This window comes from Macaca mulatta, chromosome 16 (genome assembly GCF_049350105.2).
Source record: "Macaca mulatta isolate MMU2019108-1 chromosome 16, T2T-MMU8v2.0, whole genome shotgun sequence".
NCBI lineage: Eukaryota > Metazoa > Chordata > Mammalia > Primates > Cercopithecidae > Macaca > Macaca mulatta.
This window is the reverse complement of record NC_133421.1, coordinates 47,679,103-48,172,281: the sequence shown is the minus strand read 5'-3', so window position 1 is coordinate 48,172,281 and position 493,179 is coordinate 47,679,103. Positions and strand designations below refer to the sequence as shown.

Here is a 493,179-nt window from a genome sequence, read left to right as displayed (position 1 = left end):
AACTGTGTAGAAGCATTATTTGCAATAGCCAAAACCAAAAGCAACCCAAATGTCTATCAGTGCATGAACAGATCAATATAGCAGGCCAGGCGTGGTGGCTCACGTGTATTCCTAACATTCTGGGAGGCAGGCTGACGCAGGATTGAGCCCAGGAGTTCAAGACCACCCTGGGCAACAAGGTGAAACCCTGTCTCCACAAAAAAATACAAAAAAAAAAAAATAATTAACTGGACATGGTGGCACACACCTGTAGTCCCAGCTACTCAGGAGGCTAAGGTGGGAGGATTGCTTGAGCCCAGGAGGTCGAGGCTGAGTGAGCCATGATCACGCCACACTGCACTCCAGCCTGGGTGAGAGAATGAGAACCTGTTGATAAATATGGCATATACATACAGTGGGATATTATTCAGCCATAAGAATATAGGAAATTCTGACATAAGCTATAATGTGGACAAACCTTGAAGACATTATGCTAGGTGAAATAAGACAGTCACAAGTGTATGATTCTATTGTATGATGCACCTAGAGTAGTCAAATCTATAGAAGCAGAAAGTAGGATAGTGGTTGCCAGGAGCTGGGGATAGGGGAAAATGGGGAGTAGTTGCCTAATGCAGGGGTCCCCAACCCCCGGGGGTCCGTGGCCTGCTAGGCATCGGGCCACATGGCAGGAGGTGAGCAGTGGGTGGGCGAACGAGCGGAGCTTCTGTATTTACAGCCTCTCCCTATCACTTGCCTGAGCTCCACCTCCTGTCAGATCAGTGGCAGCATTAGGTGAACCCTATTGTGAACTGCCCATGTGAGGGGTCTAGGTTATGCACTTCCTATGAGAATCTAATGCCTAATGATCTGTCACTGTCTCCCATCACCCCCAGATGGGACCATCTAGTACAGGAAAACAAGCTCAGGGCTCCCACTGATTCTACATTATGGTGAGCTGTATAATCATTTCATTATGTATTACAATGTAATAGTAATAGAAATAAAGTGCACAGTAAATGTAATGTGCTTTACACGGTGGCTCACACCTGTAATCCCAGCACTCTAGAAGGCCAAGGCAGGCAGATCGCTTGAGCTCAGGAGTTCAAGACCTGAACATGGCAAAACCTCATCTCTGCCAAAAAATGCAAAAAGTTAGCTGGGTCTGGTGGTACATGCCTGTGGTCCCAGCTGCTCAGGAAGCTGAGGTTGGAGGGTTGCTTGAGCCTGGGAGGTTGAGGCTGCAGTGAAATGTGATTATGCCACTGCACCCCAGTCTGGATGACACAGTGAGACCCTGTCTCAATTACAAAAAAATGTAATGCACTTAAATCATCTCAAAAGCACCCCACCTCCCCCTGCTTCCAATCTGTGGAAAAATTGTGTTCCACAAAGCCAATCCCTGGTGCCAAAAAGGTTGGGGACCACTGCACTAATGGATCTAGAGTTTGTGTTTTGCATGATGCAAAAGTTCTGGAGATTAGTTTCACAAAACTGTGAAAATTAATACTAGTGAATTTTACACATAAAATGGTTCAGACGGGGCTGGGCACAGTGTGGCTCATGCCTGTAATCCCAGCACTTGGGGAGACTGAAGCGGGTTGATCACCTGAGGTCAGGAGTTTGAGACCAGCCTGACCAATATGGTGAAACCCTGTCTGTACTAAAAATACAAAAATCAGCCGGGTGTAGTGGTGCGTGCCTGTAGTCCCAGCTACTAGGGAGGCTGAGACAGGAGAATTGCTTGAACCTGGAATACAGAGGTTGCAGTGAGCTGAGATTGCGCTACTGCACTCCAGCCTGGGTGACAGAGCAAGACTCCGTCTAAAATATATATATATATATTTCAGACAGTAAACTTTATGTGTATTTTACCACAATTTTTAAAAATCAGACTTCATGCCAGGCATGGTGGCTCAGGCCTGTAATCCCAGCCCTTTGGGAGGCCGAGATGGGCGGATCACGAGGTCAGGAGATTGAGACCATTCTGGCTAACACGGTGAAAACCCGTCTCTACTAAAAATACAAAAAATTTGCCTGGCGTGGTGGAGGGCACCTGTAGTCCCAGCTACTTGGGAGGCTGAGGCAGGAGAATGGCATGAACCCAGGAGGCGGAGCTTGCAGTGAGCAGAGATCGCACCACTGCACTCCAGCCTGGGCAACAGAGTGAGACTCCTAAAAAAAAAAAAAAAAAAAAAAAATATCAGACTTCACTTTACATAAGCAGTTAAATATGATGCATAAATTTTGAAAAAAAATCTGTGAATGATCACTTCCAGAAAGTGCCTTGAAAAACCTCTAGCGTAATTTAGTTTTGAATTAGAACTTTGGTGTAACAAGTGAAAGTTGATTTGCATTTAAATTCTTTCCAAGTACAGAATCAGGCTTTTTCACTCTTGCTGCTATTTAAATTTTAAAGTTTGAGTATTTTTCTTTCCTGTTACATAATGACTGGTTATTTCTCTCTATGAGCTAAGAATGATCCAGATGTTGCCTTCTGTATTCACTTAGCCATGAGGTGTGTGTTTCTGTTTTGTTTTTGAGGCAGGTTCTCACCATTGCCCAGGCTGGTTTCAAACTCCTGGGTTCAAGCAATCCTTCTGCCTCAGCCTCCTGAGTAGCTGGGATTACAGGCTTGAGCCACTGTGCCTGGCTCATGAATAGTTATTTTTCATTTCTAAACGTTCTATTTTTTTTCAAGTCTGAATACTCTTTTCCTATCACAAATTCTCATGCCTGTAATTCGAGCACTTTGGGAGGCCGAGGCAGGTGGATTGCTTGAAGCCAGGAGTTTGAGACCAGACTGGGCAACACGGCGAGAATCCATGTCTACAAAGAAACTTTTTTGAAGTGAGCCAGGCGTGATGGGCCACGCCTGTAGTCCCAGCTACTCAAGAGGCTGAAGCAGAAAGGTCACTTGAGCCCCGGAAATCGAGGCTACAGTGAGCTATCATCATGTCACTGCACTCCAGGCTGGGTGACAAAGTCAGACCCGGTCTCAAAAAAAATAATTAAAAAAATAATAAAAGGCCAGGCGCGATGGCTCACGCCTGTAATCCCAGCACTTTGGGAGGCCGAGGCGGGTGGATCACGAGGTCAGGAGATCGAGACCATCCTAGCTAACACAGCGAAACCCTGTCTCTACTAAAAATACAAAAAATTAGCCAGGCGTGGTGGCGGGCGCCTGTAGTCCCAGCTACTCGGGAGGCTGAGGCAGGAGAATGGCATGAACCCGGGAGGCGGAGCTTGCAGTGAGCCGAGATCGCGCACTGCACTTCAGTCTGGCAACAGAACAAGACTGTCTCAAAAAAAAAAAAAAAAAAAGCAAATGTCTGTATACAAAAACAAGAAAAATCATAAAAAGACAGAGCACTGTGTGTGGAGGAGTCAAAAAAGCTTGGACAGTCAGCATCTCAACTCGACTAAGTCAGCCCCTAAGCCCCTGTTTTCTTTTTCCTCCTCCTCCTCCTCCTCCTCCTCCTCCTCCTCCTCCTTCTTCTTCTTTTTCTTCTTCTTCTTCTTCTTCTTCTTCTTCTTCTTCTTCTTCTTCTTCTTCTTCTTCTTCTTCTTCTTCTTCTTCTTCTCCTCCTCCTCCTCCTCCTCCTCCTCCTCCTCCTCCTCCTCCTCCTCCTCCTCCTGCTTTTAGAGAGTCTCACTCTGTCACCCAGGCTACAGTGCAGTGGCACAATCTTGGACCACTGCAACCTCCACCTCCTAGGTTTAAGCATTTCTCCTGCCTCAGCCTCCAGAGTAGCTGGGATTACATGCACGCACCGCCAAGCCTGGCCAGGCCAATTTTTATATTTTTAGTAGAGATGGGATTTTGCCATGTTAGCCAGGCTGGTCTCGAACTCCTGACCTCAAGTGATCCATCTGCCTTGGCCTCCCAAAATGCTAGGATTACAGACGTGAGCCACCCAGCCTGGCCCTAGCCTGTTTTCTTTGTAATGGGGAGAAGGAGTTTCCCTCACAAGTTTGACACAAAAATCCAATGAGAATGGATGTAAAACTCTGCCATTTCTCCCGAGTTACATGCATTTGTGATAATTATTATAAAGAGGAAACTGGGTGACTCCTGAGAGACTGGGGTAAGAGTGGGTCAGGCAGTAGTTAGTCATTACATTCGTGGTTAGGAGCCTCTTCCATTTAAAGCTAGGAAAAGTCACCTGGTGCCGTGGCTCCTGCTTGGAATTTCAGCTATTTGGAAGGCTGAGGCAGGAAGATCGATTGAGACCTTCAGAAGTTTGAGGCTGCAGCGAACTGTAATCATGCCTTTGCACTCCAGCCTGGGCAACAGAGTGAGACCTCATCTCTTAACAAAATAAAAGTAAAACTTTAGGGAAAGAACCCTTTATTCTCCAAGGAAAAGGACCCTTCTTGAAGGCTCCGTTAGTGAGGTATTTTCTCTAGGATGAGCCTCATCTCTAAGACAGCATGGGCCAAGGTATGATTTGGGGATTTCCACCAAGGCTTCCCACTTCCCAATAGCTTCTCCAACAACCTGTTTATGGTGTTCCCAATCCAGTGTTATACTTTTGGGTAGAGATACTTTTAAAAAATTAAAACAATCCTAAGAGAAGTAATACATTTTGGCTAGGCACAGGGGCTAATGCCTGTAATCCCAGCACTTTGGGAGGCTGAGGTGAGCGGATCACCTGAGGTCAGGAGTTCGAGACCAGCCTGGACAACATGGTGAAACCCCATCTCTACTAAAAATACAAAACTTAACTGGGTGTGGTGGGGCACACCTGTAATCCCAGCTACTCTGGAGGCAGGGCAGGAGAATCGCTTGAACCCGGGAGGCAGAGGTTGTGGTGAGCCGAGATTGCACCACTGCACTCCAGCCTGGGTGACAGAGTGAGACTGTCTTAAAAAAAAAAAAAAAAAAAATAGAAGAAGGAGAAGAAGTAATACATTTTAGTCTTGAGGGTTATTTCCATCTTGTGAGAAATGAGTGTGTGGGCCGAGAGTAGGTGAAACATACATTATTGGTATGTAGGAAGTGCGCTGGCCTGGGGGACCTGAGTGGTAGTTGCAGTTCTGCTTAGAAGAGTCGCCTTTCTTCTTGGGCCTCTGTTTTCCCCTCTGAACCAGGAGGTGGTTGGTCAGAACTCTCTGTTTTGGGTTCGTTCATTCATTAAAAGTTTGCTAAGTACCTATTACATGCTGAATACTATTGTAATTGTTTTGGATACAGCAATGAACAGGACAGACAAAAATCTCTAACCTTGTAGAACTTACATTCTAAGGGAGAAGACAGTTAATAAACAAGAAATATAATAATTGGCCAGGTGTGGTGGCTCACTCCTGTAATCCCAGCACTTTGGTAGGCGGAGGCCAGCAGAGTTCGAGACCAGCCTGGACAAGATGGTGAAACCCTGTCTCTACTGAAAATACAAAAAAAAATTAGCCAGGCATGGTGGCGCCCTCCTGTAAGCCCAGCTACTTGGGAGGCTGAGGCAGGAGAATCGCTTGAATCTGAGAGGCGGAGGTTGCAGTAAGCCGAGACTGCACCATTGCACTCCAGCCTGGGTGACAGAGCGAGACTCCATCTAAGGAAAAAATAAAAATAAAAAAGAAAGCTTCAAAACCAAGCCTCACTTGTTGTCTATTTTTGCCTTTAGGCGTCCCGATTGGTTCTCAAAGTTGATAAGGGAACCCCTGGCCCCCTTCTCTCCTCTTCACCTTTTGTACACGCTGGTTTGCACACGTTGGTTGAAAGAACAAGGCTGTAGTGTCTCATAATTCCTCTAGGTGGCAGTGCTGCCTTGCCCACTGGGGACACTTCGTATTTTGGACTGTTCCCAAAACAGCCACATTCCACTTGTCAGTGAAATCTCTCAGGAGTAGAAAACATTGGAAAGCCCGTAGTCATCATGGACACCCTCCTGCCCGACTTCCCGTCTCTCTGAAATCCTCCCTGCTTTGGCAAAACTGTCAGGGTCTAACCAAGCCAGGCTGGCCCCAGGCCTGTGCCTTGGCCGTCTTATCTTGCCACTTCTAGGAGGCGGTGACGATAAGGAAGAAAGAAATGGCTGCTTCCCCCATTCATGCTTCCCTGAACTCCTTCTTCGAGACTAGACTGATGTTCAGTTTAGCGTTGTAAGTCTATGACGATACTCACTTCTGAACACAAATCGAGGGAGGGAGGGAGAAGAGTCACACCCATCCGCCCTGACCTCTCCTGCTCCAGGGCAGCCCTGCACCCTAAATGCCGCTGCCTCAGGCAGAGCCCTGGAGAATATGTCATTTATGTTTTTTGGGGAATAATTGGACCTACTTTCCCTCCTGGAAATGACAAAAGTTCACAAAGTTTGGAGGAAGAAGAGGCGAGAACGATCCCCGGACCAACCAAACCCCGCGCCCCTGCATCCTGCGCCCAGTGCCTAGTCCCGATGCCATCGTCGCCGCCACCATGCCCAAGAGAAAGGCTGAAGGGGATGTTAAAGAAGATAAAGTCAAGATGAAGGACGAACCACAGAGAAGATCCCCGAGGTTGTCTGCTAAACCTGCTTTTCCAAGGCCAGAGCCCAAGCGTAAAAAGGCCCCTGCAAAGAAGGGAGAGAAGCTACCCAAAGGGAAAAAGGGAAAAGCTGATGCTGGCAAGGAGGGGAATAACTCTGCAGAAAATGGAGACGCCAAAACAGACCAGGCACAGAAAGCTGAAGGTGCTGGAGATGCCAAATGAAGTGTGTGCATTTTTGATAACTGTGTGTACATCTGGTGACTATACAGTTTGAAATACTATTTTTTATCAAGTTTTATAAAAATGCAGAATTTTATTTCACTTTTTTTTTTTAAAGCTATGCTGTTAGCACACAGAACACTTCGTTGTCGTTTCTGGGGGAAGAGGCATATGTCACTAATAGAATGTCTCCGAAGCTGAACTGATGCGGGGAAAACACCTTTCACTTCTATTTTTGAGAGACTTCATTTTGGCTCTCAGGAAGAGGGATTCCCTACTTTTGACACACATGGCTACCTTGGCACAAAAGCCTTGTGGTATGGAAAAACAAATCTGTTTTTATGTCCTCTTCTCCCTTTACACCTTTCAGCATACACTTAACTCCCTTAAGCCCAGACGTCTGTTGGGACCTGATCCCTAGTCATTGGTTACCAGTGTGTCAGACAATCTGGACTTTCCAGTGATGCCACTGAGATGGCACCTGTCAAAAGAGCAGTGGTTCCATTTCTAGATTGTGAATCTTCAGATAAATTCTGCTATTTTCATTTCACTTCCTGAAAGTCAGGGTCGGCTTGTGAAAAGCTATTAAACAACATGCTGAATGTGAAACGTCAACCTCTCTCTAAACTTTCCCTGTTAAGAGCATCAGATGAAGACTTCATTGGATTTTATAGTGACTTTCTTTTTGGTAGTCCATTGAAGAATCCTGGGAGTTTGAAAGTTGTTTTATACTGTTAATGATTGTCTGGCCATGTCCTACCTGAAATACCATGATTGTTTATGGAAAGTATCTTTAATAAAGCTGGATACAGTTTGGCTTGGAAAAAAAAAGTTCACAAAATTTGCAGCCTGATGATGTGATAGAAAAATAAAAACTCATTTTCTGGGGAGAAATTCAAGCTGCAGCAGAAATTGGCATAAGTAAGGAGGAGCCTAATGCTAATCCTCAAGACAATGGGGGAAAATATCTCCAGGGCATGTCAGAGACCTTCTTGGAAACGCCTCCCATCACAGGCCCAGAGGTCTAGGAGGGAAAAAATGTTTTTCTGGGCCAGGTCCAGGGCTCTCCTGCTATGTGCAGCCTCGGGATTTGGTGCCCTAGAGCCCAGCTGCTCCAGCATGGCTAAAAGGGTACAGCTTGGGCCATAGCTTCAGAAGGTGCAAGCCCCAACTCTTGCAGCTTCCACATGGTGTTGAGCCTGTGGATGCACAGAAGTCAAGAATTGAGGTTTGGGAACCTCCACTTAGATTTCAGAGGATGTATGGAAATGCTTGAATGTCCAGGCAGAGGTATGCTGCAGGGGTGGAGCCCTTATGGAGAACCTCTGCTTGGGCAGTGTGCAAGGAAAATGTAAGGTGGGAAAACTCCACACAGAGTTCCCACTGGGGCACTGCCTGATGGAGCTGTCAGATGAGGCCCACTGCCCTCCACACCCCAGAATGGTAGATCCACCAACAGCTCACCATGTGCCTGGAAAAGCGGCAGACACTCAATGCCTATGAAAGCAGCCAGGAGTGGAGCTGTATCCTGCAAAGGCACAGGGCCAGAGCTGCCCAAGACCATGGGAACCTACCTGTTGCATCAGCATGACCTTGATGTGAGACATGGAGTTCAAAAGAGATCTTTTTGGAACTTTAATATTTGACTGCTCTGCTGGATTTTGGACTTGCATGGGACCTGTAGTCTTTTCATATTGCCCAATTTCTCCCATTTGGAATGGGTGAATTTACCCAATGCCTGTACCTCCATTGTATCTTGGAAGTAACTAACTCAGCTTTTGATTTTACAGGTTCATAGGTAGAAGGGACTTGCCTTGTCTCAGATGAGACTTTGGACTTGAACTTTTGGTTAATGCTGAAATGAATTAAGACTTTGGGGAACTTTTGTGAATGCATGATTGGTTTTGAAATGTGAGTACATGAGATTTGGGAAGGGCCAGGGTGCAATGGTATGGTTTGGCTCTGTGTCCCCACCCAAATCTCACCTCTAATTGTAATAATACCCACTTGTTGTGGGAGGGACCCAGTGGAAGGTAATGAATCATGAGGGTGGGTTTCTTTCCATGCTGTTCTCATAAGTCTCATGAGATCTGATGGTTTCATAAAGGGGAGTTCTCCTGTACACACTCTCTTGTCTGCTGCCATGTAAGATGTGACTTTACTCCTCATTTGCCTTCTGCCATGATTGTGAGGCCTCCCCAGCCACATGGAACTGACTCTATCAAACCTCTTTCTTTTATAAAGTACTCAGTCTCAGGTATGTCTTTATTAGCAGTGGGAGAAAAGACTAACACATGGACTCAATCGACTCTCCCACCTTAGCCTCCCAAGTAGCTGGGACTACAGGTGCATGTCACTATGAACAACTAATTTTTTTGTAGAGATGGAGTTTTGCCATATCGCCCTGGCTAGTCTGGAACTCCTGAACTCAAACGATCTTCCACCTCAGCCTCCCAAAGTGCTGGGATTACAGGCATGAGGCATCATGCCCAGCCTTAAAGTGTTTTAAACAAGTAGAACATGACCAGGGACAAACAAAACACATCGGTAGCCTTACTTTAGTGCGCAGGCTGTGGTTTTGTGACTGCTGGCTCGAGCCATCATGTTAGCTAAGACCATCAGTGTTGTTTCCTGTTTGGTCTCCTGCCTCTAGCCTTGCTCACTACCATGCACTTTGTTCACAGTCACCAGAACATCTCCCCAATACCCTAGTCACACCCATTCATTCCACTGCTTGACACATCTCTTGCCACTGCCCATCCCAAGCTACCCACTAAATGAAGTCCAGATGATGCAGGCGGGCTGCCAGGCTTGCCATCCTGACCCCAGGCTCCCTCCCTCCCTACCTGTGTGCTCCCCTGGCAAACACCCAGCTCCTTTGTTAACTCCCCTGAGGCCTGCTCCAGTCACCTGCTGTTGTGTCTTTTCTATGTCTGTCTGCTCCACTAGACTGTGATGGTCCTCAACAAAGTGACCACATCGTATTCATCTGTGCATATGTGGGACACCTGCCACTTAGAAGGTGGCTGGCAAATATTTTTCAAACAAATTAAAAATGTATGAATGATGGCTGTTGGCCAAGTGAGGTAGAACTGTCATAAGAATGTTTATTTCCCACTTCATTTATTCCTAATTAAGACCTGAGAATCCTTTTGATAAGGACAATTCTTTTCCCTTTTTGGTCTCCATTCCCCGTGCTCTGAGAGCCAGGGCAAGCTGGCCCTTTGTCCCAGCTGGTCTTCTTATGGGTCAGTCTCTGGAGTTTCTGGGGCTTCCTTTATTCTCCTTCTCTTGAGTTTTGGTTTTGGAGAAAGCTCCCTTAAAGAATCTGAAAAAGAGAAGGTCAGAGACAGTCAGTGACATCACAAACAGTAAGAATCTCAGTCTGTAATACATGGGGGGTGTTATAGGGGCAGAGAGGAAGAATAGCAAAATCTTATCTTGCTTCCCACCTATATCACTTAGTCTTTTCTCAGAGAAACCCTGTAGAGAGATGGCATTGTCCCCAGTTTACAGACGAGGACTGTCACCCAGGTCCAGGGTAAGGCAATGACCCGCCCAAAGTCTTAACAGCAAGTTAGTGGAAGAGTCAGGGCAAGACCCAAGTTTCCTTGACCTCTGGCTCCAACCTCTGATTCTTCCTTGCTCGTCTCCTAGGCCTCATGACCCAATTCCCAGTACTGTTTGCAAACCCCATTGCCAAGTTTTAATTAAGAACTGACTTTATGGCCAGGCATGGTGGCTCACGCCTGTAATGCCAGCACTTTGGGAACCTGAGGTGGATGAATCACTTGAGGTCAGGAGTTTGAGACCAGCCTGGCCAACATGGTGAAACCCCCATCTCTACTAAAAATATAAAAATTAGCCGGGCGTGGTGGCACATGCCTGTAATCTCAACTACTCGGGAGGCTTGAACCGGGGAGGCTGAGGTTACTGTGAGCTGAGATTGCACAACTGCACTTCAGCCTGGGCCACAGAGTGAGACTCTGTCTCAAAAAAATAAATAAATCAAAAATAAGGGGCCTATCATGGGGAGGGGGGAGGGGGGAGGGATTGCATTGGGAGTTATACCTGATGTAAATGACGAGTTGATGGGTGCAGCACACCAACATGGCACAAGTATACATATGTAACAAACCTGCACGTTATGCACATGTACCCTACAACTTAAAGTATAATAATAATAAATAAATTAAAAAATAAAATAAAATAAAATAACTGACTTTATTAACATAGTGCCAAAGAAATACCACATAGGTGATTTTCATTGCAAGGATAGACTCGGTGACTAATCTTAGCCCATTCCCGGTGGGTCCACGAGTTACTCTGTGCTTTGTCAGGTAGTAATGGGAAGAGCATAACCTCATCACTTATGTAGCCTCTAGCCAAAAACACGTTTAATTTGAACCCATGAAGACTTGCAAATCCTGTTTCTAGAGGAACAAGCTAAAAGATGTCAAAAAGTAGCAACAGGGAATAAATCAGGAAGGAGAACATACTGCTGAATAGAAGTCTCATCTTTTCAACAGGTCAGGAATGTAAAACAAACAAACAAAGAAACAAAGAAAACAGCTAGGCACGGTGGCTCAAGCCTGTAATCCCAGCACTTTGGGAGGCCGAGGCAGGCAGATTATTTGAGGTCAGGAGCTCGAGACCAACCTGACCCCGTCTCTACTAAAAATACAAAACTTAGCTGGGCGTGGTGGTGTGCGCCCGTAGTCCCAGCCACTCGGGAGGCTGAGGCAGGAGAATCGCTTGAACCTGGCAGAGATTGCAGTGAGCTGAGATCATGCTATGGCACTCCAGCCTGGGTGATAGAGCAAGACTTTGTCTCAAAAAAAAAAAAAAAAAAGGACTTTCTTAGGTTTAAAGATTTAAACCTAAGACATGACCAGGTGAAATGCATGGTTTGAGAAGCCAGTGCAAAAGTTCTCTGGCTGTAGGGAAAATTTGAATATGGAGTGTTTAGTCCAATTATTAGATGAAATGAAAATGTTGACATAGAAATCTTGATACAGGGCCAGGCATGGTGGCTCACGCCTGTAATCCCTGCACTTTGAGAGGCAGAGGCAAGTGGATAGCTTGAGCCCAGGTGTCCCAGAGCAGGCTGGACAACATGGCAAAACTCCATCCCTACAAAAAATACAAAAATTACCCAGGCACGGTGGTGTGCATCTGTAGTCCCAGCTACTTAGGAGGCTGATGCAAGAGAATCGCTTGAACCTAGGAGGTTGAGGTTGCAGTGAGCTGAGATCAAGCCACAGCACTCCAGCCTGGGTGCGAGGACTGAAAAACCCTGTCACACACCAAAAAAAAAAAAAAAAAAAAAAAAAAAAGAGAGAGAGAAAGAAAAAAGATAGGTTGATACCATTAACTTAAAAAAAGCAACTCCATTGAGACCAGCCTGACCAACATGGTGAAACCCTGTCTCTACTAAAAATACAAAAATTAGCACGGCGTGGTGGGGCGTGCCTGTAATCCCAGCTACTCAGGAGACTGAGGCAAGAGAATCACTTGAACGCGGGAAGCAGAGGCTGCAGTGAGCCGAGATGACGCCATTACACTCTAGCCTGGGTAACAGAGTGAGACTCCATCTCAAAAAAAAGAAAAGCAACTCCAAATCAAAATTGCATGTACAGCATGATCTCATTTCATTTAAAATATATATATTTAGGCCAGGCATGGTGGCTCAGGCCTGTAATCTCAGCACTTTGGGAGACCAAGGTGGGTGGATCACTTGAGGTCAGGAGTTCAAGACCAGCCTGACCAACATGGTGAAACCTGTCTCTACTAGAAGCACAAAATTAGCCAGGCATGGTGGCGCATGCCTGCAATCCCAGCTACTTGGGAAGCTGAGGCAGGAGAATCGCTTGTACCCGGGAGGCGGAGGTTGCAGTGAGCCAAGATCGCGCCACTGCACTCCAGCCTGGGCAACAAGAGCAAAATTCCATCTCAAAAAAATAAAAATAAAAAATATATATTTATGGCTGGGCCCAGTGGCTCACACCTGTGATCCCAGCACTTTGGGAGACTGAGGCAGGAGGATCACGAGGTCAAGAGATTGAGACAATCCTGGCCAACGTGGTGAAACCCCATCTCTAATAAAAATACAAAAATTAGCTGGGCATGGTGGTGCACCCCTGTAGTCCCAGGTACTTGGGAGGCTGAGGCAGGAGAATCGCTTGAACCCGGGAGGCAGGGGTTGCAGTGAGCGGAGATCGCACCACTGTATTCCAGCCTGGCAACAGAGCAAGACTCCATCTCAAAATATATATATCTGTTTTATGTATATATATATATATACACACACACACATATATACATAAAAAAGATCTGGAAAGTGTTAATAGTGGTGATGACAATGTGATGTTTATATTTCCTTATTTTTGCTTATCTGTATAATCAAATTTTCTCTATGTTTATATTTATACTAATAAAAATGTTATTAATTTTAATAACTGCATGAAACCCATCATCAAAGACTTTTTCCTGTTACTTCGCTCCGTGTACCTCTCAAATCCTCTTCCATTCACCACCAAGCCCAGGCTGCCTACTCATTGCCCCTCACCTCTGCACTTTATTCCCACTTCCCTCCTTTCCTTCATCCATATCCTTATCCCTTTCTTTAAAGCCTGTCCCAAATTTACCTCCTTCAGGCAGCCTGTCTCGTTTGACACATTCTTTGCCCTGTGGCCTCAGACAGCTGTTTGTAAAAGGGAGATAATAACACCTATCTCATGAGGATGCTACAGAGGTTGAGTGAAATTAACAGATACAAAGCCCCTGGTACAGAGAGAAGCCAGTCCAGAAGCCCAGAGCTCACTTTCCTCATCTGAGTCATGGACTGCTTGGCCCAGAGCATCTTTGTTATAGACTGGTCTTCATTCTCTTGTCTGTTTACATCCTCAACTTAAACTGGGATGGTCCGGGCACAGTGGCTCACACCTGTAATCCCAGCACTTTGGGAGGCCGAGGTGGGCAGATTACTTGAGGCCAGGAGTTTGAGATCAGCCTGGCCAACATGGTGATACCCCCGTCTCTACTAAAAATACAAAAGCTGGGCATGGTGGTGTACACCTGTAATCCCAGCTACTGGGGAGGCTGAGGCGGGATAATCACCTGAACCCGGGAGGCGGAGGTTGCAGTGAGCCAAGATTGCACCACTGCACTCCAGTCTGGGCGACAGAGTGGGGCTCCATCTCAAAAAACAAAACAAACAAAAAAACCTAAAAATAATAATAATAAAATAAAAAAGGCCAGGCATGGTGGCTCATGCCTGTAATCCTAGCACTTTAGGAGGCTGAGGCGGGTGGATTGTGTGAGCTCAGGAGTTCAAGACCAGCTTGGGCAACACAGTGAAACCCTGTCTTTACTAAAAGTACAAAAATTAGCCAGGCATGATGGTGGGCACCTATAATCCCAGCTGCAGGGGATGCTGAGGCAGGAGAATCACTTGAACCCAGGAGGCAGAGGTTGCACTCCAGCCTGGGTGACAGAGAGAGACTCCATCTGGAAAAAATAAAATAAATAAAATAAATAAATAATAAAATAAAATAAAACAAAAACCTTTCTATAATGAGCACACCTGGGGAAGAGGGGGACTAAAAAGAGAAAGTAGAGAAGGAGAAGAAAAGATGGACAGAAAGGAAAATGCAGGATGAAGAGAAGATGGAAAGGAGGGAAGAGGAACTTGTCAGGCTCGGGGCAGAGGCTCCTGGCTGCTTGAGTCTACTCTTGGGGAACACCCAGACACCACTCACAAACCCCTGGGTCCAGGCATCACCCCAACACCAAATGGGCATTACCTCTCTTGACATGATCCTGGGATCTTGGCTCCCCGGGCAGGGGGCTCCCTTGACCCGGGGCCTGCATCTTGGACAGCCGCTCCTTCACACCACTGATGTTGCCGTGCAGTCCCCAGGCATCGCAGAGCTTCGGCAGACTGTCTTCCTGGTCGGCCAGCAAGGATCTCTCCGGTGCATCCGAGGCGCAGAATGCCACCTGCCACGGAGCCTCCATGTTAAGGAGAGTGTTGAGAAGAGGGGGACCTGAACTTCAGAGTCCCGGCCCCGCATTTGTTGAGAAATACTGAGGTCTGCCTGCCCCTCACACTTGCTAACCAAAAGGATGGGGTAGGAATCACAGATGTGGGAGAGAAAGGACTGTGGGGACATGGAGGGAGGCTGCCAATGATGTCTTCCTGGGTCGTCCTTTATTTTGAGATCATGTCTTCCATCTCTTTTTGGAATTGCAGTGTCTTACTGGTTTTTTGCAATGAAATGATATTTGTTTAAAAGACCTAACTTAACAAAAATTAAATTGGGAGCCTTACTCGGTTAGCTGAGGCAGGAGAATCCCTTGAACCCTGAAGGCGGAGGTTGCGGTGAGCCGAGATCATGCCGCTACACTTCAGCCTGGGTGACAGAGCAAGACTCCGTCTCAAAAAAAAAAAAAAAAAAAAAAAAAAAGGGAGCCTTTGTAAGCTTTGAGTCTGTTTAAAAAAAAGTAAAATTTTTAAAAATGAAATAAATTGACAGCCTGAATTTTGAAATTAAAATTCAAAGACTATATATATAAATGTTTCTGCCTGGTGTGGTGGCTCATGCCTGTAGTCCTAGCACTTTGGGAGGCCGAGGAGGGCAGATCACTTGAGGTCAGGAGTTCGAGACCAGCCTGGCCAACATGGTGAAACCCCATCTCTACTAAAAATACAAAAATTAGCCGGGCGTGATGGTGCATGCCTGTAATCCCTGCCACTCAGGAGGCTGAGGTAGGAGAATCACTTGAACCGGAGGTGGAGGTTGCATTGAGCCAAAATCTTGCCATTGCACTCCAGCCTGGGTGACAAGAGCTAAACTCTGTCTTGAAAAGAAAAAAAAAAAATTCAGGCCAGTGAAATCCAGAAATCTAGAAATCAGTAAAGTGGCAGCTCCTCTTATTAAGAAGAGAAATCTTTGAAATGATCCAATCATTACATGGTCAGAGGAAGAATCAGTTGCAGAGAGGGAGAGGACCTGGTTAGGGCTGCACCGCGAGAGTGGTGAGAGGAGGGCGCCGTTAGAGCACGGTTCTCATCCCAGACAGATGGAGGCTGAACCCTGCCTCTTCCTTCCTACTTGCTATAAAGACTGTGACAAATTAACTTACTTCCCTGTATTTGGGATCCTCTTTTACACACTGCGGACAATAATCCTAATTACCACTTAGGGTTACTTTTGAATATTACTCGAAGGGACATAAAGTGCCTGGCACGTAGAATGCCTTTACAACTGCTTTATCTATGATTATTATTCTGGACCAGTGGTTCTCAAAGTGTGCTTTGCAAACACCCAGGAGTCCCTGCAATATTTTGACCTCATGGACCTCCTGAAACCAATGGATTCTAATGAAACCTAGTATGAAAATTTCATACTAGGTTTGATATGAATCTGAAAAGGCTACATATTGTATGATACCAACGATATGACATTCTGAGACAGCAAAACTACAGAGACAGTGAACCAAGATCAGTGGTTGTCAGGGGAGTGGGGGCAGGAGGGCAAGGACAAATAGATGGAGCACAGGGGGTTTTTAGGACCGTGGCACTCTTCTGTATCGTACTGTAATGGTAGATACATGTCATCATACATTGGGCAAAACCTATAGCCCGTACAACATGAAGAGTGGTAGGCTGGGCGCGGTGGCTTACTCCTGTAATCCCAACGCTTTGGGAGGCTGAGGCGGGCAGATCACCTGAGGTCAGGAGTTCGAGACCAGCCCGGCCAACATGGTGAAACCTTGTTTCTACTAAAAATACAAAAATTAGTCAGGCACAGTGGCATGCACCTGTAATCCCAGCTACTCGAGAGGCTGTGGCAGGAGAATCACTTGAACCCAGGAGGCGAAGGTTGCAGTGAGCCAAGATCACGCCATGACACTCCAGCCTGGATGGCAGAGTAAGACTCCATCTCAAAAAAAGACTAGCTGAAACAGGGAAGGGGTGTAAGCACCTCTACCTAAGACACGCCTACCAATGCTATGTCAGTTTACTATTACCATAGCAACACTTAGAAGTTGGGACTCCTTTCCATGGCAACAACTCAGAAGTACTACCCTTTTTCTGGTAAATTCCAAATAACCGTCCCATAATTTGCATGTAATTAAAAGTAGGGATAAATATGAGCACAGAACTGCCCCTGTGCTGCTACTCTGGGCACACTGCCCATAGGGTAGCCCTGCTCCGCAAGGAGCAGTGCCTCTGCTGCTACTCTACGCTGCCGCTGCCATAAACTTACTGTTTAATACCACCAGCTCACCCTTAAATTATTTTCTGGGCAAAACCAAGAACATTCCCGGGCTGAGCCCCAGTTTGGGGGCTCGCCTGCCCCTGTATCAAATACATATGGAGAACTTGATGCTAAGCCTCGGCCTCTTCAGCCCACTGTGCCCAGGGCAGGGGTAAAGGTCGAGCAGCAGAGTCTTGCCCTGGCAGTGAGCCCTGGGAAGAACCAGAGGGGCTCTGGGTGTGTCAGTCCCAGGCCTCCCCCCAAGTCTAAGGACACACCAACCAACCCTCAGCTGTGCCCGGGTGGAAGGTCTCATGCCTCACCAGGAACTTGGCCGGCTGGTTGCTCTTGGTGTACTTGTAAAGTCGGCAAAGCTGCTTTGCTTCCAGCTCTGAGAAGAGGGAGACGAACCGCCAGAGCATCCTGCAAAGGGGGAGACCTCAGGCTGGGGAGGCGGAGCACATGCTTCCTCCCTCCAGCATTTGTCTCAGGGTCAGGACCCACCCAGGGGAATATGGACCACATGCCCCTTTGGGGTTTGGGGTTGGGGGAATGGAGGGGTGGGGATTTGCCCAAACTTGAACATCCTATCCTGGTGTTGAGCGCCTGCACGCAGTTGTTCAGTCAGAGACAAGGTGCAATCAGGGCTGTCCTGAGTGACTAGTAGCTCTCTCCATCCCACTAGGCTCCTGACTCCTCCACATAAAGATGAAGGACTGGGGGATCAACTAAGGTGTCCCCTTGAATGAAGAGAAGGTTGCCCAGGAGTAGGTATGGGGAGCAGAGCAAAGAGACTGCCTTACTTTCTCCAGTGTTTGATTTCCCAGGCTCGGCAGTAATGCTGCAGAAAGGTGTTGATGTGGTCCCCTAGGACCACAAGGCTCTGCTTCATGTACTTCAGCTTCTTCTTCTGGGGAAGGTCCCTGGGCAGGTGCAACTTTCGCAGGAACTTCTTTAGTGGTCTTAGATATTCTTTACACTGAGGAGGCAACAGGTGAGGTGAGGGGCCGTGGGAGAAAAGAAGAGGCAGATGGGCAGTCCCAGGTATCCAGCAGATACCACAGCCCTGAGTGGCCCAGTGCTGCGTGTTTTGGGAGGTGGCTCCGGTGCACATTTCACCAAAAGTCCTTCCCAAGAGTAAGACAAGTGGGGCAATGCACTGTGGGCCTGAGGCTTGTCATTTCCTGACTCAGGCCTCCTGACCAATGGGGAAAAGGGGACAGGGTTCCAGGCTGGCTCTTTACTCACAATTTTGAAGGTGTCCTGATCCAGGCCCTTGGCATGGCGCATGAGCGAGTCTCTGGCAGGGCTGGTGCTGGAGCTTGTCTCCAGGCATGGCACATTCGTCACCTGGGAGGAGGCAGGGGGCACTAAGCCGGGGGCTTGGACTGTTACTCCTGGGGGCAGTGCTGGGCAGGGGACTGACCCAAATGGCAGCCAAAGCCCTTCTCCACTGCCCTCTGACCTTCTTGACCCAGCATGGATGTGAGAGAGCCTTGGGCAAAGAAACCCATCTCTGAAAATCTCTGCTTAGAAAACCTAGAATATTCCACCTGTTTCTTTTATAATAATCATAGCATATTCTACTTGGTAACTTTACAAAGCACTTGGTAAACATTAACTCACTTTATCCTCCCACAAACTCTGTCAGGTTAGATGTTGTTATAGGACCAACAGGTTTATATGCCTGCTGGACACTCACAATCCAATATATAGAGACAGCAAAAGTTGCAGCAGACCAGTCTAGGCAATATAGTGAGACCTGGTCTCTACAAAAAATATAAAAATTGGCTGGGCACGGTGGTGTGCACCTATGGTCCCAGCTACCCAGGAGGCCAAGGTGGGAGAATTGCTTGTGCCCAGGAGGTGAAGGTTGCAGTGAGCCGAGATCATGTCACTGTGAGAAAGAGTTTATTGATTGCTGGGTGCTCAGTGAGGAGATGGAAGGAGTCCTTCAAGTCTATCTTCCCAAGGAGCTCTGGACTGGGGTTTTTAAGGAGATCATGGAGGAGGAGGGATTGAAAAAACTGTGGTCATTGATTGGTCAGGGTCAGGGGGATGAAATTATGTGGACATGGAAACTGCATTCTCTGGTGAATCAGGTTTTTGAGGGGCTCTTTAGAACCCCTGCCATCTATCTGTAGTTTGAGTGATATGTAGAACCTGAAATAATATTTTAAAGAGAAACCTCAATGCTTCGTAATGTTTGAGCTGTTATCTACAGAGCAGTTAAGGAAATATCATCTCGTAACAATGTCTATGGAATTCTTTTTTTTTTTTTTTTTTGAGATGGAGTCTCACTCTGTCGCCCAGACTGGAGCGCAGTGGCGCGATCTCTGCTCACTGCAACCTCCGCCTCCTGGGTTTACACCATTCTCCTGCCTCAGCCTCCCGAGTAGCTGGGACTACAGGTGCCCGCCACCAAACCCGGCTAATTTTTTTGTATTTTTAATAGAGACGAGGTTTCACCGTGTTAGCCAGGATGGTCTTGATCTCCTGACCTCAAGATCTGCCCACCTGGGCCTCCCAAAGTGCTGGGATTACAGGCTTGAGCCACCGTGCTTGGGTAGTCTTTTTTTTGAGATGGAGTCTCGCTCTGTCACCTAGGCTGGAGTGCAGTGGCGCGATCTCGGCTCCCTGTAACCTCCGCCTGCCAGGTTCAAGTGATTCTTCTGCCTCAGCCTCCCAAGTAAGCTGGGACTACAGGCACGTGCCACCATGCCCAGTTAATTTTTTGTGTTTTTAGTAGAGACAGGTTTTCACCGTGTTAGCCAGGGTGGTCTCAATCTCCTGACCTCGTGATCTGCCCACCTTGGCCTCCCAAAGTTCTGGGATGACAGGTGTGAGCCACCGTGCCCGGCCTTTTTTTTTTTTTTTTTTTTTTTTAAATTCACTCTATCACCCAGGCTGGAGTGCAGCGGTATGATCTCTGCTCACTGCAACCTCTGCCTGCCGGGTTCAAGTGATTCTCCTGCCTCAGCCTCCTGAGTAGCTGGGATTACAGGCATGCACCACCACGCCTGGCTAATTCTGTATTTTTAGTAGAGACCATGTTGGCCAGTCTTCTCTCGAACTCCTGACCTCAAGTGATCCACCCACCTTGGCTCCCAAAGTGCTAGGATATTACAGTGAGCCACCGCACCCAGCTGCATCTACGGAATCTAAGGAAACAGGCACCAAAGAACTCCAAGGAAGTGCATCAGAGAGCAGGCTGACCTCATGATTTATGCTGAATGGGCTGCAAGCTCAGTTAATTTTCATTTTTCCCCTCTGTCTTCCTGATTAATTTTATAAAGTTTCTAGGGACAGTTTCAATATCATTAACCCTGGTCACAGATTAGAACAATGAGGCATCAAAAGATTGAAGCAACTCCTTGGGGGAATGAACAGGGATTCATTGACTCACTCACTTGGCAAATGTTTACTGATTGCATCAGACTGGGCCCACTTCTTTGCATCCCTAGCCTCTAGCATCATGTCACGTGATACGGTTTGAATGTGTGTCCCCTCCAAATCTTATGTTGAAACATGATCCCCAGTGTTGGAGGTGGGGTCCAGTGGGAGGTGTTTGGGTCATGGGGGTGGATCTTTCATGAATGGGCTTGGTGCCCTTCCTGCCCTAATTAAGTAAGTTCTCACTCTGTCAGTTCATGTGAGAGCTGGTTGGTAACAAGAGTCTGAAAGGTCCTCCTCTCTCTCTTGCTTGCTCTCTCACCGTATGACAAGCTTGCTTCCCCCTCATCTTCTGCCATGCTTGCAAACTTTCTGAGGCCCTCACCAGAAGCAGATGCTGGCACCATGCTTCGTGTACAGCCTGCAGAACTGTGAGTCAAATCAACCTCTTTTCTTTATAAATTGCCTAGCCTCAGGTATTCCTTTATAGGAATGCAAAATGGACTAATAAACCATGCATCCAATGACCATTCAGAAAAAGTGAATGAGGCCGGGCACGGTGGCTCAAGCCTGTAATCTCAGCACTTTGGGAGGCCGAGACGGGTGGATCACGAGGTCAGGAGATCGAGACCATCCTGGCTAACACGGTGAAACCCCGTCTCTACTAAAAAAAATACAAAAAACTAGCCGGGCGAGGTGGCAGGCGCCTGTAGTCCCAGCTACTCGGGAGGCTGGGGCAGGAGAATGGCGTAAACCCGGGAGGCGGAGCTTGCAGTGAGCTAAGATCCGGCCACTGCATTCCAGCCTGGGCAACAGAGCGAGACTCCGTCTCAAAAAAAAAAAAAGAAAGAAAAAGTGAATGATGGTGATGACAAGAAAGAACCTTTGACCATGACAGTGGGGCAAAGAAAGCTGAAAATTAGGCCAGGCACAGTGACTCACGCCTGTAATCCCAACCCTTTAGGAGGCTGAGGTGGGTGGATTGCTTGAGCCCAGAAGTTCAAGACCAGCCTGGCCAGCATGGCAAAACCCAATTTCTACCAAAAATACAAAAAAATCAGCTAAGTGTGGTGGTGCACGCCTGTAATCCCATCTACTTAGGAGGCTGGGGCAGGAGAATTGCTGGAACCCAGGAGGCGGAGGTTGCAGTGAGTGAGACGGAGCCACTGCACTCCAGCCTGGGTGATGGAGCAAAACTGGGTGCAGTGGCTCACACCTGTAATCCCAGCACTTTGGGAGGCCGAGATGGGTGGATTACCTGAGGTCAGGAGTTCAAGACCACCCAGGCCAAAGTGGCAAAACTTTGTCTCTACCAAAAATACAAAAATTAGCTGGGTGTGGTGGCGCATACCTGTAATCCCAGCTACTCAGGAGGCTGAGGCAGGAGAAATTGCTCCAACCCAGGGGGCAGAGGTTGCAGTGGGCCAAGATCATGCCACTGCAGTCCAGCCTAGGTGACAGAGTGAGACTCCATCTCAAAAAAAAAAAAAAAAAAAAAAAAGGAAAAAAAAAAAGAAAAAGAAAAAAGAAAGCCGAAAATGAGTAGCAGCAAAGTGACTGTGAAATAACACTGGACGTCAGAACTGGATTTGCCACCTTTCAACATCTTCTCAGAAAAGTATGAATTTTGGTCTGTGTTGGGGGAGAACAAGGAAGAACCTGTCCAGACCACTCTGAAAGGAAAGGCCTGGGAAAGGGAGGGAGGTGCATGGAGAGGAGATGGGACACAGGCTCCTCCAGGTCCTGGAGACAGGACTCTGGCCGATCCACTCTCCCAACACAGCACACACACCACACAACCACACACAGACCATGTGTATACACACACATACTCTCAAGTCTTAATAACCAACAACGAGAGGCGACCTCTTCCCCATCGTATCGCCGGGAACACAGGTCAAGCATAAACTTCTGAATGAATGAACATTCTTGTGCTTTAGGCCTCTTGCTATCTCAGGTACCCTACCATTGTTCTTCTCTTCTCTCCTGAATTTCATGTTCTCTACTTTCCAAAACCAGCCCCTCCGGGACGCTCTTTCCCTCCCTCCCTCACACCCCACTTCACCTTCTCTAGTGGCTTGTCCCCTTCACCCCCTTGCCCATCTGAGGCCTCCATCTCAGCAGGTGTGCCGGTAGGCTCCAGAGTGGCACTCCCCACGTCCCCTCTGGCTTCTGACCTACTGCTTCTGTGACCTGGCCGTCTCAGGGAGTGGGCAGATTGGCTCCAGAACTCGGAGCAAAGCCATGGCAACTGCCAACACAGAGCCCAGCCCCCCACCCCGCTCCCATCTCCTCATTCTTAGGGGTGGCCGCAGCTGGCTCCTCCTGCTGGGATCTGGACTAGGGAACGGAGCAAGATGTGCGGGGTCGAGCGAGGACTTTGGCAGAGCGCACAGCTCGCCAGGAGAGGCTGGCGCCCCTTCTCCCAAGGGTACTGTCAGATGCTGTTGATTCTGACACCACCTGGTAAGGCTTTTGAACTCATTTTCCTGCACGTGTGCCATTCCTGCCTGCTAGGTTACGCCGTGGTGGGGGCTCCCCAAGAGAAAGCACAGTTTGTAAGATTGTTTTCTGATTTGGGACAGAGGTCTAGGGAGCGCTGAAAGGGAGAAGGGACACAGCACGCACTGCCCCTGCGGCCTCCAGGAAGTTGTTAATAATAAGCCCTCGGTGCCGGCTGTTGGGTGCGGGGTGCTGAGTACTGGGTGGGATGTGTTTTGGGGGTGTATAAAGATCCCCGCCAGTGCCCACGGGCTCTGTAACCCTCCCCGCGGCCTTCCCTGGGGCAGGTACCCCAGCGGTCTCGCTTCACAGAGGAGGGGCTGAGACGCGGGCAGTCCCGTCGGCGGCCTAGTGTGCGCAGCCACCAGGCGGGGCGCGGGGTGTCGGCGAAAGTCCCGCCACCCCGGCTCTTCCCACCCGCGAGCCCACCAGGGACCCGAAGCCGACGGCGGAAACACGGTGGGCAGAGTCCGGGTGTAGCCTGAGCCGGCAGGGCAGGGCCGGGAGGCGCTCAGGCGACCTCAGGACCCTGGCCCCTGGCGCGGCAGCAGCGCCCCCTCGCGTCCCTGGCCGGCACACGGCGGGGTCCCGGCAATGAGAGACCGTTGCTGCCACGGTTTCCCCACTCGAGCCACCTTTTCTTCCCTGAAACTCGGAATTTCTACTCCCGGACCTTCCTTCGTGTCCTCTGGGCCCGCGGCCCAGTTGTCCCCACTCAGTGTGGCCCTGTTCTTCGCCTTCCTTCGCGACAGTGCGGTGGGACCGCCGTCGGCCCGGGCCTCCCCTCGCCACCCAGCGGCCACCCCGGCCACAGGACAGGGTCATAGCGGCTTCAAGTAGGGGTAGCCCGGAGGCCCGGGGCTTTGGAGGAGCACCTTTGAGTCCCGAAACTTTTTCACTTGTCCTCTATGCCAGGATGTTCAGCAACCGTCTTTTTTTTTTTTTTTTTTTTTTTTTTTGTAAGGGGAAGAATGAACCTTCCACTTATCCGCCTCCAAAATGGAAGGTCTATTTTCTGAGCATTAATTCTGGATTATTTTGTGAGTATTAAGAAGGATAATTATATTGGCAAGAGCAAGGGGAAAGGAACCTTTACATACGTTTCTACTGGCAGTGAGACTGGTAAACAATGTATTTAAAAGTGTTTAAATGTGCATGCTCTGTGACGCATCAGTTCTACTTATAAGAATTAGTCCTAAGGGGAGAAGATGAGGACTGTTACAATAGTGACAATTTGGAAACAATTGCAATGTCACTAATAGAATATATAAATCATGGTATATTCATAAAAACATTAAACATGCCGCTATATATTTATTGATATGGAAAACAGGAACTAAAACCATGTATGGTATGATTCCATTTTGGCTCAAGCCTGTAATCCCAGCACTTTGGGAGGCCGAGATGGGCGGATCACGAGGTCAGGAAATCGAGACCATCCTGGCTAACACAGTGAAACCCCGTCTCTACTAAAAAGTACAAAAAAAATACTAGCCGGGCGAGGTGGCGGGCGCCTGTAGTCCCAGCTACTCGGGAGGCTGAGGCAGGAGAATGGCGTGAACCCGGGAGGCGGAGCTTGCAGTGAGCTGAGATCCGGCCACTGCACTCCAGCCTGGGCAACAGAGTGAGACTCCGTCTCAAAAAAAAAAAAAAAAAAAAAAAAAAAAAAAAAGTCTTGAAGGATACACTTCAAAATATCCAACGTAGTTTTTCACTTTCTTCACATATTATCTGTATTTTTTAAAATGACAGATATGCTTTACTTTTACAGTCAGGAAAGAGGTATTTCGTTTTGTTTTGTTTTGTTTTGAGTGGGAGTTTTGTTCTTATTGCCCTGGCTGGAGCAATGGGGTGATCTCGGCTCACTACAACCTCTGCCTCCCAGCTTCAAGCGATTCTCCTGCCTCAGCCTCCCAAGCAGCTGGGATTACAGGCATGTGCCACCACGTCGGGCTAATTTTGTATTTTTAGTACAGACAGTGTTTCTCTATGTTGGTCAGGCTGGTCTCAAACTCCCGACCTCAGGTGATCCGCCTGCCTCGGCCTCCCAAAGTGCTAGGATTACAGGTGTGAGCCACCGCGCCCGTCCAGGAAAGAGTCTTTTTTAAAAATCTACTCATAAGGACTAAATAACATTATTAAAAACATTATATAATGCTAAGTTTAAAAACAATATAATTCTGCCAGGTGTGGTGGCTCACGCCTATAATTCCAGCAGTTTGAGAGGCAGAGATGGGTGGGTCACCTGAGGTCAGAAGGTTGAGAACAGCCTGGCCAACATGGGAAAACCTCGTCTCTACTGAAAATACAAAAATTAACTGGGTATGGTGGTGCATGCCTGTAATCCCAGCTACTCAGGAGGCTGAGGCAGGAGAATCACTTAAACCCGGGAGGCAGAGGTTGCAGTGAGCCAAGACCATGCCCCTGCACTCCAGCCAGAGCAACAGAGCAAGACTCTGACTCAAACTAATAATAATAATAATAATAATAATAATTCTTTATTTTTAACCTTGAGTTCAAGGGTACATGTGCAGGTTTGTTATATAGATAAACCCGTGTCATGGGGTTTTGTTGCACAGATTATTTTGTTACCCAGGTATTAAGCTTAGTACCCATTAGTTATTTTTCCTGATCCTCTTTCTTCTCCCACCCTCCACCTTCCGGTAGGCCCCAGTGTATGTTGTTCCCCTCTACGTGTTCATGTTTTCTCATCATTTAGCTCCCACTTATAAGTGAGAACATGCGATATTTGGTTTTCTGTTCCTATGTTGGTTTTCTAAGGATAATAGCCTTCAGCTCCATCAATGTTCCTGCAAAGGACATGCTCTCGTTATTTTTTATGGCTGCATAGTATTCTATGATGGATATGTACCACATTTTCTTTATCCAGTCCACCGATGGGCATTTAGGTTGATTCCATTTAGAAGCGATTGTGAATAGTGCTGTAATAAACATACGAGTGCATGTGTCTTTATGGTAGAACGATTTGTATTCCTTTGGGTATACATCCAGTAACAGAATTGCTGCGTTGAATGGCAGTTGTGTTTTTAGCTCTTTGAGGATTCACTACACTGCTTTTCACCATGGTTGAACTAATGTACACTCCCACAAACAGGGTAGAAGTGTTTCTTTTTCTCTGCAACCTTGCCAGTATTTGTTATTTTTTGACTTTTTAATAATCATCATTCTGACTGGTGTGAAGTGGTATCTCATTGTGGTTTTGATTTGCATTTCTTTAATGACCAGGGATGTTGAGCTTTTTTTCATATGCTTATTTGTTGCATGTATGTTTTCTTTTGAAAAGTGTCAGTTCATGTCCTTTGATGGCTTTTTAATGGGGTTTTTTTTTCTTGTAAATTTGTTTAAGTTCCTTATAGATGCTGGATATTAGACCTTTGTAGGATGCATAGTTTGCAAAAATTTTCTCCCATTCTGTAGGTTGTGTTTACTCTATTGATAATTTATTTTGCTGTGCAGAAGCTCTTTAGTTTAATTAGATCCCATTAGTCAGTTTTTGCTTTTGTTGAAACTGCTTTTGGTGACAGACACAATTCTGAGAAGATGCAGTAGAATACAAAAAAGGAAAAGTTAATAGTTAAAAAACAACAACAACAGCAACAAAACAGAGGCCAGGCGCGGTGGCTCACACCTGTAATCCCAGCACTTTGGGAGGCGGAGGCGGGCGGATCACCTGAGGTCAGGAGTTTGAGACTAGCCTGGCCAACATGGTGAAACCCTGTCTCTACTAAAAATACAAAAATTAGCTGGGTGTGGTAGGGCACACCTGTAGCCCCAGCTACTCAGGAGGCTGAGGCAGTAGAATTGCTTGAACCCAGGAGGCGGAGGTTGCAGTGAGCTTAGATTGTGCCACTGCACTCCAGCCTGGGTGACAGAACAAGACTCCGTCTCAAAATAAAAATAAAAACAAATAAATACATAAAAATTTTAAAAATCAGACCAGGCACAGTGGCTCAAGTCTGTAATCCCAGCACTTTGGGAGGCTGAGGCAGGCAGATCACCTGAGGTCAGGAGTTTGAGACCAGCCTGGCCAACATGGCGAAATCCCGTCTCTACTAAAAATACACAAAATCCCGTCTCTACTAAAAATACAAAAATTAGCCGGGTGTGGTGGTGGGCACCTGTAATCCCAGCTACTCAGGAGGCTGAGGCAGGAGAATCGCTTGAACCTGGGAGGCAGATGTTGTAGTGAACTGAGGTCGTGGCACTGCACTCCAGCCTGGGCGACACGAGTGAGACTCTGTCACACACACACACACACACACACACACACAAAAAAGAAAATTAAAAAATCAGCTGGCATGGTGGCTTACACTTGTATTCTCAGCACTTTGGGAGGCCAAGGCAAGAGGATCTTTTGAGCCTAGGAGTTCGAGACCAGCATGGGCAATGTAGAGAGACTCCCCACCAAAAAAACAGAACATAAAAGGGTATGTATGCTACGTTTCATAAGTGGAAGCAAATATGGATCAAGACTGGGAGAAAATACAGTTAAAAAAAAGAAAAGAAAAGAAATTTGCCGGGCACAGTGGCTCACACCTGTAATCCCAGCACTTTGGGAGGTTGAAGTGGGTAGATCACCTGAGGTCAGGAGTTCGAGACCAGCCTGGCCAACGTGGTTAAAACCAGTCTCTACTAAACATATAAAAATTAACTGGGTGTGGTGGTGCACACCTGTAATCCCAGCTACTCAGGAGGCTGAGGCAGGAGAATGACTTGAACCCAGGAGGGGGAGGTTGCAGTGAGCTGAAATCACACCACTGCACTCCAACCTGTGTGACAGGTTGAGACTCTGTCTCAAAAAAAAAAAAAAAAAAAAAAAAATTGGGTATATACATACCTATATAAATACATGAATATATGTGTATGTGTGCATGTGTGTGTATATATATCCCTGATTCAATTCAGGAGGAGGAAATAAATGTTAGAACTTCAAAGTTTAGCTGCCCCTTCCTGTTTCCTAATCCCAAGCTACCATTTTCCCTGCCAGAGCTTTCAGCAAGCCCTAGGCTTTGGATGACTGCCCTATTCTCATAATGGTTTTATTATCAACCATGGGGAGTAGCCTGAAGAGACAATTGAACCTAACAGCAGCCAGGAATAATGGCTCAACATTAACTAAGACAAAACAAAAATCCATTGCCTTTGGGAGCGTTCTTCAAAATTTCATTGGTTAGCATAAAATGACACTATAGGGCAAATCAAGTTATTCAACAAAGCCATCCCTCCACCACAGTTTTTTTTAATCCAAATATGTGCCATATACTTTAGGCATCTGGTAGGTTGGCAGGGGGTTGGGGGTTGTTAATTTGTCCACCCTCCACTTTATGCAGGTTGGCATGCTCTTTGATGGAACACACCTGTTTCATAATCATCACACTTTACCTCCATCCCCCAGTATATGTGATGGAACTCACGAAATTCTTGTTGTATATCCTGAATTAAGCATACATAGAAAATAACTCAGCATCTACTGCTTATACTTCCCCTCATAGATATGAAATCTGCCCATCTCTCTTTCTGAGTTGAACAGTGATGTAGAATCCTTGTATTATCCTAAAGAACTCTCCTCTATCCCCTTTTCTTTATAAGAAACCCAAGAGTAAGCCAGATGCAGTGGGTCACACCTGTAATCCCAGCGCTTTGGGAGGCCAAGGCGGGCAGATCACGAGGTCAAGAGATTGAGACCATCCTGGCCAACATGCTGAAACCCTGTCTCTACTAAAAATACAAAAATTAGGTGGGCGTGGTGGCACGTGCCTGTAGTTATAGTTACTTGGGAGGTTGAGGCAGGAGAATTGCTTGAACCTGGGCCGTGCAGGTTGCAGTGAGCCGAGATCATGCCATTGCACTCCAGCCTGGGCAACAGAGTGAGACTCAATCTCACACACACACAAAAAAAACCCACCACCAAACGTATCTTAAAATTGCCAAAAGAGACTTTTTGATCTTGCTCCAAATTATCCAATTAGTATTGTATAAAGACTCCAAGAAAAGTAAGGTCATTGAAATCCCTGTCATAGCTGGAGTGCTGGGTCTGAAGAGCATGCCAGCACCTCCCAGCTAAGGCAAAGTGACCCTACTCCAAGGCTACCTGGATCTGAATCATTACCTAAGACACTGTCTTAATCCATCAATGGACTTAAGGGAGTCAACAAACCCTTGAAGTGCTATCCAGTGAATTGTATGCAAAGACTCATCAAAGAGGTCTAGCCCCAAAGATATTAGGAACTAAGGATCTAACAAGTCTAACCTAAGCTTGTGGACCTTCTCAGCAGTGATTCTGAAAGTTAGATGGGTCTTTAACCCATGGAAGCCTTCAAATGGAGACACTGTGACAAACACCAGACACAGGGCTGGTCTTGAGAGAAAAAAGGCAGAGGAAGAAGCCAAGCAGGTTTAAAGCCCAACTAACCATAATCCAGGCCCAAGCCAAGGAACCAGGGAGTAAACAGAAGGCCAGTAAGATCTTTGACCATGTACAGTGAAGTCCTGTGTCTTCCCTGCCAGCAGCCTACATCCAGCCCTCCCCAGTGGACAGGAATCTCCTCTTGTGCTAATACAAGGCATCAGGACCTTCCAAGACAGGCTGCAGGTGAGACTAAGCAAGGAACTTTCTTAGGGACCTGCTGGTTACCACCCCCCCAAGCATGAAAATAACAAAAAATTTATTTTCTTTATAGAGGATTATAAACAGAGGACTGAACTCCAACCACCCATTCTTTGTTTTAAATTTCTTCCTGTAATCCCAGCTACTCAGGAGGCTGAGGCAGGAGAATTACTGCTTGAACCCGGGAGATGGAGGTTGCAGGGAGCCCAGATTGCACCACTGCACTCCAGCCTGGGCAACAGAGCAAGACTCCATCTCAAAAAAAAAAAAAAAAAAAAAAAAAGGAAAAGGAAAGAAAAATAAAAACCTAGAGTTCCTTCTAGGGAAATTCCAGGCACCTAGCTAGCCTGGAGAAGTAAATGAGCAACTTGATGAACAAGAAGGCAATAGCACTTTAAAACAATAACTGGCTGGGCACGGTGGCTCATGCCTGTAATCCCAGCACTTTGGGAAGCCGAGGTGGGTGGATCACCTGAGGTCAGGAGTTCGAGGCCAACCTGACCAATATGACGAAACCCCGTCTCTACTTAAAATACAAAAATTAGCTGGGCCTGGTGGTGGGTGCCTGTAATCCCAGCTACTCGGGAGGCTGAGACATGAGAATAGCTTGAACCTGAGAGGCAGAGGTTGCAGTGAGCCGAGATTATACCATAGAACTCCAGCCTGAGTGACAGAGCAAGACTCTGTCTCAAAAAAATAAACAAATAAATCAATAAAACAACAACTAAGGAAGTTAGAGTCAGGAGATATTTTATTCCCTATAGAAACTAAAGATACCATCTTGTCTGGCTCTGTCACCCAAACTGGAGTGCAGTGGCATGATCTCGGCTCACTGCAACCTCCGCCTCCCAGGTTCAAGCGATTCTCCTGCCTCAGCCTCCCAAGTAGCTGGGACTACAGGTGCATGCCACCATGCCTGGCTAATTTTTGTATTTTTAGTAGAGATGAGGTTTTGCCATGTTAGCCAGGCTGGTCTCGAACTCCTGACCTCAAGTGATCTGCCCACCTTGGCCTCCCAAAGCACTGGGATTATAGGCGTGAGCCACCACGTCTGGCTGATAACATCTTAATACGTGTCCCTGAGTTGTTTTTCAGAAACCCAGACCCCCATCCAACTCTGCTGGCACATAGACCTCAAATAAGGGGGAACAAAGGACTGAACTCCAAACCAACCATTCTTTTTAAAAAATTTCTTCCTGAGGAGCCTGGAGAAGGTCACACTCATGAACCAGAGGTAATATTTTTGGTTTTTTTTTTGAGACAGAGTCTAGCTGTCACCAGGCTGGCATGCAGCTGTGCGATCTCAGCTCACTGCAACCTCCACCTCCCAGGTTCAAGCGATTCTCTTGCCTTAGCCTTCCGAGTAGCTGGGATTACAGGCATGTGCCACCACGCCAAGCTAATTTTTGTATCTTTAGTAGAGACAGAGTTTCACTATGTTAGCCAGGATGGTCTCAATCTCCTGACCTCGTGATCCGCTCACCTTGGCCTCTCAAAGTGCGAGGATTACAGGCATGAGCCACTGCGCCCAGCCAGTAACATTCTTTTCTGCTGATCCCAAAGTTTTAGACAAAAGCTTTGCCTTCTTAACCAATCAGAAGTCAAAAATTTTTTGAATCCACCTGTCCTCCCTTCCTTTTTAAGTCAAAATAATATATAACCTTTCTGTACTGGTTTATGACTTTGCCTATAACATCCGTCTCCCTGCGTTTAAAAACCCTTACCTGTAAGCCATCCGGGAGATCAGGTCTTAAGTACGAGCTGCCGACTCTCCTTGCTTGGCACCCTGCAATAAAGTCCTCACTTTCTTTCACTGCTATTCTGACATCAGTATTCTTTTTGCTGGGCCAGGTGAGTGGACCCAATTTCTATAACACAGGGATAAGTCTTTGCCTTCCCCACTGGCAAGATATAGACACACCTTTGCACATAAGTCATGAGCATCTCTCCAACTCCTGCTTCTCTCAAAATAGTTTTCAAAAATGTTTTGTACTCTTTTCTTCACTCTTATCTGATATTTACTGTAGTTTTCCATTTAATAGACCCCTGGTTGGATTTCACTTTTTTTTTTTTTCCTGTAGCAATGTTTTAATTTGGGCTTCATGTGCTCTAAAAATATCTTGTCAGGGTATCAAAATAACACTGCAGAATAGCAACCTCAGAACTTTAGAGCATGTTTCTAAATAGTCTAATGATATGCAAGCGACTGTGATCTTGTCAAATTGCTGGGGCCTAATGATTTCCTCTTGGCTCTTTCTGGAAGGTTTTCTTTGCTAAGACAGAATTCAGGGAGATGAGCAGGAGAGAATTGAATGAATGTCAATGAATGTTGGAGCTGGGAATGATTTTGGAGAGCAAAAAAATGCATCTCAAATTTTGCAGCAATTTCTCCACAAAGGACTCACTCTTACCACCTTTATTCCAGGGCACCATATCTGTACCCTACTCCTTCCCTCCCTTCAGGCCCAGATTTGGTGAGACTGGGGACTAATATCAGAGTTTTTCAGGCTGAGAAAAATCACCTTGTTTTAGATCTTCAGAATCAGAATGCCCCAAGAGGGTTTGGAAATCAGTACTTTTTTTTGTTTTTTGGAAACAGGGTATCACTCTGTCACCCAAGCTGGAGTGCAGTGGTGCAGGCTCACTGAAGCCTTGACCTCTCAGACTCAGGTGATCTTCCCGCCTCAGCCACCTGCCCCCACTCCCTCGCCACCCCCATTCCCCACTAGTAGCTGAGACTACAAGTTCGCATCACACACCAGGTTAATTTTTGTATTTTTTGTAGAGATGGGATTTCACCATGTTGCCCAGGCTGGTCTCAAACTCCTGGGCTCAAGCAATATGCTCCATCTTGACCTCCCAAAGTGCTGGGATTATAGGCATGAACCACCACACCTGGCTTGGGGATCAGTATTTTCTTTTTTCTTTTTTTTTTTTTTTTGAGGCGGAGTCTCGCTCTGTCGCCCGGGCTGGAGTGCAGTGGCCGGATCTCAGCTCACTGCAAGCTCCGCCTCCCGGGTTTACGCCATTCTCCTGCCTCAGCCTCCCAAGTAACTGGGACTACAGGCGCCCGCCATCTCGCCCGGCTAGTTTTTTGTATTTTTTAGTAGAGACGGGGTTTCACCGTGTTCGCCAGGATGGTCTCGATCTCCTGACCTCGTGATCCACCCGTCTCGGCCTCCCAAAGTGCTGGGATTACAGGCGTGAGCCACCGCGCCCGGCCGGGTATCAGTATTTTCATAAATATCCTAGGCAATTATCATCATCAGGCAAATTTGGAAAATACTGGTGTGGTAAGCTTGAATTCCAAGTTGGGCTTGTGGGTCCAGTCAGGTAAATTACAGATTCTTTGATATTGTGCTAGAGCTGGCTCTAACAGGCTCATCAGAGCTGATTATTAAGTTTTTGCAATTTTGCCAGTTGTTTGCTAAACACAAGCATTATTAAATATTAAATTATATTGAATGCAGGGACTCAAACAGATACTTGTACACCAATGTTCACAGCAGCATTGTTCACAATAGCCAAAAAGTGGAAACAACCCAAATGTCCATTAATAGATGAATGGATAAACAAAATGTGGTATATGCATGCAATGGAATATTATTCAGCCACAGAAAGAATGAAATCCTCATATATGCACAACATAAATGAATCTTAAAAACTCTACTAAGTGTGGGCCGGGCACGGTGGCTCACGCCTGTAATCCCAGCACTTTGGGAGGCCGAGGCAGGCGGATCACCCATTAGTTTGAGACCAGCCGGGGAAACATGGTGAGACCTCTCTCTCTAAAACAAATAAATAAATTAAAATTAAAATTAAAAAATAGTGACAGAATCTCACTTTGTCACCCAGGCTGGAGTGCAATGGTACAATCAAGGCTCAAACTGAAGCCTCGACTCCTGGGCTCAAGTGATCCTCCCACCTCATCCTCCTCAGTAGCTGGGACTACAGGCATGCACCACCACGGCTTGCTAATTATTTATTTATTTATTTTTGAGACAGAGTTTTGCTCTTATTGCTGAGGCTGGAGTGCAATGGGGCAACCTCAGCTCACTGCAACCTCCACCTCCTGGGTTCAAGCGATTCTCCTGCCTCAGCCCCCTAAGTAGCTGGGATTGCAGGCATGCACCATGCTCTGCTAATTTTGTATTTTTAGCAGAGACAGGGTTTCTCCATGTTGGTCAGGCTGGTCTCGAACTCACAACCTCAGGTGATCCACCTGCCTCAGTCTCCCAAAGTGCTGGGATTACAGGTGTGAACCACCGTGCCTGGCCTGGCTGGCTAACCTTAAAAACTTTTTTTTTTTTTTTTTTTTTTTTTGTGGTGAATGTCTCATTATGTTGTCCAGACTGATCTTGAACTCCTAACCTCAAAGATTCTCCCACCTCGGCCTCCCAAAGTGCTGGGATTACAGGCGTGAGTCACCATGCCCAGCCAAATTAAAACTCTTTAAATAAAAAAGTAGAATCACCTGGGCAAGGTAGCTCATGCCTGTATTCCTAGCACTTTGAGGGCCCAAGGCAGGAGGATTACTTGAGCCCAGGAGTTTGAGACCAGCCTGAGCAACATAGTAAGACCTTGTGTCTACAAAAAGTTAAAAAATTAGCTGTGCGTGGTGGCACATGCCTGTAGTCCCAGCTACTTTGGGAGGCTGAGGTCAAGGCTGCAGTGAGCTGTGATTGGGTCACTGAACTCCAGCCTGGGCGACAGAGCGTGACCATCTCAAAAAGAAAGAAAAAAAGAGGCCAGGCATGGTGGCTCATGCCTGTAATCCCAGCACTTTGGGAGACTGAGGCACACAGATTACTTGAGGTCAGGAGTTCGAGAACTGCCTGGCCAACATGGCAAAATCCCGTCTTTACTAAAAATACAAAAATTGGGTCAGGTGCAGTGGCTCATGCTTGTAATTCCAGCACTTTGGGAGGCCGAGGCAGGTGGATCACCTGAGGTCAGGAGTTCGAGACCAGCCTGGCCAACATGGAGAAATCCCATCTCTACTAAAAATACAAAATAGCAGATGTGGTGGTGGGCAACTGTAATCCTAGTTACTTGGGAGGCTGAGGCACGAGAATCACTTGAGCCCAGGAGTCAGAGGTTGCAGTGAGCCAAGATTGTGCCACTGCACTCCAGCCTGGGCAACAGAGCAAATCTCCATTTCAAAAAATAATAATAAAATAAAATAAAAACACAAAAATTATCTGGGTGTGGTGGCGTATGCCTATAGTCCCCTCGGGAGGCTGAAATGGAAGAATCACTTGAACCCAGGAGGTGGAAGTTGCAGTGAGCCGAGATCATGCCACTGCACTCCAGCCTGGGTATGAGAGCAAGACCCTGTCTCAAAAAAACAAAAACAAAAACAAAACAAAACAAAACAAAACTCATTTTTAAGTGTAAAGTTCAGAATTTTAATAAATACACCCTTATATAACCATGATCAATGTATAGAAAATTTCTGTCATGCCCTGAAAGTTCCATTTGTTCTTTCCCAATCTTCACTCCTCACACTCCACCCTCCTGACCACCACCCCCAGCCCCAGACAACCGCTGGTCTGCTTTCATCACCCTGGACTGGACTTATCTTTTCTACAGTTTCATAGGAACAGATCATACGGAATGGACTGTTCCCTACCTAACTTCTTTTGCTGAGCATAATGTATTTGAGATTCCTCCATGATGTTGCATGCTCATTCCTTTTTATTGCTGAGTTGTATTCCATCCTATGAATATACCAGTTTTGTTTTGTCTTTTTTTTTTTTTTTAACATGTGGATATCCAGCTATTCTAGCAGTGATTGTTGAAGAGACTTGCATTAGTTATCTACTGCTAAGAGATATATTGTTTTAAACTTAATGGTTTACAACAATAAATACTTATTATCTCACCCAATTTCTGTGGGTCAAACGAATCCAGCAGTGGCTTAACTTGATGATTCTGACTCAGTATTTCTTATGAATCTGCAGTCAAGATGTCAGCCAGGGCTGTAGTCATCTGAAAACTGGACTGGGGCTGGGAGATCCACTTTCAGCATGGTTCATTCACATGCCTGGCAATTTAGTGCTGGTTGTCTGCAGAAGGCTTCAGTTCTTCATGACCTGGACCTCTCCATAAGGTTTCTTAAGTCTCCTTACAACATAACGGTCATGTCAGACTTCTAACATACAGAAGTATAAGATAGTAAGTTTGGGCCGGGCGCAGTGGCTCAAGCCTGTAATCCCAGCACTTTGGGAGGCCGAGACGGGTGGATCACGAGGTCAGGAGATCGAGACCATCCTGGCTAATATGGTGAAACCCCGTCTCTACTAAAAAAAATGCAAAAAACTAGCTGGGCGAGGTGGCGGGCACCTGTAGTCCCAGCTACTCGGGAGGCTGAGGCAGGAGAATGGCGTAAACCCAGGAGGCGGAGCTTGCAGTGAGCTGAGATCCGGCCACTGCACTCCAGCCTGGGCGACAGAGCGAGACTCCGTCTCAAAAAAAAAAAAAAAAAAAAAAGATAATAAGTTTGGGCTGGATGCAGTGGTTCACACCTGTATTCCCAACACTTTGGGAGGCCAATGCAGAAAGACTGCTTGAGGCCAGGAGTTCATGACTAGCCTGTGCAACATAATGAGACCATATCTCTACACAAAATTTTTAAAAATTAGCTAGGCATGGTGACACATACTTGGAGTCCCAGTTCTCAGGAGGCTGAGGTAGGAGGACTACTTGAACCCAGGAGTTCAAGGCTGCAGTAAGCTATGATTGCACCACCGTGCTCAGCCTAGGTGACAGAGTGAGACTGTTTCTAAAATAATAATAATAATAATAATAAATTGTGTTGTTTTAAGTCCATGGCAGGGTCTTTTTGTCTGCTGTACAGATAAAAATTCACTGAGAAAGTGGTATTGCAGTAGAGAAAGAGTTTAATCATCGTATGGCTAGCCAAGTAGAAGGACATGAGTGACTGCTCCACTTGGCCTTCCCTAAAGGTCAGAGGCTAGGGTTTTTAAAGGATAGTTTGGAGGGCAGGAGACTAGGGAATGGGGAATGCTGATTGGTTGGGTCAGGGATGAAATCATAGAGGGTCAAAGCAGTCTTCCTGCACTGAATCAGCTTCTGGGTGGGGGTTACAAGACCAGATGAGTCAGTTTCTTCATATATGTTACTGGGGGTTACAAGACCAGATAGCCCATCAGAATGCAGGGTCTGGAAAATACCTCAAATATCAATCTTAGATTTTACAATAGTGATGTTATCTATAGGAGTAATTGGGGAGATTACAAATCTTGTGCCCTCTGGCTACATGACTTCTGAACCACAATTTTAACTTTGTAGCTAGTTTGTTAGTTTTTCAAAGGCAGTTTTAGTCCCTGAACAAGGAAATTGTTAGTTTTGGGAAAGGGCTATTTTCATCTTTGTTTTAAACCAAGCTTGTCCAACCCTTGACCCATGGGCTGCATACAGTCCAGGACAGCTTTGAATGTGGTCCAACACAAATTCATAAACTTTCTTAAAATATTGAGGCTTTTTTTGAGATTTTTTTTAAGGTCGTGAGCTATCATTAGTGTTAGTGTATTTTATGTGTGGTCCAAGACAATTCTTCCTCTTCCAATATGACCCAGGGAAGCCAAAAGATTGGACACCCCTCTTTCAAACTATAAATTCCTCCCATAGTTAGTTTGGCCTATGCCCGGAAATGAACAAGGGCGGCTTGGAGGTCAGAAGCAAAATGGAGTCAGTTAGGTCAGATTTTTTTTCACTATCATACTTTTTCTATGTCAGATTTATCTCACTTGTAATTTTTGCAAAGGTGTTTCAAAGCCACTAAGCTTGTGGTAATTTCTTACTGCAATAGAAAACTAATGCATTAGGTAACCCTCTTTTTGTTTTCCCTCTGATTGCTTGCTCTGGAGTAAGCTAGCTGCCATGTTGAATTTTTTCATTTTGTTACTGAGCAATCAATGGGCTCACTGCCTGACGTGCATAGAGGCCAATACTGTGGCACTGGTTTTTGAGAAATGTTTTTTGTTTTTGTTTTGTTTTGTTTTGTTTTTGAGACAGAGTCTCGCTCTGTTGCATAGGCTGGAATGCAGTGGCACGATCTCAGCTCGCTGCAACCTCTGCCTCCCAGTTTCAAGCGATCCTCCTGCCTCAGCCCCCCTAGTAGCTGGGATTATGGGCACGTGCCACCATGCCCAGCTAATTTTTGTATTTTTAGTAGAGATGGAGTTTCGCCATGTTGCCCAGGTGGTCTCGAAGTCCTGACCTCAGGTGATTCACCTGCCTCAGCCTCCCAAAGTGCTGGGATTATAGGCACGAGCCACTGCACCCAGCTGAGAAAAGTTTTACTGTGAGTCAACTGATAAGGAAACAGGAGGAAATGCTCGACTATGTCTCCCCAAGCTGGGATCTGGGTCATGTTTTATAAGCATAGAGTAATGAGGTATTATCTGATTGGATCTTGCAATAAGGTAATGCCAGAAGGCATGATCTCACTGGACCCTGGCATGGGGTGATGCCAGAGTTTGATCTGATTGGATCCTGGATCAAACTATGTGGTGTCCACTTAGTTCCATCTCTGCTCCTTGGTCTGAGCCTTAGATTCCCCCTATTGTAGCATGCTTGCTTCATCTGGGCATGCTCAGGTTACATAACCTTCAACCTGGGGAGTCCACAGCAACTGAAAACTCACAACTTTGTTATATAGAAGTTGAGCCAGGGCCGGGCGCGGTGGCTCACGCCTGTAATCCCAGCACTTTGGGAGGCCAAGGCAGGCGGATCACAAGGTCAGGAGATCGAGACTATCCTGGCTAACACGGTGAAACCCCATCTCTACTAAAAATACAAAAAAATTAGCTGGACGTGGTGGCGGCGCCTGTAGTCCCAGCTACTCGGGAGGCTGAGGCAGGAGAATGGCGGGAACCTGGGAGGCAGAGCTTGCAGTGAGCTGAGATCTGGCCACTGCACTCCAGCCTGGGCGACAGAGCCAGACTCTGTCTCAAAAAAAAAAAAAAAAAAAAAAAGAAGTTGAGCCAGATTGGCTGGGCATGGTGGCTCACGCCTGTAATTCCAGCACTTTGGGAGGGCGAGGCGGGCGGATCATTTGAGGTCAGGAGTTGAAGATCAGCCTGGCCAACATGGTGAAACCCCCTCTCTACTAAAAATACAAAAATTAGCTGGGCGTGGTGGCATGCACCTGTAATCCCAGCTACTTGGGAGGTGGAGACAGGAAAATCCATTGAACCTGGGAGGTGTAGGTTATAGTAAACCAAGATCGTGCCACTGCACTCCAGCCTGGGTGACAGAGCGAGACTCTGTCTCAAAAAAAAAGTTGAGCCAGATTGATACAATGTGGTTACAAGTTCAGATACTATATTTTTCACCACTAGAAGTTCCATTTGGTTCTTTTTTCTATCTTCTTTCCTCATTATAGTCATGTTTTTCTTTAAATATAGTTATAATAGCTGTTTCATCATTCTTATCTGCTAATTCCATAATCTCTGTTATTTCTGGGTCCATGTCTATCACCTGATTTTTCTCTTGGTTTTCCCCCGTGCTTCTTGGTATAAATACTAATTTTTTATTGGATCCCAGGATGTCACGTTGTTTTTTCTTTTCTTTTTCTTTTCTTTTTTTTTTTTTTTTGAGATGGAGTCTCGCTCTGTGTCCCATGCTGAAGTGCAGTGGCACCATCTTGGCTCACTGCAATCTCCACCTCCCAGGTTCAAGCAATTCTCCTGCCTTAGCCTCCCCAGCAGCTGGGACTACAGGTGCTTGCCCCCACGCCCAGCTAATTTTTGTATTTTTAGTAGAGATGAAGTTTCACCATGTTGGCCAGGCCTGGTCTCGAACGCCTGACCTCACACGATCTGCCCGCCGTGGCCTCCCAAAGTGCTGGAATTACACGCGTGAGCCACTATGCCCGGGCTTTTTCTGTTGTTGTTGTGGTGGTTGTTGTTGTTGTTGTTTTTGAGACAGAGTCTTGATCTGTCACCCAGGCTGGAACACAGTGGCTTGATCTCAGCTCACTGTAACCTCCACCTTTTGGGTTCAAGCAATTCTTCTGCCTCAGCCTCCTGAGTAGCTGGGATTACAGGTATGGGCCACCATGCCTGGCTAATATGGATGTCACATCATTGAATGTCTGTATTTTGTAGTCTTCCCTTAAAGAGCATAGGTCTTTGTTGTACCAGGTTGTTAACTTATTTTTGGATTAGTTTGATGTTTTTGAAGCTAGTTTTTAAGCTTCGTTAAGCCGTTCTAGCGTGTACTTTACTCTAGATCTAGTTTAGACCTTTTAGTAAGGTTTATCTCTGCTGCAATTTCTCCTGAACATCTTGGGAGGTCACTAAGTTATTTCGACTCCAATTGGTCATAATTTGAATGTTTCCTAGCTCTGGGAATTGTTCAGTTACATCTCTTCAATTGTTCTTTGCTCAGTCTCCTGGAACTTAGCTCTACTTACAGCTTAATACTCAGGAAAGACTCAAGATCCTATGCAAATTTCTGAAGGTTTTTGCATACCTTCTTCCTTTTTGGAATTTTACACAGCAACTTCCAGCTGCCTCAGGTTCCATGAACTCCAATCTGTGTATCCTCAGCGAGATTGCCATGTTCTGATTTTGTGATCCAGTTTGCACCCCTAGGCAAAAAGCTAGGAAAATCGCAGAATTTACCTCATTTGTTTTCTTTCTCTCAATGATGTCAGTTCTGCACTGCCAGTTGTCCAATGTCTGAAAACAGCTGTTCTGTATGTTTTTGTCTAGTTTCCTAGGTGTGTATGGCAGAAGGGTTAATCTGGTCCCTTTTAACTCCAACATGATTAGAAACAAAATCCTCTGTTTCACTGAAATTTGATTAGCATGTCAGTCTTTGAGCAACCGATCAACCTTACAAAATGGAGTTTGAAAAAAAAAGAAAAAGAAAAAAGAAAGGCTGGACGCAGTGGCTCATGCCTGTAATCCCAGCAGTTTGGGAGGCCGAGCAAGTGGATCACGAGGTCAGGAGTTTGAGACTAGCCTGATCAACATGGTGAAACCCTGTCTCTACTAAAAATACAAAAATTAGCTGGGCGTGGTGGTGGTCGCCTATAATCCCAGCTACTGAGGAGGCTGAGGCAGGAGAATTGCTTGAACCTGGGAGGTGGAGGTTGCAGTGAGCTGAGATCGCACCATTGCACTCCAGCCTGGGTGACAGAGCAAGTCTCCGTCTCGAAAAAGAGAAAAAAAGAAGCAAAAGAAGAACTTCAATGTAGAATTTCGGAATAATGGGCCAGGCACGGTGGCACATGCCTGTGATCCCAGCAGTTTGGGAGGCTGAGGAAGGTGGATCACTTGAGGCCAGGAGTTTGAGACCAGCTTGGGCAACATGGCAAAACCCTTTCTCTACTAAAAATACAACAGTTAGCTGGGCATGGTGGCATGGGCCTGTAGTCCCAGCTATTTGGGAGGCTGAGGCAGGAGAATCACTTGAACCTGGGAGGCGGGGGTTGCAGTGAGCTGAGATGGTGCCACTGCACTTCAGCCTGGATGACAAGAGCAAGACGGTTTAAAAAAAAATTTTTTTTTCAGAATAATAAGTTTTTTTTTTTTTTTTTTTTTTTTTTTTTGAGACAAGGCCTTGCATTGTCACCCAGACTGGAGTATAGTGGTATGATCACGGCTCTCTGCAGCCTTGACCTCCTGGGCTCAAGTGATCCTCCCACCTCAGCCTCCCAAGTAGCCGAGAATACAGGTGTGCACCACTCCACCTGGCTAAATTTAAAAAAGACGTTTTGGAAAGGTGGTGTCTAACTATGTTTCCCAGGGTGGTCTCGACTTCTGGGCTCAAGCAATTCTCCCACACTGGCCTCCCAAAGTGCTGGATTACAGGAGTGAGCTTCTGGGCCTAGCCAAATAATAAGCTTTGAAAGAATAAAATTCTATGCACCATGGTTATGGATGAATTTATTAAATGGCCCTGAGGTGCCTTTTATTTATTTATTTTTATTTTATGTTTTGAGACAGGATCTCACTCTGTTGCCCAGGCAGGAATGCAGTGGTGTGATCATGATTCACTGCAGCCTCCACCTCCCCAGGCTCAGGTGATTCTCCCACCTTAGCCTCTTGAGCAGCTGGGACATTAGGCAACATGCCACTTTGTCTGGCTAATTTTTGTATTTTTGTAGAGATGGGGTTTTGATATGTTGCCCATGCTGGTCTCGAATTCTTGGGCTCAAGCAATTCAACCGCATGATTTTAAAAATACTAACAGTGGACTGTCTGAGCTCAGGAGTTCAACACCAGCCTAGGCAACACGGTGAAACCCCATCTCTACTAAAATACAAAAAAATTAGCTGGGCATGGTGGCATGTGCCTGTCATCCCAGCTACTTGGGAGGCTGAGACAGGAGAGTTGCTTGAACCCAGGAGGTGGAAGTTGCAGTGAGCTGAGATTGAGCCACTGCACTCCAGCCTGGGTGACAGAGCGAGACTCTGTCTCAAGAACAACAACAAAAAACTAACAGCTTCTATTTTCTGTTCTTTTTTTTTTTTTTTGAGACAGAGTTTTCCTCTGTCGCCTATGCTGGAGTGCAGTGGTGCAATCTTGGCTCACTGCAACCTCTGCCTCCCTGGTTCAGGCAATTCTCGTGCTTCAGCCTCCCGAGTAGCTGCACAGCACCACACCGGCTAATTTTTGTACTTTTAGTAGAGACGAGGGTTTCACCAAGTTGGCCAGGATGGTCTCCAATTCCTTACCTCAAGAGATCCGCCTGCCTCGGGCTCCCAAAGTGCTGGGATTACAGGCGTGGAGTCATCGTGTCCACCCAAACAGCTTCTAAAATGGGACATTTAGTAGTGATTACTCCTTGGTTGTTTGGAGATTGTGACACTGTAAGTAAAAAGACCAGCCTTCTATTTAAGTGTCCTTTTCATACAGGAAAGATGAGAAGGTTGTTTCTCAGCAGCCACTATTTTTAGAATTTGAACTTTGGGAACACAATGATGGTTCTTCAAGGCAGCTAATCCCAGTCTCTTTTGTTCCAAGGAGGCTGAGGTGCACTCTTCTATAATTTCTGTATAAACCATACATAGCTTCAAGATGCCTTTAGTGTGGTAGGTCATACAAAGATAATTGAAAAGTTGAGTCTCATTATGCCAAATCTCCTCTCTCAAAGAGGGTTTCTCCTAGAACTAGTTCTTTTAGGAAATGAGATCTGTCTTCTTGTAGAAATCTGGGCAAAGGGGGAACTAAAGGGTTAGTACAAAAATCAAGTCGGGATTTGCCCTGGAATTAAAAATATCAAAATATTTAAAGCTCAGGACCTCTTCCATGTACATCACATTAAAAAAAAACTTTTTATTTGGAAATAATTTCAAGCTTACAGAACAGTTGCAAAAACAAGAATAGTACAAAGAACACTTGCATATACCCTTTATTCAGATTCACCTATTAACATCTGCTCAATTTGCTTTATTGTTTGCATTCTCTCTCCCTCTCCCCCACCTCTCTCTTTCTCTAAAACCTAGCCCCAAATGTAACAGTGTCACTTCTGCTCCATTCCATCATCGAAGCAGTCATACAGTTCTGCCCACGCTCAAGGGATGGGAAATAATCTCCAGAAATATGTGTGTGTGTGTGCATATTTCTTTTTCTTTTTCTTTTTTTTTTTTTTTTTGAGGCAGGGTCTGGCCCTGTCACCCAGGCTGGAGTGCAGTGGTGTGACTGCGGCTCACTGTGGCCTTGACTTCCCAAGCTCAAGCAATCTCTTACTTCAGCTGCCCAAGTAGCTGGGACCCACCGGTGTGTGCCACCATGCCTGGCTAATTTTTTAAGTTTTTGTAGAAACAGAATCTCACTATGTTACCCAGGTTGGTCTTGAACTTCTGGGCTCAATCAATACTCCCGCCTTGGCCTCCCAAAGTGCTGGGATTACAGGTGGGAGCCACGGCTCCTGGCCCATGTTTCTATATGTATATAGTCTTCAAATATATATGTGTGAAAAAAATATAGTTTGTTTGTCCCTGAACCATTTAAAAGTAAGTTCAATACATCATGACCCCCTTCTCTTAAATAAACTCAGTGTATACTAAGAGCAGATATTCAAGTCAAAAGGCACTGTATTCGAGGATCCAGACCTGAGGAGCCTTAGTCCCCCTGGACCTGATCTAGCTGATGAGATCCTAGATCTCAAGGCAGTTTTAGAAGTGGTGTATGCATCTTACAAGTGGGAGGAATCTAAATTGTAACCCAAGGGCAGACTGTGGCATGACAACATTTCTGGAGATTATTTCGCCTCCCCTTAAACCTGGGCAGAACTTTGTGGCTACTTCAATGACTAAAATGCAGCAGAAGTGACACTGCATTTACATCTGAGGCTAGGTCATAAAAGAGTTACAGCTTGGCTGGGCATGGTGGCTCATGCCTGTAATCCCAGCACTTTGGGAGGCCGAGGCTGGCAGATCACGAGGTCAAGAGATCGAGACCATCCTGGTCAACATGGTGAAGTGCTGTCTCTACTAAAATACAAAAATTAACTGGGCGTGGTGGTGCGTGCCTGTAGTCCCAGCTACTCGGGAGGCTGAGGCAGGAGAATCGCTTGAACCCGGGAGGTGGAGGTTGCAGTGAGCCAAGAGTGTGCCACTGCACTCCAGCCTGGCAACAGAGTGAGACTCCATCTCAAAAAAAAAAAAAAAAAAAGAGAGGTATAGCTTACCAGCCCACTACACCAGCCCCCTTTTCTCTCCTCCTTTCTTTTCAGGGTGCTCACCTTTGGAACCTAACCACAGTGTTGTGAGGAAAGAGGAAGCACAATGGGCTTAGCTGTTTTCACTGATGGCTCCAGCTAAGGCCTTAGCTGACAACCAGCATCAACTGGCAGACATGTCATTGAGGAAGCCTTCAGAGGATTCCAGTCCCTAGCTTTCAGCCCACTGCAGCTGACACTAAATGGAGTACAGATTAGCTCTCCCCACTGAGCTTTGCTCATTGCAGTTTCATAAGCAAAATAAATGTCATTGTTTTATGCTACTCAGTGTTTGCAGTAATTTCTTCTTCTTTTTTTTTCTGAGACAGAGTTTTGTTCTTGTTGCCCAGGCTGGAGTGCAATGGTGTGATCTCAGCTCACCATGACCTCTGCCTCCTGGGTTCAAGCAATTCTCCTGCCTCAACCTCCCGAGTAGCTGGGATTACAGGCATGTACCACCACACCTGGCTAATTTTGTATTTTTTTTTAGTAGAGACGGGGTTTCTCCATGTTGGTCAGGCTGGTCTTGAACTCCCGACCTCAGGTGATCCGCCCCCCTCGACCTCCCAAAGTGCTGGGATTACAGGCATGAGCCACCGAGCCTGGCCGGGGTGTTTGCAATAATTTTTTATGAAGCAATGACAACCCAGAATTACAGTAGCACAGGTATACTCATGTAAGCAAAGTGATGCATACTGTGCTGGAACGTAATTCTGATTACTAATTTAGCATTTCAGAAGAATAACTGATCAATAAGGACCAGGCACAGTGGCTCATGCCTGTAATCCCAGAACTTTGGGAGGCCAAAGAGGTAGGATCACTTGAGCCAAGTTCAAAGTCAGTCTGGGCAATGTAGTGAAGCCCTGTCTCTACAAAAAAATAAACAAATTAGCCGGGTGTGGTGGTGTGTGCCTGTGGTCCCAGCTACTCGGGAGGCTGAGGTGGGAGAATCACTTGAGCCTGGGAGGTTGAGGCTGCAGTGAGCCATGATTGCACGGCCCAAACATTTGTGCACATTAGTAGATAATATAGTAGATGGGCAACAGAGTGAGACCCTGTATTTTAAAAAAAAGAAAGATAAATGAGGGATAGAACATTGAGGATGGAGAAAATACTGTTCCCCTACCAGGCTTTCTCTTTTGAGGGGACAACCACTAGAATGAAAGATCCTTATATTAGTGTTTGTACAATGCAAAATTGGGTGCAGCTAATAAATGCACACGGTGACCTATTAACTAGAATTTCACTTTGTCCACCTTTGTTTTCATTTCACTCAGACAAAAACTAGAATATCTGGGATAAGTTAGCACCCTTTTCCAGAAAGGTTGTCCATGAGGCTAGAACACAGTCTGAGCTACCACAATAGTTAGGGGAGAGTTTGTCTCAGAGGGGGAAATTTGAACCCTTTCTCTATGGGTTTTCTGGGGACAACTTTGTATCTACTGGCTGCTCCCTTAGATTTTTGCATGAATTGATTTGTTTGTTAATATTATCTACTAATGTGCACAAAGTTTGGGCCCCAGTAATCTCTGAGTGACAACCAGGCTGAAGTTCATGCATAGGCAGAGACAGACCGACCTACCGACCGACCGACCGACCTACCTTCCTTCCTTCCTTCCTTCCTTCCTTCCTTCCTTCCTTCCTTCCTTTCTTCCTTTCTCTCCTCCTCCTCCTCCTTCTTCCTTTCTTTTCCTTTCTTTCCTCTCTCTTTCTTTCTTTTTCTTTCTGTTTTTCTTTCTTTTATAGAGATGGGGTTTCACCATGTTGGCCAGGCTGGTCTCAAACTCCTGGGCTCAAGCAATCCTCCCGTCTCAGCATCCTAAAGAGCTGGGATCACAGGTGCGTGGCACCATATCAAGCTAATTTTTAAACTTTTATTTCTTGTAGAGACTAGGTCTACCTATGTTGCCCAGGCTGGTCTCGAACTCCTGGCCACAAGTGATCCCCCCAACTCACCATTCCAAAGAGCTGGGATTACAGGCACGAGCCACTGCACCCATCTTGGTCTTACAACTTTCATACCATCAATCTCTAATGACTCCTCAACCTATGTCTCCAGCCTGTACCTTTTCTAACTTCAGATTTAAATATCTAACTCTCTATTTAACCTATCCACTTGGATGTCTAATAGACATCTCAAACGTAAAACGTCCAAAGCTCTGCTTCTGATCTTGACCCACAAACCTCCTCCTCCTGTTGTCTTCCTCATCTCAGTGAGTAGCAATTCTGAAGTAGTTACTTAGGTCACTAAGTTTGGAGTCATCTTTAAATATTCTCTCATTCATCCCAATCTAATCCTGTTGGCTGTTCTTTGAAAATAATATCTGGGACCTAACCTCTCACCCCTTAACCCTCACGCCTGGATTAATGCAGTCGCCCCCTAATTGGTCTCCCTGTGTTTGCCTTTTTGTCCCTTCTTCTCTCACTCCAGTTCACTTTCAACACAGCAGGCAGAGATATCTTTTTTAAATGGATGACAGCCTGGGTGCCGTGGCTCACGCCTGTAATCCCAGCACTTTTGGAGGCCGAGGCAGGTGGATCACCTGAGGCCAGGAGTTTGAGACCAGCCTGGCCAACATGGTGAAACCCCGTTTCTACAAAAAATACAAAAGTTAGCCGGGCATGGTGGCACACGCCTATAATCCCAGCTACTCAGGAGGCTGGGTGGGAAAAATTGCTTGAACCTGGGAGGTGGAGGTTGCAGTGAGCCGAGATCACACTACTGCACTCCAGGCTCAGCAACAGAGCAAGATTTCATCTAAATAAATAAATAAATAAATAAATAAATAAATAAATAAATATGACAGATCTCTTCTCCATTCCAAAACCTGTGACAGTTTCTCATTTTGCGAGCAAGAGCCAAAGTCTTTAAGGAGGATTTGACCCCATCCCCTACTCTCACTGTTCCAGGAACATTTGCTTCCTTGCTGGCTCTTACACCTGGCAGAAGTGCTCTTGCCTCATTCCTCGGACAATCGTCCCTTGGATATCCACAAGGTCTGCTCCATTATTTCCTTCCAATTTTGGCTTATATATCACCCTTTCTGCTTCTCTCTGACCATTCTATTTTTATTTATTTATTTTTATTTTACTTTAATTTTTTTTGTTTGTTTTGAGACAGGGTCTTGCTCTGTCATCCAGGTTGGAGTGCAGTGGTGGATCATGGCCCACTGGAGCCTCGACCTCCTGGGCTCAGGCAATCCTCCCATCTCAGCCTCCCACGCATCTAGGACTACAGGCACATGCCACCATACCCAGCTAAATTTTGTGGTTTTTAAAAATTTGTTTTTGTAGAGACAGACTCTTGCTTTGTTTCCCAGGCTGGTCTCAAACTCCTGGACTCAAGCAGTCCTCCCCCTTGGCCTCCCAAAGTGTTGGCATTACAAGTATGAGCCACCATGCCCAGCCCCATTCTAGTTTTAAATTACAATCTTCATCTCAGCACTTCTTGCCTCCTTCCTGGGCATTTTTTTTCTGTTGAACAACTGATGTACTATTATACTTATTTTGTCTCTCTTTTCCTACTAGAAAGTAAATTCCACGAGAGCAGGAACTTTTACTTTGCTCAATTCTGTATCTTCAGCGCCTAGAACAATGCTTGCCACAGAGTAGGCACAGTGGATTTGTTAGAGTAAATGAATGTCTGAATTCTTATTTATCTTTCAAGATTCACATTCCCCAGGCTTCCTGCCCTCCTCCCACTCCTTCAATCTGGACTAACACCTCTCCCTACTCTAAGTTCCCATAACATCCTGTATTGTAGTACTTTCCAGAGATTTTTCTTTTTGTTATTTCATTTTTTAAAGACAGAGTCTTGCTCTGTCACCCAGGCTGGAGTGCACTGGCATGATCATAGCTCACTGCAGCCTCAAACTCCTGGATTCAAGTGCTCTTCCCACTTTAGCCTCCCAAGTAGCTGGGACTGAAGGCACACACCACTACACCCAGCTAATTAAAATTATTTTTCGTAGGGACAGGGTCTTGCAATGTTGCCCAGGCTGTTCTTGAACTCCTGCCCTCAATCAATCCTCTTGCCTCAGCCTCCCAAAGTGCTAGGATTACATATGGGAGTGTAATTTCTGGCCAGCCACTGTACCTGGCTAAGCAACTTTGAAAAAAAAAAAAATTTGTATTCCTCAGGATTTAGCACACAAAAAGTGCTTTATGAATATTAAAATGAAGTTTTCGCAGCAATTATACTCAATTGTTAGGGTAGTGGGAAGATGTTAAATAGGCATGAGTGAGGGGCTTGCCAACTTCCTCTTTCTTACATGAATTTCCTTCCTCTTTCTAAGAAACCCACATTTGATTCTCTTTGCTTCCCTCCCACCAGAACACCAGTGACTACACAGAGTTGCCAAAATACCTTTTTTTTTTTTGACGCAAGATCTCACTCTGTTGCCCAGGCTTGAGTGCAGTGACGCAGTCATAGCTCACTGTAGCCTCTACCTCTCAGGCTCAAGTGATCCTCCCACCTCAGGTTCCTGAGTAGCTGAGACTACACAGGCACACCACTGTGCCCAGGTAATTTTTAAGATTTTTTTTAGATGGCTATTTAATTTTTATTTTTGTAGAGACAGAGTCTCTCTATGTTGCCCAGGCTGGTCTCAAACTCCTTGGCCCAAACAATCCTCCTGCCTTGGCCTCCCAAAGTGCTGGGATTACAGACATGAAACACCTTGCCTGGCCTGCCAAAACAATTTTAACCAAATGTTATTTTATAGCTTTCAAATCCGTTTGGAAGAAAATATTGGGATTTTTAAAGATGTTAATTGTTGAGTTACTACCACCATGCAAAAACGTTTTATCTTCACCTAGAATCATAAATCACATGGTGCATTTCCTAGCTCCTTTTAAGACTCTAATGATTAACCCCATTCTCACTCCCACTGTAAAACTCTGAAAATTTGAGTTTTCAAATTATACCACAATTGCTAACTATTAAATACCTATAGGTAGGCAGGCCCATCTCTGTCTCAGGATTTTTTTGAGTATCAGGATAATAGTTATTGAACAAAAGGAGGCCTGGGGTCCAAAATGGAGGACAATTGGAAAAACAACAGACCAGTATTTCAGCAAAAGGTGCAAAACAGAATGGAAGCACTGTACTAACAGGCAGTGTGGTGGCTATGCATGGTGGCTCATCCCAGCACTTTGGGAGGCCCAGCCAGGAGGATCGCTTGAGTCCAGGAGTTTGAGACCAGCCTGGGCAACAAAACGACACCCTGTCTCTACAAAAAATTAAAAAATTAGCCAGGTGTGGTGGTGTGCACCTGTAGTTCCAGCTACTCCGGAGGCTGAGGCAGGAGGATTTCTTGAGTCCAGGGTTTAAGGTTACAGCGAGTTATGATCACACCACCGCACTCCAGCCTAAGTGATAGAGAGAGATCCTGTCTCTTAAACAACTGGAAAAAGCCTGATTGACTTTAAATCTCTCATCTACAAGATGAAGAAATCAAAGCCAAAGGTACACACCTGGAGTTGGCATTTCTCAAATATCTAAGAAAGCATATCAAGATGATAAACTGGTCTTTAAGTGACTTGACAATGTTATTTATTATCTAGAAACTGAAGTAAGGTATATTCTAATGTGTTCAAAGTTGGAGTCTATATTATTCTATGCATTTTAATTGCTGATTAGAATTCAAGTGATGTACTTATTCTCAAGCTTGTAGTTTGTATTTTGCTGAAAGAGACTGGCCTAAGTGTACAATCCAGCTGCCACATGGGAAGAAGTAAAGAGATCAAGGAGAACTGAAAGGATGCTACTTGATTTTTTCAGGAGCTTAGGAAGAAAAAGCAGCCACTGGTGGTACTGTCCATAAGACCCTTCTCCTAACCTTTGTAAACTATTAATTTGAAGGAGATACGAATATAACTTCATTGCAGTTGGAGTACAGAAGGGCAATACAGGAATATAACATAGGGTAAACTTTAATTCACACAATCAGTGAGTAGTTTGTTTGCCACAGATTGTAGTAAAACTAAAAGAGAATCTCCAAGGTAGGTCTAAGTTAAAAGTCGTTATCTTAATGTTTTCTTTCCTAGTCATAGTTTTATTTATTTTTATTTTTTTAATTTTTTTTTTAAATTTTTTTTACTAGTCATAGTTTTAATGTAGGAGTCTTGTGTGTTTTAAACTCTTAGGGGATGGCTCCCGTTGAAATGTTGCCAATTTTAGGCACTTTTTATCTCAAACTCCTGGCCTCAACAATCCTCTTGTCTTGACCTTCCAAAGCACTGGAATTACAGTTAGGGTGTGAGTCACTGTGACCAGCCAGCACTTTTAAAAGAATGATAAACAGAAAGGAGAAATTTCTTTACCTGCAGATTACAGAATGACATAGTTTTAGTCATTCTTTCAATATTTTGGAAGTGATCTTTTACATTATATACTTGTGTACTGATGGAAAATGAGCATGTATTACTTGTACAAAAATAGCTTCGGGACGGGAGTGGTGGCTCACACCTATAATCCCAGCACTTTGGGAGACTAAGGCAGGTGAATCACTTGAGCCCAGGAATTTGAGACAAGCCTGGGTAACATGGTGAAACTCTGTTTCTACAGAAAATAAAAAATTAGCCAGGTGTGGTGGTGTATGCCTGTAGTCCCAGCTACTTGGGAGGCTGAAGTGGGAGGACTGCTTGAGCCCGGCAGGTCAAGACTGCAGTGAGCTCTGATTGTGCCATTGCACTCTAGCTTGGGTGACAAAGCAAGACCCTGTCCCCCCCCCCAAAAAAGCTTCAAGTGCTTTAGTGTAAATAAAAATACAATACACGTAACCACATCCTCATATTGTTTTACTGTAAGGTAACAAGTCCATAATACTGAAAAATCAATTCTCTTAATGTATAGTCACACTTCGTAGAGTGTTGGTCTCACGTTGTGGCAATGAAGTTATACATAAATCAGGTGCTTTTCCACCTCTGTTGTATTGACCTCCCTCTCTCTAGCTTACCCAAGATTCTTTGGCAAGTACTAAAATGACTGTCCTATTCTTATGTCATTTCTCTGGGAGTACAAACTGAGGAACACTGTCATTTATGTTGCCCAGTTGGAAGTAGAAATTACATGCCAATCTCCTATGCATTAAATCTTTATATGGATAACCCTTTTGCAGGCATGTAATTATAGTTAAAGCAATGGTTTCCTAAGTACACCTGAGTACTTAAAAGTGAGGTGGCTGGCCAACTCTTCAATGGATTAAGTTAAATATAATAAACTTGAACAAACGAAATGATTAATAGAATTCCTTTCAGCATGACAAGTAGACTTCAGACTTTCTACATTATTAGACTTAAGTACTATATCAATTTTAAGTTTTAGAGAGATGTTTAACATTTCGCTGCCTGCTACTGTGTAATACAAACCAAAATGCAGGTTTTAATCTGGGTTTAACATTTAAAATTCCCATCAGACATAACTATCTGCTTCACTGGCTTCAATAATATGCGTAATTTAACTCAAACAAAGGAGAAATAGTATTTCCTAGTCTGCTATCTCAACTCACAATTTTTAGAAGTGCTTAATCCACGGAGTGGAAATTTTTATGGCCTTAGGGGATGCCAGGCCTGAAACTTAAGGAGGAAATCTTAAAAGTTCATGTTAGTACTGCTGTAAATCTTACTTTATAATAACTTCATACAGTCATGCGCTGCAGTCATGTGTTTCAGTCAGAGGACCGCATATATGATGGTTGTCACGTAAGATTACACTGTTTTTTAAACTGTACCTTTTCTATGTTTAGATACACAAATACCATTGTTAAAATTACCTATAGTAGGCCAGGCGTGGTGGCTCATGCCTCTAATCCCAGCACTTTGGGAGGCCAAGGTGGGTGGCTCACCTGAGGTCAGGAGTTCGAGACCCCTGGCCACCATGGTGAAGCCCCATCTCTATTAAAAATACAAAAATTAGCCGGGCGGGGTGTGTGCCTATAATCCCAGCTACCCAGGAGGCTGAGGCAGGAGAATCGCTGGAACCTGGAAGGCAGAGGTTGCAGTGAGCTGAGATGGCGCCACTGCACTCCAGCTTGGGTGACAAAGCAAGACTCCATCTCAAAAAAAAAATATATATATATATATATTACCTACAGTATTCAGTACAGCAACATGCTGTACAGGTTTGTAGCCTGGGAGCAATAGGCCTAGGTGTGCTGCAGGATATACCATTTAGGTTTGTGTAAAGTAGTCTATGATATCTGCACTGTAACAAAATAGCCCAATGTATCTCTTAGAATGCACGGAAAAGGACACATGAGGTCATATTCTATTCTTTCCTGAGTATTTTGTAAATCATTTACTATCTCATGAAAGCAGCTAAGCTGCAACTCTAGTCCTATCTTTCAAGTGGGGCAAGTGCCACAAAGAGATACATTAATTTGCTCCCAACTCCACTGCAAATCAAGTGGGTAGATCAACACCCAAGCCTATTCCTTGTATAGCAAAGCCATCTGTAGGTACTGACTGTTTAGGACAGTAATAATGCGTAGTATATGTTGCAATTGAACTCTTGAGGGTTTTCTTCCCTTACAGCTGGGCCCTTTCGTAAGATTCACTTCCCATTAATTACGATAATCTAACTCGGAACTCACACTCTGCAGGCTGAAGATGACTGAGGTGTTTTGCCTGATGTCTGTCTATACCGAACTAATGACCTGGAAACTAAAGGCTTTGAAATGTATTCCCAACCCCCTGACTCATGGCCTTTCAGTAATGCAGCTAATCTGAGGTCTTAAAATTAACCGCCTCACAGTGAACTGGAAAGGGCAGCACTGTGATTAATGCCATGTTGCTGATCTGGTTTGCCAGGAAAGGTGAGTAGAAAAACACGGAATATTGGTGGGGCGCGGTGGCTCGTGCCTGCAATCCCAGCACTTTGGGAGGCCGAGGCGGGTGGATCACCTGAGGTCGGACGTTCGAGAACAGGCTGACCAATACGGAGAAACCCTGTCTCTACTGAAAATACAAAATTAGCCGGGCGTGGTGGCGCATGCCTGTAATCCCAACTACTCGGGAGGCTGAGGCAGCAGAGTCGCTTGAACCACAGAGACAGAGGTCGTGGTGAGCCGAGATCCACCATTGCACTCCAGCCCGGGCAACAAGGGTGAAACTCCGCCTCAAAAGGAAAAAAAAAAAAAAAAAAAGAAAAGAAAAAGAAAAAAAGAAAAACAGAATATTACCTTCTTTATCTAGCAGGGTATATTAGAATCTGTTGGTTTTAGGAACTAATAACCTTTCCCTGGCCCTAAATTACCTAACCGGCACCTTGGGTCTAATCTAATCCAAATGGTTACTTTTTCAATATTGCTTCCTTTTCCAGAAGCTTTATTCAGTGACTTTTAGGTTGAAGACTAACTGAAGCAAACTAAATAGAGTTGAAAATCAAGGAACTAAATAATAATTCCACTGTACATATAGACCCTATTTGGTTTCTCCGTTTATGGCTCCCTATAGGTTGTGTTCACCTTTTTTGGCTCTATAATAATGAGTGAATAATGCTGCTATAAACACGCGCGCACGAATAGCTGTTCACATCCCTGCTTTTCATTCTTTGGGAAGTGGAGAGGCGGACTGGGAGAGTCAGACACATGCTGCCACACCATGAACCTGGAAGGCACGATGCCAAGTGAAATAAGCCAGTCACATAAGAGAAAGGTTGCAGAGTTCCACTCAGAGAAAATACTTAAGAGCAGTGAAATTGATAAGAGTAGGACAGGGGTTGCCACGGGCCCCAGTGAGAGGGGGATTGGGGAGTTACCGTTTAATAGGCAGAGTTTCACTTTTGCAAGATGAAAAACGGTGGGAAATGGGACGTGGCAATGGACGCAAAACAATGTCAATGTTCTTAATGCCACTGAACTCACTTACAAATGGTGAAAATGGTACATTTTGTTACGTATGTTTTACCACAGATTAAAACGACCCCAACGCTAAGCCTTGTAGCCCTCCAGAAACTCTGGGAGAGAGGATAAGCCTTTTGCACAGCGCTTTCCAGAGAATGTGTACAAGAGGCAGGCTCAGGCGGAGAAGGTGGGCCAGGCGGGCGAGATGTCCCGAAAAGGCAGAGCCACTTCGTTACAAGGTCCACTTTCCTCAGGGATTTCCCGCTAGGAGTGAGCATTCTTTTGTCACAGGAAAGGCTTGAGATTCTCCTTTCCTTTCACAAAGCCCTCCCAGTCAAAGACGTCCCTAACGTTGGGAGTTCCCTGCCTGCCCACTCCTTTCTCTCCTGAGCCATATGCCGCATCCCTCAGAACCCCGTTCCTTAAGACTCCACGGTCTTCCATGTTGGGTCCCGGCCACCGCCACACTAACCGTCAGCTGCTCGGACCCCACCGGCCGAACGCCAGAACGTGTGGGCGGGTTAGGGGGGCGTCCTCAAGCGCCCCGGAAGTCACCACCCCCCGTCGCCGGCGGAGGCGCCCGGGCGGGGCGCGCGGTTTTGATTGGCGGCAAGGTGGGACGATGCGTTACGTGCGACGATGCGTCCCCCTCCCCGCCGCTCCCGCGCGCGGTTAGCTTGGGGAGGGGCGGAGCATGCGGCCCTGGGCGGCCATTACCCGGAACAGTCTCCGGGCTCGGGTCCCGTGACCCTCGGCGGAGCTGGCGGGAGGGGGCGGGGGTGGGAAGAGGGCGTGAGGAGGGAAGGGGAGGGAGGAGAGAGAAGGGCGGAGTAGGAGGGAGGGAAGGGGGCGGGGTGGAAGCGCGTCACGTGATCCGGCATGGAGGCGGTGGCGGCGACCGGGAGGAGCCGCCGGGGCAGAAGCCGCACTTGTTAGTGTGGGGGGAGGTGGGGGCGGGGGACGCCGACACCGTCACCGTCACCCAGGGACGCCGAGGAGAAGGCGGGAGGGGGGTGGGGGCGAGATCAGGCTCCGACCCCCTGCCGAGGGGATGAGGGGAGCATGGGTGCCAAGGAGTCACGGATCGGATTCCTCAGCTACGAGGAGGCGCTGAGGAGAGGTGAGGGGGGAGGGGTCTGGGCGAGCTGCCTGGGAGGCCCGCGACGGGCAGCCCAGAGGGTGGGTGACTGGGAAGGAGAAGGGAGGTTGAGGGCGTGGGGCGCCTGAGGCGGAAGGGAAAGGCGGCCGGCCTTGGGGAGTATGGTGGGGGAGAGAGGTCTGGTGGGAAGCAGCGTTTGGGAATTAGGGCCGTTTGGAAAGGGGCGAAGCTTGCCCTGAGAGAGGGGGATCGGGATCGGCGTTGGCAGGGCAGTGCTCGTGCTCCCTGGTGGCGTTGTGATCCTGGATGTGTCCAGGGAAGTCCTCCTCTCCCCGTTTTCTTGGGCGGCTCCAGCCCTTCCAGCCCCCCTCATCCTTCACTGCCATTTTCTCCTATCATTCCTTCATAAAAACCTCCAATAACATCCTAACCTCGTTCCTAACAGGCTTAGCTGGAAGGGGGCGAGGAGGCGGCTGAAAAGCGCTCCTCCCTGCTACTGGAAGCCCCTTCGTATCTGGGGAGTCCCTGCCTTTTCCGAGGGCCTATGCCTGCCTCTTGGGGGCTGTGGCCATCCACTTTTGCCCCGTTCACCGTTTGAGCGGCTGACTTTGATAAGAACGATCTGAAATGAAGTTGTGTTTGAGGTGAGACTGGACAGCTGGCGTTGCCACCAGACCTTGTCTTAGGTTTCATCTCCTCCGACGTTGACCAGCGCCTTTGACTGCACTTGATTCCCAGTTCTCGCTCCATCCCTCTCCGTGAAATGGCATTGGGAAGTCCAGCATTCGGATATTGTGTTAAAGCTCCCTTTAGAGACTGGCCTGGCTGCCAGTCCCGGCCTGCTGCTTATTGGCTCTGAGGCACAGTATATTGTTGGCAGCCCCAACCCCCTACCACTCACTCTGATACCGCTGTCCGTGTTCACTAAAGCACACACTAACTGAAGTGTCTGTTGCACAGTTTATGGCTGGAATGTCTTAATTTTTCATGACTGGGATTTCAGTGTGTGTAGATCTGTGCATGCTTGTATTTCTTTTAGACATTTAATGGATATTCTTGGTAAGAAGTGAAAAAACATTAAGGAGATTAGGCATTATTGTTAACAGGTTTCCAAGTCAAGAAATCAGCCATGCTCCAGGTGGTTTTAGTAGCTAAGGATATAAAATGGAAATTAGATTAAAAGACATGTATTCAAAATGAGGCTTGAGAAGGGAACTCTTGTTCGTATATAGGAAGAAGAGGGATAAGTTCAGTTGACCATCACCTGACCGCAAGATACAGAATTGAGATGTATTGGTGGTGGTGGATTTACCAGAATAACACAAATATGCCTTTTATGTCTTTCTTTTTTTTTTTTCCCCCTGTGGAACAGTATAATGATTGTTTTTATGGAGAATCTCACTTGAACTTTTTTCTCTGCCCCAATATGAGAAATAGTCCAAATTCTTGATGTGTTTCCAGCTCTAGTAGGCTAGTCATTTCCGGGATGCTGTTGAGCCTGACAGGTCTGGCGTCAATTAGGCAATGGCTTACATGGTATGAAAGAGGACATTAGTCAAACTGATTTACAGCTTCAAGGTTCAGAAGTGTTTCTTAAGTTTGAGGGTGTGAATACTAGTGATGTACCTGGCATTGAGAAATTCTAAAATTAAACTTGTATTCAGCTCTAGCCTGCTTAATCTCCTTTCAAACTAGGATTGTACGTTTGTAAATACAAATGAAGTTAATTGCGTTTTAAACTGATCTGACTGGAAGGTTTTTGTTCAATTTCTTATACAGTGTCTGTCTGTTGAATTTTAAAACACATGTATTTGAAGAGATAGCAAAATATTTGTTAAGAGCTTATTTGTAACTATTGGAATGAATTTATGTTTTACCAGTTTGCTTTAGAGGAAAATTAAAGCAAAAGAGAGCAGCAAGTTGATAAAATTGTATTTCTAAATGTAAAACAGAAGCCCCCTTCTTTAAGCATGGTACTGTTTAGTAAATGTCAGACTTTAATATAGAATTTAAGATTACAGAAAGAGTTTATGAAGCTTTTTTTTTTTTTTTTTTTTTTTTTTGAGACGGAGTCTCAGTCTGTCTCCTGAGCTGGAGTGCAGTGGTGTGATCTCAGCTCACTGCAGCCTCCGCCTCCGGGTTCAAGCCATTCTCCTGCCTCAGCCTCCCCAGTAGCTGGGACTACAGGCACATGCCACCACGCCTGGCTGATTTTTTGTATTTTTAATGGAGACGGGGTTTCATCATGTTAGCCAGGATGGTCTTGAACTCTCAACCACAGGTGATCCACCAGCCTCGGCCTCCCAAAGTGCTGGGATTATAGGCGTGGCTGGTCCCAGAAGCTTTTGATAGAGCTAAAAATGGCTTGGAACCTCTTTTGGGCACTTGAATAATATAAATAGTTGCTAAAACCTGCATTCATTGGTTTCATCTACTTGTTTATATTTTGTAAAATGAATGGGGGTACGGGTAGATAGGATTTGACAAACACACATTAGTCCAGTGTGTGCAAAACAAGCTTGACAAAACTACTGAAATACTTGTCTCCTTGGCTTTACTTAAAATTATTGAACGCTAAATAATGCCTAGATGCGATTAGGTAGTATTTAAAAAATAGGCATATATTACCACATACAAACATGGAATTGCAGGCAGTTTATCTTGCAAAGTGGGGCCTTGGAAACAAAGTGTTATGTTAATGACAGATAACACTGGGCCTGAGTGGAAGGGCAGTCTAGTGACTTCAGTTACATTTTAGAAGCACCTAGAAATTAGGAAGATTGGTTTTTGCACGCTATTTTAGCTAGACTGTTTGTCAGTTATCTAAACCTTAACATTTTCTGAAAGTGTACATTTAAACACTGGTAGGGAGATGTATTAGTGGTAACTTTTATCTTTTGGCTTGAATATATCTTTCTTCAATATCTTGAGTAAAACACCAGGAAAGCCTTGACTGTTGTTTGTATTACGTGTGTTTTCTAAGGAATCATACTTGTACTTCGCGGATACTGGAAATTTGAGCAGCATGTTCTTCATCTCTTTATTTCACCTCCTTGTTGCATCTAAGTTTGTGTCTTGTGTATTCTTAAAAGTGTATTTTAAATGTGTGGAACACAGCATTCAAAAAACACTCAGTGAAAGATGAGTTGCATTTTAGATCCTTTTAGAACTCTAAGACATCTTAAAAATCTTTACCAGTTTTTTAATTCTTCTGTCTTATCTGCTCCTCTGTCCTTACTTTCGTCTTTCTGGAAACAGGATTATAAGGTGATGTGTGTGTGTGTGTGTGTGTGTGTGTGTGTGTATAAGAATCAGCTGAATTAAAATGATTCTTAACTTTTAAATTGTAGTAATAAAATACAGTGGGTGAATTTCTTCTAATTCCTTTCTTTAAAATCTGGCATTTATATTGCGCTTAGTAGCTGAGTGAACTATAGTGTGTCAAAAAGTTATGTTATGGATTCATATTTTAAAATGTCCTTTTGCTCATTAATTCAGCAGATTTTTTTTTTTTATACTTTAAATTCTAGGGTACTAATTCAGCAGATTTTTACTAAAGGCTGGGTGTGAATTAGGCACTAAGGAAATGGATAACCAAGACCCCTCTCTCTAGGATCATATAGCTTGGTTCAGTGATCTCCACTAAGTGTATATAGACAATCCCTGACTTACAATTTAACTTTACAATGGTGCAAAAGCTATATGTGTTCAGTAGAAATCATATTTCAGTACAGTATTAATATTTAGTATTAATAACCGTAATAGTATTAATAACCATATTTCAGTACGCTAATAAATTACATGAGATTTTTCAACACATTACTGTGTTATTTTGTCCAACACTATACTAATATAAGTATTCTAAGCATGTTTAAGGTAGGCTAAGTTATGATGTTCAGTAGATTTGGTGTATTAAATACATTTTTGACTTAATGGTATTTTCAACTTATGATGGGTTTATTGGGAGGTAATCTCACTGTAAGCTGTTGTATCAAAGAATGTAAGCCTATTCATAGAGGATGGGAATAAAATACTAGAAATTCTGTTTATAGTTCTAACTTATATATGTTTAATAATGCACATAATATGTTCAAAAGTAGTATATATGCATATCATTTATAAATGATCAGCTTATGGTATAATAAGTGCTGCAGTGCTATAGGAGAAAGTGCTATGGAAATATAGAGTGTGTATGGTTTCTCTGATGGCCTGGAAGGGCCACTAGCACTATGCTCATAGTGTATGCTCAATATAGTCACTTACAGGTAGTTGTGTTTACTAGTGGAATAATTAAGCATGTAACAGTTGACAATTTAGTACTTTACATTTTGCTTATCCACCAAATCTAAGAGGCTTTAAAACAATGACTCCCAACTAAGATTTTGTTTTCCAATTTCTCAGTATTAATCTTAAAATTTCATTACATTTATGCTACCTATGATGTGATGTTAGCTGGTTTAGCATAATGTATCATTCTATACATGGAAATTGAATTTCACAGTCAGTACCTTCTGGGATGCAGTATTTATCTCCCTTATTAAAGCACTTATTTTACCTTCCTATGAATTTTTAAAATTCACCAGTGAACTTTCTAGCATTAGTTTGGAATTGTTGGTTTCATTTAAGCCTTTTAAAAGTATACCTAGCCAGATCTGACTATTTGTAAAGGAGAAAATGGGGCAGTTTTTAATTAGTCTGCTTATATAGTCACCTGAGTGGTTACAAAGGTGCTGTTTTCACAGATCTCATGGTTTCACTAATTTCACTGTTTTCACCTCACTAATCTTCAGTTCATAAGTTTGGTGTGTCACTGACAAAGAGGAGATAAATATATTGATGAACTCTGGATTTGGGGGGATGAGCAAAATGAGGTGACATCACTTGCTGGTTAGTGAGCTCCGCATTTACCAAACTGGACAGCTCTTGTTTGTTTTTTCTTGTTCATTGTCTCTCTTTGTGCTTAGTGAGACTTTACAGTGACAGCACTCAGAGTTGCCTTCCAGAAAGATGTGTAAGGAAGTTAGAGTTGGGATTGTGATGCCCAACCAATAGCCAGATATTTTCTCAGGATGAGAAAGGGAAGATTTTTGACACTTGATTATATACTTGGATCACTGGAAAAGTTAGAGAAGTTATTATTTTTGTTGTCACTATAGAAAAATCTGTTTTTGCAGCACTGGAGTAATACTGAGAGTTTGAATTAGAAGCTTTAATGTTAAACAGCTGCAGTGGTGGAGGGATTTTTTTAAATTTATGGACTAAAAATTAGTAGTTGGATAGTGTACTGAGAAGATTAAGGTGGGACTGACAGTTCTTTTCATACTGTATCCAGGAAGCATGGCTTCTCTTTTGAGAGCTTGTTTATGCCTCTGCTTTTGCTTTCTGGGCCTCATGACATATTTGTGTTTAAGTTGAGCAATTTCATGTCTTTTCTGCATTCCAATAAGTCGTCTCATTTAATAATAATGAACTCTTGGAAGTTAGAGGTATGTAGTTAATTATTGATACAAAAGCCTGATAAAAACTAGCTTTTCAAGTGTTTATTGTTCTTTCTGTTTGTTTCTTTTGTGTTGTGTGTGCGTGAGATATGCAGCAATAGAAGAGAATTTTCCTTTATAGTCAGCAATCTATCCTAAGACATATCTATTCAAAGATGACCAGTATTCAAGGCCTTCCATTAACACCCCTCTTTATTAGGGATTTAGTATTCATTAACATAAGGCTCTTTTTAATTTGTTTTTATTTATTTCTTTTTCTTTTTTTTTTTTTTTTTTTTTGAGACTGAGTCTCTGTCGCCCAGGCTAGAGTGCAAGTGGCACTATCTTGGCTCACTGCAGCCTCCGCCTCCCGGGTTCAAGCTATTCTCATGCGTCAGCCTCCCGAGTAGCTAGGATTACAGGCACCTACCACCATGCCCGGCTCATTTTTGTATTTTTAGTAGAGACAGGGTTTTACTATGTTGGCCAGGCTGGTCTCGAACTCCTGACCTCAATCCACCTATGTTGGCCTCCCAAAGTGCTGAGATTACAGGCATGAGCCACTGTGCCCGGCCTATGTATTTATTTTTGAGACAGAGTCTTGCTCTGTCACCCAGGTTAGAGTGCAGTGGCGTAATCTTGGCTCACTGCAACCTCCACCTCCCCGATTCAAGCAATTCTCCTGCCTCAGTCCCCCAAGTAGCTGGGATTACAAGCACGGTGCTACCATGCCCGACTAATTTTGTATTTTTACTAGAGATGGGGTTTCTCCGTGTTGGTCAGGCTGTTCTCCAACTCCCGACCTCAGGTGATCCGCCTGCCTCGGCCTCCCAAAGTGCTGGCATTACAAGCGTGAGCCACCGCGCCTGGCCTAGGGAATTCTTAAGCTCTTCGCCATCTCGTGTATAAGATTAAGGAGAACTGATGTTTTGAAACCTTGCCTATAACATGTTTCTTGGGATACTAGACACTGGACTGCATTAAAAGCAAAACTATGCTAAAATGAGATTTTATAGAGGAAGTTCTCCAGTGTCTTTCATTTCTATAAAGAAGCTTGGTTGTCCCAGCATCTTATCCTGTGGCAAAAGCCTTTTAACATTTGCTGTGGTTGCCTTTTGGTAATGACTTGTGAAAGGGTCTGGAGAGATTCCATTATGGAAAGGATCCTTCTATCAAGATAGGCCTCCACTAGTCTTTCCCATGACAGCAAATGGCATCACTATTGCAACCCAAGTACTATACTGAAAAATCTAGAGATATCCTCAGTTTCTCCCTTTCTCTCATTTCTGACCATATCCCCTTATCTCCAGTTAGAATCTGTCACCAAGTTTTATTAGTTTGGTATTCAGTTTAGTCTGTTAGCTTCTGCTTAATTGCCTGCACTTTAGTCCCCACTGCCATCTTTTGCTCCAAGACACTGCAGTAGTTTCCCACAGTCAGTGTATTCTTAAAATCCAAATCAGATCTTGTTATTCCTTTCTTTAAAGTCTATAATTAATTTTTAAAAATGTAGTCTTTATAATGGTCTACAAGGCTGTAAATAATTTGGTTCCTACTTAAAACTCCAACCTCAGTTGTAGTAATTTACCCCTTGCCTCCTATACACTAGCTACACTAGCCATCTTCTTGTTCTTGGAACCTGTTCTGGCTTGCAGCCTTTGCATTTGCCACTTTCTGTCATCCTGGAAAGACTACGAATTTTTACATGTCTGGCTCATTCTCGTATCTGATGCCCACAGCTCAGATGGCCTCAAGGATGCCTTCTTTTATCACCTCATATGAAGTGGTATTTGTCTATCACTATTGTGCAATATTCTGAACAGTTTGTGTACAGCCTTTGTCATAATATGTAATTATCATGTTTATTGTCAGGTCTGTTGCTGAGTCCCCAGTGTCAGGATAGGTGCAGTGTCTAATGTATTTTAAGTGCTCAGTAAATATTGGATGTCTAGATGAATGTATAAATGTATAAATGATGGAGAGAAGATGTGGAGAGCTTTCATGTTTGTAAGGTTGGGGGGTAAAAAATAAAGACAGGGATCAAGTTATACTAAATGTATCCACCTCAAAATTTCTTTTCCTTTCAGCAGCTTTTAAAAAGTTTGTGCTTAAAGTTTTTTTTTTTTTTTTTTTTTTTTTTTGAGACGATGTCTGTCTCTCTTCCCAGACTGCAGTGCAGGTGGTGCGACCTCGGCTCACTGCAACCTCTGCCTCCTGGGTTCAAGCAATTCTCCTGCTTCAGCCTCCTGAGTAGCTGGGACTACAGGCACAAGCCACCACGCCCAGCTAATTTTTGTATTTTTAATAGAGGTGGGATTTCACCATGTTGGCCAGGATGGTCTTGATTTCTTGACCTTGTGATCCACCTGCCTTGGCCTCCCAAAGTGCTGAGATTACAGGCATGAGCCACCACACCCAGCCTGTGCTTAAAGTTTTAAATGATAGTTAAAAATAAAGTCTTAATTATATTACGTAGTTTTGTCTGTTTAGTTCAAATACTTGAAGCTGGTAAATAAATTCCTGAGAGATTAGTATGGGGTAAGTATTGTATTTATGAACACTTGAGAATTTCCTTTGGGTATATATAAAATTTAATAATTTTATATTAATTTTTATATGAAATAATCATTTTTATATGATGACCTTCATGTACTTTTCATTTATGATGACAGGTATTATCCTACTGCTGTATGTGAAGTTAGAGTTGGAAAGTTATTTGCTTAAAGTGTTTTACAGAGTTATATAAAATTCAACACACAGAGCTCTATCTTGGTTCTAAATAATCCAGGTGCTTTTAAATTAAATTTTATGATTAACTTTTTTTTTCTTGGTCTAAGACTCTTTTTCTCCTATGTTCCATGGCTGATGCTTCCCTCCCTCTTTTCTTAGTCTTTTGGTTTTTGTTTTTATTACAATGGTATATACACATAGTTTAGAATCAGGTGGGAATACAGGGCTTGTTATGAAAATGGTACTGTTAGCTGGGCATGGTGGTTCGGGCCTCCCAAATAGTGGGGACTACAGGTGTGCACCACTACACCTGGCTAATTTTTTTTTTTTTTTTTTTTGAGACGGAGTCTTGCTCTGTCACCCAGGCTGGAGTGCAGTGGCCGGATCTCAGCTCACTGCAAGCTCCGCCTCCCGGGTTTACGCCGTTCTCCTGCCTCAGCCTCCCGAGTAGCTGGGACTACAGGCGCCCACCACCTCGCCCGGCTAGTTTTTTTGTATTTTTTAGTAGAGACGGGGTTTCACCGTGTTAGCCGGGATCGTCTCTCGATCTCCTGACCTCGTGATCCGCCCGTCTCGGCCTCCCAAAGTGCTGGGATTACAGGCTTGAGCCACCGCACCCGGCCCACCTGGCTAATTTTTTAAAAATTTTGCAGAGACGAAGCCACACTATGTTGCCCAGGCTGGTCTCAAAATCCTGTCCTCAAGCCTCAGCCTCCTAAAGCATTGGGATTATAGGCATGAGCCACTGTGCTGACTGGCTGAGGCCTCTGAGAGAACTTGACATCTGGGCTTAGTTTTGACAGATAAGGATCTAGCAAGGCAGGTAGTTCAAGGAGAAAGATATGTGCCAGTTTGTTGGTGAGGTTATTCAGTATGCCAGCCTCTGGAAATAAAAATCATATACTGGCCCTAATTTCAAGACACTAATAATCTTGTCAGGATTTTCTACACAGAGAAGATGCATAAAATTTGGTCTTAAAAATGAGTTCACCATGCACACATACACACAAAAAAAGTAAAGACTGCATTACTCTGTATATATGAGGTTCAAAAATAGGCAAAACTAATTTGTGTTGAAAGAATAGTGGTGACCTCTGAGGGTTGGTATTGACACTGGGAGAGAACAGGAGAGAGCCTACTGGGGTGCTGGAAATGTTCTGTATTTTAATTTTGCATGATAATTTCTTGGATGCATCCCTAAAAATTCAGTCAAGCTATATAGTAAGATTTGTGCAGTTTATGTAAGAGGAGAGATACTAAGGGGAACCTGTGGAGAAGCAGAGCATTTCAAGATCTAGAAAGCAACATTTGCAAGGGTACACAGTGTTCAGACAGGGTCCAAATCATAGAAACTACTAGGGCTTGCCATGCTGAAACAACTGACTTCAAACCATAGGGCATAGGTACCTTCCACTGAAGAAGAACATCTGAGTAAAATGACTAGAGGTGCATTTCAAAGATTATTTTATTGGACATATAAAGAATGAATTGGAGGAGTAGGAGGCAAATAGTCCAAGGAACAGATAAAGACCTTTTTTTTTTTTTGGAGACAGGGTCTCCTTCTGTCACCCTAGCTGGAGTGCAGTTGTGCAATCATGGCTCACTGCAGCCTCTACTTCTTGCGCTCATTCAGTCCTTCCATCTCAGCCTCCCAAGTATCTGGGACTCCAGATGTGCGTCATCACACCTGGCTAATTTTTTTATTTTGTTGTAGTGACGGGAATCTCACTGTTTTTTCCCATACTGGTCTTGAACTTCTGAACTCAGGCAATCTTCTGGCCTTGACCTCTCAAAGTGCTGGGATTACATGTGTGGGCTACAGTACCTGGCCTTATTAAAATGACATAATAAATGGGACTACCTAGTGCTGTGCGTTCTCCTTAAAGGAGAAAGCTGACAGAATACAACTACCAGTAATAGTCTGGTAAACTGTTTTCTACAGAGTAGATTTTGTTTGTCTCATGACATTTGTGCAAATACTCAAATGTTTCAGGAATGTAAACATGTAAAATTTGGGTTATAAATAATGCCTCCTGGCCCTAAAATTATCTGAATCCATGAAGCAATCAGTAGTAAATATGAAGGAAAAATGAAACAGCCTTATATGCAAGGACAAGCACAAATTTCTAATTTGTGTTATAATTTGGGTGCCCACCTGGTTTTGAAGGTGAGCCTTGGTTTAACTGGTTCTGAGACATTTCTCTCAAATAGCAAATGAGTAGTGGGTATGAATAGAGTACATTGTAAAGTCATGTCAAAATTCCATGCAATTTTTGGAGCCTTTTTTCTCCCATGTAATTTATATAATTTGACATGTATTCCTGTGTAAAATATTTAACCTCTTTACAATAAGCACTAAGTGGGCTAATTAGTATGCTCTTCTTATTTCATATTTCTGTGGTTTCTCTTATCTGGAATGACTTTTTTATGCCACCCAGGCTGGAGTGCAGTGGCACATTCACTGCTTACTGCAGCCTCAACCTCCCAGGGTCAAGCAGTTCTCCTATTTCAGCTTCCCTAGTAGCTGGGACTACAGGTGTGCACCACTATGCCCCATTAATTTTTGTGTTTTTTGTAGAGACTGGGTTTTGCTGTGTTGCCCAGGCTGGTCTTGAACTCTTGAGTTCAAGAGATCCACCCACCTCGACCTCCCAAAGTGCTGGGATTACAGGCATGAGCCACCGCACTCAGCCTTTTTTCTAATTTATTTATTATTCCGAGATCAGATGAGATTGGGCATGTTCAGGTTGGTATGGTCATAGACTGCTTTTATCCTAATAATTTTGTATTGTACAATGTGTTGGAAAGGCAAGATGAAGTTAGATTATGAAGGTTTCATTCCCTTTCAATTCTGTCTATCCTTCTGGTCTTTGCCTAAATCTTACCTTCTTTGGAGCTTTCCTGAATTTATTTATCTCCCTTGAATTCTTACATTTGCATCCTTTGTATTTGAGTATTTTTACATACATATGTACGTAAATAAAACATGTTTTATGTGTATTAATTTACTCTCCCAACTAGATTGAAAGCTGCTTGAAGAGTAACCTTTTTTAAAAACCACATTGGACTGTTTTAAGCACAAATAGGTGTTTAGCATATGCTTGATGATTGAGAGAACCATATGGTTACAGTTATTGGTGTGTCTATGATTGTGATATATTGCTATTTAAAAATCAATAGTTATTTCTTATTTAGTTTTCTTTTAAGCCATAACCTTTTGCTTTCATTTATATGTCTTCTGAATGTTAAGTAACATGTGGCTCATATTTCAAACTCCTAATTTGGAAGTTTAGAGAACTGCACTACACAGCAGTTCTCTATATGTTAGAAGAATTTATTAGAAGATAGACAATTGTAGGTTACAGTGTAATTTAGAAGACTTTTGCTCATCTCATGTATTTGTGTCGGTTTGAGAATTTGAAAATGCCCCCAAAATGTCTGTTCTTAACTAGTGCCTCTTGTGATCCTGGCAGGGATAAGCTAAACTGAAACGGTAGACTTTTTCTGTTTATCTTAGTATCCTGAGTCCCTATATCTGGAATGTAGTAGATGTTTGTGCATTTCCCTATGTGAGTGAAGTCAAAATACTACAGATGGATTTTTCAGCTTTTCAAAGTTTTCACATTTACCAAGTCCTTCACAGTTATCTCCTAATAGTTAAAAAACTATTTGCCTTAATTTGTGCTAGTGCTACTTTGACATTTGCATTGCTGTGAAACCCTTACTAAAAGGTATATTTTTCTAATACACAAATACATGTATGCAGCTTTTTCTCGTATCTTTGAGAAAGCAAAAAATTGTACTAAATTATGATTTCTGACTGTAATAGGAGTATGGCTTAGTCATGATCAGTATTATATTTTCAGCTATGTCTTATTAGGATTATTGTAAAACACTTTCAAAATAGTTCATGTGAATTTTTGTCTGATCTTCACAAACTCAGGTATATACATAGCTCTCCCCTACCTTCCCCTGGCTTTGCCAATTTATTTTATTTTTATTGTGGTAATATATATATAACATACCATTTACCATTTGAACTATTAAGTGTACAATTAGTGGCATGAAGTACATTCACAATATTGTATAACCATCACCACTATCCATTTCCAGAAGTTGTTCATCATCCCAAACAGAAATTCTGTATCCCTTTTTTTCCCCAGTCCCTGCCAACCTCTACTCTACTTTCTGTTTTTATGAATTCGCCTACTTCATGTAAGTAGAATCATAAAATATTTGACCTTTCCTATCTTATTTCACTTAGGATAATGTTTTCAAGGTTTATCCATGTTGTAGTACATAGCAGAATTTAATTTCTTTTTTTGGCTGAATAATTTGTATATACTACATCTTGTTTGTACATCCATCTGTTGATGGGACATGTTTGGGTTGTTGTCACCTTTTGGCTATTTTGAATAATGTTGCTGTGAACGTTGGTGTACAAATATCTGTTTGAGTCCTGCTTTCACTTCTTTTGGGTATAAACCTAGGAATGGAATTGCTGGGTCATATGGTAATTCTATATTTAACCTTTTGAGGAACAGCTAAACTGGTTTCCACAGCTTCTGTACCATTTTATATTTCCACCAGCAATGCACAAGTACTCCTTCCATTTTCTCCATATTCTCTATCCAATACTTGTTATTTTCTGTTTTCTTTCAATTAATAAGCATCCATTCTAATGGGTGTGACATGGTATTACTGTGATTTTGATTTTTAGTTCCCTAATGGCTAATGCTAATGAGCATCTTTTTATGTGCTATTGGTCATTTGTATGTCTTTTTTTGAGAAATGTCTATTCAATCCTTTGCCCATTTTTGAATTGAGATGTGTGCTTTTTTGTTGTTGAGTTGTAGTTCTTTATACATTCTGGATGTTATTCTCACATCAGATATGTGATTTACAAATAGTTTCTCCCAAATATTTCTGTGGGTTGCAGATATATTAATATCTGTGCGTTGTCTTTCATGGTCTTGATAGGATCTTTTAATACCTAAAAGTTTTTAATTTTGATGAAATAATGTATGTAGTTTTGAACTTAAACAATGTTACAGATTGTGCAAAGGATACAACCACGAAATTCTGATAGATTGACCCCACAGCTGTGGAAAACCAGAGTAGAAAGAAGCCTACTCTAAAACCCAAAAGACCTCCCCAGATAGAGTCCTTTGAAAATAATTTTCCAAATGATTTAAACAGCCTGTGGGTAAAATTAAGAGGAAATGATATCTGTAACAGTGCTGCTTGTGATGAAAACACAGAAGAGTCAACCATATTATCAAATCTTAGCTGGAATGGAAAGTCAGAAGGATATTTATTAGCAAACATTAATAAAAGGTTGGCCTTTATTATTGTAAGCATGTACACAGACAGCAGGTAGTCTCTACTGTAAGAATGAGAAATGCCTCCGATCTTTATGAATTCTGAAATTTAACCTTTCTTAACCCAATTGCTATAAGGGCCTAGGCTTTATTTGTTATGCGTGTTATTGGAGTAGAGACTGTTTGAAGGTTAGGGGGGTATTTAGTGATGCAAGTAACATTTATTTGTTTTAAAATCTGCTTTTCTAGGCAGTTTTTAAAATGAAATGCTGTATTTTTAAACTTTAAAAACTTATTTTTATTATTTTTTGTAGAGATGGGGTCTTGCTCTGTTGCCCACACTGGTCTCAAACTCTTGGCCTCAAGAGATCCTCCTGCCTTTGCCTCCCAAAGTGCTGTGATTACAGGCGTGAACCACCGTGCCTGGTCTAAACTTTTTGAAGACTTTATTTCTGGAGGCAGGTTCTCAAAAGATACCCTATCATAATGGGCATACATAGAGAGAGTAGTAGGTGATTTTAAGAGGGATGTAAATATTGGCTAAAAGAGGTTTCTTTTGGGTACCCCTCAAATGTAGCCCTTTGAATATCAAAAGTTTGTTATGGCAATGTTCTTTGTGCATTTTTATTCGATGTCAGCCATTCATCTAATAACTCTTCAGAAGATTTTATCTCGGGGCAGTGGCATTTTATAACTTCATATGTGGAAGAAAACTTTTATCCGACTAATAACTGATATGCCAATGTGTTAGTATGAAAAATTTTTCCCAAAATTCGTACCAGCTGTGGTGGCTCAACCTTCTAATCCCAACACTTTGGGAGGCGGAGTCAGGCAGATCACCTGAAGTCAGGAGTTCGAGACCAGCCTGGCCAACGTGGTGAAACCCTGTCTCTGCCAAAATACAAAAATTAGCTGGGCGTGGTAGCAGGCACCTGTTATCCAAGCTACTTGGGAGGCTAAGGCAGGAGAATTGCTTGCATCCGGGAGGTGGAGGTTGCAATGAGCCAAGATTGCCTCACTGCACTCCAGCCTGAGTGACAGAGTGAGACTCTGTCTCACAAAAAGAAAAAAAAAAATGGAAAAAAAAAAAAGAAAAAACTTTGCCAAAATTCAAACGTTGTTTCATTGAGTGTCCTTGTTTGATTATCAATACTTTAATAGTGTGTTTAAAATTAATGTTTATTATTTTTAAAAATCAGCTTCCTTAGGTTGAAGAAACAATGTTTAGTATTAAGCTATTATTGTAGCTTAGTGTAGTTACAATAAGATACTGGAACTCATGGAAGGGGTTAGATTTTCTTCATCTTAGAAACTTACTTTTCATAAAATATAGTGTAATTATATATGAAATTACATAATAATTAGATATAAAAATAAAAAGTCGGATTATAGTTGGGCTCAGTGGCTTGCATTTGTAATCCCAGCTCCTTGGGAAGCTTAGACTGGAGGATATCTTGAGTTCAGAAATTTGAGGCTGCAGTGAGCTATGATTGTGCCACTGCATTCCAGCCTGGGCGACAGGAGTGAGACCCCATCTCTAAAAATAAAAACTAAAAAAAATTAGATTATAATTGGCAAAAGACTGAGTGACAGTAAAAATGCAATGAATATTTTTACTACTGTGTTTTGATTACATACATAGGAAGATAGGAATTTTTCTGTCTTTCCAAATTAGTTTAGAAATTAAAGATTTGGCCGGGCATAGTGGCTCACGCCTGTAATCCCAGCTCTTTGGGAGGCTGAGACGGGCAGATCACCTGAGGTCAAGAGTTCGAGACCACCCTGGCCAACATGGTGAATCCTCGTCTCTACTAAAAATACAAGAAAAATTAGCTGGGCATGGTGGCGTGCGCCTGTAGTCCTAGCTACTTGGGAAGACTAAGGCAGGAGAATCACTTGAACCCAGGAGGTGGAAGTTGCAGTGAGCCAAGATCGCGCACTGCACTCCAGCCTGGGCAACAGTGCAAGACTCCAAAAACAAACAACAACAAAACACCAGAAAAAGGAAAAATAGTGTTAACTAAAGAGATAATCTAGTATGTATTGGTTGTACACTTAATGGGTGTGTATATATGATGTGTTTGGTTTTATAGTGAAAATCCTAACAGTCTGCTATATGGTTTATGGTGCATTGTAGATGTTCCTTTAAGCACTCAATGATAAAGATTAAAATTACTAAGATAGAGAGTAAATCTATATTATATGTAGTCATTTCTCAATTTGCATAGTAGTATGGGACTGTAAAAATGACATGCTAGCTGAGACTATTCAAAGGGATCATAATAATCAGTGGAAAAAATTACAATTGTTCTGTGTGACCTTTAAAAATTTTTGTCAAAATATTAAATACGCTCTCACAGTTGATTATAGATATATAGGGTAAGAAGCAGCGTGGTATCCACAGAGGAGGGAGCTTCGTAAACAAAGACAAACAGGAATATCAACCACCAGCCACCAACAGCACTTTTGTAAAACTTATTTAAATATTACACAAAACAATATAACAAGATTACTAAGATATTGGAAAATAAAGGGAGAACATTTCACTTATGATCCTATCACCAAACACATCTAATTATTTGCTCTTACTCTTTTTTCAAATTAATGTTTAGTATTGTTTTAATCATAATACACATAACATTTGGCATCTTGTTTTTTCTGAGGTGTCTGTTTCTATCAATGTTATACATACCTATACAGTCATGTGCTGCATAATGATGTTTTGGTTAACAAGGGACTGCATACACAACTGCGATCCCATAAGATTATAGTAGAGCTGAAAAATTCCTGTTGCTTAGTGACATTGTAGCCATTTACTTTTTTTTGCTTTTTGCTTTTTTTATATAGTCATTTACTATATTATACCTTTAATCATTATTTTAGAGTATACTCCTTCTATTTATTTAAATAAAAATTGGCTGAATGTGGTGGCTCACACCTGTAATCCCAGCATTTTGGGAGGCCAAGGTGGGTGAGTTGCTTGAGCCCGGGAGTTTGAGACCAGTCTGGGCAACATGGTGAAAACCTGTCTCTACAAAAAATACAAAAATTAGGCACGCACCTGTGGTCCTAGCTACTCAGGAGGCTGAAGTGGTAGGATCACTTGAGCTTAGGAGGTTCAGGCTGGGGTGAGCCTTGATCACTCTGCTGCACTCTTCCAGCCTGGGAGACAGAGTAAGACTCTGTCTCAAAAAAAAAAAACAAAACAAAACTTAACTGTAATAGCCTTAGGCAAGTCCTTTAGGAGGTATTTCAGAAGAAGGCATTACTGTCATAGAAGATGACAGCTCCATGTGTATTACTGCCCTGAAGACTTTCCAGTAGGACAATATGTGAAGGTGGAAGACAGTGATATTGATGATCTTGATGCTGTGTAGGCCTAGGCTAAGGTATGTGTTTATGTCTGTCTGTTTTTTTTTTCTTTTGGAGACAGAGTCTTGCTCTGTCCCCGAGGCTAGAGTGAAGTTGCGTGATCTCTGCTCCCTGCAACCTCCGCCTCCCCGGTTCAAGCGATTCTCCTGCTTCAGCCTCCCAAATAGCTGGGATTACAGGTGCATGCCACCACGTCCAGCTAATTTTTGTATTTTTAGTAGAGACGGGGTTTTGCCATGTTGGCCAGGTTGGACTCGAACTCCTGACCTCAGATGATACGCCCACCTCGGCCTCCCAAAATGTGTGTCTTCATTTTTAACAAGAAAGCTTAAAAAGGAAAATAAAACATGAATAGTAAAAACTTGTAGAATAAAGATATAAAGAAAAAATATTTTTGGACACTGCACAATGTGTTTTAAGGTAAGTTATTATAAGAGTCAACAAATTACATTTAAAAGTTTATGAATTAAAAAAGTTACAGTAAGCTGGCTTGGCCTGGTGGCTCACGCTTGTAACCCAGCACTCTGGGAGGACAAGGCAGGTGGATCATTTGAGGCCAGGAGTTTGACACCAGCCTGGCTAACATGGCGAAACCCTGTCTCTCCTAAAATATGCAAAAATTAGCCAGTTGTGGTGGTGCACGCCTGTAATCCTAGCTACTCAGGAGGCTAACTCTGAGGCATGAGAATTGCTTGAACCCCGGAGGTACAGGTGGCAGTGAGCCAAGATCGTGCCACTGCACTCCAGCCTGGGTGACAAAGCAAGATTCGGTCTCAAAAAAAAAAACAAAAAACAAAAAACAAAAACCCAGTAAGCTACAATTAATTTGTTATTGAAGAAAAAATTAGTAAATTTGGTGTAGCCGAATTGCACAGTGTTTATAAAATCTACTGCAGTGCTCCATGGTAATGTCCTAGGGCTAGGCCTTTGACATTCACTCACCCCATGTCTCTCACTGACTCACCCAGAACAACTTCTCATCCTGCAAGCTCTATTCATGGTAAGTGCCCTATATAGGTGTACCTTTTTTTTTTTTTTAATTATTTTTTGTCTTGAGACAGGGTCTTATTCAGTCACACAGTAGATTGAAGTGGCGTGATCATGGCTTACTGTAGCCTCAAGCTCCTGGGCTCAAGAGATTCTCTCCCACTTTAGCCTCTAGCTATCCTCCCACCTGAGCCTGTAGAGTAGCTGGGACTACAGGTGCATGCCACCACACCTGGGTGATTTTTTGTTTTTTATGTTTTGTAGAGACCTTGCTATGTTAGCCAGGCTATTCTTGAACTCCGGGGCTCAAGTCCTCCTGCCTTGGCCTCCCAAAGCTCTGAGATTGTAGGTGTGAGTCACCAAGCCCAGCCTAGGTGAACCATTTTTTAAATCTCTTTCTCTTTTTTTTTTTTAAAGACAGGATCTCACTCTGAGCCTGGAGTCGTATAATCATAGCTCACTGCAGCCTGGACCTCTTGGACTCAAGGGCTCAAGTTATCCTCCTGCCTCGATGTCCTTAGTAGCTTGGAGGCACATGCCACCAAGCCTGGCAAATTTTTTTTTTTTTTTAAATGTAGAGAGCGGAGTCTTACTGTGTTGTCCAGACTAGCCTCAAGTGATTCTCCCACCTTGGTCTTCCAAAGTTCTGGGATTACAGGCGTGAGCCACCATACCTGGACATTTTTTATCTTTTAGACTACATTTTTACTGTACCTTTTCTATGTTTAGATATATTTAGGTACACAAATACTATGTTACAGTTGCCTCCAATATTCAGTACAGTGATGTGCTGTATAGGTTTGTAGCCTAGGAGTGCTAGGCCATCCCATATAGCCTAGGTGTGTAGTAGGCTGTACCGTCTAAGTTTGTGTAAGCACGCTGATGTCTGCACAGTGACGAAATCACCTAACGATGCATTCCCGTCATTTGTGATACATGACTATAGTTTAAAGTGTTAAATAGCTTGAACAGGATTTGTTAAATGATAACCAGCTCCCTAATCTTCCTTGGCATTTTCTTTCTCTTAGAGGAGACCACTTTATATTCTTTTAGTTGATCTTTGGTATTTGGTCTTGATTTTTCAGTTTTAGCATTATCTGTTGACTTCCCTCTTCTGAGCATGAGAATTTAGTTGTCTCTCCCTTCCTTCCATCTTAGCCACTTCCCCTTCCCCTCTCCCTGTTACTTCATCCTACTGCAATAGTTATATGGTAATTTTAGTTAGATAACTGTTAAATGTTTACCTTCTTATAAGCATATGCATAGGATTCACAGCTGAAATTAGGTAGTAAGTTTTGATTACTTTTCTAGCACAATGTTTGTTTTCCTTGGAGCTAATGACTGTGATTTTATTTGTGTTTGCTTAGTATTCTAAGTGTTTATCACTAATTCAACCCTAAACACTGTCACTTGCCTACATCTCCTTTCAAGACTATAAGTTATTAGTGGTTTCTTCTTCTAATGTCTCATGTGTCCTTTTTACTGGCTTCAAACTGGACTGTTTGGACTCTGAATCTGTCCCATAGTTAGACTCCTATGAATTTCCTTAACTTTATCTTGGGGATTCTCCTGTACTACGTTGTTTGTTGTCTGTATTCCCTACCTTCTGCTTTCTACATTGTATCTCATTTTGGTAGATGATTTCCTCCAAGAACTTTTTGAGAAAGCGTTTTTGTGAGGTAATTCATTTTGAGATTCATAAGTCTGGAAATACCATTTTTCTGAGTTAATTTTAAGTTAGAAATCATTTTTCTTCAGAGTTTTAAAAAGGTATTGCTTCATTTTTAACCTAGCTTCTCATGTTGCTGTTGAGGTATCCAGTACCATTCTGATTTTTGCACTGTTATTTGTTTTTGTTTCTAGAAGTTTGTAGATATTCTGGAATTTCACAATGATGCCCTTGATTAAATTAATTAATTTATTTAGAGACAGGGTCTTGCTCTGTTGTCTAGGTTGGAGTGCGGTGGTGCAGTCATGGCTTACTGCAGCTTCTACCTCCTGGGCCCCAGCAATCCTGTCACCTCAGCCTCCTAAGTAGCTGGGACTACAGGTGTGTGCCACTATACCTAGCTAATTTTTTGTTTTGTTTTGTTTTGTAGAGATGGGAGTCTCACTGTGTTGCCCAGACTGGTGTTGAACTCCTGGGTTCAAGCGATTCTCCCACCTCAGCTCTCAAAGTGCTTGGATTATAGGTGTAAGGCACTGTACCTGGCTTATGATACCCTTTGGTATGGCTCTGTTTTCATCTTTTTGCATGTATAAATGGGTTCCTGTAATGTAAGGCCAATGTCCTTCAGTTCTGGGAAATTTTCTTTAGTTATTTAATAATTTTCCTTTTACATTTTCTTTTTTCTGAAACTTCTTTGTTTGGATGTTAGACTTCCTGGATGGATCTTCAAATTTTTCTTTTTTCTTTTTGTTTTTTTGAGATGGAGTCTCACTCTTTGCTCAGGTTAGAGTGCAGTGATACGATCTTGGCTCACTGCAAGCTCCACCTCCCGGGATCACACCATTCTCCTGCCTCAGCCTCCAAAGTAGCTGGGACTACAGGCGCCTGCCACCACACCTGGCTAATTTTTTTTTTTATATTTTTGGTAGAGACGGGGTTTCACCGTGTTAGCCAGGATGATCTCAATCTCTTGATCTCGTGATCCGCCCACCTCAGCCTCCCAAAGTGCTGAGATTACAGGTGTGAGCCACCACGCCTGGCTAATTTTTTCTTACTTTTTTCTTCTTTTTTTAATAGGCTTTTTAGTTTTAAAATTACATATAATAGAGACAGGTTCTTGCTATGTTGCCCAGGCTGATCTTGAACTCCTGGTCTCAAGTGATCCTCCCACCTTAGCCACATTTTTTCATCTTTGTTATTTTACTACTTTTTGGGAGATTGCTTCAACATGATCTTCCAATTTTTCTATTGATCTTTGGTTTTCTGCTCTTTTTAATTTTTAAGAGCTCTTAGCTTTTATACTTTTTTCTTTCTTTCTCTCTCTCTCTCTCTCTCCCTCCCTCCCCTCCCCTCCTCTCCCCTCCCTCCTCTTCCAAGATGGTCTTGCTCTGTCACATAGGCTGGAGTGCACTGGTGCAATCTCGGCTCACTGCGACTTCCGCTTCCCAGCTCAAGTGAGATTCTCCTGCCTCAGCCTTCTGAGTAGCTGGGACTACCGGTGCATGTCACCATGCTTGGCTAATTTTGTTTTTAAGGTTTTTGTAGAGACAAGGTCTCGCCATATTGCCCAAGCTGATCTTGAACTCCTGGTCTCAAGCAGTCTTCCCACCTCAACTTCCCATAGTGCTGGGATTACAGGAGTGAGCCACTGTGCCTGGCCACATTTTTAATTTTTATTGTAGAGATGGGGGTCTCACTGTGTTGTCCAGGATAGTCTCAAACTCCTGGTCTCAAGTGATCTTCCAGCCTTGGCCTCTCAAAGTGCTGGGATTATAGGCATGAGCCACCATGCCTAGCTGCTTTTAATTTTTTTAGATATGGAATCTTGCTATGTTGCTCAGGCTGATCCCAAACTCCTGGCCTCAAGGGACACTCTTGCCTCAGCCTCCCAGTTGCTGGGATTACAGGCATTGAGCCACCACACCTTGCTGCTCAAAATGTATTTTTTTCTCTTTTCTTTTTTTTTTTTTTTGAGACAGGAGCATTTCACTCTGTCACTCAGGCTGGAGTATAGTGATGTGATCACAACTCACTGCAGCCTCGACCTCTCGGGCTTAAGGGATCCTTCTACCTCAGCCTCCTGAGTGACTGGGATTACAGGTGGGCACCACCATACCCAGCTAACTTTTTTTGTATTTTTTTGTAGAGACAGGGTTTTGCCATATTGCCCATGCTGGTCTTGAACTTCTGACTTCAAGTGATCCACCCGCCTCGGCCTCCCAAACTGTTGGGATTACAGGCGTGAGCCACTGTATCTGGCCTCAAATAATTTTTTGAAAGTGGAATCTGAGTGTTAATTTACTAAAACCCTTTCACCATTTGGTATTATCATTTGCAAAAAATTCTTTGCTAATTGGATAATCTAAAATGATAGCTTGTTTTAATTGGTATTTTTTTGGATTGGTATCAAAGTAGAACCTTTCCCATTTTTGGTAGTTGTATTTCCTCATTATTTCATTGTCTTTTGTCCTTTGTTGTTGTCATCATTTTAGTTCTTAAAGATGTGTTTGTTTAAACATTTAAAATTTTTTTTTTTTTTTTTTTTTTTGAGACGGAGTCTCGCTCTGTCGCCCAGGCTGGAGTGCAGTGGCCGGATCTCAGCTCACTGCAAGCTCCGCCTCCCAGGTTTACGCCATTCTCCTGCCTCAGCCTTCCCGAGTAGCGGGGACTACAGGCGCCCGCCACCGCGCCCGGCTAGTTTTTTGTATTTTTTAGTAGAGACGGGGTTTCACCATATTCGCCAGGATGGTCTCGATCTCCTGACCTCGTGATCCGCCTGTCTCGGCCTCCCAAAGTGCTGGGATTACAGGCTTGAGCCACCGCGCCCAGCCTAAACATTTAAATTAAAAAAAAAAAATTTTATAATTTTTTTCTTTAAGTTTCTGGCTAGAGGCTGAGACAGGAGAATTGCTTGAACCCAGGAGGTGGAGGTTGCAGTGAGCTGAGACCGGGCCATTGCAATCCAGCCTGAGCAACAAGAGTGAAACTGTCTCAAAAAAAAAAAAATTATTTTGTAGGCTGTGCACGCTGGCTCACACCTGTGATCCCAGGAGTTTGGGAGGCCAAGGTGGGAGGATTGCTTGAGGCAAGAGTTCGAGAGTAGCCTAGGCAACGTAGTGAGACGCTGTCTTTACAAAATATTTTTTGAAATTAGCTGAGCATGGTGGCAAGTGCATGTAGTCCTAGCTGCTTGAGAGGCTGAGGCAGGAGAATCACTTGAGCCAGGGAGTTCAAGGCTGCAGGGAGTTATGATTACTGCACTCCAGCCTGGGTGACAGAGCAAGAATCTGTCTCTTAAAAAGAAAAAATTATTGTGTAGAATTTAATAAGTACCTTGAATTTAATCAGCTATTTCACTAATTTGCTGCAAGTATTTTCTCCAGTTAGTTTAACATTGCTATTTGTTTTGTATTGCTGCTTTTAACGTGTATGAGTTAAAAATTTGTATATAAGTCAGATCTTCCAATTGTGTTTCTGTTTCACTTCTGAAGTTTTACATTTTTACTCTTACATATATCTGAAAAACAATTCTAACTTATGACTTCATATTTCTAGTATTTAACTTTTTAAAATTCACCCTAAATTTATCTTGGAGTGTAGTAAAAATTTAGGATCTTTTTTGCTTTTTTTTAGGTAGGCGTCTTGCTATGTTGCTTAGGGTGTCTTGAACATCTGGGTTCAAGTGATCCTCCCACCTCAGCCTCCCAAGTAGCTGGGATTACAAGCAGACATCACCACGCCTGGTTTAAAAAATATCTTTTAAAAAATGATTTGTATATGCGTAATAACTCCTTTTCTGCCTCATACGTTTTGTTTTAATTTTCTGCATGTTGTCTTGCATCAGAAACTTGCATTTTCTCAGAGAAACTTGGACTGCATCGTATGAAGTCCAGACTTTTGTTTGTTTTGGTTTGGTTGTTTAGGAAATGTTTGTATACTTTTGCTTATATGTATTAAAACTTAATAATGTTGCCATTTCGAGGTTGTGTATAGAACCATGTATGATTCTTAAGAAATTGCTGACAACTGTGAAGTGCTTACTATGTGCAGTTAAAACATAAGCCCCTAGACTTACTTTATGTTTACTTTTTTTTGATGGGTAGATTTAATTCTTAGTTTTAATAGTTTTTGTGTGTATGTGGGGTTTTTTTGGTAATGTTTTTGGTTTTTCACTAGGACCTCAGTTTAAACATATTTTCCCTTTGTTTCCCACCCCCCACCCCAACCTCAGTGGCCCTTTAACTAGTAGCCTTGTTTTGTTTGAAGCAGGGTCTTCTGTTGAAAAGATTTTCCTCTAGTAGAGAAGCTCTTTTAAATGTTTATATCGGGATTTCTTACTAACTATAACAATAGAACACTTTTCCCTGTTGACATCTATGAAAAAATATTTACTACAGAGTGAAATAAAAAGCAATCTAATGCATATTTAATTCTATTGGGTTAAAAATTACGCTAAAATAAACAGGAAGCATTATACTATCCAGTACTGTTGTACAATGTGAAATGCTTCAATGTCTCTAAATACTGTATTTATCTTGCAGCAGGAAGGATGGAATTGTATGAAACAGGGTGAAGTTGATTAGGTGGAATTTTAAGTTTTTTTGTTTTGTTGTTGTGCTGGTTAGCTTATATGGCTCTTTGAGGGACAGGAGTCCCTTGGTGTCTGTGGGGGATTGGTTCTAGGACCCCTTGCAGTTACCGAAATCCAAGGATGCTCATGTTTCTTATATAAAATAGTGTAGTATTTGCATGTAACCTAAGCAGAGCCTCCTGTTATCTCTAGATTACTTACAATGCCTAATACAGTGTAAATGCTGTGTAAATGGCTGTTACACTGTATTGTTTAGGGAATGATGACAAGAAAAAAAAAAAGACCTGTATGTGTTTGGTTCAGAGGTAGCCTCCATTATTTTTTGGCATATTTTGTTTTTGTTTTGTTTTAGACAGGTTCTCACTCTGTTGCCCAGGCTGGAGTACAGTGGGGCCATCTCAGTTCACTGCAACCTCTGCCTCCCAGGTTCAAGTGATTTTCATGCCCCAGCCTCCCAAGTAGCTACAAGTATAGGCATGTGCCACCATACCTGGCTCATTTTTGTATTTTTGGTAGAGATGGGGTTTTACCATGGCGGCCAGGCTGGTCTTGAACTCCTGATCTCAAGTGATCCACCCACCTCAGCCTGCCAAAGTGGCTGGGATTATAGGTTTGAGCCTCCATGCCCGCTCTGAATATTTTCTTTCTTTTGATTTTGTGAGACAGGTTCTGTTGCCCAGCTAGAGTGCAGTGGCATGATTAGGACTCACTGCAGCCTCAACCTCCTGGGCGCAAGTGATCCTCCCACGTCAGCCCTCCAGTAGCTGGGACTACAAGCATGAGCCACCATGCCCTGCCAATTGTTTTTGAATTTTAGTAGAGACGAGGTCTTATTATTTTGCCTCAGCTGGTCTTGAACTCGTGAGCTCAAGCAACCCTCCTGCCTTGGCCTCCCAAAGTAGTAGGGTTACAGCTTGAGCAAACACTCCCGACCTCTGAATATTTTGTATCCTCAGTTGGTTGAATCTCTGGGTATGGAACCCATGAATATAAAGGGGTAACTGTATGTGAGATTCTTTTCAAAAGTGGGTTTAGGCCGGGCGCGGTGGCTCACACCTCTAATCCCAGCACTTTGGGAAGCCGAGCGGGGTGGATCACAAGGTCAGGAGATGGAGACCATCCTGGCTAAAATGGTAAAACCGTGTCTCTACTAAAACTACAAAAACAAAATTAGCCGGGTGTGGTGGCGGGCGCCTGTTGTCCCAGCTACTCAGGAGGCCGAGGGGAGAATGGGAGAATCTGGGAGGCGGAGCTTGCAGTGAGCCGAAATCGCACCATGGCACTCCAGCCTAGGTGACAGAGCAAGACTCCGTCTCCAAAAAAAAAAAAAAAAAAAAGTGGGCTTAAAAATCTTTGTATACTCTAATAATATAATAGCAGTGTGTCTCTGTTTCTTCGAGAAAAGCAGCATGAAAAAAAAAACTTTTTTTTGAGATGTTGTCTCGCTGTGTTTCCCAGGATGGTCTCAAGCTCTTGGGTTCAAGTGATCCTCCTGCCTCAGCCTCCTGAGTATCTAGGATTACAGGTCTGCATCATTACACGTGGTTCATTTTAGTTCTAAATGTCATCCAAGAACTATTACCATTAAAAAATGGGGGGCTGGGCACAGTGGCTCACACCTATAACCCTAGCACTTTGGGAGGCTGAGGCGGGCAGATTACCTGAGGTTGGAAGTTCGAGACCAGCCTGACCAACATGGAGAAACTCCGTCTCTACTGTGGCTCACGCCTATAATCCCAGCACTTTGAGAGGCCAAGGCAGGTAGATCACGAGGTCAGGAGTTCAAGACCAACCTGGCCAACATAGTGAGACCCCATCTCTACTAAAAATACAAAAATTAGCTGGGCGTGGTGGCATGTGCCTGTAATCCCAGCTACTTGGGAGGCCAAGTCAGGTGAATCTCCTGAACCTGGGAGATGGAGGTTGCAGTGAGCTGACATGGCGCCATTGCACTCCAGACTGGGCAACAAGAGCAAAACTCCATCTCAAAAAAAAAAAAAAAGGAACAAGATCCTCTCTCTAAATAAAAAATTAACTGAAAAACCCCACATAACCCTCCAAATGGATTAATTTCTCATGTCAGTTTGGAGTTGACACTTTGCAGAAGTTTGTATTCAAGGCCAAACTCTTTGGTAGATTTTTTTTTTTTTTTTTTTTTTTTTGAGGCGGAATCTTGCTTTGTTGCCCAGGCTGGAGTGCAGTGGCGTGATCTCGGCTCACTGCAAGCTCCGCTTCCCAGGTTCACTCCATTGTCCTGCCTCAACCTCCCAAGTAGCTGGGACTACAGGTGCCTGCCACCACGCCCGGCTAATTTTTTGTGTTTTCAGTAGAGACAGGGTTTCACCATGTTGGCCAGGATGGTCTCGATCTCTGGACCTCGTTATCTGCCTGCCTCGGCCTCCCAAAGTACTGGGATTACAGGCGTGAGTCACCGCGCCCGGCCACTCTGGTAGATTTATTCTGGTTTTTCTCTTACATATTTGTTCTGTGGCATTATTTTTGGTATTTTAATAAAATTACATACAAAATTTTATTTATAAAAATGATTTATCATAATGAATTCTTTTAATAATTACTTTGTTTTCTGACAACTTCATAACTATTACCGTGAAGTTACAATATAGACTAATGAAAAAAGTAATAAAAGTTTTGTACTTAACTAGGACAAGAGTTCCTTGGGGAAATATTGAGTGAATGATTACAGGGAAGGTAATTCTTTAGTTACAGATTAATTGCCTTGAAAGTTAAATTCAACTTTAAAACATGGTCATTTTTATTTTATTTTATTTATTTATTTATTTTTGAGATGGAGTCTCGCTCTGTCACCTAGGCTGATTGCAGTGGCCTGATCTCGGTTCACTGCACCCTTCACCTCCTGGGTTCAAGCGATTATCCTACCTCAGCCTCCTGAGTAGCTGGGATTACAGGCACGTGCCACCACACCTGGCTAATTTTTATATTTTTTCAGTAGATACGAGTTTTCACCACGTTGGCCAGGCTGGTCTCGGACTCCTAACCTCATGATCCACCCGCCTTGGCCTCTCAAAGTACTGGAATTACAGGCATGAGCCACTGCGCCTGGCTAAAACATGGTCATTTTTAAAGAAATAAGCTTGTTTATGAAATTAGATTAACTGAATAGAGCTTAGTTGATAATGAAGACTGGAAAATAATGAACATTTTCTTCATTTAAACAAAACTTTCACTTGTTGAAATAACGTGATTTCTTAACTAAAAGGTATGAGGAATTAACTTTCAACTTGAATATTACGGGTTTAGATAGTACTAGTAGTAATGTATAAGATCTGATCTTTTTGTAATCATTTGATGAAGATGTAAATCTATGATGTTATTTGTGGCTTTCTTTACAAATATAAAATTTGAGTCTAAAATACAAGGTTTGATTTGTACACAGAAGATGAATCTCATTAGAGGATTAGATTTTTGTTTCTTCACAAACATATTAGTGAACAATGGAATTTATGGAAAGAGGAAATTTAGGATAAATTATGTTGGCCTTTATTATGTTGTAAAAGACTGCTCATAAAAGTGAAATAGAATGGACATAGTAAATGATTGTACATTCATGAATATTAAATATGATTGGCTTGGGCCGGGTGTGGTGGCTCACGCCCGTAATCCCAGCACTTTGGGAGGCAAGGTAGGCAGATCACTTGAGGCTAGGAGTTTGAGACCAGTCTGGCCAACATGGTGACACCCTGTCTCTACTAAAAGTGTAAAAATTAGCCAGGCATGGTAGTGCACACCTATCCGAGCTACTCGGGAGGCTGAGGCACGAAAATCGCTTGAACTTGGGAGGCAGAGTTTGCGGTGAGCGGACATCGCGCCACTGTACTCCAGCCTGGGTGATGGAGTGAGCTTCTGTCTCAAACAGACAACCCCCCCAAAACCAAATAAATAAATATGATTGGCTTAGCAGTTGCTATATGATCTGAGTGTGTGTTCCCTTACACCACGAAATTCATATGTTGAAACCTAATTTCCAGTGTTATTGTATTAAGAAGCGGGGCTTTCAGGAATGATTACTTCATGAGGGCTCTGCCGTCATGAATGGGATTAGTGCCCTTCTAAAGAGGCCTAAGAGAACTTGCTTTGTCCCACCATGTGAGGACACAGAAGGTGCCATTTATGAAGAAAAGGCTTTCACCAGACACTGAATCTACTGGTACTTTGATCTTGGACTTCTCAGCTTCCAGAGCTGTGAGCAGTAAATTTCTGTGGTTTATAAATTATCCAATCTGAGACATTTTGTTATAGCAGCGTGAACAGATTAAGCATGTTTTGGGGGAATAACAGTGAAAGAGAATCATCACTAGTTCCTTTAGGGAACCTGAAAACGTGTAACCTTGTGTGTAAGGTGCCCCCCACCACTTCCTTCTTTTTCCCTCCCTTCCTCCTCCCTTCCTTCTCCCAAAAACAAAAGAACCAACACAGAGTTGATAAATTATAAGAATTTTATGAAATTATACCTATTCAGATATAGTGACTCACGTGTATAATCCCAGCACTTTGGGAGGCTGAGGTGGGAGGATTGCTTGAGCCCAGGTGTTTGACACTAGCCTGGGCAACATAGGGAGACTCCATCTCCACCAAAAAACCCCTCAAAAAAACCCAAAAAATTAGCTGGGCATGGCAGCATGGACCTGTGGTCCCAGCTACTAAGCAGGGTGAGAGTGGGAAGTCAAGCCTACAGTGCACCACTGTACTCCAGCCTTGGCAACAGAGTGAGACCCTGTCTCAAAAAAAAATTTTTTTTTGAGATGGAGTCTCGCTGTGTCACCCAGGCTGGAGTGCAGTGGCACAATCTCGGTTCACTGCAACCTCCACCTCCCGGGTTCAAGCAGTTCTTCTGCCTCAGCCTCCTGAGTAGTTGGGACTACAGGCGCATGCCGCCATGCCCAGCTAGTTTTTTGTATTTTAGTAGAGACGGGGTTTCATCGTGTTGCCTAGGCTGATCGCAAACTCCTGAGCTCAGGCAATCCGCCTGCCTCAGCGTCCCAAAGTGCTGGGATTACAGGCATGAGCCACTGCACCTGGCCTCAAAAAAATTTTTTTTTAATTTAAAAAATGTAATACTATTTTTAAAAATAGAGATGGGGTCTCACTTTGTTGCCCAGGCTGGTCTTGAACTCTTGGTCTCATGTGATCTTCCCTCCTTAGTCTCCCAAATGTTAGGATTATAGACCTGAGCCACTGTGCCTGGCTGAAAATTCTTTTTAAAGAGTAAAATACTGGATTAGATGTGACTTTTATTATTAATCTTATTTTGTTTAATGAGTTAAAGACAATCAGTTATTACAATTTGGTTAGATTTGTAAAGGAAATTGGGCTGTTAGCTATCTTTTGACTAAGGTGGTTTTTTTTTTTCTTTCCTGGGGGAAAGAAGGATACTTGGAAACATTTTTTAATGTAGTTGAACTGATGAGTGCCCCATTTTTGATAGCTTCAGAAGTTTATGAACCAGGAGAATGATAAATTGTATATTTGATTTGAGAAACTGCTGGAAGCAAATGAATAAACTAGAATATTTGTCATCAACATATGTTAAATAGTCATTTTGTTATATTATGGAAACGAAAAAAACTAATGAATACTTAAGGACAATTCTCTCCATGATATGTTTAAAACTCTCCTGCAGCGTTTAAATGTACAACAGATTTCCTGTGATGATAAACTAAGTGATATCTTTTTAAATTTATGTTCTGTTCTTATGGGCAGTTTTCAAAGACACATTCCTCCTCAGAAATTAATTGAAATTGTTAATTTTATAGTGGCATATTTTACATGTTTCAGAATGGGAGCATTCATTCTTAGTAGAGGAAAACCCATCCAACTTGCATATTTCTCCATTTGTCCTCTAAAGTTTATAAATTGTTACTGGTTGATTCACGGACAAAGTAGCTTTGTTGTACAACATACAGATTTCATTTTATATTTTTCTTCACATTTTTATGCTTGTTAATAAGAACTTTCTGATAGAAAAGAGCAGAATTTTCTCAGACTACAATTTTTTTAGTGTGATGAATTCAAGCTCGGGGATGCTGGGGGAACAGAAGTAGTGGCAGATGGGGCAACCTGATGCTTTGCAAAGATGGGGTGGTTCATTTTGATTACAGACACTGGCAGTCTGTGAAGTAAAGATATGGAGCCACAATCCATTCTACAGGCTGTACTAACCATGTGTATTGTGGTAAAGCCAATAACAACTTTGTATGGACATAGTAGAAGGGAAGAGTGGATCCACTTTTAGTTTCCAGGCACACACCCACATATGGTAATACTGTTAACACTATATCTTTGTGTTAACATTGAGCATTGAGGCCAAATGGCATATATATATATATATATATATATCTCCATACTGCTTTCTACTTTAAATTACAGATGATCTGCTTGGGAATAGAAATTAGGATATAATAGCAGGGTGCCAGATTTATACCTTCTGAATGACAGGATAAGTGGATATTTATTTTTCTTCATTGTTTAAACAGCTACCCTTAGCTATACAGGATAGATTCTTTTATAATTTTTAAAAAGTTGAATTGTAGAAACTATATAAGCAGTAGTGAACAGGAGGCTAGGAAAAGCACAATTGTGGGAATGTAAATTGGTAGAGCCACTTGGAAGGAAGTTTGGCAATATGTATTAAACCAAAAAAATGGGAATGACCCAAGTGCTCACTGGAGAAGCACTCTCTATATGTATCTAAGGAGGCATGTATATGATTTTTCATGAAAAGTGTGTGAAGGAAAAAAATGGGTAACAGCCTAAATATGAACAGTAAGTGAATACCTGTATATTACTAATGTTATATAATGAAATACTATATAGCACATAAGGAATGAACTAAATCTATATGTAGTAAGTTGCATTATAACGTATCATATGCTAACCACTGTTTCTGTGGGGGTACATCTTATAATAGCATGAAAAAAGATCTGAAAGGAGACAAACCAAACTGATTATCTCTTGGGGAAGACTGAATGGGTATGGGAGGGATCAGGACTGAAGGGAGGAAGTAAGTAGGATTTTATGGTACTGGTATCTTTAGCTTTATATATACAGGGTTTTTGTTGTTGTTGTTTGTTTGTTTTGAGGCAATGTTGCTCTGTTGCCCAGGCTGGAGTGCAGTGGCATGTTCTCAGCTCACTTCAACCTCCACCTCTCAGGTTCAAACAATTTTCCTGCCTCAGTCTCCCCTGTAGATGGAGTTACAGGCATGTGCCAACACATCTGGCTAATTTTTGTATTTTCAGTAGAGATGGGGTTTCGCCATGTTGGCCAGGCTGGTCTCAAACTCCTGACCTCAAGCCATCTGCCTGCCTCAGCCTCCCAAAGTGCTGGGATTATAGGTGTGAGCCACCACGGCCGGCCTACTTTATGTATACTGTTTGAATTTAGAAGAAGAATGCATTCACTTACTGCTTGTGTAATGAAAAACTAATTTAAAAAATTAATCCCAGCACAACCACATTTTTTTCACATTATCATCTACTTCTGTATATATTTTGTATAGTTTTTTTTTTTTTTTTTTGAGATGGAGTCATGTGATCTCAGCTCACTGCAGCCTCTGCCTCCCTGCAACCTCCGCCTCCAGGCTCAAGCGATTCTCCTGCCTCAGCCTCCCAAGTAACTGGGACTACAGGCACATGCCACCATGCCTGGCTACCTTTTGTATTTTTAGTAGATGCGGGGTTTCTCCATGTTTGCCAGGCTGGTCTTGAACTCCTGACCTCAGGTGATCCACCTCAGCCTCCCAAAGTGCTGGGATTACAGGTGTGAGCCACTGCACCCGGCCTAATTTTTATATTTTTAGTAGAGACAGGGTTTTGCCATGTTGGCCAGGCTGGTGTCAAAACTCCTGACCTCAAGTCAGGAGGCCACCTTGCTTCCCAAATGCTGGGTTTACAGGTGTGAGCCACTGTACCTGGCGAGTTTTAAGAATCTTTGTCTTACAGGGCTGGGCGTGGTGGCTCACGCTTGTAATCCCAGCACTTTAGGAGGCTGAGGCAGGCAGATCACAAGGTCAGGAGATTGAGACCATCCTGGCTAACACGGTGAAACCCTGTTTCTACTAAAAATACAAAAACATTGGCTGGGCATGGTGGCAGGCGCCTGTAGTCCCAGCTACTCTGGAGGCTGAGGCAGGAGAATGGTGTGAACCTGGGAGGTGGAGCTCGCAGCGAGCCGAGATTGCACCACTGCACTCCAGCCTGGGCAACAAAGCAAGACTCCGTCTCAAAAAAAAAAAAAAAAAAAAGAAAGAAAAAAAAGAATCTTTGTCTTACAAACATTTTCATGTTTCTATGAACTCTTCATTTATCTATTATTTTCAGAGACAAGGTCTTGTTCTGCATGGAGTGCTGGAGTACAGTGGTTCAATCATAGGTCACTGCAGTCTCCAATCCTGGACTGAAGTGATCCTCCCACCTCAGCCTCCTGAGTAGCTGGGACTACAGGTGCACACCACCATGCTAATATTTTTATTTTTTGTAGAGACAGGGACTCCCTGTGTGGCTCAGGCTGGTCTCAAACTCCTGGGCTCAAGTGATCCTCTCATCTCATCCTCCCAAAGTTCTGGAATTACAGGCTTGAGCCACTGTGTCCTGCTTGAAAAAACATTTTTTCTGAGTTCTTACTGTGCGTCAGAAGTTGTTCTAGATGCTGAGGTTCAGTAATAAGCATAAGGCCTTGGACAGGAGAAGAGATAGCACATTCATTTGATCATTTAAAAAATACTGTCTTTATCCAAAAATATCAATAATATTTAAGGTTCTTTGCTGGGTGTTGGGGATACATATAAATAAGGCAGTTTCTCTGTTCTTAAAGAGCAGAGGGAGATATACAATTCAATAAACAAATTCCATATAAGCTGTGTTATTTTAAAGTTGAGAATTTGATATTGAATAAGTGATTATAAGGAAAATTATTTTATAGGAGGGACATCTAACTTTAGGTGGTGGGGCATGGAAGCAATTAGAATAGGCTTCCAAAAAATAAAGGAGGGACATTAAGCCAAGCCTTGAAAGATGTTGGATTGTTGTTCAGAGTATGATAGGAGCTCACAGGCAGAGGACACTGCAAGGACAGTAGCAGTGAACATAATGTGGTTAGGGAATGATAAGTAGTTTGCAACAGCTAGAACTTCTCGTATGTCTCTACCTTCTGGTTCTAAGGTTTGCATTTTTAATTTTTATCAGTTTATTGTGTGTTAAAACATTTTAAATCTTTTTGGCCAGAGATTCTCAATCTTGTCAAGTGACATCCCTCTGGGCCCTGTAACCATAGACTAAGCTATATTTTCTTAGTTGTCAGTGGTGCCCCATGATGTAATATCAAAACCTTATGAAGCACTGTCATTCTCAATATCTGGTCTCATCTAGTTTCTCAAAATTACATCTGTGATAAACTCCTTCTGTAAGAATAATGCTCATTTTTAAATCTCATTTTTAGATGTTAGAAACTTACTTGGCCTTCTGTTTTCCTAGTGGTCTTTTATCTTGATGCACAGAGGATTATTACCTTTATTTTTATTTTTATTTTTTTTGAGACAGAGCCTTGCTCTGTTACCCAGGCTGTAGTGCAGTGGCGTGATCTTGGCTCACTGCAACCTCCACCTCCTGGGTTCAATGAATCTCCCACCTCAGCCTAGCAAGTAGCTGGGACTACGGGTACCCGCCACCACACCTGGTTAATTTTTGTATTTTTGGTAGAGATGAAATTTTACCATGTTGGCCAGGCTGGCCTCGAACTCCTGACCTCAAGTGATCCACCCACCTCAGCCTCCCAAAGTGCTGGGATTACAAGTGTGAGGTACTGTGCCCAGCCTGGATTGTGTTCAAAAGTTTATCTGGAATTTAAAACTTATTTTCCCATAGAAATAATGTTTTAAGTGATGATTAGGTTCATAGGGTGGTGGCTTACAGAAAAGTAAGTCATAGTATAGCTGAAATACTCTATATTTGCAATAAAAAAGTAGTAGAAACAATACTATGGGAATGCTAGATGAAGCAGATAATTAAATGGAAAAAGTCATTTAAAAATGTATCTAGGACTGGGTGTGTTGGCTCACACCTGTAATCCCAGCGCTTTGGGAGTTGGAGGTGGGTAGATCACCAGCGATCAGGAGTTTGAGACCAGCCTGACCCACATGGTAAAACCCCGTCTCTACTAAAAATTTAAAATTAGCTGGGCGTGGTGGCACATGCCTGTAATCCCAGCTACTTGGGATGCTGAGGCAGGAGAACCACTTGAACCTGGTAGGCGGAGGTTGCAGTGAACTGAGATCGCACCATTGCACTCCAGCCTGGGCAACAAGAGTGAAACTCCGTCCCAAAAAAAAAAAAATCTAAATGCTAAGGCTTGAGAATATGAATAATCTTCACTGCTAGGTCATCCAGCCCTTTCCAGAGATTAATTCAGCTTCAGCCTGAGAGTGTTTAATGATGTTAACTACTATTAATCACTTGGAAAGATAAAGGTACCCTTAGGAAATTTTTGTCCTTTTGTATAAGGAATTGGGAATTGTCAGTAAGAGATGTATGATTATGCATATAATGTATATATATATATCATATACATTTATATATATATTTATTTTTTAGTGTTTTTTTTTTTTTTTTGAGATGGAGTCCCACTCTGTCACCCAGGCTGGAGTGCAGTGGCACCATCTTGGCTCACTGTAAGCTCCACCTCCTGGGTTCGCCATTCTCCTGCCTCAGCCTCCCAAGTAGCTGGGATTACAGGTGCCCGCCACCACGCCCAACTAATTTTTTGTATTTTTAGTAGAGGCAGGGTTTCACCATGTTAGCCAGGATGGTCTCCATCTCCTGACCTCGTGATCCACCCACCTCGGCCTCTCAAAGTGCTGGGATTACAGGCGTGAGCTACCGCACCCGGCCTATTTTTTAGTTTTTAAGAGACAAGGTCTTGCTCTGCTGCCCAGCCTGGAGTGCAGGGGTTCAGTCATAACTCACTGCAGCCTCCAACTCCTGGGCTCAAGCAGTCCTCCTGCCTTGGCTTCCCATGTAGCTGGAACCATAGGTGTGTGTCACCATGCCTGCGTGATTATTATTTTTTTTTGTAGAGATGAGGAGATGAGGTCTCCTTGTGTTGCCCCAGCTGGTCTTGAACTCCTGGTCTCAAGCTGTCCGCCCACCTGGACCACTCAGAGTGCTGAGATTGGAGGTGTGAACCAGTGCCTGGCCTCTTCATTTATTGTTCTTTCTCTTCCTCAGACTGGATAATCAAAATTGACTATCTTCAAGTTTTGTAATTGTTTTATTTTTTTGAGACAAGGTCTTACTGTGTTGCCTCAGCTGGAGTGCAGTGATGCAGTCACAGTTCACTGCAACCTCATACTTCTCAATTCCAGAATTGTTAATTGGTTTCTTTTTATCATTTCCCATCTCATCTCACTATTGATATTCTCCATTTGGTCTCAAGTATGAGACAGTGTTCTCATACTGGAAGTCATTAGGCATGTTTTTTTTTCCTTCTTTGAACTTGTTTATAAATAGTTCATTTAAAGTGTTTACCTAGTAAATCAAATATCTGGACTTGCCTACAGTTTCTACTTAATGCCCTTTTTCCTGTGTATGGGCTTCATTTTCTTGTTTGAATGCTTTGCAATTTTTTGTTGAAAATGAGACATTTTAAGTACTGTAGTGTGGCAGCTCTGGAAATTGGATTTCCTACTTTAAGGTTTGTTACTGCTATTTGTTGTTGTTCCTGCTGTTATTTATTTGCGTAGTGACTTTCTTGGACTGATTTTATAAGTTTGTATTCTTTTTTGTGTGTGCTTATTTAGCTTAGTGGTCAGCTAATGATTGGACAGGGATTTTTAAAAATGCCTTGAACCTATAAGTTCAGCCTTAGTTGAGGGGTTCTATACTACTCAGGTGTGTCTTCAAATGTTGCACAGTCAATTTACAACTCTGCTTTAGCCTTTACTTCCTGCTTCTGTGGAGCTTTAAGGTCAGCCAAAGTGAGAGATACGGGAATTTGGGGGCACATGCACAGCTCTCCATATGCAGGTGGCCTTTTGGATTTCCAGGAATATATCAGAGCCTTTCAAAGCCCTTGAGGACTTGCTGTTTTCCAGGTTTTCCTTTCAAGTTTTTTGGTTAGCCTCTTTTTTTTTTTTTTTTTTTTTTTTTTTTTTTTGAGACGGAGTCTCGCTCTGTCGCCCAGGCTGGAGTGCAGTGGCCGGATCTCAGCTCACTGCAAGCTCCGCCTCCTGGGTTTACGCCATTCTCCTGCCTCAGCCTCCCGAGTAGCTGGGACTACAGGCGCCCGCCACCTCGCCCAGCTAGTTTTTTGTATTTTTTAGTAGAGGCGGGGTTTCACCATGTTAGCCAGGATGGTCTCGATCTTCTGACCTCGTGATCCGCCTGTCTCGGCCTCCCAAAGTGCTGGGATTACAGGCTTGAGCCACCGTGCCCGGCCTATGGTTAGCCTCTTGTTAGCCCCCTCTGGCAATGCTTTCTCAGGCAGCTGTGAAGTTATGTAGTTGCCACTGATTGTTTTTAATGAATGCCTGGGAAAAAGTAGTGAACTCAAAGCCAGATCAAATAAAGACAAATCTTGAGAATGAAACTTTTTAGTGAGCTACCAGATAGGTCAAATATTGACACTTCTTTTGAGAAGCTCTAAACCCATTCTGCCTCCTTCAGTGGCTGCTTGACTGTTGGTTTTTACAGCTTAGGGAGATTTTTGGTTTTCAAAGCTATTGCATAACTGGGGAGAGGGTGATGGGAATAGAACATGTTAAAACACCACAAATATTGCTTTTTTTATTTTTTATTTTTTAACAGAGGTTCAGCCATTATTATTTTTTTTCTTTCTCCTTTTTTTTTTTTTTTTGAGAGAGTGATCTGTCACTCAGCCTGGAGTGCAGTGGCGTGATCATGGCTGACTGCAGCCTTGACCTCCCAGGTGCTAGCGAGCCTCCCACCTAGTCTCCTGAGTAGCTGGGACTACAGGCGTGTGCCACCAATTTTTGTAGTTTTTGTAGAGACAGCGTTTGCCATGTTGCCTAGGCTGGTCTCAAACTCTTGGGCTCAAACAATTCATCTGCTTCAGTCACCCAAAGTGTGAGCCACCACACTCGACTCAGTCATTTTTCTGGAATAAAGCTCTATGGATTATTGCAAGCATTTGGTTGATTTGTAGAGTTCTGAAAAAGTTGGGTTTTGACAGTTTTTGATAGTATTCTTGCTGCTTTTTTTAGAAGAATGGATTTTCAGAGGTCTTTACCATTCCAGCAATCAGCCTCCTTACATATTTTTTTTGGAGGGAAAATTTTTATATCCTAAAATACAAAAGTTATGTGTTCATGCATTTTGATAAGATACAGAAGATTTCTATCACCTATGAAAGTTGACTTGTTCCTCTTTCCAGTAAATCTAGCCCATCCTCAGAGGCAATAACTGTTCTGACCTGTCATCATTGATTAGTTGTTCCTGTTCTAGAACTTGGGGAATCATAGATTATCTGCTCTTTTTTTAATCAGCCTTCTTTTACTTAGTATAATATCTGTGAACATTATCCATGTTGTTACATATATCAGTACTTCTGTTTTTTCCTTTTTTTTTTTTTTTTTTTTTTTTGAGACGGAGTCTCGCTCAGTCGCCCAGGCTGGAGTGCCGTGGCGCGATCTCGGCTCACTGCAAGCTCCGCCTCCCGGGTTCCCGCCATTCTCCTGCCTCAGCCTCCCGAGTAGCCGGGACTACAGGCGCCGCAACCATGCCCAGCTAGTTTTTTGTATTTTTAGTAGAGACGGAGTTTCACCGTGTTAGCCAGGATGGTCTCGATCTCCTGACCTTGTGATCCGCCCACCTCGGCCTCCCAAAGTGCTGGGATTACAGGCGTGAGCCACCGCGCCCGGCTGTTTTTTCTTTTTATGCTGAAAAGTATTCTATAATAAGAATGTATCATACTTTTAAGTTTTTGTTTTTGAGGCAGAACCTCACTATGTTGCCCAGGCTGGAATGCAGTGGCGCTATCTCGGCTCACTGCAACCTCCACCTCCTGGGTTCAAGTGATCCTCCTGCCTCAGTCTCCTGAGTAGCTGGGACTACAGGCATTGCCACTATGCCCAGATAATTTTTGTATTTTTAGTAGAGAGGGGGCAAACTCTGTTGGCCAGGCTGGTTTTGAACTCCTGACCTCAAGTGATCTGCCCATCTTGACCTCCCAAAGTGCTGGGATTACAGGCGTGAGCCACACACCTGGCCTTATATCATACTTTTTTGGATTCATTTGTTCATGGACATTTGGTACAAAGTCACCAGTAGCAAAAAAATTGCTAGTTGTAGGCCCGCTCTTGCCTGAGATGCCCCATCTGGATTTTATCATCTATCTGAAGTGGCTCTGCAGTAGCTCTTTTTAGCAGGGACCCTACCAAAGTGACTTTTGGTGGTAGGTTAATTCACTTCAGATCAGCTGCACCAAGCAGATTTACAAATAGTTGGTTGTGTTTCTTTGCTGCATTATACAGTTTCTTGTCCTAGGTTTGTAAATTCTTAGCCCACTTTGGCAGTGAAAGGCATATTTCCCAATGTTTATTTATCTTTGTGGTTATCCTCTGATTCAGATGTTGTTAAATTTTCCTCTTTGCCTTTGGAACCAAACTGTTAAAACAGCAATTCCTATCCTGTAACAGAAATCTGAATGCATGGTCCTGCCTTGGCTGTCTTAAGAGAAAGAAATAGAGATGAAGAATAGACTTGGTCTTTGCTCTTAAGATACTTAAATATACTTGGAGAGATAAGACAAATATTACCTTTGGAAAAAAGTTATGATATAAAGCAGCATATAATAGGGGAATAGAACACCAGTATTGTGGTTTATTGTGAAATATTTTATACCATCTAATGAGTAATAATAATAAAGTACTGAATTTTAAGAAAAAAGCTTACCTTTACAAAAATGGATTTAATTTCATGCATTTCACACATGCATCTGATTTCTTGACTGGAAGTAAAGAGTATAGTTGCCGCTAGAATTTAGGGAATGCTCATGGTAATGACAACATCCATCCTGTGTCACTGCAGAAAAGGTGAATAACTACTGGTGTAGACAAGGTAACTTCTAAGAGTTTAGAGCATGACAGTGAGCATTGTGCTGCTCTCATGTTTGTTTTGTGCATTGTTAAGTACATAATTTTATTTTCCTTTCATGGACAGTGAGTTCCAATCTCTTCATATGACTTTGTAAAAGCCATTTACATAGATTATCTAAATTATTTTTTATTTTTATTTTTTTTTAGACAGAGTCTCTTTCTGTCACCAGGCTGGAGTGCGGTGGTGCGGTCTCTGCTCACTGCAACCTCTGCCTCCTGGGTTCAAACGATTCTCCTGCCTCAGCCTTCTGAGTGGCTGGGATTACAAGTGTGCACCACCATCCCTGGCTAATTTTTTTTTTTTTTTTTTGAGATGGAGTCTCGCTCTGTCGCCCAGGCTGGAGTGCAGTGGCGCGATCTTGGCTCACTACAAGTTCTGCTTCCGGGGTTCAAGCGATTCTCTTGCCTCAGTCTCCCGAGTAGCTGGGACTACAGGTGCCCGCCACCACGCCCAGCTAATTTTTTTTGTATTTTTACTAGAGATGGGGTTTCACCATGTTGGCCAGGCTGGTCTCGATCTCCTAAACTCAAGTGATCCACTCGCGTCTGCCTCCCAAAGTGCTGAGATTACAGGCGTGAGCCACCGCGCCTGGCCATTTTTGTATTTTTAGTAGAGATGGTGTTTCTCCGTGTTGGCCAAGCTGGTCTTGAACTCCTGGCCTCCAGTGATCCACCTGCTTTGGCCTCCCAAAGTTCTGGGATTACAGGTGTGAGCCACCGTGCCGGCCTCTATCTAAATTAAAATGGAGGAGTTGGTCTATTTACTATTGGTACTATAGAAATGATAGTAGTCAGCTTGGGCTACCATCACAAAATACCAAAGACTGGATGCTTAAACGACAGAAATGTTATTTCCTGTTGGAAATAACGTTTGGTTCCAGCAAGGTTTTGTTTTTGTTGAGGGTTCTCTTCCTGGCTTGCAGAAGATAATCTTTCCTGCTCGCTGCGTCCATATATGCTCTTTCCTCTGTGCCTGTGTTGCGCTTGAGCCCTCTGGTGTCTCTTCTTATATGAACACTAATCTTGCAAGGTCAGGGTCCTATCCTTACAAGCTTATTTAATAATAATTGCTTCCTTACCCCAAATACAGCCACACTGTGTGTTAGGGCTTCAACATATGAATTTGAGGGAAGGACCCATACATTCAGTTCATAAGAGAAATGTAAATACAATGTAATATATTTAAATTCTCCCCTAGACTTATCTTCATCAGTAGCACTGACTATATCTTAGAAACAGGCAGACACCTTGAAATCATCAAAGATCGTTTTTTCTTTCTTGTCCTTTGGTAGCTAATTATTCAGTGAACCCTGTTCAGTTACCTTTATGTCTTGAATCTGCCTTCTTACCTCCCTTTTTACTTTATGCCTTAGGCCTGTAATCCCAGCACTTTGGAGACAGAGGCGGGAGGATCGCTTGAGGCCATGCCTTGGAGTTCTTCTCTTGAGTTCATCTCTTGTGTGAACAAAAGCAGTAACCGCTCAACTGGTCTTTATACGGCCATTCTGACCTTTTCTCAGTCTGTTTATTGCATTGACACCAGTGTGCATGTAAACCTGATTGTTAGTTCTTTGTTTAAAGCCAGGAAAGGATTTTTAACATGGCTTAGAATGTCCTTCCATAAACTTGTACCTGATACCTTTATCAGTTAGGTTTAAGTCTGGATGTATATTAAACAAAATAATAGTTTAAATAAGATATAAGGGTTTATTTTTTTCACACGTAAATCTGGAAGTAGGATATCCAAGGGTCATATGGCAGTTCCATGGTCATCTAGGCTTTTTTCTTTTTTTCAGCCCAGAGGTCTTTTATTTTATTTTTTTTAATCTATTATGCCATGAATTCATAGGGAATAGGTTCCAGCAGCTCAGGCTCCTTCCTATTGGTTCTCACAAAGTGTGCTTCTCTGGGTGGAGCAGGCTGGCGCTTCAGTTGAACCCAGGTACCTTTCTCTTTGGCTTCTTTCTTTTTCTGATCATTTTCCTTCACGCGTTTCAGGAAGCTATCTCGGCTCTTAGAGTGCTTAATGTGCTCAATACGCACATTAATTCTCTTGGCAAGAATCTTGCCCTTGTTTGTTTACAATGCCAACAGCATGCTGGGTAACATGGTAGACTCTTACAGTTTTGCCATGGTAACACTTGTGGGGCATTCCTTTTTGAACAGTACCCATTCCCTTGATGTCTATGATACCACCTTTCTTACAGATTCCCATATATGTGGCCAAAGGAACAACTCCATGTTTTCTAAAAGGCCTAGAGAACATGTATCGGTTGCCTCTCCTCTTTCCCTTTGTGTTCGTCATTTTGGCAAATTACTGGAAGATGGCGGTTCTGGCCGAAAGGCCATCTAGGCTTTTAAAAATCTTTTTGATCTCGCCATCCTTACTGTATGGCTTATAACTTTTGATGTTCACTCAAATATAGATGTGTAAAATGGCTGCTGGAGATGCAGTCATTGTATCTGAGTGCCAGGTGGGAAGAAGAGATAAGGGCAAAAGGATATTTGCCAGCTGTTACCTTTTAAGAAGCCTTCTTGGAGGTCACCCCTAGTCATTTCTACTACATTTCATTGGCCATTTCTAGTTGCAAGGGAAACTGAAAAGTAGAGTCATTTAGCTAAGGACATTACCATCTTGACTAAAGTCAGGGTTCTGTTTTGTCTGCCATTATCATTCTAACCTCATTTCTGGCAACTCTGCTTCTTATACCCTATACTCCATTTATATCATACTACTTGCAATTATTTGATTATCCATGTCACTTTATTCTTTTATATGTGTTTTCCCTGCACAGAATAGCCCTTTGCTTTTTTTTTTTTTTGGCCAGGTGAACCCCTACTCTTTAGGAATCACCACTTCTTAGAAGCCTTTCCTGATTATTCCCTATTTTGCAACTCCATTGAATACCTCTACTTTAATGTTTCCTATCTGGTATTATAGTTATTTTTGTTGTGTGCTATCTTTTCTACTAAATTTTGAAGTATTAGAATATGGAGACTATGTATTACTCATCTTGACTGATATAAGTAGACATTTAATAAATGCCTGACAGCTGGGTGCGGTGGCGCATGCCTGTAATCCCAGCACTTTGGGAGGACGGGAAGGTGGATCACCTGAGGTCAGGAGTTCAAGACCAGCCTGGCCAACATGGTGAAACCCTGCCTCTACTGAAAATACAAAAATTAGCCGGGTGGGTGTATTTTTTGAAAATACAAAAAAAAAATTAGCATCTGTACTTCCAGCTACTCGGGAGGCTGAGGCAGGAGAATTGCTTGAACCTGGGAGACGGAGGTTGCAGTGAGCCGACATCACTCATTCTAGCCTGGGGCAGACAGAGTGAGACTCCATCTCAAAAAAAAAAAAAAAAAGAAAAGAAGAAAAAAAAAAAAAGCCTGGCACAGTAGACATTTAATTAATGCTTGTTGAAAATAATCAGATAAAAGTACAATTTAAAAATAGCTAGGAAGGGCCTGACACAGTAGTGCATGCCTGTAGTCCCAACTACTTGGGCAGCAGAGGTGGGAGGATCACTTGAGCCCAGGAGTTGCTGAAAGGTTGGTGTGAGGGTGATGGGGGTTTGGGTAGGTGGTAGATTGGTGCCTGATTGCCGTGTGCTGCAAGGAACCAGAGAGTCTAACCACTCCTTGTAGACTTTCAACCAATCTCTATTTTTTTTTCACAGCCTCACCTTTTACCCCCCTGACTTTTGTGGTAATTGGTACCATCCATTTCTGAGCCTTTTGGGGCTATGGTCAGGGTAAATTCGTTTGCTTCTTGTTTGAATTTCTCGGCTGCTAGTGCTTAGGTTTTAACTTTCTTGGGTTGGCTTAGGTCAGTGACCACTTCAGATACTTAATGTGCACCAGAAAATTTTGACTGTCTCTTAGGTTCTCATTTCTCTCTTCTCCTATTGTTGTCTTTGTGAGTTTAAAAAAAAATTTCAATAGCTTTTGGGGTACAGGTGGTTTTTCGTTATATGGATGAAGTGTACAGTAGTGAAATCTGAGATTTTTTTTTTTTTTTTTTTTTTGAGACGGAGTCTCGCTCTGTCACCCAGGCTGGAGTGCGGTGGCCGGATCTCAGCTCACTGCAAGCTCCGCCTCCCGGGTTTACGCCATTCTCCTGCCTCAGCCTCCCGAGTAGCTGGGACTATAGGCGCCCGCCACCTCCCCCGGCTAGTTTTTTGTATTTTTTAGTAGAGACGGGGTTTCACCATGTTAGCCAGGATGGTCTCGATCTCCTGACCTCGTGATCCGCCCGTCTCGGCCTCCCAAAGTGCTGGGATTACAGGCGTGAGCCACCGCGCCCGGCCGAAATCTGAGATTTTAATGCACCCATCACCCAAGTAAGGTACATTGTACCCATTATGTAGTTTTTTTTGTTTGTTTGTTTTATTTTTTGTTTTTTTGAGACGGAGTTTCGCTCTTGTTGCCCAGGCTGGAGTGCAATGGCATGATCTCGGCTCATCGCAACCTCCGCCTCCCGTGTTCAAGCAATTCTCCTGCCTCAGCCTCCCGAGTAGCTGGAATTACAGGCATGCACCACCATGCCCGGCTAATTTTTTTGTATTTTTAGTAGAGATGGGGTTTCTCCAAGTTGGTCAGGCTGATCTTGAACTCCCGACCTCAGGTGATCCGCCCACCTCGGCCTCCCAAGGTGCTGGGATTACAGGCGTGAACCACCACGCCCCGTCCCATTATGTAGTTTTTTATCCCTCTGTCCTTGTGAGTTTATATCTTCTTTTATTCTCACTGTAATTTTACTGAGAGAGGGATAGAGGGAGAGAGAGATTTTTAAAAAGTCCCTTTTTCCTTTTCTGAAGCTGCTTTTTCTTTCTAATACGAAGATAACTAATATCATTTCCTTATTTAAAAAATTTACCACACCTGGGCCGGGCACGGTGGCCCATGTGTGTAATCCCAGCACTTTGGGAGGCCTAGGCTGGCAGATCACTTGAGGTCAGGAGTTTCAGACCAGCCTGGCCAACGTGGTGAAACCCCCTCTCTACTAAAAATATAAAATTTACCCAGTGTTATGGTAGGTGCCTGTAATCCCTTCTACTGGGGTAGCTGAGGCAGGAGAATCGCTTGAACCTGGGAGGTGGAGGTTGCAGTGAGCTGAGATCATGCCACTGCACTCCAGCCTGGGCAACAGAGCGAGACTCAGTCTCAACCAAAAAAAAAAAAAAAAAAAAAAAAAAAAAAATTACCACACCTGTAATCCTAGCACTTTGAGAGGCCAAGGCAGGCGGATTGCTTGAGCTCAGGAGTTTGAGACCCCGTCTGGGCAACATGACAGAACCCCATCGCTACTTAAATATTCAAAAAATTATCCACACGTGGCAGTGGGAGCCTGTGGTCCCAGCTACTTAGGAGGCTGAGGCGGGAGGATTGCTGAGCCTGGGAGGCGGAGGTTGCAGTGACTGAGATCATGCCACTGCACTCCAGCCTGGGTGACAGAGTGAGACCCCATCTCAAAAAAAAACAACAACAACAAAGCAACGACAACAACAAAAACCACAGAACAGAAGTTAGGCTTGATTCTGTTATATTTTCTGTCTTGCTTAAATTTTTATTTTCAAAATTTTCAACATTTCACTGTATGGTGAACATTTTAATGTATTTATTTTCAGTAAATATGGATCTATAGGAACATTTCAGTGTCTGATATTCTAAGTGTATACAGTAATTTATTCAATCTGTCCTTTGTTGATGGACATTGTTTGCTTCTTATAAATGCTTTAAAAGCTTATTTATATGTACATTTCCCGACAGTTTAAATGAATAAATTCATTAGTTATCAGATGGCTATATATATATGTATATACTTTGTTGGTTTTTTTTTTGAGACAGAGTCTCACTCTGTCATTGTCCAGGTTGGAGTGTAGTGGGGCTATCTCAGCTCACTGCAACCTGTGCCTCCTCAACTCAAGCAATCCTCCTGCCTCAGCCACCTGAGTAACTGAGTAACCCACCACCTAGGCTGGCTAATTTTTGTATTTTTAGTAGAGGCGGGATTTCACAATGTTGGCCAGACTGGTCTTGAACTCCTGGCCTCAAGGGATGCACTTGCCTCAGTTTCCCAAAGTCCTGTCATTACAGGTGTGAGCTATCATGCCCGGCCACCAGAATATATTTTTAAAAAGCATGTTACCAAGTAGTTCTTCAAATAATCTGTAACTAACAGTATAGGTGATTACCTATACTGTTATATAGGTAATCTGTTAGATTAATATACAATTAATAGATTAATTTTATCATAATATATTCTAATATGTTATTCTAATATTTAATTATATATTATTCTAATGTTATTCTAATAATATATTATTCTAATGTTTAATTTTCTTGTCTCCTTCACTGGAATGTGAGCAACCTAATTTGTTGCTAAAGCCATTAATGAAAATTAGGCATCTTGAAGAAATACGTATTCTGCAGCCGAAGTTACCTCCTTCAATTGCAAATGTTAATATTATAAATCCAATTTTAAATAAAGTACCTAATAGTCATACTTTTCTCTAGCTACTTATTAAACTAGTCGTTCTTATTGTTTTATCATTGCTCTACATGTTGATGAACCATGAACCCTCCCTTCCTACCACAAGCATTTATTGAATTGATTAGCTGTGTGCCAAGCACTCTTTAGTCTTTATCTTTTTTTTTTTTTTTTAAGACAAAGTCTCGCTCTGTCACCCAGGCTGGAGTGCAGTGGCATGATCATGGCCCACTGCAGCCTTGACTTCCCGGGCTCAAGTGATCCTCCCATCTCAGCCTCCTGAGTAGCTATAGGCACGTGCCACCATGCGTGGCTAATTTTTCTGTTTTTGTAGAGACAGGGTCTCACTATGTTGCCTGGGGTGGTCTCTGACTTCTGGCCTCAAGCCATCCTACTGCCTTGGCCTCCCAAAGTGCTATGATTATAGGTATGAGCCACTGCACCCGGCCTAATCTTTATCTTACTGGTCCTTTCGGCCTTAACTTGGTAAGTCCCCTTTTCCTGGCCTTTGGAGCACATACTCTTCTGCTTATCCTTCTTTTCTCCTGACTCTTCCATATCAATTTTCTTCCTCTCTCTTAGTTTTTCCCTCTGTTTCCTTCCTCTTGTAGACACTACAAACACTGGCTTCTTGTAGTTTGGTATGTCTCATTATGCTTCTTCCTCATGGTTTTAATTACTACCTCTATACTGATGACTCCTATCAAACCTCTCTTAAGCTTTATATTTAACATTCTAAAACCCCATTGCATTTTCCAAAGTTTCCCATATTCAGTGTCCTTAAAGTTTATCATCTTTTTTCCTGACTTACCCTTTTTTTTTTTTCTTTTGAGACAGGGTCTCGCTCTGTCGCCCATGCTGGAGTGCAGTGGTCTATCTTGGCTCACTGCAAGCTCCGCCTCCTGGGTTCACGCCATTCTCCTGCCTCAGCCTTCCAAGTGTCTGGGACTACAGGTGCCCACCACCACGCCCAGCTAATCTTTTGTATTTTTAGTAGAGACAGAGTTTCACCGTGTTCGCCAGGATGGTCTCGATCTCCTGACCTCGTGATCCACCTGCCTTGGTCCCCCCAAGTGCTAGGATTACAGGCGTGAGCCACCGCGCCTGGCCTTTCCTGAGCCTCCCAAAGTGCTGGGATTACAGGCGTGAGCCACTGCGCCTGGCCTTTCCTGACTTATTCTTACATTCTCTGTCTACAAAATAACATAATCCTTGAAGTTTCTTAGTACTGGCTGGGCGCGGTGGCTCATGCCTGTAATCCCAGTCAAGGTGGGCAGATCACTTGAGGTCAGGAGCTCAAGACCAGCCTGGCCAACATGGTGAAACTAAAAATACAAAAATTAGCCTGGCGTGGTGGTGAGTGCCTGTAGTCCCAGGTACTTGGGAGGTTGAGGCAGGCAAACTGCTTGAACCTGGGAGACAGAGGTTACAGTGACCTGAGATTGTGCCACTGCACTCCAGCCTGGGCGACAGAGCGAGACTCCATCTCAAAAAAAGAAAAAAAAAGCTTCCCAGTACTGCTTCTACTCTCAGTCTAGCTTCAAGTTCTACTGACCCTCTGGATATTTCCCAAATTTAGCTCCTTTTCTTGTAGTAGCAGGCTGTCGCATCCAGATTTGTTCTGTTCTCTATATTATTGGTAAAGCAAGCTATCTGAATTATATCTAACTGTGTTTTGTTTCTTGGCTGCCTGCAGTTTTTATCTGAGTTGTATCTGACTGTGTCCCTTCCTTATGACAGGACAGAATCTCTGTGACTTGGTCTCACTACCTCTCCAGGTTTATCATTTGCTGCTCTGTGCTTTGTTTATTTTGTTGTAGTAAGATACTTTTATCATACGTTTCTATACTTCATTGTACTTTGAAGCAAACTGTAATTTCTGACCAGCATGTCCCTGTTCATTTTGCTTGGTTTAGCCTTTAAAATTTAATGTAATCCTCTTCATCTGGAAGAATTTGTTTTCTCTAGCGTGGGTCAAAGGTACCATTTCTGTCCCTCTATTGTGATTGTGGTACTGATCATGTAATAGTAAAGGGTGTTTATTTCTTTTTTCTTGTAGATAGAGATTGTTCCGTATAGTGAAAAAAAGTTTTCGATGCATAAAATAATGGCTCAGTAATTTTTTTATTTTTGATAATGAGTATCTAAAAATTTTAGGTTGTTAATATCATCTATTTATTAATTATTTTCTTTGTAAATAATGACAAAATCCAAGCTAACCTTGAGAACTGTTCTCCACATGGATGGAGATGTACTCAAAGAGTACAAATAATGTAATTTTTGTCACAAAGGAGATTAATGTATTGCTACTGAAAACATCAATGCCAGAATCCAATGGCATTTAGCTTACCTGCTAATTTGAAATATTCGTTACTTCTTCTTTGCCCCTGCCTAAAATTTGTATGCGTGTATTAAAGTTTTGTCTTTTGAAAATTGAGGGTTAAGAATTTTGGCTTGGCGTGGTGGCTCATGCCTATAATCCCAGCACTTCTGGAGGACAAGGTGGGAGGATTGCCTGAGCCCAGGAGTTCAAGACCAGCCTGGGCAACATGGCGAGATCCATCTCTTTAAAAAAATATATATGTATATATACTTATTTTCTAAATTAGATGTGAAAATATTAGAATTATGACTAAATGTCATAGAGTTTGTTTTACTTAACGAAAAAAGAAGTGTAATGTTTGCCAAGTTTTCTTTTTTTTTCTTTTTATTTATTTATTTTTTTGAGACAGAGTCTCGCTCTATTGTCCAGGCTGGAGTGCGGTGGCATGGTCTTGGCTCAGTGCAACCTCCGTCTCCCAGGTTCAAGTGATTATCGTGCCTCAGCCTCCCAAGTAGCTGGGATTATAGGCGTGCACCACCACGCCTGGCTAATTTTGTAATTTTTGTAGAGATGGGGTTTCGCCATGTTGACCAGGCTGATCTTGAACTCCTGGCCTTAAGTGATTCACCTCTCTTGGCCTCACAAAGTACTGGGATTATAGGCGTGAGCCACTGTGTCTAGCCTCAATTTTTCTTAGGAACCAGGTTGAAAAAAATTATGAGAGACCTCTTTTCTCTCCTGATTTCTTACCCATCTTCTGTTTCCAAATTGCAGTTACAGATGTAGAGCTAAAACGACTGAAGGATGCCTTCAAGAGGACCTGTGGACTCTCATATTACATGGGCCAGCACTGCTTCATCCGGGAGGTGCTTGGGGATGGAGTGCCTCCAAAAGTTGCTGAGGTAATCGTTTTGTTCTAAGTTTTCCTTTGAGGTAGTTATCCAACAGCCTAAGTTCCTGAGGGGCCTTCTGCTCTTAAAAGATTTGATCTTACCTGTAGTTATTTTTCTTCCTGAGTGGGTAAACAAGGTTTTGTTTTAGATGTCAACATGGCTATGTTCTTAGAGGCCAAATGGGAGTACTACAGAGCTGTAATTCTGTTTCTTTTGTACTTTTGAGCTTTAATAGCCACTGATTATGATCATGGGAACATTTCCATGATTGGCTTCTTATTCTTAAAAAGTTAATCTCTGGCCGGGCGCGGTGGCTCACGCCTGTAATCCCAGCACTTTGGGAGGCCGAGGCGGGCGGATCACAAGGTCAGGAGATCGAGACCACGGTGAAACCCCGTCTCTACTAAAAATACAAAAAAAATGAGCCGGGCGCAGTGGCGGGCGCCTGTAGTCCCAGCTACTCGGGAGGCTGGGGCAGGAGAATGGCGTGAACCCAGGAGGCGGAGCTTGCAGTGAGCCAGGATCGCGCCACTGCACTCCAGCTTGGGCGACAGAGCAAGACTCCGTCTCAAAAAAAAAAAAAAAAAAAAAAGTTAATCTCTGTGACATAAAAATTTTTATGTTGCAAGTATGTTTTATAAATTTTATGTTAAATAAAACTTTTGCATATAGTAAAATGTAGTTAATTCTATAAAATTAAATGTTGCAAATGAAATACTAGCTTATTGGGACTTAATTAAATTTTTATTTAAGTTCTACTAAAATGTTTAGGTAGAGATAAAATGTGCTAACTTGATATAAATATTCTCTTTCTAAAAATAATATGTTGAACCAGGCGCCACTGTGCGTACCTATCGTCCTAGCTACTTAGGAGGCTGAAGCAGGAAACTTGCTTAAGCCCAAGAACTGGAGTCCAGTCTGGGCAACATAGTGAGACACTGTCTCTAAAAAAATAAATAAAAGTTTACTATTTTGTAGTTATATACACAGATGTGCATTTTGTGATTCTAAATGAGAAATAAGAATAAAATTTATTGGCTGGGTATGTTGGCTTATGCCTGTAATCTCAGCACTTTGGGAGATCGAGGCAGGAGGATCACTTGAGCTCAGGAGTTCCAGACCAGCCTCGGCGACATAGCGAGACCTCGTCTCTACTTAAAAACAACAACCAAAAAAAATTAGCAGACGTGGTGATGTGTGCCTGTAAGTCCCAGGTACTCAGGAGGCTGAGGCAGGAGGATTGTTTGAGTCCGGGAGATTGAGGCTAGAGCAAGCTATGATTGCACCACTGTACTCCAGCCTGGGTGACAGTGAGACCTTGTCTCAAAAGAAAAAAAGAATAAATTTTATAAGATAATAAAAATTATGGCTGGGCGCAGTGGCTCACGCCTATAATCCCAGCACTTTGAGAGGCTGAGGCAGGTGAATCACAAGGTCAGGAGTTCGAGACCAGCCTGGCCAACATGGTGAAACCCTATCTCTACTAAAAATAACAAAAAATTAGCTGGGCTTAGTGGCGGGTGCCTGTAATCCCAGCTACTCAGGAGGCTGAGGCAGGAGAATTGCTTGAACCCAGGAGGTGGAGGTTGCAGTGAGTCGAGACCATGCCACTGCACTCCAGCCCGGGAGACAGAGTGAGACTCTGCCTCAAAAAAAATGTATATATATTACAGCAATTTTAGGCTTGGTATATTATATAGAACCATTCTTTGCCATTTTTAATTAACCCTAGTTTCTATTTTATTTTATTTTTTTTGAGACAGAGATTTGCTCTTGTTGCCCAGGCTGGCATGCAATGACATGATCTTGGCTCACTGCAAGTTTCGCTTCCCAGGTTCAAGCGATTCTCCTGCCTCAGCCTCCCGAGTGGCTGGGATTACAGGCACCCACCACCACACCCAGCTAATTTTTTTGTATTTTTAGTAGAGACAAGATTTCACCATGTTCGCCAGGCTGGTCTTGAACTCCTGACCTCAGGTGATCTACCTGCCTTGGCCTCCCAAAGTGCTGGGATTACAGGCATGAGCCACTACGCCTGACAGACAGTTTCTTTTTTTTTTTTTTTTGAGACAGAGTGTCGCTCAGCTGCCCAGGCTAGAGTGCTGTGGCATGATCTTAGCTCACTGCAACCTCCACACCCCTAGGTTCAAGCGATTCTCCTGCCTTAGCCTCCTAAGTAGCTGGGACTACAGGCACGTGCCACCTTGCCTGGCTAATTTTTGTATGTTTAGTAGAAAAGGGGTTTCACCATGTTGGGTAGGATGGTCTCAATCTCTTGACCTTGTGACCCCCTACCTCAGTCTCCCAACGCAGGCGTGAGCCACCTCATCCAGCCAACAGTTTCTATTTCTTTTTTTTTTTTTTTTTTTTGAGACGGAGTCTCGCTCTGTCGCCCAGGCTGGAGTGCAGTGGCTGGATCTCAGCTCACTGCAAGCTCCGCCTCCCGGGTTTACGCCATTCTCCTGCCTCAGCCTCCCGAGTAGCTGGGACTACAGGCGCCCACCACCGCGCCCGGCTAATTTTTTGTATTTTTTTTAGTAGAGACGGGGTTTCACCGTGTTAGCCAGGATGGTCTCGATCTCCTGACCTCGTGATCCACCCGTCTTGGCCTCCCAAAGTGCTGGGATTACAGACTTGAGCCACCGCGCCCGGCCAACAGTTTCTATTTCTAACATATGTTGTGTGCTTTTGACTCTTGTGATTTATATAGTATTATATAGTATAGAGATTGCATTTGTTTTTGTTTGCTCTTGCTTCTCTAGTTTTTTTTTTTGAGATGGAGTCTGACTCTGTTGCCCAGGCTGGAGTGAAGTGGCGCGATCTCGGCTCACTGCAACCTCTGCCTTCTGAGTTCAAGCGATTCTCCTGCCTCAGCCTCCCGAGTAGCTGGGATTACAGGCATCTGCCACCATGCCCGGCTAATTTGTTGTGTTTTTAGTAGAGATGGAGTTTCACCATCTTGGCCAGGCTGGTCTTGAACTCCTGACCTCGTGATCCACCCGTCTCGGCCTCCCAAAGTGCTGGGATTACAGGCGTGAGCCACCACTCTGGCCTCCTCTAGTTCTTTTAGTTGTGATGTTATGGTGTCGATTTTAGATCTTTCCTGCTTTCTCTTGTGGGCATTTAGTGCTATAAATTTCCCTCTACACACTGCTTTAAATGTGTCCCAGAGATTCTGGTACACTGTGTCTTTCTTCCATTGGTTTCAAAGAACATCTTTATTTCTGCCTTCATTTCATTATTTACCTAGTAGTCATTCAGGAGCAGGTTGTTCAATTTCCATGTAGTTTTGTGGTTTTGCGTGAGTTTCTTAATCCCGAGTTCTAATTTGATTACACTGTGGTGTGAGAGACAGTTTGTTGTGATTTCTGTTCTTTTACATTTGCTGAGGAGTGCTTTACTTCTAATTATGTGGTCAATTTTAGAATAAGTGTGATGTGGTGCTGAGAATGTATGTTCTGTTGATTTGGGGTGGAGAGTTCTGTAGATGTCTGTTAGGTCTGCCTGGTGCAGAGCTGAATTAAGTCCTGGATATACTTGTTAACCTTCTGTCTCATTGATCTGTCTAATATTGACAGTAGAGTGTTAAAGTCTCCTGTTATTATTGTGTGGGAGTCCAAGTCTCTTTGTAGGTCTCTAAGGACTTGCTTTATGAATCTGGGTGCTCCTGCATTGGGTGCATATATATTTGGGATAGATAGCTCTTCTTGTTGAATTGATCCCTTTACCATTATGTAATGGCCCAAGATGGCCAAATAGGAACAGCTCCGGTCTGCAGCTCCCAGCGTGATTGATGCAGAAGACGGATGATTTATGCATTTCCAACTGAGGTACCTGGTTCATCTCACTGGGACTGGTTGGACAATGGGTGCAGCCCACGGAGGGCGAGCTGAAGCAGGGCAGGGCGTCTCCTCACCCGGGAAGCACAAGGGGTCAGGGGATTTCCCTTTCCTAGCCAAGGGAATCTGTGTCAGACTGTACCTAGAAAAACTGGACACTCCTGTTCAAATACTGCACTTTCCCCAAGGTCTTAGGAACCAGCAGAGAAGGAGATTCTCTCCCGTGCCTGACTCCGCGGGTCCCATGCCCACGGAGCCTTGCTCACTGCTAGCGCAGCAGTCTGAGATCAAACTGTGAGGTGACAGCCTGGCTGAGGGGTGTCCGCCATTGCTGAGGCTTAAGTAGGTAAACAAAGCTGCCAGGAAGCTTGAACTGGGTGGAGCCCACCTCAGCTCAGCAAGGCCTACTGCCTCTAGACTCCACCTCTGTGGGCAGGGCATAGCTGAACAAAACGCAGCAGACAACTTCTGCAGACTTAAACGTCCCTGTCTGACAGCTCTGAAAAGAGCAGTGGCTCTCCCAGCATGGCATTTGAGCCCTGTCTGACAGCTCTGAAAAGAGCAGTGGCTCTCCCAGCATGGCGTTTGAGCTCTGAGAATGGACAGACTGCCTCCTCAAGTGGGTCCCTGACCTCCGTGTAGCCTAACTGGGAGACACCTCTGAGTAGGGGCCTACAGACACCTCATATAGGTGGGTGCCCCTCTGGGATAAAGCTTCCAGAGGAAGGATCGGGCAGCAATATTTACTATTCTGCAATATTTGCTGTTCTGCAGCCTCTACTGGTGATACCCAGGCAAACAGGGTCTTGAGTGGACCTCCAGCAAACTCCAACAGACCTGCAGCTGAAGGACCTGACTGTTAGAAGGAAAACTAACAAACAGAAAGGAATAGCATCAAAATCAACAGAAAGGACACCTACACCAAAATCCCATCTGTAGGTCACCAACATCAAAGACCAAATGTAGATAAAAACTACAAAGATGGGGAGAAACCAGAGCAGAAAAGCTGAAAATTCTAAAAAAAAGAGTGCCTCATCTCCTCCAAAGGATCGAAGGAACAAAGTCAGACAGAGAATGACTTTGACGAGTTGACAGATGTAGGCTTCAGAAGGTCGGTAATAACAAACTTCTCCGAGCTAAAGGAGGATGTTCGAACCCATGGCAAGGAAGCTAAAAACCTTGAAAAAAGGTTAGACGAATGGCTAACTAGAATAAACAGTGTAGAGAAGACCCTAAATGACCTGATGGAGCTGAAAACCATGGCATGAGAACTTTGTGATGCATGCACAAGCTTCAGTAGCTGATTCGATCAAGTGGAAGAAAGGGTATCAGTAATCAAAGATCAAATTAATGAAATAAAGTGAGAAGACAAGGTTAGAGAAAAAAGAGTAAAAAGAAATGAACAAAGCCTCCAAGAAACATGAGACCATGTGAAAAGACCAAATCTACGTTTGATTGGTGTTCTCTCAGCAAAAACCCTACAAGCCAGAAGAGCGTGGGGGCCAATATTCAACATTCTTAAAGAAAAGAGTTTTCAACCCAGAATTTCATATCCAGCCAAACTAAGCTTCATAAGTGAAGGAGAAATAAAATCCTTTACAGACAAGCAAATGCTGAGAGATTTTGTCACCACCAGGTCTGCCTTACAAGAGCTACTGAAAGAAGCACTAAACATGGAAAGAAACAACTGCTACCAGCCACTGCAAAAAGTGATGGGAAGAATGGAACCAAGCTGGAAAACACTCTTTAGGATATTATCCAGGAGAACTTCCCCAACCTAGCAAGGCAGGCCAACATTCAAATTCAGGAAACACAGAGAACACCACAAAGATATTCCTCGAGAAGAGCAACCCCAAGACACATAATTGTCAGATTCACCAAGGTTGAAATGAAGGAAAAAATGTTAAGGGCAGCCAGAGAGAAAGGTCAGGTTACCCACAAATTGTAAAGACCATCAATGCTGTGAAGAAACTGCATCAATTAACGGGCAAAATAACCAGCTAACATCATAATGACAGGATCAAATTCACACATAACAATATTAACCTTAAATGTAAATGGGCTAAATGCCCCAATTAAAAGGCATAGATTGGCAAATTGGATAAAGAGTCAAGACCCATTGGTGTGCTTTATTCAGGAGACCCATCTCACATGCAAAGACGCACACAGGCTCAAAATAAAGGGATGGAGAAAGATCTACCAAGCAAATGGAAAGCCAAAAAAAGCAGGGGTTGCAATCCTAGTCTCTGATAAAACAGACTTTAAACCAACAAAGTTCTAAAAAGACAAAGGATTTTTGTATTTTTTGTAGAATCATGGTTTTGCCATCTTGCCCAGGCTGGTTTTGAACTCCTGAGCTCAAACGATCCTCCCACCTCGGCCTCCCAAAGTGTTGGGATTACAGGTGTGAGCCAGTGAGCCTGGCAGGGCTGGTAATTTTGAAGCTTGAATTTAGTTTTAGAGGGTAGATAGACTTGTGGAATGGATGATCTATATTCCACAACTGCAGGGAGATCAAGTTAAATGATGGGATTTATAAACAAGGTAATTAGTTGCAAAGCTTGGGAAGGGTCAGTACATATGACCCTTGTGAGTTCTGTTTTAAAATCCTACGGAGAAAAAAAAATCCTATGGAGAGCTTGGACCTTTAAGTCTGAGTAAACAGAGGATCATTATTCTTGGTGAGATTTTGAAAGTAACGTTTTGAGATATAATAACAATATTTTAATATCAATATATCTATAAAGAACGCTACAGGACTATACAAGCTGCCAATTGTAGATGGAAACAACTGTATTCCCTAGCTAATAATTTGTTTTTTTTTGTTATACTTTAAGTTCTAGGGTACATGTGCACAACGTGCAGGTTGTTACATATGTATACATGTGCCATGTTGGTGTGCTGCACCCATTAACTCGTCATTTACATTAGGTATATCTCCTAATGCTATCCCTTCCCCCTCCCCTCAATGTTTTGTTTTAATAGTAAAAGTAATAACATATTTTTTAAGAGCAAGGAAAGGTTTTTTGGGATTTTAGTATAAAAGGATCATGCACTTAAAAAGGATAACCATTTTAGCATATATTATATAAGGGAGCAGTAGCAGTGTAAGTTTCTAAATTGTTTTCCTGAAAACAGTAGCTTTACATTTTTATTTATTTATTTTATTTATTTATTTTTTTTGAGACAGAGTCTTGCTCTGTCACCCAGGCTGGAGTGCAGTGGCCAGATCTCAGCTCACTGCAAGCTCCGCCTCCTGGGTTTACGCCATTCTTCTGCCTCAGCCTCTGGAGTAGCTGGGACTACAGGCGCCCGCCGCCACGCCCGGCTAGGTTTTTGTCTTTTTTAGTAGAGACAGGGTTTCACCGTGTTAGCCAGGATGGTCTCGATCTCCTGACCTCGTGATCCGCCCGTCTCGGCCTCCCAAAGTGCTGAGATTACAGGCTTGAGCCACTGCGCCCGGCCAAATATTTTTAGAGCAAAAGAGAGATTTATCTAGGATTAATGGAGCTCTAATTTTTACTTCTGAAGACTTACTGTTATAAATTCCAATGCAGACAATATTTTAGGTGAGGAATAAGAACTCATGGTAGTTTATACTTTTTTTTTTTTTCCCGAGATGGAGTTTTGCTCTTGTTGCCCAGGGTGGAGGGCAATGGCATGATCTCAGCTCACTGCAAACTCCGCCTCCCAGGTTCAAGTGATTCTCCTGCCTCAGCCTCCCAAGTAGCTGGGAGTGCAGGTGCCCACCACCACACCTGGCTAATTTTTGTATTTTTAGTAGAGACAAGTTTTTAGCATGTTGGCCAGACTGGTTTCGAACTCCTGACCTCAGGTGATCCCCTTCCCTCGGCCTCCTAAAGTGCTGGGATTACAGGTGTAAGCCACCGTGCCCGGCCATTTATACCTTTTAGCACTTATGTGTATATCTCATTAGACACACTGTTTTGAGAATAGATTAGTGTACTTAATATTTTTTGTTCTTCTAATCCGGGCACAGTGACTCATGCCTGCAATCCCAGTACTTTGGGAGGCCGAGGTAGGCAGATCACCTGAGGTCAGGAGTTTGAGACCAGCCTGGCCAACACGGTGAAACCCCCGTCTGTACTAAAAATGCAAAAATTAGTTGGGCGTGGTGGTGGGCGCCTGTAATCCCAGCTACTCGGGAGGCTGAGGTAGGAGAATTGCTTGAACCCAGGAGACAGAGGTTGCAGTCAGCCAAGATAACGCCACTGCACTCTAGCCTGGGCGACAGAGTGAGACTCTGTCTCAAAAAAATATATATATATTTTTATGTACTTCTAATCTTGCTTATAATAGTAACCATGTATTTCTTGAATAAAATAATGAACAGAATTTGAGGGGATTGAGAAAACAAGGTAAATGGAAAATAAATGAAAAATATATTCTCCTTGAGATTAGTCTTTTTCTGAACCAAGGCCACTATATATTTTTTTGAGACAGGGTCTCACTCTGCCACCAAGACTAGAGTGCAGTGGTGCAATTTCGGCTCACTGCAGCCTCGCCCTCCTGAATTCAAGCCTCTCAAGTAGCTGGGAATACAGGTGCATGCCACCACGCCTAGCTAATTTTTGTTTTTTTTGTAGGGATGGGGTTTCATCATGTTGCCCGGGTGGTCTTGAACTCCAGAGCTCAGGTGATCACCCTGCCTTGACTTCCCTAATTGCTGGGATTACAGGTGTGTACTACCATGCCTGGCCTCACCCACTCTGAATTGTCTAGTGTTTTTATTTTCTTTAGGGTGCCACCTCCTCAGAACATCTACTCCCCTCAAACAAATTTAATAACAAAACATTTCTATATAGTTTTTTTTTTTTTTTTTTTTTTAGATAGAGTCTTGCCCTGTCACCCAGGCTGTGCGGTGGCGCCATCTTGGCTTACTGCGACCTCCAGTTCTCAGGTTCAAGAGATTATCCTGCCTCAGCCTCCCATGTAGCTGGGAGTATAGGCATGTGCCACCATGCCCGGCTAATTTTTTATATTTTTTGTAGAGATGGAGTTTCACCATGTTGCACAGGCTGGGCTTGATGTTTTGGACTCAAGCTGTCTGCCTGTTCCAGCCTCCCACGGGACTGGATTACAAGGCTTGAGCCACCGTGCCTTGCCTGCGTCCAACAATTTTAGCCAACATTGTTTTTCTCCTATCCTGAACTCTCTTTCAGGCGTTAAAGTCTGAATCTGTAGTACGTAGCACAACATTTTATTAGATAATGGCCCATTCACTAATTGTTCATGTATGTCTTGTCTAAACTTATTCATGTAAATCTTGAGACAGTCTCACTCTGTCTCCCAGGCTGGAGTGCAGTGGCACGATCATGGCTCATTGTAGCCTCGACCTGCAAGGCTCAAGCGATTTTTCCCACCTCAGCCTCCCAAGTAGGTGGGACAGAGGCATGTGCCACCATACCCAGTTAATCAGTTTATTTATTTTTTGTGGAGACGGGGTCTCACCATATTGCCTAGGCTGGTCACAAACTCCTGGGCTCAAGCAGTCCTCCCCTATCAGCCTCCCAAAGAACAGATTACAGGCGTGAGCTACCATGCCCAGCCAAAGTTGTTATTCTTGATGAGCAGACTTTACTTCTTAAAAAAAAAGAATATGCCCCAGAGTGCTGTGCATATTGTGTAAACTTAGCAAATGTTTTATTTATTAATACTTTCTTTTTAATAGTTGTATTATTCTGCAAAATCCTATTAAAAGAATGACTAAGACAATAACCAAGAGATGAGGAGACCTGAAGTTAGTTAGCTTTGCTAACTTTGCAAGCTTTGAACACTTAACCTTTTTCTAGATTAGAGGAAACTGTATATATTAATCAAAAGCCATGTCAGATTCTGGAGTGTTTTTAAACATAGTGATCAACATGTGAAAACAAACAGCTGATTAGTAGGATATTTTCCTATTAGTGTTGGTGAATTCATGTTGAAGTAGTCTTGTTGTATTTAGATGTCCTCTGGCTGGGGGTGCCTGCATATTTACCAGATAGTCTAGGTTTAGGGAGAGTATCACAGAATAGTGATTTGTATTTGGTTTCTTTGATGTTAGTTATCTATATTATTGATTAAATCCCTTTCTGTTAGACTTACTAGCATTAAGGGCTAACAACTTTCTTGACAACTCTAGTCATTGATAGCTCTTGATACTGTTGGTCGCTGACTGTTGTAATATAGTAAAATGACTAACTTGTTTATATTAACTAGAGAAAAGCAGCTAACATTTTTGTTATGGTAAATCTTGATCTTGACATTATAGCTGACAGAACAACAAACAGGTTACTGGTTTGAAATCTTTCCCTGTAACTAGAATCTGTGAAATATTCACTAGTACATTATGTTGATTGCCTCTCTTTTTGTTCATAGTGTAACATTCATGCTAGTTCTTAAATTTCATTATCTTAATACATTTCTTTTTTTTTTTTTTTGAGATGGAGTCTCGCTCTGTCACCCAGGCTGGAGTGCAGTGGCCGGATCTCAGCTCACTGCAAGCTCCGCCTCCCGGGTTTACGCCATTCTCCTGCCTCAGCCTCCCGAGTAGCTGGGACTACAGGTGCCCGCCACCTCGCCCGGCTAGTTTTTTGTATTTTTTAGTAGAGACGGGGGTTTCACCGTGTTAGCCAGGATGGTCTCGATCTCCTGACCTCGTGATCCGCCCGTCTTGGCCTCCCAAAGTACTGGGATTACAGGCTTGAGCCACCGCACCTGACCCTATCTTAATACATTTCTTTTTATAAGACAGGACAAAAAAGATTTCACGGGTTCTGTAAGATGACAGTACAACAGAGTGTATCACTCTGTTCTTTCAAATGTATATGAACTTTAAAAAATGTGTGCATTATTATCTTGATGGTCCTTAATTTTCAAGTTTTAAGCTAGAGCAAATTTAAACAGCTTTATAAGCTATTGAAAAACAGAGTTTGTAATAGAAGATCTAACATATAGTTAAGCATAATGGGACTAGTGAACTCCTTGTAGAAAACTTTACATCAAGAACATTACATAAATTATGGATGTTCTAAGTGGTATGCCAGATGTTGAAGAAATAATTTGTACAAAAACACTCTTAGAGAAAATACCTTATGTATAATTACTTATTTCAAATTCTTGGTGTATTAACTGAACTACTGACATGACTAGTGTAGTAGATGATAAAAACAGTTGGAATCCTATCCAAGTGAATCTTTATGAGAAACTTCTATCCTTAATTGGTATTATAAGGTAAAATAAGGTTAAGTTTATAACTGTCAGTGTTACAGACTCTGCCAAAATTTAGCTGATAAAATTTATCTGAATTTGGTCATACATGTTGTAAAATTCAACGCAGCCACAAGATCTGTGTGATCTTCAACAAAAGCACATGACCCATTGCCCACTTCTTGAAAAATAATTGCTAAGGAATAAGGTTAAGGGCCAGGGAGTGCTGTAGACAGTGTATTTCTCTCAGGGAACAAAACCTGGACTTGTAACTGGGCTGACCAAGAAATGTACTCTCCTGCCCTGGCAGTTTACCTTCATGACTTCCATATGTTTTCCACTTTTCCCTTTTCTGAATGGAAATTTCTATTGTAGATATATTTTTTCTGCTTCACCATTGCATAATACATGTAAGAGATCAACTTGCTTTTTAGTTTATAGATCACTAGACCACAATGAGTCACCTTTAGAGTTAGTGGAAAGAATTGAAAATCACATAGAGACCTTGGACTTGAATGTAGGACCTGGATAGGACTTTGTGGAAGTCTTTGTTAGGAATGGAGACGTTTTATGTGTAGAAGAAAGATTTTGTGTGTAGGAATAAGTCGGTGTTTGGATGAAGAAAGATACATACTTAATATTTGCAGGGACTGAGGCAAGGATACAAATGGAGGGCCGGGTGTGGTGGCTCACACCTGTGATCTCAGCACTTTTCGGAATCTCAAGGATTGCTTGATCCCAGGAGTTTAAGACCAGCCCTGACAACATAGTGAGACCTCTTCTCTACAAAAAATAAAAACAATTTAGCTGGGTGTCGTGCACGCCTGTAGTCCTAGCTACTTTGGAAGCTGAGATGGGAGGATCACTTGAGGCTGGGAGATTGAGGCTGCAGCGATCATGCCACTGCACTCCAGCCTGGGCAATAGAGACCCTGTCTCTTAAAATATATCAAAAAACGTCAGCAACTATGAAATCAAAAAATGTGACTGGGCACAGCGGCTCACGCCTGTAATCCCAGCACTTTGGGAGGCCGAGCGGGTGGATCATGAGGTCAGGAGTTTGAGACCAGCCTGACCAACATGGTGAAACCCTGTCGCTGTATATATATTGAGCTGCTGAAGCTAGATACAGTTGACCCTTGAACAACATGGATTTGAACAGCGCAGGTCTACTTATACACAGATTTTTTTTCAATGAATATATTGGAAAAATATTTGGAGATTTGCAACATTTTGAAAAAGCCACAGATGAACCGCATAGCTTAGAAACATCAAAAAATTGAGAGAGGTATGTTGTGAATGCATAAAATACAAGTAGATATTAGTTTATTTTACCAGGTACTACCATAAAATATATACGTCTATTATTAAAAGTTAAAATTTATCAAAACTTATGCATACAAACAGATCATACATGGCATCATTTGCAGTCAAGAAAAATGCAAACAGAAAAATGTAGTATTAAACCATAACTGCATAAAATTAACTGTAATATATATTATATTACTATAATAATTTCATTGTTGTTTTTATGGTAAACTCAAATATTGTAAGTATTTGAGGTGCTAATCATCTCCACGTGAGCACTTCATCTTTCCAGTAAATGGCATATCACAGTAAAAGTGATCTCTTGTGTTTTTTATATTTTTTATTGTGTTTAGTGCAGTACCCTAAACCTTGAATAACACCATGTGACCCATATCAAGTGCCACTGGTGATCCTGGAAGTGTTCCCAAGAAGCAGAGAAAATCATGACATAGGAAAAAATTGAACTGTTTGATATGTAAAGTAGATTGAGGTCTGCAGCTGTGGTTGCCTGCCACTTCAGACGGATGATTCTTACTTTAAACAGATGACATAAACTTATGATATATACAGTAGAGTACTGAAAATGTATTTTCTCTTCTTTATGATTTTCTTTCCTTTTTCTTTCTTTTTCCTTCCCTCCCTTCTTCCTCCACCTCCCCTCCCCTCTCCTCTCCTCTCTTTTCTTCCCCTCCCTCCCTCCTTCCCTTTTCTCCCTCCCTTTCTTTCTTCCTTCCTTCTTTCCTACCTTTCTTTCTTTTTTTTTTTTTTTTTGAGACAGAGTCTCGCTTTGTCACCCAGGCTGGAGTGCATTGGTGCAGTCTCAGCTCACTGCAACCTCCACCTCCCTGGTTCAAGTGATTCTCCTGCCTCAGTCTCCCAAGTAGCTGGGACTACAGGCACATGCCACCATGCCTGGCTAATTTTTGTATGTTTAGTAGAGACGGGAGTTTCACCATGTTGGCCAGGCTGGTCTTAAACTTCTGACCTCAAGTGATCCGCCTGCCTTGCCTCCCAAAGTGCTGGAATTACAGGCATGAGCCATCATGCCCTGCCTTTATGATTTTCTTAATAACATTTCCCTTCTCTGCTTACTTTACTGTAAGAATACAGTGTGGAAGGCACATAATATGTGTTATCAACTGTTTATATTTTTGGTAAGGCTTTTGATTGTTAGGCTATTAGTAAAGTTTTTCTGGACTCCAAAGTTATACTCAGATTTTCAACCTTGAGGGGAGTAGTGCCCCAGCTTCTGTGTTGTTCAAGGGTCAACTGTAATTGAAGTCTTTAATTTCTTTTTATTTTTCCTTAAGTATTATGATACCAGTAATTTTTTTTCATTGAGCAGTCTTTCTTTGACATTCTCCCTTTCAAAATAGAAATATCTTGAAAATATAAGTTCTTTGTACTATAAATAGAATAAGATGTTTTCACAATGAGGATTTTCTTTTTACTTCTTCGTAAAATTTTATTAGATGATTCAGTGATAAAAAGGAAGCTCTATTGATACATGCAACAACATGAATGAATCTCAGAAGCATTATGCTGAATAAATTAAGCCAGGCAAAAATAGCATGCATGTTTAAGATTCCATTCATATAAAATTCCAAGAAACGCAAACTAATCTATTGTGAAAGGAAGCTTGCCTGGAGACCGGGTACTGGTATTGGTGCAGGAGAAAAGGGAAAGGATAGATTATATAGGGGCAGAGTAAACTTTTTTTTCTCTTTTTTTTTTTTAAGACAGAGTTTCTTTCTTATTGCCCAGGCTGGAGTGCAATGGCACGATCTTGGCTCACTGCAACCTCCGTCTCCCGGGTTCAAGAGATTCTCCTGCCTCAGCTTCCCGAGTAGCTGGGATTACAGGCGCCCGCCACCACACCCGGCTAATTTTTGTATTTTTAATAGAGACGTGGTTTCACCATGTTGGCCAGGCTGGTCTCAAACTCCTGACCTCAGGTGATCCACCCGCCTCGGCCTCCCAAAGTGCTGGGATTACAGGCTTGAGCCACCGTGCCCGGCCCAGAGTAAACTTTTGAGGTGATAGAAATGTTTGGTTTTTGTTTTCTTATTTGTGTTTAGTGACTGGTATATACTCATGACAAAACTGATCAGTTGTACACTTTTTTTTTTTTTTTACTTTGAGACAGCATCTTGCTCTGTCACCCAGGCTGGAATGATCTCTGCTCACCTCAACCTTCACCTCCCAGGTTCAAGAGATTCTTGTGCCTCAGCCTCACTAGTATCTGGGACTACAGGTGTGTACCACCATGCCCAGCTAATTTTTTTTTTTTTAGGTAGAGATGAGGTTTTGCCATGTTGCCAAAACTGGTCTTGAACTCCTGAGCTCAAGCAACCCTCCCACTTCAGCCTCCCAAAGTGCTAGGATTACAGGTGTGAGCCACTGTGCCTGACCTCAATTGTATACTTTAAATGTGTGCATATTTTTTAATATTAAAGTTTATTTTACTTATTTTTTTGAGATGGGGACTTACTCTGGTGGCCAGGCTGGAGTGCAGTGGTACAATCACAGCTCACTGCAGCCTTGACTTCCCCAGGCTCAAACAATCCTCCCGCCTCAGCCTCCTGAGAAACTTGGACTACATGTGCATGCCACTATCTCTATTTTTTGTAGAGATAGAGTTTTGCCATGTTCCCCAGGCTGGTCTTGAACTCCTGGGCTCAAGCCGTCCACCTGCCTTGGCCTCCCAAAGTGCTAGTATTACAGATGTGAGCCATCATACCCAGCCTAAGTATGTGCAGTTGTATTGTATTTCAGTTGTTCCACAAAAGTTGGTAAAACGTTAAATTAAATATACTTTTTGGGTTTTTCAGGAAGAATACTTAACACTATTTAGGAAAGTGAGCCTGGGATATAAAAGTTGACTATTGGACAGAACTATCATTTCCTTTTCTATCTTTGTTAGGATATTTGTGTTTTGGTTCTAACTTTATTATTTACTTAATGGTCTTTTCCTGGTCACTTAAATTCTGAGACAGAAGAACTTCCAAAACTTTGATCGGAATTGTAGGAATTTAGGTATATGACTAGCTTGACTGAAATTAGAAAAGTTACAAGTACAGTTAAATTGTGATGTTCTACCATTGACTTGGAAACTTGCCTGGAATGGAGGGGAGAAGGCTGAGGACTGGGTTAGGCTGGGGAAGTTGGGATAGCGAAAAGAAGAAATGTTCAGTGATAAATTTGGAACTCTCCCTTTTCCTTATGATACGAAGTTATATTTGGGTTTAACTAAGCTTTTAGAAAATCTCCAGCCTGGCCAACACAGTGAGACCTCATCTCTACAAAAAATACAAATATTAGCCGGATGTGATGACATGTGTCTGTAGTCCCAGCTACTCAGGAGGCTGAGGCTGGAGGATTGATTGAGCCTGGGAGGTTGAGGCTGCAGTGAGCCATGATTGTGCCACTGCACTCCAGCCTGGGTGACAGAGTGAGACCCTGTCTTTAAAAAAAGAGAGAGAGAAAGAGAGGACGGTCGGGGAGGGGGAGGAGGAAGAGAAAGAAAAAGAAAAGAAAAGAAAAGAAAGAAAAGAGAAAAGACAGAAATCTAAGTTAAAGCAAGGAGACTCCAGAAAGAAAGAGAGAGAGAAGAGAAGAGAAGGGAAGGGAAGAGATCTAAGTTAAAGCAAGGAGACTCCAGAATGAGGTTACTGAGGATAGAAGATCCAAGATAATTCACTTCAAGAAAAGTATGGATAATAAAGTAGAATAAGGACAGATAGGAGGAGCCAATTGCGAGGACAGGGAGGCCAATTTTAAGATCATGGATGAAAGTGTAGAACAGCAAAGAAAAAAGCTACTCAGGAAGTCTCAATAGGCAAAATTCAGAGCTACTAATTTTAAAGAGAGCAATTTTGACTTGAAACCTACTAGTTGAACCGGAAGCCTTAATAGGCATTTTTGGGCACCAGCAGACCTGAGGGGAATTCAATTTCTTCCTTGGGTTGGGAATAGATCAGCTATTGAGTAGGGACAAATATTGCTTTAAAGGAAGCTAGTGAGTGGAAAGGGAGTTACAACCTAGAACTTCAAAGAAATTATTTAATTATTTTAAACCAGTGCCAAGCTAATTGCAAGGGCATATGAGTAACTTACTTCATTGATCTCTAGTAATACTGTAGCTTACGCTCTGAGTATCTCTTATAGTTGTGTATTTAAATAGACCTAAATAGATAAGGTACCTTCAGAGGCAAGAAAAGGAGACCGAGTCGCAGGACTTAGTATTCTATGTGTTGGCAGCAGGAAGTTGCCTAAGGCAGAGTGGTAATCTGGTTTGTGGAATCAGTCCTGGAATTGGTTATTGGTCTGACAGTCTGTCAGATATAAGTAGGTAATATTCTGAGGTATTCTAGGTATTTTGTGTAGAAAAGGCTCCTTCGCTTTTAGAGTTGAGGAAGGGAGAAAAGTAATAAGGAGTGTTCTATTCTCTAAATTTAAGAAGAGGCTGGGTACGGTGGCTCATGCCTGTGTCCCAGCACTTTGGAAGGCTGACGTGGGAGGAATGCTTGAGCCCAGGAGTTCAAGGCCAGCCTGGGCAATATAGTGAGACCTCATCTCAAAAAAAAAAAAAAAAAAAAAAAAAAATTATAATGATAAATTTAAGAAGAGTATTAGTAACTTTCTGACGATCGTGTTCTATAAACATTTTATGGTATGGGCTCATATCTAGCATATAATAGTCAACAATTCTGTGGGATATATTGTCTGACACAGTCCTATCTTAAGACCGCTCTGGGACTCTTAGGGTAATTCTTACATGAAAAAGAAAAAAAAAAAAAAAAAAGAACACACACATTGTCAGACAAAAACAATAAAATATACCAAGAAGATGGAGCAACTAGTATCTTTTTGTTTTTTTCTGGAAGTATTACTTGATGCTTTCTTTTTAAGAATAAACAGTTTCCTTTTTCTTTTCTTATATTAATTTACTTAATAATTATACATATTTATCTAGTACAGTGTTGTTACAGGATCTTTAAGATGTCTCCTTTCTGGCCAGAAACCTGTGGCTGGTGGTGCCTTGGCCGGGCCCGCTGGGCTTGTTGCATCCACTTGGCCTGGCAGGCTCACGCTATGGGCCTGGATTTCATGCCTCCAAGGGAGACTGCGAGTTAGGCATGGAGCCGAGGATGGGTGTGTGAGCTAGAGTGGGGTCCAGCCAGTGCGCAGTCAGACACGGTGGCTGCTGCTACGGAGCAGGTAGCTCCAGGTGCTGGCATGGGCATTGCCTTCATGCAAGGCTGCAGCTGGACCAGGTACACTGCAGGCAGCTTCCTTGGCTGCTCCTGGGGAGTGTGATGGCATCTGGAAGCTTGGAGGCACCAGGAACCGCAGGGCCCCAAAGAGGGACTCAGCCCTGGCTCAGGGAGCTCCCAGGTCTGGGCTTCCCGAAGGGCTGCAGCTCTTTTCTCCTTCTCTTTGCCCACAATGTGGTAAGCAAGGGGAATGTTTCAGCTCTGTTTATGTTACAATTCTTTTAGCCTCACCATTTAGTGGATCCTAAGTTTTTGTCCTACAACCAGGAAGAATGAGGTATGCAGATGGAGGGTGAGGAAGATGAAGAGGAGCTTTATTGAGCAATAGAACAGCTCAGAGGAGACTTGCAGTGGGCAGCTCCTCTCTGTAGCCAGGGTATCCTGATGAGTGTTCAGTTCTCAGCAGAGAGGGTAACTTCTCTCTTCAGCTGGTCATCCCGTCCTTGGTCCAGCTCTCAGCAGAGAAGGTAACTCCTCCCCACAGCTGGTTGTTCCATCATCTGTGCAGCTCTGGCTGATCCTGTGGCTTTTATGGGCCTCAGAGGGGAGGAAGTATGCACTGATTGGTCTATGGATTGCTGTGCCTGGAAAAGGCACCACAAGTTCCCACTCCAGTCCACAGGACTGGCAGCCGGGCCCCCAGCCTTCAGGCCCTCCCTGGCCTGAAGGTGGGGCCTCACTGGGGACCTGCCCCCTTCTGCCCAGGAGCCTGTCTGCTGCCTGCCAACATCTATGGCTCTCAGGCTGCTCCTGCCAAGGGGCACCTGCAGGCCAGCACCAAGCTGTGCTAATCTCCCCTTGACTCCCCTGTCTTGCTTGTTGGTGCCCAAAGTCCCAATGGGGCTTAGGCAGCAGGCAGCTGGCATATCAACACTGCCCTAAGTGTCTACATACCTGGCCAGGCTGTGACAGTGCCCGGGCTTGGCCTCAACCCTGCTTCAAGATCGGAGCAGGTGCTGGGAGTCGGGAGAGGCCAGGCAGCAGGAGCAGACGCTCCTGAGCCTGCAGGGGCAGGGAGGCCTTCCCAGACCCCTGAGGGTGCAGAGTCCAGAGATGTCTGGGTCCTGCACCTGAGAGGGCGGGGCTTTCGCTCACTCCCTGGAGCTTGTCGGCAGCCCTGGCTGCATCTCCTTGCAGCCTGGGGTGGGGGCTCCAGGTCCTCGCTGGGCCCCTCTCTGCCTGCCCGTCCTGCGCAACCATGCTGCTCTTCTGCTGGTGGGCAGCTGAACCTGGCTCCCAAGGTGGGGAGGTGGGGGGGGCTTCCACTTGTCCCTGGGTTGCGCTGTCTTTGTGGAGCAGGCCACTGTCACAGACACAGGCCCATCTCCGCCACCCCTCTCCCCCCCACAACCCACATTGACAACTGTGCAGTGGGCTGCCTCGGGGATGTGGAGCACAGGGGACCCACTGCCACCATTGCTGCTCTTGAAGTCAATCCTGCCGCCACCACCTGTGTCTCCCTGCTGCAGCTGGCGTGACGTCAGCGGCCACTCCAGAAGGCCCACTGCTGCAATCAGTGTGATGTTTAGATATATGTATATAATGCCAAATAGGCCATTACACATGGCCATTAGCATATCCATCATCTCAAACATTTATCATTTCTTTGTGTTGGGAACATTAAAAAATCTGTTCTTCTAGCTATTTGAAAATATATAACCAATTGTTGTTAATTATAGTCACCCTAACATGCTACAACTTTTTCCTCCTATCTGGCTGTACTTTTCTATACATAACCAACTTTTAGCTATCACTTCCTCCCACATCCCTTTCCTCACCTCTAGTAACCACTATTCTACTCTCTACTTCTATGAGATCAACTTTTTTAGCATCTGCATAAGACTGAGAACTGTTTACCTTTCACGAAGTGTTTATTTTTTAACAATAAAATAACTTGGCAGGATAGTAATCTATATAAATATAACTCAGAACATCATATGGAAATAACTGGTTTTATTTTCATAAAACTTAGTAAGCCTTTTACGGGGGGATATTTTATACTCTGTGCATGAATTTTCTTTTGGTGATTCTCTGAGGGAACCTAAAAGAAATAAACATCTTACATAGTATCTCATACTGAGATCCACAAATTAAATGTGCTGCTGCTATAAGTATTAAGTCCCAGTAGAATGAGAAAATAAACCATCGCTGGGCGCAGTGGCTCATACCTTTAATCCCAGCACTTTGGGAGGCCAAGGCGGGTGGATCACCCAAGGTTAGGAGTTCAAGACCAGCCAACATGATGAAACCCCATCTCTACCAAAAATATAAAAATTAGACAGGTGTGGTTGTGGGTGCCTGTAATCCCAGCTAATTGGGAGGCTGAGGCAGGAGAATCGCTTGAACCCAGGAGGTAGAGGTTGCAGTGAACCGAGATTGTGCCATTCCACTCCAGCCTGGGCGACAAGAGGGAAACTCTGTCCCAAAAGGAAAAAAAAAAAAAGGAAACAAACCATGGTGTCAAATAAGGACCCGAAATCAGGTTACCAGGGCAGAGGGTGTGATGAAATGCAATCTTTGATTTACGATGAATCTATGTATCAGTAGGAAATGCATCACCTGTTTTGCAAATAAATCTTATTTATTTATTTTATCAAAGTGACATATGCACATAGTTAAAATAGAATAAAAAAGAGTTAGTGAAAGCAAGAGTTCCTATCCTTACCTACCTCAATGTTATCAGGGTTCCAGAAGCAACCAGTTTCTAGTAGTTGCTTCTGGTATACCATTTAGTTGTAAATATTATTATTTACTTTTTTTTTTTTTTTTTTTTGAGACAGAGTCTTACTCTGTCACCCGGACTAAAGTCCAATGACTTAATCTCAACTCACTGCAATCACCTAGGCTGGAGTGCAGTAGCGGGACTCACTGCACTTCTCACTGCAACTTCTGCCTCCCAGGCTCAAGCAATCTTCCTGCCTCAGCCTCCCAAGTAGCTGGGACTACAGGAATGTACCACAAATGCCCGGCTAATTTTTGTATTTTTTGTAGAGACGGGGTTTTGCTGTATTGCCCAATCTGGTGTCAAACTGCTGAGCTCAAGCGATCTGCCAGCCTCAGCCTCCCAAAGTGCTGGGATTACAGGTGTGAGCCACTGCACCTGGCCCTTTACTGTTATTTAAAAATTAATTTTAAACTTACCTTTTGCTTTGCAGTTATAGAAGAGATACGTATTTAACTTTCTTACATCCCTCCCCGACAAAATCCAGTTTATGTCACAATTTTTGGTTGAATCGGTGTTATTTATAATATTATGACTATGTAAATATTCCTTGCAACATAGTGTACTATGATATAGGTTTCTTTCTTTTTTTTCTTTTTTTTTTTTTGCATTTTGAGACAGGGTCTTGTGCTGTCACTCAGGCGGAAGTGCAGTGGCACGACCTTGGCTCACTGCAACCTCTGCCTCCCAGGTTCAAGAGATTCTCCCTCCCATCTCAGCCTCCCAAGTAGCTGGGATTACAGGCGCACACTGCCATGCCTGGGTAATTTTTGTATTTTTTTGTAGAGATGGAATTTCACCATGTTGGCCAGGCTGTTCTTGAACTCCTGACTTCAAGTGATCTGCCTGCCTCAGGCTCCCAAAATGCTGGGATTACAAGTGTGAGCCACTGTGCCCAGCTAGGTTTCTTTCTTATTCAATATTTTGTTTTTCCTGGTTTTAAAAATTGCCTTAATTTTTCCTATGCTTAGTTTTCATAATACCTGTAGTTAATCATTTCAAGCTTTCCAACAGTTTTTTTTTTTTCTTTTTTGAGACGAAGTTGCACCCTTGTTGTCTAGGCTGGAGTGCGATGGCATAATCTCAGCTCACCGCAAACTCTGCCTCCTGCGTTCAAGCCATTCTCCTGTGTCAGCCTCCTGAGTAGCTGGGATTATAGGCATGCACCACGAAGCCCGGCTAATTTTGTATTTTTAGTAGAGATGGGGTTTTCTCCATGTTGGTCAGGCTGGTCTCGAGCTCCCAACCTCAGGTGATCTGCCCGCCTTGGCCTCCCAAAGTTCTGGGATTACAGGCGTGAGCCACCATGCCTGGTTTCCAACAGTTTTTTAGTGTAATTTTCTGAAACAAAGGTTAATTGTTTATATTGCTTTTCAAAATGTATTTTTTATTTCTGTTGAAGTAATGTGACACATCAAGATAAAGTATCAATGCATTCAAACAAAGAAAAGATAAAGTATCAAAGGTGAAATGAGGGTGACTTTTAACCATACCATTTACATGTTGTTAATTACCATTACTAACAATGGGAAAATATAAATATAAAATTCTATCTACAGGAAGCCATGATCTCAGGGGTAGGGGAAATCAGGCTTAAGAATTGGTTTCTTCTCTTGCCTCATATGGAAGACACTGAGATAGTCTTTTTAGAATCAAGTCAGTAGCATTTTTGAAAATGTGTTTTTACTTTTTTGGAGAATCTGGTTAGTTTTTAAAATAGTTTTTAATTAAAAAATATATATATATTTGAAACACGGTCTCACTCTGTCGCCCAGGGTCAAGTGCAGTGGTGCAATCATAGCTCATTGCAACCTGGAACTCCTGGGTTCAACCAATCCTCCCACTTTAGCCTCCCAAGTAGCTGGGACCACAAGTACACCACCATGCCCAGCTAACTTTTAAAAATGTTTTTGTAGAGACAAGGTCTCACTATGTTGCCCAGGTTGGTCTTGAACTCCTGGCCTCAAGCAATCTTCTTACCTTGACCTTCCAACATGCTAGGATTACAGGCACGAGCTACTGCACCTGGCCTGGTTTATATTTTTAAAAATCATTTTATAGTTTGCACTGCTGATGGGATCTAATAATAGATAAAGTAGTTTGCTTAAGTTATTTTATGTATGGGTGGCAACTTTACTAGTATTCTACCTTTGAAGAATTTCTTAATTTCCAAATGACAGAAGCTGTAGAGATGTTTTGACATTTTTAAGAAAACAGTAAAGCATATAATTCTTCACATGGAGGTTTATCTTGAACTATTTTTCCAGTCTTCTTTCTTTCTTGTTATATTTAAGAAATTTTAAGTGAGAAATAAAAAGCCTTGTAGGAGCAGTATTCAGCAAAGTGTGTTTAACCAACTTTGTTACATACACCAGTTCTTTGCTTTAAAAGAAATAGTGTTTTGTTTTTCTTAAAAGCTTTTGTTGAGCTATAATTTACATGTCATACAATTTACACATTTGAAGTATACAATTCATTGGCTTTTAGTATGTTCATAGAGTTGTGTACCCATTACCACAGTTTCATCTCCCCAAAAAGAAACCGTACTTAACAGTCATCCCTGTTTTCTTCATCCTCTCCTCTCACAGCCTTTGGCCAACTAATATACTAATCTACTTTCTTTCTGTCTATATAAATTTTACTATTCTGGTAATTTCATATAAATGGAATAATGGTTTTCTGTGATTGGCTTCTTAGATGAATCTTGAAAACATGTATCGGTCCTTTATTCCTTTTTATTGTTGAATAATATTTCATTGTATGGATATATACAACATTTTGTTTATTTCATCAATTAATGAATATTTGGGTTATTTCCATTTTTTTGTTATTATAAATAATGCTGCTGTGAACACTTGTATACATTTGTGTGGACATATATTTCAGTTTCTTTGGATATATACCTTGCATAGAGTTTCTGGGTCATATGGTAACTCTTTAACTTTTTGAGGAACTGCCAGACTATTTTCCAAAGCAGCTGACCATTTTACATTTCTACCAATAGTATATGAGGGTTCCAATTTCCCTATATCCTTAAAGTTTAATTATCTGTGTTTTTGATTATAGCTGTCCTAGTGGGTGTGAAGTTGTATCTCATTGTGGTTTTGATTTGCATTTTCCTGATCTCCAGATGTTCAAATTTCTTGATTAAATGGACTAGTAAATCTGAAATGAAAATGTTTATACATTCCTGTGGTGTACAAGTATATGGAAATTTGTGATTGGCATAATTGCCTCAAGCCATTTTAGTGCTTTGAAGAATGTTAAATCTTTCTGTTTTTTAGCAATAAATATCTTTAAAATTTTAAAGTAGTGATTGTTAACCAAATTTAATGTTGATATATGGTATTTATATTTTATATGGTAGTTCTATAAATTTAAGTCCAAGTCTAGAACCTAGGGTCTATCTCCTTTTTTTGAACCCTGAGTCAGCTATTTTTCATGTTTTCTAATCTTGACCCTTTTTTTAAATTCTTTTTTTTAGTATGTAGAACAAACATCGGAACTTTTCTGAAATTACATCTATTTATTACAATCTATTTTTTAAATATCCATTAAGTTACTAATTTTGTGTAAATAAATTTTTGTGAAGATTTACTAATAAAGAGAGCCAAAATGAAATCCATGTGGATTTCAAGTTGTACATACCATGCTTTTTCTTGGCTTTTAGTATGATACTTATTAAATTCATTGATTTAATAACAATATCTTAAACACTTAAATATGATTTAGGGAGCCAAGCATAGTGGTATGTTCCTGTAGTCCCAGCTACCGAGGAGGCTGAGGTGGGAGAATCCCTTGAGCCTAGGAGTTTAAGGCAAGCCTGGGCAACATGGCAAGAACTCATCTTGAAAAAACCTTAAAAAAAAATTGGCCTATAGAGTTACCTACTCATTTCACTTTAAAGAGCCAGCATGTTGAGTGTTATATTAAACACATCTTATAAAACAGTGGGCCTATTTTGTATCTAGTTGTCACATTTTACTTACCTTTTTTCTCTGTCGTATAAAGACATGCTTTTATTCTATTTATTTCTGTTTATTAAGTTTTCTCAACAATCATTGAATGCCAGCTGTGGGCACTTTATTGCAAAGGGATGACTAAAGTTGTGGCAAAGTTCAAAGACAATTTCTTTTTCAGTTAATATCACTAGGGCTAAAAAAAAAAAAAAGCCATCTGATTAAAATAGTTAGCACTGAGGTGTTAATGATTAATAGAGTTGACCGTCACAAGGAATGGTCACTGTTAAAAGAGAAGCTTGTCTTTCCAGATTTCCAGTTGATAGATTTAGGGAAGTGGCTTAGATTTTTGTTGTTGTTGTTGTTGTATTTTCCATTGTAAACTTTTCATTTGGTGTTCTATATCTTCTTTTTCTATGTTTAAACTGTCTGTGCTTCCATTCATTTCAAGAGTGTTTGCCCTCATTTCTTTGGGAATTTTTATAATAGCTGTTCTAAAGCCTTTGTCTATATCCAGTGTGTCTCACCTGATTGTTGGTACCTGTTGATTGTTGTTTCCTAATTGAGATGATAATTTCCTGGTTCTTTATGTGCTGAGTGATTTCAGATTATATTCTAGACATTTGGAATATTTTGTTATGAGACTCTGAGTCTTGCTATGGAGATGTTGATATATTTGTTTTATCAGATCATTGATAATGATGGGCTCAGGACATCAGTTCCCACCAGTCTTATGTTGGTTGTAGTTCCAATGTCAGTTAAGTTTTTAGAGTCTTTATAGTGGTATTTGGATCTGTCCCATATGTGTACCACCCAGTGGCTAGACTGGGACCTGGGTTTTGGTCTATGCTGAATTTTAATTCTCAGACGTTGATAAGCAATTTAGGCTTATAGCCATTCATATACAGCTAGGAAGTATACCAAGGAGTTCAAAAAACAACTTTCCTGAGCTTCTTCCTCTTCTCAGTATTCATTTTACTTTCCATTTCCCTGGATCTCCAATTTTCAGTCCTCTGGTTAGAGAGTTAGGGCTTTTAGTTATACTACTGTGCTACATTCTTTCTGCTACTGCCTCTGTATCCAGAGCCAAGCTGTAGGAGGTAAGAGGACAGAGATAGGGAAAAAAAGCGATGAGAATTTGTCCCATTCTCCTAGGACCATAGCTACTCTGTTTGGAGAGGGTTGTAGGCTAAATAATGGCTTCAAAGATCTCCAGATCCTAGTTCCTGGAACCTGCATGTGGCATTTGCCTGGAATTCTAGTAATCATTGTACATGTTCTAAAATGCTAGTTTTATTGCTTATTACCCTTTCTGAAAATATTTTTATTTATTAGGGAAACTCTTCCTTGATTACTAAATAGGTTTATATAACTGTGCAGCAGGTCCTTAAATAATGTCATCTCATTCACTCATTCAGTGTTGTTTTTCATTGTAATGTTGATGAAAAAAACATCAATTTCTGGCCAGGGCCACTGTGTGGTTTGCATGCTCCCCCACATGTCTGTGTGGGTTTTCTCCAAGTACCCCAGTTTCTTCCCTCATCCCAAAGATGTGCACGTTAGATGACTTGGCATGTCTAAATTGTCCCAGTCTGAGTGAGTGTAGATGTCTATGCAAGTGTGCCCTATGATGGGATGGTGTCCTTGAGCTGCTGACATAGGCTCTGATTACCTGTGACACTGAACTGTAATAATTGGGTAAATATAGTCATTTATCTTACTTGTTTTGATTAATCTTTCTCAAATGTATGTATAGCTCACGTTTATTTCAATGTTTAATATTTGAAACTTTTTGGGGTATTTATTTAGAAGTTTGGTGATGTTTTTGTGACCAGAAATATACCTCAGGAACTTGACTTTTGTTTATATCAATTAACCTGTGGTAAAATTGGTTTCATTTTACCAGGTTTCATTTGAAGTTGCAGTTTCCAAGAACCTATCCATGATGTTAAATGAGGACTTAATTGTATTCTTGGTAGTTTGTTTAAATAACAGTTTGGGATTTTCAACAGATTACTCCCTGAAAATGTATTATGTGAGAGAAGAGTTCCAATGCTGATACTGAAGATACTTATACAGTCACCCTTGGTATCTGTCGGGGATTGATTCTAGGCCCACCAGGGGCCAAAATCTGCAAATGCTCAAGTCCCTTAAATAAAATGTTTAGTATGCGCACACCCCTCACCCCCTGTGTACTTTAAATCATCTCTAGATTATTTACAATACCTATTGCCATGTAAATACTATGTGAATAGTTGTGATAGTGTATTTTTAAATTTTGTATGATTTTTATTTTTGAGATGGAGTCTCACTCTGTCAACCAGGCTGGAGTGCATTGGCGCTGTCTCAGCTCACTGCAACCTCTGCCTCCTGGGCTCAAGCAATCCTCCCACCTCAGCCACTTGAGTAGTTGGGACTACAGGTGCACGTCACCACTTCTGCCTAATTTTTACATTTTTTTGGTAGAGATGGGGTTCACCATGTTGCCCAGGCTGGTCTCAAACTCCTGGGCTCAAGCAATCTGCCTGCCTCGGCCTCCCAGAGTGCTGGGATTACAGGCATGAGCTACTGTGCCTAGCTCGCAGAAGTACTTTTTATCTAAGTGTTTATTATACTTGTATTTATTATCTGAATAGTCTTAATCTGAGTCCCTGTATTTTACTATGTTTTAAAATTTTTATTGTGGCAAAATATATAAAACGTAATATTTGCCATTTTAACCATTTTAACGTGTACAGTTCACGGGCACTAACTACATTAACAATATTTTGTAGCCATCACCACTATCTTTTTCTAAAAACCTTTCATCATCCCAAACAGAAACTCGACCCATTAACCATTAATGCTCCCAACCCCTTCCCCTAAACCCTCATAACACCCAGTCAACTTTTGGTCTTTATGAATTTGCCAATTCAAATTACTTCACGTAAATGATATCATATAATATGTGTCCTTTTGTGTCTCTGGCTTATTTCACTTAGCATAATGTTTTCAAAGTTCATTCATGTTGTAACATGTATCAGAACTTCATTCCTTTTTATGACTGAATAATATCCCATTGTAACTAATAACTTATTTTAAAAAGTGGTCAGTTTTTCACTCACATCCTTCTGTAACATTTCTCTCAAGGCTACAGTTTTTGTATCATGCTAAATGTTGGATGTTATAAATTGATGTAGCACACCAACTTGAAAATGATGTAGGATATCATTAATTCAGTAAAATTTTTGTGTTTTGGTTCTACTCCATTTAAGTTTGGGGGCAGTAAAACAATTCTGTAAATTCCCCTGACCTAGTCCCAGCCTCGTTTTCTGGGTTTGGAGGTGGGGGTGCAGCTAAAAGTCACTAATGATTTTATCACACTTTCATAATCCTTAAATTTTTGTTGTCTTTACTTGAGTCTCAACTGGAAATCCGCTGCTTCTTGGAGGTGGAATTTAGCTGTTTGAATTGGGAAACTGGAACTTTCCCTTCTAGAGATGTGAACAAGTCCTTTTTACTGCTGCTTCTTAACCACAGTTAATATACATAATGGTTAATCCCATGCTGTTCTCTAGATGGAATTAGATTAGTGAACAGTAGGAGAATATTTAAGTCTTTAATCACTACCATTCAGCATGAAATTATATTAGCCTAAACAAGCAAAAAGGTCATCACTTTGTTGGCTAAAAATTTCAAGCTTGATCTTCTTCTATATATTTATATGTGCTGAGTTTATAAGGAAACTGCAATTTAAATAGATTAAATGTAATTTTGTTGCTTTTAGCCTAGTGTCACAGCCTAAGATGAATTTGATTTAATTCTATTACCTTTTAGCTATCCCTACCAACTTTGTCATTTACAAAACTGATACACATGCTTTCTATGTCATAATTTGTACCACTGATTTTAAAAATGTTTAACAGTCATGATCAACAAAAAAGCCAGTTGGCTGTTTTTTTGTTGTTTGTTTTCTGTTTTTTTGAGACAGAGTCTGGTTCTGTCGCCCAGGCTGGAGTGCAGTGGCACGATCTCAGTTTACTGCAACCTCCACCCTCTAGGTTCCAGTGATTCTCCTGCCTCAGCCTCCCAGGTAACTGGAACTACAGGCGCACGCCACCATGCACAGATAATTTTGTACTTTTAGTAGAGACGGGGTTTTACTATGTTGGCCAGGCTGGTCTCACTGTGTTGCCTAGGCTGGAATGCAGTAGTACCTCAATCTCTGAGGCCCAAGAAATCCTCCCACTTTAGCATCCTGTGTAGCTGGAACTATGGGTGCATGGCACTACACCTGGCTAATTCTTGAATATTTTGTAGTGGTAAGGGTCCTGGCATTAAGCGATCTTCCTGTATTGGCTTCCAAAATTATTGGGATTTATGACATAAAATTAATCATTTTAACTTTTTTTTTTTTTTTGAGACAGGGTCTCACTCTGTCACCCAGGCTGGAGTGCAGTGGCTTGATCACGGCTCACTGTAGCCTTGACCTCCTTGGCTCAAGTAATCCTCCCAGCTCAGCCTCCCAAGTAGCTGGTACTACAGGCATGCGTCACCATGCCTGGCTAATTTTTAGTTTTTTTTTAGTAGAGATGAGGTCTCACTACATTGTCCAGGCTGTTCTCAAACTCCTGGGCTCAAGTGATCCTCGTGCCTTGGCCTCCCAAAGTGCTGGGGTTTTAGGCACGAGCCACTGTGCCTGGCCCATTTTAATCACCTTTAAGTGAACATTTCAGTGGTATTTACATTCACAATGTTGCCCAATCACCACACCTATCTATTTTCAACATTTTCCATCACTCCATTTTTCTCAAATTCACATGGAAAAATAATTCTTCTTTCATTACACCAAACAGAAATACTGTACCTGTTAAGCAGTAATTTCCCATTCCTCTTCCTCCCCAGCCCCTGATAACCTCCAGTCTACTTTCTGTTTTTATGAATTTGCCTGTTCTAAATATTTCATATAGTAGAATCATACAATATTTGCCATTTTATGTCTGGCTTATTTCACTTATCATAATGTTTTCAAGATTCATACATTTGTAGCATATATCAGAACTTCATTCCTTTGTTTGTTTGTTTTTTTGAGTTGGAATTTTGCTCTGTTGCCCAAGCTGGAGTGCAATGGCATGATCTCTGCTCACTGCAACCTCCACCTCCCAGGCTCAAGCAATTCTCCTGCCTCAGCCACCCGAGTAACTGGCACTACAGGCGCCCACCACCACACCCGGCTCATTTTTGTATTTTTAGTAGAGACGGGATTTCACCATGCTGGCCAGGCTGGTTTCGAACTCCTGACCTCAAGTAATCCATCTGTCTCCCAAAGTGCTGGGATTACAGTCGTGAGCCACCGTGCCTGGCCCATTCCTTTTCTTTGCAGTTACAGGAACAACACAGAAGAGAGACAATATTAAAAATATGTACTTACTAGTTGAACTGTGGAAACTTGCTCACTGAAACACTCTGACTTGCATTAATGCTTTATATACCCATATTTATATTAAAAATTCTCATGCAACATGAAAATAGAAAAACTCCTTGTACCTGATTTCTGTTCCCCGTTTTCCCGCTTGCAGTCATTTACTTAGGTAGCTTTTTACCCCATGGGGGAAAAAAATCTAGGGTTCAGAACTACCAGTAACAGGGAAGAGAGAATTTTTTTTTCTTTTTTGAGAATGAAGTGTTTCTCATCATAGCATATTCTTAAGCATGTGCTCCATATATGCTGCAAGGTAGCTGAATGTCTTTTGGCATAATTGTTACATGTTTGGCATGGCTGGCAGAGTGGTTGATGTCTCCAAAAAGGTCAACCATCATTGCAGAGCACCAGTAGCTGTATTCTGGAAGCACAGATCTGTTTTGAAGTCCCATACCAGATGCTGGAAGGGAGGTTTGTGAATCAGAAGTTCAGTGTCACAGAGTACCAGGCCTGTAATGATGGCATTTCTTTACCCCTCCAACAGAGGGTGCACTCTTGTGAATGGCTTTTATGGCTAATTGCTTCCTGTGTGCTTTACCATGGTCAATTTGCAGGCTCTCTTTTGTACAGGCCATGCTGTGTTTGAGAATGTTTACTTATTCTTCAGCTCCCTCTGCAGGAGCTCAGTGAACTAGAGGTGCTGGAGAGCTGTAATGGCTGCAAACACCCATTTTTTTGTGTGTGTGGCTAAATAATACTTCACTGTGTGTATATACCACATTTTATTCATTCATTTTTTATGGGTTGTTTCCACCTTTCTTCTATTGTAAATAATGCTGCTGTGAATATTGGCATACAGGTATCTGTTTGAATCTCTGTTTTCAGTTCTTTTTGGATCAGAATTGTCAGGTCATATGGTAATTCTGTGTTTGCCTTTTTGAAGAACCACCAGGCTGTTTTCCAGAACAGCTGTACCCTTTTACATTTCAACCGACAGTGTATGGGTGTTGCAGGTTTTTTTACATTCTTGTTAATTTATTTTATTTTATTTATTTTTTTGGAGATGGTGTCTCACTCTGTCGCCCAGGCTGGAGTGTGGAGTGCAGTGGCGCAATCTCGGCTCACTGCAACCTCTGCCTCCCAGGTTCAAGCCATTCTCCTGCCTCAGCCTCCCAAGTAGCTGGGACTACAGGCACATGCCACCATGCCTGGCTAATTTTTTTGTATTTTTAGTAGAGATGGGGTTTCACCGTGTTGCCCAGTCTGGTTTTGAACTCCTGAGCTCAGGCAATCTACCCACCTCAGCCTCCCAAAGTGCTAGGATTAATTACAGGCGTGAGCCACCATGCCCGGACTTATTCATTTTATTATAGCCATTCTTGTAGGTGTGAAGTTGTATGTCATTCTGGTTTTGATTTACATTTCCCTAATGACTAAAGATGTTGCATCGTTTTATTTAAGTCATTTGCCCTTTTTAAAATTATTTGTAATTTTGTTGTTGGATATATAATCCTAGGCTGAGCTTTTTTCTTCTTTCAGTATAGTAAAGTTGTTTCTTCTGTTGTCTTGTGGCTTGCATTGTTTCTGATTACAAGTCAGTGATTATTCTTATTTTTGTTTCACTGTATATCTTTTTCCCTCTTAGTGCTTTCAAGATTTTCTCTATTACTATTTTTCAGGAATGTATGATATACCTTTGTTTGGACATGTGAGTTTCTTTGAGCATTTTGGATCCATGGGTTTATCATCAAATTTGGGAGGTATTTCAGTACTGTTCTTCAAATATGTTTTCTGTTCATCCTTCCCTTTTCTTGGTCTCTAAGTACGGGTATGTAAAAAGCTTGGTGGTTTTTCACAGGTTACTGAGACTGATTATTTTCTTTCCTTTCCTCCCCACCCACCCCCAGTTCTAGCTCTTTTTCTTCACTGTACTTCAGATTGGATAGTTCCTATTCCCCTTTCTTCAAGTTCACTGCTCTTTTATTCAGTAGTGTTTAATATGCTTTTAAGGCTACACAGGGCCAGGCACAGTGACCCACCCCTATAATCCAGCACTTTGGGAGGCCTAAGCAGGTGGATCACTTGAGCCTAGGAGTTCAAGACCAGCCTGGGCAACATGGCGAAACCCTTCCTCTACAAAAAATACAAAAAATTATCCAGGAGTGGTGGTATACACCTGTAGCCCCAGCTACTTGGGAGGCTGAGGTGGGAGGATTGCTTGAACCTGGGAGGCAGAGGTTGCAATTAGTCAAGATCATGCCACTGTATTCTCCAGCCTGGGCAACAGAGAAAGACCCTGTATCAAAACAAACAAACAAAAAAACACCACACAATAACTTTTTAGTTCAGATATTATATTTTTCACTCTAAAGTTTCATGTTTCTTTTTAAAATATAGTTTCTATTTCCATGTTTTTATTTTTGTTTAAATTCTTGAGCATATTTATAATAGCTGTTTTAAACTTCTTGTATACCAGTTTTTATCATCTCTGTCACTCTTTTGCCTAATACTTTTCTGGTGATTGGTTACAATTTTCTGTTTCTTGTATCTAGTAACTTTTTGATATCTCGTAGACACTGTAAACCTTATAAGTACCTGAATTTGTTGTCTTTATTTTTAAAATGTTGGATTTTATTCTAGCACACACTTAAACACAGATTAGCTAATCCTCTTGAATCCTGTGTTAAAGCTTTGTAATGGTGAGTCTTGAATAGACTTTAGTATAAGTATGGTTTGCCTTGATACTAAGGATTAACTCTTTTGGGGTCTCTCCTAAATACTCTGGATGTTCAATGAGGTGTCTCTTCTGCCTGACTGATCAACTCAGTGTGGGCTTTGGGTACTATTCTGCTTTCTAATCCCTGGTAGTTGTTTCCTCAGTATTTGTTCTTTGCTTAGACTTCAGGAATTTATACTTTGCATTTGTATGTTATTATTTACAGAATTTCAAGGGGCCCTTTATTATTTTTTTGTAGCTAAGCATGACTCTACCTTAAGATATTTACATACCGGAAAGAAATGAAATGGTTAGTACTATGAAACACATTTGAAGTAAAGAAACATTTTGTTCTATTGGACTCTGCACTGAAGAAACAGTAATGTAAACACACATACTTTTTAGTTTTAGAAGGAACATTTTTTTCAAAACACACACATATAGGAACAGAGCTTGCATTTTTTAATCTTACTTTATTTTATTTATTTATTTATTGAGATGGAGTCTCACTGTCACCCAGGCTGGAGTGCAGTGGTGTGATCTTGGCCCACTGCAACCTCCACCTCCCAGGTTCAAGCGATTCTCCTGCCTCAGCCTCCCGAGTAGCTGGGATTACAGGCACCCGCCACTATGCCTGGCTAATTTTTGTATTTTCAGTAGAGATGAGGTTTCACTATGTTGGCCAGGCTGGTTTCGAACTCCTGAATTTAGGTGATCCACCCAGCTCGGCCTCCCAAAGTGCGGGGATCTGGGATTATAGGTGTGAGCCACCACCCCAGCCACGGAGCTTGCATTTAAATGTTAACATTTGAAACTATCAGTAGTAAGTATGTTTTATGCAAATGAGTACTTAATGTTTTCATAGTGTATATACCATGAGCCTTATGTTGTGTTTGAATTATTCTTCGAAACTCACCAACATACAACATGACTTATTTTATGAATTCATAGTTCATCTTTGTCATTACCTAAAGATGGTTTTTAAGCATGTATGTTGGTGACATCAAGTTCTTTGGGAAGGTATATATTTTTTGCCTTTTTAACTTATGTATACTTTACTTTTTAACTCTGTGTCAGTCAAGATAATTTTTTTTAGCCTGGGCAACATAGTGAGATCCCATCTTTACCAAAAAATGAAAAAATTAGCAAGGTGTGATGGCATGTGCCTGTGTTCTCAGCTACTTGAGAGGCTGAGGTGAGAGGATCACTTGAGCCTGGGAAGTCAAGGTTGCGATGAGCTGTGGTTGTGCCACTGCACTACAGCCTGGGCAATAGAATGAGACCTTGTCTCCAAAAAAAAAAAAAAAAAAAAAAAAAAAAAGTTGAAAAGTATTGATCCTCATGAGAATTATATAAAATGAAAATTTGAAAACATTAATTTGGTTCTGTTGATGAATTAATCAAGCAGTTAGATTGGTGTACTAGAGTTTACTCTGGAAAAATATTTTCAAGCAAAAGTTATGAGCTCATCAGTGCTGAATTCTTACTAGTTAACAAAGTGACTTCAAACTCTGGCTTCCCCCTGCTGTCCTGAGATAAACCACCCATGGGCTGCTTTCCAGCTTAGGTCCTAGAATGAGAAGACTTGGCACATTGCTTCAACATATGTGTCATGGAATGCAACTAAGGCTCAGAAAGTTAAGTGATTTGCTTAAGACCACACAGTTGGTATATTAATAAAGCCTGGCTTCAAAGTCAGGCCTTTGTGATTCTAAAAGCCATGATAAAACAGTATCTGTCACGTAACTATTTCCTCTAAGGAACTGTGGGATAAGGGATAACCCTTTACCCTATATCCATTAGACAGTGGAAGGACCAGTATCTGAAAGCAGCAGTTGAAATGTGCTACAACTGTTTCTGAACTCTGGAGACCTACACACATCTACCTTTTTTTTTGTTTTGTTTGAGATGGAATTTCACTCTTGTTGCCCAGGCTGGAGCGCAATGGAGCGATCTCGGCTCACTGCAACTCCACCTCCTGGGTTTAAGGGATTTTCCTGCCTTAGCCTTCCCAAGTAGATAGGATTACAAGCGCCAGCCACCACACCTGGCTACTTTTTTTGTATTTTTAGTAGAGATGGGGCTTCACCATGTTGACCAGGCTGGTCTCGAACTTCTGATCTCAGGTGATCCTCCTACCTCGGCCTCCCAAAGTGCTGGGATTACAGGCGTGAGCCACTGCACCCATCCTACATCTACCCGTTTTTGACTTCTTAACTATTAGGCAAGAGGTAGATTTTTGGTATATTATAGTATAAGTCTTTTTCTTTGACAATACAGACAGATTTCCCTCTAATCATATTATTTACTGGGCTAATCATATTATTTACTAATCATATTGTTTAGCTAATCATGTTATTTACTGGGATGACATCATTGTCTGAGAGGAGGCTAGTGAGATCATTACCACATACATCAATCTTCTATATTAGTATGACAGTATACTGAGTCTCTGACTGGATATTCATGGCTACAAAATGTTTAAGAAAGTGTTTTCTTTTCCTTTAACGATGCATAATAGATGTATATTTTTGGGGGGTACATGTGATCATTTAATCCATTCATAATTTGTAAATATCAAATCTCAGTGTACTTGGGATATTCATTACCTTAAATGTTTGTCCTTTATGCTAGAAACATTTGAATTAATTTTTTCTAGTTATTTTGAAATGTACACTAGATTATTATAAGTTATAGTCACCTTACTGATCTAACACTACATTTTATTTCTTCTGCCAAACCGTATATTTGGGCCCATTAATCAACTTATCTTTATTCCCCTTTCCTCCCCACTACTCTTCCTATCCTCTGGTAAACACCAATCTACTCTCATCTTCATGAGATCTATTTTTAGCTTCTACTATGAGTGAGAACATGTGATATTTGTCTCTCTGTGCTTGGCTTATTTTTGTTTTTTGGTAGTGATGAGGTCTCACTTTGTTGCCCAGGTTGGTTTCAAACTCTTGAGCTCAAGTGATCCCCCTGCCTTGGCCTCCCAAAGTGCTAGGATTACAGACATGAACCACCACACCTGGTCTGCTTGACTTTTTTCACTTAACATTATGAACTCCAGTTCCATCCATGTTGTTGCAAATGGCAGTATTTCTTTTTTTTTTTTCCCTTGGAGGGAGTCTTGCTCTGTCGCCAGGCTGGAGTGCAGTGGGGCGATCTTGGCTCACTGCAACCTCTACCTCCCAGGTTCAAGCGATTCTCCTGCCTCAGCCTCCCGAGTAGCTGGGACTACAGGTGTGTGCCACCACACCCAGCTAATTTTCGCATTTTTAGTAGAGGCAGGGTTTTGCCACATTGGACAGGAAGGTCTTGATCTCTTAACCTCGTGATCTGCCTGCCTCGGCCTCCCAAAGTGCTGGGATTATAGGTGTGAGCCACAGCACCCAATCTCTTTTTTCTGGCTGAATAATATTCCATTGTGTGTGTATATACCACATTTTCTTTATCCATTCATCTGTTGATGGGCACTTAGGTTAATTCCAAACGTTGGCTATTATGAATGGTGCTGCAATAAACATGGTAGTACAGGTATCTTTTTGATACATTGATTTCCTTTCTTTTGGATATATACCCAGTAGCAATTTTCTGGATCATATGGTAATTTTATTTTTAGTCTTTCGAGGAACAGCCGTGGCTGTTCTAATTTACACAATGCCTGTACTAATTTACATTTCTCCACATCCTCACCAGCATTTGTTATTGCCTGCTTTTCTTTTTCTTTCTTTCTTTTTTTTTCCCCCCCTTGATGGAGTCTTGCTCTGTCACCCAGGCTGGAGTGCAGTGGCACAGTCTCGGCTCACTGCAACCTCTACCTCCTGGGTTCAAACAGTTCTCCTGCCTCAGCCTCCCGAATAGCTGGGATTACAGGCGCATGCCACCATGCTCGGCTAATTGTTATATTTTTAGTAGAGATGGGCTTTCACCATGTTGCCTAGGCTGGTCTCGAACCCCTTACCTTGTGATCCACCTGCCTTGACCTCCGAAAGTGCTGGGATTACAGACGTGTGCCACTCTGCCCAGTCTGCCTGCTTTTCGATATAAGTCATTTTAACTGGGGTGAGATTTTATCTCATTGTAGTTTTGATTTGCATTTCTCTGATGATTAGTGATGTTGAACATTTTTTCATGTGACTGCTGGCCATTTATTATGTCTTCTTTTGAAGGTTTCAGATCATTTGCCCATTTCTTTAATTTTTTTTAGACAGAGTCTCATTTCATTGCCTACGCTGGAGTGCAGTGGTGCAGTCTTGGCCCACTGCAACATTAGCCTCCTGGACTCAGGTGATTCTCCCACCTCAGCCTCCCGAGTAACTGTGATTACAAGTGTGTGCCACCACGCGCAGCTAATTTTTGTATTTTTTACAGAGACGGGAGTTTCTGCCATGTTGCCCAGGCTGGTCTCGAACTCCTGAGCTCAAGTTATCTGTCTGTCTTAGCCTCCCAAAGTGCTGGGACTTTCCCCATTTAAAAATAGAATTTTTTGTGGGTTTGTTTTTGTTTTGTTTTTTGCTAGTAAGTTGTTTGAGCTCCTTATACAGTCTTGAGGGTATTTTGCAAATGTTTTCTTCCATTCTACAGGTTGTCTCTTAATTTTATTGATTGTTGCCTTTGCTGAGCAGAAGTTTTTAGCTTGATGAAATCCGATTTGTCTATTTTTGCTTTTGTTATTTGCCCTTTTGAAGTATTACACAAAAAACATCTCTTCCCAGATCAATCTCCTGGAGCATTTCCCCCAATGTTTTTTTCTAGTAGTTTCATAGTTTCAGGTTTTGGATTTAGGCCTTCAGTCCACTTTGATTTATTTTTTGTGTATGGTGAAAAATGAGGAGTCTAGTTTCTTGTTTTTTATTTTATGACAGTCTTGCTCTGTCGCCCAGGCTAGAGTGCAATGGCACGGTCTCGGCTCACTGCAACCTCCGCCTCCCGGGTTTAGAGCAATTCTCCTGTCTCAGCCTCCCCACTAGCTGGGATTACAGGTGCATGCCACCATACCCAGCTAATTTTTGTATTTTTAGTGGAGACAGGGTTTTGCCATGTTGGCCAGGCTGGTCTCGAACTCCTGACCTCAAGTGATCCACTTGCCTTGGCCTCCCAAAGTGCTGGGATTACAGACACGAGCTATCCTGTCTGACCTAGTTTTTTCTGCATATAGTTATCCATTTTTCTTAGCACCGTTTTTTTTAAAAGACTGTTCTTTCCCCCCATTGTATGTTCTTTGTGCTTTTTTGTGAAGATGAATGGATTGTAAAGGTGTGGATTTATATCTGGGTTCTCTGTTGTCCACTGGTCTGTGTCTGTTTTTATGCCAGTACTGAATCGGAAAGGTTTCCTTGTCCCCCTTGCAGGGTGTGTGACGGGGGTGTGGCTTGCTTCTTTAGTGCCCTGCTGTTCAAACCTCTAGGGAAAAACATACAGATGGGCAGGTTGTGGGGCTCTGACACCACAGGCAGCGTCTAGTGGTGAATGTTTACAGCTCCTGAAGCCCCAGTGGGTTTGTGTTATTGTGTGCTCTTTTAGTTTTGCCATCTCTAGGTGACTTGTGTTTATCAGTTCATTAGACACTCTGCATTATCCCAAGGGCTTTCTGTATCCTGGATTCTTGCCTTGGTGTACCAGAAAAGTCGGATCACTTGTGGGCTTGGAGAATGAGTGTAAGATTTTTTTGAATGGTGGAAGTAGCTCTCAACAGATGGACTGTGAGCCAAAAGGGGATTGGGAAGGCGGTTTTCCCCTGGAGTTGGGCCGCTCAGCTGCTGGACTTTCCTCTGACTGCCCCAGCCAAACTCTGCGTTATTCTGTTGGTCAGTGGCTTGCCGGCATCTGCCAGTGCCTGTCAGTGTGCTTTTCAACTGATGTGTTCCTCTGGACATTCAGCCACTTGTGCGTTCTTCTGCTGATATGTTCCTCTCAACTTCCAGCCACTTGTGTGTCTTTGCTTGCTAGGGTCTTGGGATTTTTATAGGCACACGATGGGAGCGTGGCAGGCCAGGTTGGTCTTGGAAAATGCAACATTTGGACACCAAGGCAGGAGTGCCTGTCCTCACCTAGGTCCGTGGGCACAGGCCTGAGGGTGGAGCCCTAGCCAGGCACCTGCCTTTCTCTACCCAGCACTTCCCTGCCCTCCTCCTGTACCATGCTGTTTCGGTTACTATAGGTTTTTAGTAAATTTGAAGTCAGGTAGTTTGCTGCTGCCAGTTTTGTTATTTGCTCAGGATTGTTTTGGCTATTTGGGGGTCTTTTGAGGTTTCATGTACGTTTTAGAATTCTCTTTTTCTTTCTCTATGAAGAAAGTCATTGATATTATGATAGGGATTGCATTGAATTTATAAATAGCTTCAGTTAGTATTTTCATTTTAACAAAATGAAGTCTGGCTGGGTGTGGTCGGCTCATGCCTGTAATCCCAGCACTTTGGGAGACCAAGGCAGGCAGATCACTTGAGGCCAGGAGTTCAAAACCAGCCTGGTCATCATAGTGAAACCCCATCTCTACTAAAAATACAAAAAGTTAGCTGGGTATGGTGGTGCGTGCCTATAATCTGAGCTACTCGGGAGGCTGAGGCAGGAGAATCGCTTGAACCTGGGAGGTGGAGTTTGCAGAGAGCCAAAATGGACCCACTATACTCCAGCCTGGGCGACACAACGAGACTGTCTCCAAAAAAAAAGGAAAAAAAATTAATTATTCCAATCCATGAGCATAGAATATCATTCCATTTTTGCGTGTGTCCTCTTCAATTTCTTTCATCAGTGTTCTATAGTTTTCCTTTTATAGACCTTTCACATCTCTGGCTAAACTGATTCCTAGGTATTTTATATTCTTTGTAGCTATTTTAACTCGGATTACTCACTTGGGATTTCTTTTTTAGATTATTTACTGTTGGTGTATATAAATTCTATTGATTTTTGTATTTTGATTTTCTATCCTGCAGTCTTTCCTGAATTTATCAGTTCTAACAGTTTTTTGGTGGAATCTTTTTAAAATACAAAGTCATGTTATCTGGTAACAAGGCTAATTTGATGACTTCCTTTCAATTTGCATACGCTTTATTTCTTTCTCTTGCCTAGTTGCTCTGGGCTTTCCTTTTTTAATAGCTAAATAAATTTTTTGTTTTTCTTTTGAGACACAGCGCTCTGTTGCCCAGGCTGGAGTACAGTGGTGCAATCTTGGCTCATTGCAACATCTGCCTTCTGGGTTCAAGTGATTCTCCTGCCTCAGCCTCTCAAGTGGCTGGGATTATAGGTGCCTGCTACCATGCCTAGCTAATTTTTGTATTTTTAGTAGAGACAAGGTTTTACCACATTGGCCAGGCTGGTCTGGAGCTCCTGACCTCAAGTGATCCACCCGTCTCGGCTTCCCAAAGTGCTGGGATTACAGGCATGAGCCACTGCACCTGGCCAGAAAATTATTATAGGGATTTTAAAACAAAAGTCTTGCAACAAATTGTATAAATAACACTTTACCTTTATTAAGTGCTTTTCAAAAAATGACATCAAGACCACCCTGGACTGCCAGCATCCTTGCTGTCCTATTCACACTCTGTCTTCTAAATCCGAAAATGAAAGCTGATTAGTAATGAACATGGCACTTAATATTCCCTAAATGTTTAAATGGTCACCTATTATAAGGTCTTTAAATATTTAAATGGTCACCATAAATGATCACCTTATAATAGGTGACCATTTAAATAGTTCTTTTTTTTTTTGAGTGAAAAAAGAGTACTTAGACATTAGAGGTGTTAGATGCATACTGCTTTCTGAAACATTGATAAAAGGCGGAAAATATGTACATCCTAGAATTTAGGAAATGGTTTGTTTTTGGGGGCTTTCTCTTAATCATTTGTCAGATGAATTGGGTGATTCTAGAAGGTTATTGCTGTACTTGTATTTTGGGAGTGATAGGGAGGTAGCAGTATATTCCAACCAAATTTATTCCATACAAAATCTGTTACATTTTACAAGTACTTGCAAAACTGAAAGTCATACCCTACTCAAAATTTCCTTGTTAATTTTACCGTCACTGCTTTACTCTTTGTATTAAAGTCAATGAAATTGTCAAAAGTGAAGAGACTGGATTATCAAGATACAGTGAATGGAAAGGGATGCCAAAAACACAGTGTTTATAAATTGAATTTGTTACCGTTTGAAATTTGTTTGTTTAATCTTCAGGAGATTTCACCAAAATGATGTATGTCTTGCTGATGATGTCTTTCATATAATTCTAGACAAATTAACTAGAAATGAATGTATATAATTGATATAGTTTGGATATTTGTCCCCTCCAAATCTCATATTGAAATGTGATCCCCAGTGTTGGAGGTGGGGGCTGGTGGGAGGTGTTTGGATCGTGGAGTCAGATCCCCCATGGATGCCTGGGTGCTTTCCCCACAGTAATGAGTGCACTGTCACTCTGTTAGTTCATGAAAGAGCTGGTTGTTTAAAGGAGCCTGGTACTTTCTCTTCTCGCACATACTTCCTCTCTCACCATGTGACATGCTTGCTCTCTGTTCCCCCTTCACTTTCTGTTACAAGTGGAAGCTTTCTGAGGCCTCATGAGAAGCTGAGCAGATGCTGGTGCCATGCTTATACAGGCTGCAGAACTGTGAGCCAAGCAAACCTCTTTTCTTTATAAAAATTACCCAGCCTCAGGTATTCCTTTATAGCAATGCAAAACAGACTAACATATTACTTGTACTATAGAACTAAAAGTTGGTTAAAAATTCAGTTTCAGAAGCCTGTCTTTCCTAGGTTAAAATTCTGACTCTGCTGCTTCATTGATGTATGACTTTGGACAAGTTACTTAATCTCTTTGGGCTCTGGTTTCCCCCAGCCCTAAAATGAGGATGCCAGTATTCCTTGTGGAGTCATCTAAAGGCTTAATACTAGTAAAGAACTTACAGTAGTAAAATGCCACATAATAAGCATTTAAATATTAGCTATTGTTTTTATTATTATAAAAATAAGAGTTTATTATTGAGGTCAATGTTAGGCTTAAACACTAGAGTACTAAGGTCATGTAATTTCCTGGTGACTGGCAATTTAAAGATGAGATATACCACATGTGAATTGGTATAATAAACCATTTAATGGTGTATTAGACAACATTTATGTGTACTAACAACAGTATACTTCCAATTCCTTTCTCTCATCCTCTGTGCTATTGTTACGTGTTTTACTTTTACATATTCTATAAAGACACATTACATTTCTTCTCTTACTGCTGTAGACTGCTAGTTATCTTTCACAGTGTTTAAAAATAAGAAAAATGCTTTTATGTTTATCTTCATTTATGCCATTTCCAGTATTCTTATTTCTTTATGGAGGTACATGTATCTCTAATGGCATAATATTTCCTCCAGCCTGAGGTACTTTTTTGTGTTCCTTTTTTGCTGGTAATGACTTCTCTGTTTTTGTTTCCACCCCCCCAACAACAAAAAAGAGAAGCAAAATATATTTTCTTTTTGAAAGATATTTTCACCAGGTACAGGACTTATGGTTGAGTTTTTTTCTTTTAGTGCTTTCAACATTTCACACCATTGATTTCTGGCTTACATAAGTTTTGATGATAAATCAGTTATAATTTTTTGTTTCTTTCAATGTAATTTTTTTTTGTTTTTTTTTCTTCTGGCTTTCTTAAACATTTTTTTATTTTTGGTTTTGAGAAGTTTCAATATAATTTGCCTAGTTGGTTTTTGGGATTAGAAGTGTAATCTATTCTGCCTGTTCTCTGAGCTTCTTACTATCTGTGGTTTTGTGTCTATTTGTTTTGAAAATCCCCAACCTTGTCTTCTCCTTAGATATTTCTTTTGCCCCATTCTCTTTTTTTTTTTTGTAGGATATCAGGATTACGTGAATGTTATGTCATTGACATGATCTCACAGCTCTTGGGTTTTCTGTTCTGTCTACCTTCCCCTGCTAGCTGTCCTCACATTTTCCGCCTTTTGTTTCGTTTTGGATAATCTCTTATGCAACTCTTTTGAGTTTACTCTTGAGCTGTTCCAAAGCATTTCTTCAACTCCGTTAGCATATTTTTCCTTTGTCTTTGACAATATATTGGAGTTTTCCTTTTTCTTTCTGTGACTTAAAATTTATGGTTGAAACATAAGTGTTTCATATAGGACAGAAGAGACTGAGCCAAGTAGTATCCTTTTTCAGCTTGGGAGGTTGAGTCATTATAGTCTGTAGTTAAGCTTAATTTTGGTCTTGTTGCTATGGTTACCCTCAGTGCTATATAGGCTTCAATTTCCATTCTAGGGTTAATTTTTTTTTTTTTTAAGGGGTTTGGGCTCTTTCTTAGAGATTTTTTCTAATGTTTGCTCTACCCTCAACTTTTGATCTTACCTTCTATTTGTTATCACACTGCAGAGAAAGTCTCTGTCCACAAACTCTTCTTCCCCTCCAGCTGTATACTATAGTTATTTATTCCTCAGTGCTTGCTAGCGGAAGGGTGGACGGTGGGGAGTGGTAGGGAGGGGACGCTCTCTGTAGTCCTATTTCTGTCTCAGTTTTAGGCAGGTGCTGTGTCCCCAGAAATTGGGAGTGGGACCTTTACATAGATCTTCCTTCTTCCCAGTGGTAGGGGATCTGTAAGGTCTGGGGCCATTATGTTTTCCTGCCCTTCCCCAGGGATAAAGGTGTTTTTGTTTTTGTTTTTCGCTGTTATTTTCTTCTAGTTCGGAGTGGGAGATGGGGCAACTAAAAATAGTTACTCTATGAAGTGTGTTAGTTCTGTTTGTTTTTTTAAAAAATATTTTTAATGTTCTGTAGCTGTTTCCTTTGGCTAGTTATTGCTGGGTTGAGTTATCACTGGCACTAGGATAAATAGTTTTTGACATCAGTTGTCAGGTGTTATTAAATATATAAATATTATTTGGTGAATAGTATATATTTTCAGTTTTCATGTTGACTGTTAAACTTCTCGAATTATTTTTTAATCATGCATTTTTATTGACAGAAATTTTGCCTGACAAATAGTAGGCACTCAACAAAGAATTGTTGAATGAATGAATTTATTGTGATTTCTGTTGTCCCTTTCCTATGCATAGTTCTTCTTTATTTCTGATTGCTATAATACTTATTTCTAAGAGTGTTAAAAAATGTTTTTTGGAGTCTCTTTGAATTTCTGAACATTCAGTTAGAGAGTATCTTTTTTTCCAATCAAAGTAACGTGCATGATATTTCCAAAGGTTGAAGGAAGTTATGTAATTGCACAAAATTCTTATCACATTATTGTGGCTGTTGGAGGACCTTTGTACTCTCGGACCGTGGTAAGGACTCCCAAGAGAAAGAATAAATAATTCAATTGTGTGAGTCTGTAATATGCAGATACTCCTCTACTTACCCTGGGATTACAGCCGGTAAACCCATTGTAAGCTGGGAATATTGTAAGTTGAAAAGGCATTTCATACACCTAACCTACCAAACATCAGAGCTTAGCCTAGACTGTTTTAAACGTGCTCAGGGCGGGCGCAGTGGCTCATGCCTGTAATCCCAGCACTTTGGGAGGCCGAGGTGGGCAGATCATTTGAGGCCAGGACTTCGAGACCAGCATGGCCAACATGGTGAAATACCATCTCTACTAAAAATACAAAATTAGCCCAGCCTGGTGGCGCATGCCTATAATCCCAGCGACTTGGGAGGCTAAGGCAGGAGAATCACTTGAACTGGGAGGTAGAGGTTGCAGTGAGTCAAAATGACACCATTGTACTCCAGCCTGGGCAACAGGAGCGAAACCCCATCTCAAAAAATAAATAAATAAATAAATAAATAAATAAAATAAAATATGTGTGTGTATATATATATGTGTGTGTATATATATATATATGTGTGTGTGTGTGCTCAGAACACTTATATTAGCCTTCAGTTGGGCAAAATCATCTAATGCAAATCACATTTTATAATAAAATCATCTAATGCAAATCACATTTTATAATAAAGTATTAAATATCTCATGTAATTTATTGAATACTGTATGGTTTCTACTGAATGTGTATCACTTTCACACCATTGTAAAGTTGAAAAATCAAGTTGGTGACCATCTGTATGTATTTTACAGTAGACAGTCTATTCTTGACTGAGTGCAATAATAAGGTCTAAAAGAGGAAGAAGAGAGAGAAACTTAACATCATTTCACTAAAATTAATCAGGGCCTTTTCTGGAAGTGGAGATAAAATTTGTTAAAGGTGATAGCTGCCTCAGATTCCTCAACAACTGAAATGCATCCTAAGGTTGGCTTTATCATCTTCTTCCAGGTGATCTACTGTTCTTTTGGTGGAACATCCAAAGGACTGCACTTCAATAATTTAATAGTTGGACTTGTCCTCCTTACAAGAGGCAAAGATGAAGAGAAAGCAAAATGTAAGTACTTTTATTATCTCAAAAATAATACCACATCTATGTATAGAATAATTTATCTCAAAATTCTGATGACAGGTAGAGGATTTGAAGTGACATTTTCCCAAAGAAGATATACAAGTGGCAAATAAACACCTGAAAAAATGTGCAACATAATTAGTCATTAGATAAATATAAATTAAAACTACAGTGAGATACTACTTCACACCTTCTAGAGTGGCTAAAATTTAAAAGCCTGATAATGACAAGTGTTGAGGAGGATGTGGAAAAATTGTAACCCTCATCATACATTGCTGATGGGAGTATAAAGTACTGCAGCAACTTTGGAAACCAGCCTGGCTGCTCCTCAAATTGTTAAACGTTGTTACTGTATGTCCCAGCTATTCCACTCCTAAGTATATACCCAATAAAATTTAATACATATGTTTACCACACACACACAAAAACTTGTATGGAAATAGTCATAGCATCATTGTTCATGATAGAAAATGGAAACAACCCTAATGTCCACCAGCTGGTAAATGGATAAATAAAACATGATATATCCATATGCTGGAAAATTACTCTGGTATAAAAAGGAATAAAGTACTGATTCATGCTACAGTATGGATGAACTTGAAAACATTTTGCTTAGTGATAGATGTCAGTCACAATAGGTATGATTCCATTTATATGAAATTTCAAGATTAGTCAAATCTGCAGTGGCAGAAAATGGTAGATTAGTGGTTGCTGGAGGTATCGGGGAGAGGGAAATGGAGAACAACTGCTAGTGGGTACAGGGTTTCCTTTTGGGTTGGCGAAAATGTTCTGGTGAAAATGTTCTGGAATTACATAGGAGTGACAGTTGCACAACCTTATAAATATACTTTAAAAATCACTGGAATGTTTACTTTAAAAGGGTGAATTTTATGAGATGTTCATTATGTCTCAATATAACTTATTTTTAAAAATTCTGATGACATAGATGTAGTAGTCTGTTCTTTGTTTCACAAACAAAACCGAAGTTTACTTACTTGATAATATTTTATGTACGTTCTTTGTAAAAGGTTTTTTTTTTAATGTTTTACTTTTAACTTCAGAAATTAATTTTATTAGGTGAATTATCTAAGCACAGAAAAGAGTGGCACCTCATTCATTACCTTTAAATCCTGCTAATCAGGGAAACGCTATAATAAGAGGACACCATTTCCCCTGCTAAGTGTGAAAGGGAAGATAATCTCAGTTGCTTGGTGTCCTTCTGTGCTTTGTAGGATATAGATTTATTTAGTTTAAAAAAATTCGTTCATTTATTTGTAAGATCTTCTGTCTCCTCATTGTTTTGTTTGAGCTCCCCAAAGACAGATCTGCCTTACCAAAAGCATTCATAAGCATTGCATATGTTATTGAAGATTTCCCAGGGGAAGTATGGAAGCTGTTTATATTACACAGAATGTAACATTTTGTTCCCAAAATTCCTACACTTTTATTCTTGACCACCATATTCTGGGTCTTTCTCTCTTCCTTCTTCCTTTTCTAATCTGCCTACTATGGTCTGAATGTTTGTGTCTCCCTCAAAATTCATACATTGAAATCCTAACCACCAAGGTGGTTGGTATTAGGGGATGGGGCCTTTGGGAGGTGATTAAGTCATGAGGGTTAATCATAAGTATCTTATGAGTGGGATAAAGTGCCCTAATAAAAGAGGCCCTAGAGAGACCCTTTATATTTTCCTCCGTGTGAGGATACAATGAGAGGTGGCTGTCTGTGAACTAGGAAGTAGTCCTTCACCAGACACCAAATTGATGGTGTACTTCCCAGTCTCTAGAACTGTGAGAAATAAATTTGTTATTTATAAGCACCCAGTTTATGGTATTTTGTTACAGCAGCCTCAACAGACTAATATACTGCCCTGGGACTGCTTCTGAATTTCTCAAAATCCTCTCCTATTCCTGAATCTAGACCATTATTTTTAATTCTTGCTAAGGTTTGAACCCATTACCCAAAGTTCATGGGTAGAAACTTAATCTGCAGTGCAACAGTGTTGAGAGGTGGGATCTTTAAGAGATGATTAGGTCATGAGGGGTCTGCATGCATGAATGAATTAATGCTGTTACCTCAGGAGTGAGCTTCTTATCACAGGAGTGGCATCCTTATAAAGGAAGAATTCAGCCTCCTTCTCTCTCCCTCTTGCATGTGTTCTCTTGCTCTTCTACTTTCTGCTATGGGATATTAGAAGAGCAAGAAGGTCCTTGCCAGATGCAGGTTCCTTGACCTTGGACTTCTTAGCCTCCAGAATTGTAAGAAATAAATCTCTGTTCATTATAATAAGTTGCTAGATCTGTGGTATTCTATTATAGTAGCACAAAATGGATAAAGAGATCATTTTTTTAAAAAGTTTTGAGGTATAATTGTCATACAATAATATGCACATATATAAAGTATATATTATAATACGTGGTTTTGTTTTGTTTTGTTTTTTTTTGAGGGGATGGGGGACAGAGGAGATAGCCTCACTCTGTAGCCCAGGCAAGAGTATAGTGGCACAGTGGCACATAGCTCACTGCAGCCCTTAACTCCTGGGCTCAAGTAATCCACCTACCTCAGCCTCCCAAGTAGCTAGGACTATAGGTGCATGCCACCATGCCTAGCTAATTCATTTTCTTTATTTTATTTTTGTAGAGATAGGGTCTTGCTAGGTTGCCCAGGCTGGACTCAAACTCCTGGCCTCAACTGATCCTTCTGCCTCTGCCTTCCAAAGTGCTAGGATTAGAGACATGAGCCAGCATACTTAGTTATACATTTGTATATGTTTTGACACATGTATATGCCCAGTAAACCATTACCATAATCAAGATAATGAATGTATCCATAAACCCAGTTTTATGTATTAGAATGTAATTGTGATCTTGGTTTTTCCAAATTAGCATTTCTTCACCAGCAGAAATAGAAATTGGCCCCAGGCAGCAATAATTAAAAATACCGGACAGGTATGGTAGTGCATGCCTGTAATCCTAGTTATTTGGGAGGCTGAGGCAGGAGGATCTTTTTGAGGCCAGGAACTTAAGGTAACAGTATAGCAATAAAAATAATACAAATAAAAAGCAACACACTGTAACAACTATTTACATAGCATTCACATTGTTTTAGGCACTATAAATAACCTAATGATGATTTAAAATATATGGGAGGATGTGGATAGGTTTTATGTGTCAACTGAAAAAAATTATGATATCTCTAAATTTGGAAAGGAGACTTTATTTAATTATATCTATAAATTTGGAAAGGAGACTTTATTTCTTATAAAGGGTTACAGCCTGCAAGGTGGCCATTCTGACAGCCTGAGAAACAGCAGATAACCCCAAACAGGTACTATGCAAGGATGAATGGAACAGAGACTTATGCTGAAGAGGTTGGCCAGTTGTACATATTCAACAACTTATCGGAGGGGCCGTGAATATTCATGAAGTGGTTCCTGACACATGTGTACTGAACAAATGTACATGTTATACGTGTCCCATGTTTACTTTGGGGTGGAGAATTAACATTTAAATGTATTACAGTTAGGCCCTATAAGTCAAAAGATGAAACAAGGACACCAAGGCAGTCAAGTGGGCAGCCTCTGTAAACCAGCCAGAACCAGTCTGTGGTCAGTGGTCTTCTTATCAGGAGACCACTAACTTGTTGATAGTTACTGAAATAGCTCTCTTGTCCAGTCAAAGCTGTAGTTATGGCTTGTGGAACAGGAGTCAGTATGTTAGCATTTTGTGGTAAATGAGCTGCAATTGTTTTAGTATTGCTTCTCTCAAGGCCAGTGCTTATTCAATAACTGCTAGAGAAAAAGAAAAATGGTCAGGCGCGGTGGCTCATGCCTGTAATCCCAGCACTTTGGGAGGCTGAGGCAGGTGGATCGCCTGAGGTTAGGAGTTCGAGAGCAGCCTGACCAACATGGTGAAACCCCGTCTCTACTAAAAATACAAAAATTAGCTGGGCGTGGTAGCGTGTGACTGTAATCCCAGCTACTAGGGAGGCTGAAACAGGAGAATTGCTTGAACCCAGGAGGTGGAGTTTGCAGTAGGCCGAGATTGTGCCGCTGCACTCCAACCTGGGCAACAGGGCAAGACTCTGTCTCAAAAAAAGAAAAAGAAAAATATTGTAGCAGTTAGAACATAATTTATTGATTGGTTGATTCAGACAAGGTTTCATTCTGTCTCCCAGTCTGCAGTACAGTGGCAAGATAGCTCACTGCAGCCTTGAACTGTTGGGCTCAAGTGATCCTCCTGTTTCAGCCTTCTGAGTAGCTGGGACTACAGGCATGTGCCACAATGCCAAGCTAATTTTTAAATTTTTTGTAGAGATAGGGGTCTCGCTATGTTACCCAGGCTGGTCTCGAACTCCTGGCCTCAAGTGATTCTCTCGTCTTGGCATCCCAAAGTGCTGGGATTACCAATGTGAGCCACCACACCTGGCAGTTTATTCTTTAAGTGTAGAGGTACATGACTTAATCCTTGCCTGGCATAGCTTTAGGTTTTGTTTGCAATTTGGTATCTTTCTGCCACAAAGAGTCTGTCAGTCTTATGCTCTTTAACATTAATGCTGTTTAGTTGTTGCATCTAAACCGCAAAAGGGATTGGGTATAATGAGATGTGTCTGACTGCCCATCCTCTCATGACCAGTATCTGTTTTTAAGGATTTTCTGGGGCCCCCTTGGCCAAGAGAGGGAGTCTGTTCAGTTGGGTGGGGTGCTTAGGATTTTCTTTTTAGTTTTCACATGCAAATACCATGCCATTTTATATGAGGCTTGAGCACCTGCAGATTTTAGTGTCCTTGGGGGTTTTGTAACTAATCCCCTATGGATACTGAGGTACAACTGGTAACAGTTTTTTAAGTCACACACATATTTTTAAAGTTTCTTCGTTTTTTAAAATGTGATTGTATTAGTTTTCTAGGGCTGCCATAACAAAGCACCACAAACTAGGTAGCTTAGAACAACAGATATTTATTATCTCACAGTTCTGAAGGCTAAAAGTCTAAAATCAAAGTGTCAGCAGGGCCATGCTTTCTCTAAAACCTGTAGGGGAAAATTCTTTCTTCTCTCTTGCTTCTGGGATGACTACAATCCTTGGGGTTCCTTGGCCTGCAGCTGTATCATTCTAATCCCTGCCTGTCTTATCACATGGCTTTTTTTTCTGTTTGTACTTTTCTTCTTATAAGGTCAGCAGTCATATTATGTTGGGTCCCACCCTAATGACCTCATCTTAACTTGATTATCTGTTTCCAGATAATCTCACATACACAGGTACTTTAAGGTTAGGACTTCAGTATATCTTTAGGGGGATAAAGTTCAGCTTATAACAACAATATTTCAAACATACATATAATACGTACCTCCACCTAGCTTTACTATTTCTTAACATTGCATCCTATGTCCCTGATTTGATTTTTTAAAAATATTAAAACTAAGGTGAGGTTTTCATTGTATCCCTTCATGATCCCATTCTGTTCTTCCCTCTACAGAGGTTACTACTTTCATGAATTTGGTGATTCATTTCTCATGCTGGCTGTAATACATTTATAACATGTTTATGTGTCCTAAAACATTGTCAACTACTTTGCAGTTTTAAAGTTTTAAATAAATAGTACACATTAGTTCCCCCTTATCTGCACAGATCTGTTCCAAGACCCTCCCAGTGGATGTCTGAAACCATAGATATTCCCAAACCCTATATATACTGTTTCTTCCTATACATACATATCTATGATAAAGATTAATTTAAAAATTAGGCACAGTAAGGTATTAACAACAACAATAAAATAGTACTATTATAACAACATACTATAATAAAAGTTATGTTAATATGGTCACTTGCACTCTTAAAATATCTTACTGTACTCACTCTTCTTGTGATCTATAAGTCTGATAACCAAAATGGCCACTAAGTGACTAACAGGCAGATAGCATGTGGATACACTGGACAACAGGATCATTCAGGTCCCAGGTGGGATAAAGAGGGAGGCAAGTGATTTTATCATGTTACTCAGAACAGTGTGCAATTTAAAGTTTATTAATTGTTCATTTCTGGAAATTTCCATTTAATATTTTTGGACCTCTGTTAACCACAGGTGACTGAAACCTTGGAAAGCAAAACCATGGATCAGGGGGTACTACTGTACTATACAGATGATTTTGTCATTTGCTTTTCCTCTGAATATTATATTTTTTGATATTTATCCATCTTGAAACATATTTTAACTTCTATGTAGTATTTCATTGTGTGTATCTCATTTTACCTGTTCGCTTGTTGATAGACATTTACCTTTTTTCCCCTAAGTTTTGCTCTTACAAACAGTATTTCAGTGAACATCCTGTATTTTGTACGCAGGTATCAGAGTTTTTCAAAGATGGATGACCTTTACTAGATTTTGCCAAATTACTCATGAAAGTGGTTGCAATAATTTATGCTCCTATTAACAGTGTATAAGAGGTCATGTTTGTCCTAGTCTTTGCTAACACTTTGTATTGTTATACCTAAAGATGTTTGCATATTTGGCATGTTTGAAAAGATACTATACTGCTGTTTTAAATTTTTGTTGCTGGGTTATTTTAAGGAATAAACTGTATAAAGTGCTTAGCCCTAGTAATCACTCAGTTATTGTAGCTTTCTCTTTTCTCCCTACTTCCACCACGTATATTTGATCTTTTTAAGATTAATTTATTCTTTCTTTCTCTTAGACATTTTTAGTCTTTTTTCAAGTGAATCTGGGAACTATGTTATACGGGAAGAAATGGAAAGAATGCTCCATGTGGTGGATGGTAAAGTCCCAGATACACTCAGGAAGTGTTTCTCAGAGGTATATTTAAAGATTTACATTTTATCCCTTTTCGTTGACAAAGTATTAACTCTTAGTCGTGTAATAAGTTTTAAGTATGACAAACAGATGTTTATGTGCAGATTACTTTTGGTATTTTTATATTTATTGATGTTTCTATTTATGTGCTATTCCATGACTCTCATTACTGCTATATTTGTGAATCTGAAAATTTTCAATTCTACTGTAAAGGCAACTATTCATACTTAGAGTATAATGAAACACAATCCTATATGCACACATTAACACAGCAATACACACACACACACACACACACTCCTGCAGGAACCTGAAACAGTGCTCATGTTGTAGTGTCTTTGCTTTTCATCATGGATATCATTCATTCATTAGCCTTGAGCCATCTGTGACCTGTTTTATCAAGGCCTATTTTGTCATTTATTTCACCTAGTTGATTTGCATAGTGAAATATTTGTGTTAAAAAATTGTCATCTTTGGGCCAGGCAAGGTGGCTCACACCTGTAATCCAAGTACTTTGGGTGACCCAGGCGAGAAGATCTCTTGAGCCCAGGAGTTCAAGATCAGCCTGGACAATGTAGCAAGACCCCAACTCTACCAGAGGGGGGGAAGTCATTTTTTCTGTTTTCAAAAATAATATATTTTCATTGTGCCTTTATAGAAAAATTAAACAATAGAAGCAATTCAATGATAGAAAAAGTATATCTTTTAACAGAGGGAATTATTTTATTTTTCTTTTCAGAGGTCTGCTAGTATGTGAAAAGTCCTTAGTGATTGTAGAGTAAACATCCCTTTAGAAGTTCTGATTTGGCCGGGCGCAGTGGCTCACACCTGTAATCCGAACACTTTGGGAGGCCGAGGCGGGTGGATCACGGGGTCAGGAGATTGAGACCATCCTGGCTAACACGGTGAAACCCCCGTCTCTACTAAAAAATACAAAAGAAAATTGGCCGGGCGTGGTGGCGGGCGCCTGTAGTCCCACAGGCGAATGGCATAAACCCGGGAGGCAGAGCTTGCAGTGAGCCAAGATCGTGCCATTGCACTCCAGCCTGGGCAACAGAGCGAGACTCCGTCTCCAAAAAAAAAAAAAAAATCCAAGAAGTTCTGATTCTTTCATGCAGCAGTGAGTGCTGCCCAGTTTCTTATGGGTGGCTTTTTGACACAATTCCGTTTCACCAGTATGACAGTCCTTCATTGTTCTTTATTTTATTTGAGGAGTTAGCTCTGCCTTCATGACTGTATAGACATTGATTGTCCGTATTTCAGTCATTTGCATGTATCTGGTTCTGATATATATTTGGACTGTCTATCATTAGTATCTTACCCCTCTGGTTTTGAATATCTCCTGTGTTGATATCCCCTGGTGATATCTCTTTCTTGCTTTTGAGCTTAGCGTGCAGTTTTTGGTGGTGGTTATGTTGTTAACATTTTATCCAGCATTTCCAAGTGTCAGGTGCAAAAGGATGCGCTTTCTGTGTTTTTGGTTCTGACATATTGACTGGAATTTGCTGTGATAGCAATTTACAACTTCAGGACAAACTGAGCTATGATTTGTTTTTTTCCCCATAATAAAAATTTGCTTGTAAGAAAAAAAGATAATCTAGCAAACCTGACTGATTGGATTTTTGACATAGATGTCCAAAACATTAATACTCTTTTTTCTTTTTCAGGAAGTATGGTATTTTTTCATTTTAATAAGGTTTATGCAGACATTCTCATTTTTGCAGATGGAAACTAAGTGTGGTTGGCCACCCAGTACTCTAACAATTTAAGCACAATAGCAGGCACATGTATTAGTTGATAATTAGGGCTATAGGGGAAAATAAAGTAGAATAAAGGAAGAAGGTGGTAATATCGAAAATCTGAATCTTGTTATTTTATATAGAATGGTTAGGTCTGTCAGATAAGTAAGATTTGAGTAAAGAATTTATAGCAAGTGAGAAAGAAAACCATGAAGATATCTGGGGGACCACTTTTCATCAAGAGAATATAGCAAAGACCTTGAGGTGGGGGTATAGTTGTATGTCCAAGGAACAATAACAAGGCAATTTAATTGGAATGATGTGAACAGGGGAGTGGTAGGAAATGATTATATATTGTCCTATAGAACAGTGTGAGTCCTTTGACTTTTACCCTGAGTGAGATAGAAACCACTGGAAGGTTTTGAGTAGAGGAGTAACAAAATATGAGTTGCTTTTTTTTTTTTTTTTTAACACGTGATACCTTTGGATCTTATGTGGGAAGTAGGTTGAACTGAGTCCAGTTGAGGTATCTGAATAATCCAGGCATGAGGATTATGATTACCAAAGGTCAATGATTTAATCAATCGTTTAGATCATGGTGTAGCAGTGAGGTAATGAGAAGTTTTTAGATTCTGCGTTTATTTCAGAGGTAGAGTTGGCCTAGAATTTTTTCTTGTATTGATTATGGACTATGTGACAGAATGAGTAGAGGGAAGATGATTAGTATTTAGCCTGATTCAGTAAATGAATGGAGTTACTACTACCTGAGATGGCTAAGAGTAATGGAGAAGCAGATTAGGGGGTTGGATGTCAAGAAAGATGTAATTACACTTGAGAATCCTATTAGGCACTCAAGTGGAGTTGTCAAATGTGATTTTTGATATATAAATTTGTTGTTGAGGAGAAAGGATTTGTTGTTGGCTTACAGGTGAGGATGAAATCATCTAGGAGTAAGTGTAGATAGAAAACAGGTTGGAAGAGCGAGTCCTGTAATCCAGTGTTTAGAGTTTGAAGAGATGAAGAGGACTCAAAACAGATCAATAAGAAATGGCCTGCAAGAAAAGAGGATTAATAAAAGAGAATAGTGTCCTAGAAGCCAACTGAGGCCAACGTTTCAAGAAGCAAGGAGAACTCAACTATGTCAAATACCCTGAAAGGTCTAGTGAGTTGACCTTTGATCACTGAGAAGTGATCATTAAATTTGGTGACCTGCAGGTAGGTCATTGGTGTAGGTCCTGTGGAATTAAAAAATTGCTGGTGTCAGTATGCTAGATGGAATGTGCTCATAAGAGGAAATTGTGATGGGAAGTTGGAATGCTTCAGTTTCAATAATGGGAAGGGGAAGTAACTATAATAAAGACATCATAAGACTATGGTAATTAATGCCTAAGTTGGTGGTATTTTTAATAAGATCTTTAGAGAAGAAAAGATCAAAGAAATGTGAGGCTCATGTATATGGCTATTTGAATTATTAGATACCTCTAGTTGGTATAAAACCAACCTTGTAAATGGGCTATTGGTATTTGATTCAACTATTTGATTTATTTGCCTGCTCTAGTATCTGAGTAGTGTGTCTGATGATTGTATGTAGAACCTTGCTATCCAAGTATTTATATTAGAATGTGTTAGTTCAGACCTTCAATAACAATACTTTGTGTTGTTTTTGTGTTTACACACACACACACACACACACATACACACACACACACAAAGAAAAGCACTTTAGGTAAAATATAAGGACCTAGTGCTTAGATTTAAGTGATATGGGTCTCAGCTTTTTCTGTCTTGTGCTTTATTATTACCCTTGACAGATGAAGTTGTAAAGAAATCCACCTAGGTGTTGTATGAATTTTTCTTTGTCACTGACTTCTTTTAGGTTGTTGACTCTTAAAATGGAAATTTATATTTTATACTATTCTTCTCTTTTTAGAAGAGATTCATGACTCAAAAACAAAAAATCAGATTTGACAGTGTAATTTTTGGTCTACCAATTTTGTGGAATGATTCCCAATTAGCCAGTGAACTTCAGCGATTACTTTGTATTTCACTTAGACAGGCAGTGTGCTAACTTTGGAGCCTGGACTACCTGAGTTCAGTCCTCTTTCTTCCACTGTATAACAGTACGCAAATTCCTTAACCTTTTGGTGTCTTGGTTTTCTTATGGTAAAATGGGGGTAATAATAGTGCCTTCTGTAGGGAGTGTTTTGAAGATTAAATTAGTATTTGAAATATTTAGAACAGTCACTAGGACATTGTAAACATTTGGTATTAGCTATATGTGAAGGTGGTAGAAGGGTCTACCTGGAGATAGCATCAGATCCCACAGGTTGAGGGATTAGTTCCACAAAACTGCCCCCTAGACATCTTCACTAGTGATCATGATTGATTAAATCGTTGACCACTGGTAATCAGCCCAACTTTCAGCCCTCTCCCCTCCCTCCCTAGAGGTTAATCATTTTTTTTTTCCTTTGGCCAGCCCCCATCCTGAGGCTATCTAGCAGCCCCCTACCCAGCCTTGGGTCAATTCATTAGCATGCAGAGTCATTTATCACTTTGGAGACTACAAGAATTTTAGGAGTTGCATGCCAGCAAAAGAGATGAAGACCAAATATATATTTAACAATATCACAACCGCTAAGAAATTACAATTAAAGGATGCTATTGATTTTAAGACTTATCCCAATGTCAGAGATGTTAATGTGGTAAAAATGTGCATCAGTTTGTAGAATTTATACTACTAAGCTTCTTTCTAGACTAAATGTGGGATACAGAAAGAATATGGGGAGGAACTCTCATTTCTAAACATGTTGGCGGTGTACTCATATGTCCCTACAACATGTCTGAATGTCATTGTCAATGTCAAAATAAAAGTGTATAGCGCATACATGCAGACTGGGTGGTCTTCAGTATGTCCAAATAACAAAGAAAGGTTGGGAGTTTTCTAAAAAAGAGAATGTTACATGTGATCCTGAGAGAAAGTTCTTTGGTGTTAGTAAAGCTTTAGGGAGCTGGCAAACTCCAGTTGGTGGGCGATGGTGGTGGGCAGAATTAGTTGCAGCAAATCATCTCAGCAGCTGGACTTACAGAGAATTTATTTCAAGAGCAATGTATCCTGAATGCTTCTCCCCTGGGCCTGTTGACTCTGATTTAGTTATGACCCAATTTGTGTGATCAACTTTCACACCATATTCTTCCGTTCAGAAAAACAAGACTGTCAATGTCTTGATTGCTTGGATTGCACTCATGGTAAATGTTCTGAAACTACCAGGCTAAGACTATTGCCTCACTTAATAGGATGCTACTAAACAATGTAGATATGTTTCTTCCATATCTCTTTTAGGTAACTAATTATTTGTATTCTTTAACATGTCTATTAGGATTAGAGCTGCTCTAATCTTGACTGTCATTATTCATTGTATTTCTTTCTTTTTTTTTCCTGATCAAATAGTTTAGGTTGTAACTTCATTGTATTTCCTTGTGAATTGCTTCTCCCTTTTTCTGCTTAGAAATACCTGGCTCCCACTAAACCTAGGATCTCTTGTCTTCCAAGCAAAGGGATTGGCTTGAACAACCGTATGATGCTCTTTTTCAGCCTGGATACTTTTCTCCAGAGATTTATCAAGACAATTACCTGGAAAGAAAGCAAAGAAACAGAAATCAACTTGCTTCTTTTTGTTCTCTGTGTGCATACATGTTTTCAGTGATGCCTTCTGGGATCCTGATTGTCTACTCTAGGAGGACACCTGGATAGTTGTTATTAATTCACAAATGGAATTTAAAGAGTATTTTAATTCCATACAGATTTAATTACAATATAGTAACTCAGGCAGATTAAAAGGTGCTAAAGAAGAGGGATAAGGCAAACGAAAAATTGGATTTATTAAATGTTTAAAGAAATGCAGATGGCTGGACACGGTGGCTCACGCCTGTAATCCCAGCACTTTGGGAGGCTGAGATGGGCAGATCACGAGATCAGGAGATCAAGACCATCCTGAGCTAACATGGTGAAAGCTCATCTCTACTAAAAAATACAAAAAATTAGTTGGGCGTGGTGGCAGGCACCTGTAGTCCCAGCTACTCGGGAGGCTGTGGCAGGGGAATGGCATGAACCTGGCAGGTGGAGCTTGCAGTGAGCCGAGATCACGCCACTGCACTCAAGCCTGGGTGACAGAGCGAGACTCCGTCTCAAAACAAACAAACAAACAAACAAACAAAAACAACAACAAAAAAATGCAGTTTATTGATTTTAGGATATATTTTAGCAAACAAAATCTGGCTTATTGGCAGTGTACTGCTTTACTGAATTGATGAAATAATTTGTAATTAACATACAGATTTTATGCAAGTAGAAGTTATGAAGTACAATTATTTTTTAAAACAGTTTGATTTCCATATATATATATATATACATACACACACACGCACACACACACAGCAGTGTTATTAGATAATCCTTCCTTTATAGATATCAGAAAGGTAAATACCAACTAATTGTGAATTTTAGGTTGTACAGGTTCCAAGTAAGATACCTTAAAATTTGACTAAACTTATGTTTTCTTGTTTTAATTTTAGGGTGAAAAGGTAAACTATGAAAAGTTTAGAAATTGGCTTTTTCTAAACAAAGATGCTTTTACTTTCTCTCGATGGCTTCTATCTGGAGGTGTGTATGTTACCCTCACTGATGATAGTGATACTCCTACTTTCTACCAAACTCTGGCTGGAGTCACGCATTGTAAGTAATGACATTTCATTGTTTTCTTTTTGCCTTTTTAAAAATATATAATTGACTGGTAATATGAGAATATGCTTATAAAGGAGAAATTTATTTAAATTTTTAAATTTTTTATTTTTTTGAGACAGGGTCTCGCTCTGTCCCAGGCTGGAGTGCAGTGGCACCATTGTGGCTTACAGCAGTCTCAACATCCTGGGGTCAACCAATCCTCTCACCTCATCCTTCTGAGCCCCTGGGACTACAGGCATTCACCACCATGCCTGGCTAATTTTTTTTATCTTTTGTAGAGACTGCAGGGGTCTGTGTTGCCTATGTTGGTCTTGAACTCTTGGGCTCAAGTAATCCTCCCACCTCAGTTTCCCAAGGTGCTATGATTACAGTCGTGAGTCACTGTGCCCAGCCGAGACTTTTTTTTCTTTTTTTTGAGGTGGAGTCTCTGTCGCCCAGGCTCGAGGGCAGTGGCATGATCTTGGCCCACTGCAAGCTCCGCCTCCCAGGTTCACGCCATTCTCCTGCCTCAGCCTCCTGAGTAGCTGGGACTACAGGCGCCCACCACCACACCTGGCTAATTTTTTTGTATTTTTAGTAGAGTCATGGTTTCACCATGTTAGCCGGGATGGTCTTGATCTCCTGACCTCGTGATTCACCTGCCTCAGCCTCCCAACGTGCTGGGATTATAGGCATGAGCCACGACTCCCGGCCTAAGAAACTTTTTTTGGTCAGTATTTTGTTTTTTTTCAAAATGTAATAAAAAGAAATGTTGGGCATGGAAAATATAGCCCTCTGTGAATTGTCCTTAACTAAGCTATATTAGTTTCCTAGGGTTGCTGTAACAAATTACCACAATTCAGCCTGGCGCAGTGGCTCAAGCCTGTAATCCCAGCACTTTGGGAGGCCGAGACAGGTGGATCACAAGGTCAGGAGATCGAGACCATCCTGGCTAACACGGTGAAACCCTGTCTCTACTAAAAAATACAAAAAACTAGGCGGGCGAGGTGGCAGGCGCCTGTAGTCCCAGCTACTTGGGAGGCTGAGGCAGGAGAATGGTGTAAACCCAGGAGGCGGAGCTTGCAGTGACCTGAGATCTGGCCACTGCACTCCAGCCTGGGCGACAAAGCGAGACTCCGTCTCAAAACAAAAACAAAAACAAAAACAAAACAAATTACCACAATTCATAAACTGAAACGAGACATTTAACTCAGTTTTAGCAGCTGAAATCAAAACGTTTATATGACTGTATTCCCTCTGAAGTCCTGTTATAGAACTGGAGTTGGGTCTGCTTACCTGGCTCAGTAAAATCACATATCTACACCAGAGTTTTTGTAGCAGTAGAAAGGAAGACATTTATAGGGCATTAAGCAAAGAGGACCAGGTATATGCTCAAAGCCTGACCTCCCCAAGGCTCACGGGTAGGGATTTTTAAAGGCAAGGGTAACTTTCAGGAATATAGAAGCTACAGGCAAAAATCATAAATCAATACATGAAGGATACTCATTGGTTTTGGCCTAAAAGGGTGGGATATCTTGAAGAGGGGGAGCTTACAGGTAGGTAATAGGTAGGTAGACAGATTTAAAGGTTTTCTGATTTGCAATTGGTTAAGGAAGAGAAGCATCTTCTTAAAATTTGAGGTCAGCAGAAAAGAACATTAACTGGCTCATGGGTATGACTCCCTCCAGGCCCTTCAGGAAGAAATTAATTAATTAATTAATTTGAGATGGAGTATTGCTCTGTCGCCCAGGCTGGAGTGCAGTGGCACGATCTCTGCTCACTGCAACCTCCACTTCCCAGGTTCAAGTGATTCTTCTGCCTCAGCCTCCTGAGTAGCTGGGATTATAGGTGTCCACCACTTCGCCCAGCTAAATTTTTTGTATTTTTAGCAGAGAAGGGGTTTCACCATGTTGGCCAGGCTGGTTTCAAACTCCTGACCTCAAGTGATCCACCCGCCTCAGCCTCCCAAAGTGCTAGGATTACAGGCATGAGCCACCACACCCAGCCTGGGAAGAAATTTAGAACAAAGAAGGATAGTAAGCATTGAATCTTTAGTTCCCCTGTGGTCTAAGGTCTGATCAGCTCAGTGTGGGTTCTTGGTGAGGGAGAGGGTCTGTTCTTCTGAATGACAACTCGGGCACATATTAAGATGTTATCTTTAGTTGCTATAGGGAAATCAAACATCTTCTTTTAGGCTACTATTACTTTCTGGCGTAACAAGTTACTTATTTCTCAGGGCTCGCTAGATAGATGCCTAGAGTTTCACTTGAAGGAACTCAGGAATATCCCTTATTTCCATGCATTCAGGGACCCCTAGGCCCCTCGGCCCCTCAAAAGGTGCTTCCTGCTCTGCCTCAGTCCCTAGAAAAGAATTATTCCTTGCCTCTTCAATTTTTTGATGACCCCAAGCATTCCTTGGTTTGTGGCAGCATCTCCCATTCTTTGTCTCTGTCTTCTCCTGGCCTTATCTATGTGTTTCTGTGTCCTTTCCTCTTGGATTCAGGGTCCATGATAAATCCAGGATAATTTTACCTCAAGGTCCTTAATTCATTACATCCGCAAAGACCCTGTTTCCAAATAAGGCCGTACTCTGAGGTTCCGGATAGTCATGAATGTTTGGGAGACAGTATTCAATTCACTACACAGGCCTAAGTGTTAATTTCTACTGTTCTTCTTTCCATTGGATACAGAAAACTGTTAATACACTCTGCTTTTCCGTTTTTTTGTTTTGTTTTGTTTTGTTTTGTTTTGTTTTTTGACACACAGTCTCTCTCTTTTGCCTGGGCTGGAGTGCAGTGGTGTGATCTCAGTTCACTGCAGCCTCCACCTCCTGGATTCAAGTGATTCTCCTGCCTTGGCCTCCCAGGTAGCTGTGATTACAGGCATGCACTACCATGTCTGGCTAATTTTTGTATTTTTATTAGAGACGGGGCTTCACTATGTTGGCCAGGCTGGTCTTGAACTCCTGACCTCAGGTGATCCACCTGCCTCAGCCTCCCAAAGTGCTGGGATTACAGGTGTGAGCCATTGTGCCTGGGCTACTTTTCCTTATGCTTCTTTCTATCACTAAAATGCCTTCTCTTTTTCTTCTGCCTGTTAAATCCTAACAATCATGCATGAAGACTTAAATCACATACTCTCTTTTTTTTTTCATGAAACCTTTTCTTGCCTTCTTATCAGAAATTATCTCTCATTTCTCTAACTCTGATAACACCTTACTTGTACCTTTCTTCAATTAATTTATCCCATTCATCTTTGTATTATAACTATTTATAGCATTCTGCTTATTTGTACATGTCATGTCTCCTAACTCATAGGCTCCTTTCTGGCATAGGGGGTCTGCATTATTATTCTATCTTTCCTCCCTTGGGCCAAGCCTAAATAAGTATTTGTTAACTGAATAGAGGAATTTGGGTGTCAAGCGCTATTTGTATCCATTGCTTTATATGACATATAACTTGACTACTGATTACATATCAGCTACTTTCTCCCATTTTCATTCTGTTATTATTAAAAGTTCTGACTGGTAAGTTCTGGCATGAATAGGCAATAAGCTTCATTCTACTACTTTTCAGTGCCCTTGTCTTTAAGTAGGAAAGCCTTTAAAAAAATTATTTTGCTTAAAATATTGAGGGAACCTTTTTATACTCACTGTGTAAACTCTAACTTACCTTAGTATTTAAGTTGTCAGTCATATGAATATTCTGTTGAACTTTCACTTTTATTTGTGATTGTATGGTAAATTATTTTTCTGTTAATATTGACAAGAGTGTGACTGCTTTCCTTAAATGCCTTGTTGTGTTAAAGAAAAAATTATTCTGATATTTGTTAAAACAGTAAGGAAGACATTATTCAAGACTACTGCAATTAAGGGTATTGCAGTAAGAGAGAGAGATAAGCTCAACTCTCAATATAACAACAACAAGTGGGGATTTATAGCCAAGAATTAAGGTGAGGTGGTCAGTGGATGGAAAAATTACAAAGAGGAGACATCAAAGGTAGGCGATTCTTGCTAAAATGGCCCCAGTTGAGGGGAATGACTATTGCTGGATTCTTATCTAAAACTGGTCTAGGATAAACCAATGACAGGAAGGGGACCAAGAATGAAACTTAGTAGAAGTGAGCTTAGAGGAACCTAAAAAATTTGGTCAGGGAGCTAGTCTTTGTCAGTTGATTAAAAAATTACTTTGAATGCGGAAGCTGCATATTGTCTGTTTTTGAAAGCACTGTATTAGTAGAGAAAACAAATTTATTTAATCAGTCAAATAATTTTCAATATGTTAAAAATGGCTGCATTTTATTTGAAAATAATATTTTCTATTTACCTTTTTATTAATTGGGAAGTTTTTTGGATTTTTAATAGTATCTAAAAGTTAAAAATACTTTTGTCTTGTTAAGAAATCTTGAATTAGGCTGGGCATGGTGGCTCACGCCTGTAATCCCAACAGTTTGGGAAACCGAGGCGGGTGGATCACAGGGTCAGGAGTTCGAGACCAGCCTGGCAAATATGGTGAAACCCCGTCTCTACTAAAAAAATATATACAAAAATTAGACTACAGGTGGCAGGCGCCTGTAGTCCCAGCTACTCGGGAAGCAGAGGCAGGAAAGTCACTTGAACCTGGGAGGCAGAGGTTGCAGTGAGCCAAGATCATGCCACTGCACTCTAGCCTGGGTGACAGGGCGAGACTCCGTCTCAAATAAATAAAACAAAATCTTGAATTATTTGAAACAAGTATTCCTGTACATTCATTGTTTCACCTACAATAATGACCTTCTAATTCCTAATGATTATTTTCTTTTTAGTTTCATGTACCCCCTAACATCTCTGCAGCATTTTAACACTGTTGACCAGTTTTCTTCAAACTCTCTTCTCCTTTGACTTTTGAAACATTGTAGTTTCCTGATATTCTTATTATTTCTTACGAGTTTTACTGTTCCCCTTTTACCACCTACTTTTAAAATAAAAGTTATTTTGAGCAGATCAGCCCTTCACTCTATTTTGTTCTCAAATGATGTACATGCTTTGCTTCATCACAGCCATTTCCATGCCTCACCTATCCTTCCTATCTTTGCAGGTGATACCTAGATGAACTTTTCTGCTTTTGAGGTATTTCTGAAACTGCAGATTCATTTTAATAAATGCCTCCTGGTTATATTTTCTAGCACCTAAATCTCATATCTAAAGCCAAATTCATCTTCCCCTGCCTCAATCCACCTAAAGGTATTAAAAAAAAAAAAAAAAAAAAAAAAAAAGGCAAACATGTTCTTCCTTCTGTGTTTTATATCCTGGTTGATAATATTTTTAATTCCAGTGTCTAACTTGACTCACTTTGACTTTTCCTTGTCAAGCTTCATATTAGATTCTGTCCATCTTAACTCAGACATATTTCTTGCATCTTTCTTTCTTGGTGCCATCATTACAAATTTCTTATCTTTCTTGTTTTACTGCCTCTCAATGATATGAAAGTATGAAGGACAATTTTTTTTAATGTATTTTAAATTCACATTAAATTGACATTGCATTTCTTTTAATTACTTCACTTCTCTGCTCAGAAACGTTTGCTTAAATTCCTTAACATGGCTTCAGAGTCTCTTAGTTTCCTATCCTTGACTTAATTTCCCATGCTCATTTCTCCTCACATGTGTTCTCTGCCTCAACTACAGAGCACTGGTCAATATACCGTGACCACACCATGAACTTTATATTATAGCTACCCTATATACTCACTCCTTATCTTCCTTCGTTTAAGAATGTACCTCATCTTTCAACCCTTGACAATTGAGATGATTCTTTGTCATCAAAGCCCAATTCAGATAGATGCTGCCTGTTCTTTCATGCTTGTCCATTTCTCTTTAATTTGAGTTAGTTTATTTTACTATTTGCATTTCTGCAACACTTTATATTTCAATTAAAACAATTAATTTGCTTCTTGCCCTATCTCTAAGTCTGTTGGAAATGGCTTTGTTTACCCCAAGTTGCAAGTCCCTTGAGAATATGACTCAGGTCCTATTCCTCTGAGTTTTTCTTAGTTTAGTTGACTAAATGCATTTTGTTGGATTGAACTGGATTGAAAATTTTTCAGCCTCTTGAAGTGTACATTCTAAGTCTTGATTTAAACATTTTATTGCCTCCAAAGTGAGCAGAAGGTATGTGTCCTCTTAGGACTGTAAGGCTAAAGCCGTACCAAGGGGAGAAGGACCAAGATAAATCATCATGTTTAAATAAGGTTTAACAACTTCATAAGCATGGGGATGTTCTCATAAAAGTTGACTATATTTGGCTGGGTGCGGTGGCTCACGCCTGTAATCTCAGCACTTTGGGAGGCCGAGACGGGTGGATCATGAGGTCAAGAGAATGAGACTATCCTGGCCAACATGGAGAAACCCCATTTGTACTGAAAGTACAAAAATTAGCTGGTTGTGATGGCATGTGCTTATAGCCCCAGCTACTCGGGAGGCTGAGGCAGGAGAATAGTTTGAACCCAGGTGGTGGCAGAGGTTGCAGTGAGCCGAGATTTTGCCACTGCACTCCAGGCTGGCAACAGAGTGAGACCCTGTCTCAAAAAAAAAAAGGTATACTATGTTTTTAGGGGGAAATGAATTATGATACTTACACATTTAAAGAACTGTCGAAAGTTGCAAAGTTCTAAGGTCTTCCAAAACTTTTGGTTAGCTAAATGATGGCAGATATGGAACATTGATTAGCATTCAGTTTAGGCATGTGAAGAGTCAGTTTGCTTTAAATACATGTAGTGATTTTAACTGCTCTTACAATGTGCCCATTGATTTGCATGGTAGCCATTGAAATAAATCAGTAGCGTATGGTAAAAGCCTGAAGAAATATGCTGTCTTCTCAGTTATTTATAACATTCTTATTTGCTGGCATCTTAGTTGAGTTTTGTCCTATCCTTATTTCTTGCAAGAGAAATACCCCCAAATTAAAAACAAGTCAGCCATAATATACTATGGTATATTGGTAGTTACCAGCTATATTGAACATTGGAATTATTTGGAGAAATTATTAAAAGTGCAGGTTACTGGCTATATCAGCAAATGTTTTTATTTAGTGGGCCCTAGGACTCTGTACTTTACAAACATCCAGGGTGATTTTGATGTAGATGGACCACGAACTGCATTTTGAGAAACACTGATAAAATATTTAGTAGTTCTGCAACCTCTGTGTCACACAGACTACCCCTGCCACTTACTGTTGCTGAGGGAGATAGATTTCACCTCTTCGAACTTCTTTTTTCTCCTTTGTAAAGCAGGGCTAATGATACAATATACCTTATAAGGCTGTTTTAAGGAGTAAATTAGGTAATACCTTTTATTATTATTAATAAAAGGACTCAGCCCTGTGCCTGGTATAGAGCATGTATGTTTTTGTTTTTTTTGTTTTTGTTTTTGTTTTTTTGAGACGGAGTCTCACTCTGTTGCCCAGGCTGGAGTGTGGTGGTGCGATCTCAGCTCACTGCAACCTCCGCCCTCCAAGTTCAAGTGATTCTTCTGCCTCAGCCTCCCGAGTAGCTGGGATTACAGGTGCCTGCCACCATGCCTGGCTAATTTTTTGTATTTTTAGTAGAGATGGGATTTCACCATCTCCGCCAGGCGGGTCTTGAACTCCTGACCTCGTGATACCCCTGCCTCAGCCTCCCAAAGTGCTGGGATTACAGGCGTGAGCCACCGCACCCGGCCAGAGCATGTGTTTTATAATGCATATGCATCCTCTTATATTTGTGAACACTTGGCTTTGTGAATATCAGTGGTCCTTATCCCTCTGTCTTCAGAGAATAATTGTTTTGGGATCAAGCAAATTTTCAAATAGAGGGCTGTAGATCAGTATAAAAATTAACTTGCCCAGATTTGTGGAAAGAAAGTGTTTCTTACCAGTTCGTTTACTTTTATTGTATAATTTATAAAAACAGAACCAACAACAAATTTATTCAACAGACAACTGAATTGCTGCTGGCTTCTGGCAAGCGGCTACTCTCTTAGTGGGTCTTACCATGAAAAGCATTATCACAAAGTCAGAATTACTGCTAAACTTCTTAGAGAAATTCTGACATGGTTAGGTTTACAATGTGATGACTATGATTTATATTACCTATAAATTCTCACTCTGATTCTGGCTAAACAATTCACTATTGATGCTTTGCAGGCTCTTCTACTCAAATAATATTTGGTACATTGAACTGTTCTAATAATGTGTTAGGAATGTGGAAACTTGTGTTAAAAATAGGGAATGTTATTAACTGATTTATAAGTAGACATTTATTTTAAAGCATCAGCGACTCCATTTAAATTTGTGTAATGAGCCAAGGTATCTAGGAAACAAAAAGGAATGATAATTTTTAACTTCTGAATAACATGTTGGCATGCAGATGCCTTTAATTACTTTTTCATACACAATTCCAAAGTAAAATTTGAAGTCACAGTAAGTTGAACACACTGCCATGTTTAATCATATTTTGTTCTCTTTGATGTGAATCAGAAAGGAAACTGTAGAGCTATTTGTATTCAGTATAGACTTAGAATAATTAACTTACTGGATTTGGCCAGGCGTGGTGCCCCACGCCAGTAATCCCACCACTTTGGGAGGCTGAGGCGGGCGGATCACCTGAGGTCAGGAGTTCAAGACCAGCCTGGGCATCATGGTTAAACCCCATCTCTACTAAAAATATAAAAGTTAGCTGGGTGTGGTGGCAGACATCTGTAATCCCGGTACTCAGGAGGCTGAGACAGGAGAATTGCTTGAACCCAGGAGGCGGAGGTTGCAGTGAGCCGAGACTGTGCCATTGCACTCCAGCCTAGGTGACAAGAGTGAAACTCCGTCTCAAATAATTATAATAATAATAATAACTTACTCAGTTTATCCAAGATTTTAAATTTTGTCATGGCAATTACATTTTTCTGAAGTGCAAATTTCAAACTATTGTTACCTTATCTATTATTTAAATTAAGAAGTGGAATCAGAACTTTAGCCCAAAGTTCAAGTGTTTATGGTTTAATACATCTTAACTAATTTTTAAATCAAGACCATTGTATTTTTGTACCATAATTTGCAGTTTAAATACTTTATTATTATTATTATTATTGTTATTATTATTATTTGAGACAGGTTCTGGCTCTGTCGCCCAGGCTGGAGTGCAGTGGCCCTATCTAGGCTCATTGCAACCTCCGCCTCCCAGGCGTAAGCGATCCCCCCACCTCAGCCTCCCAACTTGCTGGGACTGCAGGCGCATGCCACCAGGCCTGGCTAAGTTTTGTATTTTTTGTAGAGAAGGGGTTTTACCATGTTGCCCAGGCTGGCCTCAAACTCCTGGGCTCAAGTGATCTACCTGCCTCAGCCTCCCAAAGTGCTAGGATTATAGGTGTGAGCCAGCATGCCTGGCTATTTAAATACTTTAGATTTTATTTGTAAAATTACTTGTGAAATATAGATAAGTTTATTTATTTTGAGACAGAGTCTTACTCTGCAGGCAGGAGTTCATTGGCACAGCTATGGCTCAGTGCAGCCTCGACCTCGCAGGCTCAAGGGATCCTCCTGCCTCAGCTTCCTGAGTAGCTGGGGCCACAGGTGCATTCACTGCACTCGGCTAATTTCTAAAAATTCTTTGTAGAGATCGGATCTCAACATGTTACCCAGGCTGGTCTCAATTCTCCCCTGCCACAGACTCCCAAAGTGCTGGGATTACAGGTGTGAGCCACTGTGTCCAGTCAACAAGATTAATGACAAGTTAATCTTTAAAGCCGTTTGTACTGAAGGTACAGGAGGACAGATACGATGTTTGTGATGATGCTGATGTTGAGTCAGAAAGCCTGTATAGGGAGCATAAACATTCTATGTAATTAAAAGTTTGAAATAAGTTAGTATAGTTCTTCCCTCTGCTCCCCTGATTCTACTTTGAATGATCAAACCCTAGTCATTTTTGTTTTTTCTTGTAATACCCTTTCTTTTTCCATTTTGTCCATAGTTGTTTAATACAGTGTTGGAGTTTGGAGAGACAGACTATAAAGTTAAAATGTAATTAGTTTTAATTGATTAGTTTTAATCAGCCTTTCACTGTTTTAAATCTGTCTATGCCATCCCCTATACTGTAGTACATGAGTAGTCCTCTCCAAGCAGTCTAGCAGCTCCACGTCGTCTTCTCTTTGAAATGTTTGCGTTGCGACTGAAATGCCTACTATTCCACGTTCAGCTGTTATCTTTAACACTTTTTTTTTTTTTTTTGTCATTGGAAACTAAAATTCTTTCTGTCTTTTGCCTTTTATCTTGGGTCCATGGTATAAACCTTTCTGTAGGTGATCCTGTTTCTTGTGCTTGAATTAAAACTTAACTGCTTTTTTGTCTTTCTGTCCTATTACTATCTGTTTTACCTTCAGACTTTTACACATCCTGTTTTACCTCTGCTTATAATTTCCTTCTTCTGCCACACTCCTTTTCTTTCCGTAGTTAACTTTTAGATTCCCTTCATGTACCTCCTTAAACATCAAGACCTCCAGGGCCTACCCACATATGTGCTCCCAGAAAACTCTCTATTTTTTCATTGTACTTTCCACACTAGAAGAAAATGATCAGTTTTCACTTCTAGAATCTAAACATAGTTGTCTTGTTCACAGTCATATCTGTAGTTTTTAGTACAATGTCAGGCATATAATATGTTTTTACTAAATGTTTCCAGAATATGATGTGGCTTTTAAAATTTTTATTTATTGTCCGGGTGCAGTAGCTCATGCCTGTACTCCCAGCACTTTGGAAGGCTGTGGTGGGAGGCTCACTTGAGCCCAGTAGTTCAAGGCCAGCCTGGGAAACAGCAAGTTCCCGTCTCTACAAAAAATTTAAAAATTAGCTGGATGTGGTAGCACATGCTTATATTCCCAGCTACTCTGGAGGCCGAGGTGGGAGGATCACTTCAGCTCAGGAGGTTGAGGCCACATTGAGCCATGATCATTCCTGGGTGACAGAGTGAGACCCTATCTCTTAAAAAAAAAAAAAACTGGCCGGGCGCGGTGGCTCAAGCCTGTAATCCCAGCACTTTGGGAGGCCGAGGCGGGTGGATCACGAGGTCAGGAGATCGAGACCATCCTGGCTAACACGGTGAAACCCCGTCTCTACTAAAAATACAAAAAACTAGCTGGGCGTGGTGGCAGGCGCCTGTAGTCCCAGCTACTCGGAGGCTGAGGCAGGAGAATGGCGTGAACCCGGGAGGCGGAGCTTGCAGTGAGCCGAGATCGCGCCACTGCACTCCAGCCTGGGTGACACAGCGAGACTCCGTCTCAAAAAAAAAAAAAAAAAGAAACTATTATTAAGTTATTTTCCTTAATAGTCATATTCTTTTGTAGAATTCAGCAATATTTGGAAGAAAACATGTATCTATTCTGTCTTGTAAATATGTTTTCCAATAAATTAAGAAAGTTTTTGACATTTCCCCAAAATATATCATAATGTATTCAGCTTGCTAACAGTGATTTCTTTGAATGGTAGAATCTGGATTCTGAAGTAGTTAAAATTGTATTTTTGGTGATGGGACTTTATAATTCATTTTGATTATTTCTCTTTTCAGAGTTAACTCAAGAAATTTGTATTGCCCCTGTCTGTTTTAGCATTTATTTCAGCTAACAATATGTATATTATTATGGTCCCTTACCACATTTTAGTTTACAATGTTAAAGCCTTCTGTCAATAGGGAAAAAAGTGCTTTGGTGATTCTTAGACCATGAACTGCCTTGTAAATCTGTGTGCCTCTCCTTCATTATCCTCTTATCTGTTAGTGATGTAAGGCTTACAGCCATTTTAAGTAGATCTCAGAAGGTCATTGCTCCTGAGAAGAGGTTGTTTTTCATAAATGTTAAAGAAATGTGTTACTGTATGAAAATACTTGGATATTGTGCCTGGCCTTTTTGATGAGGATTCACTTCTGGCATTAAAGAGTTGTTGTCTGCAGCTGGAGCCTTTGGTGAGGTGAGACCTGATTAGGATGGCCCAAAGTGCAGACCAAGAACTACTTAGAATGTTGGGAATATGGTATACTGCTGTTGTGACCCAGAAAAAATTATACCTATAGGTGGGTGATAAATTCATTCTTATTTAGCCAGTAGAGTATAAGTTTTAATAGTGACTTATGCATTGCAAATAGAAAGAGTAACTACCGAAATTACTGCTTCAAACTTCTTCAAGTGAAAATAAGGTTAGTAAACTCCCTCTTCCTAGCAATTTAGCTGCCAATTCATGTAAAATGTTTGGTAATGATATTATATATATAAAATCTACTTTAGCTTGCTTTTGACAAATGTTTGATTGAGGATTGTGCAGTCTATATCCAGAAAATGAACAGATCACATACACTTAAAAGTCAGCACTAAAGGATGGTTTTCATTGCTGATCATGACCAGTCTGATCATTTTTTTCTTGTAAATATGTTCTACTTGTCTTTCCAGATTCCTGCTTCAGCAAATAAATTGTGTTTTTTGAGGAGATTGATAAACATAGTTTTCAAAGTAAAAAAAAGAATCACAGTTAATACGATTTTTCTGTGTTCCAATTTACTGTATTATGTAAACACCAATTAATCAGAATTACTTATTGAACACCTATTATATTCTCAATACTGAGAAGTACAGAAATAACATCAAGACTGCTGTCTTCCTCCTTTTGTTTCAGGGTTAGATTTTTTTATATGCTGATCTACTACTTGGAAGAGTTTAGGACTTGAAAAAGCTAATGTTTCTCTGGAGGAACGAAACGCTTTTTCTTTTCTTTTCTTTTCTTTTTAAGCATCATAAATGGAATAGACAGACGTCTTATTTAGGAATCTCAATTTATATATCACATTACTTTGTTGTTCTCCCTACTGCTAAAATTTTAAAATACTCTCTCCTTTTAAATAAATTCAGTTATCTGAATATTTGAAGTAGATACTTCAGCATTAAAAAACTAAAGCAGCATTCTTCAGTATGAGTTTCATATCTTTTATTTTGTTACAAAAAAGTTGAAATGGGGTCTCACTATGTTGCCCAAGCTGGTCCTAAACCCCTGGACTTAAGCAATCCTCCTACCTCCACCTCCCAAAGTTCTGGGATTATAGGTGTGAGCCACCACACCCAGCCTTTATATATTTTAAAAATTAGATCCCATTCCAAAGTAATTGGACCTTTGCAAACATTGACCCATCAGGAGATTACAATCTAGTGAATTAGTTATTTAGTTTAAAAAGCAATACTATATGACACAGTGTGTATTCCTCTGTGAAAATTTTATCTTTATTGCTCCATACTTTTTTTTTTTTTAAATAGAGACAAGGTCTCTACTAAAAATGTAAAAAATTAGCCAGGTGTGGTGGCGGGTGCCTGTAATACCAGCTATTCAGGAGGCTGAGGCAGGAGAATCACTTGAATCTAGGAGGCAAACATTACAGTGAGCTGAAATCACACCACTGCACTCCAGTCTGGGCAACAGAGTGAGATTCCATCTTGGAAAAAAAAATTTTTTCGGGAACTTTGTTCTTATCTTTCCAGGTAACTTAAGAGTTACCTTGCTAAACTGACCTAACAGGAAAAATAATGAATAAATGAAAGTTACCAGATGCCAAGGTCACGTCTGGTACTAATTGTGATCTTTTTTTTTTTTTTTTTTTTTTGAGACGGAGTCTCGCTCTGTTGCCCAGGCTGGAGTGCAGTGGTGCGATCTCGGCTCACTGCAAGCTCTGCCTCCCGGGTTCACGCCATTCTCCTGCCTCAGCCTCCCAAGTAGCTGGGACTACAGGTGCCCACCACCACGCCCGGCTAATTTTTTTGTATTTTTAGTAGAGACGGGGTTTCACCGTGTTAGCCAGGATGGTCTCAATCTCCTGACCTCGTGATCCTCCCGCCTCGGTCTCCCAAAGTGCTGGGATTACAGGCGTGAGCCACTGAGCCCGGCTCTAATTGTTATCTTTTATCACAGTTAGCATTATCCTAAAGAGGGGTGTGGGGGTATGTGTGTGTGTGTATGTATGAAACAGCTCAACAAACAATTCTTTTTTTTTTTTTTTTTTTTTTTTGAGATAAGAGTCTTGCTCCATTGTCCAGGCTAGAGTGCAGTGGTGCAGTCTCAGCTCACTGCAACCTCTGCCTCCCAGGTTCAAGCGATTCTCCTGGCTGACCTGCCTCAGCCTCCTGACTAGCTGGGATTACAGGCACGCACCACCATGCCCGGCTAATTTTTGTATTTTTAATACAGACAGGGTTTCACCATGTTGCCCAGGCTGGTCTTGAACTCCTGACCTCAGGTGATCTGCCTGCCCTGGCCTCCCAAAGTGCTAGGATTACAGACGTGAGCCACTGCGTCCGGCCAATACTTCTCATTTATTCATTAAACTTATTTATTGAGTGCTCAAAATGTGCCTGATATTATTCTGGTGTTAGACACAGGGAACAAAACATACCAGAAACTCTGCCCTCAGGCTTATGTTCTAGTTAGGGGAGACTCAATAAACAAAACAAATTAATAAACTTTTTATTAGAGTTGATAAGTATTATGGAGTAAAGTAGAGCAGAGAAGAGGGACAGAGGAGTGTCTTTGAAGGTGGTGCAGTTTTGGTCTGAGAATGTCACATTCGAGTAAAGATCTGAAGGAGTTGTGGGAGTAAGCCATGCAGGTATCATGGGGACGTATTGAAAGGTTTTGAGGTAGAGAAGTCACATTTTTAGCCTTATTCTGTTTACATAGATACTTAACTGGCCTTCCTGCTGTCTGAAGAATGCCCTTTAATAGTCCTTTTGGTGTGGTTCTGCTATTTCTGCTTTGTTTGTCAAAAAAAAATCTGTACTTTGAATTTATTTTTGAAGAATATTTTCACGTGATACAGAATTGGAGGTTGACAACTTTGTTTTCTTTTTCAGCACTTCCCTGTTGCTTTCTGGCTTTTTTTCTGGAGATAAACTATTATCTTGGTTCTTTTGTTTGTAATGTGTTTTTCTCCATCTTACTCTCTTTTAAGATTTTTTCTTTATCACCAGTTTGATTATGACTTGCCTTGTTAGGGTTTTGAGTTTTCTAACACAAGGTTCATTGAACTTCTGGATCTGTGGGAATATAGTTTTTATGAATTTTAGAAAGTTTTCAGCCATTATTTTTTCAGATATTTTCTGCCTATCCCTTTCTGGGATCCCAATTGTATGTATGTTTGATACTATCTTATAGGTCTCTAAGATTCTAATACATTTTTAGCCTTTTTTCTCTTTATGCTATCATATTGCCTATCCTTCAAGTTCACTAATCTTTCCTGTCTAGTTTATAATCTGCTGTTAAGTCCTCTAGTGAATTTTTTAAAATTTCAAATATTGTATTCTTCATCTTTAGGAGTTCCAGTTGATACTTTTTTATAGTTGCCATTTCTTTCCTCAGTATATGCATGTTTTTCTTTAATTCCTGAGATACTTATAATAAATGTTTTAAAGCTTTGCCTGTTAATTACATCATCTGTTATTTCTAGGTCTTTTTCTATTGACTAATTTTTTTTTTTGAGACTGAGTCTCGCTCTGTTGCCTCAGGCTGGAGTGCAGTGGGGCAATCTCGGCTCACTGCAGCCTCCATCTCCCAGGTTAAAGTGATTGTCCTGCCTCAGCCTCCGGAGTAGCTAGGACAACAGGCACCCGCCGCCACACCCAGCTAATTTTTGTGTTTTTAGTAGAGACGGGGTTTTACCATATTGGCCAGGCTGGTCTCGAACTCCTGACCTCAAGTGATCCACCCGCTTCGGCCTCCCAAAGTGCTAGGGTTATAGGCGTGAGCCACCGCGTCCAGCCCTCTATTGGCTAATTTTTAATCCAGATTTGCAGTCACATTTTTCTACTACTTTCATATTTTCTTTGGATGATAGACATTGTGGATGTTACATAGCTGAGCATCTGGATTGTTGTCTCTCTTTAAAAAAGGAACTTGTGTTTTATTTTGATAGGTAGTTAAGTTACTTGTGGATCAGCTCCATATTTTCCAGGGTTGTTTGTAAGCTTTGTTGGGACAAGTTTAGAGTAGCCTTTACTCTACAGTTAGTTTTTCCCTGCTTATTAAGTAGAGACCCTCTGGAGTTCACAGATGCTCCCAATGTCCAACACAGTGTTTCCACTTCAGCCGGTCACAATCAGACATCTCCCATCCCTGTATGAGCGCTAGGACTTTTTTTAGCTTACACTTTCCTAGCATTTGGGCTGGGTGCAGTGCCTCATGCCTGTAAGTAATCCCCGCACTTTGGGAGGCCGAGGCGGACAGATCAGTTGAGGCCAGGAGTTTGAGATCAGCCTGGGCGATACGGCGAAATTCCATCTCTACTAAAAATACAAAAATTAGCCAGGTGTGCTGGCGCATGCCTGTTATCCCAGCTACTTGGGAAGCTGAAACATGAGAATCTCTTGAACCCAGGCCGGTGGCGGAGGTTGCAGTGAGCCAAGATCACACCACTGCACTCCAGCCTGGGCGACAGCAAGATTCTGTTTCAAACAGCAACACCACAAAACAAAACAAAACAAATTTCCCAGCATTTATACCTAGCCCAGCCTCAATGTGTTTCACTTCAAGTATACACAGCTTACTTTCTGCCAAAACTCAGTAAGACACATGTGCAGATTTCTGGAGCCCTTTCTTGGCATAACTCTTTCCTCTCCAGTACTCTGTTATGCAAATTTCAGTTACCTCACCTCCAACCTATCTTCTTAACTCAGTGAAATCTCTTTGCTTATAGTGCTCATCCCTTGTTTAGGTCTGGAAAGTGACTGTGGGGAGAAAATCCAGGGCAATGAAAAGGCTCACCTTATTTGTTTCCTTTCTCTCGAGGATCACAGTTCCATACTGCTTGTTCTCAAATTTCTAGAAACAGTTTTATATATTTTATACAGTTTTCTAGTCATTTGTGGTAGGAGGTCAAGTCTGGTGCTAGTTACTCCATTATAGAAAGAATTTGAAATTTCTAGATTTATATTTTAATAGTATCACTTTGGTTCCTATGTTTAGTTGAGAATAAATGTACTATGTATGCTTTCTAAATTTTACTTTAGTTCCTTGGAGGAAAAACAATCACAGATAAAATGGTTTAGAGCCTATTTGTGATTTTTGATGTATATTCTGAGGAGTAAGGAGAAAAAGATGTTCATGTTTTCGTGGCTTTGCTATTACTATCACACAGGGACTCCTACTCCATCTCCTCTGTCACTTAACTGACTTTTTTCATTTATTCAGTAAGTATTGAATGTGTAAGTCATTAATTGTATTGATAGGATGAATCAGACATAGATCCTGCCATTATGTTTACAGTCTAGCCAGGAGAGAAGCTGTACATAGAAACTTTAAATCCAAGATAGAGATTGAAAATAAACAAAAATGGCTGAGCACAGTGGTTCACACCTATAATCCCAACACTTTGGGAGGCAGAGGTGAGAGGACTGCTTGAGGCCAGTAGTTTGGGACCAGCCTGACCGACATAGAGATACCTCATCTCTACAAAAAGTTTTTTAAAAATTATCTGGATGTGGTGGTGTGCACATGTAGTCCTAACTACTTTGGAGGTTAAGGTGGGAGGATATCTTGAGCCCAGAAGTTTGAGGCTGCAGGGAACTATGATCGTGTCACTGCACTCCAGCTTTGGAGTGACAGAGCAAAACCCTGTCTCTTAAAAAAAAAAAAATCAGTACAGGTAAAAGTGGTGTGGGAAACCCAAAAGAAATAGCTTAGTTGTATATTATTTTAAATGTTGGATTTAAACAGCCTACTTAAATGGGGAATTGTAGATTTCTTTTTTCTGTTTTAAAGTCTCGTTTTGGTTTAATTTTCTTACCATTTTGGATATAATAAATTTGAGTTTTGGTTTTGGTCGTGATTATTTTTTAGCAATTGAATTGTGAAACTAAAATATATGTGTGGAAGATATATTATCAGGATGAACTGAACTCCCGAGAAGAGAATTCTGAGGTTTTATAATCTTTTTTGATTTGACCCTTAGTGGAGGAATCAGACATCATTGATCTTGAGAAACGCTATTGGTTATTGAAGGCTCAGTCCCGGACTGGACGATTTGATTTAGAGACATTTGGCCCATTGGTTTCACCACCTATTCGTCCATCTCTAAGTGAAGGTAGGAATCATTCCATTTTCTACATATGTTCACTGGTAAACATACCTGGGCCCATCTCATATTTGAAACCAATACATTTTAACTCTAAGAAACCATCTTCTTATATGTTTGCAGGTTTAATGGAGTGGGGAAAAATGAATGGGAATTAGTATTATAGTCTTGAGCTTGATCTTCTACCTGTTATAACCTTGCATAAATCAGTTTAGCTCTCTGCACCTGAGGATACTCATGTATAAAATGTGTTTGACCAAGTCAGTGGCTGTGATACTGTGTTCCAGTGAGGTGCATTAGTAGCTAGTGCCTGGAGTCATGTGGTGGCCACTGAATGGGCAGAGCTCCATGTTTCCACATATGACCTTGTCTCTTCCTCCAGTAGGGTGCCTCTACCTTTTTTCTTTTGCATAAGAAGATTCCACTGCTGTATTCTCCCCTCCAAAAAACATTTAAGAAACAATTAGACTAGACCATCTCTGAGGTGCTCTCTAGCTCCAAACTTAGTGCTGTTACTTTTTTTTCTTTTTTTTTTTTGAGGCAGAGTTTCGCTCTTGTTGCCCAGGCTGGAGTGCAATGACGCGATCTCGGCTCACTGCAACCTCTGCCTCCTGGGTTCAAGCGATGCTCCTGTCAGCCTCCCGAGTAGCTGGGATTACAGGAATGTGCCACCACGCCTGGCTAGTTTTGTATTTTTAGTAGATACGGGGTTTCTCCATATTGGTCAGGCTGGTCTTGAACCCCCAACCTCTGGTGATCCACCCACCTTCAGCCTCCCAAAGTGCTGGGATTACAGGCGTGAGCCACCGCTCTCAGCCTGCTGTTACTTTTTTAAAAATAAAGAGTACAAAGAATAATTGTGAGCACATCATAAAAATCATATTTGGAGTATGAATACTTGGGTTCTGCTTCCAGCTCTCACCTTTTAAAACTTATATTTGACAAATCATGTAGTCTTCTCTGAGCTTTAGTTTTCTAATCCCTAAACTGAGGGCACATCGTTAGATTCTTGGAATATACTATCTGTATTCTTCAAATTTCTAGGGTACTTTGGAGTACTCGTCAGGGGAGCCAGGGGAGATAGGGCTCTGGGTTTCTACCTACTTCAACAACAGTGCATTGTGTTTTTACCTTTTTAGAATTGGGATTGATGTATCATTTCATTTGAAAACAAAATTATTTCATTTCTTTTTTTTACAAAATGTTTGGAAACCACAGGATTAGATTATAAATTCCCTTTGTGAAATTTAAAATATTCATGTATAAAAGATTAAACAGTACAAAGAGACTCTGTAGTAGAGAATTTCTTTCTCTCATGTTGCATAATGTATCTTCCTTTGCCTCATGAAAGAGCTTTATGGGAGCTTATTAATGATACTGTAGTGTATCTTTGAGCATTTAATAAGCAGTTCAGTTTTTCTTTCTTTTTTCCGTTTTTCTTCTCAGTCTAAGTAAGGATAATTGTTGTAATTTCTGACCTTTTTTTGGTTTTTAATTTTTATTTATTGACTTCAAAAATATATAGGCATTTTAGCTATTAAAAATGATGTAAGATAAATATGGATGGACATAACCAAACACTAAAGAATTGTAATGTATTTTCTGCCATGATCACAAGTTTCAGTTATAATTATACCGAGAGGAAAGAGATACTTCCTGAAACATTAGGAACTGCTAATAAACTTAAAAAACAAATTCAGTCAGTTTATGGGAAAGAGTCATTCCTCCTTTTGTAAACATGTCATTATTAACACTAGGAAGCTTGGCTGTGATTTATGGTGCCTCTTCCTATTTTACAGGTTTGTTTAATGCTTTTGATGAAAATCGTGACAATCACATAGATTTTAAGGAGATATCCTGTGGGTTATCAGCCTGTTGCAGGGGACCCCTGGCTGAAAGACAAAAATGTAAGTGTGTTAAACATTGTCAAAAAATTGCAAACTATGTAATAGAGAGAAAATCAGTTTTCATCAATGTAAAATTATCTATGGATTAAGGCTTGAATTTTTATAACTTTGTCAGATTAGCAAATATTAATCTCATATTGGGGTTTTAGTGAGGTCACTCTAAGGAATCAATCATCTCTTCTTTTTTACTATGGAATAATTGGGATCTTTGCTATTAACAATGGGGTTGATTTTCCTGAAGAATCTGCAATTCATGATAAATGAATCAGATCAGCTATGATGTAATTGAAAATTTTAAACATTTAGGAAATATTTTCTGGTAGAATTTTGTGTCTTACATAAGTTGAGGCATAAGTCATTTTCCGTCACTGGCACGGATTAATATTTCATTGGCAAAATAAAATTTATGGTCAAAACTAATTTTATTAAATGCTAAAATGATCTTTTTTAACCTAACTAAAATGTTGCAGCATAATTTGGAAGCATAAATACATTGTGTTATTAAATCTTAACCATATTTGAAAAAATGCAGGCATTTACATTTAATTGGAAACTAAAATATATTTACTGGGGTCATTATCTCCACGTCTTTCTAAAATAAATCTTCACAAATGTTGTGTATTTTGGGTGTGGTGTTCAATATTTTTATATTATTTCGTACTGTTGTACTATGATGCACTCAATTGATTTAATAGCCAGAATTCTATTATGGAGGTATATGAAATAATTTTTCAACTAAAAATTCAAATATCTTTTTTTATTCCCTGTTGTTATACATCTAACAATGTTATAGATGTTAGATGTTATACATCTAACAATTTACTGTTAGATGAGGAAGCTAAAATCTCTGATTTTTTTTGTTGTTGTTGTTGAGACAGGGTCTTTTTCCGTTGCCCAAGCTGGAGTCCAGTGCAGTGGTGTGATTGTAGCTCACTATAACCTTGAACTTCTGGGCGCAATGGATTCTCCCATCTCAGCCTCCTAGGTAGCTGGGACTACAGGCATTTACCACCATGCCTGGCTAATTTTATTTTATTTTATTTTATTTTTAATAGAGACAACGTCTTGTTATGTTGCCCAGGCTAGTCTCGAACCTCTGGCCTTAAATGATTCGCCCACCTCAGCCTCCCAAAGTGTTGGGGTTATAGACATGAGCCTCCATGCCCCGCTGTGCTTTTCCATTGAAGTTAATTGTTGCCTTAAAAAAATTTTGTTTTAATTTCTTTTTTTGCTGATGAACTAATGGAAGTTAAACTAGAGTGATTCATTTGGAGTTAAATAGCAAAGCACTGGTGTTCTAATTCTTACCATGTTGTGTTTGAATTTCATTAAAGAGTTAAAATTGTTGGCCAGGCATGGCTGCTCACACCTGTAATCCCAGCACTTTGGGAGGCCAAGGCAGGTGGATCACCTGAGGTCAGGAGTTTGAGACCAGCCTGGCCAACATGGAGAAACGCAGTCACTACTAAAAATATAAAAATTAGATGGGTGCAGTGGCAGGCACTTGTAATCCCAGCTAATTGGGAGGCTGAGAAAGGAGATTCGCTTGAACCTGGGAGGTGGAGGTTGCAGTGAGCCAAGATTGTGCCATTGCACTCCAGCCTGGGAGACAGAGCGAGACTCCGTCTCAAAAAAAAAAAAAAAAAAAAAGGCCTGGTGCAGTGGCTCACACCTGTAATCCCAGCACTTTGGGAGGCCGAGTCAAGCGGATCACAAGGTCAGGAGTTCAAGACCTGCCTGGCCAATATGGTGAAACCCTGTCTCTACCAAAAATACAAAAGTTAGCCGGGCATGGTGGCTGGTGCCTATAGTCCCAGCTACTCAGGAGGCTAAGGCAGAAGCATCGCTTGAACCTGGGAGGCGGAGGTTTCAGTGAGCTGAGAACTGCACTCCAGCCTGGGTTACAGAGCGAGACTCCATCTCAAAAAAAAAAGATTTAAAATTGTTTTTTACAAAGAAAGATTGAATGTACATTAATTATACTGGAAAGGTAACAGGGAAGTGGACTGTCTTTATATCAGCTTATGATTCTTGATATAAATAGGATTTTTTTTTTTTTTTTAATACAAAGTCTCGCACTGTTGCTCCGGCTGGAATGCAGGGGCATGATCTTGGCTCACTGCAACCTCCGGCTCCCGGGTTCAAGCAATTCTGCCTTAACCTCCCGAGTAGCTGAGATTACAGGTGCCTACCACTCTGCCCAGCTAATTTTTGTATTTTTAGTAGAGACAGGATTTCATCATGTTGGCCAGGCTGGTCTCAAACTCCTGACCTCGTGATTCGCCCACCTTGGCCTCCTAAAGTACTGGGATTGCAGGCATGAGCCACCGTGCCCAGCCATAAATAGGATATTTTAAGCAAACAAGAAACAACTCTGCTGACCTGGCACCGTGGCTCACACCTGTAATCTTAGCACTTTGGGAGGCTGAAGCGGGTGGATCACTTCAGGTTAGGAGTTTGAGACCAGCCTGGCCAACAGGGCGAAACCTTGTCTCTATTAAAAATACAAAAATTGGCCGGGCGCGGTGGCTCAAGCCTGTAATCCCAGCACTTTGGGAGGCCGAGACGGGCGGATTACAAGGTCAGGAGATCGAGACCATCCTGGCTAACACGGTGAAACCCCGTCTCTACTAAAAATACGAAAAAAAAAACTAGCCGGGCGAGGTGGCGGGCGCCTGTAGTCCCAGCTACTCGGGAGGCTGAGGCAGGAGAATGGCATAAACCTGGGAGACAGAGCTTGCAGTGAGCTGAGATCCGGCCACTGTACTCCAGCCTGGGTGACAGAGCAAGACTCCGTCTCAACAACAACAAAAAAAAAAAAAAATAAAAAATAAAAATACAAAAATTGGCCAGGCGTGGTGGCTCACGCCTATAATCCCAGCACTTTGGGAGGCTGAGGCGGGCCAATCACAAGGTCAGATCGAGACCATCCTGGCTAACACAGTGAAACCCTGTCTCTATTAAAGATACAAAAAATTAGCCAGGTGTGGTGGCACGTGCCTGTAGTCCCAGCTACTCAGAAGCTGAAGCAGGAGAACTGCTTGAACCCGGGAGGCAGAGGTTTCAGTGACCCAAGATCATTCCACTGCACTCCAGCCTGGGTGACAGAGCAAGACTTCATCTCAAAAAAAAGAGAAGAAAAGAAAAAAAAAATCACCTGGGTGTGGTGGTGCGCTCCTGTAATCCCAGCTACTTGGGAGGCAGAGGTTGCAGTGAGCTGAGATCATGCCACTGCAGTCTAGCCTGGGTGACAGAGGGAGATACCGTCTCCAAAAAAAGAAAAAGAAAAAAAAAAAGGAACAAGAAACAACTCTGCAATGATCAATTTTGAATATTAGAAATTAACCTAGGGGCTTGCATTACTTCCTTAAAACTTGTAAGGTATTGTAATATTTATTGTGTAGTAACTTGACCCTTTCTTTACAGTTTGTAAGGCATTTAGCTTTAGATTTGGTTGAAGGGTAGGGTCTTATATCTGAATAATGATTTAGAGATATAGATTCATGATATGCAGGAAGTCCTACAAGTTCTGAGGAGTATAATGACATAGTATAGTTTATTACAGATAAGAACTGTTCCAGGAAACATATACTTGCTTTAAAAACCTAAGTAATTATACAAGGGCAACTTCTAGTAAAATATGTTATACCTCAGAATACAAAAATAATTTTCCTCCACAAGAGTTTCTTTTCATTAGTTTGCTTCAAGGTATTTGATGTTGACCGTGATGGAGTTCTCTCCAGGGTTGAACTGAGAGACATGGTGGTTGCACTTTTAGAAGTCTGGAAGGACAACCGCACTGATGATATTCCTGTAAGTTCTGATTGTGTATGTCTTATTGCATATAAACTTCCAACAGGAAATTGCAGGGAATTATTTTCTTTAAAAGGATAAAATAATTTTTTACTGCCTTTAGTTACTGTATTATGCTACTCAAAATATTTACAGCTGAAGATGCAAAATTGGGAAGAGAGTTTGGGTTAGAAAATCTTAAACTCAACTATGTAAAATAAGAATGAAACCATAGGAAAGTTATCTTAAGTTTTAAGCATATATGAGAATCTATCTACGGTAATTATAAAAATACTTGAGCAAGGCCAGGCGCAGTAGTTCTTTCCTGTAGTCTCAGCAATTTGGGAGGCCAGGGTGGGAGGATCACTTTAGCCCAGGAGTTTGAGATAATCCTGGGCAATGCAATGAGACCTCATCTCTACAAGAAAAACAAAACAAATCTTGCTCTATATACAGTAAACTTTAGCCATTGAATAACAAAATCAAAAGTATATCCACTGACTCTTTTTCTAATTACTCCTTTGGGTTGTTTTAAAGGAATTACATATGGATCTCTCTGACATTGTAGAAGGCATATTGAATGCACATGACACCACAAAGGTGAGTCTAGGTAGAACTAATGTATCTTTTTCCAAAAATATCATGTACTCTGTTTGGGATGTATAGCTTATATACATGCTTGAATCTCTTCTGCATCCTCCCTACCAAGTACTTATCTGGACCTGTGGGTAAAACACCTCCAAGTTATCTCCAAAGAGAGCCATTCCATCTTTAAGCAACTCTGAAACTGTATGTGCAAACATTTATTATAAGTCTGTGCTAGGCATTTTATAAGAATTATGTAGATACAGCCCTTGACAACTATAGCCTATAATCTATATTTCTTCCATTTGACTAAGTTGTGGTAAGGCTAACGTTATATTGAGCAAAAGAAGTCGAACAAAAAAGAATATATACTGTATGATTCCATTTATATGAAGTTGAAGAACACAGAAGCAAAACTAACAAATAGTGATAGAAGTTGGAATAGTGATTTCAGGGGTGTGCAGATTAATTGGGAACAACCATAAGGATATCTGAAATGATGGAAATGTTTTTTTCTCTTAATTTGGCAGTACATATATTCTTTCTCTCTCTCTTTTTTTTTTTTTTTCTTTGACAGAGTCTTGCTCTGTCACCCAGGCTGGAGTGCATTGGCAGGATCTCAGCTCACTGCCACCTCTGCCTCGCGGCTTCAAGTGATTTTCTTGCCTCAGCCTCCAAGGTAGCTGGGACTGCAGACGTGTGCCGCCATGTCGGCTAATTTTTTTGTATTTTTAGTAGAGATGGGGTTTCGCTATGTTGGCCAGGCTGGTCTCGAACCCCTGGCCTCCAGTGATCTGCCGGCCTTGGCCTCCCAAAGTGCTTGGATTACAAGCATGAACCACTGTGCCTGGCCAGTACATCTATTCTTTTAAAAAATTTCTTTTTTTTTTTTTTTTTTTTTTTTTGAGACGGAGTCTCACGCTGTTGCCCAGGCTGGAGTGCAGTGGCGCGATCTCGGCTCACTGCAAGCTCCGCCTCCTGGGTTCACGCCATTCTCCTGCCTCAGCCTCCTGAGTAGCTAGGACTACAGGCGCCCGCCACCGCGCCCGGCTAATTTTTTGTATTTTTAGTAGAGACGGGGTTTCACTGTGGTCTCGATCTCCTGACCTTGTGATCCGCCCGCCTCGGCCTCCCAAAGTGCTGGGATTACAGGCTTGAGCCACCGCGCCCGGCCAAAAAATTTCTTCTTTTTTTTTTTTGGACACAGGATCTTGCTCTGTTGCCCAGGCTGAAGTTCAGTGGTGGGATCTTGGCTCACTGCAGCCTTGACCTCCTGGATTCAAGCAATCCTCCCACCTCAGCCTTATGAATAGCTGAGACTATAGGTGTGCACCAACATGCCCAGCTAATTTTTTTTTTTTTTTTTAAGAGACCAGGTCTCACCATGTTGCCCAGGTTGGTTGCAAACTCCTAGGCTCAAGCAATCCTGCCTCAGCCTCCCAAAATGCTGGGATTACAAGGCATGAGCCACTGTGCAGGCCTAAAAAAATTTTTAAATGGTTGTGCTAAGGACCTCTCCTGTGTCCTTTAGTGGCAGCCAGAATAAGCATGTAATAGCAAAAATAAACATGTACTTTATAAATAAAAAATCCTTGACTTATTTAGTTTGGTAACATTTATTACTAATGTTATCATAATAGATTTACTATATATTTAATATATGTTTACTATATAAATATATTTACTATATATTTAATATATAGATTTACATAATAGATTTACATAATATATTTATCCTATAGCTTGCATTACTATGATGTCTATGTGTCCCTGTGAAATTGAAAATAAATTACCTGTATGAGACACATTTGCATAAATTTGAGTCTTTCTACTGAAACATTGACACGTACGTACCAAGTAGCAAGTTGGTAGGATCTATACCACAATGGTGTTATTAAATAGAGGTTTTGAATAAATAAAGAACATCAGTTTTTTCTTTCTTTCTTCAATCAGTTTTTTTTTCTTTCTTCAATCACAATTTCAGAAGAACTTGTAATGGCTCTATTAACTGATTCTCAATAGAAACAGATAATAGATATGAGTTTCAGGCTAGAGCTTTGACAATTCAGTCCCCTTCTTTCTCCTCTCTCTGCCAGAAACTAAGGTATCGAATTCTGTTTGGTGTGTATGAGAGCAAAAACCAGGAAAAATTTCGGTTAGAAAATTCCTTGTGTAGAGATAAAAGTTTGAACACCTTTTTTCTAAGTGTTTCATAGGTATGTAGGTATTTTTGCTGTCAGCTTTTAGGTAGGATGGGGTTTCTGCTTCTTGCTCTGCTGTGAACATTAAACAAGATCATTTAGCTGCTTCAATTCCATGTAACCATGATAATGAGATAGTAGTAGTTTAGGATAGAACTTGGATTTTTTAACCAAGCCTATTAACAATATTTGCTGGTGACTAGATTGTACATTACTCATTCTTTTCCTGACTACCAAGTCTTCTCTGTCTTATCTAATTCATCTATTGACTATTTAATGATACTCTGTAGTGGCTCAAGAGATCTAGATGTTACCCTTTGATAGTTTGTAGTATAGAGGTAAAGATAGACAAGTGTAATCAGGGCTATGTTAGAAGTCGAGGCTGGGCATGGTGGCTCTCATCTATAATCCCAGCACTTTGGAAGGCTGAGGTGGGAGGATCACTTGAGTCCAGGAGCTCTCAGCCAGCCTGGGTAACATAACGAGACCCTATCTCTACCAAAAAAAAAAAAAAAAAGAAAACCCAAAAACTTAGCCAGGCATAGTAGCACATGCCTATAGTTCCAGCTACAAGGGAGGCTGAGGCAAGAGAATCATTTGAGCCTGGGAGGTCAAGGCTACAGTGAGCCATGATTACACCACTGTATTACAGCCTGAGCAACAGAATGGGAACTTGTCTCAAAAAAAAAGGTTAGCACCCGGTATTATGGTGGGAGGATAGAAAGGGAACCATGTAAATTGAACTTTGAAAGTTCAGATTTCTGCTGGGATGCAGCACTTTAATAATTAGTTAATTATGGTTAACAGAAGTAAAAAGTTGAAAGGTGATTCCTAAAAGAGGTAACAACTAGGGGTAGAATAGAAGACATTGCCGGGCACGGTGGCTCAAGCCTGTAATCCCAGCACTTTGGGAGGCCAAGACAGGTGGATCACGAGGTTAGGAGATCGAGACCATCCTGGCTAACATGGTGAAACCCCGTCTCTACTAACAAATACAAAAAAACTAGCCAGGCGAGGTGGCAGGCGCCTGTAGTCCCAGCTACTCGGGAGGCTGAGGCAGGAGAATGGCGTAAACCCGGGAGGCGGAGCTTGCAGTGAGCTGAGATCCGGCCACTGCGCTCCAGCCTGGGCGACAGGGCGAGACTCCGTCTCAAAAAAAAAAAAAGAAGAAGAAGAAGACATTATTACGGTATAGGACTGTACAGTAAGACATCCTGTAAAGTCCTAGAACTGCAAATATTCTGATGTGGCTGGAATAACGGATTCATATATTGAAGGCTATAGACCTAGATTGGGGCCGTATCTTGAAGTGCCTTGAGTACAAACCTCAGGAGTTGAACTTTATACCAAACTGTGGAGAAACCTCCAAAGATTTAAGTAGAACAGAGCAAGCGATCAGCTGACACTATTTTGAAAATCAAGGCCACATTTATTTTTATTTATTTATTTATTTTTGAGACAGAGTCTCGCTCTGTTGCCCAGGCTCGAGCGTAGTAGTATGATCTCGGCTCACTGCAAGCTCTTCCTCCTGGGTTCACACCATTCCCCTGCTTCAGCCTCCCAAGTAGCTGGGACTACAGGCTCCTGCCACTGCACCCGGCTCATTTTCTTTTTTTTTTTGTATTTTTTGTATTTTTAGTAGAGACGGGGTTTCACCATGTTAGCCAGGATGGTCTTGATCTCCTGACCTCATGATCCGCCCGTCTCGGCCTCCCAAAGTGCTGGGCAGGCATGAGCCACCACGCCCGGCCTAATCAGGGCCACATTTAAATGGAGGACATTTACAAATAAGTCATATAGGTTGAGCATGGTGGCTCACGCCTGTAATCCCAGGACTTTGGGAGGCCACGGTGGGCAGATCAGCTGAGGTCAGGAGTTTGACACCAGCCTGGCCAACATGGCGAAACCCTGTCTCTACTAAAAATACAAAACTTAGCTGGGCTTAGTGTCGGGTGCCTGTAATCCCAGCTACTCAGGAGGCTGAGGCAGGAGGTCCACTTGAACCTGGGAGGCGGAGGTTGCAGTGAGCCAAGATCAGACCATTACACTCCAGCCTGGGCAACAGGAGTGAAACTCTGTCTCAGTTAGATAGATAGATAGATAGATAGATAGATAGATAGATAGATAGATAGATAGATAGATAGATAAAATAAGCCATATAGTCAGTGAATTTGCTTTAGGAAAAGTTCATATTATCGATACCTTGCTTAGCAGTAGTCCTAACTGCAGTCAGTAAAACATCCACTAAATTGGGAGAAAATAAAATCCATTTACAATTCTAGTTTTTAAGCGTAATGCTGTATATGTTTTTACAGTGTGTTAATTATTACTCAGGTGTCAGTATAGCAAATGGGCTTTTGACCATCATTGTATGCATGATGATTCTGTATGCTGGTATCTATTATTTCTTTTCATGATGTTTCTTTCCTTTTGGACAGTATTAACATATCTTTGAGGTCAGTATACCCTCACTCTGAAAATTCTTCCTTGAATATTTGTGATTACTAGTTTAACTACATAAAAGAATCAGATTATCATCTTAAAAATACTTTTTACCATCTTAAGCATTTTATATTTTGTTCTGCTAGATATGCAAGGTTCTTATACCATGTATTAATAATTTATTGCACATATCAAATTACATTTGTCCTTTTGTTTTTGTTTTCGTTTTTATTTTTGTTATTTTGAGACAGAGTCTTGCTCTGTTGCCCAGGCTGGAGTGCAGTGGGGTGATCTCGGCTCACTGGAATCTCTACCTCCCAGGTTCACGCAATTCTCCTGCCTCAGCCTTCTGAGTAGCTGGGATTACGGGCTTGCACCAACACACCTGACTAATTTTTGTATTTTTAGTAGAGACGGGTTTCGCCATGTTGCCGAGGGTGGTCTCAAACTCCTAACCTCAAGTGATCCACCCACCTTGGCCTCCCAAAGTGCTAGGATTACAGGTGTGAGCCACCGTGCCTGGCCTACATTTGTACTTTTTAAACAGCCATTATTTTATTTTTATTAGTAGCATTTTAGATTTTCAAACGATAAAATTAATAGAAGTTATTACATTTTCATATTTCACTATGATTTCCCTATCTGTTCTAAATGCTGAGTCCTATAAAATTAAAATGAGTTTACACTAGCTGTTAGTTTTGTCATCAGTGCAGAATCATTGACAATTATTACTTCAAAGATAAAAAGTAGCATTTTGAAATATAGCTTATGTTCAACATAGCTTTTCCCTGTATTGGCATTCTTCATTTTTCTGTCCTGGAATTTTACTTGTGACTGTTCAGTGTAAAACTTCTTAATGCGATGGAATTTATCAGAGCATAATATCCTCACCCTTAGAGTTCATTAAGTTATGTGACATGTTTTTCTGTTGCCTCCTCATGACTGAGGTACATGATGTGGCAGAGCTTGCAGTTCTTCTGGGGTTTTTTTGTTTTAAGAATTAAAATTTTAGTTATTCTCAATGAATGTTATAGGGAAAGATACACTATTCTGACTACTATCAAGTGTAGGATAAATTTACATGTGTTGTGTGTATTCTTTATTTAAAAATTGAATAATACTGTATAAGTCATTCTGCAATAATTTTTTTTGAATTTTCCTAAATCTATATATAATTTTCTATCTAGCATATGAAAGATGCTTAGTAAATAAATGTTTACTTAAAAAACTTAGTAGAATGTTTACTAAGCATCTTTCATATGCTAGATAGAAAGTTATATATAGATTAACTTAGTCTTTTTATCATCTGCATAGTATTCCATTATGATTATGCTATGATTTATTCCTGAATCTTTTTTATTTTTTTTTAGTCTTGCTCTTGTTGCACAGGTTGGAGTGCACTGCAACCTCTGCCGCCTGGGTTTAAATGATTCTCGTGCCTCGGACTCCTGAGTAGCTGAGATTACAGGAGCCCGCTACCACACCCAGCTAATTTTTTTGTATTTTTAGTAGAGACTAGGTTTCACCATGTTGGCCAGGCTGGTCTTGAACTCCTGACCTAAGATGATCCACCCACCTCAGCCTCCCAAAGTGCTGGGATTACAAGTGTGAGGCACCACACCCGGCCTATTCCTGTATCTTTTAAAACTGTATTGCTATAGCCAAAAGTAATTTTCAAAGGCAAGGGGAATACTATTGACGGATGGTTATGGAAGTAATTGACAGTTCTGATAGCATTGTAATATGAACAACAGGTCTCTAAGTCAAAGATCCTTTTGTGCATAATGTATTACAGTTCCAGATGCCTTTAACTTCTTGTACAGTTAGTACTCACTTAATGTTGTCTTTAGGTTCTTGGAAACTGCAACTTTAAGTGGAAGGGTATAGAACAAAACTAATTTTACCTTAGGCAAACAAGAGTTAAGTTCCCACAGCATATTTCTAGTCACAAAAACATCACCAAACTTCTAAATAAAGACCCCAAGCACTTCTAATATTAAGCTTTGAAATAAATGTGAACTATAAATAGATCTAAGAAAGATTGATAAAAACAAGATAATTATTTACCCAGTTTTTGGTGAATCAGTGAGTGACAGCAGCATAGTGGTGATGGGTTAAATCAAGGGATAAATGTTTGCAAAATGAAAATTATAAGAAACACCTCCTACCACCTTGCAGTTCAAAAACTAACAATAACAAATATGGGAGGCTCATTGAGTACTTTCTTAGCATATCATTTATTATCATACATTTGTATGATTGTTGCATACTTTATGAGTTGTTATTTTATGGTAATTTGTATTCATTTCCAACCCTCTTATTCCTGTTCTGGTTAGTGGCTGGCCAGAGCCTATCCCTGCAGCTCAGGGTACAAGACAGGAACCAACCCTGGACAAGATACCATCCCACTGAAGGGCGCACTCACATGTGTATCCACACTCACTCATACTGGGACAATTTATTATTTTTTCATTTTTTTGTTTTTTTACATCACAACATTGTTACATGAATTGTTTACAATACAAACAAAAAGTGCATATATGCTATCTATGAATACAGCTCAGTGCAAAATAGTGAATTCTCTTTAAGAGGCCGTGATTCCTATTTCTAGCAAACTAAAGAGACTGCAAGTTGGTTTTTATCTTCTCAGTGTTGCCTAGAAATGATCTGTAAATGCATCTTCCTCCTGCTACTTACCATAAGATGTAAAAAGGGAGTTAAAGGAAAGCTTCCTTGCTGGTTCCTACCATGTGAAAGATGCTATATTCTATTTTAGCAGGGCCAATATGTGGAAAATACCTAAATTTAAGTGTTATTACAAAAATGAAGCAATAATGAGATTCTGGCTAAAGAGGGCACTAAATAAGAATAATATATATTTAAAGGATTTAAAGCAAACAACAAAAAAAGATTGTTTAAAAAAGTAGTTCTAGGTGCACTGTAAGCATATAGGGTTTTTTTCCCATGTGTATTTTTAAACAATGGAAGGGTGAAAAAATAGGGTCACCTGTGTTAGACTAATTTACCTTATTGTATATGCTGCATCAGATGGAACTTTTGCATTATAGTTATAGAGAAGCATAGTTTGCCTCATACTATGGCAATTTGTCTTCAATCAAAACCTTCCAGAGTCATTTTATTTTAGAATGTCCTGTAAACATTCAAATCACCAGAACATGACTGTACAACAGCAAAGTGTTCTCTTGCATTAAATTGAAGATATCTGTTTAATTTTTTAAAAAGGAAAAGAAAATGTAGGAAAGGCACTTAGAGCTGCTACTTTATAAGTACACAACACCCTACAATTCAAAGCATCTTAATCTCCACCAGGATCAACAACAAAGTCATTTTTGTCATGCTGTTAAATCCATCATAATGGCTGATGCAGATTGGTCAGAGGGATCCAGCAAACACTGATGTCCATAATGGTGTTTTGGCAGCTAATATGTAACTCTTGGTCAATAGAGAGTTTAAAGGATCTTCCCTTTCTTCTTGATCTTTGCCAAGATTCTTGAAGAGTTCTGATGTTCTAAAATACATTGTTGACTTTTCAGTTTGCTTACTCATCCTCAAACTGACAGCGGTTTTTCTCTTAATTCTTTTTGCTGTGCTTCCAAATTGTTTTTTATTTGCATTAAATGAATGTAGTATTCATTTATCATTTGCGTCATTTCATGTTTTTCATTTGCATCATTTCATGGCACCATTGGAGCTCAACTTCAGAATCCTTCAGGTTTTGAACTACTTACTGACCATCTCAAATACCTGCTGTCTTGATCTCCATCTTCTTCATCTTACCTACTTGCTCCCTTTTTCCTTCTTCCATTTGTGCCAGAGGAAGACTCTCAGTAAGCTGCCATTTATTCTGTTATTGAAATTGTGCCCTAAAGAGTTAAAGAAACCAATGACTATACTCTTGGGCTTACAGGATAGCGGCTAAGAAAAGAAACAACTTAGTAAAAAGCTGAAACTAAAACTTTTCCCCAAAGAGTAGGAAACCGACAACCAGCAGAACTCCTTGAGTTTGCAGAATAGCGGATTGAAGGAAAAAAACACCAAAAAACTGGCCTGTGTGGTGGCTCTCGCCTGTGTAATCCTAGCACTTTGGGAGGCCAAGGTAGGAGGATTGCAAGGCCAGGAGTTCAAGACCAGCCTGGGCAGCATGACTAGACCTTGTGTTTTTTTTTTTTTTTTTTTTAAGGCAGTTTTGGTAACCTGTGCCTGTAGTTAGGAGGCTGAGGCTGGAGGATCCCTTGAACCTAGGAGTTTGAGACTGCAGTGAGCTGTGATCACACCACTGCACTCCAGCCTGGGTGATAGAGTGAGATCCTGTATCTCTTTTAGAAAACAAAATAAAATAAATAACAACTTGCTGAAATGCTAACCCTCTCTCCATTGTGAGATTTTAAAAACTGGCTGAATTGGCTAGAACCAATGTGGCTAACTAGAGTTTACGCAGAATGAGCTTGCTAATTCCCGTTGCATGTTTCATACTGACTCCCCCCAATTTCCACGTGCGATCCATGAAGTAACATGAAGAAATAACTGTGCATGCCCAAGGACTTTCCAGTCCTCTCCTTCTAGCAGTCACCTGCCAATCCCAGAATCTACTCTATAAGGCTTTTTTAAATAAAATTATTGCCTTAAAACCAGCACAGGGAGACAGCCTTGAGCTGGACTGCCATCTCCTTTTCGGTTGACCTGTTTGCTTTGCTTTTCTCAAAAACCCAACGTCATAGTATTGGCTTCTATCTCATCAGGCAGCAAGCCTCCTTTGCTTGGTAACGTTATCAACTCCATTATGTCACAGCTGCCAGTTTTCTGCTTCTGTAGTTCTTCATTATTAGTAACATCTTTCAAGTTCTGCACGTGTGTTCTTACCAATATATTTCTTAGAATGATGAAATCACATTGTTCGTCAGTGTTTTTTATTCTATGGGAAGGACTTGGATACTGTGGAGAATACAAATCTGTGAGGAATAATAAGTTGATTAATGTTAACTGGCCCAATCCAGATTCACCTGCTACCATAAGTGTGAATTCAAACCCTCTCTTCACCAATTTTTTGTATACTTGATTTGGGAGGTTGGCAGATCTTACATAGCCTTTGAGGTTCTTCTGTTGCCATGGTGCTGGGATTGATGTTCCTCTCCTCACAGCAACAGATATCACACTATAGTGGGACAATTCAGACACTCCAGTTAACCTAACATGTATGTCTTTGGGATATGGGAGGACACCTGGAGAAAATTCATGCAGACATGGAAGGAATATGCAAACTCCACACAGATAGTGGCCCCAGCTGGGAATCCATTTTTTTTTCTTATCAACATTATAATAAAATGATGTTGAATGAAACATTATTCAAGGACCTCTGCTGTACTGATTTGAGTGGAAAAAAACCCTTATCACAGCACTTCCTCTGTTGTAAGTGAACAGGACAATTTTTTGAAAAGTGATCATGATAAGAAAGATTCTGTGATTCAGTGTTAGTCATAATCTAGTGATTTGCCTACCCCTTTCCCTGCCTTCTGCTTTTTGAATGTGAACTTGTTTGTAAAAACAGAAAGGAGTTTTTGTTTTTCTTCCTTTCCCTTTAGCTTATTTCTCTACCCTGATTTGGAGGATTTTCTTTATTATTATTACTTTTTTTCAAAGAGATAGTGTCTTGCTATGTTGCCCAGGCTGGACTCATGCTCCTGGGCTCAAGCGATTCTCTTGCCTCAGCCCCTGGAGTAACTGGGACTACAGGCACATGCCACCATGCCCAGTGATTTTTCTATTAAATCCCTCACATGTCTGTTGTTTGATTATAAGACAGTTGATCTAGACACCTCAGTGATTCTGCAAGTCAATATTTTTTTCTCTTTAGAAAACAATGTATATATATATATTCCTTGTTAATAGTGCAGACTGCCACCAATACATTTGAGGCATAAAAGGAAGCGAGGACAAATAATGTTACTAGAACATGTTTATTGATTTAGTTATCTAAACCTTTTAAAGAAAATGGGCAGTATTTCTTACTGCGTTGATAAAATTCCCAGATATTTAGTGAATTTTACCAACCATGTATGATTAAACTATATATGTTTGCATTACCACAAATTGTAAAATTTTGCTATTGAATGCATTTAGGGAAACCTACAGGAATGAACTTGAACTAGTTTACCTTCTGCATTGTAGGGGAGTTAGGAAAAAGTAAAGAGGAAGAAATTGCTTTTCTGTGTTAGTCAACATTTAGATCATGGTGGGTGCCTGCAATCCCAGCACTTTGGGAGACCGAGGTGGACGGATCACGAGGTCAGGAGTTCAAGACCAGCCTAGCCAACATAGCGAAACCGAGTTTCTACTGAAAAATACAAAAAGTTAGCTGGGCATGGTGGCGGGCACCTGTAATTTCAGCTACTTGGGAGACTGAGGCAGGAGAATCACTTGAACCCGGGAGGCCGAGGTTTCAGTGAGGCAAGATTGCGCCATTGCACTCCAGCCCAGGCAACAGTATGAGACTCTGTCTCAAAAAAAAAAAAAAAAGAAAAAGAAAAGAAGATGTTCCTAACATGAATGTCTCTGTTTCAGATGGGTCATCTTACTCTGGAAGACTATCAGATCTGGAGTGTGAAAAATGTTCTTGCCAATGAGTTTTTGAACCTCCTTTTCCAGGTATGTTTAAGGTAAATAACAGCAACAGAGGGTAGTAGTACCAGTACTTCTACATCTTTTCCATCATATAGTAGTCAGAGTTGTTGTATCTAGGCTGCAAAACCATATATTATTAAAAAAAAAAAAACAAAAAACCAGAACTACATTACACATCTGAAAGATGGGTGCTTGCTGAAGTTTCTCAAAATGTGATGTGGGAAATAGGAAAGTGGGATGTAGATTATTTTAACTCATTTTAGAGTAGTACACAGACATATAGAGAGTAAGTTGCAAAAGCCATCATAATTTGCTAGTTTCTTCATTATTGTCTTTTTAAAAGGGCTTCCTTGTAATAAGACTGACCAGGAGAATTTTTTTAAAAGAAAATAAATAAATAAATAAATAAATAGCCTTCCTAATAAGTAAGGCAGTATGACCAGAAAGATGAATCATAAGGAGGTAGCTATACATTTTTCTTTTCTTTTTTTATTATTTTATTATTTTTTTAAATTTTGAGACAGGTCTCGCTCTGTCATGCAGGCTGGAGTGCCGTGGCGCAAGCATGTCTCACCACAGCCTTGACTGTGCAGGCTCAGGTGATTCTCCTTCCTCAGCCTCCCGAGTAGCTGGGACTACAGGCGTGTGCCACCACGCCTGGCTAATTTTGTATGTTTTGTAGAGACAGGTCTTGCTATATTGCCCAGGCTGGTGTTAAACTCCTAGGCTCAAGTAGTTCTGTCTCAGCCTCCCAAAGTGCTGGAATTACAGGAGTACACCACCACACCCAGCCCAAGTTTTTCAAAGTATACAATCTCTCTGATTAAGAGATCATTGAAGGTATGAGGCTGTTTCCTAATTTTTATTATTTAGAAGGTCCAAGAAAGAGTAAGCGGGAAGGAAGAATGAAAGCTACCAGAAGTCAACACTAAGTCATAGAGCTTGCCAAATTTTAACTATTGTCCTAGTTAAACTAATTCTCTTGCTCTGATTTTTAAGGATAATTTAAGTTTTCCCATTTTTATAGTTATTCGTGAATATTTAACTTGACTTAATAGTGCTTATTTTAGTTTCTTCTTATTTTATTTTTCTTTTACCACTGTGAAGGTCAGAATGGTTTAGTATGTTTATACGTATCATGATCTACCATTTTAAATAATGAACTTGTCTGCAACACATCTATGTTGGAATAAATGGAAATTGGTCTCTTCCTGAGAGCTAATGACTAAGTTTTATGTATTTAAAACATATATAATCTGATAGGCCTGTAAATCAATTATTTGCTTTATTACAAGTTATAATTTTCAGCATAGATTCAAGTTGATGGCTTTATAAAATATATATGAAAATAATATAGATCACCACTATAAACACAACAGAATTGCTTGGTAACATGAAAATTCATCAACTATTTTTTATTTTTATTTATTTATTTTGAGACAGAGTCTTGCTCTGTCACCTAGCCTGGAGTGCGGTGGTGCAATCTGGGCTCATTGCAACCTCCATCTCTCAGGTTCAAGAGATTCTCCTGCCTCAGCCTCCTGAGTAGCTGGATTACAGGTGTATGCCACCACCCCCAGCTACTTTTTGTATTTTTAGTGGAGATGAGGTTTCACCATATTGGCCAGGCTGGTCTCAAACTCCTGACCTCAGGTGATCTGCCCACCTTGTCCTCCCAAAGTGTTAGGATTATAAGTATGAGCCACCACGCCTGGCCTGGTCAACTATTTTTATCTCATTTAAAATAATATCCTCAGTAGTGGGTTCTGTAGGCTTTTTTTTTTTTTAATTGAACTATTGTTATTTTTTAAAGTAACATTCTCATATTCAGTGTACGAAGTTATTGTATGAACAGTACATGAACGTATTCAATGTATTGCTTATGTACAGTTGACAGTTCATATACTGTTTGTACATGAACATATTCAGTGTACTCTTTATCTCATATTCACTGTATGAACATTTTGGTCACTTAAGTTTGTGTCTGAGTCATGTTGTAGCTCTCACAGAGTATAGCATTTTTACTTTTAGTTTTGCCTTTCCTATTTCGTCATTCTTACTGTGGACTTGGAGTGGCACTGTTTCTGTGACTCTTAACTTATGAATAAACATATACTTTAGATTTGCTTATGTGTATGCTTCCAACATTTTATACTGAAAAGCTGAAAAAGTTTTTTTCAGGAAACACCCTGAACCTAAATTTTACTATATTTTATTTACTCAACACCTAAATTTTATTATATTTTATTGTATGTGCTTTGTCACATATTTGATTATGCTCATATGAGCAGACAGTTATGCTAAATTGTTTTTATTTTTATCTGTGTTTTAAAATTGATAGAGTTAGCTTGTTAGGTTAATGATACAATATTGAATTATGCTTTTATTTGCCAAGATCTCACACATGGCTGAGTGTTTTGACTATTTAAAATCTATCATATGCAAGTGTCAGAAGAATTATTCTGAAATCTATTCCTGAGGTAGTATCTTCCCCTTTCCCTTTTTCTTCCTTCCCTTTCTCTTCCCTTCTTACCTAGAGATTTGAAAGTTAGCCTCCGTTGGAATGGCTTGTTTAAAAAAAGCAAACAAAACCCCAAAACCACAAGGCTAAAGTTAAAATTTGCTCAAGTGAAAAATTGATAATTCATGAGTTGAAAGCTGTTGCTAATTCAAATTCCCATTTAAGAAGTGGATCTCATGCAGAGAATGTGAAATAGTATGCAGTTAATAAACTTGATTTACCATTTTTTCCCCTAGGTGTGTCACATAGTTCTGGGGTTAAGACCAGCTACTCCGGAAGAAGAAGGACAAATTATTAGGTAAATTTGTAGTTTCAGTTATATAGTTGAAATTTCAAATACTTGAAATATATTGGTTACTGAGGAACAGCATGTCCTATTTTAATGTAATTATTAACTGTTTCTCAAAAATAGTTACATATTGAAATATTTTTGTTAAAGTACCTTCCTAGATAAGGGAAGGTACTATAGATTAATTAAGAAGGCAAATTCTATTTAACATTAAAATTGCACTGAATACTAAATTTGATTTTTTGAAATGAGATAAAAAGTAACCAGTTTTCTTTAGTACCAAAATATGTTTATTGTTGGAAAAATTAGAAAATAGAGCTAAACAAAAAGAAGCAGAGAAAGATTTTATAGATAATTTATAGATAATTGCTGTAGATATTTTTAATATTTATATAAACATATGCCCACAATGATATTTGTACGATTTAAATAAAAATGGGAATATTCTGAAATACCTATTTTATTCCCTGCTCCTATTTTCACTCTAGATCATATAAAATACTGCTTTAATATATATTAGAATAAAGCCTTCTTTGAATATAATTTTAAATGATTGGTTTGCAGCCCTGTTCATCCTCTATTATTCTTTTTTAATATAAGCTTATTGGACCAATTTTGTTAATAAAGTCTCTATGTCTTGGCTTAAGGATTTACTTTAGGATAAATTACTTAAGATGAAATATCTGGATTATATTTTAAAAACAAAGGTATGCATGTTTTATAGCTATATTCTAATTTTTAATAACTTGAGTGTCTTTCATTGCTTTGTGACATTGCTGTTATGCTACACATTTGTGTAGATAGTTTCAGAAATATGACTGAATTTCTAGTAAACTCTGCTTTTAAAATAAACTCTCAATAGGTACTGTCACTTGACTTTTTCTTGAAAGTATTGTGCATACAAACTCTTCAGTAGTTTCTTCTGGCTTGGGTTTCTGGATAGATGGGAGTTTACTAAAATAGAGTTGTTTGGAATACCTGAGAACAGGATTACATATTCAACGTTTAAACAGGACATGCCAGTTAATACATAGATAGTTAAAGTAGTAGATATATTTCTAAGTTTTTAAATGACAAGTTTTAAAAATGGTTATTTATGTATTATTTATTTATTTATTTTTAAGTGAAAGCAAGTTTATTAAGAAAGTAAAGGGGCCAGGTGTAGTGGCTCATGCCTGTAATCCCAGCACTTTGGGAAGCCAAGGCAGGTGGATTATTTGAGCTCAGGAGTTCAGCCTGGGCAACATGGTGAGACCCTGTCTTTACAAAAAATAAAAAAATTATCGAGGCTTAGTGGTACACGCCTGTGGTCCCAGCTACTCGGGAGGCAGAGGTGGGAGGATTGTTTGAGCCCGGGAGGTCAAAGCTGCAGTGAGCCAAGATTATGCCATTGCATTCCAGCCTGGGTGACAATGTGAGACTCTGTCAAAAAAAAAAAAAGAAAAGAAAGGGATAAATGGGTGGCCACTCCATATGCAGAGCAGCATGGTTATTTCTTAAAGAAGATTAAGCAAAATCTGTTTTTTTAAATGTTACTTTCATAAAACTCCAGTCTCACGTAGTTTTTATTTGTTTGTTTGTTTTATTTTCTGTCTTTGATTTTTTTGAGATGGGGTCTCACTATATTGCCCAGGCTGGTCTTGAAATCCTGAGTTCAAGACTTTTTTTCTATTACAGTCTAATTTACTATAGTAATATATTCTGAAGTAAATATCACTTAGCACAGATAGAAAGAAAGAATGCTATGTAGCCCATATTTATATTTATTGGCTTATTTTACAACTACTCATAGCATCCCTATTTCAAAAAATAAGGTTGATATAATCTTATATTTTCATAGAAAGTTATTATTTGCAAAATACGTGTAATTACATTATCTCATCTGGCCCTTAGAATAACTGCATGAAATTAGTGTCTCCCATTTTGTAAAAATGAAAACTGAGATTTATAGAAGTTGAGGACCTGAAATTACATGGGACTGGCAGAATCAAGTTTAGGACCTCTTTCTTAAAAGTACCAATAATCTGCTTTCTGTATTTTGTATTTTTTAATAAGTCTAGATTTAAAATTGTTGGTTCCAAATTGGTTCATTTCATCTGTGGGTTTTTTTTAATTTGTTTATTCATTTTTAGTGTTATTTTATTTTGCCTCTGCTGTTACTTATAAAAATTCATTTGACTGTGATAATTATTAAAGGATGATTCAGGTTGGTTCATATGCAATGAGGTGAAACAAATATTTGTCTCTAACTTACAGTCAGTACATTGTTAAAAAAAATAAGTATCATGATTTCTGGAATGGCCGAGTGAAGATCTCAGCAAACCCTTTTCCAAAAGCACTTAGAAAACTGAACAAAATTGTCAAACAACCATTTCAGGACTCTGGAAACTGACCAAATATATACAAGAAATTAAGAAGCATTTATTCAAGAACTACTAATCTTTGGTGAGAACAATGGAAGTGTGTGGTAATTTAACCAGGAGCAGCTTTCATTTCCTCCCATCCAGCAAATCTGCATGATAGTTCTACAGGGCAGGTCAGAATGGGCTGACAGTCTGATTTATGATTTGAAGGAGAGCATGAATAAATGCCTCTCCAAGGATATTATAAAACAAATACATACCATCATGGTGGTAAAAAATGAGGGGAAAAGGGAAACTGACATCACCAGCTTGGGGATAAAATACTGGTTAGGGGAAGCAGCAGACTAACAACAGACCAGTCAAATTTTTGACAGGGAACAGGATCACCATAGTGAGCCTTAACAAGCTTTCTCATGTCCCCAGTGATCTGTAGACTACTTGTACAAGGCTATACACAAACTCAGGAGAAACCAAAGTGGGCTTTAGCCCTTTATTCCTCCCTAGTTGAAGGTGAAGCCTTGCATGTGCAGAAAGTAAAAGCCAGGGTAGGCTTGTAACCTGCCTGAACTTTAAATGCATTCCCCAAACCATGTACAGATCCATCAGGAAAAGGATGCGAGTGTTACTGGCTCAAGGTGTTTCAGCACAGCCTCTCAACAGTCATTGGCTGACCAGTAAGTTAGGCTCACTCCAAGAAAGCCAAGCTTAACAATAAAAACAGAGATAATAAAAAAGAAAACAACAAGAAGCTGAGCAGCTTCACATTGCAAGATACTGTATGGGAAGTTAAACTCTACAGAATTGTTCCGGGAAGTTGTAAAACAAAACAAAACAAAACAAAACAAAACACACGGGGTTCAGAATCCAGAGTTGCTAATGTAAAGTATCAAATGTGTTCAGTTTTCAACAAGAAAAAATTATCAGACATGGAATAAAACAGGAAAGTGTGACCCATATACAAGAAAAAAACAAACAATAGTAGAAACTGTCTCAGAGGTGGCACCAGATGTTCTACTTAGCACACAAAGACTTCAATGCAGCTATTATGAATGTTTTCAAAGAGCTAAACGAAGCTGTATTTAAAGAATTAGAGGAAAGTATGATCTCACTGACTTGTCCAAATAGAAAATAGCAATAAAGAGATAGAAATTTTAAAACAGAATCAAATAGAAATTCTAGCAGATTTGAGTTGACAGAGAAATACCTAGCAAGACAGAGTATGTATCAATAGAGATTATTTCATCAGAAAGAGAGAAAGGAGACCAAATAAATGAACAGAGTTTCACAAAAGGTGGAACACCATCAAGTCTACCAAAATATGCATAATGGAAGTCTCAGAAAGAAAGAAGCAGAAAAAAGTTTGACAAGATAATGTCTGAAAGTTCTAAAATTTGTTGAAAATTATTAACCTTAGAAGCTTAATGAACTCCAACTGTGTTAAACACAAAAAGATTCACACCTAGACATATCATTGTCAAAGTGTTGAAAACTAAAGACAGAGGAAAAAGTTGAAAGCCACAAGAGCAGAAAGACTCATCATATAGAAGGGAACCACAATGTGATAAACAGCTGACTTTTTGAAACAGTAGAGCTCAGTATGCAGTAGGATGAGAAAGTGATATAAGGAAAAAAAACAAAAAAGCAAAAACTGTCAATCCAGAATTCTTTATCTAGCAGAACTATAATTCAGAAATAAAGGTGAATTACTACCTGACTTCAAAATATACTACAAAGTTATAGTAACCAAAACAGCATGGCACTGACATAAGAACAGACACACAGACCAATGGAACAGAGCAGAGAACCCAGAAATAAATCCAGGCCAGGCATGGTGGCTCACGCCTATAATCCCAGTGCTTTGGGAGGCTAAGGTAGGTGGATCATAAGGTCAGGAGGTCGAGACCATCCTAGCTAACACAGTGAAATCCCGTCTCTACTAAAAATACAAAAAATTAGCCAGGTTTGGTGGCATACGCCTGTAGTCCCAGCTACTCGGGAGGCTGAGGCAGGAGAATCGCTTGAACCCAGGAGGTGGAGGTAGCAATGAGCGGAGATTGTGCCACTGCACTCCAGCCTGGGTAACAGAACAAGACTGTGTCTCAAAAAACAAAACAACAACAACAACAACAAAAACCCACATTTAGAACCAATTCTTTTTTGACAAAGGTGCCAAGAGCATACATTAGAGAAAGGACAATCTCTTCAATAAATGGTGCTGGAAAAATTTGATATTCATGTGCAGAAGAATGAAACCAGATCCCAATTTCTTAGCATACACAAAAATCAAATCAAAATGGATTAAAGAGTCTGGGCGAGGTGGCTCATGCCTGTAATACCAGCACTTTGGTAGGCCAAGGTGACCGGATCACCTGAGGCCAGGAGTTCAAAACCAGCCTGACCAACATGGTGAAACCCCATCTCTACTAAAAGTACAAAAACTAGCTGGGCATGGTGACAGGTGCCTGTAATCCCAGCTACTCAGGAGGCTGAGGTGGGAAAATTGCTTGAACCCGGGAGGCGGAGGTTGCAGTGAGCCGAGATTTCCCCACTGCTCTCCAGCCAGGGTGATAGAGGGATATACTGCATCTCAAAAAAATAGAAAAGAAAATGGATTCAAAGACTTAAATCTAAGGCCTAAACTACTAGACGAAATTGGGGAAATGGTGTAGGACGTTCGTTTGAGTGGTATGACATTGTATAATACCTTAAAAGCACAGGCAGCCAAAGCAAAAATGGACGAACGGAGTTTCATCAAGTTAAGACGCTTCGCAGCAAAGGAAACAATCAACAGAGTGAAGAGACAACCAGCAGAATAGGCGAAAATATTTGCAAACTATCCATCCATTCAAGGTTTTAATAACCAGAATATATAAGGGTCTCAACTCAATAACAAAAAACCAAATAACCCAATTTAAAAATGGGCAAGTGATCTGAATAGACCTTGCTCAAAAAAAAAAAGACATATAAATTGCCAGCAGACATATGAAAACATGCTCAACGTCACTAATCATAATCGAAATATCAAAACCACAATGCAATATTATCTCCCAGTTAAAATGGCTATTATAAAAAAGACAATAACAGATTCTGATGAGGATGTGGAGAAAGGGAAGTGCTAGTACACTATTGATGGGAATGTAAATTAGTAAAGTCAATATGGAAAACAGTATGGAGGTGCCCCAACAAACTGAAAAGAGATCCACCATATTATCCAGTGATCCCACTGCTGAGTATATATTCAGAAGAAAGGAAATCAGTAAAGCAAAGAGCTGTCTACACGCCTGTGTTTATTGCAGCACTACTTACAATAGCCAAGATACAGATTCAGCTTAAGTGTCCATCAGTTGATGAATGGATAAAGAAAATATATATTATATATGTATACATATATATACACACATACACACAAAATAAAATGTTATTCAGCCGTAAAATGAATGAAATCCTGTCATTTGCAGCAACATGGATAAAACTGGAGGTCATTATGTTAAGTGAAATAGGCCAAGCATAGAAAGACAAATATCACATGTTCTCACTTTTAAGTGGGAGCTAAAAAAGTTGATCTTGTGGAATTAGAGAGTATTATGATGGTTATCAGAGGCTGGCAAGGGCAGGAGGGATGATATTGAAGAGAGGTTAATGACCGTAAAAATACAGTTGGATAGAATGAATGACTTCTAGTGTTCAATAGCACAGTAGGTAACTATAGTTAAAAATAATTTATTGTATATTTCAAATTAGCTAGAAGATTTAGAATATTCCCAACACAAAAAAAATGATAAATATTTGAGGTGATGAATATCCTAATTACCCTATTTGATCATTACACATTGTATGCATATGTCAGAATATCACATGTACCCCATAAATATATACTATTATTATATATAATAAATTTTTTAATCAAAACATTTTTAAACCTTTTTTTAAAAAACTTTAAAAAAAAAAAAGAAATGAAGATGAACTAAAGACATTCCTATATGAACACTGAGAATTTGTTGCCAGGAAATCTGTCTTTAAATAGTAAAGGAAGTTCTTCAAGCTGAAAAGAAGTGATGCCAGACAGTAATTAACATCCACGTGACAAAATAAAGAGGCTCTCTTCCTTGGCGGTGCCTATGGAGGTGGCAGCCATCCCCTATTTGGCATCATAGCTGCCCTTAGTCCCCTTGTGAAGGCCAAGATCATCAAAAAGAGAACCAAGAAGTTCATCCAGCACCAGTTAGACTGATATGTCAAAACTAAGTGTAACTGACAAAAACTCAGAGGTATTGACAACAGAGTTTGTGGAAGGTTCAGCAACAAAAAACAAAGCACATGCTGCCTAGGGGCTTCCAGAAGTTCCTGGTCCACAACATCAAGGAGCTGGAAGTACTGCTAATGTGCAACAAATGTGCTGAGATTGCCCAGTGTTTCCTCCAAGAACTGCAAAGACATTGTGGAAAGAGCAGCCCAGCTGGCCATCAGAGTCACCAATCCCAATGCCAGCCTGTGCAGTGAAGAAAATAAGTAGACAGCTCATATGCATGTTTTATGTTTAAATAAAACCATAAAAATGCCAAAAAAAAAAAAAAGAGCACCAATAGTAGAAATCACATAGGTAATAATAAAAGACAGTATAAACTATTCTATGTATTTTTGTTTACTGGTTTAAAAAACATTTTTATATGACAATAATTATAAAAGCATGTTGTTCCCATAACATATAATGATCTTATATGAGTTACAACCGTAGCACAAAGATGAGAGTAGAAGGTAGAGCTATATTTGAGCAAAGTTTCTATGTTTTAGTTTCTATACTTTTTTAGTTTCTATACTTTACTGGAATAAATTAGTATCAATCAAACATAGTAGACTATGTTGGCTGGGTGCGGTGGCTCACGCCTATAATCCCAGCTCTTTGGGAGGCCAAAGCAGACAGATCACTTGAAGCCAGGAGTTCGAGACCAGCCTGGCCAACATGGCAAAGCCTCATCTCTACTAAAAATACAAAAATTAGCCAGGCGTGGTGGTGCATGCCTGTAACCCTATCTACTTGGGAGGCTGAAGCAGGAGAATCACTTGAACCCAGGAGGCAGAGGTTGCAGTAAGCTGAGTGGCATCACTGCACTCCAGCGTGGGTGACAGAGCAAGACTCCATCTCAAAAACGTAAAATAAAAAATAAAGTAGACTATGTTAAGATCCATATTGTAAACCCTACAACAATCTCTAAGAAAATGATCCCCCAAAATAGTTTTATTTAAAAAGGCATTAAAATGTTACCTATTTAAATTCCTAGAAAATACCTATTTACCACAAAAGAAAGAAGTAGAGGAATAGAGGAAGAAAGATACATAGAAAACAAATAACTAAATAGCAGACATAAACCCACATCTGTAATTACCTTAAATATAAACAGATTGAACAGATGATCAAAAGCCAAAGATTTAGACTGAATTGTTTTTTAAAAATCCAGCTACTTGGCCGGGCGTGCTGGCTCACGCCTGTAATCCTAACACTTTGGGAGGCTGAGGCTGGTGGATTGCAAGGTCAGGAGATCGAGACTATCCTGGCTAACGCGGTGAAACCCTGTCTCTACTAAAAAAATACAAAAAAATTAGCTGGGCGTGGTGGTGGACGCCTGTAGTCCCAGGCGCTACTCGGGAGGCTGAGGCAGGAGAATGGTGTGAACTGGGAGGTGGAGCTTGCAGTGAGCTGAGATCGCGCCACTGCACTCCAGCCTTGGTGACAGAGCGACACTCCATCTCAAAAATAAACAAAAAAAACACAATCCAGCTACTTGAGATTCAAAGGCACAAATAGGTTGAAAGTAAAAGAATAAAAGATGAAACCATACAAATATAACCATAGGTGAACTAAAATTACTTTACTGTTAAGAAAAAAAAATGGCTTTTAGGTTACAAAAGACAAGTTACTGGAGCCAGAGAGACATTTTATTATGATAAACGATGATATATGCACCCACCAAAGAACCCTTCAGCCAACAGCAACAGAATACATATTCAAATGTACACAGAGTATTGTCTAGGATAGACCATATACTAGGTCAGCAGTTAGTCAGCAGACTATGGCATATTCGCCAACTTTGGCCCACTGCCTAATTCTGTACAATCTGCAAGCTAAAAATGTTTTTACCTTTTTAAGTGGCTTTGAGAAAACCAAAAGGGGATATTTTGTGACACCTTACAATTACATAAAATTCACATTTCAGTGAACATAAATAACATTTTACTAGAGCACAGTCATGCTCATTCAAAACCTTGGGGGAGGGAAATTCCTCAGTCTAAAAAGTATCTTGAAAAATATACAACTGAGATCATACTTAATGGTAGAACACTAAAGCCTTTTCCCATAAGATCAGGAAAGGATACTTGCTCTTGCCACACTTAACAACATTGTATTAGAGCTTCAAGCTAGTTAAATCAGGCAAGGAAAGGAAATAAAGGCATCCAGATTGTAAAGAAAAATTAAACTGTCTGTAACTGCAGATAACATGATCATATGTGTAGAAAACCGAAAAGAATTCACAGAAAAACTGTTAGAATTAATAAAATGAGTTTAGCAACATGACAGGATACAAGATCAATAATTAAGGAATCAATTGAATTGTCATGTACTAGATAGAATAATTTGAAAGTACAATTAAAATGAAGACAACAGCTCCATTCACTATATTGTCAAAAGAAATCAAACCCATGGAAATAAATTCAACAAAAGAAGTGCAAGACTTGTGCATGTAAAGATACAACGCATTGCTGACAGAAATTTAAGAAAATGTAAGTAAATGGATTTGAAAACTTAATGTTGTGAAAATGGCAATCTTCTCAAATTGTTCTGTAGATTCAAAACACACCCAATCAAATCCCAGCTTTTTTCTATAAATTGACAAGCTATTCCTAAATTGTATAGGGAAATGCAGAGAACTCAGACTAGCCTAAACAACTTCAAAATAATGGCAGAAAATGGAAGACTTAGACTTCCTGATTTCACAGTTTACCTAAGGATACATTAATCAAGTACTGGAATAAGTAGAATCATAGAGATCAGTCAAATAGAATTGACATTTTAAAAGGAAACCCTTGGCCAGGCATGGTGGCTCATGCCTGTAATCCCAGCACTTTAGGAGGCAGAGGTGGGCAGATCACTGATGCCAGAAGTTTGAGATCAGCTTGGCCAACATGGCGGAACCCGATCTATACGAAAAACACGAAAATTAGCCAGGCGTGGTGGCACACGATTGTAGTCCCAGCTACTCGTGAGGCTAAGTCAGGAGAATCACTTGAGCCCAGGAGGCAGAGGTTGCAGTGAGCTGAGACCATGCCACTGCACTCTAGCCTGGGCGACAGAGTGAGACTCTGCCTCAAAAAATAAAAAAAGGAAACCCTTATATTTTTGGTCAATGGTTATTTTTATTATCATTTTTATTATTTTTTAAAGATGTCAAGAAAATTCAGTAGAGAAAGGACTGACTCAAGAAAAAAAAAAGGTGCAGAAGGAGCTGAGCCAGTAGTCCCAGCTACTCAGGAGGCTGAGACAGGAGGATCACTTAAGCCCAGGAGTTCACAACTTTAGTGTGAGTATGCAGTGATCACACCTGTGAATAGCCACTGCATGCCAGCCTGGACAGCATAGCAAGATTCTGTTTCTTTAAAAAACAAAAAAAAAGGTGCAGGAAAATTGGATATCCATATGCAAACAGATTATTTTAGATCCCTTACCTCACACTATGCTTAGAAATGCACTCAAAATGGATTCCATATACCTAAACATCAGAGCTAAAAACATAACACTTCTAGAAAAGCAAATGTAGAAAATCTTTATGATTTGGGGGTAGAAGGTTTCATAGATATAACACCAAAAGCACAATTTATAAATTGGGGGAAAAGTGTAAGACATAGAAAAAATTAAAAACTTTTGAGATTCAAGAGAGAGCATTAAGAAAATAAATGCTACAGCCTCACAGCTCTAGAGAAAATATTTGCGAATTATATATATGATAAAGGATTTGTGTCCAGAATATATAAAGGACTGTTACAACACATTGACATCAAGAAAATCTAATTTTAAAATGCACAAAAGAGTTGAATAGACTCTTACTATACATGTATGAATCGCTAATATAAGTACATGACAAGATGTTCTGCTTCCTCAGAGAAGGCAAATTAAAAGCACAATGAGAGGAGTGACTCTGAAAATTATGTAGTGGGTAGCTCTAAGAGCCTGTCTCTCCACAGAAACATTGAAAAATAAAGAACTGCCAATTTCAACTTTGTCAGAACTCTGAACAAAGAGACAAAGATTTATAGAAACTAAGCAAATGTTGATTTTTTAAAAATTATAAAAAATTATAAAAATTATTTAAAAGCCTGTTTATATATTTGCCATTGCCTGGTTTAGTAATGGCAGCCTTGAAGATGGCAACCCACATGGTCCCTGGTTTCAGAGAGAGCAGAGCACACCTTATTTATAAAGAGTTGTGTTTGTCAGGCTGGGTGCGGTGCCTCACATCTGTAATCCCAGCACTTTGGGAGGCCAAGATGGGTGGATCAGTTAAGGTCAGGAGTTCGAGACCAGCCTGGCCAACATGATGAAACCCCGTCTGTACTAAAAATACGAAAAATTAGTTGGCCATGATGGCGCACACCTGTAGTTCCAGCTACTCGGAAGGCTGACACAGGAGAATCACTTGAACCCGAGAGGCGGAGGTTGCAGTGAGCTGAGATTGCGCTACTGCACTCCAGCCTGGGTGACAGAGCAAGACTGTCTCCAAAACAAAACAAAACAAATAAAAACAAATTGTGTTTGTGTAAACAGTCTGGGGCTACCAGAAAAGCTACTGGAAGATGCTCAGCTATGTTATACTTAACTCAGAATTTACCCAGGATGGAAAAGCAGGGGCATTCATCAGAAGTTCTGTAAGGCACACGAACCAGCCACCTGCAGTCACCTGGGGTAAAAGATTTTAATTGAGGCATATAATAGAATGCTGAAAGTCTTGGGAGTGGTGGGAACTTAAGTTTCCTGGGGAAATTAGGGTACCCAAAAGCACACTGTACACTGGGTAATTTAGAAAGCTTTGCACATGCCGACAACAAGATACACAGTCAGAAAATACCTTATAAGACCCCTACAGTTTCACCTCTGGCTGAGCTTCTAGACTAAGAGTATACAGGTAGTGAAGGCTAAGGCATAGTTGTAAACCACTGTAGGAATGCCCCAGCACAGCGTCATTCTGCAAAGACAGTAGTGGTTTTTGTCTTTGTCTCTCTGTCTTTGTCTCTCTCTCTCTCCCTTTTTTCTCTTTCTCTTCCTCCCTCTCCCTCCCTCTCTCTTTTCCTCTCTCCCTCTCCCCACTTCTGCCGTTCTAAGAAATCACTGTCGGAATGCCAGCTTTTCGAACACACGTTAAATGAAGTCTTAAGAAACTACACATAACAAGGAAGACAGACTTTATAAAAATATTTTAGAAAAGTGACTAAACAAATAACTATAGCAGTCAACGAAAGCAAATCCTGAGGTGGAGGGAAATATGATTAGTTCTAGAGTTACCATTAATGCTCAAAATGTTGTTCTCAACAAAAAATTGCAGAAACAAGAAAGTGTGGTCCCTTCACAGAGGAAATTAATAGAAATTATCTTTGGGGAAGCACAGTTATTGGACTTAGTAGACAAACATTTAAAATCAATCATCTTAAATATGTTCAAAGACGTAATGGAGGTGATGGACAACAAACTAAAGGAAACCAGGAGAAATGGCTGGGCGTGATGGCTCACGCCTGTAATCCCAACACTTTGGGAGGCCAAGGTGGGCAGATCACTTGAGGTCAGGAGTTCGAGACCAGCCTGGCCAACATGGTGAAACCCCATCTCTACTAAAAAATATACAAAAATTAGCCAGGTGTGGTGGCAGGCTCCTGTAATTCCAGCTACTCGGAAGGTTGAAGCAGGAGAATCCCTTGAACCCGGGAGGCGGAGGTTGCAGTGATCTGAGATTGTGCCACTTGCACTCCAGCCTGGGCAACAGAGCGAGACTCCATCTCAAAAACTAATAAATAAATAAATAAATAAATAAATAAATAAATAAATAAATAAGTAAAGGAAACCAGGAGAATGATATATGTACAGATAGAGTGTATCAATAAAGAGAAAGTATAAAAAGGAACCAAACACAGATTTTGGAGCTGAAAAGTATAATAACTGAAATGAAAAATATATTAGAGGGGTTCTCCATCAGATTTGAGCAGGCAGAAGAATGAATCAGAGAAGTTAAATAAAAGTCGATTGAAATTATTGACTGAGGAGCAGAAAGAAAACAGAATGAAGAAAAATGAACAGAACGGAAGAAACCCATAAAACAACATCATGTGTGTCAACATAAGAATCTTAGGAAAGCAGAGAGAAGGAAAGGGCAGAATATTTGAATAAATAATTGTCTTAAACTTCATAAGACATGAACCTACACGTTCAGAAAGCTCATTGGACTTCAAGAAAGATAAACAAAGTGATCCACACTGAGAAGCATTATAATGAAACTATTTTACAAAGCCAAGAACAAAGAGAGAATCTTGAAAGCAAAAGAGAAGCTACTTGTCCCATAAAATGGATCATCAATAAAATTAATAGCATGTTTCTCATCAGAAAGCATGGAATCCAGAAGTGAGTGGGATGACAATTTTTTTAAAGAGCTGAAAGTGGCGGAAAAACTGTAACCAAGAACTCTATATCTAACAAAACTTTTTCCTCAAAAATTATTTAAATTTTGCAATGGAATGTTAGTTGTAACACCAAAAGCATGAGCAACCAAAGAAAATACTGCATTTCATCAAAATTTGAAAGTTTTTTGTTTTGTTTTGTTTTTTGAGACAGTCTCACACTGTCACATAGGCTGGAGTGCAGTGGCACCATCACAGCTCACTGCAGCCTCAAACTCCTGTGCTCAGGTGATCCTCCTGCCTCAGCTTCCTGAGTAGCTGGGACCACAGGCGTGCACCACCACAACCAGCTAATGTTTGTATTTTTTGTAGAGATGGGGGTTTGCCATGTTGCGCAGGCTGGTCTTGAACTCCTGGGCTCAAGCGATTCGCCTGCCTCAGCCTCCCAAAGTGCTGGGATTACAGGTGTGAGCCACTGTACCTGGCAAAACTTAAAACTTTTATACATCAAGGGATATTATTTTTTTTTTTTTTTTTTTTTTTTTGAGACGGAGTCTCGCTCTGCCGCCCAGGCTGGAGTGCAGTGGCCGGATCTCAGCTCACTGCAAGCTCCGCCTCCCGGGTTCACGCCATTCTCCTGCCTCAGCCTCCCGAGTAGCTGGGACTACAGGCGCCGCCACCTCGCCCGGCTAGTTTTTTGTATTTTTAAAGTAGAGACGGGGTTTCACCGTGTCAGCCAGGATGGTCTCGATCTCCTGACCTCATGATCCGCCCGTCTCGGCCTCCCAAAGTGCTGGGATTACAGGCTTGAGCCACCGCGCCCGGCCAAGGGATATTATTTTTAAAACAGAAAAGACCACCTATAGAATGGGAGATAATATTTTAGAAACATACATCCAATAAGGGTCTAGTAACTAGAATACATAAAGAACTCCTACAGCTTAACAACAAAAAGCAAACAACCCAATTTAAAAATAGACAACTAAAAATAGACTTGAATACATGTTTCTCCAGAGACATTCAGTGATCATCAAGCACATGAAAAGATGCTCAACATAATTAGTCATTAGGGAAATGCAAGTCAAAACAATGTAATTCTGCTTCTCAGTAAGATTATTAGAATTTTTAAAATGGAAGATTTTGGCGAGTAGGGAAATCAGGGACTCATATATTGCTGGTAGAAATGTAAAATGGTGAAATCACTGTGGAAAACAGTTTGGCAGTTCCTCAGCAAGAATTTCCATGTACCAGCAATTCTACTTCTAGGTATTTACCAAAATAATTGAAAACAGGTACTCAAATACTTGAACACAACTTTCATAGTACCACTATTCACAATAGCCAAAAGGTAGAAACAGTCTGTACATCCATCAGTGGATGAATGGTTAAACAAGATGTTGTATATACACACCATGGAATATTATTCAACCATAAAAAGGAATAAAGTACTGATACATACTACAACATGGTTGGACCTCACAAACATGTTAAGTGAAGGAATCCAGACATAAAAGGTCATGTGTTGAATCATCCCATTTATATGAAATATCCAGAATAGGCAAGTCAATAGGTCCAGACAGCAGACTGGTGGTTGTTAAGTTCTGGGGGGAATGGGGAATAACTATTTAATGGATGACTTTTTAATTGAGGTATATGGAAATGTTTTGAAACTTAAGAGGTGATCGCACAGCATTTTGGATGTACTAAATGCCATTGAATTGTATGATTTGAAATAATTTCACGTTATGCCATTTTCACCTCAAAAATAAATAGTTTTTGGTTGGGCACAGTGGCTCATGTCTGTAATCTCAACACTTTTGTGAGTTCAAGACCAGCCTGGGTGACATAGTGAGACCTTGTCTCTAGTTAAAAAAAAAAAAAAAAAAAAAATTAGCTGGGCATAGCAGCACACATCTGTAGTCCCAGACACTTGAGAGGCTGAGGCGGGAGGATTGCTTGTGCCCAGGAGGTCAAGGCTGCAGTGAGCTGAGATTGTACCAGTGCACTCCAGCCTGGGCTACAGAGTGAGATTCTGTAGCTAGCTAGCTAGCTAGCTAGCTAGCTAGATAGATAGATAGATACATACATACATACATACATACATACATACATACATACATAGAGAGATAGATAAGGTAGATAGATATGGTAGATTTTGTTTTATAATCACAGTGTAACAGTGCTTCACACCCACTAGAATTGCTGATGGGAATGTTAAATGGACAGCCACTTTGGAAACTGACTTGCCAGTTTCGAATGTTCTTTAGGTGTTGTATGGATAAACAAAATGTAATAGATACATACAATGGAACACTATTCAGTAATAAAGCACAAACAACTGATATCTGCCACAATAATAAATGAACCACAAAAACATGCAAAGTCAAAGAGGCCAAATTTTTAAAAGGCCATGTGTTTTATCATTTTATTTATATGAATAGTTGAGAAAAGACAAATCTGTAAGAGACAAAACATAGATTAGTGGTTTCCTGTTGCTGAGGGTGGTAACAGGAATTGACTAAAAGTGGGTACAGGGGTCTTTTTGGATTAATTGAAATGTTCTAAATGTTCTCAAACTGATTGTGGTGTTGGTTGCACATATCTGTAAAGTTATCAAAATCACTGAGTTGTACCCTTCAAATAGGTAAGTTTTATATTTATGTAAATTATTCCTTAATAAGGCTGTTTTGAAGAACATCATTGGTTACATTCTGCAAAAAATGTAATTAATTAATTGGGAACACCAGTTGTTTTTCTAATTTTTTTTAATTTTTAATTTTTTCCTAGAATCTTTTCCTGAAGTAATTGTTCTTGATACTAGCCTGTGACTCTTGAAATTGGTTTATCAATAGAAACAGTATTGTTTTACTAATTGGATTTTGGCAGTCTCTCCTAATTACGTCTAAATGTTTTGTGGTTTTTCTTATAAAACTTCTAACGATATTTTTGTGCGTCACCACCTATTTCATACAACTTTATTTGATGTATTTAATTTCTTTTGTATGTACAGAGGATGGTTAGAACGAGAGAGCAGGTATGGTCTGCAACCAGGACACAACTGGTTTATCATCTCCATGCAGTGGTGGCAGCAGTGGAAAGAATATGTCAAATACGTGAGTTAGATTCCTGTCTATTTACATTTTTCACAGATTTTCAACTCCGTCAGTCTTCCAGCCAATAATAAAATGCTGTGACTACCAGCCAATAATAAAATGCTCCAACTTAGATAAAGATTCAAAGGGAAAGGAAATGAGTGTTTATATGATACTTGCTATGGGTAAGGCTTTGTGATTACACTTCCACATACATTTCTTCCCTTGCAACAACCCTAAAAAAAGATAATATTGGGCACGGCGGTACCTGTATATATCACATACCTCATGTCTCATTTAATTCTCATACCATCCTTGTGAGGAAGATAGTATTATACCCATTTTACCTTTGGGGAACCTGGTGCTGAAAGTAAAAGTAACCTGAATATCGTGATCAGGGTAGAAGATCTGGGATCAAACCTAAGGACTGACTTTAAAGCTTATATTCTCTCAACTACATCATTTACATTGTCCTTTATTTCACTTTTTCCATTAAAACGGAATTTTTTTCAGAACAAGAAAACTGAAAAGAATAATGCCCAGAATCAAATATTTGCCTTCTTGGAGAGCCAGCTGATATATATACTCATTGCCAAATGATCAATAACCAAAATTCTAATCATTTGATTTCTATTTTCCTGTATTTCTTCTGTCACTGCTTATTATCAGAATATTGGTAGTTACATACTTTTTACATTATCTATCTCATCATTCTTTCTCATCCTTTTTCCATTTTGCAAAGTTTATTAATGTGTTTTCACATGTAAAATATATTAATTGGGAAGCACGGGCTTTGGTGTCTCTGAAGGAATAAAAAGTAGACAAATGACTTCCTGGACCTTTTAAGTAGATAATGATGGTGTATGTGGGTAGAAAATGAGAACATTGGGGTGCAGCATCAATCATTATTTTGAAATACTTTTTTGGTTTTTATATTTGTAGTTTGGCCTTAGATTGAGTGGTTGTTAATGTTTTAATGGGTATAGACTCAAAGAATAACATAGTTTTGTCTTGGATGTATTACGTTAAGTTTTCTGTAGGAACACAATAGACGTCTTACTCTTAGCAGCACGTCCCTTATAAACAGACTGAACTGCACTGATAAGAACATGAACCTGGTTTGTTGTTGCCTACCATAATCCTTTTGTGCACTAAAGAAATTTGGGGAGGGTAGTAAGGGAGAGGTGTACATGGGGGAATCTACATTCCCTTCTCCACTCTGGCATTTGATATTATTTTCTAGCATGTGTCTGTCAAATGCAAACTTTAAAATCTACTTAAGAATGAAGTCTGGCTGGGCCTGTAATCTCAGGACTTTGAAAGTCCCAGATAGGGGGATCACTTGAGCCTAGGAATTCAAGATCAGCCTGGGCAACATAGTGAGACTCCATCTCTACAAAAAAAATTTTTTTTTTTTTTTTTTTGAGACGGAGTCTTGCTCTTGTCGCCCAGTCTGGAGCACAGTGGCGCGATCTCGGCTCACTGCAAGCTCTGCCTCCCAGATTCACGCCTTTCTCCTGCCTCAGCCTCCCGAGTAGCTGGGACTACAGGCACCTGCCACCACGCCCAGCTAATTTTTTTTTTGTATTTTTAGTAGAGACGGAGTTTCACTGTGTTAGCCAGGATGGTCTCGATCTTCTGACCTCATGATCTGCCCTCCTTGGCATCCTAAATTGCTGGGATTACAGGCGTGAGCCACAACCCCGGCCCAAAAATTTTTTTTAAAAATTAGCCAGGCTTGGTAGTGTGCATCTGTAGTCCCAGCTACTTGGAAGGCTGAGGTGGGAGGATTGCTTGAGCCTGAGAGGTCAAGGCTGCAGTGAGCCATGATCGCACCACTACACTCCAATTTGGGTGACAGAGCAAGACCCTGTCTCATAAAGTAAATGAATAAATAAAGGCAAACTTAGAGTTAAAAGAAACCTGGGAAGAGAGGAGTTTCGCTTTATATGGAGAGAAAGGAAGCAGAGAACTATGGGAATTTATTCAAGAAGATGGGCAAAAATGTAACAGCAGTACTTTCTGAAAGTGCATATTAATTAGAAAAGTGTTTTTACTAAATAGAGAACTATGGCAACTTATTAATAAGGTGGGGGAAATGTAAGTTGACTAATAATCCTCTGAACATGTTTTAATTAGAAAAGTGTTCTTTTCTAAAAATAACCTTTTAAATGCAAATAACTGCACACTGACAGGTTTTTTAAAAATGTTTTTAAAGTGAATTCAAGTAACCTTTTTAACAAAGTGACATTCTGGGCTTTGTTTCCTCCATTTGTAAAATAAGAGTAATAATAATAATCTCCCTCATGGTGTTAAAAGGATTAAATGAGTTTGATGCATGTTAAGTGTTTTGTTGTTTTTGTTGTTTGTTTGTATGTTTGTTTGTTGAGGCAGGATCTTCCTTTGTTGCCCAGGCTGGAGTGTAGTGGCACAGTCATAGCTCACTACAGCCTTGACCTCCTGGGCTCAGGCAGTTATCCCACCTCTGAGTAGCTGAGACTCCAGGCATGCACTACCACACCTGGCTAATTTTTTGATTTTCTGTAGAGATGGGGTCTCACTATGCTTGCCAGGCTAATCTCGAACTCCTGGGCTCAAGCAATCCTCCTGCCTTGGCCTCTGAAAGTGCTAGGATTACAGGCACCCAGACTCCTGTAAGTATTTTAAAATAGTGTCTGGTACATAGTAAGTACTAAATAGGTAGCTATTATTATGAGAAACTTGAAAAACGTAATCGTAGTGAGCTTGGACTCTTGTCCCTTCCACTTGCTTTATGACCTTGAATAAATTGCTACTTCTTGCTGTACCTCAGGTTTCACATATAAACAATGAGATTAATAGTAATATCTATTTAAATAGGGATGTGAGAATTAAATGTGTTAATACATGTGAAGCACTTAGCCCAGTGCCTGGCAGATAGAAACTCTATGTAAGGTTAAAGGTAATAATGGTGATAGTAGTAGCAGTAGTTATATAAGGATTTAAATTTCTCCTTTCAGGCCAGGCATGGTGGCTCATGCCTGTTATCCCAGCACTTTGGGACGCCAAGACAGGCAGATCACTTGAGGCTGGGAGTTCAACACCAACCTATCCAACCTGGAGAAACCCCATCTCTACTAAAAATACAAAAATTAGCTGGGTGTGGTAGTGTATGCCTGTAATCCCAGCTACTCAGGAGACTGAGGCACAAGAATCGCTTGAACCTGGTAGGCGGAGGTTGCAGAGAGCCAACGTCATGCCACTGCATTCCAGCCTGGGCAACAGAATGAGACTCTGTATTTAAAAAAAAAAAAAAAAAAACAACTTCAAATTTCTCTTTCCAGTCCATGTGGCAGCTTTGACAAATGCCTTGTTTAAAAAAAAAAAAAAAAATTTGGGCCAGGTGCAGTGGCTCACACCTGCAATCCCAGCTCTTTGGGAGGCTGAGGCAGGCAAATCACTTGAGACTAGGAGTTCCGGACCAGCCTGGCCAACATGGTGAAACCTCGACTCTACTAAAAATAGAAAAATCAGCTGGGCGTGGTAGCGTGCGCCTGTAGTTCCAGCTTCTTGGGAGGCTGAAGCAGGAGAATCTCTTGAACCCAGGAGGCAGAGGTTGCAGTGAGCCGAGATCATGCCACTGCACTCCATCCTGGATGATAGAGTGAGACTTCATCTCAAAAAAAAAAGAAAAGAAAATTAGTGTTGACATGTCAGATAATTTGATCTTACTCAGAGCTTCATCTGCCTACCTAAGGTAGTACTTAGCTTTAGTTAGTTTTTTCTCTTCATAAAATGACATATTTACTTATGTGAATTACTAATTGTGAGGGCAGTATGTTTCAAATACTGCCAAGACTAAATGGAAAGATCAGAGACCAAGGGATCAGGAAAAATGAGCCATCCTTTCTTAGAAGTGGCTAACCCCAGATTTGCTGATTCACTGGAGCATGAATAATTTGTGTCTCTGCTCGTGGAATCTTACCAATCTTTTCCCACTTTAATGTGTCAAGCTTTATTCTTCTATGTGCAATCTCCTATAAAAATTTAAATGGGGAAAAATGGTGGAATCTTTTCTGTTTATCATCATTGTAGTACATAATGTGTATGTTTCTTCCTTTTTGAGAACTACGAAGGAGCAGCTATTACTATTCACATACAGATTTTCCTATTTAGTTATAATGTAACTTTAGAGCTAAAAAGTACTTTAAAGCACCTTTCGCGCCTCTCTCCCATGGGCTGTGGGGGGTTCCCTGTTCTCCTCAGCCAAGGCTGGAGGCCAAGAGCAGCCCTCGAGGATCGTCGTCAGGACTGCCACGAGTGGAGCAGCCTTGTTTTCCTGCCTCAGACATGTGTAGTTGAGGGGGAAATAAAAGGAATGCAACACCTCTCTTCTCTGAATTTACAAACGAAGCTTCTGAGGTCCTTAGGTTTTATAATTGCCCAAAGCTGTATCAGACAATTATTTTATTACCTGATCTAGCACTCTAAAGCAGTTTCCTGAGTCCTGCCGTAGTACCTAATCTGTTGCTCCATGCTGCCCTCTATTTTTCCAAAGGCAGCATTTCAGACTAGTGACATATGAAATTGATGTAACTGTTAATTATTTAAGATCATTGATGCTTGTAACGTACATATGTACGGGGCATAAAAAGTAGTAGTATCATCAATGGAGAAAAAGGTGAATCTTGACCCATATTTTAGAACACATATTCATACAACACACAGGGAGTCCTAAAATCTCAAAATAGAATTCTCTTATATTAAAATAAGTACCTTGTCCTTTTGTGAATTGTTGACTCAGAGAAAGTGAGGAAATTTCTCTCTACAGGTGAAACTTTACCTATTTAGAAATCTATCTTCTGAAAACCAGGATTCTAGGATAATTTTGAATAGTTCCAGACCCCTGAAGTCAATAAAAACAAAACATTATCCTTTGATGTTTTAGAAAAACAAAAATTTCCACAAGCAGCCAGAAATGAACAGTCAAAAAAAGCTGGTGACTCTAAGATTCTGCAATATATAACTGTGATTCGTTTGTTCATCTTGTAGAAGGAAAGTGGTAATGAGATTAATTGGATGAAAGGGTTAGCTATTTCACTGAAAGTCAAGAAGGGTGGAAGGAACAAGAAAAATAAGCGTGTGGGAAGCGGAAGAAGGAACCTGAGTAGTGCTGACAGTTTCAGGCAGTGGAGAACAATGAGAGCATAAGATTCCTGTAATAGAAAAGAAAGCCAAAGACAATGAGAAGACAGACCACTCTAATTTGTTTGGAACATTGGAAGAGAAGCAAAGAAAAGCCCATGTTCTCCAAATCTAAAGGGTATTACTTACTGTACCATGTTAAAAGCATGTGGTACAACCGCAGTTGCTAGAGGCATATGTTGCAGTCTCTGAGAAGTTATTACAATCATCCTGTTCACAAATTATTATAAAATTTAACCTAACAATTTTAATACCTGTTAATATTTTTATTATCCTGTTTTCTTGCGAGTGATATGTATAGATTTAACCTATGAACTGAGCTCTTCAGAATGAGAAACATTATTACAGGAATGGTTTCATTTACATTTTCTTTAGAAACATAGACACCATGTAAAATTTTCAAATATGTTAAAACATTTAAGATGCAATTCCAAATATTACTCCTTGAAATTCTCTTAAATGCCCATCTTAAAGGAAAACTTGAAGAAAATTGTTTGCTCAAATAGACCTAATCTTCCTCAAAATATATTACTACAGATTTTTTAGAAAGTAATTTGTGGTCGGGTGTGGTGACTCATGCCTGTAATCCCAGCACTTTGGGAGGCCAAGGCGGGTGGATCACCTGACGTCAGGGGTTCAAGACCAGCCTGGCCAACATGGCGAAACCCTGAAATACAAAACCACTGAAAATACAAAAATTAGCCAGGTGCAGTGATGTGTGCCTGTAATCCCAGCTACTTGGGAGGCTGAGGCAGGAGAATCGCTTGAACCCAGGAGGTGGAGGTTGCGATGACCCAACATTGCACCACTGCACTCCAGCCTGGGTGACAAAGCAAGACTCCATCTCAAAAAAAGGGGAAAAAAAAGTAATTTGTAATGCATCAACTTTATATAAATGGAATAAAGAAGTGAGTATAAATTTATAAAGAGATTACCTGCCAACAGTTTGATGGTTATTGAAACATCATTTAAGATCATTTATAGCAAGACTAAAGTGATTTTTCTGGAGGAAAACAAAGTGACTTGGAAGACTTTTAATTTTTGTCAAAGGTGGCGCTGTTACTCTTTCAAAATGGTTTTACTATCTGTCTTGCTCCATCTTTATGGGCAAGAAGCAAATGACCTGAAAACTAATTAAAATCTAAATCTTCTTCTAAAACACAAGTTCCAGAGCAAGTAGCCGATTTAATAACAAGTCAGTTTCTAAGCTCTCAGCATCTGGAGCGCATTATAAAAACAAATGCATGAGACTATAATCCTCACTAGGGCAATAGTTATTAATTCTGGCTGCATATGTAGTGAGATCACATACAGAACTTCAAAAATGAAAAAATGCCTTTGGCCAGGTGACTCATGCCTATAATCCTAGCACTTTGGGAGGCCAAGGCAGGAGGATTGTTTCAATCCTCCAGGAGTTTGAGACCAGTCTGAGTAACATATTGAGACCCCATCTCTATGAAAACTTTAAAAATTAGTTGGGCATGGTGAAGCATGTGTGTGGTCCTAGCTGAGGTGGAAGGATCACTTGAGCTCAGGAGGTTGAGGGTATAGTGAACTATGGGTGACCGAGCAAGACCCTGTCTAAGAAAAAAAGAGCCTTTGCTATACTCCAAACCAAATAAACCAAAAAGTGTAAGTGAAAAAAAAGTTGAACTGATTTAAATAATAAGGCACGTGTGTTTATGGAAAACTTTCTTTTGAAACCTAATTTAACCAGGTGAGGTGGCTCACACCTGTAATCCCAGCACTTTGGGTCACTGAGGCAGGAGGATTACCTGAGGCTAGAGTTTGAGACCTACCTGGGCAATATAGTAAGACTCCATTTCTACAAAAAAAAAAAAAAAAAAAAAAAAAAAAAAACGGAAGAGTTTCGCTCTGTTGCTGTGACTGGAGTGCAGTGGCGTGATCTCAGCTCAGTTCAACCTCTACCTCCTGGGTTGAGGCTATCCTCCCACCTCAGCCTCTCAGGTTACTGGGGACTAAAGGTGCGTGCCACCATGCCCCACTATTTTTTTTGTATTTTTTGTAGAGAAGGGGTCTAGCCATGTTGTCCAGGCTGGTCTCCAACTCCTGAACTCAAGTGATCCACCCACCTTGGCTCCCAAAGTGCAGGGATTACAGACGTGAGCCATCATCCCAGGCCAAAAATTGTTTTAATTAAAAAAAAAAAAAAAAGAAACCTAATTTAAATGTATTGTATTTTGTGTTGGTATGGTTCCATATTACTAGAAAAGTGAGAAGCTTGATATTATCTTTAAGAAAATTAACACTTAGGACTAATTTATACTTCTTTTTTGACATAGATCAGTTTGGTTCTACTGTCTTGTCTACAGGGTTTTGATTTCTAGGCTGGGCACAGTGGCTCACGCCTGTAATCCCAGCACTCTGGGTGGCCGAGGCAAGTGGATTGCTTGAGTTCAGGAGTTCGAGGCCTGTATGGTGAAACCCCATCTCTACTAAAAATACATCAATTAGCCGGGTGTGGTGGCAGGCACCTGTAGTTCCAGCTACTCAGGAGGCTGAGGCAGGAGAATCATTTGAAGCTAGAGGCAAAGGTTGCTGTGAGCCGGGACCGCACCACTGAACTCCAGCCTGGGCAACAGAGCTTGACTCTGTCTCAAAAAAAACAAAAACAAAAAAGAAAAAAAAAAGAATTTTGACTACTTTGGTGAATCATCTAAAAAAAATTGATGATCCAAAATGCATATGTAATATAGATACATATATTCCTAGTTATTAATCATTTTTTTAAGTATGGTCACCATTTTTCTCATATAATGCCATACAATTAACTTACATAAATAATTTTGCCATTTTTACTTAAAATTTAAAAAAAAATTTGGGCTACTCAAGTGAAGCAGTGGTAATGGACAAGGAACATAGAAATTTGTAACTGGTTGTGATTAATTAGTTGTTTAATCATATTTTCAAAGGAAACTTTGTCTTACTACTTTAAGTTAGAAAACTCGTGTCCGCTGGGCACAGTGGCTACGCCTGTAATCCTAGCCCTTTGGGAGGCCCAGGCAGGAGTATTGCTTGAGGCCAGGAGTTCAAGACTAACCTGGCCAACATAGTGAGACCCTGTCTCAAAAAAAAAAAAAAAAGTTATTGGGCATGGTGTCTCACGCCTGTAATCCCAGCACTTTGGGAGGCCCAGGCAGGCAGATAACCTAAGGTCAGGAATTCAAGACTAGCCTGGCCGGTATGGTGAAACCGTGTTTCTACTAAAAATACAAAAATTCTCCGGGCATGGTGGCACGCACCTGTAATTCCAGTTACTCGGGAGGCTGAGGCAGGAGAATTGCTTGAACCTGGGAGGTGGAGGTTGCAGTGACCCGAGATCGTGCCACTGCATTCTAGCCTGGGTGATACAGTGAGACTCTGTCTCAAAAAAAAAAAAAAAGAAAAGGAAACTAGTGTCACTTGCCAGAAATAGAAGGCAATAATATTATTAAATTCCAGCTAATAGTATTGTCTTTTGAAGACTGCTATTTAGGACTGTTCTCTCTTTGTTAAAAACAGAAATAGAGAAAATATCAAATGTTAGATTAGCATATTAGCACCATATAAACAATACAATGTTTGGTGAAAGCAGAAAAATATGATTTTTTTTTTTTTTTTTTTTTTGAGAAAGAGTCTCACTCCGTTGCCTAGGCTGGAGTACAGTGGCGTGATCTCAGCTCACTGCAACCTCCGCCTCCCGGGTTCAAGCGATTCTCTTGCCTCGGCCTTCCGAGTAGCTGGGATAACAGGAGCCCTCCACCATGCCCAGCTAATTTTTGTATTTTTAGTAGAGATGGGGTTTCACCATGTTGGTCAGGCTGGTCTTGAACTCCTGACCGTAAGTGATCTGTCTGCCTTGGACTCCCAAAGTGCTGCGATTAAAGGTGTGTTTAGTTATTGTAGAAAGTCACATAGCTATAAGTCATACATAGCAATGCCTTTCACTGTATGTACATACACCACTCATCTTTTACACATATATATTTTTTTCAGTCACAAGAACTAAAACACATAGTTATTGCTAAATGATGGAATCTGAGTACATGGGATATTTGTTTTCTTCATGTATTCTATATTTTCTACATTGACCATGTAATCTTTAATAATAAAAAAATTATATACATTCATGTACTATGAGAAGGAAAAGAAGAAAAAAATGTAAACTTTATTTACTTTTAATGTTAAAAAAAGGCTTCCAACAGAATAGAGTTTTATTACTTTATGTGGCACAAAATCCTTCACAGTCTGTTTTGTCTACCTTGCCAGTTTTATCTATACACATACTTTTCCTCCTTAAAGAGATTAAAATTTAGCTATGTATTAGAATGTTTTTAAATGTCTGTGGCCCGCCATAGGAGACTTAGAAAAGTAGGTAATTGTGAGATTCGTTTCTGAAGACTACGTAGTTGTCAGATTATTAAACTTTGCTTCTTATTCTCTGGTTTCCTGATTTTAGGATACCAACCCTGTGGTAATTGAGCCATCATCTGTTTTGAATGGAGGAAAATACTCATTTGGAACTGCAGTCCATCCTATGGAGCAGGTCGAAGATAAAATTGGAAGCAGCCTCAGTTATGTTAATACTACAGAAGAGAAATTTTCAGACAACATTTCTACTGCATCTGAAGCCTCAGAAACTGCTGGCAGCGGTAAATATGACCTATTCCCCTGAGGTTTATTGGTTTATTCCCCATGGATAGGTCTTTTTTTTTTTTTTTTTTTTTTTTTTCGAGACAGAGTTTCACTCTTTCACCCAGGCTGGAGTGCAGTGGCATGATCTCTGCTCACCGAAAGCTCCACCTTCCGGGTTCAAGCGATTCTCCTGCCTCAGCCTCCTGAGTAGCTGGGATTACAGGTGCCCACCATCACGCCCGGCTAATTTTTGTTTTTTTTTTTTAGTAGAGATGGGGTTTCACCATGTTGGCCAGGCTGGTCTTGAACTCCCGACCTCATGATCTGCCCACCTCAGCCTCCCAAAGTGCTGGGATTACAGGTGTGAGCCACCCTGCCCTGCCTCCCCATGGATAGTTATTAAGGGAGTCTAATTTGACAGAGGCTGTAGTGAATAGGATAATAGGAGATCAGGCTTCCATTAACGGAAATAAGTTTTAAATGAAATGGTCAATTGTAAAATTCTTGAATATATTAGTATTTTTACAAAGAAAACCTCTTTTCCATGTTATACTTCATTAAATATCTCAATATGGAAATATTTTCATTATTTTCTTTTGAGATAGGGTCTTGCTCTGTCACCCAGGCTGGAGTACAGTGGCAAAATCACAGCTTACTGCAGCCTCTGCCTCCTGGCCTCAAGCAGTTCTCCCACCTCAGCCTTCTAAGAAGCTGGGACTACAGGCACGTGCCACCATGCCCAGCTATTTTTGGGGGTTTTAATTTTAGAGATAGGGTTTTGCCATGTTGCCCAGGCTGGTCTCAAACTCCCAGGCTCAAGCGATCCTTCGGCCTCAGCCTTTGAAAGTGCTGGGATTACAGGCATGAGCCATCACACCTGGCTATTTTCATTATTTTCATCAATCAAGCCCCATCTTTCCATATTGCTATTAAATTTATTTAGTCAGTAAATTTAAATTTTCAAAGATAGTCATCTCCAGGACTCTCTCTAGCTATAAACATACTTTAATTAAATTAAATGCACCCCATAGCAGATTCTATCTATATTTCAGGCCAAAATATGGAGATTATTTTGTTAAAATACTGAGAAAGAATTCAGATGCCTCCCATAATTCCCTTTAGGTCTTGGTACTTACCTAAAACTTCATGTTTCCATATCTACAGGGAAGATGCTATGGTATTTCTGTGGCCCAGCCCAATTGAGTTGATTGCTAGTATTCTGGTACAGTAGCAGAACCCTCAGTCTTACCCTATTATTTATTTGTGTACTTAAAGAGACAGGGTGTCACTCTGTTGCCCAGGCTGTAGTGCAATGCCATGATCATAGCTCACTATGACCTCCAGTTCCTGGGCTTGAACGATCCTCCTGTCTCAGCCTACCTAGTAGCTAGGACTGCAGGTGTACACTGCCACACACAGCTAATTTTTTAATTGTTTTGTAGAGATGAGGTCTCATGTTTCCTGTGCTGGTTGCAATCTTCTGGCTTCAAGCAGTCCTCCAGCCTTGGCCTCCCAAAATGCTGAGATTACAGGCATAAGCCACTGCACCTAGCCTGTTATTATTTCTTTTTGTTGTTGTTGTTGAGACGGAGTCTCGCTCTGTCGCCCAGGCTGGAGTGCAGTGGCGTGATCTCTGCTCGCTGCAAGCTCCACCTCTCAGGTTCACGCCATTCTCCTGCCTCAGCCTCCCGAGTAGCTGGGACTACAGGGGCCCACCACCACACCTGGCTAATTTTTTGTACTTTTAGTAGAGACAGGGTTTCACAGTGTTAGCCAGGATGGTCTCGATCTCCTGACCTTGTGATCTGCCCACCTTGGCCTCCCAAAGTTCTGGGATTACAGGCATGAGCCACCACGCATGGCCCTGTGTTATTATTTCTTCCAAGATATTTTCCTTTTCTGTGGAAGGTGTAAGCAGATTGGACAGAGCTAGCATTTTCTTTACAAAGCTCCTTGTAGAATCTGCTTCTTCCCTCCCTTTCTGATATTATAAAGATCACTTAGCAGTCCTACAAGTGCTGTCATCAGCTTTAACACCAGGATTATTTCTTAACCCCATCTAAAGATCTTGTTTGGTATGTGCTTACCATATAACCTGTGACACCCAAAGGCTGCATATCACAGGCAGAAGTTTACAAAGTAATGACTGCTAGAATGTTTACCAAAGATTAGCATGTAGTTGACAGTTGAAATGCCTTAAAATACCACTGAGGTTCACAACTCTAAGCCATGGTTAATCATTTTCTGTGCATATTTTCCTATTGTAAAGATAATGTGTTTCTTTCAAAAGAACTCGTGAACATTGAGTTCATAGATAAAATAGGATCTATTCACACTGAGGTTCACAGCTCTAAACCATGGTTAATCATTTTCTGTGCATATTTTCCTATTGTAAAGGTAATGTATTTCTTTCAAAAGAATTCGTGAACATTGAGTTCATAGATAAAATAGGATCTAGCTCCCAGTATTCTTTTGTTGGAATTCTTGTTTTAGTTCTTTTTAATTTAGTGACTTCATATCACCATTATCTACCGAGAACATTTGGAATATTTTTCTAGTTTTAGGAAAATAATTAAAGGATGCTATATGAAAGCCCAGCTACTTAGCCAGCTCCTCCCTTCCAATAGGAGGACATATAATTCTCGTTATGAATTATTAGATATTCTAATAATTTTAAAAGCTCTTATTTTTAGTACCATGCTATGTATTGTCCAGAGAAGGATAACATTTCCTGTCTTCTACAGAACTACCAGAATCTGAATCTGTACGGACATGTCAACAGAGTAGTACAATACATGGGCATTGAGTTCATGTCCTCAAGCCTGTTTATGTATAATAACTAAAAATAAGAGATTCCATCCTCTTTTTTTTCATAGGCTTTCTGTATTCTGCCACACCAGGGGCAGATGTTTGCTTTGCTCGACAACATAACACTTCTGACAATAACAACCAGTGTTTGCTGGGAGCCAATGGGAATATTTTGTTGCACCTTAACCCTCAGAAACCAGGGGCTATTGATAATCAGCCGTTAGTAACTCAAGAACCAGTAAAGGTAAGTAATTTTACATCTAAACTTAAAATTATTCTCTTGCAAGCTATTAATAAATTTCATTTCAGAGGTTTTAGCACATAGCAAAACATTGGAGGTTCATTTAATTACTCTATTATAGATGGAAATCTCTTTGTATAGTACATTTCTGTGAGAATATTTATGATTTGGAACTTATATAGAAGTAGTTTAGTGACCCTTGGTAATATTGTTATTCTTACTTAGGACAGCTATTCTGAAAATGTTGTTTCACATACACTATGAGTTTTTTTTTTCCCCCCAAACTAGTATTTTTTATTGTTTGAAAGAAATCTGTGAAGTTATTTCAAGTACTTTGGTGATTTTTCCAAGTGATATGCTTTGAGTTTCATTTCTTCCATAGTTTATTTTGAAAGTCAAAAATAAAAATCTCTCATTAAAAATTCAGTTTTTTGGCTGGGTGTGGTGGCTCACGCCTGTAATCCTAGCACTTTGGGAGGCCGAGGTGGGCAGATCACCTGAGGTTAGGAGTTCGAGACCAGCCTGGCCAACATGATGATATCCTGTCTCTACTAAAAATGCAAAAATTAGCCCGGTATGGTGACGTGTGCCTGTAATCCCAGCTACTCAGGAGGCTGAGGCAAGATAATCGATGGAACCCCGGAGGCGGAGGCTGCAGCGAGCCAAGATCGTGCCACTGCACTCCAGCCTGGGCGACAGAACAAGACTCCATCTCCAAAAAAAAAAAAAATTAAGTTCGTCCAGCAACATGAAACTCGGTGGTGATATATGAGTTTGTTTTCCTACATGTAGGTATTGCTGAGACCCAAAAACCTTTGTAATATTGAAAGTCAACATTGTCATTCTATTCTTTCTCAGGCTACATCATTAACACTAGAAGGAGGACGATTAAAACAAACTCCACAGCTGATTCATGGAAGAGATTATGAAATGGTCCCAGAACCTGTGTGGAGAGCGCTTTATCATTGGTATGGAGCAAACCTGGCCCTACCTAGACCAGTAAGTATAGCTATTAGTGCCTTGTATAAGGAGCAGTCATAGATGGGGGTCTTCTGTTACTTTTTCTACATGACTCTCACCACAAACTAGCTCTTACCTTGTGGTAGAAGAGTGTTCTGAACCTGTTTGGATTAACTGAACAATGTTAGGTTCCTTCACATTCATTCATTCATTCATAAATAAAGGCAAGGAAATAGGAGGCTGTTGAATGTGTTATCCACATAAAAGTAGACATCACCTAAGATATGCGGAACTTAGGCTGGAGGGAAAGACAGGCCAAGAGCCAGTGCCAAAAAGTTCAGTGAATGTAGGGTGTGGTACAGCGGTTATTTCTGAAACTACTATTCCCAACAGTCATACAGGTATCTAGTTAGGGACTGGATTCTTCTTGTAGCTTTTGGTGGATTTTTGTGGTTTATGTTTTTGAAAGAGGGGCATATAAAAGATCACAGCATAGGATAACAGAATATTATATTAAAATATTAGTATATAGCACCATTTGTTGTGCTTACACAGTAAACAGCACTTGGTACTCTGTACACTCACTTTTTACATTGTTGATGCAGTAAAATATAACAAGACGTTTTGGTGGGGATTTTTTGGTGTATTAAGAAACACTCTTCTGCCTGTAATCCCAGCACTTTGGGAGGCCAAGGTGGGCGGATCACGAGGTCAGGGGGTCGAGACTAGCCTGGCCAACATAGTGAAACCCCGTCTCTAATAAAAATACAGAAATTAGCTGGTGTGGTGGCACGTGCCTGCACTCCCAGCTACTCGTTAGGCTGAGGCAGGAGAATCGTTTGAACCCAGGAGGCAGAGGTTATAGTGAGCCAAGACTGCACCATTGCACTCCTGCCTGGGTGACAGAGTGGGACTCCATCTCAAAAAAAAAGAAACACTCTTCCCTTTATAATGTCCAAGTTAAAACTTCCTTATGCCAGGAAGGTTTTGTATAGATGAGATATGGTACCTTAACTTCTAAAAGAGTAAAAATCTGTTATAAAACAGACTAATGTAATTTTGATGTTGATTTTGAGTTCCTAATAATTATGTTTATGAAAAATAACTTGAAGCTGCAGGGTTGGAACAATCATCCCACCTCACCCTCCCCAGTAGCTAAGACTACAGGCACACACCACCATAACAGCTAATTTTTAAATTTTTTAAGAGACAGAATCTTGTTGTATTGCCCAGGCTGGTCTGGAACTCCTGGTCTCAAGCAGTCCTTCTGCCTTGGCCTCCCAAAGTACTGGTATTACAGGCATGAACCACTGCACCTGGCCTGTAGTGTTGTTTTTATTTGATTCTTTATTGCTTCCTCTTGATACTAAAAAAAAAGGTTCTGTTGCAGAAGATACTGGTTACGAGAGTAAAGGAAAATAAAACCTGGTCACCTGAGACTTAAAAGACTCTGTAAGAGTTTCTGTTTTAAAGAGTTTCAGTGTTAACCCTGCTATCCTTTTAGAATATGAAATTGATAATGTACTACTCTTACAATATTTTGATAATTAAATGTTTTCCTGTGTCTGTGGGCTTGTAAGCAGGTTAAAACTACTTAAAAACCCTGTTCCAATCATGTGAAATCTGAGTTTTTTACATCCGAATGTTTTGTTTAAGTCATAGACAAAACATATGAACAGACTGGTTACACAAGTAGAACATAGTAAATTTTTATGTGGGAACAGTTGTGTCCTCACTACTAATACAAAAAATAAAATTTTAAGTAATTTATAATACTCTTCATATTAACAAAATGTGGATGTTTCTAAATGATGTCCAGTGATAAGGTTTTATGAGAGTAGTATACTCATACATTACTGGCAATAGTGTAAATTGCTAAACTTTAGATGGCAGCATGACTATATAGCTAATGAATACTTCCATAGTTTTTGACTTTTAACTCAATTTTTATTAATTTGTCCTTAAAATGTCAGTCATTTATATACATGAAACATGTTAAAATGAAAAGGCTGATGGTGTGAGGGTAGTAGAATTATAGATAATACTTAAAGGAGTTTTTTTTCCTCAGTGTTGTTACTTGCTTTTAAATAAAAGGGGAGAAGATATCTACAAGGAGTTATAATCTTAGGAAATGGGTTTCAGAGCAGGAATTTAACAGTATTCAGATTCATATAACTTAAATGTGTGAGTTTCAGTAATTACTGAAATGTAGCTAGTGAACTTGTTGGACATTTGGTTTAGAAATAAATCTCATAAGTTAGATTAAAATGGCAAGTTTTGTTTCTTTTTTTAGTGGTCTCTTTTTATCTTTTAAAACAATAGGTGATCAAGAACAGCAAGACAGACATCCCAGAGCTGGAATTATTTCCCCGCTATCTTCTCTTCCTGAGACAGCAGCCTGCCACTCGGACACAGCAGTCTAACATCTGGGTGAATATGGGTATGATGAGCCTGAGAATGTTTCCTCAGCATTTCCCGAGAGGTAACTTAAGAATGCAGCAAGAATACCATGCATTTCCTGAAAAAAAAAAAAAAGAAGAAAACTATGTTGCTCGAAGTCTGGTGCCACTGTATTGATACACATTCCCATCAGCTTTCCTACAGATTTCAGTAATTAATTTTTACGGGTCTTAGATCTACGGTCATGCGCAAGACTAGATGAGGGGTCGAAGCAAAAATCCCAACAGCAAACTGAGATAGGATGTTTCCTTTTCTACTTACAAAGAAAATAAATAGAAATATATTTTACGTGCTTTATTTCTTTGAGATAAGCCATTGTAAATTGTTACTAGACTAAGTAGTAGTCTACCAGTCATTGACTGGTCTTTTCAACTCCACTCAAATTTGTAAAATGTAATGCCTTTTATACTATCATTTTTGTTTTTTAAGGTTTTTGTTGTTGTTTGGTTTTTTGGCAAAACATGATACATTTCTCATGCTTGATCCTAAAGAGGGTTTATATAAGAGACAGACAGTACAGAGCAAAAGGGATATTTTTGAAAATTAAAGTGATATATTTGCTTTGAAAAAACATGAAGCCTATCAAAATGACATATAAATTAGTTCCCTTTTTAATGTATAACATGCAAAAAGTTGCCCTTTCATTTCTCTATAAGGTTAAACTTTATTGATGGGCAAGACTTTGCTCTGTGCTTTTGCTTTGCAAATATTTGAAATTATTCTTCAGCAGTAAAGAAATAATAAACTGGGCTCAGTGGCTCATGCCTGTAATCCCACACTTTGGGAGGCCGAGGTGGGCACATTACTTGAGGTCAGGAGTTCAAGACCAGCCTGGCCAACATGAACCCTGTCTCTACTAAAAATACAAAAATTAGCTGGGTGTGGTGGTGCTGTAATTTCAGCTACTTGGGAGGCTGGGGCAAGAGAATCGCTTGAACCCAGGAGGTGGAGGTTACAGTGAGCCAAGATCACACCACTGCACTATAGCCTGGGTGACGGAGTGAGACTCTGTCTCAAATAATAATAATAAGGAGCAACCATTTACACAAATTATCAGACTATGTTAACAATACCAGCATGTTATTATAATTAAAATAACTTAGTATGCAAGAACTACCTCTAAACCCCAACCAAAATAAGTACTCTGTCTCCTTTGAAATTGAACAGGGTTAGTTTTGTATCTTCATTAAAGGTTATGTTAATATAATATATAAAGATTCTTTTTTTTTTGTTTTTGAGACGGAGTCTTGCTCTTTCGCCTAGGCTGGAGGGCAGTGGCACGATTTCAGCTCACTGCAAGCTCCGCCATTCTCTTGCCTCAGCCTCTTGAGTAGCTGGGACTACAGGCACCCGCCACCACGCCCGGCTAATTTTTTGTATTTTTAGTAGAGATGGGGTTTCGCTGTGTTAGCCAGGATGGTCTCAATCTCCTGAACTCATGATCCACCCGCCTCAGCCTGTTTGGTAAGAATTCTTTCTTTTTTTTTTTTTTTTTTTTTTTTTGAGACGGAGTCATGCTCTGTCGCCCAGGCTGGAGTGCAGTGGCCGGATCTCAGCTCACTGCAAGCTCCGCCTTCCCGGGTACACGCCATTCTCCTGCCTCAGCCTCCCAAGTAGCTGGGACTACAGGCGCCCGCCACTTCGCCCGGCTAGTTTTTTGTATTTTTTAGTAGAGACAGGGTTTCACCGTGTTAGCCAGGATGGTCTCAATCTCCTGACCTCATGATCCGCCCGTCTCGGCCTCCCAAAGTGCTGGGATTACAGGCTTGAGCCACCGCGCCCGGCCAAGAATTCTTTCAAAAATGTTTGGTAACAATTATAGCAAAGCATTGGCCTCTGCCTACCAAACTTTGTCTTTGGGGAAAACAGCAAAATCAAAGAACAGTGAGGCCGGGCATGGTGGCCGATGTCTGTAATCCCAACAGATTGGGAGGCTGGGGAGGAGGATCATTTGAAGCCAGGAGTTCGAGACCAGCCTGGGCAACATAGTAAGATCCTGTCTCTACAAAAAAATTTTTTAATTAGCTGAGCATAATGGTGTGCCCTGTAGTCTCAGCTACTCAAGAGGCTGAGGTGGGAAGATCTCTTAAGCCCAAGAGTTCAAGGCTGTGGTGAGCTATGATTATGCCACCATACTCCAGCCTGGGCAACAGAGCAAGAGCTTGTCTCTAAAAAAAATAAAGACAAAAAGAAGGAACCATATTTTTAAAAAGGAACAGTGAGATAGAACCTTTATGAAACATTCTTGATTTAATTTTCCGTTAGAAATATTAGCCTTGCTTCCATGGCACCCATTACAACTTTTTCAGTTCTCTTTGAAAGATAACATGAGGCCAAGTGCAGTGGCTCATGCCTGTAATCCCAGCACTTTGGGAGGCCGAGGCTGGTGAATCACCAGAGGTCAGGAGTTTGAGACCAACCTGGTCAACATGGCGAAACCCCATCTTTACCAAAAATACAAAAATTAGCCGGGTGTGGTGGGCAGGTGCCTGTAATCCCAGCTACTCGTGAGGGTGAGGCATGAGAACTTCTTGAACCCAGGAGGCAGAGGTTGCAGTGAGCCGAGATCGCACCACAGCACTCCAGCCTGGGCAACAGAGTGAGACTCTGTCTCAAACAAAAAAATAAAAGAAAGATAACATGAGAGGCAAGATGTGTTGCTGTGCTTTTAGTAGGTATTCTTTGTAACTCTTGTGCTGATCCTAGATTTTTGCTGCTTCTATAAATTCTGCTAGATTTGTTGGTGCTATTCAAAAGCACAACATTATGTATAATAAGTGGCTGCCTGCTTAATGAGCTATGCTATAAAAACTTTCTAAAACTCAAATTTTTGTATTGTGGCTTAGGACAATAGAGATTGACTTGAACAGTATAAACTATATGCTCTTGAATCCTAGAACTGCGTATTTCAGATGCTCCAAATTTGTTTTTAGTTTGAAATTTTATTCCTTGCTAATTAGTTGTGAAATCAATCATTAATCATTTTAAATTTTATAAAAATATGCTTTCTTGCTGTACTCTTATAACTAATCCTAAAATGTATAATTGGAGAAATTTGCTCTTTTGTTTTCTTTTAGAGATTATCCTTTGCTTGTTAATTGTAAAAGATTTGCTTGCTATGTGTTTAAAAACTGATCACGGATTTTGTTCTGCCGTAACATAATGTTCATCTTTCTCAAATACTCAATTTGTTACAGTTGTTTACTAGGCTCTTTTATTCCTTTTGAAGTGACAAGTATTCAAACCTTGTTACAGTTACAATGACTTAAATGTAGCCTTTTCTACAGACAAGGCCATAGAAGGCGTTGTTTTTAGATGACTTTTTAGCCTACCTTAGGTGAGGGAATTCCTTTTCTGAGGTTCTAAAAATGTAGATGATGCCCACATTTTTCTCAGCTTTATTTAGTGAGGAAGACTCACTAAAAACATGTTTCAGGAAGAAAAAAAATCTAACTCATGGTTGAATGGGTGGAAAATTATTTGGAATGTACATTATATTGATAAGTTTATATTTTTAAGTTGGGTTGCTTGATAAAATACAGCCTCGGCAGAGATGACTGTTTTAAGCCACAGCTTTTGTCTAGATTTTTGGCTAAATAGTTAACCAGGGTTTGATGAGCTTTTTTTTTTTTTTTTTGCCGCCTCTCTTTGATTTCCGTAATCTCTTGTCATTTCATACCTCTCCTCTTTTGAAGTATGTAGTGAGACCTGATATATTCTTTCTTCACTCTTTATTCTTTTCCCCTGTATTACCACTCCTTATTTCTACCTTTAGCCCTTCAGGAATTCAAGGTCATGTCTGTCATCATCTTACTGGGTGGACAGGCTAATATGATTTTTTTTTCCTTATAGGGCATTTACTTATTTGGCCATGGAAAACTTCTTGGCTGCATTTTGAAACTCTGTTTTGGCCAAGTGTGGTAGCTCACACACTTGTAATATCAGTTTGTAATCCCAGCACTTTGGGAGGCCAAGGTGGGATGATTCCCTGAGCCCTGGAGTTCAAGACCAGCCTGGGTAGGAAGCTAAGGTGCGAGGATCACTTGAATGAGGGAGGTTGAGGCTGCACAGAGCCATGATTGCTGCACTGCACTACAGCCTGAGCAACAGAATGAGACCTTATCTCAAATAATGATAATAATGATAATAATAATAATAATAAACTCTTTTTGGCTGTGTAGAGTCTATACCTATTTAGAATTTTAAGTTGAATTCTTTTTTTTTTTAAATTGATATGTAATAGATATACCTATGTTTTCTGGTGCAGGTGTACCACTGTGCCAGATAATTGAGCTACTTAATGACTGAGAGTGATGGGATTAGTGATTCAAAGAAAGTTTAGGAAAGTGGACCAGGTGAATCCAATTATCTATCTGTGAGATTCAAATCCCATCCCATTTTCTCTCTTCCACTGAGGTTTTTCTTTTTTTTAACTCTGTCTTAATTTTTTTTTCCACTGAGTTTTATTTCATTTTGCTATTGACTGTGACTCAGCTGAGTGCAGCCAGATATCAATGCCAATTGTTTTCTGGCATGTTCCTACTCTTCTTGGTATCCAAATATTGCCAGTTATTTAGACCTTGGGCCTTGGGCCTTTGCTCATCTTTTCAAAGTTGAGACTTTGGACTTTAAAACACCTGGAAGGCTGGGCTTGGTGGCTCACGTCTGTAATCCCAGAACTTTGGGAAGCCAAGGCAGGTGGATCACTTGAGCCCAGGAGTTAGAGACCAGCCAGGGCAACATGGCCAAGACCCTGTCTCTACCCAAAAATATACAAAAATTAGCCAGATGTGGTGGCATATGCCTGTAGTACCAGCTACTCAGGAGGCTGAGGTGGGAGGATTGCTTGAGCCCTGGAGGTGGAGGCTACGGTGAGCCAAAATCACAGCACCGCACTCTAGCCTGGGCAGCATAACAAAACTCCATCTATTAAAAACAAACAAACAAACAAAAAGAACTTGGGTCTTCTGTCTACATTTTAAAGCTTTTTGGTACTCTTCATTTATAAAATTATTACACCTGTAGTTCTCATTTCTCATCATTATTTCCTAAAATAGTATGGTCCCCATTGGTGAGAGGGGTGCTTCTTTTTTCACATCTGCCTTTTTTCTTACTGTGATTACTGTAACCATAGGAAATGTACCTTCTCCGAATGCACCTTTAAAGCGGGTATTAGCCTATACAGGCTGTTTTAGTCGAATGCAGACCATCAAGGAAATTCACGAATATCTGTCTCAAAGGCTGCGCATTAAAGAGGAAGATATGCGCCTGTGGCTATACAACAGTGAGGTAAGAGGCATCTCAGAGTCATGGAGAGCCTGATTGTTGGTATTTTTAAAATTTTAAATAGTAAAAGAAATTTGCTAATCTTATTTGTATTGTTCCAATTTTAGTACACATGTTGCCAAAGAGCACAAGGATGATCAAATGTTAAATCATGTTTCATGAGTATGGGGATTTTGCCTATAGTAATTATGCTAAAAGCCATGTCTAGGATATCAGTGAAAAGTTCATCTTTTAAGATACTATCTGTGTACTTGTAATATTTGTCTCTAAGATCCATAATAGCAATTGATCAGCATGGACAGTACCATCTTACAAAGATTATTGCTACATATAAAGATTACATGTTTTACATGTTACAAATATTGTATGTTATATTATAAACTAATGGTGTGGCTCAACGCCTGTAATGCCAGCACTTTGGGAGGCCAAGATGGGTGGATCAACAGAGGTCAGGAGTTTGAGACCAGCCTGGCCAACAAGGTGGTGAAACCCTGTCTCTACTAAAAATACAAAAATTAGCTGGACTTGATGGCGTGCGCCTGTAGTCTCAGCTACTCAGAAGGCTGAATCAGGAGAATTGTTTGAACTCAGAGGTGGAGGTTGCAGTGAGCCTAGATAGCACCACTACACTCCAGCCTGGGCAACAGAGCCACACTCTATCTCAAAAAAAACAAAAACAAAAGCAAACAAACAAAAAAAAACTTATTCATGTAACCAGCCACCACCTGTTCCCCAAAAACCTATTGAAATTTTTAAAAAGAGAAAGATAATGCTTATGAAGTATACATTGTCTTTCTCTCATATTGCCACTCAAATTATAAATATTTATGAACAACTATAGTAGGCCAGATATTTGTGATATAAGTTATGTAACTACAAATAATTTTTTTTAATTGTTACTCATTTTTATCTCTGTATTTGTTTCTAGTTTACTAACCAAATAACAAAAACATTTCCTCCTCCTTACACAGAACTACCTTACTCTTCTGGATGATGAGGATCATAGATTGGAATATTTGAAAATCCAGGATGAACAACACCTGGTAATTGAAGGTACAAGATGGAAGCATGCATCTATATTAAATTTTCAAGGGGAAGAATTTAAAGAGTTACTAATAACCCATTTTATAATTTTCCCCAAGACAACTATTATTTGATCATTATGTTTTTATGGTAAAGAAACCCTTTGGAAAAAAAAGAAAAAGAAAACCTTTTGAACTCTTATGTAATCCTACCATACAATTTAGATTGCTTTAAAGGAAAAATATCCTGTTTTTAGTCATTGACTGACAAAGGATGGGAATGGTAGATTTAAAAAAGTGAATTCAGAGGCCGGGCGCGGTGGTTCACGCCTGTAATCCCAGCACTTTGGGAGGCCGAGATAGGCAGATCACGAGGTCAGGAGATCGAGACCATCCTGGCTAACACGGTGAAACCCCATCTCTACTAAAAATACAAAAAATTAGTTGGGTGTGGTGGTGGGCGCCTGTAATCCCAGCTACTCGGGAGACTGAGGCAAGAGAATGGCGTGAGCTCGGGAGGCGGAGCTTGAAGTGAGCCGTCATGGCCCCATTGCACTCCAGCTTGAGGGACAGAGCGAGACTCCGTCTCAAAAAAAAAAAAAACAGTGAATTCAGTTTACAAATTTATAGTTCCTTAAAATTTTCAAGTTGCTGCTTTGAGTTTGAGTAAAGAGAACAACTTTCTTGCATAGTTAGTAGCACAGGCTTTCATTAGTCATCAACACTGGCTACTCACTGACAGAGCTACTTGTATATTCATAGATTTACACACTGGCATGCACATGTTATTAAAAACTTTTTAAGTGTATCTTTTCCCATCCAGTTTTGTGGCAACATTGTTAGTTGCCTTTGTATTAAAATGAATAGGCTGGGCGCAGTGGCTCATGCCTTTAATCCCAGCACTTTGGGAGGCTGAGGCGGGTGGATCACTTGAGGCCAGGAGTTCGAGACCAGCCTGGCCAACATGGTGAAACCTGTCTCTACTAAAAATACAAAAATTAGCTGGGTGTGGTGGCACGCGCCTGTAGTCCCAGCTACTCAGGAAGCTGAGGCACTGAGAATCAGTCAAGTCCAGGAGGCAGAGGTTGCAGTGATTCAAGATCATGTCACTGCACTCCAGCCTAGGGGACAAAACCAGACTGTCTCAAAAAAAAAAACAAAAACAAAAAATGGGAAAAAATTACCCTGACAGCTGTTACAATTTAAGAAAGAATTATAATATTCCTAATGTTTTAAGTATAAGAAATTCTATTGTTTCCGAACTTTAATTACTTCTGTAGATGGTTGAGTATAATTTTACTTCAAGTTGGTAATTGAGGGAAAGGATTATTCAAACCAAGTGACTTTAAAGTTCTCAATATGAAGAATAGGAATGGTTTTAGAGCCAATTACAGGCATGTGCTGCATAAAGATGTTTCAGTCAACAAAAGACCTGTGTACAGCGGTGGTCCCATAAGATTATAATACGATATTTTTACTTGTACCTTTTGTATGTTCTAACACGTTAGATACACGAATACTTACCATTATGTTACAGTTGCCTACAGTGTTCAATACAGTAACATGCTGTACAAGTTTGTAACCAAGGAGAAACAGCCTATACCGTACATAGCTTAGGTTTGTGTAAGTACACTCCGTGTTGTTCACACAAAGACATAATCACCTAGTGATGCATTTCTCAGGATGTAACTCTATTGTTAAGCAACGCATGTACTAAAATTAACTAGATTTTAAAACTTCTGATTTAGGAATAAGATGTCTTTAAAAAAAAAAAAAAAAAGCAGAAGCAATCGAGTGGGTGTAAATTAGATAGATAAGAAATTAACACATTCCTATCTGTCCTTCCAGTTCGCAACAAAGATATGAGTTGGCCTGAGGAGATGTCTTTTATAGCAAATAGTAGTAAAATAGATAGACACAAGGGTAAGTCTCCAGTATTATTTTTTAAAGAGATTATTTTAAATGTATTCTTTTTTTTTTCTTCTCTCAACTATTAAAGTGCTAATAACTTTTGGTTTTCTAGTTCAAAAGTAATTAGGCCCCTGCTTCTTTTTCTTTTTTCCTGAAGCAGCATTTGATGTTGGCAAACCCACCATCAAATTATTTTCCAGATTTCTAACTCTGCAATTAAATAATTTACATGTTTTAAAAGACATACTAGATAGAAGAAGAATTGTTTGAATTCTTTTGAAAAATCATAGCAATTAAAAAGAATAATTGCTGCTTCTGGGTTACAAATGAGCATGGATCATCACTGTTACCAGACACTCCATGAAAAGCCTTCTCTAGCATTTCAAAGACCTGCTAGAGAATTATTAGCACCATTTAGCTGATTATGAGAGTTATAAAAAATCTTTTCATTGAATGTAATTAACTGTTTGTGCTATGGCATATTACTACAGCTAAGCTTTGGTTCTCATATTGTTTGTTCCAGTTCCCACAGAAAAGGGAGCCACAGGTCTAAGCAACCTGGGAAACACATGCTTCATGAACTCAAGCATCCAGTGTGTTAGTAACACACAGCCACTGACACAGTATTTTATCTCAGGGAGACATCTTTATGAACTCAACAGGTAATCTTTCTTGAGTCACTGGCCTCTTAACTTGTGACTTTGATATAAACCCAATATCACCTAAATTTCCTCTTTTTTTACCCTGCGGGAGAAAGACTTTATCTTATTTGCCCTATTTAATATGAAATAGGCCAAGGAATACATCTCTTGTTTCAAAAAGAAAAGATATTTTGATGTGAGATGCTAGGCATTTTTGTGCCCACATGATTGTGATTTATAAGAATCTTTGGCAACAAATTTTCCTCTCAAACTTCTAGGACAAATCCCATTGGTATGAAGGGGCATATGGCTAAATGCTATGGTGATTTAGTACAGGAACTTTGGAGTGGAACTCAGAAGAATGTTGCCCCATTAAAGCTTCGGGTAAGCAGGTTAAAATAATATAAAAGTATGTAATTCCTAAATAGTTGTTTAATCATTTTTCTCTACTTGTTTTTTGTGTTTAGCCTTTTAGCTTAATAAATGTTTTTGGATCCTTCACTTGGTATAAACAAGATGCCAAATTCTTTTGCTTGTTTAAATATATGCAAAATACTACTGTATATGTAGTGGGTAGGAAAAAGACCAAAGGTGCACTGTAAATTTGGGATATCATTCATTTTACTAATTTGTCAAACATCTTATATGAAGAGTAAACCTTTTTTGGTAATACTTCACTATTAGCGATATTCTAACTGCAAGGTGGACCTCAGAGTCTTATTAATTACATCCAATCCAATACATTTTCAACATAACTAAGATAATTCTGTCTTTAGAATATAAAGAAGTAGGCTGGGCGCAGGGGCTCACGCCTGTAGTCTCAGCATTTTGGGAGGCCAAGGCAGGTGGATCACTTGAGGTCAGGAGTTCAAGACCAGCCTGGGCAACATGGCAAAACCCCGTCTCTACTAAAAAAAAATTAGCCGGGCATGGTGGCGCATGCCTGTAATCCCAGCTACTTGGGAGGCTGAGGCACAAGAAATGTTTGAACCTGGGAGGAGGAGTTTGCAGTGAGCCAAGATTGCACCACTGCACTCCAGTCTGGGCAACAGAGTAAGACTCTGTCTCCAAAAAGAAAAAAAAAACGTGGCAGGATGAATGAATGAAACTAATGAATTTAAGTTTTATATTAATATCAGATGTAGTAGATTTTAGTGAAGTTAGGATCATTCATTATTTTTATTTAAATACAAAGCAAAAGCTTTTTATATTACAAATTAATAACTATAATAGCTACACATTTAACTACTTACCTCTTGCCAGGCACTATTCTAATTAATGTATATGCATTAACTCATTTAATCCTCTAAGTAGTTCTATAATATAATGCAGTTAATAAAAGTTAGAATGCAACAAGACCAGAAAATGTGATTGCTGAAGACATTACATTATATAAAATACTATATACACATATTTTTTATACATATATTATGTATTATTATATACACATTATGCATGCATTGTGTATATATTATGTACCTATAAAGTATACTTTTTTTTTTTTTTTTTGAGACGGAGTCTTGCTCTTTTGCCCAGGCTGGAGTGCAGTGGCCGGATCTCAGCTCACTGCAAGCTCCGCCTCCCAGGTTTATGCCATTCTCCTGCCTCAGCCTCCCGAGTAGCTGGGACTACAGGCGCCCACCACCTTGCCCTGCTAGTTTTTTGTATTTTTTAGTAGAGACGGGGTGTCACCATGTTAGCCAGGATGGTCTCGATCTCCTGACCTCGTGATCCACCCGTCTCGGCCTCCCAAAGTGCTGGGATTATAGGCTTGAGCCACCGCGCCCGGCCAAAATATACATATTTTATATGCTTATAAAAATGTGTAAAACATTATAGAACAGGATTATCTTTCAATGCGAGCAAATGCTGTTTTAATATTTCTGTCTTAAATAACATCTATGTGCCTGAAGAACAGTTGATACTGAACTAAGGACACAGTATTGGCCAAAATACTTCTTTTTTTTTTTTGTCATTTGACATTAAGATTCAAAAGATTTCATGATTATCCAAAATATATTTGTTGAAATGGAGGCAGACTAAGTACTATACTATTTATTTTCTTACAATGGCTCTGATTGGATTATAGGACATACTCATTCCAAATTTTATGGGTAGGAAATAATGACCGTGACTCCTCTTATATTTATAGTGGACCATAGCAAAATATGCTCCCAGGTTTAATGGGTTTCAGCAACAAGACTCCCAAGAACTTCTGGCTTTTCTCTTGGATGGTCTTCATGAAGATCTCAACCGAGTCCATGAAAAGCCATATGTGGAACTGAAGGACAGTGATGGCCGACCAGACTGGGAAGTAGCTGCAGAGGTTTGTCAGTTTTGAGTTTCTAATGTAAGCAATAGACAAAATGTTCTGGCCACAAATACATGTAGCACAATTTAAATGCAAACTAAACTATTCTGAGATCAGAATTTTACTGCGAAAATGAAGGAATTTCTATCTGTATGCTTAATGCTTATGCAGTGTTGCCAAAACAAAAACACCTTTAATGAAAATAGAAAACTGTTGCTATTTCACATTGTAAACTTTATAGTACTGGATGTAGGAATAAGTATCCAGTGGAATTTAAAGAGTCCCCATAATTGCTAAAGTAATGCATACAGTGACCTATAGGCATGCTTTATACTTGTTAATGGACAAATAACTTTAATATTTACCATTGTTACTGTGATAAGAACAAATGAAAAATAGGATATTCCATCTCAATTTAATATTTTGTGGTAAATGAAGAGTAAGGATTATATTCTTTACATTTAAATCCAATATATTTAACCAGTTTCTTTGAATTTATATAGAAATGCCTCTCTTTTGGATTTTTGAGAGAAAATTCTCATCTTTTTTATTGCTAGGCCTGGGACAACCATCTAAGAAGAAATAGATCAATTGTTGTGGATTTGTTCCATGGGCAGCTAAGATCTCAAGTCAAATGCAAGACATGTGGGCATATAAGTGTCCGATTTGACCCTTTCAATTTTTTGTCTTTGCCACTACCAATGGACAGTTATATGCACTTAGAAATAACAGGTAGGTCGCAAAGTTCTGAAAAATTACTTGACTCCATTAAATTTGCTTTATTTAAATAGCCTGAATTTGTAAGCATAGTTGTTTGTTTACAAATAAAGACTGGTAGGCAGCATATTATAATCGAGCAACCTAATTTTAGGCATGACTTGAGGTTTGAAAGATTTAGATTGTGGCATGTTTTTTTAGTTTCAAATATGCCAGCAACTCTCTTTAAAACCCGCAAAGCCACTCAAGCTTTTATGTCAGATGAACACGAGAAAAATACTGATTTCACTCAATATTATCCTGAAGTACCATCTGTTTTCATGTTTACACATGAAATAAAAATTCTAGGCTGAAATATTTGCTTATATTTACAGGTCATATATATCTATACACAGTATGTAAGACTTTCGATGAAACCTGCATTTTACTGATAAAAGATCTTTTCTCTTTACTAGTGATTAAGTTAGATGGTACTACCCCTGTGCGGTATGGACTAAGGCTGAATATGGATGAAAAGTACACAGGTTTAAAAAAACAGCTGAGCGATCTCTGTGGACTTAATTCAGAGCAAATCCTTCTAGCAGAAGTACATGGTTCCAACATAAAGGTAATGTTAACTACTCTAAGAAACTTTTGATTCTATCCTTCAAAGATGACAGTTTTCTCAATTATTGTGATCACTTGTTATGTTATGTGACCAAGAGAGATACTAAAACATGACAAAAACTGAACAACAACAACAAAATGCCAAGTTTTCCAACCCAGAAACTTAAAAGAGTTTTCTACCAGAATAAAGGAATAATACTGGTGGTGGTATTTTTGAAGAAGGGAAATATGTAAGGCTGCCTATATGGAGTGATCTAGCTGTGTCACTATAGTATGGGTTTCCTCCAAAGACTGCTGCTGTTACCAAAGACTGCTACTATTACACTTGACAGCTCTTCTGTATTACCACTGTTACTAGAATTCTTCCTAGGTTAAAGTATTTTATGTATTTATGAATATGTGTTTTTAGTATTTATGAATATATATACTTGGTCTTTTAACACACTAAGAAATTAGAAGAGTAAAGACAAATTAACACCAATCATGTCTTTCTACATACCAGCTGGGGAAATAAATAATCTAATAAATATATTGCCTACTCTAAGCTCCTGCAACTGGTATTATTTATATTCATCTTTGGGATTTCTGAACACACGCCCACCTCATTGACATTTTCTTAATATGAAATGTAAAAATGGGGTCTCTGAGAGTTGGAATTTAGATCCCTGAAACGAAGACAAAACTGAAGAAGTCAGTCATATACAACGCACTTCTTCCTGTGGAAAGAGATACTAGTTCGACAGTTGAGCTTAGTTTTCAGTTATTTTTATCAAGCATTCATCCTTTATGTAGTTGAAATCATCTTGTTGGTTTTACGGATGAAAGCACCTAAGACATTCTTTTGAAATACATTAGAGAGATAACTTTTCCATTTTATCTGAAACATCTCCCCCTTCTCATCTTGCTGCTGCTTCTGTAGAACTTTCCTCAGGACAACCAAAAAGTACGACTCTCAGTGAGTGGATTTTTGTGTGCATTTGAAATTCCTGTCCCTGCATCTCCAATTTCAGCTTCTAGTCCAACACAGACAGGTAAGATAGAACTAGAACTCCTTCTCATGATTGCACCTTTAAATGTTTGTCTAAGAGTTGTCATCTTTTTTATATTTCTTCATGCTGAAGATACTATAGCAGAATAATTTTGGAACCCAAGGGAAACCTTACTGATTATTCCATATTTTTTAGATGAGAAACCTAAAATTTAGGGAACCCAAGTGACTTCAGTTAGATAGGTAGTTATTATTAGCTAATATACCCTTGGAATTCAGATCTATTTGATCTAATACTAACATGGCAACAGCTAGTATGAGAGGAACATACTACCAGAAAATATAAATAATAGATATAGCTAGAAAGAAATCCAATATTATATGTAATTTAATGTGGTCACTCACTGAGTCCTTTTAGCCACTGGTATGCTTTGTCTATTCTTTATATTACTTACAATTAGGCTAATTCCCCAAGTATAAAGGGCTTTATGAGGCTCCCCTCATTGACGTGTAGTAGGTAGATAGTCCCGACGGTGAGTTGATGGATGATTTAATTTTAGTTTTAATTTAGAGCATCACTGTCCAATATAATTCTGCAGTGGTGGAAACTTCTGTGATTTTGCCATCCAATACAGTATCCACCAGTCACATGAACTGTTAAGCACTTGAGATGTGGCTAGTGTGACTGAGAGTAATGCATTTTTAATTTTTATTTTATTTATTTATTTTGAGAAAGGGTCTCACTCTGTCACCCAGCCTGTAGTGCAATGGCATCGTCTTGGCTCACTGCAGCCTCTGCCTTGTGGGCTGAAGCAATCCTCCCACCTCAGCCTCCCAAGTAGCTGAGACTACAGATGTGTGCCACCATGCCCAGCTATGGTGTATCTTTTGTAGAGATGGGTTTTCACCATGTTGCCCAGGCTGGTCACTGGCTCCTGGGCTCAAGGGATCTGCCTGCCTCAGCCTCCCAAAGTGCTAGGATTACAAATGTGAGCTGCGGCATCCAGCCTAATTTAAATTTTAAATGCAACATCTGGGTAGAGGTTACTGTATTGGACAGTGTCTTCAAAGGCGAAGAGAAGGAAAAGAAAACAAGTGGTAGAACTGTTTGTGTGCTACAACATGGTGCTGATACAGGTTTCTGCAAAAATTCTGCTTAATAGTTTCCAGCAGTTACTCTTTCCTTTTCATTTAGTTAAAAGTATGAGTTAGGGAAGTAAAATTGTAAATTAAAATCTTCCAATAAATCTAGAATTATTTATACCATGATTTCTCCCTGCCCTGTGTTAAGAGACTACACTGTCTCTGGTCCTCAGGATACTTGAGAAAAGAGTAAAGATAAAAGTACCACAAGCTTATGATGCTGTACTTATCTTTGAATTTGTAGATTTCTCCTCTTCGCCATCTACAAATGGAATGTTCACCTTAACTACCAATGGGGACCTACCCCGACCAATATTCATCCCCAATGGAATGCCAAACACTGTTGTGCCATGTGGAACTGAGAAGAACTTCACAAATGGAATGGTTAATGGTCACATGTCATCTCTTCCTGACAGCCCCTTTACAGGTTACATCATTGCAGTCCACCGAAAAATGGTTAGTTAAATGTTAGGCAACTCACTGCCGGTCTTGCTAGTGTCATTTGTGAAATAGCCATTTTCTGTCTTTGCAACATCACTGAATGCATTTTCTTCTCTTTTTTTCTTTAACTTTTTAAAATTTAATAATTTTACAAATTTTTAAAAAATTTTTTTTTAAAAAAATTTTTAAATTTTTTTTAAAAATTTTATAATTTTTTTATAATTAAAAATTTTATAATTTTTTTATAATTTTATAATTTTTTTATAATTAAAAAATTTTTTAATTATAAAAAAAATTTTTTTTTTTATCCTGTCCTCAAAATCTGTTGCTATGAATGCATTTTCAATGTATTATATATGCTAATATAAGTGATCAGATTTAGTATTACTCATGATGGCTAATGTATGAAATGACATTCCTCATCCGTATATTAAGAGGCAACAGGATAGTCAGTGCATCTGAGTACTACTTTCTTTAAAAATTTGTGTCTCCTGGCCAGGTGCAGTGGCTCACACCTGTAATCCCAACACTGGGAGGCTGAAGCAGAAGGATCACCTTAGCTCAGGAGTTCAAGGCTGGCTTGGGCAACATAGTGAAACCTCATCTCTACCAAAAAAAAAAAAAAAAAAACTAAGCCATGATGGTGTGTGCCTATAGTCTCAACTACTCTGGAGGCTGAGGCAGGAGGATCACTTGAGACTAGGATGTCAAAGCTGCAGTGAGCCATGCTTGCTTGCACCACTGCATTCCAGCCTTGGCAAGACCCTGTCTCAAAAAAAAAAAAAAGAAAGAAAGAAAGAAAATGGCTGGGCGCCGTGGCTCACACCTGTAATCCCAGCACTTTGGGAGGCTGAGGCAGGTGGATCACCTGAGGTCAGGAGTTTGAGAACAGCCTGGCCAACGTGATGAAACCCCATCTCTCCTAAAAATACAAAAATTAGCTGAGCATGGTGACATGCACCTATAGTTCCAGCTACTCAAGAGGCTGAGGCAGGAGAATTGCTTGAACCCGGTCAGCAGAGGTTGCAGTGAGCCAAGATTGCACCACAGCACTCCAGCCTGGGTGATAAAGCGAGACTTTGTCTCAAAAAAAAAAAAAAAAAAAAGTGTCTCCTAAGCCAGACATGTTTAGGAGGATCCCTTGAAGACAGGATTTTGAAGCTATAATATGCTGTGATGCTGACACCTGTAAATAACCACTCCACTCCAACCTAGGCAATAAGTGAGACTTTGTCTCTAAAAAAATTAGAAAAAAACAAAAACCAACACACACACACAATTTATGTTTCCTGTGTGTTTATGTAGGTATGTACATCTTCACTATCACATAAATGCGGACAGCTTTGGAAAAGTTTGGGTGGTTGTTGTTGTTTTCTTAGAGGACACAAGAATGTTCTTGGGCAAAATCAAGTTGTGCATAATTCCTCTCTTGATAGTCTAATATATAACTATTGCATTAAAGGTTGACTCTTTGGTAAAAAAGAAAAAGGAAGGTTTGAAAACTGGTCAGTGGATAATGGTTACAGAGGAGGTAGTCATCGGGTATAGTGGCAACTTGGTAGAGTAGAAAGGGCACTGAACTAGGCATTTAGCAACCTATGTTTTAGTTCTAATGCTGCCACTAGATAGCTGGTTGAGCTCTTTGGACTTTAGTGTCCTAATTTCATAAAATAAAGGAGAGCAGGGCTTCTAGATCATTTCTAAGATCCATCCGTTACCCCTACCTCTATTCAAAAATTCACTCTATTTTTACTTTTTATTCCCATCTTATTTATTATATTTATTGGATAAGATATTCTGTTCTCTACTCATGTAAAGAGCAGATGAACTGAGCTTTGTAAGGATGCAAAGTCAATAAAGCAAGTAAATTGATTGTATAGCAGCAACAAGAGAAAATGAAATTGTAAAAAAGGTACTGTATTGGTTTCTTAGGACTACTATAACAAATTACCATAAATTTGGTGGCTTTAAACAACAGAAATACATTCTTTTTTGGGTTTTGTTTGTTTGTTTGTTTGTTTTTTTGAGACAGAACCTCGCTCTGTTGCCTAGGCTAGAGTGCAATGGCGCGATCTCAGCTCACTGCAGCCTCCGCCTCCTGGGTTCGAGCAATTCTCCTGCCTCAGACTCCCGAGTAGCTGGGACTACAGGCGCACACTGCCATGCCTGGCTAATTTTTGTATTTTTAGTAGAGATGGGGTTTCACCATGTTGGCCAGGATGGTCTTGATCTCCTTACCTCGTGACTTGCCTGCCTCAGCCTCCCAAAGTGCTGGGATTATAGGTGTGAGCCACTGCACCCAGCCCAGAAATTTATTCTTTCACCGTCTGGAGGCCAGAAGTCTGAAACCAAGGTTTCCGTAGGGTGGGGGCTTCCTCCAAAGGTTCTAGGAGAGAATGCTTTCTTGTCTCTTCCTAACCTCTGGCGGCTCCAGGCATTCTTTGGCTTGTGACTGCATAATTGCAATCCCTGCCTCTTCAGGTGGCCTTCTCTTTCTCTCTGTCTTTCTCTGATAAGGATACTTATCATTGAATTTAGGGCCCACCCAGATAATCCAGGATGATCTCATCTTGACATCCTCAACTTAATTATATCTGCAAATATATAAAAATCTTTTTACCAAATTAGGTCACATTTACTGGTTCTAGGGGTTAGAACATGGATATACTGTTTTAGGGGCCACCATTCAACTCAACTACAGATATTATTAATCTTAGTATCAAAAAGATTAAATGCTGAGAGAAAATTAAGTACATAGGAATAAACTTTTAAAATGACACATAAGACATCTATATAGAAAATAATATATTGATAGAAGTTAAAGAAGACTTTAATATTGGAAGGAATAAACCATGTTCATGGATTAGAAGACTCTATATTTTAAGATATCAGCTCTCTACAAACTAATCTACCGATGACAATGCACAATCCCAATAAAAATGCAAAGTCTGCGCATGTGTGGTGTGTCAGTTAATAAGCTGATTCTCATACGTGGAAATACAAAGAACTGGGAATAACCAAGATACTCTTGAAGAAGAATAAGGTATGAGGATATCATCAAGATTGGATATCATCCAGATATCAAGATTTATTTCACAAAGATATGATATTTAAAATAATGTCATACTGGTATAAGAAAAGACAAATAGACCATTGGGATAGAATAGAGAGCCCAGAAACCAGTTCACAAATGTATGAACACCTGATTTATAACGAAGATAACATTGCAGAATGGTGGGAGAAAGAGAGTTTTCTCAGCAGATGGTGCTGGGACAATTAGATATCCATATGAAACTTGGCACCTACCTTTCACCACAATTCCAGGTGGACTATAGAGCTAAATTTGAAAGCAAAACAATGAAACAGCCCTTGAAAGATAATAATGGTGAATACATTCCTGACACTACTCATATAAAAGAAAAGATTAAATTGGACTTCATTAAAATTGATAACTTGGCCGGGTGCGGTGGCTCATGCCTATAATCCCAGCACTTTGAGAGGCTGAGATGGATGGATCACAAGGTCAGGAGTTCAAGACTAGCCTGGCCAATATGGTGAAACCCTGTCTCTACTAAAAATACAAAAATTAGCTGGGCGTGGTGGTTGTTGCATGTAGTCCCAGCTACTTTGGGAGGCTGAGGCAGGAGAATCGCTGGAACCCCAGGGGCAGAGGTTGCAATGGGCCAAGATTACACCATTGCATTGTAGCCTGGGCAACAGAGCAAGACTCCATCTCAAAAAAAAAAAAAAAAAAGTGATCAACAACACTAGTAATCAGTGAAATGTAAATTAAAACAATATTATGATATCAGTGCACTCACCTGAACAGGTAAAATTAGACTGACAGAGTTGCTAAGTAGAGCAACAGGAACTCTCATACCATGCTGATGAGAATATAAATTAATACAACTACTTTGGAATACAGTTTTCTAGTTAAAGATAAGCAGTTCTACCTGTAGGTATCCACCCAAAAGATATGTGTACCAGGAGATATGTTCAAGAATATTCATAGCAGCATTATCTGTAGTAGCCCCAAAATGAAAACATTAAATGTCCATTAGTTGTAGAAGGGATTGGGAAGTTGATATATATTAAGATAATGGAACATTATACAGGAATGAAAATGAATGAATTTGTAGTTATATCCAGTATAAATGAATCTCATAAACCTAATGTTGATGGAAAGAAGCCAGACACAAAAGAATTAGGCTAGGCACAGTGGCTCACACCTGTAATCTCAGCATTTTGGGAGGCTGAGGTGGGCCAATTGCTCGAGCCCAGGAGTTTAAAGACCAGCCTGGGCAACATGGTGAAACCCTATCTCTACAGAAAATACAGAAATTAGCTGGTGTGGTGTCACATACCTGTAGTCCCAGCTACTTGGGAGGCTGAGGCAAGAGAATCTCTTAAGCCCAGAAGGTGGAGGTTGCAGCGAGCTGAGATCACACCACTATACTCCAGGCTGGATGACAGAGCTAGACCCTGTCTCCAAAAAAAAAAAAAAAAAAAAAGAGAATTAAGTAATTATATTTATAAATAAAAATTTTTAAAACAGGGAAAATGAAATCTAGTGTTTATTTACTTCTGCATAGGATATAAAACTGTAAAGAAAAGCAAGAAAGTGATTACTGTAACATTTAGAATAATAGTTACCTTTGTGAGGAAGGGAGAATTTGTGATTTGGAGGAAGCAAATGGGAGGCTTTTGAGTGCTCACTATATTCTGTTTCTTAAACTCAGTGGTAATGGAAAGCTAGTTGCTTTGTGATAATAATTTAAAATGGTCTTTTTTTTTTTTTTTTTTTTTTTGCAATGGAGTTTCGCTCTTGTTGACCAGGCTGGAGTGCAGTGGCGTGATCTCAACTCACCGCAACCTCCGCCTCCTGGGTTCAAGTGATTCTCCTGCCTCAGCCCTCCCAAGTAGCTGGGATTACAGGCATGCGCCACCATGCCCAGCTAATTTTGTATTTTTAGTAGAGACGGGGTTTCTCTGTGTTGATCAGGCTGGTCTCGAACTGACCTCAGGTGATCCACCCACCTTGGCCTCCCAAAGTGCTGGAATTACAGGCGTGAGCCACCGCACCAAGCCAGAAATGGATTCTTTTTACCTCTGATTTTTTTTTTCTCTGAATTAGTAGCCCTTGGCTTAAAATTTCTTTTTTTTTTTTTTTTGATTTGGAGTCTTGCTATTGTCACCCAGGCTGGAGTGCAATGGCATGATCTCTGCTCACTGCACCCTCTGCCTCCTGGGTTCAAGTGATTCTCCTGCTTCAGCCTCCCAAGTAGCTGGGACTACAGGTGCCTGCCACCATGCCCAGCTAATTTTTGTATTTTTAGTAGAGATGAGGTTTCACCATGTTCGCCAGGCTGGTCTCAAAGTCCCGACCTCATGATCCGCCCACCTCGGCCTCCCATAGTGTTGGGATTACAGGCGTGAGCCACTGCACCTGGCCCTGGCTTGAAGTTTCTAACCATGTTAATAACTGGGAGTAGAATTTATCTCAGTAGTAACTGAGAAAGTATGGGCCCTAGGGCACTAGGGGAAGTTCCTTAATGAGAGGATGAAAATTGTGTGGGTTTAGCTACATTTTAAAATTTTATAAAATATTTGAACTGAACTCTGTCTGGATTTCTCTGGGTCTTATAATAATAGTAACATATGAAATAGGGTCTTAAAATTACATATTTAAGCTTAAATGAAAATGGCAAAATAAAATGCTTAATAATCTGAATAAAGAAGGGTCTTTTTACTTAGAAACTAGCTAACTTAACCCCTAGTGAGTTGATAAGTTGTTGATTTAGCTTTTCTAACTACTCAATAAATACCAAACTTCTTAGGAAATTACATGTTCAAAGGTTCAGCAGCTTTGAATAACCTTGAACTCTCACCAACCATTCCATTATACTAAATGTTTATTAAACAGCCATTTCCGGGATAATTCTGTGCAGTATCTCTATATTAAGGAATATCATTAAAATCTCTTTAACGCAGTGGCTCACACCTGTAATCCCAGTACTTTGGGAGGCCAAGGCAGGCAGATCACGAGGTCAGGAGATCGAGACCATCCTGGCTAACACGGTGAAACCCCATCTCTACTAAAACACAAAAGTTAGCCAGGCGTGGTGGCAGGCACCTATAGTCCCAGCTACTCGGGAGGCTGAGACAGGAGAATGGTGTGAACCCGGGAGGCAGAGCTTGCAGTGAGCTGAGATTGCACCACTGCACTCCAGCCTGGGCGACAGAGTGAGACTCCATCTCAAAAAAAAAAAAAAAAAAAAAAAAAAAAAATCTCTTTAACATAATCAAAGCAAATTTTTAAAATTTTTACCTTACTTTTATCCTATCATGTATTTAAAAAACAAAAAAAATGATTAAAATCACTTAACTGCTTTTAGGAAGGTGGATAAGCTTGTTACAAAACAGAATTACTAGGTTTTACAAATCTCCAAAACTTTGGGAATTGCTACTCCAACAACCACTATCCACAGCTTATCCCTAGAAAACTATAGTTGAGAGAGTCTTTTTTTTTTTCCACTGGCATCTTTTCATTTCTTTGTCTTTTTCGAGACAGGGTCTCGCTCTACCTTCCAGGGTAGAGTGCAGTGGTACGATCACAGCTCACTGTACCCTCAACTTGCCAGACTCAAGCAATCCTCCCACCTCAGCCTCCTGTATAGCTGGGACTACAGACACATGCCACCATGCCCCACTAATTGTACTTATTTCTTTATAGAGATATGGTCTCCCTACATTGCCCAGGCTGATCTCAAACTCTTGGGCTCAAGGGATCCTCTTGCCTCAGCCCCCCAAAGTGCTGGGATTACAGGCATGAGCCACCACACCCAGCTTACTGGCATATTTTCTGGAGAAAGAAAGAGTCTTAATTGTTTAAAAGCCTTTAGCTATGAAGCTATTACTAGTTTTTACATTTGATTCACTGTATGTGAGAAATGTTTATCAAAGAAAACTGTGGTTTGAATATATTAATTGCTGAAACCCAAGTTTCATAGAACAGGCAACAACTTTAAAACTGGCAATACCTCAGCCCTTTTAATGACTCCACTGTCACCGTTCTCTTTGTGTCAATAAAGATGGCTTTATAAATATAGAGAAGAATGTGATAGTGACTAATTTGAAATGGTGATAATACCTGTTATTGGCAGGGTTAGAACTAAAGGGAGGAATCAAAGGCCTGTCTTCTCAACTCTCTATTCTCTTGTTTGTACATATAGATGAGGACAGAACTGTATTTCCTGTCATCTCAGAAGAATCGCCCCAGCCTCTTTGGAATGCCACTGATTGTTCCATGTACTGTGCATACCCGGAAGAAAGACCTATATGATGCAGTTTGGATTCAAGTGTCCCGGTTAGCGAGCCCACTCCCACCTCAGGAAGCTAGTAATCATGCCCAGGATTGGTAAGTTCAGGGGATCCATCTAAACCTGTGGTTTCAAAACTCTAGAAAAATAATTTATATGAATTCTGTGTGACTGATAGGACCCAGCCTATGTCAAGTTAATCACTCTTGGAAGAACCACTCAGAGAGCATACAATTCAACCATTTGGTTTGTTATTTGGAGTAGGAGAGACTATACAGCTTCCTTTTGCCAAACATTCTAGTGTCTAATAATCTTTCCATTCTCTAATCTTTTGCCTCGATTCATCCTGCTAATGCTTCAAGTAATATCCTTGTCTTCTGTGTTGCAAAAGTAGAGAATATGAATTCACCAGGAAATTTGTATAATCTCAGTCCTCTGAAATTCAGAATGAGATTGATTGCATACATAAACTCTGAAAAGTCTCATGATCCAAAAAATAATTCTGTTGGATTATTTCCATACCATGTCATTCTTTTTTCTTTTTCCCATACCATGTCATTTTAACATGAAGTAATTTCACAAATCTAGATAAAAATAATAAACATTTTCTGTTTTCTTTCCCTTTTTCCTACCACTGTTCTCTTTGATTAGTAAGTGCATTTACTTTGAATAATTTTTGGGATTGCGATGATGTCTTATTTTTATCTCAATCAAATTATAGATCATTTTCTTTTTCTTTTTCTTTTTCTTTTTTTTTTTTTTTTTTACGACAGAATTTCGCTCTCGTTGCCCAGGCTGGAGTGCAATGGCACCATCGTGGCTCGCTGCAACCTCCACCTCCCGGGTTCAAATGATTCTCCTGCCTCAGCCTCCCGAGTAGCTGGGATTATAGGCATGCACCACCATGCCTGGCTAATTTTGTATTTTTCATAGAGATGGGGTTTCTCCATGTTGGTTAGGCTAGTCTCAAACTCCCAAGCTCAGGTGATCTGCCCACCTCAGCCTCCCAAAGTGCTGAGATTATAGGTGTGAGCCGCCACAGTGGGCCTGTAGATCATTTTCTTGCCATCATGGTACAAATAAGAGTTCTGTTTTATGGGAACTAAAAAAAAGTTCTTTACTTATTTGTTATGATATGGAGTCTTCTGATGATTAGGGTACGGCTTAGGATAAATCTTTTTTTTTTTTTTTTTTTTTTTTTTGAGGCAGATTCTTAATTTGTCATCCAGGCTGGAGTGCAGTGGTGCAATTTTGGCTCACTGCAAACTCCACCTCCAGGTTCAAGTGATTCTCATGCCTCAGACACCTGAGTAGCTAGGATTATAGGTGCTCACAACCACACCCAGCTAATTTTTGTATTTTTAGTAGAGACAGGGTTTCACCATGTTGGCCAGGCTTATCTCAAACTCCTGGCCTCAAGTGATCCACCTACCTCGGCCTCCCAAAGTGCTGGTATTACAGGTGTGAGCCACCACACCTGGCCAGATTTAAATTTAAAGATTTAAATAAATCTTTACTTAAATACATTATTTATTTATTTTTATTTTGTATTTCTTTGAGACGGAGTCTCGCTCTGTTACCCAGGCTGGAGTGTAGTGGCGCAATCTCAGCTCAATGCAGCCTCCACCTCCTGGGTTCAAGCGATTCTCCTGCCTCATCCTCCTGAGTAGCTGGGATTACAGGTGCCCGCCACCACACCTAGCTAATTTTTTTTTTTTTTTTTGAGATGGAGTCTTGCTCTGTTGCCCAGGCTGGAGTGCAGTGGCGCAGCACGATCTCGGCTCACTGCAAGCTCCACCTCCTAGGTTCATTCTCCTGCCTCAGCCTCCCAAGTAGCTGGGACTACAGGCACCTGCCACCATGCCTGGCTAATTTTTTTCTTTTTTTTTTTTTTGTATTTTTAGTAGAGACAGGGTTTCACCGTGTTAGCCAGGATGGTCTCGATCTCCTGACCTCATGATCCACCCGCCTTGGCATCCCAAAGTGCTGGGATTACAGGCATGAGCCACCACGCCCGGCCTAATTTTTGTATTTTTAGTAGAGACAGAGTTTCACCATGTTGGCCAGGCTGGTCTCAAACTCCTGACCTCAAGTGACCTGCCTGCCTCAGCCTCCCAAAGTGCTGGGATTACAGGCATGAACCATCGCACCCGGCCAAAATAAGTTATTTAAATAAATAATTATTTGAAGTATTTAAGATTTAAGTAAATCCTAAAGGGAAACTGCAAATAATAGATAAGCAGTTCAGTTGATGAATGTTGCGTTTAGTAAAGATGAAAGTTGGACAAGATTAAATTTGAAGGAAGTAATTGAATTAAAGGGCTTCTAGACTAGGGCTTTTCCTAGGACTTGCTAATCAATTGGATGTGGAGCATAGAGAAAGAGGAATCCAGGCTGCCTTTTTTGTTGTTGTTGTTGTTTTTGTTTTTGTTTTTTTTTGAGCTGGAGTCTTGCTATGTCGCCAGGCTGGAGTGCAGTGGCACAACCTTGGCTCACTGCACCTCTGCCTTCCAGGTTCAAGCAATTCTTCTGCCTCAGCCTCCCAAGTAGCTGGGAGTACAGGTGCATGCCACCACGCCTGGCTAATTTTTGTATTTTTAGTAGAGACAGGATTTCATCGTGTTGGCCAGGATGGTCTCGATCTCCTGACCTCATGATCCCACCTCAGCCTCCCAAAGTGGTGGGATTACAGGCGTGAGCCATTGCACCCAGCCCAGGCTGGCTTTTTACCCTGAGCAATTGTTTGTGAATTGTGGTACAATTTGATGGAAAAAGGAAAACTGGAGAAGGAGCATGTTTGGGCAAGAAATGACAAGAATCAAGTTAGATGCAAGAAGTCTATTATATATTCAAGTGGGAAATTCACTTGAATGTCCTTTGCTGGTGATATAAATACAGATGTCATCAACAAATAGGTGATATTTAAAGCCCTGAGACCAGATGATTAACATTTAGAGGGTGAGAGTTAAATAGAGAAGATTCCCATGATCTTTACATGAACTCTGAACTGAGTTCATAATGCATTCCGACATTTAGAGATTAAAAAGGGAAAAAGAAGCGTCAAAAGAGATTGAGGCTGGGTGCAGCGGCTCATACCTGTAATCCCAGCACTTTGGGAGGCCAAAGTCGGAGGATCACTTGAGGCCAGGAGTTCAAGACCAACCTGCCCAACATGGCAAAACCCCGTCTCTACTACAAATGCAAAAATTAGCCGGGCATGGTGGTACGTGCCTGTAATCCCAGCTACTTGGGTGGCTGAGGCATGAGAATCGCTTCAACCCTAGCGGTGGAGGTCACAGTGAGCTGAGATCGCACCCCTGATTCCAGCCTGGCCGACAGAGCAAGATTCTGTCAAAAAAAAAGAAAAGAAAAAAGAGAGAGAGAGAGAGATTGAGAAGGAGCAGCCCGTAATGTAAGAAGAAAACCAGGAGTTAAGTGAAGAAAGTATTTCAAGAAAGGAGTGATAGTCGTTTCAAATGCTACAGAGGACTGGGAATTGCCTGCTGGATTTGATAAAATGGTCTTTGGTGATCTTTGTGAAAGCTATTTTAGTATAGATAAAGGAGTAGAGATTGGAATGGGTTAAAGAGAGAATGGTCCTTCGGACATTAAAAAAGATAGCCAGGCATGGTAGCTCTCACCTGATTCTAGTGGTACTTGGTAAAGTTATGGATGAAATAAGAGTGACCTGGAGTTGATGATTATTATAGTTGGGTAATGAATACATGAGTTTTCATTGTATAGTTCTTGACTTATTGAGTGTTTATGTCAATGAATTTGAAATTTTAGATTAAATGAACAAAATCCTGGAATTCAGGGTCTATGTAGAAGAGTGACTATTTTCAGGGACAGTGGATAAAGAGGAAAATAAGGATTTCAGGGCAGCGATTGGAGGTTTCTCTTGGGTAAAAGAATCATTAAAATATTAAAATAGGGATGTTTGAATAAGTAAGTGACCCAAAAAGATAGGAGGTGGTGGTTGCAAAGTAGGATACTTGGAATTGATATATTGGAGGTAGAAGAGTTTGTATTCACAAAGTCTAGAATATGACATTTAGAGAGGGTTTACATATGGGGTGGAGGAAGTTATTGTTGGAAGAGAGAAGTTACTGTTGTATTAATTGCATTGATGTTGATGTCACCAAGAATAATAACAGGAGAAGTGGTGGAGAAAAAGTACAGTGAACTGGGCGCTGCAGTCTTTAGTGAGTAAAGAAAGGATCTACCTTCCAAGGAGGAATAGCAGGTGGCATAATTCAGTAGCACAAGCTACAAAGAAGCTGGAATGTTTTAGAAAAGGAAGGAAGAAGAAATCATGTACAAGTGGGATAGGAGTAAGGAAGAAATCTATTTTACCTCCAGGTTCTGGATTGTATGAGAATAAAAAGTGCAGGGGGTAGGGTGTGGTGACTCACACCTGCAATCCCATCACTTCAGGAAGCTGAGGTGGAGGATCACTTGAGCCCAGGAGTTCAAGGCCAGCCTGGACAACATGGCAAAATGCTGTCTTTACAAAAAAATGTAAAAATTAGCCTGGTATGGTGGTGCGTGCCTGTAATCCTAGCTACTTGGGAGGCTGAGGTGGGAGGATCACCTGAGCCCAGAAAGGTGGAGGCTACCGTGAGCCATAATCACGCCATTGCACTGCAGCCTGGGTGACAGAGTGATACTCTGTCTCAAAAAAACATGGAAAAAGTCTGCAGGGGAAGCAGGATTCTCAAGAAAGCCAGGCTTCATTCAATTAGAGCAAAAAGGTAAAAGAAATTTTCAGAAGAGAAGTGCTGCTCAGCTTTCTATGAGAGTGCTACCTGATTGTTTTATCCCGTTACCTTTCTTTTGATTCCTCACTTATTGCTGGCCTGATTTGGATATGGTACTAGATTTGGATATGGCTATCAATGGTCATTCACTGGACGAGTTATGCAGAAAGATGAGAACTCCTGTGTCAGATGTGATTCTCACTTTTGCCCTTACAGTGACTCTTTATCATGGTTTCATTACCTTCAGTAGCCCATGTATTAACCACTATCAGTTGCCAGATGAGCTGTAAAGTATGCCACTCTTATGTTATATTCCTTGCGTTGCTTCCTTCTCCCCTACCTCCAGCTTTATTGAACTATAAGTGACAAGTAGGAATTGTATATACATCTAAGGTGTACAACTTATGTTTCAATAACATGTATAAATTATTGCATTGCTCCTTGTTAGGGCAAGGATGAGTAAATTTTTTTAAAAGTTGGAAAATTCACGGGGCCATCTTGACATAATCATTGACAGTTAAAAGAAGTTACTCCAAAAAGCTTATAACTCTGAGTAGTTAAGGCGGTACTTAGCATGTACCACATCAGCGATTCTGATTAAAGAAGACTTCTAAATATACAGCTTTCTGCAATGTGTCAGTGGTCTTGTCATGGAAAGATCTAATTATTTTAGTTTAATGTGAATTAAATCCTCTGATAGAATTAAGGCTGAAGGATAATTGGTATTTGATTTCATGATTAGCTTATCTTATAAAATTTTCGTGGGCCACATGGACTCCCTTAGAGACATCTGGCAGTTGTATGTCTACCCTTCTGTAAGCCCGGATACAGGATGGGAAGCCAGAGTGTATTTGGTACAGGGCTGCAGCTAATGGATTAGGGTAAGTAACATTGAGCTGTCAGCATGAGCATACTGCTGTGGCCAATGCCCCTTCCTAGGATTACTTCAAGAGAAGATGAAAAGGAGTTGGACCTCGAACCCAAAATGCTTCTTACACTCTTTTTGTTCTCTTCTGTTTCAGTGATGATAGTATGGGCTATCAATATCCATTCACTCTACGAGTTGTGCAGAAAGATGGGAACACCTGTGCTTGGTGCCCATGGTATAGGTAAAGTGACCTGCAAAAGAATTATTTTAGTAGAATTTCAGCTTTAGATACTATAAAATTTTCATAAGCTTTCCAGTTTTGAGAAGTAATTAGTGAACAATGAAAAACTTAAGAATTGTGGCTGGGCACGTGGCTTTGAGAAGCCAAGGTGGGTGGATCACCTGAGTCAGGAGTTTGAGACCAGCCTAACATGGTAAAACCCCGTCTCTACTAAAAATACAGAATTAGCGGGGCGTGGTGGTGCATGCCTGTAATCCCAGCTACTTGGGAGGCTGAGGCAGGAGAGTCACTTCAACCCAGGAGGCGGAGGTTGAAGTGAGCCAGGGTCCCGCCACTGCACTCCAGCCTGGGCAACAAGAGCGGAACTCCGTCTCAAAGAAGTTTTTCACTTCCTTTTGAGGTCAATAGATAAGTTTTGCTTTTGAGACTTAGCTGATTTTATAAACTCTATAGTCCATACCAAATTCATAACTTGTGATAAACATTTATTACTCTGTAACTTCTCCTCTCCTTTTTTTTTTTTTGTTTGTTTTTTTGTTTTTTTGTTTGAGATAGAGTCTCACTCTGTCGCCCAGGCTGGGGTGCAGTGACTCAATCTCAGCTCACTGCAACCTCTGCCTCCTGGGTTCAAGCAATTCTCCTGCCTCAGCCTCCCGAGTAACTGGGACTACAGGCGTGCACCACTGTACCCAGCTAATTTTTGTATTTGTAGTAGAAATGGGGTTTTGCCATGTTAGGCTGGTCTTGAACTCCTGACCTCAGGTGATCCACTCACCTTGGCCTCCCAAAGTGCTGGGATTATAGGTGTGAGCCACCACGCCAAGCCTCTCCTTAGATATAAATAAGTTTGCCAGTTCTGAGCACAGTAGAACAGTCTTTACTAGACCTTGCTGGAAATCTGTTCTTGGTTTTTAAAGAGTTATGGTGATTGATTGGTCATTGCTGTTACAGCAGTGAAAATGCCTAATGATACTAAAGTCCACCTTTAGAGAACTGCAACAGACTTAGCAAACTGAGTCTAAACTAGGCATTAGCTGGGCATGGTGGCTCACACCTGTAATCGCAGCACTTTAGGAGGCCGAGGCAGGCAGATCATGAGGTCAGGAGATGGAGACCATCCTGGCTAACACGGTGAAACCCCGTCTCTACTAAAAATACAAAAAATTAGCCGGGCGTGGTGGTGGGCGCCTGTAGTCCCAGCTACTCGGAAGGCTTAGGCAGGAGGACCCGAGAGGCAGAGCTTGCAGTGAGCCGAGATCATGCCACTGCACGCCTGTTCAGGTGACAGAGCGAGGCTCCATCTCAAGAAAAAAATAATAATAATAATAAAGTAGGCATTGGAACCATGACTTAATATTATATCATCCTCCCCTACCCCATCTCCCACCCCACCCCTGCAACTCTAGAAACTTTTTTTTTTTTTTTAATAAACAGAATCTCTATCACCCAGGCTGGAAGTGCAGTGGTGCGACCTCGACTCACTGTAACCTCCGCCTCTCAGGTTCAAGCAGTTCTCCTGCCTCAGCCTCTTGAGTAGCTGGGATTATAGGTGCCCACCACCATGCCTGGCTAATTTTTGTAGTTTTAGTAGAGACAGGGTTTCACCATGTTGGTCAGGCTGGTCTCGAACTCCTGACCTCAGGTGATCCATCTGCCTCGGCCTCCCAAAGTGCTGGGATTACAGGTGTGAGCCACCATGCCTGGCCTTTGTAAACTTTTATATGCATTTATTTAATCTGCCATTTTACAAACAAGGAGCTAGGTGTTATACCAGATAAATTGTCCTACCTCAGAGCATTAAATAACTGAATTTGGAATTTCTTGAGTGCTGTAGCATCTCAAACAGCCAATTCCCATGTCATTTATTTGCCATAAAGTTCACATCTTCCTGTGATTAACAGATGGTTATCAAGTACTTTGTAAAAATAAAGACTTGAACAGTGAAAAGCATGATTTCCTGAAATGCTAATAATTATTAATAAGTATCCTTACATTTATCAGAGTCTGAAGTTAGAAACTCATGACCAATTGTGAGGCCCAAGAGGAAAGCAGAAAAGTAGGAAGGGAGAATATTTTTTATGAAGAAAATTTAGATTCCTTCATAATTATTTCTTCCTCTGTGGATCTTTTCCCACTTTTTAGATTTTGCCGAGGCTGTAAAATTGATTGTGGGGAAGACAGAGCTTTCATTGGAAATGCCTATATTGCTGTGGATTGGGACCCCACAGCCCTTCACCTTCGCTATCAAACATCCCAGGAAAGGGTAAGTATTTAGGGCCACCATAAAATGGTGGTTTTTATATGGGAAATTTTCCCCAGTTTAACTCTTATGCCATTTCTGTTTTAGACAATTTAAAAACAACCAGAAAAACCTTCATTGGGATCCTCTGTGGCACCTAATATATTGACATGTTTGCTTGGGTTTTTTCATTTTCCAGCTTCTGGAGTTCATTGTATTGGGGCATTGTCTTTGTCCATTTTGTGTTGCTGTAACAGAGGACGTGAGGCTGGTAACTTACAAAGAAGAGAGGTTTATTTAGCTTACTGTTCGGCAGCCTGGGAAGTTCAAGGATGTGGTCCTGGCTTCTGGCAAAGGCTTCTGTGCTGCATCATAACATGGCAGAGAGAATCAAAGGAGAACAGACACAGGCAAGAGGGAGGACCAAACAGGAGGAAGATCCTCGCTTTCTAACAGCCTGCTGTCTTGGAAACTCACTACTGCAAGAATGGCCCCAAGTATTTATGAGAGTTTCACCCCCATGACCCAAACACCTCCTACTAGGCCCCAGCTAACAAGGCCACATCGGGGATCCAATTTCAACATGCATTTTGGTGGAGACAAACTGTATCCAACTATAGCAGGCATTAAATTTCAAAAATATTAATAAGTGAACCTTGAAACAAAACTGTCTGGCCATGACATATCAATAAGCATCTCTCTGTTAAATATTACTGAAGTTGCAGCATTTGGTAACCACAGTTACTTAGTTCAAATGTGTCCCAGGGCTATAACTGCTACCTTTAATAGACATAGTGATCAGAAAAGTTAGAGAAAGGACTGAAATGTTTCAATTTTGGGTACCTAAGAGCACATCTCAATGGCCACTGTTCACACTTCACATTCTTTTATTGTTGCTCTCTGAACAGAGCAATTTTTAAATTTTGAAAATGTTCCTTCAGAAATAGTTTTAACTCCATACCTAAAAATGTTTGCCTCAGGCAGTTTTAATCAACCAAATATTATTTGAAGGGTAAAGACATTAAGAATCTGATAGGTAAAAGCAACAGAGTCAAAGGAGTTTCTTAAGTCACATGAGGAATTGTAGTGGTTTTGCATTTTTATGACTCTTGATAGTTGGAAATTTCCTTTACTATTTTTTAAAGCATTCCCTTTGGATAAGTTAGTAACAGTAACTGACTTTTCTGTCTTGTTATGCTATGGAGGACTGGGGAAACTACCAATTCTAGACTTAGTTTCCTATTTAGATCCCAAAATATGCCCCACACACCAAGGCTCCTGGGAGCCCTTTCTAGCCAGAAATAAGTATAATTTGTGGGTGCTTGTCAAATGAAAGATCATTAGGCTAAACTTAAAGCTGAAAAGAAACTAATGTTCTAGATCATGCTCACTAGCAAGGAGGGAAAATTTTACCAGTTGATAGATTCATAAATCTTTGTCAGCACAAAATCTGACAGGGCATTATTCTGACAAGACATTACTGTCAATGATGATAAATTGTTTGGCTCTATGAATCTCTTCCCCTTTTTAACAAGTCCAGTGTGCAATCTGAAAAGCTCTTTAGGACATCCTGCTTATAGGAAACGGCCTACGTGACCTGTTAAATGTTACCCTACTTCCACTTTCAGTGATGCACTTAGGATACCATGGAAACGAAGGGCTATTGATGCCTTGCTAGGGAGTGGGGCCATATGACTAATCTGGGCTCCCCTACGTGTAGGGTTTCTGTATGTGCTTAGAAAGTCACATAGACAAAACAGATACCTTGGTTCAAATTGGGATTATTGCCCATATGCTTTATATTTTTTGTTCCAGTGATTTCCCTTTTAGGAATTTATCTGAGGGGAGAATACTCTGTAATTACTCCATAATTTGCAGTCAAATATCATCATAGCATTTTTTAGGAGAGTAAAACTTATTAACAACTTACATTTTTCTCACATTAGAGGAATGGTTAAATAAAGCATGGTGTGTTCATTGGATAAAATATAATGCAGTTGTTGAAAATGATTACCAGGAGTTTTTGCTAACATTTACGGGAACATGCTTATGATATGTGAAAGTTTTTTTTTTGTTTTTTGTTTTTTTTTTTTGAGACGGAGTCTCGCTCTGTCACCCAGGCTGGAGTGCAGTGGCCGGATCTCAGCTCACTGCAAGCTCCGCCTCCCGGGTTCACGCCATTCTCCGGCCTCAGCCTCCCAAGTAGCTGGGACTACAGGCGCCCGCCACCTCACCCGGCTAGTTTTTTTTGTATTTCTTAATAGAGACGGGGTTTCACCGTGTTAGCCAGGATGGTCTCGATCTCCTGACCTCGTGATCCGCCCGTCTCGGCCTCCCAAAGTGCTGGGATTACAGGCTTGAGCCACCGCGCCCGGCCGTGAAAGTTTTTTTAAAAACAAGACATAAAGTTGCATATACTGGAAATAATACCTTCAATATTGAAAAAAAATACTATTTAGGAAAAAGGACAGAAGAAAATCTGCCAATATTTTGACAGTGGTTGCCTTTGTATTAAGAATATAAAAGGATTCCCTGCCTTTTTACATTTTTCTCTGCTTTCCAAAATTTCCACATGAATATTATACCTGGTAATCAGAAAAAAAATAGAGGGGCAATCACTCTTATCCTTTACATTTCTCCCGTTTGGACCTCAGATTCCTCAGTAGAAAATTAAACTAGATGCCAGCCTGGGCAATATGACGTCACCCTGTCTTTACAAAAAAATGCACAGTTTAGCCAGGTGTGGTGGTGTGCACCTGAAGTCCCAGCTGCTTGGGATGCTGAGGTTGGAGGATTGCTTGAGCCCAAGAGATCAAGGCTGCAGTGAGCTGTGATCTCGCCACTGCACTCCAGCCTGGGTTGTAATAGAGCAAGACCCTGTCTCAAAAAAGCAAAAAACAGGAAGAAAGAAAGAAAGAAAATTAAACTAGACAAATTATTAGGCCTCTCTCCTTTTTTAATAGTCTTACAAATATATATAAACTATTACTTCATTTCCCATGTTTTGTGTTAAAGATGAACTTTAAAGCAACTTTGAAAAAGAAGAGGATGCCTATAAGTAATTTATAGACTGTTTAATAAGTTAAATAGAGTAGAGGATCTAAGCGTAGATCCCAAGAGGTAAAGGGAATCTTTATCACTTTGGGAAATTTTACTGATAAATAGAAATTATTGTCAGTGCAGTCCATAAATATGTTTTTTATCAGCCTTCTTTCCTCCCTGTCTTCATCTAGCACTATAGCCTGTGTTCCACAGAAAATATAGTCAATAAAATCAACATTCTTTACTAGCTTACTCTAATTTGTGGTTGGCTATGAAGTATTCCTGGTAGAGGTAATAGAGATAGTATTTAATTGGCTATGAGAAAAGAAACACTATCATATATGATACACCCCTTTTTCTACTCATTCCAACAACTATGATACAACGTGTTTCCTTTTGAAGCACGTCAGTTTTTTCCTTGAGTGACCAGTTCAAAAGATGATGACAGTTAATATCTTGTTACTACAGAATTTGTACTCAAAAAAGAAGTCTATAACCCAAGTCCAAACCAGATTTCCTTTTCTAAAAAAGGAATTTTCCTCTAAGTTCCCCTTTTTAAATGAGCTCTTTAGCCTGGTTAGTTATGCAGTGCTAGAACCTTAGCTGCATGATCAAACCCAACCTTGCTAGTTTATAGCAGCATTTGACAGCCTCGTGACTCAACCATCCTCTCATGTAGGGAAAAAGTCTCACCTGAAAACCCGTTCTAAACTGAATGTCTTGAGCTGTGCCAATTTGTATTCCAGGCAGCCTAATGTTCCCATCATGAGTTTCAGGAAGGGAAATTCATGGAGGAAGTTCCCTCAGGAGAACCTGTTCACCTCTGGAAGGGAGGAGCAATAAATAGGGTGGGTGATGGACATATGTGACCTTTGCCACCGAGAGGCAGTCAGTGTGGGCCTTGTAGTCCGGGCTCTGCTTTGGGACACAAATATATACTGTGTGAGTCTATTGGTAGCATCTATAACCCTGATGCTTCACCCACCTTCCCATACATTAGAGGGACAAACAGAAGGATCCCAGCTCTGTGGTTCTTGATTGTTTGTCAGGTAGCAGCCAGGAATGGAGAGGGAAAAATTCTTTTTTTTCTGTTGCACTCTAGATCCTTCCTTCTCTCCTTCTTCTTCATTCCACACCACCCCCAACATACATCCCTGCACCCCACCCACTCTTTGCTCTCTCTCCTTTCTTATACTTAACTCCTTCTTGCTCCACAGCCTAACATGCTGATTAACAGGACCCCAAAGGTTTGGGTGGGTATTAGGGGCCTTCTCAACAAAAGCAGCACACTCTTGAGCTTGCTCTTCCTTTTGTTGCCATCTCAGATAAAAAGGCCCCATGAGGGAGGAGACAGATAATTATAGACTTGGTATTCTGATAACTCTTATATGGGATCAGATGCAAATGAGTTGTACCCTGTGGGGTTTCAGGCTCTGCTGTGTTGTCTTCTCATGGTGAGCTTTTCTGTGCCCTTATCTCATCCAGATCTGGCTTCTGCGTTTCATGTTATTTCTCCTAGCCTCTGTAAAGTCTGCAGCACACTAATAATGCTCTGGCTTTCTGATTAAAAATAAATGGCTTTCTATCAGCACTCCTGGCTTGAGGGCCAGCTCATATGTAATCCCTTATAGGATTCCAAAGCTGTTAAATAAATGCAGTTATTTTTGTTTTTGTCATTTTGAAGCATTCAAAAATTTTTCAAGAAAAGCTATGGTCATATAAATGTAAATTTTATCCAGAATGTTACTGATGTAACATTTGTGAATAAATGTGTACGTGCTGTATTTGCTTAGACTCTAGTTTGGGTTGTGTTTTCTTTTCCCTTATTTTTGAGACAGGGTCTCTCTCTGTCATCTGGGCTGGAGTGCAGTGGTATAATCACAGCTTACTGCAACCTCTACCTCCCAGGCTCAAGCAGTCCTGCTGAGTATCTGGGACTACAGACATGTGCCACAACGCCCGGCTAATTTTTAGATTTTTCTTTTACAGAGACAGGGTCTCACTCTGTTGGCCAGGCTGGTTTCGGACTCCTGGATTCAAGCAATTCCCCCACCTTGGCCTCCTAAAGTGCTGGGATTACAGGCATGAGCCACCATACCCAGCCAGTTGTATTTTCTTTTTCCTTATATAGAGTAAAATAAGGGTAAGTGACGGAGAGGTTAATGCATAGCTAGATCACCACTTTAAATGCCTTCCCACACACCCCTTTCCTCCTGTTCCCTCTACCTGCAGGTTGTCGATGAGCATGAGAGTGTGGAGCAGAGTCGGCGAGCACAAGCCGAGCCCATCAACCTGGACAGCTGTCTCCGTGCTTTCACCAGTGAGGAAGAGCTAGGGGAAAATGAGATGTACTACTGTTCCAAGTGTAAGACCCACTGCTTAGCAACAAAGAAGCTGGATCTCTGGAGGCTTCCACCCATCCTGGTATGTTACAGTCCTACCTCTGAGAGAGCAGGAATTTAGCATGAAAGAAAGAAGACATGAACAAACATGAGGTTTTGTTATTTCTGAGAATACGACCCTTCCTGCAGCAGTGTTTAAAACACTTTCTGTACAAGGTTTTTATGTTGAGTACAGAGATGAATCTTTCTACAAATATTTAGTAGTTCCTTTTCCTAAAGAGCTTATAACCTAGAAGAAGAGATCAGTCAGGTACACAGTAACTGCAATTCAGTGCGATGTGAGAACTGCCACAAGGGGTAAAACATGGTGAATTTGAACTTCAGGAGAGGGTCAACTTCTGGCTCTGTGGAGAGAGGAAGCTTCGGCTGGCCCTTTGTGGACTCTAGAAGAGCAACTGAGCCCAGAGGCAACACCCACTGCGCTGTCATATGGCTGTGGCACACTGCTGAGTGTGTGTGCACAAGCATACCAGTGCACTGGGGCCTGTGTGGAGGCCTTTATGAAACCATATTTTTGAAGTCTTTAAAAAATTATGAAGAGTAAATGTTCTGTTATATATTCTCAAACATTCACATGTATTTGACTTGTTTTTTCCATGTAAATTTTGTATCTTCAGAACCCTTTAATGCAGATGTTTTCTACCTTTACTTCTCCAGATTATTCATCTTAAGCGATTTCAATTTGTAAATGGTCGGTGGATAAAATCACAGAAAATTGTCAAATTTCCTCGGGAAAGTTTTGATCCAAGTGCTTTTTTGGTACCAAGAGACCCGGCTCTCTGTCGGCGTAAACCACTCACACCCCAGGGGGATGAGCTTTCCGAGCCCCGGGTTCTGGCAAGAGAGGTGAAGAAAGTGGATGCGCAGAGTTCGGCTGGGGAAGAGGACGTGCTCCTGAGCAAAAGCCCATCCTCACTCAGCGCTAACATCATCAGCAGCCCGAAAGGTGAGGCCTGGGGGCCTTATGCAGGTGCTTTCTTGGGACTCCTGTAGGCTACATATGTTTCTCTGTGTTTTGTTTCAGAACATCAGGTTGGTTGGTGAAAGGAACCTATCTGGAATCAGACCTATCTGTATTTGAGCTGTGTAACTTTTAGCAAGAGATTCAGCCTCCCCGAATCTATTTTCTCATCTGTAAAATGGAGATAATACCAGGTTTACAGAGTTGAGAGTTTGACACATGGAGAGTAAAGCACTTCACACAGTGCCTGATATATGGTAAACAGGAATGATAGCTGCTGTCTTGTCCCCTTATAGCAAAAGTTCTGAGTTTCCCCATCTTTCAAGGGGTCTGGAGGATCAAAACTCTTTATTTTTATTTTTTTATTTTTTATTTTTTTGAGACAGGGTCTCACTCTGTCACCCAGGCTGGAGGGCAGTGGTGCAACACAGATCACAGATCACTGCAGCCTCGAACTCCTGGGGTCAATCGATCCTCCCACCTCAGCCTCCTGAGTAGCTGGGACTACAGGCACACACCACTGCACCTGGCTAATTTTTGTACTTTTTTGTAGAGATGGGGCTCTACATGTTTCCCAGGCTGGGCTCGAACTCCTGCGCCCAAGGGATCCTCCTCCTTTGGCCTCCTAAAGTGCTGGGATGACAGGTGTGAGCCACTGCACCTGGCCCAAAACTATTTTCATAAAAATACTAAAACAATATGTACCTTTTCACTTTCATTCCCTCACAAGTGTACAATGGTGTGAGAGACAAGATGATATGGAATAATATTGTCACTTTGACAGTGAATTCTGTGCTAATGTATTGTACTTTCTCATTCCTGTTTTAATTTCTGATATGGGAAATATTGATAGATAAAATTCACATAAAATTCTAAGGGTTCTCAGTAATTTTTAAAGGTATAAAAGAGAATTGGGTAAGAGGCTATGACCAAAAAGTTTAAAGCCTTACAGGATTTTTGTGAGACATAGAGGTAACAATGGACAGCAGGAAATTCCCAGTACCATGCCTAACAATAGGAGGTACTCAGTACATGGTAGTCACATTTTTTGTCTAATTTTACAAAGGAGAGGAATCTGTGTTTGGAAAACTCCTTACTCTAATAGTTAGATTTTTTTCAGCTGAATCTGACATAAATCATCTTTCTGCTATTTTCTGAGTCCCTATAATGTACTTTACATTTTCAGGACATTGTTGCTTATAGGGACTTGGCATTGAAGAAGACAAAAATGTAACTTACTGGCTACATAATAGGAACTGAAGAGCAGCCAGTCACGACTCCCCTGTCTTTGCCTTTGTGTGTCCAGTTGTGACCTCAGAGTTAGCATTTGGGGCCGGCTTACCTTGTGGCATTTGGATTTGTGAATCTTTTCTTCTGTCCTGTTCATAGGTTCTCCTTCTTCATCAAGAAAAAGTGGAGCCAGCTGTCCCTCCAGCAAAAACAGCAGCCCTAGTAGCAGCCCACGGACTTTGGGGAGGAGCAAAGGGAGGCTCCGGCTGCCCCAGATTGGCAGCAAAAATAAACTGTCAAGTAGTAAGGAGAACTTGGATGCCAGCAGAGATAATGGGGCTGGGCAGATCTGTGAGCTGGCTGACGCCTTGAGCCGAGGGCATATGCTGGGGGGCAGCCAGCCAGAGTTGGTCACTCCTCAGGACCACGAGGTAGCTTTGGCCAATGGATTCCTTTATGAGCATGAAGCATGTGGCAATGGCTACAGCAATGGTCAGCTTGGAAACCACAGTGAAGAAGACAGCACTGATGACCAAAGAGAAGACACTCGTATTAAGCCTATTTATAATCTATATGCAATTTCGGTAAGTGGTTTATTATATGGTTTTCAGAGAGTGGTCTGTGTTTTGTTCAGTTGTCTTCATGTATTCATCAGCAAGTATTTTTTCAGGTCCTGCTTATTTCCTAGCATTGAGCTTAGTGATAGACAAAGTTAACATAGAAATCTTGGCCTGTCCAGGTGTGGTGGCTCACACCTGTAATCCTACCACTTTAGAAGGCTGAGGCAGGAGGATAGCTTGAGCCCAGAAGTTAGAGACCAGCCTGGGCCCCATCTCTTCAAATAATTTTTGAATGGAGCTACGTATGGTAGCATGTGCCTGTGGTCCCAGCTACTTGGAAGGCTGAGGCAGAAGGATCACCTGAGCCCAGGAGGTCAAGTCTTTAGACAGTTGTGATCACTCGACTGCACCCCAGCCTGGGTGATAGAGCAAGTCACTGTCTCAATAATAATAATAATATAGTAATTACAATTATAAAATGATTGTTTATCCACACAAGACTTGGAGCTTATGACTTTTGAATTTTGCTTTTTGCTTATTTTCGTTTTAGAAAAAGAGAGTTCTAAAATATTTTTTCACCTACTGATCGTTTACATGATCAGTGTTCTCCTACTCAGATCCTAGCGCTATACCCTGGCCATAGTACAGTTTACTACTAACATACCTCCACTCTCTTATCTCTTACAGTGCCATTCAGGAATTCTGGGTGGGGGCCATTACGTCACTTATGCCAAAAACCCAAACTGCAAGTGGTACTGTTACAATGACAGCAGCTGTAAGGTAAACATTCTCAAACTTTGAATGAAGGTTAGAAACAGAATATCAACAGAACTGGGGAACATTTGTTGAAATAATGGATTATCTCTTGAATAGGAAATAGATATTTCTGTTAGAATCAATATATAGATGCTGTCAGTATTAAAGGAACAAAAGTGATATGCAGAGTAGGGAATGAAAACATGAGTAGTGAGGAAAAATGAAGAGTTAGTTGACTGGGCGCAGTGGCTCATGCCTGTAATCCCAGCACTTTGGGAGGCTGAGGCAGGCTGAGGAGGTGGATCACTTGACGTCAGGAGTTGGAGACCAGACTGGCCAACATAGTGAAACCCCATCTCTACTGAAAACACAAAAATTAGTCAGGTGTGTTGGTGCATGCCTGTAATCCCAGCTACTCGGGAGGCTGAGGCAGGAGAATGGCTTGAACTTGGGAGGTGGAGGTTGCAGTGAGCCAAGATTGCGCCACTGCACTCCAGCCTGGGCAACAGAGAGACTCTGTCTCAAAAAAAAAAAAAAAAGGGGGGGGAGTTAGTTAATGCAAAAAGCTCCTATCTTCTAGACTGTTAGAATTTGATGGGGTTGGGCCGGGCGTGGTGGCTCATGCCTGTAATCCCAGCACTTTGGGAGGCTGAGGTGGGCGGATCATGAGGTCAGGAGACTGGGACCATCCTGGCTAATATGGTGAAACCCTATCTCTACTAAAAATACAAAAAATTAGCCAGGCATGGTGGCACGCGCCTGTAGTCCCAGCTACTCGGGAGGCTGAGGCAGGAGAATCACTTGAACCCAGGAGGCAGAGGTTGCAGTGGGCTGAGATCACGCCACTACACACCAGCCTGGTGACAGAGCAAGACTCCGTCTCAAAATAAATAAATAAATAGAATTTGATGGGATTTTAGGTCATTCTTTTTTGGCTTGTCTATGGTCAAAATATTTTCCCCAAGGCAAACATTGGAAATAATGGGGCTCATTTTAAAGGGGCAGGTGTGAGACAGCCAAACTAGTGAGCTTATTGGAAGCCATCAGGTTTAGTAATTGCAGAGGGTTGGTCTTCCCTTTCCTGGCAAGGATTTAGAGCCATAATAGTGATGGCTTTTTGTTAAAGGTTTTTCTTGCCCTTTCAGGAACTTCACCCTGATGAAATTGACACCGACTCTGCCTACATTCTTTTCTATGAGCAACAGGGGATAGACTATGCACAATTTCTGCCAAAGATTGATGGCAAAAAGATGGCAGACACAAGCAGTATGGATGAAGACTTTGAGTCTGATTACAAAAAGTACTGTGTGTTACAGTAAAGCTACCACTCTGGCTGCTAGACAGCTTGGTAGTGAGGGAGATGACTCCTTGTAGCTGACATTTGGCAAAAGTGTCACTGAAAGGCAAGCTAAATGTAGTTATTTTATCCTGTGACCCTGAAGCACAAAATAAAAATTCTAATTAAAATAGTTAACTTTAAGAGTAGTAATAATTTTATTTTGAAGTCTCATACAAGCTCTCCGATAGAGAACTTTCAGGCAGATCCCACCATTAGCCTGTAAACAAAAGGTTTGGCACCAGCCACCTGGGACCAAATAAGAATTCAATTTGTGCTTGTCCAGATATGAACAAATATGTAGTGAGTATAGAGTTTACCAATAATCATAACAAATATTAAAGATTTCCTTGGAGTCAAAGTAAAAAACAAAAAATTATAATGTTGTCTAGGGACGACATGATATGCTACCTCCTTTTTCCTGAAGTTTTATTCCATTATATTGACAAGATGGAGAAAGCAAGATCATGAAGGTGTGCAAATGATTCTTATGGCATGGACGAGGATTTTTCCATTTATTTTTAAAACTGTTTCGCTACCCTTTCTTTGTCTTTCTTGCTTTTTGTTTTTGTTGTTGTGTTTATGTTTGAGACACAACCAGTCATTGGTAGCTGGGGCATATAGTGGTCAGTCTAAAAGGGAGGCTCTCTTAAGAGCTATGTGCCTTCCACTCAGAGACCCAGTAGAAGACCCAGTAGAAAGAAAAAGCATCCTGGGAAATCCAGCTACCATGGCCCTCCCAGCAGAGGCATCTTACATTTAGGATACTTCAAGTATCCTCAGAAATGTATTCTGCACCCCCGGCCCCGCCCATGCTGAGGGAAGGGGGGCAGTTGCCAATATTTGCACCATCTTCACATGCACATGTTGCAACAAGAGCTTCTGGGAAGGTAAGCAGCATCGGAGCTAGATCGCGTTTCACAATTAGTGGTTGTTCTTTTCCGTGTTTGCTTTGCACTTTAAAAAAGAGAGAACACATGCAGATGAACTTGCTTGTGTGTATTTGATGGCTCTAAGGGCTATAAATTACAAACAAAACACATCCTAGACATTAGGAGTTCATAAGTATATTTAATGAAATTGGTGGTTTTAGGAAGTCAACTTTAGTTTTGCTTTGTTTGCATGTCCAGTAATTTTTTTATTTTGATATTTGTCTTTTTTTTTTAATTTTACAGTAGTCATTGAAAGTTATGTTTCTTTGCTTACTTCATTTTTTCCTCCAATTATTCAAGACTGGAACAAAAGTATAAATATTATTTATTTCAGGTAGCATTTTTTTCATGTAGTTTTTTAATATATACTTGAAGGAAATGTTTCACCTTATTTTTGGTCTTTGTTTATTCATTTAGATCCTGCAAGTTGATTCTCATTAATTGTCAGATTCCACTACCCTTTCTTCCTCATAGGTAGTAATTACCAATGTAACTAAGCATTTGTGTTCTGATATCTGAGGCCAGTAACTATTAATATCTAGTTCTCAAAGCATTTGGAAAGGTTATCTTAAATGGCTACCTAAAGTGAAATCCTTTCAGAGAAAATATAATTGCAAGTAGGTAGGAGTGGCCTCAATTGTCTAATGTAATAAAGTCAGACAAAATGCATACTTTATAGTTTCAAGATTTTCAGTATATAAAATCTGTCCATTCCTACCTGGACATGTCCCATTAAAAAGTGGAAGATTTTAAATAATTTCTTTACAGATGTTTTATTTAAGCAGGTAGCACAATCTACTAATGTTGTTTGATCTGTGTTTGTTATACTGGTTGTAATTAATTTTTTTAATTCATGAACTAGCAGAAAATTTATTAAATTAACTATTAACTACATTCACCTTGTAAATTACTGTATAAAACTTGTTGACAATGCACTGACATTAGAAAGATGTTAATGTACATAAATAGAGTGTAAATAAAATAGTGTTGATGTACTGAAATATGAACTGTATAAAAAGTATTGGTAATTGTATATGGGGTGTACCTGTTTATCTGTAACTATTATCCAAACAAATTAAATACTGTGGATGCCTCTATGTGTTGTTTTTCCTCATACGAGTAAACCCAGAAAGTCAAATTCTTCAGCCTCCCTCTCTGTGATCCTGTTTTAATTCTGCTACTTGAATAATTTCTTTCTGACTTACAGAGGGGATGCTTCATCTCTGAGGCTGGAAACTCTGTAGGGCAGGATTCCCCACCTTCCGGGCTGCAGACCAGTACTGTCCATGGCCTGTTAGGAACCGGGCTGAACAGCAGGAGGTGAGCGGCGCGCTGTATTTATAGCCGCTCCGCCTGGCTCCCATTACCGCCTGAGCTCTGCCTCCTGTTAGATCAGCAGTGGCATGCGATTCTCATAGGAGGACGAACCCTATTGTGAACTGTGCGTGCTACAGTCTAGGTTGTGCACTCCTCATGAGAATCTAATGCCTGATGATCTGAGGTGGAGCAGTTTTATCCTGAAACCATTCCCCCCGTCCCCCCAGTCCGTGGAAAAATTGTCTTCCACGACACCAGTCCCTGGTGCCAAAAAGGTTGGCAACCACTGATGTAGAGGGTAGAACAAGATCCCTGCAGTGACCAGGTGACTTTAAACATGGCTCACATCCCTTTTAGAAAGTTATGGCAGGGAAGCAAATAGAAAGCAGGTGGTAAACTGAGGATTGGTGCCTACATTGGTACCTACGGGGGTCCTACAGTCTTTTTTGTGCAGATCAGGAGATGAGGTGAAGAGAAGGAAAGCTTCTCATTTGCATAATGCCTTGAAATGAGTCTAGGTTTGTAGGGGGCACTGAGAAACCAGATATCCCTAGTTGTCTGTCTGGGAGATCCAAGGAGACAGTTGGCAGTGTTGCGAAGAAATGAAGGTGACAGCTGTAGGTCCTTCACCCTCGGCTTCTATTTGTTCACCTATAAAATTAAAATACCTTACACTCAGGCTTGTAAGAATTAAATGGACACAAATGCCTGGCACAGTTGCTTGGTAAGTGCTCAGTCCAACGATATTCAATCCTGTCTTACAAAGAGGGTTTTTTTGGTTTGTTTTGTTGTGTTTTTTTTTTTTTTTTACCTCTTTACTATACCAACTCTAAAAGAGTTTAATAGCCCTCTGTTCACATTTTCCAAAAACAAGAATACATATTAAAAATGTATAAAATGGGCCAGGCCCAGTGGCTCATGCCTGTAATCCCAGCACTTTGGGAGGCCAAGGCAGGCGGATCATCTAAGGTTGAGAGTTCAAGACCAGCCTGACCAACATTGAGAAACCCCATCTCTACTAAAAATATAAAATTAGCTGGGCGTGGTGGTACATGCCTGTAATCCCAGCTACTTGGGAAGCTGAGGCAGAGGTTGCAGTGAGCCAAGATCACGACATTGCACTCCAGCCTGGGCAACAAGAGCAAAACTCCATCTCAAAAAAAAAAAGGTATAAAATGAAACATGTTGAATCAGCAGCAGTGGCAGCTTGTTTAAGGAAAGGAACAAACAGAAAATTAATACAGAAAGTCAAAAAATGAAGCACAACTCTTTTAAGTGCCAGTCTGTTTTTAGGTTTCTTTCTTTTCTTTTTTTTTTTTTTTTAATAGAGGCAGGGTCTCACTCTGTTTCCCAGGCTGTAAATGCAGTGGGGTAATCATGGCAGCCTTGACCTCCCAGGCTCAAGCAATCCTCCCACCTCAGCCTCCCCAGTAGCTGGGACCACAGATGTGCGCCACCACACAGCTAATGTTTGTAGAGATGGGGTTTCATCATGTTGCCCAGGCTGGTCTTGAACTCCTCGGCTCAAGCTATCTGCCCACCTCAGCTTCCTAAAGTGCAGGGATTACAGGTGTGAGCTGCCATGACTGGCCAAGGCTGTCTTTTAAAAAGCTAAAAGTGGGCTGGTTCAAGGCCAGTCTGAGCAATATGGCGAGACCTCATTTCTTAAAAAAAAATAATAATAATCAACTGGGTGTGGTGGCCCATGCCTGTAGTCATCCCAGCTACTCTGGAGGCTGAGGTGGGAGGATCGCTTGAACCCAGAAGGTTGAGGTTGCAGTGAGCCTCGATTGTGCCACTGCATTCCAGCCTGGGTGACAGTGAGACCTTGTCTCAAAAGAAAAAAAAAAAAAAGCCTTGGAAGGACCAGCCTCGAGAGACGGGCAAGCACTTTGTTTCTAGTTTCTGAATGGCCCTGTGCGTTGAGAGGTCTTGAGCCTCCCAGCCTCTCTGGCTGAAGGTGGCGATTCAGCACGGAGTCTCTCCACCACTTGGTGGCATTGCTCACGGTGGCTTCTTACTTCTAAACACCACTGAATTGGAGCAAGTAAGATGATTTGCCACATTTTTCCCAGCTAGTTTGAAGGCTGAATATAGAATTTTACTGGGACACACCAGAATGTGTAACTTGGGGAGCAGCGATCCCAGTTTCCCTTGATAATGTACCAACAGCTTCCTTAGTATTGAAATCACAAGGTCAGAAATGCACACACCTCTGTGATCAGAGATCCATACAGGAGAAAGCAACAAAAAGAGGCCTTTTAAGTTTGCCAGACTTTCTGACCAGTGGGAAGCAAGAGAGTAGGTAAGTGTGCAGCAGTCACAAACCCAGGCCTATGAGAACCTAGTTGGGAATAGGATGTAAGAGAATAGGGAGTGATGGGGACTGTAGTGAGTTCTAGGCACATGCCCATCTAAAGGCTCCATGTGACTGTTGCCCTGCAGGAATGTGGGCCCCAGTGTTCACCAAACCTTTTTTGTTTGTTTGTTTTTCCCATGAAGAGAAGCCAGAAACCCAGATATTAATACAAAGTATCCAGTTTAGAAGTGTTGGTAAATTTTTAAAATTTTGAACACTGTGCTGCCCAACGAAGGTATCGTCAAGCCAGATACAAACCGGCAGTTCATGCCCCCTGGTAAGTAGAAAGGTCATAGACTTTGAGCCCATTATGTCGGAGGTCAAATTCTAGTTCTGCTGTTGCAACAACTGTAAACGAAAGTTTTCAGATTTCTAATGCCCAATGAAAATACCACTTTATTTCCAAAGGTTATTAAAAGGAATGGATCATGTATGTAAGTAGGCACAGAGCTTGCCACCTATTAGGTACTCAAAAGCATTCTTCCCTCACTTAAGGAAACAATACAGGCATAATATAACAATAATGTTATGATCAAGTTCATTATCAGGAGGCATGCACCCAAACAATAGGGGAGTGAGCACCTGGCAGCTCTCTGCTAGGTTCTCTGGCGGCAGCAGTTCCCAACCTGATAATTCGTCGCCACCATCAGAATCAGCCAGCAGCTTGTTGGATATGCTGAGTCTGGAGTCCCGCCCATATTACACCTAATGTCCTGTGTCTATTACAGCCAGATTTATGAGATCCTCCTTTCCCATGCAGTCCAAGAATCTGCATCTAATAAGTTCCTCAGAGGAAGCTCTTTCGCAGCTAGCTTGCACTGGTCAGTGGGTTGGTCATTTATGGAAACCACTCCTCCAGGGAAGGAATCATTATTTCCAGTCTCACTAGGGAAAGATGATATACATATGCACATGTGTAAGGAGGAGTGACAGTAATTAGCCAAAAGCTTTGTAGACATAATTGTCTCTGATGAAGTGCTGACTGATGACATCAGACAGTAGGCTGTTGACAGTGTATCCCGGGGAAAGCTACATGCAAAAGGGAAGCGAACTGCCTCCTCATGAAGTGAGATCAGGATTGCAGGGTCAGAAACGTGGAGAGGGTGATTCAGATGGACAAAGGAGCAGAGGCAGGATTCAAGTGGTGCGTTTTGGAGGCAATGCAGCCTGTTCGTGCTGAGTGGAAGATGCAAGAGGAACATAGACGATAACAGCAAGGCAGGGGCCATGAAGGCCTTTGAAGGTCAGGCCAGTGGTAATAGAAGTATTTCACATTGTCAGGTATCTTGGGATGGTTGCCAAACATTTTTCTATGGTTTGCATAAGTACATATCTATTTTATTTATATATTTATTTATTTTAGTTTTTTTTGAGACAGAGTTTCACTCTTGTCGCCCAGGCTGGAGTGAAGTGGCACTATCTCGGCTCACTGAAACCTCCACCTCCCGGACTCAAGTGTTTGTCCTGCCTCAGCCTCCCAAGTAGTTGGGATTACAGCCACATGCCACCACACCCAGCTAATTTTTGTATTTTCAGTAGAGACAGGTTTTCACCATGTTGACCAGGCTGGTCTCGAACTCCTGACCTCAGGTGATCCACCCAACTCAGCCTCCCCAAGTGCTGGGAATACAGGTGTGAGCCACCACGCCTGGCACATACATTTCTATTTTAGACCATTTTATTATAAGCATAAGTTCTGTTTGCTGTAATTTCTCTCTTTTTCATATTCACAATCTGCTTTGGCTAGAATTTCTCTTGATAACAAACTTTAGACCTTACCACGAGCCCAAGAGGAACTCACAGATGGGTACGAGGCTTGAAATGCCCCAGGAAGACTGAAGGAAGTGGAGGAGGAAGAAAAAAGGAGGCAGAAGGGGGAAAACCTAGAAGAACTTTGACAGGGAGGAGGCATGCCAGAGAGAGGAGCCCAGTCACAGCTGAGTGCAGCCCAGGAAGGAGACATGTGCCTGGTTGGAGGAGCCGTCCAAGGCCCTGGGGATAAGGGGACAGGACTTCTCTGCTGATCTGATGATTTTTTCAGTACCACCCTTCAGTTTTCTGTAGCAGGATCCTCTGCTGCTGATGGCTAAACCCCAGTGCCCACTGCGATTACAAACTGGGGAGGAAGAAGGGGACTTCCACATTAGGGATCAACAGGGAGCCTCCAGAATGGAGTAGGAGATGCCCGTGGTCGTCATCAGAGGCTGCCGTAGCTCCAGGTTCAGAGCAGTCATCTTAGCTGATGCCATGGAAAAGCAGTAGACCAGGAGTCCAGTCCGCAGTGTTTGCTCTGCACTTGGCAGAATTGTATGACCTTGGGGATCACTTGCCCCCTCTGTGCCTCGTTTCCCCCTGTGAATAGTCAGGGAGTTGTCTTCAGCTTTTATTTTGAAACAACACTGAGACCCAACCCTGTCTTCCAGCCATTCCAGCCACATTTACCTGAAGGACCCATAGCTAAAGCAGATGAGGTTGGAGTTGCTGCCTGAGCAACCGCTGTGGATTGGATGTCTGCTAAAGCAACTGTCACCTCTAAGCATTCAGAAAGCCAAGCACACAGTGCTCTAGCAGGGCCTGAGGAGCTCCCAGAGAATTGTCTCCAGCAAGAGGAGTTGACAGTGCTACCAGGAAAACACTCATTTGGTCTGCTAGAAATCACGGTGACCACAGGGTGGGCCTTTTCAAAGGCCGTTTTCCTAGTCAGTATACTGGGTAGCCAGCTAGAGTGAAGAAGCCACAGGGAGTGCCCGGAGCAGCCAGCCTGCTGCCTGGCCTCTGTTTCCCAAGACTGGACATCCGTAGGGAGCAGCCCCAGGGCCTGTGGCCTTTCATTGTTGTGCCAGCTGGAGAAAGTTACTGCTGCCACTCCTTGTTTGCAGAGCTCTCTGCAGCACGAAGCTGCAAATAAACATCCTGTCACTTGGGGAGGGATGGGGGAAAGGAGAGGGCTAAATCATCCAAAACATGTTCACTTGGCTTAAAGGACAGTCCTGAGCTTGGAACTGGAAGAAACGCTGGAGATGGGCTTAGACATTTATTGGACTTCTATCTGCCAAACCCCATGCTATGCTATGCATGTTTCACTCATGATTTGTAAATGTTCATATAAGGGATGCATGATCACCCCTTTTTCTAGATGAGGAAGCTGAGGCTCAATCAGGTTAAGTCACTTGCCTGTGGTGTCACACAGATGGAATGTTTCTGAGCTGGATTCAAACCCAGGTTCATCCAGCTGCTTCTTTACCACCCTATCTCCCCCTGAACTGGAGTCTGTGATCCACCACTTAGCAACTCCTGGCACAACAGTAGTCACCTGAGCCTCAGTGGCCTCATCTTTGACAAGGGATCAGTGTCACCATGATCCTAGCTACCTTAGACTCTAGGCCCTGAATAAGAAAGTGAGTGTGGAACGCTTTACAACCAAGGACACTTGTGCAAATGCAGTGTGTTGTTACGTAAGGAGAGGAAGTGGGTGTCCCCAAAGCAGCTCCTCCTCTTATTCCTGGAAGATGAGAAACTCTGGTGCAAATAAAGAGTCATGCAGGCCTCTTGATGGAGAGTGATGTCTTAGGTTTGTTCTGTTCGCCTCTGATGGCCGAGGGACCTTAGCAGCTGGATAGAGAGAAGAACTGTGGGGGAGCAGATGGGGAGATGGGACCAGGGAGGGAGAAAGGATTCCAGATTGAGTCAAGCAAGGACTGTAGTTCCCAACTGGACTTTGGAGTATCTGAAAGTATCTTATCAGAGATTTAACATCGATGTGATCGTTTCAGAGGCAGGATGGGAAGGACAAGGGTCCAATGTGCTATTGTTGTGAAGGCAGCCACCAGCCACAGCAGTCATGAGAAACTCGTGCTCCCCACTGGCCCCCTGCCAGACCGGGCTACCTGACTGTGCTTCATCCACTGAGGACAATGCCTTCTCCCTTAAACTGGGGCCTTTTCCTTCCTGGCCTTTCCTGGGAAAGGAAAGAACAATTGAGTCTGATCATTTATCCCCAGCTGTTTATGCCCCAGTAGCGTGGGCTTTAAACCAAATACCACATGTCCATCCGGACACCATGACAGGCTCGTCACGCGGCCGGCACACTCCCCGGCTGCCTGCCCCATTCCTGCATTCATTCAGCCCTGAGTCTGCAGCGTTCCAGAGCAGCCCGTTGCTTTTTCCCCTGGGATTAAGAGCCCAACTCTGGTTTTCTCATCTCTCCTCTGGATGGTAGTGGAAATGCTAGGCCTCAATCCAAAACTGATACGTATTCAGAAAAAAAGAAAGAGAAAGAGAAATCAGTCAGGCCTAATTTGAACTGGGGAAATAGCCAATGTAAATTTGGAGGAAAAGTCAAACTCCATAGCTGACTCGAAAAATGTCAACATTGGCCGGGCGTGATGGCTCACACCTGTAATTCCAGCACTGTAGGAGGCCGAGGTGGGCGGATCATGAGATCAGGAGATTGAGACCATCCTGGTTAACACGGTGAAACCTCGGCTCTACTAAAAATACAAAAAAATCAGCTGGGTGTGGTGGTGCACGCCTGTAGTCCCAGCTACTTGGGAGGCTGAGGCAGGAGAATTGCTTGAACCCAGGAGGCAGAGGTTGCAGTGAGCCGAGATCGCACCATTGCACTCCAGCCTGGCAGCAGAGCAAGATTCTGTCTTAAAAAAGAAAAGAAAAATGTCAGCCTCTAGGGCCTGTACCCACCCGGATGATACCTGCTTGGGAGGGACAGCATCAGCACCATGCCTGCAGAGGCTTAGGTGTAATTGTGTTTACATCGATAGTTTATGCCTGTCTGGAGCATGGGCCAGCTCCACTCCCTGAAGCATCACCAAATTCCAAGCAGTAGTGTCTCCATGAATCTGCTACTGCTGCTGCTTTTTTTTTTTTTTTTCTTTTTTTTGAGACAGAGGGAGTCTCTCTCTGTTGCCCAGGCTGGAGTGCAGTGGCATGATCTCAACTCACTGCAACCTCTGCCTCCTAGGCTCAAGCAATTCTCCTGCCTCAGCCTCCCAAGTAGCTGGAATTACAGGCATCACCACCACCCCCAGATAATTTTTATATTTTTAGTAGAGATGGGGTTTCACCACGTTGGCCAGGCTGGTCTCAAACTCCTGACTTCAGGTGATCTGCCCACCTTGACCTCCCAAAGTGCTGGGATTACAGGCGCAAGCCACAGCGCCCGACTGCGAATCTGCTTCTATGCTGGCTGTATTTTCCTGGTCACAGCAGCCTCAGGCTCAGCGAAAGGCCACTCACTGTAATGACTCAAGTTTCATTGGTTCTACCCTTGATCCCCCTGCCAAGACCCACTCTCCCCCTAAATACTGATGGCAGCCTCCAGAGGGAATCTCAAATGTGCTTTTAAACTAGCCCTTTCAGCTGCCACGTGGTGTCCTCTGAGCAGGACCACCTGATCTTCTGGGCACCCCTCGCCCAACATGACCACTGCCTCTAGGCATTGCCTCCCAGGCTGGACACCAGGGGCCAGAGTTGCTCACTGTTCCCTTTACACTCCATGAAGGCGTTCCCAAAGCAGAGCTGTTCCTATTTCCATGAAATCACCCTTCCCCCCGGCCCCCCCAAAAAAAGTAAGAAAGAAATCACCTTTCCCTTTTTCACGTGCAGTTTCCATTCTCCTTATACACCTGATGTGAGTCCCAGAGGCGGAGTGATCACTGCCACACTGAACTCAGAGTCCCTCCTCCCCTACATCTCCATCTCTGAAGCTTCACTTGGACCCAGCTTGTCATACCCAACCCTATTCCCTTAAGAGGGGTGTGTCCCAGGGGGCCACGCAGGTAGTAGACCCAGGCGAGTCTGTCCTATCATGTTGCAAGCAGCTCCTGATGTGGCTTGACCCCAGGGGCTAAACGAGGATACACAGCTTCATCTAGAGTAGAATGAACTCCGATTCAATAGCCTGGTGGAGACTGGGGACAGACCCGGCAGCAGAATGGAGGTGCAAAGACACTTAGGGCCCAAGAACTGGGAAGCGGATTCCCTGGGGAAGACACATGGAGCTGGGGAATGGCGGAAGCTGAGGATCAAGCACCTCGTACACCCAGACCCCACATGTGGAAACCGCTGATCAAACTGTAACGATACCAAGTTGACTGTGTCAGTCCCTGAAGGAAAGCTGGCATAAATAGAGCCTGGAAAACCAGGCTTATCTTTGCCCAATGGGCAAGGTAAATATTTAGTCCCAGCCCTGGAATGGTGCCTGGTAGTTCCATTCTTTGCTATCATTTTTCCTTCTATTCACTCATGCTGCAAACATTTGCCACCTGCCCTCCCTCTATGTGACCAACCTTGGCCTGGACACTTTGATGCTCTGATGGCTCTAACGATCCCCCATTATTTTCCTCAGGGACTCTTGCTGGGGGAGCAGACAGGGAGCAGAGATCAGGCCAGGCCTCACACGCTGGGTCTTGGCTGGCAAGCAGACTTCACAAGAGGAAGCAAGACTGCGGGGAGTGGCCAGGGAGAGCGCTCCAAGGCTAGTGTCACCAGTGCTCTGGTGTAAGTATGTCCTGTGTAATTTAGGGATATAAAAAAAAAAAGGATTTGTTATTTATCTGACATTCAGATGTAACTGGGCAGCCTGTATTTTGTCTAGGTGAACCCATCTAGACAAAACTGAAGCCAAGGGTGGGGACAGGGGCAGGCACCCATCCTGTGCTGGGGGAGACTGCAGCAACTCTACACAGGATAGGCTTGTGAGAGGCAGAGCCAGCAGCAGAGAGATGGACACGTGACAGAGCCAGCAGCAGAGAAGCCACGGGAAGTGGGAGAGGAAGGGTTAGAGGGAAATGAAATGGGAATTTGGTCCCCAACCCGATCAGTCCCCACAATGAGAAAGCAGGAGGAGCCCTGGCCAAGAGCCCCTTCTTTCAGGGATGTGGGCTCAACCTGACTCTCAACTCTGCACCCGCCACCCCCCAGGGCAGGACATAAGAACCGCGGGGTAGCCCTGGGCCTCAGAGGGCCCCCTTTTCTCCCTCTGATGCTCTGGATGACCTTAGACAATTCTAGGTGAAGGTCAGGCTGGGAGGTCTTCCTCTGTTGTGTGTGGTTGGGACAGAGTGCTGAGGGATGTCCCTAAGTGTCTGGGCAGAAAGGTGGCCCCTTGAAGGGTCTTAAGATTTCTCCCTTGGTTAGGAAAGAACTGCCACCAACCACAGATCAGAGTTCATTATGCATCACTCTGCATAATTCCAGCCTCCGCCCAGTGTTCCCTACTCCCCACCTGTGGGTCTTGCCCGTCCTTCATTGCTCTTTCCAATGTAAAGAATCACCATAATTATAAATTATTGAATATCGTCTCTTGGCCCGGCATCTTGTTTCATCTTGACAACAGGCCCATGAGGTAAATGCTGTCATCACCGCCATTTCACAGATGAGGAAACTGAGGCTCAGAAAAATGAATTAATCAAGGGCACCTAGAGAGTCAGCAGTGGAGGGGGATTCCGCCCCAGGCCAGTGTGAGTCTGGGCTGCATTCCCAGATGTTTCTGCATTCCTCTCTTGACTTCTATGTTGTAGACCTGGTGCTCCTGTGCCCGCTGTGTCTGCCTGCCCTGCAGTTGGGAGTCTTGGAGGAAGAGCCCAGACTAGGATTTTCCTCCCTAAATCCTCTGTCCCTTGCACAGAGGAAATAATAGTGTTTGTTGAAAGATTAAGGCCGGGTGTGGTGGCTCATGCCTGTAATACCAGCACTCTGGGAGGCCAAGGCAGGTGGATCACCTGAGGTCAGGAGTTCGAGACCAGCTTGGCCAACATGGTAAAACCCCATCTCTGCTAAAAATATGAAAAAAATTGGCCTCATGGTGGCATGTGCCTGTAGTCCCAGCTACTCAGAAGGCTGAGGCAGGAGAATCACTTGAACCTAGGAGGCAGAGGTTGCAGTGAGCCGAGAACATGCCACTGCACTCCAGCCTGGGCAACAGAGCAAGACTGTATAAAAAGAAAGAAAAAGAAAGAAAGAAAAGAAACGAAAAGAAAAGAAAGAGAAAGAAAGAAAGAGAAAGAAAGAAAGAGAGAAAGAAAGAAAGAAAGAAAGAAAGAAAGAAAGAAAGAAAGAAAGAAAGAAAGAAAAAAGAAAGAAAAGAAAGAGAAAGAGGGAGGGAGGGAAGAAGGGAAGGAATGAAGGAAGGAAGGAAGGAAGGAAGGAAGGAAGGAAGGAAGGAAGGAAGGAAGGAAGGGAGGGAGGGAGGGAGGGAGGGAGGGAGGGAGGGAGGGAGGGATTAAGTTTTATTTTTTTTGTTTTTTGAGACAGGGTCTCTCTCTGTTGCCCAGGCTGGAGTGCAATGGTGCCTGAACTCCTGGGCTTAAGCCATCCTCCCACCTCAGCATCTCAAGTAACGGGGACCACAGGCATGCCACCATGTCTGGCTTTTTTTTCCCCTTCGTAGAAACAGGATCTCCCTAAGTTACTCAGGCTGATCTTAAACTCCCGGGCTCAAGTGATCCTCCCACCTTGGCCTCCCAAAATGCTGGGATTACAGGTGTGAGCCACTGCACCTGGCTGAAAGACTACATCTTGATAGAAGATTAAATCTTGTTCCAGAATGCACCCACCTCCCTTCCGTGTGTCCTGCTCCACTGCCCTCTTCCTGTCCTCCAGGCCTTGCCGAAGCTGACACTTGGAACAACCTGAGGAGCCTCCCACGTGTCCAGCCATCTGCGGAAGGAACTGACTCTTCTGTCCCGCAGCTCTTCTCCAAAGGAAGCCCCTCCCTGGGCCTTGGACATCGTCCTTCGTCCCTGGGGGAAAGAATGCCTTTGTCCCCTCTCAAATAAACAAACACAGCGGCTAGGACATGTGTAGTGCGAGGTGCAGGAACAGTTCCCCAACCTCAGAGATAGGCCTGACCTTCCTCCCGAGGTCACCAGGGACAGCAGGAGCCCGGGACAGCCAGGCCCAGTTAGATGGGGGGACCAAGGGTAGCCCCTTCTGCAGATGGATGAACCGAAGCCCAGAGCAGCAAGCATGCCCATGGAGCCACCAGCTTCCTTACCTCTTCCCACCCCAACACACACACAAGCTCAGAGCCTCGGGGTTGCACCACGTGGGGAGCAACAGTGGGGGGCACTGTTCACAGTGAGGTTGCAACAGTGGGGGGCACTGTTCACAAGGCGGTGTCGGTATAGGCGCCCCCTGGAGTTTTGAGACACCGCAGCCTGCAGGAACCATGGGCAGACATCCACACCGCCCCCACGACTCCAGGCCCCCTGTAGACCCTCCTCCACCCCGCCTTCCTCCCCCACCCCCACACTGTCAGATCAGAGCCACAGGAAGCAAGGCCAGCAAGTGTGCAAACCAAGAGCCAAGATGGGGAAGTTTATTTTCCAAGAACCATCTAAACACATGGGAGTATTTTTAGCCCCTGGCTCCCATCCGGATGCCGAATCTAAACAGGGGGCCAAAGAGATGGCCCACTGGGGATGGACAGCAACCGGCAGAGATGGGTGGGACAGGGTGCTGCGGCCCTCACCCTCCCTGGACACAGATGGCTCAGCTGAAGGATAGAGCCGGCCAGGGGAGCCAAGGAGTTGCAGGGGAGTGGCCCCAGCTTCCGACAAGTGCCCGGTCCCTCTCTGTGCCTTGGCTTCCTTGTCCATGCCGTGGCAGGGATAACGCCACCCTGATGGGATTGCAGCATGGCCCCCACCTGGCACATGGTAGGCACCCAAAAATGTGCTTCATGCTGTGCTGGGCGCCGGCCAGTGACCCCCTGAGAAGTCAGGTTGTGGGTAAAACCATTAGCCTGCGAGCCTCCCCCAGGCCTGGCCAGCTACAGTGAAGGAGTGAAGGCCGGTGTGTGTGTGTGTGTGTGTGTGTGTGTGTGTGTGTGTGTGCGCGCACGCGCACCCCATGCGGTCACCCACGGGGCATCAGAAATAAATGAAAGGAGGGCTCGGGGCCAGGCTGGACCCTCTTTGTGAATAAGGGGGTTCTCCTCCCTCACCCTCAGAGGAAACTGTCTCAGAAGCCAGACGAGACTGGGCACAGGGAACTCAGAGCCGCCATCCCCAGGGTGGGGTCTGCTGGGGGTGGCGGGTGCCGCACAGAGGGAGTGAATTTACTAACAGGAAACACTTCATGAACACGCGCATGTTCACAAGAAGGAACTCCATCAGTGGGGGCCTCTGGAGGCGGGGGCCAGTGCCCGGAGTGAGCTGCCCACTTCTGCAGTGGCTGGCCCTGGCGATTTGGCTGGGAGTTGAGTGCTGGCAGCACCTGCGCTGGCCTCTGGGCCACAGGGAGGGCAGGCAGGACATGGGAGGTGGCCAGAGCCCCAGGCCGTGGACAAGCTGTGCCCGTTCTGGCTCCTGCTGGCCAGGTTTATGATTTGGGGACCAGGGGGATGGGGAGGGTCGAATGCCTTCTGCCTTGGGTTGGAGAGGTCAGGACTTCCTGGTCCTGCTGCCACATTATTCACTAAGGTTGCCTGGAGGGCAGGGACGGGGGTGGGGATAGGGTGCCATTGGGGAGCAGGGAGGGGGCATTCTGACCTCAGAGCCCTGAGCCTTGAAGGGGCAGCTTAGATTCCCCGCAGTCTGTGTGGGAACCAAAAAACGGGTTCCAGGTTCTGCGTCCACACCCCCTGCTGACAGGCGGCCTGCGGTTGCCATGACAACAGCACTACCACCCCTCCCCCACAGCTGCGTGGTCACCAGGGAAGGGAGGGGGGACTTATTTTTGGTCACAAAAGGGAAGAGGGAGGGAAAGGGAGGAGGGAGGGGAGCAGCCGTCTCTCCTCTCCCTGGGCTGACGGGGGGTGGTCAGGGGCATGGGGGGCACGGGGAGAGAGAAGGCTTAGAGACCACCTCCTCCCACCAGCTCCCCTCCCACAGCCAGCAAGGGATTCTGGAACCAGGTGATGGAATCCCTCAGTGCCCTCCTGGTGGGCACGCCTTCCTGTGAGGAAGCTCTCTACCTCCGGACTTTCAGCCTGCCAGAGGGGTCCTCATGCCCAGCCAGGGAAACCTGGGTCCCCCATTCACTCAGCCAACCCCACTCCAAGGCTCACGAATTCCAAAATCCAGTCCTACTCCTGACAGTGAGGTCTGAGAGCTGTGGGCCCTCAGTTCCTGGCATCTGGGGCCTGACCTGGCTTGGGGACCTCATGGGTCCCCTTCTTTCCTTCTCATTCTGGTGTCCTGGACCCCCTCTCACCAGCCTCCTCCCAGTTCCTCTCCCTCCACTTCCCTCGGGGCCACAGGAGGGAAAACAACCCGTTAGAGATAGAGATGTAATCACGGCCGCAGTGGGGACCTTCCTGACAAGTCCCAAGGGACCAGGCCCCACATCCTTGGACACCCCCATGAGCCCTCCCTCATATGTCACTGCTAATCCATCAGCAGATCAGCTCCTGGGCGCTGCGGCAGCTTCTGAACTGTCCCTGTGTTCTGCCCTCACCTCTACAGCTCCCCTGCTCCAAACCAATGCCCCCTACCTCGCTCTCCTGCCTCCCCTGTCCCCACTTCCTCCCTCCTTCCCTCTATTTCTCCCTGTTGTTTCTCCCCGAAGGCACCCTCCCCACCGCACCTCAACACTTGCAGTCTCCAGAGGCCACCTTCCCTGGCCTCCTCCCAGCCTCCCCTTTCTTAGGGCCTCCCACCTTCCCTGCCCTGAATTCTTTTTTTTTTTTTTCTTTTGAGATGGAGTCTCTCTCTGTTGCCCAGGTTGGAGTGTAGTGGTTCAATCTTGGCTCACTGCAACCTGTGTTTCAATTCTCCTGCCTCAGCCTCCTGAGTAGCTGAATTACGGGTACCTGCCACCAAGCCGAGCTAATTTTTGTATTTTTGGTAGAGACCGTGTTTCGCCATGTTGGCCAGGCTGGTCTCAAACCCCTGACCTCAGGTGATCTGCCCGCCTTGCTTCCCAAAGTGCTGGAATTACAGGCATGAGCCACTGTGCCCGGCTCCCTGCCCTGAATTCTCTTTTTCCCATGCACTCTCTGCCTCCCGATCTATTAGGCAACATATCTGCTTCATTTATGGGCTGTCTCTCCACTGGACTGTGGACTCCAGGGGGGCAGGCATTTTTGTCTCTTATTCTGTGCCGTATCCCCAGTGCCTAGAGCATAAATGCTCAATAAATATTTGAGCAAACAAATGAACTTCCTGTCACCCACCTTGCCTAGGCCATCCCCACACAGGACACCCTTTCACCTCTAGCACAGGGGAGAACACACAGGGCTGGGGTTGCCTCCATGCAGTCGGCTCTGCCCTGGCCTCACTATGCGGCCTCCAGCCAGCCGAGCAGCCTCTTCTCTCTCGCTCTGTTGCCCAGGCTGGAGTGCAGTGGCGCAATCTCAGCTCACTGCAACCTTCACCTTCTGGGTTCAAGCAATCCTCCTGCCTCAGCCTCCTGAGTAGCTGGGACTACAGGTGTGCACCACCACGCCTGGTTAATTTTTGTATTTTTTGTAGAGACAGGGCTTCACCATGTTGCCTAGGCTGGTCTTGAACTCCAGGGCTCAAGTGATTCACCTGCCTCTGCCTCGCAACATGCTGGGATTACAGGCGTGAATTACCATGCCCGGCCCCAGCCTCGTCTTTCTCAGCCTCAGTTTCCCCCTCTATATGATGAAGAGATTAGATTGGAATTCCTCTAGCTTCCACTGTGATGAAACTCCAAGCTGTCTTCAGCGTCTCTCCAAGGTCCAGATCCCGGTAGAAGGGAGTGGGGTGTGGACACGGAATTCACAGAGAACAAGAGTGAGGACACCTGGTGGTACCTACTCGGGAGAAATCTTCTGGCCTTAAAGCCCCCGCCCTGGAACAGGGGTGGGTGGAGGGGGACAGGGTGCGGTAGTTGTGGGAAGCTAAAAACACACTTGAGAAAGGTTTCTCCAAAAATATGTCCATATTTTAATCATGCCTAAAGTCCCACCTGGGAAGCCTAAGGACTGGAAGCCCAGGACTTGGAGAGCTGAGGCACGGAAGAGGCTGTGTGCAGAAGTGAGCCATCATCGCAGGAAGCTGGCCAGCAGGCGGGCCAGTGTGGGGCCCAGCAGGGCAGGCAGGACCCAGGGCAGCAGCTGACCCGGGGCCCCGGACCTGAGCACCACGCGCTGCCCTGGCCGCTGCAGGGGCCTGATATTGTTCGTCATGTTCAGTTTCTGGTCCTTGTCGTAGTACAGCTTCTGAGAGAATGCCAGGATCTGCGAAAGCGACGGGCTCAGCGGGTGGGGGCAGGGGGAGCTGCACTCCCTGCCGTGTGACCTCAGGCAGGCACCTCGTCCTGACCTGGGAGCCCTCATTAGGAAAGAGGGGCTCTGAACCCCTGGCTTTCAAGGTGGTCGTGAAGATGATAAGAATAGGGGATGTAAATGAGGTGCGTGGCATAGGTGAGGGCTAAGCGCCCATTGGCTTCCTTTCATTCACACCCCAGGGGGCCAGCAATGCCTGCTTCTCTTGTCACTCTTACTACAGGACAGTGGCTCTCAAACTTGAGCATGCGTTAGAATCAGCTGGGAGGCGGGCTTGTTGGGCCCCAGAGGCCTGGGCTCCACCCCCAGAGCTCCTAATTCAGTAGCTCTGAAGATTAGCATTTCTAGCAATTCCCCTGGTGATGATGTTGACTCCACTGGTCCAGGGGCCGCACTTTGAGAACCACTGTTTTGGAATGGAAGTAGTGCAAGGGCAGACATCTGGGCCCTCTGGACTCACAGCTGTCTCCCCAGAGCCTCCTTCATTGTAGAAACCCCAGCACCATTTTCTGAATGATTCCACCTTCCCCTGCCTCCCATCTAGCCCCCAGTCTGGTGATGGAACGGCTCAGGCCTTTCTTGCCTGTCTTCAGTGAATGTCCATGATTAACAATGGACTTCAGTTCCCTGGGCTCCCCACCCGTATCCTGAGGGACTTCTGAGGGCAGACAGAGGGATAATTTCTGGGGAGCCAGGCAGTGGGAATCTATGCCCTACCCCGGGCCCTGTGCACCTGTTCTCTGTGAAGCTGAATAGGCTCCTGGAACACAGTCCAGACGACCTTCTCATCGCAGGTCGGTGTGGTGAGTGAGCCCAGGTAGCGGAAGTAGTTCCTCAGTTTCTCCTCCTTGGGGAGCAAGTCCAGCAGGCTGCTCTCTGCCATCGTGGTGTTCATCTCTGGGGTGGGGAAAAAGGACACTGTCAGTGAGGGTGGGAGAAGGAGCCCCACTTCCCCTGCACTCTGAGAGCCCAGCTCCCCCACACCCACTCCTTCCTTTGTGGGAGGAATCCCCTCCTCACCCCACGCCCTTCTCCCCAATCCTGACTCACCAGGTTTGGGGATATTAGACAGTGCCTCCACCAGCGGCCGGAAGCCCTTGTTCTCCTGGGGTCCAGCCTGGAAAGGGAGGGAAGGGTCTTGAGAGTCTGCAGGGAGCCAGTGGTGGTGGACAGTTCATTCTCCTGATCTGGGGACGGAAGGCCAGGCAGCTTCTGGGATTGAGGCTCTGGGCTCCCCACCTGACCCGGGGACATGCAACCCCAGAAACAGAGGTGGAAGTTGGAGTCTCCCCACCCCCTCCTGCCTCGCTGGAGTCCCAGGTCTCTGGATCCTAAGAAGAAGCTCTCAGCCACAGGTTCCCTGGGAGGTGAGGAATGGGAGTCCCACCTCCACCAGAAAGGCCAGCACCGCGATCTCGTCTTCAGGGTCCTGGGCCTCTTTCACGTTCCTCGATGTCCCCTTCTCTTTCTCATGTACTATGTGCACCTGGTGGGGGTGGAGGGGTGAAGAGGCAACCTATGAAGGACCTGGACTACCCTGCTTGCCCAAGGCAGGTGCACACCCAGAGCCCAGACAAGGTCCCAGTCCGGAAGGGGCCCTCACCTCCATGGCAAAGTGTTCCCCATCCAGGCTGTGCTCGGAGCCCTTATCTAGAAAGTTGGACCAGTGCAGATGCAACTGTGTGGCCTGGTACCGGGCAGGCAGTCCTCCTCCAGAAATGCTGGCCTTGTTCCCCAGCAACATCATCACTGGGGGCACAGAAGGGGCAGAGTCCTCGAACCGGTCTCCCCCAGCCTCTTCCAGGCCCTCATCCCAGCTTCACCCAGATGGGACATTCTCTCCTGCCTCCCACCCTTCATGGGCTCCGGTCCTGGCCTGCACGGGTGGGGCGGGGTGGGACAGCCCTGGACCTTTCCCTGGCCTCCTCCTTGGCCTCCCTGCCTGTCTCCCCCTCTCCTGCACCCTCCACTGCCCCAAACTGCAGCTCTGGCCTGGTGCCTCCTCTGCGTCCACCTCCTCTGTGGTGCCCTGGCGTCCTCGGGGTAATGTCCAAACTCCTCAGGCCTGGGTGACCTGCCCCTGGGTCCCAGCCCAGCTGCCCCTGGGCCTTGCTTGGGCTCCGCCTGGGTTCACTCTCTGTTCTTCATCCACACAGAGCTCCTGGCAGTTCTCCGAACGTGCTGAGCTGTTTCATGCCTCCGCAGCTTTGCCCATGTCCTTCTTCCTGGAACGCTTCCTTCCCCCCATCCTAGACTGGTCTGACGAAAGTACCGAAAACATACTAGAGTGTTCTCTCCTCTCGGAAGCTGTCCTCCCCCATAGGATTTTCAGCCCCCTCGCAGCACAGATGGGCCTGGGCCTGGCGTGCCCTCCCGGGAGAAGCCCTGTCCTCTCAGTCCTCGGGGAGCTCGGGTGCCCAGGCCTGCCCGGGGCCTCCGTCCAGCCCACCTGAGTGCCCGTTATTTTGGACCGTCCACGTTTGCTTCTTATCGTAGCCGGAGAAGGAGAAGCGTCCCAGTTTTTTGTCCATCTTTGCCTTTCTGGTGACGATGTTGATGGGGGACTGGCGGTCCTTCTGGCAGTTTCCACCCCACTTGCCTGGCACTGAGCAGGGAGAGAGGGTGGATTGCGAGAGTCAGGGGTGCCTGGCACCAAAGTGTAGCCCCCACCGCCCCACTGAAGTCAGGCCCACCCACTCAGTTCCCACACGGCAATGCTTTGAGGCGGCCTGAAGGCTGTGCTTCAGGGATGCTCAGCTCAGAGCTCCGCCCTCACCCTCCCTGGGCCTTCCTCCTCCTCCTCCACAGACACACACAAGCAAGGCTGGGGAGTCTAGCCCTGGTGTGGGACAAGGTGGGAACAGAGTTGCCAACTGTTAACTGTGAGCTCCAGGGCAGGGACGACTTCATGAGGTGGTGCACATCACCTCTCCAAGCCCTGGGTTTCCCAAATGTAAACTGGGAGCTGCAGAGATAATCTGCTTCCCTGGGATGCCAGAGAGTTTGAAGGAGATGGATGGAGAGGGCTTTGGAAGCAATGGAGTGGGACTCCCTGGGGGTTTCTGATGAAGGGCGCTGAGTATCATCTGAGGAATGGGAGGGAAAGGAGTAGCCCTGGAGGAGCTGGTTCCCCGAACCCTGGTGACCCCAACACCAGGAGGGCCAGGGTCAGGAGCGGGCGGGCGCACTGCTCAGTCACCAAAACACAGCAGACTGCAGGGTTTGCATTCGAACTGATCAGCATTGGAATAAAAGCGTAAAGGACCATCGCTCAGGCCCCCTGCAAGGGGCGTCACTGGGATAGAACCAACTCCCCGTTTTGTTATGGGAAACAGCAAAATGCCTTTCCTCCTTCAATGCTGCTGCCAATTCATTCCGCAGGGAATATGCCCTCTTTGTGACAGCAGGTGCCAGTGAAGACTCAGGCCACTCTACACTCCCTGGTCCTTGAGCACCAGGACAGGAGAGAGTGAGAGTGTGTTTGTGTGTGTGAGAGTGTGGGTTTGTGTGTGTGAGTGTGAGAGTGTGTGTGTGCGTGTGAGTGTGCATTTGTATATCTGTGTGTGTGTGTGTGTGAGAGAGAGAGAGAGTGTGTGTGTGTGTGTGTGTGTGAGAGAGAGAGAGAGAGAGTGTGTGTGTGTGTGTGTGTGTGTGCTGGGAACTGATATCTGCCTAGGAGGCCACCATCACCTCTCACCTTCCCACCCTTCCGGGGTCTCCATTTCGGCCTGCGTGGTGCCCACCATGCATAAACAGCAGTCCCCCGGACTGGTTGTACTCACCCAAGCAGGTGTCCTTGGAGGAATTGGCTTGACTTTCGTAGCACCAGTGTGACTCTGGAGCAGAGAGGAAAGGTGTGAAGTGTGCGTGTGTGTGTCCTGTTGCTCCCACACACAGGAGGATTAGAGGCTGGGCCTACCCCTGGGGTTGGAGCCCTCCCTTGGGCTGGGATGGCGTGTTCCTGGCAGTAGGATTGAGGACCTAGGGAAACTCAATGGAAAACTAAGCAGGGCTGATCAACAGGTCAGCTGGTGTAGGGCTCTGTTCCCCAGGCGGGGCCAGGCCAAGCAGCCACCAGCCCTCCAGGGAACCCCTGCAAGGCCACTCAGCTCTAACGTGGGGCTGGCCTGGATATTTCATTCCTTGGTCACCAGCCGCCTCCTCCCCGCTTACCTCCCCCACCCCAAACCTGGAAGGGAGACTCTGGTGAGAGGGGAAGAGGAGGACTCAGCCCAGCCTCCGCTCCTGGGACAATAGAGTCAGGTTCAGCCGGGCAGCCTTCCCAGATCCGAGCTGAGGGAGGAGATTAGGCGGTCCCTCCCCAGAATGCCTCCCCACCTCCCCCCGCACCCCACCGCGTGTTACTAAGATCCCTTCTTGGCTAGCGTCTCACGGCTCCCGCTGGGGGGAAGCAGCCAGGCTTTCTCCCCCGCCCCCCAACCCCACAGTCCTGGTCTTTGGGGCCAGGCTGAGGGCTCTGCCTCAGGGCAGTAGAACCCAGCATCTCTGAAAAAAAAGGCTGCACCTCACATGTCCCACATGGATGCAAGATGTTAATAAGAGGGGAAAGTGCATGCAGGGCAGAAGGGCCTATGGGAACCCTCTGTACTTCCTGCTGATTTTTTATGTGAGCCTAAAATTGCTTTAAAAATAAAGTCTATTAATTTTTTTTAAGGTTGCACCAGCAGGGCGAACAGAACATCTCATCCAGAGCTTGGCATTCTGGCTGGGCCGCTCAGGGGCCTTAGATGGGTTTGGGGGCAAGCCCCTTAAGCTCTCTGAGCCTCAGTTGTATCACCTGTAATATGAGACAAACATACCCACCTCACAGGGCCGTGGGGAGGATTAAAGGAGGTTTTAGGCAGCTTGGCACTTGGTAAAATCCCATCGACAACTCCTTCCTTCCCCCTCACCCCCACCCCCATGGCCTCCTTTTGGGAGCAGATGGCCAAAGCCAAGGAGGGGCAGAGAGAGGCGAGAAATGAAGTGACTTGGAAAGAACTCAGGATGAGGAAATTCCTAAGAAAAGCACGGTTCCCACTCAGCCAAAGCTGAGGCCTCTGAGCTCATCCGCCCTCTCCCTTCTTGCCTGGGCTGCCTCCACAATCCCATCTCCTTATAGTCTAAGCCAGCAAATCCCCCTGGAATGGGGACAGGATGGGGAAGGAGCCATGAGGGAGCATCCCCAGGAAAGCTGGCCACGAAGAGCCGCTTTGGGCTTTGGAGTTTCCCAGCCCTGATCACTGCCTCTCCTGCTCTGCTGGCGTCACCTTTTTCAGAGTTGCGGTGTCTTCCCCCTGATGGCCCATCCCCAGCCCCGGGCAGGGCTCTGCTATCCCTGGGAGTTGCTGCACTTGGGTTACCCCCATGTGGGTGGATTCTGCAGAGAGCAGTGGCCACTTGCCACCCCAGCCCCAGCAGTAGTGGGGCAGAGCTCCGAAACCTCCAGCTCCCGCTCTGCCTTTGCTCAGTCTCCACAGAAGAGTTATCGGACATTCCAAGCCCCACAATCTTCCTCTGACAGAAGGCCTGTTACAGGAAAGGGGTCCCGACCCAGATCCCAAGAGAGGGTTCTTGGATCTCACACAAGAAAGAATTCAGGGCGAGTCTGCAGTGCAAAGGAAAAGAAAGTTTATTAAGAAAGTACAGTGGTGACTGTCGCCTTCACACAGGTGAACTCAGAAGACAAAGGCGCTTTGGCTAAGCTGGCGGAAGCTATCAGGACCAATTACAATGAGATACAATGAGATCTGCTGTCACTGGGGCGGCAATGTCCTGGGTCCCAAGTCTGTGGCTCATATCGCCAAGCTCCAACAGGCAAAGGCTAAAGAACTTGCCACTAAACTGGGTTAAATGTACACTGTTGAGTTTTCTGTACATAAAAATAATTAAAATACAAATGTTCCTTAAAAAAAAAAAAGTACAGTAGTGAAAGGACAGCTACTCCATAGACAGAGTAGGACATTCCCAAAAGTCAGAGAAGGAACACGTCTGATGCGTTATATACATGAGGATGTGTGCTCTGCTACAGGTGTTTGTGATAAAGGATTAATTTTCTTAATTACTATATTATGCAAGAATCGACATTGTTATTATTATTGAGATGGAGTCTCCCTCTGTTGCCCAGCCTGGAGGGCAGTGGCATGATCTTGGCTCACTGTAACCTCCACCTCCCAGTTTCAAGCAATTCTCCTGCCTCAGTCTCCTGAGTAGCTGGGACTACAGGCATGTACCACCATCCCCAGCTAATTTTTGTATTTTTAGTAGAGACAGGGTTTCACCATGTTGGCCAGGCTGGTCTCGAACTCCTAACCTCAAATGATCCACCCTCCTCGGCCTCCCAAAGTGCTGGGATTACAGGTGTGAGCCACCGTGCCCGGCCGATATTATTATTTTTAAAGCAAAATTAGGAATGCCTTTGGTCTCCAGATATCGGGGTATCTGGACCTTCCCAAGTCTGGGTCTGTGTCATAAACGTTATTAATTTGTTCCGTTAACCATAAACATCCAGAGCTAGAAATGTCTGACTTTCTGAGAATGCAGCCCAGCAAATCCCAGCCTCATTTTCCTAGCCCTCACCCAAAATGGAGTCGCTCTGGTTCAAACGCCTCTGACAGGCGCAGCCACCAAATTCCCAGTGCCAGCGACTGAGGAGATAATAAATCAGAGGGCATTTGCACCACGACAGTTCCTTGCCATAATCCTCCCATGTCCCCACCCGAAGAGGTCTTGAAGGCAGAAGGGGTTTTGAAAGTTGGGCTGGTCTCTCCTCTGACTGGAGGCCACAGGGGCAGCCGTTCCAGGAGAAGCCTCCCTCGAGCCAGTATCCCCAAGAGCCAGCTGTGAAGGGTGGAGCCCCCTGTGACTCGCCTCACAGCCTCCCTGGGGCACATCTGGTCCAGGCTTAGCTCTTCTTAGGAATTTGATCTTCCCTGGTTCTGGCCGCAGCTCCTAGGTTTGTAGTGGTGACTGCTGATCCACTGTCTTAATCATGAAGACTTTTGACCTGCTTGGCTGAACGCGCTTTTAACTACCTTCTTCAGGAAGCAGAAGCCAGGAAAACGTAATGGTGGTGAGGTCAAGGTCAGGGGTCCGGTCCATGTCCGTGGAGGGAAGGTGGGGTTCTGGTGGCAGGATCACCCACCACTCAGGTTCTTGTCCTCGTTGAATGAGAGGGCCACCCTTGCAGATAAGTACCAGCCCACTGACTCAGGTCACTCTGAAGAGGGCCTGGGAAGGAAAGGGACTACCTACCCATAGGTCTCAGTGTCCAGTGCCACATCCTACCTAGTCCATCCACCCTGACCACAGGTTAGAGACTGAGAGCCCGTCGCCTGTCACCCAGCTACTGCCCCCCACCCTGACTGACCTGCCACCCCTCCCCCTTGTTTCAAGATGGCTGAGGAAGCGTCTCTAATGGACCTTGCTCACCCCACCTCCCCCTCTGAGGGACAGGGGATAATCCTGAAAAACAGCTCAGCACAACCCAAGTGTGCCCTGGGCAAAGTCTCAGCAGCTCCCAGCCAGGGGTCTGGGGCTCTGAAGGGGACCAAATATCCTCTCCCGTCCTCCTGTCTCAATGGACAGAGATGCTCTGGGTGTCTCCATATGCAACCTGGTCCCTTCTCAGCTTGAGTCCCCCATGGGATGAATGGACATCAGGTCCCGGTCAGAAAGCCTTGGCACTAAAGGAGATCGCAGCTTGTGTGAGGGATGAGCTGAGACACATTCCTAACACTGGCCCCAGGCTTGGGGGAGAGCCCCATAAACGTGGTATATGGAGCACCGGCCACGTGCCACACAGGCACTGCACTAAGCACTTAAACCCAGTATTTTATTCGAACCCTTAAAACCCCTGAAGTCAGAATGACTACACCTGTTTTGCAAATGGGAAAGGAAGTGACTTACCCAAGACCACACAGCTACAAAGCGCCCGAATTGCAAAGCATTGCTCTTTCTACTGTCTAGCTGCTTAGTAGGTTTCCAGTGTCTAACCCTACAAATAAAAGTTTTCCCATTCTGCTTTTTCTCTTTCTTCCCCCAGGGGCCTGGAGGAGAGGCTGCAAGATGCCCCTCGATCCTCTGTGACAGCTCAGCCAGTCCCTGCTGCAAAGGGCACATGCTAGCTCCTCTGTGCAGAGGACACCTTCACCCCTCACTCCGAGGCTTTGAGGGTGGAGCACCTAACTTGGGAGAGGAGGTTTCAGCCTGCGTGGACCCCAAGAACCATCCGAGGGGTGGGTGGGCTGAAAACTGGCAGATGGGGTCTTCTGGTGATGGGGTCTGGGGTTGCAAAGAAGGTGCCTCCAGGATCGGAGTGTACAGCCGCTTGAAGCGCCTTTAGCTCCTTATCAAACATTAACATGCCTTTCCTGCCACCTCCCACCTAGAGGAATAATTAAGAGCTCGGCTTCACCATTAATCTTTAAACGAAAATCACCCTGTCCGGAAAGACCGGCTCCGCAGAGGCCTCGGGGCTCCAGGTCCCCCCGCCCTGGCCCACCAGGCTCCCAATTCAGCGCTGGGGGCTAGGGAGGCCGGGGGAGCCTGCGACCCTCAGGGGCAAGGAACCCGGGTGGAAAGGGGGACTCCCAGGACCCTGCCACACCGCCCTTGCTCTGGCCGCGGGGCAGTCGCCCAGCGCTGAGTCCCAGCAGGACGGACGGAAACCCACGGACAGACGGAGGACGCTGGGTGAGAAAACAAGGCTTGCGTTGAGGCCGGTCTGAGAAGCATCCTTTTTTTTTTTTCTTTTTTATGAGACGGTGCAGCAGGTTGGAGTGCAGTGGCGTGATCTCACTGCAACTTTCAGCTCCTGGGTTCAAGCAATTCTCCTGTCTCAGCCTCCCGAGTAGCTAATGTTTGTATTTTTGGTAGAGATGGGGTTTCACCATATTGGCCAGGCTGGTCTCGAACTCCTGGGCTCAGGTGATCCACCCGCCTCTGCCTCCCAAAGTGCTTGGATTACAGGCGGGAACACCCGCGCCCGGCCTGAGAAGCATCCTTATCAGGGACTCCCAACTCTTCTTGCCCCGGGACGCCGGCCAGGCGCACACCCTCACCGCGTACACGCGTGCACACGCTCCCCAGGCCGCCGCGGACACGCGTGTGCACACACAAGCTCGCGCGCTGCTCTGTCCTCCCGCACCCTCGCGGCCCCCAGCGCACACGCAACCCGGGACCCACGCGCCGCCAACGCGCACAGGCAGCCCGCGGGGAGCCTCTGCGGGGCGGGAGCTGGGGGCACGGAGGGGGCCGCCGAGGGGCACCTGGGGCCGGAGCCCGGGAGCTCACCTGCAGCGGCCGATGGCCGCGCCGCGGACAGGGCCAGGAGGGCCAGGAGCGCCAGCAGCACCCGCATCTTGCGCGACAGCAAAGAGGCCTCTGGGCCGGGGGTCGCGCACCGAGAAGGCCGCCGCGGGTGCAGCGATCCTGCCGGCCTGCGTTTTATAGCGGAGCAGCAACGGGAGGGAGCCCCGACAGCTGAACGCGGGAGGCGGCTCCTCCCACTGGCGGGGCCTGCCCTCGCCTCCCCACCTTCCCCCTGTCCCTCATCTGAAATCTTCCGCTCTCCCTGTCCCCCGCCCCGACCTGCCACCTCTTGCCCTGTGCCCGAGGCCCCCTCACCCACTCCGCGTCCTCTCCACTCAGAAGCGGCGCCCTGCCCCTCCCCCATCCTACTCCTGGTCCCTGGTTTGGGAACAGGGACGCGACACCACAAAGTGCTTGACCCACACAAAGATGAGTGCCCCGATGATGACTTCGATCATTTTGGCGCCACCCCTGCGCAGTGGTCTTGAATGGGAATGGCCTTGGGATGGGGGTGGGGGTGGAGATGGCCTGGAAGAGATGAGAGGCTGAGGGGCGTGTGATGCCGTTTGTTGAATCAGTGGCCGCAGAAAGCCTCTCTTGTCTCTCCCAGGCAGTGGTCATTGATCCTCTCTCTGGGTCTCATCTCTTCCATTTCCTCCCGGGCTGCTCCAAACTTAATTTCTAAGCAGACCAAAGACCTTTCTTCAAACACAGAGCAAAGCTGTCCCTAAACTGCCCTTGCTGGTGTTTATGTGATGAGCAGGGAGGGTTGAGGGGGCAGAATTAAGAAATGGATTGTAAGAGGACTCGGTGAAGGAGAAACTGATGGGGTCAAAGGGGAGGAGCTAGGTTCTTTGAGCCCCCCAGGTGGAGAGATGAGATGGGAAGAGAAGAGACTGGGATCTGAACGGACCCCTAGTTCTCCCATTTGCCAAGATCTCCAGAGGAGTCCAGGGAAAGTTCCCTTAAGGGCGGCTCCAACATTTGGGGAAATGGGGTATCCCCGCAATGCCCCCAAGCTGCCTCTTGTCTCCTCTCTTAGCTGTGCCCCCCTGCTACTGCAGGTCCTCTGTGTCCCATAGAGGGTGGGGGCTTCTGTGAGAGTTTGGGAAGCTCAGGCTGGGGTGCGGGAGAGGGACGAGGAACCCAGCAGTGGACCTGGACTCTTCTCCTTTAGCCACTTCCCCACCCGCTGCCAACCTGTCAGTCCCCACCGACCTTCGAACCTGGGCTAGGGACCTCTGAAAGGGGATTGCCTCACCCAGAAGGATTCAGGCAAAAACGCTTCCTCCTTGCTTTGAGTGGAGGCTGACTCCCTGCTCCTGGCCCAGGATCACACAACCTCAGGGAGCAGCTTTGATCCTACAGAGAGGCAGGAGGGAGGGGAGGGGGTGTCCATGCCAGGCTTAGGGCTCTATTATCAACACCACTGTATAACGTAATCACCAGCCTGCGACCGTGACAGCCGCGGGAGGGATTCCACACCCAGAGCCTATTCTAGGGAGTGCATTTGTGTTCACAGGGCTATAAAAACGTCCCTTTCAGGACAGAGGAAGCCTGTTCCTGGGAATAAACACCACCCCAAGGAGTCCCTGTGGCCTCTGGCCGGCTCCCTGATGAGCAGGAGAGAGGCTTGGGAACCTTTGGTGGAGTTAAGGGACTGTTGATCAATGACTCACTTTAAAGTTCATTGCTTTGGGCCCCCCAGAGACAGGGGGGCCCTGGGTGCATCTTGGGCCCATAAAGATGGGTGAGGAGAACCAGTCTCTGGTGGGGCATGCCCTCCGAGGAATGCGGGGAGGGGTAAAGCTGTGCACTCTCTCACGGATGCATCTTAATTATGAGCACCGCAGAGCCTGCACATTGGCGATGGGGTGGTGGAGTGGCTTCTGCTCCATCTGCCATCTCTAACTTCAAGGTTACACAGGGTGAGGGCCCTCCCTTCCTGTACCTGGTCTTAACATTCTCAGCCTTATCTCCCAGCCCTGACCCCAGTCCTGGTCTGCCATAAACCAGTCACCTGTCACTATTTAGGCTACCTGGGGCCCAGCTTACCTGCAGGGTGTAAGGCCTGATTTAGGGTCATTACAGCTGGAATGGGTGCTGACATGTCCCAGTGACTTACAGGGCCCATAAAGCTGCCAGCCCAGGCCACCTGAGTGGGAGAGCCTAGCCCAGCAGCCCCAGCCTCCTTCCTCTTATTCTGCGGAGGCCCTCAGTGTTCTGAGTTCAAGTCTTTGCTCTTCCTCTGACTCATGGATGACCTTGGGCAACTTTCCTGCACCCGGCTGATTCCAACTTCCTCATCTATAAACTGGAGATGGTAATCCCTGCCCTGCTGACCTCCACCAATAAACAGTTATTTGGAGTCTGCTGTGAACCAGGGCCTGCCCAGTCCAGACTTCCACAACTGGCCTCTCAGTGCCTGGGTGTAGCCGCTGGCCCATGGCGGATGCAAAGATGAATCACACTCCTGTCCTTTGGGGATGTTTGCACGCATGGCCCTGTCAGGAACAGAACGGAAGCCGTGGGAAAGCTAAGGGGCTTTGAGACACACAACCCTGGAGTTACTTCTGGCTCTACCCACTTGTTCTGTGATGGCAGCTGAGCCTCAGTTTTCCTCATCTGTGAAACGGAAATCATCCCCCAATCTCTCTCAAAGATTGCCATGAGGCCTCAGTGAGCTAAAGTCTGAGGAGGTTGGGCCCACGGCTTGGCACATTGGCACATGTGGCCATGACCTCTAAGCGGAGCCCCCTTAGCTGGATTAAATTGACCCTAGGCGGGTGTGGAGGCAGCATTGGGTGGGATGGGACATTGAGTTAGCACTGCGGAGGGGCCCTGGCACATTCAGGTTCTTCCTGGACTACCGGGGCAAGGAAGGGAGCCCCAGCTGTAGACCTGGGAACATGAGGATCAGGTACAGCCCCCACTGGGACTGTGAGAGGCATAGGGTGGAGGCACAAAGGGAGCTGAGACCCTGCACACCTGGGTTCACAGCTCAGGGGAAGGTCAAATACATTGACCTAAACAGAAACCTACCATACCTTATGCTCAGCGTAGCAGGCGGGCAGAGAGAGTATAAGGCAGAGGATCAGAATAGGAGTAGGAGCCACACTGCCCGGGGTCTACATCCCAACCCCGACACTCAGCTTTCACCCCCGTCAGGCTCAGTGTCCTGATCAGGAAAATCACCAGCCTTCGACCATGATTTAAAAAAAAAAAAAAAGCAGAAATAAAAACAGCAGCTGCCGGGCACAGTGGCTCACGCCTGTAATCCCAACAGTTTGGGAGGCCAAGATGGGCAGATCACTTGAGGTCAGGAGTTCGACACCAGCCTGGCCAACATGGAGAAACCCTGTCTCTACTAAAAATACAAAAATTAGCCAGGCATAGTGGCGGGTGCCTGTAATCCCAGCTAAATGGGAGGCTGAGGCAGGAGAATCACTTGAACCCAGGAGGCAGAGGTTGCAGTGAGCTGAGATCGCGTCACTGCACTCCAGCCTGGGCAACAGAACTATAATGCTGGGTGAAGGGCCTGTCTGGACATTTACTGAGTGCTCAGTAAACCTCAGCTGTAATTCTTAGTTGTTAAGGCCACAGTGGCCTTATGCCCAGAACAGCACAGGAGCCCAGAGGAGTAGCACCTAACCCAGTCTGTGGGAAAGAGACTGGGGAAGCCTCCTTCAAGAGATCTGACCCGCTCTGAGTCTTCAAAGAAAAGTAGACCTTAACTTAAAAAGGGAAGGGAGATGCAGGTAAAGGAAACAGAATGAGAAAAGGCATGGAGGTGAGGCTGGAGGAGGGTTTGGGACCAGACAGGTCTTGTCTGTTAGGATTGGAAGGTTGGACTGATCTTTCCTTTGTTGGGGGATAGATATCAAGATCCTAATTTTATAGACCAGGAAACATTCTCAGAGAGGGTCACTCGAGCCCAGAAGCAGGCAGGGATCTTCCGTTACTTCATTGAGTTACAGAAGAGGAAGCTGAGGCTCAGAGAGGACAGTGGCTTGCCCAAATTCACAGCAAGGAGAGAGTAGAGGTAGGATTAGAACTTTGGTCTCCTGCCCCACTTCCCAGTGCTCTTTCTGTGCCTTCTCACCTCCTCCCAACACCACATGCTTCCCTCCCACTGGGAGCCCCAGCCTCCATCTGCCCTCGCTTTCCTCACCCACAGATTCTCCGCTGACTCGCAGATTATTCAGGGAAAGGTTTGCAGGAATTCCAGCTTTTGTGTTCCTGGAGAGTGAGATTAAATCCACACAAAAGAAGTTAGTCAATAGCCCAGGCTCCACCTCTCCCCAGCCTGGATCTCTGCTGTATTCCAGCAAAGACGAAAAAACTCCTTTCCTGCCAGCACCTGTGGAGGCTGTGCACCCTCTTCCCATTCTCTACGCCTGCCCTATTTCTCTGGACTGTGCAGAGAATCTGCGAGAGGGGAGAGGGGAGCCAGCAGAGAGAGCTAGAGACTGTTACTGGGGAAGGACAGGAGCCTTTTTGGTAGAGGAGTTGGCAGAAACTTCTGGTCCTGAACATTTTGAAATAACAATAGCAGTAATATGTGTGGAAAAACCCAGGGATAGAGGTGACATATGTTCTGTTCCTCCCCTGCAGAAAACTCAGGAATACTCCCCCATGGTTGTCCCCTCCCCTCTCAGCATCTTGGCCATAAGAGCCCAAGCTCACACCAGCAGGAGGTTGGGATCAGAGGAGGTCGGATTTTCCAAGTGTGCTTATTTACATTCTGGTTTTGTGGTGGAGGGATCCCCTAAAGAAGGTGACGAGGAGGAATGGGTGGGGAGAAGAGTCATACAAGCAACTTTGGTGGGGAAGGGAAGGTGCCTGCCTTAATTAACATGGTGACAACATTAAGAAAACAGGCTCACGGGTGGCTTGGCTGTGACTTGCACCTGTAATCCCAGCACTTTGAGAGGCCAAGCCTGGCAGGTTGCTAGAGCCCAGAAGTTCGAGACCAGCCTGGGCAAGATGGTGAAATCGGTCTCTACAAAAAATACAAAAATGAGTTGGGCGTGGTGGCACATGCCTGTAGTCCCAGCCACTTGGGTGGTTGAGGTTGGAGAATCACTTGAGCTCAGGAGGTGGAGGCTGCAGTGAGCCAAGATCACACCACTGAACTCCAGCCTGGGTGATAGAGTGAGACCCTGCCTCAAAAAAAAGAAAAGAAAAAAGAAAAGAAAAGAGAGAGAGAGAGCAAGAGAAAGAAGAAAAAGGAAAGGAAAGAAAAAAGAGGCTTGACCAGGCGCAGTGGCTCACAACTTTAATCCCAGCCCTTCGAGAGGCTGAGGCAGGAGGGTCACTTGAGCCCAGGTGTTTGAAAACAGCCTGAGCAGCATAGCAAGACCCCTTCTCTACAAAAAATAAAAAATTAGGGGAGTATGGTGGTGCACATCTATAGTCCCAGCTACTCAAGAGGCTGAGGTAGGAGAATCCCTGGAGCCTGAGAGATCGAGATGGAGGCTGCAGTGGGCTATGAGCACGCCACTATACTCCAGCCTGGGCAACAGTGCAACAGTGTGAGACAGAAAGAAAAGAAAAGAAAAGAAAGACTAGCAGTGGTGGAGGCTCACCCCTGTAATCCCAGCACTTTGGGAAGTGGAGGCAGGTGTCATCTGAGGTCAGAAGTTTGAGACTAGCCTGACCAACATGGTGAAACGCTATCTCTACTAAAAATACTAAAATTAGCCAGGTGTGGTGGTGGTGCGTGCTTGTAATCCCAGTTACTCAGGAGGCTGAGTCAGGAGAATCGCTTGAACCCGGGAGGCAGAGGTTGCAGTGAGCCAAGATCATGCCACTGCATTCCGGCCTGGGTGACAGAGCAAGACTCCATCTCAAAAAGAAAAGAAAAAAAAAAAGAAAAAAAGAAAAAAAGGAAGGAAGGAAGGCAAGCAGAAAGGAAGGAAGGAAGAAAGCAAGCTCTTTCAGGGGTGTGTGTGTGTGAACTTCTTTTTCCTGATTACCCAAATAACACTTGCCCATTGTAGAATATTTGGAAAGGAGAAGAAGAAACATTATCCATAACCTTATCTCCCAGAGGCAATCATTTTACAATTTTGACATATTTTTAAGAAAAAACATGCCACCTCTATCAGCATTTAATTTTTATGTGTCCCCTGCAGTCTTTATCTATATGCAAGCACACTATTGGCATAGTGAACAATAAAGAGTCCTGCTTTTTAACGTCCACATTTCAGTGTAAACATGAGTCTATGTTACAGGACAGCCTTCGCAACTTTAATTTTGTGGCTCCACAATACACCCAGGTCGTATCATCAACTCACTCCCCATTATAAAGAACATTGCGGCAAACGCCTTCCTGCTACATGGACAGGGCCACTGGATGGACAGGGAAACTGGGAGTCTCAGCTCCTCTCCCCAGCTCCCCACTGAGGGGAACTGCCATAAGTTCATGAAAATAGTTGAGGGGTGCAGTGGGGGCTAGTGAAGGTCCCTTGGTGGCCAGTCAGAGAATCAGAGCCTGGAGTCCTAACTCTGACCTCTGATGTGCCTGTGAGATGGGGAATATGTGTAAGGTTGGGGGTGAGGTGGTTCTGAATAGATTTGTAGAGTGTGAGGGAAAAAACGTGCTTGTGGGTGCCTCCTCCCTGAGTGCCTTTGTACAACATTGGCGCCCTCTGCTGTCCCTGCTCATCTAACACTTTGGAAGTCCTTCTTTCTGTCTGACTGTAGATCAGTCTGTCCTTCCTGTCTCTTTTCCTTTTAGGGAGAGAGTATCATTTAACAGCAATGAAGTAGCATTCAGAGAATTGAAGAACAACTCTTTAGGTCCACCCTAAACCCAGTACCCAGAACTTTAGCCTCCTTCAGGAGACTTCCCTATTGGAACTACTCTCTCTCTTAGATATTGAGTTGGGGGTGGGGGTTGGGGACTGAGACAAGCAGCTGAGAATAAGACAACAGGTTCCCTGAAGACCCTGTCCTAGCCACTCCCTTCTCCAGATGTGGCCCTGGGGAGGGATGGCTGTATTACAGCCGCAGAGAGAAACTGAGCGTTTGGCAGCTTATCTCACCTCCAATATCTGATAAGGGTGACACATGGGTATACGTGGGTACACGTGGGGTGGTTAGATGGGTCTTCCCTGCCTTTTTGTTTATTATGCAAATGGGGAACTGGGGAATGGCTTTTTCCTAGTAAGTAACTCCGAGATTTCTGAAGTGTAAAGTTTAATAAGCCTTGTGCGGTAGAGGATTAGGGGCAGGTCTGGCTGCTTGGGGCTTGCCTAGTTGCAGAGGGTCTGCACTTATAAGAGCTCCACATTTTCTTTTCTCTTTTATTTCTTTCTCTCTCTCTCTCTTTTTTTTTTTTTTTCTTTTGGAAACAGAGCCTCAATCTGTTGCCCAGGGCGGAATGCATTGACACGATTTTGGCTCACTGCAACCTCCACCTCCCGGGCTCAAGTGCTCCTCCTACCTCAGCCTCCCGAGTAGCTGGGATTATAGGCACGAACCACCATGCCCAGCTAATTTTTTTTTTTTTTTTTTTTTTTTTTTTTTTTGAGACTGAGTCTTGCTCTGTCGCCCAGAGCTGGAGCGACAGCTGTCTTGGCTCACCACAAGCTCTGCTTCCCAGGTTCACGCCATTCTCCTGCCTCAGCCTCCGGAGTAGCTGGGACTACAGGCGCCCGCCACAATGCCTGGCTAAATTTTTGTATTTTTAGTAGAGACCGGGTTTCACCATGTTAACCAGGATGGTCTCGATCTCCTGACCTCGTGATCCACCCGCCTCGGCCTCCCAAAGTGCTGGGATTACAGGCGTGAGCCATCGCGCCCGGCCTAATTTTTGTATTTTTAGTAGAGACGGGGTTTCACCATGTTGGCCAAGCTGATCTCTAACTCCTGACCTCAGGTGATCCACTCGCCTTGGCCTCCCAAAGAGCTGGGATTACAGGCATGAGCCACTTCACCCGGCCCATATTTTTATTTTGTAGCTTATACTGGAGGCTGGCGTTTGGGGGAGTGGTGTCTGTCTTCTGGCTGTATCTCTATCCTCCCAGGGCGAGCGGCAAGGGGTGTGAGATTCTAAAAGCCGTGAGGGAAAGCTTCCCAGGGCCCAGCCTCCCCGTACAATTCATGGGACAAGCCTGGAGTGAGCGAGGACTATGTCCATAAAAGGAAAGAAAAGACAAGACAATATTGCCCAATGAGTCAAGCGTGATCGTAGCACAAAGAAGCAGGGCACCAGTTCAGAGAAGAGGTCGGGAGCAGCTGGGCGATAGAGAACAGTCCTCTTACCAGCTGCCCTTGCAGGGCCCTCGGCTGGCGCAGGTTCAGCTTTCTCACGGGAAACGCTCCCCTATAGATGCTCGCTCACAGCCCATTGCGCCGCACCGCTGTGGCCTCTGTGCCACGGAAGGCCTCTCTAGCAGCCTGGCAGTGCTGGAGGTGAGGGCCCCCTTTCAGCCTCCCGAGCCTGCCTACTCCTGGCGGTGCCGTCTGACAGCTAGGTCAGCGGCGCGACGTCCACGGGGGCCCTGCGCGCTGAGCGCTATGTCCAGCCCGATCGAGGTCCCTACGCGGGCCAGCCTCGGCCTGGGGCACTGTCTGAACTGGGCGCTGGCTGCACACTCAGGAGGCCTGGAACGCCCTGGACGACACCTGCCTGCCTGACTTCTGCCTCTACCATCTGGCCTGGCATTTCGCCCCCGGGCTGATGATAAGAAGGTGCCAGGAGGCCCTGAGACACCGCGCAGGAGCACGGCGGGAGCCATATGGGGCATAGCCCTGGACCGCCTCTCTGAACTGGTCTCTGCTCTGGGGAACAGTGTGCTGCTTCTTTGTGCTACGATCACGCTTGACTCATTGGACAATATTGTCTTGTCTTTCCTTTTTCTTTCTTTTTATGAATATAGTAGTCTTCATGCACTCCAAACCTGTCCTATGAATTGTATGGGGAGGCTGGGCCCTGGGAAGCTTTCCCTGGGCTTTTAGAATCTCAACCCCCTTGTGGTCATCCAAGCTTTCCAAAAAGGAAATACATTTCTTTTTCTTTTCTTTTTTTCTTTTATGTTTTTTCTTTCTTCTTCTTCTTCTTCTTTTATTTATTTATTTATTTATTTATTTTTTTTTTTTTTTGACACGGTCTTGCTCTGTTGCCCAGACTGGAGTGCAGTGGTGTGATCACAGCTCACTGAAACCTCCTGGGCTCAGGTGATCCTCCAACCTCAGACTCCCAAGTAGCTGAAACGATAGGTGCAGCGCCATCACTCCCAACTAATTTTTAGGTTTTTGTTTGTTTGTTTGTTTTTGTTTTGTTTTTTTTTTTTGTAGAGACGGGGTTTCACTATGTTGCCCAGGCTGGTCTCCAGCTCCTCAGCTCGAGCGATCCGCCCGCCCCCGCCTTCCAAAGTGCTGGGATTACAGTCGTGAGCCACTGCGCCTGCCCAAGCTTGTGATTTTTACACGCTCAGGAGCAAAAATCTGGTCCCGAAGTTGCTGTACCCAGTGTCAAAGAAGGGCGTATTCACTTTGTGAAAGATGTGCGGGAGGAATTCCAGGGGTTTTTCTCTCCTGCTTCGCAGGTAGCAGTGTTGGCACAGCTCGGATGGCCACACCCGGGTTGAGATTCTAAAAACAGAGGGAAACCTTCCCGGGGCCCATATAGGACAGGTCTGGAGTGAGCGCAGACTATCTCCATAATAAGTGAATTCCTGCCAGTGCCGGGACAGAGCATGGGGTTCCAGCTTCGCCCACCTCTCCCGCACTGCCTGGGACTGGACAAGGCAGAGACCTTCCCCTAGTCTTCTCAGGCAAACTCCGACCTCCCCGGTGCTTCCGGGTGAAACCCGCGGTGGTTTGAACAGTAGAGGCAGGCGACGATCCATGAGGGCTGTTGGACCAGTGTGGACGCGTCCTGGAGTTCGGGTCGAATCCTGAGTGGAGGCTGCAGCGTGGACGCGGCTTCCCTTAGATGGCAGAGAGGAGTGGGGCGCTTCAGCACCATGGGGTGGACAGCACCCTGGAAGCAGCCGCGTAAGGCTGCAGCCGAGGTCGCAGCCGCGCTCCCCAGACCCCCGCCTGTTCAGCGGTCTTTACCCTGGAAATAGAGGCGAAGGGATAGCCCCACTGGGGCCGAGCTTCGGGACTCGGACCTCACGGCCCACAGGCTGTGCGGAGCTTGGGCCTGCGCTTGGGGGATCTTGCCGAGCTTGGGGTCAGGGATGAGGAGGAAGCAGCCGCGGGGGAAGGCTGGAGATCCATCCAGCAGCGCGCAGCCGGAGGCAGAAGACCGAACCTTGGTCGCGCCCCTGGAGCCCTCCTTCGGTTGGCTTGGAATTCCAGTGTAGACACCGTCGCGGGTGCCAGTTGAAACCTACCCTCAGGCCGCCGCCGGCCCAGACTTGCAGCCTCATCGGCAACCTCCCGCCCCAGGTTAAAAGGCACAATAACGGCACCTGGAGGGGCAATGAAGTGCGGACGGGCTGTTCGAGGGCAGCGGGGCAGAGCGGTCCCCGCTGCGCAGCGCTATGACAGTGACGGAAGCCACGGACCGTTTCTAGGAAGCAGATAAATGGAATTAAGTAGAATTAAGATTCCAAGGCGTTTTACACGGGGTCCCTTCTGAGCCTCTCAGCAGCCGAGGAAGGTAGGCCCAAGCATCAGCTGTCATCCAGGAAGGCTCTCAGAGGGCGGCCGACGCCTTCACGTCGCACGGCCGAGGGGCTCTGAAGCCGGGACTCGAATCCAGGGTTCTGCACACCGGATCTCCTGCTAATCCTTGGCACCTGCTGCCTCGCGGGAGCCCAGTCGCCTGCAGGACAGGGCGTCCCTGCAGCTGCGCCGTTCGCTGTGTCTCCGGGATCAGTTGTGGGAGCACCAGTCCAAGCGCGGCCTCGGAACTGAACGGACAAAGACAGGGGGCTGGAGACGCGTAGGGATGGCGGCGGCAATTACGGCCCTGGGAGGGGGAGCGCACCTGGCACGGGAACCGTGGGCAGGCGGGGCCCCCTGATCCAGTCGGAATGAGGAGCGGGGCTCCCGGTTAGCAACTTGTGTATACACAACGCCCCATCTCCTGAGCTCGCTTTCAAGGCCCATCCACAGTTCCACTCATTCAGGGCCGGTCCATTCCACAGGCAGTTCCCCCGAGCCGGCCAGGTTCTACCTTCTGGCTCTTTCAGCTTCCTGAATTTCTGATCCCACCTACCCCTAACAGCCTTCTGGACTAGCCTGGCGGGACAAAGGCAAGTCTATGGTACTTAGGAATGTCCACTAGTCAGGGTCTGCACAGTTGCTGCAGTCAGCCAAACACCTTGTTGGGGAGGAAGGAGAGGGATCTCTGGTGACTGGGGAGAGCCCAGGTCCAACTTTTTGGGGCTAGGGAGCTACACTGTGTAGGGAACCACACCCTGTCCAATGGGTGACCAGCGAGGACTATAGTCACTGTGCACCAACAATGACAGGTATTTCTTTCCTGGACTCCCAGGAAGTTCTCCTCAGACCAGAACTTAGTCCACACCTCCCAGCAGCTGCTCAGAATATATAGTCTTTTGGCCAGGTGCGGTGGCTTATGTCTGTAATACCAGCATTTTGGGAGGCCAAGGCAGGTGGATGACTTGAGCCCAGGAGTTCCAGACCAGCCTGAGCAAGATGGTGAGACCTTATCACTGCAGAAAAAACAAACAAACAAACAAACAAAAAAGCCAGGCCTGGTGTTGCATGGCTGTAGTCCCAGCCACCCAAGGAGAAGCTGAGGTAGGAGGATCACTTGAGCCCAGGAGTTTGCAGTTGTAGTGAGCTATGTTCATGCCACTGTACTCCAGCCTAGGTGACAGAGGAAGACCCTGTCTCTATAAAAAAAATTATATATAATATTGTATATTACATATAATCTCAGCAGGAGGGATGGCTGAAAGCAGGCCTGGGTAGGTTTTGTAAAGAATGAGTTCACTGGATTCCCCTGCAAAACTCTACCTGTGGAACCCAGAGCCAAGGCCTTGCCACTTCCTCCCCACTGGGTAAGGCACAAGTGGCAAGTGGGCCAAGGATAAGTGCTAGGGGGACACGAGGGTGTCCAGCCTATTAAAATGGTCACTGCAGATGTCATGCTGGCCTAGGAGCAGCAGGGCTTGGAAAACATCTGCTGCCTGCCTGCCTGCCCAGATAGGGTGAGGAGTAAATGATTCAGGGCAGGACCCCAGAGCTGATGGCTTGGTTGGGCACAGCAGATTCAATTTTTTCCTTTTTTTTTTTTTTTTAAATACAGAGTCTTGCTGTGTTGCCCAGGATAGACTGCAGTGGTGTGATCTCAGTTCACTGCAACCTCCACCTCCCGGGTTCAAGTAATTCTCTGCCTCAGCCTCCCGAGTAGCTGGGACTACAGGCTCACACCACACGCCTGGCTAATTTTTTGTATTTTTAGTACAGACGGGGTTTTGCCATGTTGGCCAGGCTGGTCTTGAACTCCTGGCTTCAAGTGATCTGCCTGCCTCGGCCTCCCAAAGTGCTGGGATTACAGGTGTGAGCCACCATGCCTAGCCTAGCAGATTCAGTTTTTAACAATCTTCCTTCTCTGTCCCACCTTGGAGTCCTCCTGATTTTGTCTGTTTATCTGGCAGGCACCTGGCGTTGCCGCTGCGTGGGCGCGGGTGTGTGCGAGTCGCGCTCCAAGAAACCCAAACACGTCGTGGGGCTGCCATGTGCCGCAGAGAGCACTGAAGGCCGGGTAGGGGCTAAGGCTCCCCGCAGCCTTCTGCGTGTTGTCGAGTACGCAGTTGAAATAGTTCTCCAACCTGGCTCGTCCTCCGAGACCCTTCCCAGGCGCCCAGACTCTGTCAACAGAGTCCATTGCTAAAACTCCTCGTTAGTATTTACCACCCCTCCAGTCTCTGTTTTGAAGCAGTGATTTTCAACCACTGCTCGTTTTCAAAAGAAATCATCTCAAGCGGCCCTGTGCTGCTAAAAGCAGGGCCGGGAGGTCTCGGTGCCGGACTCCACCCTGCAGCCCTTTCCTTTCGCCACCGCCCTGTGCTGTCCCTCCTTAGGGAAACCTTAGGGTGGAGCGATGAGTCGCCCTTGACTAACTCTTCGGGGTCAACCTCTCCTTCCACGCCAAGGAAAGGATTCCAGGGCGATGTTTCTGGAAATGGAAATCTGACCAAGCCACTGCCCTGGTGAAAATTCAGTGGGTCCCTAGCACCTAGTGCAGCGGCTCCTAGCCTGAGTATTGCCCTCTTTCGGTGGGGAGGGGTTGGGTTTTTTTGTAGCATCTGTTGATCTGATCTCCAACATCCTCCGCGTCAATTCCCACTCCACCCACATCCTTTACCCTATACACAAGTTTTCCAGCCACGGTGCTGGCTTGAGTGGGGGTGCGTGCAGTGCTGACACCAAAATGGAGGTCCCGTGTTTCTGAGAGTGTCTTTCAGGGAAATGCAAACCTGAAACGCCTCCTGCCAAGAGACAGTTTCTGGAAAAACTAAGGCCTTTGAGAAACAAAGCTGAGGTGAGTAACTTAATTAAAAAAAAAAAAATAGAGAGGAGTTTCAAGAACACTAAGTGGGAAGAAAAGGAAGGAGTCTGGGGTGGGGCAGGGATTCGGGGCACCAGCTTCCTTATCGCTGAGCATGGGGGGCGGGGGGGGCGGGGCGTGTGTTGTCACGGGAGGCATTGATAGAGCAACCTCCTTCAGGGAAAGAAAAATGGAGGTAGGAAGCAGAGTGAGGAAAGACCACGGTGGAGTGTGGGGGCTGCGGGGTGGACTTCTGGCAGGAGCCTTCTCCAGCCATGGCTTTGGGGCTGATACGGTTAGGCACTCTGTGTCCCCACCCAAGTCTCATCTTAAATTGTCATCCCTATAATCCCCACGTGTGAAGGGAGAGACCTGGTGGAGGTAATTGAATCATACAGGTGGTTTCCCCCATGCCGTTCTCATGGTAGTGAGTGAGTTCTCAGGAAATCAGACGGTTTTATAAGGGGCTCTTCCCCCATCACTCCACACTTCTTTCTGCTGCCTTCTGAAGGAGGTGCCTTGCTTCCCCTTCTGCCATGATTGTCAGTTTCCTGAGACCTCCCTAGCCATGCAGACTTGTGAGTCAATCAAACCTCTTTCCTTTCTAAATTACTCAGTCTTGGGCAGTTTTTTGGTTTTTTGTTTTGTTTTGAGATGGAGTCTCACTCTGTCACCTAGGCTGGAGTGCAGTGGCGTGATATCGGCTCACTGCAACCCCCACCTCCCAGGTTCAAGCGATTCTCCTGACTCAGCCTCCTGTGTAGCTGGGATTACAGGCACACACCACCATGCCCAGCCAAGTTTTGCATTTTTAGTAGAGACGGAGTTTCACCATGTTGGCCAGGCTGGTCTCGAACTCCTGACCTCAAGTGATCTGCCCACCTCGGCCTCCCAAAGTGCTGGGATTACAGATGTGAGCCACCGTGCCCGGCCTTTTTGTTTGTTTTTGAGGCAGAGTCTCACTCTGTCACCCAGGCTGGAGTGCAGTAGTGTGATCTGGCTTACCGCAACCCCCACCTCCTGGGTTCAAGTGATTCTCCTGCCTCAGGCACCCACCACCACACCCGGCCATGGGCAGCTCTTTATGGCAGTATGAAAACAGATGAATACAGGGTCCCTCTCGGTTGTCCTGTCTGGGGCTGTCAGTTCACCTGAGCTAGACTCAGGCAGGTGGGCTTCCTTTGGCTTTGCTCACCTTGCTGCTGCGGGTCCACTTCAAAAAGATGACAACAAAGCAGAGCTCACCTGAGGACGTGCAAGAGCCCTTGTTTATGGAGCTTGCAGACTCCACAAGACTCCTAAGAATTGTTGAACCATCCTTGGTTGCAGCTTCTGCAGATGGATTACTTGCTTGTTGAAGCACCTGCTTGCTTGACTCTTGCTGCCTGAATTCCTCTTTTTCCCAGGAGACCGGCTAGGGTGGGGAGAGCCTTGCTGGAGCCCTAAGCAAGGAGGGCTGATTTCCAGGGGTGTAGACTGGCTGACACGGGTGTCACTTTGTTATGGATTAAGATATTCCACATAAACAATATGGCAAAGTTGTTTGTTTGTTTGTTTGTTTGTTTGTTTTTTGAGACAGAGTCTGGCTCTGTCGCCCAGGCTGGAGTGCAGTGGCCAGATCTCAGCTCACTGCAAGCTCCGCCTCCTGAGCTTACACCATTCTCCTACCTCAGCCTCCGGAGTAGCTAGGACTACAGGCGCCCACCACGTCGCCTGGCTAGTTTTTTTGTGTGTGTATTTTTTTTTTAGTAGAGACGGGGTTTCAACGTGTTAGCCAGGATGGTCTCGATCTCCTGACCTCGTGATCCGCCCATCTCAGCCTCCCAAAGTGCGGGGATTACAGGCTTGAGCCACCGCGCCCAGCCTGTTTGTTTGTTTTTTGAGACAGAGTTTCACTCTTGTTGCCCAGGCAGGAGTGCAGTGGCACAATCTGGGCTCACTGCAACCTCTGCCTCCCGGGTTCAAGCAATTCTCTTGCCTCAGTCTCCTGAGTAGCTGGGATTACAGGCATGCGCCACTATGCCTGGCTAATTTTGTATTTTTAGTAGAGACAGGGTTTCTCCATGTTGGTCTTGTTGGACTCGAACTCCCGACCTCAGGTGATCCGCTTGCCTCGGCCTCTAAAAGTGCTGAGATTAAGGCGTTAGTCACCACGCCCAGCCTATATGGCAAAGTTTTAACACCATTTTTACTAAAACAAATATCATAAAGGACTTTGTAAAGAATATATTACAACCGATTAGGCCAGTGGCTTTTTGTTTGTTTGTTTGTTTGTTTAGCGGATTTTGGTTGAACCTCATCATGCTATAGATCTTCCATTCAGGGATGTGGGCATAGTTCAGTGGAGGCTGCCTGCAATGAAATTGGGCAGAGGCAAGAATAGAGAGGTCAGCCTTAGCCCAGCTTCCAGGAGCACCAGAGACTAAGAAGGATATCTCCCAGAGGGAAAGCCAGAGGCCAGGCAAGGGAACGTATATGAACACCCAGCCTGTGCTCTGGTGTGAGGTTGCAACAGGAGTAGGATTGGTTCAATCAGCATGTTTTCTTTCATGTACTAGGTTGAAAGTATTAGCCCGTTTTATAGGTGAAGAAATGGAGGCTCAGAGAGATGACATGACTTAGCCAAGTCCACTAAGTCAGTAGACAGAGATGACCTGAACTCTAGAGTTCTGCCTCTAACATACCCTAGTCCTTTCCATAATATACAAACACAGTGGCCTAAGAATATTTACTCCCCTGGTCACTGTTTCTTCAGCTGGAAAGGGAAACAAATTAATAACATTTGAAAAAACAAAAACCCAACAACTAAAAAAGCGTTACTAAGTGCAATGCTGTTTGAGAGAACAAACTGTCAACAAAAATAATACTTAATTCTCCGGAAGTGAAATTAATTAAAAATTCAGAGTAGATACCAGAACACCAGCTGGTAGGCTTAAATAAGTGAAGGACTAGCTGGGGCAACATAGCAAGACCTCATCTCCTCAAAAACAAAAAAGAAAAGAAAATTAGGCATGGTGGCATGCACCTGTAGTCACACCTACTTGGGAGGCTGAGTGGGAGGATCACTGGAGCCTGGGAGGCCAAGGATACAGGGAGCCATGATTGTGCCACTGTACTCCAACCAGGACAATAGAGTAAGACACTGTTTCAAAAAAAAAAAAAAAAAAGGAATGTGGGAAATTCCTCTCACTGTATCAATGCAAATAATTCCCACCTGCAGCTATGGTGAAGTGCAGGCATCTGCTTTACCTGGCAGGGTTAGGGACAGCTGTCATCCCGGCTTCCATCCTGTGCCCTCTGTGGACAACTAGACTATGTTGCCTGCCCTCTGCTATGGGATAAGTGTGGCCTGGAGCTGTGCTGGGGCAGGACAGCCACCCCATGACATACGACCACCCTGAGGCAGTGCTCTTATGGAGATGACCACAGCCCCATTGTGGTGTTCCTTCTGGACAGTGTCATCACTGAGGCTGCCTGAGGAACGTTGGCAGCAGGCCTGGAGCACCAGGGGCTCTGCAAGCCCCTCATTTCATAGGCACCTTGGCCAGGACCAGTCCCAGGGGCCAGAGGCAGGTCACTGCCCCCAGGAGCCAGGTCTGCACTGGGTGCAGCGGGAAGGGGCTCAGGGAACCCCCTGGGAGAAGAGATTTTTCCTCCATACCCTTCCAGTTCTTTGAGCTTAAAAAGCAAACATTCTTTGTAACTAGCTTTCTCTGGTGCTTTTAACAGACACTGGGAACCAAAACTTTGTTTTAATACATTTTGTCAGTACCTGTCTGCAAGCAGCTAGAGTCCTCTATCTGGGCGGCTCTGTGTGGCAGCCCTGGCCCTGCTTTGCCAGGGTCACTTTTTTATCCCGACTTTTATCCGAGAGGAACACCTGGTCACTGAGGTTCAGTGGCTTGCCAGAAGCCACCCAGCTATCAGGGCAGAGCCGGCATTCCTCCTCGGGTCTGTCTGGTGCCAAATCTCCCCAGTGCTCTCCCAGCCTCACTCTCCACTGTGTGTGCTGTGTGTCCTTGGTGATGGCTGCAGCCTCTGGGGATGTTTCCAAGTTCACCACCAACAATGGCTAATAGTTTCCTCCTGAAACTGAACAAGGAGAAAAAAGTGCCATTAAAGCTATCAGCCACCATTAGAGCTATGAGCAATGCCAGCTTTGCTTCAGTTTGAAATGTATTTTTCTTTTCTATGAAGACTATATTGTGCTTCTTCATAAAGTTCAGTTCTACACTCAGCACAAGCAGCGATTATTTCAAAAAGTACCTCACACTGCCTTCAAGGCTGGAAAAACGCCTCCATTTGTAAGAGGCACGTAGGAGCTGAGACTGCTGAGGGCCCGGCAGGGTGTCAACTTCCATCACAGGTTCAGTCCAGGACACACGCCCAGGAAAGGGAAAGAGTGAACTGCCTACAGCTTTTGAAATGATTTCTATTTCTCTTTTATGCTTTTGTTTGCAAATCCTCAGTGGAGTTTGTCCATGATATGAAATGCTAATAAAAATGATGACCTGTGGATGGTGGGCAGCTCACATGAGGATTTTTTAAAACCAGCTTCATTCAGGTATAATTCCGGTATACAACATACCGCACCTTTAAAATGTATGGTTTGATGCCCTTTATATTTATTTATTTTTTTGAGACAGGATCTCTCTCTGTCACCCAGACTGAAGTGCAGTGGCACGATTATGGCTCACTGCAACCTCCACCTCCTGGGTTCAAGAGATTCTCGTGCCTCAGCCTCCCAAGTAGTTGGGACTACAGGTGCGCACCACTGCACTCGGTTGATTTTTTTGTTTTGTTTTGCTTTGTTTTAGTAGAGATGGGGTTTTGCCATGTTGGCCAGGCTGATCTTGAACTCCTTGCCTCAAGTGATCCACCCACCTCGGCCTCCCAAAGTGCTGGTATTAAGAGGCGTGAGCCACTGTGTCTGTCCTTTTTTTTTTTTTTTTTTTGATAAATAGAGACATGGCCTCACTCTGTCACCCAGGCTGGGGTGCAGTGGTATGATCATAGCTCACTGCAGCCTCATATTCCTGGGCTCAGGCAATCCTCCCACCTCACCCTCTGAGTAGCTGGGACTACAGGCCAGTGCCACCACACCTGGCTAATTAAAACAGAATTTTTTTTTGTAGAGATGGGGTCTCACTTTTGCCAGTGCTGGTCTTCAGCTCCTAACCTCAAATGATCCTTCTGCCTTGGCCTTTCAAAATGCTGGGGTTACAAATGTGAGCGGCCAAACCTCACCATGAGTTTTGACATATGTGTACATTCTCGAAACCATCTCCACCATTATGATGACAGCATGGTATAGCCACCACCCCACACTTTCCTTGTGGCCCTTTGTAATTGCCCTAGGTGCCCCTTCCCACTCTGCATTCCCAAGGGACCAATGATATGCTTCTGTCATTGTTGATTAGTTTGCATTTTCTCGAGTTTTATATAGATGGCATCACAAAGCACTCACCACCAAACCCCTTATAATCCTGTGGCTTTTCGTGTTTTTGTTTTTATTTTTGTTTTTGTTTGAGACGGAGTCTTGCTCTGTAGCCCAGGCAGGAGTGCAGTGGCACCATCTCGGCTCACTGCAAGCTCTGCCTCCCGAGTTCATGCCATTCTCCTGCCTCAGCCTCCCTGAGTAACTGGGACTACAGGCGCCCGCCACCATGCCTGGCTTATTTTTTATATTTTTAGTAGAGATGGGATTTCACCGCGTTAGTCAGGATGGTCTCGATCTCCTGACCTTGTGATCCGCCCGCCTCAGCCTCCCAAAGTGCTGGGATTACAGGCATGAGCCACCACGCCCGGCCAATCCTGTGGGTTTTCCTGTGTCAGTGTCCCTCAGCCAGAGACCACCAGGGTCACTTGCAGTTGGGCAGGTTGGGTTTACTACTCATTGCAGGGAGGGAGAACATGCACCATGGGAAAATATTTCAGTAAATGATGTTGAAAAGAACCTGTTATAGGATTTGGGTGATTTGAGAGAGCATCTAGGGAAGTGAGGGTTCACTCTAGAATTGAAGCTGTCAGAAAGCAGGGGCAATTCTATAATTGGATACTGTCTTAGTCTGTTTGTATCGCTATAAAGCAATAACTGAAGCTGGGTAATTTATAAAGAAAAAAGGTGCCTTTGGCTTACAGTTCTGTAGGCTGTACAAGAAGCACGGTGCCAGCATCTGTTTCTGGTGAGGCCTCAGAAAGTTTCCACTCATGACGGAAGGTGAAGGGAGCCAATGTGTGCAGAGATGAGATGGTGAGAGAGGAAGCAAGAGACAGGGAAGTGCTGGGCTCTTCTTTAACAATCAGCTATCATGGGAACTAATAAAGGAAGAACTCACCTTCCCCTCACAGTGCATTAATCTACTCATGAGGGATCCACCCCCATGACCCAAACACCTTGCACTATGCCCCCACCTCCAACCTTGGGATCAGATTTCAACATGAGGTTTGCTGGGGCAGACATCCACACTGTAGCACGTACCTTAACAAATCTTATCTATAGAGGGCAGACTAGAATAAAGGTAAAGCTGTATTGGGGGAGAAAAAGGAGCTGTCACCTTGGATTAGGCAATGGTTTCTTAGACACAATTCCTAAAGCACAAGCAACAAAAAATAGATAAACTGGATATAATTAAAATGTTAAAACTTGCATGCTTCAAAGGAGGACATCAAGAAAGAGAAAAGAGGTCTGGTGCGGTGGCTCACGCCTTTAATCCCAGCACTTTGGGAGGCTGAAGCAGGAGGATCTCTTCAGTCCAGGAGTTAGAGACTAGTCTGAGCAACATAGTGAAACACTTTCTCTAAAAAAAATGTTTTAAAAAGTTAGCCAGGTGTGGTGGCGCATACCTGTAGTTCCAGTTATTTGGGGGCCCAAGGTGAGAGGATTGCTTAAGCCTGGAGGTCAAGGCTGCTGTGAGCCAGGATCACACTACTGCACTGTAGCCTGGGTAACCAAGCACAACTCTGTCCCAAAAAAGAAAAGAAAGGAAAGTGAAAAGACAACCCATAGAATGGGGGAACATTTTTGCAAATTATGTATCTGATAAAAGACTTGTATTGGCCGAGTGCAGTGACTCACACCTGTAATCCCAGCACTTTGGGAGGCCGAGACAGGCAGATCACGAGGTCAGAAGATTGAGACCATCTTGGCTAACACAGTGAAACCCCATCTCTACTAAAAATTAAAAAAAAAAAATTAGCTGGGCGTGGTGGCAGGTGCCTGTAGTCCCAGCTACTCCGGAGGCTGAGGCAGGAGAATGGCGTGAACCCAAGAGGCAGAGCTTGCAGTGAGCCGAGATCATGCCATTGCATTCTAGCCTGGGGGACACAGTGAGACTCTGTCTCAAAAAAAAAAACTTGTATTTACAATATATAAAGAATTATTACAACTAATAACAAAAAAAAACACCCAATTTTAAAATGAGCAAAGGATCTGAATAGACACTTCTTTATTTTTTTATTTTATTTTATTTTTTATTTTTTGAGATGGAGTCTTGCTCTGTCACCTAGGCTGGAGTGCAGTGGTGCGATCTCGGCTCACTGCAACCTCTGCTTCCCAGGTTCAAGTGATTCTCTTGCCTCAGCCACCTGTGTAGCTGGGATTACAGGCACTCACCACCTCACCCAGCTAATATTTTTATTTTTAGTAGAGACAGGGTTTCACCATGTTGGCCAGGCTCGTCACTGGTCTCGAACTCCTGACCTCAAGTGATCCACCCCCCTCGGCCTCCCAAAGTGCTGGGTTTAGAGGAGTGAGCCACCATGCCTGGCCTGAATAGACACTTCTTTAAAGAAGATAAACAAGGGGCTAATAAACGCATGAAAAAGTGTTCAGCATCACTAATCATTGGGAAATGTGAATCAAAACCACAGTGAGATACTACTTCACACCCATTAGGATGTCTATTAAGAACAAGAAAGAAAAGAGGGAAAATAGTAAGTGTGGTGAGATTGTGGAGACGTTGGAAGCCTCATACACTGCTGTTGAGAATGTGAAATGGTGTTGCCACTGTGGAAAACAGCCTGGCAGTTTCTCAGCATGGAACTACCATGTAACCCAGCAATTCCACGTCTAGGTATATACCCAAGAGAAACAAAAACATGACCAGGTGCAGTGGCTCATGCCTGTAATCCCAACACTTTGGGAGGCCGAGGCAGGTGGATCACTTGAGGTTAGGGGTTTGAGACCAGCCTGGCCAACATGGTGAAACCCTGTCTCTACTAAAAAATATATCTAAATTAACCAGGTATGGTGGTGGGCTCCTGTAACCCCAGCTACTCTGGAGGCTGAGGCAGGAGAATTGCTTGAACCTAGGAGGCAGAGGTTGCAGTGAGCTGAGATTATGCCACTGCAATCCAGCCTGGGCAACAGAGACCCTCTCTTAAAAAAAAAAAAAAAATGCAAACGAACATACAAAAAGGCTGAACATCATTAATCATCAGATAAATGCAAATCAGAACTATAATCAGATGTCATCTCACCCCAGTTAAAATGTTTTCTGTCCAAAAGACAGGCAATAACACATGCTGGCGAGGTTGTGGAGAAAAAGGAACCCTCATACACCAAGGATGGAATGTAAATTAATACAGTCACTATGGAGAACAGTTTGGAAGTTCTTCAAAAGACTGAAAATAGAGTTATCATACGACCAAGCTATCCCACTGCTAGGTATGTACCCAAAAGAAAGGAAATCAGGCCGGGCGCGGTGGCTCAAGCCTGTAATCCCAGCACTTTGGGAGGCCGAGACGGGCGGATCACGAGGTCAGAAGATCGAGACCATCCTGGCTAACACGGTGAAACCCCGTCTCTACTAAAAAAATACAAAAAACTAGCCGGGCGAGGTGGCGAGCGCCTGTAGTCCCAGCTACTCCGGAGGCTGAGGCAGGAGAATGGCGTAAGCCCGGGAGGCGGAGCTTGCAGTGAGCAGAGATCCGGCCACCGCACTCCAGCCTGGGTGACAGAGCGAGACTCCGTCTCAAAAAAAAAAAAAAAAAAAAAAAGAAAGGAAATCAGTATGTCTAAGAGATACCTGCACTCCTGTGTTTATTGCAGCACTATTCACAATAGCCCAGATTTAGAAACAACCTAAGCGTCCATCAACAAATGAATGGGTAGAGAAAATGTGGTACATATACACAATGGAGTACTATTTAGCCATAAAAAAGAATGAGATCCTGTCATTTGAAACAACATAGATGGAAATGGAGGTCATTATGTTAAGTGAAATAAGCCAGAAAGACAAACATCCCGTGTTCTCACTTATCTGTGGGAGGTAAAAATTAAAGCAATTCAACTCATGGACATAAAGAGTAGAAGGATGATTATCAAAGGCTGGGAAAGGTAGTGGTGGGGCAGGGATGGGGAGAGGGGATGATTAATGGGTACAAAAAAGATTAGAAAGAACAAATAAGACCTAGTATTTGCTAGCACAACAGAGTGGCTGTAGTAAAAAATGATTTAACTTCATTTAAAATTAACTAAAAGAATATAATTGGATTATCTGAAACACAAAGGATAAATGCATGAGGTAATAGATACCCTTTTGACCCTGATATGATTATTATGCATTTGATATGCATTATATGCATATCAAAACATCTCATATACCCCATAAATAAATACACCTACTATGTACCCACAAAAATTAAAAATTAAATAAATATAACATGGTGATTGTTGCATGCTTCTGTGAATAAAATTTTTTCAATGTTTTTAGCTTTTATTTTAGGTTCAGGGGTACATGTGCATGTTTGTTATATAGATAAATTGTGTGTTATGGGGGTTTGGTGTACAGATTATTTCATCACTCCAGTAAAAAGCATAGTATCTGGTAGGTAGATTTTCTTTTCTTTTCTTTTCTTTTTTTTTTTTTTTGTGAGACGGAGCCTTGTTCTGTCGCCCAGGCTGGAGTGCAGCAGCATGATCTCGGCTCACTGCAACCTCTGCCTCCTGGGTTCAAGTGATTCTCCTGCCTCAGACTCCCAAGTAGCTAGGATTTACAGGTGCATGCCACAACGCCTGGCTAGTTTTTGTATTTTTAGTAGAGACAGGGTTTCATGTTGGCCAGGCTGGTCTCGGATTCCTGACCTCAAGTGATTCATCCACTTCGGCCTCCCAAAATGCTGGGATTACAGGTGTGAGTGTGCCTGGCCAGTTTTTCTATCTTCACTCTCCTTCCTCCCTCCTCCCTCCGCCCTCAATTAGGCCTTAGTCTCTGTTACTCCCTTCTTTGTGTCTATGTGTACTCAATGTTTAGCTCCCACTTATAAGTGAGAACATGTGGTATTTTGTTTTTTGTTCCTTCGTTAGTTCACTGATGATCATGGCCTCCAGCTCCACCTACATTGCCACAAAGGACAAGATCTCATTTTTTTAATGGCTGCATAATATTCCATGGTGTATACATACCACATTTGCTTTATCCAGTCTACCATTGATGAGCATTTAGCTTGATTGCATATCTTGCTATTGTGAATAGCACTGGGATGAACATACATGTGCACGTGTCTTTATGGTACAAAAACATAATTCTGTGAATATAATTAAAGCCATTGAATTATATACTTTTTTTGAGACAACATCTTGCTCTGTTGCCCAGGCTGGAGTGCAGTGGGACAATCATAGCTCACTGTAGCCTCGACCTCCCACCTCAGCCTCCCAAATAGCTAGGACTATAGTTGTGCACCATCATGCTCAGCTGATTTTTTTTTTTTTTTTTTTTTTTGAGATGATGTCTCACTCTGTAGCTGAGGCTGGAGTACAGTGGCGCAATCTCGGCTCACCACAGTCTCTGCCTTCTGGGTTCAAGCACTTCTCCTGCCTCAGCCTCCCAAGTAGCTGGAACTAGAGGGGCATGCTGCCACGCCTGGCTAATTTTTTGTATTTTAGTAAAGACAAGAGTTTCACCATGTTGTCCAGGCTGGTCTTGAACTCCCAATGCTCAGCTAATTTTTAAAATTTATTATATTATTTTGTAGAGACAGGGTCTCGCTATGTTGCCCAGGCTGGTCTCGAACTCCTGGGCTCAAGCGATTCTCCCACCTTGGCCTTCCAAAGTGCTGGGATTACAGGCGTGAGCCACTGAATTGTACACTTTGAATGGATGAATTAAATGGTATGTGAATTAGATCTTTATAAATCTGTTCAAAGAATAGCAGTCACTCATTTTAGCCGAGAGAATTTATTTGGTATTTTATGGGTGACAGCATAGTGACCTTGTTTTTGTCAGTGCTTAGACAAAATTATGACATGGCCTTGCCTTGCCTCATTTTATCATGGTCTCAGAGTAACCTTATTGGAGGTTGGAATTCTGTGAGTCTGTTTATGTTCCCCATGAGAGTCAGAAGAGTTTGTGACAACATTGAGGTCTAACTGTGAATGTCAAATCAGCTCCGCATGTCAGGAACTGCTTTTTTTCTTTCTCAGCTAATGTTGGGAAGCTCAGCAGGGCCTTGGGGGCCCACAGGAATGTGAATAAACATACTTGGAAAGTCCACAGAATCTCCGGTCGCAGCCTCCTGCTGGTGTGAACCTGGGCTTCTGTGCCTGGGACCCTGGGAGGTTGAGGGACACTGGGCCGGAGGAAATAATGTGCCATCTGGGATTTTTTGTGCTTTCTTATGTCTGTTGCTATTTCAAAATATTTAAAGGCAGAAAGTTTACCACCTGCTCTGTCAAGGAGGCCCCGTCATACCCCAATGACCGCCTCCAGCTCTCACCCCTCTCTGTTGACCCCCTAAGAATCCCTTGACAGTTCAGGGAGGACTTGTACAGTGGGGTGAAGGGCAGGGACAGGAGCTACAGCCTTTTCTGGCCCAGGCAAGAAGGAAACTTCCTGTCTTTCCATTGCAGATTTGGGATGAAGCCTTATTTTGCATTGGGTTTAATCTCAACGGACACCGAGGGGCACCTGGAGTCCTTGCAAAACCTTGTCTGGTATCAGCTACCTATCAGAGGATGCAGAGGACAAGGTCATGTAGAGGCTGTGTTTCCAGTGAGAGGAAGGCAGGGGGAGGGCATGGAAGGAGCACTGGGAATGGGGTGGAAAGACTAAGGTTAGAATCCCAGCCCTGCTCCCTCCATGCAGGGCTACTTGGGTGAGTCTCTGCCCTGTCTGGGCTCCCTCCCTCCCTCCCTCCCCTCCTTCTTTCCTTCCTTCCTTCCTTCCTTTCTTCCTTCCTTCCTTCTTTCCTTCATTCTTTTTTCCTCCCTCCCTCCCTTCCTCCCTTCCTTCCTTGCTTCCCTCTCTCTCTTGCCCAGGCTGGAGTGCAGTAGCATGACCTCAGCGCACTGGAGCGTCGACCTCCTGAACTCAAGCCATCCTTCCACCTCAGCCTCCTGAGTATCTGGAGCTATAGGCATGTGCCACTACACCCGGCTAACTTTTATATTTTTTGTAGAGATGGGATTTCACCATCTTGTCCAAGCTGATCTTGAACTCCTGGGCTCAAGTGATCTGCCCGCCTCGGCCTCCCAAAGTGCTGGGATTACAGGCTTGAGCCATTGTGCCTGGCCTGTGTCTCAGCATTCTATCCTGTGACTCAGAGAGATAGCTGAGCTCCATCTTCCAAAATCAAGTGACCGTCACTGAGACTGTCTCCTCCCCTATAAAATCAGGATTGTGTTACTAATTGTAGAAAAACCAGTAACCCCAACAAACAAGTTCACCCTCCTAGTTCCACAGACTTCCCCAGTCTCATCTCTTAAGACTCCTGCCCTTCACAAGATGCTCTGGCGCACCCCAGCCCTGTGCCTCCTCTCATTTGGTTCCCTCTGCTTGGATTGCACTTCTCACCTTTTGTTGGTGTCTACTCACCTTCTAAGACTCAGCCCAGTCCTCCTCTCCTCCAGGAATCCTTCCCCAATCTCCCTTCCTCTGGCTGGGTTAGGGACTGTCTCTTGGGCTCCTATCACGTCTGGGTCATTGCTGTCCTAATAATATTGCTGATCATTCATAGCTAGTCATTATAGTTGTAATTTACTGAGCCCTTACTCACAGCCTGCCCCTGAACCAGACCCTTTATACAGCGTCATCTTATTGAATCTGACAAAGTAAAACTCAGCTCCGAGTTCAAAGTAAACATCTGCCCTGCAGTTGATCCTGCTGAGATAACAGGAATAAAGCCAGCTGCGAAGTTAACACGAAACCGTAGTTCTCCCAAGCATAAGGTACAGCTAGAAAGTGCCATAACCACCCCCTTCTTTGGGTTGCTAGTGCTTTCTTTCTGATTGATATTTTTTTTCCTTAAAATCACAGAGTATCAGAAATGTTACTGTTCAGAAGTACATCAGGATGAATGATGTATCCCACTCTTGTCTAGAGGATAGAAATCACTTTGACACAGAGTCGGTTGAGCAGCCTTGATTCCCAATCAGGTGTGGAGCTTCAGATAAGGTTTTCTAGGCCAGGCACAGTGGCTTGTGCCTGTAATCCCAGCAAGAGATGGGTGGATCACTTGAGGTCAGGAGTTCAAGACCAGCCTGGCCAACATGGGGAAATCCCATCTCTACTAAAAATACAAAAATTAGAAGGGCATGGTGTCACACATCTGTAATCCCAGCTACTCAGGAGGCTGAGGCAGGCGAATCATTTGGACTTGGGAGGAGGAGGTTGCAGTGAACTGAGATTGTACCACGACACTCCAGCCTGGGCAACAGACTGAGATTCCATCTCAAAAAAAAAAAAAAAGTTTTCTGGACACCACATTGTTGCAGAAAGTCAGGGACCCTGAACGGAGGGACTGGCTGAAGCTGCAGCAGAAGAACATAAATTGTGAAGATTTCATGGACATTTATTAGTTCCCCAAATTAATACTTTTATAATTTCTTATGCCTGTCTTTACTGCAATTTCTGAACATAAATTGTGAAGATTTCATGGATGCTTATCACTTCCCCAATCAATACCCTTGTGATTTCCTATGCCTGTCTTTAATCTCTTAATCCTGTCATCTTTATAAGCTGAAGAGGATGAATGTCGCCTCAGGACCCTGTGATGATTGCATTAACTGCACAAATTGTTTGTAGAGCATGTGTGTTTGAACAATATGAAATATGGGCACCTTGAAAAAAGAACAGGATGACAGCAATCTTCAGGGAACAAGGGAGATAAGACTTGGAGCCTGACTGCCAGTAAGCCAGGCAGAACAGAGCCATATTTCTTTTCTTTCAAAAGCAAATAGGAGAAATATCACTGAATTCTTTTTCTCAGCAAGGAATATCTCTGAGAAAGAGAATGCGTCCTGAGGGTAGGTCTATAGACGGCCCCCTTAAGGTGACCGCTTTTTATGGTCGAAGCCGAAGGGATGAAATAAGTCCCGATCTCCTGTAGCGCTCCCAGGCTTATTAGGACGAGGAAATTCCCACCTAATAAATTTTGGTCAGACAGGTTGTCTGCTCTCAAACCCTGTTTCCTGATAAGATGCTATCAATAACAATGCATGCCCGAAACTTCATTAGCAATTTTAATTTTGCCCCATCCAGTGGTTCTGTGATCTCACCCTGCCTCCATTTGCTTCGTGATATTTTATTACCTTGTGAAGTATGTGATCTCTGTGACCCACACCCTATTCATGCACTCCCTACCCTTTTGAAAATCACTAATAAAAACTTGCTGGTTTTATGGCTCAGGGAGCATCATGGAACCTGCCGACATGTGATGTCTCCCCTGGACACCCAGCTTTAAAATTTCTCTCTCTTGTACTCTTTCCCTTTATTTCTCAAACCAGCTGAGACGCTTAGGGAAATAGAAAAGAACCCACGATAAATATCGGGGGTGGGTTTTTTTCAACTGATACCACATTCCATGTTTATGTAGTTTTCAAGGAAAACAGAACACTGGGTGCCCTTCATAGTCCAGGCCTTGGCATTCATCCCTATTTTGCTTTGAGTCTATAAAAAATAGTGCATTAGCCAAGTACTGTGGCTCCCTACTGTAAGAAGACCCAGCTATCCCGGAGGCTGAGGTGGGAGGATTACTTGAGCCCAAGGGTTTGAGTCCACCCTGGACAATACAATAAGATCCTGTCTCTTTTTTTAAAAAAAGTTTATTTATTTATTTATTTAAAAGTAGAAATGGGGTCTTGCTGTATTGCCCATGCTGGTCTAGAACTCTGCCTTCAAGTGATCTTCTTGCCTTGGACTCTAAAATTGCTGGGATTACAGGTGCGAGCTACTGCACCCAGCCAAAAAGCTTTATTTAAATTCCATCTACACGCTACTTTTTCTCCCGATACTATAGTATAATAACTATATTTTCCTTTGTTTGGTGAGGCAATCCCTGGGTCCTCCTGTGTGTGGTCTCCTCTATTACTAAGAGAGTCAATAATCTTTACTTAGTCGAAGTACAGGTCTGTCTCTTGTGGTCTTAGGCCAATTGACCCAGGACAGTCCTAACCACAACCCTGAAGGAGGGGCTGTCTTGACCCCCTTTTCCTAGCTGGGGTCACCGAGGCTGAGGAAGGTGAAGGAATTCGTTCCTGTGTTGTATTTGACATGTGAGCTCAGGACAGTGTTGGTTGCTCCAAAGGCCACCGCAATCCTCTGCCTGGTCCTCTTCTTCCCAGTGCCCCTGGCCTTAAGCCATGGTGGATTTCTGTTTGAGGCATGCGTCAGACCCTTCTTTGAGCTACAGACATTGGAGTACAGGGCCCCAGCTCCCTTGCTTCTGCTCCACATCCAGAATAGTTCCGGTAGCACTGAACCCAAATCTGGCATTATCTGGTCTACAAATACCCTCCCTCTCACTGTCCTGCCACCCCAGGCCTTGGAGATACCAGAATACCCTGTCATCTACCAGAGATCCCATGTGACTGGACTCATAATGTAGACTACACAAACCCAACCAAGGACCCCTTTCCAGCCATGCTGGGTCCCTGCCCACAAAGGGCACATTTCTGACTTGAGGTTGCAGGTCATCAGCCACAGTCGGCACAGGACATGAGGCAGGAGATGGAGCCTGGTGCCCCTACCTCAGACCCCAAGCCTCAGCTCCCTCTCTATAAAATGGCCTCCGAGTGGATTAAAAAGTACACATATAAAGCACTTGGTGCCAAGCATGGCAGATGCTCAGGGCACCTCAGAAGTTAACTGGGCTACTTATGGAAAAGGGTTTGTTGGAGCAGCCTGCTTGCCGCTTACTGGCACCCCTCTCATATCTGTTCCCATGGAGGCAGGGACAGTGCTGAGGACTGGCTGGGGGAGGACAGAGGCTCCCGGCATGGTGTGGGCCTCTGGTGGCAGCACCATGGCTGCTGCAGGAGCATGTAGTGTGTGCCAAGTGGCAGTGGCACAGCTGCTCAGAGGGGACTGCCTGCCTGGGCCTCACTCATGCCCTGGCACTTCACTCTCATCATGAACTCATTAGTGCCCATGAACTCGATCTGCCATCATCCACGCATGAGTTGAACTCCCTTCTTGTGCCAGCCCCGGGCAAGGCACCAGAGGTAGGAGGGTGGGGCAGGGCGATGACCAGTGCATCTTCCAGGCTTTCTGAAGCTCTCAGACCTCCCGCTCCTGTTTGGGCTGGCTGCTTCGTGTTCCTGCTATGACATTGTCATGCATGAGTGTTTCTGCCCCTTCATTTGTGGGGTCCCCAGGCACTCCCCTCCCACCCTATGACATCCCATTTTTCTGAGTCCCACAGTTTCTTCATTTTAGTTCACTTCTTTATGTTTGTGAAGCACATTCTCTGGAAGTTTCCTGGTAGAGATACACGGAAGGTAAAGTTTCCAGACCCTGAACATCTAATGATATCTTTTTTCTACTCTTACATTTGATCAATATTTTGACTAGATATGTACTTCTATATGGAGATAATTTTCCCTCCAACGTTTGAAGTTTACTTCTGTATTCTTCCAGTGTTGCTATGATAATTTCTAGTCCCTAGGGGATTTCTTTTTTTTTTCCCCCAGAAGTTTTAGGATCTTCTGTTTATCCCATAGGCATCTTTCAGAATTGCCAGTGCTGTGCCTTGTATGGCATTTTTTCATGCATTATGTGGATCTGTGGTATCAGTTCCTTCAGTCAGTAAACATACGCTCTTCCATTCTGGGGATTTACAAAAATTAGTTCTAATATTTTCCTCCCTATTGTTTTCTCTTCCTAGAACTTCTACTAATATGGAGTTAATCAACTAACTCTTTTTGTCTCTTTCCCTTCCTTCTTTCCTTCCTTCCTTCCTTCCTTCCTTCCTTCCTTCCTTCCTTCCTTCCCTTTTACTCCAATTCTCCTTCCCCCACCCCCCGCTAACTTCTTGGGAGATTTTTATGAACCTTATCCTCCAATCTTATTGAATTTTTATTCAACAGCTTAAATTCTTTATAACAATTTTCTTAAGAGATGGGGTCTCACTTGTTGCCCAGGCTGGTCTCAAGAGATCCTCCTACCTCAGCCTTCAGAAGCTCTGGGATTATAGGTGTGAGTCACCGCACCTGGCTAAACAGTTTAAATTCTAAAAGCTCTTTCTTTTTCTTAGAATAGTTCTTTCTGGCCAGGCGCGGTGGCTCATGCCTGTAATCCCAGCACTTTGAGAGGCCAAGGTGGGCAGATCACCTGAGGTCAGGAGTTCAAGACCAGCTTCAACATGGAGAAACCCCGTCTCTACTAAAAATACAAAATTAGCCAGGCGTCGTGGTGCATGCCTGTAATCCCGCTACTTGGGAGGCTGAGGCAGGAGAATTGCTTGAACCTGGGAGGCAGAAGTTATGGTGAACCAAGATCATGCCATTGCACTCTAGCCTGGGCAACAAGAGCGAAACTCCGTCTAGGAAAAAAAAAAAAAAGAATAGTTATTTCTTTACATCACATTGGTTTTGTTTTGGTTTTTGGTTTTTCTTGAGACAGTCTTGCTCTGTCGCCCAGGCTGAAGTGCAGTGGCACGATCCCGGTTCATTGCACCTTCTGCCTCCTGGGTTCAAGTGATACTTGTGCCTCAGCCTCTTGAGTAGCCAGGATTACATGCTGTGCCACCATGCCTGGCTAATATTTTTATTTTTGGTAGAGATGGGGTTTCACTATGTTGGCCAGTCTGGTCTTGAACTCTTGGCCTCAAGTGATCCTCCAGCCTTGGCCTCCCAAAGTACTGGGATTACAGGCATGAGCCACCACAGCTGGCCTCAAAAAGATTAGCAATCTTTGACTGTCTCTTCCTGTTTGGGAATGAGGCATTAAAAAACTTCTCAGAAGTTCCAGCAGAAGGGGCTACTCCTAAGAGACACAGGACCAGAAAATACAGACTCAAAAGTAGGCCTTGGTGCCCTGGGGCTGTCCCTCATCCTCCAATGGGCCTTTGCATCTGTTCTAGGCTCACAGAGAGAGCAGAAGGGGAAATGGGGACCACTCTGGGTGGTGTATGGAGGATTGCATTCGTTCTGTACACTGCCCAGTGTGATGTTCCTCAGCCTTACTGCAGGCCGTCCAGATGGTAGAATTCTTCTGGTTTATACAGATGCCATATTATTCTATTTGGCAGGAGCCTTGCACCCTGGACTTCAGGGAGACCCTCTCCCAGGGCCCCCTGGGTTTTTCCCATTCTACCAGGCTTGCTGAATGAGTTTGGATTCACATTCTTCCCCAACAATTGCTATCACAGTTGTAGATTGGCTACTTCCATGAGAAGTTGAAGCAGCACTTTGTTGCTCACTGCCTGAGGGCCCAACAGGTGTGACCAGCAACCAAATCCCAACATCTGCACTTCCTCCTGGCTCCTGCCCCTCCCCAGTGTGTGCCCAGCAGCCTGCTTTCCTCGTTGGATGCTGTTCATGTCCTTGCCATGGCTGCCAAGCCAAGGGGTAACATGTTGGTCCTCAGGCCACAAAAGCCCTCTTCTGTCCCTCCAGGAGGATTACTTTGTTAAGATCCTGGAGTGGCTGTTTGTTAACTACTATAATAACCACAGCAGTCTAGCTCTGAACAAGGGAGCCCCATTAGCATCAGCTCCTTGATGGATGAGGTGGAGGGCAGGAGACAGGGAAGAGGATGTTGCTGAGAAGTTTGAAGAAGTTAGTCATTAGGAGCCTTGGTGACTGTCCTGTGCCCCTGTGCCCTCTCTGCCCCTCTGTCTCCTCTAATGTGTTCACTAAGACTCACCTTGTCTGTTTCTTGGGGTCACTGTGATGTCCATGGTGACACTTGTTTTTTTTTTTTTTTTTTTGAGACGGAGTCTTGCTCTGTCGCCCAAGCTGGAGTGCGGTGGCGCGATCCTGGCTCACTGCAAGCTCCGCCTCCTGGGTTCACTCCATTCTCCTGCCTCAGCCTCCCGAGTAGCTGGGACTGCAGGCGCCCGCCACTGCGCCCGGCTCATTTTTTTTGTATTTTTAGTAGAGACGGGGTTTCACCGTGGTCTCGATCTCCTGACCTCGTGATCCGCCCACCTCGGCCTCCCAAAGTGCTGGGATTACAGGCGTGAGCCACTGTGCCCGGCCAGACACTTGTTATTATCTATTGCCATGGGTCCCACAATGTGAGGACCATGAGGGAGGGGAGTTAGGTCTTTCTGCCCCATGGTTGACAGTCCACACAACTCCCACACAGGAATATTCCCTCAAGGGGCCGAGCAGCACCATCTGTCTCAGACATCATCCAGGGTGTACCAGCAGGCACCTGAGATAAAGAAGGGGGCCGGCTACTAGAGTCAAAAGCAACATGATTCAGTATGCAGCACAATCATTTTAAGAATCCTGATTCTGGGCTGGGCACGATGGCTCATGCCTATAATCCCAGCACTTTGGGAGGCTGAGGCGGGTGGATCACCTGATGTCAGGAATTAGAGACCAGCTTGGCCAACATGGCAAAACCCCGTCTCTACTAAAAATACAAAAATTAGCTGGGCATGGTGGTGGGCACCTGTAATCCCAGTTACTTGGGAGACTGAGGCAGGAGAATCACTTGAACTCGTAGGGTTAAGGCTGCAGTGAGCCAAGATCATGCCACTGCACTTCAGTCTGGGAGACAGAGCGAGACTCCATCTCAAAAAAAAGAAAGAAAGAAAAAAAGAATACTGATTCTGGGACATCTCAACAGCCCTGAGGCCATCACCTGCTCTTTGCCATAGTGTGAACTCATCCCTGACACAGAGCCTGGTCCCTTGGGGCCCTGCTCACGGGATCTAGCCAGAATGCTCTCCACAGCTCGAATTGGAGCCGCCTAGTAGATGGCGGGGCCAGACCTGAGTACTTGAACACATCTGCTGAGACTGGAGACCAGGACGTGACATTTGTATCTACCAAATGAGTGCTGGCCACTTGCTCTGCTCCCCTGGAACATCCTCTCAAAACCGTTTTGCCTTGACTATTACCTCATCGAGAGAGGTAATAGTCTTGGCACTCCTGGCTTGCACTGATCCTTGGCCGACTCTAAGGAGTCACCCATGGGGGCCTGGGGTGAGCCAGGTCATGGTTCTGGGCACCAGCACTGCCATCTGGCTGCTCCTTCTGGGTCCTTCCAGCCTCCTTGCTGGACTAGTGTCTGGCCTAATATCACTGCCATCATGATCACGCTCAACTCGAGGGATATCATTTACTCCTTAAAGGGCAAGATTCTAGACCCCTCACTGCAGAGGCCTTCACTTGGGACACCCGGTCTTCCTTGCCTGCTTGGACATTGAGGGTGGAGGGAGGAAGGGGTTGTGGGCATCCATGGAAGCTGTGGGGGGGCATCCAGAAAGAAGCGAGAGAGGCATCTTCACTGCTGGCCCTGTGCAGGACCAATTCCAGGGATTGTCTCTCTGCTTGTGCCCCCGCCCCCGCCCCCCATAGGTAGCAGGGTCTGCTGGGCTTGGATGCCAATGGGAAGAACGCGTTCTTGGAGAGTGAGTGGACCCTCTCCTGGGCTCACTGGAGGAGACGGGTCTGGATCAGGCAGTGGAGCTCACTGGTGGGGACGGGTCTGGAGTAGGCAGAGTGAGCAGGTGCCTGAGGAATCCGGGATGGAGCGCAGGAATGGAGCTCCACACTCTCCCTCTTGCCTGGCCCGGGACAAGCATTGGCCCTCTCTGGGCCTCCTCAGGAATCTCGAACCTCCGAGGCTTAAACTGGCTTAAGCAGACGTGCATTCGGGCGGATGATTAGCCGGTGTGGGCGCGGCCTGGAGTCGGCCGGCTCGGGAGTGACGGCTGCACGCGGTGACGGCTGTGTTCAATGAGTCAGGGCCCGGAGCGCTTCAGCACCGCGGCCTGGACAGCGCCCCGGGGCAGGCGGTGGGAGCCCACCCCGCAGGGACAAATGCCCCCAGGGCCGGCATTTCTCACCTAGACAACGGGACTAGATTACACGGGCTAGATTACAAGGGGCTAGATTAGCCTGGGGTTGTGGGCGGGTGGGGAGAGGACGAAGTGGGGGCGGCCTTTGGAGACGACTGCAATTTACCGCCTTAGGCGGGCAAGCGAACGAGGCCCGGGAACCCTGAACAGGTTGGAGTGCCCCTTGGGGTCGGGGTGAGGCCCGGGCTTGCGATAAAGCGTGGCGGCGTCTAGACATAATCTCCCATCTCCTGAACCCGTCAAGGCCGGTGGCACCCAGCCTGGGGGACTCATCTCGGACCAGTCCACACCCAAGACCCCAGGACCCAAAACCTCCTGGGCTGGGTCTACCTGGCCCAGGAGGGCCCCTCATCCTGGGTTCTACTGTTTTGGCTCAGAGGCCACGTGGCAGGCCCCTGGTCTGCACCCTGCTCAGCCTCCCCTCTCCACCCCGAAAAGTGGAGGGCCCCACCACTTCCCCAGAAAACCAGTCTGCTCCCCGCGCCCCAGCGCAGCTCCATTTACCATCGGTCAGGAGATGAGCTTCGCCTTCTTTCCGCAGCGAGGATGGCCCGGGCTCCCGCGTGAAGCCAGACTCAGTGACCCGGCGGTGGCGCGGATCCAGGTTAGCCAGGGCGGAGCCGCGTGACGCAAACGGGAAGACAGGAGCAATCCAGCTCTGTCCCAGTGCTGCCTGGCTGCTGCATAAGCCGCCCTTTCTTCCCTGATAAACACTGTCCAGATGGGCAACAGGTCCGTGTCTCCTTTGGAAGCCACTGTCTCTAGAGAGGGCAGTTAAGGTGGTCAGAGCCCTCAGGTAAATCCTCCCTCTCCAGGAGTCAGCCTTTCGAGCTGCAAGGAGGACAGTTAGTGGGATGTGGGACCTTTGCAGGGCTGGGAGGTGTCATCTACTTTTACCCTCACATAGGAAGAGTGGAGGGGCTGGGCCTGGAGGTCCTCTTAGGTCCTTACTGTGCAACTTGGGATTCTAGGTTGGAAGGAGTCCCCCTACTGCTCAGTCAGCTCTGTTTGCCACATACCCAAGAAGACTCATGGGAATGGAGGCTGCAAGACACTCTATGGCAGAGTGACAAGGAGGGATTGATTCCAAGACTCCTTGGAAGAACCAGATCCCTGAACTTCTCAATAAAACCGGGGGCCACCTCTGGCCTTTGCCCCTCCAAAGCGGAAGGCAGGAAAATGGTTAGAGGCAGTTTGGCAGGAGGGGCCTATAGAGCGCGCAGGGGACCAGAGCCAGTTCCTAGAAGTTGAGCAAGGGGATGTGTGTGCCAATGCACATGACTGTGCACTAGGGACCTCCATCTCCTATCCCCTGGTCCCAAGGATGTCATGATGGTTCAACCTCTCTTCTAGGACATTCTCTAACTGAGGCAGCAGCCATATCTGTTGACCTGGTGAAGCCACTCCAGCCCTGGTACCCTGTGACATGACCCAGGAGGTGGTGAGCATATGTAGTAAGTGAGTCCGGAAGCAGAGTAGAGGATGAAGAGGACCACCGCAGGTGCCAAACCAGCACTCTCAGTGCAGCGGACTGGGCTCACAGAAGCAAGGGGCTGTGGTCCTCAGTGACGCTTCTTGGCTCCCAGCTAGAGTGACAGGAAGTTGTGGACAAATTCAACCAAGGACTCTGAAACTCAGGTGAAATAAATAAAGAGAGAGAGAGAGAGAGAGAGAGAGGAAGGGAGGAAGACAGAGACAGGCAGAGACAGAAAGAAAGAATTTCAAAAGATGCAGGCAAATCAGCTCTCCTTCTGCCCCATGAGCCTGTGTCCTGGACTGAGTCTGAGATGGGAGGTGAGACCCTGCTGGGCCTCCTGCCAATCTTAGTTTCTGTAGATATTTCTCCAAAGTATGGCTTGTTTGAGAGTTGGTTTAAAACATAGTTTCTGGCTGGGCATGGTGGTTCAGGCCTGTAATCCTAGCGTTTTGGGAGCCTGAGGCAGGCAGATCACTTGAGCCCAGGAGTTGGAGACCAGCTTGGGCAACATGGTGAAATCCCATCTCTACAAAAATTATAAAAAATTAGCCAGGTGTGGTGGTGCACACCTGTAGTCCCAGCTACTCAAGAGGCTGAGGTGGGAGGATCGCTTGAGCCCAGAGGGTGGAGGCTGCAGTGAGCCTAGTCTGGGTGACACAGTGAGACTCTGTTTCAAAAAAACAACAAATCAAAAAAATCACAAGGTAGTTTCTGACTTTCATGCTGACTGTAGAACTTAACTTTTATGAAAAAACATATTTCAAAACTTTATAGCAACTCTGGCAGCACTGCAGAGTCAGGTCATTCTTCCTGGACTTCTGTCCACTTCCATTATGGTATTTCTCCACTGAGCTTCGCCTACATCATCTCTGAATTTGAGGCCTAAAGTGTGACCAGATTTAATCAAATCCTGCTTGGAAAATACAGGACCATTCAATGGTGATCCATTCTAGCTAAAGACTTTTTATGGGGACATTTCAATTAGAATGTATTTCTTTTTTGTTTGTTTGTTTTTGAAACAGGGTTTCATTCTGTCACCCAGGCTGGAGTGTAGTGGCACAATCACGGCTCACTGCCTCCCAGGCTCAAGCGATCCTCCCACCTCAGCCTCCCAAGTAGCTGGGACTACATGTGCACACCACCACACCCGGCTAATTTTTATATATTTTTTGTAAAGATGGGCTTTTGCCATGTTGCCCAGGCTGGTCTCCAACTCCTGGGCTCAAGTGATCCTCCTGCTTCGGCCTCCCAAAGTTCTAGGATTACAGGCATGAGCCACTGCACCAGGACTGGAATCTCTTTGACTGTTTAAATGAATTACAAGATAATTGGCATTTTTAGTACATGGGACTAACATTCCATCATTTATGTACTCTTTAAAGTTTTTCAAATTTGTGTATAATTTCCCCCACAAAGTTTTCAGATAGCAATCTTACAGATCCCCTGGAGAACTTTGGAAGACAATGGTGGTACTACCCAGGCAAAGCCAGAATAAAATAAGGTTTACAATTCTGGCTGAGGAATGAAGTAGGATTAGGCATGTAGTTACTTTTAAAAGGGAACCAAATGTTCATATTTAATAAATAAAAGTTTGCCAAATGATGTAATCTTTGATTATGTCTATCTTAACTATTCGAAAAACCAAAACAACCATTTGACAGTTGATGAGTGTCAAATTTTCTTTCCACAAGGAGCTTGACACCTGGACTATTCCATGTGTCTGAAACATTATCTACACAGATAAAGGTGAAAGGCCTGAATTGCCTGTGTTAGTCTGTCTACACTCCTGGAAATCAATCTTCCTTGCTTAGGGCTTCAGCAAGCCTCTCCCCACCCGAGCCTGAGTCTCCTGGGAAAAAGAGGAATTCAGGCAAGAGGAGGCAAGCAGGTGACTTAGCATGCAGCAAAGAGAGGTGCAACGGCAAAGAAAAAAGGCAGTGGAGAGGCAGTACCAGGCCTGGCATTGGTGAAGGAGAGGTGCCTTGCAGAAAGAGAGGCTGGAGCCACACTGTGAAGGGCCTTTACCACCAAACTGAGCCATGGGTGACACAATCAGACCCATGTTTAAAAAATATATATCTACGCCGGGCGCGGTGGCTCACGCCTGTAATCCCAGCACTTTGGGAGGCCGAGGCGGGCGGATCACAAGGTCAGGAGATCGAGACCATGGTGAAACCCCGTCTCTACTAAAAATAGAAAAAAATTAGTCGGGCGCAGTGGCGGGCGCCTGTAGTCCCAGCTACTCGGGAGGCTGAGGCAGGAGAATGGCGTGAACCCGGGAGGCGGAGCTTGCAGTGAGCCGAGATTGCGCCACTGCACTCCAGCCTGGGCGACAGAGCAAGACTCCGTCTCAAAAAAAAAAAAAAAAAAAAAAAAAAAAAAATATATATATATATATATATATATATATATATATATATATATCTACAATGTCATGTGCAGGTGGAGATTGACTAGATTGACAATACCCAGGTTAGGAACCTCTGCATGAGGTGCTAGGGAACCCTGGAGAAATCCACCAGGGGAGTGAATTTGTCAGATCCACAAATTCAGAAACATCACTACTGGCAGCAATAGGGTGGCAAAAACGACTTTCTCAATACCCTAAGGGATCCTGGTGGAGCTTCGCAGGGCTGCTGTGAATGACGGATCCAGGGAGGTGTTTGGGACTCCATATCCCATCCCTGATGGAATGGGAGCTGTAAAGTGGACAGGGGAGCGTGTAGGTGATCTTCCCCTGAAGTCTGGCCATCTCCAGCTGATTCTTCTCCAAAGTTAGGCTGTCAAACTGTCCCTCTGAAGTCAAGCCATTTCTCTCTGACATTCAGCCATAGTGCCTGATGTCCAGCTCCTTCTCCTTTCTGACGGCTGAGTCTGGGGTCTTTATAGGGACAGGATGGGGTGGAGCAGGACCATGTGTAGTTTAGGAAAAGGCAACATTTGAGCAGGAAAGCATCAATAGAAGTTCTCACTTTGGGTCTCAGGCTTTTTAGCTTGAGTCGGGAGGGCTTCACCAGGAACCCTCCCCCACCGTGTCTACCTAGAATTTCTCGGCCTTCTTTAACTATCATTTCCCTGCTCTGAGGCACATCTAACTGCTGTTAGGATACAGACAATGACCAATCTAAGCTGCTTCCTACTGACAGGGGGCATTGTTTTGGGGAGAACAGTAGTCAGATTCTTCCCAGAGGTCTACCTAAGGGTTCCCAGCAAAAGGGAGCCGTCATCCAGGGCTCTGCTTGCCTTGACCATTTGGAGTTTGATGGTCTCTAGGTGAGAAGAAACAAGTTCTACAAGGTTAAGTATGCATGAATCAAATATGTGTATTATACAAAAAGGGATTAAAAGGAAAGAATCTAGTGGCAAAGATTACAGAAATAAGAAGTAAAATATACAAATTATTCTGAAAACAACATTATATCCTGTGGTATAGAACAGAATGAAGGTAAGAACAGAAAGCATAGCCAAGACTTTTAAGGAAGATATCCATGGAAGGTTAATTATTAACACTTATCTTTTGTGATTTTTTGCTTGAGGTCCCTGATCTCTTCACATTGGTACTTTGAGTGCTCTTCTGGGTTAATGGAGGTAACTCCATTAGCTTCCTAGGCCTTTACTCGGGTATAATGAATCTAAGAATCTATTCCAGTAACCTTCACTGCCATAGGAGTAGAAAGAAGTACAGTGTAAGGTCCCTCCCAATCTGGGCTTATAGAGGGAGAAAGGGAAGGAAGTACCTTTACCAGTACTAGGTCCCCAGGGTTAAATAGAGGTGGTCCCGGTTCATGGGATTGGGCCTCTCTGAAGTTGTTTCAGGTCCTGGTGGAAATGGGCCAAAGAAGTGATATATTTAACCAAATCAAAGGTTTCTTGGTCTAGTAAGAAATCATTGGTGAGAAAAGGTCATCCATACATCATCTCAAAAGGATTCAAACCTAGCCTTGAAGGGATGTTTCTAACACATAGTAGAGATATGGGCAGAAGGGTAGTCCAGGGGAGGTGAGTCTCCTGAGGTGTCTTTTGATAACATCATTTGTCTTTTCTACCTTTCCTGAGGATTGTGGTCTCCAAGCACAGTGAAGAACCATCTTCATTGTACTGTATGCCTAATGCCTTTGAGATCCCCTGGGTGACAGCCACATTGAACAAGGGGCCATTATCACTCTGGAGCTACTTAGGGAGTCCAAAGTGAGGAATTATCTCATTCATTAGTAAACCTTATATCCTCTATTAGCCAGAAAATTAAGAAGAGCCTTACTGCCCTCCTGAGAGATTTTTTCAGTTAGGGTACAGAGGAGAATGTCATCTACATATTGTAAAACTTTAACCTGAGGATAAAGGAACTTGGAGAGGTCTCTTGACAATGCCCGCCCAAAACAGTGGGGGCTGTTTCAGAATGCCTGAGGTAACACCATCCAGATTAACTGGCTGGTCTGGTTAGAGGGAACCTCAAATGCAGACAAATACTGGGAGTTGGTATAATGGTATGCAGAAGAAGGCACACCATTGTATCTTTAGGTCCAGGACTGTGAACCATTTAGTTCCCTCAGGTATGTGAGCTAGCAGGGTATACGGATTGGGAGCCACTGGGTGAATTGGAGCCACTGGGTGAATTGGAACCACAGCCTCATTAACCAGATGAAGGTCCTGAACTAGTCTCCATTCCCCTTTGGGTTTTTGTACCCCCAATATTGGGGTATTACAAGGGCTGTTGCAGAGTTTGAGGAGGTACTGCAACCTTAAGTTATCAATGATGGCTTCTGGTCCTTTCTTAACTTCTAGTTTCAGGGGATATTGTGTCTGGTTAGGAGAGGCAGTGGGATCCTTAAGGTGGGTCCAGACTGGTATGGCAGTTGTGGCTCAGCCAATTTTCCCTTGAATTACCCAAACTTCTGGGTTAATATCAGTCTCCACTAGGGGAGACAAAGAGTTTGTCCTGGGGCCATCAGGATGGTGGTCCCCACAAGGGCCAGAATACCTCTACCCAACAGAGTAGTTGGCCTTTCAGGCATAATTAGAAAGGCACAGATGAACAAGAGGTCTCCCCAACTACAACTAAGGGGTTGGAAAAAATATTGGGTTTAAGGCTTTCCCGGGATGCCCCTCACAGTCATGCTAAGAGAGGAGAGGGGGCTTGGATTGGAGATGAAAACCGACAGACCAGCCCCAGCGTCCAGAAGGAGGTCCACTTTCCTCCCTTGGATAACCAGAATTGTAAATTCTGGGGCTCCTGGATGGTAATGGTGATCTGGACTACCGCAGTCAGGGAGAGGAGCCCCAGGACTTGTCAGTCTTGCTGGATCATTTGGAAGATTGACTCTGGGCCTGGTGACTAGTGCCCCTGGGGACAGTCCACCTTCTAGTGGTCCCCACTGCACGTTGGACAGGGCCAGGGTGGCTTCCTCATGTTGCCTGGGCAATCCTTCCTAAAATGCCCTGGCTTACCACATCTGTAGCAGTTAACAGGTGTAGCTTTGGGATTCTGGGGTTTGTGGGCTTGCACGGTGGCCCTTAAAGCCTCTGCCTCGGCCGGGCGCGGTGGCTCAAGCCTGTAATTCCAGCACTTTGGGAGGCCGAGATGGGCGGATCACGAGGTCAGGAGATCGAGACCATCCTGGCAAACACGGTGAAACCCCGTCTCTACTAAGAAATACAAAAAGTAGCCGGGCGAGGTGGCAGCGCCTGTAGTCCCAGCTACTCGGGAGGCTGAGGCCGGAGAATGGCGTGAACCCGGGAGGCGGAGCTTGCAGTGAGCTGAGATCCGGCCACTGCACTCCAGCCTGGGCTACAGAGCGAGACTCCGTCTCAAAAAAAAAAAAAAAAGCCTCTGCCTCTTGCCTGTATCTCCTCTTTATCTCTTCTGGCCCTCCCTACCTTATTATAAAAGACTGAGGTGGCCACTTTCAGGAGATTCTCAAAGGTACTATCTGGTCCCAGGGCCTGTTTCTGCAGCTTTCTCCTGATACCAGGGGCTGCCTGAGTAATAAATGTATCCTTTAGGATTAGTTGTCCCTTGATGGAATCAGGAGCTAGAGAAGTGTGCTTTACCAAGGACTCTCTTAGCCTCTCCAGGAAGGAAGTGGGATGCTCATCAAATCCCTGGTCTATCCTTAGTATAGCTGAGAGGCTTAGTTCTAGTCCTACGTAAGCCCCCTATTATGCACACCTGAAACTGTCTCCTCTTCCATTGTCCCCTCTTGTCGTTGGGATCCCATTTAGGGTCATTCATTGGTACTGCTTCTCCTCCAGTTGGATAAAGTTTGACCCCTTCCCTGACACTATATGTGATACAAATCTCATCCCCAGATCTCTCTGTCACTTGCAGAGTAGGCTGCTTCTCAGTGTTAGTCAGGGTTTGATTCAAAAGTAACATAATGTCTTTCCAGGAGAGTTCAAATACTTGTGTTAAATTCTGGAAAGACTTTATATATCTGTCAGGGTCCTCTGAAAACTTGCCAAGATCCCCCTTAATTTGCCTTAAGTCCTGTAGAGAGAAGGGGACCTGGACCAGGGGGCCAAATTCACCAAGCATCTGTTGGAGGGCAAGAGTGAGACTGGGGCTTGTCTAGGGTGGGGATTTCTGAGAGGGGCCAAGCTAGAGAAAGAAACTGGGTAGGGAGGATGGGGTGGACCCAGAGGAGCAGGGCCAGAGGGAGCTGGTTTCCTTGCTGGAGGTGCCTCTGGGGTTCGTTTCTTTAGTTCTCTGGGATTGTTCTCTGAGATGGCAAACAGGAGGGCTGGAGCAATTCTACACTGTCAGCAAAGGTTTGGATTGCCCTGCAATCCCAACACTTTGGGAGGCTAAGGAGAGCAGATCATGAGGTCAGAAGTTCGAGACCAGCCTGGCCAACATAGTGAAACCCCATCTCTACTAAAAATGCAAAAATTGTCTGGGCGCGGTGGTTCATGCCTGTGGTCCCACATGGCTAGACCTCTTTGAAGAGAAACAGAGCTAACATTCCTTTCACCTGAAAGAAAGAGAGAGGTGGCAGGGTTGCATCCTGTCCTCTGCAAATGGCATAGCTCAGAGGGAAAGTCTGAGGACAAGAAGTCTTTTTTTTTTTTTTTGAGACGGAGTCTCGCTGTGTCGCCCAGGCTGGGGTGCAGTGGCGCGATCTCGGCTCACTGCAAGCTCCGCCTCCTGGGTTCACGCCATTCTCCTGCCTCAGCCTCCCGAGTAGCTGGGACTACAGGCGCCCGCCACCACGCCCGGCTAGTTTTTTGTATTTTTAGTAGAGACGGGGTTTCACCATGTTAGCCAGGGATGGTCTCGATCTCCTGACCTCGTGATCCACCCACCTCGGCCTCCCAAAGTGCTGGGATTACAGGCTTGAGCCACCGCGCCCGGCGAGGACAAGAAGTCTTAGGAAAAAAAGTGAAGAGACAGATCCAGCAGATCTGCATTTACTTGCCCTTCTGAGGAATCCTGGATAGGCCCCCCAGTGAAGCAGGATATTTCCCTGACCCCTTCCAGGGACTTGCAACAAGGGTGCCTCATTTACTCAGCCTGCAGCTCTCAACTCCTCACAGGCGGGAGTATGTGAGTGAATGAGACAGGAACTGGAGTGCATGAGTGCTGGAACCAGCTGGCCACCTTGGCACTGGCAGGAGCGAACTCCACTCACTGGCTGTGTTGCACCACTCACAGGAGGTAGCATGCAGGTGAGCAGGTGCAAGAGCCAGGACAAGCACTTTTGGGCACTGGCAGATCCCGTGGCAGCATCTAGGATGGAGATGCCTGGGACCCCTGAAGCCCCAGAGGGTGTGTTACATTGCTCCTTTAGCTCTGCCATCTGTGGACAGCTTAAGTGTTAACAGCTCAGTGGGCCCTCTGCCTTTTCATGTGAGGTGGCTGCCTTCCACCAGTGACGGCAAAGGGCCAGTGTGACAGCCTTTTGTATTCATACTTGTGGCCCCCAAGCTCTTGTCCAGCATCCAGGAAAAATAAGGTTGCACAAATGAATTGAAGGATGGTCAATGTGGGGGATTTTATTGCTGATAAAAGTGGCTGTCAGAGGGAAGGGGAGTTGAAAAGGGGCCAGGGGATGTAGGTAATCTTCCCTTGAGGTCCAGCAGTCTCTGGTCGGATTCTTCTTTGAATTTACACCATCAGGCTGTCCCTCTGAAGTCAAGTCGGTTCTCTCTGACTTCAGCTATAGTCCCCAACATGCAGCTGCCTCTCCTCTCTACCGACTGAGTCTGGGGTCTTTATAGGCACAGGATGGGGCAGGGCCGGACCATGGTGGTCTAGGAACAGGCAACATTCAAGCAGGAAAACAGGGATATAAGTTCTCACTTTGGGCTGTGGTCTCAGGCTTTTTGGCTTGAAGGTGGGGCTTCACCAGGGACCCACCCCTGTCTGCCTAGAATTTCTCTGCCTCTTGTCACTATCACTAGGACTGGAGCTGTGGACCTGAGAGGCAGCATAAAAAGATAAAAGCCATGCAGCCTTGGATAACCATTAAGTTAAAAAGGAATTTGCTTAGGGGACCAAGGGAAGGGGATACTACAGAGAGTCCATCCCCTGCATCCCCACCGTTACCCCAGGTATCATTGCCCTTAACTTTCATAACTACACTTGACTTTAGTCAGATTTTTTTTTTTTTTTGTAATTTTCTTTATCTGCCATGTTCAACTGTAATCTGCAAAAGAATAGAAACAATTGTCTTTGGCTGGTAAGTGACTAGTTTAAAACTTTGATTTGAAGGTATCATCAGATATCACCTTTGTTTCTGTCTCAAGGCAGGAAAGTTTTGCTTCCATTCAATGCAAACATAGCTGCCTGGATCTGGCTAGTGTTAACTCATCAGATGCTTTGTGTGAGGGACCCCTAAGTTCTTTATTTTAGGCAGTGAAAGGGCCAAGGGGTTATCATTGTTGGGCTGTGTTTAAGGCATCAGTTGACCTGTATCCAGCCTTGAAGTCATGATATAGAACATTTCCAGCATCCTGAAAAATTTCCTCATACCACTTGGCCATCAACTCCCCCATTTGCCTTGGCCTGTCACCATTCTTTTGCCTTTGCTACACCTTTTTTTTTTTTTTTTTTTTTTTTTGAGATGGAATCTCACTCTGTTGCCAGGCTGGAGTGCAGTGGCACCATCTTGGCTCACTGCAACCTCTGCTTCCCAGGTTCAAGTGATTCTCCTGCCTCAGCCTCCTGAGCAGCTGGGACTATAGGCACCCGCCACCACGCTCAGCTAATTTTTGTATTTTTAGTGGAGATGGGATTTCATCATGTTGACCAGGATGATCTCGATTTCTTGATCTTGTGATCCGCCTGCCTTGGCCTCCCAAAGTGCTGGGATTACCGGCATGAGCCACTGTGCCCGGCTACTACACCTTCATATAAATATTAGACAGTATGTAGTCTTTCGTGTCTAGCTTTTCTCTAACTTAACATAATGCTTTGGATTAATCCACAATTTTGCTTATATCACTGGTTTGTTTCTTTAGGTTGCTAAGAGGTATTCTGTTCTATAAATCTGCCATAAATTGTTTTTCCACTTATTGGTTAATAGACAAATGGGTTATTTCTATTTTTTTCTTTTATGAATAAAGCTGATATAACCTTTTGCAGAGAAGACTTTGTGTGAACATACATTTTCATTCCTCTTAGCTAAAAATCTAGGACTGTGTTTGCTGGGCTGGATGATAAGTATATGTTTAACTTTATTTAAAAACAAAACCAGCCAAGATCTTTTCCAAAGTGATTGAATCATTTTGCATTCCCAGCAGCAATATATGAGATATCCAGTTGCTCTGCCTCTTTGTCAGCACTTAGTATTGTCAGTCTTTTTAATTTTTGTCATTCTAGTAGATGTGTGGTGGTGCTATATTGTGAGTTTAACTTGCTTTTCCTTAATGGCTGTTTATGCTGAGTATCTATTGATGTGTTGATTTGCCATCTGTATTTATTCTTTGCTGGTAAAAGACAAAAGTTATTTAAGATGTCTTTTGCAAGTATTTTTTCTTGTCTGTGGTTTGTTTTTTTCCTTTTCTTAACAGTGTCTTTGGAGAACAGAAGTTTGGGGTTTGGGGTTTTTTTTAAATGAAGTTCAATGTATTAGTTTTTTTTGTAATTTGTGGGTTTTATGTCTAACCTAAGAAATATTTGCCTGACCCAAGGTCACAAAGATGTTCCCTCATTTTTTCTAGAAGTTTTAGTTTTAGTTTTAGTTTTTATATTTAGGTCTATGAGCCATTTCAAGTTATTATTATTTGCATATGGAAGTTCTTTTTTATGTGGAGGGGGACTGGGTCTTGCTCTGTTGCCCAAGTTGGAGTGCCGTGGTGCGATTATAGCTCATCGTAAACTTAAATTCCTGGGATCAAACAATCCTCCTGACTCAGCCTCCCAAGTATCTGGGACTACAGACGTGCACCACCATGCCTGGCTATGAAGTCTAATTTTTCAGTCATTTTTTGTTGAAGTAACTATTGAATCACCTTGGCTTCTTTGGTGAAAACAATTGACCATACTGGTGTGGCTCTACTTCTGGACTTCACTCTGTCCCTTTATGTTATGTTTATTCACACATCAATACCATGCTGTCCATGCCTGTAGTCTAGCTACTCTGGAGACTGAGGCCTGAGGAAAACTTGATCCCAGGAGTTCGAATCTAGCCTGGGCAACATAGTGAGACCCTCTCTCTTATTATTATTATTAGTTTTTTAGATGGAGTCTCATTTTGTCACCCAGGCTGGAGTGCAATGGCAAGATCTTGGCTCACTGCAACCTCTGCCTCCTGGATTCAAGTGATTCTCCCGCCTCAACCTCTAGAGTAGCTGGGATTACAGATACCCACCATCATGCCCGGCTAATTTTTGTATTTTTGTAGAGATGGGGTTTCACCATGTTGGACAGCCTGGTCTTGAACTCCTGACCTCAGGTGATCCCCCGCCTCAGCCTCCCAAAGTGCTGGGATTATAGACGTGACCCACTGTGCCTGGCTAAGACCCTCTCTCTTAGAACAACAACAACAATTAAAAACAAACAAACAAACAAACCATGATGCTGTCTTCTTCACTGTATTCTTTTCAGAGTGTTGAAATCAGGTAATATGCATTCTCAAACTTTTTCTTTCATTTATAAAAAAGATTTGGCTAATCTATATCCTTTGCATTTCCTTTAATTTTTTTTATTGAGACAGAGTCTCACTTTGTCGCTCAGGCTGGAATGCAGTGGTGCAATCTTGCTCACTGCAACCTCTGCCTCCCGGGTAGCTAGGATTATAGGCGCGTGTCACCACACCGGTATTTTTTGTATTTTTGGTAGAGATGGGGTTTATACCCTGTTAGCTGGGATGGTCTTAATCTCCTGATCTCGTGATCAGCCCGCCTCAGCCTCCCAAAGTGCTGGGATTACAGGCGTGAGCCACTGTGCCCGGTCTTCCTTTAAATTTTACAGTCATCTTGCCAGTTTCAACAGAAAAGTCTTCTAGGATTGTGATAAGGATTGCATTGTTCTACAGATCAGTTTGGGGAGAACTGATCTCTTAACCATGTAGAATCATCTGATCCATGTATGTCTTATCCAGCCCCCCCCCCACCCCTTTCTTCTGCATTAGTCTGGCTAGAGATTTCTCAATCTTACTGATTTTTTTCTAAGAACTATTTTTGGTTTTATCACTTTTTGATATTTTCTGTTTTATTGATTTCTGCACGTAGTTTATTCGTTTCTTCTGCTGACTTTGGTATTCTTTTTTTAGTCTCTTAGTGAGGAAGCTTAAATCATTTATTTGAGGCTTTTCTAATTTAGCAGTGTTTTCAGCATCAGCGCTGTTGACATTTGGGGCTTTATAATTGTTCTGGTGGCTTTCCTATGCATGACAGGATGTTTAGCAGCATCCCTGGCCTATAACCACTGGATATCAGCAGCACCCCTCTCCAGCTGTGACAACCAAAAGTGTCTTCAGATATTGCCAAATGTCTTGGGCATGGGAGAATTGCTCCTGGTTGAGAATGACCACTGTAGTAGGTATTTTATGCTAGAAACCTCAGTTGTGTATCACAAATTTTGACTATTTTTTTCATTTAGTTGAAAAATTTTTTTAGTTTCCTTTGTGATTTCCTCCTTGGCACGTGCATTACTATATTTTTTTAAACTTTTTTTTTTTTTTTTTTTTTTAGAGACAGGATCTTTCTATGTTACCCAAGCTGTCGTTGAACTCCCAGGCTGAAGTGATCCTCCCACCTCAGCCTCCGCGAGTAGCTGGGGCTACTGGTGTGTGCCACCGCACCTGGCGGACCCATACATTATTTGTAAGTGTATTTTTTAGTTTCCAAATGTTTGAGGATTTTCTAGAAATATTCCTGTTACTGATTGCTAATTTAGTTCTTTTGTGGTCAGAGAACATACTTTGAATGGCTTCAGTTCTTTTGAATTTGATGAAATGTGTTTTATGGTCCTGCCTATGATCTATTTTGGGGAATGTTCAGCGTGCACGTGAAAATAATGTATTCTTGGATAGAGTTGTCTATAAATGTCAATTGGGTCAAGTGGGTTGATAGTGTTGTTCAAGGTTTTTATATTCTGGCTGGGTGCAGTGGCTCATGCCTGTCATCCTAACACTGGGAGGCCGAGGCGGGTGGATTACTTGAGGTCAGGAGTTCAAGACCAGCCTGACCAACATAGTGAAATCCTGTCTGTACTAAAAATACAAAATTAGCCGGGATTAATCCAATATGGCAATATCTGTCTTTTAAGTAAGTGTTTAGAAACCATTTACCTTTTTTTTTTTTTTTTTTTTTGAAACAGAGTCTCACTCTGTTGCCCAGGCTGGAGTGCAGTGGGCAATCTCGGCTCACTGAAACCTCTGCTTCCCAAGTTCAAGTGATTCTCATGCCTCAGTCTCCTGAGTAGCTGGGATCACAGCCACTCGTCACCATGTCTGGCTAATTTTTATATCTTTAGTAGAGACGAGGTTTCACTATGTTGCCCAGGCTGATCGTGAACTCCTGACCTCAAGTGATCTGCCTGCCTTAGCATCCCAAAGTGCTGGGATTACAAGTGTGAGTCACAGCACCCGGCAACCATTTACATTTAATATGTTGATACAGAAGGGTTTAAGTTTATCATCTTGCTATTTCTTTTTATTTATCCCATTTGCTTGTTCTTTTTTTCTTTTTTGCTAGTTTCTCTCTCTCTTTTTTTATTGAAGTACTACTCCACAATGCTGCCTTCTTTGAGACTGAGTACCTGATGCCATTTTACCTCCACAGTGGAGGTAATAATATTAGACCATGTCACATATAGTGTAAGAGTCTTACCTAGTAACTTCTATTTCTCTCCATCATTTTTATGTTTTATGAAAGTGTTATCACTTTCATATATTTAATTCTGCATGTGCTACGAACTCCACAACGTACTGTTATATTCGCTTGAACCAGTTATCATTTAAAGAGATTAAAAAGGTAAAAATGGGCCTGGCACGGTGGCTCACACCTGTAATCCCCAGCACTTTGAGAGGCCGAGGTGGGTGGATCATCTGAGGTCAGGAGTTCGAGACCAGCCTAGCCAACATGGTGAAACCCTGTTTCTACTAAAAATACAAAAATTAGTCAGGCAAGGTGGCGGGCGCTTGTAGTCCCAGCTACTCGGGAGGCTGAGGTGGGAGAATCGCTTGAACCCGGGAGGCGGAGGTTGCAGTGAGCTGAGATAGTGCCACTGCACTCCAGCCTGGGCAACAGAACAAGACATTGCCTCAAAAAAAAAAAAAAAAAAAGAGTAAAAATTTTTTTTGAATTTACCTATGTTTACAATTTTTGGTGCTCCTTTGTGCAGATCCAAATTTCCATCTCATGTCATTTTCCTTTTGTCTGAATAACTTTCTTAAACATTTCTTGTAATGTAGATCTGCTAGTGAAGAATCCTGTTGGATTTTGTCTAAAAAAATCTATTTCTTGTCATCATTTTTAAATGATAAGGAAATAAACCTGGGGTCTCACTTCCTCTTCCCTGCCCCTCACTGAGCAGAGTTCTTATGCACTGCTGCCATGTGGGAGGTGGAGATGGGTTCAGCGGTTTGTGAAAAGCTTGGCGCTGCACACCCACTCCACAGGGCACATTTAGAGGCTTCTTGGGGAAGCTGGTTTGGTAGCTCTGACTCCTCACATCTCTGTGTGTCCTTGGGAATGTCAGGTGGAAGATCGATGTGCATTTGCAAATGGGAATGAGTGTGAGAAAAGTAAAATGTGGGGTTGTGGCTGGTAGGGTGTGTTCAGGGAGCAGTGGTGACCTCTGTTGTCTGTGCTCTCCCAACAGTTCTGGGACTGTGGATAATGCAATTGTTTTCTATCCCTTTTGTATTTTGGAAGTTCTCCATGAAGTCCAACTGCAGGTCATACTGTCATTTAGTCTAGAGTTGGAGGATGGATATAATTTCATGAGTAGGAAATAATACGCAGAGTTGTTGGACACCGATTTCTGGGCCCACCCACTCCACCAGAACCTCAGGCCTCCTTCATTTGACTCCCACTCGCAACGTAACTCACTTTAACGCCTGAACTACTCTCTCTTAGATACCAGAGGGGAAACGGAGGCACGCAGGTGAGAACGTGGCAGCAGTCCCTAAAGAGCCCATCATAGTCACTTCTGGTGCTGGCCCTGGCTCACCCGTGCCCTGGGGGAGAATGCAAGTGTCAGAGCTGCGGAAAGGAGCTGAGATCTAGCAGGGCTCGCCCTTATCAACCTCCGCCTCTAACAAGGGCCACACAGCACGTGGGGGAGATTAGGCCGATCTGCCCGCCCCATCACCGGAGGCCAGGAGGGTGGAAGGCAGTGGATCGCGACCTGGCGAGCAACCCACACGTTATGGAAGTGCGGTTCAACTTTAACCAGGCTACTGCGGGCGGCCAGCTGTCAGCGGGCACTCTGCCCCCCGGGGCTGTCCGCAAGGGCTGGGCGGTGGTCACCGCGGGGAACCGCCCCTGGACAGCACGCGGAGCCCTCGGTGAGCGCAGGCCCTGCTTTCCCGTAGGAACACTCGTGGGCGTCGGGTCGCCCGCTTCACCCCCGCGCTCTCGACGCACTTTCCTGCCGCCTGGCGATGTCCGAGGTATGTATCAGAGCCTGGACTTGCTCTTCCCGGCGCTGCCAGACCGCTGAGCCTCCCGTACGGGGGTGGGGCGCAGGCGGGGCGCAAGCTGCGCGGGAATCCGGGCGAGCGCGCTCCACCCGGGCAGTGCGGGCCTGCGGCGCCCTCTGGCGGGACCCGGCGCGGCGTTGCGCGTCTCCAGCCTGTGATTGGCCCGGACTCGCCTCTAACGCGCCGGACAGCGCTGCCAGGAGGCAGAGCTCTGAAAACCTCGACAACGACGCCTCTCTCTCCAGTGCCCGCACTGCGCCCCAGGCTGACGCCCAGGAGGCCCGAGACAGCCCTGGGCGGCCATTAAGATGGGTCTGGAGGGGACGTCAGTGTGGACATCTAGTTGCTGGGCCTGGGGTCACACAGCCCCCTTTCTTGTCTGAACTGGCCACTGCCCGGAGGAGATGCGCTGTTTCTTAGTGTGCCACCACCTAACCGCCATCGCGGCTGAGCCCACCTCCTTTCCCAGACATTAGAGGACTAGGGGTGCGAAGGTCGGGGAAAGCTGGGGGCATCCAGATGTCCAGAGTGGAGGAGGGGCCTCTTCCCTGCTTGGATGTGCATGGGAGGGATTCCAGAAATTTTATTTTCTTTTCTTTTTGAGATGGAATCTTGCTCTGTCACCAGGCTGGAATGCAGTGGCGCGATCTGGGCTCACTGCAACCTCCGCCTCCCGGGTTCAGGCGATTCCCCTGCCTCAGACTCCTGAGTAGCTGGGACTGCAGGCGCCCCCCACCACGCCCGGCTAATTTTTTGTACTTTAGTAGAGACGGGGTTCACCATGTTGGCCAGGATGGTCTCGATCTCCTGACCTGGTGATCTGTCCGCCTTGGCCTCCCAAAGTGCTGGGATTACAGGCGTGAGCCACCGCGCCCGGCCGAATTTTCTTTTCTTTTCTTTCCTTTTTTTTTTTTTTGCTAGAGTCATCATCTCTCCACTCACAGGTCAGCGTGGTTTGGATGCGGGTGGGAGGGATTGAGCCCCTGAAAATGGTTAGGATTGTCTCTGGCCTCAGCCTTGGTACACACATCACAGGACAAATCAAGCAGCAGTGGTGATGTCCTCCACAGTGGGCAAACTTCTACCCATGTCAGAGAGTGCACAGGATCTTTTTTTTCTCTCTCTCTCTTTCTCTTCCTTTTGAGACAAGATCCTGCTCTGTTGCCCAGGCTGGAGTGCACTGGCATGATCTCCACTCACTGTAACCTCTGCCTCCTGGGCTCAAGCGATTCTCCCACCTCAGCCTCCCCAGTAGCTGGGATTACAGACTCATGCCACGGACCCCCGCTAATTTTTGTATCTTTTTGGGTAGAGATGGGTTTTTGCCATGTTGCCCAGGCTGGTCCTGAACTCCTGGGCTCAAGCCATGTGCCTGCCTCGGCCTCCCAAAGTGCTAGGATTACTGGCGTGAGCCCCCTTACCTGGCTGGGCACAGGATTTTAAATTAAATTAAATTAATTTTTTTTTTTTTTTAAATTTTTAGAGACAGAGTCTTGCTCTGTCACCCAGGCTGGAATGCAGTGGCGTGATCTTGGCTCACTACAATCTCTGCCTCTTGAATTCCGGCGATCCTTGTGCCTCAGCCTCCCTCGTAGTTGGGATTACAGGCATGTACCACCACACCCAGTTAATTTTTTCTATTTTTAGTAGAGACAAGGTTTCGCTATGTTGGCCAGGCTGGTCTTGAACTCCTGGCCTCAAGTGATCTGCCTGCCTTGACCACCCAAAGTGCTGGGATCACAGGTGTGAGCCACTGTGCCTGGCCTAAATTTTTCTTCTTTAAGACAGGGTCTCTCTCTCTGTCACCCAGGCTGGAACGCAGTGGCACAATCATAGCTCACTGCAGTCTTGAACTCCTGCCTCAACCTTCCAAGCAGCTGGGACTACAGGCTGGTGCGACGATGCCCGGCTTGGCACAGGATTTACATATGGCCCTGGACAAGTCACTGGCCTTCTCTGGCCTTCCCAGGACTTCTCTGGACTTTCTGGGATGCTTCAAGTTCAAATCATCAGTGGTATAACTGTTGAACAATATGAGAGCGCTGCGAGTTACTAGGCCTGTGTGGACCGGTTTTGGATTCTAGGCTGGGTCCCAGGCAGAGGTTGGAGGTTGGGGCAGCTGCAAGTAGGACATGCAGGTGGATAGAGGGCCTAGCAGCTTCAGCACTGAGGACTGGACTGGGTTGCCACGCCCAAAGGAAGGATCATTACTCACTTCTCACTCAAGAAGCAGATGGCAGAACTGTTTTGGAGGGGTGTGGCTTGGGGCCTGAGACCTTCATTCATGCGGTCCAGATGGAGATCCATGAGAGTTAAGACTCTTTCTAGATATCATGTAGCACTTCAGATTACAAAACTTTTTGCACATGGTCTCCTCTCTGCTTTACAACAGCTCAGGAAAGTAGGCCCAAACATCCACTTTAATAGATAAGGGAACTCAGAGCAGGTAACCAACCCCGCCAGGTCACACAGCCAGGGAGGGGGTTGAGCCAAGGTTCAAACCACTGCCTTGGATTTTGCAGATACATCCCTGCAGACACCTTTATTGAAGAGGGACCCTGAAGGCTGAACAGCCAACACAGAAGAGGAGGCACTTGGGGGTGAGGGCAATTTATGGCCCTGGGAGGGCCCAGTGCAGGTAGGATGGGAGCCAAGGTAAGGCTGGGCCATGCCTAGCTGCAAGCAAATTTCCTTAAAAAAAAACAAAAAAAACAAAACAAAAAAAACACCATGACTTTGTCTAAACCTAAAGTTTGTGGTGGCATTCAAGTCCCGTCATAGCCCATCTGTCCAGACTCATCTGTCTGGGATCCCCGTCTTGGGGCCAGTGGTCACTGGCCTGCTTCCTGGTCATTAGCTTCCGGGACTAGGGGGAGGTGTGAGGAGCCTAGAGTGCAAAATTTAAGAAGCACTCATTCTCAGGGGCGTGCAGGTGCAGGGTAGCGAGGGCAGGACTCTAAGAGTGAGTCTCTTTCCTCCCCGTTTCCCTGTCCTACTTTCATTCTAAGCATTAAGTTCCCAGAGGACAGAGACGACTTCTTCATTAGAAGATCCCGGGGGGTCCCCAGCACTGAAGGGCTCACAGTTGGAGCTCAGACATTTGCCAGTGGTCAGGCTCATCTTTCTTTCCCCAGTGAAAAATGGCCTAGGTTGGGAAGGGCAGGTTCCTGTCTACTGCGTGATCCAACCGATTCTGGTTCGCCCAGTGTCTGGACTCGTCCTTTGCCAAAAATAAGCAGATGAGATGGGCGGACGAACTCCAATGTCCCTGCAAGATTCAGGAAGTCCAAGCCAGAAAGTAAAGGACGTTTACTTCCATGCATTGTTTTCTTTTTTACATGCGGGGCAACACACCTGGACAGTGTCGATGACTTGGTCCAAGCCACACGGCCGCACAGGGACAGGGACAGGGCTACACAAGTTCTTCGACGCTGTGACGTGATCAAGGAAAACTGGGAAGCAGCTACTAGTTGCACATCGAGTATATCGACGCTCTACTTACGAGGACTGGAACAGTGAGCAGGATCGGTCCATTGCTTTTGCCTGCCTGCTGAGTGCTGATTGGTCCTCGTTTAGGAAACGGAAAAGGGGCGTGCACGCGGGCGCGGCTGCGTGAGAGGCGCGCGCGGCGGCGCGGGAAGCAGTCTCCTTCACTAAGACCATGGCGTCGCTCAGATGTAGCACCGTCGTCTGCGTGATCTGCTTGGAGAAGCCCAAATACCGCTGTCCGGCCTGCCGCGTGCCCTAGTGAGCGGGGAGGTCGCGGGGTCTGGGGGTGCGGGTGTCCGGCCACGGCGGGAGGGCGGACAGCCGCTGGAGGGGCCGCGGGCCCTCGGGGCTGACGCGGCCTGTGGCTTCTGTTGTTACAGCTGCTCTGTAGCCTGCTTCCGGAAGCACAAAGGTGAGTCCCCGTCCCCGCCAGCCCTCGGCCCCCTCCTCGCGCGGGTAGCCCCCACGTCCAGCCTCCGTCTTGGGGGCGTGGACCCTTGGGCTGCGCTTCTTTCTCCGCCTCGGGTCTCCGTGGGTTCTGCAGGAACCTCGCTTCCTCTGACTTGGTCCCTGGTGTCATAGGCCTCTCCCTGTGTGTCGGACAGTTCCCTCTGTTGTCCCTCTCTGTAATCGCTCTCACGGTTTTGAACAGTCAGTAGCCTTTCTTCTACCCCGCCCCTCCTTCTGCGTGCTACTCTTCTTACTTAGAAATAGTTACCGATTGCTTTTCCCACCGAGGTCTACCCTAGCAGTTTCTTTCTCAGTATTCTGGTGTAGCCCCTTACCATTTTGGCTGAAACTGCGCAAGTTTAACAATATTTTCACTCGTGTAAATAATGTCTTGTTAGAAACAAAGAGGTAAGTCCATGTACAACACAAGGAGAAGTCCTTGACTTGTTAAGAGAAAAAAAGAACCAAGTAAGTTCTGTGTATGTGAACACACTTTTGTACCGTTAAAAAGAAGTGACCTGGCCGGGCGCGGTGGCTCACGCCTGTGATCCCAGCACTTTGAGAGGCCAAGGCGGGTGGATCACCTGAGCCCAGGAGTTCGAGACCAGCCTGGTCAACATGGTGAAAACGCGTCTCTACTAAAAATACAAAAATTAGCCGGGCATGGTGGCGCGCGCCAGCTACCCAGGAGGCTGAGGCAGGAGAATCGCTTGAACCCGGGAGGTGGAGGTTGCAGTGAGCCGAGATTGCACCACTGCACTCCAGCCTGGGCGACAGAGCGAGACTCAGTCTGAAAAAAAAAAAAAAAAAAAAAAGTTTGATGTAGGCGGGGCGCGGTGGGTCACGCCTATAATCCCAGCACTTTGGGAGGCTGAGGTGTGCGGATCACTTGAGCTCAGGAGTTTGAGACCAGCCTGGGCAACATGGTGAAACCCTGTCTGTATAAACAAACAAAAAAAGCCAGGCGTGGCAGTCTGCGCCAGTGGTCCCAGCTACTCAGGAGGCAGAGGTGGGAAGATCGCTTGAGCCCGCAAGGAGAAGGCTGCAGTGAGCCAAGATCGCACCACTGCATTCCAGACTGGGAGACAGCAAGACTCTGTCTCAAAAAAAAAAAAAAAAAAGTTTGACGTAGATTCTTTCAGCTTATTTCCACTCTTGTACCAATATATCGAACTTTTTTTTTAGCTTTTAGAATCTCAGCAGTGAGACTGTACTCAACATCCTCATTTGATTTTATATGTTGGGCACTTTTCAAAACGTAGTGCATACAGGCCGAGCGCAATGGCTCACGCCGGTAATCCCAGCACTTTGGGAGGCCAAGGTGGGTGGATCACCTGAGGTCAGGAGTTTGACACCAGCCTGGCCAACATGATGAAACCACATCTCTACTAAAACAAAAATGAGCTGGGTGTGGAGGCGCGCGCCTGTGATCCCAGCTACTCAAGAGACTGAGGCAGGAGAATTGCTTAAACCATGGAGACGAAGGTTGCAGTGAGCCGAGACTGCATCACTGCACTCCATCCTGGGCAACAGAGTGAGACTGCGTCTCAAAAAAAGTAAAAATTAAAAAAATTAAAAACAAAAACTAGTGCATACAAGTTCTAGCTCACTGATTTAAAGGACTCATTATATAGTTGATACGACCATTATTTATATAAAGCTTCCTATTGGTAGATTTTTCTTTTTAATATTTGTTTTTAGTTGACACATAATTGCACACAATATGAGTTACAATGTGATATTTCAATACCTGTATACAATGTGTAAGGATCAAATAGGGTAGTTAGCATGTTCATCACCCCAAATAATCATTATTTCTTCATGTTGGGAACATTCACAATCCTCTCTTCAGCTATTTGAAAGTATAAATTGCTGCCAGCATGGTCACACTAAGGTGCTGTGTAACACTAGAACTTACTCCTCCTATCTGGCTGTAATTTTATATCGATTAGCCAACTTCTCCCTAGCCCCCTACCCTCTACTCTTTCCAGCCTCTAGTTACCACTATTCTACTCTCTACTTCTGTGAAATCAACTTGCTTAGCATCCACATGTTAACAAGAACATCTTTCTGTGCCTGGCTTATTTCACTTAACACGATGTCATCTGGTCTTATCCACGTTGCTGCAAGTGACAGGATTTCATGGTTTTTTATGGCTAATATCCAGTGTGTATATGTACCACATTTCTTTATCCATCTGTTGGTGGATCCTTAGGTTGATTCCATGTCTTGACTGTTGGGACTAGCAGTAAACACGGGAGTGCAGGTATCTCTTCGGCGGACTGATTTAATTTCCTTTGGATATATACGCAGTAGTGGGATTTCTGGATCATATGGTAGTTCTATTCATAGTTTTTTTAGGAACCTCCATGCTGTTTTCCATAATGACTATACCAATTTACATTCCCAGTAACAGTGCAGTGTATAGGAGTTCCCTTTTCTCCACATCTTTGCCAACATGTTATTTTTTTTCTTTTTGATAATAGCCATTCTTACTTTGGTGAGATGATATCTCATTGTGGTCTTGACTTGCATGTCCCTAATGATTAGTGATATTGAACATTTTTTCATGTACTTGTTGGCCATTTGTATGTCGTCTTTTGAGAAGTATCTGTTTGGGCCATTTGTCCATTTTTATTTTTTTTGAGATGGAGTCTCACTCTTGTCGCTCAGGCTGGAGTACAGTGGCACAATTTCTGCTTATTGCAACCTCCGCTTCCCGGGGTTCAGGCGATTCTCCTGTCTCAGCCTCCAGAGTAGCTGGGATTACAGGTGCCTGCCACTATTCCTGGCTGATTTTTGTATTTTTAGTAGAGACGAGGTTTTACCATGTTGGCCAGGCTGGTCTTGAACGCTTGACCTCAGGTGATTGACCTGCCTTGGCCTCCCAAAGGGCTGGGATTACAGGTGTGAGCCACCACACCCGGCCCATTTGTCCACTTAAATTTTTTTTTTTTTTTTTTTTTGCTGTTGAGCTCCTTGTGTATTCTAGATATTAACCGTTTGTCAAGTGAATATTTTGCAAATATTTTCTCCCATCCTATAGGTTGTCTCTTCACTCTGTTGTTTCCTTTGTTGTACAGAAGCTTTTTTGTGTAATAGAATTCCGTTTGCCTAGTTTTGCTTTTGTTGCCTGTGTTTTTGAGATTTTATTCATAAGATCTTTGCCTAGACCAAAGTCCTGAAGCATTTCCCCTGTGTTTTCTTGTAGTAGTTTCATAGTTTCAGGTCTTACATTTAGGTCTTTAATCCATTTTGATGTTTATATATGGTGACAGATAAGGATCTAGTTTCATTCTTCTGCATATGGTTATCCTTACAGGTATCCTATTTTTCCAGTACCATTTATTGAAGAGTGCTTTTTTCCCAGTATATGGTCTTGGTGCCTTTGTGAAAAGTCAGTTGGCTGTAAATGTGTGAATTTATATCTGGGTTCTCTATTCTGTTCCATTGATCTATGTGTCTATTTTTATGCTAGTACCATGCTGTTTTAGATATTATAGCTTTGTAGTATATTTCGAGGCCAAGTAGTGGTGATGCCTCCAGCCTTGTTCTGTTTGCTCAGGATTGCTTTGGCTCTTGGGGATCTTCTGTGGTTCCATATTTATTTTAGAATTTTTTTTTTTTAGTTTCTGTGAACAGTGTCATTGGTATTTTGATAGGGATTGTATTGACTCTGTAGATTACTTTGGGTAGTATGGTCATTTTAATATTTATTTTTCTTATTGGTGGATATTTACATTAATTTTGCCTTTGTTGCTGCTATAGGCAGTGTTAAAGTATTTAATAAAGAATAATTTTTTATCAGAAATTTCTAATAGCCACATCTGTTGTACACTTTTCATTTGTCTTTTTATTTTTATTTTTTTGCAACAGTCTTGCTCTGTCACCCAGGCTGGAGTGCAGTGGTGCTCACTATAGCCTTGACTTCCTGGGCACAGGCAATCCTCCTACCTCAGCCTCCCAAGTAGTTGGGACTACAGGCATGCGCCACCATGCCTGGCTTATTTATTTTTAATTTTAATTTTTGTGGAGATGAAGTCTTACTGTATTGCCTGGGCTAGTCTTGAATTCCTGGGCTCAAGTGATCCTTCCACTTTGGCCTCCCAAAGCGTTGGGATTACAGACGTGAGGTACCCGTGTCTAGCCTGTCATCTTTCTTGATTCCTATGAATATCTGCTGTGTTTGGCTTTTTCTTTCTTGATATTCTCCTTTGGAGGCTGGGAAGATACCGCTCTGTGGTATTCTTTCCTCCCTTTCTCGTCCTAACCAGGCCTGACCCTGTTCTAGCCTCTGAGGTCAGATGAGATAGGGTGCATTCCGGGTGGCATAGCTGTAGATTCTCCTTGTTTCTTCTTTTTGAGACAGGGTCTTGCTCTTTTGCCCAGGATGGAGTGCAGTGGCGTGATCACAGCTCATTGCACCCTTGGCCTCTTGGGCCCAAGTGGCCTTCCCACCTTAGCCTCCTGAGTAATGGAGACAAACTTTATCTATTTTTCGTAGAGACAGGATCTCAGTGTGTTGCCCAGGCTGGTCTTAGACTCCTGGGCTTAAGCAGTCCTCCTGCCTCGACCTCCCAAATTGCTGGGATTACAGGCAGGAACCACTGTGCCCAGTCCTCCCTTTTGCTAGATCTCTCCCTTGAAATTTGGTCCTTGACTTTTATTCCTAGGTAGGTGGTCTCTCTTTTACTTTAAAAATTTTTTTTTTTTTCTTGCTGACATGCAAATCTTTAGCTCCAGCCTCTTTTTGAGCCCCTTAGACACAAATGTATTTTGGGATCAGGTACAACTCAGAAAATTCACCTCTTCTCCAGTCCCTCCTGGTGTGTTCCTTACACGTATAGCACAGCTGTAAAGTTAGACCTGGATTCTAAAATCTGCCTCTGCTACTTACTAGCTGTGGACACCAATGGACAAGTTTATTACAAGAAAATTTAATCCTTTCATCTGTAAGTGGAATTAATAGTCTCCATGTCATAGGGGCTTTCTAAAGGTTCATTGAGCCACTATGTATCTCACTGTGTACCTGGCACAGTGCTTGGCACTCAGTCACTGGCAGCTGTTGTAACTGCCACCTACCTGACCAGAACCTTTACGTAGCATATTGTCAAATCTACATTTTAAGTCTCTACAATCTGGTCCTGCCTTTATGTCCTCAGAATCCTTTCCTGTGACTTCATGCTCTGTTGATTCTCTGTCACCCAGGCTGGAGTGCAGTGGCACAATCACAGCTCACTGCAGCCTTGACATACTGGGCTTAAGTGATCTCCCTGCCTCAGCCTCCCAGGTAGCTGAGACCACATGCATGCACCACCATGCTTGGATGATTTTTTTTTATTTTTTGTAGAGGCATAGTCTTGCTAGGTTGCCCAGGCTGGTTTCAAACTCCTGGGCTCAAGTGATCCTCCCACCTTGGCCTCCGAGTGTTAGGATTACAGATGTGAGCCAGCACAGCTGGCCTTCTGTTGACTTTGTAAGTTCTTTGGTTGTTTTTTCTCTAGTTTTATCCCATCTGGTATCTGGTTTATAGCAGCTATTTCAAACACCCCAGTTAATTGTGGTGAGAATCTTGTAAGATTCGGCAGGGTAGGGAGGATGGGGACAAGTTCTTGGGGTGCATGAATGAGCCCTGCTTTCTCAGCCTGCTGGCAATTTTCCTTAACCTCCCTCTTGCTTTGATCTCTCACTTCTTTCACATTCCTGGGCACCCACCCACATCCCTTACCCCAGACACTTGCTTCCTACCTAGATGCTAGCTTGGTGGGGAGGTGCAGCCTTGTTGCTGAAATGGAGGTAATGTGGGCCTGGGATTTGTGTCTTTTTCAGAACAGTGCAACCCTGAAGCTCGTCCTGTTGAGAAAAAAATAAGATCAGCTCTTCCTACCAAAACCATAAAGCCTGTGGAAAACAAAGGTGGGTTGGTTGACTTCAAACAAATCTACAAGGGACTTCACATAGAAAAAGTTGAAAGGAAGGAAAAGGGGAGACTGGAGCTGGTCAGGGAATCCAGAACAAGAGCTTCGTTGGGAAACAACAGCTTTCTTAGCCCTGAGCATCAGGAGTGGGGCTATGTCATCATGGGTGATGTTGAGGCAACAGCCTGAAAGCAGTATTCAGGAGAAGAAAAATGGGCGGAAGACAGAGATGAGAAAGGCCATGGCTGTGGTTTGGGGGTTTGTGGTGGGCCCTGCTGGCAGGAGCCTTCTCTAGCCCACAGCTGCTGGTCTCCCTCCATGAATCTGGCTGGGGCTGTCAGTTCACCTGAGCTCAGCCCAGGCAGGAGGCTTTCTTTGTCCTAGATCATCTCGCTGCTGCTGGGGGTTCAGAGCTCATAGCAGTAGTGGGCTGTCGACCTATCCGTCCAGCCATCTAAATGTTCTTTAATACCTCCTGGGTGTCATGCACCATGCCAGGCTCTGAAAGCAGCCCCTCTGGTGCCACCAAAGAGGTATTGAACATTCACTCCAAAGGCATGGCCCATTTTTGCCCTTTGAGAAATTTCCAGGTTGGGTTCAGGCAATGCCAGCAGTTTCTGCCCATGCTGAAAGCACAGGAGATTCTGCTTGACTGTTTTTTACAGAGCATCCAGTTAATTGGCCCATCACAGGGTTGGAGCCAGGTAGAGGTGGGGATGGGTAATAAGTTATTAGACAGCCAGGGTCTAAGCCTAAAGACCACAGGACCACATATACAAGTAAGGATGTGAACACTAGGGTGCATTTGTTAAAATCACCAATTCTTTCACTTAGCCTCCCTCTTCTAAAAAAGGGGTGTTAGTATAGTCACAAACTCCGGAGAAGAGGATTTTTGTCTGTACCTGCTTGAATACCCCTATCACTATTACATGTGTGTGCATACATTTTTATCCTGTTGAAGTAGTTGTTAAAATCTGGTGCCCAGGCCTCTTTTTTAGTCATGAGCCGTTGACTGTTTTGTATTCCTTAGATGATGATGACTCTATAGCTGATTTTCTCAATAGTGATGAGGAAGAAGACAGAGTTTCTTTGCAGAATTTAAAGAATTTAGGTAAGTCTGTGCTGTGCTTGTTTGTCAGTGGTTGAGATACATTTACTGTGTTATAAGGATTGTGATTTTTTTTAAAGTTATTAAATCCTTGAATAAGTATGGCATGCAGGGCCCTTACTATCTAGCAACATAATTCTGTAAACATAAGGGTGTCACACCTCCCAGCCTGCCCACACCATTCCTTCTGCCTGGAATCCTGCTGGTCTTGCAGGTTGGCAAAATTTTGCTCCTCCTTCAAGGCTTGTTTCAAGTTTGCTTTGCTCAGCTAAGCTTTTCTTGACCTTTTGTGTCTCTTTCAGAATTAGGCACTTTTTTGGTTTCCCATAGCAACTTGGACTTACTAGTAATAAATCACTGTTACATTTTATGGTAATTTATCTCTCACATACCGATTTGTACAGCAGGGACCTGTATTCCCAGATTCCCAGTGCTCAGTTCACAATCCAGCCTTTAACTCAAACAGGTTATCACATGATTTAAGGGGAAACAGGTATTGCCATTTTTGTAGCAAGCATTGCTTATTCAGTCCTTAAAACATTGTTACATGTGTATGGTGTGTTAATTTCATTCTTCCCATGTCACAGAATCATGTTAAAAGGTTATGCTTTGCACTTAGTCTCATGGTTATGATTAGACTGAGTTTGAAGCTGAGCCTAGTAATAGGTGTGAACAATTTTATAGACTGTAAAGTACCATGCAGGTATTATTGTTGGTTCCCTGCTACTGGTCCTGCTGCACGCCGAATCACATGCCTAGACATCAGAGTATTTCGTATAGCTGTCTTCACCACTGGCAACTTGTATGGCTAGAAGGAAATCATGCCAGCAGCTTAATGCTATTATTAGCTTTTTGATTGTGCTGATAAAGCATTTTTTTCTTAGCTGAAGTGGCACGAAGTTACAATATTTACAAAGATACCAAGAACTAGTATCTGTTACTGCATTTAATGTGGAAATAGTTTGATATGCTGATCTCACCTTTCATTTTATAGAGGTGGTATCTCGCCATGTTGCCCAGGCTGGTCTTGAACTTCTGAGCTCAAGCGATTTTGCCCACCTTGACCTCCCTAATTGCTGGTATTACAGACAGGAGCCACCACGCCTGGCTAAGTTTTATTACACTTGAAATATTTCTTCACTTTTCAGCCATCTCCATGTTTTCCCACTTGAACTCAGATTGGCTTTTTTTCTTGTTAATTTTTAGGGAAATCTGCAACATTAAGAAGCTTATTGCTCAATCCACACCTCAGGCAGTTGATGGTCAACCTCGATCAGGGGGAAGACAAAGCAAAGCTCATGAGAGCCTACATGCAAGAGCCCTTGTTTGTGGAGTTTGCAGACTGCTGTTTAGGAATTGTGGAGCCATCCCAGAATGAGGATTCTTAAGATGGATTATTGTGCTGCTTGCTCAAACGTGTGCTTGACTCCCAGAACCTGCCTGCTCCCTCTCTCAGGAGACCAGCTAGCGTGGGGGGCCCCAGGCAGAAGAGGTTTCCAGGATGCAGACTAGGTTATACAGGCCTTTACCGGCATTGATGTGGCTCATGTTTCAGGCAGACGTGGGGCCCTTAAGGTGGCAAGTCCTTTATGGAGAAAAAACTTGACATTCAGATGGTTGTTTTTAAATGTTTTACTTTTGGTACAGTTGATAGACATAAATGGTATCAAGCTTTACACTTCATATGGAGTTAAACTTGGTCAGTGTTACTAAATAAAATCAGGATGTGATTCTACCGTACATTGCATTATTCATAATTGTTTGAAATTACATTAAATAAATCAACTTATTAAATACTAAAGTTTTGTTCCTTTTTAAAGGAAATAACCACAAAATTTTCCCCAGCCCAAATTCCAGCGCCAATTTTAGGCCAACTTTGGTTGTTTTCTTCCAAAAGTGCTTATGTGGAACTGGGGTCCCCACTGTAGTGACAGTCAGTCATGACTGCTGCTGGAATGTGAATGCATGATCTGTGAAGGTAGTGAAACGTGGCCCTGATGTTTCTTAACCCTGGTTTGCTAACTACCAGCCCTGACACCATCCGTGCTTGATGTAGCCTGGAGCCCCAGGCCCACTGATGCACTGGGCATGGGGCCCTGGCTTGAAGGCTGGAGCCGTTACTGTTGTTCATGTGCATTTGGAGCACTGTGGGAACAGTCTGGCAGCTGTGTGCTGATTAAATGTCTTTGGCAAGGCAGCTGGCAGGAAAAGGCCTTGTGGAAACAAAGGCACCAAGGATCACCCAGCCCAGTGAAGGCAGAAGAGGTCACATGTGGATCAACCTGTGTCTTTCCAGCAGAATCTGATTAAAGCCTGTAACGCTGTAGGGCGAAGGTTCAGGGCAGATGTCAGCATAGCGCAGTGGAGACTTTCTGCAGTGAAACTTTATCGATCCCTAGAGGGGAGAGAGAGCTGCAGCTTTAGCCCCAGTTCCTGGGAATGCCAAAGCCTAACAGAACCCCACACAGCAGATGCTAGAAATGCAAGGAGGTATGGACAAGTACTAGTAATTGGGGGCCACAGCAGGATTAAAATAGCGTTACATCCACTCAGTGTGAGACAGATGAGGAAACCCTAGGAGGCGCTCCCTAAGAGGAATGTCTGTCACATTCCTATGACTGCTTAAAGCCGGAAGAACAAAACATTTACCCTTCTGTTTAGCAGGCCTGTGTGTTTTCATGGGAGATTTCATTCAGATTAAGGCCTATAGTAATTCCTCTGAATGGAAATTCGGCGTTTCCTTCTGCCTTGTCATTTCACTTACTCCTTGCTGTGACTCCATGCAGTAGGTTGAGTATTAGCCCATTTTATAGACAGACTCCGAGAAAATGTGTCTTAGCCAAGATCATCCAGTGAATGGGGCAGAACCAGGACCCAGACCCTGGAGTTCTACCTCCCAGTGCAACACACTTTCACCTTTCCTCGGCCACTTTATTTCTATGAGGCCTGGCTTACTGGGGTGACTCACAAAGCCCTGAGTGACACTGACTTCCTGAGTGTGCTGGCTGACTTTTCCCTGGATGCAAACAGCTGGGCACGGTGGCTCACACCTGCAATCCCAGCACTTTGGGAGGGCAAGGCAGGCGGACCGCTTGAAGTCAGGAGTTTGAGACCAGCCTGGCCAATATGGCGAAACCCTGTCTCTATTAAAAACACAAAAAAAATACAGCCAGGTGTGGTGGCACATGCCCTGTAGTCCCAGCTATTCGGGACGCTGAGGCAGGAGAATCACTTAAACCCACTGCACTCCATCCTGGGCAACAGAGTGAGACTCCATCTCAAAAAATTAACATGAAAAAAGACCCACAGAGAACTTGGACCACTGACCCTGCCTGTCATTTCCTCAGCTAGAAAAGGAGAAAAACCAAGCAATACAGTTAGAGGAAAACATGGTGCCAAATCCAGTGCCATTTGAGGTAACCAACTGATCACAACCGAAGTTGTGATGTGGGACTAACTAGATTATTTGCTCTCAAGTCTTGGGTAGTTTCTTTTTTGCTCCGTCTCATGAATTTTTCCTCTTTTCTGTAACTGACCTATTATTACCCTAAGTCAAACTTTTTTTTTTTTTTTTTTTTACACGGACTCTTGTCCGACAGGCTGGAGTGCAGTGGCATAATCTTGGCTCACTGCAATCTCTGCCTCCCAGGTTCAAGCAATTCTCATGCCTCAGCTTCCCGAGTAGCTGGGACTACAGGCGCCGGCCACTACACCCAACTAATTTTCGTATTTTTAGTAGAGACAGGGTTTCACCATGTTGGCCAGGCTGGCCTTGAACTCCCGACCTCAGGTGATCCACCTGCCTCGGCTTCCCAAAGTGCTGAGATTACAGGTGTGAGCCACCACTCCAGGCCCTAAACCGAACTTTAACCACCTCCTGTTCCTGACTCATCTAGAGCCTTGGTTCTCAGTGTGGTTCATGGAGCATCAGCATCAGCTGGGAGCTTGCTAGAAACGCAGCACTGCATTTGGAAATGGGACTAAGAGAAGATTTAGTGATGCTGAAATAATTAGAAGCACTTTTTAGAAAGATAAAGGGCTCTGGAAGATTCCCAGTTATAACAAAGTAAATAATCCAAACCTGCAGTTGGTTGGGACGTGTAGGCCTCTGGTTTACCCAGTAGGGTTAGGGAGGGATCTTTTTTTTTTTTTTGAGACGGAGTCTTGCTTTGTCGCCCAGGCTGGAGTGCAGTGGCCGGATCTCTGCTCACTGCAAGCTCCGCCTCCCGGGTTTATGCCATTCTCCTGCCTCAGCCTCCCGAGTAGCTGGGACTACAGGCGCCCGCCACCTCGCCCAGCTAGGTTTTTTGTATTTTTTCGTAGAGACGGGGTTTCACCGTGTTAGCCAGGATGGTCTCGATCTCCTGACCTTGTGATCCGCCCGTCTCAGCCTCCCAAAGTGCTGGGATTATAGGCTTGAGCCACCGCGCCCGGCCAGGGACGGATCTTGTCCCAGCCTCAGTCCCACTCCCACTGTGAACTTGTAGGCTTTGGTCCTACTGTTCTCAGGAACAAAGCTGTCATGGCCATCACATACAACGTACCTGAGGCAGTGCTCGGATGGATGTGACACCAGCCTGGTCTTGTTGTGCTGTCTGGACAGAGTAGCTACTGGGGCTGCCCCTGGGGAGGTGGAGGCAGGCCCAGACCACTAATTTCCTCTGAAAGCTGCTTACACCCATTGCTGTATTGGCCAGGACCAGTCCCAGGGGCCAGAGGCGGATTATTGCCTCCAGGAACCTTGTCTGCAGCGGCGAGGTGCTCAAGGAACAGGGAGCTTGAGAGAAGTGTTTTTCTTCCACACCATCCAGTTCTTTAGCAGCAAGGTAGGCCATTCTGATCTTAAAAAGCAAACATCCCTTTATAGCTTTAGATTTATCTAGCCCTCTTAGCAGAAAATGGAAATCAAAACTATCTTTAACAAATCATGTTAACAAGGTGAACTGAAGGCACCTGGTTGTGAACAGCTGGCTGCCCTGAACCAAACTGGTTCCATATGGCACAAGTCTATACACCCCAGGCAACTGTGCTTAGGCCTTACATATGCTACTTGAAAACAAAAAAATAGCCCATTGAGATATAACTGATATGCCATAAAACCCAGTCTTCTAAAGTGTACATTCCAGAGTTTGGTATATTCCCAGAGTTGTTTACACCACTCTTTACCTTCATAACCACCCTGCAGGGTAGGTGTTACTGTGCCCACCGCATACACAAGGAATATGAGGCTCACATGTGAACAACCTGCCCAAGGCCACCTGCATTACAGTGGCAGAGCCAGCATTCCCACTTGGGTCCATCTGGTCCCTAAAACTGATCCACTGCCCACCCCGACTTCTTGGGTCTTACTTACTCTCCACTTCTGCCACGCGTGCTTGATGACTGTGGCAGCTGCATGTAGCCTCTGGATGTGTTTCCGAGTTAACCAGGAACGAATGGCTAAGAGGTTCGCCCAGAAACAGGAGAGATAATAAAGGAGCCGTTAGAGCTGTCAGTGACCTGGCTGCAGCAGCACCACAGTTGCTGTCAAACTTTCAAATATGTATTTTTTTTTCAATAAATGACTACCTTGTGCTACAGATAACGTTCTGAAGTCAGTACATAAGGCAAAATTGGCTTTTAAACATTCCTTACACTGCCCACACACTTGGATACACCTACACAATACAGTGAAGGGGCACTGGGGAGCCTGGACTGGCTGAGGGCCCAGCAGTCACTTCCCGTCTCAGGCTTGGTCCAGGTCAGCACCCAGGGAATGGGAGGGGTCTGGATTGTCTGTGCCTTTAAAAATTGGCTTTTTTTTTTTTTTTTTTAAATCCTCAGTTGAATTTGGTCGCTTTATACATCCCTGATCTCACATCACCATATACCCAAACACTGATATAATTAATAGATGGTGGTAATTTTTATTCCCTTCTCTACAATTTCAGCATATTCTTTTTGTTTTTTTTTTTTTGAGACAGGGTCTTGCCCAGGCTGGAGTGCAGTGGCACGAACAGCTTATTGTAGCCTCAGTAAGGCCGTAGCTTCAATCTTCCAGGCTCAAGCGATCCTCTTGCCTCAGCCTCTGGAGTAACTGGGACCAGGGCACGTGCCACCAAGCACAGTTAATTGTTATTTTATTTTTTTTGAGACAGAGTCTTGCTCTGTCACCCAGGCTGGAGTGCAATGGTGCAATCTCAGCTCACTGCAACCTCTGCCTCCTGGGGTGAGGTGATTCTCCTGCCTCAGCCTCCTGAGTAGCTAGGATTACAGGTGTGTACTACCACACTTAGCTAATTTTTGTATTTTTAGTAGATACAGGGTTTTGCCATGTTGGCCAGGCTGGTCTCAAACTCCTGACCTCAAATGATCTGCCTGCCTTGGACTGCCAAAGTGCTGGGATTACAGGTGTGAGCCTCCACGTCCAGCCATTTTTTTTTTTTTTTTGTAGAGATGAGGCCTCCCTATGTTGCCCAGGCTGGTCTCAAATTCCTGGGCTCAAGTGATACTCCCACCTCAGCCTCCCAAAGTGCTGGGATTACAAGAGCGAACTATTGTGCCCAGCTTCCTTATATAATTTTTAATGCCTACACACACAGAAACACACCTTACAAGGATGGCATCACCCTAAATATGTAGTTTGGCATCTAGGTATGAATATCATTTTGGAAGTGGTTCTCCATTAAATTTATAATAGTCTTCAAAAACACTTAGTTGCATCATAGGGACAGTCCAGTCCCTCATTTGGCTATGACATCACCACTGTTAGATATTTGGGTTCTTTCTAACACTTTTCCTTTTCAAAATAAGACCACTATGAACATGGTGGTTAATACATCTTTTCATTTGATGAACTCCTTTTGGTTTTTACCTTCTCCTTAAATTCATTTAAGCCCTAGAGCCCAGCAGGTAATGGTTTGAGTTGTCATAAAGGGAAAAAAAAGTTGGCCTAAACAGCTGTCAGGGTCTGAGAAAGAGGAATTAAAGACGACGTTTAGCCTCCACTTCTTCCAGAGTACCTTTGTTTATGGAGTGACTTGGTTTCCATTGAACTGGAGAGACATTATGGGTGAGAGGGATAGGGAATCTGAATCCCAGCACACCACAGGGACGTGCCATCCATCTCTTCAGGCTGGGACATAGCTTCAGGAGATGGGGACTCGACGAGCCATGTTTCAAAGGAAACCAACATCCTGTGGAGTCTGTGTGCAGTGCTGACAGGTGACCTGCCCACCTACCTGCCTGGATGAGCATGGCGGCTCGCCGCTGCCGCGCCTGCTTTCGGTGCCGGTGTCGCCTCCAGCCACCCTGGATGCAGCGGGCACACTGCTCCAGCACCTGGGCACGCCCGCATTCCAGAAGCTCCAGCTGGGAGAAAAGGCATCCACTGAGGGCAGCCTCTTCTCCCCCTGCCCCATCCTGCTGAGGAGAGCACACAGCTGGCCTCTGTAACCTCCTCATCCCCAAACCAGCTCACCATGGAATCAGTAATGAACACCTTGGTCCTGCCACAGTGCATGGGGGCTGGCATGGCCTCAGCCGAGTCACCAGGTGTGGCTGCTGCCTGAGTTAGGACCGGCAGAGTGTGGAGAATGTCCTGGATGAGAGGTTCAAGCATGGCTTCCTCGCTGTGTGGACACCATTCTGGGGGAGGGAGATGGCCCTATCAGTGCATGGTCGTCTCTGCATGCCTCTGTGGCCTGAAGAAACCGGCTTTGGCCTCCCTAGCACTCTACAGGTCTCTTTCCTGCTGTTCTTGGCTCTAGCCATTTTTTCCTTGTTCTTTTGGAGGAAGCCACCAACAGCCCCTCTATTGTCCCTCAGGGCACTGGCTGTTCCGTGGAGCCTTGGAATACCCACTTGCGCCTGTGTGTCCTGGGGTGTCCTACAACCTCTACTGCCGTGAGTCCCTTTGGGCAGGCTGGCAAAGGGTACCTGACACCTGGAAGGGTGACTCCTTCTAAGCTTGGATTCCCAGGCTGCTCAGCCAGCATTTGTTTCCAAGGCCACAAATGTACATCCTGAGGGCCAAACAGGGCAGCTAGGCCACTCCCTCAGCCCCAACCCCTCACTCCCCACCATGTATGGGAAAAGGGAGATGCACTCCCAGCCCTTAGTTTGGGAATCTTCTATTGCAAATAAAAAGAATAAATTAAAAAATAAATTTTAAAAAATCCCAGCCCTGAAAAGGTCCCGCGTCCCACTGCCTGCCCTCCCGCAGCTCACAGGGCTTACTCCTGGAGAGGGAGGATTTACCTGAGGACTCTGACCACCTTAGCTGCCCAGTGCCTCTCTGGAGACAGAGGCTGCCAAAGGAGACACGACAGATGAGAAACAGCAGCAAAATCAACCAGGGGCCAGAAGGGCTTTGGGCAAGAGACATGGAACAGGACAGCATGGAGAGGGAGAAGAAAGGAGAAAGGGTGAAAGGAAAGTGAAAACTGCCCAGGAGGGGAGGAAACAAAGCAGGATTGCCCCCGTGGCTGTGAGAGGCCCAGGGTAAGGCTGGGTGGGAGGGGCAGTGGTGCTGGGCTGGGGTCCTGCCGAGGTGGGGCCCCCCGGCAGCCTGTCCTTGGCCTGTTCTCCCTCTGCCTGTGTCTGGGTCCCGTGGCTCCCACAGCCTCAGTTTTATCTGCATGCTAACAACCCCCATATGAGGGCCTCCAGCTCTTTCCCTCGAGACTAAAGCCTGCCCAAGTGCCTTGCAGACTTCTGCAATGGACAAGTCACCCACGCCCAGGCTCTTGAGCCTCCCTGAACCTCTCTTCCTCTTGCTTTTCCCTACTGCCCAGGCTAAGTTAATTTACTCTTTTCCTCTCCCTCTACATTCTAGTCAAGCCCCTACCAAGACTGACCAGTTTCTTCGAACAAACATTTCCTGACTGTGCCCACATTTCTTGTTTCTCTCTACTGGGGCAACTTTGCAGCCTCACTCCCACGGCCCTCCATGGCACCCCCAGAGTGGGCTCCAGAAAGTGTGAGGCTGATAGAGTCATTTGCTCCCTCCCCTGCAGTGCCTGCTCATGTGCCCAGAGAATAAAGTCCAGATTCCTTGATGGAGCCCTACCTGCCACTCCAGCCTCACCTGCCCCAGTTCTCTGCCTCAATGAACCAGCAACACAGATCGGGAGGAATTCCTCATACCCACACTGCTGCCTCAAGCCTCCGGGCTTTTGTTCAGATTACATCTGTCATGTGGACCACCCATCACCTGGCTAATCCAATTTATTCCCAGATACTGCCTCCTCCAGGAAGCCTTCCCCAATTCACAACTCCCCAGCACCACCCAAAGCATCCTGCTCATAGCTCTGCCTTTCCACTTTCCATAGTATTTGTCTTTTCTGAATCTGTTTCCCCCACTGAACCAAAACCAGTGCTGTGTTTTATTCACCAGTAAGCCCCAGCCCCTAGCCCTGAGACAGGGCACAGGGTAGATGCTCAGTAAACTGTGGTTGCACAAATGACTAACACATGGGTCCCACTCACCAGGGAGCCCTTTGGCAGTATATGGGCTGTGGGGGCCAGAGGATGTGTGAGGACGAAGCCTTCTCAGTAACTTGTATCGTTCTACAAAGTTTTGGTGAGAGATCCTGGAAGCCAAAGCAGGCAGAAGGAGAGAATTACTTCATCTGTGAGCCAGGTACATGGCTCAGGGCTAAACGGAAGTTATTCTATTTAATCTGCTCAACAAAACAGCATGGTGCTGCCCTCCCTGAGTATCCCCACTGAATGTGAATGTGGTTTTGGAGCGATTTCTAGGATCACTTGGTCGGAAGCCCATAAAGACCATTTAAAATGGGCTCTCCCTGCTGCCTTGGTCTACCAACACAAAGCATCTCTTGTGTTAGTAGGGGATCTGTGGGCTGCCTCCCTCCAAAGGGGCTGACAGGCCTCTCCCCAAACTACTGGACCACTCCTATGATGCAGACATGCTTGGCCACATCTCCCCTCTGACCTCTCCGACCCCACAGTCTCCTCTGCTTTCCCCAGATCTCCCTGCTACCCATCAAGGCAACACTTCTCAAACAGCTGATGGCATCTGATATCTGCACTTCCTCCCAATTGTTTGTCAGCCCTCCTGAGTCTGGCTTCTGTCCCCAACATTGTACCAATGTGGCTTCGTCACAGTCATCAGCGGGTACAAAATAGTGCACAATAAGTGAATGGATAAATGAATGGATGCTGCTCCCTAGTTCCCGGTTGACTTTTACAGACCAGCCTCTTTCTCTTCATCTTCACATCTCACTTTGGGTTGTGCAGGCTCTTGCCCCATGAGAGTCCCGAGCGCCACTCTGCACTGGCCCTGCGCTGTGCCGTGATCGAGCCCACTCACCGGATGGGGAAGCCAGCAGCACTGATATGGATGGTCTCCACGAGGCCACAGGCCTCCAGCTGGCTCAGGACCTGCGTGGGTGGGGAGACAGGATAGGCACCTGCAGCACGGGGCCAGCAGGCCAGAAATGCCATTCCTCTCAGCCCTTCTTAGGCCCTGGCCAGTGCTGAGCTGCAGGCTCTCCCAAGGCTTGGCTAATCGAGGGACCTTGAAAACAAATCTCCCTGCAAGGAAGGGTCCTGGTGGTCCCAAGTCCCCCTCATTCAATGTGTGGCTTCTGATACAACTGAGGCAAGTGCTGTCCCGTCTCTGTCTCACCCTGCCCTCAGTGTAGTCTCACTACTACACAGCCCAGCCCAGGCAAATTTCCAGTTTGGATTGTTTTCATTGTTTGCAGGCATTAGAGGGTGGTTCACAGCTGAGAGGCAGGGAAGATTATACTATAAAGATTCTTCGCCAGGCGCGGTGGCTCAAGCCTGTAATCCCAGCACTTTGGGAGGCCGAGACGGGCGGATCACGAGGTCAGGAGATCGAGACCATCCTGGCTAACCTGGTGAAACCCCGTCTCTACTAAAAAATACAAAAAACTAGCCGAGCGAGGTGGCGGGCGCCTGTAGTCCCAGCTACTTGGGAGGCTGAGGCAGGAGAATGGCGTGAACCCGGGGAGGAGGAGCTTGCAGTGAGCTAAGATCTGGCCACTGCACTCCAGCCTGGGCGACAGAGCAAGACTCCATCTCAAAAAAAAAAAAAAAAAAAAAAAAAAAGATTCTTCTATGACCTGAACCCAGGTCTTTACCACAGAGCTAAGCTGTCCTGGCTACAAACCCAAAGGCCACATCTACCAGGCCACACCTTCAGCAGGGCCCAGCATTCACCCCTTATCCACATCCCTCAGAACCTGGAACCCCAAGAAAAGGGCAGTTGCTGGCTAGAATGCTTTTGTTAGATTAGAAAAAACTAATACCAGCTGAGTGCAGTGGCTCACGCCTGTAATCCTAGCACTGTGGGAGGCTGAGGCAGGCAAATGACCTGAGATCAGGAGTTCGAGACCAGCCTGGCTAACATGGTGAAACCCCATCTCTACTAAAAAGACAAAATTTAGCCGGGTGTGGTGATGTGTACCTGTAATCCCAGCTATTTGGGAGACCGAGGCAGGAGAATCACTTGAACTCGGGAGGTGGAAGTTGCAGTGAGCGGAGACTGTACCACTGCACTCCAGCCTGGGTGACAGTGAGGCTCGGTGTCAAAAAACCAAAAAAAAAAAAAGAAAAAGAAAAAGAAAAAAACGATACCTCCAGTGAGAAACAGCTACACTGTATGAGGACTGTATGGTGATGCAGACTTTCAGCTTATCACAAGAGACACCCATTCCTCTACGCAGCTTCAGTCTCTCATCAGGGTACAAGGCTCGAAGAACAAGATGCACTGGAACTTGCCTCCTGGCTAGGCTACCATGCACAGACTATACAACCATACATGCTTGCCCTGCCACAGCAAGGGATATGGGTCCTCTCTCATGTCAGGCCTGCCTGGAGGGACCACCTTTGTTCACTCCATTTGGAGCAGATGTCCTGCCCTGCATCTCTCCAGGGCCTTGGCCAGATGGGGCTTGGTGCAAAGCAGCTTTGGCCCGGTGTTAATTACCTCCTCTTGGACGAAGGTCTGTGCCTGGCCCTGGCTGTTGGGCTTGATGCAGCGAATGTAATGGGGCGTGGTGCTGTGTAGGACCTGCAGAAGCTGCTCCAGTGAGGCCTGCAGATGAGAGACCATGGGGTTAGGCAGGGAGAGGGGTTGCCCAGGGCCATCAGCTGGGCTCTGGTTAGTAACTACATCAAATGCCTCCAGTGGGCTTGGAACTTTCAGGATCCTGAGACCAGGAATCTCCTGTGCAGGGATGACTGTTGCAGGCTCTCAATGAGCGGGCTCAAAGCACATTCCTCTCCCGACTTCCCATGCTCCTCACCTCTGTCTTCAGGGACCCTTCTAAACCTGTGACCCTCCCTGACTGGTCTCCCTGAATCCAATCTCCTCCTCCTTCCCCTCCCCGCTTCTCCCCAGAGCAATCTTCTTAGGAAAGAACGATCTCAAAACTCCCTGCCATTCATTCAGCAACAACTGTTATCATTCAGCTCATCCTGTGTGCCGCAGGCTGTGCCACAGGCTGCCTGCTGCCATGTCAGAGCTCAGTCCAATGGGCCACACATGTTGGATGAACACCCTTGGGGGTGTGTCTGAGGCTGGGTAGGAAGGTGCTAATCAAACCTGGTTTTCTGTGTGCCTCCTCAAGGAGGTGGTGATAGAGCTAAAGTCTGAAGGATGAGAAGGACTAAACTAGGAAAAGGGGCGTGGAGGATGGGAGTGAGGTGGAGCTGATGGGGCAGTGGTCAAGAGTATCCCAGGAAGGTGGGGTGGTACATGCAAGGGCTGAGGAGCGGTAGAAAGCAGACAATGTGAGAGAAGTGAGCGAGGGTAGGGTTAGAGCAGGAAGCTAGATAGCTGGGGATAAGCCAGGTCAAAGAAGCTCATGTAGCTGATCCTCTGCCCATGAGCACCCCACTGGCAGAGGGTGAGAGGCTGCATAGTGCCCCCATGGGCCCCTAGGCTTCCCATCATATACCTGATAGCCTATTTGTCTACTGTTTCTGTCTTCCACACTGAAGTATAAACTCCAGGGAACTGGGACCACATCTACTTGACTTGTCACTGCTCCCCAGCAAACAGCACCGATCCTGGCAGGTGCTCAATAAATATTCGTGAGACTGCAGAGTGAAGCAAGCACCTCCCATCAGCACATTAGACCCACCTTGAACTTGGATACCACGGTCAACACAGGGTTCCTGCTCTGGCCAGAGGATTCCTCCTGGGTCTTCTCTTTGGGGTTAGTAGGAAACAGCCCCATGAGCAGGGGGTCCTGGGATTGCTGCAGGAGCCTGGTCAGCTCAGGTGGGACAGGGTCCTGTTGAGAAATGGCAAGAGCAGCAGGTGAGGGCAGGTGGAGCTTCTGTCCAGAGCCATCCACTGCCCACCCAAGCCGCAGATGACAGGGCTTCCAGGTAGGACAGGGCCCAAGTCCAAGAGAAGGTCCCCGGGACGACCAGAGACCTGGAGACCCAGTCTAACAAGGGTGATCTCCAGGAAGGTCATGCTTGATTAGTGGAGACCTCAGGCAGGTGGGCCCAAGATGGTGATTCTGGATTCTGGGAGGAGGTTCAGGAGAGAAAGGACTCACGACGGGAAACTACTATGTCTGCATAGCAAAGACCCAGCATCTCGTTTCTCACAGGCCCCACAGGGCACGGCCCAGCCCGTACCTTGTTTTTCTCCACCAGGCCTGCTGTGTGGTACCGCACAGGCCCCGCATAATGCACCACAATGAAGCTGGGCTCTCGGCTGAGCTTATTGTGGCCCAGGCAGGGGCTACCTGCTAGGGCAGTCTCAATGCGTGTCTGGAGCTGGGCTGCGCTGCTTGGTCTATTGAGGCGGCATTCCTGTGGGATGGGAACAAGGGGTCAGCCACCAAAACGACAGTGTCTCACCACAACCCTCACTGTCCCCACCCTGTGGCCCCCATGACAGCAGACATCACACAGGCATCATAGTGTCCCTACCAGGGAGGAAATATAGCAGTTAGCAGATCTATTTGGCAAACTGGGAGGAGAGAGGCACAGAGAGGAAACAGGATAATCACGAAGGCTCCAGAAAACCCAAAGGCCAACTCTGGTGCTTGGCTCATTAGCTGACCTCCCCACCTCATTTATGAGGGAGCAGATGCTGATGGGGCTCCCCTCAATGAGATCCAAACAGGCCTGGTTGTCCTGGTAGTTGACGAATGACCACTCCAGGCCCTCAACTGCATATTCCTCCTAAAGAACAAGGTGGGATGGGGTGGGAGAAGGCAGCTGTGGTCTGATGTCCTGAGGAGCCACCCACGGCTGGCCTCGGTACCACAGCATATTCCAGAACAGCATCAAATAAACAAAAGTATATCAAAACATTACATTGTACTCCGTATGTGCAATTATTATTAATCAGTTAAAAATAAAATAAGAAGGAACAAAAGGCTTCTAATCAGAACCTGGACTGGGGTTGGAAGGTCAGGAAGGGATTGAGGATCCAAAAGAAGGACCTGCCCCCTGCTCACCCCATCCCTCACCTGCTGGGCCCTTAGGTAGTGAGCCACAAAGTGCTGCTGCAGCTTCTCATTGGCGTAGTTGATGCACAACTGTTCCAGACTGTTGTCAGGAAATGACTCAAATCCATACACATCCAGCAGGCCTGGGAGGATGGCAGAGAACCCATGGGGCCACTGCAAGGAGCAGATGGCGGATAGGGGACCAAGGAACCCAGGGTGCCTGGGCCCCTGCCAATGCCTTATACTTGGCAGCCTGGGCATGAGGCTGAGTGAGCATGACATCCGTGGTGGGCAGAACATACCTTCCCCATGCTCTACCCAAGGTGGCTCCCATCTCCACCCCATTCCCCTGTAGAACTCAGAGCAGGCAGGAAACCCAAATGAAGTGTGAAGATAGCACAGAGCATTGGGCCCATTTTTGAGTCTGAATTTTCTGGTTCTGATAGGCACCTCCTGTGAGGAAACCAGGTTCCAGGCAACATTTTGTGTTAAATCTAGTTTGGAGGGCATTGGTCTCACCAGCCAATTTGGTGCCTAGAATTCAACCATTCCATGAGCAAACTGCACTGGTACCTTTAAGCTTTACTTCATCCTATAACTGACTGTCCCACCTAGAGTTATAACCGTGTTGACCTCCCTCAGTCATGTCCTCTAAGTCCCTTCTTTTTTTTCCCCCTGAGATAGGGTCTTGCTCTGTTGCCCAGGCTGGAGTGCAGTGGTGTCATCACAGCTCACAGAAGCCTTAAACTCTTAGGCTAAAGTGATCCTCCCACCTCGGTCTCCTGAGTAGCTGGGACTACAAGCATGTAGCACCATGCCTGGCTAACTCTTCTGAGACGGGGTCTTGCTATATTGCCCAGGCTGGTCTCCAACTTCTGGCCTCCAGTGATCCTCCTGCTTTGGCCTCCCAAAATGTTGGGATTACAGATGTGAGCCACTGTGCCAGCCTCCAAAGTCCCTCTAATTCAGCTCTTTCCTCCATCCCCCACTACTCTCCTGCAATTAAAGCTGGGTCTCTGGGGAGAAAAAGGGCTCTTTCAGATAAGGCACTGTTGAGCCTGTCTGGAGAGTTATGGACTGCTCAGATGCGGGTGCAAGAGAGCAGAGATCTTGCCCTATGCTGGCAGGCAGATGCAAGAGGAGACACGGATACAAAAAAGGGAAAGGAGCTGCCCAGAGTCACACAGTGGATCCAGCGCTCCTGCCTCTCCATCCAGAGCTTTATTGCTCTTTTTCTGGAGTGCTCCCAGCACAGTGAGCCCTTGCTACCTATGAAAGTGGTCCATGAGTTGGTGTCTGCACAGATGCTGCTGTTGATCACTGATACCAGCCAGTCAAACAGCCTGTTGGGGGAAGAAAGTGGACTCTGGTGAGAGAGGGTCTGGCTGAGTCAAAGGGGTGGTAAAATTGCTCCCCCAGTCAGGGTGCTACAACCTGGAGGGCCCTTGTATTCTGAGCCTGACAGGTCAGAGGCCAAATCTTCTCCTCTTGCTTCCAGCCCATCACGTCTTGACCTACTACAGATGAAGGCTATGGGCATGCATGTTCCCAGGTACACACAAACCTGGCATGTCCTTCTGGGAAGATTGAGCACAGGACAAGCTCAACTCCTAGGCTGGGCAGGGAATGGGTCTACATCAGTCACATGGTTCGAGACCCAGTTAGTGTCTTGGGAAGGGGCAGATGGGCCTGGGTGTGGTTTGTAAATAACTGAGTTCATTGAACACCCCTGCAAAACTCTACCTGTGGAGCCCAGAGCTCAAGGCCCCACCATAGCCCCCGATGCAGTTCTGCCCAAGTGGGCCCCCAGTCCTGAGGTCAACAATGGCATCCTCCACTCTAGAACCGGCCCCAGCCCAGAGAAGATGAGGCTACCACACAAGATGCTGACACGTACAACACTATACAGGGGTTTCTTCCTCACAATTTTACTTAAAGTAATTGCTCTGCAACTTTTTTCACTTCAGTAAATAAACTGGCTCTTTTTGCAACAGGGGCTGTGCAAACATCTTGTGGTCAGAAGCTCACTCTATCTGTGTTCATCACACTTTATCTGCTCATCTTGTAGTGACTTGTAGGCAAAGGCTTTAAAAGTCTTTGACCTCAAATTGTGACCTGAAATTAGCTTTGAGGCAGTGGTAACTAGTCTCTTGCTGAAATGGATTTAATCTGGCCCCAGGTGCCCTGGGCCATTTTCAACTCAGACGATCTTGTTCCCCCAGCAGAGCTTCTCAGGCTCTTGGCTCTTTGTGGCATTTATGAAAGCAGGGGACCCTCTCCTCAGAAAGGTGCCCAAGGTCTCATGTGCATATGCACACACATATACCCATTCTGGCTCATCTCAGAGGATTATAGGCCCCTGAAGCCCTTAGAAGGCCTGCTGAAGAATCTCAGAACTCAAAGGGAGAAATCATCCTTAACCACATGGCCAGAGGGTGGAGGTACTCATGTAACCTACCAGAAAAGGGCAGGACCCCACCTCCACCACTATGCTACAGGCTGTGGGATGAGCTTCTGGCTTTACCACAATCTGTCAAACTCCTAGGTGATGTACAAGGGCACAGGGAGGGACAGAGAGGCCCATTCATCCAAGGATCTGAAGATGGAACTGCGAAAGTACTAGATCACCTTTGGGGCCTACTTTGCCAGCAGAGAGCTGAGGCTTTCTTCACCTTGCTGAGGCTAAAGCAAGCTCCTGAACTTTAATAATGAGCTGAATCCTGGTCAGGAATGTAGCAACTTTCCCACTCAGAAAGAGGCCACAGGCGCTGCTTGGGGAATACCTGGGAGCCGTGCCCTGCTGTGTCCAGGGGTTTGAGGAGCAGGGAGAGGAACCAGTCTGTCTTATCCCCCACCCTGGGCCTGTGCCTATTGCCTGATGTTGTCTGGCCCAAACCCGGACAGGAAGAGCACCTGTTGGGAGGGCAGAGGCCAGAGTAACTGCTCACCGCGCGTAGATTAGTTTGGCCAGGCAGTCTCTGCGGGTGTCACACTCGGCTCGGGGGCAGGGCTTCCGGAACACCTGCTGCTGCCTTCCTGCCCTGATGGTTCTAATCTGCACCGTCTCCAGCAGCACGTCCTCCGGGAGCCCCAGCAGCAACGATGCCGTCCTGACAGAGCCTGGGAGGGGCGAATCCTCTTTAGGCAAATCACTCTCCATCCAGTCCTCTTCATGAGGCACTGTGAAGTCATCACAGCGGGACCATGACTTGCCCAGCTGGACAGAAGAAACCTAAGTTCTGATCAGTGAAGTGACTCACCAAAGGACTCCATAAGCGGCAGTCAGAACTCAAACCCAGCACTTCCATGTACCAGTCATGCTGCTGCGTACGGGACAAATCACTTTACAAACCTCTGACCCATTTTCTCATCTTTAAGATGGGGACAATACTGTCTGCCTCACCAGACAGGGTGAGGAGTAAATGATCCAGTGCCAGGCCCTACAGTGAGTGGCTTAAGCAAGGGCATCAGATTCCAATTTTCACCATCCGGCCTTGCACCCAACCCCAGCAATGCTGGCGACCTTCCAGAAAGGGCCTGCCCTATCCCACACCCTTGCCCCTCACACTTGGCATCATCCATTGGCTGGCAGGGCTGGGCTTCATCCTCGGAGGCAGCAAACTGGATATTGCCAAGGTGCAGCAGTCCAGCTAGGACCTGGGGGGAAGAAAAGGACGGTTGGGAGCAGGAGAGGGCGTGAGCTGGGCCTACTCTGGGAAGAGCCGTTCTGCTGAGTACAATCACAGCAGAAGGGCAGCTCCCGATCATGGCCCAAGTGTGCCCATCTCTGCCAGGCACAATTGTATACAAGTTACATGCATTGCCTCATTGCATCTTTTCAACAACCTGTAAGGTATGTGCTATGCCACTACCTGTGATAGAGATGAGAATGAGGACACATGCTTCCTGAGGGGAAAGGCGGGATGAGAATCCAGGCTGACTTCAGATGTCTCCTGGGGCAGCCCGTGGGCCCCCATGCCTGCCCACCCTCTGCCTCTCTGACCCCTGCTCTCTAGGAATAGACTGGTGGCTGGGGGCAGGGCTGCTTCTGTGTGCCTGCTGGAGGCTTGTTTCTGCTTCCTTGAGCCCCTTCCCACTGCTAGGCTTCTGAGAGCCGAGCCTGCTGGAATAACTGTGACCTTAGTCTGTGTGTGATGGGTGCCCCTTTGCCTTTGCACTCAGCGTTCCAGACAGACAAGCTCCCAGGGGCTATAGACAGAAGCTCCCCTCACGCTGCCAACACCCAGCAACTTCAAAACCCTTAGACCCAGCTAGGCATGGTGGCTCATGCTTATAATCCCAGCACTTTGGGAGGCTGAAGCAGGTGGATCACTTGAAGTCAGAAGTTTAAGACCAGCCTGGGCCGGGCGCGGTGGCTCAAGCCTGTAATCCCAGCACTTTGGGAGGCCAAGACGGGCGGATCACGAGGTCAGGAGATCGAGACCATCCTGGCTAACACAGTGAAACCCCGTCTCTACTAAAAAATACAAAAATCTAGCTGGGTGAGGTGGCGGGCACCTGTAGTCCCAGCTACACAGGAGGCTGAGGCAGGAGAATGGCGTAAACCTGGGAGGCGGAGCTTGCAGTGAGGTGAGATCCGGCCACTGCACTCCAGTCCGGTCGACAGAGTGAGACTCTGTCTCAAAAAAAAAAAAAAAAAAGGCCAGCCTGGCCAATATGGTGAACCCCCATCTCTACTAAAAATACACACACACACACACACACACACACACACACACACGATTAGCTGGGTGTGGTGGCACATGCCTGTAATCCCAGCTACTTGGGAGGCTGAGGTAGGAGAATCACTTGAACCTGGGAGGAGGAGGTTGCAGTGAGCTGAGATTGTGCCACTGCACTCCAGCCTGGGCAACAAGAGCGAAACTCCATTTCAAAACAACAACAACAACAACAACAAAAAACCAACCTCAGACCTGACACAGGGACCCTACCCACCATTCCTGTATGGTCCCAGGCAGGGCTCCTCCGTGTGCTACTGGTCTTCCGGCCACAACTTGCTCCAGAAGACTGCCATGTCCACCAGGCAGAAGGGCTGTAGCAGAGGGTCATGCCACCCCCAAAGCACTCCTGCTCTGACTCCCAGTGTTGTCCACTTATCCTGGGCTTGTCCCCAGGTGCTGTCCTTTTGTGAAGCTCTTACCTGGCAGTGTCTGAGCAGCTCCCATCTGCAGGTAAGGGTCACTTTCCACTGCATTGCCACCTCCCTGCAGTAGCATCCCTGTCTCGACTGCCAGCCCATCCTATCTATCCCCTCCTGCTGCTCTAGAGGGTGAGGAAGATCAGAGGAGGCAGTCAGCTCTGTCAGCAAAGACAGAAGGGAGGCCCGCTTAGTGCGGCTGAGAGGAGCCCAGCTCACTTGGGTCAGTCTCATGTACCAGAGGACGATGGGGCACAGGTAGGGGGAAGACAGAGAGAGTGGGAATTTGGAATTACTATGTCCGGTACTCTGTATCACCACTTAGTGGTATCTGACCTTGGGCACGTCACTTTACTTCTCTGGTTTTCTCAGGCATAAAGGGAAATAAACACACACAGAGGACTGTTGAAAAAACTAAGTGAGCAGAGAGGTGTGAACATGACTTGTAAGTTTTAATGTACTAGACAAGTGAGTGGTAGCACTAGTTCTCTCTTCTGATGATCCAGGACCTTGCTCTCTGCCCCCATGGATCACTTACTGCATTCTGTACTCTTAGCACTGTGTATGCATCACTGTTCCTTATTACCCGGCCACCCCACCACCTGGTCTCCAGCCTCAGCAGAACAGAGAGGTGGCTGATTCCTTGGAGGTGGCACAGAGGGGCCCAAAGTCCTAGATGCTCAGGGAAAGACCAACTCCAAGTCCAGGGAAGGGCTCTATGAAAGGGGCTGCCCATCATCTCTCCCAAACACAAATGGCGTGGCTTTTTTCTGACCTTAAAGATGTTGTTCTGGGTAGGGGTGTCAATGCCCAAATGCAGCATGGCCTCTCTGGTCACCTCAAAACAATCCTCTGAAAAAGAATCCAAGTCACAGCCCACTGTCAGGGCCAGAGGTCAGCAGCAGCAGCAGCAAGATGTGAGGGAGGCAGGCTCTGTACAGAGTGGGTGCGTGATGCTGGGCCAGCGCAAGGTGCTGGATGGGGCTCCCCTTACCTTCTAAGCTCCTCTCTGGGTTGGGCAGCCAGGAGAAGGCAGCTCCCTCAGGGAGGTGCCACTGGAGCCTCTCGTCCTCACTGGCTCCTTTGCAAATCTGTGGAGAAGGGTAGGTGGGAGGCTGGGTAGAGGGTCTGAGAAAAGCCCAGACCTGCATAAGCATGGGATTGGGATGAGAGGAGTGAGAGATGGTAGCAACATCACAAGGCTCAGAGGTCCCTGCAGAGAGCCCAGGGCAGGTACGGGGGCAAAAGATGCCGTCAACATAGTCCTGATGTCTCCAACCTGATGCAAAAGAACCCTGCTCTGGGGAAACCTGCAGTCTGATGAAGAAAGGACACCTCCTGCCCAGGGAGCCCCTTGTCTTGACTCGGGAGGCATACTTATCACCTAAGCATGCTCCGATTCTGAGAGTAAGGGAGACATCTTATCCATGCCTTGCAGGACTCCCAGTCTGATGGAAAAGGCACAACTCTAGGGAAGCCCTTATTCTGTTAGAGACAGATGCCGTTATAGGAGAGCCCTTAGAATGATAAGGGTGACACAGCTTCCACCCTAGAGATACAGTCCCAGCCTCAAGGACCTTCTGGTCTGATGGAGAGGTAAAACATGCCCCCAGGCCACAACTGTGCTGGGAGTCAAGGCACAGTGTGAGGCAGAAGTGTTGCACATCAAGTCTGCAGAAGAAAGTGGTGGCTCCATCAAAAGCTAGGTGAAGGGGCTAGGCATGGAGCATTCTGGGGGCTGGGGGGTTGAAAGACACGGACCCATCCCTGCCCTGCATCTGGGGGGCTGTGGGCTCCACTTTGCACAAACCTGATAGAAGATGTGGAAGTTCCTCTCACTGGAAGCCTGGCAGGCCACTCGAGTTTTCTCTAGGAGGTAGGTCTGGACTGCGGCTCCAGTCATCTGCTGAGCCCTGGGGCACACACAGGCCAGAGCTCGTTAGTTGCCCATTTATTCCATAGCCATGTCTGGCAATTTGGGTGTGCCAGATTGCCTGCCACCTGGCAAATCCCCTCCAAGCTCTTCCACTTAGCCAATGGGCATTGAGGGGTGGGGACCACTCAGAATGTCCTTGGGTGTCCTGGAATATTCCCCTGCATCGAGCTCAGGTTGGCAGGGCCAAGGTCTCTGCACATCACTTTGCTCTACCCCAAGACAGGAGTCGAAGTCCCAGCTTCAAGCTCAGGGATATGGTCCAAAGAGGTGGCAATTTAGCTAGAAGTCTCTGAGCAAGAGTAGGAGCCAGGAGGAACCCAGGCCTGAATAAGCGCACTGCCCCAGGGTATCCCAGAGGGAAAGGAGCTATAGTTCTCCAGGTGCAAAGATCACCCTCAGAGCTCACACCTGAGGTAAAGGGCTATCACCTGGAGGAGCAGGGTTTTTGCCCATATGGGTGGCCCAGGCCAGATACCACCCCAGCCACTTTCAACCGCCTCAATCCCATCCTCCCACTAGCCAGGGCGACAGCAGCTATTACCTGTTCAGCTGGAGCTGGATGAACTTTCCAAAGCGACTGCTGTTGTTATTCCTCAGTGTACATGCATTCCCTACAGATCACACCAATGTTTATTTCACTCCCCTGGGTTTGCAGAGTCCTCATAAGCCAAAGTGGCTGCAGGTCTCTGGAGGTCATCTTCCTGTGCTGAAGTCACCTAAAGGCCCCTTTGTTGGTTTTCATGTCATAGGGGACAGCACTAGAAAATGGGCCCTCATGCTTTAGCAAGTGGGAGTCAGGGGAGTCAGAAGAACTTCCTGGCAAGAAATTGGAATAAGCACGCCTAGGCAGTCAGGGACTGTCTTCGTTGAAGGGAAAGGTCAAAAACAATCAGCTGTCACTATTGACTTTAGATAGGAAGGCAATCTGGGTTCCAGTGCCAACACAAACACTAATCGCCTTGTATCCCACGACAAGTGCCCTTCTTTGAACCATGAGGAAACTGGATAGAAAGATAGAATTTGGACGAGCTAAGCCACCAGGTCTTCTCCAGCACGACTGTTATGTGTGCCTAGGCTGGAGCGAGGAAGAGGACTGAATGACATCACCTCTGCTAGAATGATGCCGAGGAGTACCAGGGAGTAGGCTGGGGATCTGAGGCAGTGAAGGATACACTCATCCTCCAACCCCACCCAAGAGAGGATCTCAAAGCACTGCCCCTCTCCCTGGAAGGCGGAAAACCCCAGAGGAAATGGGACTGAGATACTGTGCAAAGGAGCCTGAGCTCACCAAAAGCCTCCATGACAGGGTTGGAGTTCAGGATCCTCTGTTCTATCCTCTCTGCAATCTTGTGGGTCTCCCAAGATGCGGGTGAGGCGGCCACCACAGCATAGAACTTCATTAGGCAGCGAGACGTCCATGTCTGTGGCAGAAACAGCCCTGTGGGACCTGTATCTATGTTCCTGCCCACTTCTGAGCCTGCCTGAAAACAGTGCCCACCAGAGCTTTCTTTTTTTTTTTTTTTTTTGAGACGGAGTCTTGCTCTGTCACCCAGGCTGGAGTGCAGTGGCCGGATCTCGGCTCACTGCAAGCTCCGCCTCCCGGGTTCCCGCCATTCTCCTGCCTCAGCCTCCCAAGTAGCTGGGACTACAGGCGCCCACCACCTCGCCCGGCTAGTTTTTTGTATTTTTAGTAGAGATGGGGTTTCACTGTGTTAGCCAGGATGGTCTCGATCTCCTGACCTCGTGATCCACCCGTCTCGGCCTCCCAAAGTGCTGGGATTACAGGCTTGAGCCACCGTGCCCGGCCACCAGAGCTTTCTTCTCCACCAGTGTGTTGCTGACAAAATGGGTGAAGGCAGAATTCAACCCTGGCCTCGGGCAAAGCACTTCCTCTACCTGTGTTTGTAAAATGGTGGTATACATCTGTTTCTCCCAGCTCTGTGACAGACACTGAGCTATCGAGGGTTTCTGTGTATGTTTTTTTGCAAACTCTGCAAAGGTGTGACTATACAATTGTTTATAAAATGATGAAACCAAAGCATAGAAATTTAAAAATTTATTAAAGATCATGCATCTACTCAATGACAGGGCTCCAATTTATAACCAAGCAGTCTAATTTTTTTTTTTTTTTTTTGAGACAGAGTCTCGGCCTGTCTCCCAGGCTGGAGTGCAATGGCACAATCTCAGCTTACTGTAACCTCTGCCTCCTGAGTTCAAGTGATTCTCCTGCCTCAGCCTCCTGAGCAGCTGGGATTACAGGTACGCGCCACCACACCTGGCTAATTTTTTGTATCTTTAGTAGAGATGGGGTTTCACCATGTTGGTCAGGCTGGTCTCGAGCTCCTGACCTCGTAATTCGCCCACCTCAGCCTCCCAAAGTGTTGGGATTACAGGCGTGAGCCACTGCACCTGGCCCCAAGTATTCTAATTTTAAAATCCATACTCTCGGCCGGGCACGGTGGCTCACGCCTGTAATCCCAGCACTTTGGGAGGCCGAGGCGGGTGGATCACGAGGTCAGGAGATCGAGACCATCTTGGTTAACATGGTGAAACCCCGTCTCTACTAAAAATACAAAAAAAATTAGCCGGGCGTGGTGGCAGGCGCCTGTAGGCTGAGGCAGGAGAATGGTGTGAGCCCGGGAGGCGGAGCCTGTAGTGAGCGGAGATCACGCCAATGCACTCCAGCCTGGGCGACAGAGCGAGACTCCGTCTCAAAAAAAAAAAAAATTCATACTCTTTTGTTCTTAATCAGCTGAAGTGAGGTATACTTTCATTTTAACTTCTAATTGTTTGTGGCTAGGACATAGAAATACACTTAATCTTTACATATTGACCTTGTATCCTATCACCTCACTAAATGCTCTACAACTTTTAAGTTGTAGTAAGATGGCAACTTACTTTGCAGATTCTTTAGATTTTTCTTTGGGATCAGAGATGTTTCTATCTTCTGAAAGAATTTATGTAGAACTGGTAACATTTCTTCCTTAAATGTTTGGTGGAATTCACAAGTGAAGCCACCAGGGCCAAGAGTTTTCTCTGTGGGAAGGCTTTTAACTATGACTTCAATTTCTTTCAGAAATAGGGGCTATTCAGGTTCTTTTTCTTCTTGTGTGATCTTCAGCATTTTCTGTTTTTCAAACTATTTCTCCATTTCATCTAAATCGTGTAATTTATTGACATAAAGTTATTCAAAATATTACTGTAAGATCTGTAGTGATGTCTACTCTTTCATTCCTGATATAGCTGATTTACATCTTTTTTCTCTTTTTATAAGTCTGACTGGAGAGTTACCATTTTTTTTTTTTTTCTTTTTGAGACAAAGTCTTGCTCTGTTGCCCAGGCTGGAGTGCAGTGGCATGATCTCAGCTCACTGCAACCTCTCCCTCCTGGGTTCAAGTGATCCTCCTGCCTCAGCCTCCTGAGGAGCTGGGATTACAGGCGCTCATGACCACACCCAGCTAATTTTTGTATTTTTAGTAGAGACAGGCTTTCACCATGTTGGTCAGGCTGGTCTCTAACTTCTGACTTCAGGTGATCCACCTGCCTTGGCCTCCCAAAGTTGGGATTACAGGTGTGAGCCACTGCACCCAGGGAGAGTTATCATTTTATTCATCTTTTCAGAGAAAAGTCTTTTATTTCATTAAATTTTTTTCTATTTCATTCATCTTCACTTTTTCCCTTCTTCTGCATACTTTGAGTTTATTTTGTTCTCCTCTAGCTTGTTAAGGTGTGCCACAGACCGAACTGTGTTCCCCTCAAATTCATATTTTGAAGCCCTCACTCCCAATGTGACTGCATTTGGAGATGGGATCTTTGGGAGGTAATTAAGGTTAAATAAGGTAATGAGGCCAGGTGCAATGGCTCACGCCTGTAATCCCAGCACTTTGGGAGGCTGAAGCAGGTGGATTGCCTGAGGTCAGGAGTTCAAAACCAGCTTTGACAAACATGGTGAAACCCTGTCTCTACTAATAATACAAAAATTAGTTGGGTGTAATGGTATCACCTGTAATTCCAGCTACTAGGGAGACTGACGCAGGAGAATCGCTTGAACCTGGGAGATGGAGGTTGCAGTGAGCTGAGCTCGCGCCATTGCACTCCAGCCTAGGCAACAATAGCGAAATTGTCTCAAAAAAAAAAAAAAAGGTAATGAAGATGTTGTGCTTTATTAGTTCAAAATATTTTCTAATATCAACTTGGTAATGAAATTACAGAAAAGGCTGGATGCAGTAGCTCACGCCTGCAATTCCAGCAATTTGGGAGGCCGAGGCAGCAGATCACTTGAGGCCAGGAGTTTGAGACCAGCCTGGCCACCACAATGAAACTATAACGTCTCTACTAAAAATACAGTCTTTCTACTAAAAATACAAAAATTAGCTAGGTGTGGTGGCAGGCACCTGTAATCCCAGATACTCAGAAGACTGAGGCAGGAGAATCACTTGAACCCAGGAGGCGGAGGTTGCAGTGAGCTGAGATCACACCACCGCACTCTAGCCTGGGCCAGAGTGAGATTCCATCTCAGGAAAAAAAAAAAAAAAAAAAAAAAAAAAATATATATATATATATATATATATATATATCTGTTTCTGTCTCTTTAGAAGATAATCACTGTAAGGCAAAAATGGTAACAATGTTTATATGATAGCATGGCATCATTAAAATGCTGAATTTAATCAAAAGCAATAAATAAAAAGGAACTAAGATCACATGGAACAATTTAAAAAATAACAAGATGGGCCGGGCGCGGTGGCTCACGCCTGTAATCCCAGCACTTTGGGAGACCGAGGCAGGCGGATCATGACGTCAGGAGATAGAGACCATCCTGGCTAACACGGTGAAACCCTGTCTCTACTAAAAATACAAAAATTAGCCGGGCGTGGTGGCGGGCTAGCAGTCCCAGCTACTCGGGAGGCTGAGGCAGGAGAATGGCATGAACCTGGGAGGCGGAGCTTGCGGTGAGCCGAGATCACGCCACTGCACTCCGGCCTGGGGGACAGAGCGAGACTCTTGTCTCAAAAAAATAAAAAATTAAAAAAATTTAAAAATAAAAAATAAAAAATAACAAGATGGTAGATTTAAACCCAGGCATAGTGAGATATATATATAGATATATATATAGATATACACACACACACTTTTTTTTTCTTTATAGTATCATTGTGATTTTATCTTTGACCCATAGGATATTTAGAAGTGTGTTGTTTAATTTCCCAATGTTTTAGGACTTTCTAGGTGTCTTTGTTATTTATTTCTAGTTCAATTCTATTCAGGTCAAGGAACATAGCTTATGTCGTTTTAATCTTTTTTTTTTTTTTTTTTTTTTTTTTTTTGACGGAGTCTCGCTTGCCCTGTGTGAGTAAACTGGGACTATAGGCACAAGCCACCATGCTTGGCTAATTTTTGTATTTTTTTGTAGAGATGGGTTTTCCCCACATTTACCAGGCTGGTCTAAAACTTAAGCAATCCATCAGCCTTGGCCTCCCAAAGTGCTGGGATTACAGGCGTGAACCATTGTGCCTGGCCTCAAAATGTAGTTTTGATTTTACGTATTTTTCCTTTCAATGATAGCAGATTTTACTTCATGTATTTTCAAACTGTAATTAGGTACACACCTGTTTAGAACTGTTTTCTTGATGAATTTATCATTATGAAATGTCTCATCTTATCCTTAGTAATACTGCTTGTTCTAAAATCTTTGTTCCATATTAATGTAACCACTTCAGCTTTCCTTTATGTGTGTTAGGATGTTATATTTCTTTCCATCCATTTAGTTTGAACTTATCCACAAGTAGACCACTTATATTTATCATAATTGTCACTATGCCTGGGTTTATTTTGTTATTTTTTTATTTTTTTTTGAGACGGAGTCTCGCTCTGTCCCCCTGGCTGGAGGGCTGGCATGATCTCGGCTCACTGCAAGCTCCGCCTGCCGGGTTCCTGCCATTCTCCTGCCTCAGCCTCCCAAGTAGCTGGGACTACAGGCGCCCGCAACCGCGCCCGGCTAATTTTTTGTATTTTTAGTAGAGACGGGGTTTCACCGTGGTCTCGATCTCCTGACCTTGTGATCCGCCCACCTCGGCCTCCCAAAGTGCTGGGATTACAGGCGTGAGCCACCGCGCCCGGCCTATGCCTGGGTTTAAATCTACCATCTTGTTCTTTAAATTGTTCCATGTGATCTTAGTTCCCTTTTTTCTTTTATTGCCTCCGATTAAATTCAGCATTTTAATGATTCCATTTTATCATATAAGCATTGTTACCATTTTTGCCTTAGAGTGATTATCTTCTAAAAAGACAAAAAAATAAAAGATTTTACATCTGTGATGCTAAAACGTACCCCTTTGTGTAGATGCAAATATTTATCTGGTTTTCATATTATTTTGGACTAAAGAATTTCCTTTATCATTTCTTGCAGTGCAGGTCTGCACACAATGAATTCCTTCAACTTCTATTTGTCTGAAAAAGTCTTTATTTCACTTTCATTGTTGAAAAATACTTTTGCAAGAGAATTCTAGGTTGACAGATTTTTCTTTTTCTTTTAGCACTCTAAAGGTGTCACTATTATCTGCGGGCTTTGCAGTTTTTGTCAAGGTTCCTATTGTCATTCTTATCTTTGTTCCTTTTTATGTAATATTTATTTTCCTGGCTTCCTTTAAGATTTTTTTTTTTCCTTTTTTTTGTGACAGAGTTTCACTCTGTCACCCAAGCTGGAGTACAGTGGCACGATCTTGGCTCACTACAACTTCCTCCCCCTGGGTTCAAGCAATTCTCCTGCTTCAGCTCCCAAGTAGCTGGGATTACAAGCACCTACCACCATGCCCGGCTAATTTTTTGTATTTTTAATAGAGACGGGATTTCGCCATGTTGCCCAGACTGGTCTCAAACTCCTGACCTCAAATGATCCACCTGCCTCAGCCTCCCAAAGTACTTGGATTACAGGCATGAGCCACTGCACCCGGTCCTTAAGATTTTTTTCTTATATTTAGTTTTTAGCACTTTGACCATAATGTGCCTAAATGTGTTTTCTTTGTATTCATTCTACTTGGTATTTTTTGAGCTTCTTGGATCTGTGCTTGCATTTTTGGTTAGTTTTGTAAAAATATTACTTTTGACCTATGTCCTCTCTCTACTCCTAGGACACCAATTACAAGTACAGTTGACCCTTGAACAACACAACACGTGTCTGAACTGCATGGGTCCATTTATACATGGCCTTTTTTCAATAAATCTCTCCTGCCTCCCCTTCTATTATACTTCCACTACCTCTACCACCTCTGAGACAGCAAGACCAAGCAAGACTGTCCTCTTCCTCCTCAGCCTACTCAAAGTGAAGATGACGGTGATGAAGACCTTTATGAGGATCCACTTTCATTTACGTGGTAAATGTATTTCTTCCTTATGACTTTCTTAATTTCACTTCTCTAGCTTATTTTATTGTAAGAATGCAGTATATAAGACATATAACATACAAAATACGTACTGACTGTTATGTTATTTGTAAGGTTTCCAGTCAACAGTAGTTAATCAGCAGTTAAACTATATGCAGATTTTTCAACTGCGTGGTGAGTTGGTGCCCCTAACCTCTGCATTGTTCAAGGGTCAATTATATGGCAGACCATTTGATATTGTACTACAGTTCTTGGATGCAATTTTCTCTTTGTTTTTCAATTTGGATAATTTCTATTCACCAACTGTCAAGTTCACTAATGCATTCTTTTGCATGTCTAGTTTGTTGATAAGCCTAAAGAATTATTTATCATGTTTTAAATTTTTACCATCTCCATTTGATTCTTTATAGTTTCCACCTCTCTGCTGCAGAGATTGGAGGAAAATTTTCTGGACATACCAATAAGCTCATGGTAAAAGTTACGGCTGTTCAGGGTCCCACAAGTTTAAAAAGCTACCTACAGTGAGGCCCCACTGGTTGAAGTCTTGTCCATAAACAAAGATTCTAATCAGTTGCTTAATGCCTTATTTTCAAATATGAACAGATACTCAACAATCATTAACTATTTCATAAGCCTCTTTTACGTGAAATGACAAATATCATAAACGTTAGAAAAAAACCTAGAACTCAGAATTAAAATTTTTAACAAATATTCAAAGTTACAAAGAATTGGAAGGTAAAGAAGCAAATATCTCCCACAAGATTAAAATAATAAAGAGAAAGGAGGATAGGTGAGAAAAATATGAATATGAGACAACTAACGAAATTTCCTAATAGAAGTTCCAGAAGGAGAAAACAGGGGAGGAAATTATTAGATATAATACAAAAATACTGAGTTTCCAAGTTAAAAAGACCCACACAAAGTACCCAGCTTAATAAGTGAAGAAAGGCCATATCACAACACAGCACTGTGAATTTTAATACCTAAAAGCTTTTGGGGAAAAAAAAAAATCACCATTACGGACTGGGACTCTCAACAGCAATATATGAAAATAAAACCTCAGCCAGGCACAGTGGCTCACGCCTGTAATCCCAGCACTTTGGGAGGCCGGGGTGGGCGCATCACAAGGTCAAGAGATTGCGATCATCCTGGCCAACATGGTGAAACCCCATCTCTACTAAAAATACAAAAATTAGCTGGGCGTGGTGGTGCATGCCTGCAGTCCTGGGTACTGGGGAGGCTGAGGCAGGAGAATTGCTTGAACCCGGGAGGCGGAGGTTGCAGTGAGCCGAGACTGTGCCACTGCACTCCAGCATGACAACAGAGCAAGATACTATCTCAAAAAAAAAAAAAAAAAAGAAAGAAAAAAAGAAAAAAAAGAAAGAAAAAAAGAAAAGAAAATCTCTATATTCAGAAAGAAAATTATTTCTAACCTGGAATTATAAAACCCAGTCAAAATATCAATGAGATTTGAGGCAGAATAGACATTTCAGATGTGCAACAATTTGTCCTCCACATACCTTGTTCAGGAAACTACTAAAGAATATGGTTTGGCTGGGCACAATGGCTCACGCCTGTAATCCCAGCACTTTGGGAGGCCGAGGCGGGTGAATCACGAGGTCAGGAGTTCAAGATCAGTCTGGCCAAGATGGTGACACCCCGTCTCTACTAAAAATACAAAAATTAGCCAGGTGGGGTGGCACGCGCCTATAATCCCAGCTACTTGGGAGGAGGCTGAGGCAGAGAACTGCTTGAAACCAGGAGGCGGAGGCTGCACTGAGCCGAGATCACACCACTGCACTCCAGCCTAGGCGACGGTGAGAGATTCGGTCTCAAAAAAAAAGAAAAAAAAAAAAAAGAATATGGTTCATAAAAACAAAACAAGGCAGTAAATGAAGAAAAAGAAAGCCATGGTGACTAGGTGTGGTGGCTCATGCCCGTAAACCCAGCACTTTGGGAGGCCAAAGCGGGAAGAGCACTTGAGGCCAGGAGTTCAAGACCAGCCTGGCCAACATGGCGAAACTCTGTCTCTACTAAAAATATAAAAATTAGCAGACTGGGCGTGGTGGCTCACGCCTGTAATCCTAGCACTTTGGGAGGCCAAGGCAAGCGGATCACGAGGTCAGGAGATCGAGACCATCCTGGCTACCACAGTGAAACCCTGTTTCTACTAAAAATACAAAAAATTTGCCAGGTGTGATGGCGGGCGCCTGTAGTCCCAGCTACTCAGGAGGCTGAGGCAGGAGAATGGCGTGAACCTGGAAGGCGGAACTTATAGTGAGCCAAGATCACGCCACTGCACTCCAGCCTGGGTGACAGAGCAAGACTCTGTGTCAAAAAAAAAAAAAAAAAAAAAAAAAAAATTGCTGGCTGTGGTGCTATGCATCTATAATCCTAGCTACTCGGGACACTGAGGCATGAGAATCATTGGAACTGGGAAGGCAAAGGTTGCAGTGGGCTGAGATTGTGCCGCTGCACTCCAGCCTGGGTGACAGAGACCCTGTCTCAAAAAAAACAAAAAACAAAAACAAAATAAAGAGAAAGCCATGAGCTCCTGCCATGGGAGATTTATCCTAGGACAGATGGGAATCTGGGGATGTGCAGAGGCAAAGACACTTCCATGCAACAGCTGTGTGGCAGCAGCCCTCAGTAGCCACCAATCCAGACGGAAGAAAAGATGTAGTCTGAGAACTCTAGGAAGGGCATCTCCAATGAAAGAACCTGATTTGCTTGCCAGTTTGACAGGTGTTTTCCAGATTTGGTGACAAGTCTGGTAATGAGTTAATAATGGTATATAAAAACTAAACAAGTGAAAAAAATGGGGCAATTATTTATTATTTATTTCACTTGCCCCACTTTTTCACTGGTTTAGTTTTTGTACACCACTGTTAAACTAAAGAGAGAAAACAGAGGGAAAACAAAAATTATACAAAATATATAGTATATCATATGGCTCTGCTGTGAATATACACCACCATAACCATGTAAATACTGCTTATTAACTTAATTAAAAATTATGAAATAATTATATACAGAATACGTATTTTGAGGGCAGGGAAATAAGGGCTAAATCCTCATCAAAGTAGGAAGTGAACAGATAAGGTCTAAAACCAAAAAGTCAGTAACAATATAAGCAATAGTTTAAAAATATGGATGGAAACACCCAAATAAACTGATAAAAGATGTGCAAGTAACTGCATCTGGAGAGACGGAACAAGGTTGAGATAAAAGGAGCAGGTTTGCTGTTTTTCTTTATAAGCCTTGCAGTATTGCTTGATTTTTTGAACTATGTAACTACATTACTATTTATTAAAAATAAATTTTTGAAAATAAACCAGGGCCAGCCCAGGGCTACAGTGGCTGCTCAATAAAGGGTTACCAAGCTCTCTGGTTGGATGAGTCTTGGGCCAGGTTCAGCTTCAGTTCCCCAGAGCAATTCTGGGGGGAGAAGGCTCTGTTGAGAAGGCATCAGCCACTTCACTAGCAACCTTGATATAGCTCCTAGAGATCCCCTCCTAACCCAAGTCCAAGACCTCATCCCTGCAACTTACTGTCTTTGTTTCCTTGTCTGTCTCTCTCAGGGGACTAAGTGCCCCTTGAAAACTACATGTTGCATTTTTCATCTCTGTTCCTCCCCCGTCACCCCTCAGTGCCCAGCCAGAAGCCTAGAACCTCGCAAATTCTCAGTGTTCAGCAATTCTCATATGTGAGTGAAGACAGGAGTTTATGGTCCAAAGAGTTCCTCATGAAGGTAAAAGTGTTGTGGAAAGGGCGAGGCAGCTGGGTGAGGCTTGTCAAGAAGGTGGCAAGGCCTTGGCCAATAGTCTCCTTTGACCAGCTGTGTAACTCCTCATTCATCTGTGTGCAACATCCTGTCTCACCTGTTGTGATTCTGCTACCCAGGAGGCCATGTGGCCATACCAGGAGCTTCTGTCCCCCCCAACACCTGGCCCAATGCACTGCCCTTGCCACCATGGGCAACCCAGAGGGTTCAGGTGGTCTACTCCAATAAACCCTTTCCCACAAGAACCCCAGCTACTTTGGAGGAGCACTGCCACATGCCAAGCATGCCACCAGGTGCCATTTGTACAGTGACTCATTTAACTCTCACAGAAGTCCTATGAGTCAGGTGTTGGTCCTCCCTTCCCTTCCATTTTACAAGTGGAAGAACTGAGAGTTTTGCAGAAGCTAAGTACTTTTCTGATGTGCTCTTAACCACTATGTTGGAATCCCCAGCAGCTGACTTTTGTTTCCAGTGGTGTCAGAGCTGGGAGAGACTTTCGATGAGAAAGTAAGGCTTAGAAAGGAAGCTTCATTCCTATTTCACCCAGGGCGATGGCAGAGCTAGCAGTAGAGCCTGGATCGGAATCCTGTCTCTTGACTTCCGGCCCAGTGCTAGTCCACCATTGTGCACCAACCCCAGCTTCAGCCAGCCTATCTGGAAATGATTAGGCAGCAAACAACTCTACAAGGGAGGACAAGAAATGACCCCTGCCTCCCTGCCCACCCAGCCCATCATGAGTTGACAGAACAGGAAAGACGTCTTCCTACCTTTCCAGCGCCACTCTCTCCACTGACAACAATGGACTGGTTGACTGGTTCAATCAGGCTCTTGACATTCCTGTAGGTCTGTTCACCCACAGTGAACACATGGGGCTTCAGTTTCTGGAACATCAAGGAGTGAAAGGTCATGTGAGGGAATGCCTGTTTTTCAATGACTGAGCCAGTGATGACTGAGATGGGGAGGCTGCCAATAGCAGTGGTTGGATGCTTCCTTCAGAAAAATTTTCTGGATGTCACAGTGTTAGGCCCAACTTTAGGACCCCTATGTTGGCTTTACCTACTCATCTTCTCTCAGCCTAGAAGCAGTGCTAGCCTTGACCAGTTTACGACATTAACACTTTATACTCCCATTTTATCTTGCTTTAATTGTCTTATCCTTCTTCCTGTTACTACATATTATTATAATTCGCAATTTGCAAAGTTCTTACAAACTACTGCCTAAGAAGTCTGTCCACTAATTGGAAATATAACCCTATTTTATAGACGAGGAATGTGAGGTTCACAGGAGTTAAATAACCTTTCAAGGCCATTCAGCAAGTAAACATATCCATGTGATTTAAATTCCAAAGCCACTGTTCTTCTTTTCGTCAACAACTATTAGCTGTCTTCAATGTACTAGGCATCAATCAAGCTGGATGCTGAGGAAACAGAGGGGACTACAACGTGGCTTTTACCTTTGAGGAGGCAGGGCAGACAACAGACAGGGCTCACAGGACAGACTTCCCCTGGATTCCAACTGGATACTTCATCATGAATGAACATCTGGAGGGCCAGGCCATCTACACAATGCCTAGCTAGCCCAGCCAGCAGTGATCACTTACCCACAGCTTGCTGAGGGAGAAGGCAACTGTTCCATATGGTGTCAGAGCCATTCCTCTCTACACCTGCCCTTGCCCTAGCCACCTATCACCTGGAGGGATACAAAGCCTCCAACTGTTGTATCTGCCTCCTGTCTCACCTTCTTGAACCCAACTCCCAGAGTAATTATTCGTCTAGTGTGTTCTGTTCCCAGACCCACCTCTATGTGGATGAAGATGCTCTGCAGATTCTCTCTGCCTGCTATAGTGCTTCAGACTCTTCACAAATAGCCCTGGCTTTCTCATCTTCCTGCTCTCATCTACTCCCTCTTGCCCCCAAGACCTCCCTCCTGCCAGCAAGTTTTCTCTCACCTCTCCCTGAATGCATCATGCACTTTTACACCAACAAGCTCATTATCTGTCTGTACCTCCACCAGCCCACCCCAAATAATTTATCCTTTTCTCAGTAGAGGAATAAATTACTTTCCTCAGTAGACATAAACATATGCTGAATTTTCCAGGGCAATCCCTATCGCGTATAATTTCATTCTTTTCTAAAAAAGGTAGTTTTGGGGGACTTGGTGGCTCATGCCTATAATCTCAGCACTTTGGGAGGCTACGGCAGGTGGATCACTTGAGGTCAGGAGTTCGAGACCAGCCTGGGCAACATGGTGAAATCCCATCTCTACTAAAAATACAAAAATTAGCTGGGCATGGTGGTGGGTGCCTGCAGTCCCAGCTACTTGGGAGGCTGAGGCACGAGAATCGCTTGAACCCTGGAGGCGGAGGTTGTGGTGAGTCGAGATCACACTACTGCACTCCAGCCTGGGTGATAGGGAGAGACTCAGTCTCAAAATAAACAGGGCCGGGTGTGGTGGCTCACACCCGTAATTCCAGCACTTCAGGAGGCCGAGGTGGGCGGATCACCTGAGGTCAGGAGTTGGAGACCGGCCTGACCAATATGGAGAAACCCCATCTCTACTAAAAATACAAAATTAGCCAGGCGTGGTGGCATATGCCTGTAATCCCAGCTACTCAGGAGACTGAAACAGGAGAATTGCTTGAACTCAGGAGGCAGAGGTTGCGGTGAGCCCAGATCACGCCATTGCACTCCAGCCTGGGCAACAAGAGTGAAACTCCATCTCAAAATAAATAAATAAAATAAATAAATAAATAAATAAATAATAATAAAAAAAGGTAGTTGGTTAAACACACAAATATATAATACCTTCATCAATCCTTTCCTATTAATAAAACCACAAAGAGAAAAAAATCCTTTCTCTTAAATCTCTATTTTAGAGACATAAGACACTCAGTTAAACAAATATTTATTTATTCTCCACTTTGCACCATCTGTCCTGTAGTCAGTTCTTTACAGTTCAAAATTCTGCCAGCTCCTATTGGGCAGGCCGTGGCACTAGCAGACTCTGAAGGACCACATGGCTGGTGAAAAGATGAATAAGGACAAGGAAACCGCAAAGAGGTTTGGGGGAGGTAGAGGAGCCCTGAGGCCACAGGAAGCGGCAGAGCCTTACCTGGGGCTGAGGCGCAGCATGGTACTCTCTCATTAGCTCGGGCGAGTAGAGCTGAGGAATGGGCTTGAAGGGGTTCAGAGCTACCAGGGTGCAGCCAGCATTGGTATAGAATCTGTCTGCCATGTACCGGGCCTGAAGGCACCTGAGGACTGAGGCAGAGATGCCTTTAGCAAACTCTGGCTCAAATATAGACAAACCACACACACAGACACACACCTGCTTAACTAACAGCCCTCTTTCTGCAATTAGCCAAGAATCATTAAATCCCAGCAGCTCCCTGAAGAATAGATACAAGATCTAATTAAGATGAGCTCCAAATCTGAAGCAAAGCATGCCCTGGGGAGCCCAGGTGCAGCTGCCCATGCTCCCTCGGGCAGAGGTCTGGAGCAGCCCACCTGGCTCCAGATCAGGAGTCCTGCCGACCTCCGTCTGACCTGGAGAAACTGCGCTGACTACTCTCATTGCACCTCCAACCTCCTGGAGATGGTACTCTTGAGGAAAGGGAGGCCCATACCTGTCTCTAGCGTCACAGGATTCACCCTGGTGAGGTCATCCAGCTGGTACAGCAGGACCTCCCCATCCAGGAACTCCTGCAGATCTTCTCTGAGGTATTCCCTGGCTTGGACATCAGACCTCGGATTGTGGCCATTGACCTGGAAGAGATAACATGAAGGTGAGGCCAGGCGAGGTGGCTCATGCCTATAATCCCAGCACTTTGGGAGGCCAAGGTGGGCGGGTCACGAGGTCAGGAGATCGAGACCATCCTGGCTAACATGGTGAAACCCCGTCTCTACTAAAAACAATACAAAAAATTAGCCGGCCGTGGTGGCGGGCACCTGTAGTCCCAGCTACTCAGGAGGCTGATGCAGAATGGTGTGAACCCAGGAGACGGAGCTTGCAATGAGCTGAGATTGTGCTATTGCACTCCAGCCTGGGCGATAGAGCAAGACTCCATCTCAAAAAAAAAGAACAAACCATGAAAGCCATGAGAGCTGGTACTCAGAACAGCTGGCAGCTACAGAAGGGTGGGAACCTGTATAGTAGAAGGAGACTCTGGTATCATAGTCTGGTTGGGTTCAAATTTCAGTTCTGCCTCTTACTAGCCCTGTGAGCCTGGGTCTAAGTTACTCTCTTTGAGTCATAGCTTCTTTATTTGTAAATAAAGGAAAATAAACTCAACTGACAGGGTTATTGGGAAGAAAAGAAGAGATATACAAAGCATTTAGTCAGTGCCTGACATACAGCATGTACTCAACAAATGCTATCTCTTCTGCCAAGAGCTCCGGCCAAATCCACTTCTAGGCTAATAGCCTTACTGGGCCTGGCTGGGGTGGGGCCCAAAAGGCTGCTATAGGAATGTTGCAAAGGAAAAGAACCATGGGTTAGGCCTTTTTGGGAAGACAGTACAGCTTTTGATGTAAAACAGCTGTACCTTCCCAGAGAGATAGCCCCATGTCTTCATCACCTGCCTTTCATGGCTTAAATTTAGGCTGGCTAATGAATTGATTCCCTTGGCCTGGGTCTGCTGGAGAGAAAGCCTGGCTCAGAAGGCTGTCTGAGGTCAAGAACAGGCACCAAGGGAACAGGTCCCTTCTCCCTTGCCTATCTTTTTTTTTTTTCTTTCTTTCTTTTTTCAGAGACAGAGTCTCGCTCTGCTACCCAGGCTGGAGTGCAATGGCGTGATAATAGCTAACTGCACCTCCAACTCCTGAGCTCAAGTGATCCTTCTGCCTCACCTTCCTGAGTAGCTGGGACTAGAGGCATGAGTCACCCTATCTTCCTCTGCCCATCCTTGATGCCAACCCTTTCCACATGTATCATCCCTCCACTTCCTCCCGTGGTCCCATTTCTCCTACTGTCTCCTTTGGGGATGCAAGAAAGATAGAGTGGGGGTTGAAGACAGGTATCTTGCTGAAATGTGCTTTTGAAGGAAGAGGTCCGTGATACAGCAGGTGGATTTCCAATGAGAATGGTGAGCCTAAAATTTCAAACCTCTCAGGGAAACAAGCCATGGTGGCAAGTTTCCTCCAAGAGGCCCAGTAATGCATTTCTTCCAAAACCACTGCCTGTTCTCTGAACTTTGGGACCACTACAATATACAAGGTAGGCTCTTGACCTCCAGGGTAACTGCTGAGGTCAGAGCACAGCTAGATCTATGCATATCCCTCTGCTTTAATGAAGGAAAAAAAAACACCACCACACAAACCACTCACAAACTCAGACACAATTTATGAAGAGTTCTGATCCAACCAGAGAGGCATCTGAGTATAGTGATCAAGTACCCGGACTTGAAAGCTAGTTGTCTGGGTTTGAATCCTGATTCTACCTCTTACAGTTATATACTCTTATGTTAATTTCTTAATCTCTTTGTGCCTCAATTCTCTTTGTCTGGTCCCTGTAATCCCAGCTACTTGGGAGGCTGAGGCAGAAGACCCACTTGGGCCTAAAAGTTCGAGGCTGCAATGAGTTATGATCGTACCACTGCACTCCAGCCTGGGCAACAGAGCAAGAACTTGTCTCTAAAGTAAAAAATAAAAATGGCTGGGAGCGGTGGCTCACGCCTGTAATCCCAGCACTTTGGGAGGCCAAGGCAGGTGGATCACGAGGTCAGGAGATCGAGACTATCCTGGCTAACACGGTGAAACCCCGTCTCTACTAAAAAATAGAAAAAAATTAGCCGGGCTTGGTGACAGGTGCCTGTAGTCCCAGTTACTTGGGAGGCTGAGGCAGGAGAATGGTGTGAACCCGGGAGGCGGAGCTTGCAGTGAGTCGAGATCGTGCCACTGCACTCCAGCCTGGGCAACAGAGTGAGACTCCGTCTCAAAAAATAATAAATAAATAAATAAATAAATAAATAAAAATAGAAAAATTTCCAGCTGGCCACCGTGGCTCAAGCCTGTAATCCCAGCACTTAGGGAGGCCAAGGCGACCCTGTCTCTATAAAAAAATACTTAAAAATTAGCTGGGCGTGGTGGTATGTGCCTGTAACCCCAGCTACTCTAGAGGCAGAGACAGGAGGGTTGCTTCAGCCCAGGAGGTTGAGGCTGCAGTGAGCTATGGTGATGCCACTGCACTGGGAGACAAAGTGAGACCCTGTCTCTAAATAATTTTTTAAAGTTCTTATCTGTAAAATGGGATAATGGTACCTACCTCACAGATACTCATAAGCACATAAACACATGAAGGATTTAGAAAGGCCAACTGGAATCTACCAAAAAGGGTTAGCTGGCCGGGTGTGGTGGCTCACGCCTGTAATTCCAGCACTTTGGGAGGCCGAGGTGGGCGGATCACAAGGTCAGGAGATCGAGACCATCCTGGCTAACACGGTGAAACCCCGTCTCTACTAAAAATACAAAAAATTAGCCGGGCGCGGTGGCGGGCGCCTGTAGTCCAGCTACTCAGGAGGCTGAGGCAGGAGAATGGCGTGAACCTGGGAGGTGGAGCTTTCAGTGAGCCGAGATTGCGCCACTGCACTCCAGCCTGGGCGACAGAGCGAGACTCCGTCTCAAAAAGAAAAAAAAAAAAAGGGTTAGCTATTCTTCTTCTAAAAGCGGCTTTTGTATTTTTCTTTTCTTGACACAGAGTCTCACTCTATTGCCCAGGCTGGAGTGCAAGTGGCACAATCTCGGCTCACTGCAACCTCTGCTTCCCAGGTTCAAGTGATTCTCATGCTTCAGCCACTCAAGCAGCTGGCATCACAGGCATGCACCACCATACCTGGCTGAGTAGAAATGGGGTTTCGCCATGTTGGCAAGACTGGTCTCGAACTCCTGGCCTCTGGTGATCTGCCCGCATTGGCCTCCCAAAGTATTGGGATTACAGGCATGAGCCACCGTGCCCGGCCTTATTATTTATTTATTTATTTAAGAGACACGGTCTCACGACTGGATGCGGTGGCTCACTCCTGTAAAAGCACTTTGGGAGGCTGAAGCAGGCAGATCACCTGAGGTCAGGAGTTTGAAACCAGCCTTGTCAACAGAGTGAGATCCCATCTCTAAAATTAAAAAAAATAAAAATAAAAAATTGTTAAAAAAAAATTGGAGGCCAGGTGTGGTGGCTCATGCCTGTAATCCCAGCACTTTGGGAGGCCGAGGTGGGCGGATCACGAGGTCAGGAGATCGAGACCATCCTGGCTAACATGGTGAAACCGTGTCTCTACTGAAAAATACAAAAAATTAGCAGGCAAGGTGGCTGGCGCCTGTAGTCCCAGCTACTCGGGAGGCTGAGGCAGGAGAATGGCATGGCATGAACCTGGGAGGTGGACCTCGCAGTGAGCCGAGATTACGCCACTACACTCCAGCCTGGGGACAGAGCGAGATTCCATTTCAAAAAAAAAAAGGAAAATAGAGAAAAGCAAAAGGAGCATAAAAATCCATAATCATACTACCCAGAAATAACCAATATTTCAGAGAATATCATACGTTTTCTTCCCTAAATACATATTTTAAAAACATTGAAAAGTATTATATTTTTGTGTAACTCGCTTTATTCCATTGTACTGATATACTTTAAGCAGTCTACTGTTTAGACATTGTTTTTTTTTCAATTCTTTTACAATTATAAATGGCTTTATATTCACTGACGTTCTTATGTCCTTTATGCAGATCATTTTTGAGAAGCAGGATTGCAGGCTTAAGTTTAAGTCTTAAACTATGCATGCATAATTTTAAGGCCCTTCACGTATTATTGCCTAATTAGAAGAGCCATTTTTAGGCTGGGTGTGGTGGCCGGGCATATTTTCCAAACTTCTGATAATCAATGTGACCCTGAATAAGCCACTTAACCTCTTGGAGCCTTATCTCCAAAATGTGGAAATAACAGCACTATATACGTATATATAGTACTGTATCTTTCTCATGGAGAGGTTGTGAGGATTATACAAAATCACACATATAAATGCTTAGCATAATGCCTATTACATAATAAGGACTCAACACAGCAAAGCAGCTAGTATGGTTATGGTGAACATTACTGCTTTTTTAATAAAAGAAAAAAAAAGTTAAAAATAAGCAATAAAAATGCCCAGAGCAGTCAATTGTTTTGCCCACTTCTTACCTTCAAACCTGTTCCAGGAGCCATATGGCTGGAAGATCAAGTGGCAGTGTCTACCACAGCTCCCTTGAGGCTGGCAAGCCCCACACCTAGCTGCTATCTTGCTGAGTTCAGACACTTACCTACCAAACTCCACTAGACTCTGAGCTCCTTGAGGGCAAGCACCACCCTCAACATCTGCCTCAGCCCAGTGCCTGGCAACACTTGGTAAAATAAAAATTCAGCAAATATATACGGGCACTCTCTCGGGACCAGGAGCTACATAGGAAGGATGATATGGGTATGAGATAGAGCTCCACTATAAAGGGTGATTTGGAATCCTACAGGCCTGGGGCAACAGTAGCCTTTTCAGAGAGGCAGAGACATGGGGATCATGCACCCATGATCCACTCATCAGAATCCTTCTATATTTCCTCATAGATAGTCTCCCGCATTTCTGCACAGGCTGACCTCTTTGCCTGGAGTGCTTATTTTCCTTCTCCACGTGGCTAATTCCTTCTTGTTCTTTAAGGCTCAGCTTCAAGGAACACATCCTCTTGGAAGTCCCAAGCTTCTACTATGCCTCAACAATTCAGGGTGGCAGGGACATCTCTTAGGACTTCCTCTGTAGAATCCCCAAAGTGCCCTAAGGATTCCCTTACCCATCCCACCTTACCTATCCCCAAGAAAGGAGCTAAAAACCACAAGACAGATTCAAATTAGGTATCAGGAAGAGTTTCTTGATGATGAGTAAAAGGCACTGGAGAGACAATTTGAGGAGAGAAAAGAAAGACCTTTAAGGGGGCTTTCCCTTCCTTCCAGGTTAGGGCTAGCAAAAGATGCTGCAGGTGCTTGAGGGCCTGGGTTATCTAAGGTTGAGGTTTTACCTGCTGGAGCATCCTCCTTCGAAATGGTCAGCCAGGGTTCTGGGTTGCAGGAGGTACAAGGAGTACTATCCACCGAGTCATGGGACCATGGGCTGGGGTATGGTTCCAACAAAGGGCTCAGTTCTGGAGGAATCTCACACGAGTCACTCCAGAGCCTGTGGCATGAGAGAAGACAAGGACCACACACAGGTGAGGGCTTTTCTGGGGTGACTCACTCACTCCTATTCTTCCCACCTAGTAGGAGCAACCAAAATGAGATGCAAGGCAGGCCCGGGCAGAGAGTGAGCCTGTCCTTTCCCTTGCCAATTAGGAGACAGGGGAAACTTTTATGAGAGCCTCAGAGGCTCCCTGGGCTAGTTTTATTACAGGGTTAGGGTTTGGGTTGGGTTGGGGCTGCAAATCCTCTGGGTCAGCATGCTGTGGAGGAGGAATAAGACACTGGGGAAACAGAGAAGCCTTGTGCCCTATCTTCTACACTAGACAGAAATATCCTAGTTCTGTGTAGCCAGTCATTGGTGGGGAGGGGAGGCTGGAGTCATCTCTTGCTGCTCCAGGAAAGGTGTGGTGTGGTAGGGAAATCACAGTTCAACCACTCACTGGGTGTGTGATCCTGGGTCAGCCACATCACCTGCCTTCATTTCTTACCTTGAAAATGGGGACAGTTAAATCTGCCTCATAGGAGTGGTTGTGAAGGTCAATGAGGTCATGGTTTGACAACACCACACAAAGTACGAATCTGAGTATTCACTCAGAAGATAAACACCGTTAGCACTACGACTAAGGGTTGATGATCCATTTGGGAGCACTAATCAGGTGAACAGTCCAGTGTCAACCTCGAGAAGGTAAGGATTTCAGGGAGCAGAATCCATCTGGGAGGTGGGGTGTTGTGAGGCTGGGCCTAAGCCAATCTTTGAAGAATGGTTAAGGGACCCTCAGACTTGGAATTTTCTAGGCCTTGGCGCCACCCCTAGTAAGGAGAGATGAGGCTGAGGGTGAGGCGTGCCTGCAATGGATTAACGCTGGTGGAGACTTTCTTGAGGCTCTGAACACATCAAGTCTTTAAAAAACGCAGGGATAGGGACTTCCATAGAAGCTGGAAAAAGGACAATTCAGGTGGAAACAGGCATCAGGACTGTGCTGGACACACTGACCCTGGACACTGACTGTACCCCATCCAAGGGACAGCCATGCAGAGGGCTCCAGAGAACAAAGCTCTTTCAACTGGGAACTCATCTGAAGCAATAGGTCCAGAGGCGCAGCACAACAGGTTTGGGGTTTGAATCCAAAGCCCAAGGCCCCTGGCACAGAACCCAAGAACTGTCTAAGCCTTACTCTGTTTCCTCGTTTATAAAACGGAGTGATAATATCCAGATCTCACACGGCTAAATGAAGGATCAAAGGGGCTAATACCTGTGAGAGCGCTTTGCAAATGTTATCACGATGCAGCATCAGCTCCCAGCTGGAGTCAAGTGAGATCAGAGCAGTTTTCTGCAGTTCTCCCAGCTCCAGTCGGTTTTGCGGTTACCAGCCAAAAATTTCTGGAAAGGGTGTGACCACTGTGGGCAGAAGGGAGAAGGTAATGAGTAAATGGAACACCGAATCAAGGCAAGTGGCAACCTGATCACCAGTCCCTCCTTCTCAGCCTGTTTCTTTCTAGGCATGGAGGACAGTGGGTGGGCAGACGCTGAGAAAGTCTGGGTAAGGGTCTCGTGAGACCAGCTGGCTCCGCCCCCAGGTTCCCGGGGGAAACCGGGGACTCCCGGTCCGTGCGACGTGCCGCCAAACCCAGGGCTGGGATGCCGTTCCGGAAGCACCTGGCACGGGGAGAGTATGTCCTTCCCAGGAAGGTGGACGTGACCCCAGCCAAGGGCGCAGCCGCCCCCTCCCGGGGTCCTGAGCTGGGCGAAGAGTGGAGCAAGTACCCTCTCCCCACCCAGGCCGCCCCCTGCCGGCCAGGTGGCAAGGTGGAGGGTGATCAAGAAAGGTTGTTTCAAACGAGAGCGAAGAGCTGGGCTACCCCCTCGTGAGGCACAAGACGGTCAAAAGGAAAAGGGAAGAAAGAAGGGAAACGGCGCTTTGGAAGGGGAGGTGGAGATGCCTCCTGCCTCAGCGCTGCGGGGCAAACTGGCCTCCCAAGCCCCTTCCGCGTCGCGAAGGGCTTCAGATCTGGGCTCGGGGTGACACTCACCGGTCCCACGGCCCGAGCCGCCGTGCTTAAGGCCCCCGCCCGGCCAGACTGGAAAGGCGGGCGGGCTAGGTCAGGCGGCGGGAAGAACACGGGGAGGGGAGAAAAGAGGAGGAGCAGGAGCAAGCAGTGAGGAGAGGAAGCTGGGACCGCCGCACCGCACCCCGTCGGCTGCGGCTCTAGCTAAGTGGCCGGGGGTCGGCCGGCTCCTCCCCAGGGGCGGGGCGCGCACTCGCCGCGTGGGGCTTGGCCGGGACGCCGGGTCCGGCTTGCGGGTTCCATCGACGGTGAGATGTTTTGCGACCCAGGAGTAAAATGAGGGTAAAGCGGCAGCTTCCCACGTTCTGGGGGAGAAGCGCGGAAGCACAGTTTCCTGGGCCTTCGGGCGCCCCCAGGGCTGGGGGTCTTTCAGTAGAGGTCGCCGCGGCAGAGTCTTGTGCGGGTCCCGCGGACCCCATTACCCCGATAGGGCCTCGCCGTGAGGTCTGAGGGGCCGCGTGAGGTGCATGGCGCGCCGTTTCCTCTGCAGGCGCTCCTCTCAGGGCTACAGCCCTAGAAGATCTGGCCTGCACCAGCCCAAAGGACATAAGGACAGGAGTGGGTAGCCCACGGGACACTGGGACCAGCGCCATCATGGGCGGAGACGCGCGGAACCTGCTGGCCCGGAAGTGCAAGCTGCCCCCGTTGGCGGAAGCGCCGCGCGGGAGGCGGAAGCGGCTGGTGTCCGCGTGGTTTGGCGTTTGCCGCGGGAGTCCGGCGGCCCTGCCCACGTAGACCCTCTGCTGGGGGCGCCGGCACCAGTTGAAGCACGTGAGGTATACGGGCAGGGCGCGGCCAGGTCGGGCGTCTGTCAGGAAAAAGACTTTTTATGTTTATTTTTTAAGAGACGGAGTCTCCCTCTGTTGCCCAGGTAGGAGTGCAGTGGCGCGATCTCGGCTCACTGCAGCCTTCAACCTCTGAGCTCAAGCGATCTTCCCCCCTCAGCCTGGCGAGTGGCTGGGATTACAGGCGCGCACCACCACGCTCAGCTAATTTTTAATTTTTCTTTTTTTTCACTCCTGGCCTCAAGCGATCCTCTCTCCTCCCAAAGCGCTAGGATTACAGGCCTGAGCCACTGCTCTCGGCTAGGACTTTTTATTTTTAATGATCCACTGATTTGACCATTATTTTTAATGGTCAACTGTGAGGTATTGTCGCAGGTTGCAGACAGGCCATAATGCATGCATGCATTCACTTACTTATTCACTTCATGTTACACTGAGAAGCTCTAGGTTCATGTTTGACCAACAAATGTGTTCTTCCAGTATGCCGTTTTTCAGACAATTATGTGTGGCATTCAGAGGTGTTTTGCAGCCCTTAATAAAAGAGCAGCCAACACTAGTATGTGCTATACATCCATTCTTAATTGCACCCATCGTACCTACTTCCATCCTAACTTGAAAACGTAGCTGTCTGTAAATGAGGGAAGGAGCAGCCTGGGGATCCAGAAATCACTGCAGGGGTCACATTTTGTACCGAGGCAGTAGGTTTAGAGAGGCTCTGAACTGGAACCAAGGCCCCCAACTTCAAAATGTACTTCGCCCCTAGCCTTTGAATTTGCATTAAAGTCATTAGTAAAGTCTATTCAATTTTCATCAAAGAATCTTCATGGTATGTACTGTGCTCCATAATAGAAATTCCCATCTGTCTATGATGCCATTCTCAGAGTTTACATCCCAAATTCGCTTTCTTTTCCTTTTTTTTTTTTTTTTTTTTTTTTGAGACGGAGTCTCACTCTGTGGCCTAGGCTGGAGTGCAATGGCACAATCTCGGCTCACTCCAACCTCCACCTCCCCGGTTCAAGCGATTCTCCTGCCTCAGCCTCCCAAGTAGCTGGGATTACAGGCGCGCACCACCACGCTCAGCTAATTTTTAATTTTTCTTTTTTTTCACTCCTGGCCTCAAGCGATCCTCTCTCCTCCCAAAGCGCTAGGATTACAGGCCTGAGCCACTGCTCTCGGCTAGGACTTTTTATTTTTAATGATCCACTGATTTGACCATTATTTTTAATGGTCAACTGTGAGGTATTGTCGCAGGTTGCAGACAGGCCATAATGCATGCATGCATTCACTTACTTATTCACTTCATGTTACACTGAGAAGCTCTAGGTTCATGTTTGACCAACAAATGTGTTCTTCCAGTATGCCGTTTTTCAGACAATTATGTGTGGCATTCAGAGGTGTTTTGCAGCCCTTAATAAAAGAGCAGCCAACACTAGTATGTGCTATACATCCATTCTTAATTGCACCCATCGTACCTACTTCCATCCTAACTTGAAAACGTAGCTGTCTGTAAATGAGGGAAGGAGCAGCCTGGGGATCCAGAAATCACTGCAGGGGTCACATTTTGTACCGAGGCAGTAGGTTTAGAGAGGCTCTGAACTGGAACCAAGGCCCCCAACTTCAAAATGTACTTCGCCCCTAGCCTTTGAATTTGCATTAAAGTCATTAGTAAAGTCTATTCAATTTTCATCAAAGAATCTTCATGGTATGTACTGTGCTCCATAATAGAAATTCCCATCTGTCTATGATGCCATTCTCAGAGTTTACATCCCAAATTCGCTTTCTTTTCCTTTTTTTTTTTTTTTTTTTTTTTTGAGACGGAGTCTCACTCTGTGGCCTAGGCTGGAGTGCAATGGCACAATCTCGGCTCACTCCAACCTCCACCTCCCCGGTTCAAGCGATTCTCCTGCCTCAGCCTCCCAAGTAGCTGGGATTACAGGCGGGTGCCATCATGCCTGGCTAATTTTTGTATTTTTAGTGGAGACGGGGTTTTGCCATGTTGACCAGGCTAGTCTCGAACTCCTGACCTCAGGTGATCCTCCCACCTCGGCCTCCCAAAGTGCTAGGATTGCAGGTGTGAGCCACTGCGCCCGGCCCCAAATTCACTTTCTTTGTGAATCTGTCTTGTACAGGGAATAGCTGAAGCTTTGTAACCAATAATTTCATACTATTAGTATGACATTTCTATCCAAATGCATTAGTGTTAAGCTTCATCCCACAATCCTTGGAAGGGGAATCACAAATCCTAGGTGAACTCATTAGGGCCCAAAGTTCTTCTCTGAAATCTAGTAAAATTAAGCCAGGTATGCTAATTACACAAGAATGTTGCTTTTCACAAATCCATTCCTTTGCTCTTGTTTTCACAGGAAGAAAAATGTCTCAAAAGCAGATGAAGGAAGCTTTTGTTAGTAACCTCAATGGAACCACCGTGCTGGAAATCACCCAGGGATTGTGCTTTCCTGCATTCTGTATCCTGTGCAGAGGGTTCCTGATCATTTTCTCACAGTACTTGTGCTCTTTCTCACATACCTGGAAAACTAGATTCTTCATTGACTTTGTTGTCCTAATAGTTCCCATGGTAGCCACTTTGACCATTTGGGCTTCATTTATCCTCCTTGAGCTTCTTGCTGTAATTATCTTTGGGGCAGGGTTGTTCTGTCAAATATACCGAAGGAGGACCTGCTATGCCAGACTGCCTTTCCAAAAAATCCTTGAAAAATTCTTGAACATCAGTCTAGAATCAGAATACATTCCAGCCATCTCCTGTTTCCGTGTAATTACCAGTGCATTCACTGCTATTGCTATTTTGGCTGTGGACTTCCCATTTTTTCCCAGAAGATTTGCCAAAACTGAGCTCTATGGGACAGGAGCAATGGATTTTGGAGTAGGCGGCTTTGTTTTTGGGACTGCAATGGTTTGTCTAGAGGTCAGGAGGAGAAAATGTATGGAAGGGTCCAAATTGCATTACTTTACAAACTCATTGTACTCCGTTTGGCCATTAATCTTCCTAGGAATTGGACGATTAGCCATTATAAAATCAATAGGTTATCAGGAACATTTAACTGAGTATGGAGTTCACTGGAACTTTTTCTTTACCATAATAGTTGTGAAATTGATAACACCACTGCTTTTCATTATTTTTCCCCTAAATAAGTCCTGGATTATTGCCCTCAGTGTTACTGTATTATACCAGCTAGCCCTTGACTTTACCTCACTGAAGAGGTTAATATTGTATGGCACTGATGGTAGTGGCACACGGATTGGTCTATTAAATGCCAACCGCGAAGGAATAATCTCTACCCTGGGGTATGTGGCAATACACATGGCTGGTGTGCAAACAGGGTTATATGTGCATAAGAACCGATCACATATCAAAGACTTGATAAAAGTAGCCTGTTTTCTTTTACTGGCAGCTATTAGCCTCTTCATATCTCTTTATGTAGTTCAAGTAAATGTAGAAGCAGTATCTCGAAGAATGGCAAATTTAGCCTTTTGTATTTGGATAGTTGCTTCTAGCCTGATCCTTCTTAGTAGTTTATTACTGGGTGATATAATTTTGAGTTTTGCCAAATTTCTAATTAAAGGAGCTCTGGTACCATGTTCTTGGAAACTTATCCAGTCACCTGTTACAAGTAAAAAGCATTCAGAATATCTAATCCCTGAAGCTGAAAGAATGGAACCCAGGCTTTGTTTAATCACAGCTCTCAACAGAAAACAGTTAATATTTTTCTTGCTGTCAAATATAACAACTGGCCTGATCAACCTAATGGTAGATACATTACACAGCAGTACCTTGTGGGCCTTATTTGTGGTCAATCTCTATATGTTTTCCAACTGTTTAATTGTATATGTACTATATTTGCAAGATAAGACTATACAATTTTGGTGATCAGCAGGGGTAGGATATATAAGTACTTGGGCAATATTTAATGAGGAATATTAATTGTAAAGAAATTGTGCTTTTTGGCCGGGTGCAGTGGCTCACACCTGTAATCCCAGCACTTTGGGAGGCCAAGGCAGGCGGATCACCAGATCAGGAGACCGAGACCATCCTGGCTAACACGGTGAAACCCTGTCTTTACTAAAAAAATACAAAAGATTAGCCAGGTGTGGTGGCAGGCACCTGTAGTGCCAGCTACTCAGGAGGCTGAGGCAGGAGAATGGTGTGAACCCAGGAGGCAGAGCTTGCAGTGAGCTGAGGTCGCGCCACTGCACTCCAGCCTGGGTGACAAAGCGAGACTCCGTCTCAAAACAAAGAAACAAACATGCTTTTCACAACAGTGTTAACAATATTTTATTACAAAATAGAGTTTCAGTCCTCTAAACAGTAGGGATGCTTATTTTTATTTTTATTTTTTTGAGACACAGTCTTGCTCTGTTGCCCAGGCTGGATTGTAGTGGTGCCATAGTGGTGCCATCTCAGCTCACTGCAACCTCCACCTCCCTGGTTCAAGCAATTCTCCTGCCTCAGCCTCCTGAGTAGCTGGGACTGTAGGCGTGCACCACCACACCCAGCTAATTTTTGTATTTTTAGTAGAGATGGGGTTTTGCCATGTTGGCCAGGGTGGTCTCAAACTCCTGAACTCAAGTGATACGCCCACCTTGGCCTCCCAAAGTGCTGGGATTACAGGTGTAAGCCACCACACTGGGCCAATGCTTAATATTTTAATGTATCTCAACAATAAAACCAAGAAGAAACAAAGCCTTGTGACTTGTTAGAATGTATTAAATAAGAAGAAACAAAGCCTTGTGACTTGTTAGAATGTATTTAGTATTTTAAAGAAACTTTATAGTTGTGACATTGAAAGACTGTTGGGGGGGGAGATTTTTACTTTCCACCTTAATGTAACCTTATGCTATTCTGTATTTTTATTGTATATTGCTTTTACAATAAATATAAAATGACATCCTGGCTAACACGTGAAACCCTGTCTCTACTAAAAAAATACAAAAATTAGCCGGGAGCGGTGGCGGGCGCCTGTAGTCCCAGCTACTCGAGAGGCTGAGGCAGGAGAATGGCGTGAACCCGGGAGGTGGAGCTTGCAGTGAGCTGAGATCCGGCCACTGCACTCCAGCCTGGGGGACAGAGCGAGACTCCGTCTCAAAAAAAAAAAAAAAATAAATAAAAATAAATAAATAAATAAATAAATAAATATAAAATGAAATGTTTATGTTGACATTTCAGTGTGAACTGTGGATTGTCAATGCTTCTTTATTGCTCAATTTAAATTTGAATAAAACCTAGGACTAAGAAGCAAGTGTTTAAAATCAAATACTCCAGTGTGCAGATGGGTGGATAAAAAAAGAAAAGTTTTAAAAATAAAATAAATAAGATACTTATATACTATGAAGTCAGACAAATGCTCCAAAGAATAGACGGAAGGCTGGCATGGTGACTCACGCCTGTAATCCTAGCACTTTTGGAGGCTCAGGTGGGAGGATCGCTTGGGCCCAAGAGTTCAAGACCATCCTGGGAAGCATAGTGAGACCCTGTCTACAAAAAAATAGACTGAATTGTATGTTGTATTATAGTTTATACACATAATAATTACGAGGCAATAAAAGTTTTGCTTTGGGATTAATTCATCTTTTAGCCTACCCTATGCTAGGGATTTAAGAAGCACAGCACAAATTTCCTGACACCTCAGAGCTTGCAATCTAGTAGAGGAAACACATTATGTTTCCTCCATATGTACATACATTATGTACAGTATAAACATTACAGTATATGTTTATACTGTAAAATGCTAAGTTATGAAGAAAAAGTATAGGTTGTCAAGGGTGTCAAATCAAGAACTGACCTAGTAAGGAGTCAAGTTTTCCCCCACAGATGTTTTTGAGCTACAGCTGATTAGTGGGATGAGGAGTTACAAAGTCTTAGGTGTCTGGGGGTTGGAGGGCAAACGGCAGAGAACATTTTAGATGGATGACTCCCTCAGCAAAAGTCCTAAGTTGGGAGGGTACCAAGCACGTTATGGAATTGAAAGAAGGCTGAACACAGAAAAAGGAACAGAATGGGCAGAGAGCTGGAGACACAGGCAGGGGCCACATCAGGCATCCTCATCTACCATACTAAGGGGAAGAAGAACCAATAAGAAAGATGACAGTCATCAAGTACCCAGTGTAATTTAATAAAACTATGGCTAAATTAAGGTTTAATTTAGTTTAAATCTTTAAAAAAAAGAGATGGGGTTGGGGTTGCCCAGGCTGCTCTCAAAATTCCTGGCTTCAAGTGATCCTCCTATGATAGCCTCCCAAAGTGCTGGGATTACAGGCGTCATGATCCTGGCCTATAAGAACGTTTAATATTCTTTTTTTTTTTTTTTTTGAGATGGAGTCTTGCTCTGTCTCCCAGGCTGGAGTGCAGTGGCAGTCTTCGCTCACTGCAACCTCCGCCTCCTGGGTTCAAGCGATTCTCCTGCCTCAGCCTCCTGAGTAGCTGGGATTACAGGCACGCGCCCCTTCGCCGGGCTAATTTTTGTATTTTTAGTAGAGATGAGGTTTCACCATGTCGGCTAGGCTGGTCTCGAACTCCTGACCTCAAGTGATCCACCCGCCTTGGTCTCCCAAAGTGCTGAGATTATAGGCATGAGCCATCGTGCCTGGCCAGGTGTGTTTATTTTTGATAGATACAACAGAACTTCCCAGTGTCAGCTCATGAAAAAGAAAACCCAATCCACAGATCCTCAGATTTAGGCCACTATGGTAATTTAAATAACATTCTGTGGCCATAGATTGTCTTACCACATAAAACAATGCGGTTATTATAATGAAACAACAAAAGGTCTTCTAATCAACTATCATTTTCCTTGCAACTATCAATTTTTGAGGGCAGAGAAGGGAGAGGGAAAGATAACAAAGTGAGGAGTAAGAAGAAAATAATCTGGTCTAGGACCTCAGCCTATCTATGCCCTTCAGAAAGTGACTCACTCCCATAATTTTAATTTTTTTTTTTTTTTTTTTTTTTTTTTAGACAGAGTCTGGCTCTATTGCCCAGGCTGGAGTGCAGTGGCATGATCTCGGCTCACTGCAAGCTGCGCCTCCTAGGTTCACGCCATTCTCCTGCCTCAGCCTCCAAAGTAGCTGGGACTACAGGCGCCCGCCACCGCGCCCGGCTAATTTTTTGTATTTTTATTAGAGATGGGGTTTCAATCTCCTGACCTCGTGATCCGCCCGCCTCGGCCTCCCAAAGTGCTGGGATTACAGGCGTGAGCCACCGGCCCAGCCAATTTTAATTTTACACAATTATAAACTGGGGATGTTTACCACACATGCCCCAATAGCTCTTGGGTTCCGAAGATGACAACCAGTTTTATTTTTATTGAGCATCAATGTCCAATATATTTATATAAACCATATAAGAACCATATGTTGCTCCCTAGGAGATTAAATGTAGTCTATGAAGCAAAAAAATAATAAGGAATACCTTGGTACTTTTTGTTTTTTTAAAATCTAGGTAGCCTGGAGAACAGATAGATCTCATTTATGCCTGCATTTTGTGGCTAGCTTCTCACACATTTGGACCTAAGAAAAAGAATGGTATTTTGCTGATAATTTATTACAGCTCCATCCCTCCAACTGTTCTTTATTAGGTACCAGCAAAATGTGTTCTGCTGTTGATTGCCTTTGCTTTCCTGGCCTTTCAAATCCTTCAACCTTGCATTTTACAATGCCAATATCAAAATGAAATAATAGGCAACAAACAACTGTCTTTTAATGTAGCAATGATATATTTTGTCAATTAGAGGTGTGCTCTCTAAAAGCAGATAGTTTTCATTTTAAAGTACATAGGACAAGGCCGGGCACGGTGGCTCAAGCCTGTAATCCCAGCACTTTGGGAGGCCGAGACGGGCGGATCACGAGGTCAGGACATCGAGACCATCCTGGCTAACACAGTGAAACCCCGTCTCTACTAAAAAAATACAAAAACTTAGCCGGGCGAGGTGGCAGGCGCCTGTAGTCCCAGCTACTCGGGAGGCTGAGGCAGGAGAATGGCGTGAACCCGGGAGGCGGAGCTTGCAGTGAGCTGAGATCCGGCCACTGCACTCCAGCCTGGGTGACAGAGCGAGACTCCGTCTCAAAAAAATAAAAATAAAAAAATAAAGTACATAGGACAATACTCAAGAAATATTTGCTGCAATACTAGTGGTTATGGCTAAAAATAGAGCAATAGTGAAAATAAAATCAAGTGCCTACTCTAAAACCAGGAAGATGCACAGTAAAAACTTCGAAAAGTCATTTTGCCATGAAATAATTTTCTAAGCTTTTTCCTTGAGATATTAATTTTATTGTATTGATTGTATTATATTGTATTTGTATTGTATTGTATTGGATTGGATTGGCTTGGCTTTATAGCACCCAGGCTACCTCCTTGAGAAACAGCAACTTACCTAGCAAATCCGCCTTTTTCACTTTTAAGAATACATTTTCATTGAATTCCTATTTGTCCAAAGATACTAAGTCTGCTCAGTGGACCTAACAGACAAACCCAAATTAGGGAAAGTAAGCTCAGATAGAAAGAGACTGTTGTGATCTCATTTTATTATGTTTTATGTATGTGTTTTAACACCTTTTCATAGATTTAAATCCTCAGGTGAATACTCCATTCTTTGTTAGTACCTGGTGTGTGTTCAGTAGTCAAAGTAATGAAAATTAGCACCTATATAATGAACTTGTCATTTTTAATGTTCTTTACCAACCAGAATCCTAATAAGTTTACAAGGTTTAAAGTGGGTACATTAATTGATGTAGCCATTATAGTAGCACCTCTAGATACTGAAAGCCACAGCATTTTTTTTTTTTTTGAGATGGAGTCTCACGCTGTTATCCAGGCTGGAGAGCCATGGCACAATCTTGGCTCACTGCAACCTCCACCTTCCTGGTTCAAGCGATTCTCCTGCCTCAGCCTTCTGAGTAGCTGGGATTAAAGGTAGTCGCCACCACGCCCAGCTGATTTTTGTATTTTTAGTAGAGACGGGGTTTCTCCATGTTGCCCAGGCTGGTCTCGAACTCCTGACCTCAAGTGATCCGCCCGCCTTGGCCTCCCCAAGTCTTGGGATCACGGGTGTGAGCCACCGCGCCCGGCCTGGTTTGTTTGTTTTCTTACATAAAAAGCATGATTCTCTAAAAAATGTCAAAATTTTGGCTATGTATATGAACATCGTACATACGTATTAGATTCAAGTTAATACTCACACTCTTCTACTCTGCTAACATGGCCAGAAGACATACTTTTTTTTTTTTTGAGACGTAGTTTCGCTCTTGTCACCCAGGCTCGAGCGCAATGGCGTGATCTCAGATCATTGCAACCTTTTGCCTCCTGGGTTCAAGCGATTCTCTTGCCTCGGCCTCCCGAGTAACTGGGATAACAGGCGTGTGCCACCATGCTGGGCTAATTTTGTATTTTTAGTAGAGACTGGGTTTCACCATGTTGGTCAGGCCGGTCTCGAACTCCTGACCTCAAGTAATCCACCCACCTTGTCTCCCAAAGTGCTGGGATTACAGGTGTTAGCCACTGCTCCTGGCCCAGAAGACATAAATATTTGCCGGGAAATCACACCTTTGGGAATGAACAATGGTTCTTCGTTTATTATGTCACCGACCCTAACAATGACCACACAATGTACTAAGTCAACATGGCTAAGGGTGCACTATGGGCTTTTTGTTGTGAATCTCTAAGACTCCATGTCATAACCCAAATACTTTCTTGTTTGTTGGTTTTAAGACGGAGTTTCGCTCTTGTTGCCCAGGCTGCAGTGCAATGGTGCCATCTCGGCTCACTGCAACCTCCGCCTCCTAGGTTCAAGTGATTCTCCTGTCTCAGCCTCCCTAGTAGCTGGGATTACAGGTGCATGCCACCACGCCCGGCTAATTTTTGTATTTTTAGTAGAGACGGGGGTTTCATCATATTGGTCAGGCTGGTCTCAAACTCCTGACCTCAGGTGATCCAACCGCCTCGGCTAAAGTGCTGGGATTACAGGCGTGAGCCACCGTGCCCGACCCAAAATACTTTTAAAGGTATCACAGCTCCAGCCTATTCTAGCAGGAAATAGAGCAGTAAATGGATCTATCCTTCAGAACATCAGGACTTTCAGAGGCTAAATATCTTCACAACAGACCTCCAAAACCTTCAAGGTCAGAACTGAACACACGGTGGCGAAAGCAACTGTCTTCACAGCAGTTCTGCTTCCTAGGAGACAGCCACAGGGAAAGGCCTTCGGCCAGTGCCAGTATTTCGCCCAAGGGAGTACCTGCTCACATTAACCCAGCCCAAGAAGTTCCTTTGGCCAAGACGCACACACACACCACTGTCCAGTTTTCTATTTCCCTCCAGTGTAACGACAACCACAAGCTGTCAGCACTTCACTGTTTGCGTTCCCCTCAGCGGGATCGGGATGCAGCGCCCCTGGCGAGCCGCGGTGTCAGGGCCCTTTCCTCCTCTTCCCGCCGTGGGACACGAATTCAGTGGCGTCAAGGGCCAAGATACAGAGGCCAGAGTTTGTCTCTCACCCCCCGATGCTCGTCTCCTTTTCCTCACTGCCTTCCGCCCCCTCTGATCTTGGCTCCTCACAACCTATCCAGGTCCTCTCTGGACCTCTGCCCTGAGTCAGCCCGAATCAGGCGGGCTTGCCTCGCTGAAGCAGTTCCCTTTCGAGAAGAGGCAGATTTCCCTCTACACAGACGACACCCTGACGTGGAGGGGCTTGCCCCTCGGCCCTGGGGAAGCCTTCCCGGTCCGCGGGCTGGGGCCTGAGGTTGGGCGGATCACCCCTCCTACCAGTCCTACTTCGGGTCTAGCGGAATGGCTGGGCTCGGAGGAGGGTGCCGGGCCCGCCGGCGGGACGGCCAAGACTGCCCCCTACTCTCTGGGCGCAGATTTTTCCAGCGGGGACCCCACCGCGGCCGGCCCCAGTCTCGCGAGAGGACGCGGGCCCCGCCCGGCGCCCGGCCCCGCCCGGCCCCACCTTCCCCTTGTCCCCCGCCCGCCCTCCTCCACTCCCCGCGGCGCGAGCGGCTGACTGCCCGGAGAGGAAACGGCATTCGGAGCTGCGCTCCCGCCCAGGCCGGCCCTGACGCGGGCCTCGTCAGCCGGTAACGGGGAGCAGAGGTGGGAGTTAGGGAGGCGACCACGAAAACAGTGAAGGTCGGAACCGACAGCCTCCGCCGAAAAGGGTGAGGAAAGGGTTTGAGCCTCCCCCTTCTCTGGACTCCGCAGAACCGCGCGGGGTCGACCCCTCCCAGGGGCGGGGTCGCGCTGGGCAACTGCAGTCCTGGGTCTGACTGGGCGGGGTGCGCCCAGAAACGGGGAGAAGGGGTCAGCTGGGGGCAGAGGACACCCGGGCGGCGGGCGACGGGGAGCAGGCTGTGGGGCCGAGGCCAGGGCTGGGGTCGTGGGGCCGGGACTCCTGCTCCGGGCGGGGAAGCCCCCGGGCAGGCCGGTCCCTTCCGCCTCTCCTTTGGACCCTGACTGGAGGCCGGCGGGCGGGCGGGCGGGGGCCGGGCGGGAGAGAGGGAGGGAGCGCGGCGCGAGGGGGCGGGTCCCGGCGGCGCTGGGCGCTGATTGGCTGAGCGCGTGTGGAATCGGGTGATGGGAAACGCAGCCCGGCTCTCCCGTCCCCTCCCGCTCCGCTCCCTGCCCCCCGTGGCGAATGTGCTGCGCGGCGGCGGGTGCTTACGCTCGCGGGGTTTGGCTGTTGCAGGCAGGAGCTGGGAGGAGGCGGCAGCGGCGGCGGCAGGAGCAGCAGCGGCGGCGGCGGCGGCAGCTGGGAGGAGGTGGTGACGGTGGCAACGGCAGCGTCGGGGACGATGGCGCGACTGGTGGCAGTGTGCAGGGACGGGGAGGAGGAGTTCCCCTTCGAGAGGAGGCAGATTCCCCTCTACATAGACGACACCCTGACGGTGAGCGGGCCGGGCCGGGCTGGGCCCGCCGCTCCCCTGGCAGCTGTTTCCCCTCCTCCCCCTCCCCCAGGCCGAGCGCTGCGCACTGGAGAAAGAGTGTGTTGCAACTCCTAGGCGAGGCCTTCTCTCCAGCAGGCCCCACAAACTCGCCTTTGCAGTGGGTGGCTCGGTAACCTCTGTCGGCCGCAAGCCCAGAGCTCCGTACGCACTCCCTCTTTCCAGATGTTCCTTTTTTTGGAACCTTTTTCCTTGACCCTTTCCCTTTAGGAGACGCTGCTTTTGCCGAAGCACACGTCTCAGAGGGGTTGAAGGATCTTGGGCGTTTAGGGCCTACCCCTTACAGAAACCACCTACCCTCGGGGAGGCTTAATTACCTGGAAATGTCGCAGCTGCACTGCTATCTGTGTATTTTCTGTTTTAATACTGGTAGCGCTCACCACATAAGCTTAATTACTGGGGGCAGAGTGACATGCTCGTGCACAGTCAAGATTCCACTAAAGTGGTTTGATTTCGTTGTAATTAGTCTTATATTGCCTCATGCATTAAAACTCTTGAAATGATTGTACTGCTAGGCCCTACCTCTTCAAAACGGGCTTTCTTGGCATTATTTAGTTTACAGGTGGACTTTTTTTTTTTTTTCCCCCAAAGGAAGCCTAATTATTGAATGTGTAAGAGTACTATAAAAAGCTGATTGCTCATCTTGAGTGTCAAGACCCAGTTCCGGGTACTTTCTTCTTTAGATTTGGTAGTGTAGCATTACCGACCCTCTCTGCCCTATGTTGCTGTACTAGTTCCTTTAAAAGGAAATGGCTGAAATTTGAATTGAATCTGAACAGGAAATGAGTGCAGTTGCTTGCCACTATTTCTTAAGAAATGAAATTAACCTTTTCCGAATATCTTTTGAAATCTGCATTTTGATGATGCTGAAGGTTTGGATTATACATTTGCTTATTTCGATAAGGTGCACCTAAGTCTCTTCATCTTATCAGTATTCTTTTGCTATCAAAGGCAGTTGATCAGTTTTGTTCCTCAGTATTTTTTTTTTGCAAATATTTACCGAAGTTTTTTCAAATTTTATGTAAAATGCAAGTCATTGTAGAGATGCCAGTCTGCCTTTATGCTTGCCAGTCTCAATTAAGACTTGATTGAGCTGCAGTACTTTAAAAAGGATTAGAAGAGCTGTTGAATGACTTAATTTATTAGAACTTTTTAAGTGACAGCATCTACAATTATTCAAGTGCATTTATTTTTCATGAAAAAAGGTAGAATGATTTGTTCTGACATAAATAATGTTGATGCATTAGAAATTATTTGTGTGTCTTGATTATGATTTCTGTACTTTTTGCATTAGAAGTATAATGGACTTGTATTTTTAAATAGTTGAAACTAGCACTGTGATCAAATTAAATAATGCGTTTCTTACTTTGGACTCCAGATAGGGATTCATTTGTTGATATTTTCTCTCTTCTCGCCCCCGCCAATGTAAACACTTTTCTGAAGCATATAGTTATGATAACAGCCTTTAAGGTTTATTGTCCCAGAATGGCTTTGGAGTTTAAAGAAAAAAAAATTCAGTGAGTTTGGATATAAGATTATTATTGGATGAATAATCATAACATAGGGAAACATATCAAAACATAGGGAAAACCAACATAAATAGGCTTTAAAAGACACTAGTTCTTGGTATATTCACAAAACTACCTTTGTGAATACAGCACATTAATACATCTATCATATAGCACTTTAAAATGACCAACTTTTTAGGTGCTTTTATACTGTGTTCTCTCCACAATGATGTGACTTTCCAAAATTTTCCACTGAAAAAGATGTAACCTTGCAATGTGGTTTAGTATGGAACTTACTTTGCACTGTATCTGGTGGTTGAATTTTGCTTTTATTGTACTGTGGACTTGTGACTAAGGCAAATAAAACTTAAGCTCACTTAATTTAAATATCTGAAAATAACATTTAGGAAAAGGTGCAGTTTTTCTTTGCTTCAGAATGGGTTTTTATCACAAAGGAATGAGTGAGACAAATATTTGTGTTGGAACTTCTGCACAGTCGTTGAATGCTGGGAGTGAATGTTAGTGAAAATTTTTATCAAGGGAAACAAGTTTCTTTCAGGATATTCTACCAAATACTACTGAAAGGGAGAATCCTGAGCAAAACACCTGTTGGGAGAGAAGGGGAAAAGGGAAGAGGGAAGGAAGATACCTGTATCAAGAGTTTTATGCTCTGCACTGTTCCTTTGATGGATGGCAGCGGTGGCCTGAAGTTAACTTTAGGTTTTGTCTTTGTCCCTAGGGTCTGTAGGTAATGCACTGAGGAAACATTTTTTGAACTTACTTCAAATAGTAGTCTTAGGATTTTGATAGTAGCTGAATGTTGCAATATAGTAACAGTGTTTACAGTCAGTTGCAGACTTTATCATTTTAGTAGGGATGCTGAAACTCTACCCTTAGTTAAACTGGCAATTGTAACTTGGACTTGTAAAATGAAATTAACAAGCTTGTATGTAAAGAAGTAGCCTTAGGCCGGGTGCGGTGGCTCACGCCTGTAATCCCGGCACTTTGGGAGGCTGAGGCGGGTGGATTACTAGAGGTCAGGAATTCAAGACCAGCCTGACCAACATGGTGAAACCCCGTCTCTACTAAAAATAAAAAAATTAGCCAGGCATAGTGGTGCGTGCCTGTAATCCTAGCTACTCAGGAGGCTGAAGCAGGAGAATCCCTTGAACCCAGGAGGCAGAGGTTGCGGTGAGCCAAGATCGCGCCACTGCATTCCAGCCTGGGCAACAAGAGCAGGACTCTGTCTCAAGAAAAAAAAAAAAAAAAAGTAGCCTTAGGCCCGGTGCTGTGGCTCAAGCCTGTAATCCTAGCACTTTGAGAGGCCGACGTGGGCGAATTGCCTGAGCTCAGGAGTTTGAGACCAGCCTGGGAAACATGGTGAAAACGCATATCTACTAAAATAGAAAAAAATCAGCGGGTGTGGTGGAGTGCACCTGTATACCCAGCTACTGATAAGGCTGAGACAAGAGAATTGATTGAACCCCCAGAGGCAGAGGTTGCAGTGAGCCGAGATCATGCCACTGCACTCCAGCCTGGGAGACAAAGTGAAACTCTTTCAAAAAAAAAGCCTCTTCTTTTTTTTTTTTTTTTTTTTTTTGAGACGGAGTCTCGCTATGTCGCCCAGGCTGGAGTGCAGTGGCCGGATCTCAGTTCACTGCAAGCTCCGCCTCCCGGGTTCCCGCCATTCTCCTGCCTCAGCCTCCCGAGTAGCTGGGACTACAGGCGCCCGCCACCGCGCCCGGCTAAGTTTTTTTTTGTATTTTTTAGTAGAGACGGGGTTTCACCGTGTCAGCCAGGATGGTCTCGATCTCCTGACCTCGTGATCCGCCCGTCTCGGCCTCCCAAAGTGCTGGGATTACAGGCTTGAGCCACCGTGCCCGGCCGCCTCTTCTTTTATGTGATATGTTGTATCCACATTTAGAAGATTCCCATGGTAGTTCTGTGAGTTTGAACACGAGTATTGGATAGGGCTGATGTAGGTGTATTTGAGAAAATCCCAAATAAGTTGGTGGAATGGTGAAATATTTAAGAAAGTTTTATACTCTGTAGCTAAAATGTTCAGTGTTACTACAATTATAAAATAATAGATAGAATGCAGATTTGATTTTAGAGAAGTCTTTGAAGAATTAATTTTTTTTTTTTTTTTTTATTGAGACGGAGTCTCACATTGTTTCCCGGGCTGGAGTGCAGTGGCACGATCTCGGCTCACTACAAGCTCCGCCTCCCGGGTTCATGCCATTCTCCTGCCTCAGCCTCCCGAGTTGCTGGGACTACAGGCGCCCACCACCACGCCAAGCTAATTTTTTGTATTTTTTTTAGTAGAGATGGGGTTTTACCGTGTTAGCCAGGATGGTCTCGAGCTCCTGACCTCATGATCCACCCACCTCAGCCTCCCAAAGTGCAGGGATTACAGGCGTGAGCCACTGCGCCCGGCGGTTTTTTTTTTTTTTTTTTTTTTTTGGAGACAGTCTCGCTCTGTCGCCCAGGCTGGAGTACAGTGGCATGCTCTCGGCTCACTGCAACCTCTGCCTCTCGGGTTCAAGTGATTCTCCTGCCTCAGTCACCTGAGTAGCTGGGATTACAGGCGCGTGCCACCACGCCTGTCTGATTTTTTTGTATTTTTAGAAGAGATGGGGTTTCCCTATGTTGGCCAGGCCGGTCTCGAACTCCTGACCTCAGGTGATCTGTCCATCTTGGCCTCCCAAAGTGCTGGGATTACAGGCATGAGCCACCACACCCAGCCAAAATATATATTCCTTCTAAAATCTTGAAAAATAACTACAAAGCAAATTACCCTTAGTCATACTTCTCAGGGATAAGCAGCATTTGGTATAATTTCAGTCCTAGACACACACATAGATACAGAGTTAATATATTTTCTGTAACATTTTTTGTCCTGATTTATTTCACTAAATGTAATTTTGAAAACACTTTTCCTTGTCATTTTTAAACATTTTTAATGGCCGTGTAATATTCTGTTGTATGACATTCCGTAATTATTTTTCCACTGTTGGGCATGGAGGTTGTTCTAGTTTTTGCTATGGATAGACTGTAAGAACATAAATAATGCAAAAATCTTTGCATTAAAATGTTTTCTCAGGCTTTTGGAAGTGGAATTACTGGATCAAAGGATAAGAACCTTTTGTAAAGTTCCAGGTACATATTGTCCGATTGCTACAATATTTCTTTTCTTTTCTTTTTTTTGAGATGGAGTCTTACTCTGTCACCTAGGCTGGAGTGCAGTGGCATGATCTTGGCTCACTACAACCTCCGCCTTCCAGGGTCAGGCGATTCTTGTGCCTCAGCCTCCTGAGTAGCTGGAATTACAGGCGCCTGCCACCTTGCCTGGCTAATTTTTGTATTTTTAGTAGAGACGAGGCTTCACCATTTTGGCCAGGCTGGTCTGGTCTTGAACTCCTGACCTCAAGTGATCCATGTGCTTCAGCCTCCCAAAGTGCTGGGATTACAGGCATGAACCACTGCTCCCGGCCAGATTGTTACCATATTTCTGCATCGCAGTTTACTCCCCTGATTTAAACCAATCTAAATAGACTACTCTGATAAGAGTTTGGGTTTTTTTTTTTTTCTTCTTGTTTCCATGTACAGCGTTAATCTGATAAGAGTTCTTGATGTCTTACACTTTAAAAGATAATAAATGATAGCATATCCACTTGGGAATTAAATGTTTGTTTTTTTTTTTTTTTTTTTTTTGAGACGGAGTCTCGCTCTGCCGCCCAGGCTGGAGTGCAGTGGCCGGATCTCCGCTCACTGCAAGCTCCGCCTCCCGGGTTTACGCCATTCTCCTGCCTCAGCCTCCCGAGTAGCTGGGACTGCAGGCGCCCGCCACCTCGCCCGGCTAGTTTTTTGTATTTTTTAGTAGAGACGGGGTTTCACGGGGTTAGCCAGGATGGTCTCGATCTCCTGACCTCGTGATCCGCCCGTCTCGGCCTCCCAAAGTGCTGGGATTACAGGCGTGAGCCACCGCGCCCGGCTAAATGTTTTATAATTGTTGAAAGTTTAGCATTTAATGTTTTCTTTCAATTGTAACAGTTAATTTTACTGAGGGTGATAGATGTTACAAATAGCTGTGTGGATGAAGAAGTAAAAGAGTAAAACCAAAATGACAGTGATTTTAATAAATGCAAACTTAGTATATTGTTGGTTAGAACTTGTGAGAATGCGCTAAAAACAGATTTTTTTTGTGGTCAGGAGAAACCAGGACAGATACTTAAGAGTGAAAGTGGGTAATGGATTCAATAAACTTTATAAAGCAGTAATTGCAGCACAATGACTTGTTCTATTTGTGGCTAGCTATGGGTAGGGAACCTCTTCATGAAGCTGAATGCTAATGATGCCTCTATAAAGCCACACCTGAAATACTTTACAGGACTGTCTTCCTTTAGGTAACCTAGAATCTCAAGATTAAGTTAAGGAAGTGGTTTTAAAGAGTGAAGAACAAATTGTGCTACTAGCCTCTTTGCCTTCCCCTTTTTATTTTCATCTCTTAAAACATTTAACAGCGTATAGTGATTGGCCAGAAAACAGTAAGGTAAAAAGCCATTGTCCTAAGTGTTTGAAAGGCAAGGACAGAGTAATTATTTAGTATGAGTGCATTGTCTCTAGCCAGAGTGGTGAGTAAATACAAGAGCAAATTTAGGAGTATGTAAGCTGATGAAACTGGGAAAGACAGAAATAAATTAGATCTTAGTATTTTTGGTACTAATTAGGTTAAAATGAAATGATTTGAAATGAGTTTTGTTTTTAAAAATACTTAACTGTTCTTTATTGACTTTTTTTTTTTTTGAGATGGAGTTTTGCTCTTGCTGCCCAGGTTAGTGTGCAGTGGCACGATCTCGGCTCACCACAACCTCCGCCTCCCGGTTTAAGTAATTATCCTGTCTCAGCCTCCTGAGTAGCTGGAATTACAGGCATGTGCCACCACAGCTAATTTTTTGTATTTTTAGTAGAGAGAGGGTTTCTCCACATTGGTCAGGCTGGTCCCGAGCTCACGACCTCAGGTGATCGGCCTCCCAAAGTGTTGGGGTTACGGTTGTGAGCCATCAGCTTCTTTACTGACTTTTTAAAAATAATTCCTAAATCAGGTATTATCCATATAATTAAAATATTTTAGACTGGGCACGGTGGCTTATGCCTGTCATCCCAGCACTTTTGGAGGCCTCGGAGGGTGGATCACCTGGGGTCAGGAGTTCGGGACCAGCCTGGCCAGTATGGTAAAACCCCATCTGTACTAAAAATACAAAATTAGCTGAGCATGGTGGTATGCCTGTAATCCCAGCTACTTGGGAGGCTGAGGTGGGAGAATTGCTTAAACTTGGGAGGCAGAGGCTGCAGTGAGTCGAGATTGAGCTGTTACACTCCAGCCTAGACAACAGAGTGAGACCCTGTCTCAAAAAAAAAAAAAAATTTTACAAATCAGCTCGCAGGTCTCAGTATTATTAGATGTGGTCTTTGACCTCTGTTTCAATTTTTAAAACAGTTGATCAGAATAAAAATACATACTGAGTCAGAATTTAGATTTTGCCTAAGAACCAGACTGGAGAGACTTTGATTTAGTTAAATAAGGAATATTTGTTTCTTAAATTGATAGCTTTGATCTTTAAACACTATAGATGACTGTCATTTTTTTTTTTTATTATAGCTGTTGGTATTTGGCGAAATGGTGTATATTTTTATCAAGCAAGTGAAAATATAAATCAAGGTATTAGTTGCTTAAATGGTAGGTTTGGAGTGACCTGCAATATTCTGTTGAATTACATGGTTTCAAAAGTTTATACATTTTTAATGACTTGACAGTTAAATTTCTTTGTGTCTTAAACCTTTTGATGATTCCAGAAAATATGAGTTAATTGAACTATTAACTATTTCATTGCTTTTATTGTAATAGTTTTCTGGACCAGGATTTCCAATACCAGGATTATTATTGTTATTTTTTAAAATTGGAATAGACCATGTTAAATAGAATACATACAATAGGCAGTATAGATCATTAGATATTTTGCTCATTTCAGTCATCGTCACCAGATCATTTATTTTTTATTTTTATTTTTATTTTTTTTGAGACGGAGTCTCGCTCTGTCGCCCAGGCTGGAGTGCAGTGGCCGGATCTCAGCTCACTGCAAGCTCCGCCTCCCGGGTTTACGCCATTCTCCTGCCTCAGCCTCCCGAGTAGCTGGGACTACAGGAGCCCGCCACCTCGCCCGGCTAGGTTTTTTTTGGTATTTTTTAGTAGAGACGGGGTTTCACCGTGTTAGCCAGGATGGTCTCGATCTCCTGACCTCGTGATCTGCCCGTCTCGGCCTCCCAAAGTGCTGGAATTACAGGCTTGAGCCACCGCGTCCGGCCACCAGATCATTTATTACTACAGCATTAAAATAGACCATTGACTTCAGTTTTCCTTTGTACTGTTGATAGAGATAATGTATTAAAGTGCTTATAACGATGTCTAGTACATATGAAGTGTCTTTATTATTACTTATTGCTACCTGTTTTTGGAGGTGTTAATGAGAAGACTAAGAAGGAAAACTAGAAACAAGATGTCAGGGTTGATAAACCTGAAAATTGGATGATTGACGTTTGGACATTTCATCTGTATATGTGGAAGAAAAAACTTCCAGAATGGTAAAAGCTATTGAAATGGGCTGGGCAAGGTGACTCATGCTTATAATCCCAGCACTTTGGGAGACCGAGGCGGGCAGGTTGCCTGAGCTTGGGAGTTTGAAACCAGCCTGGGCAACATGGCAAAACCCTGTTTCTACTAAAAATACAAAAAATTAGCCATGCTTGGTGGCAGGTGCCTGTAATCTCAGCTACTCAGGAGGCTGAGGCAGGAGAATTGCTTGAACCTGGGAGGCGGAGGTTGCAGCGAGCCAAGATTGCGCCACTGCACTCCAGCCTGGGTGACAGAGCGAGACTCTGTCTCAAAAAAAAAAAAAAAAAAGGCCGGGCGCGGTGGCTCAAGCCTGTAATCCCAGCACTTTGGGAGGCCGAGATGGGTGGATCACGAGGTCAGGAGTTCCAGACCATCCTGGCTAACACGGTGAAACCCCGTCTCTACTAAAAAATACAAAAAACTAGCCGGGCGAGGTGGCGGGCGCCTGTAGTCCCGGCTACTCGGGAGGCTGAGGCAGGAGAATGGCGTAAAAACCCGGGAGGCAGAGCTTGCAGTGAGCTGAGATCCGGCCACTGCACTCCAGCCTGGACGACACAGCGAGACTCCGTCTCAAAAAAAAAAAAAAAAAAAAAAAAAGAAATGGAAGCATGTCTCTGAACATGATATAGTGAATATAGAATTGGAAGCAAGGAGCATTAACTCTTCCCCCCGTAATATATAGTATATATGCATTGTAATAGATTTGGGAAATACAGGAACACATGTAGAAAAAGTTGTCTTACTACCTAGAGATAACCACATATAATGTGTTTTCTTTTTTTGAAAGATAAAGTATACACACTAAAAATGTTGTACATGCAGTCTGAAGTAAGTTAATATTTGTGTCATAGTCCATCTTCTTAGTATCTGTTTCCTTACTTCATATATCTCATATTCCTCCCTTATCAAATCAAGAAAAACTCTTAAATCTATTGCTTACGTTTGACTTAGCTGTTAATGAGGCCTCATTTTGTTGTTAGAACAAGCATATTTTAAATTTCTCTAATATGGGAAGAAAGGAATGGTCACATCCATTAAAGAAGCAGGTCTTTGGTTCTGGTTGGGGAAGGAAGTGATGTTTTTAAGACCACATTCAACTGAGGAATATTTTGTTTTTGCCTTAAGTGGGTCTTTTTGTCTTGACTTCACTCTGGTTTTGTGGGAGTTTGTGGTCCTTGTTATGTGGAAATAGTTGGTCCTAGTACAATATGTTTGATCTTTAACAATGTTTTAGTTAAGATATACATATGTTACTTAACATTGTTTTGAAGGCATATCTTTTTCCCCCACATTTTAATACCTGAAATCAGGATGCTGCTTTAATTTGATGACATAGTAAAAATGGCTTGTAGTGATACATAATTGTGGTACTACTTAAAATCTGTGGTATGACAGCAGATCAGTAAAATGTACTAATTACAGATTCCCATTATGTGACATGCTGAAGCCTCCTTAAGCTTCATATGCCTTCCTATGGTAGTGAATTTTGATAATTGAATAAGTATATCAATGTGTCCTTTTTATTCATAATTAGAGCAAACATTTACTATGTGCCAGGCACTGTTTTGGCCGGGCACAGTGGCTCACGCTTGTAATCCTGGTACTTTGGGCGGCTGAGGTCAGGAGTTCGAGACCAACCTGGCCAACATGGTGAAACCCCGTCTCTACTAAAAATACAAAAATTAGCTGGGCATAGTGTTGGGTGCCTGTAATCCTAGTTACTCAGGAGGCTGAGGCAGGAGAATTGCTTGAACCCAGGAGGTGGAGGTTGTGATGAGTTGAAATCATGCCACTGCACTCCAGCCTAGGTGATGGAGCAAGACTCCGTCTCAAAAAAAAGGATCGAAGTTTTGTTTTTTTTTTTTTTTTTTGGACAGAGTTTCACTGTTGTCCAGGCTGGAGTGCAGTGGCACGATTTCGGCTCACTGCAACCTCCGCCGCCCGGGTTCAAGCAATTCTCCTGGCTCAGCCTCCCAAGTAGCTGGGATTACAGGCATGCACCACCAAACCCGGCTAATTTTGTATATTTAGTAGAGACGGGGTTTCTCCATGTTGGTCAGGCTGGTCTTGAACTCCCGACCTCAGGTGATCCGCCTGCCCCCTCCACTCCCGGCCTCCCAGAGTGCTGGGATTACAGGCTTGAGCCACTGCACTGGGCCATGTACTTGGATTTAAAAAAAAATTTTGAGGGGCAGGGATGGGTGCAAATCTGGCTTTCAGGGATCTATTTCTGGAGTTTGTAGGCTGTATCCTGTTTTCAGAGGGGTAAAATAATTGATTTCTGTTCTGTTTGCATTTTAAGATGGTGATGGAATTTCCTGACAATGTGTTAAATCTCGATGGACATCAGAATAATGGTGCACAGCTAAAGCAGTTCATTCAGGTAATAGTTTTTTCAATCAGTGTTTTTTTTTATTTGTTTTTTGTTTTGTATTTATGTATACTTATGTATGTATGTTTTTTATTTTAATTTCTTTAAAAATTGTTAACAGGCTGGGTGCAATGGCTCATGTCTATAATCCTGGTAATTTGGGAGTCCGAGGCCTGTAGATCACTTGAGCCCAGGAGTCAAGACCAGCTTGGGGAACATGGCAAGACCCCATCTCTTGGCCTGAGTCTGGGGTTTACATTTCTTCTCTCCTGAGTCTTCCCTTGGGTCTGCATGTGCGGTGGCCTGCCAGCACTTGGAAGAGGCCGCATATCCATTGTGTTTGCTGGAGTGGTGCACATGCTCATTTGAGGCGTTTTTCTCTTATCAGTGGACTGTTCCAGAGGAAAGTAAAAAACTAGTTAACCTCAATCAGTGTTTTTAATGGTGTATGCGTATTTTAAAGACTCATTTAAAATTCAGCTGTATTAGTTTTATATAGGGTTCTCTAGGTCTTAATATTGCACTGAAATTGCTCTTTTACCATTGCTGTAGTAAGCATACATATTTACTTACCTGATTTATGTAACTGCCATGTGAAAAAGAATTGGTGGTGGTGTGTTAATATTTTACATGTCCATAAGACTTTCATTTTAAAACCAGGCCATCTTTCCTAGTTTTTAAAAGATAAGGTATATAATTTTTCATTAAAAACTTGTTGGTTTTCTGCTGTAGTAATTGTTTTGTTGAGACAAAATAATCCTATATTATGAACTTTCTGATGTTTATTTAATTCCTGAGAAATATAGTACTTTATAAATACACTTAAATGCAATATACAGTTATCCCTCAGTATCCGTGGGGGATAGTTCAAGGATCCCTATGCAAACCAAAATCCACAATGCTCAAGTCCCTTATAGAAAATGGTGTAGTAAGGGCTGGGCATGGTGGCTCATGCTTGTAATCCCAGCACTTTGGGAGGCCAAGGCAGGTGGATCACTTGAGTTCAGTAGTTGGGCAACATGGCAAAACCCTGTCTCTACAGAAAATGCAAAAACGTTGGGCGGACATGGTGGCATGTGCTTGGGGTCCCAGCTATTCAGTAGACTCAAGTGGGAGGATCTCTTGAGCCCAGGAGGCAGAGGTTATAGTCACCTGAGATCGCATCACTGCACTCCAGCCTGGGCAATAGAGTGAGACCTTGTCTCAGAAAAAAATAAGATGTATATTTGCATATAACCTCTGCACATCCTCCCATATACTTTAAAGCATATTTTGATTACCTATGGTACCTAATACAATGTAAATGCTGTGTAAATAGTAGTTATAGTACATCATTTAGGGAATAATGACAAGGAAGAAAAGTCTGTACGTGTTTAGTACAGATGCCACCATCCTTTTTTTCCCCTCAAATATTTTCAATCCTTGGTTGGTTAAATTCACAGATGTAGAACCCGTGGATACAGAGGGCTGACTATAATTAAGATATTGGAAGATGACTTGTTAGTTTACTTCAGAACTCTTATTTCTACTTTTAGAGAAAACTTTGAATGGAAGGGTAATGGTAAATGTGAGAAAATGCTTCTTGGGAATTATCCTACTTTCCTATCTGTTTTTGGTAAATCTGGAAGTGTTAACTGCAGTTAACTATAACTCTGTCAGGTAGAAGTTACTAGAGTTTGCTCATTTATCTGCAACAGTAGCTCTCAGTTATTTTTCTACCTTGTCATAACCAGCAGATACCATTCATAAGCAGCAGCATGCTAGTTCCTCACTTCCCTACATAGGGAAGATAGGCCATGTTTTCTCCCACTAATCCGTAATACACCTGGTCATACCTCCAGATTGGGAATTGCTGCTCCACATGATTACCATCCTAACCTGAGTCCTGTAGCTAAACATAGTGATAGTAAGTGTGTTGTTAAAAGTTGTAAAAACAGAACAAAACAAAAAAAGAAAACAGGTCAGGCTTGGTGGCTCACGCCTGTAATCCCAGCACTTTGGGAGGCTGAGGCAGTTGGATCACAAGGTCAAGAGATCAAGACCATCCTGGCCAACATGGTGAAACCCCATCTCTACTAAAAATACTAAAATTAGCTGGGTGTGGTGGTACATGCCTGTAGTCCCAGCTACTCTGGAGTCTGAGGCGGGAGAATCACTTGAACCCAGGAGGCAGAGGTTGCAGTGAGCTGAGATTGTGCCACTGCACTCCAGCCTGGCGACAGAGCGAGACTCAGTCTCAAAAAACAAAAACAAACCAACCAAAAAAAAAGGTGTAGCTGTATTGTCCTTTTTTTTTTGTAAGAGGACTGGCCTAATAGTCACTGAACCAGCCCTACATTTCCAGATGCAGGACTGCTTTTTGGCATACTAAGCAAAATCGTTTACCCTAGATTCTAGAGGAAGGGGGTTTGTGGCGCAAACTCCGTACAACATGGACAAGGCTGACTACGTTGCCTTTCTGACTCAGTTGCAGGTAGAGCTGGTAAACCCTTTCCAGGTTGTACTTACTGCACAAGGATAGGAACCAGTAGTAGTGAAAGTGTAATTTTATGTCTTTTTAAAGGACACTCCTTCATTTTCTTTCCCTCTTTCAGCGACATGGTATGCTTAAGCAACAGGATCTAAGTATTGCCATGGTGGTGACATCACGCGAAGTCCTGAGTGCACTTTCTCAGCTTGTCCCATGTGTTGGTTGTCGTCGCAGTGTGGAACGCCTCTTTTCCCAGCTTGTAGAGTCTGGAAATCCTGCTCTTGAACCCCTAACAGTAGGGCCCAAGGGAGTCCTGTCTGTAACTAGAAGCTGCATGACTGATGCAAAGAAGCTTTATACATTATTTTATGTACATGGGTAAGTATAATTAATTAGGAGAAAATGGGTTTGTTAAAATTTGAAACAGCTTGGTGACAGTGGCAGCTTATTTTCTTGAAGGAAAGATTGAGTCTAATTTAATGATTTTATTACTGTGTACCAATGAATGTAAAGTTGCCACTCTCCACATGGGGAGAAGCAGACAGTAAGCAAATACGTACTTTGTCAGGGATGATAAATTAGAAAAACCAGTAAGGGAGGTAGAGAATGGAGCAGGGGTAGAATTATTGTGGAGGGTGGTCAGGAGAGGCCTCCTTAATAAAATGAATATAGACTTGAATGAAGGGAGCAAGCAAATCTTATAGAAAACTGGGGGAAGGCAGAGAAGGAACAGCTAGTGTAAAGGTTCTGAGGTTGGGGTTTTATTGGCATGTTTGAGGAATAGTAAGGAAGTCATTGTGGCTGGAGCCAGATGAATGAAGGGAACAGTAATAAAGGTGGGGTCAGCAGAGTAATAAGGCCAGGCGCGGTGGCTCACGCCTATAATCCCAGCACTTTGGGAGGCTGAGGCGGGCAGTTCGAGACCAGCCTGACCAACGTGGTGAAACCCCGTCTCTACTAAAAATACAAAAATTAGCCGGGCGTGGTGGTGCGTGGCTGTAATCCCAGCTATTCAGGAGGCTGAGGCAGGAGAATCACTTGAACCCAGGAGGCAGAGGTTACAGTGAGCCGAGATGGTGCCACTGCACTGCAGCCTAGGCAACAAGAGCGAAATTCCATCTCAGAAAAAAAAAAGAGTGGCTGGGCGTGGTGGCTCACGCCTATAATCCCAACACTTTGGGAAGCCTAGGCAGTTGGATTGCCTGAGCTCAGGAGTTCAAGACCAGCCTGGGCAACACGGTGAAACCGAGTCTCTACTAAAAATACAAAAAATTAGCCAGGCATGGTGGTGGGTGCCTGTAATCTCACCTACTCGGGAGGCTGAGGCAGGAGAATCGCTCAAACCCAGGAGGCAGCAGTTGCAGTGAGCCGAGATCGCGCATTGCCCTCCAGCCTGGGCAACAAGAATGAAAGTCCATCTCAAAAAAAGAAAAAAAAAGGAGTAATAAAAGGTCCAGTCATATTTTTATTTTTTTCAGGTGGAGTTTCGCTATTGTTGCCCAGGCCAGAGTGCAGTGGCGTGATCTCGGCTCACTGCAACCACTGCCTCCTGGGTTCAAGTGATTCTCTTGCCTCAGCCTCCCAATTAGCTAGGATTACAGGTGGCCACCACCATGCTCGGATTTTTTTTGTATTTTTTAGTAGAGACAGGGTTTCGCCATGTTGGCCAGGTTGGTCTTGAACTCCTGACCTCAGGCGATCTGCCCACCTCAGCCTCCCAAAGTGCTGGGATTACATGCGTGAGCCACCGTGCCCAACTGAGGTCTTTTGTTTTTACTCTGAGTGAGGTGAGCTTTGGGAAGGTTTTGAGCAGAAGAGCGGCATAGTCTGATGAAATTTGGCTTACTTTGACCTCTGTATTGAGAATGAATAATGGCCATGGGGGTAGTGAAAAATGGTTATAAAGAATCCTGGATATATTTTGAGGAATGAGCCAATGGGAGTTTTTGAATAGATTGGTTGTGAGGGAGGGCATCAAAAATGATTCTCAGATTTGTGATATGAAGAATGGACAAAAGGCCTTGCGTGGTTGCTCACACCTGTAATCCCAGCACTTTGGGAGGCCGATGCAGGCAGATCACCAGAGGTCAGGAATTTGAGACCAGCCTGGCCAACATGGTGAAACCCCATCTCTACTAAAAATACCAAAATTAGCCGGGAGTGGTGGCAGTCGCCTGTAATCCCAGCTACTCGGGAGGCTGAGACAGAATTGCTTGAACCCAGGAGGCGGAGGTTGCAGTGAGCCAAGATCGCGCCACTGCACTCCAGCGTGGGCAACAGAGCGAGACTGTCTCAAAAAAAAAAAAAAAAAGAATGGACAAATAGTTTCCATTTACTGCGATGGACAAGACTGGGGAGAAATGTAACAGAGCTCATCTTTGGGTGTGCTAAGTTTGAGATAGCAATTAGACATCCAAGTAGAATTCAGAGAGGTCTGGGTTAGAGCTGTAAATTTGTCTCATTTAGTGAATATAAATAGGAAAAGAAGGAGAGGTCTGAAAAGTAAACCCTGAGGCTTTCCTATTTAGAGATGGTAGTAGGGACTTTTGATATTTACTGTGCCTGGACTTGGGAAAACAAGCCTTGGAGTGTTTTTGAACAGAGGAATGATATAATCTGATTCATGTTTTAAAAGGATCACTCTGGCTGCTGAGTGAGGCCTGGAATGTAAAGGGCAGAAGGTGACGGCAAGGAGACAATTTTAGGAGGCCAGCTATTGGCAGTTAACTAAGCTAGAGATTGGTGGGTTGCACAGGGATGATAATGGTAGAGGTGATAAGTGATCTGATTCTAGGCTGGGTGTGGTGACTCACACCTGTAATCCCAGCACTTTGGGAGGCCAAGGCAGGCGGATCACCTGAGGTCGGGAGATCAGGACCATCCTGGCTAACAGTGAAACTCCGTCTCTAATAAAAAAAATACAGCCGGGCGCGGTGGCTCACGCCTGTAATCCCAGCACTTTGGGAGGCCGAGACGGGCGGATCACGAGGTCAGGAGATCGAGACCATCCTGGCTAACACGGTGAAACCCCGTCTCTACTAAAAAAAAAAATAAAAAAACTAGCCGGGCGAGGTGGCGGGCGCCTATAGTCCCAGCTACTCGGGAGGCTGAGGCAGGAGAATGGCGTGAACCCAGGAGGCGGAGCTTGCAGTGAGCTGAGATCCGGCCACCGCACTCCAGCCTGGGTGACAGAGCGAGACTCCGTCTCAAAAAAAAAAAAAAAAAAAAAAAAAAAATTAGCCAGGCGCCGTGGCAGGTGCCTGTAGTCCCAGCTACTTGGGAGGCTGAGGCAGGAGAATGGCGTGAACCCGGGAGGTGAAGCTTGCAGTGAGCTGATATTGCGCCACTGCACTCCAGCCTGGGGGACAGAGCAAGACTCCATCTCAAAAAAAAAAAAAAAAAAGAAGTGATTTGATTCTAGATTGGTTAAATTTTATTCAGCTTTTATTTATTTTTTTTTTTGAGACAGAGTCTCACTCTGTCTCAAGCTGCAGTGCAGTGGTGCAATCTTGGCTCGTTGCTACTTCCACCTCCCTGGTTCAAGTGATTCTCGTGCCTCAGCCTCCCGAGTAGCTGGGATTACAGGCGTGCACCACCACATCTGTCTAATTTTTGTATTTTTCTTTAGTAGAAATAGGGTTTCTCCATGTTGGCCATGCTGGTCTCTTAACTCGTGGCCTCAAGTGATCCACTGGCCTCAGCCTCCCAAAGTGCTAGGATTACAGGTGTGAGCCATGCCTGGCTTCATTTTAAAATTTTCTGTAGAGATGAAAATTTTGATGTTACCCAGGCTGGCTTTGAACTCCTGACCTGAAATGATCCTCCTACCTCAGCCTTCCAAAGTGCTGGGATTATAGGCATGAGCTACTGTACCAGGCCTGATTCTAGATACATTTAAAAGGTAGAATTGACAAAGTTTGCTCATTGGTTGGATGGAGGGTGAGGATAGTAGTAGTGTGTATTCTGTATTTGCATAAAATTTCCGTTGATGACTCCTCTTCAAGGATGTATTATGTTTACGTATTGTTTTGTGGAGTTTTTATATATTTTTTACAGACATGGGGTCTCACTATGTTGCCGAGGCTGGCCTCAAACCCTTGGGCTTAAGTGATCCTTTCACCTCGGCTTCCCAGATAGCTGGGACTGCAGGTGTGTGCTTCTGCAACTGGTGTATTTACATAATGGCTGGGCAAGGGAAGATGGCTGAGAGTCAGTTAGCAGTCAGTGTTGAAATACTTGAGTGCCAGGCACACTGCTAGATACAGTGGGGATAGAGAAAAGTGGTGTTTTGTTTTGTTTTGTTTTGAGACTTCTCTCTAAAAGACAGTAAATAGAGGTTTTAAAATTTGAAAGAAAAATGAATTAAACCCTTAATACGTTTTATTTTTAATTAGGTCCAAACTAAATGATATGATAGATGCTATTCCAAAAAGTAAGAAGAATAAGAGATGTCAATTGCACTCCTTAGATACGCACAAGCCAAAACCTTTGGGGTAAGTAGAATTGAGTAACAAGAGGCTTTGTGATTGTTAAGATTATATATTTGATCATATTTAGTAAAAGAAACGCACTGTTTGCTTTAATTCATTAATTGATTATACTCTATGACATAGGTCAAAATAAATAGATCCTCTTGTTATGTTGGCCATTTTGCATTGATATATATAAAGTCTCAATGTAGATCTGATTAAACAAATTTTTTTATGTTAAAATATGTTTTAGAGGAGGAAGGTTGAAGTCTTTTTTTGTTTGTTTGTTTTGAGACAGAGTCTCCCTGTGTTGCCCAGGTTGGAGTGCAGTGGCGTAATCTTGGGTTACTGCAACCTCCGTCTACCCGGTTCAAACGATTCTCCTGCCTCAGCTTTCTGAGTAGCTGGGACTACAGGTGTGTGCCACCACGCCTGGCTAATTTTTGTATTTTTAGTAGAGATGGAGTTTCACCCTGTTGGCCAGGCTGGTCTTGAACTCCTGGCCTGTGGTGATCCGCCCGCCTCAATCTCCCAAAGTACTGGGATTACAGGTGTGAGGCACCACGCTCGGCTGGCTGAAGTCTTTATGGAAATGTATACAGCTAATATTAACGTTTTCAAAGTAGTGGTAATCATTCTTTGATCTACAGAATAGTCATAATGTATAAATTATTTTTCTTTCTTGTCTCTAGCTGTAATTTACCAAGGTTTAAAAAAAGTCGTTATGACAATATGTATTTATGTAACTAATTTGTAGTTTTCTATATTTATTTATTATTATTTTTTGAGATGGAGTCTCCTCTGTCGCCCAGGCTGGAGTGCAGTGGCGCGATCTCAGCTCACTGCAAGCTCCGCCTCCTGAGTTCAAGCTATTCTCCTGCCTCAGCCTCCTGAGTAGCTGGGACCACAGGCGCGTGCCACCAAGCCCAGCTAATTTTTTGTATTTTTGGTAGAGACAGGGTTTCACCGTGTTAGCCGGGATGGTCTTGATCTCCTGACCTTGTTATCTGTCCACCTCGGCTTCCCAAAGTGCTGGGATTACAGGCATGAGCCACCGCGCCCGGCCTATTTTTTAAGCAAATATTGCCTTACAATAATTTGTAGTTTTCTTCTTGGTTAAGTGCTATAGTGTCCAAGGCTGCTTTTTCACCTTCTGCTAGCACAGCGCCACAGTTGTCCCCTACAAAATTGCCTGGGGTTGGGGATAGTGAGGCGAAACCATGGAGCATGAAGGGACTTTCTAAGACATGACTTTACTTTTGGAGAGAATGGGATGTTAAAAAAACTATGCTTCTTTATTAATTTTATTTTTTAATTATTTTTTTGAGGCACAATCTTGCTCTGTCACTCAGGCTGGAGTGCAGTGGTGCGATCTCAGCTGACCGCAACCTCCGCCTCTTGGGTTCAAGCAATTCTCGTGCCTCAGCCTCCTGAATAACTGGGATTACAGGTGTTTGCCACCACTCCTGGCTAATTTTTTTTTATTTTTAATAGAGATGGGTTTCGCCATGTTGCCCAGGCTGGTCTCAAACTTCTGGACTCAAGTGATCTGCCTGCCTTGGTCTCCCAAAGTGCTGGGATTACAGGCGTGAGCCACTGCACCTGGCCTCTGTATTAATTTTAAAAGTTAATTTTTAAATATCTCATTTGTGTCATTGTCACCTTTTTGGTTTTTTTGACCTGAACTTCCGAGTGACACCATTATCATATAGACATTTTTCTCCCTGACACAAAGACTTGGATGACCAGGCAGTGGTGTGTTAATAAATCGTATATGCCATGAAATACTATGCAGCCATAAAAAAGGATGAGTTTGTGTCCTTTGTAGGGACATGGATGCAGCTGGAAACCATCATTCTTAGCAAACTATCACAAGAACAGAAAACCAAACACTGCATGTTCTCACTCATAGGTGGGAACTGAACAATGAGATCACTTGGACTCGGGAAGGGGGACATCACACACTGGGGCCTATCATGGGGAGGGGGCAGGGATTGCATTGGGAGTTATACCTGATGTAAATGACGAGTTGTTGGGTGCTGATGAGTTGATGGGTGCAGCACAGCAACATGGCACAAGTATACATATGTAACAAACCTGCACGTTATGCACATGTACCCTAGAACTTAAAGTATAATAATAATAAAAAATTTATAATCTATTAAGTTTTTTTCCCCTATACTGAGCAACAAAAAATATTTAAAACATTTTATCGGCCGGGTGCGGTGGCTCACGCATGTAATCCCAGCACTTTTGGAGGCTGAGACAGGCGGATCATAAGGTCAGGAGTGTGAGATCAGCCTGACCAACATGGGGAAACCTCGTCCCTACTAAAAATGCAAAAATTAGCCAGGCATGATGGCACGCACCTGTGATCCCAGCTACTCAGGAGGCTGAGGCAGGAGAATCACTTGAACCCAGGAGATGGAGGTTGCAGTGAGCTGAGATAGTGTTGCCTGGGTTACAGAGCGAGACTCTGTCTCAAGAAAAAAAAAAAGGCTGGGCATGCTGGCTTATGCCTGTAATCCCAGCAATTTGGGAGGCTGAGTTGGGTGGATTCCCTGAGGTCAGGAGTTCAAGACCAGCCTGGCCAACATGGTGAAATCCTGTCTCTACTAAAAATATAAAAATTAGGCTGGGCACGGTGGCTCACGCCTGTAATCCCAGCACTTTGGGAGGCTGAGACGGGCGGATCACGAGGTCAGGAGATTGAGACCATCCTGGCTAACACTGTGAAACCCCGTCTCTACTAAAAATACAAAAAATTAGCCGGGCGCAGTGGTGGGTGCCTGTAGTCCCAGCTATACGGGAGGCTGAGGCAGGAGAATGATGTTAACCCCAGGGGGTGGAGCTTGCAGTGAGTGGAGATCGCACCACTGCACTACAGCCTGGGTGACAGAGCGAGACTCCGTCTCAAAAAAAAAAAATGTGTATATATATATGTGTGTGTGTATATATATATAAAAATTAGCTGGGCGTGGTGGCAGGTGCTTGTAATCTTAGCTACTTGAGAGGCTGAGGCAGGATAATCGCTTGAACCCAGGAGGCGGAGGTTGCATTGAGCCAAGATCTCACCATTGCACTCCAGACTGGGCAACCAGAGCGAGACTTTGTCTCAAAATAAATAAATAAATAAAATAGATAAATAAATTTTATTAGTAAAATTGTCAAACATAGAAAAGTAAAAAATACAATGACTGAATCTCCCATGTACGTTTACGAAGGTTCAGTAGTTATCAACCTTTTCTTCATGTATCCACCTTTTTCTTTGTATTTTAAGGCAAGTCCCAGGCTTCGTGTTACTCTACTATTGCATCCTTCCACATGCATCTCTAAATATATGGACGTTTTCTTTCATAACCACATTGCCATCATAACACCTGACAAAATTTTTTTTTTTTGAGATGGAGTTTCGCTCTTTTTGCCCAGGCTGGAGTGCAATGGCGCGATCTTGGCTCACCGTAACCTGCGCCTCCCGGGTTCAAGCGATTCTCCTGCCTCAGCCTCCTGAGTAGCTGGGATTACAGGCACGTGCCACCGCACCTGGCTAATTTTGTATTTTTAGTAGAGACGGGGTTTCTTCATGTTGGTCAGGCTGGTCTTGAACTCCCGACCTCAGGTAATCCACCTGCCTTGGCCTCCCAAAGTGCTGGGGTTACAGGCGGGAGCCACCGCGCCCGGCCATGCCTGACAAAATTAAGTGTAACACTTGAATACCCAGTTCATACTCAGATATTCCCTGTTTCTGTTTTGTTTTTTTTTTTTTTTTTTTTGAACATTAGTTTGTATGAATTAGGCTCTGAACAGGAACCACACATTATGTTCTTGTGGCCTTAAGAAAAGAAGTTTTCTTAAGGACAGTTGTTATTTTGCTACTTGATTTGTCAGTATCTTTTTTCTTTCTTTCTTTTCTTTTTTTTTTTTTTTTTTTTTTTTTTTGAGATGGAGTTTCCCTTTGTCACCCAGGCTGGAGTGCAATAGCTTGATCTTGGCTCACTGCAATTTCCGCTTCCTGGGTTCAAGTGATTCTCCTGCCTCAGCCTCCTGAGTAGCTGGGATTGCAGGTGCCCGCCACCACGTCCAGCTAGTTTTTGTATTTTTAGTAGACACGAGGTTTCACCAGGTTGACCAGGCTTGTCTTGAATTCCTGACCTCAGGTGATCAACCCACCTTGGCCTCCCAAAGTGTTGGGATTACAGGCGTGAGCCACCGTGCCCAGTCTGATTTGTCAGTATCTTTTAAAAATGTTTTATTTTTTGTTTTTTCTTTTCTTTTCTTTTTTTTTTTTTTTGAGACGGAGTCTCGCTCTGTCACCCAGGCTGGAGTGCAGTGGCCGGATCTCAGCTCACTGCAAGCTCCGCCTCCCGGGTTCACGCCATTCTCCGGCCTCAGCCTCCCAAGTAGCTGGGACTACAGGCGCCCACCACCTCGCCCGGCTAGTTTTTTTGTATTTAATAGAGACGGGGTTTCACCGTGTTTGCCAGGATGGTCTCGATCTCCTGACCTCGTGATCCGCCGGTCTCGGCCTTCCAAAGTGCTGGGATTACAGACTTGAGCCACCGCGCCCGGCCCTCTATTTTTTGTTTTTTCATCAGCTCATTCTTCCTTCTCAGATTTGTCAGTAACTTCAGATAATTTCTGACTCTAAATGCAGAGTACAGGCTAATTTTTCACATTATAGAATGACCTGTTGGCTGAAGGCATAGAGTGGTATGATATAGTAAGGAGCTTGCCTTCTGGTACCTCTTTTCTGTTAAGCATATTCTTTGTTGATGAACTGAAAAGCAAGTAGCCCAGCATCTTATGCATCTGCGCTCATTGCTGCCTTTCTTCAAAGACCAGTCCTTCCACTCTTGTTCTGCACTCCATCTCCTTTGTTTTCAATCACTTTGCTTATTCAGTTACCTACTTTAGTTAAATTTACATACAGCTCTGTTTTTCTATCTTTCAGCTTAAGAAACAAACCACAGATTTTACATCCCCTTCTAGCTACAGTTCCACTACATGGGAAGTCATATGTTTTAAAAGGCTGTTTGCTGAGTATGGAATCAGTGTGAATGGACTTAATTCATCTTAAGCAGTGTCTGTCTCTTTACTAAGGTAGCTTCAGTTATTCCCACAGGCCACATGGATAGCAGGCTAAGCAGTACAGGATGCTTATCCAAGGCTCCCTCTCCCTTGGATGGTCACCACTATTAAATGCTACTACTATTCTCCATTTTATGTATTTCCACTCCCCCTCCTACTGCTACGTCCCCACCCCCCATAGCTTTTTAAATTTGTTTAGTCTATTTCCAGAGAAAGTATAATACAGTTGATTAGGTTTTAGCCTAATAAATAGCAACCTAGGTCAGCCTTTCTGAGAGTGTTCTCTCATCTATGCAAGTAAACCCAGGTTATTGTCTGTCTAGGAGTAAGTTTGAGATCTGGAAGAAGGATCTAGGCTGGAGTTGTAGGCCTGGAGTATCTTAGAGAGTGTTATGGAAGATCACCTAAAGGGAAAGAGAGTAAAAGAATTCTGAGGAATTTAATGGTAGAAAAGAAATTAGTAAAGAAACCTGAGAAAGTAGCCAGATAGGTAGAAGGAAACCAAGGTGTAAAAGTGTTCCAAGGAAGTCTGATCAGCTGTGTTAAATGCTGCCAAGTCATCAAGGACCCAGAAGTGGACGTTGGATTTAGTAACACTGAGATAACTGGTGATCTTGATGAGCTGAGCTAGTGATTGAGTGGAAGCAGAATCCAGGTTGCAGTGATGCAAAAGCGAATGCGATGTAAGGTTGTTATGGTGTAAGCGGTGCTTGGGAGCAGAACCAGAAAGTGGAAAGGTTATTTTTTTAGGAAGCTTGATCTTAAAAGAATAATAAACAGCATAAGGTCTGGAATGTTTTGAGATACAGATTTTTTTTTTTTTTGAGACGGAGTCTCGCTCTGTCGCCCAGACTGGAGTGCAGTGGCTGGATCTCAGCTCACTGCAAGCTCCGCCTCCCCGGTTTACGCTATTCTCCTGCCTCAGCCTCCCGAGTAGCTGGGACTACAGGCGCCCGCCACCTCGCCCGGCTAGTTTTTTGTATTTTTTAGTAGAGACGGGGTTTCACCGTGTTAGCCAGGATGGTCTCGATCTCCTGACCTCGTGATCCGCCCGTCTCGGCCTCCCAAAGTGCTGGGATTACAGGCTTGAGCCACCGCACCCGGCCGAGATACAGATTTTTTTTATAGAGCTTTTTTCTTAAAAAAAAAAAAAAAAAAATGCTTTCGCATTCTAATGATATAATAATCATTCTTCAACTCTGATTTCTCTTTATGAACCTTTCCCTCAATTATGAGAACTTGAGTTTGAGAGTTTTTCAGTTCTGGGAAATTATGCATTATACTAATCAAGTATAGTTAGTAAAAGAGGGGCTGGGCGCAGTGGCTCACACGGGTAATCCCAGCACTTTGGGGGGCCGATGCGGGCAGATCACGAGGTCAGGAGTTTGAGACCAGCCTGGCCAATATGATGAAACCCCGTCTCTACTAAAAATACAAAAATTAGCCAGGTGTGGTAGCACACACCTGTAGTCCCAGCTACTTGGGAGGCTGAGGCAGGAGAATCGCTTGAACCCGGGAGGCAGAGGTTGCAGTGAGCTGAGATCACACCACTGCACTCCAGCCTGGGTGACAGAGTGACACTCTGTCTCAAAAAGGAAATATCAGAGTTGAGAATAGAAGGATGCAGCATGGAAAGTGGAACAGATGTTTTTGTTGTCACAAATAAGGGGAGCTAAACCTTAGCTTGAGCCATTGTGAGAGAGAGTACAGAGCTGAATTGTGTGGATAACTTATATTTTGAGCAGAGGGTTGAGAAATACCCGTTTAGCTACATAGAGTAAGTTAAAAGTTCAGAGGTTTTTCCGTCTCTAGCATCCAAGGTGTAATGAATTTCTAGGACTGTACTGAGACCTGCAGAAGAACAGACAGGAGGCAGTTGTTCAGAGTCATGAAAGATCAAGAAGGCTGTCATTGAAAAGAATATAAACCCACATTTCCCTTGGAATGCCGGTCCAAGATAAATGTGCTGCAACAAGGCAAAATATGTGGCAATTTTCTTTTTTTTTTTTTGAGACGGAGTCTTGCTCTGTAGCCCGGGCTGGAGTGCAGTGGCCAGATCTCAGCTCACTGCAAGCTCCGCCTCCCGGGTTTACGCCATTCTCCTGCCTCAGCCTCCGGAGTAGCTGGGACTACAGGCGCCCGCCACCTCGCCCGGCTAGTTTTTTGTATTTTTAGTAGAGATGGGGTTTCACCGTGTTAGCCAGGATGGTCTCGATCTCCTGACCTCGTGATCCGCCCGTCTCGGCCTCCCAAAGTGCTGGGATTACAGGCTTGAGCCACCGCGCCCGGCTTATATGTGGCAATTTTCATACCGAAGTTGAACCCTGCTGGGGAGGGAGAGTGGGAAGTTTTTAGTAAGTTTGTTAAAAAAAAATTGTATAGAGCTGGGCGTGGTGGCTTACGCCTGTAATCCCAGCCCTTTGGAATGCCGAGGTGGGTGGATTGCTTGAGCTCAGCCTGGGCAACATGACAAGACCCTGCTGTCTCTACTTAAAAAATACAATAAATAAATAAATAAATAACCAGGTGTGGTGATACACGCCTATGGTCCTAGCTATTCGGGAGGCTGAGGTGGGAGGATCACTTGAGCCCTGCAGGGGTGGGGTTGCACTGAGCCAAGATCATGCCACTGCATTCCAGCCTGAGTGACAAAGCAAGGGTCTGTCTCAAAAAAAAATTTGCCACATAGTTCTTACTAATTTAGGCTGTATAAAGTGTTCATCTTAGTGTACTATTTTTATTTTAGTACATTTAAAACTTATTCACTGTAATTAATCTATGACTTTCCCAGCTACTTGTACATGTGAAGGTAGATAATAGTTTTGTTACCGTGGATTAGCTTTAAAACAGAGTGATTACAAAAAAAAAAATAGAGCTGGGCGTGGCGGCTCACACCTGTAATCCCAGTGCTTTGGGAGGCTGAGGTGGGAGAATGGCTTGGGGTCAGGGGTTTGAGACCAGCCTGGGCAACACAGCAGAGACCTCGTGTCTACAAAATAAAAGTTAAAAAAAAAAAAAAAAAAAATTGATGATGATCTCATTAAGTAGACAAAAACTTTTTAGAATTTTCTATTTGTGGAAGATTGGTCTGTGTTTATAAGGGAAAATACTTGATAATTTTTTCAGTCATTTTAACTTGAGAACATTCCAACAATATTTGCTCATAGGATACTTAGTTTATTAACCAGTTGCTGTCTTGATAACTACAAATGTTGTTAAATTGTATCAGATAAACTTGATATCAAGCAGAAGTTTTTATATAAAGATATGAGCACACATTTAAATGAACATTATATTAATATAATGAGTATGTAATCATATATAATTTGTAAACATGTTCTAATATCTTAATCATTAAAGTGTTCATGATTTTAATTTAGACTATAGAAATTATTTCTTCAGATTATCTCAGTGTCACTAAGCTTTGTACTATACTATACTACAGTGAAGGGAGCAGTAGCAGTGTCAGTTCAGAGAAGTTAAGTACAGATAAGAGAAGTAGTGAAGACCACAGGAAGGACAGCAAGTGTAGGATCATTTTCCATTATGGACCTTTCCAGGGAACAGCCAGGTAAAATCAAGTAATACTTTACTCTGTTTTTTGTTTTTTTAATGTTTTACCCTTCTGTATTCTCCTTTTTCATTAATATTTGTTCTTTTTACAGAGGTTGTTGGATGGATGTATGGGAACTAATGTCCCAGGAATGCAGGGATGAAGTAGTTTTAATTGACTCAAGTTGTCTTTTAGAAACGCTAGAAACATATCTACGAAAACACAGGTAAGTCTGATGGTTGTTCCAGTTTAATGTGGAAGGTACCTTATCTGTCAGTCACCTAAAATGGCCTGTCACTGACCTCCTTTGTATAATAGCATTCTAGCCTTCCCTTTAATACTTGGCACTAGGCAGAGCTTAATGTTAGAGTAGGCAGTTCCTTTTTTTTTTTTTTTTTTTTTTTTTTTTTGAGATGGAGTCTAGCTCTGTTGCCAGGCTGGAGTACAGTGGTGTAATCTTGGCTCACTGCAACCTCTGCCTCCCAGGTTCAAGAGATTCTCCTGCCTCAGCCTCTCAAGTAGCTGGGATTACAGGCAAATGCCGCCATGCCCAGCTAATTTTTGTATTTTTAGTAGAGATGGGGTTTCACTATGTTGGCCAGGATGGTCTCAGTCTCCTGACCTTGTGATCCGCCAACCTCAGCCTCCCAAAGTGCTGGAATTACATGCATGAGCCACTGCGCCTGGCCAAGACAATTGCTTTATGGGATGACTCTCAGGGTTAGCCTTCTTGTGTTGAGCCAGCATCTCCTATTTTGTAATTTTTTTTTTCTTTTTCTTTTTGAGATGGTGTCTCGCTCTGTCACCCAGGCTGGAATGCAGTGGCGAGACCTCGGATCACTGCGGCCACAGCCTCCCGGGTTCCAACAATTCTCCTGCCTCAGCCTCCTGAGTAGCTGGGACTACATGCTCATGCCACCACGCCCGGCTAAGTTTTGTATTTTTAGTAGAGACCAGGTTTTGCCATGTTGGTCAGGCTGGTCTCGAATTCCTGATCTCAGGTGATCCACCTGCCTCGACCTCCCAAAGTGCTGAGATTACAGGCATGAGCTGTGCCCAGCCTATGATAGCATTTTCAATATTAAATTAGTAGCTTTTTACTTAATATTTGAAGTATTTCTTCTGTCATTGTCAGGACCCCAAAAGAGAGTTGGTATTCATGTGTTTCGTTACTGTAAAAGTAAGTTCAGATTTTTCTTTATAGAACACTACTTTTACAAAGGAATTTTCTTTTCTTTTCTTTTCCTTTCCTTTCCTTTCCTGTCCTGTCCTGTCCTGTCCTGTCCTGTCCTGTCCTGTCCTTTTCTGACAGGGTCTTGCTCTGTCGCCAGGCTGGAATGCAGTGGCTCAATCTCAGCTCACTGTAACTGCCGACTCCCTGGTTCAAGAGATTCTCCTGCCTCAGCCCCCTGAATAGCTGGGATTACAGGCAAACGCCACCATGCCTGGCTAATTTTTTTTTTTTCTTTTTTTTCTTTTTTTTTTGTATTTTTAGTAGAGACGGGGTTTCACCATGTTGGCCAGGATGGTCTCAATCTCCTGACTTGTGATCCACCCTCCTCAGCCTCCCAAAGTGCTGGGATTACAGGAGTGAGCCACTGCGCCTGGCCTACAAAGGAATTTTCTAAGTGTCATTAACATTTGGAAATTAATAAGGAGAGTGCAGTAGAAAAGGAGACTGGTGAGCCAGACGTGTTGGTTCATGTCTGTAATCCCAGCACTTTGGGAGTCTGAGGCAGGTGGATCACCTGAGGTCAGGAGTTCGATACCAGCCTGGCCAACATGGCAAAACTCCGTGTCTACTAAAAATGTAAAAGTTAGCTAGGCGTGGTGGCAAGCACCTGTAGTCCCAGCTACTTGGGAGGCTGAGGCAAGTGAATTGCTTGAAACCAGGAGGCAGACGTTGCAGTGAGCCAAGATTGTGCCACTGCACTCTGACAAAGCAAGATTCCGTCTCAAAAAAAAAAAAGAAACTGGTAAGGGAGCCATCTAGAGATGGTGTTCTTGGGGCGGTTCTACTGTTTAAATTTGTTACATGTTGTGTTTGTGGTTGTATGTCCTTTGACTTTGAGATACATATACTCAATTATTTTGGGAGTGCCTTTAAAAATCAAGTGAATGATAAAAACTGGTGTCATTACTTTATGTGGCAGTAAGCTAATGACTTCACCCGCATACCAAGTTTATTGGTGTTTTTCTTTTCTCAAAAGCTTTCTTTCTTTGCCTTTTTGGTGGATTATGCCCAAGAGAGTAGAGAATGTGCCACTTATTTGGAGTTTTGCAGGGACAATACAGACATAAAACATATATCCTTCCTCTTTAAATATGAGTTGATCCAAAAGATAGTTTTTGTGGGTGATAAATGACAAGTTATTAGAGCGCATGTTTTGGAGTTTCCTATAATGGTTTTGTAGATTTTCCTATGTTTATGGTTAATGTTTTAGCATTTTTAGATGGATTTTAGTCCATTTTATAAATATCTTAATGGTAGTGAGAAAGTATGGTTGAGAGTGATTAATTAAAGCAGTGAGTGATGAATTTAGGGAGATTGTATTGCATCTGGATTCTACTAATTGTAGCTGTACAAGTTAGTTGACTTTTCTGCACCTCAATTTTTTTCTTCTTTAAAAAAACAGGCTGGGCATGGTGGCTCACACCTGTAGTTCCAGCACTTTGGGAGGCCAAGTCAGGTAGATGGTTTGAGCCCAGGAGTTTTAGACCAGCCTAGACAACATGGTAAAACCCCGTCTCTACAACAAAGCAGAAAAATTAGCTGCCATGGTGGCACAAACCTGTGGTCCTACTACTGGAGAGGCTGAGGTTAGAGTGTATCACTTGAGCCCAAGAGGTTGATGGTGCACCATAATCACAGTGGCCATGACTGTACCACTGTACTCCAGCTTGGGCAACAGAGTGAAACCCCATCTCAAAAATAATAAAAATTAAAATAAGATTAGCAGCTTGGCGCAGTGGCTCATGCCTCTAATCCCAGCACTTTGGGAGGCTGAGGTGGGTGGATCACCTGAGGTCAGGAGTTCCAGACCAGCCTGGCCAAGATGGTGAAACCCCGACTCCACAAAAATTAGAAAAATTAGCTGGGCGTAGTGGCGAGTGCCTGTAGTCCCAGCTACTCGGGAGGCTGAGGCAGGAGAATCGCTTGAACCTGAGAGGCAGAGGTTGCAGTGAGCCGAGATCGCACCATTGCACTCCAGCCTGGGTGGCAGAGCGAGACTCTGTCTCAAAAATAAATAAATAATCAAATTCACAGAGTAGGGTAGCGGGTGCGGTTGGAGGGTGGTGTGCCTGTAGCCTGAGTTAATTGGAAGGCTAAGACAGGAGGATCTCTTGAGCCTAAGAGTTCGAGGTTATCGTGAGCTATGATTGTGCCACTGAACTCCCCCCTGGGCAACAGAGTGAGACCCTTGTCTCAAAAAAAAAAAAAGACAAAAATAATGAGAGTACTGATCTTACAGGATTTATTGTAGGATTAAATTAAATTTGTTGTGGGGATGATACATAGTAATGCTTGTTTAGAACAGTACATGGCACATAGTTAAGCACATCAGAGAATGTTTGCATGACAGATTTGCAATTCCTCATTCCTGTGTTTCCAGTTCTTATTGTAGGTACAATTTGAGTTTGGGGGGTATAATCAGTTTAAAATGATCTATAAATACCTAAATAATTTACCTTTTTGGTGGTATCTACTTTTTTTAAAAAAAAAAATTCATAATAAAGATTTGATAACACTATTCAGCCGGTTAAGAATTATGGTAGAGGCCGGGCATGGTGGCTCATGCCTGTAATCCTAGCACTTTGGGAGGCCGAGATGGGCAGATCACATGAGGCCAGGAGTTTGAGACCAGCCTGGCCAACATCGTGAAACCCCATCTCTACCGAAAATACATAAATTAGCCAGGCATGGTGCACTTCTGTAATCCCAGCTACTCAGGAAGCTAAGACATGAGAATTGCTAGAACCTGGGAGACAGAGGTTGCAGTGAGCCAAGATTGTGCCGCTGCACTCCAGCCTAGGTGACAGAGTGAGATTACAGGTGTGTCACACCCAGCTAATTTTTTTATTTTTTATTTTTTGTTTATTTATTTATTTATTTATTTATTTATTTATTTATTTATTTATATTTTTTTTGAGACAGAGTCTCGCTCTGTCACCCAGGCTGGAGTGCAGTGGCGCGAACTCAGTTCATTGCAAGCTCCACCTCCTGGGTTCACGCCATTCTCCTGCCTCAGCCTCCCAAGTAGCTGGGACTACAGGTGCCTGCCATCACGCCTGGCTAATTTGACTAAAAAAGTTTTATGGTAGAACATAGTCAGATACTACACTTGATTTTAGTCAAAAGGCTGAGAAGTGATAGAACATCATTAGAAATGAGGTGTTAATAAACTGAAACCTCTGCCTTATAAAGGTTTTTTAAGGCTGGGCATTGTAGCTCACACCTATAATTCCAACACTTTGGGAAGCCAAGGCAGAGGGATCACTTGAGTTCAGGAGTTCAATACCAGCTTGGGCAGCATAGGGAGACCCATTTATAAAGGCCAGGTGCGATGGCTCACTCCTGTAATCCCAGCACTTTGGGAGGCAGAGGTGGGTGGATCACGAGGTCAGGAGTTCGAGACCAGCTTGGCCAACATGGTGAAACCCCGTCTCTACTAAAAATACAAAAATTAGCCGGGCTTGGTGATGTGTGCCTGTAATTCCAGCTACTCAGGAGGCTGCAGCGGGAGAATCACTTAACCTGAAAGGAGGAGGTTGCGGTGAGCCAGATCACGCCATTGTGCTCCAGCCTAGGCTAGAGAGCAAGACTCTGTCTCAAAAAAAAAAACCACACAAAAAATAAATAGGCCAGGTGTGGTGGCTCACACCTGTAATCCCAGCACTTTGGGAGGCCGAAGTGGGCTGATCATGAGGTCAGGAGATCGAGACCATCCTGGCTAACATGGTGAAACCCCGTCTCTACTAACAATACAAAAAATTAGCTAGGTGTGGTGGCAGGTGCCTGTAGTCCCAGCTACTTGGGAGGCTGAGGTAGGAGAATGGCGTGAACCCAAGAGGCGGAGCTTGCAGTGAGCCGAGTTCGTGCCACTGAACTCCAGCCTGGGTGACAGAGCGAGACTGTCTCAAAAAAAATAAAAATAAAAATAAATAAATAAACAAAATAAAAAAATTAGCTGGGTATGGTGACACGCCTGTAGTTTCACCTACTTGGGAGAATGAGGTGGGAGGATCACTTGAGCCCAGGAAGGCTGAGGCTGCAGTGAGCCGTGATCATGCAACTGCACCCCAGCCTGAGTGACAGAGCGAGACTCTGTCTCAAAAAAAAAAAAATTAAATTAAAAAATTAGCTGGGTGTGGTGACACGCCTGTAGTTTCACCTACTCGGGAGAATGAGGTGGGAGGATCACTTGAGCCCAGGAAGGCTGAGGCTGCAGTGAGCTGTGATCATGCAACTGCACTTCAGCCTGGGTGACAGACTGAGCCTCTGTCTCAAAAAAAAAAAAGATTTAAAAAATTCCTATGCAATGCTACTTTTGCAAATGGGAAAAAATCTCTTTTACAGCTTTTATATCCTATTTTTAATTTGCTATTTACTTACGCTTATGGTTGTACAATCAAACATATATTAAACTACTCTGAGAGTATAAAGCAGTAAAATGGGGGGAAATATTTCAAGTTTATTATTGTTCTCTTTGACATTTGACCATTTAATTACCTGAAAATGTGAACTTGCTGTTCATAACCTGAAAATGTGAAAGTATTTGTTGTTATTTCTGTGTCTGTTTTTTCTCTCCTAAGGGAGAGACTTTCTGTTCCACGTGTGTGTGTGTGTGTGTGTTTTAAAAGAATACAAAATGAGGCTAGGCACGGTGTCTCACAGTTCAGCATTTTGGGAGACTGAGGCGGGTGGATTGTTTGAGCCTAGGAGTTCAAGACTAGCCTGGGCAACATGGCAAAACCCTGTCTCTACACTGAATACAAAAATTAGCCATGCGTGGTGGCACACACCTGTAGTCCCAGGTACTCAGGTGGATGAGGCGGGGAGGATCACCTGAGCCTACTAGGTAGGTTGAGGCTATAGCCAGCCAAGAGTATGCCACTGCACTCCAGCCTGGGCAACAGAGTGAGACCCTGTCTCAAAAAATGTGAAACAGGCTGGGCGCGGTGACTCACGCCTGTGATCCCAGCACTTTGGGAGACCGAGGTGGGCGGATCACGAGGTCAGGAGATTGAGACCATCCTGGCTAACACAGTGAAACCCCGTCTCTTCTAAAAATAATTTAAAAAAAATTATCTGGGCGTGATGGCAGGCGCTTATAGTCCCAGCTACTCGTGAGGCTGAGGCAGGAGAATGGCGTGAACCCAGGAGGTGTAGCTTGCAGTGAGCCAAGATTGCACCACTGCACTCAAGCCTTGGCAACAGAGTGAGACTCCGTCTCAAAAAAAAAAACAAAAAAAACCCATGAAACATAAATTTACCTTTTAAACAGTTTTTAAGTGTACATTGCAATATTGTTAACTATATGCACATTGTTGTACAACAAATCTCTGCAACTTTTTCATCTCAACTAAAACTGTACCCATTGAACAACACCTTTTTTCTCCCCTTACCCCTTAGCAACCACAATTCTTCTTTCTGAGTTTAATTATTTTAGATAGCTCATGTAATTGGAATAATATAGCACTTGAATTTTTGTGATTGGCTTATTTTACTTAGCCATTATCTAAGACAGTACTTAGATATCTCTAAGATTCATCTGTGTTGTAGCCTATGACAGGATTCCCCCTTAAAAGCTGAAAAATGTCACAATACTGTGACATTTAAAAATGGGCAGTGTCACAGTATCTGTGACATTATTCACATTTCTTTTTTCTTTTTTCTTTTTTTTTTTTTTGAGACGGAGTCTTGCTCTGTTGCCTAGGCAGGAGTACAGTGGCTTGATCTCGGCTCACTGCAACCTCCGCCTCCCGGGTTCAAGCGATTCTCCTGCCTCAGCCTCCTGAGTAGCTGGGATTACAGGCACGCACCACCATGCCCGGCTAATTTTTGTATTTTTAGTAGAAACAGGTTTCACCATGTTGGTCAAGCTGATCTCGAACTCCTGACCTCAAGTGATCCACTCGCCTGGGCCTCCCAAAGTGCTGGTATTACAGGTGTGAGCCACCACACCTGGCTATTCGCATTTCTTTATCCATTCATACATTGATGGACATTTAAGGTTGCTCTCACATTTTGCCTATTGTCAATAATGCTGCAATGAACATGAGTGTGTAAATATCTTTTCAAGATCCTGGTATCAGTTCTTTTGGATATATACCTAAAAGTGGGATTCCTGGATTGTGTGGTAGTTTTATTTTGAAGAACTTCCATACTGGTTTCCATAGCAGCTGTACCGTCTTACATTCCTGCCAACAGTGCATAAGGGTTTAAATTTCTTCACATCCTCGATAACACTTGTTATTTGTTGTTGTTTTGATAGCGGTCATTCTAATTGGTTTAAGGTGATATCTCATTGTGTTTTTGATTTGCATTTTCCTGATGATAAGTGATGTTGAGCATCTTTTCATATGTTTGCTGGCCATTTGTATATCATCTTTGGAGAAATGTCTATTCATGCTTTGCCCATTTATTTATTTACTTTTAAATTATTTTATTTTTTTGAGATAGGGTCTTGCTCTGTTGCCCAGGCTGGAGTGAAGTGGCATGATCACAGCTGTGCCTATTTTTAAATTAGGCTATTTTTTTGTGATTGAGTTATAGTGGTTCTTTATATTCTGGCTATTAACCTCTTATTCAATATATGGTTTGCAAATATTTTTTCCCATTCTTTGGGTTGCCTTTTTACTCTGTTGATCATCTTTGCTGTGCTGAAGTTTTTAAGTTTAATGTACAGTCATGTGCTACATGATGACATTTTGGTCAGTGATGGACCACATACATGACAGTGGGCCCATAAGATTATAATGGAGCATACTGCATATAGAAACCTGCTGTATGGCATTTCAGATCAAGTTGAGGAAATGATTAATATTCAGTAATAGTGTTGGGACATTTGGTTTTCCATGTGAAAAAAATATATATACCACCTAGGTTTGTGTAAGTACACCCTGATGTTCACACAGCAATAAAATAGCTAACAATGCATTTCTCAGAATGTGTCCCATTGTTAAGTGACACGACTGTAGTATTTTTTTTTCAGGCTTAATTCACTTTATTTTTCTTGTATAAAAACCACAACTGGAGCCTGGGTCCTCTGCATGGAGACTCTGGTGTGGGTCTTGACGAGGTGGTTAGTGAATCCCTGACAGGAAGACTTGATGAATGTATTCTCCTTCCAGAGGTCGGGAGTCACATAGCTATAGGTCTTAGAGATGGCATCTAAGGTGTCCTTGGTGTAGTTACCCAGGGTGGCAGTGCAGCCCCTGGCCGAGGTGTAGTTGTCATCAATACCAGCCATCGTGAGCAGCTTCTTGGGTACAGGCACTGAGACGATGCCAGTGCCCTGGGCGTAGGGATGAGGCGCACCAGCACAGAGCCGCAGTGTCCTGTCACCTTGCAAGGGACGATGTGGGGCTTGCTGATCTTGTTCCCCCAGTAGCCTCTGCGCACAGGGACAATGGAGAGCTTGGCCAGGATGATGGCCCCGCGGATGACCGTGGCCACCTCCTTGGAGCACTTAACACCCAGACCAACGTGGCCATTGTAGTCCATGATGGCAACAAACATCTTGAACCTGGTGCACTGGCCGGCGTGGGTCTGCTTCTTGCACTGGCATAATTTTCAAAACCTCGTCCTTGAGAGAGGCAGGCCCCCAGGAAAAAGTTAGTGATCTCAGATTCCTTGATGGGCAGGGAGAAGAGGTAGATATCCTCCAGGGACTTGATCTTCATGTGCTTGACCAGGCGGCCCAGCTTGGTGATAGGCATCCACTCCTTATCCTCGGCCTTGCCTCCATGAGTTCCATGACCTCAGTCCCGGCTCCGGCCCCGGATGCCACTGCTGAAACCTCCACGGAAGCCACTACGTTTCCCCTTCCCAGGCTCCACCCTCGCCGGCTGCCACCAGCGTCATCCACCATTTGGTGTTTTCTCAGAGAAGCGTCTGTTTTTGTTGTGCATGTGTGCTTATGGTGTCATAGCCAAGAAATCATCACTTAGTCCAATGTCATGAAGAATCCCTATGTTTTCTTCTGGGAGTTTTATGGTTTTCAGATGTTAACATTTAGGTTTTTAATCCATTTTGTGTTAATTTTTGTGTATTTTTTGCCCATATTTAAAACTTCAGTGAAATAAAATAATTTAACATTATTTGTCAGTATTATTGCCTCTGTTTACCAAGTGGACTTAGAGCCTCTAATTTAACATATATTCATTTTTTTATTTTTGAGATGGAGTTTTGCTTTTGTCACCCAGGCTGGAGTGCAATAGCATGATCTTGGCTCACTGCAACCTCTGCCTCCCAGGTTCAAGCAATTCTCATGCCTCAGCCTCCTGAGTAGCTAGGATTACAGGTGTGTGCCACCACACCCAGCTAATTTTTGTATTTTTAGTAGAAACGGGGTTTCACCATGTTGGCCGGGCTGGTCTCAAACTCCTGATGATCCACCCTCCTCGGCCTCCCAAAGTGCTGGGATTACAGATGTGAGCCACTGTATCCAGTCCATATCTTCATTTTAAGAAATCGTTATTTGGCCGGGCGCGGTGGCTCACGCCTGTAATCCCAGCTCTCAGGGAGGCAGAGGCGGGAGGATAGCTTGAGCCCAGGAGTTCGAGACCTGCCTGGGTAATATAATGAGACCCTGTTCTCCGCAAAAAGGAAAAAAAAAAAAAGACCAAAAAAAAAAATCGTTATCTACTATTGGTCCAGCAAAATGTGTGTGCATGAAATAAAGACATGGCTATAGAAGGGTAAATACTATAGTAAGAAGTCTAGGCCGGGCGTGGTGGCTGACGCCTGTAATCCCAACACTTTGGGAGGCCGAGGCAGGTGAGTAACTTTGAGGTCAGAAGTTGAAGACCAGCCCGGCCAACATGGTGAAACGCTGTCTGCACTGAAAACACACAAAAATCAGCTGGATATGGTGGTGGAAACCTGTAATCCCAGCTACTCAGGAGTCTGAGGCAGGAGAATCGCTTGAACCTGGGGAGCGGGGGTTGCAGTGAGCCGAGATCGCCCCACTGCACTCCAGCCTGGGTGACAGAGTGAAACTCCGTCTAAAAAACAAAACACGAAGAAGAGCGTAAATCAGAAGTATTAATAATAGGGACAACTGAAAAGTTTTTGTTTTGTTTTGTTTTGTTTTTTGAGACAGAGTTTCGCTCTTGTTGCGCAGGCTGGAGTGCAGTGGTGTGATCTCAGCTCGCTGCAACCTCCGCCTACTGGGTTCAAGCGATTCTTCCTCTGCCTCCAGAGTAGTGGGGATTACAGGCATGCGCTACCACGCCTGGCTAATTTTTGTATTTTACTAGAGACGGAGTTTCTCCATGTTGGTCAGGCTGGTCTCAAACTCCCGACCTCGGGTGATCCGCCTGCCTCGGCCTCCCGAAGAGCTGGGATTACAGGCGTGAGCCACTACGCCTGGCCAGGTGAAAGGTTTTTAAGCTGAGACACAGATAATCAGATTCGTGCTAGAAAAATTATTTTGGTGTAAGAGATGCATCAATGCTAGGAAGAGTGGAAACAGGAAAGTCAGTTAAGAAGCTTTAAAAAAAAAAAAAAAAAAAAAAGGGCCGGGTGCGGTAGCTCAATCCCAGCACTTTGGGAGGCCAAGGTGAGTGGATTACCTGAGGTCAAGAGTTCAAGACCAGGCTGGCCAACGTGGCGAAACCCTTTCTCTACTAAAAAACACAAAAAAATTGCCGGGCTTAGTGGTGGGTGCCTGTAATCCCAGTGACTCGGGGGACTGAGGCAGGAGAATCGCTTGAACCCAGGAGGCAGAGGTTGCAGTGAGCCAAGATGGCGCCACTGCATTCCAGCCTGGGCAACAGAGAGAGACTCTGTCTCAAAAAAAAAAAACAACAAAAAACGTGTGTGTGTATGTGTATATATATATATATATATATATATATACACACATACACACACATAGTAGGCAACTTAAACAATGCCAGAGGGAATTGAAAAATAGGGACCTACAGGAGAAATAAGAAAGAATGAATACTAGTTGGCCCTACCCTTAATAGGAAGACCTAGGGAGAAGTTGGAATTAACTCAGATTTCCAGCCTGAGTGACTTTGAATGGCTGTGAATGGCGATGTTCTTAACAGGGATTGAGAAGGAACATAGGAATAGAGCAGTGTTACCCTTGGACAGTGAGTTTAAGGTGTTGCCTGTTGGACATCTGTCATGTCTTGTCACTTTTCAATATGGGTCTGGCCCTCAGGCAATAGCAGAGATTTGAATGGAGCTGTAGAGTCACAGATTATCTTTATAGACATGTTAGTTGAAGCCATACGCATAGATGAGCTCATTTGGGAGATGAATTTAAATCAAAGAGATCAAAATTTCCTTGTTTCACCTAACTAATCTTCTTAGCCAGTTACTATTATTGTGAGCGTGGCTTTTTCACCTGACCAAGTTCTTCTTGTTCCAGGAATTAAAAGATTAAGAAAACAGGCTCTATTCTTTCTTTCTGATTGATTGATATTTGGTTTCTAAAATAAAGTTTCTTCTCTACATTCACAAACCCTTCTATACTTTTGTCACAGTATATACTATACACTTAAGTTTAAACCAGTTTCCATGTATGTTTTGTCTATATTATGTCTGTTATTGAGAAATAGGCATTTTTTAGAAGAATTTGGCATTTTGGAAATAATCAGAAAATTTAAAAATACGTGTACCGCTTTCCCATTCTTCTCCCGACCCCTACGCCTACCCCATCCTCAAATGCTTAGCTAGTGAAATATTAAAATGTTGTAATAGAAATTGGAGTCAAGGTCTACTGGCTGAAGAGACCATCTGTTTTCAGAGGCTGGAAGGAGAGAGAAAAAACCAATCAAGAGTCATTGGTTTGTTGCCTCTATTGTTTTATTTCTGACCTGTGCAAATAGCTTTTGAAGTGGAGACATGCTAGTTCTTGGCAACTAATACTTTCTGGGCATGCATTTTATGAAATCATAGGTATGTATCTGCCTCATTCTTTTAGGCTATGTGTTTCTCTAGTTTAAAAATCATTTGCCAGTGAAGATCTGTCTGTATTCATGCAATCCTTAAATTTGTATTTACCTTACATGCATGTGTTTTAAATGTGTGTATGGAGGCTTTTTTTGGATGCTGTAGATGGGAGAGACTGCCATCATCTAGTATACTGTTATATGCCACATGAGATAATTGCACAGCCGGTTCTTAATTTTGAGGTTTTTCTTTTCAACAGGTTTTGCACTGATTGCAAAAATAAAGTCCTCCGAGCATACAATATCCTTATTGGTGAACTCGACTGCAGCAAAGAAAAGGGCTACTGTGCTGCACTTTATGAAGGCTTGCGGTGCTGTCCACATGAGCGACACATTCATGTTTGCTGTGAAACAGACTTCATTGCACATCTTTTGGGTCGTGCTGAGCCAGAGTTCGCAGGAGGGTATGAGTATGTAATTTGCTAGAATGGGCTATCTAGCGCTTTGCTTCATTTTATTACTGAAAGTTTATTTTCATCACCTTCTGCCTCAGTACATATGATGTATGTATAAATTAAAGTATGCCTGTAAAGATTTTGCTTCTCTTTAAAGTATGCATTTCTTAATTGACTGAAAATAGGGAAAAACTGTTCTCTGGTGTTTGGTTCAGTCCTCTGCTAGTTCTTGCTTGAAGGGAGGCAGGCTTTTTTGGCTTTCATTGTTACAGACTATCATTTTCATTTGAAAATGATTAGAAGGGATTTTTCTCTCTCTATCCATGCATTATCGTGTGTAAATTTTATTCACAATAATGGTTTTTGCGTGAGATCTTTGCAGTAGGGGATTAAGAAATGCCTTATTGAATGTAATTCATGAACTGCGTGTATTATATTATCATTACTACATAGAAACCTAAAGTATTATCTCTTTGTTGTAAAAATAAAATCAGATGATGATGTTCATAGAATAAATCAAATTCATTTCCTTTTCTGTTTAGGGTATCAACCCTCATTTGAGTGCCTACTTTCTGCTAGAATACAAAGGCCTTTTTTATCGCCAAAGTTCTGTGAACACTTGTAAAGACTAGCCTGGAGGACTCTTGCCCATGATTGAATCACTTTGGCATTGCCTTTCTCCATTCCCCCTCAAAACAAAAAACCAAATGAAGGAAAAAATGTTTTGCTATAATTGGAAAGAGAAAGGAATTGTTGTGTCTACTGTGAGCTGGACACTTTCATGTGATTGCTTTGTGCCCTAAAACCCATCTCTTTAGAGCCAGTTCCTGAATTACTTTATTTTTAGCAATACGAGGACTAAGTTCTACTTGCATGTGTATTTCTCATTGGTTGTAGACATGCGTGCTTGTATATCTACATATACACGAGTGTAAATGTATAACTGTCTTGTTACTAGGTAAGCAAATTGTGTTTAAAACCTGAACTTGCAGCTATGTTATCCATCTTTCACTGTTTCAGTTAAAGATATTGGGAATTAATGTGTGATTATTCCCTTGTATAGGCGAAGAGAAAGGCATGCAAAGACAATAGATATAGCTCAAGAAGAAGTTCTGACCTGCTTGGGAATTCATCTTTATGAAAGACTGCATCGAATCTGGCAAAAACTACGGGCAGAAGAGCAGACGTGGCAGATGCTTTTCTATCTTGGTGTTGATGCTTTACGCAAGAGTTTTGAGGTAACAACACTGGGCTGTTCCAGTGTCTAAGATTGCTAAGTCACGTTACTGGACTGAATCTTTTTTTTTTTTTTTTGAGACGGAGTCTCGCTCTGTCGCCCAGGCTGGAGTGCAGTGGCCGGATCTCAGCTCACTGCAAGCTCCGCCTCCCGGGTTCATGCCATTCTCCTGCCTCAGCCTCCCGAGTAGCTGGGACTACAGGCGCCCGCCACTTCGCCCGGCTCATTTTTTGTATTTTTAGTAGAGACGGGGTTTCACCGTGTTAGCCAGGATGGTCTCGATCTCCTGACCTCGTGATCCGCCCATCTTGGCCTCCCAAAGTGCTGGGATTACAGGCTTGAGCCACTGTGCCCGGCCCCTGGACTGAATCTTAATGTAAGCCACCAGTGCCTCAAAGGACTGTCCATCACTGATAGAGCTTCATGGCTTTGGCTGGATATCATTACATGGTTTTGGGTTGGAGTGGTGGTGGTCTGGGGAACTGGGATTTAGAAGAAGTTGATGGATTTAAAAAAATGTTTTTAATCCTGTTACTTTGCCAGCCTTGGTTTTTAGACTTTCTCAGAGTAGAAAACTGAAGATGTTTAACAAGATGCTGCTATGAAACATAACTAGTGAGGCTGGGTGTGGTAGCTCACGCCTGTAATTCCAGCACTTTGGAAGGACAAGGCAGGCGGATCACCTGAGGTCAGAAGTTTGAGACCAGCCTGACCAGTCATTTCATATGATGAAACCCCATCTCTACTAAAAATACAGAAATTAGCCGGGCATGGTGGCATGTGCCTGTAATCCCAGCTACTCGGGAGGCTGAGACAGGAGAATTGCTTGAACCTGGGAGGTGGAGATTGCAGTGAGCCAAGATCACGCCATTGCACTCCAGCCTGGGCAACAAGAGTAAAACTCCGTCTCAAAAACAAAAAATGAATAAATAACTAGTGAAAAGTTAAATGCAGCCAAGGATTAAGCAGGAAATGTTAAAACCTTTAGTGAGTTTCGTTTTGCCTATTAATGTCCAATAGTATGAAGTAAATGCTGTGTGAATGCCATGGTATAAGAACTACTTTTTAGAAGCACACTGAAGGTGCTTTGTAATGCAAGTATTGGGTTCAATGCTTGTAAATTGCTAACTTTTTAAAAAATTTATTATCTATAGAGCATACGTTAAGCTGTTAAGTATTTTATATATACTAGAGCACAGTTGTAACCCTTTAAAAACTGGGTCATTGGTCCCTAATGAGAATAGGATGAAAAGTATAAATTCCAGAAGCTCATCCATGAACTTTTAAGTACCCGGTTCTGAGGAGTCTGAGGAGGTTTGTAGTAGTTGGCGAACACATTTCACATTTCTTATTCTTTTCTTTTTCTTTCTTTCTTTTTTTTTTTTTTTTTAAGACAGAGTCTCGCTCTGTTGCTGAGTCTGGAGTGCAGTGGTGTAGTGGTGTGATCTCAGCTCACTGCAACCTCTGCCTCCCGGGTTCAAGCTATTCTCCTGCTTCAGCCTCCCAATTAGCTGGGATTATAGGCGTGCACCACCACGCCTGGCTAATTTTTTGTATTTTTAATAGAGACAGTGTTTCACTGAGTTAGCCAGGATGGTCCCTATCTCCTGACCCCGTAATTCACCCACCTCGGCCTCCCAGAGTGCAGGGATTACAGGCATGAGCCACTGTGCCCAGCCTTGTGGCTAATTGTATTTTTAGTAGAGACGGGGCTTTCACCATGTTGGTCAGGCTGGTCTGGAACTTCTGGCCTCGTGATCCACCTGCCTTGGTCTCCCAAAGTGCTGGGTTACAGATGTGAGCCACCGTGCCCGGCTCGTTATTCTTTTTCTCTTTGTATTTTTGTGCCTTCAGAGACTAGATCATCTAATCAGGTTAAATAGTTTTTTCATTATATGAGGAAATGGTATGTTTACGTTTGCTTTGTTGAAATTCTTAAATTTATGCCAGGTATGGTGGCTCACGCCTGTAATCCTAGCATTTTGGGAGGCCAAGGTGGGCGGATCACTTAAGGCCAGGAGTTCGAGACCAGCCTGGCCATCATGGTGAAATTCTGTCTCTACTAAAAATATAAAAATCAGCCAGCGTGGTGGCGCACGCCTGTGGTCTTAGCTACTTGGAGGGCTGAGGCAGGAGAATCACTTGAACCTGAGTGGTAGAGGTTGCAGTGAGCCGAGATGGTGCCACGGCACTCCAGTCTGGGTGACAGAGTGAAACTCTTTGTCTTAACAACAACAACAACAAAAAAACAAAAAAATCTGAAATTTAAAACTAGAATCTTTCTGGTTTGGAATAGGAGTGTGTATATAGAAAACACAGGGGCCGGGCATGGTGGCTCACGCCTGTAATCCCAGCACTTTGGGAGGCCGAGGTGGGCAGATCATGAGGTCAGCAGATCAAGACCATCCTGGCTAACACCGTGAAACCCCGTCTGTACAAAAAATCAGCCAGGCATGGTGGCGGGTGCCTGTAATCACAGCTACTCGGGAGGCTGAGGCAGGAGAATGGCGTGAACCTGGGAGGCGGAGCTTGCAGTGAGCCGAGATCACGCCACTGCACTCCAGCCTGGGCGACAGTGCGAGACTCTGTCTCAAAAACAAAAACAACAAAACAAAACAAAACAAAACAAAAAAACGAAATTCTGACCAATATTCACCCTCAACCTTATTTTTATAATAGATGACCGTGGAAAAAGTACAGGGTATTAGCAGATTGGAACAACTTTGTGAGGAATTTTCAGAAGAGGAACGAGTAAGAGAACTCAAGCAAGAAAAGAAACGCCAAAAACGGAAGAATAGACGAAAAAATAAGTGTGTGTGTGATATTCCTACTCCCTTACAAACAGCAGATGAAAAGGAAGTAAGCCAAGAGAAGGTAATACTTCTTAATATCAGCTCTTAAGTGTGTATGTATTGCTTTTAGATAGAAGTACAGGCCAAGTGTGGTGGCTCATGCTTGTAATCCCAGCACTTTGGGAGGCCCAGGCTGGAGGATCACTTGAACCTAGGAGTTCAAGACCAGCCTGGGCAACATAGTGGGATCCCTATCTCTCTCTCTCTTTTTTTTTAAATAATAAAAAAGTACGGTCGTACCTTGGTATCTGTGGGGTTTGATTCCAGGACTTCCTGTAGATACCAAAATCTGCAGATGTGCAAGTTCCTGATGTAAAATGGTATAATATTTGCATATAGTCTATGCATATTGTCCTTATACTTTTATTTCTGAGACAGGGTCTCACTCTGTCACCCAGACTGGAGTGCAGTGGCACAGTCATGGCTCACTGCAGTGTTCATCTCTCAGGCTCATGTCATCTTCCCACCTCAGCTTCCCAAGTAGCTGGAACTACAGGCGCACCCCACCAGGCCCAGCTAATTTTTTGTATTTTTTGTAGAGATGGAGTTTCACTATGTTGTTCAGGCTGGTCTCGAGCCTGTGGGCTCAAGCAATTCTCCCACCTCAGCCTCCCAAAGTGCTAGAATTACAGGCATGAACCACCATGCCTGGCCTCTTGTATTCTTAAATTATCTCTAAATTATAATACCTAATGCAACGTAAAAGCTATGTAGGGCTGGGCATGGTGGCTCACGCCTGTAATCCCAGCTACTTGGGAGGCTGAGGCATGAGAATTTCTTGAACCCAGGAGGCAGAGGTTGCTGTGAGCCGAGATCGTGCGACTGCATTCCAGCTTGGGCGACAGAGTGAGACTTTCTCAAAGTAAATAAATTAAAAGCTGTTTAAATAGTTGTTATACTGTATTGTTTAGGAAATAAGGACAAGAAAAAGTCTGTACATGTTCAGTACAGATACAGGTTGATTTTTTCCCCCCCAAATATTTTCAATTCTTGGTTGAATTTATGGATGCAGAACCCACAGATACGGAGGGTTGACTGTATTGCGTTTTGCTAGATTTGGGCATTTTTACTATGCTTTTCCAGTTGTGAGCTCCTGCAGTTTTTATATCAGCTTTTTTCCTACTGTACTCTGTATAAGCCAGAATTTTAATGTCATGTCTTTGTTTTATAAAGACAATGTTTGGTAATTATCTCTTTACCTGACTTTAATGTACTATTAGATCAAAGTCAAAATGTAGAAAGCCACCTCTGTGCATGACCTAGAGCAGTTCTCAACTTTTTGGTCTTAGGATCCCTTTATATTCTTAAAAATTACTCAATGAGCTTTTGTTTATGTGGGTTATACTTACCAGTATTTACTGTAGTAGAAATTAAAAGATAAATTTTAAACTCCTTCAAGGCCGGGCGCGGTGGCTCAAGCCTGTAATCCCAGCACTTTGGGAGGCCGAGACGGGCGGATCACGAGGTCAGGAGATCGAGACCATCCTGGCTAGCACGGCGAAACCCCGTCTCTACTAAAAACACAAAAAATTAGCCGGGCGAGGTGGCGGCGCCTGTGGTCCCAGCTACTCGGGAGGCTGAGGCAGGAGAATGGCGGGAACCCGGGAGGCGGAGCTTGCAGTGAGCTGAGATCTGGCCACTGCACTCCAGCCTGGGCGACAGAGCGAGACTCCGTCTCAAAAAAAAAAAAAAATTAATTAAAAAAAAAATAAACTCCTTCAAAAATAATGTTGACTAAATATTTTTTCAAAAATATTTTCTAAAATGAGAGTGAGAAGAATGGTATTATATTTTTTTTGCAGACATCTTTAATGTTAGTCTTAAAAGGAATAAGCTAGGTTCTTTTTGTTTTGTTTTGTTTTGTTTTGGTGAGACAGAGTCTCGCTCTGTTGCCAGGCTGGAGGGCAGTGGCACGATCTCGGCTAACTGCAACCTCCACCTCCCAGGTTCAAGCGATTCTCCTGTCTCAGCCACCCGAGTAGCTGGGACTACAGTTGTGCACCACCATGCCCAGCTAATTTTTGTATTTTTAGTGGAGACGGGATTCACTATGTTGACCAGGATGGCCTCGATCTCTTGACCTTATGATCCGCCCGCCTCAGCCTCCCAAAGTGATGGTATTACAGGCGTGAGCCACTGAGCCCAACCGAATAAGCTAGATTCTTGTATCTGCTTCTGCATTCAGTCTGTTTCCATTTATTGGCTTGGTTGAAGCATATGAAGAAAGTCTAGTCTCACACAGATATATATGGTAGGAAAAGTATTTTATTTTGGAGACAGGGTCTCGCTTTCTCACCCATGCTGGATTGCAGTGGCAGATCTTGGTTCACTGCAACCTCCGCCTCCTGGGTTCAAGCAATTTTCGTGCCTCAGCATCCCAAGTAGCTGGGACTACAGGTGTCTACCACCATGCCCGGCTAATTTTCTTTTGTATTTTTAGTAGAGACGGGGTTTTGCCATGTTGCCCAGGCTGGTCTCGAACTCCTGAGCTTAGGCAGTCTGCCCACTTCTGCCTCCCAAAGTGCTGGGATTACAGGAGTGAGCCACTATGCCTGGCTGGGAGCAGCATTTTAATGTAAAACTTTTCAGATAGTTGTGGATATTCTTCGATACTAGACTTTCACCAGTGGTAGTTTCTAAAAGATTCATTGCAATATGGAATCTGATGCCTTATCAATGACCTTTTTGTACTCTGTTAAAGTAGCATCCATTGGACTATATTGGACTTTGAATAGATCTTTTACTCATGCATTGTTTCGTAACATCATGCATTGGAATTTATTTCAAAGTTCACTGAGTTATGCAGGTCAGAAAAGTCTAAGTATTAGGAAGCTTCAAGTTCATAGTACTGCTGGTTGCAAGGCCAAAATTCTTTTTTTTTTTTTTTTTTGAGACGGAGTCTTGCTTTGTCACCCAGGCTAGAGTGCAGTGGCCGGATCTCAGCTCACTGCAAGCTCCGCCTCCCAGGTTCACGCCATTCTCCTGCCTCAGCCTCCCACGTAGCTGGGACTACAGGCGCCTGCCACCTCGCCCAGCTAGTTTTTTGTATGTTTTAGTAGAGACGGCGTTTCACTGTGTTAGCCAGGATGGTCTCGATCTCCTGACCTTGTGATCCGCCCGTCTCGGCCTCCCAAAGTGCTGGGATTACAGGCTTGAGCCACCGTGCCCGGCCTACAAGGCCAAAATTCTGATTGTTGTTTCAGTGTTTGAATTTTATCATTGACAACAGTTGTTGTTCATTGTTTCTCTTGAAGTAGCAGACTGACTTCATTCATTTTTGAGAAAATGCCTGCTAAATATCTAAGTCTGAATAACTATAGTTTGTCTCTCAGTTATTCTTTCAAGTGAACTTGATGTTCTAGGAAAAAAGTTCAGCTTGCACCTCAAAAAGTTGCACAAGTACGTTTCCTTGAGACAGCTGCAACAGAAGTGCTTTAAGCATATTTCTCGAAGTTTGTCACATGGACTTTTTTTTTTTTGAGACAGAGTCTCACTCTGTGGTCCACATTGGAATGCAGTGGTGTAATCTTGGCTCACTGTACCCTCTGCTGTCCCGGTTCAAGCAATTCTCTTGCCTCAGCCTCCTGAGTAGCTGGGATTACAGGCATCTGCCACCTTGCCTGGCTAATTTTTGTGTTTTTAGTAGAGACAGGGTTTCACCATCTTGGCTAGGCTGGTCTTGAACTTCTGACCTCAAGTGATCCACCTGCCTCAGCCTCCCATAGTGCTGGGATTATAGGTATGAGCCACTGCACCTGGCCCCACATAGACTATTAAAAATATTTCTGTTGTCAGGGCGTGGAGGCTCATGCCTGTAATCCTAGCACTTTGGGAAGCCATGGCAGAAGGATTGCTTAAGGCCAGGTATTCAAGACTAGCCTGGGCAACATAATGAAACCCTATCTCTACAAATGAATAAAAAAAGTAGGCCTGGTGGTATACATCTGTAGTCCTAGCTACTTCAGAGACTGAGGCAGGAGGATTGCTTGAGCCCAAGAGTTTGACACTGCAGTAAGCCATGATTGTACGACTGTACTCTAGCCTAGGTGACAGAGGGAGACCCTATCAAAAAAAAAAAAAAAGGAAAAAGCATATGTATTTGTGGTTGATATTTAATACAACTAATATTTTTACAGCTTCCTCAAAGACATTCATAAGTGAAATATCTATTTTTGTGAGAGCACTTGACAATTGAAGAATATAGTGATTCGGCTGGGCATGATGGCTCATGCCTGTAATCCCAGCACTTTGGGAGGCCGAGGTGGGTGGATCACCTGAGGTCGGGAGTTCGAGACCAGCCTGACCCACATGGGGAAACCCCATCTCTACTAAAAATGCAAAATTAGCTGGGCTTGGTGGCACATGCCTATAATCCCAGCTACTTGGGAAGGCTGAGGCTGGAGAATCGCTTGAAGCTGGGAGGTGGAGGTTGCAGTGAGCCAAGATCGCGCCATTGCACTCCAGCCTGGGCAACAAGAGCAAAACTCCGTCTCAAAAAAAAAAAAAAAAAAAGAATACAGTGATTCTAAGTACACCTTGGTTGGCACTGTCTTGATTCATGCTAAGGACGAATATCTTTACCCACCATTACTTTTGTACTGTCAGTGTAAGTGTCGGTATAATGAAAACGCCACATCTTAGTGTTATGATGAAAATAGTTTTGATCTAGGGAATAAAGTATAGCTGTTATGGAGTAAAGCTCTTGACTCTCTCTTAATGTTGATCCTTAAAGGAAACAGACTTCATAGAAAATAGCAGCTGCAAAGCCTGTGGCAGTACTGAAGATGGTAATACTTGTGTAGAAGTAATTGTTACCAATGAAAATACATCATGTACCTGTCCTAGCAGTGGCAATCTTTTGGGGTCCCCTAAAATAAAGAAAGGTGAGTAAATAGTTTCTTTTTAAAATCAACTGTTAACGCTGTTCTTTCTTAATGTTAAATGTAAGAGCTTTTAGAGATTCTGTGAGCTGGAATTTTAAAACTGCTTTATAGTCCCAAGAATATCATATAATTTAGTCAGATACTTAATAATTTCCTTTTTCTTTATGTTCTTTGATGTATTTTTTGACAAAAACAAAAAATGGTAAATTCCTAATCGTATTTTCATTATTTAATTTACTTTCTACTTAAAAAAAAAATCCTTCATTGGAAATGTTCTACTTTTAATAAGCCGTTAATTATGAGATTTTTCTGTGGTCCCCAATGGGTTCACTCTTTGTCCTAATATACTTATTGGTATGTTAATTGTAACTCTCACTTGATTTATTCTCAGGCTTATCTCCACACTGTAATGGTAGTGATTGTGGATATTCATCTAGCATGGAAGGGAGTGAAACAGGTTCTCGGGAGGGTTCAGATGTTGCCTGCACTGAAGGCATTTGTAATCATGATGAACACGGTAGGTTCACATTAAGTTTCCCAGTTATTTCTACTACATGGCTGAGTTAACGTAACTAAGAAGGATTATTGATTTCTGCAGGTGATGACTCCTGTGTTCATCACTGTGAAGACAAAGAGGATGATGGTGATAGTTGTGTTGAATGTTGGGCAAATTCCGAAGAGAACAACATAAAAGGAAAAAATAAAAAGAAGAAAAAGAAAAGCAAGATATTGAAATGTGATGAACATGTAAGTGTCATAACTTATAATTCTTAAACCTTTGCTGTTGAGAGAACACTTGTTTTCCTTGGAGTGGCATATGTGTAGCTTAGCTGCTAGGATTTACTTTTTTAAGAATGAGTTCTTTATGCAGTTCCATTTGTTGCTCATCGTGTGAGAGTGTGTGTCGGGGGCACAGAGAGATGTGGTCATTTGTCCAACAGTCCTTGTGAGTCAGAAATTCAATTCTTTTTATACTTTTATAAGCTATGTAATCTTAAACAATTTGTTTAGTCCCTATCATATTAGGTTCTAATAAGGTGAAGTGAATGTATATTGGCAGGTGTGGCATAGTGTCTAGTACATAGTAAGTGCCTGGTAAATGAATGCCAGCTGTTGCTATTACTTAGTATTCCTTCTAAAGGTTTAATACTATGTCAGGATTTTTTTTTTTTTTTTTTTTTTAATTATTATTGAGATGGAGTCTCACTCTGTCACCTATACTAGAGCGCAGTGGCACAATCTTGGCTTACTGCAACCTCTGTCTCCCAGGTTCAAGCAGTTCTCCTGCCTCAGCTTCCCAAGTAGCTGGGATTACAGGCACATGCCACCATGGCTGGCTAATTTTTGTGTTTTCAGTAGAGATGGTGTTTTGCCATGTTGGCCAGGCTAGTCTTGAACGCTTGACCTCAGGTGATCCACCTGCCTTGGCCTCCCAAAGTGCTGAGATTGTAAGTGTGAGCCACTGTGCCTGGCTTTTTTTTTTTTTTTCTTTAAAGAATAATTGCTATTATTTCATGCCTTTTTACCTGTGAAATCCTTTGCTGTGGTATCAGATCCAGAAGCTTGGAAGCTGTATTACAGATCCAGGTAATCGAGAGACCTCAGGAAATACCGTGCACACAGTGTTTCACCGTGACAAGACCAAAGATACACATCCTGAAAGCTGTTGCAGCTCTGAAAAGGGTGGGCAGCCACTACCTTGGTTTGAGCATAGGAAAAATGTACCACAGTTTGCAGAACCTACAGAAACATTGTTTGGTCCCGATTCTGGAAAAGGTGCCAAGAGCTTAGTTGAACTCCTTGTAAGTATTCCATGTGGTCTTACTATATATAATGGTTTGGGAACAGGGTGGATGTGGGAGGGGTTAGTATTTGAGGGCTTAAGGTAGGTAATGGAAGCAAGCTTATAAAAAATTAAGGGTAGTATTTCATTATTCTTTGGGGGCTTCATTTCTGTCCTTCCACTCATGGTTTATGCATCTGCTTTGGAGCACGTTTCCATGGCTGCCTCTGTCTCAGTAGAAGACATTATAGGTACTCCTTGAGTTACAGTGGGGTTATATTCCAATAAACCCATTATAACTCAAAAATACTGCTGAGTTGAAAATACATTCAACACCCCAATAAACCCTTTGTAAAGTAAAAAAAAAAAAAAAATCCCACGTAAGGCTGGGTACGGTGGCTCATGCCTGTAATCACAGCACTTTGGGAGACAGAGGTGGGCAGATCATGAGGTCAGGAGATCAACACCATCTTGGCCAACATGATGAAACACCGTCTCTACTAAAAATACAAAAATTAGCTGGGCATGGTGGTGCGTGCTAGTAGTCCCAGCTACTCGGGAGGCTGAGGCAGGAGAATCACTTGAGGCCGGGAGGCGGAGGTTTCAGTGAGCTGAGATCGTGTCACTGTAATCCAGCCTGGTGACAGAGTGAGACTTCCTCTCAAAAAATAAAACCTGGCCGGGCGTGGTGGCTCATGCCTGTAAGCCCAGCACTTTGGGAGGCCGAGGCGGGCGGATCACGAGGTCAGGAGATCAAGACCATCCTGGCAAACATGGTGAAATCCTGTCTCTACTAAAAATACAAAAAATTAGCCAGGCATGGTGGCGGGCACCTGTAGTCCCAGCTACTTGGGAGGCTGAGGCAGGAGAATGGCGTGAATCCGGGAGGCGGAGCTTGCAGTGAGCTGAGATGGTGCCACTGCAATCCAGCCTGGGCTACAGAGCACCCAATTAAAAAAAAAAAAAAACCTGAGTGTAAGTCAGGACCATCTGTAGTTGGGAGAAAGGATAGAGGTAGCATTATATTCAGGAGTCTGCCTCCCTGAAGCGGGTTACTGTAAGTAAACTTTGCCTTTCTGATTGGCAAGTTATAGTAGCCACCATTCCATACCAGGAAGAATGTACAGTTTGAACTAGAGGCTGCTTGCTTCTTTTATGTGTCATGTAGGATAAGACTCCAGTTCCTGAGACTTTTTACCTGATTCCAACTGACCCAGTGCATAGTATAGGTGGCCCTTGGAGGAGGGAAGGAAGGAGAAGAGTGGTATCTTTTCCATTAGAGTCCTGATGAAACCAAATCCTTTGGAATACTAGCTTTTTTCTTTTTTGAGATGGAGTTTTGCTCTTATTGCCCAGGCTGGAGTGCAGTGGTGTGATCTCGGCTCACCACAACCTCTGCCTTTTGGGTTCAAGTGATTCTCCAGCCTCAGCCTCCCGAGTAGCTGGGATTGCAGGCTTGTGCCACCACGCCTGGCTAATTTTGTATTTTTCGTAGAGATTGGGTTTCTCCATGTTGGTCAGGCTGGTCTCAAACTCCTGACCTCAGGTGATCTGCCCACCTCAGCCTCCCAAAGTGCTGGGATTACAGGCGTGAGCCACCGTGCCTGGCTAGTTTTTTTCTTTTTTATGGTTGTAAAGTTTCAATATTTATTTATTTATTTATTTATTTATTTATTTATTTATTTATTTTTTGAGGAGTCTCCCTCTGTTGCCCAGGCTAGATAGAGTGCAGTGGCATGATCTTGGCTCACTCTAGCCTCTGCCTCCCAGGTTCAAGTGATTCTCCTGCCTCAGCCTCCCAAAAATGCTGGGATTACAGGTGTGAGCCACCACCTGTATAAGTTCAGTGTTTAAAAGTTTAAAAGTTTTAATGGTTGTAAAAGTTTAATGGTGATGCTGTGTAACTTACTTCTTAAGTAAGAAATGGTTATCTTTTACTTAGTTTGTAGAGATGAATGTTTCAAGATAGGACTAGCTAGAGATAAGTCCGGCTACTTAAAATGTGCTAACTAGTTGTAACATCTTCAATTAGTTTTTTTGTTGTTGTTGTTGTTGGTGGTTTTTTTTTTTTTTTGAGAAGGAGTCTCACTCTGTCACCCAGTCTGGAGTGCAGTGGCGCGATCTCGGCTCCCTGCAAGCTCCGCCTCCTGGGTTCACACCATTCTCCTGCCTCAGCCTCCTGAGTAGCTGGGACTACAGGCACCTGCCACCACGCCCGGCTAATTTTTTTGTATTTTTAGTAGAGACGGGGTTTAACTGTGTTAGCCAGGATGGTCTCGATCTCCTCATCTCGTGATCCGCCTGCCTCGGCCTCCCAAAGTGCTGGTATTACAGGCGTGAGCCACCGTGCCCAGCCCAATTAGTTATTTTTTTAAGACCAAGGTATGGTGGTAGTTTGCTAGGCTCATAGGCTTCTAGGAGAAATTATAGATTCAAGGTTTCAACTCAAGGGGTTAGATTTTATTCTCACTACTTTGTTAGGCAGAATGACATGATGCTTATTCTGCAAACACTCCAATTAAAGGCTTTATGTGACCGAACTGAAACTAAAAAGTTAGACTGGTTTAATGTTTAGCTGTCCTCCATTACGTATCTTTTTGCGTTCTTAAGTCATAGTCTTAACTACTGCTTTGATTTGCAGGATGAGTCTGAATGTACTTCAGATGAGGAAATCTTTATCTCACAAGATGAAATACAGTCATTTATGGCTAATAACCAGTCTTTCTACAGCAATAGAGAACAATACCGACAGCATCTGAAGGAGAAATTTAATAAATACTGCCGCTTAAATGATCACAAGAGGCCCATTTGTAGTGGCTGGTTGACAACGGCTGGAGCAAATTAAATAAATAAAATAGCTCTGTCTTTCAATGAAACACTCACGATGACTACTGCGCCTTCTCTTTCAAAAAACTCTTAATTTAGTGACTTATGGCAAAATTTTATCTTAAATCAATGTGATTCTTTCTTGTTTTGGGAGACGGTGGAGGTATCCTCATTAGTTTGTTCTTTCTTCAGGCTTGTGTCTTTAGTTGCGTGGCTGCGCAGGCCTGCCATATGATTTAAGCCATCTCTTTTCATTAAATGTTTCTCTTCCTGTGAGACTTACTAAAGCAACTTAGTGGCAAAAAGTAATGTTGTACTTATAATTCTGTACAGAAATGACAATGAGCTGAATATATGGTTTTACAAAGTAGACATCCACTTGCAAAATGTTTGGATGTAATGTTAAAGCGCAATGTGCAAAATTTAAAATAAAGAATATTTATTAATATGCACAGTAAAATTTGGTGTACATGTTTCTACTTAATGTGTGGCAGTACTTTAGTATTTGCCACTTGTGGACTTAGTGCTTGTCCAGTGTTGATGTTAGAAAGGGTGAAGGGGCCGGGCGCGGTGGCTCAAGCCTGTAATCCCAGCACTTTGGGAGGCTGAGACGGGCGGATCACGAGGTCAGGAGATCAAGACCATCCTGGCTAACACAGTGAAACCCCGTCTCTACTAAAAATACAAAAAAATTAGCCAGGCGTGGTGGCGGGCGCCTGTAGTCCCAGCTACTCGGGAGGCTGAGGCAGGAGAATGGCGTGAACCCAGGAGGCGAGACTTGCAGTGAGCCGAGATCCGGCCACTGCACTCCAGCTTGGGCGACAGAGGGAGACTCCGTCTCAAAAATAAATAAATAAATAAAAGAAAGGGTGAAGGACAGAGATACAGACTGTTGAAGACAAAAATCTTCCTTTGATGAGAATTGACAACTGAGAAAAGCAGTTTTCCAGTCTTTTTCTTTTAAGGAGATACTTTAAATACTCGCTAACATCTTACTTTCCCATGAGACTTTAACTGCTTTATTAAAAGTTCCCTAATACATAATACAAAGTACCTCTTAAATTCAGAGGTTCATATTGACCTAGAAGAATAAAAACAAAACTTGGCAGAATTTCAACCAAGGGTTGCTGGATAAGTAATTGCTCAACATGTAAGACTGGGCTCAGAAGGCTGCACTGAGTGCTAACCACGTTGTGGGCTGTGCATGTGAGGTTCAGCCTTATCTGGTGTCCAGTAACAAAGTCACTGTGGTCTTACAGTTTACTGCTGTCACAGCTGTGAGTACCGAAGGAGAGAGTTTCCCCCAGGAATAGCATTTTGCTGACATTTAAAAGATCGAGTCAAATAGCTCGGTAGACACGTGATGCTTAGAGATTTGTGTCTACATGTTTATAATACTTGGTGGCAGCATACAAACTGTGGGACAATCAGTACTTCTGTGCAATGGAGGTGGAGTGAATTTTATGTGCTTTTAATCAGATTTTGAGTTAGATTTCAAGTGGGTAGCAGCAGAAACTTAGATTGAATTTTCATAGTGTCATTTCTTGGATCCACTTCCTGAGTTGTTTTTCAAATCTAAATGTTGTATAGGAATGAGGCAGAGGTAGAAGGACTCCTCTTGGACCCTTTTTGATTTCATCCCAGAATCTAAAATATGACTGTGGGTCTCCCACAGCCCTTGGCTCAGAGGCGAATCCCCTCTTCACCACTGTTAGAGTCAAATGTTCTTTTGAGATCCCTAAAAGCAAAGGCTGTTTTAATTCAGTTTTAATCTTTGCCATTGGGGCCAAACACAAGATAGGCAAATGAGTGTTTTTGAATGAATAAACAAGTCACATTCACTGCTTACTCCATTGCTTGCTGGAAGGGAGTCAGGTGGTTATTCAAAGATGCTTTTTCTTTAAGAGAATGGCTATATTAAGTACGCAGTTTTCAGCACTTTTAGCAAAGCGAGCTCTGCTCTGAACAAAACCAACAACCCAAGAAGCGATAATGATGTGAAGACAGTTTAGGAGCACATCCCTGGCCTAAGACTGGACTGCCTGTGGCCCAAAGCATGCTTCACTACTTCAGTATACTCATCTTTAAAATTAAGATACCAATATGTGCTATCTCAGAGCGGTTGTGCAGATTCGTTACTATATTTAAAATGCCTGCTACACCATAAGCAACAAATATTAGGTACTGTTTTAATCTTTGGCATATATCATGATACATCTGCTACAGTAGGGTAGGGGTAAGCGTGGGGGTCTAGGGCAGTTGGACACGGTGGGCCATTTAGGGACAGAATTCCCCAGTACACGTGTACTTGGGAGTGTTTCAGTTTTCCGTGGCTAATACAGCCAAGGGATCAGGTAGGGTGAATGAGTCCTTCCCAAGGTCACCCAGCGTTGATGGCGGAGACACTCGGCGTTTTCTGGGCTGAATCCCTTCCGATCAGCCACCGGCGGGTTTGGGAGGGTGTGGAAGAGTGTTGGAGTCACCTTAAGTGCCCTTAATTCCTCATCCTGGCATTAGGGTTCAGGAGTAGAGAACGGAGACTAAGCGGGACGCTTCAGTATGCGCCCTTGGGGCTGGAGGGATCCCCGCGCTAAACCTCGGTTTCCCTGACCCCAAAGGGAAGCGCTCACTGGGGAAACGGCGCCGCCAGCTGCCAGGACGCTCCCGCGCAGCTCGGTTTCCCTACGCCGGGGCGGGGCGGAGGCGCGGGAGGGGCGGAGGGGCGGGAGGGGCGGAAGGGGCGGGGACTTCCCTCAGAGGGCGGGGCGGCCGGGCCGCGGCGGCCTCCGACTGGATGCGGCGGATCGCCGGGGGCCTGAGGGTGGAGTCCCGGTCGGAGGCAGGCCCGGACTCTGGTGGGTCGAGGCGCGGCTCGGACGCCAGCAGGTCGGCGGCGGCGGCAGAAGAGCGGCCGGGCGTCAGCTCCTCGACCCCGGTGCCGCCCTCGTCCAGCGAGGTGGGCGGGCGGCGCGGGCCCATGGCCAGGCCCGGCATGGAGCGGTGGCGCGACCGGCTGGCGCTGGTGACGGGGGCCTCGGGGGGCATCGGCGCGGCCGTGGCCCGGGCCCTGGTCCAGCAGGGACTGAAGGTGGTGGGCTGCGCCCGCACCGTGAGCAACATCGAGGTGAGACCGGGCCGGGGACGGGGACGCCGCGGGCGGGTCGTTTCCCCGGAGTCGGATTCACTTGCCCGCCATGCCGGGGCCCTTTGCTGTAGTGGGGGCGGCCTCTCGGATCCCTTAAGGCAGGTTTCTCCCTTCCCCTTAAGTCTCGTCTTTGAAGGAGCCGTTTCCCCTGACAGCCCCTGCTCGAGTTACCGAATCTCCGACCCTGGCATCTCGCCGCCCGCCCCTCGCTTCTGCCTAGGGTATTGGCCCGAGGAAAGGGGAAACCGGAGGTCGGGAATGGTGGTCTCACCCCTGTGGCCTTCTCACCCCCGGTGGCCAAGTGCCTCTAATCCCCAGAAGTCACCTACCACGCAGGGCAAGGTGGCTGGCCAACTAGATGGGCAGGAGCCAGAACTGAGGGTGGGGTTAGGGGTGGGAGCTTTACTGAAGAGCCTCAGCCCCGCCCCCTCACCTCGTGGGTAACTCATGCCCAGTGGCATGAGGAATGAATGGAATATTCATTAGTGGGCCTTCCTCCACTCTCCTGGGGCGAACAGAGTGGGTGAAATAGGGCAGAAACCTTGAGAGGATAAAGCAGCCTGGAACTCCTTACTCTTCTCTTGACGTGGGGTTGGGAGCCCTCAGAATTAAGAGAAAAATCAAGATGGCCATTTTGGAGCAGGGAGGAATTTCTGTCGTAGGCTCTCTCTGGATGTGCCCTGCAAGCTCACTCTCAGTGTTGAGCTAGTGCTTAGCTGCAGGGCTTTATCTCCACCGTGCTCAAAGTCCTCAGGCAGGGAAAGGGTAAGGAGGCCTTGGGTGGGGGCAGAGGAAGAAGGTATACAGGAAGGAGGACTGTCCCCTCCCCTGCTGCTGACCAAAGGTACACTTTATAACCCAGATAATCCCAAGGTCACCTGGCTCCATCACTGCCCCACTCTGCCCTCCCTTTATTCTATTCTGAGGAGCTCAGGACCCAGCCCCAGCCTTGGAGCCCAGAGGATCAAGCCAGGGATTAAACAACTGGATTCCCTAGTTCTGAAGTGACTCTTGCCTTCTCACCTACTCCCCTACCGCAAGCTAGCCAGGAAGTGGGGCCTGAGCCCCAAGGGGATCCCCAGGCCGATCACTCAGTCCCAGGGTGACTCCATGTCTGAGAGGAGAATGCCCCTGTTGTGAGAGGGTGATGACATGATGTAGATCATTACTGAGGGGAGGTAGGGAGATCAGCTGGCACAGGTGGAGCAACAGGAAGGCAGTGACAGGGAGAAATACATTCTGAGCACATCCCTTCTGGTTTTCTTGCGGTAGGAGTTTTGAGTCTAGAGGAGGAAGTGGGAAGATGTGTGCCAGGGGAGGGGAGAGCTGCAGGCTTCCTTGCCCACAGTCTGCTTTGATTGATTGATTCATTGATGTTAAAGCAGAATTTGGGTTCTCGCTTCCTACAGAGAAAACTCCTGTTTCCTGAAGTGATCAAATGTGGGTAAAATCTGGTGAAAGGGGGGTATCTGATTCTCAGAGGACTATACCTTTTGAACTCACAGAAAGTTAAAGCAGAAAAGAATGTCCCAAGACACCCGATCCAGTCCTTTATTCCTGGCTTGTCTTGGGAGGAGGAAGGGGCTCCAGGCCAGGGCAGCTGGCCAAGCTGCCCTTCCTCTAGGGCACTGCGTGCCTCCTCCCCCTCGCCCATGTCTACACAGTCACCTTCATGAGGCTCAAGTGCCCAGTCACTGGCTTCCAAAGAAGGCCACAGAGCATGTTTTCTTCTTGCCTCTGAATGTCAGCTTCCCCCTGGGCTGCCTCTCAGTGGCTCTGCCTTCTCAGGTCTTTCTCGGCATGCTGAGGGCCTGGAGATGCACAGGGCATGCCTAATGGCACCTGCCACCTGACTTGCCTCATAGTCTCCTGAGAAACCTCAGAGGGGAGGGTGGTGCACCAGGGCTCAGAGAGAAATAATCTGTCCTGACTTTGTGACCCCTCCTTTAGGTAGGGAGAGAAGACTGGCAGCTGGGCGTGGTTGAAAGGCATGTCTGAGAACTCTGAGCCAGCTGGCTGCAGTTTGCGAGGGGAGGGGAATAGTTCAGAGATGAGGGACTGGCTGACACAATGCAGGAGAAGAAGCTGGGTTAACCAGACCAGTGACTCTTGGTGCTGGTGGAGAAGCATGAAGTGGTGGAGAGGCGCATATTACCTATGGGCAGAAGAGGTATTCCTGTTGGGGAAGAGGCAGAAAAGAGAGAGCTCTCCATTCCCTAGATCCCTGGCCCCTGCTCCACCCAGGACTCGAATTTATTTATTTATTTATTTATTTATTTGAGACAGAGTCTTGCTCTGTCACCCAGGCTGGAGTGCAGTGGCATGACCTCAGCTCACTGCAACCTCTGCCTCCTGGGTTCAAGTGATTCTCGTGCCTCAGCCTCCCAAGTAGCCACACACCCAGCTCATTTTTGTATTTTTGGTAGAGATGGGGTTTCACCAAGTTAGCCAAAGCTGGTCTCAAACTCCTGACCTCAAGTGATCCACCCGCCTTGGCCTCCCAAAGTGTTGGGATTACAGGCGTGAGCCAGCACGCCCAGCCAAGACTTGAGTTTATAGTGAGGTTTCTCCATTGATCACAACCTTTTCCCTCCGTCACTCAGGGAGCACTGTCATCCCTTGGACTTTGACCAAAGAGGACAAACTTAGGGGATGGGCAGTCCAACATCTACGTGGCTGAAAGTCAGCTGCCAAAGGAGCGTGTTTTATGAGTGTGACAGGGATGGGGGTCTGAGGCTGGCTGGGGAGCCATGGGAGTGAGCTGCTCACCCCAGTCAGATCCCTGTTGGGTTTCATAGGAGCTGGCTGCTGAATGTAAGAGTGCAGGCTACCCCGGGACTTTGATCCCCTACAGATGTGACCTGTCAAATGAAGAGGACATCCTCTCCATGTTCTCGGCTATCCGTTCTCAGCACAGCGGTGTAGACATCTGCATCAACAATGCCGGCTTAGCCCGGCCTGACACCCTGCTCTCAGGCAGCACCAGCGGTTGGAAGGACATGTTCAATGTAAGAGCTCCAAGCCTCCATCTTCCAGGTGGAGGGTGGGGAGGAGAGAGGGGAGCCAGGGGTTTGTGAACCAGAGTGCAGCTGGAGGTGGAACATCTAGGAAGAGGGAGCTTCGGGTTCCCACCTGGGGCATCTTGACTCTCTCCTGGCTTCTTGCCCTACCAGAGGGATAGGGAGTGGATGAATGGCCATATCAGCTCTTCTCTTCTTTGAGCCCCTGGAGGTAGGTTGTTTTTTTTTGGTTTTTTTTTTTTTTTTTGAGATGGAACCTTGCTTTGTCACACAAGCTGGAGTGCAGTGGCATGATCTTTGCTCACTGCAACTTCCGCCTCCTGGGTTCAAACAATTCTCCTGCTTCAGCCTCCTGAGTAGCTGAAATTACAGGCGCCCACCATCACTACTCAGCTAATTTTTTTGTATTTTTAGTAGGGACGGGGTTTCACCATGTTGGCCAGGCTGGTCTCAAACTCCTGATCTCAGGTGATCTGCCCACCTCATCCTCCCAAAGTGCTGGGATTACAGGCGTGGGCCACCATGCCCGACCTGGAGGTAGTTCTTAAAGTCTGGAGTGATTTCCTTGTGTTAGAAGAAAGATTGTTAGGAGAGAGAACTGCTGCCTGTTGAGTTTCCCACTTGTCATCCCTGTGCCTGAGTGCTTGGGAACGTGATGTTATGGGAAGAAAAGGAAGAAAGAGACAAGAGATGATATTCTTACCTAGCCTCACTAGTAACTATGTGACTTTAGGCAGATTGGTTACCTTCTTTGAGCTTCAGTCTTGTCACACTTAATTGGGATGAACACACCTCTGTCATCAATATCTGGGGTCACAACTCCAATGTCCCCTGGGGCCAGGTAGGTACATAAAGGAGTAAGGGAGGTTAGGAGGGGTCCGCAGTGTGGGGAAGCACACAGCCACTGCTCAAATCCTACATAGTTCCTCTATGGTGGTGTGGGCCCTGTGTGGCCTGGTTTGTTTTTTTTTTTTTTTTTTTTGAGACGGAGTCTTGCTCTGTCACCAGGCTGGAGTGCAGAGTGGCATGATCTTGGCTCACTGCAACCTCCACCTTCTGGGTTCAAGCTATTCTCCTGCCTCAGCCTCCTGAGTAGCTGGGACTAGAGGCAAGCACCACCACGCCCAGCTAATTTTTTTGTATTTAGTAGAGATGGGGTTTCACCATGTTGGCCAGGATGGTCTCTATTGCCTGATCTCATCATCCACCCACCTCGGTCTCTCAAAGTGCTGGGATTACAGGCGTGAGCCACCGCGCCTGGCTGATCTTATGATTTCTTTGAGAGAAGTGGGGAGTCTGATATTATGTGATACCCCCCACTCCCCTTCATTAAAATGTCAGCTCCATGAGGACAAGGATTTTTATCTATTTTGTTCTCTGGTATAGCTTGATCCCATAAGCACTCAAAAGATAGTTATTGAATAAATGAAACTTTCCAGTACATGTTGGAAGGGTATTTAAAATGTTTTGAAACCATGCACAGGCCAAACCCAACTTTCAGGACATGGGTTTTCAACTTGTGGATGGTATGATGGGGTGATAGTAGGGTATGAAAGTATCCTGATGGCCGGGCGCGGTGGCTCAAGCCTGTAATCCCAGCACTTTGGGAGGCCGAGACGGGCGGATCACGAGGTCAGGAGTTCGAGACCATCCAGGCTAACACGGTGAAACCCCGTCTCTACTAAAAAATACAAAAAACTAGCCGGGCGAGGTGGTGGGCGCCTGTAGTCCCGGCTACTCGGGAGGCTGAGGCAGGAGAATGGCGTAAAAACCCGGGAGGCAGAGCTTGCAGTGAGCTGAGATCCGGCCACTGCACTCCACCCTGGGCGACACAGCGAGACTCCGTCTCAAAAAAAAAAAAAAAAAAAAAGGAAAGTATCCTGATAAGTTGAAAGCAGTGTGTGAATGGGATGTTCTTCTCTCCCCACAATCCTTTCCCATCTGCTGACAGTAGACTTAGCACCTTATCTTAGCACCTCATAGATGCTTGGGCCTGGAAATGAAACCATGAAAATGAAGCCCTCAGCCTTCTTGGAGATCAGAGCCATGATCCTCACTCACAGCACATGGGTCTCTAAAGACCTGGACCTTAACTCGCCCATCTGTAAAATGAGGGACTTACATTAAATTCCTACAGCTCCTTTCAGCTTGAACATTATCTAAATCTATTAGGATCATCCTATAAGGCATCTTCTCTTTCTCTGCCCCTGATCCCCTAGACCTGGGAGATTTACTCACCTGGTCCCAGGGGATCTATTTCTCCTACTCTGCCTGCCAGGAGCTGAGTTCTCTGCCTCACAAGCCCACATTGCCAAGAAGATGAGAAACAGGGCTGGAAACCTCCCTGTCCTGGTACCCATCTCTTCCTACTGCCGTGAACACCAAGGCAGGTTCACACCAAAGGTGTTCCGTTCCTCATGGCAGGCTCTGACACCTGATTAAGAGAAACATCTGATCTCCTGCTGGTTCCCTCTCTTCCTAAGAGGAGAGGCCTGAGGACCTGCTAAAAGCTTTATCTCTGCTTGTCCTCTGAGTGAAGCTAATGAGTGGGGCCAATGGGTGGGGCAGCGTAGGTGCTTTGCAGCAGACACACCTTCAGACCTCTGTTCCCTGAAGGGTGGGGATGTGGGGGTCGCCTCTGCCAGAGGGAGTAGGAGTGGGAAGTTACCTGACCCTCTAGAGTCTCCGTGCCTAGTCTTGTAGATGGAACCCAGGTTAAAGGAAGGCATAGAAAGGAGGGTCAGGCCTTCTCTTCTCCACTCATCTCAAGGGAGGGGATGGGGAAGGAGCAGAGAGTAGCTGAGGAAGGCAGGGAAAGGCTAGGCTCTGAGCCAGAGGAGAGAGATTTGTAAGCCATTTTGGTAAGGATTTTGAGCAGTTTAGGAGGGAGCAGGGCCAGACTTCCATAGCGAAGAGAAGAGTAGCGTATTTGGGGGAAGAAATGGAAACGATTCCCTTTGGAATTAGAGGGTCTGTGCTACTGTTCATAGAGGAGATGGCCAAGACAGAGTCTCCTGGGTCAGGAGTGGGTTTGAAGGGTTTCCATTCTTGTTTGCAGGAACTTGGGGGGTCAGCCAGGTGAGGAGCTACCTCTGCTATCAACTGGGGGTTGCAGCTTTAAGGAGAGGGGCATCTTGTGTAGAAGACAAGGTGCCCTGTGCCTGTGGCTGGTCTCTGGGAGGACCTGGACACTGTTTTGGAATGCCACATTGTCCCCTTCCCCCCTAGCATTCTGTGGCTCCATCACTTGCTCAGTTGGGCTGGAGTGGAGACACCTCATTGCCCTCCCTGGCCTGCAGGTGAACGTGCTGGCCCTCAGCATCTGCACACGGGAAGCCTACCAGTCCATGAAGGAGCGGAATGTGGACGATGGGCACATCATTAACATCAATAGGTGAGGGCAGGTGGCCAAGGGGTACCACTCACCCACCAGGCTGGGTAATGTGCTGCAGCTCACCTGACCTCTTTGGACCTCAGTTTCCTTGGTGGGAAAGTACAGATTTAATACCCGAATGGCACAATTATGGTGAGGGAAAGAATAATGTTGTCAAGTACCATCCCCTGGTTGGCTGGAATGGGCAGCTCAGTTCCTTCCCTCTACAGCTGAAGCCTGAGGCCTCTCCTGGGACTGAGTGCCTCTATTCCTCAGGCCTGGGGATGAACCCCACCTCATGGCTCAAAGAAAGACTATGTACAGTATCTGCCACTGGGGAGCCCCAGTCTGAGGGGGAACATGACCTCTTCCTGCCCTGAGATGTCCCAATAGAATCATATCAGTGAACATACAGATTAGATGGAAAGAGTTTTGACATTCTGCACCACCAGGCGAGTGCATTCTGTGGTCAGCTTAGGGATAACTTCCAGGAAAAGGAAGGTTTTCCGAAGCTGTTTGAATAACCAAAATTAGATTAATGAGCTGTGAGATGGCCACTAGAGGTCCCCTTTAGAAGGCTTTCCGATGCACATCTGGGTGGTGGGGCTGACCGGGTATGGCAGGGGCACTGCTGGTCTCCCTGGAGCTTCATTCTCTCCTCTTTCCCCTTCCTCTCCCCACCCAGCATGTCTGGCCACCGAGTGTTACCCCTGTCTGTGACCCACTTCTATAGTGCCACCAAGTACGCCGTCACTGCGCTGACAGAGGGACTGAGGCAAGAGCTTCGGGAGGCCCAGACCCACATCCGAGCCACGGTGAGGCTGTGGCCTAGCCCTGGTGGGGACGGGGTGGCGCAGGCCCTCCCCACCCACACACACCATTCAGGAAGCCCATGTTCAGAATGTGCCGCTTAGAGCTCTCGGGAGTGGACTGGCACAGAACTGGGTGCTGCTGCTCCCGGCATGGCCCTGTGCAGCCCTTCATTTCCTCATTTCACTGATCCAGGAGCCAAGGACCAGCCTTAGACTTTGAGCTGGGAGGGGGCTGACCTGAGGGAAAGCAAGGGACTGTGGGAAACCAGGTGCACAGTGGCTGGAAACCGGGACTCCGGGCTCTTCTCTTGAAGGCCGCGTGATCGTGAGCGAGTCACTGAACCTCCCCAAGCCTCGGCCTTCTCACTTGTGAAAAGGAGATGATGAGCTTTTTAGGGACACTTTTTTGTAAAACGTTTACCTGACATATAGGAAAGGCTCTGTAGATGGTAGGTATCACTGTGGTCACCGCCAGCGGCAGCTTCGGAGGGAGGAAGCGGCTGCTGGATGTTGGGCAGCCGTCATTGTGAAGCTGGGGTTCTGTGGCCTCCATCCTCTCCCCTCAACCTCCTCAAGGCCTGGCAAAGCTCAGCCCCTAAGCAGGCCCTCTCTGTTGGCCCAGTGCATCTCTCCAGGTGTGGTGGAGACACAGTTCGCCTTCAAACTCCACGACAAGGACCCTGAGAAGGCAGCTGCCACCTATGAGCAAATGAAGGTGGGGCCTCCCTCTGGGCCTGGTGAAGCCACTGACCCCCTAAATGAAGGCAGAGGGAACCTTGGCCTTGAGACTCCACCCTTCCAGCTTTTGTGGCTCCTCCTGGAGGGTTGGGGTGGACATGTGGATGCTGCAGAGGAGCTCAGTGGTGGGAGGGAATTTGAGTCCATTCTGTCCTTGTCTCAACCCGTTCCCCTGGTGCTCTCAGTGTCTCAAACCCGAGGATGTGGCCGAGGCTGTTATCTACGTCCTCAGCACCCCCCCACACATCCAGGTGAGTCTGGCCATGACTGTCCACTTGCTGGAGGAACCCAACCAGCCCCAGAGGAGGGGAGCAGGGAGCCCTGCAGGGCTAGGGGAGAGTGTCGCAGCTGCCTCATGCCTTGTGCCTTCCACAGATTGGAGACATCCAGATGAGGCCCACGGAGCAGGTGACCTAGTGACTGTGGGAGCTCCTCCTTCCCTCCCCACCCTTCATGGCTTGCCTCCTGCCTCTGGATTTTAGGTGTTGATTTCTGGATCACTGGATACCACTTCCTGTCCACACCCTGACCAGGGGCTAGACAATTTGTTTGAGATTTTTATATCATCTTGTCAAATTGCTTCGGTTGTAAATGTGAAAAATGGGCTGGGGAAAGGAGGTGGTGTCCCTAATTGATTTATTTGTTAACTTGTTCTTGGTCCCCCTGGGCTCCGTGGCCTTTGTCTGCTCTCAGTCTCTTCCCTTTGATATGGGAAAGGAGTTGTGGCCAAAATTCCCCCCATCTTCTTGCACCTCAACCTCTGCGGCTCAGGGCTGGGGTGGCAGAGGGAGGCCTTCACCTTATATCTGCGTGGTTATCCAGGGCTCCAGACTTCCTCCTCTGCCTGCCCCACTGCTCCCTCTTCCCCTTCTCTTTCTCCTTCTGGGCTCTCCAGCCCAATCTTGGCTGCTCGTCCCCTCGTGGGGTCATCCCTCCACTCTGACTATGGCAGCAGAATACCAGGGCCTGGTCCAGAGGATTTCATGGTGATCATTAAAAAAGAAAAATTGCAACCAATCTGCCTTGGCTTCAGGAGTGTGTCTTTCCATTCTTTCCCCTTCTCTGTGATCAGGGGTGCTTGTGTCTCAGAATTTCTTCCAGGTCGGTCCCACCTGGGACCTACCTGGTGGGTGGATTGGGGGCCTCACTCATGGGAGTATGGATTACCTTAGGTAGCAGGAATGGGTTTGTTTGGGTCTTGAAAACGTGTAGGAGTTTGACAAAGCGAAGAAGACAGGTGTGCAAGGCTGAGAGGCCTGGAAGAGCATGCAGTGCTGTGCGAACAGCACAGAACTTAAGTGCAGGAGCAAGATGGGGCTGAAGAGGCAGCTCCTTCCTGCCTTCCTGGATCGCTGGGGGGCTGAGTGCTGCGCAAAAGTCTCGCCATTCCCTGTGGGACGGGGGCGTTAGTGGGCTTATCAGCAGGGACAGGACAGGCTCAGAGTCACTTAGGAAGAGAATCAGCGGCCCGGGATAGGAAGTGACTGCTGGGGTCCTCCTGCTGGCTGGTGATGAGCTAGTGAGTAGTAGTTCTGGGGAAAATCACCAGCGCCGGGATGTGGGGAGGGAGGCAACAAGACTGAATTGGTTGACCAGGAAGGCCAACCCATCTCCTTAAAGTGCCCTTCGCTGGTGCGTGAGTGAATGCAGTCCCCGACCTCCTTGACCTCGAGGAACACAGGACGCAGCCGGTAGTACGGCCAGCTCAGCTCGCTGCTCCTCTAGCCCTGTAGGAGGTGCTGTGGGGACAGCCTGGCGACCGCGCATGCGCAAAACACCGTCAGGAAGAGGCGCCAGGGACTGGGGGTGGGCTCCCGAACCCGGAAGCGAGGGAACCCACGTGGGAGCTTGGGAGGGGACGGTCGTAGCTCTCTAGTCCAGTTGTGGGGAATGCGGCCTGTTTCTTCCTGTCCGAGAGAGCTCGGCGGAGGCAGTTGTCGAGTACCCTTCACCCCTGTGTTGGGAGCCTGGGAGCGAACTGCGGCGTGGGTTACCGTTCCCGGGGACGCAGCAGGGGGCTGCAGTCCCCTGGCGGGAGCTGCGCCATGGCACTGCTCTCGACCATCCGGGGCGCGACCTGGGGTCGCCTCGTCACCCGTCATTTCTCCCATGCAGCGCGGCGTGGGGAGCGGCCTGGTGGGGAGGAGCTAAGCCGCTTGCTGCTGGATGACCTGGTGCCGACCTCGCGGCTGGAGCTTCTGTTTGGCCTGTCCCCGTGTCTCCTGGCTCTGCGGGCCGCCCGCCGCTCCGTGGCCCGGCTCCTGCTCCAGGCGGGTAAAGCTGGGCTGCAGGGGGAGCGGGCCGAGCTGCTCCGGATGGCCGAGGCGCGGGACATTCCAGTTCTACGGCCCAGACGGCAGAAACTGGACACAATGTGCCGCTACCAGGTCCACCAGGGTGTCTGCATGGAGGTGAGCCCGCTGCGGCCCCGGCCTTGGAGTGAGGCCGGGGAGGCGAGCCCAGGCGACGACCCCCAGCAGTTGTGGCTCGTCCTCGAAGGGATCCAGGATCCCCGGAATTTTGGGGCTGTGCTGCGTTCCGCACACTTCCTCGGAGTGGATAAGGTCATCACCAGCCGGAGAAACAGGCACGGACGTCCCTCATTCTCCATGTGCCCCAACTTGGAGATGCAGCCAAGTTCCTAAGCACCTTGGCCCTTGGGTGATCCCTTAGCCAGACTCACCTGTCCCAGAACTCTCACGCCTCTAGCCCTTGGGAGCCCGGGGAGGGTAGGGAGCCGGGCTTGAGATGGCCCAGCCTAATGCGGTGAATGGGGAAACCTTGCAGCTGCCCGCTCACTCCAGTAGTCAGCAAGGCCAGCGCGGGGGCTATGGAGGTGATGGACGTGTTCTCCACCGATGACCTCACTGGATTTTTACAGGTAATGAGGGGCAAGAGGGTAAGGAACAGATATGAGCCCAGTTCAGCCTCTTCAAGGGGACGAAGCTAGCTCCTGGCGAGGGAGAGAAAGGGGCCTGTTGGCATCGCTTCCTTCGGCCTTCCAAATCCCTCTGGGGATGGGAGGGTCCTGGAGTATTTAAAACGGCAATTGGAGCATTATCTGAATTCTTCCTATCGTCATACCCTTTCCTGCACCTCTTCCCAGATATGCACCACTTTGCCTCTTCTGTAAGTCAGCCTCAGTGTCTCCTTGCCTACTAGGTCGGGCTTCAGTAAATGCATTTTGTTGGTGGACAGGATGCTTGAGTTCCTCGAATAGGGCACAGCTTGAAAGGATGTTTGAACAAGGAGATCAGTATGCCATTAATACCTAGCAAGGGACAAACCTTGGAAGCACCCCTCTCCCATCCGTCTTCAGCTGTGCTTCCCTCGCTGGACACAAGGGGGCAGTATTGCTCCGCATTTGGAATCCCCTCTGACCATACCCACTGCCCCCAACCCCCACCCCATCTGCAGGGTGAGAAATTTCCCTCTCAAGAAGTGGGAGAGCTCTGGGGCGTGTCTAGAGAGCAATGCTGTCCGGTTAAAATGTAGTGCGAGAAACATAGGTAGTTTTAGCTTTTCTAGTAGCCACATTGAAAAGTAAAGAGATGACATTTTAAATAAATTGTACCCAGTATATCCAAAATAATATCAATTTAACATGTAATCATTTTAATTATTGTTAATATTATTAATTTTTTGAGAGAGTTTCGCTCTTGTTGCCCAGGCTGGAGTGCAATGGCACAATCTTGGCTCACTGCAACCTCTGCCTCCTGGGTTCAAGCGATTCTCCTGCTTCAGCCTTCCAAGTAGCTGGGATTACAGGCACAGGCCACCATGCCGGGCTAATTTTTTTGTGTGTGTTTAGATGGGGTTTCACCCTGTTGGTCGGGCTGGCCTTGAACTCGTGACCTCAAGCGATCCACTCACCTCGGCTTCCCAAAGTGCTGGGATTACAGGTGTGAGGCACCGCACCTGACCTTTTAAAAATATTATTAACGAAATATTTTACATTCCTTTAAAAAATGTTTTACATACAACACACCTCAATTTGAATTAACCACCTTTCAATTGCTTTATAGTCACATGTAGCTAGTGGCTACTATATTGAACAACACATATGTAGAAGCAATTTTTTGGCGTCACCTTTTTGTAGGGAGCCCCTTTCTCCAAGCCTGATAGGAGATGAGGTTCCCACTCATCACTTCCAGCCCCTGAACAGGTAGCTTCTGAAAACACAGAAACACTGCAGAACATCCACTTAAGCTCCCGTCATCACATCTCCCTACTGTGTCTTCAGCGTCTGGCCTGGAGAGTGTCGTCCGCCTGCTGCTGTGGAAGAGCTGGAGGTGCCCCAAGCAGGGGCTTGTGCTGGGGCCCCATCCCTTCCTGGGTACTCAGAGACAGTGCTCTAGCAGTTTTCCTCCTCTCTCCTGCATCATCCACTTTTCTCTTACACTCTCTTCAGCATGCAAACAAACATTCCCTTCTCACGCTCTTGATCTCACACCAGTCAGCCCCTCCTCTCACACTGAATCAAAGGCCTCGTCAAGGTCATGGGTGACCTCCATGTTGCTGCATTCCAGGGTCTGTTCTTAATTCTTTTCTGACTTGGCCCATCTGCAGCAGCTGGCACAGCTGACCACTCCTTCCTCCTTGAAACACTCTGCACCTGCTTTCCTTCTGCTTCACCATGTCCTGAGGCATTTTTAGTGGTTCTTCCTCAGCCCCCTGACATCCGAGCATTAGCATTTCCCAGATTTTAGTCCTAGGGTCTCTTTTGTTGTTAAGAGATGGGGTTGGCTGGGCGCAGTGGCTCATGCCTGTAATCCCAGCACTTTGGGAGGCTGAGGCGGGCAGATCACAAGGTCAGGAGATCGAGACTGTCCTGGCTAACATGGTGAAACCCTGTCTCTACTAAAAATACAAAATATTAGCTGGATGTGGTGGTGGGCGCCTGTAGTCCCAGCTACTCCAGAGGCCGAGGCAGGAGAATTGCTTGAATCCGGGAGATGGAGGTTGCAGTGAGCTCAGATCGTGCCACTGCACTCCAGCCTGGGTGACAGAGTAAGCCTCCATGTCCAAAAAAAAAAAAAGAGAGAGATGGGGTCTTGGCCGGGCGTGGTTGTTGTTAAGAGATGCGGTTTGGCCAGGCGTGGTTGCTCACGCCTGTAATCCTAGAATTTTGGGAGGTTGAGGCAGGTGGGTCACCTGAGGTCAGGAGTTCGAGACCAGCCTGGCCAAAATGATGAAATCCTGTCTCTACTAAAAATACAAAAATTACCTGGGCATGGTGGCTGGCCCTTGTAATCCTAGCTACTCGGGAGGCTGAGGCAGGAGAATTGCTTGAACCCAGGAGGCGAGGTTGCAGTGAGCCGAGATTGCACCATTGCACTCCAGCCTGGGCAATAAGAGTGAAACTCTATCTCAAAAAAAAAAAAAAAAAGAGAGATGGGGAGATGTGGGTCTTGCCACAGCCTGAAGTGGCAGTGGCACAATCACAGCTCTGTACAGCCTCCGAATTCCTGGGCTCAAGCCATCCTCCCACCTCAGCCTCCTGAGTAGTTGGAGATACAGGTGCACACCATAGAACCTAATTTCTTTCTTTCTTTTTTTTTTTTTGGTAGAGATGAATTTCACTTTGTTGCCCAGGCTGTTCTCAAACTCCTGGCTTCAAAAAGTCCTCCTGCCTTAGCCTCCCAAAGTGTTGGGATTACAGGCGTGAGCCACCTCACCTGGTCCTGGATCTCTTTTCTGTACAGGTTCATTTCTTTTTGGTCTCATCTAGTGTCATGGCTTTAAATACTATCTGAATTCAAATTTCCCCCCAAGTGTATACTCTAGCTTGGACCTTGGTTTTGAATTCCAGATTCACTCATCTAGTCGCCTACTCCACAGTTGTTGTTTTGCTGTCAGGTGGGCATTTCAAACCTAACATTTCTAAAGCTGAGCACCTGTTCCTTCTGGAGCAACCCCATCCCTTTGATTGTTTAGGTCAAAAGCCTTGGCATCATCCTTAACTGAAGTTATTTCCATATTATCACCCTTTCTCCCTATTTCCACTGCTACCACTCTGACCCAAGCAAGTCACCATCATCTGTTGACCATTATTGCAGAAACTTCCCACCTGGCCTCTTTGCTTCTGCTCTTGGCGCTCAGCACAGCGGGCAGAGTGATTCTGTTGAAGTCAGACCATGTTACTTCTCTGCTCAAAACCTTTCAAAGCCTCTGTACCGCTCAGATTCAAAGTCAAAGTCCTTCCAGTAGCCCTGGAGACCCTACCTCATGTGGCTGTTGTTCCCTTTTCTGTCTTGACGGCCATCTTACTGTTCTCAAACATGCCAGGGAGGCACCCGCCTCTGTGCTTGCTGGTCTCTCTGCCTAGAGTGCTCTTGCCCCAGATGCCTGCACGGTGCTCCTCCTTCTCCTTCAGGTCTGCACTGAAATGTCACCTCAGTGAGTCCGTCCCCACCTGCCCTTCCACAAGGCTGGGATTTTGGTCTGTTTTGTTTTGTTCACTGCCCTGTCCCCAGTGCCTAGAACAGAGTCCATGCTAGATGCTTAATATCTATTGACTAATTGACTGGATCAGCAAATAAATGAATGTATGGGCAAGGCTGGGCTCCTCCTTGGCCAGGGCTCTGATGAAGAATTTTTTTTTTCTTTTTTTGATATGGGGTCTCACTGTGTCACCCAAGCAGGAGTGCCGTGGCACAATCTCGGCTCACTGCAACCTCCACCTCCTGGTCTCAGGAGATTCTCACATCCTAGTCTCAAGAGAATCCCTCCTGAGTAGCAGGGATTACAGGTGCCCGCCACCAGGCCAGACTGATGTTTGTATTTTTAGTAGAGACAGAGTTTCACCATGTTGCCCAGGCTGGAGGCAATGGCGTGATCTCAGCTCCCTGCAACCTCCGCCTCATGGGTTCAAGCGATTCTCCTTCCTCAGGCTCCCAGGTAGCTGGGATTACAGACATGTGCCACCATGCCCAGCTAGTTTTTTTGTGTTTTTAGTAGAGACGGGATTTCACCATGTTAGCCAGGGTGGTCTCAAACTCCTGACCTCAGGTGATCCACCTGCCTCAGCCTCCCAAAGTGCTGGGATTACAGGTGTGAGCTACTGCACCTGGCTTTTTTTTTTTTTTTCTGAGATGGAGTTTCACTCTTGTTGCCCAGGCTTGAGTGCAATGGCGCAGTCTCAGTTCACTGCAGCCTCTGCCTCCCGAGTTCAAGCGATTCTCCTGCCTCAGCCTCCCAAGTAGCTGGGATTACAGGCATGCACCACCACACCTGGCTAATTTTGTATTTTTAGTAGAGACGGGGTTTCTCCATGTTGGTTAGGCTGGTCTTGAACTCCCAACCTCAGGTGATCCTCCTACTTGGCCTCCCAAAGTGCTGGGATTACAGGCGTGAGCCACTGTGCCTGGGCCAGGCTAGTCTTGAACTCCTGACCTCAGGTAATCTGCCTGCTTCAGCCTCCCAAAGTGCTAGAATTACAGGCTTGAGCCACCACGTACGGCCTCTGATGAAGATTTGATGAATTAGAATATGAGAGCCAGGTGTGGTGGCTGATGCCTGTAATCCTAGCACTCTGGGAGGCCAAGGCGGGAGGATCGCTTGAAGCCAGGAGTTCCAGACCAACCTGGGTAACGTGGTGAAATGCCATCTCAAAAAAAAATTGCAAAAATTTGTTTTCTAACCGGGTGATGTGGCAAGTGCTTATAGTCCCAGCTACTTGGGAGGCTGAGGTGGGAGGATCACCAGAGTCCCGGAGGTTGAGGCTGCAGTGAGCTGTGATCGTGCCACTGCACTCCAGCCTAAGCAGGAGTAAGACCCTATCTCAAAATTAAAATAAAAAAAGAATTAGAACATGTCTTCTTCCCCCTTTCAGACCAAAGCCCAGCAGGGCTGGCTCGTGGCCGGCACAGTGGGCTGCCCAAGGGCAGAGGATCCCCAGTCCTCCGAGATCCCCATCACGAGTTGCTTGGAGTTCCCCTGGGATCGGCCTACTCTCCTTGTGCTGGGTAGGTGGATGTCCCTGCTTTTGTACCCAGATTACATTTCCCGAGCAATTGGATGTCCAGCTGGGCAACCCTAACCCTCGGCCCCATGCCCTGCAGGGAATGAGGGGTCAGGTCTGTCCCAAGAGGTGCAGGCCTCCTGTCAGCTTCTCCTCACCATCCTGCCCCGGCGCCAGCTGCCTCCTGGACTTGAGTCCTTGAACGTCTCTGTGGCTGCAGGTGAGTCTACTCCCCCTTCCCTTTCCTCTCTCCCTCTAATCATGCAGGTGGGATTTGATGCCCTCTAATCCCATTTGCTGGCTGTTTCTGTGCCTCAGTTGCTTTATATGCAAAATGGGGAAATGATATCCTGTTGATGAAATGAGTGACTGCCTGACACATGTCTCGGTCTCTAAACATCATCCCTCTCCTCCGTCCTCTCTTCCCTTGTCCTTGTGTCTGTGCAGGAATTCTTCTTCACTCCATTTGCAGCCAGTGGAAGGGTTTCCCCACAGAAGGGGAAAGAAGGCAACTTCTCCAAGACCCGCAAGAACCGGTCTGAAGGACTCAGCGTGGCTCAGCACCCAGGGCTGTCTTCAGGATCAGAGAAAGAGAGGCAAAATGAGAGCTGACGTGGACTGTCCACAGTGTTCACATGCTGGAGTCAGGGACAGCCGCACCTGCCTCCGCCTGCTCCAGTGTGCAGGACCTCTGCCTGAGTGTGCACCAGGCCCATGTTTATTGACCACGGTCTCGTGGGGGAAGGGGACTGCGGTGGAGACCAGAGGAAGCTGTTTCCTGTTGTGATGTTGGACCTGTAGTAGGACATGGTAGTTTGTTAATTTCCATGGGAAGCCATGATGGCCTAGCATGGAGAGACTCTCCTCCCAGGCCCTGTCTGGAAGTTGAGGGGAAGTCTAGACATCTGCAGGGAGGCAGGCAGCCCAGCCCAGGGGACCCGTTCCTCTTGAACCAGTCATTGCCTGTGGCAAATGTGTGTGTGAGAATGTAGGGTGTGGAGGGCAGGACCCTGACGTGGGGTAGACAGTGCACACGTCAGGCCCACACACGGCCCCACCCTGGGGCCTTGAGCACAGGTCTCATCTTTCTGTGCCTCTGGACTGTGCACCTACCTCACGGGGTTGTTGTGAGGCTCGAATAAAACATCACTCAGCACCTGGGAGATTCTGGCCAATTCCTCCTTTAGGTGGCAGCCTCGCTCTTCAGTCCAGTCTTTAGTCAGCTTCCACAGCCTCCTTGTGGGGAGACTCCTGGCTGCAGCCCCGTGAGAGGCGAGGGGAAATTAGCAAACACCTCTCACCCGACGGGGCCCCCCATGGGTGACTGAGTCGGTTCCCCTCCAGGGGAGGAACTGGGAGCAGGCTTGCCGTTGATTGTACAACCGAGACAGATTTGGCACTCCTGCCCTTGGGTCCCATGAAAGCAGCAGGAGCCAGCAGTGTGAGGAACATAGAAGTGTTTCTGTCCTGATGGCACATTGGAACCACCTGGCATGCTTTACAAAAACCCAACACTGACACCAGAGAGTCTGACATGATGGGCGTGCCGCCACCTGACATCGGCTTTCGAAAGCGCCACCATTGGTCTAACGTGCAGCCAAGGCTGAGAACCACTAGGGCAGGTGGTCTCAACTTGCACACCCTTGGCATTTTGGGCCAGGTAAGTTTTTGTTGTGAGAGCCATCCTGTGCACAGTAGGATGTTTAGCAGAATCCCCCACCTATACCCACTAGATGCCTGTAGCATGACCCCCCATTGTGAAACCAGAAATGTCTCCAGACATTGCCAAATGGCTTCTGAGAGACAAAAATCTCCCCTCCTGGAGCGTGGCTTTGGAGGATAGCAACCCCGAAATTGCAGTCCTGACTGCTATATGACCTTGGGCGGGCTCCTTACCCAT

The 493,179-nt window shown here is 44.0% G+C and overlaps 11 protein-coding genes, 8 long non-coding RNA genes, 1 other non-coding gene and 2 pseudogenes across 41 annotated transcripts; 13 read left to right on the top strand and 9 right to left on the bottom strand.

The window, feature by feature from the left end:
* The first annotated feature begins 6,391 nt into the window (after nucleotides 1–6,391).
* Nucleotides 6,392–6,684, top strand: LOC114673239 (non-histone chromosomal protein HMG-17 pseudogene; annotated as a pseudogene).
* A 3,064-nt stretch (nucleotides 6,685–9,748) lies between these two features.
* CHCT1 (CHD1 helical C-terminal domain containing 1) lies at nucleotides 9,749–22,539 on the bottom strand. Its single transcript, XM_015120013.3, has 6 exons — nucleotides 22,385–22,539; nucleotides 18,175–18,276; nucleotides 17,730–17,905; nucleotides 17,250–17,349; nucleotides 14,467–14,662; nucleotides 9,749–9,989 (listed from the first exon to the last, which is right to left on the bottom strand). The coding sequence occupies exons 1-6, from the start codon at nucleotides 22,433–22,435 to the stop codon at nucleotides 9,904–9,906; spliced, it is 711 nt and encodes a 236-aa protein (XP_014975499.2). The 5' UTR covers nucleotides 22,436–22,539; the 3' UTR covers nucleotides 9,749–9,903.
* On the bottom strand, nucleotides 18,821–23,761 carry LOC144335450 (uncharacterized). Its single transcript, XM_077970835.1, has 2 exons — nucleotides 22,214–23,761; nucleotides 18,821–19,473 (listed from the first exon to the last, which is right to left on the bottom strand). The coding sequence occupies exon 1, from the start codon at nucleotides 23,644–23,646 to the stop codon at nucleotides 23,170–23,172; it is 477 nt and encodes a 158-aa protein (XP_077826961.1). The 5' UTR covers nucleotides 23,647–23,761; the 3' UTR covers nucleotides 18,821–19,473; nucleotides 22,214–23,169.
* Nucleotides 23,762–54,853: 31,092 nt separating this feature from the next.
* Nucleotides 54,854–275,850, top strand: USP32 (ubiquitin specific peptidase 32). 5 transcript variants are annotated; one of them, XM_015120007.3, is made up of 34 exons: nucleotides 54,854–55,117; nucleotides 103,982–104,109; nucleotides 148,790–148,895; nucleotides 155,602–155,720; nucleotides 162,029–162,188; nucleotides 180,149–180,280; nucleotides 182,071–182,178; nucleotides 185,876–185,991; nucleotides 186,508–186,570; nucleotides 197,778–197,861; nucleotides 200,595–200,656; nucleotides 216,674–216,776; nucleotides 226,399–226,591; nucleotides 229,451–229,626; nucleotides 230,482–230,622; nucleotides 232,906–233,023; nucleotides 238,178–238,332; nucleotides 239,301–239,382; nucleotides 241,200–241,274; nucleotides 241,786–241,924; nucleotides 242,182–242,287; nucleotides 244,056–244,229; nucleotides 244,772–244,946; nucleotides 245,387–245,538; nucleotides 246,457–246,568; nucleotides 247,913–248,124; nucleotides 255,342–255,526; nucleotides 261,211–261,297; nucleotides 263,440–263,560; nucleotides 268,811–269,002; nucleotides 269,638–269,926; nucleotides 271,331–271,755; nucleotides 272,419–272,511; nucleotides 273,633–275,850. In XM_015120007.3, exons 1-34 carry the CDS (start codon nucleotides 55,060–55,062, stop codon nucleotides 273,804–273,806), a joined length of 4,815 nt encoding a protein of 1,604 aa, XP_014975493.3. In that variant the 5' UTR covers nucleotides 54,854–55,059; the 3' UTR covers nucleotides 273,807–275,850. The 5 variants fall into 5 exon arrangements, with proteins under 5 accessions (XP_014975493.3, XP_014975492.3, XP_077826938.1 ...); XM_015120006.3 differs by having other exon boundaries at nucleotides 232,906–233,065; XM_028836231.2 differs by lacking the exon at nucleotides 54,854–55,117 and adding an exon at nucleotides 55,722–55,740 and having other exon boundaries at nucleotides 232,906–233,065.
* Nucleotides 63,622–72,342, top strand: LOC144335480 (uncharacterized). Its single transcript, XR_013406362.1, has 2 exons — nucleotides 63,622–65,877; nucleotides 72,215–72,342. It is a non-coding gene; the product is annotated as an uncharacterized LOC144335480 (long non-coding RNA).
* On the bottom strand, nucleotides 96,201–96,733 carry LOC106994077 (large ribosomal subunit protein eL21 pseudogene; annotated as a pseudogene).
* On the top strand, nucleotides 112,766–120,058 carry LOC144335481 (uncharacterized). Its single transcript, XR_013406363.1, has 2 exons — nucleotides 112,766–114,390; nucleotides 119,909–120,058. It is a non-coding gene; the product is annotated as an uncharacterized LOC144335481 (long non-coding RNA).
* Nucleotides 220,957–221,088, top strand: LOC114673318 (small Cajal body-specific RNA 20). Its single transcript, XR_003724036.2, has one exon.
* On the top strand, nucleotides 256,597–259,726 carry LOC144335454 (uncharacterized). 2 transcript variants are annotated; one of them, XR_013406326.1, is made up of 2 exons: nucleotides 256,597–256,822; nucleotides 258,577–259,726. It is a non-coding gene; the product is annotated as an uncharacterized LOC144335454 (long non-coding RNA). The 2 variants fall into 2 exon arrangements; XR_013406327.1 differs by having other exon boundaries at nucleotides 256,603–256,803.
* Nucleotides 275,851–278,029: 2,179 nt separating the features above from the next.
* On the bottom strand, nucleotides 278,030–279,765 carry LOC106994084 (protein FAM106C-like). The gene has a single exon (XM_015120026.3). It carries the CDS (start codon nucleotides 279,658–279,660, stop codon nucleotides 279,166–279,168), a length of 495 nt encoding a protein of 164 aa, XP_014975512.1. The 5' UTR covers nucleotides 279,661–279,765; the 3' UTR covers nucleotides 278,030–279,165.
* Nucleotides 279,766–280,091: 326 nt separating this feature from the next.
* On the bottom strand, nucleotides 280,092–287,190 carry LOC144335469 (uncharacterized). The gene is made up of 2 exons (XR_013406351.1): nucleotides 287,005–287,190; nucleotides 280,092–282,389 (listed from the first exon to the last, which is right to left on the bottom strand). It is a non-coding gene; the product is annotated as an uncharacterized LOC144335469 (long non-coding RNA).
* A 4,092-nt stretch (nucleotides 287,191–291,282) lies between these two features.
* CA4 (carbonic anhydrase 4) lies at nucleotides 291,283–301,108 on the bottom strand. The gene is made up of 8 exons (XM_001107970.5): nucleotides 300,942–301,108; nucleotides 295,430–295,483; nucleotides 294,097–294,252; nucleotides 293,251–293,396; nucleotides 293,035–293,133; nucleotides 292,698–292,764; nucleotides 292,381–292,544; nucleotides 291,283–291,599 (listed from the first exon to the last, which is right to left on the bottom strand). Exons 1-8 carry the CDS (start codon nucleotides 301,006–301,008, stop codon nucleotides 291,405–291,407), a joined length of 948 nt encoding a protein of 315 aa, XP_001107970.3. The 5' UTR covers nucleotides 301,009–301,108; the 3' UTR covers nucleotides 291,283–291,404.
* Nucleotides 301,109–313,557: 12,449 nt separating this feature from the next.
* On the top strand, nucleotides 313,558–326,420 carry LOC144335490 (uncharacterized). The gene is made up of 4 exons (XR_013406372.1): nucleotides 313,558–314,439; nucleotides 317,004–317,080; nucleotides 325,871–326,005; nucleotides 326,297–326,420. It is a non-coding gene; the product is annotated as an uncharacterized LOC144335490 (long non-coding RNA).
* A 29,456-nt stretch (nucleotides 326,421–355,876) lies between these two features.
* ZNHIT3 (zinc finger HIT-type containing 3) lies at nucleotides 355,877–365,032 on the top strand. 3 transcript variants are annotated; one of them, XM_077968504.1, is made up of 5 exons: nucleotides 355,877–356,013; nucleotides 356,136–356,167; nucleotides 362,035–362,121; nucleotides 363,188–363,234; nucleotides 364,438–365,032. In XM_077968504.1, the coding sequence occupies exons 1-4, from the start codon at nucleotides 355,928–355,930 to the stop codon at nucleotides 363,223–363,225; spliced, it is 243 nt and encodes an 80-aa protein (XP_077824630.1). In that variant the 5' UTR covers nucleotides 355,877–355,927; the 3' UTR covers nucleotides 363,226–363,234; nucleotides 364,438–365,032.
* Nucleotides 364,849–407,811, bottom strand: MYO19 (myosin XIX). The gene is given in 27 exon segments (XM_015119450.3): nucleotides 364,849–365,504; nucleotides 365,507–365,626; nucleotides 367,776–368,072; nucleotides 368,585–368,670; nucleotides 370,452–370,581; nucleotides 370,691–370,857; nucleotides 372,700–372,803; nucleotides 373,547–373,617; nucleotides 375,191–375,298; nucleotides 376,350–376,502; nucleotides 376,858–377,034; nucleotides 377,296–377,409; nucleotides 377,700–377,821; nucleotides 378,948–379,021; nucleotides 380,627–380,798; nucleotides 381,245–381,335; nucleotides 383,612–383,688; nucleotides 383,831–383,927; nucleotides 384,647–384,749; nucleotides 385,314–385,383; nucleotides 386,061–386,193; nucleotides 396,706–396,819; nucleotides 399,050–399,198; nucleotides 399,564–399,702; nucleotides 404,968–405,122; nucleotides 406,378–406,523; nucleotides 407,156–407,811. Coding segments are annotated over 25 exon segments (3,036 nt in total). The 5' UTR covers nucleotides 404,980–405,122; nucleotides 406,378–406,523; nucleotides 407,156–407,811; the 3' UTR covers nucleotides 364,849–365,348.
* PIGW (phosphatidylinositol glycan anchor biosynthesis class W) lies at nucleotides 407,304–412,890 on the top strand. Of its 4 annotated transcripts, none has more exons than XM_028835745.2 (3): nucleotides 407,304–407,439; nucleotides 410,340–411,944; nucleotides 412,590–412,890. In XM_028835745.2, exon 2 carries the CDS (start codon nucleotides 410,348–410,350, stop codon nucleotides 411,860–411,862), a length of 1,515 nt encoding a protein of 504 aa, XP_028691578.2. In that variant the 5' UTR covers nucleotides 407,304–407,439; nucleotides 410,340–410,347; the 3' UTR covers nucleotides 411,863–411,944; nucleotides 412,590–412,890.
* A 6,077-nt stretch (nucleotides 412,891–418,967) lies between these two features.
* Nucleotides 418,968–472,688, top strand: GGNBP2 (gametogenetin binding protein 2). Of its 10 annotated transcripts, none has more exons than XM_015119453.2 (15): nucleotides 418,968–419,145; nucleotides 419,673–419,871; nucleotides 430,412–430,492; nucleotides 433,075–433,328; nucleotides 437,345–437,443; nucleotides 445,953–446,078; nucleotides 446,173–446,286; nucleotides 458,453–458,656; nucleotides 459,711–459,885; nucleotides 462,564–462,758; nucleotides 467,469–467,619; nucleotides 468,011–468,136; nucleotides 468,218–468,366; nucleotides 469,173–469,421; nucleotides 472,044–472,688. In XM_015119453.2, exons 2-15 carry the CDS (start codon nucleotides 419,779–419,781, stop codon nucleotides 472,245–472,247), a joined length of 2,220 nt encoding a protein of 739 aa, XP_014974939.1. In that variant the 5' UTR covers nucleotides 418,968–419,145; nucleotides 419,673–419,778; the 3' UTR covers nucleotides 472,248–472,688. The 10 variants fall into 10 exon arrangements, with proteins under 10 accessions (XP_014974939.1, XP_014974938.1, XP_014974940.1 ...); XM_015119452.2 differs by having other exon boundaries at nucleotides 458,453–458,662; XM_015119454.3 differs by lacking the exon at nucleotides 419,673–419,871 and having other exon boundaries at nucleotides 458,453–458,662.
* Nucleotides 441,406–444,811, bottom strand: LOC144335459 (uncharacterized). Its single transcript, XR_013406341.1, has 3 exons — nucleotides 444,045–444,811; nucleotides 441,924–442,977; nucleotides 441,406–441,571 (listed from the first exon to the last, which is right to left on the bottom strand). It is a non-coding gene; the product is annotated as an uncharacterized LOC144335459 (long non-coding RNA).
* LOC144335455 (uncharacterized) lies at nucleotides 447,514–449,002 on the top strand. Of its 2 annotated transcripts, none has more exons than XR_013406331.1 (2): nucleotides 447,514–447,623; nucleotides 447,779–449,002. It is a non-coding gene; the product is annotated as an uncharacterized LOC144335455 (long non-coding RNA). The 2 variants fall into 2 exon arrangements; XR_013406332.1 differs by having other exon boundaries at nucleotides 447,514–447,633.
* A 2,303-nt stretch (nucleotides 472,689–474,991) lies between the features above and the next one.
* Nucleotides 474,992–484,333, top strand: DHRS11 (dehydrogenase/reductase 11). Of its 2 annotated transcripts, NM_001194811.4 has the most exon segments (7): nucleotides 474,992–475,352; nucleotides 478,172–478,381; nucleotides 481,693–481,787; nucleotides 482,452–482,581; nucleotides 483,201–483,293; nucleotides 483,502–483,567; nucleotides 483,692–484,333. In NM_001194811.4, coding segments are annotated over 7 exon segments (783 nt in total). In that variant the 5' UTR covers nucleotides 474,992–475,205; the 3' UTR covers nucleotides 483,734–484,333.
* A 689-nt stretch (nucleotides 484,334–485,022) lies between these two features.
* On the top strand, nucleotides 485,023–492,442 carry MRM1 (mitochondrial rRNA methyltransferase 1). The gene is made up of 5 exons (XM_015119458.3): nucleotides 485,023–485,903; nucleotides 486,104–486,197; nucleotides 491,151–491,283; nucleotides 491,380–491,499; nucleotides 491,727–492,442. The coding sequence occupies exons 1-5, from the start codon at nucleotides 485,362–485,364 to the stop codon at nucleotides 491,819–491,821; spliced, it is 984 nt and encodes a 327-aa protein (XP_014974944.3). The 5' UTR covers nucleotides 485,023–485,361; the 3' UTR covers nucleotides 491,822–492,442.
* On the bottom strand, nucleotides 485,139–489,108 carry LOC144335467 (uncharacterized). The gene is made up of 2 exons (XR_013406349.1): nucleotides 488,309–489,108; nucleotides 485,139–486,974 (listed from the first exon to the last, which is right to left on the bottom strand). It is a non-coding gene; the product is annotated as an uncharacterized LOC144335467 (long non-coding RNA).
* Nucleotides 492,443–493,179: the final 737 nt, after the last annotated feature.

Bases quoted from the DNA above. Each gene is read 5' to 3' on its own strand.
- MRM1 (XM_015119458.3), top strand. From the start codon at position 485,362: ATGGCACTGCTCTCGACCATCCGGGGCGCGACCTGGGGTCGCCTCGTC. The intron at 486,198-491,150 runs GTAATGAGGGGC...TCCCCCTTTCAG, and splicing joins ACCTCACTGGATTTTTACAG to ACCAAAGCCCAGCAGGGCTG. The intron at 491,500-491,726 runs GTGAGTCTACTC...GTGTCTGTGCAG, and splicing joins GAACGTCTCTGTGGCTGCAG to GAATTCTTCTTCACTCCATT.
- CHCT1 (XM_015120013.3), bottom strand. From the start codon at position 22,435: ATGGAGGCCTCAGATGGGCAAGGGGGTGAAGGGGACAAGCCACTAGAG. The intron at 17,906-18,174 runs GTGAGTAAAGAG...TTGCCTCCTCAG, and splicing joins ATCAGGACACCTTCAAAATT to TGTAAAGAATATCTAAGACC. The intron at 17,350-17,729 runs GTAAGGCAGTCT...CCCCCTTTGCAG, and splicing joins GAAATCAAACACTGGAGAAA to GATGCTCTGGCGGTTCGTCT.
- LOC144335450 (XM_077970835.1), bottom strand. From the start codon at position 23,646: ATGACCCTGTCCTGTGGCCGGGGTGGCCGCTGGGTGGCGAGGGGAGGC.
- LOC106994084 (XM_015120026.3), bottom strand. From the start codon at position 279,660: ATGGCCCCTGCCTTGCTGTTATCGTCTATGTTCCTCTTGCATCTTCCA.
- GGNBP2 (XM_015119452.2), top strand. From the start codon at position 419,779: ATGGCGCGACTGGTGGCAGTGTGCAGGGACGGGGAGGAGGAGTTCCCC. The intron at 430,493-433,074 runs GTAATAGTTTTT...TCCCTCTTTCAG, and splicing joins AGCTAAAGCAGTTCATTCAG to CGACATGGTATGCTTAAGCA. The intron at 458,663-459,710 runs GTATGTAATTTG...TCCCTTGTATAG, and splicing joins GAGTTCGCAGGAGGGTATGA to GCGAAGAGAAAGGCATGCAA.
- CA4 (XM_001107970.5), bottom strand. From the start codon at position 301,008: ATGCGGGTGCTGCTGGCGCTCCTGGCCCTCCTGGCCCTGTCCGCGGCG. The intron at 292,545-292,697 runs GTGAGTCAGGAT...TCCCCACCCCAG, and splicing joins GTCTAATATCCCCAAACCTG to AGATGAACACCACGATGGCA. The intron at 291,600-292,380 runs GTGCACAGGGCC...TCGCTTTCGCAG, and splicing joins TTCAGCTTCACAGAGAACAG to ATCCTGGCATTCTCTCAGAA.
- ZNHIT3 (XM_077968503.1), top strand. From the start codon at position 355,928: ATGGCGTCGCTCAGATGTAGCACCGTCGTCTGCGTGATCTGCTTGGAG. The intron at 356,014-356,135 runs GTGAGCGGGGAG...CTGTTGTTACAG, and splicing joins CCGGCCTGCCGCGTGCCCTA to CTGCTCTGTAGCCTGCTTCC. The intron at 356,168-364,437 runs GTGAGTCCCCGT...GTTAATTTTTAG, and splicing joins CTGCTTCCGGAAGCACAAAG to GGAAATCTGCAACATTAAGA.
- PIGW (XM_028835745.2), top strand. From the start codon at position 410,348: ATGTCTCAAAAGCAGATGAAGGAAGCTTTTGTTAGTAACCTCAATGGA.
- USP32 (XM_015120006.3), top strand. From the start codon at position 55,060: ATGGGTGCCAAGGAGTCACGGATCGGATTCCTCAGCTACGAGGAGGCG. The intron at 226,592-229,450 runs GTAAATATGACC...TTTTTTTCATAG, and splicing joins CTCAGAAACTGCTGGCAGCG to GCTTTCTGTATTCTGCCACA. The intron at 261,298-263,439 runs GTAAAGTGACCT...CCCACTTTTTAG, and splicing joins GCTTGGTGCCCATGGTATAG to ATTTTGCCGAGGCTGTAAAA.
- DHRS11 (XM_077969298.1), top strand. From the start codon at position 475,206: ATGGCCAGGCCCGGCATGGAGCGGTGGCGCGACCGGCTGGCGCTGGTG. The intron at 475,353-478,171 runs GTGAGACCGGGC...TGGGTTTCATAG, and splicing joins GCACCGTGAGCAACATCGAG to GAGCTGGCTGCTGAATGTAA. The intron at 478,382-481,692 runs GTAAGAGCTCCA...CCTGGCCTGCAG, and splicing joins GTTGGAAGGACATGTTCAAT to GTGAACGTGCTGGCCCTCAG.